This window comes from Phalacrocorax carbo, chromosome 2, assembly GCF_963921805.1.
Source record: "Phalacrocorax carbo chromosome 2, bPhaCar2.1, whole genome shotgun sequence".
Lineage (NCBI taxonomy): Eukaryota > Metazoa > Chordata > Aves > Suliformes > Phalacrocoracidae > Phalacrocorax > Phalacrocorax carbo.
The window spans coordinates 66,969,589-67,479,329 of record NC_087514.1 but is presented as its reverse complement, the minus strand read 5'-3'; the positions used below and the strand labels follow the sequence as shown (position 1 = coordinate 67,479,329).

Below are 509,741 nucleotides of genomic sequence, written 5' to 3'. Positions count from 1 at the left end.
CCAAAAGAATTGCTGCAGTTTCTTGTGAGACCTTGCATTAAAAGATATTTTCTTTATATTGTAATACTTTTGTGTTCTGAGTCTTTCCCATCCATAATATGATTCTATGACTCATAGTTCATGTTTCAAAACAGTGTCACATGCTAGACTTCCCTTCTCTTGCGTTCATGAGGAAAATTACAAGGAGGAGAAAGACTTGGACAGCAAAATTCAACTGAAAACTGGAAGTTAAGGTTCATTCAATTTCCCAGAAGGACCACTTTGTTTTAAAACCCATTCAGGTCCAGTTGATGACTATATGACAGCAAATAGAAATAAACTAAAAGACCTCAGTATTCAAACAACTGAAAACCAGGCAATAAATAGCAAGGAGTATGAGTTAGAATTTATGAAGTGTAAAATGCTGGTTAAGAAAGATAAAGGCCCAAAGGAAAATTCCAAGTTGCAGCGCTAAAAAGAAAAGATAGTATGCTTTTCAGAAGAATATTGTGAACAAAAGAAGTCTAAAAAGTGAGTACGGTGCTTAATAGATGGAGATGGCTCTATGTTAGAACTACATAAAAGGTAAGAGTGTTCAACAGATTTATTTCTAGTCTCTGAAAAGAAGGAGAATCATGCACTTGCATCAAGTAAGAATAAACCATGCACTCTTCAGGCTTTCTACAGGAACTTTCTACAGAATTAGGACAAGGGGTTACCACAGCAACATCGTATGAAGCGCTGCCTCAGCAACTGAACACCAACATCCTAGATATGCACACAGTCAAGAGGTGCTTCTGCTACTACCGCTAATGCCAACAGTGCCATGTAGATAAAATGAGTTTCAGAATGAATGTATGGGAATAAAAACCAAGTCAGAAGGCTCATGGCTAGTGGTTCTAAAAATACAGCTGAAAACAACGCTTGAAGTTGTTGAGCTGCACAGAACCATAGACCATGAAAATGTTTCTTTTAAAAACTGGGAAGAGCATATATTCATGGTCCTGCCTGGACCATGCCCTCTTCTGATCATCTGTGAGCTCTCCTCTCCACTGCTGGGACAGAACAGCCCATCTCCACGGCTGCAGGAGGCTGGGAGCTTCTTCCCTGACCAGTCAACCAGCCTCATGAGTGAATGAGAAATGGGAAGAAGTTGTGGGGACAGCACTTGGCTGCTCAGTACAATCATGCTCTTTCCTTTCTCTTTCCCTTTGCCTCAGTAACACTTGAGAGTCCTCCTGTGCTCTGCTCCTGTCTGAGGCAGGACAAAGATGAACCGAGAGCTGCAACCTTCCACCCCTCCGGCAGCAAGAAAGGGGGATTACAAGCTTGAGGAGCTTCAGGAGGATAGCTAGGACTGAAAGGAACAGAATTCCTGGGAAAGGGCAGATGTGGGCCTTGATCATTCAGTTTCTTATGTCAGATGCTTTTAATCACCGCTGACATTAAGTTGTAATGAATCTCTGAACACTGGGGAAATCCAAAGGACTGAAAGACAGCTGTTATATGACAGTCTTCAGAGAAGGGAAACAAAATGATCCAGCTAACCACTGGATGGCGAGACTGACATCCAGCACGAGCGAAATACCAGAAAAACTGATAAGAAAGATGAACGACATCACTTAGCAGAATTCTATGGAATATTATGCTCTTTGGAGTGAAACTAGCTCACTGAGAAGTTATCACCTCTAGCTGATAAAGGAATTTGCTTGCATTAGTAAATCATTTAACTTAACAGCACAACATCCTGATTTTAAAAAGCTACCATGAAGTATTATAGAGCACAGTTTCAATAAGTAAGGAATTTGTCAAGTGACAGGTCCAAAAAAAAAAAAAAAAAAAGGAGTAATCCTTGAGTTGAAAAATCACTGCTAAATAGAAAGGCTTTTATAAAGATCTTGCAGGCATCAAGGTTCAATACAAAGCCATTGGTGATAATGTCTGCAAAGTCACAAAAATTCAGAAGAGTGGTAAATAATGCTGAAGACACAGTGAAACAGAGCAATCTGGACTGCCGGGTAGGCTGTTTCTGTTTATCCACAATGCATTTTAATACCGCCAAATGCAAACACTCACATCTCAGAATAGGGAATGCAAGTCGTTGCTACTGAATAGGGACTGCATCCTGAAATGCCAGTGATTCTTGAAAGGAATTAGGGATCAAAGTGAAAAATGAATACAATCCATCCCTGAGCTCCCAGGGAGAGCTGCTGCAAAGGCTGCTAATGCAGTTGCTGACCTAAGTGAAGTTATTTTACCTCTGTTTTCAGATATGATGAGACCGATGCTGGAACAGCATGTACAGTTCCCATGTAAGTGTTTTTCAAATAATGTTAGAAATTGGAAAGGGCAAGGAAATAAGCTAAAAAAAATACTCGCAGGCTGAAGAAACTGCCTTGCATAGAAAAAATAATTAGGTGACTTGAGTAAAGAGAAGTACTTTCACGGAGAAGATACGGGTCCTGAATTATTTTAATCTGAAACATAGGAAGCTCTTAGAAAGCTGAAGCCAGATACATCCAAATAAGACATTAATCTGTGACATTGTGAGTATTTAAACACTGGGACAAGCTACAAAGGATTTAATGGCTCCTGCTGTCTTGAAATCACTGTTAGATGTCTTTCTGAAGTGTACACTTTACCCTAACAGGAGTTATGCTTAAATTAAATACAAGCAATGGGGCTGAATGCAGGCATACTCAGAAAAAAAAACTTGGTAGGTTTGGTAGCTATAGGAGGTCAAATAACATTATCCAATGATCTCTCCTTTCATTAATTTTATGAATCATTTCCTGCCCAAATGTGATCACACACCACGCATTCAATGCCTGAACTATATAAAAGGGCTGTGCAGACCACAGCTTCAGAGCAACGCAGGTTTCGAAGAGGGAGCCTGCAAATAAGGAAGTTGTGTTCTCATCCCTACCGCACAGCGGAACCATGGCGCAGCTTCATGGGCAAAGCAAGAAGGGGATCGTGCTGGAGTTTAGCTTGGCGTTCGGCAGGATTACGTGTTGCTTCTGCCCTGGGATGCAGCGGCTCTGGGAAAAGACTTCCACTCGCAACAGCTAACCAACAGAAGAGAAACCTACCTGCCTGCTGTCACTAAATTAATTGTGATTAGCACATTTCTGCCAAACGTTTGAACGGTCATGTGTTAAGAGAAAATCTGATAACAGCTTTAGACATATTATCTTTGAAAATAGCATGTAATACTGTGTCCAGAAGCATCCACGCTTCAAGAGAAACTGGAGCAAAGAGTCACAAAAATGATTAAACGTTGAGAAAATGAGCCCCACAGTCAGAGTCCAGGAGCTCAAACTGTTTGGGTTATTATGAAGAACAGCAGTGGAGAAGTTCCTCACAATAAGTAACTACATTATGTAAGAAACAAACATTTCCTGACAGAGATCAAGCTAATTCTAGCGGAGTCCAAAAACTTGCAGAATTTGAGGCTAACTAAATTCAAATTACAAATAAATGAGGATGACTATTAAAATAATTTACCCAGGACCGTAGAGGACTCTTCATCACTGAGCACTTTTTTTAATCAAGATTTCTTTTCTTAAGAAAACTCTTAGACCTGTGTGGTCAAGATTCTGTTTAAGTATGTCTGATGGTCCATGTTTTACATGAGATCAAAACAAGATCACGGTGGCTCTTTCTGGCCCTAAAATTTACTTTTTTGCCTCAAACTTCTCTCCAGTGAAAAAGGAAGAAGGTTAATTTCCAAACCTGAAGAGTTGTTAGAAATGTTAATTGACTAATAAAAAGGTATATAACGCTTGACTTACTTACAGAGGGTGTTCTGCAAATACCAGGAATCATAGATTGGGCTTCCAGCACAGCTAAGGTCGTCTTACACAGCATATATAAAATCTCCTTTTAATTTCCTTTAAAGAAAATATGTACAAATTTGGCTATGTTTGGAGCTTCTGGGAAAAAAATCCAGTTTGCGTGTGCTCGGGAGACTTGTTGTAGTCTGACAGTTATCTATAGTTTCTGCCTGAGCTGAGCACACGTCATCCCCTTCATTCCTCCCACAGGCATCTGCACTATACATATGCATCCCCATGCACTTTACATGCCTTCCTTCGCAGTGGCAAAGGCAGAGCCAGACTTCTCCTCTCACTGTTCCTCCCCATCCTGGTGTGCTCTCCCTCCTCCAGCTGCTGCAGCCCAGAAACAAGGGACTCCAAATATAAGGCACGGGAATGAGGAGTCAGCCGTGGGAAGGACTGGGAGGCAGACAGACAAGGCAGGGAGGGGACAGAAGCAGACTGCTTGTAGGCCTGAGTCTCAGCATCTCTAAGATCTCAGACAGATAGATGCTGTGCTTCGTTACACTCCAGAAAGGGACCTTGGGGGAGCACTGCTTTTGAATTATCCGTAGGACTTCAAAGTAACCATCCAAAACTGGGGATTTTTGCCAGAAATTAGGTGGCCTGCACCTCCCTACTGCAGCCTCCCGCCCAGGTCTCCTGCAGGCTCCTCTGCTGTCACTGCCTGCATTACGGGAGTCAGACCCCTGCCCCTCTCAGAGAGCTTAGGGAAGGAACTGGGGCTGTGCAGGGGCTGTAGGAATAAGGGCTGCGTGATGCAAGGCATGCGACTACAGCCAGTGACATCAGAGGCGTCAACTGTCATTTTCTGGGAGCCTTGGTCTGATTTCTAAAAGTGACAAGCACTCAGTGCCACAGCTGAAGGCACACAGAACTGCGCTCTGCATGAATGTACACCAAAGGCTGCGTCTGCTGAAAAATCACCTCCTGAGTGAGAATACATCTTTCAGATTTATCTCTACTAATAAGACCATATGTCTCAGCAGTATAATAAAGATTAATTCAGCAGTGGTTTTGATGAACTTAGATATTAGAGTCACAATTATCACAGAACAGTCTGTGACAAAATTAATAGCACTGTGTTTGCATGGGATTTGAACAGTGCATAATAGGGAGCTGGGACCACAAGGTGAATGCAGATGATAAAAACAAAATACACGATTTCTATTTTTAGTACGAGATTAAGATTAGTGCCTGTCCACATAGGTGAGGGATTCACGTGCCACCTTTAACTAATGGGTTTCTTAATTTGCAAGTGTTTGACTTTGAAACATGGCAGCCCTTTGCTACAGGGTGGGTACGCAGCCGTGCTCTTCAGGAATCTTTAGCAGAACAATAATTTCAATTACTATTCTTCCCTCACAAACAAGTTCATTTGGGGACTAAATTATCTCATCAGCCCTCCTTTCTTTATGTGTTTATACAAGAAAGCCTGAAATTAAGTTCAAGGAGAGTTTTTTTAAATTTGAGGATGTATATTACTAACTTTTAAAAAAAGTTTAGATGCAGGGGTCTTTTTTTAAGTGCTGTTTTTAAAATTAAGCTGTTTTTAGAACTTCTAACATGTGCACTGTCACTTCAGGACGGATATGGAGCATAACGCATATAAAAACACACAAAAAAATCTGATTGGTCATATGTCTGGTACAATTCTTTAGGGTTAGTGGAGTGGCATCTCTTTCTATCAGGCTTGACTTTGGTCCTCCATTGTCTTTGCCACAGACCATCTGAGGAGAATATGGAGTTGCCACAGCAGCCGGACTATCCCTTCCCTAGTAAGGTGCGAGCAGCGATGAAAAGTTTTGCTACAGCTGGGGCATTTAAGATATTGTCTGAACCATATGGATTATTTGATGATTAACAAGACACTCAATCTCACATTGCAATCTTGCCCTGAGTACGGATATTAGTGTAGCATGTTCCACCTTTAAACTCTCAGGAACATAATATCTTTGAGATCTCTGTCCCTCTGTTATGCTTGTTAGAACCTGACTAACAGGTCAAAAGAAGTAACTTCTGGAGACTGAAAAAATGCTGTGAAAACACAGGCATCATTTCCATAGCAAATTTGACTAAAAACAGTAAGATATGTCAATCAAATATTTCTGCCATGAATGTCTAGTGTACCAGGGCCTTGGTTCAGCTGTCTTCAACCTATAGCTAATTCAGGTTCTGGGTGCAGCTTTATGCTGGCAACACAGAGCTCAGTACAAGCTAAAAAACTCAAGTATATTTATCAAGCGTGTATGTAACTCTTCAGATAGGTTCTGCCCAGATTTAGCTCTGTGCTGTCACGATAAGGTTGCTAGAGCTAGTTAGTTCATCAGGTTTCTCTAGTTCTTTAGCTTGTCTACAATACTCCACGATTCTAAGTGAGGGGTAAAAGCCCTTAGATAAAAAGGATTACAGCATCACATGGAATGGGTTATGTCACTTTTTTCACAAGACACATGTGGCCCTGCATTGCCTGCTTTTTGGGTTGTTTTATCCTCATGCCCCACACCCCTGTTCCACCATAACGTGCTCCAGCACCCGTACACCACCGTGGTGGGGTGGACTAGACATGTCACTTTGAGTTGCAGACTAGACACAGGTTGCAAATACAACTATGAAGGATGAAGTTATGCTGGTTCTCCAAACCCTCTTGTAAGTACACCAACATTCCTGGTGTTACTCTCCCAACCACCCACATTTTAATACCCTGCTTGTCGTTTCATCAGGCTTTGATTGTCTAGGGATTGGGGTTCTCTTTGAAATGCTAGAAGAACGATCTTTGATAAGACTATTTATCATACTGCATCCACCAGGCCAAAATAGAAGCGTGGTGCAATTTTGGGGCAAATGCTAAAGCATGATGGGAAACCCTGAGTTATACAAAGGGAAGCTACAGATAGATTAGAGGATTGAAGAGATGTGGCAGAAAGAGAGGAACACTAGGAACCATTTTTAGGAGTTTGCTACTGTAAAGCCAAAAGAGAACTAATTTAATTTAAATCTTTATCAGGAAAGGATTGCTTATCAAAATCAGGGAGACTCTCCACAGCAGCCAGTAAGCTGGTGATCCCCTCCTGCAAATGGGCCAAGATCCAGCTCCAAGTCTTTCAAAAAAGTCTGCCATATACTGTAACTGTACTCTCCTTTCTCTGATTCCTCTCTTCTTTTCCACAGAAGGCTTCTTGAAAGGCTTTAGTTGCACTCCAGTGCAGAATAGGAGTCAAAATATGTGACAGCTCAATTATTTTGTATATCTATCTTATATATCATAGATCATATACATTTCATATATATCATATATCTGTGTATTTCTATATCACTAGAGACAGTGTAGAAAGAGAAAGAAGTGGCTGTCTCTGGCTCAGAGACTCAGCCTGTCCTCAGAGGAGCCTCTGTGACACCAGGAGAACACAGCACAGCACTTTCCCCAAGAAAAGAAGCGAAAGAGGGCTGGATCTAAGGCCAACAAAATGGGGACTGACATCTTTATTATTATAAAAGCTATGATGAAATGTGTGTGTGTAAGACTAGCAGAGCAGGGAGAAAAATTATTTATAAACCCAGATGTAACATCAGCTTGTTGGAAAGATGCAATCCCATTCTTCTCCTGGCTTTGCCCTTCTGTGTTCCTCCTCCTCTGTCATTCAGTGGAAGAAAAGGAGAAACAGAGAATGAAATGCCAAGAGCCCCGTAACAGAGGTTCAGCAGAGCTTAGATATCTGAAAATCCACAGGAAAAAAAAAAAAAGCCAAAAACTTTCAGGGAAAAAAAGAAAGTGTTTTTCTCAAAGCTTGAGATGGAAAATGGGAATGCAAAGAAAAATTGAAATGAAACATGAAATATTTTCTCCGAGAACTGAGCAAGTTATGTTAGCTTGGTGCTTAAATTGACATTGTTACTGTTGTTACTGCTGCAAGTCAGTCTTTTAAAATGTTTTTGCTACCAGCGTAAGAAACACGGCAGCATTTGAAAGAAGCAGATCACAGTTTAGAAACGCACGCCGAGAGCCAGGCTGGCATGCGACTTGTCAAGATTTTGCTCAGTCCTTGCAAGCCTTCAGTTTAATGAAGCACATGAAAATCAGAATGAAAACTCAAAAGTTCCTGTTCTTTCAGATACAGACGCTCTAGACAAAAGTAAAAATAAAACCTGATGTAGCTATTATTTCTGAGATTATAAAAGTAGCTAAACAAGTTATACTGGTTGAAAGGCTGGCTCGTTTTGTCTGCTACACTGACAAGGAACTACTCCGGTACCTTGGTTTGGATATGTACTTAAAGTTACTGCAGGTCCTTAACTATGGATGTATAAGTATACGATTTCCTCTCCAGGAACATGAATCTCTCCTTGGTAAGCAGTATAACGTATCTATTCCTATTCTGTTTCTGTGATCTATGGACATATCTACCTTTTTTTGTTTGTTATTTGACAATTTTTGGCACTTTCTGTTTTAAATACTTTTACTGTTTTAGAGACAGGTCTCCAGAGGAAAAAAATATGTTTAAATACATTTGCAAGTTGTCCGTAGTGCAACTCTGTCTTCTAATACTATTTATATCTGTTACTACCATAAAGTAATCAATATATACAAATTCATTCTCATTAATAACCGCAGCAGTTGTATTTTATCTGTGCTCATTAAATTTTTCATCACGTATTTTTTGATTTTCAAAAAAGAATTAAATTTAATTTTCATAAACAAGTAATGACTGCAAGTATTTCACTTTATATAATTAGTGCAAGAAAATTAGGGGAAAATTTGGCCTCTTGCCTTCAAAACTCCCAGAATTTCTTTTAGTCTCTAAGATAAAAAAGCAAATGTTTTACGGGTACATCCTACCACAGTATAATTTGCCATAAAGCATTTGCTACCATCGAAAACCACCTGACACTAATAAAGCAGCTAGTTTAATATTTACTGATTCTCATCCACTCTTGAAAAGCAATAAACAGGAATTTTTCATGTAGTGAAAATCGTAGGGAATCTCCCCAATTGCAGGGTAGGGGAGAGCTCTTTTATCTCCTTTTATAGCATGCTTTCTCTCCCCAGTCCCTGAACACCCATCTATCCCAAGACAGAAAGATTTTGTTAATCATTACGTCTTTGCAAATGGGGCTGAAAGGACCCTCAAGAGATCATACAGAACATCCTTCCCTGCTTCATACAGAAGCAGCTGTACTAAAACCATTCAGAGGTTTCAGATCAGAGAAATGGCTTGTGAGCATGAAAGCCTTGTCTGTTTTTTCTTCCTAAATCAATTGATATAATAAAAAAGCACCACATATTTCTAGTCTTTTTACATGCTTAGGCCATCATAGCTGTAACAACACAGCTGCTAAACCACTCCCAAAAGCTGCTTATACTGAAGAAGTATAGTTTCTATGAGTACCCCAGAGATTTTATTCCAGCATTTAACTATTACCAAAATCACAACATTTTTCCTAAGCATCTTAACCTAAATTTTCCTTACTGCAACTTAAGACAGTCACTTCTTGCCCTACATGGCATGAACTTAAATAAGTTTGAGTTCAATTAACTTCGCAGCTAACCCTGTAGTTCTAAAGATTTCTTCCGCTTTACTCTTCCTATCTCTAGACTAAATAATTATTGTAATCTTTTCTTGTAAGTAATGTTTTGTAGGTATCTGATCATTCCTGTTGCTCTCCTCTGGACTCTCAATTTGGTCTGCAATTTTCTCAAGCACCCTGCTCCCAAACGAACACAATACTCCAGCTAAGGACCTACCTGGGCTGAGTAGGATGGAAAGACTGCTCATGTATCTTAGAAAAAACACTCCTATTTTTACACTCCCATTTTTACACACCATTTTCACAACAGTGCAATGCTACTGCCCTCTGTTTAGTTTGTGATCCACCAAATTTCCACATCCTTTTCTCCTTAGCTCGTGTTGCCTCGCCAGTCATTCCCCATGCTGTATTTGAGTACGTGATTTATTGCTGACTGAAGATAAACCTTTGCACAAAACTTTGCAGGCTCACATCCTGCTTGGTTTTCTGGAGGTTGTGGCTGTCAAAAATCACTCTGAATTTGACTCTTGTCTTCCAGGATGCCTGAAACCTGTTTCAGCTTGGTGACATCTGCAAGCTGAATGCCCACATGCTCTGACCCATCACTCGAGGCATTCATGAAATAGAGAACAGTTCTGACAGACTGTTGCAGAATCCCAACCTGAATGACAGTCTTGTCAATATGGCCCTCCAAAATCTCTAGTACCGGTATTCTTCACCCACAGAACAACCTCAGCAAATTTGCTTCTCTAGAAATGGCCCGAAACAAGAAGAAAACACCCTGTTTGTGGAAGGATTCCTCATTTGAGAACCAGGAGAGGAAGACTCAAACTGACAAGTGCACTAGGAGTTCTCAGACATCAGAAAAACATATGTTGGAGAAGCAAATCCCTGCAAAAGACAATGAGGCCAAGAAGGCCCGCTTTCCAGACAATGCTGCCGCGACTGCACGGTGAGAGCATAATATTTAGCGTTTCAGCAAAGCAAAACGTTCAAGAGGCTACTCAACATCATGACTCCCAGAGATCAGAATACGACCAAATGTAGCAAACGGCTCCCAGGAAAGCGAGACAATGACCCAAACCTGCCATGAATTCAACTGCACTCTGCCTCAGCTCCAGTGTTACAGAAGAGGGAGAAACCCACTAACGGTGGATTTTTACAGTCCTAATGAGGGACAAAATTTGATCTATCGTTAGCATGTGTTTTCAGCAAGCTAAACCTACTGAAATGACCACCATTTAGCATCAATACAAACAAAATTTAAGAGTAAAGAATAAATATCTAATATGTTTAATGCATGCACGGATATTGCAGTTGAATACAGAGCGATAGCTCTGGTACCAGGCACCACTGCAGTCACAGGGCAGGCCAAATACATGATTGCAAACAGCAGTTTTGCAGCCCCAGCTTAATAGACTGTATCATGCAAATTATTTATTCATTGTCTGCAGATGCAGTCTTGACTCAAAACCATAGACAGTATGGTCCAGCCCAAAGCAATCTCGTCATCTGACAAGTACCTGGGTGCAGACGAAATGCTTTGCTCATATATACCCATATTAAAGATGTTCCACTGGCATAGGCTGCTAAGCACAACCATCTTGCACAATTTTACACCACCATCCTATACTCGCCCTGCTGCTGCATACCAGAAGGCACCTATGGGAGGGAAAGGGTAAGATCCAGAATAAAGTTTTTTTAAAAAAAAGGTATAAAAGGTATACCGGGTATCTTGCAATTGTAGCTGCACACCTGTGTACCTGAGGATTGCACTTGAGCAAACAGATCCTGCCTTATCTACACTGAAATGTAGAACATGTACAACTGTATCACACACTGGCACTACGGACCTTGGGGGTTCATAAGCATTTGGGTTGCATTTAGTTGGCATTATGTTGGCAGTACCTACATTTTGTCCATCCCAGCTGTACAATCCTGTAAGTCCATCCATTGAAGTTCTGCCGTTTACCCCGCAGTATTTTTCATCTTGACAACAGCACAACACAGCCTCAAGTGCTATAGAAACCTCAAAGATCACAACTCTGAAGGTAAGTTGAACTAATTCCAACGTGACCGTCAACAGCTCTGTGGGAGCTCTGGACCAACAGAACAATGCAAACATGCTCCTAAACCATTTCCATCTCAGGATGTTCAGCTGGTCCCTAACTCAGTCAAATTCCTTGCAAAGCACCTTGAAGCTTTCATGGTTCATGCAGACCCAGGGGTCTGCATTAGGGTCATCATCTTAAAAAAGCATCTACTTGGTACACTTAAGGCTGCATATTTGCTCCTGCGTCCACCTTCTTTGCTTTGACCTCAGAATGTTTGTAGAAATCCTAGTCTGCATTTCCCAGCAGTGATTTGCACAGAGGACCAACAACGAAACAGTTTCCCCCAAAGCAGCAGCTCTCGCTTCTGCTAGCCAAGGATAGCTGGATATATATATATATATATAAGCATATACCTTTGCCTCAGCTGGTATGAGATGATCAGTTATATGTCAAAGAGAATTTTTTACTTTTCACCTCTTGTTGCAGCCATGCCCCATTCTGAGCATCAGCGAGTGCTGCACTGCTGCAAAGTCCTCCTGTCCTGCTTGCCATGGCTGTCTGGTGACGGCGACCACCACCAGCGAGCTGTCACAAACACAGCAGTTAGACAGCAACGGTGTGGGACCGTTCGCATTGACAAACATCCCGCTGCTTACCTCATGGCCGAACCAATGACCTCTTCACTCTGCCTGTACCAGGGGAGCAGGCAGGTGCTGCCTGCTGTCCAGGTAACCCCGTTCAAGTGGGAGCAGCCAGAGCTGAGCAAAATTGCACTTGTGCCGTTCAGGCAGATTGTGTTAGCAGTTGATGAATTGTGGTTATCTGAGCTATAGCTTATTCCTCATGGGTAAGCCAAGTCAAATTGAAAACATCACCACTCTTCAGCAATGAGTTTGTGTGTGTGGACATGATTCAAATGAGAAGCAATGTCTGAGTTAGGACTCCAGTTATTCCATAGTGAAGACAAGCCCATGTTATCCAAATCACCCCCTTCCCGGCACTCAACTTTATTGGTTATTCAAACATTGCTGTAAAAAAAAAAAAAAAAAAAAAAACAACAAACAACAAAAAAACTGGCTGACACTTCCTACCCAAACTTGGCAATTCCTTAAATTTTCCTCCAAAATCTTCTTTGTCCTAGTTGTCTCTGGGCACAAAGAGACACTCCCACATCCTTTACATTCCAGTTGGGGCTAATTGAACTCACATGTCAACATGAGTCAGCAGTAATTACCAGGAATATTAAGGAAAGATTTGGCACCGGACCTTACTTATTCAACAGCAGAGCCCCCAAGTTTAGTGGGGTCTTGGCTAAAATCGAACCCCTTAAAAACACAACAGCAAAAGCTGTACCAAGTTCTCAGTCTGGTTCAACTACGTATAGGCAGTTCCTGATAGCGAAAGTGTCTCTACTATATTTTTAGATATACCTAGAGAAAGGCAAATCTAATGAAAAAATCATTTCTGACTACTAAATCCTGCACGGTGGAATTTAAATCTGTTTATACACTGAAACCGATGAATCAATATTAGACTGACTGGCTGATTTTCGTAAGCATCCGCACTGCAAACAGGGCCTAGCGATGCATTTCCTCCTTACAATTCCCGGGCAGAAACCCGAATCGATGGGAAGTTGAGGTAATAACATACCACCCCCTCCCACAGCTCATTTGGAATAAAAATCCTGAAACCACAACAACCCAGATTTTCCACTTGCGAGTGTTTGTTTTCCCGACGAAACAGTCCCCCTCAGTACACCTTCACCCTACGGGCTGCTGAGCCTTGGGCTTCCAGAGCTGAAGAGGTGTTTACGCACCAGCCCGATGAAAGCCCCCAGAAACCCAGTCCTCTCCTCGAGACCAGAGAACACCCAAATACACTTTTACGGTCATCTACTGAAAAAAAAACCCCAGTAGTCAGGAGCATACACACTGATGCGAGATGCGGCGGACGCGGCAGTGAAAAGCGAGGACTGTCTCAGCCTGTGCTCAGGCAGGGTGTGCCAGCAGGAGCAACGGCATTAAAGTTACTGCATTTCTGGTTACTCTTTAGTTACTCTAAAGCTACTCTTTCTGGTTCTTCACATCTACGGTGTTAGGTACTCGGTTTTTCAAAGCAATAAATTCTTGCTCTTGGTTGCAAATTGACCAAGTGTCTTGCCACTGAATTTGATCTTGTCAGTCATTAAGTCTCTTGCTTAAATGTAACGATTTAGTCTTAGCCCTGGATAACAACACTCTCTACGGTTCATAAAGGAGAACTGTTTTATTTTATCTACTGCAAACATATGTGCATCAACATTCTTCTCAACAGACTACTTCTGAGCCCAACCAGATCAGTCAGTTTTATTTAAATGCAGTCCCGGTTGTCTTTTTGAAACCTCCAACTACCAAACAACGTCAAGCATATTCTTGGTTTTTTCTGGTGGTTTTTGTTTCCTTTTTCTTTTCTTTTTTTTTTTTTTTTTTGGTCTTAATAGTCTATCTCCTAGAAACTCACTAAATGACGCACAAACATTGTTTGTGCCCGTCTTCAGAAAAAAAAAAAAGGTTTTTACATGATATAACTTGGGGTTATGCTATTTGCATTATTCTTTAATAAAGGCATAAAACTACAAAGACGTCCAAAAATTTTTGTTTACCAAACAAAGTAACGCAAAGTCAGAAAAAGCACCGGAGACCGTACACACGCTTCGCCCTTTCCTCGCTGATTTTTTCCCCCTTTGGTGTGTCAAACTGAAACAGCAGAAGAATTTTTGGCTCTGAAGTTATAATCCCCTGAAAAATCTTCCTTTTCATTACTGAAAATGAAAATGAAGTACTGACTGGCCCCGAAGCGTACCCACCCCGCTCAACGCCAAGCAAATGCAACTCGGGCTTGGAAGAGGCAACGGGAAACTTTATTTCACTTGCTTTCCCCCCGAAGGTCTCTCGAGGTATCAGTGGAAGGGATGGGTGAAGCCAGATGTGGCCCAGGTGTCCGGGCAGAGCTCTCCGCGCCCCCCACCCCTCCCGCACCCCGGTTTCAGCCCTCGGGACAGCGGGGCATCCCCCCGGGCACCCCCCCACCGGGGGCCGACGGGCACCCGGCACCTCCCGGGGCTCACGCGTGGGAGCTCCGGACCGTCACCGGCGCTCGGCTGGAAGAAGCGGGGCGCGTCCTGCCCGGCTGCGGTCCCACCGCCGCCGAAACGGCCGTGGGGAGCACCGACACTCCGGAGGGGGAGCGGAGGGGGGGGGGGGGGGGAAGGTGGTTTGGGGGCGAGGTGGCCGGAGCCGACGGTCCCTCCCGGTCCCCCCGCAAAGCCCGGGTTGACGCCTCGCCTGCCCACCGCGAGCTCTCGGGATGCAACGACTTACCCCACGGTCCCCGCCACGACCCGGGGGTGCAAAGTTTCTGCGGGCGAGGAGCAGCCCCCCGGCCGCGGCGCAGAGCGGGCGGCCGAGGCGCGGCGGCGGTGCCGGGGGCGGAGGGTGCGGGAACGGGCGGCGGGAGCGGGCCGGAGGGCGCCGGGGGTGGGGAGGATGCTCGGCCGCCGCTTCCCTCGTGATTCAGGTGGCGGGCTGGCGGCCGAGTGACAGGGCGAGCCGACGGCTCCCCGCTCGCACGCGATCCCCGGCCCGCCGCCGCCGCCGCCGCCGCCGCCGCCGCCACCCCCCGCCGCCGGCAGAGGGCGCTGCGGCGGCACCGGCGGCCGTTGCTGGCGGGGCGGGGGGTGGGGGGGGAACGGCGGCCGCGGCGGGGACGGGGCCACCGGGCGCCGCCGGACGGGACCGCAGCGTTGAGCGACGGTTCCCGCCGCTGGTGCCCGCCGCTCCGCCGCGGGACGGGGGCGCCGAGCCGGGCACACACCCCCCGCACCCCGCCCGGTGCCGTGCACCTGCCCGCGCCGCCGCAGCCCGGCTCTACCGAAAAGTTGAAAGGGAAAAGTACCGTGCGAGTCCTTTCCCCGCCTCCGGGACGCCTGGAGCAGCCTCAGTCCCCCCCCCACACACCCGCACCCCGGCATCGGTGTCTCCGGAGGGGGCTTCTCCATCCCCCCACTCACCGATCTCTGCCCGACGCCGGTGTCTTTGCGCTTGTCGCCTTGCGTGGCAGGAGGACATCTCCCGCTGAGTACCGGTACCTTCAGTTCAGCACCGTATTTACCAGCTTCACCAAGAAGCTGAGTAATAGCTGGGATTCATTTATTTATTTATTTATTTATTTATTTATTTATTTACGTGTTAACTAGCAGCGTTTTTTTTTCCCCAGAATGTTTTGTGGACGGATTTTCTGGTTTGTACCGGTAAGCGGCTGGGGATCCCAGTCAAGCAGCGAGGCCTTTTGCGAGTGGTGTTAGATGCTGGTGTTTGGTAAGTACGTAAAGCGGCTCTCGCATGGGAGGCTTAAGGGCAGGACAGGCAAAACCAGGGCACGCTGATGCAGAAAGTCCAAGATAACAAAGTGCAAAAGAATCCCCTCCCTGGTGGGATGCCAGCCCATAGCGGGGAGATCCAAACGTTGAAGCCCCAGCAGACTTCTGGGGCTGGCTGCTGTGGGGAGGAACTCTCTACTGCTCCTCAGCTACGGACTGCAGAGGTGTCCCCTCGGCTGCAGGTGCTGTGGCAGGTATCGCCTTCAGAGAGCAGAGTCCGGCACCGCCTGCCTTCGCCCCAGATGCAGTGCTGCACCTTCTCAGGCTCCAGCTGGCTGAGCTGTATATCCTTGGGCAATCCTCCTGGGAAAGCCCAATTATCAAATACAGGTGGCAGGAATAAAGTATAGGAAAGCAAAGAACGCCCTTTTGCTAATCAGTGAACCATAGAATGGTTTAGGTTGGAAGGGACCTTTAGACGTCATTTAGTCCAACCCCCCTGCAGTAATCAGGGACATCTGCAACTAGATCAGGATGCTCAGAGCCCCGTCCAGCCTGACCTTGAATGTCTGCAGGGATGGGGCATCTACCACCACTCTGGGCAACCTGTGCCAGTGTTTCACCACCCTCATCGTAAGAACCTTTTTCCTTACATCTAGTCTGAATGACCCAATAGGTGTTTCATCCATACAAAGCTTTACTCTCAGGTTGCTCAAGGTAGAGTTTGAATGAAAATGCAGTGCCTGGGCATTAATTTACTGGGGAAGGAGTACTGGAGAGGAACAGGAGTCTTAGAGAGTACCTGAGTCTTCTCTTCTTCCCTCCCACCCTGGTCAGCAGTGAGGAGGGTGGCACCAGCTCCATCTCAGGCTGCAGCTGTGTGGCTTCCCGGCTTCCCCAGCAGCTCAGAGGTGTATCTCGCCACAGTGCCCCACCGCCTGACCTCACAATCACTGTTAAGTGTTCGGCTTGACACGGCTAAGTCTTTTGTCCTGCTTTTAGCAGGGAGACCTCACTCAGACAAATGTACCCGCATAATAAGCTTCCATCCCTCTTTTGCCCATGTTCTTCAAGACGAGGGGAAGCCCAGACCCCAGCCCTCCTGTCCTGCACATGAAGACTGAAGAGCCCAGCTCGCAGGAACACCATTGTTCCAGCAAAATAGAACCAGTCAGTGTTGTTGATTGCTCTGTTACATCTTCCCAGACAGAGCCTTGGCTATAAAAATAGATGCAATAATCCACATGGACAGTTGCAATTGTAAACGGCATTCAAAAAGCAAAAACGAATTCATAGTCTGACACAGACATATCCCCAATCCGTCAGGATGTGACACATTGGCAGCACGTCTGTGCCAAACTATGAATGCCATTATTTACTTTTCTTCTGAATGCTATTTACGATTGTAACCTTCACAGCAAATTAGTGTATCTATTTTATATCGGACATTTTCTGAGAGGCTTTGGTATTGTCTGCACTTATTATATTCACAGAATTGATGTAAGTTAGACCAATTCAGGCCACAATAAATCTTCGGGGACTACAGACTGTGCTTATGTTAGGAGGATTTGCCAGCATAACCCTACCAGCAAAATCCTATCTGGCAGAGGCGAGGCCTATGTTTGGAAAGAGAAATCAAAGGCCATCAACACTGAATAGCTCTCCACTAGATGGAACAATGGTGCTTCTGCTGCCAGGCCATTGACAGGGAGTGATTTACCCAGAAGAGAATTGGGGGGGTGGGGGTGGGGGGGTGGCAGTGTGGAGCCCAGAAAGTGCTGGATAATGGTGAGTCAGTCATGGGACAACTATTGTTCATCGCTTCTCCCGGTGAATGCAATGCCACGAGGAGAGCCGGGGAGCTAGGAGGTGCCTTGCTGTGTGAAGACGTATCTGAGCTCATTGACCAGGCACGAACCAGCTCTCATTTAGAAGCGGTGTCACCACGTGGTGTTCAGGCCACTCTACCAAATCTCTTAGCGAGTTCGTTTGACTGGGAACAGGGCCGAGCTAGCATATCTCCAGCTTGGAATCTGGACCCTTTTGCACCTGTCTGCATTGATACGTCCAAAGACGACGGTTCAGATGTTTCATGGGAGTTTATTCCATGTACAGCTGAATGACCCAGCCTGCAGAGAAAATATTTGTGCTGTGTTCTCTTCACTCCCTGGTTTTTAAATTTTGTTAAAAGAAATTGCATTTGCCAGGCAAGAATTGTTTTTCATAATCTCATGCTGCTGACTGTTTATACTTATACCAGCTATGTGCAGATCTTTTTTATACAAGTTAAGTCTTTCTGAACAACTGCCAGATAGTTCTGCTTTCCTTCTTGAATTTTAATTGCTTACTTGCCCAGCATCTATTTTTAAAATGGAACTGTAAATGGAACAGTAAGTTCCATCACTCACCGTAGAGGCAGGGGGTCAGCGCCCTCCTCACTCCTCTGCCGCTCCCTCCTGCAGGGGAATGTGGAGGCATCGGGACCTGAGCTGTCAAAGCATTTAACCATGGGCATAAGCATTTAAGTGCAGGCATGCATCTAAACACTGCAGGACTGGAAGTAGAGCTCAGTATTTCATAGGGCTGAGACCAAGGTTATCAGGACAAACTGATTTTATATTGGAAGTGTGATCATCTATAGACTCACTTGCACAAACACACACATACATGTAGAGGCACAGAAATGGCTGTCGTTGCAATGCACAGAGAGTAGGAGGCTACAGACCCGTGCAGTCTCAACTGCGTTGTGTGACCAGGAAAGCAGGTTCTGGATAGTGCTACTAGGTGGCTTACAGACCCTTCATCCACTTAGTAAACCTGTGCCTGCGTGGGATTTCAAAGCAGAAACTTTGAGATATCGGTCTGCTTTCTCCTCAAACTCACTCTGCTTGGTGGAAAACGCAAGTGGAAAATTCAAAGGTTTGAACACTGAATATAGACTCTCATCTACACCTTTGTTTTCAAGACCTCATGCCATCAATTTTTCACATAACCCCACTCCAGTACCGAAAAATAATTATAGACCGTAGTCTTCATCAGTCTTCTTATGGTCATCGTTACTTCAAGTCCTATACGCTCAGAACATCCATTTTATCTCTAGTATTATTGCTTTTCAAATGTAACTGGCTCCTCAACTGTACCCTTTTGCTCATTTTTTAATATTTCCCATTATTTTTAGACTACCGGGAAGGGAGGTGATCTTGTGCAGGAAACTAGCAGGGAGCTGGACGCCAATATAATTTTCTTCTTGATGCTTTAAATGACACACACTATTTGAAAAAAAAAGAAACAGACATTCTTAATATTCTCATAAACACAAGCATTTCCTCATGAAGCAACATTGGTTGCTTCTTATTCTTTCCATAGTGCTTTTATAAACTCTTAAAGTGCAAAGTGATTTAAATACAGTAGGTCTCCGGATTGCCAGAGCCAGCAATTTCAAATTACCTTCTTTTCTTTGAACAGAGTTTTTCAGAACTATCATATCCTATTTAAGGGAAAAAAAAAAAAGATGTGTAAGACATTTGGATAGCATTCTTGTTAAACTGCAGGCCGTTCTCAATCTGTATTTAGTCCCTGATTCAATCAACTGCCCATCATAAATGCAGAAGTCGTCAAATCACAGCTCAAAAAAAGCATCATGATGACTAGTTGAGGTTTTTTATTTTTTAATTTTTCAAGATGTGTTTAACAGATATTGGATAGCTCTCTACACTTGCATACTTCTAAGGGTTGGCTCTATTAATCTCATCTGACTGTTACATGACAACAAAAATTTCATTGTCTGAGCTACTTTTGCTTCCATTTTTCTCTTCTGACTCCTCAGAGCGCTGTAGGATGGTAAAGGCTGTTGTGCTGCTGTTTCATTGAAGGCTTCTGGATGCTGCAGAGAGGGAAAGAGGAACTTTGGTTTACGTGCTGCTGCTGCTGCCTGCATGCAGGGGCTGCTGCTTGCTTGCTTGCTCAGCAAGAAGCAGGACTGGGAACCGTGGGGGACAGAAGGCTGAAACCACTGCTTGCTGCTGCCTGGGGTAGTGGTAGATGTGAGATCTCAGATAGAAGATCTCAGATAAAAGAAAACCCTGGAAGTGACAGTGACCTCGTTATGTAAACTCAATCACTTTTGTTGTCACTTCTCCGCCAAGTGGAAGGTTGGCTTCAGCCAGCGGTGGGACCTGGTGTCTATCCCATAAACTGTAGGTCAGTGCCTGGGGAACAGATCCACCGTTACATGTCACTGGAGAAATTGAGACTAAAAAGAAACATTAAGTGGTTTAAAATAAATGCAGAGAGATCAAAAGAAGAATGAGTGCTTATAACAAGATATTTCTTGCATCCTTCTGTGGCACTTTTTGCATGCTTCTGGGTGCTCCAGTTCTGTGTCTAGCAGTTCCCCTGACTTTTCTCACCTGGAAGTCCATATGAACCTGTGAATTGCAGCAAAATGCAAGGACAAATGTTCAGCACACTCATATGGAGACTGGAGAAAGAAGAAAGTATGTTTAGAAATCTAAATTCTAACTGGTTTTTTCCCAATGGGAGTAAGCACAAAGGAAAGGATAAGAAAATATTTATAACAGCACATTATGAGATACCAAAATATGATTTGTCATATTATTCACTTATTGTGAGAAGGCATACAGACAGCTTCCTTAAGTATTAAAAGAGGGTGCTAAAGCAACAGGGAAATGGCAGAGCAGAGCCCATACAGGTCATTATTGCTTATAATTCACTGCGTCATGTCAGTGAATTTTTAAGTCAGTTCATTCCACATGGTCCATCTTCCCTCAGACAAGTCATCTGCTAAAAACAAGCAATAAATCATCCCCATTCTTTTATTGTAATACTGTAAAGAATATTTGTTTTTATAACCAAATTGATTTAAGACTTAGTGCAGCCACAAAGCATTCTAAACAGATGTCTAACTTGAAAGACACTAGTATACTTTCTTACCCTGTAGTTATGGAAATTTGGGGTGCATGCAACCTGAAACCTAGTTTTTTAAGCCCAAAGTATTTAGATAGCATATATGTTATTATAAATATGTATTTGTAATAAATTACTTCAGTGAATAGAAAACATGCTTGCCACACAGCTCTGTAATGGAATTAAAAGCTGTGCAAAAAGAAAAGTTGTTACGATACTTGGGATTTATGTGCAGAGGGAATATCACTGTATTAATACGTGGATTTCTGTTTACAGCTATAGATGGCTCAGAGATGGGAAAGTTTTTATTGACACATATATGAAGAATTTGATGCGTAGCACAGCCCATGAGCTTTTATAATTTTTTGTGCATACCACTTTCTCTGAGAAGTCTTAGAAATGTTTCATCCTGAGGGACACAGCAACAGAGGAGCACCAAATGCTTCTTTCTTTGACCTTGGGCTCAGAGTTATGACAGTATGGCAATGATATTCTCTTTCAGAAAGTTGCCTGCTGCCTTTCTCTGACCGGTGCATTGTCCAGTAAAGCGGGCATTGTACATTCATCAGACTATTCTGGAGCTTTTCCAGTACAGGATTAGGACTGGTAATGAGGCTAAACTCAAATCAACGCAGGAAAAACCAACCACAGTGAAAAGGGGCACCATTCTGATATTTTTTCTGAGTCCTGTATAAGATAGAGGGTATTTCTTCTACCAGGAAAAAGCTTATGGATCTGATATGAAGCTGTGCCACTCCATCTCGCCCTTGCACAGTGCAGGCATGGGGAGAGTGTGTGACCAGCTAGCACTGACCCCATCACTAAGTGCCCCATCACCGACTTTCTGCCTCTGCTCACCCTGCTCCCTCTCTACAGTCCCCAATTAGAGACTACCCAGGAAGGACAAATGAGGCTGTTTCCTAAAGGAGCCTCTGGCATATGAAGCAGCATAATATGGGAACGGGTGCCAGGCTGTGATGTGGATTAGCAAAAAGGCAATGCCGGGCAGGGAGACCCTTAGCTCAGCTCCCACTGTGGAGAGCTCCTTGAGATACTTGGAGCGGCCTTAAGCTGCCCTGTCCCAAAGAGCAGCAGCCCATAAGGTGAGCATAGGGCACGCTGGACTTCTGCTATGGAGGACAGAGATGTAGAGCATTTGTTTTTTCACTTTCTGGATGGCCTTCTGAATTTTAAACTGGCAGAATACCACTTGTCAATCATGGATGCTTGTGTGTGTGCACGTGGTGAAGAATGGGAGAGTAGATCTGGGCACACTTTCATATTTTCATTGCATTTAAAATGTTAAATACTGTAAATTGCAATTTGATGACCGGTTTGAGTGCCTGGACCTACCAGGTTCCTTGTGAAGGCCCTGGGGGAGAGACGGATTGCATATGGCTAACGGGACAGAGAGGGAAAGCTCTGCACAACGCAACAGCTTCTTGCCCATCCCACCATATAGTTTAAAGTATTCATCTTGGTGAGGGGAGGCAGTACTGTCTCCTGTGTTCACCCAGGAAATAGTTTGGCTGTGGGTATCGCAGGTACATGACTTCGTATATGACTAAGAACAAAATCTAGGTGTTGCCAGGTGTGCAAACCAGTGTGCAAGTATTATATACATATAAGTATATATAAAAAATACATATATACATATTACTGTGCTAACAGTAAAAGTTCAAATTAAAGAAAAGGCAGAATTGGTAGTAATACCTTGAACACAATGAAGTCAAAGTTGCTGGAGTAGACTGCCTTCTTCAGGGTTGTTGCAAGAAGACAACAACCCAACTTTTACATCTAAAGACACTTGCTCCCTCAGGAATGGAAGAATTGAGACAGGTGAGTCCTGCCAGCACAATACCTGGTAGTGGTTTAATCACTTATGTGCTGATAGAAATAAGGTTTGTGAACCTTGTATCTTAGAAAATAGGAAGCAGGCAGAAATTTTGACAGAGGCTGTTCTCAGGGAGTTTGGTTGTTCACCTTTGCAAGGTGCCATGTCACCTCTGTATCAACTGGCATTTTTAACAGCCACATCCCATTCAAGCACCTCAAGTCCCTCTTCTGTTAGGTCATCTGACAAGTTTAATATTTTCACCTCTCTCTGCTGTCATCTTTACTCTGCTGAGTTACATACTGAAAATTCACAAACTTTTTCTGAAGTTATTTCCTTTGTGATCAAAATCCAATATGTATACTGTAAAGAGAAAAATCCTCAGCTGTGCAGTGCTTTCCTCCCAAAAGTTGCTGTGGTAGGTTTCATGGTGTGTCAGGATGGCCCATGAAAGACAGGTATGCAGCACCACAGGAGAAGCAATGGCCAGGTTAGAAAGCTAGTGCAGGGGAGAGGCAGCATTACAGGAATCGAGTTGATTGATTCCAGGGAGTGTAAGGGGGAATAGGTGGGCTTTCCTAAAGATATTGAATACTTCTAGGCTTTGTGGATAACTATAAAACACATTTAATACTTTAATCAAGGGATTACCTTAATTCCTTGGTAGACACTTTCAATTCCATGTAGAATTAGATATTTGAGCCAAATTTTGGCATCTTTCGTAAAAATAGGATAAGTCGCATTAGCAGGTCTCATTCTTGAATATCTTGAAATTGTTATATCAAAGCCAATTAAGATTTAGAGTTTTGATGTGACAGGTCGGCTGAACTGGATGGCACTAGACCTTTACACTTGTTTCTCGAGGTCTGGCCAATCTGGCCTTGTCCTTTTCTTTCCCAGATACTCACCCCTTGAGCTGCAGTGGATTGCTATCCCTCCTCTAAGCTCATAAGAGACACATTTTTTACCCACCCCCACCCCCCAAAAGAAATTAAGGCAAGGCAAAAACCGAACTGAGATGACATATGTAGCAGGCTGGGCAAGGGTTCACATTCAGTCATTTTCATCAGTGTGCTAATCCTGATATTCCAGTAAAAAACAGAGTGCCTAGGGTGAAAGAAGAAATATCTAGTCTTTCCCGTAGCGAATCCTAAGGGATTTTTTCTGCCTATTTGGAACTTTGAAATCAGCATACCAACCTCAGGCACAGAGCAGTTTTTATCATCTTCTCTGAAGCGTTGCTGACAGGGAAAGCATTCTCAGGGGAAGGAGGCTGGCTGGTGGTAGAGTGAGAGGATGGGGTGCCATCTCCATTTCTGCAAAGTCTTGTCAGGCTTCAGCTATCTGGTGCACTCTTTCAGGAGGAGTCATCAATCTTGTTTCCTTGGCACTTGTTGTCTGTCATCAACCTCTCTACTGCTGGCCATGCCTAAATGTGTGGGTCTGAACGAGTGTACCATGCCAACAATCCTGTCCAATTTCAGAGCTGGGAGACATGACGGGAGCCTTGCCAAGGGTGGTGTTTGCCTCAAGTGCTGTGGCTGGCCACTTTAAAATCCTTGATCTTTATTCCATGCTCTAGTGTCACATCTGCGGCCCTACACAAGCATTACAGTGGCAATACCACCAAGAGTATCAGCTTCTGCCTTGATACAGGACTGTCTCCATTGTCACTTCACCCCAGGGGCAGGCATCAGTTGGAGCACGATGACCAGGACTAGCTGAAAAACAGAAGATGTGTTTGCCAGGGTGTGCCTGTTGAGTCCTAGAGCATGCAAGTGCAGCAAGACGAAAACTTGGTTGTACGAGAATGTTAAGGTGGAACAGTAGCATCTGCTCACTTTGACCCCAGGAGCAGTATCATCTTTAGTATTTCTCTCCCGCTGCCTCATTCCTCCCATGAAGCAGAGCAGCAACAGGCACTTCCATGCCCTGAAGCAAGAGTCATCTGCAGAACAGCCGCCCTTTACAAACTGGCTAGCCAGAACTTGAGTACCATACTTCAGTTGCTCCTATGGATGGGGAAGGTTTGTGTATCCCTCTGAGGCAAGAGACCACCTTGGGCAGCAGTTGGACTCCAGTCCTGGTTACTTAGATAGCAGCATAATCAGATGAGAGGTTGTAGCTGGCTCTCTCTGTCAGTTATATGAGTTGGAGAACTACATCAGGACTACTGCCAGTCACTGTGGTGTGAGAAGCTCATCTACCATTCACTAAGACTCTGCTAGTTAAAGTTTTCATGCACTGTCTTTCCTCAGGAGTTCTCTTTAGATCTCCTCTATGTGTCACATTTTGCAAATGGAGAGTCTTTGCTCGCTTTTGAGTTCCCAGATGTGCAGATAAATTTTCCTGGTTTGGGGGTGAGGAGATCAAGGCATCTTTCTTAAGCATTTTGGTATGTGTGCCTGGAAATTGAATCCAGTCCCTTTTACAGTTAATCATTGCCTGGCAAAAAGGTTCATATAAAAAGTTGGTTGGTGATGCGGAACTTAATATTGCGGCCACAGATTTGTACCAATGGTGAGAAGCACGCAATAATGCTATTTTTGCAAATTAGATTGTTAGTTTTAAATTTTCAGAACCTTTGCTTATGTTGTTCTTTGCCTGCACTCTTGAGAGAGTCATCCTGTAGGTTGAAGAACGGAAAGCCACATGCAGGCTCTGGTTTTGTTTTAGGCTCTTAGTGAAAGACGCTAGTGTTAGGAGAAGATCACACTAAGTGGTTGCAATATTGTTGCAGTGACTTGCATTTTTGCCATATTCTAAGCAACTGAACCAAGATTCAGACTGAGTAAAATGATATTGCGCATACCGTCTCGCTCTTCCTCTCCTACTCCAGCATGACCTGCTAATGTTATTCATATTCTTGTAACTTTTGAGGACACATAAAGTTAGTGAGGGATAGTGAACAACGTAGTTTTTAACCTTTTTCTAGTCTTTGTCTTATAAGGCTATTCTGTGCAACTCTTGGGAGGAGTATGCTTCTGGAAAATTCAATGTAAGTCAACATAAGTTATTTGAGCAACCTCATTTGAGATTCCTATTTTTTGACCAACATTTAGAATGACAAATGGATTTTCACAGTTCAGCAATAAAGCGTGGTACCAGAGTGATCTTTCATCTCTGAAAGTTCCAAGTGCTGATATATATTAACACAGAGAGAATATATATATCTATATGTATGGGAGAACTCCAATCTGCTAAGCAACTTCTTACTCACTATTGAAAGGAGAAAGTGGCACCCTTGTACCCATCTGTAAGTTGTTGCCCAACAGGTACTGCAACTAGGAAAGGGAGATACTGCTCATCTCCTTTTCCTCCAGTGTTAACTGACCAGGGGAAAGAACCCAGCCATGTTCTCCTTTCTGTGCATTGTTCTTTCTGGGAAACTGTGATCTGCGGTGGGGAGAGGGATGTAGCAGGCACATAACTATCGAAGCCTCAAAGACAGAAGTAGGAATACTCTACAGTTCTGAAAAGAGCAATTCATGATTGTGTCATTTCATGTGTCATGCTTGTTTTGTTCAGCTGTGAATGTCAGTGAAGAGACGGCTTCATTTCACACTTGAACCTCCCATGCTGCAGATGGAAGTGTGCAACCGCCTTCTAAACTCCTGGTCCGTAACATGCATCACTTACTTCTGCCTGCAGATGGTACATACGGTTCTTACAATTCACTGTCTGCCTTCTTTCCGGGGTGGCCAGGGAAGAGAAGGATTAAACCAGTGAAAGCCTGGAGAAGAGTAAGGGAGAATGGGTGGAAAGGAAGTGATCAAAGCTGTTTAGAAGATAAGTGAGCAGAGCTGTTTTCTTTAAGGCCATCCTTTACCACTATATCCGCTGTGGATGTGCCCAACCACTCCATACAGGTAAGGTGCAGGGTCTAACAAGATTACCTTCTCCAGGTCAAATCCCTGCTCTGTGACATTACCAGTTGTATGAAGACCACAGACAGACAACAGACGGATGTTGAACTGAAGAATAAAGAGTTCCCAGTGAGATTCCAGAAATTCCTTTGGTAGCCTGTTCAAGTGCTTCAATATCCTATTAAAAACTTTCCCATTATTATTTTCTGCAGAGCAAGTCCACTTATTCTTGTCCTCTTCCCAGCGGAGGTTAGTAATAAGTAATCACCATTCATTCTAATATGTAGGATTTAATAAGTTCCTTCTCGAAAAGAGAGGAAAACAGAAAAAACCTGTCTCCTGTCTTTTGCCAGACATCGTTATTTTTAAACTCTGATCACTTTCGTTGCCCTACTTGGGTTCGCTTCTGGGGGTCTTTTTTACTTGAAGTATTGTGTTTAAAACTAGGCACTGCTTCAGTTCACTGGTAGCCTCTTATCCGAAACCAGCACTCTCATGTGGCAAGGTGGGCTGGATGATGTTTGTCCAGCACGGCTCAGTTCTTCAGTGGAAAGGTAGATAAAACAGGAGCAACAAAGCAGTTTAATGATGATTCCCTGGAGGTAATGTGGGCCAGGGAACATGGAGATTCCAAAAACCTAATCAATGCAGAATTTAATTGCTTACATCTATCTTTAATAAAGGGGTATAAAGTTATGCAGTAGATACTTTGCAGCCTTTCAAAACATCCAGTTCTGCTACATTCAGATCTTTGGAGAGAAGGCAAAATACATGTTTGTCCCAAACCAGAGCTCAACTCGGCATGTCATTTCTCCCCCTTCAGAAGTGATAGGATTTTTTCAGAATGACCCAGCCATGAATTTTTCCATAAAAAGACTCTGCAGGGTAAGATATAGCACCCTCTTTTAAATTAGAGAGCCCCAATCTGCTTATTGCTCTGTATTAATTCCTGTTCATTCATTATATTAGGGGCTAGTAAACCAAAGAGTGACAAGATCAATTAAAACAGCCTGGCAAAGCTGTCTAGCGTAGGGGAGCTGCAGTAGGATATCTGGAGTCATATTTCAATGAAGAGCTCTGCAGATTGTGTCAGTGGCAGCAATCATGGTCAGGAAATTTTCTTGCCTTAGCAATTCCAGCCTTGTGCAATAGCACTCCCCATAGCTTTATGGATGATGAGTCTCAGCAGGAAGAAAAAATGAAGCAGTGGTGATTTCTGGTGATGTTCTGCAGCAATTTTGATGCTTTCCACCTTCAAGACTTCATTTCCCAGTATGGAGAAAGGCTGTGGCTGGAACTGGCACTTCTCGCTGCTACCACTGGTGGTCTTACCTTCACTAATGATGTCTGGGAGGAGGGAAGGGGGAAAGTGTCACATTCACTGTGCATTGCAAAAGATGGACCTGTAAGACTTCTACTATTTCCTCATCCCCTGTTTTCAAAATGTAGCTACTCCATGAGATCTGTCTCAGGGCAGATTGCAAAGACATACTTTAATCAGCTATAGAAATCTGCAGACTTCTGCCAGCATCTCTAAGTGTGCCTTGCTCCTCAGCTAACCTCTAACTTCTTCAGGTGTTTTGGTGTTTTTCCTCTACAGTATCTGCAGTCTTTCCTAACCTCTTCACAAATGCTTGTGTTGCGTAGAAATTGAAGTCTTGCATAACAAAGAGTTCTTTCCCCTTCCAGTAGCTGACTTCTTTCTTGTGATCATATCTGGAGTACGAACAGATGGCTCCAATCTCTGCCTAGGAAAAGGAGTGGACTGTTCCTCTGCCAGTCCCAGAGCAGGTCTCCTCCCACTGCAGTGAGACAAAAAAATGAGGAATCATCTCAAGCAGTCCCTCTCGCATGCCAACGGGGACACTGTCGTTTCTGAGTCTCCAGTGGGGCTCTGAGTATGCTCTTCACATGTCTCTTATTCCCTAGTCCTACCCTGACAGACAGTGTGGGAAGAATGTAAGTGGTGTCATTCCAGAAGTCACCCCCGCTGTCCTCATAGCCAGAGGAGAGGGTTTGAGGCACGACTCTGTTGCTGTTCATGTCTATTGAGTCTTCTTAGTCCAAGGCTTCAGGCTTGCCTCATGGGGACAGCGAGTTTTCCTGCTATGCAGGAAGAACAAGGCATCTGCCACAAGCCACTTGCCAGCAGAACTTTTATGCACCAAAGCATCCTTTGTTTACAGGTTTTTTGGACAGCCCAAATGTAACCCGTATTTTCAGACTGCTAAAATATTCGGTAGTAGTTATCAGCAGCGCTGAAATTCCCAAGTGTGTTTCTTCAGAAAAAATACACGTGTTAAGCAAAGGTATTTTTCCGCTCATTTTGTTCTTTCCACTACTTTCTTTTACTAGCAAATGGAGTCAGTTTATTTTGTCAAAATTATTATACCTCTAGAATGGCAAAAGTTTTGTCTATGTTAAGAAGGTGAAAGACTGCAGAAATGAAACCCCAAACAGTTTGGACATCTGTGTCTATAAATGCCACAAGTGGAGTAACTACACTGGTACATGATTTATTGATTACACATTGTGATATGATGCACTAATTTCTTAATATGCTGACTTAGAGTGGTTTACAAGCTTCACTGTTGTGTTCATTTTCTGAATCAGTTCTTTTTTGTTTTCCAATATAACATTTGAGTTAAAGACAAATATTTTAAAGTGCAAATGGATCATCACTGACATCATGCCATTCATAGATTTTGGTCATCTCTAATGCCCATTTATACACACTCTGTGGACTCTGTGGACTTAGTTCCTCTAGCTTTTCAGTTCAGTGTTTCTTTGACTATATTTAGAAAACACAGGGTATCTTATACTGCAAGGGAATGAAGACATATATGAAAAAGGGGGAACCTTATCAATGTATATAAATACCTGAAGGAAGGGTGCAAGGAAGAGCCAGGCTCTCTTCAGTGGTGCCCAGTGACAGGACCAGAGGCAGTGGGCACAACTGAAACACAGGAGGTTCCCTCTGAACATCAGAAAACACTTCTTTACTGTTAGGGTGACCAAGCACTGGCACAGGTTGTCCAGAGACGCTGTGGAGTCTCCATCCTTGGAGATGTTCAGAAGCCCTCTGGACATGGTCCTGAGCAACCAGGTCTAGGTGACCTTGCCCGAGGAGGGGGGATGGCCCAGATGACCTCCAGAGGTCATCTTCTCACCTCAACCCTTCTGTGGTCTGTTGTGATCTATGATTCTGTTAAAAAGACACGATAAAATTTATTTTAAAATGAGAATATTCACTCTAAGTCAAATGTTTCTGTCACTACAATAAATTATTTGCAGAATCATAGTTTAGAAGTGTCTTTTTATTTCAGTTAATTATAGCTTGGTAACCCCTTGTTTTGCTAAGGAACAATTGGGTACTAATTAACTTCCTGTCAAAATACAGACTTTCTACCCATGCTGCCTGGGTCTTCCTAAGTCACCCAGAACTATGCTGCATGAGAAGGGGCAAACCAATTCTTTGATGAGTCAGCCTGTTTATTTTTCTGTCCAAGTTCAAAGTCAATGAAGCCTAACTTTCATAGTACTCAGAAGGAATGGACATGAAAAGACAGAGAGATGAAGGGTATTCCTGCAACAAGTGCGTCAGCCTTTCCCTTGGTAAATTTCTCCTGTGGTTTTTGTGGTATCCAGTATGATACACACCATTCTCATTGCTGAGTGCATTCATTTCATCTGATGCCTGATGTCTGTCTCTTGTTTATTAGTTGCACTGTTGACACTCTCCATAAACCTAAAAGCAAGGAATTTATCATGAAAACATAGGTATTACCAACAGCACAACAATAATTCTGTGTACAGTGGTCAAAGAGTCAAATATCCCCCAACGTTTCCTTTGCAATAGCTTTGCTCACATATCAAAAAGGGTAGAAAAGAGTGTAGCCCAACGGTATTCCAGAGATGAGTCCTTCATAGTCCTTCCTCCAGGAATCGCCCCAAGTCCCCAGTGCAAAGGAAGAACCCTTTAGCTATGGCTGTATACTTGGTACCTATGCGCACCTGACAAACCTCTCAGGTGCAGAAATTGCTCTCAGGCCTCTGGGAGAGACACCTTCTGGAAAAATGGTACCAAGGAAGAAAGTCTGGAGACAGTAATTTCAGAACCGTACATCGGGGATGCAATCAGAGCAGTGAAGCTACAGTGATATCTGGTGGATGGGAGAACTGGGACAATCCTGTGAGGTGGATGGTTTATGTAGGGTTTGAACATCCTGAATCGAGTTTTCTTGGAATGGGAAGTGCCCTCACGCTTTCTGCTTAGACAATTGGGACATTCTTTGGGTGAGGGTACTGATGCACAGCAAGAGAAGGAAGGCAGTGCAGAGCTAGTTTGGACCTGCCTCTAGTGGTCATGACTGTAACATTTCTAGGACAGAGCTGATCTATCACTACTAGCATTGGTGCTTTAATAAAGCATGGAGGTCAGACTCACAGATCCTGAAGGGCCTCTGACTGTTTGCATGGACTATGCTTCCCACAGGTGTGGGTCTCAGGAAGGTTTGTCAGCTTGGGCACGATGTCAGACTCAAACAACTTCTGGGTATTTATGAGGGCCGGCACATTGACAAGTAAGCTGCCTGGACAGCGAGAGACTTGGGAGCAGGAGGGAGATACCTAAGGAGTTCTCCTGGTGTCAGCATGGGTCCAGTGGGACTGGCACTGATCCAGAGCTAATGGGCTCCTGCTGAAAGGACCTGACTCTGCCGCTGGGCATCTGCATGCTGTACACCCACCACTGTGTTTCAGTGGTAGAGCATTTTTCTAAAGCTACTAAATGTTGTGAGACAAAAGCTGACACAGGCTCTCTCCCCATCTCTTACCTTCCTTATCTCCCCTACCAATCGCTGCGTTGCCCATGGTTCCCTTATCCTGCTATCACAGGAACCCCGAAGCAGTTCACGTCCAGGAGGTGCTGCATGCTGTCTGCCTGGTTGACCAGTAAGCTAACAAGCCCTCCTGGATTTCAGACCAGTGGCTATCAGCATAAGATGCTCAGAAAGCATTGGGACTTCACCAAAGGTAACAAGCCTAGATAGACTCAAGCTTATAGATGTTCAACAGGTTACTTAACATAGCCCAGAAACAGCTTGGCTATTCTCTGACAACGGTAGTGCAAAATTGGTGGAAAGCACTAACTTTACTGGCTACCAGGAGCTTTCCAGACTTACCCAGGCAGGCAGTGGTCTTTAGTTACTTGTTTACATTCTGTTTCTTCAGTAATACAATAAATATCAAGTAACTCTTCTGGAACTTGAGATAGGGATCTGTTGCATTTTTCAGTCTTGGCACAAATACTCTTTATTAAAAACAAAAATTGGGGGAGGAGGGGGAGTTAAAACCAGAAAACTTTATCATATATGGTTCTTCTCTTAGAGAGAAGGAAACTGATACCATCTGTAGATTTGACTTCTTTGTAGTTTGCGCAAGTGCCTGGATAGCAGTAGTCCACAGGTTCCTCTTTTCTGCCCATTGCAGTCTTCTGATTTTCTCCAAAGTGACTAGAAGCAGAGAACAGTTTATTATTCATTTAGTTTGCTCTACTATACAATACATGGCTTACTATTTACTCTTTGAATAGTCTCACTCATGTTTAGAAAATTCCTTGGCATTTTTGTATATTGCAAATACACTGGCAAATGCAAAAACTATTTCTGTGTCTAGCTTATGTCCTCTGTGGGTTTTGCTGTGCCATTTCTAACAAGATCCCAGTAGCTGGAGAATGCAAAAGGGGCTCACTCACAGCAGCCACCTGTGAGGATGGGGTGAGCCCCTCTCAGGCCTCCTCCCTCCAGCAGAAAGGCTGCATGAGCAGCTGGCTGGAGTAGGGTGCGTCTCAGCTGACACCTGTTTGCAGCTTTTGGTTTACAGCTATCCCATTAAAATAAAGGTATGGTGGCAGTAGGGCTATATTTGTATTTAATGATAGAGGGCCAAGACATGTGTGCCTGTGTGGCTTTGATGCTTGAGATGAAGGAGCCCTGGGCAAGCAAGACAGGAGAGACGGAGAAAAAAAATCAAATAAAATAATGTAAGGATGTCTTTCTTTGCTTAGAGGGACTAGATGTGGATCCTGTTCACCACTCTGTTAAGAAAATAGACTCGTGGTACCCTTGGACCCATAATGTCCCAGAAGAGTCAAAGAGGCTGGGGAGGCAGAACGGGGAGTGGGCTGCCGGGACTGCAGTGGCTGCGGTGGGCAGCAGAGTGTTGACTTGCAGGCAGCTGGCAGTGGGCAGCGACGGTTGCTGCTTTACCAGCCAGTGCTGAGGCTGCTACCTGGCGCAGCAGCACTGCCAGGGCCTAAATACCAACCCCTGGAGCACTGGGATGCATACAGGCCAGAACGATAAGCTGGGAGCGGGTGCAGCTACTAGCTAGGGCAGCGTGGCTGTCTTACCAACCGTGCCGTGCTGAGAGTCAGGACAGGGTCAGGACGATTGCCAGCGGTGGATGGCTGTTTCTCCTATTAGTTAAGCAGGTTTTCCAAGTTTATATGTTGCTGTATTTTCTTCTCTTCTGTGGCCTCTCTCCTTGGGTCAGAAAATGTGTACGTCTAGAGCCCTTTTGTTTAGCTCTCAGCTTGGGAGCGGGAAAAAGTTACTCATGGCTGAGCTCTCAGGGTATAATTTAATTTCCTGGGTCTGGGGCTAGTAATTCAAACTGGTGTCATTTAGGAATTTTTTACCAAGAACACATAGAAGCTGAATTGGCGGAAATGATATGACAAGGTACAGGTATGTTTTCCTTGAAAACGAGAAACAAATGTGAATGCTACCAAGAACCAGGAACTTCAGTTATTTTGTGTGTACTTTAGTGTTATCTGTGCTGATCAGCCTCCCCAGCCTTTGGCTGTCTTTGTTTTCATTTTCACATGAACACAATGATGGTGCTTTTAGACTGAGGTATTTCAGGCACTGTCTCTTACGCAATTTGCTCTTAAACAACTCAGACATGGGTGCCTATCTGTGTATGACAAGGATTAGTTTATTGCTTATTTAATAGAGATCTTGAAAACTTGTTTATAACTGTTTACATACAATTTTTTCAACAATTCGGATTGCCTAAGGCTACGGCATGTTCCCTGTGCTTATGTGCAGTGTGTAACCCCCGTGTGGCCTCAGGCAAATGGAGTGGTTAAAAGATTTATGCACTGTGTGGATAAACAAAATCTGGGAGAATTTCCCTGTGGCTTTGCCTGGATTGGCAAAATGGTGTGATTTTAAAACATAATAATTAGTACCTGGCATTTCTCATATATGCTGGCTTGATGAGAAAAAACCTGTATGAGAGAAACAGGGTTTTCAAAGAAACCCCACTTAGGTATAGTGTATGTTCACAGCTTGTCCTGTCTAACTAACTTTTTATAAGACAGCGACTACTATCACTGAAATACAACCCTTTCTCCTAGTGTAGACGTAACCTGAGAAAATAAATGCCTCAAAGACTTCCAAGAATTTCCCTGACCGGACGATGGAAAGGACACGCCAGACTGAGATGGAGATTTGGGGAATTTCTCTTTCTGGTGAAGGAAACAAAGAGGAGGCTGCCAAAATCTCCTGTGGGTTCGGATCCTGCCCTGCCCCTTCTCGAGGATTTCCTGGAGCCCGATATCAATGGGAAAACTTCCAGACGCTGAAAACTGAGGATTTCACCTGCAATGCATTTCTCTTGTTCTGGTTTTGTGTTGAACCCACAAAACTCTAGACTTTGGGGGAATGGTAGCCAAAGGATTTCAAAAGCCATGCTCACTTTAATTTGGCTTTTCAGTGAAGTACAACAGGCTATATAAAGGGTATATGTAATTCTGATTTCTCTAGCAAAGTGATTGATTTTCTTTTAGGGTAAACCAGTCTCTCACTGGCTTGGGCCGAAATGAAATAAAGATGTTGGTTTGACTTCCAACACCAGCAAGGAAATTAATTTTAAACCAGCACCGTCCGTTACACCAGGCCAGTGTTCGCCTGGGCCTCAGACCACCACGGACAGCCGCGGGAGCCCGCCATGTCCCTCACACCGCCGCCGCAGGCCCCCAGCCCCCGCGGTGGAGGCGGCTCTCGGCAGCGGGACGAGGGGGGGCGGGGGGACACCGCGCCACAAGCCGCTAGCACGGAGCAGGTTTCCTGCTCGGGAGCTTCCCGGGAGACCGGCGGACCCAGAGACCCTCCTGCTCCTCGGGGAGGAGCCGCCTTCCCCCCGGGAAACCGGCCGCGGCCCGACGAGCGCCCCACCGCCGGGCTGCCCCAGCGGCGGCTCAGACCCGCGGCCCGCGGCTGCCGCCCTCTGGAGGGAGCGGGCAGGGCCGGGCCGGGATGTCCCGCCGCCCGCTTGTCCCCCGCAACGGGCCCGGCCTGTCAGTCTCTGCCGCCCGCTGCCTCGGAACCGAGCCCGTCGCTGAGCTATCGCAGCCCCTGGAAAGGCACCTGGCCTCAGTGGGATGGCATCGACAGGCGAAGCAGCCCTGCAGGGGTTTTTCTGCCGGCAGTTGGCTGCCCATCACGTTTGGACTTACAAGTCTCAGGCTTACCCTTCTAGAGCACTTATTTTCTCGATTAAAAACCCCTTCAGCAACCTTTTTTATTCCTGAGGGGAATTCTTACTCACTCGGATCATGCTACATTACCAAATTCTTATTTATAAGCCCAGAAGGCTGCTCTGATTAAGACGGCTGGTAGAAGGAAACGTCTCTTAACCATCATTCAGAACAGTTCATATCCACACCCTCATGCATTCAGGGTGTAAACCATAGGCATGAGGTCCAACAATATTTTGTTGTATTCCTCCGAGCTATGTAGGGAGGTACCACTTCCATCTCTTGCCACTGTTCCTTGTTTATATTTACATTTAATCGTCTTTGCAAGCGCAAAGAGACCTTGGGAGTGTAGGTCAGGTGTCTGCCCCAGTGATCAAGAAACATTGCTCGCTCAGGGTGTCTGCTTTTCCCCTTAGGCACAGCCTCTGAGCACCTGTTCCAAATACAGAGTTTTGCATTTGCATTGAGGTGCTTTCATGAGCTGGCCTGTCTCACAGAATAAGCCAAGCTGTACCATATCTCTGCCTTGCCCTATCACTACTTTTTGGGGAAACTTGGTGCTAACTGTAAACAAGAGTGATGACTTGCACATTTCCTTTGAGATTATTCCTCCTACCAAGGCCTGTGGAACGTCTCTAGAGAAAGCTTTGACCAACAACTGCTTTTCAAGTGGTTTTATGCCTGTCAGTTAAGCAGTTTTTAGGCCATTTAATTTGGACCGTTTCTGTTTCATAAATCATGTTAGACTGAATCAAAGAGTTTATCAATGTTCATGTGTTTTTCATCTGTGCAATTACGTCTTTTACCACAATTCTGACTTTGTATAAGAACAAAACCAGATTTATTTGATAAGGGGTTTGGTTTTCTTTTCTGTAGAAGTGATGCTAGTTACATTCAGCTTTCTCTACATGACCCCTTCCTCAACTAGCAATCATCTGCGCTCCTCCAGGTTTCTGAGTTTTCCCAGTCTTCTGAGATGAGTATCAACTGAGCAGTAATTGTCAGCCATCATTTCTGGGACTTTTGGTACAAGTTACCAGCACATTTTAATGAAAAAACCCCAACCACCCAAACCTGGTCTTTCCCTCTAGCAGAAATCTGATGCTCTCTTTCTGTAGAAAGGACTGTGAGGTTCTTTGTCATCCTTATATGACAAATCAACCATCACCCATAAAACAATATCTTGCTGCTTTCTAAATACAGAAGAGACTACTCATTTTAACATTTGCCTTTTCTGTATCAGTAACAATTTACCATTGGCATATAGTAACAGGACTATATACTTTAAATTTTAAGTGGTTTTGTTCCCTGTCTTGTACACCTCAAAAACTCTTCTCTTGTGTATAGGTCTGCTGGTCAAGGCTTCTTTTCCTACTGTGTTTAGCTTTATCATGATTGAACTGCATTAGCGTCTTGTCTGTATTTACTACTATCTATTTTCATTTCCTTCTGTTTGATAAATTACTGCCAATAGGTACATTTATTTCCCCTTTGAAGCAGACTGCACTTATGTTGTTCTCTTCACCTTACCACCAAGAGCATGAAGTGTGGACACTGTCCTGACCCAGCAGGGATCTGGTGGCAGCACGGTAGTGACTGCCACTACGGGGAGCCAGTCAGGTTTATAATCACTTGTCATATGAGATCCTTCAATTCATGGCTTTACCTTTTTCAAGGAGCACTCAGATTAGCTGCAAAAAACCAATCCAGATTATGGCATAAGGTGCTGAATCTTGCAGATTCCATTACAAGGGACAACTGCTGAGTTTGATGGTGTAATCAGCCACAAACCTGGCTACTTCTGCTCAGGAATCAACAGTGGCAAGATAAAGGTTGTAGACAGAAGCCTTCAGGTGCACAAACCTCTCTTCTGCTGTCCTGTGGTCACATTCTGGAAGTCTTCAGGAAGATGAATCAATTTGAGGAACATCTTGCTGGCCAAAAGCAATCATCTAGCACAAAGGCTTTTTTAAGTCAGTGGAAATATTCTTTCCCATTGAAAATCAGTTAGTGAAGAAAAGGAGCAAACTTATTTTTAAGTGAAGAGTGGCTGCTTGAAAATTATAAAAGTGAAGTTCCGTCCCTGCTTTTATATGTAACTATGCTACCCTTTCTTTTTTCTTTCAGATTTCGTGAAAGTATTTGTTGCCTTCTGATCAAATGCACTGGAAATTATTTGCTGATATTTTTCTGTATCAGTTAAAAAACAACCTTGTGTTGATGTAAGAGAAACCAACTGAATAAGCTATTCTAACCCTTATCTGATTTGAACTAGTCTTAAGACCTATGAGTATCTAACTCAAGGTTCTACATGGAGAGATAGTAAAATGGCAGGAATTGGCTTCAGAGCAAATAAATGAAGGTACTTCTTCACTCTACTATATTTCATCTGTGGAACACATGGTTACTGATAGCTTACATAGGTTCAGAAAGATCTTGGACAGATTTATCCAAGAAAAATCCATTGACGGTCATTATATGCAAAGATTCCACTATGGTCTCACATAGCATCTGCCTCATGGAGCAGTGCGTGCTATGAAACTATTGTACACTTGCTTTTATTTTTACTTTTTGCTGGGCAGATGCTATTAGCCTCTTTTGTAGGCAGGATACTGGATTAGATGGAGCTGTGGCTTTTGCATGGCCTTACGTACATGAATCCAACTGCCCCTATGGTCTTGTCCCAGTTCCTCTAGACACCATAATACTCACCACAAAGTTCTACATGTGGCATAGAAGAGACACCACTGGGAAATTGTCCCATACCAACATGGCTTTCAGAGCCATTGGGTCTGCAAATAAAATCCTAGAGAAGCAGGGAGAAAGCTCAGGTTGTCCTTATCCACTCATTGCTCTCCCTGTGCTCCACTTGCTTCTAAACACTCAGCCTTGGGGCTTTTCACAGCCCACTGTTCATCCTGCTGCTCGTGAGTGGGATGGACTTTCACTTTCTTGAATGTGTCACAGCATGGTTTAGTTTCCTGGATTTCTATGTAGGCTCTGAACTGATATTGTTAATATGCTCTTAATAGGAACCCAATTACTTTTATTGCCCATCAGTGCCAGACACAGGCTGCCCAGAAGCAAACTGCTAGTGCTTAACTTCAGTTCAAACCTGATCCACTCAATAGACTTACAGGTTGAACATTTCAGAGGAACCTATGGCTGTATCAACATTTAACCAAACAAAATATAAAGTTCTGTGGAGAATACACACAGGCCTCACAAATAGCATTTCCTCCCACAAAATTTGACAGTGCAACTGAGAAAGTTTCTCTGTTCCATGCAGTTGAGTGGAGTTTAGTTTAAAAGGCAGAAATAGCACAGTTGTGTGTAAATGAAATGACATTATTTGAAAACAACTCTGAAAGAATGGAGACCAAAAATCTCATATAATTAATGCATAACAATAGTTGATGATTTATTGACTTTTCTGTGAATATACAGTTTCTGTTAACAATATTTAGATACATTTTCTCAGAAACTCTTAATTATTTATGTTTAGTAATTCATGATTAAACATTTTACAAGAAACAAGGCACTAAAATGTACAGTTAGTCATCCTTATTACATACGCTGTGAGTTTCAGACATACAGTAGATTCCCTTCACTTAGACAATTATTGAAGCTCTTCCTCCAGTGGTACTTTTTGTTCCATTTCAGACATCCCCAGCTGTTAGAAAGGATACATTTTAGGGCCCTACTTTTGTCTCCTTTTACTCACTGTTTCTGTAGGAAAAGCAAAGAATTTGCTATGAAAATTAGCTACACAATAAAGATAATGAAAACCCCATTCCTTACATTTCTAAGGACTTGGACATACTGTGAGCTCTTTAGAGATTCAAACTATAATGTAGTTTGTAATTATTTATCAATTAAAAACAACAGTAACAAAAAATTTTTCTTCAAAGGTGCAGTTCAAGAAGCTACTTCCGTGCAGAGCAGAACCAGCTTTGGTAGTGTTTGAGGCACTAAAGTACTAAACCAACACTTTACAACAGGTGAGATGACTGAGGCTGACGCCATGCTAGGAAAATCAGATTACCCTAGTGGCTACCATTTGGCTAAAAAGGGGATCTTAAATAATGTATAGTGTTTAGTGCAGTTTAAAAAGAAAAACTCAGAAACTGTTGCTAATAAAAGGCAAAGACCACAAGAGATACCATCTAATACTCCGTTAAAATATTTAGTATCAGAAGGAGTGTATACATTTCCAAGTATCTTATGACAAACAGCCCAGTACTTAAGTGCTAGTTCCATTTTAGATGCTCACCAACTATAAGCACGAACACGGCACAATGTAATTTTATATATTGTTAAAACACAACAGAATCTAATGCCACATAATAAATACAACACAGTGTAAAGAAAGAGTGGTTTCCTAATTATTTGACCACTGACAAAGAGGAGCGCCTAGATTCAAGTTTCTCCTTGAGATTCTCAAGCTCTTGTGCTGGCAGTATGCTAGAGGTCCAATTTTCAGTGCCTCTGCATTTAGATAGCAGTGATTCTGAGCCCCCTGAACACACATGGAAAGATTACGACTTTCAGAGGTTTTCAGAGGATCCTTGCAGTCTCCTTGACAAAAGGAATTCAGGTGCAATTCCAGTGCTGGTGGAATGTACATGCAAAGTATGGGAAGATTCGGCAGGATAAGAAAAAGTGATGGTGGAGAGAGAACCTCGCGAGACAACCTCGAATAATACCCTGGGTCATTGCCAAATTAAAGTGAAAGTTACTTTTTCCCCTTGGAAAGACAAGACTTCTCAAAACATGGCCAACATGACATACCATCACAAGATGGTAGTACTGGCAGCGAGGGCATTAACACATCTGGAAACAAATTATCTCATAAAGTGTTTTCGTTTTGTGAGTATTGTAAAAATATTTCCGTTAAATGGCATGAATTTTTGGAGGAGAAAGGCTCTTACTCATGTAGCAATATGAGTCACTCAAAAATCACAAGAAGAAAAAATATTAAAGAAAACTATTACATGATTGCTTTTGATAAGCAAAATTTTTTTTTCCGTGGTGTTGCATGGGTTGGAAATTCCAGAAGATACCCAGGGGAAGCAGGGTTCTAGTGCTCCCTGGAAATTGGTGGGATCTGAAGGTGTAACCGACATACTCTGTTGAAAATCCCATCCGTGGTTTCTAGAGCCCATTTTGCCCCAAAGTCCTGCCTCGCCATGACCCTTGCTGAAGACAGCGGGTCAGCCCCTCTGAAAAACAGGCCCTGTAAGTACACGAGTGCTGCTGGATGCTAGTTGGTGGTAAAACAGCTTGTACATCTTGTGACTGGAAGTTCAGAAACACAACCACAAAAAGAAAGGTTATGATTAGGGCTATGCCTTCTAGTTCTCTGGGAAGTAGAACAGACCGTGTTTGCATTTACAGACTACAAGAACTTTTTTCAGGTACCGATCTAAAATCTCAGGACCCCTGTATCTCAAGAAGCTGAAGATCAGATCTCTCATTATTTAACCTTAGACTCTTCAGAAAAAAAAAAGGTGGAAAGTATAAACAAACACAAAAGCCCACATACAGCTGAAAATACAGAATATTAGAAAAAGGTTAGAGATATTGTTCATTTGGTTGAATTTATGTATATATCTAAGTGGGAATGGATTAACATAGTTGGCTTCATTTTTTTAAATTACGAATGTAAACTAATTTGATGGAAGTAGCGAAGATTTTACAAGGAGGAAAGGTGAGAGTGTGCCTGTGTGATACACTAACCATACCAGTTAACCAAATCCTAACAGAAAATGGAAACTGTCAGACTGAAGCTGTGATAATTTATTGCTTTTGGTAGATGAACACTGACAGGGCATAATTTTAACCTGTCCCATGATTTGGAAGATCTTAATATATAACAATTTTTTAAAAACCAGTTGCTTACCACCCAAAGCCATTTTTACAGATCACTAAAGTAACGCTCTGCTGTTACTAAGACCATACTTGTGCTTTAACTTGTGACAGGATGCGAGCTTGACTTTGCTGTGCTGGGGGGCTTGAGCCACTTATGTCCATGCTGTGCCTAAGAGAAGGGCTTAAGTTTAAACCAGTCTTTTCCCAAGCCTGATTTTCCCAGACTGGCTCCCTGACAGTGCACTCGTACTGGATTTACAGAGCAGCATTGGTAGCTGTGGCACTCGGACCTGAATGAGAGCGGAGATGTACACTTATCTCTTACGGCTGCAGTAACAGGTAGGGAAATGTATTGGCTTCAGCGGGACTGTGGAAGTATAAACTGGAAGCAAGCAATGAATTTATCAGTCTACAGGAGGAGTGAAAGCAAGATTTACCCCGGAAGACAGTGTTGTAATTGGCTGAGACAAAGTACCATTGCGATCGTTTATACCTCTAAATCTGCCTCTGTATCAGTGTGACAAGGCACCTCAGTGACACAGTTAGCAATGATGGTTGTTCCTGCCAGCCAAAGCCTCTCATTTTTTATTAAAAATCATCCACCACCATTGATTTGGTAATCAGAAGAGATGCAGGGAATCAGTGCCAGACAACTTGAGAACATGAGCCTCTTGCCATGGTCCGACTGGCACCACTGCATGGCTAAGTGCATCCAGGTAGGAGTATTGCTTTCAAGAGGAATGGGACAAAATCAGTACAAGAAGTCTTCTTCAGGTGCTATCAGCCACCAACAGACTGCAACATAAAGCCCAGTCTAGCCTCAGAGACCTCATGCAAGCCAGTAAGTGAAAGTAAAACAAGTGCATTTTGGAAACTAATGTTGCTTTATTTGGCAAGGACTTCTCATTACACCCCATTTTAGATGGAAAGTTGGAGGTAAGGCAATATTTGGATTGGACATGATTGTTCCTTAAGCAGAGGTTGAACCTCTGTATTAAGTCAGCACTGATAACTCCCAGCCTGCCAGAAATCCTGCCCTGGTTTAAATACCAGATCCATCACATCACCTCCCTAATTTGTACTTTTCAGAGTCTCAGTATGCAAGAGCATTTTCAATATCTTTTTCAGATAAATGGAATTTATTGTGTGTGTGTCAATTCAGACTTTGTACAGTCCATAGGCTTGGTATTCAAAAGTTACAAAGCCACGTGGCTCATTGAGTTGAAGGATGGTTCTGTGGGAACGCATAGGTGTCTAATGGAACAAACAATTCTTAGCGAAGCTTCAGTGAGAGTAACAGGTCAAAATTTTTGGACTCCACAATTAAACAGAAGCAGGAGATTTTTCCCCTGCACTATACTATGATACAGGCTGCGCAGCAGGAATTTATATGGGCGATTCAGCCGGTCCATTTGTGGCTTAGTACATAATTTCAGGGCATAATTCTAAGAAAAGGGAAGGGACTTGTACGTGACCAAATAATGGACAGAAATGGAGCAGCTTATATGTCACCTCGTTAGTGCCATAGAAATAATAAATTACTACTACATTGATGTATAATGCCAGTTTCAGACTCAGGGCTGTCCAAGAACAGCCTCTTATATCTGAGAAGAAATATTTGAAGACTTGTGGAATACAATCAATCTCAAGTTGTGCTGAGTACAAACCTACTTCTACTCTCTTGCCAAACAAATGTGATTAACGAGGTGCTCTAACATTTGGTCAGAAACTGAAGCAGGCAACTATTCTGCAGCTGGACTGAATAACAAAAGGAAAACAAACAATCTCAATCATTGTTTAAAAAAAACCCCACATAAATTAAATAAGGACGATGTAAAAATCTATCTTGACTTGTTACATTAGAGTTATTTCCCTAAATACACATACGTAGCTTTTTATCTAGTCAGCTTTTCAGCAGGAAGGCAACAGATCGTTTCTAGCTATTTTGACTGCTTAATTATTTTTTCTTTTTTTTATTTCCTTTTGGTTTTGTCCTGTGGCTGTTTTAACAGATTGGGAAATCTAGACTAGGATGAATTAGAAGATTTGGCAAAAATACTCCTGGATTCTTACTCTTAAAGAGGTTGCCCATCCAGTGAGAAGCATCCACACCACGCCCTCAATGAATATAACAGTTTTATAACCCACAGCCATGTGGCGGACAACCTTTTCCTCTCACTTGCTGTGTAGCCTATGCCATTTGGCAGACTATGTGCTGGACAGGTTTCATGTGCCTTTCTGCAGTGCATAGCATGCATGTCTGGATAACGCTGTCTCAGAAAATTGTCCAGCTTCAGTTTAGTAAAGAGGGAGGTCCAAGAATTCTGGTGGGGTTCCTACTTGACGTGGTAACTTTTCTTATTGTCAGGCTCTTGGAGCTGTGAATGGTATGATAGAAGTGTCCCAAGTCTCAAAGGAAAGAGTGGTCAGGGAAGGTGAAGACCACGTGGGGGAACTGTTTGGCATACGTGACAGCATTACCTCTTGGGACAGCTAAGAGCTGTCTTCACTTCTGACTCGCTCTGAAAAGCATACCAGCCCTTTTATTTGCCTTTGCAAGTTTTTAATTTGTTCAGTGTTATTAACATGACTGATGATGTTGTGGGATGCCTGATCCCTTCACCACCAGAAGAGTAAAATGTTCAGAGCCACAGCTAGTACTTTTCTATTTATTGCTCTTGTTTTTGGCCCAGAAATCTGTCCACATTTCTACAAGCACCTTCTTTACATATAATGGAATCAAGCTGTTTTATGTAATTTCATGACAAAAAAATCCGAAAACAAAATTAAGGAAAAAAGAAAAGATATCTAAGGAGCAAAATCCCTTGTAAATCAGCAGCACAGAAGTTTATCTGTGATGCCAGAAACAGAGATCACTGCTTGCTTTCACTGTAAAAATGTCTTATTATCTTATCCTTATAGATGGCAACAAATTGTCTTATTTCTTTTTATCAAATGTACAGAGCTGACCTCTGTAAGGTTTTTTAAACTGTATTAACAGTTGCTGCATATTATCCTATCATCTCATTACTTCGTTTATTTTATTAGCCTAAATGTATTCATTAGTACTTAATTTGCATGGAAACATTTTGGAATACCTAACTGGACACAAAGTTCAGGAAGAGTGATGATGTGTGAGTTTACAGTCAGCTGCTTTGAGAAGAAACAGAAAAATAATGCGAAAAGACACGCAATTATCTTATGAAAACAACTAAGATGCATCGGTCTTATAAAAATAGCTTTGAACAAGCTAGCTCAAAATATGAAATCACAGGACTACTTGTGAGGGACTTTACTTGCCTGGAAAAAATACAATTACGTGTTATTTTAAGATTGGCATGTAATTTCTTTACCCCCAAAGTAACAATATATAAATGTGCAGCAGTTTATCATTTCAATGTCATCATGAGAAAAATAGCTGAAAATATGATACTGCACGGATGTGGGGTTGTACAGACTGTAACCACAGAGATTCAGAATGAAACTGGAAGCATTATAATACAAGTGGGGAAGAAGGAAGAGGATGCCTTGTAAAAGTCACTGTAACTATAACCAGCAAACAAAAAATCTGCAAAAGATCATTGAAAACCACCTATGTAACCATACAAATCCTGGGGAGACTGCTAAAATTTGGTATTGGAAACACACAATTGTCATTAAACAACATGCAGGACAACATCCTCAGCAGCACTAGATGTGGTATAACTCAGGAAAGGGTAGCCCTGAGCCACCCGTCCCTTCTCCAGTCACAGGGCTGCAGCAGGACTATTTCAATGCTGTGGTCTGAGCGCTGAGCTCAGCCACGCCAGCTGCACCTGCTCTGCAAGGACGGCTTCTCTGAGCAACGGCTGGCCAGGAGGGCTGTATTTATCAGCCCTGGCTAAGCATGTCTCTGCAGTATAGGAAGAAGCATCACAGAAAGGATCTGTGGCGAGCAGCAAGATCCCTTGCTCCTGTGATTGAGCAGTCCGGGCATTCAAAGTAGTATAATAGATTGCAGGATGTGTTATTTATTTGTCAAGGTAGGAGCCTCGATTTGAGGAAATATCTGTGAAAATCTTCCACTGAGATCCTTCCACTACCTAGAAAGAAGGAACTTTGTCATCAGGAAACCCCAAACCTAATGTCTGCAGAACCCCAAGGATTTATGAAGAATCAGGACCACTTACACAGCTTCATCACCCTGTATTAGCTCTGGTCCTGATGAATGACTTTGTAGTCAGACTGTCCTCCCAGAATTACATGGAGCTAGAACAGAGAAAGTGCTCTTCTTTATACAGACCTTTCTTTACACTAGCCTCTCTTCAAAATCCTGTAAGATGTTTCCTAGCCTGTGCACAGAATCTGGAATGTATGGGCAGCTCTGTAGAAAAGGCTAACTAACCATGCTTTCTGTGGAAGGGGAAGATGACGACTGAGGAGCACCCATTTCATGCACAAATGTCATATAGGTAACCTGGCCAAGAGAAAGGAAAGAGCAAACCACACAGCTCTGGATGAAATCCCCTGCTCATACTGCTGGTTAAAAAACCCAAGGAGGAACACAGACATAAGAAATAAATACAGGAGAAAAAAAATCAACAAATAAAAAAGATTCTACCAGCTAACAAGTTAGATGATCTCCAAGGAGAGACCGCACTTGGAGCCAGGCTCATGTCATTTTGGGGAACATAAAGGAATTCACCACACCTTGCCTGGAAGGTCATTGCTTCTCTCCATAAGAACATAGATGCTGAGAACAATGGCCACATGTCTGGTATATATTTTTTCTTACGGAGTTAAGCAGGGATCATTTTGCCCAGTGCATAAGTTCATTCTTGCCAACAGCTTGCATAACAAATCCAGAAAAGAAGAACAGGCATGTTTCTTAAAAGACTGCTGCATTTTACCTATGGAAAAACCTTGGGGAAATGCCTATATAGCTTGGCCAAATGGTTAACAGGAAAACAAAATTAATTATGTGAAAGTATTTGAATGATGTAAGCTAGAAAAAAGGGAGAGGACATATTATCTGAGATGGCTATATTACATATACGAAAAGTCAAACAAAAGAAAAGATAAACCCTAATACCAGAGGAAGTAATTGGAAAAGAAAAAAAAAATTAAAAGCCACATTTCTCAAGTCATTTAAGCTCCACCACACCAATCACTTTATAAAGCCTTTAAATGGAGAAGCCAAAGCTGGGCAAGGAGACACATTACTTCATCTTGTTGGTCTTTTACATTTTTCTGTGTCTATCACCCAGCCTTACAGCAACCAACAGTCAACCACAGATGGGAAAGAAAAAGACTGTGCCACCAGTAAACCATCTGTTTCCTGCACCACAAAAGCACCTTATATCACTTGTGTTAGGTGTCACATTCCCATTCTTCCTCTATGCATGTACTGATCATTCTTTCTTTCACGTCTTCATCTTGGCTCTAATTTTTCTTCTGTGATCTTCTTTCTTTTAAATAGAAGCTGAATTAAAAGGGTCTATTGTTCAGCTTAAAATCTCTAAGTGTTGGTCTCTGAATAAGAATAAATACCAAAATGCAAGGCATTGCCCACTTAGTACAGTCTGAAAACATGCATATTTTAAATGATTTTTTAATATAAAAATAAAACTATCTTTCATGAGCAATGGTATAACTTTCAAGAGTCAAAACCACCCTTCTCTCACATTTAATGAGATTCTCCCTGGACTATTTCATACCTTCTCACAGGGCTATCTAGACCTGGATTGCCTCTCTGTTCTTGCTCTCTTCACAGTGCTGAAATTGTCTCCATCACCTTTTGACACCTTAATGCACGTGGTTTCAATTTCACAGTTTCAAATCACTTTCACTTAGTAGCAGTGTGGAAGGAATCCCATCATTGGTTAAAACAAATGTCTTTCCTATTCCTTTTTCTGGGTTGTCATAACCACTCAAACAACTGACTCAGTTTCCAGACCACAGAACACAGCCTCAGAACAAAAAGGTCCTCACTGCTGTTTACTTCTTCCTTTTGCCTCTACTGGTACTGTACCTTCCAATAGTGTTTCCATTCAGCAGAAAAAAAAGTGTCCATAATGATAACCTTCCTTAGAAGTCCTGTGCTTCCTTCATACAGCCAATTTATAAGAAAACTGAGTTTGCTGTCAAAAAGATCTGTCTTCAGATTTCACACATGGCGTATTTTTTTGGTCTTGCAGCAGCTCTGTAAACTTTTTTTTCTCTGTCACATAAAATAAGTAGTAATAAATCACTCCCATTGTGATTGCTGGTGTTAGCATGCTGAAGGGAGCAACGCATGTACCATGGTGTTAACCACAGTGAGTACTGTGGTTGATAATGGCAGTGCTTGCAAAGATGAATCACCATCAGGGAAAGCAGTTAAAAAAAAACAACACACATACACAAAAAAAAACCAACCCAAAAACAAAACCAAAAGAAACTTACTCCATCAGAAAGAATATCCAGGGAAGAGACAGGAGTGTAACTGGGAATGTGTATTTCATAACATACTCTAATTTGAATCTGTTGCTCAGTGTATGGACTTGCCCTCACGAATCATGATCCGAAAATACTTTATTGAATAATGGGATACTCAGGTTTTTCAATGACAATTTATGGTTTTGTTCATTTTTCTCACCGCTTCAAATGATGGTCGTACACCTTCCTGCAGAACAGCTTTTCACACATCAGAAGCTCTTATGAATCTTTGCGCAGTTCTGTATTTCATGTTTTCTTAACCCTTGCCCCACTAGACTAAATGATTGCCTGGGGAAGGATTCTCTTTATTTGTGCTTTCCTACCATCTACTATTCTGGACCTCCAAACTCTGCAGAGACCCTCATGTGAATGCTTTCATACAAATCATGTCCATCACCCCTGACATCAAAGGCAAGAAACACACCACCGCAACACATGGGACAGAACAAAACGTAACAGTGCTCCAAGACAGGACTGATTCCCTTGAACTGCTTCCCACCCTGTGTGAAGGAAAAAAGGGTGAGTCTTAGTCTCTTCTTCTAGCTAGGGAGAGGTTGAAACACTCAAGCTAGCTGCTATGCTGTCAAGTATTGCATAGGGAGAGAGGGAGACTTTGCCAATGGACTGGCTGGCTCACTGCGCTTTAAGAGCTTTAATTGTTAAAAAGCTCTTCCCTTCAGAATGACTCCAGGTGAACAGCACACAGTGCTGGTAGCAGCATGCGACCCTCCTGTTTCAGTATTCTACTCGAATACAAGATGAGCCTGGCAAAGAAAGGACAAGCACAATGGTTTTTGAGAAAGAGGTCACCTTCTTTCCAACTTCTTACGGGTCAAGGCTCAAACAACTGGAAGGTCAGTCCATAATCATTCTTGCAATCAGCCAGCCAGCTGGAAAACATTACTGTTCTTCATAAGCAAAGGGCTCAGTTACTACAGTGGTCCTTTTGCTACTTCCTTCATTTTCACATCTTCTATAAAGAGTAAGTTATGAACTATATTAACTAGACAAAAGTTCTTTTTTTTCCCCTAAGCCACAGTGAAACAATCCAACCAATACCTGCCAATCACGTCTTGTCCCAGTAGCAAAGAGCAACTCCAACCCTTGCCTCATTTGGGAAATGGTAGATAGGAAGAGATAGAAATCAAAATAAACACTATAACCTGATATTTAAAGCCGTTAAATTTTCTTAAGAACACCCAATGTAAGAATATCCAAAGTACCTTAAATTTCAAAAGGATGTTAGGGTATTCTGAGAGGGGAAAACACGTTCACATTTTAGAACACTGTGCGCGTCTGAGAGTTAAACAAATCAGAACTACCTACAAATGAACAATACAGGTTTCCCCTTGGTGGATCAACCACAGTTTCCCTAAACACTAAGAGTCAAAGTGTGTTACTTTCAGCCAGGCACCTATCCTGTCACTGTACATTCACATTAAAAAACCCTCTTTCCAGTGCGCGTTACTCATGAATGTGCTCAATCAGACTGACTCTCTCCCCCTTTATGTTCTATGGCGAATTAGGAAAGGGTCTGTTAAAGGATGATACAGGCCATTCTTTTGTAATGGTCTGCAGTTTTCTCTCCCAATACATTTTCTTTTTATTTAGCACTTCCATTTTTATCCTGTGCTCCTCTTCAGCCATCTCACATTCTCTTTCTATTTGCTGTATTTTTGCCACATGAACTTCATTCATTTGGATTAACTGCAGTTGCAAAATTGACATTTGCTGATGATGTTCTTCCTCATGCATCTTTTTCAGAGCACTTTCCTGAGATGCTTTACTTCTGTAGTTCTTATCTGCTGCTATTCTGACATCAGAACACGAAGGCTCAGGTTGGGAGGTACCTTCACACACTGGGAAATGTACCAGCTCTTTCTCTTCATCACAAAGTTCTCTATTTGAGACAACAAATGACTCTGCAAAAGATAAGAAGAAAAAGTATTATAGTATTCCCTGCTTTTCCCTCAAGAAACACAAACTTGTGTTAACATAGGTTATTGGTATACTGGTGCATGCATCTAAACCTTGTGCTTCTGTACCGTAGTACAGGAGCCACTACATAATTCATTTCTGTAACAATACTGAAGGCATAATGGTCTGAACTGAACCACTCTGAGCTCTGTTGATAGACCTCCATGGCTATAATGGGAGCTTAGAATACTACAGTGAATGCAGACATTTATACGTGGACACCTATATTTAGGTGGCTGAGCCTGGAGCTGAACCTTAATGCAGCTGTTTAAGCCAAACTCATACGTGACTTGCAATATTTTAATGAAATATCTGAGTGTAGGGTGAAGAGCTGTATCAACATGAGTACCAGGAGATTGAAGGAATACTAGAAAGAATACTACTTATTCCTTCCTTATCACTACTGTACATGTAAATGCAGTGGTGTATATTTTTAGGAGAAAATTACATTGTCGTAACTTTGAGAAGGTTCTACCAATTCTTCTGAAATGACATAAACCACTCATAGAATAAAATAGTTTCCACTGCAAATAAGGGTCTCAAAATACATTCCTTTGCAAATCTTGATGACTGCTTATGGTAAATACAATTATGAAAGATACATTGTAAGGTTATCTAACAGTGTATTTACTGTTGTCTTTTGAGAAAGGACCATCTTCTGTGTGTGATCCTGACATAATAAAGTTTGCAAGAAACCACTGTAGCTGCTCTCCTTTCTGGTTTTGCGTTATTCCTTCTGTGTATACTTGCCAACCAAAGAAGAATGTAGTGCTGAACTTTTTCAAAAGGCCATTCTCCAATGTGGACTGCAGTGTGAAATATAGCTCTATGTACTCTTTTTAGTCCTTGAAAACAAAGGAGGAAAGACCTGCAGGGAATTCTTGCAGCAGACAATTGTGTATCAATTTGCTGATGGTGGCTTTTTTTTTCTTTTTCAAATGCTCGACAACCTTTTCCCAGTAAAACGATACTTTACAAAGGATCAAAATATCCTTGGGACTCTTCTTTGGAAAGCCAGCATGATAGCTACTGTGATGCTTGGCACAAAGTAGCAGATATGATGAAAAAAAATTGAGTAAAGCTTCTGTTTAACTCCTGGGGGTCTAGGGAAATACACGGAGTCTTGTAATATCATAGCTTGGAAATTACTTTTCTATAACCACCAGTCACAGCTAAGTGGAGGAATTTAGACTGCTGAAAGAGAATCACTGGCAAAATCACATGCAAAACAATATTACTTGCATCATTACAATAACATTTATACCTTGACTAGAAGCATCAGGCTGATATTCAGAATCTTCTTCTGGTGGGCTCTGCAAAAAGTACATTTGCTCAGGCATTATGCTGGCAATCTTCTCTTTCCCTATGATGTGAGTATTTATAAGTGGACTAATACTTCTTTTTACCTTCTCCCGCCTTTCATGTGCCATTATCTTTTTTGTCCGTGCCTTGATATTTTCCCAGCATTTCTTTAACTGTTTGAAGTCTCGCAGTGATACACTGGGCTGTGAATTATATTCATGAGCTAGTGCTTGCCAGGTACGTTGTTTCAGAGCAATTGTTCTTGCATCACTTTTTTTACATTCAAGCACATATTTGTATTTTTCAACTAATGCAAGCAGCACACTCTTCTCCACTTCTGAGAAGTATTTAGCAGGCTTTATTATTTCGTTTTGCATTTTCTACTGTTTCTCCAAGAAGCCAAAAATCCTATGAAAACAATGTTGGAAGCAAAAAAACAAACACAAATTAGAACTGGTTACAGTACCAGGAAACTGTTTCAGCAAATAACTCCTAAGCATAGCTTCTGATTCTAACACACTTCATTTTCTAGAATAGTTTGTAAGTAGTTCTAGAGTACATAATGAAACATTCAGGTAAGATATAGTATAATTATATGCTGTTTTCTATTGCCACTTTATCAGCTACGCAGTTACGGAAGTATACCACGATGAGGAGAAGCTTCTTGTCTTTGTTCCAATTTGTCTTCATACAAAATACTCAGTATTCAATTTACTTAGTAACTTCTTTTTAATAACTTGTTTTCCTATTCATTGCACTTTGTCACACCCAGAGAGTTTTCAAAGCCCTGAACTACGGAGCAAGTTCTGAAACCCAGCCCTTGACAGCTTCAGGTTTAAGTCTAAAGCCACCTTCAGTGGGTTTGGGTTTCCTTTGGTACAAAAGACCCCCTTCTGCCCTGGCTGACTGTGTAGAACTAATTTCTCCCCCTCTACAATTTTTGAAAGTTGTAAGAGAAATGATAGTAAGAAGTTCTCTTTTTAAAGACTCCTGTTGGTTTGGTTCTCCTCCATGCTCAGCCCTCCTTGACAGACATCCAACAGGCAGCAGGATCCTGACCCGTATTACAATACTGAGGAGAGGCAAGGGTTGCAAGAAGACATGAATTAATTATAGAAGCTAACAGCTCTGGAGTTACAGGTCCTTCGCCCTTTACTGCTGACTCTGCGCGTGTGTGTGACAGTCTTCCTTATGCTGCTCTGCTGGTCACTCTCAGGAGTGAACAATCAGGCTAAAAAAGAGGTTTGGCCTCACTCAGTACAGCCATGGGTATATACTTACAGCATGTTAATGACTGCCTCTCTTCTCAAGCCTAGATCTTGTGCAGTCAATAGTAAAAGAGTAGATGATACCAGTGAATTCTTCCCCATAAAAAATTAACAAAGCAGTGTTTCCTTGAATTTTTAACACATGACTGTGTGGCAAAATGTAGTTTTTCCTTTTATCTTTCCACACTTCTTCCCCCATTCCCTCCCACTACAACTCTGTAGCCCCAAATACTTTTACATTTTGGGCAGAAACTTCTGGATAATTAAGTAGAAAAAGGGGGAGCAATGCTGCCTTAGCCCATATTTCTTCTTGATTTAATCATAAAACTCAGAGATGGAACATATATAATAATTGGTTCATACTCCTAACAGTCTAAGACTCTCCCAAAATGAATTTTCTAGTATTTTGTCCATTTTTTCCACTACTTCCCTTATAACATTACTTGAAGATGCAAGAGATAGCACCATCAGATTTCCTCTTTTCAATATTTTTTCTTAACTGCACTGCACTAGCACCCTCTTTGTGCCATCCTTGTAACTTCTTTCCTCCAAAGGTCCTAATACTTACAGTTGTTCCCACCTCTTTCAGTGAACTACTTATATTTCCAAAGAAAGGTAACAGACAAGCTAATTTCAAAATGAGAACCCAACTCTGACATAAGAATAAGAGCTATCTCAAGTAACCCTTAAGATATGACAAAACCCAGCAAATCAAAGAAGAGGGATCAAAGGATAGAGAAGGCAGTAGAACAAAGCCTAGAATGGCAAAACGGAAACAAAGTGAATAGAAATAAGTAACAGTCTGAGTTAAAGTAAAGTATGCTAAGTAAGTAATAGTAGCTAAGTTGTACCCCTACTGAAAAAGAGGCAACACTCAGCTCAAGTAGGCAATCACTGGGCATGTACTGCCTGGGCAGCCGGCACCTGTGCGGTTCCTGGCCAGGTGCAGTTCTGCTGTCTCTTACCAAATGGTGATGTCATGAGGACGTGGGAGATCTAGCGTTTTTGCAGCAGACAGGACTTAGGAGACAAAGGGAAAGATCCATAGGAAACCAGACTTCATTAGTTCTGCTGCTCGCAGAAGAAGGAAGGGAGCTGGGGGGCTTAGCATAATGAAGACAGTTCCCTGATCCAGCATTTCCTCCATCTCACTATATCAAGTCACTTATTGCTCTCTGTGAAAACTTAGTCACCCCACTTGATGGTGACAGGAATTCTTAAACACCTATAATCCCACACAACAAACTAAGTGCATGTAAACAAACTTGAAAGTATCACATACCAATCGTTACAATGTCTAGGTCTAATAGGCAGAAGAGAACATCTGCTTCACAAGTTCCTTAAGTAAAAAATAAATTTAAAAAATATAAGCAAAAAAGTCAGGAAATGGCCATCCTAACAAAGAGATACTGAAAACTGGCAACTTCACTCCATGAAACAGCTCTCAAAACATGTAAAAGAGACATATAATTAAATGGACCCTTATCTACTGATCTATTTTACTTATGTACTTATTGTACCATTCCAAATCATTGAGCTGCTTTAGACAGCTGCCAAAATGAAATTCTTGGGACTAAGTATTGATGCTTCAACCTGTCTTAACCTCAATTTCATGGAGGAACAGGATGAAAAGCAGTCCCACCAGCAAGCCATAAGTTCCAATAGCTTTTGACTCTGAAAACCCTGGATTAGAGACTCCACATAATCAGAAATGGCTGATTCTGTCTTCCCCTGATGCATGCAAATCTTAGCTTTAGCTTTAAGAAGGTGTGAGAATCTGAGATCAAAAACCTGGACATGTTTGTGTGTAGAAAACCCCTTTAATTAGAAAAACAATGAGACCAAGTTCAAAAACTTAAACAAAGGTAACCAGGTCTTCTGGATTTGGGGTGCTAAATATTTAGCTAGACAGTCTAGCAGAGAGCAACTGATATCAGTAAATATTTAAAACATTTCCAAATACGACTTCTTACATGTTAACAACCTACATACTAAAAGCTCACCTTTCAGGGATTGAGCCACAGCAAACCCTTAAGTATCACTTTCATACTACACTATCATTTATTACTGTAATTTTTACTGTGGTAGCATCCGAGATCTCCAGTCATAAGCTCTGTGCACATTTAATAATGGAAATGTGGTCCTACTCTGGAAAGAATACAACATCATAGTCTTCCCTTCCCTGACACTCATTCCTATCTATTTTTTCCTACACATACACACTGTACTTGTGTGCCTTCCCTGAAGAAGCCAGGATTATGATCTAGGATGCATTAAAGAACTCAAGAACTGGTGAAAGCAGTTTAATGCACTTGCTACACATAAGAAAAGAGTTCTTAAAGGTTCTCTTACATGCTTAGCGTGCGTCCTTCAATATATTAAAGCCCATTTTCAATCAGGTGAACTGAAAGCACTCTGAGTTGTCAGGCAACTTAGAATTCTGAGAAATTGCAGCAAAACACCATCACGTATTTATATTCACCTCTTTTTCTTTATGCATATCAATCACCTACTGGCAGCCCACTGGCTCCTCTGCAGAATATGAGAAAGGAGTCTCACAAGCCCAAACAGTTTCCATTTTGAGGCTAAAGGATCCTTCCAAGACATATGCCCAGGATATAATTTAGCATGTTGGAATTTATGCTGAAATGGAAGTAGTTTACTGAGTAGAGCTCATACAGTAAACAGGACTGATTTGGGAACGTGTAGACACAGGAGGAGAGTTGCACAGTAAATTCTAAGAAACAAAGAATGAAAGGCTTTTCCCACTCTTACAGGTGCCCAGGCTCTAACACATGTGCAATAAGGAAGTACTTTATCCTAAATATCTTCTTCTGGCATGGCTCAATACACAACTTGCCTTAAAACCAATCAGTGTCCTAAGTACTTGTCCCCTCACACAAACCTTTATTGCTTTAAAATAACAAAAATATAACAAAAATATCTCTCACTCCTCATTTTAACTTTGAAATGTTGGGTGCATTCTTCTTTTAAAGATTATTAGGGATGTTCTGTGATCTACTGGAAGAACATCTTAAAAAAAATTACACAGGTGAAGAAGCCCACGCATGTTCATAAATATGTATATGTGTGTTATTTTGCTTGTGCACACTTAAACATACACTCAAACTCCAACCAGTTGCAAAGAAGCCCATTTGAAAAACAAAAAAATCACTTCAGGTTGGCATGTGTGAGCATTTTCAGTCCCTGAAATATTTTTCTAGGCATAAGAGGAATTCAAAGAGAAGGTTATGGTGGAAGACTTAACCCAAATGTTAAGGTTACGCTAACTAAACCCCCAAAAAAATAGTTTGCTAGAAAACTGTGGTCACTTATGGTGTGAAAGTGGAATTCATTTACCAATGTCAACAGGATTAGTACCAGAAATAGTTAAGGATTCATCCAACTTAAATTGCAGATGAAGCTTTAAGCATAGTCAGTAATTAACAGCATTGGAAATCAATCATAATTCTGTCCTTTTCATCCAGTGTTTGAGGGTGAAAGGCAAGGAAATGCAACGACCCAAACTAGTCACAACGACAGGTTTATATTTCATTTGAATAACAGAAACAGCAGTAAACAGTGTCTTTCTTCCTCAAATGTTAGGTTTTCCCCACAGAGCTTCCATCAGAGTGTTCCAGGCCTGACCCTCTCTACCTTGAGACTTGAAATCACTAAGTAATTAGGTGCGTATTACAAATATGAACGAGATATATAGGGAAATTGTGTTACATATAATCACATTAAAAAAACCCAAAACCCTCTTCGGGTGCTTCCCCATCCCCATTTTAATAGAAATTGATAGTTACCATGGGTCATCCTGAAAATGAACAAAATAATCTATTAGTAAAAATTCACGGTACTTGGCCTAAATTTCTCCTGCCAAACGTTGTACACGCAAATGCATTTTTTTTTTTAAATCTGTATTACATTATATATAGACACAGACAGAGAGATATTTTAAGCGGGTCATCCCGCTACCTATGGAGGACATCCAAAGCAGTTTGTGCAAAGAAAGGTAATGGACGCAGGTTGTTATTCCCATCGATTGCCTGAAATTCAACAAAAATAGGCATAAACTGGAATCCTACCAGACTCTCCCGCACCCGAACTTCTCAAACATTAACTCGAGCTTGTTTTTATTTCCTCGCTAGCTCCTCTTCTGCTTGAACGAGAAAGGAGAGCAGGTCCCGGCTCGACAAAGACGACCGCTCCACCCAGGGCGAGCATGCAGGCTGGGCTGAGGCGCGGATCCGGGGACATCTGCCGAGGCGGGAGGGACAGCGAACGGCCACGCTGTCACCCAGCGCCCGCCGAGACCCCGCTCCGCCGCCTCGGCGGGGGCAGCCCCACCCAGCAGCCCCCCGATTTCTGCCTTCTCCTAACAAAGCGCCGCCAAGCGCCGCCGTCGCCGACTCGCCTCTATCCCCCCCGCCCCTCTTCTCCTCCTCCTCCTCCTCCTCCTCCTTCTCCTTCTCCTTCTCCTTCTCCTCCTCCTCCCACCCCCGCTCCCTCCTCCCCGCCGCGCGGGGCGGCCGGGCCTGCCTCCCTCACCTCCTCGCCGGCAGGTCGCCGGCGGCTCCTTCAGCTTCCCGCAAACCCCGCGCTGGATTTCCGCCTACTCCAAAAGCAAGGCGGCGCCGCACCGGCCTCTCCCACGGGAGGGAGGCAGGGCCGGGCGGCGGGGCCCGCCGTGCCGCGGCGAGTAACCGCGCCGGGCGACCCTGAGCCTTCAGGTGCGGCGGGGGCACGGCGTGGCGGGTATGTGTGCGTGTGTGTTTGTATGTTCTGGGAAGCGACCTGCAAACAGCCGGTGGCCGCCGGGGTACGTGTGTGGGGTATAGGCAGCCCCGCCTGCACCTGACATCGGCCCGCGGGCGGAGCTCCCGGGCCGCCCGCCGCTAGTGCCGCACCCCGCTTCACCCTCCCGCGCCCCCGCAGCGGGGCGGAGCGGGGTGAGGTGGGGGTCTCTGACCCCACCCGCCCGTCCGTCCCGGTGCAGCGGCAGAAGACGCCAGCTCGGGCTTTACCTCCAACAGCGCCCGGCGGGGCGAGGCGCCTATGCGCCAGCGCCCCCAGCGGTGGCGGCTGGGGGAGGAGGCGGGTGGGGGATGCCGCGCCGTTCCTTCGCCGCGCCCCGTCCTCTCTCGCCGGAGAGACGCGGAGCTGCCGGTCCTCGCTACCGTCCCCTTCCCCGGGCCGGCCGGCCGGGCGGGCTCCCGCGCCTCTTCCGCGCCTCGCGTGACGCAGATCCTGCCGGCCCGGTGCGCCCCGGGTCCCGCCGGCGGCGGCGGTTGGGAGAATAACGGCAGGCGCGCGCGAGCGAGCGGCTGGCGGGAGGCGCGCGCGCTAGCTGTTGTCCCTCAGCCCCCCTCCCTTCCGCGGCCGCCTGAGGAGCGGCGGCGGCCGTGCGGGCGGCGGGGAGTCGCCGCGCCCGGGGGCCGGTGGGGCGGCGGAGGGTACCCGTGGCCGCTGGTTCCCGCCGCTCCTCTGGGTGCTGTCTGCTCCCGGGCCGGGGTAGGTCGGGTGTGGCGGCGGCCGCGGCGGCTCGGCGATTTCCCGGCTCGTTGCGGTAGCAGGTGTCCGTCCCCACCCCGGCGGAGCGCCAAGTGTCGGCGGGGCCACGTCCTAGCGTCGTGCCGGGCCGGCGCGGGGGCTCGCTGGCTCCCTCGGCGCCTCCGCCTGGGGTTAGTAGCTTCGTTCCCCCCGCGCTGTCGCGGTCCGGGGCGGGAGCGTGCTTTTCTTCACAAAACCCGGTTGTGTGCTTGTTACAAAGGCGTGCTTTGGGCTCTCCGTGCCTGGCGGTTGCCGCTGTCATCTGTCCCAGCCCACGCGTGCATCTCGGTCCAGGAAGGAAGGGGGAAGCTTGAAATAGTTTGGATTAGTTTTGTTTCGGCGTGCGCGTAATTGTCTGGTGGCTCTGTGTTTCCTGAGGGAGACTCGTGGAGAATAATTGTTTCTTGCCATGCTATACTTTTGCTCTCAAGTTAAAAATACGATCTGCCTGCAGATTTAAAGGTTGAATGTAACTGAAGGTTACAAATTAAAACCAGAACTTGCATGACCCTTAAATAGGCAGAACAAGAATGTGAATAGTTTTGGGAAGCTAAAATAATAGTTTTGCAATGTTTCTGCAATTTGCCTAGAGTTCCTTTATCATCTAAAGATCAAATATGGACCCTGAAGCTGAGATAAAGAAGCAAGTAAACCCTTTCTACTGCAATGTAAGTATTCCTTACTGAAAATTGTAACTAATACAAAACAAAGTTTGTTTTGTAGAACAAAGTTAGACTAAACCAAGTGTGAAATTTTTTCTTTCCCCCTCGAGGAAAAAACAGCACTTGAGTTGAACTTATTTTACTGTTTCAATCATGTTTGACTTGGATGCGTGTCAGGAACCAACTTATTAAAATGGTTAAATTTAATAATGTTTCTAAATAAAGGCATTCTTTTCAAGTGGAAGATTAAACTGCAGCTCCTGTTCAGAATATAAAAAAACCCTGCCTTAATTTATCTGGTTCTCGTGCTTATTGCTGTTGTTTTTAAGTGTCTTAGGTTTTTTAGAGGAAGAGAAAATATTTTGACTGCGTTTGTTTATTCACATGAATTTAAACCTAATCTCCTCCTGTTCTGAACCAGCCCAGGCATAAGCCAGCTGTGATGGGAAAACTTCATATGCATGTGAGTGAGGCAGGCTCCAAACTGATGAGAGCAAGTGTGTTAGTCTGGATGCAGCACTTAAGAGGACTGGCTCATCTTAGGCAGGTGTGCTGGCTTGTTACAGTTAGCCTGTGCCTCTGCTTCAGACTTGGTTAATAATGTGCGTGAAAGGTCTAAGATCTGTCATTACTATCCACACAAAAATATGTTATGAGATAGCTGCAGGGTTCTGGAGACATCTGAAATTTTTATGCGATGTGGAGATTCTTCTTCATTAATTACACTGTATTTGGGTGGTCTTGGAGCCACATAAGGAGAAGCTCTAGAAGCTGCATTAGTTTGTCTTCAGAGGAATAGTACTTTTGTAGAAGTTGCCTATACTGACATTTTGATAGCAGATTTGTTATGCTTTCATATGAGTGTTTTTTTTTCTCTTGGTTTGTGTGTAATGCTGGAAATACTTCTCTGTAACCTAGATCTGCAAAATCTGGTGTGCTTCTGCGTTAAACTTGCAGACTCACTTCCTTGGATTCAAACACAAGACGGTAAGATCAGTTTTTGAATGCACCTTTTGTCAGGTTTTACAGATTTATTTAGCAATAGAATATGAGTTTGGAATCTAATTTTTAATGTAGTGCTAAAACGTGTATTTTCAGATATTTATTTCTGTTGCTTTACTGTTTTGTTTACTGCAATAAAGTAGAACTTAGTTTTGTACATTAGCCCTATCAGAAAATGTGACTGGATTAGTAAAGGCAATACGTGGCTGTTAATAAATGCATATCGTAGACAATCTAGGCAAAAAGTTGTATTTCTCTTTCAAGTTTCATGGAATTATCTGTTCTCCTGAGATAATCTGTGATGTTGGTGTTAATCTAACTTATTTTATAAAGAACAAAATGTTTGCATTGTTGTTGTTTGAATCTTAAGTGCCTGTCTTTCTTCCTTGTTGGTTGATGACTTGGTATCTTAGGTTGAAGAAGCACTGAAAGCTCACGGAATTCGTAAGTGCAAGAGTTTACTTCCTGCTCTGTTCTGTACATGTAACTTGCTCGCACCCTGATGTAGTTGATTATGAAACAAGAAAAAGACTTTCTCAAGATTTTTGCTTTAAGACCTGTCTTGTGTTCTTCAATGACATAACTATCTAATCCTACAGAAATCAACCAATAATACGAGCAAGAGGTATGCAAAGTTTATTAAAAAGCACTAGCTACAATACTACAAATCACCCACATTAAAATTTTGAGAAACCTTAAAGAATTCAAGACCTTAGAGACCTTCAAGATTTAAAATCTATTTTTAAAAACTATGCTTCTTAAAGCACGTAGAAATACTTTTTTTCTCTATATACTTTATATTTGGTTTTTAAAAGAGCTTGTTAAAATTATCTTAACTAGCCCAAGCAAAGTACTTTTAACACATTTACTATATCACTGAACCTTCCCCAGGTCTTTATGAACTGGTCTAGTTCCACAAAGACTGAAGGTCTAACTATGTTCATAATGTACTCCTACTTCTGTTTCATGATGCATCAAAATGTGTTTACAGGTTTCTACAGCACACTGCTCCTAGAATTTGGTTTGAAAGTTGTGGCCCAAGTATACATAGTCATTGCACCTACCCAGTCTGGGATTTTTTGTACAGACTGAAGCAAATTTAAATATTTAGCAGCTAGATGCTGCTGAGATGGATGCCCTGAAATGTATAGAGGTGAATCAGCAGAGAGTCATCATGTCTTTTTTACTGTTTATTAAGGATTGGTTGGCCACTACAAAACTTGATGACTTCTAGTGACCAGGATATGATTTGTGTTATTAGAGTCTTTGTAGGTTTGTCTTCGTAACACTTTATTTCTTTTCTTTTACTCTTCTGATCTTTTGATTAAGATCCTTTCAGAAGGTTGGTGGTAATGCAGCCAGTATTAAGTAAAATCTAATTGGCAGGAATGAGCTGGCACCTTCTTCAGTTGTCAACGCAATATAGGTTGTAACTTAAGTACTCAAGAAAAGTTTTCATGAAGATTATCTCTGTAATCAAAGCATATGTGACTCTTTCTGATGCAATAGTATAGGCTGAAGCCTTTTGACGCCCATCCTCTAAACAGAGTTTATTTTAAGTGTTATGCTCAACTTCTTATCAGTATCTGATGCGTTAGTAAGAGGTTACTTGCAAGAGGAGAGTGACAGGGTTGAAGGGCATTTGAGAGATGCAAAAATCAAATTTGCCATTAGCTGGCATTGTTTCAGGCACAGAGTTATTTATTTATTTATTGATACATGGTAAAATACTGAGCTTTCTGGATTTCTGAAATTCTGTTCTTCTTGTCCTACGGCAAGTTCATTAAGCCCCTAGTCAAGGAACAGCAACTTGCTTACTTTGCGTGCTTGGCATTCCACTTCCAAACACACAGAATCTCATCTTGTACGGATGTCTCTCTCTCTTTCCAGGTTTCTCAGTGGCAGATCGTGTTATGTGGTCATCTCTGTCTTACCTTTCTTAAGGTTCTGCACCCCCCAGCCCTGTCACATGCCATATGTGGATAGAAAAAAGTATTTGACTGGGGAGAGGATGGCTGCAGAACTTCTCAGAGATGGGAAGGTGATGGGCTGAGTCAGGTGCCCTGGCAGGCAGCGTGTGGGCTGGCAGTTTAAGCACCTCAAGTTCAGTGGATTTAAACTGAATTGCTGTGATGTATTGGATTAAAGTAGTCCTGAAATTTATGAAATGAAGCTTTGTTCATTATAGAATAAAAGATATTTGCACTGTGGTGAATCAGTCAGGGTTTTCTATTGTGGAAGGTTGTCTTCTATATAAATTAAGTTACAGCAAAAATTGCTTACAATTTAAGCCACTGTTTAATAATTTAGTTTTGCTATGTGTGTTTGAACCTATGCTGTGCGATAACTGGTAGCTTGGTTGGTCTTCCTCTCTGTCTGCTTTGTTGAATTGCCCAATGTTAAATAACTTTGTTATTGTTTAGTATAAATGTTTTTTTGACCCTTTTTTTGCAAAAAAAAAAAAAGCATAGTACATTCAAAACTAAACATAGCTTATTTTTTCTTGTGTCTACAAAATCTCAAATAATTTTCTTTAAAAAAAATATCCATTATCATATCAAATTGGGGTTTGTACTTAAAATTTTATTTCCACTTCTGGTTTGTTTTTATTTAGTTAAAACTGCAAGTGCCTCAGGGGAGCAAGTGAAAACACCTGTAAGACTTCCTGATTATGGTAAGTATGTTTAATGAAAAAAAAAAAAATCCCCAAAAGAAAAGAGGGAGAAATAAAATGTTTTGAGGTACAATGTTGCAGCTGATGTCTAGATCTTAGCAAGTCATTGGGAACTGGTTTCTGTTTATTGTATTTTCCATCTGCAGTAATATTTTGTAATAATACTTAAAAGTATTTGTAAGCAAAGTGCTATAAAAAGACTGAAACTAGGATTGGAGGGATAATTTTTTTTCAATAACTGACTTAATATATGATGTGGGGACGTGTATGAGCAGGGATTTACTTGAATGGGAATTTCTCAGCATGTTTTCTCCAGGCCAACGGTGAAACTCAGGAGTTTGTTTCATTTTGGCGGGTCTTTGTGGTGTGACTTGAGACTTTGAAGACTGATTGATAGATGGATGATGTGGGATTACATAAAATTGATTTTATCTTACAGTGCAAATTCAGCCAGAGAGGTTTCATGGACAGACTTTGGAAGAACAGCTTAATACATGTAAAGATTCAGAACCTGCACTTGGTGAGAGTTTTTAATTGTAAATGTTTGCTTGTGTGATGTTTACCTTTAAAGAGTATCAGGTAATTTTTTTCAAATATAAAATTAGATAATGTGTAATAAAATCTTCTTAAGTTTACATTGAGTACTTAGTAGTATGGTATGAAAGTGACCAATCGTAGTGACAAAATCATTGGATTTGTCCTGGAATATTTTTGATTAGGGTAGAAACCACAGTTTGAAAGTATGCTCTAGAAACAGTCTAAGGTGATATGATAGAAAGAAACTTTGACTTAAAGGATTGTTACTATTCTTCACAATTTAACTGCCAGTCCTGTGGAGGGAAGGGACAGTGGAATGGACAGGAAAAACAGCTACAGGCATGTGTTAAAATACATTCCCTTCTAAATATTTTCAAAAGAATTGCTGTTGTTAAGTTTTTAGGTGATTTAAAAAAAATTGTCAAGTCCTGTGTGGTAAACATAAGGCGTCTTAAAGAAATTCAGTTGTGTACTTTTGGTGTTAAGGAAGTCTAGACAAAATAATGATGGTTCTGAAAATCTTGATTCACATGTTTGGCATGCAATAGTAATAGTTTCCTTTAATGTCTCGTGTAACTATAACTATTTATTTCAGCAAACATCAAATTTTCTAACTTTTTTTTTTATCAATACAGGACTTAATTATATAGTTGAATACCGTTCGAAAGATAATTTCCCTTTTCTCTATGAATGTCAACTGTGCCACTGTAAAACAGGGCTGAGTAACATGTTCATGCATGTTTGTGGTTCCAAGCATAGACTGGCATACCTGGTAAGCTTTTGAAGTAAAGATTTTTTGGGGTTTTTTGGATGTAATAATTTAAGTAGAGAGTTTGCTAGTCATATTACAATTAAAAAGAAAAAGTGTTACATAAGCTTTTGTGAAAACCTGTGTGTTTGTGCTGCAACTGTGCAACTTGGTTTATGCATCAGTGATGTGTATGCCCGTCCACTGGTGACACTGAGGTTTTAGTTTATTCTGTTTTGGTTGACCAGTAATGCCAATAGTGAAATCCATAGCTAAAATTGACTAGAAATAGGTTTTTGGCTAAATTTTGTATTATCTTAAAGAACTGGGTCAGTGAAGGAATTGTTCCATCTTTCAGATGCTTTAGACTAAAAGGAACATGATTGTAAGTGAACATGATATGTATTGGAGAGAGGCTGTGACTTGGAAGAAGGGGAAAAAAAAAAAGGTTTATTCCCAGTTTTGTGGCTGGACAAGCCATGTAAGTTCTGCGCCTGTTTTCTGGAAATTTGTTAAGTGTTCAGGTCAGCCCACAAGTGCTTAAATACATTTTGCTTTGAACTGTTTATTTTTTCAGTATGTTTAGAGAAATGAGGCTGTCCAGTCTTTGAATGTTTACTTGAATATACTTGTTTAGGATGGACTTTAACAAAACTGAGAAAGCAATATTCTGAAAAGTATTTTTGATACTTTCCATAAAGTGTCTGCTCAAAGTTTGTATTATATCCCACGTATCTTAAAGTCACTGAAAGTTGTTGAGTTTGTATGGCATTTTGAGGCAGTTTTAGAGCTAATGTTGTTATTGGGTGTATTACGATGTGTCTGCAATAATATCCTTCATAAACGTCATGCTGTTTCTGGTCGTTAATTGAGATGTATACGCTGAGTGAGACTTGTGTTGGTGGTTTTGATATTTTCAGCTCTTGTATTTCTTATGTACTTTGAGCTGCTTCCTCCGATTCTGAATCTTACGCTTGTTGACTGCATCTCTGTTACATTCTCAAATACTATGAAATATAATAATTCAGGAAGGATAACTTTCAAGTCATGCATCTGGGATGGATTAACCCTAGGCAGTGGGACAGGCAGGAGACTCGATGGCTGGAATTTGCTCTGCTGAAAAGTAGCTGGGAGTCCTGGTGGACAACAAGCTTAAAATAAGTAGTGTACCTTGGCATCAGTGAAGGCTAACAGCAAGCTGAACTGTACTAACAAGGGTACAGATCAAGGGAAGTGATTATTCCCCTGTTCTTGATAGTTGTTAGGCCATATCTAGAGTAGTGTCCAGTTTTGTGTCACTACAGGCAAGAAAGTTACTGATGATACTGAGTAAGTCCAGTGGAGAGCTGCCAAGATGGTCAGGGGGCTGAAGCACTTGCCCTGTGAGGAGGGGCTACAGTAATTGGGCTTGTTAGGCTGGAGGAGAAAAAAGTGTTGGGGGTCATGACACAGGTTGCTCTTGGGGAGATTCCGATTGGACACAAGAGGAAAATTTTTCACAGTGAGGACAGTCAACCAGTGGAATAATCTCCCCAGGAAGTGGTTGACTTGGCCACATTGGACACCTTCAAGAGTCGTCTGGACAGGGTGCTGGGCCATCTTGTCTAGACTGTGCTCTTCCTAGAAAGGTTGGACTAGATGATACTGAGGTCCCTTCCAACCTGGGATTCTGTGTATCTAATAGTAGCCCTCCAGTACCTCAGGGGAGGTTATTAAGAAGGCAGAATCAGGCCCTTTATGGAGGTGCTGGGCAGTAACATAAATTCAAACAGGAGTTTCGTACTTGATGAAGTTTTTCACTGAGAGGGAAGTCAAGCATTGGAGCAGGTTGCCCAGACAGATGGGGGAATCTCTCTGTTGATAGGTTTTTAAGACCCAAGTGGACAAAGCCCTGTGCAACCAGTTCAGTGTTTAGTGTCAACCTTGTTTTGAGCAGAAGATTTTGCTTCTGACCCTGAAATTATTCTGCAATTCTATACATGGTAATTTTAATAAGTTCTGCTATGTATTTGGAAAAGTTGATTTATCTCCCATGATTATGATCTGTGCTAGATCTGGAAAGAGCTGTGTAGGATAAAGTGTGACTTCAGGGTTTACGTTTCCTTATTTTCTAGAAGCAACATTATCCTGAGATAGCAGAATCTGATGAAGTTAAGGGTAAAGGCTCCGAACTGAACAGAAAAGTAAGGCAAGTTGCATTAACAATCGAGAAGAAAGAAGGGAGAAAACAAATAAAGGTACATTGCTCTAAGAATTCTAGAAGTTGTATATGTGTAAAAAAAAAAAAAAAAGTAATTTCTGTTATAGTGGGCAGATCTGCTTTGAATAGTAGGAAAATCTTCCCCCTTTTTTTTTTTTTAATCATTATTACAAGTGCTTTTTGTCATCTTAATAATTTTTCCAGGATTACTCTGGACACTATTTCCCATCAGAAGTATTTCTCTTCCTTGAAATAATACTCATGCTCCCCAAGTCTACAGAAATACAACTCCAGAGTGCACAAAAACCACAAAATATCTATATTAATATTTAATCAATTCCCAGCTGGGAGCGTGTGTGTGTAAAATAATTTGTTTCATTGTTGCTAGGAAACTATGACTTTTCTGAATTGGTTTCTGCTTCGTTAGCACCTTGTGGCAGCTCTCAGAGAAGCCAGGTAAAAAATCTGGTATGCAGAGGGAAGTGTGGAAATTTGCAGGTAGATATGAGATTATCAGCAATGCCATGGGATCACAGGAGCACCACAAGCTTAAATTCTTGGAGAGCTGCAGCCTTAGAAGCATGTTCTTATGAAGGTATCTTAATTTTGCTTTCTGTTCATGTTTACACCACAATAGCAGTTAGAGATGTTTACCACCTTTATCTGGGCAGGATACTGGCAAAATTTCTCGAGGCATACCTTACCACTCTGATTCGTGACAAGCTTATTCAGGTGTTTAGTGTTCTTTATGGTATACATTAGATTTGTTTTCTCTGTCGATTTCAATGTCTCTCGACATCCTGCTTGTTAAGCAGTGTTTCTTGGGAAGTTCTCTTGCTAATGCTGCCTAATGTGCATACGCTGTGTCTCGTTTCAAAGTGGAGTTCACGATTTTACTGTGTTTAAGCTCACAATGTCCTGCCCATCTGCAAAAAGACCCATGTTTCTTTCTGTGTGATACTGTGACAGCTAGGTGGAAGGATGAGAGCCTGTACTAATCCTACTTTTAGTTGATTAAAAAAAGTACAGGAATATTAGAAGATCAAGTCTTTCTTCTAGAGTTAATGTTCTAGAAGGGAGAGATTTCAGATCATCCAATTCAACCTGTTGGCATATCCTTCCTTTTTAACCTCTGCTTAAAAAGGAAGCCAAAACGTGGTTTTTTTCACCTACTAATATTCAATTTCATGTTGACTCAGGACTGTATTTTACTTGAGGCTTATGGTCATGGATATAGAATTAATTAATTCCATCTATATTCTGTAGACTTTTGTTTTTCTAGGAACAGTGTTACTACTGATTTACTAGCAAATCCATCCTTGATTTAAGGAACTTTTAAATAGAGGAACTTTTAATAGGTTTAATTTTACTGCTATATCTTGTGAAACCAGATATTTGACTTTTTAGCTCTAACAAAAATTTAATTTTGGTAAATAAGTGTCCAGGAACTGACTTACTGACTTCTTGAATATCCATTCAGGGATTTACACTTACGTGTTTAACACTACTGGTCATATATCATTTAAAAAAAAAATATTTAACACTGATGAAATACCTATAGAATATTTTTATCCACAAAATAGCTAACATAGATGGCTTTTACTTTTAGGTTGTTACAGATGCTCCAGTTATGAGGAGGAGATGGCAAGAATGTAAGTGTGCTCAGTGAGATGTGAATTGTACATTTCTAATTTGGGTAAACTCCCTTTGATCTACATCAGCTTGATTTAAGGGCAAATGGAAAGATTTTGTCAGTCATTGTAGTGTGTGTTTGTCTTCTAAGCTGCATCTTGTGTGGTTTATATTGAAAATTTGATGGATTAACAAGTTCTTCCATGGGCAACATAATTAGACCTGGTTTATGGCTTTGTTCTCTCTCCCTCTTTCCATCCATCCCCCATGTTTCCCAGAATCCTTTACCTATGATCTCTTTTTATCTGGGAACTGCTGTAGTCCCTGTAGTGCCAGCTACTTGCAGGCATTTTGGTGAACTGGGCAAAAGAGGCAGGTTGGAGATCCATGCGTGTATTTTATTTGCAGTCCAGAAAGGCAGACAGAATTGTTAAAGCATAGCTATAGCTTCTATTTGTGGAAGAAAACTTCCTGTTTTACTAGCCACTGTTATTCACAAAATTGTAGGAACAGTTGTGGTATCTGTAAGACTTCTCCACTCAGTTTAATCTTTCAAAACTCATGGAAGTACAATGTCATCCAGATGGACAGGCAGTGTACTTCCGTGCCACTTTAGGGAATAGCTAAAAATTGCTACTAGACCCTCATTCTCAGGCCTGCATGAAAAATACAGAATTGAATTAAAACTAATGTACTTTATTTTCATGTGTATTAGTATGTAAATGGTGTCTTAAAGTAGCTCAGTAGAAGTAATGAGAAGATTATTTCTATAATGATCTAGATTAGCAGTGTCACACTCTGAAGGGGAAAGATGCCTGCTTTGAATCTAGGGAAGTATTTTGAAATAAGTTCAATCTTATTCAAACTACATTTCTTGATTGTAACCTATTGATTAATGTGTCTAATTTTGAACGTGGCTATGTGGCATTCTACTGTATTTATAATATTTATGGCTTTTAAGAAATTTAGGTATGCAATTATAACCAGGGTATAAAATATTTATAGTTTTGTTATTAATTTGTAGTTCATATTTAATGATTTAATTATTATGCTTTCACATAATAATGCTTATAAAATTATTCTTAATGTTTGTAACTAATAGTGCACAGAAACAGAGCTAGCTGAAACTGAAGCGCAGTTTTAGAAACCTCCTCTATCAAGATAATGTCCTTTGTGCTACATTTCAAGCGTGTTTGTTTAGATTCTAATGCAGATGACAGCCCTTCAAAAGCGAAAGTTCAGCATGTGGACATGTCACTTAATAATGAAGAAAAAACAGATTGCAAAAATAAGGATGGAAGAATGCCAGACCCTATTCAAGGTAAGAGAAAAATTATTTTTTTAATTACATTTTTTTAAACTTTCACCAACGCTGTAATTATTTACTCTGTGTGTGCCTGTTTATAGCCTCTATAGTTATGTTCTGCTATGGAAGGTGAATTTGCGCAGTGTGTGGATGGGTTCGGGGTCTGTGGCAGAGGAAAGAATAATCCCAGTGTTTGTGTAGAAAACAGTCCAGTTTTACTTAATGTCACTGGATATGTTAGAAACACGATAAGATTCATAATTAGAAATTTTTACAATGTGTATTTTGGGGGCAAGGCACAGACTGTTTTTGGACATATAAGCTGTTCTCTGGTGTCAGGGAAAAAAGCTGGGAACAGCTGCATGCCAAACTATTTAGAGCACGAGAAGAATAAAACGGAAATAGATTGGACAGATTTTTTTGGTTCTTTGAACAACATCTAAAATATTTGACTAATGCTTATTTTCTTGAAAACAAAACCAGAATTAAATATAAAAATCAGTGAGCACCATGTAACTGAAGAAACATCAGACGTTGCTGCTTAGTTGTAGATTTAATGTCAAAGGTGAGATTAGGGTTTTGTCTAAATGCATTATAATTATTCTCACTGAGAATATTTCTGATCAGAAATACAAACTTGTGCTTCATGGCTGAACCAAATCTTTGGTTTTTAGTTTCAGTTTTTATGTTGTTTCTTCACAAGATACCTTACTTCCACCTTCAGGTTTTATTGATGTTATATTTTAAAAAAAATCTAAGCAAAGGATACTCTTAAATGAACATATTGGAAAACCATTACTAAACATACTGATTTTGTTGTTTTAGATGAAAAGAATGTTCAAGAGGAGCACAAAAAAAGTCAGAAAGAACAGGGAAAACCAGATGAGCAGGTTGAGCCTAAAAAGGCAATTGAAAGCAGCAAAGGCAACAAGACTGAAGAAGGCAGCAAAGGCAACAACTCAGAAAAGTAAAACCAAAAATCCACCACCCCTCAAAACCCTTTACATTTACTCAAGGAAAACGTAGATGATAGCTGTCTACGCTGGATTTCATAGAGTGTGCTGTGACAAAGAAAGGCATGCCATAATAGTAAAATGCCCATCTTCTGAAATTGTGCTCAGCTGTAAACTTCTCTCATCAGCAGAAAACCTGGTGTATGTAAAGTGACCTCAGATTTTGCTCTAGGTTTAATTATTTTTTATATTTAGCTGTGTTATCCTTAAGGCATAATCCTCGTGTATTACATGTTCAAAAAGAGTGTTCTCTTGTCCTTTAAAAAAAACTGTCCGGTATGGGTTCATGTCAGATAATTCGGGTGGTATATGAACTGATTTTAGAAGGAAAAGACAATCAGTAAATAGCTGTAACAATTGGGGTTCATCTTTACAAAAGATTTCATGGAGGAACAATAAGAAGTATTGTGTGTGGTTCTAAAATGGTGAAGCTCTGCTTGCTGTTTGTAAACATCTTTATTAATAACAGCATTGTGAGTTTAGTCTGAGCTATAACAGCCTTTGTGTGCGTGGGATATCTCCAACATCAGTGATCTTTGTGCAACACCAGGAACCACAGGAAAGCATTTGATAAGGGCTATGCACACATCAGCCCAAACATAAGACTTGTTCCAACAATTAATTCTTTGGTTTTGCTCTGATGACGTTCTCTTGGAATGTTTCTTAACTTTAAACCAGTAGCATCTCTCCCAGACATGGAGGGCTAACTCCTTTGGCTTGTTTACCATTACACAGTAAAAGGAGAAATTTTGTTGTTCTTGAAGTGTCTTTTTGTAGGACTTTTGCCTCTCTGTTGGGCAACCATTGAAAAGGATTAATTGAAACCAGATTCAAGTCCAGGTTTATGAATCTTTGTGTTCATGGCTTTCAGATAACTGTAACAGTTTTTAATCTGGAGAGTGAACTAGTTCATCATAACATCAAAAACAGGGAACTAATAAAAGTTCAGACATCCACATCTGGAAATGCTGCTGTCCATTTCTACTTGACACTGATCCTCATTGTGCAGTCCTGAAGATTTAAGTTCGAAGAGCAACATCCTTTGGAAGATCACTTGATATTGTTCTTTTAATCCAGTTGTTCAGATAGAACCTGGGTAACTGAGCAGCCAGGTGTTTCAGCAAGAGACTGATTTGGAAGTTAGTTACTAAATTAGGTCTTCAGCTTGTCCTTTGCTGTTAATATTTTTGTGAGACTTCTGAGAGATGTGAACTTAATATATAGTTTCTTAAAAGGAATAGGATCAGATGCTCATTGGCAGCAAGCAGTCAAATGGTGTTTCCACTTAAAGATGCTGCAGTATCAGTCTGAGGATTTCTGTAACTTTTAATTTCTTTGTAGTGAAGCTCTGCAGAGAGAGTAATATGAAGATGCAAATTATTTTGAGTTCATTAAATGTATCATCTGGTTTTACTACAATTTTGATTCCTAAGAAAGACTTCAAGAAAGAGGAGGGCTTAGGCTTGGTAGTCATATGGTTTTGGTTAATTAAAAAAAACAACACCAAAACAAACAAAAAAAAACCCCAAACAAAAAAAAAACAACACAAAACCAACCACACTCAGCCCTGATTCCTGGGCTTGCAAAGGGGTGGAATGCATCTGTAGTAGTTGTAGTTGCAGAACAGCGCAAATGTGGGTTAGTAACTTCTAGCCGTATGAATCTTTGTGTGCCCAGTATCTCTGTGGCTACATTGTGAAATACTTCTTTTATAGCTGAATTTTTGTAAAGGCAACTTTGGGAAATGCTGATAAAAATCATAATGTAATTATGGGCCTTGTCTTTCTGAAATGCATACAAAAAGCTTACAGCTTCACTACTAATGTCAAACTGTTTTCTTAACTCTGGGTTTTACAACTTATGCACTAGCTAATCACATGAAAAAAAAAACAACCGTCAGAGATGATTTTTACAGTGATATCCAGGACCACTGGGATTTCTGCAGGGAAATAAGAATGTCCCAGAACTACTGTAGCAGCAGTATGGCAGGAACTTTAAAATTATGAGTTATTGACTGCCCACATGTTTTTTGATAGTTCAACCAACTGTATATGGGTTTATGTACTTATTTGTTTATTTTTTCTATCTTAAGGTGTGAGACCAATAAACAATCGCAGGAAGAAAACAAGGAAGTAGAGGTGAATATTCTTCTGTTACTGGTTTGCTCCAGTTTACAAACAGTTGGGGAAATAATTAATATATGATCGGCAGTGGTGTTTGCTTTTGCTTGTTCAAATTAATAGTATTATTGACAATAAATTTGCTACAAGTTACTAAGCAAAACTACTAAGGTTTTTTCCCAGTATGCCATGAAAACACATGTACGTGTTTCATAAAAGCACACATAATTTAATTAGAACAAGAACCTAGAATGACCATAATAATAATAATTACTGTTTAATTTTAGTTATATTTGCTGCATATACTAGATCTCTGGACTTTTTTTTTTTTTTTTAATATTAAACAGCAAGAATTTACAGCAAGTCCTGAAGAATTCACTAGTCCAGAAGAACTGTTGGGTTATTTGGTGAGTGTTAAATCTTATCTTGCAATGAAATTTTTTGGGGAAAAAAAAAGTTCTCAGGATTACTAAGTTTAAAATTTAGCAAGTAATATGAAAGCCAAAACGTAGGCAGTCTCCTAATCTAACAACATATTTTGTCAGAAGGTAGGATTCAGAATAAAGTTAATATAACTGAATTTATAATATTTCTATTCATTCTAAAATTTCTAGACAGGTTTGTTGCCAAAGTACTGGTTAATGTCAGAGGAATGACTTGCATTGAAAACAAATGCATTTTTCTCAACTATAGCTTAACTCCTTAACTATATGCTTAAGTAAAATGACCTCTTTAAAACTATTTTTTGTCTTTCTTTTGTAACTGGTCTGTCATTTTCAAATGAGGAATTTGGAAAGATATAATTCAATAATGGAAGGCAGCAGAATGAAGAAGAATATCTGAGATACACAGAAAGTAAAGAAGAAATTTTAAAATTTGTTGTATAAGTTGTATACTTAAACAAAAGAAAAAACAAAACCAGAAACCATAAGCTAAAAAACCCTACCTGTTCCCTTTGTAAAGTAAGTGGCAGAACACCTGAGTTCAATTGTTGAAGACATGTATTATGTACACATTCACAGCAGAGATACAATCAGTAAGAGTGGAGAAGTAGGAGTCGCCAATTGCTGGAAGACATTTGTGGTCTTGCATACAGAAATGGTGATTTTATCAAAAGCATCAGTGATGCTGTATGAAAATCTTTACTGATAGTTGCTGTGACTCAGCTACTGCAAAGTAATTTAAGCGCTATTGACTATCGTAAAATCTTTTTTCCCCTTTTTAATAGGGAATGACTAGGTGTAAAGATTGCACCTTGCTAATAAAACTTGAATTTGTTTTGAGGCTTCCTCTTGCTTCATATGTTTGCCCTCCATGAACAAAAGAGGGAGTGCGATTGGAACAATGTTCTGTTTTGGAAGGTTTGAAAATTGTTTAATATTAGCATCCACAGTCATTTTCTTAAAGGCTGCATTATCTGTTTCTATTGTTGGATTCAAAAGGCTTCTTATGTAGCAGAAAGTAATTTTACAAGTATCTTTTCTGGACTTGCTGTTCATATCATGCGATAATTCCAGTTGTTCAGTAATTACCCGCACTGTATACTTTTTTAACTGTGAAAACCAGTATGCCCAATTTTGTCATAAAAGAAATACAATTATTTTAATTACGTGATAGCAGAGATATACTTGCCCAAGTTTAACTTCCTTTTCCACCTAGTTTTTTACAAGATATTCTTTAAATATAACTTGTGCAAACCAGGAGAGAGAAATGCTATTAATGTTAAAAATAAAATGTAATCCCTGTTATGCTGTCACATAGGAACTTAATGCTAGGGGTTTTTTTATTACTTTTTCCCATTGTCTGGAGTGTTTAAAGGTGTTTGTTCCTAATCCATAAGACTGAATTGTTAGGACAGGCCTGCAGTACTGTTACATTGTGCCCAGTGGAAGTATTTTCAGCAGACCTTTATTAGTATAGACAAGAGGATGATGCAGGTAGCTCTCTTTGTGAGGGTTGTTAGCCCTAGAACTTGCTCCCCAATTAAAGCTTCAGAGTTTCAAAGACTGCCTTCTCCTTAGGCTTTTTGGGAAGAAGAAAGTTAGCATAAGGCAAGGTGGCATATATTTTTACATTCAGTAATGTCCTGAATTTTTGCAACTTTCTAGAGAAATGGGTTATGACTATGTTGCCTCAGGGAAGTTGTACATAGTCATTTGTATGCAGGTGTCCTGGGAAGACATCAAAGTACTTAAGGAAGAGCATTTTCCTGCATGCATTTCCAGGTGTATTCTTGAGTTGTTCCTTTCCAAAGACTGTAGATCGTATTGGGGAGCTGCAGCTTCCCTCTGTTAGAATCCCTTTCCATTTCCTACCCTTCCCTCCTCCCCCCCCCCTCCCCCCCAATTTATGGGGTTAAAAGGAAAAACTGTATTTGCTTTATAACTTCAGCTATGTCTGACAGAAGGATAGACTTCTATCCTTCAGATAGAAGGTTCCTGCAGGTTTTGTTTATACATGTTGACACTTTCATCTTTCAGATGGAAGTTTTTTATTTTGTGGTGTTGTTTGGGTTTTTTTCCTAGCAAAGTTTTGAGATACTGAATGAAGATGATGCTTCATTTATCCTGAAAGTTACACAGACTCTTACAGATGCACTAGTGGAATATCGTCAGCAGGCTGCATCAAAAAAAGTAATTAGCATTTTGTTTTGGTTTTGTTCTATAAATCTGTTCATTCCTGTAATTATGCATTTTTATTATTATAGATAGTTTAATTATACTTAACAAAAATTGCTGTGGAGCCTGTTGTGTAAGTTTTGGCCATTAAATACTTGAACTACTGTAGTAATGATAGGATAAACATAGCTTTTCTGTTGAGGGGTCTCAATACTTCAAAGGTGCCTTTTTTTTTTTTAAATAGAAGCTAAAAATCGTCTTGTTTCCTATTTCCCATGCTTTTCCTTACATATAAGTTTTTCTGCTCTTTTTGCACCTTTTCAATTCTAACTTAAGCTTTTTTCTTCTCTGCTGACCTCCCTGCCACTGTTATTCTGTATACCGTTTCCTTTTCCAGCCTTCACTTCATTCACCATGCAATAAAACATTATTGACATGAATTTTCTTTCTTTTCCGACATTTTTTTTTTTGTGGTTCTACTCTTTGTACTGTTCCCTTTGAGGTATCTTTCTTCCCATGCTGTTAGAAACCCAGATTTTCCTCCTCTCTGCTATTACTTTTGACTGACCTCTCTTGATATAGGCATAGTATGCAGGTATTCTGAGGTGTAGTTTGAGGCTGCTGTGGTTGCTGCTTGCGTTCCCTATACCTCCAGTCTATGTTCTGTTACACCATCATCTCCACAGTTTCCATGCTTGGAATGTTTTTTTAATTCAGCCCCCCATTGTCAACAGGAATGGTAGGTACTCTCCTGTTGGTACTTGCTGTAGGCAACATTATTCCTTACACCTCCCAGCGTTTCTTGGAGAACTGTCAGTACTGAACAGACTTCTTATTTACCACAACAGCTAATCCTACTACTACAGCTGCTTAACAACTTCTTTATTTAAAGGCTGGATAATGCCAGATATGGTTCAATACCAGCCAAAAAGCTGGAGAGACTCACAGAAGAGACACTTCAAGAAAAAAAGTTGTTTTTTTTTCTTTTTTCCCTTTTGTCTTCAAAAGCCTTTCTTAATTCAGGACTTCTTATCATAAAGTTTATTTTTGTTCCCCATATCCTATCTTCCCTCTATTGCTTTCTTTCTGCTGCAACGGCAGTACTTCTCCACAGTAAATTCCATGTCTATAGTTCTCATTAATTATTTACTGCTTTTTACTTTCTCATTAATCTTACTTCCACCTTGTTCCTGTTGGTCTTTCATATAGGGCTTTGTTGGTTTATTTGTATGGAAAGAAGGCAAAATTTGACATGTTGCAAAACAATCAAGTTCTAAGTGAAGTAACTTTGACGCTACTAGTTGTAGATTATTTTTTTTTTTTGTATTCTAAACTGTGATCTTTCAACTGGTAAGTTTTTAACCAAGTCTTTTATTCTGAGTGTAAAAAGCTTCCTTTTTAGACCTGGCAGGTTGAGAATTAGGCTCTACAAGTATCACTTCTTGGCCTAACATAGTGCTTTTTCAGGTATAGAGAGATACCATGAGCAGTGTGTGCATGGAAGTTCATTACCAGCTGTATGATTTTTTCAAAGAAATACTTGATTTTTCAGATTTGGTAGCAGAAATACTAGCCTTGTATTTGTTTTTTTATCATTAAAAATATTGTAGTTTGTCACTTTAAGAGGTTGTCTTGATGAAATTCTGAACACAACTTTTCTCAAACTTGTAGGACATCTTAGATACTGATTATAATGGAGAAGAAGCATTGGAACATTCCACAGAACAGTCTGACCTGACTTCAGCAGATATTAGTGACTCTGATACTGGTAATGTTAGTGTTGCAGTCTTGAACGTGCTTTAATCCTAACACTATACCTTGCATAAATTTATTTATACAAGGTTCACATCTGTATTTTTTTTCCTGCTTCTCTAAAAGCAGAGCTTATGAGCAGAACAAAGTCAAGGTCAAGTAGCATAAATTTATAGTTTTGTGTTTTGAGGATTTTTTTTGTCCCTCCTGCCCCCATCCTCTACAAATGTTTAGGAAGGGCAGACCATTCAAAACATTCATCCTACTTAACTGGAGGATGTGGAGAAAACAATGAATTAGTTATGACTCTGACTTTCCTCTGTCCAGAGGCAACTATTTCTAAGGAGGCTTTCAAAGTTTAACTCTGGCTCCCCCCCCCCCTCCATTTCTTTCTCTTTTTGGTGGAGAAGAGGCTTAGCGCAGGTCTAGTGCCATCAGATGCTAGTGGAAACAAAATTGTTCTGTACAGGATGGAGAACTCTGTTTTAATACATGAACACGAGCTACCTGGCCTCAGTATTTCTGGTTAATTTTTTCAAAGATTCTTGGATTTCTTTGAGGTAATTTCCTTGTTGATATAAACAAATGGTTAATTTTCTCAAGCATAGGAAGTATCCTATGCTTGGAGAGGAAAAGTACCCAGAGTACTAGTGCAGCTATTTTGCATTTTATTTTGTTTTGTTTTCTGTGCAGTGGCAATTTACTTTTTTTTTTCCTTTCCCCTAGGATGCTTAGCTTTTGAACACCTCAATTAATACAATGCTAATAACAAAAATTTCAATGACCTACAATATACAAGACTTGGAACTCTTAGTTCCTTTTTGTAAGCATAATGGCAATAGCTTTCACACACCTCCCTACCCTTGTTTGTCCAGGATTTTTTGTACATCGAAAGCATTCCTTATTCTCAGTTGTATGAAAATGTAGCAAAGTCAGATGTGAACCTTACCAGCAATGCTGCTGCGCCAGACTGGAAGTGCTTGTTTTGAAAAGTCCTATTAAGGGAAATAAGTAGTGAAGACACTTCAGAATCTTGTCTTACTGAAAAACAGTATTTCTCTTCTTTAAGACTACTCAAGCAGCCGATCAGCTAAGCAGTCCTTATCAGTAAATGAGGAAGATGAACCCCAAAACTTTTCAACTGGCTCTTCGGAAACAGTGTATGAGAACATCACCACTGAATTTTTGAACAGTGTGAGAAATATGAATGTTGAGGAAGTTACTGCTACTCTACACAAAATAGCAGCAGCAAATCCAGCTTTCAGAGGTAAACAAACACACATACATAAAAATAGACATAATTTTGTTAGCTCTGTGAAATACTAAGGACTATATAGCTCCAAGAACTTTGAGGTATTAAGGAGGGCTGAAGAGACTTTTTTTTTTCCCCTTTAACTATTGCAGGATCCAGTTTAGGAATGGTCATTCAAAATGGCTGCCTTCCCAAGAAGGTGTTGTTAATTGCTGAATTTCTTTTAACATTCTTTTCTCATTTGTGCATAGTAACCTTTACATGGTGAGAGATAGTAAACTAAAATCAAGTGTATTTATTTTAGAAAAAAGGAGCACGTTTTGTCTGTGATGTAACTGGTGAAACACTGGTTTTGGGAATGCCAACAGCAAAGAAATTTTTACTTACTGATTCCTGAAGGAACTGTACTTGCACAGTAACACAGAAATAATAATGAATGGGAAACAAGTAGTCTTTCTTTTGCTTACAAGTTTCTAACAAGTTTCAGCTACTAAACCGTCCATGTCTCCAGTTGATCGTTGCCCTTTTTTCAGAAGCTTCCTTGGTACATTTCTAAGCTTCTTACCCTTCGTAAGTGTGTTTAGGATTGTCAGGATGAAAAAAGAACACTGAAGATGAGTACATTGTAGAGAAGCTTAAGATACTCTTTCCTTGAGCGCTCACTGGGGAAAAAACTAGAGAGAGACTGCAGTCTGTGCCATAACCTCTCCTTGGGCATGTGTGTGCACATGCGTGCCAATGACTCGGCAGAGTATCTGTTTGGCATTGGAAGTTTGGGAACAAATTGACAACATAAAACCATGAAAGCAGTGAATTGTTATAACTCTTCCTGAATATCACCTAGGGAACTCCAGAACAAAATAGTTAAGTTACTGATAGTAGTGGTTCCTCCCATAAAGCTTTCTTTGGAACCTGAAAATTTGTGGGTGGCAAATGTGGTTCTTGTTTATGTGTGTTTCTCTTAGGGTTTTGTTGTGTGTTGAACACAGCTGCCTGCTCACTGCCCCTCACCACCCCCAGCAGCTGGACAGGGAGGACAATAGCAAGAACAAAAGTGAAAAAACTCGTGTCACGATAGACAGTTTAGTAAGTGAAGGGAAGGGGTGGGAGGGAACAAGTGCTGCAAAGACAATTGCTCAGTGCTTCCCACCAGCAGACTAATGCCCGGCCAGCCTCTGAGCAACAGAGTAACTCTGACCAACTTCACCTTGGAAGCCAACCCCACCCCCTAGCCTCCCAAGTTTTACCTCCTGAGCACGATGTATGGAATATCTCTTTGGCTGGTTTGGATCAGTAGTCTCAGCTGCAGCTCCCTTCCCCCGCCTAATCACTGTGAGGGTGCAGTGTGGGAAAAAGAGAAAGCCTTGAGGCTGTGCAAGCACCGTTTGGCAACAGCCAAAACACTGGTATGTTATCAGCTCTGTTTTGGCCACAAACGCAAAACACAGCCTGCTGTGAAGAAAGTTAACTCCATCCCAGCCAAAACTAGTACAGAATTCCAGGCAGTCTTTGAAACTGCCAGCTTCTGTTGGTCAGGTTAATATAAACTGTTTAGAAAAACAAGGTAGGAAATAGTGGACACGTGGAAAAATATGACCTGCTTAGAGTGGCCGGGGGTGGAATGAATATGGCTTTTGTGGTAAGAAATCCTTCCTTACAGACTTTCTGGAGTTATCTGAAAGGGATCAGCAGGATAAAGGTGATGCAGTTCGTATAGTCTCTTTGGAATTCCAAGAAGCTTTTGATAGGTACCCTCATCAGAGGCTTTTAAGGGAGCTAACTGGCTGTGGGAAAAGAGGGAATTCCTTGCATTGTTTAAATAACAAAGAGATAGCAAATGGGCAATTACTTTTCACAATGAAAGGAGGTTCCAGTAGAGAACTGTGGGCCTGTGCTTAAGACTGTTTAGTATCTTCACAAGTGACCTGGAAAAAGGGATGACAAAACTTTGTTAAATTCAAAACAGTTAAAAGTGTTGGTTGACTGTCAAATTGCAAAAGCTCCTCATCAGATCAGCAGAAATACTGCCTTAGCAGTCAGAAGAATATGTCAAATACAAGGAATTAAAGAAAGAGTGGAAAGCAAGATGGGAGTCATCATTTTGCTATTGCGCACATGCTTTGCCTGTATCTGGCATAGGGCATATATTTCTGTTTCCCTTATTTCAGATAAGGGACTTTATTGCTGCAAAAGGTTTAGAGGAGGCAAAAAAATCTGGGAATATCTTCCATATAAGAAGCAATAGAAAGCTAGGGCTCTTTTTGGCCTGGGAAAGAGATGACTGAGATATTATAACAGAGAGATGTAAAATCATGAGTGGATGGAGATGACAGACAGGGTTCTATTATTTCCTCTCTCTTTTTGATCCATAAACTGAGAGTAGTGTGGGAGTCCAACTTCAAAATGGATGAAAAGAGATGGTTCTTCATGCATAGTAGGTGGATGATATATGGAACTCCTAGCAAAAGGATACCATAGATACAAAAATATTACATGGGTCCTTGTCTTCGGTGTCTGGGGCAGACTGGGCAAGTGTTTGGAAGAAGGCTACTGAAAAGTTTGCTGTTTCAGACTTGGAGAGTCTCCTGAGCTGAAGATGATCTGAGTCGGGGAGAACATTCTATTCTCATACCCCACCAAGCATAAGGCATGCTTGCCCTGCTCTTACTCTTCCATTAGCATTTGGTTGTGGGTACTGAATGTTTATTATTACCACGTAAGCAGACCCTGTGTTTCTTTTGACTTCTTCTCTCCCCCTCCTAAAGTCATGGGCATTAGCTTCATCAAAGCCACATGGCCTTCTTGCTTGTGTTCAGAAGAGGGCACTTTGGCTTATTGTTACAGTGATAAAACCAAAGACTTCTGGTCATCCCTTCCTGATGATCAGCTGCAGGTCTTTGAAAGTCAGGGACAGAGTAGAGGGGCAAGACAGACCCTTCAGCTGAACCAGTACAGCTGTTGGTAGCAATACACAGAGTTTCCAGGCACATTTGGATCGTTAACAGTTATGGTATTTTTCATTTAATCAGAAAAGATCTAAACTCAAGTCAGCATCTAAATGTTTCAGTATAACTTGTGCTTTTAAGTGTATTTTATCATCAACCCATTTATTTTATCTTTTCACTTGTTTGTTTGTTCACCTTTAACTAAGGAATTGATATTCCGAATGTTATAAGGATCCTGACTGAAAGTGGAACTCTGAGAAGATCGAGCGATGGCAGCACACAGTGACATGGTAGTTAATAGAGTTACTATAGCAATGCTTACTTTCTGTAAGTTTGAGATTGTTGTTTTAGTTAATATGAACTCAGTGTAGCTGGTTTTGCTATGTTCAAATTTTGTACAGTGTTATTTTAATTAAATTAATAACCTGTTTTTGAGATTCATGTTATTTATTTCTCCATATAGCTGAAATTTCTATATTTGTGGAAAGGTTGTAATGCTCATGCTCCTTCTTCCCATGTTAAAACATACTTTTAAAACAGGTAACTTGTTTTTCTAAATATCTTTAAATGTTGTATATTGACAGTCTGATCTTTTCTTATTGTCAGTCCTTTTTTTACAAAGAGTTACCAACAGAGTGAACTGCTGCAGTCAGCAGTATAAACTCATCCTACAACAAATACTCGAAGTTATTCCTTGTGTCTCCTGGGCCTGACTCAAAAGCTATTGTAATCAAAAATCCTTTCCGCTATAAGGATTACAAGTAGGTTTCCACACGTTTTTAAGTAAAGATTAAAAATGTCAGTGCTGTCAGTCTAGTTCTGAGCTGAGAAGTTCCTGGATTATAGGCAATCTAGGGAGCCAAGGTGGTTGGAAGGTTTAGCAAAGTCAGCAGAGGTTGGCTGTGTCTGCAAATGCAGGGCTGTGTCCAAGAGATCAGCCGGCCTGCGATTAAGAGGCACTAATGTGGTAGCAAGAGTATCTTTTGTCTTCTCCAGTCCCACCAGTGTGCGAATTAAATGAAAGCTGGCTCATGCTGCCCTTCAGTTCAGGCTCTTTTAACGTGAACTTCCTTCCAACTAAAGTAGCAGTGGCTTTGACCAAATGTAAAGGTCTAATGGCTACTACTTGTGTTGGATGATGAAAAATGTTTTGGATGGTTACAAATTAGCATGCTTGGAAAAAAAAATTAAAATTGTGTAATTAAGATTTGCTTCCTGCTTACGATGTTGGGTAGCATTCAGTGGCTCTAATTAAAGCTCTTCAGCTTTGCGGCCAAATGCTGGTGTAACATAGACATGCTGGGACCAGATGGTAAATGAACCTTTTAATGTTAACTTACTTTTTTTTTTTGAGATCTGGTTGGAATTGAGAATCCTTATCCTGACTGTTTCACATCTTCATATCACGGAACACAAGACACCGTAAAAATAAGGTAACAAAGAAAGCAGCCACAGAATCAGTTAGTTTTGTTCTATGAACAGACACAGGAATGAAAACAGTTCAGTGACAGTTAAATGGAAACAACACTGCTTTAAAGAAATTGCAAAGAATTTCTGGAATGCCTCTAAACATGTTCTTGTCAGAAGCAGAGATGGGAACCAAAACTCTTACAGCTCATTTACTCTATAATACGGATGATGTTAATGACTGCTTAATGAAGATGAGCTCGATCAGTAAAAACATTTTTTAGTTGATACGAAATTCTGAATTCTGTGCCTGTAATACAGAAAATAAAAATAGAACCATCTGTTTGTTTGTTTTTGAAGTGCAGAACGTTCTGTTAATTAAAATAATAAGAACAGAATTTTCAGCTGTTGTAAATGGCCATCTCTGGGACAGCTTCTCTCTCTTACCGTGGAATCATTCCTAGTGGAAATAAAAGGAAATTGAAATTACTTGGATTCAAGTATGGTTTTTTCTTCCCTTGGGTGCTGGAGGAGCATGCTGAAAATAGAAAGACCCCTGAATCTACAGCACATTGATAGAAAATAAATGGTGTGCTGCAGGGTGCTGCTGTACCTCTCAAAGGCAGCTGAGAAAACTCAGCTGCACAAAAATCCTGAAGTGTATGCTTCCGGAAATGCTTTGTGAGAGAATGTCTAACGCAGCCTGTTCGCTTATACAATTATCTTCCCCTTTGTGTTTTTTTTTTGTTTGTTTGTTTGTTTTGTTTTTTTTTCTGGTGCAAAGAGATGGTGCAAAAGAATTGCATTATTTTGTTCTTGTATCTGCCTGTGTTTTGTGGTGGCTTGGTATATTCTGACGCTAATGGAAAACCATATGGTTGTTCCAAAACAGGTTTTAAGGGTAATATTTCACTTGTGCCAGAATTTTAAAGTAAGAAAGAAAGGCATTCTCTTTCCTAATGGTCCTTAAATGATGTTGCTGGCTGTACTTAATATTATACATTTTAATTGTTTCTCACAGTAACAGCAAGGCAGACATCTGGGGTAACCAGAGAATTAATAGAACTGAAACTTAAGCAAGAGCAAAAAAAAAAAAAAACCAACCAAGAGATAATTGGGTTTTCTTTAGCTTTACCTTAGTTTTTACACATTTTACTCAGAGACCAGAGGGCTTCGGGGAAGTAATCTCCAGCAAAAAAATGCAGAACCTGTATTCCTCTTAGGAGGCAGAAAGTGGAAAGGGGAGGGGTTTCCACAGGTGACCTCATAGGAAATGAAAAGTTCTGAATGTGCAACAGGTGGCTTACCCTCTGGGGTAAATTGCAATGGCTGTTCTAGGCAGGCACGGAAACATCCTCCTTTTGTTTTGCTTCCTGTGCTGTGTCCTTCTGGGTTAGGAATTCATTACCCCATTCGAAGTAGCAAGTCCCGTCTGCTGAATTTAGGTATTGGTGTACAAAATTGTATGATGTGCCTGACGGTCTATTACTACCTGTGAAACCTGAAGCGTTGACGCTGACTTGGCATTGCCTTCACTGACATTGCATCTTGTAAATGTTCTCCGAGTCTATAAACACAAATCCTGGTGTTTGCTATTATTAATGCATTCTTGCTGGGGGAAATGAGGTACAAATCAAGGGCTGCAGGAGCTGGGCTTAAAGAAAGCATGAAAGCAAAACTGTTGCTTACTACAATAAAGAAGCCTGAGCCAAGAGTCAAAGATGCCTATTCCGGTAATTAAAGTGTGATGGGATGCAGACATCTTAACGCAGCTGAACTTTCAGCAGTCATCTGTCCCATCTCAGTTTAATTGCAGCACGGCGCCATTCCTTCAGCAGCGTGACTGAGCGCCTTTCCTGGCTGAGGCATTACAGTCGGGTACCCCGAGGACCTGGGGGTTGCTACAGAGGGGTGCGGCCGCCCCGCTGCAAAAGCGGCTCCTCGTGGCAAGGAGCTTTGTCAGGCTGCGAAGCGGGAAACGTGTCTGAGTGGCTTACGATGGTAACTCACGAAAGGTGTAAGAAGAAAACTCCCGAGGTTGTCCTGGCCCACCTGTTCACGACGGGCCTGCTCACTAGGTGTGTAAGAAAGGACCATCACCTGCATTCCTCTGTTCACCGGTTTGCTTTGCCAGCAAACGCCTCTTACCACGAATTTACCAGGAAAAGGGAAAGCCTCCTGCAATCTGCCACCAGGCCAGCGCCCGGGCGGGCGCCTCCTCGCGGGAACGACAGGCGTTTCTGCGCTGTGCCCCCCGAGCTGGGACCACCCGCCCGCACCCCTCGTCCCGCCGCCGGGGCTGCCGGCGCGGTGCCGACCTCGCCGCCGCGCTAGGGGGCGCCAGCGACCGGGCCCCGGCGGAGCGGGAAGGAAGGGCGCTCCTTCTCGCGGAGGAGGGTTGGGGGGGCGCTCTTTGGTCGCAGCCGCTCACGTGGGCGGCCGTTTCCGGGCAGGCTCTCGGGGGCGGAAGGGGGCTCGCGCTGCCGCGTGGTTGGTGAGTGGCCGGCGCGGCGCGCGCGGGGCTTGGCGGTACTCGTTGCCGCGCGGGAGAAAGAGGAGGAGGAGGGATAGGAAGAGGAAGAGGCACCCGGCCTGGCCTTGGCCTTGCCCTGCCCTAACGGCCGCCTTTTGTGTGACCCGCCCCCTTCCGCACGCTCCTGCGCAGGGCGGCGGGAAAGCGTGAGGAGAACCGCGGGCGTGCCGCCACCGGGAAACCGGCGGCATCCCCTTCCCTCCTCACCGGGCCGCGGGCGTCCTCCGCTACTCCCTCATCTCCCCGCCCCGGTGTCGCGGCACCGCCGCTCCCTCAGCCGCTTCTCCTGCCCCGCCGGCCGCTAGCGGAGCCCCGGCTCTTCCCCCGGGGCGGCGGCGGGGGCTGTCGGCAGCCGAACTCGCGGCCTCCCCGCCGGGAGCCCCGGCACCCGGTCGGGCACTAACGCGCTTTATTTAAACGCCTCGTAGAGCGACGTGAGCGGAGCGGCTACTCGGGAAGGAGGCGGAAGATGTCCCGGGACGGCGAGGAGGGGCGCCTAACGGCCTAGACCTGCGGGAAGAGCCGCCGCCCCCGCTCCGGCAGCGCCTCGGCTCGGGGGTACGGCCTCTGCGGCGTGGCGCCGGGTTTTGGGGGAACCGGGGTGCGCTGGCCGCCGCGAGGAGTTGGTTGCATTGAGTATTGCCCTTTGCTAGCGGGGAGCTCGCCCGGATGGAAATCTTCTATCAGGCGAGAGGAGTCAGGGCGTGTACCTTGCCTTCTGGTTTCTCAGGATTTTCTTGATTTGCTTGAACTTGTAAATACGCTGGTAGCAAGATTCCCTGAGGGTGCTGCCTCAAAACTGCAAGGGAGGAAATGACAGGTGAAACGGCTGCTTTTTTTTTGTCCCATGCTTGTTTCCTGAAGCCTGATGTGAGGATGGCTGAGTGACTCTTCAGGTTGCTTCTGAAAAGTGCTGCGTACAGCTTTACGTTAGAGGAAGTCAGTATTGATTTGAGGTTGTTTTACTTTTTTACATTATAAAACTATTAGTGTAGGAATTGTTAGGTGCACTTAGCTCAGTCCTGCTGGAGGAGGGCCAGCTGAAAATAGGGTTGAAGTCAGAAGGCAGACAGTAGTTTCAGCAAGAAGTTTCAATAAAATATTTACATAACTTCATAAGCTGTATACGGTTTTGCTTAACATCTTACTAGGTAGATACTGTGGTATTTTCATGCTTTGGTTTCGCAACCGTTTTATCTCTGATTTAGCATGGTACTTCTGAATTGGAAATAGTTAGGTTTAGACTTCCAGTATTTTTTTTCCAGAATATGTGGTGCAGGGTAAACTGTGCTTCTTTGTTTTAGTAGGAGAAAGTATATTTTATAATCCTTTTCCTTTAAAGGAACTTAATGGACTTTGTTCAGGTGTGCGTGCACCTATATTGTAAAGTTTTTGGTGCTTACTGGAAGCTCAACATTTCATCTCATAGAGTGAGACTTCCTAAATATCTCCACTAAAGCAAGCTTTGTAAGTGGAAGTAACATTCTTGTCAAAAGCTTCTAGCTGTTTCTCTATGTCTTACAATCAAGTAGTGAAAATCTTGTTGCAGTTCTTTCCTCGAAGATACATATGGTAAAAATCAAAAGCTTACAAAGCTATAGTTGTTATACTTGGATGCTAAAGGGCCTTTTTATTTCAGCACCAAACCCGAAGTTTTTTTTAAAACCTTTTCAGTTGATAGGTTACTTATGCTAAATTTACACCTCCGTTAAAGTGATCTTGCAGACAGCTGTTTGAAGCTAGCACGTGAAAAGCAGAAATTTAGTAGTCAAATGTTTGTATAATCCGTTGTTTAAATTGTTTTAAAAGAATGGAAAATGACAATTGGATGTAAAACATTTCTTAATGATTGTCCTGATGATGTAATGCAGCACAGGTTTACAGTTTGAAATCCATTGGGAAAATCAGCTGTAGAATTATGTTTTCTAGAGTGAATGGTGTTCATATCCACCATAAAAGAATCATTGTTGGGATATTTTATGTAGAAATTTCTAGGTTTATTCAGCTGTATTGTTTTTTTTTTTAGTTAGTTTGTTATCTAAAGTTTGAATGTTGTGTTCACAACTTCTTTGTAGAGTTTAGGTATTAAGAACATGAAAACTTAGTTACCCAAAGAGTAGTTTGAAAGAGAGAAAAACCCAAAGTTTTTGGACATGACAGCATGGACTTTATGCTGCCTACAGTGAGATCTGGAAGTATTTTGATTTCCAGCTCTATAAATTATCTGCTATTATTAGAAAGTTGTGAGATGTTAAACCTCAACATCATAATGGCTTTGTGCTTGCCTCCCCCTTCGCCCTTTAAATTTCTACAACCACTTCTTGGAGTCATCAGCCCATGCATTCATGGTCTTAATTAACTGAAATCTAGGCGCAATTTGTATGTGATGTTGAGTGTTGTGGCATCAGCTTCTGGAGTCTTGTTATGAATGAATTTAGAAGTAGAGATATTGAGGGAAGGCAGATAAAAAAAGGAGCCTGTGGTGTAGTGTTTAGTTTGGGGCTTTTTTTGGTGGGGTGGGGGTGGTTGGCTTTTTTTTCCAATCTGGTAGAATTAAGAGTACTTTTATCAGTACAGATATATCAAAGCCAAAAGGTCATTCAGAAACTGAAATGTGGGTTTTAGTTTGTTTTGGTTATTGTATGTCTATTCTAGAATGACTGTATGCCTTCTAGGTATAGCTACTCATACTACCTTATTTCTTATGCCTTATTAAATATGGCTTGGTATTTCAGACTCTTTTTACTTTATATGTGCCCATTTAACCTAATTTTTTCCTGGTTCTAGTTAAAATTTTTAGATGCACTGACTGGACTTCTCAGTGTGTATGGAAGTTTTCTTAGGTTCTTGGATGCTGCTGCTATCAGCAGAGGCCTGATTAAGCCCATGATTCCACCTGTGCAGACTGTATGATATTAATGATTGAGTTGGTAAACAATGCACAAAATAAATGAAACAGTTCAGTGAGCTCTTTTGGCTTGACACATGAGTCATCTACATAGAAAGCTGCTTTACTGGCAGGAACTTTTTAAAACAAAACAAAACCAACAACTTCATCTGATAAAGCAGTGAAAGATGCAGATACTTAAGTCATCTTTTTCAGTAAACTAATTCTCAGAGCAAAGACAGCCAAAGGAGCAGCAGAATGTTTTCCAAATACTAGAACAGCAGCTCTGCTGTATCAGTCTGCATGTCTGTTTAGGCTAGCATCTTGTCTTAAGAGCAGACAGTAGTTTATGTATAGGAAAAGGCATAAAACCAGTAGCCTTCGTTAGGAAGTTGGTGCTCTTTGGTGAAAGATGTATTTGTAGTGTATTTAATAAAATTAAAATTCTGAATATCTTTTTGCAGAGAATCAGGATGACTAAAAAAAGGAAACATCAAGAAGATTTCCAGAAAGTGAAATTAAGAGTTGGGAAAAAAAAGCCTAAACTTGAGAATGCAACTGATACTACCTTCAAAACAAAGGCCATACAAATTCCTGAGCAGCTTAAAGAAGATGGAGTGCTTCCTACGCAGAATAGAAAACTTAACATAAAGGTATACTGTGACATTACATTCTGAAATGACAGAATTCTTGTCATTTATCTAGGTTTACTATGTTTGCTAGAGTTTAGGAAAAAAAATTAAGAAGCGCCAAACTTAAAAAAAACCCAGCAGAGTATCTGAATACAGCCTCTCTGTCCTTGACAATAAGCTGAGCCATGAATTTGATAAATTGCTGGACCAGCATATAACCCAAAGGAAGGGTTTTTATCATTGCAAAAACTAAAGTTGCACACTGATTTAAGTATCTAGGATTAACATTTGGTTTTTGGATGTCTTGGATTGTAACTTGAGGACAGGGTTTTAAAAAATAAACTTCCTGAGATGCTGTTTTTAAAAAATCTTGTATTTCTTTGGGTGGCGGTTCTGCTTTCCTTCCTTTGAGTCATCTTCTATCTCTTGCAGCTCTCTGCATAAACTGAAGAAAGCTGTTGAGACTGAGATTTCATAATTCTACTTTTGAGAACAAGTGTGAGAGGACTTATTTTTGGTCATCCCCTTGTTAAGTCAGTAGGGTTGTGCATAAACTTAAGAATGAGGATTATCTAATTACCTGCAGGACAAGTCCTGGTATCTTGCTTTTCCTGTCTTTGAATTTTGGTGATTTGTTCATTGTTATGCTTTCAACTGATATTATATTTGTTCTGAACATATTACACTGCTTTGAACAGCAGTGTATCATGAGAACAGATGCTGTACTTTTGAGTGTTTCAGAAAAAAATGTGCTGGAAATAGGTGGGGAAGTTGAAAGAGCTTAAAGTAGTAATGATAGCAAGTATATATGTTTCTTTCCTTTTAGGATCTGCTTTCACAGATGCATCACTATAGTCCTGGGGTTAAGCATAATGCACTTCTTGGGCTCAAAGATCTCCTGTCTCAGTATCCATTTGTAATTGATGCACACCTTTCAAATATAATAAGTGAGGTGGCAGCTGTGTTTACAGACAAAGATTCTGGTGTCAGAGGAGCAGCTGTTCACCTGCTGCAATTCTTGGCTTCAAAAATAAGAGCAGAACAGATTGCACCGTTTTTTCCTTTGGTAAGTGCCCATCTCTCCAGTGCCATGACTCATATCAGTGAGGGGATTCAGGAAGATTCATTGAAAGTCTTGGACGTTTTATTGGAAGCATACCCAGCTCTTCTCACAGACCGCAGCAGTATATTGTTGAAGAATTTTGTAGAGCTTATTTCTCACCAGCAACTGTCAAAAAGACTGAAAAGCAGAGAGAAGCTTTCCTGGATGCTCTCTGTTAACCCAAATCGGAGAATAACTTCTCAGCAGTGGAGGCTGAATGTACTTACCAGGCTCAAGAAGTTTCTCCAAGCAGTGGTAGATGGATCCAGTGAAATAGAGGATGAAGGGCTTCAAGAACAAAAGGACAGCCCTCATTCTGTGAGGAACCCAGTATGTATAAGTTGGAAGGTCCATGCAAATAATCAGCAACATATACAGCTGTTTGAAAATGGTGGCTTACGACCAAAGATCAACTCATCATTTAGGCTGAGGTGAGAAAAAGTTAACTAATTTGGGAATTAATGTCAACTGTGTGATCACAATGTTAAACTGGTTTGTTGCTGTTGAAGACGATTTAATTTTTATTGTGGGATTGTCCCTTAGCCATATCTTAGGGCATTTAGTGTAACGTGCAGTCTTATTGCAGTGACTTGAAAATACAGAAATACTCGGCAGATAACTGTGCTGTCATGAACTCTCCTGTTCTCAAATAAAAGCTTTATTTTATGCTATTCATAATAATTTTGGGAGACCAACTCTAGCATTTTTTTTTTTAATGCGAGTTGATGGCTACAGGTTGTTGCAGGGTATCAAATAGGCCTGGGAGCAAGCAGGCAAATTTCTGTACGTTAAAAGTAAGCTTATTTCTTATACTGTGATAATGAATTTTATGGAAATTTTGTGCTTTTACCTTCAAGACTCATAAGATTAGGAATCTCTTTTCCTTGAATATAGTTCCTCTTAAAAAGGACAGCATAATGAGATATGTCTGGCTGTATGAAGTTCTGCTGAGTTTCCAATTCTAGATATTTTTAACCAGTTCACTGGTTTGTATCTTCACTATGGATAAAAGGTGTCACGTCTGAGACATGTTGATGAATATGGAAGAAAGCGTAGTGTGCTTAGTCACAGAAAATTTTTTTTGTGTTTTTTTTTTTGTTTGTTTGTTTTAGTAGTACTCCAAATAGATGTGAGCTAAAGTTAAGGGAGAAATAACTAACCATCTTTATTTCTCTCCCTCCTTTCTGGTTCACCCACTTCTCAAACTAGAGGGGAACCTCCCACCCCACTTTATGGTGTACCTTTAAGCATTGGCACCCTCATGTACATGCATTACTATAGATCTTGCATACCTGCCTGTAGGAGACCTGGAATGACAGCTTGAAAAACGGAAACTGTTTAGCTGTTACGCAGCACTTCTTATCCATAGATACCAAGGTGGTTTGAAGAGAATTCACGGTCCTTATTTTACTGCTGGGGGAGACTGAATAAGGGGTATAAAGCAGTTACAACAAATTTGTGTAGATCAGTGGCAGAAAAGGGTGTAAAACCCGCTGCCTAATCCATTGCTATGTGTGTCTTGTATCTTTGAGTGAATGAAGTCCAGAAGAAGGTGTTCTTACCACAGGTTTTGGCCTGAATTATCAGGTGTTTTCCATCTCTGTTGTGGAGACACACAAATGACCATTCCATTCCCACTCTCCTAGGCTTCCTCTCAGTAGGTAGCATGTTACTTGTGGTAGGTATGGGAAGTTTACATTAAGCTAAGTAAAATGTGCAGCTTATTCTCATAGAAGTGGTTGTTAACATAGCATAAGGGTTCAGTTGTGATCAACAATATCTGCTGCAGGTAAAACTTTAGCTGGAAACTAGACCAGTGAAGTCCACTTGAGGTAGAGGGAAGGGTTCCATGCTGAGCACAAAACAGTCCAACGGGCTTCATCTCTGCAGTCAGAAGCATACAATTGTGGATGACCATATATCAGAGGATTCTTTTATTGTGCCCTGAATGATATGCAGTGTGTGATATACCATACCCTGTAATAGCTGAAGATGCATTGTATCCAAGCTCTAGGAAAATAAACTTTACATCTGGTGTCACCTGAATTGGATTCTGCTTTTCTGAGGAGCTAGATTTTGGTGAAACATCGTGATCCAGTAGTGGTTATAAATAATTTCAAAAAGGCATCTGCAAGCACAAGGAGGAGCCAGAAGAATAGAAGGAAACATTGCTAGAATCTAAGGCGAGATTGGCAAAGCAAGCTGATGGCAGCAGAACAGAAGGATGGAAAGAGAAGGGGCATCTGCAGAAGGTACTAAAATGTTCTCATTTTATTGCATTTGTGCATACTTTTGGTATATTCATTTTGCACAAAGGGCTAGTATAGCTTGTTTTAGTGGATGTTTGTGAAATTATAGGAGTGTTAAGTTACTGTGGTGGCTTTTGTATTTGCCACTGAAATCTTTTCTGGTAATTTGAGGATGTTTAATTCTGTCTCTTCTGATCTCAGCTGTGGCCTTTTACAGGCATTCCCAGGCCTCTGCTGTGGCCATCACTGCAAGGACAGAAATTACCTCTAATAAGAGGTGCAAAACATCTGTAATGCTCCTTGAGTACTTCCAAATTCTCAAATAGTGTGTGTGTTTTTGTTTAACTAAGTTAATGCACAAAATAGTCAAGTTCTAACTATAGATAATGAGTTGACCAAACCATAAGTAGCCAATTGTGGTGTGTTTGTGTTGGTGGCCTCATCACTAATAGTGCACATAAGTTTCAACTTTGTTCTTTGAAAAGTAGGCTTCCACTTACCACTAATAATATGATAAATTTCTAAAGTTCCTGTATGTTTTCAATCTTGCAAGTTCATCGAGTAGGGGTGGCACCTCATTGATAACCTAGTGATTATAGAAATGGATTTCTCAGAATCAGTTTGCAGCATTAATGTTTAGTAAAATAGATTCTGAGCTTGAAATGCGGTCTGGTTCAACAATGCAAATATTAAGACTTTATTATTATTTTCTACTGTGTGTGAATTACAGATTACAGTGAATTAGGAGATTATTAGAATATATCCTCTGCTTTATGTGCTGACTGCTGCTTTTTACATCAAACTCATTTCAGATGTGAAAAAGTGGGAAGCCTTTACAACTTAAATGTGGTGATGCCGAGGTGCGTGATCTTTTTTCGGACTGGAAGTGATGCTGAAGAGAAATGCTAGACCTTCTGTTGCTGCTGAGAAGCTGCAGAAAAAAGTGGAGAAGACTTGAGACATCAAAATGGAAGACAAAGCATAGTGAATACACACGTATATGGTGTGACCTGTACATCAAATAGAAATGGAAAATACGGTTCACTTTGTGTACTGAGTGTTTCTTTGCTGCAGTTGGCAGCACACAAAAAGGAGGACAATAATGTGCCTTAGACTCTGAGCCATAAAAACTTACTAACTTCTGATGACTTTTCCTATATTAAGCAGCAGAAAGTTGATTCCTTATTTTGTCTTTTATACTTCCATGACTTCCTTTTCCTGAATTTCTGTTGTCCTCTTACTGTCAAATGGCAGATCTGTTACACAGTTTTGATTGTTTTATAAAAATGTCACTTTAAAGGAAAATGACAGCTTAAGGGGTGCGCAAATATTTTGCAGCTCTCCTCAGTAGTATTTCATACCGATACGAAGGTAGTATGCTTTGTAGTGCCATTGAAGAATAGTGATAACAGATCTGTGACAAAAAGATTAATGCTTCAACTGACATAAAATCTTCCCAGTTCTAGTGAACCTGTATTGCTAAGGATATTGCGCTACTCAAATGCATACTGGACAGATTATAGTAGTATTTTGTAATCATCTGGCAATCAAGATTTTATTTACCCCTTCTGTTTTTAATCTTGAATATTTGGAGGCCTTATCTTAAGAGATAGGGGCTTTTTTTGCAGGGGTACATGAAAGCTATGCTAAGTATTCTTGCTTAAATACTTTTGACAGCTGTGTGGAGTATCCCTTTTGGCATGGATTTTTTCTTTTTTCATCCCATGTTCCATAAAAGTACTGAAATAGTTGGGGGTGTGTGTGTGATACTTTTGTAGGAATCTTCAGGTGTGTTGCCAGCTTCTTGGGTTTCATGTGCTGTTCACTGTTTAATTGGGAGATTTTTGTGTTCCAGGAATAGATCGCTTGAATTGCAGAGCTCTGCTGTAATATCAGGTATTATTTTCAGAGAAATTATTAAAGACTACTACTAAAGAACCATTTCAGCCAGTTACTGGCATTTCAGAGTTTCAGCTGAGGGTGTAGTCCTGTCATAGTACATAATTTACAGGACAACCTAACTTTTTCAGTGAGGTTATGGTCTTGATATCAACTGGCTTGTCCATTGGTACTTTAGGATTCGTTGTGGTTATAACTGGAAGATGGGGTTTGTCTACTGTGTCTTTAGATGACAGAGTGTTAAATGTCGAAGCTGGAACCATTCACCCTAAACTCTCCTGATAGTCTGAAAAAAACTGGTGTCTTTACTTCAGTGTCTGCAGCATAGAAGGCATATAGAGCAACAAAAAAGGGATGAATAATACAATTTACATTGACTGCGTACATTGGTTGCTGCAGTTAATACTAAGCTTTATAAAATTTTAAGATGTCCGATAGTTGTAGTAGGTATTAAAGGTAAAACTGGTATTTTTTTTCTTATGACCACTTACATTTCTGCTTGTCCATTTTATTTTGTGCTGGCAATCTAAATTCTCTCTCCCATCTTGCCTTCATTGAAAAAGAGCTTGAATTTGTTTTACACTTTTTTTTAATTCTGCCTGCCCCTTTTACAGTTGTGAATACCTGGGTTTGTTTTGGTTTAGTAATTTTCTTGAGATACCAATTTCAACCAGAGAGAAATGACAGAATAAAATTTTCTATTATATGCATGTTATAGGTGGTTGCACCATCATGAGAGATGTAGCTTCATAGAAGGTTACAGCTAATTGGATAATTTGGAAATGACAGAATGACCAGGAAAAACTGCTTTACCTCTTTAATCCAATATGAAATTAACATATTTGTAAACAGAATTTCTCTGCCTATATGTGGAAAGAAAGCGAATAGTTCTTCAGATACTATTTTGGGTGTCTATGTAAAGAAAAATCACTGAAATCACTGAAATAGAAAGGAGTTTAACAGGAGGTTCAGTATACAAATTTTATGGATATTAGGAAGTTAGAATTACGATGAGAATTCCCTGCTGTGAGTTAGAAAACAAACTCCTCATGGAAAACAATGCCAGAAATCATCAGTTGAAATTATTGTTGATTTTTTTCTCGTTTTTTTAAGGGCTCTTGTTATTTGGAAACCCTTTCAGAAGCTTCTGTATTGCTTAAAATCAGCAGGAGTTATTCAGGGCTTTTGTTCTTTAAAGAACCTTCTTTTTAAAATGGATACAAATTGCCTGAATTTATCCAGGAGCTGGATTTGGTCACTTGTGCTGATAATCCCTTCTGAAACACAAACGAAGTGTGTCATAAGGGGGGAAAAAGTCCTTCGGGTTTTTTTGCTTTCTGGGAGACATTTCTTAATTTAAAATGTATCTCTTCATTTTCTGGTAATTTTTGTTTAACTTCATTATCAGATCATTTTATTAATTTTCCAGCTAGTTGCTCTCCAGAGCATTATAGTTAGGCATCAGGTGGGAAGCAAAGTTATATTTTTTGCAGAATGGTGTTGTTTTTTTCCTATTAATATGAACAACCATTATGTTTATTATAGCTGGAGATGGTTATTAACTGTAATAAACCTCATACATTTGACCACACTTTGTAGTCAGTTTCATTATTTTGCTTCAAGGAGCTTAAAACTTAAAGCTTTTTTTTATTCTGTTGTGCTGAGTACAGTGAATTCTTATCTCTTGGTTGAAGGTGATATGAGAATGCAAATCATATTTCTCCACTATATAGACTTTACATATAACAATGGGGAAAGAAATACTGAAATCTAAGAAGTTGTTACAGAAGCACATAAACTTGCAGGGAGACTTGGGAGCAGGTTTGTTGTAGATGGTTTGAACTCCCTTTTTTCCATACTGAAATATCTAGCAGGAAAACAAGCAAACATTTAATGTATTAAAAAGGTAATTTTTCCTGTTTTTCAGAAAGCAGGAAGGTGGTATTGCTCTAATCTGTTTTTAAAGGTGTGATCTTTATCTTTTTTTTTTTGCTTTTGTCGTTTAGGTCTCTGGCAAGCGTAATGGACAGTGCAGAAAAAGGCCTGTCCTCGGCTGAAAACTTAAAAGGTTTCATTGAGATAATAATTCCATTACTGATTGAGTGCTGGATTGAAGCATCTCCTGCACAATCAGCTCCCATTCTTGGAAACCTTTTGGAATCAGAATCTCAGCAGCTTATGCAGCAAGTGCTTAGTATAATACATTTATTGTGGAAACTCACAAAGCGACATGATGAAACATACAAAATGGTAAGGGAGAAGTGATCCATGGCATAATAATGACAGTTCATTTTGTTTTCATCGGAAACTAGTGATTTGGTATTGGAAGTAGTGGAAATATTTTATTGAGAGAGAAAAATCCTAGGTTTTGAGTAGAAGTTGAGTTTGGATTTTGTCAAGTCATCTTACTCCAGAAAAGAATCTGTTGAACTGAGCAATGAGTTTACCGATTGTCAAGAAGGATTCCTGGAGATTGACTGCAGCACAGAAGCTTTTGAAACTGAAAGTGGCATTGGAGAAAAGGAGCATTTTGTCTCCTGGATAACCTCTAGAATATAGATTTGAACTAGGTGTGGAATGGAATTTTGTTCCTTGTTTTTATGTGTTGAAAAATTTTAGGGGGAGGGGGGTGGGTTAGAAATGAACAAACCCTAAAGCCTTGGAAAGAGAGGGGGTAACAGTGGTATGAGATCCTGTAATTGCTTGGTGCAACCGATGTTGTGTCATGATTGGTACTATCACAAGACATAGAATCAAAACCTCAGTAAGAATTTTGGACACTATCCATGAAGGCTTTTTTCCCCCCTAATTGTTTTACTGTCTTCTACTTAGATAAATTAATTGCTGGGGTTTTTTTAACTTCTGCTGCTCTACCAAAGATTTTGCAAACTGGAAAGAGAATGCTCTTCACTTTCCATTTTGGCTATTGAGAGTAGTTGGAAGGAATGTCTTGACAGGTCTTTGTTTTACCATTGTATAGGACTGTAGGTCCATTTGCTAAACAAAAATGTACATATAGAATAATTGTTGAAAGTCATTTGTGGAATCATTCCATTAGGCCAGAGTTACCCAACTTACACAACCTGAGGTATAGATTTAGTGTGTCCGAACAAAACATGCTGTTCCACTTTCATCTTTCCTAGAAGGCCTCTTGGAAGCAGGCAGAAAGCAGGCCATTGGCCCATTAAATATCTGTGACAGCCTGCTGCTCCTGTCCTGTTTCTTTAGGGTACTGCAGAGCTGCTGCCCTCAGCCACAGGGTGCCTGCATTTCAGGCACATGAAAGGAGTGTTCCTGTGTCAAGATGTAGCTTTTTTAGGTACATGCAGTTGCATTATGACCTTAAGATGGTTTTTTTGGGGGGGGGAAAACCAAAACAAACTACCACCCTTATGTCCATAAAACCTTTTTTATCAAATTGCAGTTTAGATAAGATAAACTGTTTATCTTATTGTTTCTTTTGTAGTCACCTTTATATATAAAAGGCATTCAAGTGGCTCAGTTTGAAAATGGTAACTTTTCTTATTTGATAGACCTTGGGCTTATGGGCCAAAGTGGTTATTAGAGACACTTTGGAAAACTATGAATATGCCTAGTTGGAAACCTGTTAATCTTTGAAATAGTTTAATGGTCGTTCTCTGTTCTTAACTTGAATATCAAAAAGATTATTCTGTCTGACCAATCTGATAGCAGTGCCGGCTTTTTTTATGATGAGTTCTGCTGGACAGTTTGTGGAATGGTAACTGAGTGTCTGCTAACCCACAAAACAAAATTGTTTTTAAATATTGAAAAAAATCCTCTGTGAGGATGGCCTTTCTACTGGGAAACTTTTTGTGTCAGTAGGCTTTGAACTACGAGTGCACTAATGATGGAGGAAGATGAAATCAGTGTTAGAATATGTCTTAATGGAAAACTCAGGACAGTCACTGCCAGTAAATCAGAGTACATTCTGATTTTAAGTACCCTAATAAATTGATATAAAAGCACTTTCAATTCACATCTCTAACTTACTTGGTTTAATATTGCAGACACCCACATTAATATGTGCTAAGAAAATACAGTGGTCTGGTTTAGATTAAATGTTGTCGCTCAACCTTGACTTATCATAATTTCACTCCCTTGGTTTGTGGACCTTCAGATTCATGCGCATACGCTTCACGTTTACATCTGAAAGTACACGTATATGAAAACTTGCGAACAGAAGCTGAAGTTCTGGTTTTCCTTTGATTCCAATAACAGATTTTGGAAGATGATTGCATTGATGTATTTCACTTACTACTGTGTTTTCTGTCTCATCTGTTTTCCTTAACAGGAACTATGGCTTCGAATGAATTACCTTGTTGATTTCAAGCACCACTTCATGCGTCATTTTCCTTATTCTTTACAAGAAACAGTGAAGCACAAAAAGAAAGATTTGTACAAAGGGTAAGAATAAAATCAGTGTTGTTACAGCTTTTAATTTACAAGATAAGTGAGACGATGTGAGTTATGCTTTATCCAGTGTTAAGATTTTACTGTTAAAAAAGAACACAAAAAAAAGTTTAGTCCTTGAAGATCTGTAGGGAAATTTTTACAGGAAGGTAGCACTGCTTTGAATTGAGAAGTTTTGGTTGCTCCTTTTAGAAGTATTGTATAAGTAGTCATCTGAATAGCCTCCAGTAGAAATTGAAATACTGCCTTAGAGAAATGAAAGTATTTTATTGAACGCTTGACCTGGAATTCACATTTTGCTAAACGACGATCTGTGTTAGTTGGACTAGATTAATATTTCTGCACATTTTCTTCAGCTGACTGCTGAATTACATTGAAGCACAGTTAAAACTTTTTTTTCACCCACATATACTCTTCTGTAGTTGTATTACAGGGCTGGATAAATACAGCTAGGAGGGGAGATAGGACATGTTGTACCTATTCTGTAAGGCAAAGCTGTACTGGAGCAGGAGAAGTCAAACGCTCACATGTTTCTTCAGTATTGAGCTGGCAGAGTGGTTGCACCAATTTTGTTCTGATACAGGCCGGTAGCAGGTTGTCTCACCTCTCAGCTCCCAGATGTGAGACTATATTCATGCAAAGTATGTTCTGGAGTCATACCGTGCCACTGCAGTCCATATAAAACACTGGTGTAGTGTACAGTGGGTACCAGCCCATGTCTGTCTTGGTTTCAAATACTTGCAAACTGTGCCGTGGCAGATTGAGCTGTAGTGGTAGAAGCAGCTCTTCCCATACTAAGGGTCTACCATGGTGCAGGTATACTTGAGGCTGAAATCCTATTTGACATTTTGACTCTTGCATTTTCCCTTCCTGGAAGGGCACATAGATCAGAGGTACAGCATAGCTCTTTTTAAAATACTTTCATTACAAGTCTTACCTATTAAGTTCATAAAGCCAAAAGGTGTTTTGCTTTTCCATATTTTGACCTGAACACCCTTCCTTGAAACTGGAATTCTCAGAATTAGTAGTTAGGCAATGCAACTAGCTTATCTTTATAGGTGACAGCCTGGCTAACCATACCTGTTGATCCTTCTTCACTCCGCTGCTAAGTTTTGCCCCGTTCTTGCCCTTTAAAATAAATATATTGTTGGATACATCCAGGGGAAGTAATCTGTGAAACTATTTTGACTGCTACTTCAAGACTTCTGGAAGCTTAGCTTCATGCCATGAAAATAAAATAGTTGCCTTTGTTTTCCTTGCTTACCAATATATCGTGTTGAAGGCCTGCATTTGGAAACCTTGCATGGCATCTTGAGGCTTCCTGCCTTGTCCAGATTGCAAAATGTTGCAGAAGTTTACCACAATACTACTAATAGTGCTTAGTATCTACATATTCTGAACATGAAAAAGTTGTTAGCATTTATGCCATGTATAAGTGATGTCCACGGGTTGAGATTTATTTACTGATATTGTAATGGTTGGCTCTGAACTGAAGGGTGAATACCCTTAGGTTAGTGCAGGTTAAAGTGCTTGTTGCTATTTCATTTTCACAGTTCTACTTTGTGTTCCAAATGTAGTCATGCTATAATTTTTTGTTTTTGTATACTGTGAGTGACTAATCAGCAAGTAGAGAAATTCTAGCGTTATGTGGCAAGCTGCAATACTCTTGATTCCTTTTCTTGATATCCCTTAATTTTGTCTTTCAAACCTGTGCAGGGCAACAGGGTGGTCCTGCACGGTATTGCGATGGCGAAGAAATGTGTTTCTGTTACCAAAATATGAGTTTGAAAAAAAGTACATAAATGGACTTCTTTGCTGTTCATGGTGCTTTTTGTCATTGTGTGGTAATAACAAATTCCATGTGGTTCCTCATGGAGGAGACTGAAGTGAAGGATTAAATTTTTTTTTTAGCCTTCCTTGACCGGTTTCAGTAACCTAAAAGTGCTGCTAGGCCAAAGTAAAAACGTCAAACAGGAGAAGCCAGCTACAAAGATACAATTTAGAGCTTTGGTTGTTGCTGCCACTGTAAATGTGAGAAATAGACATTTTAGTGGCAAAACAAAAATTTTCGAGTGCCCATGTCTCAAATGTGAAGACTTAAAATTCATACTGTCTTTAAAACTTTAGCAGTTAGAATTTTTTTACATAGTGTAATTTCTACCAAAGTAATGTATATTAAAAGGCACAAAATATTTTTTAAAATTTTTCTTTTTCCTTTTTCTGCCCTCCCCCTTAGCAACAAGTATTGTATGACACCCTCAAACAGTGTAGACCATCTTTTACTGAACTTAACCTTGTGCGACATAATGGTTTCACTAGCAAGCACTTCAACACTTCAGATGGATTCTAGTTGGCTGGACATGATAAGGAAATTTGTGACAGATACTCTTCAGGATGGCAGCAAGCTGAACAGCAAGCAGGTGAACAGATTGCTTGGTGTGACTTGGAGACTGATGCAAATACAGCAAAACAAAGGTAAGATATGAGTAGTTTCTGAAAAGCAAAATTATGCACTGACAAAGAGCTTGAGTTACTCTAGAATTTTTAGTTACTTCATCTTATATCCTCAGTTGTTACATCATAATGTATTTTGTCTATCAAGGCAGATTGAATTCCATGGTCATATCCCTCTGTGTAGCATTGTAAACTGCTTGATTTTTAGGAATGCTGTCAAACTATTTTCTTTTCGTAATTCTTAAAGATATTATTATAATTGGGAAGATTAGTTTTCATCATTAAAAAAAATAATTACTAGGATGGAGAGGTGTATGATAGATCAATATTCCAGTCCTTTTTAAAAATGATTAATGTAGCTGGTAGACTCCCTTGAGTACTGTCAGATGGCCATTCTGGTTCTGTGATGACATGAAATGCCAGGATAGTTCTGATGGAAGCTGCTGTACAATATTTTCCAATGTGTTTGATTTGAATCCTTTTCCAGGAGAAAACATATTTCCTGTTGTGACTTGCAGTATTCTGTCTTGGCTTTTTTTTTTCCTTTTGAAGTATTATTTGGTTATGTTCCGGATGAGACCTTGGTTGATGTGTCTGTTAAGAGATTGATGTAGGACTTCTTTAAGAAAGAAATTTTTCAGTAAGTCTAAAGGTGGCATGGGTCTGTTGTGTCTTACCAGTCTGGTAGAAGTGAATTCCACAGCCATGCAGCCAAGTAGAGTTTATAGAAAATGTTTTGCCCTTAGCAGGGCACTTCATTGATTGTTTTCATGGCTAGTGTTGTAAGATGAAAAGATGTCATGTGTCCCTCAAATGTATTTTGGCAGTTAGCGTATTGCCTTCTAGATCCATTTCAATTAGGAATCTGTCTGTTCCTGTGACCCTGAGGACAAAGACCATAAGTAATCATTCCTATTTGCACTCCATATTTAGCTTCCTGCTGACGGCAAATAATAGTCCATAGTCAGAGGTGTGCCTGCCTCACCAGCTGAGCTACAGCAGAAGAGTTGTTACTCAGGAAAGTAATTTCCAAACTATTGTTAGTCTGTTAAATAGGATACTTCACGCTTTTTCTTGTAATGAAACATTTTTTTTTCTTTGCCTACCAACGTTTTACCAGATAGTACATAATGGCTGATGTTTTTCTAAGCAAAGTGGCTGGTTTAGTGCAATAATTTTCCTCAGGAATGCAGAAAATAAATAAGCTTAAAAAATGTTTAAATGACATTCCAAAATATTAATATGTATGGATCTTGTCTGCTGATCCAGTAAAAGTTTGGAAATTTCACTGCAAGTAGGAATTCCTGACCTCATGAGTCTATCTGTTTGTGTGGACAATCATGTCATCCCTTCAAGATAATCCTTGTGCAGTACTAAAAGCCTGACTAGATGTCAGATTAAAATTAATTTACTGGCTGTAGAGGAAATAGAGCCTTGACATGCTGGAGAAATGGGCTGATGGCTCAACAAGGAGGAGTGCAAATTCCTGCACCTGGGGAGGAACAAGCCTATCTACTGTACATGCTGGGGGCTGACCAGCTGGAAAGCAGCTTGGCAGAAAAGGACCTGGGGGTCCTGGTGGACACCACGTTGAGCGTGAGTCAGCAACAGGCCCTTGTGGCAAAGAAGGCCAGTAGTGTTCTAGGCTGCGTTAGGACTGTTGACAACACGTTGAGGGAGGTGATCCTTCCCCTCTATTCTGCACTGGTGAGGCCACACCTGGAGTGCTGCATCCAGTTTTGGGCTCCCCAATACAAGAGAGAGATGGACATACTGGAGAGAGTCCAGCAAAGGGCCATGAAGAGATGAATGCACCAGAGCATCTCTCCTAGTAGGAAGGGCTGAGAGCTGGGACTGTTAGTCTGGAGAAGGGAAGGCTCAGGGGGCATCTCATCGATGTATGTAAATACCTGAAGGGAGAGTGCAAAGAAGATGGAGCCAGGCTCTTTTCAGTGTTGTCCAGTGACAAGAGGCAGGTACAACCCGAAACACAGAATTTCCATCGGAACATCAGGAACACCCTTTTTCACTGTTAGGGTGACCAAGCATTGACACAGGTTGCACAGAGAGGTTGTGGAGTCTCCATCCTTAGCGGTATTCAGAAGGTGTCTGGACATGGTCCTGAGGAACTGGGTCTACATGACCATGTTTCAGCAGGGGTGTTGGACCAGATGACCTCCAGAGGTCAACCATTATGTGATTCTGTGGAAGAAGAGCTTCCTTCCTTGATTTTTGTTTTGATGGTTCTGAACTTCCTTGTGTCAGATGATACTGTAAAAGAAAGAACATACCAAAATTAAAACTCTTGATTTATTAAAAACTTACCTGACATTGAGATTAAGGGCTTGGAAGGGTTATGTCTTCTTTAGAAGACAATGCAAAAGGAAAAAATGAATAATTACAAAAAAATAGTTTTTTTAGAATGCAGTGGAAATCAAGGGGGGGAAATTTAGACAGAAAACCAAACAGCTAATGAATGAGAGATTAAATAAGACCCCAGTCAACCTCCTGTGCATTATGCTGCAAAAGCACGGTGGTATCTTTGCAGTCATGTTTTTCAGGGTTGCCTATTCTGAGATCAGAACTCTGGATCTACTCTCTGTAATTAGGAGGTCTGCTCCTTTTGTGCATTTCTCAGGTATGACTTCAGCAGCAGCTTGCCTGCTAACTGTATTTTTGATAAATTCTCTTTGAGTAATGAAGAGAGCACACATAGTCACTTCAGAAGAAGGCTTGCCACGTGCCAATTAAAACTGAAATGTTAAAAATCTTGAGGACTTTGGCTGCATTTTGGAAGTCTGTATAACGTGGATCTTTTAAGTACTACTTTTTAAGAGCACATTTTAAAATTGTTTTTAAACTTGTCCTGTTCATATGAAGCAATACAAATAGGAGTACCTGCTTTACTAAACGTGCCACAGTGTTATTGAAATGTGGCTGAATGTTCTACACACTTAGAATATGTACTTCTTGTTATAGTTCATTAAATAGCTAAAAACTACTTAAATGTGTAATTGTTACTCAATTAGAATTAGCAAGTGTTCTGTTTAAGAAACTGTCCAAGATGAATCTTCACCTGGAGTATGTGAATTGAATAAGTTGATGCTCCTAATGCAATGAAAAGAACTTAATAATTTATCTTAATTAAAATCTATTCTAATATTTGATGTGGTTTTTGTTGACAAATGTGTTAGATTTCAACTTCTAAATGGCTCCCTGTATTATGCTTGAGTATGACCATGTGTTGTGGCTGGGCGATTTAGATTGCTTAAGAATTACCATCAAAGCAATTAGTGAAAGTGGTTTTAATATAGTGTTGTAAAAGTGCGACTTAACAAAGTTCGATGGCAAGGTTCACTCTATTATTGTACGGCACAATCGTTTGAACAATGACTTGGTACCAAGGCACAAATCAAAGTTACCATACTACAAGGTGATGTGCAATATTGATTGCTTACCAAAGACCTGCCACTGGTAAAAGGTGTGTCTGCCTCGAGGAGCAACCTTGAGAGGTGTCCCAGCTCAAGGGGAGATCACCACCTTTCAGCCATGCTGCATAACAGGGAGAGCTCGAAGAAGGTGCATTTTGGCTGTCATATTTATGGAATAAAGTGGTTGGCTTGTATTCAGTTACATGCAAGGGGAAAGGTACGCATGAGACTCCTTGTCCCTGAAACGTCCCGTTTTCCTTGAGAAACGGGCTCTTGGAACAGCCACCTGCTATTCATGTGTTAATTGGGTGATCCAAGCTTATATGCATCGATGGTCACTGTGTCACTCTGCTCCTTTGTGGGTTTTTAGAGAATAGATTGAAACCAGAGGAGTTCTTGGGCTGTTAATGCCTCAGGCCTTGACCTCCTTTGGAGCCTGTACCAAACTACTGCTAGTTTGCTTAAGGAGTTGAGTGCATCCAACATGCCATGCCGTTTCAGGTGCTTTTTATAGTGTGTGTTTTAGTGAAAATCTCTATATGATAACTTAAATATCTTTCCTGAGAAGAGTTTTACTGATAAAGACCAACCCCTGACCGGATCTGCAATCATTTTTAGTATGGAGCATTCTTGTTCCTGTGGGCAGCAGTAGCTCTGTTCAGTGTGGAATACATTATATCTGTTTTTGAATACATAACTTACTACGACTGCTCTGTACACCTGAATGGAAAGGCAAAGGTTTCCCGTTCTTGGTTTATGAAGATAATGAAATGATTGCTGCTACTTAGGTATATCTTAACAGAAATTAATTCCTTGGGACCCCAAGCTCTTCTGAGGCAAATTGAGTCAAGGTCTCATACCCTTCATCTATCTCTTAAGCCTGGAAAGAATGGGGAAAGCATCTGAAAAGATGTCTTCTCTGAACTCAGATACTTGCATGGCTTTTTCCACGCTTTGTTAATTTTTACATCCAGTTAGTTTAATCTGGTTTCCAAAGAAAATGGTCTGTTTCTCAGTCTGCTATCATGACTTCTGCACTTGCTGGCTGGTTTTGGCCAATTTTGGCATAAGGGTAGAACATACATACATTCTTTTAAGTCTGGTGATAACACAGGGCTGACGAGCTTTGGAGGAGAGAAGGTAGCAGTGCAAGTTCAGCAGTTCTCTTTGTAGTGGCTTGCCAGTGGCCTCTCAAGGTATGTACTTTCTGGTTAATCAGCAAATGTGATTTGGAGTCAGCTTGTTCAAAGACATGGAGAGTTGTAAGGCTGGTGTGTGTGGCAGGGAGAAAGGGATAGTATAGAGAGAACTGAAGGCACTGTGACAAGTGTGGTTTGGGTGAGCATAGATGAGAAGTAAGAGAAAATCAGTGCAAGGTTACTGCACTAATGGAAAAGGATGTGCAAGTGTCATAGTTTAACCCCAGCGAGCAACTAAGCACCACACAGTTGCTCGCTCACTCCCCCTCCCCGGTGGGATGGGGGAGAGAATCAGAAGAGTAAAAGTGAGAAAACTCGTGGGCTGAGATAAAGTCAGTTTAATAGGTAAAGCAAAAGCCATGCACACACGCAAAGCAAAACAAGGAATTCATTCACTCCTTCCCATGGGCAGGCAGGTGGTTCAGCCATCTCCAGGAAAGCAGGGCTTCATCATGTGTAACAGTTACTTGGGACGACAAATGCCATAACCCTGAACATTCTGCTTTCCTACTCCTTTCCCCCAGCTTTTATTGCTGTGCACAATGTCATACGGTATGGGTTATCCCTTTGGTCAGTTGAGGTCAGCTGTCCTGGCTGTCCCCTCCCAGCTTCTTGTGCACCCCCAGCCTGCTTGCTGGTGGGGTGAGAAGCAGAAAAGGCCTCGGCTCTGTGTAAGCCCTGCTCAGCAGTAAATTAAAACATCCCTGTGTTATCAGCACTGTTTCCAGCAGAAATCCTAAACATAGCCCCATACTAGCTACTGTGAAGAAAATTAATTCTATCCCAGCCAAAACCAGCACAGGAAGATAGCAATGGGAAGTAGGACTTTACTGGTTCTCAGCTGTCACAATTTGTGTACTGCTTTGTCTTCAAGAAGGTCTGAAGTTTTCATTTACATGTGGTCTCTCTTTGTTCGTGTGACTCTTTGACAAGCTGCAAAAGAAGCTGTTGTTTCAATGGCTTAGCAGTCCATCCAGTAGTTGTTTTAAAACATTTTGGTACTTCTCTATGGAATTAAATGTAAGATAGTTGCATATACAGATTATAGTTCTTCTGCGTATGTGTGCATGTATGTATAAAATTGGAATATTAAGAAGCACTACTTCAGGTTTTTATATATTTTTCTTCTAGTGGCAACAGAACCTCTGATAAAAGCAGTATATACACTATACCAGCAAAGGAATCTCCTCTTTCCTGTTCGGACATTGCTTTTGAAATTTTTTAGCAGAGTTTACCAAAAAGAAGATTTGAGGACTCAGAGAATCAGGTAAAAATCATTTATGTATTCCCTATCATTTCAACATAGCATATTTATTTCAAAAGTTAGAATACTAAATTTCTATGTAGATGTGTTAAATCTTCATCCTGAATCTGTTTTGGCACTGTGTCACTGAAATTTGAAAGTTTAAGTTCTGTGAGTTGTGAGATTGAGATGTGTATTACCTTAGTTTTTTCTTAATGCACTAGATAGGTCTTAATGATTTAAAACTTAACTTGAAGTACATTGGTGCAAGCTCATTGTTACTGGCTGTGTGGTAGTCAGTGGATGCGTGAAGGTTGTGGAACTATAGCCATGGAGCATTTCTATTACTGCAGCCTCCATTATTGAGGTAATGGACTTGTGACTTATGGCCTTTGGTCATTCTGGCAGTGCATGTCTAGCCTCTTGTACTTATTTTCTTTAAGAAAATCCATCTGTTGTTTTGGGTACATGGTTCTACAGAGACTAGGTTTAAGAGAATGTTCTTATCCCTTTGGGTTCCCAGTTTCATGCATTTATTAGATATCTGACTTTCTTGAAGTAAGAGGAGGTTATTCCCTGTATTGCTCTTATTACACTTCTTAATGTTAAGATTTGTCCAAATTGTTTCCAGAAGGTATTTTTCATCCAAGTCATCTGGTTCTAGCTATGTAAAATCGTTAAACACAGATCAGGCTGCATGAATCCTACTTTGTTTGAGAACTGCAAAGGGACATATGATCAGACCCTTGATACCTGTCTCTGCTACTAGGTAAAAATCAAACTGGAGGCCCAAGAAGTACATGTGTTCTTTAGCAGAGTCAAGCTCCGGGAGAATTGTTTCCTTCTGCAACTCCTTTCCTTCTTTAAATCTTATACTGTGGTAATGCCCGAGTACATGTCATTAGATCTACAGCCAGAAATATCTAACACTGCCCTATGAACATTATGAAAAGTATAGGCAATTTGAAAGACCAGAGAAAGACTAGGGAATATCCAAATTCCCTCCTCTTTTCACCTACAGTGAAAAAGAGATCTTTTTCATACTAATTTCCCTGAGGTTAGGTAACCACTGTTTTCTCTACTTACCTGGAAGTCTTGAGCATGTCATACAGTTTCACATGATCATGTAACTATCTAGAAAGCTTTAACTGTCTATCTTTAGACATCGCCAGTAGCAGTAGTTTTCCTGCTGTTCCTTTTCGACTTCTGCATTGAATTGTGACATTTTTAGTAACAGAAGAACGACATCTCAAAGATTCTTTGCAAAAAGGATAATTACTCTTATGCCTGCCAAGACATTTTAAGATGACATAATGTTTGCGTACTGTACTGATCCATTTTTTTCCTTTTAGAAACAAGTGGGTTTTTCATTTCTTCAAGATGTGGACTGTGCAATAGATCCTGGGTGCCATTCATGTTATTCTGTTCAGTTTGATGTCATAGCTCCTTCAGCTGCTCTCCTTTTTTTTTTCTCAGAAGCTTGTCAAGAGCACTCTAAGAGGAGCAGAATTCATGTTGGAACGTTTTCCAAGGACATTTAAGTGAAGCTGTTTATTTTTAGGTACATCTGATTCAAAGGCTGGGTAGGAGCTTTAATCCTATTGTTGCCCTGTGAAAGAAAACTTGACTTATTACAAGATTCTGAATTAACTAACATCAAGACCCAAATATTACCTTCACTGCTAATCGTGATACACAATGCATAGTCGTTGTGTGTATATACACATATACAGTGTGTGTTGTGTATACACACGCATATATGCATATATATACTGGCAGAGACTTAAAAGGCTATTTAGTCTCACAGCCTGCCTTCAACACTGACCTATGTGAGGTGATATAGGAAGAAGGCAAGAATTACTTTTCTGTAGACTTCAAGCTTCCAACCATTTGAAGCCCATACTACTTCACTGCACTGAATTTCTGTGTTAGTAGCACTCAGTGAATGTCTTTTCCGTGAGCTTTTTTGGTCATTCCTTGGGCCAGACTAAATCAAGAGCAACTGCAGCATCCTCTGGCAAGGAGGGAAAAAGCTCATCTGTCTGAAGACCAGTGTCTGTTTCACAGAATCACAGAATGGTAGGGGTTGGAAGGGACCTCTGGAGATCATCTCGTCCAACCCCCTCTGCTTGAGCAGGCACACCTACAGCAGGGGGCACAGGAACACATCCAGGTGGGTTTTGAATGTCTGCAGGGAAGGAGACTCTACAACCTCACTGGGCAGCCTCTTCCACTGCTCTGGCACCCTCACAGGAAAGTTTTTTCTCATGTTTAGTTGGAACTTCCTGTGTTCCAACTTGTGCCCATCGCCCCTTGTCCTGTCATTGGGCACTAATGAAAAGAGCCTAGTCCCATCATCCTGACACCCATCTTTAGATATTTATAAGTATTTATGAAATTCCCCCACAATCTTCTCTTCTCCAAGCTGAACAAACCCGGGTCTCTCAGCCTTTCCTCATAAGGGAGATGCTCCAGCCCCCTGATCATCTTGGTAGCTCTCTGCTGGACTTGCTCATGCAGTTTCACATCCTTCTTAAACTAGGGGGCCCAAAACTGGTCATGGTACTCCAGATACAGTCTCACTAGGGCAGAGTAGAGGGGGAGGATAACTTCTCTTGACCTGCTGGCCACACTCCTTTTAATGCACCCCAGGATACCATTGGCCTTCTTGGCCACAAGGGCACAGTGCTGGCTCATGGTCAGCTTGCTGCCCTCCAGCGCTCCCAGGTCCTTCTCAACAGGGCCCCTTTCCAGCAGGTCAGCCCCCAGCCTGTACTGGTGCATGGGGTTGTTCCTCCCCAGGTGCAGGACCTTGCACTTGCTGTTGTTGAATTTCATGAGGTTCTCCTTAGCCCAGCTCTCCAGCCTGTCCAGGTGTCTTGATCCTGGCTCCTTCTAGCTTCACTTGATACCAGCACCAACTTCTTCTGTGGGAAGAGAAAGCAAATGTTTTATTCCCATCCACCATTTTCGTGTCAAGTGATTTGAGACCTCTGAGTCTACCTCCAAGTCACCCGCTTTAGTTTCCTCTTCTCCAGGCTTTTAAACACAATCTGTCCTTCCCTCTTCTGTAGTGTATACTTAGCGTCCTTAAGTTTTTGGTGAGGGATTTTGTCGGGTCTTTTGAAAATGAAGTAATTTTTATCATCATTATGTTACTCTTGTAGAGAGTACCATCAAAGACCTACTCTGAATTTCTTGATTTACACTCGACAGCTGCTTTCATGTAATCATCACCTTAGTAAGCTGATGAAATGCTTTTGGTATATAAATGATACTTAATTTGATAAGCCAGGGTGTCATAGAAATTGTTGCCCGTGAAAGATAGGATTGGCCTATTAGATTGTTTCAGTTCGAGCTAGAAAGGATAAATAAAAGCACTATAATTGAGGTTGTCAAGTTTTAAAGCTTAGCACCAAAGACATTTAAAGGAAAGAAAAAACCTAATTAGTGAAATTTCCTGAAGGATGAACTGGCCAATTGATTGGAATGGGGAAGGAGAATCAAGTCATAAACACAAATGAAAACTTGTCTTAGACTAGGGCAGAGCTTGTCCAGGTTTTCTTACTAAGCTGGTCAGGAAACAGCAATTAGCTGTGGTGACGTTGAGAGGAGAATAAATGACTCTATTAGCTCTGTATGGCTTGTGCATAGAGTAAGGATTTGGTTTGATCCCTGAAGTTTTGAATATACGGAGGAAGCAGATCTATCAAGAACGCCTTTTAATAGTAGCGCCTCTGGGAGACCCATGTGTGAAGTAATTTGCCTGTGTGCCATAGGAATTCAGTTGTAAAGCTATAAATGGGATTCAGGAATCTTACTTTAATTAGTGTGAACTATTAAATTGCACTTTAAAAATTTATTTTAGAGTTTGGAAAGTGTGATAAAGACTTACTGAATTATTGTAATGAAGATTTTCAGGTATGTACTCTTTATAATATAAAGAGAAATAAAATTAAAAAAGAGAAAACAGTAGTCTCTAATCACCCAAGTTAGTTTCCTCAGGAAAAAAGTAAATATAGAATTTGTTTTGATCACCTTTATTTACAGTTTTAAATCTGATTTTTAATATTGTTGTTTGGTTTTTTTTTAAATCATTGCTCCTGGTTAAGAAATGATATTATACTTGAAAAAACAAAAAAGACATTTGGATCTTAGGGAGGGGGTGGGGGGAGAAACTTGATTATGGTTGACGTAAATAGTTGATTTACTGTAACAGTTCAACAGGGAAAGTAAACCAATGTTATCAACTCCTATTTAAAGCAACCAGTTCTAGTTTTTCATTCTGCTTTAAGATGTATCTGAATTGACAAGCAAGATGTTAGCAAAGGTGTAATTGAATGTAAAAGCCTAGTGCAAAGTGTAGTAGCTTGATTGGGGATCTCAGTATTATTCAGGGTGTAGTAATGGCACAGCTTTTTAGCCTGACCCATAACTCATTAAATATAAACTGATAAAACTAATGATAAATGGAAAAGTTGCTTTGGCAGCATATGGTCAGTTCACACAAATACTTTCTGAAGGATTTGAAAGTATGCAGCACGAAACCTATAGATCAAATAAATACTAAATACTTGTGATGTAACCCTAGTAGCGTACTAGTGTGCTGAGATCTTCTGGTGAAATACGCTCAGCAGATCACAGTATTGCAGTTTATTGTAATTTAATTGAACCTGATATTAAAGCAACTTAGTCAAGACTAGAAAGAGCAAGTTTGTGGGTTTTTTGTTGTTTCGGTCCCCCCCAACTAATTTTCCCTCTTTCTTCAGAAGTCGAAGTAAAGTTTTATCTCGTTGGTTGGCTGGCTTACCTCAGCAGCTTGCACTGCTTGGCTTAAGAAACCCTGAGCTTTCAAATCAGCTGATTGATATCATTCATTCTGCTGCTTCTCGTTCAAACAAGGAGTTATTACAAAGTTTACAAGCCACTGCTGCTCGGATATATGGTAAGACTTTTACATTACAGCATAATGAATTTTGTCCATCACTTGGCATGGAAGTTGCAATACATGGGAAATAAAGGTGAATGTAAAGTCTCTGAGAGTGGGGTGCCGGTGGAGATTGGTTCAGTCCCTTATAATAAAGGTTGAAATGAACTGTGTGTGTAATTTCCTAAAGGCTGTTAAAAAGATTAAAATCTTTAGTTCAAGTTAGCAGGGCTTTAATCTGGTGAACTAGAGCTTCGGTTTTTGTGAAATCTGCTTCTGGTAGTATTGCTTCTCCTCCCCCTTCAGTGTTAGTTATATTATCCTCCCTTCAGCAAGTGCTGTAGGCTCTTGACTAAATAAGAGTAGTTAGGGAAGGGGAGCGGTCACTGCGGGGTTATTGTATGAGATGCTTATGCAGTGGAACCATTTGGAAGTGCCAGTGTTTTTTGTGTATTTAAAACCAACTGGACTGTCAGCGTTGTGACTCCCTGTTCTCTGTGTGTGCTGGTAGATCCGCTAGACGGCACCCTGGTTCTGCTGCCGGCGGAGGCCCAGCGCCGGCTGGTGCAGCTGGTGTACTTCCTGCCCTGCCTGCCCGCCAGCCTGCTCGCCTGCCTCAGCCGCTGCTGCATCATGGGCAGGATGTCCTCTGAGCTGGCGGCTACGCTCATCGGGATTCTCCACATGAGGTACAGCGATGAATGTGCATTTTAGTTTACTGTTTAAAAAAAAGTGAATGTTTATTCATTAAGCGTGATTTTTTCACTGGTTTGCACACACAAAAAATCAATATAGCAAAATTGGCATTAGGAAGAAAGTTAATGCTTCCATCAGACTTTACTCCAGACCTTTCACTTCAACTCTGTCCTCACACTGACTTGATTTACTCCAATGCTTGATAACAAAATCCTATCAATTACCTGTAAGGCTACACGTTATTGAACACCCTCTGCCCAGGGCATGATCACTGGTTGTCTTTCTTCTGCCACTGGTTGCAGCTTTTTCTCCTAAATACTTTGACCTGACACTGTTTGTAGTGGAAAAATAACCAGCCAGTGTGTATTCTCATGTTCTGCTTTATTTCAAATCTTAAACTCACTCTTCATATAATTACCACGCTTAAATAGCCAATTTGTAGTTGCTAGGCAAGTGTCTTGTTAAAAATTATTCACACTCTTGTTGCTTTTCTCCTGGCTTGAAAGAGGGTATGTTTGCCTGTAAAGTCGGGGAGAGAGGCTCCTGTTCCGCTGCAGTGAGTGGAAGGCTTGCTGGGGTTTCACAAGGGTACTTTTGCTTTGGTGCTTCTGGAAAAAAATACACTTTTCTTCTTTGCTTGATACTGTTGGAGCTTGGAAAAATATACAGGAATTAAGCTTATATGAATTATGCTTAAAGTGGTTTTTTTCTTAATGCTTTTTGGAACTTAAGTATCTCTGTATTAAAATATGACACAGCACAATATACTGTCAAATACAGACCTGTTCATATTAGCTGTATAACATTTGAATAAGGTGACTAATGTGTGAAGTGATGGTGATGAAATTTTAAATATCCAAATATAAGGCATTACCACTATAAAAATGAAATTCTGTCTAGTTTTGGGAAGATGGACCTCAAAGTTTATTTTTAAAAAAGTTCTCTGCCACGTACTGGAAATTCAGTGGCAAACCGTAACCAATTCAAAGACAGTTGTAAGAACTAAAGTCTTGGTAATAAGCACTGAGGTGCTTATTTTGTTGTTAGATGTTATTGGATTTTCAGTGTGGGAGATTTTTATAGTAATAGTATAACTTTTCTAAAGATTATCAGAAAGCAGCAGGTGGGCTGTAGGCATTTGATCCTTTTGGCAGAAGATGCAAGAGGCAGCTGGAGGGTAGCATTCTTACCAAAAGTAGGTTGCATTCTGACAACACAGGAGGACAAGCAACTTCTCATTTTTCAGAGGTGCAAAGAAAGCATTTTGATTTTAATTTATGGCATTTGGAACATGTTTTAAACTGTTGGGTTCAAAGATTGTGGGCTATCTACCTAAGAAGTCAATTGAAAGGATAAAAGAACCAAGTACTGACATAGTTATATTAGTATAGCTTCTTATATTGATAAGCCCTAACAGTCGTCTTTGTTTTTTTTCTGGAAGGTTGCAAGTTCTGATGAAACTTGGAAAAGAGATGTTACTTTTGAGCAGTTTTTCTTTGATAAAGCTGTTGCCATTCATTGAGAGGAATCAGTGTTAAAAACAGCAACTTGATAATTTTTTCCTTAAACACATCTGAAAATAAAGCAAGTCCTTGGAAAGATGGAACAAGTTTTTTTATAGACAAAGTGAATGCAGCAGCGTTGAAAATACATTCTCACCTATATAGCCAACTTTAAGAACTTGTGCAAATTTTAAAGGGTTTACCGATGACACATTTTTTTAGCTGTGGCTCAGCTTCTTAATACATAGGTGAAATCTATTTTGTGAAAGACTACTTTTTTTATCATCATGACCATAGACTCTTTTTATCCTAAAAACTTCATCCTAGAATGCCTTAAAGAGTTGGAGAACAGAGATGATGTCAGAAATGTTAGTGGCTGCTGTGGGGGGTGTCAAAAAAAAAAAAGTGCTTTGGCAACTTAAGCATGCAAAGATAGCGAAAGATAGCGAGATAAGTAACAATATTAACTTCTCAAGATCAGAGAAGTCTGATATATCTTCTTCCTTGGAAAGGAAGTTGTACAGTTAAGGAAACAGTTGTAGGTTTTCTAGATATGAACCTTAGCTGGACTTTATGAGCTTCATAACCTGTCATTGCACATAGGATATGTGAACTAATTTTCCATCTCTTATCAGAAAAGCCAGGCGGGATATTGTGTCCAGTTCTGTGGTTTGCTTTTAGATAATGATGTGGACAAACTGGATTGAGTTTAAAGGAGAGCAGACAAAGAACGATAGTCTGTAAATTGTGATAATGGGGAATGACTGACAAATTGGCATTGTTAGGCAAATAAGGCTGGGAAGGAGGGGGAACCATGTGTGTAAAAGGCTGAAAAGGAGTGGGAGAACGGAGTTCTAGAAGGATTAGAAATATAGGCCGTAAATGTTAGAAAAAAATGTTTGGTTTGAGTGCTAGCAAAATTATCTAAAAGCAGAGATACGTACTGGAATAGGCTGTGTAGGAAGGGGGTATAAATATACTTCACTGGAGAGACTTAAAATTGGAGTGGATAGACGTGTATTGTGGATGGTAGAGGTAAAGCCTTGAAGGAGGTAGAGGGACTAGGTAACTTTTGGTAATCATTTATAGCTCTTGTGATGCTTCCAGTTAAACATGCAAGTTTTTAAAATGAATGGTGCTATAACAAAGTGTGTATAATTTCACAGTTCTGTGCCACAGTCTGGTTCAGGGGACGCTTTCTGTAGTTCTAGATTATGATAGTTTTTGCACAGGGAAACCTGACACAAACCAGTCCACTGGGAGATGGCATTTTATGACTAAAACCAATGTTGTCAGTAGATGGCACTGTTTTGCTTCCAGTACTTCCATGTTGTGTTTGGTGAAGGGGGAGTTTTTCTAAATTTCCTTTCTTCTATGCCACCTGCTTATCTGTCATGCTTTAAATAGATTGCATTCAGGAGCGTCAGAGGCTCACTGGTGTATTTGGTAATTGTTCTTAATTTCTTTAAAAGCCTTTATTTTTACATTATTCTTGACTGGCAGAGCATGTACCCTTTACTTTTACATGCATTTGAGAATGCACATATGTACTTATGTGTTTGCCAGGGAGAAGCTACATTAAGGTGGATTTGATGAAAGTACATATGGATGGTAATAAGGCTGTTGCAGTTATTCCAGGAACAATCATTATAAACTGAAGGAACTCCTAGCTTTTTTGTGTGTGTAAATAATAAAAGTAGATAGTAAATGTATCCAGGTGGCTTAAACCACAGCCCTGTGATGATATGTGGCAACAACATTAAATTACAATTATTGTGTGTTACCTTTTAGAATTCTTTTGTTGATTAAAAATGAATTTTGAAGATGTTCAATAGTTCCCACTTCTTACTTTTGCAATGGTGAAATGAATAGCCAGGTGGTCTGCAGGACCCCATCAAGTGAGCCACAGTGGGCTCTGTGTGCTGAGAATGAAGATTTTGCTGACAGTATTTTCATATATAAAGGGAAAGTTTCTGAGCCTGGGAGGGTGATTATACTGTTAAATTATTAGGATGGTTCCTGTTGTGCTCTTGGTCTATATTGATCAGAGCTTTACTAGTCAGCACAAGCCAAGGACCGTTCTTAATAAGGAAGCTGAAATGCAGCCACCCCATTTTGGGTGCTGGTGTAGACATGGCCAGATTTATACTAATTGATGTCTGTGCTGATGAACAGATGTTGCTGCTGTTTGGGTCACTGAGACAGCTACAGCTGGTGAGTTTCAGGTGAAACTGAGGGACAGAAGGTATTGTTTTGGCTTAATTTTGTTGCTGTTCTCCTTCAAAGCCTGCCTTGTGCCTGCTGGGTGGGACCAGTAGATGTAAGTAATGTCAATAAATCTAGGCAAGGTAGGGTTCTAAGAGATGGAAGCGTGCCAGGGTTTGGGGGGTATTTCTCCCCATTCCTGTTCATACATAAACAGGTGAGGAAAGGTGTGGAGCAACATGAGCGAGTGATCTGTGTCTTCAGACTGAGAGAAATGAGAGGCAGTGACTTCTTGGAAGGAGCTGAGTTCTCTGAGTCAGCCTCTGAGCTTAAATTTATAGAGACAAATGGAAGCGTGTGGGAAGTACTTCAGAAAGTCTTTGTATCTCATCTACTGGATGGAGTTTTCTGTCATCCTTAGGTGGTACTACTCAGATTATTATATTGAGACAAAGCATTCGTCTTGATGCAGTGTGCTGTATTTGTAAAAGAATCAACTTCAATATTTTTAATTAATGATTTATTGGAATAACTAATAAATAATTGAACAGTAGTTCTCTGCTAATTAAAGACAAATGGTTTAAGTGTTGGGTGGGAATATGTAAAGTTTGGCATGAGTGGACCTTTAGTTTGAAATTCCAGTCTTCGCTTCATCTTGATGGTGGAGTTCTGGTGGTTCCTTGAGGGTGTGTGAATATGGCCAGGTAGACAATTCTCTCCAGGAAGTGGAGAAATGTATGAATTGTTGATGGACTAAGGTCATAAACTTTAGCAGTATTATAGGTAGAGCTGGAAAGAATTTTTGGTGTAAACCCTCTACACCTACTTCCTACATTTGTAGGGCAGATGGGCTACTTCAGAATGGTTTTTAAAGGACTAGTGAGGCACGTTTATTTTTGGGGTAGTTTTTGGAAGACTGGCTTTGAAGAAAATCTTTTTATCGAGAGTGGAATCCTATTAAATGTTGTAAACTCACCTTCTTGTGTATGGTAGATTGTCTTGTTTGTCAGACAAAAAGGGAGATCTGCTGTTTACATGTCAAAATCTGTACTGTAACAGTGGCAGAGGAACACCATTTGCCACTGTTTGTTAGGCTCAATGTTTTTGTTTGCTACCTCGTAGTGACTTTGTGGTGATTGAATGGCAGATATTCTTGCAAAAACATTTCTCTTTTCCTTCTCCTTTGTATAATGTAGGATACTTAAAATGATTAATATATAACCTGAGTACTTACTGCAGTGTATTCTATTCTATGAAATATGGATTAAGAAACACAGATTATGAGATTGCGATCAAATATATAAACTAGGAAGTTAGACTGACTTGACAGGAGAAGTTCTGTCTCCTCTTAACATGTCTTGAGGTACAAATAAGGAAAACGTATTCAGTGTAATTAAGTGCAATTTGTTTATATGCCTTTATTCAGTGTCATTACATAAATGCAATTTATGTGCCTTATTTATGCATAATAGTTATTATTTTTTCAGAACTTTTTATCCATTGGAACAGTGTGTCTGGAAAATATTTCACTCTAATAGAGAATTGGACAGATAATATTTCACTGCCTAGATAAAAAACAATGGGAGTTAATTTATGGCATTTCTCTTGAAGTAGAGTGTCCATAAATGAGGTCTCCAATGGCTTCAAACAGCCATTTCTTATTCTTGTGGGGCTCTTTCCCTGCTGGGGGCTTGCAAAGAGTTGTTTTTTCTGTTCATGTAGAAAAGGAGAAGGGTGAGTACCATATAAATAAAAGCTGAGTGCTCTCTCCCAGTGGGTCATAAATTGTGTGGAGTTCCTAGTCTTCGCAGGTTAGAGATAACTCTGGGTGTAACTTGCATTCTGCTTGTCCTAACTGTAAACGGACTCTCTCCTTTAAGAGGTAGTGCCTTTTAAAATACCCTGTTGCTTTCCAGACAGTAATGAGGAAGCTCAGCTGGCATCTCATCAAGCAGCCAGGCATGCTTGTTGGTTCCTGCTGTCCTCAGAAATCTGGTGTTTAGAAAGAACTGGGATGGACATTTTTGCATCTGTTTGGTATAAGGTGTAAAAATCTGTGTCTCCAAATATATTACCCAGAGATGTTTTAGGGTCATAATAGAGTTTAAAGTTTTCTATAGGTATTTCCTTTGTAAGCAAATACTACTGTTACTTTATTTAGTCATCCTAGTTGGGTGTTCTGGAACCCTTGACCAGTATAGCTTGAGGAGGAAATGTGAGAATGCAAAACATAGGTAACGAAGAGCCTATATACTACTTCACTGAAGACTTACTGAATGCATTATTGTAGACAAGAAAAAGAAAAACATGATATTCCCTAAAAGTATTTGCAAGCTGGAAGGAGACCTGGAGAGAATATTGTGACCTATTATTGTGAATAACAACACTGTTAGAGCAATTGAATACAGTAATTCTCATACAAATGAAGTGTAGAAAAGATTTCAGAACAGTGTTTTTTTAAATGAAAGCGTAAATAAAATTAAAATTTAACCAATATAAGCTAAGTTCTTTTTTAAATAAGAAAAGAGGAAAAACCACTTTCAAGTCATTACAAATGGTACAATGGAAGGTCAACTCCATACACCTTTGAGAGTAAGCCAAAAAGCATACACATATAGGAAGGTATAGTAATTATGAATGGGTTGCTAAGAAAAATATAAGAATAGTAAGGTCTGTGTTTGCTTTGAAGTGCCTTTTCTGGCTATATGTTCACCCCCCTCAATTCAGAAAGAAAAATGAAGGAGGAAGGTATTAAAAAAGTAACAAAAATGCTTAAGGCACTATTGAATATAAACTAGAAAGAAGATTGTGCTTTCAAAATGCTGGCATTTCCCTGACTGGGTGCCACTGAGCATGAAAGGTAAAAGACTGATCTGTCCTTGCTACAATATCAGAAAGGCCATAGTTCTCGAGAACCAGATCGTGGTGTGGGTTATGGTGCGTTCCTTCATCCACATCTGGTTAGCAATTTCCTTTTCCTTTCTCAGGTCTTAGACCTTTACATAACAGTGAGCGAGGGAGAAAGCTAAGCTTGTGTTTAAGGACACGGTCCTCTAAATTTGTCCCCGGGTGGTTGTTTGTAGTTTGATATTCCTAACCAAAGGGAAAAGAATTATGTAGCTGTGCTTACAATTGCACCAGTCAGTAAATGCCGTTTGCTCATTAGTGAATGTTCCTTCTGATTTGTGCTCTCGCTTATAATGTGTAAGCAATTCTTTTCTTCAGACAACCTTTGCAACCATGGAGCAAATGAGTAGCTGGCAGGCTTACTTTTAACAATGCATAGCTCAAATTGTTGTTTTCTTAAAATAGGGTTCATATTTTTCTCCAAATCCCTGGTAATTCCTTGTATGTTCTTTGTATTTGGCCACATCTTCAAATGGAAATACTTGATCCTTCAAAAGAGATAATGAAAGTTAAAAAACTCATGCTAACAAACCATGCCTACATATGGTAACCTGTTAGAGGAAAAAGATGATAACTCTCCACTTGCTCTCAGAGTTTATGTTCAGGATCTGTGCTACCTGGAGCTAAGTTGGTGTGAATGATGAGATGGGTACAGGGTTGGAGAAGTATTTGAGGATTCATTTTTAAAAAAAATTTTAATTTTTTAAAAGCGATTTCAATGTCAGTTTGACAGTCTTGGTTTCCTGTCTCTTCAAGAACTGGTACGAAAGCTGAGAGTGCTGATCCTCGTTGACAATGTAACACAAAACTGATATGGTTAAGTTGATGCAAGGACCTGAGTTTATATACTTTATTGCAGTTGCATTTCAATTTGACAGAAATTATTTTTCATTAAAGCTAAACAGGAGTAAACTATGCCAAAGCTGAGATAAATATTGGCACAGGGCTTTTTAGTGTTTTAAAAGAACATATTTTACAATAGTGCAAAGTACATGCCTACACTGGGGGAAAATGTTTTCTATTTTTCTTCCATGAAGGTGCGATAGTCTTAGTCTGGTACTTACGCACGGTTTTGCTCCTTCCAGTGTGTACTCTTGTTTATACAAATGCAGTTCCTGAGAATGAGAACATGGGAGTGTTTGGGATATATTGTAACATACTTGCCAAGCTCTCCAGAATAGCTAATTCCATAATTGTTCCATTACCTCATACTTGGCAGGTGTTTTTACATGTAAGCACCATGTTAAATGGTTGTCAGACAGCTCTGCTACTAGTTATGCAGCTAGATGTTTGTAAGACATGAGATGTTCAGAACAATCCTGTGAGGAGTCTGGCTAGAAGACATATCTGTTGTGTTGTCTTAGCATGGTTTTCCTCAGCAGAGCAGAGTTTCTGGGCTCAGACAGTGACCCCTAGGCAGTGTGGTGAAGAATTTGAATGGAGTCCTCTTAGCTCTAGAGAAGGATGCTGCAGTATTTCTGGAAGTCGTCTGCTCCTGATAAGTGCTGATCAGTAGCTGAAGAGTTTTGTCTTGATAGACAAACTCTCTGGGCTGATACTAGACTTGCTGTGTTGAGAGCTTGTAGGTGGCACAGGCCATAAAAATAGGAAGCTGAAAGAAAGAGGAGACCTTTTCTTTACCCCCTACCCCCTTTCTGCGGATCAGTAAAGATCTTTTCTCAACACAGTGCCTGGTTGATCACAATGGAGGATTCACAAGTAATAAGGGGTATAGTTCTACACATCTGTGGTCCTGGGTTGTATAGGAAAACTCAGCCCTTTTTCATGCTGGAGAAACAACTTCTTTATGGTCCTTGATTGCAGTGCAATTATTGTGGCTATTGTTGAGGAACCACTTTACTCTGCTTCTCATAATTCCAAGGCCGTAACTGAACTCCTGGATAGACAAAGAGAGCTGCTCATCTCTGTATCCTAATGAGCTGCAGAACAACAGAATGTGCGTCTGGAAGGTAGCAGTGTGTCATCTTCAAACTGTAGGTAGAAGGACTGACTGAATAGCTTTGGCAAGAAAAAAAAAGACAGGGTAGACTTGATTAGCTGCATGCTGCTCTGCTAAGTGCTTTTGTATGCTAAATAACGTGACTGTTAGTGGACTTTGTCTTCTCTCTCTCTCTGGGTAGTTCCTGAATAGGCTGTACAGCCCAGTGCCAGCACAGATCTTGTAAACCTACAGTGATGTCTGTTATCCACTGTATGAGCTGATCAGTTAGCTTTACGCACCGTTTCCTACCTTTAAACTAGTTATCTCTTGATGTAAGAACCTTTGTTCCTATGCTGTGGCTGCTTAATTTTCTGGAATTCTTTCTCCTAAATATTATAAGGTCTTCCATATTCATGTGCACCTACCCCTTAAGAAGATTTCTAAGACACACAAGGCAAAAATTATTTTTTCAGGAACCATTCTGCCTGTACCCAAGCATGACATAGGTATTCAGGTCTCAGATAATTTTATCAATTGTTATAGTGTGTATTAATTTGCCTAGTGCAGGCGTTAAAGTTACAGACCTTATTTATGTGGAACTTATTTTTAAAAATGAAACAAAAAAGCCCCAGAAAACATCACATCTGCCACTCCACAGCCTGTAGGTGCCAGAGTTGTTTTCAGATGGTGGGTTGCTCACAGCTGCTAGTAGTTGAGTTCATCCTTGCTTTCCCTTGGAGCTCCTTGGCATGGTGAATGCCATCTCATCAGGGTAATTCCCTTCTGTTTCATTGGGTTCCATAATACATTGTGCAGCTGCTTCAAGTTACAACAGGTCATCCTGAAGAGTTGTTCTGGGATGGGAACCAGCAGTTTCTTCTCTGATGATTAGAATTGGCAGAATTCCTGTAGCTTCTGTCCTATAGTATTATCTTGCCTGAGTGTCGCTCTCATGCACTGGTTGACTGATGGGAACACAGAATCTTGGGAAGTTTTCTGTTCCTGATGTGTTTGAAGGACAATTTAGTAGTAGTATCTCAGTAGTTAAAGCACTTGCTGAGGATGCAGAAAATCTGGATTCACTGCCCTCATCTGAAGGGGAGGTTGATTTCCTGTTTCCTAACACAGTGACTTAGTCATTGAACTATTTTGAGGAGGTGTACTTAAATTAATAATATATAAATAAATTATATTAATTTTATTAAATTTTCATTTAGTTGAGGCCTGGAATGCAGTTAGGGTCTTTTCCAGGAAATGAGTGAATCAGCTGGTGGCTGTGCCTATGAATATTTACTTGTTCTGTATGGAACAGAAGTATCCGTGGAAGAAACAGAGGGGAAACTCCTTGCAGAATGATTTTATAGCCTAGAATTAAAGAAACAATTGTGGGAGTCCTTAGTTTAAATCTGTGATCAGTGGATGCTAAAATAAATTTAAAATGAGATCACCTACCACAGTCTCAATTAGGTTTCTCAGGCTATTCTCTTGCAAATGTTTAATTCTGTAAAGCTTCAGGAGCACTCTGTGCTAGAATATTCTCTATTATGTAGAAGCACTTTTCTGGAAGGTGAGAGAGTTGGATTTTGGTTTCCTTGAACAGAAAACCCAGACCCTTGATCTTACACTTCTTGAGTTCCATAACCCTGCATTTATGAACAAGAGGGTGATAGTATCAGTGCCTCAGAAGAACTGTGAATCTTGCATTTCCTTTTTCTTGTTTTACTTTAAAAACACTTGAAGAGTGAACTTGGGGGTTTTTGAGATTCACTACATTTTTTCAATTTCATTGCTGAACAATAAAAAAAATCAAAACCCCAACCCGAATTCTAAGCAAAATTTGCTGTGCTTGATAGGTCCATTGCTGTCTGAGTTGGAGTTTGAACAGTGTGTGTTGCGGGAGCACTAGTGGAAGGATAATTTTTAAAATGACTGCGGCAAAGTTCATCAGAGCACTTTTACCAGCGATCTCTAAATTGCCCAAGGACTCCTTATGACTTCATAAGACAAAATTGACCCCGTAAACCTGAACCAGAAAGCAATTAGTAGCTAGTTTAGGTCAGGAAGTGCAGAGTCTGTACTTGAGGAATAACCATTGCACACAAACTGCAGTTGTTTTATTTTGTAACTGTGAGATGTAGCCCAACCTGAAAGTAACAACAGCGTGAACAAAAGTAGTGTGGTCTCTCTGGAGTTAAAAGAAAAGTTAGCAGCAAGTGATAAAAGGCATACATTGCACAGTTGCTGTGACTGAGAAATATTTGCTATGCTAATGGCAAGAGAAGCAGTGATTTTTAAATTAATTAGATTCAGCTTTTCTTTTAATACCATTTGGTGTACAGAGCAGGTTACCTAAAGGTGGAATTCTAAACCTCAGTAGAGAGGTTCTCATGGAGAGCAGTTAACCTTATGGAAATTACAACACGTAATTTATCATAGTTAATATGGGTTTGGACTAGCTGACTGGAGAGGTCTCACTCATATGCAATTTGATAACAGGTTCCCATTGTCAGTAAAAATTTATTCAAAAAGGGGAGGTTATAATATGGTTATTACCTCTCTTCCATCTGTAAATCAGATTTTTTTAGTTAAATGTCTAATGTGTAATTTACAAGCGTCTTGAAAACATATTTTAAAAGTGCGCACAGTTCTTCATTATCCATGGTAGTCTTACTATATTAAACTAAGATTTTTGAAATAATTTGTGCTGTATTTGTAGTATATCAACATCCATTCTAGAATTAAATTTATTTTGTTTTGTGTCCTTATTTCTGATTTCCTTTAATATGAACCTCAAAATCGAGCAGCTTTAAGGACATTATAGACATTTGGGTTCTAAGATAATGAGGCGTTGACAACTGGTTAGACTTGTATTTAAACAAACTTCTCCTGTGCTGTAATGCTGTTCTGCTAGCATTTGTAATATTAGAAAGACATTGGTCTTAATTTGCTGTGATACATCTGTGAGATCCTCGTCCATTCTTCAGTTACATAGTCTCGTTATTTTTCCATCCTACATTCTGTATTGGGTGCATCATGTTCACTGGAGGAGTGTGTACATAATGTTATGCTTTGTCCCTGTTGTTTCAGTAGAAGGCTCCATGTTTTGTCTATTGTATTATGATGCACTTGGAAAACAAAGTGATTTGCCCCGCCCATGAATTTTGTCTTGTGCTCAAGTATTTTCACAGCTGTAGAAGATAAGGAGGTGATATTTCTCCCTACTTGCAGATGAGGAACTGAGGCAAGGGAAGGGTGTAGACAGAAGTACTTAGAAGTAGCTGCTAACTTTAGGAATTCAGCATGAAACACTTGGGCACTGATAATTAGCAGAAAGAAGGCATGAGAAGCCTCCACTTTGAATAATGTGGGGTTTTTTCTATTCTAAAAGTAAATTAATACCTCATCTGATGATACTTGGAGAAATGTGTTACTACTGACTTCCAGTCCTTCAATTTTAAAAAGCATTTATCTAGCATCTCAGAATCTCTGCAATACAGATAGGAGGGTGGTCCAGTATAGTGCCTAAAACTTATTTGTTTACCTGAATTTGTGAGCTAATCCTTTCTTTTTTTAACTATCTCATGCCTCATATGCTATGCATGTTATAGATGATGCAATAAATAAGGCAGGAATAGGTCAGGCTGTGTTATCCTCCATTGCAATAATCCTGATCGATCCATTCATCCATGATTTGAACGAGGCATAGATCTTTTTTCAGATAAAATATGACACATAATATTTTCATAGTCTTAAGGCATATGCACAAAGAGGCCAAGCTGAAGATTACGAGCAGTTTTCTCTGACACTTTCTAAATCGAATGCTAGATTATTTTTAACCTCAATGCTCTTTTACATTGAGGCTTCTTTTATGTATGTAATAGCTTTCACTTTTTTAAAGAAGTAAACTGCAACTGAATTTGGGGATCTTGGTTTTGTGTGTGCATGTCTCAGCGTAGCTTTGCTTGTAGATGAGTCTTAAAACCATTTAATAGCTCTGTCAGGGGTTTGTGTCTTACCCTGCCTCCACGTTCCTGGGGCTGAACAGCAGCAGTTCTCTCTGCTTCTTCTTATGTCTACGTCAGTGGCACTTAGCTTGGCATGCTGTTAGGATGCTTAAAATGCTTGTCCTGTTTTGTGAGTGTGCAGATAGTCAAATGTGGGTAGAAAACCAGAACTGCTGAAGTGTTGGAAAAATTTCCAGGTTTTAACAATGATCTTCAGAATAACTTTTCATGTCCAGGGATCTCCTGAGCTTGTTTATTAGCCTGCAGTGATTCTGAGTTTTTCTTCAGTCTGTTCTGGAGTTCAAGTAAAATTCTTCTATCCCCTGGTCCTATTATGAGGAATTTGACACATCTGCTAACTGTTGCATGGAAAAATGTTTTTGTATTTTCTATTATTTTAAACCAGATTCTGACTAGCTGCTTTGAGTAAGTCCCTACTCCCTGAAGTCGAGCTTATCACAACTTCTTTCCGTGTTTTCTGTCTTCCTGCCCAAGATTATTTTTATTTTCACTTTTTCCCGATTCCCTTTGCAGCTTGTCATCTGATGTATTTTCTCCTTGCGTTCCCACCATTTTGCTCAGTGATTGCTTCACAGTTTGGATTTCTGTGTCCAATAAGCCCTAAGCTACCCTGAATCTCTCTTCATGCTCCCCAATGCTTATTTTGGTACAATGAGCGACCTCAAGCCTGACTCTTGGTCCCTTGCATTGGATTCAAGCAACTTCTTCCCCTATGCTGAACATGACATGGGCTTCATTCTCTTTTGTGGTATACAGATCTAATTCTTGTGTAAATATTCACCTTATAGAATCGCTGGAGAAATAGGTAGCATATTCATATCAGCATCTCTTGCTGATTAGCTGAATATGTGTGATGTCCCTTAGATGCAGCAATGAATTGGACTGGGCCCTCCTTGGAAGGAGGGAGGAAATTCTTCCTTCTCTTGGGAGAAGACTACTGGCCATGGCCAAGGCATTTGTGTCTGGAGAATGCAGTGTCGACAGCCTTCTGAATGCAGAGAGATTGAGAGACTACAGGTTAAGAAAAGAAAGCAGCAAGGCAGGCCTTGGAGGAGGACTGAAGGCCTCCTAGGAACTAGAAGGGACCTTGTGGAGCTACCTGCACCGTAAAGTCGCTAGGTCACCTGAAATATGCCTGGAAATAAGGATTCTTCCATTAAGGATACAATGTGAAGTGGGAGCTCTATTTAATAAAGCCTTTCTTTCTCTCTCACCTAGCTGTGTTTTTTTTTTTTTCTTCCTAGAATCAGTTATCCTCCATGATAGTTTGATTGAATCCTGATTTTTTTTCTTCAGAAAAAAATCTGAAAATCCCTTTTTTCCCCTCTTGAGTTGCTCCAGACACGTGCATATTCTAGCTGTCATTTTTGTGGATGCTGAAATATTTGGGATGGATTTTCCTGGGGTGGCAAAATGTACATGCCTGGCACAAAGTTATTCCAAATTTGGTATTTTTGCTCCCAAAACATGGAGCAGTAAAAAAATTCTGAAAAACAGGCTTTCCAGAATTCTGTTATCCATAAGCTAAGCCATTTTGGCTGTTAGTGAAGAGAAATTAGGAAAAAAGTGATCCGAGGCAGATAGTTGGCTTGGAAAATTGCATTCGGAAGCTCTGAAATTTCACAAGATTGTAAGAGCAGAAAGCGGCAATCTCTTACAGCAAAGATCCATAGTCCGCAGCACAAGTGCCAAGAGCAGCATACAAGTAAATTTGAATAATATGCATTTTGCATAATGTGATGTGGGTCTGAGCTGCAGCCTTTTGAAGAAAGCATGTGTGAGATGTACTTGCTCCCAGCTCTTGGCTTTCTCTTGGTTCTGCACTGATACACAGGCAAGATGCTACTGTGAGGTGATCAGTGGCGTCTCAGCTTGCTCCAAGTTTCCACAAGCACGTACAGCTTCTAATTTGAGAAAGAAAAGTAGGCTGGCGCACCACTTCTTACAGATTGCCCCTAAAAAGGGAAGTGTCGGGCAGCCTTGACGACGGGTTTGCTCCCGTCTTTTGCATGTTGCTCCTTTATATGTTCTAAATCTCAAAGCAAGTTTTTAATTTAGTTCTGTGTTCAATATCTTAAAATAGACACTGAAACTGCTTTTAAATGGGATCTATTGTTAATATAAAGAGCTATATCAAAGCTAGTGGACGTAATGAAAAATACAGCCCAACTTTGTAACATAATGACTTTTACCAAATAAGGGAACTAAACCGAATTTAATTTACTGTGTGTTAGCTGTCATCACTATATTAAAGGTTATACCAGTATTTATGAAAAGTTGCTATGTCAGTAATTTAATCAACTTAATCAACCTTAAGCCTATGTAGGGGTACAAAGTTCAATATTACTTGTCTTGAAAAGAGCAAGTTCTGGTCTTGAAGCTGTTTAAAATGCTACTCTAACAATAGCAGTTAGAAACAGGAATGCTAAAATTAACAATTTAGTCATGCTAATTGATTGTATTGTGCAGGTAGGTTGTGAATTCTTAATTATATGGTTTTTAATAAACTATCTGCTATTGGTTTTGTGTAGATCATCCTTTGCAGGCTGGAAGTGCCAAGTGCAGGATAATTCAGTGAATGATGTGGACTATTTCAGCTTCTTGTTTTCAACCCTTATAGGTAATCCATGTGAATGTCATAATTCAGAATTAACAAAATGAAATTTGTTTTGATAGTCAATTGCTGGATTTAATTTAGAATAAATGGTGTACGTACTTCCTGAAAATAAGTAGCAGATTTTGAATTTTTGTTAGTACTCCCCCCCCCGCCCATCTGATTTTTGACACCCTATTTTTACAATTTGAATTGCCATTTAGGCTGATACTTGCATATATTTTCTTAATTCTAGCAACTTCCTTTGGAAAGTATGAGGAAAACCTAAATTCAGCATACAAATTGAAAAAGATTTTTTTTTTGTTTTCTAGATTTAAGTAAATGCCTTTTATTGGCTCATACAACATAAATGAGTGCCTCTGGGATTTCCTGTGGACATGCTTGTGCTATTAAAAACATTCCATCAGAATAAAGTAATCACAGTACATTGAAGTGAGCTGCCCAGGGTCAGCATGTGAGCAGAATTACTTCTGCTACTATATTCTTACTCAGATACAAAAATAGTTGTATTTTGGGGCGATGCAACTCTGGGAAATTACGGTGGTTAAAATGGCATAGTATTTTTGACAAATACCTTCCAGTAGCTTGTCCTGCAGTAAAAAGAAAGTGTCTTGTCTTTATCACTTCAGTCATTTATTATGTTCAACCACTTTGCTTTCAAAAATTACGTCCCCCCAAAAAAAACAATGAAGAGAGCACTGCACTGATAACTGAGAAAACAAAAGCAAAACCAAAGTAACTGTTTTGGAGCAGTAGTCCTCTTTTAGTAAAACATCTAATACCTGGCTAGAAATAATTAGCCAAATGATTATTTTTTTAAAATCCTGAGGTTATGTTAGAAGGTTACTGAGTTATTGTGAACACAGAGTGAACCATCTTGCGTTATTCCTGTGTTTTTTTCATTTTGTAAAGATACATATGTTGAAAATAGCAACATAATGTGGGTCTCTGACAGTTTTTATACATTATAGTTTAAATGGATATGCCATTGAATTTTCAAATATTTTTTTCTTTCAAAAGTCAGAACTTGTATTTTGATAGACATAATTTAAAATACGAAGCAAGAGCTTTTAACAAAAAAATGTTGTGCAGCCATAATTTAAAAGACAGTTTTTTGTCAATGATGCTGTTGAAATAGAACAGTGCTTGGCTTGTTTCGTGATGCTGTTGTACTGCTTCTTTTTCTCTAGGGTTTTCAAGAGAGGAGTTGACTAGTCTCCAGGGCATTAGAGGAAAGCCACACATTAGCCAGACACAGCTTTCACCTGTCCGTCTTTACCTAACTGATCTGGACCAGTTTTTACACCACTGGGCTGTGACAGAGGTAATGCATCAAGACTAATTCTAAATGACAGCATACAAACTCGGAGTGCTTTCCATCCCTCTTCCACAGATGCCTAAATCTTGTTGTGAGTCAAGTTGAAAAAAGATGAAAAATACAATAGCTGTCGAACGGCCAATGTTTTTCTATAGCCGTCAGATGAAGGAAGCTGCTTTAAAAGGTGAATGTTCAGATGTGTATGCAAAACAGTACTCATGGAAAGAATGGGTAGAAGCCTTGGTGGAAAACTCTTAAATACCAGCAATATGTTTTGGCTTTCATAATTACTATTTTTGCAACTCATTTATTTTTGAAGAGTTTTCTTTGAGAGTAAATTCCACTGTTAATTAAAGAGTACTTGCATTAAATGAGATTTTAACTTGGAAGTAATATTAAGTTGGCATTGGTGGTTATTTAGAACAACTTCTGATGCTTATTTAGTCAAAATTTACTGGGATTAGAAGCTTCACTGTGAATTCAGTTCCTGCTCGTAATGTCCTAAGAACTGAAAGCTTAATTTTATTGCTGGCGCTAAAGGGATCTGAGCCACCCAATTTTATTTAGAACAGGCACATATTAGTCTTCACTTTGGCATAACTCTCTTTGTTGCTTAGCCCACCATAAACCACTTCAAGGTGTGAAATCATGTTTTAATGACATGCCGATTTGACAGTCTTCCTGTAATCTCTGTTGTGAATACAGAAAGGAGAGTGTTACAGAAGTTTTTAGTTGTATGATTTATTCTGGGTTTTCATGGCAGTCTTTGTGGTTCAAGAAGGTGGTATAGTAGACCTTTTCTCTTACAAATTGTAAAGTTTAAGTGATAATCTACTGAAACTAATGATAGTCTGAGGCATATATTGCATGTGTGCTATTGCATATTGAATAGTATTTTAAGCAAAGTTGTTATTTGGTGCCATGACTGACACATATCTTTAGATGTCGTGCCTTCAGTTAGTTGGCCTGTGGAGCAGCTGAACTTTCTACCTAAATAATTTCACTTTGTTTCTTCTGGGCAGTAATGATGTGTTTTCTCACCAAAACACCTTTTCTCCAGTATTGAAGGACTAGAATATTTTCTCCCCCTGTACTGTACAGAACACAGGATTGTTCCTTGGTGAATGCACCAGAGGGGTTACTTGCAAGTGTTTCTCAAAGAGTTAGCATAATCCCATACATCTGTAGGATTTATATATACTTTACCTGCTTCTGAAAATGCCACCCCTCGAGTTCCTCTTCTTTCCTCTTTGCTTCTCTTCCACAAACTTATCAAAGTTGGTTGAGAAAAGCACATAATAGGAATACTTTCACTTCAGGAAGGTGAAGCAGTTTGATTGTAGATACCTTGTTTGTGCCTTTGGTTCCTGGTTGCAAGTTTGATTTACTTCTGCCACAATCTTTTCAGTGTTTTGGTGCCATGAAGGAGAGTCATTACTTTTCAGAAACTTGAGACTTGCTTTTTTTTAAGTACCTTCTTTTGGGAAAGGTTACAGGGTCCTCTCTCAGGTTCTCAGGAGTGGATGGCAGTCATTAAGCAAAAAGCTGGATATCCTTGCTTAGTAATGAAAGAGGATTTGGATGTCCTGTGGAGCATTGCACTACTACTGCAATTATGTGTCATCCTGAAGTCTCTTCTGGGGATAAAGTTATGAAAGAGAAAGTGGGAACAAAAATGAAGAATCTGTGTGTGAAGAGCGATGAGACCTTCTAGACCCACCTCATTTTGTAGACTCTTAATCAAAGGGAGTTCAGGACTGCTGCTTACAACTCTGAGCTTGGGAAGGAGATCAGAGGCTTTTCCTCATAAGCATGTTCATGATTGTGGAGAGAAGGTGTCTAGTAAACTGGGTTATATCGGTTACACATAGGATATGATCAGGAGTAGCCAGCAAGGATTTACGAATAGCAAATTGTGCTCAACCAACCTGTTGGTTTTCTGCAACAAGGTGACTAGCTTAGTGGGTGAGGGGAGAGCAGTGGAGGTCAACTTAAAGAAAATCAGGTGTTTAAGCTTTTAGATGACTGTTTTTTCTGTCTTTAAATATCTAATACAGTGCTGTGTTCGGGGTTTTCTCTTTTCCTTTTTGAGTACCATTCTCCAACCTCAAACATGTTGATCCATATTCTGTTTTATGTTCAATTTGTAAAGAAAACATTCTGGGGACTGTAGTCCATAAAACCTTTAGGATTTGGAGGCTGGGCCATTTAAAAGAAAAGATAAAATCCTGGCTTGGGAAAAACCTTTCAGTTCAAGATTTGCCAAAAGCTGCACAGGAATACTTTTTGTAGAGCAAGTAGTTTCCACCAGGTATTGAACAAGCCAAGCTAATCTCAAAAGAAAATAAACCAAACAGCAGCAACTGCCCCCAAACCCAGAGCTGCAGCTTCTGGAGAGAAGAAAACTGCCAGCAAATCATGAGGCTCTTCTAGGATGTCTTGAAAGACAGTGCAGTATGATAGCTCTATGTGCATTGAGTTTGAGGGAGGTAGGTTTGGAGATTGCTTTCTTCCAAGTGGACATAGTTCAAGGTATGACACAGTTTCGGAATCAAAATATTTTTAGCTGTGACAGAAAATTATTTCAGTTAAAGTGCTACAGGAAATAATAAAACCCAGCTTGAGTCGGCCTTTTGGTGGAACTGAGTAGACAGCTTCTGAATGCTGTGTCTTTCATGCTTTCCCGGGCTGGATAAGGAAGTTCATGGTGATGCTGTAATGTTAAGCAAAATATTTGTAGTAATTTAGAATACCAAGTAAGTAAGTACAGCCCTCTGGCTGCAGAGCAGACAGTATTCAGGCCTCTACTTTATGTTGAGATTGTTCATTTAAGAGTTCTCATTGTGTAGCTGTAATTCAGGTTTTCCTCATAATGAAAAAATACTTTATTGTTGATTAAAATAAAATAAGGAACTGATGGAGTTATGCTTTGACAGCCTGGTTTCCTGTGAATAAATGAGACTAGTGATCAGGTGATCATTATTATTAGTCCATCCATCCTCATCTTTCTTGTCTTCCACTACTAGTTTTGTCTAAACCATTGGCTAGGTTTTGGCACTCTGCTGAAAGAATAAAGTTGCAAATACCAGTTTCCTGTAAGTTTTATGAAAATAAGCAGGTGGAAGAGAAAAACCTCTAGATTAGCACAAGGCAGCGTTTAACTTTGTTCCTGCATCCTGCTCGGCAGCAGCCAGCTGCCCAGCCTCCATGTGCATCGCTCTGGACCAGGCTCGGCAGGTGCTGTGCTTGGCCTGCGGGGGTATCGGGGGCTGTGAGGGAGGAGAAGCTGGGGTTTGGGTGCTGAGGAAACAGAAGGGGAAGGGATGAAGGGTCCCAGGCGTGAATTTGTCGGAGGCCACAGCTTGTTGGTTTTCAAATCCAGAGAAAAGCAGTCCCAGCTTTGGGTCACTAGTTAGCTGTACTGTGCAGTGAGTAGTATGTATTTCTAATGGTAATGAAATCTAAGAGGGAATTCGATGTATATATAACATATATATGCCAGAGATGAGGAAGGAGGAAAGATGTGCTTCTGGAGAAAGAGCAGGTCGTGTAAAGGAAAAGAATAACTTGAGCCATTTTTAAATGGCAGTGTGGACTTCTGAAGTGTGTTATAATCAGTTCAGATAGTAGCATGTGTCTAACCATAATTGGTGAAAAGGCCAAACAAATGTACTTCTGATAGGAGGTAATGCTTCTAGAGTGGCTTATAACAAAAGCTGTTTTGAGACGGATACTGTTTGTAACTCTCTGTCTAGAGAGTGGTAATTGGTATGGTGGAAATGTGAAGCCATGTTATTTTTTGTGGAAGCTTTTAGGTAATGGTGGTTTTCACTTAAGGAGCAATGCTTAAGAAATGCTTAAGAAATCCCTTTAAATGCCATTTTGTGTAGCTGAAAAGGTTAATCTTCATATTTTGTCTAAAAGATATGTTAAATGTGGAAACCTTGGCTCCTTTTCTGGAGCAACTTCTACTTAAAATGTCTTCTGCCTTATTAAAGCCAATTATTTAAAATCATACCCCTGTAGCTGAAATAGATGGGACTCCAGAATAAATGGTCACAGCCTTAGGGAAGAGGCTTCAGTCTTTGTTCATTTTAACTGTGCCTATAGTGTTTGTCGGTAATATTGTTCGCTCCTCTGTAATTGAATTGCTCTGCTAGTATCGAATGAAATAGTGCCAACAGGAATGAACAGTTTAACAAGGTAACAGTGTATACGTGATAATTTCTGTCCTCGTAATACTTGATAGTTGTGACAGTTGAACATTTTGGAGGGGGAAAGCAAAGTGTAATTCAGAAGTTATGCTCGAAGTTGAGATTCTAGAGTTATATTGAGCACATAACTGACTTGTTTCATTGAGTATTTTATTTCTTCATTTAAAATGTTTAAGGGCAAACACCGGGGAAGGTCAGCTGCTTCTAAAAGTGGTCTTGAATTCAAAAACCTTGGGATGCATATAATGTAATACACTAATGTGTGTCAAATGGAGAAGTCTCACAAGTGAAATCTGGTTGGGAAGGCTCTATCTGCACTGATGTGCTATAGAAAATTGTGACAAATCATTTAAGATAACAAGTCAATGCATGTAAATATAAAGTCCTGCAAGGGTGTTTGTCTTGAGAAGTAGATGGTGGTGTTGCAGTGCTGAAGCTTAATTTTAAGCAGAGATTAACAGTTCAAAACACTACTATGTTTTTAAAATGAAGATTTTGAGTTGAAGTTCCTATAAAATTTCAGCTTGTGGTATTTAAGATTTCCAGATTAGAGTTACATAGAGGAGAAAAAGCATCTGAGAGTGAATAGTATCCCTTCTGAACTAGAAATATGCTATAATTTTTACCCTCCTTAAGGACAATAAAAAAATTCTGTATAAGCCTGTTAGTGTTTTGTAAAACTACATTGTATCCAAGTTTAAAGTTTAGAAATTAAAATAATGGTTTTTTTCTTGAAAAGGAATGTAAATTCCAAAGAAACAAGAGAAATTATATAAACGTGATGCCTCCTAAAATGAATAAAGCTCTTTCAGAGGTCTCTTCTGTAATTTTCTTAAGATACAAAACTTAAAACTTAAAACCAAAACAAATCAAACCAAAATGCAAACAACGAAAAAACCCATTCAATAAAACCCAAATGCAACCCCCTCAGAAAACCTAACTTGATCTTCAGCCCTGGCTCCTTTGTGCCTGCATCTTATACACCCAGTGTGTGTTGTGACATTTTATAGCTGCGAGCTCACATGTTACTGCATGTAACTAATGTGAATTAACACCTCCGCAGTTACTGTGCATTATGCTATAACTTCACATCCTGGTTGGTGATACCTAAACTAAACTTGCTTAAAAAGGCAGGCTTTGAGACAAAAGCCAGTTTCCTAAGTGTACAGTTTCCTGTGTTTTCAAGTCATTTTGTTTGCTGAGGAAGCAGGCAGGTGAATTTGGAGACTTGCACACCAGATGTTTCTTTGACCGTCCTGCATGTGGTCTCATAGGTAGGCATCCACAAAGAGGAGGAATCAGCCCTGGTGACATCTTATAGCTGTGAGAAAGCTGCAGAGCTATGAAAGAAAGGTTTATTATGGCTACAAGAATATGAAACAAAAGGTTCTTGGGTAGCAAAGCTATTTCATGGTGTCCTTTCTTTTAGTTTTGATAGTAAGGTGGCTCTGAGAAGACAACCAGACCTGTGCTGTTTTTCAGGTACAGCTTTGTCTCCTCCTGGATAGCACATTAGCTGTGGAGCATAAAACCTCACACACCTTGCTCACAAAAGAACAATATTTTCTGAAGTGCCTGTCACTTAGCGAGACAGTAGGGTTGTCTGTAGCCCATAGTTCTCTGCCTCCTGGCACCATATCTTGCTGATACCCAGATTTAAAACGTGATCAAATTGTGGCACAGTAGGTGAGCAGTGGTGATTGCCACCCATGTTTTTGTGTCCAGTGGCAAATAAAGATAATTTCACTTGGTATAGTCGACTTTTAATATAGGTTTAACATCAGACTGTGTGCACAGACTAGGAATCTGCATATAGGCAACTGCTACAGTGCAAACTTCCCTTGGATCTGTTGAATGCTGCAGTTACTCTGTTTCTGATCCAGCAATTAACTATGTTTCATAATCTTAAATCTTTGGAAATAACATACTCCATGAAGATGTGGGACATAATACATATTCTTAAGCATTTATAATTCTTAAACAAGATTCTGCCTTCCTGTTTTGCTACCTTGTATATAAAATTAGCCTCATACTGTTCCCCCCCACCCCTGTAGTTGACCACCTATGTGGTGTTCTCCTGCAAACCATGTTCCTTCTTTTTGGCTTTTCTTTTTAACCTAGGTTTTGCTTTGTTCTGTTGTGATTATGTGGGGATTTTGTGGGGTTTTTTGGTGGTGTTTTTTCTTTTTTCTAGAGTCACTGAATCAGGAATACCTTTCACATCCGCCCCTGTGAGCTTAGCCAAGGCAGATGAACAAAGATCTCTTGTTGTACGCAGCTTACTCAACAACTCAGGGCACTGTTAATATTGCCCTGTCAAATCAATTTATTTCAGAAAGAGAAGCAGCACCTGTCAAGGGAGTACACTGCCTGATAAGCTAGGGTGCTTCAGGGGAAGCTGGACAAGCTTCAGACGACAAGCTTCATTGCCTGCCCCATCACCTGAAAACTTCTCGTTTTCTACGCTCTGCAGTAACATGTTAAACTGGATAGAGTCCCACTTGAAAGAGTTATTTCACAGGGGCTTGGGAATTGACCGCAGAACAGCCTGTTACGTTTTAGTTACCCATGTTTGAGGTGGATGTCGATGTGAATTGAAAAGTATCTTTTAAAGTTCACATTAGGATATGGTGTGTGGTGTGTGCCAACTTTTTAATAGAATGACTTCTCTTTGAGTATGAACTGTCTTTGGTCTGACTCCGCATAGTGGCTTGCTAAAATACTCGATCCATTATTTTTTCTGCTTGTTTGCTTCCTCCCTGTGCTCACGCTTGTGTGTGTCTTTAGAGGAAGCTGAGTATTTTTCTTTGAAAAAGCGAGTACTTTGCAGCATGATTAAGCTTGAAATTATATGCAGATTTCCCTTGGAGAGTTCCTGATAAAAATATTTCCCTTGAGGCTTTTTTGAGTTGGGAATCTGTCATGTTATGGGAAGCACTGAGTGATTTAGGGAGTGGGAACAGTTAAATAATGAACCTAACATTACTCTAAATCCATAATTTGTGGGTGTTCCTGTTGCCATGAGGGCTCAGATTGAGACTGGGCTTCCTCGGTTCCTCCCAGCTGTGCCTTTTGGAGTGGAGAGCATCTTACAGATAAGCAATAAGGAACTGACGGATTCCTCTGTACGTTAGAGCTATGAAAAGCCTGTTTCAGACTGGATTAAGAGTCAGTTAGGTTGGCTGTCAGCAGCAAAAATGCTTTAACTCATCCAGTTGAAGACTAGGGTAAAATACTCCATAGTGTCAGGATCTCCAAAAAGCCTGGGGACTGGGCCCCCCTGCCCACTCCATTTTAGGTGGCTGCTGTTGGAGTATGTCTTCCATATGGCAGGCAAGGAGGCCGGTGCCACAACGGTTTCAGGAAGCACCAGTAGGGAACCTCCTGTTGTAGTTGTGTGGCTCATTAGTATGATGGGTAGTTGGGCTTGTCTGTCAGTAAGGTTTGGTTTGAAAAGCTGCCAATGGATTATGAAGTTTGTAGTATTTGCAGCATAATGCTAACAGTTGTTCTCTGTATTTACGAGAATGCTTCATTTACTCAAGTGGGTATTCAAACAAAATTAGAAAGAAAAAACTCCAAACCTCAAAACCTAAACCAAACCTGTTATAAAATACTTGTCTCAAAAAGGTATAAACCCCCGCTGTGATCAGAAATGCTCATTCTCTGTCCATTCACTTCAGTAATACTCTGAAACAAAACTACTCTGGCTTTAGTCCTAAACCAATCTATGAATGCACCAAAAATGTGATAAATGCTAATCAAGTGTAAAATAATGAATCAGCTGTGACATTTTATTATGGAAATTAAACATCATGCAAACCCTTGCCTAAGGAAAATTGTCAGGAAAAATACTAATTTTCATGTGATAATTAAGTTTTCTTTGCTTTTCATTTCCATGTCTAATAACGTTTCAGTTTCACTTTTTATAACAGGCATTTGTTATGAAAGCCATTTCAAGCAGGATTTAATTTGTGGAAATGAAAAGGTTTGCCACTCCCACTTAATCGTAGGAAAATAGAACTGGATGTGGAGAATGGTTGTGCTATTTTGAGGGTCAAAAAGATCTAAAAGGTTGAAAAACAAACTTGCCAGTGCACTTTACCACCACCCTTCTAAGCAAGTATGCTGCTCTTCAGTGGTGTGATGCCCAAGTGCTGGCTAATCGTACCTGTTATGAAACTTGTCACCTCAGGGAGAACCTCAGCAGTCTGGTAGGCTTGTTCTAGGGACGTAGTCCAAAGGGTGAAGTATTAATAATGGCTTTATTAATAACAAAACCATAGTTTGCTGGGTGGACCTGGTGGATTTGCCTTTGGGGTCGTTAATTTGTTGACCTCGTGGGTATATACTGAATTAGAAGGGATCTCCCTAGCTTACTGTGTCTAGTGTCGTGCTCCCAAGCATAAGGCATACCTCACTTGTAAACTTCCTGAGCTGTCTTTTGAGCTACAAATGTCTCCTGCATTTCCCCTTTCGTAATCATCCTTCCTAATTTCCATCTCGTCTGCATTCCCAGCTATGGTCATCGTTACTTCTTGTTGCTGTTCGGTTATATTTGTTTTCCTGCAGTGGTTTTCGCCTCTTTGCTGTATTTGTAAGTGATGATAATATTCTTTCCCAGGTATGGTTTTGCCAGCTTAGGTGGCTTAAGTTCTTTCTGTTGACACTGGTAAGACAGGGTCTCTGTGCAATTTTTCTATGCCCGTTCAGTTTGAATTTACCTTTCTTGAAAACGAGTGACTCGTGTTTTGCACAGCATGTCAGAAATAGTCTAAGTAGGGTCTTACAGAGTAGTATTGAATGGATGATCAGTACTCTGATCACTTCTATTGTGATTATTTTTCCATCCTCAAGTGGCATTTGCCCGTTTCATGGTTGTATTGCAACCACCTTGTGGTCAGTTGTTATGCACAGAACTTTTCTTATTTCCAACTGTTAAAACTCCTAGCTACATGCAGAAGTTTTTTATTAGTCTCCAAGCGCATGAACCGGTGCTTTTTCACTGAATTTTTTTCTGTATCTGTTATTCATCAAACCCATGCGATCTTTTCTATAGGTTAGTCCAATCCTCCTGTTGTGGCAGTGTTGTTCAACTTTGAGCTGTCAGCCAACAGATTTCATCAGTGTAGCTTTACCTTTTATGTAAGTGTTACTCATTAAAATACTCAATCAGACGGGCATCAGAGTTTGTCCTTGATGTGACAGTCCCCAGTAGTAACCTCTGTCTCAGCTTGACTTTATTCCTTGACACTGCTAATACGCAAATATTTTGAGTGCGTTTCTTGGGAATATTCCAGAGTACTTCATATTTTATCACTTTCAAATTGCAGTGTACAGAAGTACTACTGTATCTAGGATGGAGTACACAGTTTTAATACTATTTCATTATTAAATAAATGTATAATATCAGAAATAAGGGTATTCAGTGCAAGTATCTATAAGTCTCTTAAATAGTCCTACTAGTCAAACAAAATACTTGCACAGTTACACCTGAAATACTGATTAACATGAGCAATGTCCTGACAGCCTGACAGTGTTATGTTCTGTCAAGCAGACATGTTAAGGATCTCTTGAATTTGGCCAGTTTAAGCAGGGCTAAAAGTGCACGTGGCATGTAATTTTGAAAAAAGCTGAGCACACTTTTATAATACCACAAATGATGCTGCTTGGCTGTTTCTGATTAAACTGCCACTGGCATCCACATTACTTAGGATTGACTTTTCATATCATGGGACACTGAGCTACTGGTTCTTTTCCTAACCTTTCCTTCAGATCTCTCTTCAGCTGGAAATGTTGTAGGCTATTAGTTTTGACACCACAACATGGGTGATCTCCTATTTTGTTGTTATCCCTTGTTTAGGTGTCTTGACCTGCCCTGATTCAACTTAAGTCTCAAAATCAGGGCACTATCACAACTCAGTCCCTCAGGTCAGATCATTCTGTGAAAGTTTCCTTTAGCCCTTTCTTTGGTCATCAAGGTATCTTAGAGGAACGGTTTTTGCTTAGCTGAGATATCTGTAAAACTTGGACTTACATTCTTCCCTCCCTCGAATGTCTGATCAAGCTGTTCCCTTTCTGATTACCTAAGCACAAACAGAAGACTTCATTCCTCAAGTATTGATTGGTTCTTCCATCTTCCTTGTCCATAACAGGATGTCATGACCACTAATGGTCTAGTAACACACTTGTGCTGTGCATGTTGCTTTGTGGAGGCTTGAGTTGGCACAGGTGGGATAAGCAACGAATGTAAACAGAGGGAGGTCATCTAATTGCTCTGACTAGTTCGCAAGTTATTGGAAGAGATGGGAGGGAAAAGAGGAAGAGGGAAGGCCAACTCCTGAGGACTGTAGTACAGCTTACTAGTGGATCTACTAGAGCTCTGGTTTCTTTATCCTATTCAGGAGCCATATAGCAGTTCATGGGGTCTTGGTCAACCTCCCACCATTCTCATTCATGTTTTTTAATAAAAAATTAAGATCCGATTCTTCAGTTTACTTTTTTGTAGTATTACATTTTGTATCATCTTTGAACATTACATTTTTGGTGGTGTAGGGGAAAATAAGTTGGACCTTTGCTGCTTCTTTTGCTCTATTATTTTTCTGTCCTGTTTGATTGTGACTCTTCTGTTTCATGCTTGATAAATTTATTTGGGAAGTTGTTTTCTGAAATTTTTCAGCTCTGAGGAAAGGCATATGGAGGCTTGGTGTGGCACTGTAGCTGGATAGAATATTTTTGGCCCTCTCACATAGGTAAAAATGAAGAAAACCACTACCAAAAAACCTGATGGTGTAGGCCATCATCTCTTTAAACACTGAACAACTTATGTGGACTATATTACCCTTATAAAGAGTCCATACTTTGAGACAAACCTGCTATATGTCCCCATAGGCGTTTTGCATTTGGGTGTGTCAAAGTGTGACTAGACGGTGAATGGTTGCAGGTGGCCTTAGAGTACTGACATGTGACTTTGTTTTATTTAAACAGATGATCTGTCACAGCTTGTCCACTGTACCTTCACAAAGTCAGTGTTTTGACATTCTCCAGACAGGCATCTGTAAATACCTGGTAAGTACCACTTTGTCTTCTGTGTTAGCTTCCTCGTGATAAATTTCGTAATGGTCTTATTAACCCCCAAATCCACTTACGCCATATCTTTCGTGTATAATGTCAACATTTGCAAAAATTTTCAGAAAGATAAGCAAGAGTTTAAGAAAAAAAAAAAATCTTAACTGTTGCTATCCAACCTTCCAGGGATTTTTTTTTGCTTATTTGTGAATAGTTCAGCTTGTTTTCAAGCCAGAACAACTGTTACTGAAAGGTTTCTTGTTTTGACTTGGTTTGCTTTTCAGGAGTGACTAGCAGCTTTAGATGAGTTTTACAGTCTTTCTTCTCATTCTAATCCTGAACACTCCCTGAGCTGAGGGTGGGGATGGCAAAGCCAGAGTTGGGTAACAGAATTGTAAGGGACAGAATTAGCAGTTACCTGTGATGCTGCCTGCTGAGAGGGGGGAATCTGTTTGTCCTCCTCTTGAGATGGTTTGCAGTCTAACAGGTATCTGCAGTTCCCTCTGTGGAACCCTACTGAAAAATTCCTAGACCAAAGCTAACATGGGGGGTGGCTTACCTGTAACTGTAGTCTAGATTTTTGGGGGTAAGTGTTGACTTAAATCACAATTTTCAAATCAGCTTGTGTGTTCTACTACATTCTCTTTGAGAGCAAACAGTTAAGTGGATTTTTATAGTTGATTAGACTGCTGCCTAAGATCTCTGACTGGATGATGACACCTAACAGGGAAGAAAGGCACTGTGTAGGCAACATCCTGTATGGGAACTTTTCTGAGCAGTTTCTTCTGCTGGATTTGTATAAATTGAAATGTCTGTGTGGACATCATCTTCCAGACTGGCTGCCTAGCACGTTTCATCAGCAGTGTTGGCTAATTTGATCTTAGGAATGCCTCTTTATGTGCAGACATCCATCTAGCTCGCTGTTATTTCCTATTTGTGGTTGGTCAGGAGCATCGTTATTAGTTTCTAGTATTTAGTGCCTCCATGTCCTGTAATATTCAGCACGGTCTTGGTGACAGTTGCAGTCCATATTCTGTCACGCAGGAATGACATCCTTCTCCTACCTCTGCAGCTGGTTGGTGCAAGGTCAGCTCAGGACAGTGAGCTGTGCTCATGGCCTTGAAACACACCTAGTGTCTTACATTGGAAGTATTTAAAAGTTTGAACCCATCAGTGTTCTTTATCTTCTGCCTCCCCTGAGTAATCATACCAATGAAATACTTTCAACGTTTCTGTAGCATGTGCTTTATTGATAATTTTCTAAACATTTCTAAAAGAAACAGCTGATGTTAAGTGAACCACCTGCCTCTGTCACCTTAAAACAATGCATTTGCAGGTGAGCAAATTAGGCTACTCTAAAACTCCTTAACTTAGTTTTTTAATAAGATAAACGGTGCCACATTAGCGATGCATGAATTTTTTTTATGGCTTTACAGGACAAAAATCTAGGGTAGTTACTCAGTAGCACTTCAAAATTTAAACTGCTTTCTAATTCACCGCCTCTACCCAAAAAAAAGATTTATTTATTTTATTTTCCTAAACTGTTTATCATGCCTATAAAATCCTTACTTGAGATGTTCTCCTTTTAACAACATAAGAATATCACCCCAGCTGTGGGCCCACCATATGTTTCATTAGCTTTAATTTAACTCGGCTCATAATGCTCTCATTCCTGCCGAGCCTGTTGGATTTCTAAGGAGACTCACCCTGGTGGCGATCCGGTAGAAGCTTTTGTTTCTGGAGAGTAAATCCGAGTTTCCTTCTACCTCAGTGACTGTTCGCTGCCATTTCAAGGCACAGAAGGGCTGCTCTGTCTTGATACATGCTTCAAAGGAAGGACCCGTTCTGTCCAACAGATTGTCTGTGCCTGTACCATGTTTCAGAGCAAGGGTCAAAGCAGTGGGTTGTTTTTAAAGATGTTGGAGATGAGTGTTTATTTCGAGGGGATGGAATGAAGATGTAGGTTTAACCTTCTGTTGGTGTGGTTGGCAGTTTCTCAGGGAAATAAGGATTTGGAAAAATGGAGTAGCGTGTAGAACTTGAACAGAAACTAAGTAATATATGGCATGATACGGAAGAGACTCATTCAGCTCTAGACATGGTTGCATACCAGTGGAAAAAACTTGTGTATGAAGCGATGAACTTGGTTTTTTTGTTTTAATACAGGTTGGATTGGTTGTAATACCTGATAGCACAGCTGGATCTGTTCTGTGTGCCATAAATAAGCTCTTGGATCAAGCCTGCATCCTAAGTGAAAACCTGCACAAGTTCTTAGCCTCTTGTTGTTACAGTCTTCTCTACTTTCTGCTAACTTTAGACAAAGAGGATGCAGAACATGTACAGAAAAGGTAATGCTGCTTTTCTTACCATGTTAATTGTGTCTGCCTCTATACCCACAAGTATTTAGAGATGTAAAATGAAAGGATGCCCCCCATATCTCCACGATTTACTTTGCTCTCTCTTTTGCTTACTTCAAAACAGTACTTGGATTTAAGAAAAACAGCCGCGAAGTTAGCTGGAATTATTTGAAAGAATCACTGAAGAAAGGTTTCATTTCCAGTTGATCTAGTTAGATGTCAGAACCATCCTGATTTTAGAAAGGTGGATATTTATACCTTAATATTTGGCTTTAGCCTTTAGTTTCATTAGATACATTGAAAAGTGACACGCAGAGGATTTGGCTTTATAAGCTTGTACTCTTAATGGACTTGGTCTTTCAGCTTTAACAAAACCTCTCAGGCATCATTTTATAGACTGCAATTCCATTTGATTTAAAAAAAAAATCAAACAACAAAAAAACCTGAACAAACAAACACCCAAAAGCTACAGATACCAGATTTTTAGAAGTTTATTTACCGGTATAACAGAAATGTCTTTAAAAAGTTTAAACTTCAGATTTTTCCTCTAACTGTTCCATATGCAGGAAAGTTGTTCAAAGCTTACTTAAAATTTAAGACATGTTTTTAAAGCCGGAGTCCTCCTTCACGTACCGTATTCAATGACTTGCATATTGCAAAAAGCTGATTCCATTGTTTGATTTCATATGAGTCTTAAAGATTCAGGTGCACCTGAGCAATAACTGAAACAAAAACCTCTTCCCAGCTGCATCAAGCAGAAATCACACTGTGTAAGAGCTTCAGCAACATTTGTAGCTCCAGGGCAGGACCTTAAGTTTTTTCCAGTGCTGTACATGATTTTAGAATATTTTCTAGTTTAGCATTTTCTGGTACAGATTTTCTGCTGCAGCTCTCCCGATGGTGAAGGCAGTTGGCATGACTGAATTGAGGCACGTTCCCTTGTACAGCTACGAGACTGATTCACAGAAGTACATTTGAAATATGTGTCCTCGGTCATTTCAGTTTTCGTTCTCTCTTTCTCTCAGGGATATGCTGTGGGGATCGTGTATTTCTGCATTAGCACTCCTGCCACGATTACTGAGACTGATGCTGCAAAGTCTGCAAGTGAGCAGGATCTGTCGGGAAGAACTGCCCGTTGTCGCTCAGTTGCTTCGCGTACTAATGCAGCATGGTCAGCTCAGGAGCCATATGATCACAAATGAATTTCTGGTGCAACAGATTATCAAGGACATCATGGTATGAAACTTCTTGTTGCCTCCCACAGATCACAAGGGTACACGCGGTTTTAAAATTACCGCAAACACAAAGAACAGATGTTTTGCAAAACACAGGTTGTGGTTGTCTTTTATTTGTCTTGGAATGTGTACACAGGCTGTGTAGAAGGCTGCTACTTGTCTGAGCTGCTGTGGTCGTGGCACAGATGAGACAGCTCTGACGTTTAGCTTGCAGCCCGGTCCAGCAGCCCAGGACACAGCTGGCTTCCTGACAAAACACACTGGAAGCGGATTGTGTACCCAACCTGTCTGAGGGAGAACGGCCCCAAAATAAGAAACTAGTATTTTCAGTGTATTGGAGCAGGGTCTGCGAAGACGTTATTAAATCAGACAAACTCTCTTAAATATGTATGGTACAAAACACGTTCCCTTTCAAAACAGTGCTCCTGTTCATGTGTCTATGGTCCAGTGGTTTTGAGACTATTACAGTTGCCTCTTTCTTCAGAAAAAGAAAATCTGAAACTGCCTTCGCACAAAGCTGTTGCTAGTTCTGAGGGCAGAGGGTTTGTATGTCCCACGGGTTTGAGTGAGCCACACCTCCCCACTAGCAGCTTTCGAAAGGTCTGTTACCAGAAGCATAACCTGTTTGGAGTGTGTCGTGCAGGTCCTCTAACAGAGAACAAGGTGGTTGTTTTCCTTTGGTGTTGAAAATGCCTCAGCCAGTTTTTGTGATGTTCCACTGCGGGTGGGTTGTGTTTGTTGCTGGTGGGGTTATTTTTAACTGCTTCGAATGCTGAGGGGAATGAACAACTGGACTGTGGGCTGTGTTGGTCTGTTGGTAGCAGTTCTCCTGCAGACTGGGGTATTGAGCTCTCCTGCTTTAGCAGAGCCACACTCATTTGCATTTTAATTGACTATAAACTGCAGAATTGCGAAGTAAGTGAGCCACTATAATTAAGAGTAAGGAAATCACATCTGGTGTAATTCACGCTTCATAATGTAACACCGATTTAGTGTACCAAGTAGTGACACTTTATTCTTTTGGCTTTAACAGCCGTACCATGTTGAAATGTATAAATGAGAACAATGTCACTGGGCGCAGGTGAACGAGGCCGCCTTGTACCTTTTACAGCGCACACCTGATAAAGTGTAAAAACAAAGTGAAGCTTTGCGAGTGCTGTTGGTGAAATTGAGCTTTACCCTTTCTTCTGCTTCTTTCTAGACACTGAAGAGCGGTGAAGTTCAAGAGCAGTGGCTAACAGACCTCCATTACTGTTTCAACATCTACCTGGCCTCTCATCCCCAGGGACCTGGCCCTGTAAACGCAGTATATTGAAGAGGTCGAACTGCATTTATTGTAAAGCATTTACTTCTATTTAGTTTTGAATGGAAGATGTTGGAACAAAGCTTGTCAATTTTTTTGTAAGTGAAACAGAATAAAAATTTTACAAAGAACTGCATACCCCTGTTGCCTTTCTCTTCAAGCCAGTAGACATTACTGGAAGTTGTTGCAGTAGATGTGGTGACCGCAGTGATGAGGGGTCTTAAAGAAAATCCAGCCTCCTTTGAGCTTAAGTGCTTGCAGAGAAACAGGCTTCTTACGTGGACTCCAATCATCTCTTACTTTGAAGCATCACATTAATGTAAAAAATCATGTAATACCGACCAGAAAAAAAAAAGGAAACAGTATACTTGGAGACTAGAGTAACATCTTTTTATTTTTAAATAGTTTGTGCAAGGTAAATACTGTACGCTGGCAGCTCCAAAGCTATTTTAAGAACAAGTTTTCTTCTAGCACAGGTCTCATCTTTTCTTGCTTTCCGTAGAAACTCCTTTTGTGCATGTATAAAAGTAGTTATTAATATGGAAAAAACTGGTGATAATCTCAAAAGGTAGAAAACACACCCCTAAACCTCCATCATAGGTTGTGGAAAGTGATTTATTTACTGAGTGTTTTTGTCCATATCTCTGCTTTTCCTTCCAAATCCATAGCTACCTAAGAAACAATTGTTTTAGTACAGAAGTGGAGCATGAAGGCTGTTCTTCTGTTTCTGTTTAGATTTTGAAATACATTCAGTAAATGTGAGGTGAAATCGAACAGAAGCCTTTCAGAACTGTTACCTTTAGTACAGTTTCCCTCACCTTTGAAACCGCGTTCGACGAACACATTCAAAATTCCTACTTTTGACAACGGAAAACTTTGGGAGCCCCTGCATCTCTGCTACAGTGCTGGGCTTATGGCTTCATTTTCTGTTTGCAAATGCAATTCAGACTTCATCCTGTCAGTAAATAAATTAACAGTTGCATCTAAAAACTAATTTGTGCACAAAATGAGTCCAACTCCTCAGAATTCTGCTTGGCAAGTAATGCTGAGATAATAGAAAATGCAAACATGTGTTCAAGTTTAATATGTCGTAGATGACTTGTACATTATGAGAGATAAGTGGTACCGGAATGTGCTTTTTTTAATTGCAAACATTCAGTTTTGCTTAGTGCTTGAGTCTTGTAGGTTTTGATTTTGCAGCAGTCGTTGGTCTCATGTTGTATGAAAATTGCTTCGATTTTCCCATGTTCTCCAGCAAATTAACACACTGTAGGTTGTTGACTGTAAAAGAACAAAATGGTTTTGATGAGTAACTCTAGTGGATAAAAAGTTTAATCTACGCTGCGTCCTAGTTTCATAAGCAATCTACCAGGAAAAGAACATGCCTTTTCCCTGACATCTCACTGTTCATTGTCTGTAAACGGAGTTTGGTTTCTGTGGCGCCCGGCCCAGCTCACGCAGAATGCTGCTGCCTGTGTTTAACGCAGCCTAGAGTAACGGAGCTTAACTTTGAGTCTTACCCTCGTAAACGAACGAGGGTTTCCAGGCTGACGGTTCAGTCTCTAACACAATGCTCTTGGCTGAGTTTGCTGAAAAGCAGCAAGAGAATTTGTTGAGCAATATTTAGCAGCATTAGGTACCGGGTCATTTCTAGAAGGTAGCAGAAACCAGGCCAGGGCTAAAGCGAGTATTCTCTGAATTATTAGAAAGCAAAAATGAGTGCCAGCTGACCATTCTCCTCAGTTTTGAGTCTGGCTGAATGTCTGGACTCATTCCATGTTTTTATTTCCTGTAATGTGCTACAAATAGCACGTGTGTGTTCTTTCCCCAGTTTTGCAGCGACTGGATGCAGACATTTCAGTGCTTTATCCCGTTCTAGCCAGGGTCCTCCCAAGCGCAGACCTGAACGGTTCGTCAAGGGGGTGAACCCAGCACATCTTAAGGGCATCTTTCAAACACCAAGAATTGCAAAACCTCCTCCTTTACAACTCAATAAACACACTTTAATGCCCGCAGAGAAACAAACAAAGGGGCTTGTCTGTCTGGCCTTTCGTCAATTCCGTAAAAGGCATTTTATTTAGTAAGAAAATACATTTTTAAAAAATGCACAACTTTCAGCTTCCAAAATATTTTAATTGTAACAATCACGAAGGGCCCGAGTTGCCAGACTATCTCGAAGCACCTACCCGCTGCCTGTATATCCCATCGCATGCTCCTTTTCTACCTGCCACCCTCTGCCCCCCGACTTATCCGTACGTTTCCTTGCAACACCTTCGGTGTGTCCCCTTTCCCAAGTGTTTGGTCTGCTTGTGCCAAACAGGTAACTGAGTTTGGTGTCAGTCTCCTGTTACAGATTTGTCACTGCGGGCTTTTTCCAGTAGCTATGGGAATGCTAAAACGAGGGCTGAGGGGCAGTCTTCACCTTCCCAGATGTACCTTCTGCGAGAGAAGAATCAAACTGAACAGTCCATTCTGACCTACTGCCGGCACCGACGTCAGCAACAGAGTATCTGGCATTAGCCACTGACAGCTCTGAACTTTTCCAACAAACGTAATGTTGTCATGCACAAAGGCAGGCAGATGAAAAACATGTTATTGTCTTTAAGTAAGGGCTAAGGTTCCCTGAGCTCCTATCAGGTGGATAAAAGTAGGTAGTGTTCTGAAGGAACTGGGCAGAGTTCCTATCACTATCCTAGTCGTCACTAAGTTATGAAAGGAAAGGACACTCGAACCTCAAAAGAAAGCCTTTTTATTTCAGAAGACAGGGAGATCTGTTGTCCTGAAAAGTTAAGCGAAAAGAAGCGTTATTTGCTAAAGCTCTCGTAAAATTTGGATTCATGGCTGCAAGAGGAGGTGGCAATCAAACACCTGTCCGGTCACGCCTCTTAATTAAACCAGTTTTCAAACAGTGGAAGAAAAAAAGCCTCTGTCTCTTAGCAAGGCAGAAACTCACCATTCTAACGGACTGAAGGATAGGTACTGTCAGATTTCCTTTTGACTTAATAGTTTTGTAAACGAGTTGCAAAATGTATTTTGCTTCCCTTTGCAAATTATCCGAACTGCTGTCTCCTCCAAGTGTTGGCTTTGTCGCCATCTCGCTGCGGCCTGCCTCTGAACTACACGCGATACAACCGCAAAGACCCAATAACCACCTGGGTGCTAAATCTTCGCGTGGTGAAGGGCTAACGCTACCCCCAGCTCCCACCCCCCAAGTAAGCCCATAATCCACTTGAAAGAGTCTTTAAAATGCTGGTTAGTGAAGACATAGCAGGAGAGATGGCCACGTACTCTAGCTTCGTTTTTAAGCTATCTGTCAGATAAAAGTTCCAGCCCTCAATGACTGTGATAATACTTTTACAATCCACTTTCTTTCACGCTATCCAGTACTACGCAGCGTAGCCCCATCTGTGTGCCTGCGCGGCGTGGCACTCCTGCCCGTGCCAGCCCTGCTGCCCCGACACCAGTTCCACACGTAAAATGTCAGTTACGGACAGAACTAAGGCTTTCCCAAGGAAGACCTGGTAATGGCTACAGGGCTTTCGAGTTAAGCAGCAAACAAATGCATGGTTTCGTTAGAGCCTTAAAACTTACCGCAGGTAAAACTCTGTGAAATAATTGAGGGCCTGGGCACAGCGCAGGAAGCCCATTATGCCATTTCAGAAGAAAGGGCAGAGCTCGGATGAGTAACTTTGCATTTTCAAGCTTTTGCCTATGCACTAAACCATGGCTTTCAAACAAACAGGTGTGTAAATTCTTGGCACGCGTAGAAATCCGCTCTCTACTTCTATAGGACTAGTAAATACTTGTGCTGCTCAACCAAAGTATGGGCATCTGGAAGCAATTTTAACCGCTCCTGAATGTTACCTGCTTATCGCTGTGCGAGTCCATGGTATTAACGTCTCTCCCAGTAACGGCCCAATGAAAATAGGCTTTCGTACAAATGATTCAAGGTAAGGATAAAAGTACAGTGCTGAGGTATGTCCAAAAGTAGTGAAAGGAGGAGTGTGCAATCACAACAGGTTGGTGGTAGTTACGTGTTTTGATACGAGATCCCAGTTCTTGAGCAGATTCTTTTCCTTTTCTAAGACGAAACCAATCTCATATATACATAAACATTATTCTTAAAGTGCACGTGTCCTACCTGAGACCAGCTGCACATCAGAAAGTTTCAGCTTAGAAGGAGGTCTTGTTGGCTGGCACGCTTTGCCTTCCTGAGAACGTCCTTTAACAAACGATATGAACAGCTCTGTGTTTATTTGTGTAAAGGTGTGGTTATGTATAGCTATAAACTATTTATCTAGGCTACAGCAGTATTTTAGCTTAAAAATTATTTATGATGAGGAAACTCATGAGACTTTCTGTATGACAGAAAAGCATGACAACCACAACTGAACTTTAACGTTAAAAATACATCTTGCAGTTGCTATAAAAAAGAAGGAAAATAAAATTATTAGCTTTATTTATTTATTTTATCCTTTTATGGCGATCTGCAGAGCCACGATAGAAGTGACTTATCCACCTGGTAAAGTGCATACAGTTAGCACAGCCTTACTCCAGCAGTGACCCATGCTGTAAAGGAACTCAAGGTTTAAAAGCAATCCTTTTCCTCTACCCCTTCTTCACGACGCATTCCTTGCACCGCGCACCTTCAGGCAGAGTGCAAAGCAGTGCAGTGTTATCATAAAGGCTTAAGCTCTGATGCTTATCAAAAGCGTGCTCTTCCAATAAAGGCCAGCTGTCTTCAAACAAGAAAGTTATTAACCTGGAACAAGACCATATTCTTCAAATGGAAATACTTAAAAACAACAATACAAACCCAAGAAAGTTTAAAACAATGCTTTAAAAATGTAAACCATGAGCCAGACAGCCACTGTGCATCGATACAGCCAGCCATTCCCAGTTTAACGGCTCTATTGTCTTTCCACTTTGATATATGCGAGCAGCTCTGGCAACAGGATTATTTGGTTGCTGAAGACCCTCGCTGGAATAATGCTCTGTGGTGATTCAAACAGCTCTAGCAGCAGCCGTTTTAAAGCACAGAGGTATTGGTTTTTTTCAACCTGAAACAGAAATACAGTTACCCAGAACACCTGAGATTCAGGCTAATTGTTATAAAGAATTGAAATCCCTAACAGTGAGGTAAGAAGTGTATAGAATAATAAAAAAAATACAGATAACACTGTTACACAAGTAAAAGCGTAGCTGTTTAAAGTATAATGAAGACAAAATTACCATATATCTGCTTAAGGATGGACTGCTTGCTGGTTTTTATGGCTGAGCTGGTTTTGTTTATAGATCTCAGATTTTTACACGAAGGAACTGATTTCAGAGGGCTATGGTTCAGCTGTTTCTTCCAAGCAACCTGAATGAAGAAGGCGGCTGTCTCCTGTCTCCATTTATCTTCATCTTCTTTGCACTGCCGCTTGGCACTAAGAAGCTGAAACAACTCCTGTCTTAGCTGGTAACTGGAGAGCAGAAAAGAGAAGAGCACTTGTTTTAGGTGACCTGTTCTAACTTCAGTGCTTTCCACGCATCAGTTCACATGGTGGATTACATGAGTAACTGGGAAAACAGAACTCCCACTGATGTGCTAAGTCATTTAGATGAGAAATGTTTGCTCAGAAGAAAAAGTAGGAGCTGGGTTCAATTCTGGATGCATCCATTATTTCACTCAGCTAATAAAGATCTGGCATTACAGGTAGCAAAAGTTACAGTACTGCAACAACAGCTTATCAACTGCTTTATAATACATAGAAAATCTGGAGAAGACAAAAACCTATAAAGATTTATGCTATCGCAGAATAATCAATACTGTTTTCTCATTTTCACTATATTCACAGCTTAATAACACCGGGTTTTCCACTTTGCATTCTCAGCCAGTCAGTGCAAGAGATGAGCCACATCTCACAGGTTCAGCTGCACGTTTTTCCCTCCAGAGAACTGAGCTGTTTTCCATCCCCTCTCTGAAGATGCTCCCCTCACCTTGTTTTCAGCAAGCTGTTCTTGCCTTTTTCCCTCCCCTTCAAAGGCTGCCTGTCTCCTGACCCAACCTTGCCACAGCTGCTTTGATCTAGATGTAGTCACAGCCCTGTTCCAAGCCGCGCCAGTAGATGAGCTGCCCTTCGTCCCGCTTCGGTCGCTGATGGCACCAGCAAGAAGGAGTTGTTTGCTTTTTTTTTCTTGAATACAATACAAGTATTCGATCAGCTATTGGCATTTCACACTCAGAAGTCAATTAACTGCCCTAGCAATTAACTCTGAATGTGCCCAGAACAAACCTGTCACAAATGAACACTGAGTAACACTTGTAAAATATTAATTATAAGTGGTTGGTAATGCGCCAAAAGCATTGATCAGCGCCCCCTCCAGCATACAAAAAGGCTTCTACTGGATGCCCCAGTAAAGGGAATGGGGGAGAAAGCGGTGATTTTGCCCTGTTGCTCCATCTGTGGCAAGTTCTAAATTAAAACAAAAGACAACACAACCAGCTACAAATTGTTCAAATATATGTTATAAGCCAATGAACCGTAGAATGCAAACAAAATAGCAGCCGTATATAGAAAATGAGAACATAAAAGCACAATAGAATGCCAAAAGGGGATGATATGCTTACTTACAGCCCCAATAATTTTAAACTTTTGGGCCCAGCCAGCCAGCATGGCTCCATAAAAGGCAGGTCCTGCCTGACCCCCCGATCTCCTTCTATGACAGGGTGACCCACCTAGTGGGTGAGGGAAAGGCTGTAGATGTTGTGTACCTGGACTTCAGTAAAGCCTTTGACACTGTCTCCTATAGCATCCTCCTAGAGAGGCTGGCGGCTCAGGGCTTGGATGGGTGCACTCTTCGCTGCATAAAAAACTGCCTGGATGGCCAAAGCCCAGAGAGCTGTGGTGAGCGGAGCTAAATCCAGCTGGCGGCCGGTCACGAGTGGGACTCCCCAGGGCTCAGTGTTGGGGCCAGTCTTGTTTAACATCTTTATCAATGATCTGGATGAGGGGATCGAGTGCGCCCTCAGTAAGTTTGCAGATGACACCAACTTGTGCAGGAGTGTTGATCTGCTTGGGTGTAGGAAGGCTCTGCAGAGGGACCTGGACAGGCTGGATTGATGGGCCAAGGCCAATTGTATGAGGTTTAACAAGGCCAAGTGCTGGGTCCTGCGCTTGGTTCTCAACAACCCCATGCTACCCTACAGGCTTGGGGAAGAGTGGCTGGAGAGCTGCCTGGTGGAAAAGGACCTGGGGGTGCTGGTTGGCAGCCACTGAACATGAGCCAGCAGTGTGCCCAGGTGGGCAAGGAGGCCAACAGCGTCCTGGCTTGTATCAGGAATAGTGTGGCCAGCAGGAGGAGGGAGGTGATCGTGCCCCTGTACTTGGCACTGGTGAGGCCGCACCTCGAGTACTGTGTGCAGTTTGGGGCCCCTCAGTACAAGAAGGACATTGAGGTGCTGGAGCGTGTCCAGAGAAGGGCAACGAAGCTGGTGAAGGGTCTGGAGCACAAGTCTTTTGAGGAGAGGTTGAGAGAACTGGGGTTGTTTAGTGTGGGGAAGAGGAGGCTGAGGGGAGACATTATCGCTCTCTGCAACTACCTGAAAGGAGGTTGTAGTGAGGTGGGTGTTGGTCTCTTCTCCCAGATCACTAGCAATAGAACAAGAGGAAATGGCTTCAAGCTGCATCAGGGGAGGTTTAGGTTGGATATTAGGAAGAATTTCTTTACTGAGAGAGTGGTCAGGCATTTGAACAGGCTGCCCAGGGAGGTGGTGGAGTCACCATTTCTGGAGGTATTTAAAAGAAGGGTAGACGTGGCACTTCAGGGCATGGTTAAGAAGACATGGTAGTGTTGGGTTGACAGTTGGACTTGATCTAAAGGTCTTTTCCAACCTTAATGATGCTATGATTCTAAGCTTAGTAAATTACCTCTGTGAAATTCGCTACCAAAAAATGTCCGCAATGCCTGCAAGTTGCAAACCACTGCACAAATTCAGAGCAGGAGCATTATTAAGAGACAGAAATAAAAATGATCCAGTTTTGTTAAGTAACAAGTCACTCAGAACTCTTCAAGGGGGTAAGAGAGGAAGAGAAAGTGAAGTGCGGGGGCACGATTACAGTGACTTGCTAACATAACTTGAGCTAAGGATGGGTTTGTGAATACTGCTGCAAGAAAAACAACTGGGGAACTGTTTTGGACTTGAGCAGAAAACAATACTAAGCTATTCTCGTGGAATTTGGTAATTACTGCCAGAAGCCTTTGCTGACACATGAAATGACCCATTCACAGGCACTCCACCTTTGCACCCAGCTGCGATTTCAAGTTTGTAGAGAACTTCTGGTAGTTTTTAGCAACAAGAAAACAACTGTGAGGCTCCGACACTGAGAAGACGTAGGCAGTTACCTTTAGAGCATGTTCACATTATTTTAGTTCAGTTCTCTCATAACAGATCATTCTGACCCTAATGAGAAAAAAACAATGGGACCGAGTTTGACGCTCTGTGAGTCTGATGTGGTGCCTTAACAAACTAGCCAATGCTTAGGCTGACAAAGCATTAACTTTTTTTTTACAATTTCATTGTTAGTAAACTGTATTGTACATTGTAGCATTACATGTAAATGCAACATTACGTCTTACATTTGACAAAGCAAAACCAATGAAACTACTGCACATAAAAGAAAGTTGGAATATATGTGCTGAATGACAAGGCTGGCAAACCACGTTCAGATTCATTGTTACAGAGGCGCTAATATTAAAAATTACTGCTGGCAAAGTATGCATATAGCAACAGTACATACAAAAACACAGCTTGGCTCCAGCAGGAGAGCAACAGTGACAGCAACCAACTTATTTCCAGCTGCTGTCAACGCACTGCAGACCCTGGAGAATGATACAGGCCTCAGTGCCCCCCAGGAGAGAGCAAGCCAGACACAGCATCGGTAAGCCTCAATGAGCAGGATAAGCAATTAACCTTTGGCAAGCCACACACCTTAAAACACACTTTTGAGGACAACATTCATAAAGTTTGTGGACTGTGGGAATTGAAACAGTTTTCCTGAGAAAGGCAAGTTTAGTATGCTTAAGTAGACCAGTACCGTTGCGTTGTAGCTCGTAACAGCTCTCAATAAACTTTCAATAAGTAAATCACGACTGTAAAATTTGCAGAGGGAGACAAATGTATGTAATCCTAATGTAGAGAAACGCCAGAACTCAAGCATGTATTTCTGAATGTTTCTAATGTAGAATTAGACATTAACGATGTATAATTCTGTCACTGGCTACAAGTACACGCTATTTACCAGTGCAGGCCTGGACCCAAAAGACAAACACAGGACTGTGTGGGACCCACAGCCGCACAGTAGGTACCTGCTTAAGAACTATGATTTGCTGTACAGCAGGTGGAAATCAGGTGTTTCAGAGAGAGTGTCAGAATAACTGACGCATTAGTAGTCAGCACATACATCTGTCTAGTGTGAGCTAGCTGGAAACGCTAACCGTGACTTCTTGGCAGTCAGGCGCCACCATCTGACTTGGGATCCACATCCTAAAATATCCACACCACCTCTTTTTTGAGATATATATGAACTCTGCTTCAAAGGAAGAGGCAGAACTATCTTCTTTTTAAAAATAAACATTATTGCTGTGGTAATAGCATGAAAATCAGGGGGAGGAGGAAATCTGGTCCAATTTCACAGGTCCCATCATCCATCTGAGTTTCAAAACACTAGACAAGAAAGCTCACATTGCACTTGAAGCGTAAGCAGAAAAAGTGGCAGAACTGGTGGGCCTGGGAGAGAGAATGCGGGAGGGAAGCACGGCTCTGCGTGGCAGTGTAGTGCTTTCAGCTCAGCTTCGCTGCTCAGTGAGCGGTTTGTGTTCCGCATCAAAACATTCACCGAAATAAATGCATTATGATAGTGCTGCAAACTTTATAAACTCCATCAAAGCGCTAGCAACAGCAACCTGTCTGCAGACGTAATGAAATGACAGTGGAGGAACTGCCAAACTAATCTCTCCCTGCAGTCTTGCAGAATTTAGGATCCTCATTAGTGCTCCATAAAATGTTTCGCAAACAGAACATATATATTTATTTTTCTTTATTAGGTCTTTAAATAACAAATGTCATTTAAACAATCTTTAATGCACTTCTTGCTGCGATAACACACCATCGCTGTTTCAGCAGGTGGATAGTTTAGAAAGTTCTATCCAAAATCTTTAGGTAGTCAAAACTGTAAATGGAATGCAAAGATTTCTACAAAGGTAAGCTAGCTCAACACAAGGCTTTAGATCCCAGTTCTCATGAGGACATTTGCACAAGCACTCACACATTTTTTCACTTTGACTGAAAGCTGTGGCATGCGCCTACTTGTCTGTAATGACTTTAATTTGGTGTTAAGTGAAAACAGCATAGCCTTCAGAAGCAATAGTATTACTTATGGATATACTCCCCTGACCTACTCCTGGTTTACCTTAGCTTTTGATATCTAAAAAGGTCTGAACACACAAGACAAGAATTAGGGATCTGAATTAGAAAAGAAGGCCAAGGAGGACACTGCCAGCACTGAGCTGCTTATATAGTGTTTAGAAAAAGTTGGGAAGGCAGGCAATGTTTATTCAGCCACTAGCAAGCAGCAGAGCGAGCTGCTGGCAGAAGTGGTGGGTCACTGGGAGAAAAGGCTGCTTTGCTTTGCAGTTTGGTGTGGGTATGAGGATTACAGCACAGAAGCACAGAACCACAAAATGGCTTGGGTTGGAAGGGACCTTCAAAGACCATCCAGTCCAACCCCCCCTGCTGTGGGCAGGGATGTCTTCAGCTAGACCAGGTTGCTCAGAGCCCCATCCAATCTGACCTTGATCATTCCAGAGACAGGGCACCCACAACTTCCCTGGGCAGCCTGTTCCAGTGCATCACCACCCTTATCATAAAAAATTTCCTCCTTTTGTCCAGTCTAACCCTACCCTTTTCCAGTTTAAAACGCTTCTCCTTATGTCCAATCTGAACTTCCCTCTTTCACTTTAAAACCATTGCCCCTTGTCCTGTCACTACAGGCCTCGTTAAAAAGTCTCTCTCCACCTTTCTTCAAAGCTCCCTTTATATATTGAAAGGCTGAAATCAGGTCAATGCAGAACAGCCCTAGCTGTCTCAGCCCTTCTTCACAGGAGAGGTGCTCCAGCCCTCTGACCGTTTTTGTGGCCCTCCTCTGGACTCGTTCCAACAGGTCTGTGTCTTTCTTGTACTCAGAACCCCAGAGCTGGATGCATAAATAGCAAACAGAGAGCAAAGATGATAGAAGTACAGAAATAGGTGATACTGTACAAAAAGACAGAATTTTCACCAAAAAAAGAGGCTCCAAAATGAATTAAAAATACGATGTTCCAATATTTTAACTTTTCACTGGAATAGAAACGTACTCACAAAAAGCCAGCCTAACTTTTATACTCAAACAACAGTGAAGAGATAACCTGGAATATTACTGGACTGCAAATCCAACCTCATTCTGGGAAATATTTAGACTGATCAGTAAACGAGCTGGAGCAAGCGTAAGTATTTGCTGTGCCAACACAAATGTTTAAATGGCCACGTTTCAGTTTATGGGCAAACGGACTGCCAGTTCGGACCACGTCTGGTCTGGTGTCCCTTCCCTAGTAATGGGCAGCATCAGCTCTTCCTGAGAAAGTCAAGGCACTTCGTACTTCATAAGTGAACTGTAAAAAGCAATGGGAGAAATACCAGGTTCTCAAAAGGCCATGAGTAAGCAGCTAGTAATACTTGTCTCTTAGCTCCCTAGTGTTTTGTGCAACAGGGAACACAGGTAACACTTCACCTTGCAAAATAAGAACAGAGGATTTTTTTAAGCCTAGAAGGCGGCACAACTTCATGCCTCTTTACTGCCTTTCAGAGCTATGTGATACTTGGCCACAAGATCTTTTCTTGTCAAAACAGCCGGTGTGTACAATAAGCATTCAGAACTGTTCTCTCTTAACTTGTGGTCCTGGCCTTGCCTGATGCAGCCCAGAGGCCGCTACTGGAGTGGGTGAAGAGCCTGGGCCGGCTGCCTCCGGTGGCTGGATGTGGTGACAGAGTGGCCCCTGATGCTCCAGCTGCCGAGCGCTCCCCCCTGCTCCCCTCCACCACAGAGGCTGAGCTAGCTGGATGCAGATGCTGCCCTGCACTGGGAAGAGAGCTGGTACTTTGCTCCTGGCACAGCAGCGGGGAGAAACAGCCCCTCTGAATTTCTCCAAGAGGCAACTAAAAGCTTGCAGCATGACCCAGAAGAAAGGAGGTGTACCAGCAACTCAGTGTTTACTCTCCAGGCAGTTGGGCATAAAGACCCGATTCTGCTGTTGCAGGAAACTTGCAGGTTTCCTAGGGACTAGCATAAAGGGTGCTATTGCCCTCTACATGCTCCCAGACACCCGCCAGCTGCTCCCTTTGATACAGTTTGGTTGGGGGAACAATTTTTGCATCACTACTGAACTATACTGTATAGCGCGAGAGTTGAGTTCTCAAATGAACTTCCTTGTTATTTTTTCTTTAATTGAATACTAAGAAATATTAAAACACGTATGAAGCTGTTAAGCTAGTGAGAGGCCTGGAAAGATCAGTTATTAGTAAAAATCAGCAATTTATAGTTTTCTGCATCCTCATAATAACCAAAGAAAATGTCAATAAAAACCGGGAAATACCAATTATGTACATATTCTATGCTTCACCTACAGCTGCCATACTCTTTCTGTCAATTTTGGTAAGAAAAGAAATATTAAGGAGCATGTGTATCAAGAATGACTGTATGTGTGAGGTCAAAACTCATGCGTTCATGAAAGCAGGACAATGCTGTGGAAAGCAAACACTGGGAGATCTCACTCCCTCCTGTCTGCCTCTTCCGGAGAGCAGTCATTCCTGATGAATCAAGTTATTTCAATTATCTTTAAGTTTTAGCAATGAGCTCCACCTGAGCTTTCAAATCTCTTGTGGTTTGGTTATGCAGCTAGAAGTCAGGTCAGAATAGAGTTTCAGGTGTGTCAGTAAATGGTGCTGAATGACCTGGTTACAAAAACCGTTTTCCAGAAAAAAACCTATATCCCTACATGTGCAAGTTTGCTAGTGAACATGATAGCAGTGAACTCTGGGCGTAGGCAAATCTTGATTGGCACTCTCTAAAGAAATATCAGTGTGTCGTGGTTTAACCCCAGTCAGCGACTAAGCACCAGACAGCTGCTCACTCACCCTCCCCCCACACAGTGGGATGGGGGAGAGAATCTGAAGAGCAAAAGAAAGAAAACTTGTGGGTTGAGATAAGAACAGTTTAATAATTGAAATATAATAATAATAGTAATAGTAATATTAGCAATAGTAATAGTAGTAATAATAATGGGGGGATGTCAAAACCCAGAAAAAACAAGTGATCCAACCCCTCACCACCTGCTGAACGATGCCCAGCCTGTCCCGAACAGTGACCGCTGCCCCCTGGCCAACTCCCCCAGCTTTACATACTGGGCATGGTGTCATATGGTATGGAATATCCCCTTGGCCAGTTTGGATCAACTGCCTTGGCTGCGCCCCCTCCCGGCCTCTTGTGCCCCTGGCTGAGCATGGGAAGGTAGAAAAGTCCTTGACTTTGTGTAAGCACTGCTCGGCAACAACTGAAACATCACTGTGTTATCAACATTGCTCTCACCCTACATCCAAACCACAGCACTATACCAGCTCTATCCCAGCCAAAACCAGGACAGTGCTTAGAGCAGAATTTTAACGACTTCTCCAATTTTTAAAAATCACCACTTACCTTGCACTTTCTATGCACACTTTTTATGAATTTACTAGTATAATTCTTGTTTGGTGAAAGATTATTAATTTCCTGATTTATCACTGGCTATGTTGTAAGCAAAAGGATCAAATAAAGTGGATTGTCGACAAGGCTGATGTAATTTACATCTGTTTGTATCTCACTCTTACCTTCTCCATGTCCTCTGTATGACTGTAGCAGCGTAGTTCTTCTTCCGAAACAGCTCTTTTCTTTTTCTTTCTTTTTCTATTATCTGCATTCGAATCTCTAACGGGATTAGTTCAATATTTGTACTTTGCCATGCGATAGAACATAATTGATCATCTGCATTCCTGGATCCAATTACGCCTGTTTTTTCCAAGTTCAAACTGTCATCAGGAACAGAACACACTGCTGGGTTTCTTGGCACAGTTCTGGCAGGTTCTGCCTCGGCAGACAATAAAGGGGAGGCCTTTTTCGCTAATTCATTATTTCCCACTTTGTTAGTTGGTTCTACAGCACGCACGCTGTCATTTCTGGTGTTTACAAATACCGTCTTGGCACTTCCTGGCCTACTAGAGCCAGCTGGTGAACATCGCTCATCGTTTACCTCTTTATTTCTGGATTTCTGCTGATGCCTTTTGCCTTTGGAAGAAGCTTCACACTGCTTTGAGTTTCTTGCAATTCCACCAGTACAACTGACACTGCAGAAGAACGCAGGCGTTCCTTCACAGTGGTCCTTATTGCCAGATGAAGGCTGACTTTGATCTCTTAATTTTTCCCCAACACTAGCAGTCCTACAAGCAGAAGTATGCCTTCTGCTCCTCCGAGAACACGGACCTGTTGCCTCAACAGTGAGTTCCTTGTGCTTCTCTCCATCCACTTCTGGAGCAGCTGCAACTTGATGCTTCACTTCAACTTTTGTTCCCTCTTTTGCTTTGCCACAATGGAAATGGACACAATTTGACTTGCTTTTGATGTGTTTCCTCAATGAATCTTTAGACAGAGAAATGGAAACCAATATTCAGTCTCTGATCCAGCAAATCATAGTTTATTGTCTCTAAGTTTTTTTACTCAGTTACTTTGAGGCACACTAGGACTTACTTAAATGGAAAACATATATAAGCAGGAAGAATCAGAAGAGGACACAATTGCCTGGAACAGTAGCCCCAAACTTCTTAATTTGCTTACTGTTCTACAAGTGTTTTTCTTTCTCACGTTACATTTGAGTTAAGTGCCTAAAAAAAGTTCACATTCTTCACCTACCTGAATATACTGGAGTTCCCCAAAGAAACCAGCTCACCACATGGTGCAGGAATGCAGCCCCACGAACACACCTGCCTGTTCCAGTGAAGACACTGTAACAGAGCTCCAGGCTTATTTGCTAAGCTTCTGCTCTACCCACCCCGCATCCCGGCACATGATGGCAGACAGGGTAACCCACTGACCCGGGAAACACAGAGCACTTGGCTTGTCAGTACTTTCCTTGACATCCTAAAGGCAACTATGAAGTCCTTCCCATTTTTCCCCTGTGGCAAGATTTCTTTTCCAAGCATAGGGTGGGAAAATAAATCCTGTGTGATAACTGCTTCTAAAGACTCGTGTGAGGATGACTTGGAAGCTAGACTGGAGTGCAAGACCGAAAATTGCTGTCTACCATCCACCTTCTACTTTGTTAGGAAATTGGTGGGAATGAGAAGATAGACCAGACAGCACAAAATGTGACAGGGTGTTAAATGGTAGGTAAGAGGGGAAAAAGAAAAGAAAGATGTAACGGAATTACAGAAAATCTTCTGGATTACCCAAAACCTGGTAAAAACATGCTACATTTATCCTCACAGTAACACTTTTACAGGATACACCCTTGACTGGATAACAGAATATGGCAGATTAACAGATTATTCAGAAGAAACTCAGGATTATCATCAATGATGTCTCCAACAGAGAAGATTTATCATGGCTACAGGTCAGTACGGGCTGAAAGATTACTCTACGTGATTGCCGTATCGGTAATTAGCCCTGTACGTTTCAATCTATTTTTAATCTATTTTAATATATTATTAATTTAATTAATTATTTTTTCTCTATTTTAATCTCCCAGAATGAAGAAGGAAATTCCCTCTCTCTCTCTCATTACACCAGGGGAATAGACAATTTTAAAAATGTGTCTTTTGAAGCCAAGATTTCTGTGGGCATAGTCCCACTCTTAATTAAGCCAAGTACAAAATTGCCAGTGCCATCAATAAAAACGGCATAGGGCTGACAGTCAATTAAAATGCATGAAATTTCCAGCACTGTCACGACGCTATGTTGATCTCCAAACAAGTTAACTTTTACAATTGTGAGAAAAAAGAACACAGCCTTGTGTTATTTTTCAAGAAATTTGAAATTTTTCACAAAAAAATGGCCTTGTCATACTCAACTCACCAAAACCTGCTATGTGGTTTGTATGTATGGCACGTAGAATGCATTCACTGTAACGCATTTAAGTCATTAAAGTAGTAAGTGCAAAACTTCCCAATCTGAACAACTGGATAACTGGGGAATGGATAAAATCATCATTTAAGTATTCTAGATCATCTCTGAAGGATGACATAAACTTTCTTAGATGGGAAGACCAAGCAATAACAAGTACAAAAAAGAACTTATCTGTTGCTACCGTAATTGAGGTGAATGAGATAACATACATAGGAAAGAGGATTTCTGAGTGGAGAAGAGATCAGAATAGACCCACCAACTAAATCACAGCTTTCCTATACTCTTAGCAGATGTAAAAAATCTATTTGCAATTGCTGAAAATCTTCCTAAGTGCCAGCCCACGGGATCTGAATTTATATTTGATTCCAATAAAACATCCAATGAAGTCCGTTAAAGTTTTGGTAACAAGAGGATTGATTCAACCACCTAATGAGAACTGATTAAAGGACTTCATGGTTTGATCCTTACCGCGCCAACTTTCCTAGTATCACTCCAAGAACAAAAAGAGAATGCTTATGTAAAAATGGCGTAGCATTTTATTTCAAACACAAACTGTTTGGACTGGGCAAGAGGGGGCTTTCTTTACGATCTCTGAAGGTAAGCTGGTCTCACTGTAGAAGAAGTAGACATGTTATCATGTATTTTCAGAAGAACCTTCACTAAAGAGTTTTGTTCTCTTCACGCTCAACATTCACGGTAACGAAACATAATAAACAACAGTGAAGAATTTTCTATTTAAAATTCTAGATTTTGCAGAAAATATATTCTGCTTTTAAAGACATACTGCAAAGCAAAAAATCTCCAGGCGATAGCCCATATGATTTTAAAACCATCAACATGGGAAAAATTTTCTGGCATAGCTACTTCAGAAAACCTTTAACTTCAGGGAAGCCTTCAATCCAAAGTCAAAGCTACATGCTGCTAGCATTTGCTGCTGGTTTGAATCCCCTAGGTTACTGTGAAGGCTAGTTTAGACAACTGAATATTAACGAGTTCTTTCAAACGTAAGTATCAATATTAGAATTCTCTGCAGAAAATTTGGCTAATTCAGTCCTGATCTCTGTCGTCACTTTGACCCTATAGTCCGTGTTTCCCATGGACTACCTACTACCTACTTACTTAGGTCATGCCCTCAGTGCAAAACCATTATATTTGTTCCAAGAAACTGTGGGAGTCTGAGTGATGCAATGCAGTTTCCATTGGCATAACCAATGGAAGACTTTGGCAAAGAATAGATAGAGGAGTCAGTAAAAGAAAAGGCTGTTTATTCCTCCTTTATAATTTCTTTGTCCTTCTCCTTTCTCCCCTTCACTGTTCCGACCCTCCCCACATCTTTCTTTCTCCTTTCTCTTTTTCCCATACTTATCAATTTCTCCTCTTGGTGTTCATTACAACCACCCATTTTTCATTTGGCAGCCACTGTTTCTGATTGTTCATACGTGTTTTACTTTGCCATCTGAATATTTTAAGTAATATGAAGTTAATACACGTGCAGATAAAGCTTGCTAGAATTTTTAACACCTGTTTATCATTACTTAGTTATCACAGTGTATGTTAGGCTAAGATATATATGTCTGCTTTTACTATGAAAATACAGTCAAGTATTCTGTTTACCAACACATTTCCATGTAAAAGCTAAAGAAATCTAAGTAAAATAATTCAGTAGGAACAGCTCTTTGACTTTGTTTTTCTTTGGATTGTTATAATATTCTGATTAGCAGAATTTCCAGAGGAATTAGCAATAATTTTACATCTGAGAAGGAGCTCTTGCAATTTACCTTAAATAAGCCACTTATCCAATTTTTGCTTCTAATAACAAAGATGCTTTAACGTGACCAGTTTTGAAAGATTTGAGCCATGGGCTCCTATAACTGGCTGAAGTTTGAACTGATTGAAATGTTATTAAAATGTATATCTTGCAAAAACTAATATAGGAGTGGTCAAGAAATGATGATCAAACGGACGATGCATTTACCTACAGAATAACGGAGCGGAGCAGGGCAAGAAAAGTAACAGAAAGAGCTTTGACACACTGTTTCATAGCACAATTTCTAAAAATAGTCTTACTTCTCAAAAAGTATCCTAGAGTGTTCTCAACAAGAGGACTTCAAAGGGAAATCATGGGAGAACCCTGTCATGGAGAATGAAGCTGCCTGAGCAGCCCCCTCAGTACGCTAGAGATGTCACTTAGAACAATTTTACCCTCATTTTAACCTTGTTTAAAAACAAGAGTTACAATATCTCCATTAACATTCTTCAAGAATCCCACAGGTACGCCAGATATCTTCAATCTCATTTCCTGCAAACAGTGCAACTATTAAAACAACTCCCGACAACCTGTTCTCACATATTTCAGGTATTTTTATAGACACTGTAGATACTGATACATTTGACCACTTAACAGAATACATGCAGTAAAAGAATCTGTATCTATCTCTGTCCTATATGAATTGCTTAAAAAAAGAAAGAACAAGCAGTGATAGAAAGATGAAACAGGTCCTGTATAAAAAACATACTCAGATATGGACAAAAAAAGATAATTGGGACCATTAAAAAAGATTACAAACCTTGCCTGATTTTATGACCTTCACTCTGAGGCTCTCCTGACAGGCAACTCTCCTTCAGTGTCCCTTTGTTCTGACAACCTTTAGGTGAACCTCTACTGTTTCTCCCTGATTGAATTTGTGAAGCACTGAGGGAGAGAGGTCTCTTATTCTGTACGTCAGTTGGTTTATTAGGTAACTGCAACATGCCGGTAGTCTTCTCTCGACTTGCAGGATTCTGTTGTACTCGAAACCTATTTTGTTCCACGTTCTGCACCCCTTTCTGCAGCTTGGCTTCTTTTCTCTTACTTTCCTCTTCACGTTTCCTGTAATTGTAGTCAATACTGTAAGAATTCCAAGGTCAAAATCTTGGAAGCACGCATCTAACTTGAACACATTTCTCTCTAGAAACCTGAGAATGCCACAATAAAACCTTGACGATAACATCTTTTGCATGAGAAAAGGACACCTACGGCACTGAAGTGTCTTAGCCTGATGCAGAATAACAACTGACTTGCAGCTACAGCCTAATGAAGGTCAAGTCCTTATAAGCCAGCTGCCCATTCAGTTTGCAGAGGTTTAAGCTGATTTTAAAACACTCCCTTATTGAAAACAATGACACTTAGGGTTTTTTATAAGTATATGAATATTAAAAGCTGGATTTTGAAGACATATCAGAAGACAAGAAATATGATACTAATAACTATGTTTTTAATTAGTAATGAACAAGGCTTTAATATAAGTAGTAATGCAATGCACTGTATTTGAAAATCAGTAAACTTTAATAAAAGACGTCATCTCTTTGAAAATTATTTCTCATACTTACCTGTGTCATAATTAATATAGGCAATTATGAACCAACTTCAACCTTCAAACTAGCTACTGGTACTACCTTGCTGCTATATATTTATCATTGGTGGATAATTCATTTATTTTACATAAACTTATTATACAAATGATAAATGCCGAAAATGAGAGATGTGAATTAAAAACTTGTGTGCACATAATATGCCATTGCAATTATGACATTTGGTTTTCAAAAATGAAAGAAGTCACGCCTCTCTTAAATACTGTAGATATAGAAGAGAATTTTGGACAAGGTTAGGAAAGGCGCATCTGTTAAATGAAGTTTTGCAGCCTATTTTGAAACACAGTGGGATGTCATTGCACTTTAGCTTTTGAATTCTTTCTCCTCCAAAGCAGAATAAACCCAGTAGCACACAGGAAACATTACATACCTACCTACCTACCTACCATTGAATTTGTTTTTATAAATTAAGCACTGGTTGTAAGATGACGTGACACTTCTCCTGTTGGAATGGACAGGTGGTAAATGTCGTATCATGTAGCTGCCTGATATTTTAACTTGCTTCCAGTGCTACAATGTAGTTTGCAGACTGTTGACACATTAGCTCTCAGCACAGCATATGACAGGTTAGTTATGCAGCATGCCATCCTCAGTTCCTGTGAGTCCTGTCAATGCCAGTATATGTCATTTCAGTGTGAGCTGCCAGGGAGAAGCCTTAACTTTATCTGTCAGTACTATCTTATCAAGTGCGCCCTGCAGAAGAGGCTGATTGAACTTTGTACCTGAAAAGCTGTTAATTGATCTAAAAAATACACTCCTGGCAGTCTGAGGTTCAGTATTCCCTCTGGCATGGAAAAAAGTGGCCAGTTTCAAATCGTATTGGCATTCCACAACCGGACTATGTGGGGACGTCTGTCTCGCGTACAGTATAGATCTCACTGCCGTTACTCTGCTGTTTGAGCTGCTAAATCAGATCTTACTATTCACAGAATAGTCGTTTTCTTTTCTTCACAGGAATCAACCAGCCTATTACCAGTATCCTCCGTTCAGGGTATTAAAAAAGAACGTGAGATGGGTTGTGTGATGCACAATCAAGCCAGAGTGGCCCGCAGTCTTTGGATATGCAGATTAACTCAAAACATTAACTGCAGCAACATACCAATTGTAAAGTTATTGAAATGACACAGGACCAGAAACTGAGAAAAAGTAAAAGGGAATTTTCTTTAAAAAGGTAGTGTTTGTGAGCTCATTTTTCAGATTAAACTGAGGAAATAATAACTGGAAGGGATTTCAAATCTCCCTATTCATAGACCGTCATCCTAATTGTGACAGTAGAGCTTAGCTGATTAACAGACTCCTGAATACTTATGAACCTCCCATTGTGTTTTGCTCTGTTTAGTCAGAAATTCAGTTTGTATTACAATGAAGGATATCTTCAAAATTAAAATTTCCAAATTTTACTGTTGTCTAAGTTGAGAGACTAGGTTTCATGAACAAGTAAAGGAAGTAGACAAGTTCCTAAATGGAGGGCTCTCAGTCATTCTCAGAAGGTTCTGGCGACTCAATAGGATCCAGACTTGGGCTCTAAAGTTAGACAACCACAGCTTGATAGTGACAACAGAGCTGGCAGGCCAACGTTTTCCACTATAATTGCAACAGAAGTTTGTCCTGAATGGTCATAAATTTGTATTTCATTACAAAAGTGAGATAATGGAAACTGAGTCTTTAGCAGATGGAAAGCAACAGCTTCAACCTTAGGCATTTGTGAAGACCAGAGATGCTTTGAATTTTTGATCTTGCCAAAAAAGAATCCAACCTTTTCTAATCTGTTAAGAACATTTTGCTTTTTGTATCTACTCTGTGGAGGACATTTTAAATTTAGAACATGTCCGTGTGCCCGGAGAGCATTTTTGAAGTTATCCTTGCAAAAAAAAAAGTTACTTAAAAAATCATAACTGAAAATATATCTCCAGGTATGATCCTACTACTGCTGAAGCTTTACCTGTACCAAGAGGAGTTATATCTCATGTTGTATAAACAGCCACCTCCTGCTATACAATTTAGCATGGTGCTTGTTTTTAAAAGCATGACTCTGTTGATTCGTGACATGTTCAGCTTCTGATCTACTATAACCTTTTAACAGATAGTCCTTAATAAAAATGCTAAAAAGACAGTTAATTTCTGCCCACTGTTCCGACATTGATTGGTCTTCCCGAATGCGTAGAGCAGTCCATTTGTCCTTACCTAACTACCTATTTTTTCCTCAATTATTTCTCATATGTATTGTAACACCATTCTGATTTCTAATTCAGTCCTCAATGTGCTTACAGTCTTCTGCATCTTGGTGCTACTTGCAAATTGAACATTTTACTTTTTAAATGAAAATACTCCATAGTATCAGATTCAGGATGGAAATTCTCATCAATATTCGCTTTCAGTTTAAAGTTGAGCCATTAAGAACTACTATTTGCATGCATTCTTCCAAGCAGTTTTCACCATCTAGTAGCATTTTAATTCATGCTACTTTGCCCTACTGTGCTAATGCGGATGGCACATGAGAAAGTATGAAAACTTCAGGCAAGTCTGCGTGACAGCTACCGTTTTTCCATGGCCACAAAACTTGCTATTCTGTCACAAAAGAAAATTGAGTTGGTTGGACATAATTTGTTCTTAGCAAATTCAGACCAGCCATTACTTCTTGCATTGTTATGTTCCAGATACATAGATGTTTGATTACTCATTCCAGGATAAGAAAGGTATGGAGTTACTGTAATGAGTCCAGTGAAAGGCCATGGAGAAGCTTAAGGGACTGGAGCATCTTCCATATGAGAAGAAGCTGAGAGAGCTGGGACTATTCAGCCTGGACAAGAGAAGGCTCAGGGGGAATCTCATCTATGTCTATAAATACCTGGTGGGAAGGAATGAAGAAGATAAAGCCAGACTGTTCTTGGTAGGGCCCATTGACAGGACAGCAAGCAATAAGCATAAAATAAAACTCACAAAATTCTATCTGAACACAAGAAAACATTTTTTTTTTACTCTGAGGGCGGTCAAACACTGGAACATGCTGCCCCAAGAGGTTACAGAGTCTCTATTTGCATAGATATTCAAAACCTGACTGGACACGGTCCTGGGCAAGGTGCTGTAGCTGACCCTGTTCAAGCAGGGGCAGGGATAGACTAGATGATCTCAAGAGGTCCTTTCCAACCTCAAGATTTCTGCGGTTCTTGGGACTGAAGTTTATATATTCCCCTTTGGGAATGCGGACACTTTGCTCATTTCGTGAACTCTCTGGTCCCACTGGTCCTCCTAAGTTTTTTAAGGGCAACCCTTTTAAGACTCTTACCACCCACTTTTCTAAACACCTCAGGATGAAATTTAGCAGGCTAAGCTGATCTGAAAGCATCTCACTTGCTCACCCGATTAGTCTCTAAACTGTTGTTTCAGTATTCTAGTCTGCATTGCTGCCCTTCGTTACTACTGTGAATTCCACTTGCTAACGGACATCATTTGACATTTAAGGAAGACTGAAGCAAAAAGACATAGAACACTTCAGCCTTCTTAGCATCACTTGTGGACCAACTCTTTCTTTGCTCTTCCTTTTACAATGTGTATGTTTACAATGATTTATTCTGATACCTCACATCCCTTGCGACTTGTATTTTTCATCCAAGTCGTCTGGTTCTTAGTTTGCACCTCAGGTTGTTAAATTTTATCATTGTATGTTATTATTACCCTCAATTTTAGTAAATGCACCAAATTTCCACTATGTGCTTTCTTTTTTTCAGGTTGCTGAAGACCTCATTATTTTCTCTCTTGTGACACTGCCTATCTTTTCTCAGCATACAGGTTTTTTTTGAAGAACGTCATAATCTACTTGACTCTCTTGTAGTTAGAACATTTTTCTAAATCCATTGCAGGCTGTTTAATTGAACTGTTTTATTTTCTTGCAGTTCTTCTCTTCCTAAAATATCATGAGTTAGTTACTCTTACTTTCATCCATTTCCCTTTCATATCCACATTCTCAATCATTTTCCTCCAACTGGTCAGAATGAAATCCAAAAGGCTTAGCAAAAACAGAAGTATGGATTCAGGAACTTATTCTGAGAAATTCAAAGGGAAGGTGAGCAAGTGATGAATGAGTTCTGCAGCCCTTTCAAAATCCACTATACTGGACATCAGTTTTCTCTGAATATGCTTTAATCTCTTAAATATTATTTTCCTAAAGACCTGGTTTTGTAAAAAGTAAAACAAAAGCCTCCTTGTAAAAAGCTTTAAAAGTCCATCATTTTACCTGTACATAGTCTGACTGTTTTCTAAATGCCTCCTTCCCAGACTGCCTCTGTGCTACTGTCCTAAAGCACTGCTTCCCTCCTGCCACGTTCTCCATCCCACATATTAATAACCAATTACTTTCACTCCCACTGAAGAGCACCTATTATACTGACACATTTATGGCTGTTGAAATGTTTAATGTTCATACATTCCATCAATATTGCCCTCTTTCAAAAGACTATAGGATCACGAGGTAGCACATATTGGAAGGGATCTCTGGAAGTCATCAGGGCCAACATTCTGCTCAAAAAAGGGTCAACTATGAGGTCAGACTGGGTTGCTAAAGGTTTTATCCAGTTGGGTCTTGAAAACCTTTAAGGATAGAGACTGTACAGCCTATTTGGGCAAGCCATTCCACTGCTTCATTGTCCCAAGGGTGAAAAAAAATCTCTTTGTTTCCAGTCAAAATCTGTCTTGTTTCAGCTTATGTCTGTTATAAGTTTCCCAGGGACCAAAGTGAGGCCAACCAGTCTGCAGTTCCCCAGATTGTTCTTTTGACACTTTTTAAAGTTGGGTGCAATATTTGCTTTCCTCTAATCACTGGGGACCTTCCCTGGCCCCTGTGACCTTTCAAAGATGTTGCAAAGTGGCCTTTTAAGGACATCAGTTAGTTCTCTCAGCACCCTTGGATGCAGCCCATCTGGTCCCATGGACTTGTCCAGGCTGAGTTCTCTCAAGTGATCCCTGACTTAATCCTCATTCACAGCTGGCAGTTCTCCTCCTTCAACCAATTCTCTAAGCACAGAGGCCTGAGAGTCCTTTTTGGAAAAGAAGGCGTTGAGTACTTCTTCCGCACCTGTGTCTGTTGTCATTAAGTCACTCACACCATTCAGTAAGAGGCCCATATTTTCTTTGCTTGGCATTTTATTATTAGTGTAGAGGCAGAAGCTCACCTTATTACCTGTGGCATCCCTTGAAAGCCTCAACTCCATTTAAGTTTTGGCTTTTCTGATGCCATTCCTACATGCCCAAGCAACGTTTTTACACCCTTCCTTTGCAGCCCATCCCTGCTTCTACCTCCTGTATACTGCCTTTTTGCATTTGAGCTCTGTCATGGCTTCCCTGCTTACCCAAATTGGTCTCCTGATACGTTTCTTTGCTCAGTGACATAATAGCATGCATGTTGTTTTGGCCTGCATCAATCTTAATTTTATAAATTACCATTTCTTTCATACAGGATTGTTCAGCATTGGAGAATACGTTTGTATAGAAATATTTCACAGGCATTGGATACAGTGAATGTAACTTTACCAGAAAATAATACAGGTATGAGATGTTGGTTGACCTTTTGTTAAGGGGAAAAAAAGAATAACAGACTAAAGAAAACCATGCAGACTTAGGAATGATTTATATTAGTGAGACTGTCTTAAAGAACATATTATGAAGCAAGTTTTAAATACATACACTGAAATAGTTGGCAGGGGTGTTCAATCTAAGAGTTTAACATCATTCTGGATTCCCACATAATGTCTACTTTTATCTGGAGAGCAGATTTTTAAACATCAGTAGGGATATTAGAATTTGTATGTAGCAACACCCTGGCCAATTTTAGCTGTGGAATGCACAGATGGGCATGCAGAATGATGACAACATAATGTTCCCTCCAGTTTATTACAGATCATAAAATTGCAATTAAATAAAATTTGTTATGTGACAACTTGATTTGCTTGTACAATCCAATTGTATTTTAATTCTGGTTTTATGGTATTTGGTGCACAGACTTTGTTTCTGTTGTTTTCAAATAAATCAACAACAGCTTAGTAAGTTTCAGAAAGTACATCAGAAACTCACAAAGGAAAACAGTTATAAAACCACCCCCAAATTTCCATGAGGCAATCCTTTTCCATTTAATCTTCTAGATGAGGTACCACAGATTCTTCTAAAACTGACTGCCATCACAAAGAATAGTTACCTCATTTGGTAAAGTCAATTGTGATCACACAGCAAGAAGCAGAGTTCTCCGAATTAAAGAGAAATATATAAGATGTTCGGGTATTTTCAACAGCAGCTTCTCCATGTATGGGTTTGACTTCTACTGACTTCAGCAGGAAAGGCAAATAGTAGGAGGGCTGCAAGTTACAAGTTTAGGATCTAAAGATGTGAGCAGGACATTAGTCATCTGATATTTCTAGCTTTGGTCCTTACTGGGGATTAACAATTATATTAACCAGTATAATAGCAGCATTCAAACCCAATGAAGGTCAGACTGGCCAGTTATGCAGAACATCAAACCACCGAATCTGAAATAGAGGAGAGTGCAGCTGACTTTGTCTATGATACAAAGATGCAACAAAAATACCTCTAGGTGCAATAATTATGTTGTGTGTTTATTCATATGACCTCTCTTTATAGAAATAATACTAGAAAATCATGCAGAAATCTTTTCAGACTGTTATGTTTTTTAATTCCAGAATCAGAGTTCTTCAAGAGGAATCAGGTACTGATTTATTCTTCTTTATATTAAGAATCTTAAAGATAAAGGCCAAGCAAGTGAGGTATTTTGATGATCATTTAAGTACCTTCTGAGTTTAGAATTTCACCACTTTGCTACCATTACCTCATTTAGACAGAGTAGAAACTTAGAACCTACACATCTGTCCTGGTTTTGGCTGGGATAGAGTTAATTTTCCTCCTAGCAGCTGGTATAGTGCTGTGGTTTGGATGTAGGGTGAGAGCAATGTTGATAACACAGTGATGTTTCAGTTGTTGCTGAGCAGTGCTTACACAAAGTCAAGGACTTTTCTACCTTCCCATGCTCAGCCAGGGGCACAAGAAGCCGGGAGGGGGCGCAGCCAAGGCAGTTGATCCAAACTGGCCAAGGGGATATTCCATACCATATGATGTCATGCTCAGTGTATTAACTGGGGGGAGTTGGCCAGGGGGCAGCGGTCACTGTTCGGGAAAGGCTGGGCATCGTTCAACAGGTGGCGAGGGGTTGGATCACTTGTTTTTTCTGGGTTTTGTTCCTCTCTCTCTCTCTCTCTGTCATATTGTTTTCCTTTTCATTACTATTGTTGTTGTTATTATTATTATAATCATCATTATTTTTATTTTACCTCTGTTCTTATCTCAACCCATGAGTTTTCTTTCTTTTGCTCTTCAGATTCTCTCCCCCATCTCACTGTTGCAGGGGGTGGCTGGTGAGCGAGCAGCTGGATGGTGCTTGGTTACTAAATGGGGTTAAACCATGACAACATCTTACAAATAACTATTTGAATTGCATATATTAGTTATCTATAATCTAAAATACTGATTTCATGGTAACTCTCTAATTCAAGAGCAGAAAATGTAAGTGCAGAGAATGATACTGCCAAGACAGAAGTTGCAAATAAAGTCCAGGAGTTCAGTTTGTTAGAAAAGCACAACCTCCCCTGTGAAACAGTACGTTAAACCTTACTAATCCAGGCTTTTCCTTTTTTTTTTTTTTATCGACTTATTTATTTTCAAAACTATTATCAAAGACTTGATGGGTCAATAATTATTTCCATTACCTTAGAATGATAAATGTTTTCCAAGCCTTTTTACCATCATTCAGAATATCAGGTGAAAATTCACAGATGCTAACATGCTAGTTTCTCGGCTTTTGATACTTTGCCTTGTTCTTGTATACTGTATAAAGCTTGTTATTTAATTTGGGATTATCTGGAAAACAATTTCCATCTATAGGTGTATGGAAAAAATCTATTATATGCTTTGTACAGTTTCATGAATTTTATGCAGAGGAACAATAAATGATCATGTGTAAAAGATAATATCATACATTGATATATACAAACATAGGTCAAATGTCTATTTTCTGGAGTAGATTTCAAGTCTCAGACTTACTTGGCAGCAGCATCTTTCCTCAGCTGTTCGTGTTTCATTAAAAGATTCTTCCTATCTTGAAAAGCCTTTCTAACTTTATATCCTTTGTAGACAGCCTGAATTTTGAAAGCAGCAATGTCTTGTATGGCAGCTATCGACAGAGCCCCATGTTCTAACATGAATTGAATCACTTCATGGTGTTCACCAAGCAAGGCATAATCAAGTGGAGTATATCTAAAAAAAAAAAACAAAAAAAAACCCAAAACAAACCCACGACAATTATAATTGAACTAGAATTCTAACCATAATGCGCATTTACTTCGTCCTTATTTCATAATAAGGCAACTTCTAGTACAAAGACAGATTAAACACTGTTTTCAGTAGGCTGTTTTACTAATTTTTAGTATTATTTTCCTGTCTTACTCATTCTACATGCCGTTACTACATTTAAGGCTTATTTTAGTCTCCTCATATAAGGGGCGGAGGGGAGGGGCAGACTATGAAGTGTTGGAGTAAAATCCTCCAAAGCCCTATCCATAGAATTAACCGCTTTAGGCAAGCCATCTTAAAAAGGTGTTATTGAGGTTCTCATATAGAAATGTAATTTACATAAAAAGCAAGTTAAAACATTTTTTTGCATTTTCTGTGTTATTTCCATACAAACTTAAGTTCTAGAGTCAAGTCTGGCTTAGCTTCTATAACAATGACTAAGGACAGTATGGCTGACCAAGCAGCAGGATTACACTTGCGATAAGGGATAATATTTTTTTTAAAGCACTAGGAAGACTTAAGTCTGTTTTCAAATGGTCACAGGTGCTAAAAATATTAAATGGCTTTGGTTTTTAATGGTGTCAAGGATTCCTAAGCCCTTTTAAAAGTAATTCCCAAACTTCCCGTTACAACACGAGCAAAATTTACATACCTCCCTCACCAACACCGAACATGAGGCAAAGACACTTAGTGACTGCCAGTTATCAGTCACAAACCATAATCAAGACCATATAATACAAGACTACCACATAGCAAGTGCCAATGCATGCGATTGTGAAAATTAGGGTTCTTCTTGATGGTAACTTGTTAGGACGCAATGCTGGTAAGCAAAGAAAAACAGACAGAAAGCACAATTGGACTTGCCATGCAGCAATGATTTGATGGAAGGATTAACAGTATCTGAACTGAAGTGTCTGCAGGAATAAAGACAATGACATAACATGAAAATTTGTATGTCAAGGTGTGTTGCTGATAGCATTTAAAGAGATACAGATTTTTGATAACCCAGGAATGGGAACTTCAGAAGGGACCTCATTTCAGAAAAACACATTTTTAAAGTATACCTAGTTTTGAATATTTTAGTTATCAGATACAAAAGATACTAAAGTACACTTTATGCTACTAGCATGTATGTACCAAGACGGTTTATTGTATTACAGATCCCAGTCGTGAAGACCCATATTCTTAAATGTGGATTCTCTAACTCCATTACAGCTACCTTTGAAAGTTAAAAAATCACTCAGATAAAATCTGAATAGGGGTTTGTACAACTGGACACTACCCATTCAAGGCTGCTCACATACACTCCTCACAACCAGCCATTACTCTGTTGTGTCAGTTCAAAGCCTGTTATAAATTTTCTTTTCCACTGGTTATCTCTAAAGCAGATAGCTTTTAAATCAAGCTGGCTTCACAGGAAAACACACAAAGAAGACATTAGCCATCAGCTGTTACATGTAATTTAGCATGAAGCTGGTAAAGCAGCAGGTAGGCTGGCATCACAGGATGCACCCAGGACATCAAGCTGGATTACGAAATAAATTTGCAAAGAACGACAAACCACCAACCCTCCAGGCTAGCACTTGATCACATATCTGCAAGCAAGTGGGCAGCTTAAAATCCTAGATGCAATCTCAGCTTCCTCTTTTCACAAACCTATTTAGTTTTACCACTATGTTTGAATTTTGAACTGGTATCTCATATTACACTCTAAGAAAGTGAAGAAAAGAAACATCTTTCTATAGGTATATTGGGGAAAAAAATCTACTATTTGGTGAAATTGTTACTGATTAAAAAACAGTTTCATCCAATTATGGATGAACCATATCCATGAGGTTATTTTCACTCTCTCTCAAAACACTCAACTTCATTTTTCCACTTCCCATACTTCTGATCCCTTAGCAAGCAATAAAACAAGGTTTTGTAGATGCTTATTAAGAGGCAATTGTGCAATTTTTACATACATTATATATATTTTTAGGAGAATTATGTTTAAAGATTGATTCATCTAGAAATATTGGGGATCTGTGTTGTTCTGCACACGGACTAGTGCTTAAGGGCTGACATTTGGAATACTGATAGTTATATTTTGAGTAATCTAGGTTTACACAGAAGAACATATATTAATGCCAGAAGGGAAACAAAAACAGATACTAACTGAATGACTACAGTAAAACCACAGCTAAAGTCTTTTCCGGACATTGAGCATCATTAGTACATTTCTACAAAGTAAGGAAAATAGCAGCCTCCTTTCTGGCAAAATAGTGGCTTTTAATCTTACTTATTAAGAGTAATTTAATTACAACTGTTTATTTAATTTTCTATCAAGACGCTATTGGCACTACTTAATTAGGAACTACTTATACTTTCATTTGTGTTTCTCAATAAAAAATAAGAACAGAAAAGGAAGAGAGATCTGAGTGGTTTAGAGCAGAGAACAAAAGAGAAATGATGGGGGAAGAAAGCAATTAAAAACCAGGATAAGTATGGAAGTCTCAAATTTAGCACTAAAACATGGGGTTTCAAAGTCCTCAAGTTATTTAAAATGTTGAAATATTCAAATTTATATGACATACTGATCAAAATTTTATTTATAATTATGAGGAGGTCATCTACCCTAAAAAAGGCATTATACATTTCTGCTAACAGTAATTATCTTCACAGCCAGGTGACTAATTCAAACTCCACAATCCAAATCACTTTTAAAAAACTGTTATTTATATGTCAATGAAAGACAAAGAAAAGAGATGCAAATGTACTGTCTCTTTATGATTACAGGAAGATTTTTTTGTTTTAAACTAGGCCTTTAGAATACAGTTAACCACCAGGTAATCTGTCATCACTATTTTAAAACATAACATTACATTTCTCCTGTTTTCTTTCTTCTCACTGTATTCCTACCGAATAGCAAAGAAAAATTTCAGTCTAGTCCAACAGCAGCAGAAATGCCTTTTCATCCTTTGTCCGTACATATCCACTGTCAACCTCATATAAATGAAAAAGATCTTTAATATTTCAAACAAGACTAGAATGAGGAAAGTCTTGCAGAAATCTCTGTAAGCTCAAGGCTCAAAGGCATGGACAGTTGAAGTTGTAATGTCTTACCCAAAGAAGAGGTTTTTCACGTTAGAAGAGCTGCTTACACTGAAGCCCAAGATTACAGCACTCCTTTTAGATACAAGGCCATGATTCTCTGGCAATATCTGAACCCTTAAGATTTAAATCACTAGGTAGCACATTTGTTAAATTACAGAAGAATGCCTTCAGACAAGCAATACCTCTCCTCGCTGTTCTCCATATGATTAGGGAAAGCATCAAAACCCAGCAGCAATTTTATAGCATCAAGGTAGCCATTGTTACAGAGCCAGTGCAAAGCAGTTCTTCCCTGTAAACAATAGAACAGAACAACAATATTATCCCCAAACTCTATCATGCCACTATAAAAGTCATAAAACATACTGGAATTCAATGCTTTTCTGAACATGAAGGACAAACTAATTCTTCTAAATAAACTTCCTAATTAAAATAAAAGAATACAGAACTTAAAAATTAAGCAACTTTTTTTTTTTTTAAACAAGTTCACAACACTAGTGCTTTCCCTCCTAAAGTAGCTGAAAAACAGCATTAGGAGACTAGCTCTAGAGTTGCTTTTTGTAACTATGCCACCCAGGTCTGAAGCAGCTCTCATCAACCTCTGTAGTTCTGGCTGTTTTCTAGGCTGCTCCAAAACACTGTGAGAAGACTGAAAGAATTACTACAGAATTCAAAATCAGAGGAAGTTTGAGGAAAGCTTATCAGCTCAGGCAAACAAAGAAGACTCCAGCTGTGCTTTCAAAGCAAGCTTGATTTCAGAAGTCTAGTTCCTCTCACACGAAGCAAAAGTCCAACGCTCAAGCTGCATGCTATACAGCCAGCTGATGTACAACCACTCTTGAGACTGTGATCACAGAACCACAATATGAATACCTCAAGCTCTGTTAATATCAACAAAACTAGATACTACACTTCATTTCCAGCCGTGCCTCCTGTCTGTGGCTTGCTTTTCTGAACTCCAAATGTAGGAAATACTTAGGAGGCTGGGTACCACATTAAAACATGAAGCCATTCTGAGTTCAGCGCTAGCAAGCCACCACCTGAACCCCAAGCGCTGAAGAGCATGCTGCAGTGTCTGCAAAATAGGTGGAGGTGGTGTATTCAACTGTACTCAAGCTGATGCCATACAGACCTCGTAGCAGGTTGGAAAATCTCCCCAGCATGCTCTGTAGAACCCGTAATAAAAACCATTTTTCCACTACCTGGAATTACCCATGTTCTACAATGAATAGCTACAGAAAAGTTGAACAAATTGCGTGAAATTCTTCTGACTGATGAAGTTCTACTGAATTCTGAGAAATCATGTTACATAACAAAGAAATCTGTTATATGTTGCACAATTACTCTGGCTCCTAATTTCGCTTACTGCTTGAACAATGGCACAAAAGAACATAAAAACTCATCAGTGGGGTTTTTTTCATCTGGAAGAGTGACATGTATGTGGATGCTTTTGTGGATAAGCAGTTGAAGCAGTTCTTGTGCGATCTCACTTGCTCTATGCTGAAGAAACACATTATAGACTATAAAAATCATATTTCCATGTCAGCCGTTTATAAGGAATGACAGAAGTTAAGAAATCAGATGATTGATATGACTCCTCAGAAGATCACATTTTGACAAGGAAAAATCAAAAGTGATATGGAAAAATATGAATCTTCAATTCATGCTGCATATTAAAATATTACTTTTCATTCAATATTTTAGAAGTGAAGCCATAGGGAAAATTACATCAGGATGCATTTATTTCCTGTCGTGATAAACAATAGCAAAGATGCTTCCATGTCCCATAAAAGAGAATGACCTTGAAGAAAAGGAAAATGTTTTGATTTATGGTTATTCTGAAGTTAATTAAACAGCCCAGCGAAGAACACCATACCTCTTTATCTTGAACATTTGGATCTGCGTTGTTTTCCAGTAACACTACCATGCAGTTAATGTAACCTCCATAAGCAGCACACTGCAGAGGGGTTCTACCTGCATAATCCTGCACGTTAGGGTTAATTTTGTTTTCTATCAAGATTTGGCACACGTCAGCATTTCCTCCCAGGGCTGCCCAGTGAAGGGGTGAATGGCCATCTTGGTCAACCAAATCTACTCTTGCTCCTCCTGTAACAACAAAAACATTTTTGACCATAAAAAGAACACACTTTTGACTGAGCAGAGAAAAAAAAAAGAAGAACAGGTCTATGTTCAGCTAGAATGTTATTTGGTAAACTGTCAATTTAGAGAAATATTTCAGAAAGTAACTTCAACTTTGTAACTCAAATCCTAAAACCTAAATCAAATTTAATTGGGAATGAAATAGTTTCAGTGAGGGTCAGGCACCTAACTTTTTTACAAGCTTCTGAGCAACCTCTCAGATGCTTTAGAATCTCCAGATTTGTCAAATGCCCTTGAAAAGCCTAGCCTTTATTTGTTTCAGGCCTATTAATTTTCAGTGAAACTTTTAATTCTTAACAACAAAAACACTTTTGAAAATTGGACTTCAGATGAAATATCTTTTTAAATCTCTACAAGCAGACAAGATAAAATATTCATAGTGTAAGAATTACTTTTGAAAAAAGCTCGATTTTTTTAAAATTCAAGAATGCTAAGACTCTTCTATGCAGATAATCAATTTTTCTGTCTTCTTGTAAGATGTAAAAAGCCCGTACAAAACTCCACAAAATATAAAAACCTGAACCAACCAGCTACGATGACTGTCTATATAATAAAATATTTAATTAAAACATAACTCATATTCTGATAACTAGGCTTCTTGCATCTACAAAAGCTAAATGGCATAGAGGGTGGGAGGAAGAGCTTAACAGAAGGTTGAAGTATGCTCAGCAGATCACAGAGGGAAGCACGCTTTTCAGAAAGAAAGGTTGGTTGACGGAAAACTTGCAACTTGTTAGCCTTGATCCTTCAACTGTCCATAAATGGGATAATATCTCAAGTAGGAGGGAGACTGCTCCCAACTGCTTAGAACTTTTCCGTGAAACTAAAATGACAGAATTTTGCATCTAAGATACCACTGTTCTTTCACCATACTTCTTCCACTTCAGCAGAGTTTTTACAATTATCTAAAATTGTATATGTTGTTAAAACATATTTCTGTGTACAAATACAATACTTCTTACAAAAACCAACCAGAGGAAAATATTAATGATTTTAGGATTTTTGATAGCTACCTTCATTAAAAAAACAAAGATACATTTAAATAGTCAAAAAGTCTTCAAAGAAGCCTAAAAATGCTTTCTCACATAAGAGAAGAAAGCTTAATCTGGTCTTATTTACTGGAGAAAAAAAAAAAAAAAAAAAACAAAGAAAGAAAAACAATGACTTGCAGGGGAAGGGGCAGTTTGAGAGACTAGAACGTACTTGAAAAGGCTTGAGCAGAAAAGAGCTGTGAAAAGAACTATCCCTATTTGGAAAGTGTTATATTTAACTCTTCTAGCCATTTTACACAACACTCTGATAATCTTTTACATTTACTAGCACTGTTCCACAAAGGGTACTTACAGACAAAACCTGCTTCAGGGAAGTAATTTTCTACCCCACCTCTTGCTCAGCTATGCTGTTTATTTCCCAGTCCCACAGAACACAGCACCAGAACTCTGAACAGGTTTGTAAATTCATAACAGCTGACCTTTAATGAGTGTTTGTATCACTTCTTTGTGTCCCATCTCACAGGCTCGGAAAAGCGGGGTGTGTTTCATGACATCCAAAGCATCCACCTGGGCGTTATGTTCCAACAGCAATTTCACTGTGCTGACATGGCCAGAAAGAGCAGCAGCGTGTAACGCTAAAACAATAAAGTGGTAGGAAAAATAAATCACAATACCATAAGCTTTGGAGGTTCACAATTAGAACAGTCAAAATAAAAACTAATTTCACCCATTTTGGTGGAAAAGGTGCTTTTCAGCTACAAGAAGCTGAAGAATCATAACAAGTGATCACTATCCACCTTTTCTTGCCCTACAGGCAATAAGCAGAAAAACTGTTAGCCTTGAAACATGTTTCTAACTTGAACAAATAGGAATTTTACACTTACCACCACCAGAATTGGCTTATACTGAGGATCTGTGGAAGGTTCGCAGCTTCTGAGTAAGAGAACATAACCTGATCTACTTCTGCCTCTGTTTTGTGGCATTTCTTACATCACCCCACTGGAGGTGAAACTGCCCATTACCAGTGAAGGAAAGCTTTCATTATTTCTTCACTGTCTTCCTGAAAATACCTTTTTCATTTCTTTCAAATAAGCAAAGCTGTCTCAAAAGTAATTCCAGATAACCACTCACTGTTCCCACCCACCCCTTTTTTTTTTTTTTTTTTTTTCAAAATTTCTTAGATAAAATTTTACGCAAAATTATGTAGCAAGGCCATCACACCCCACACAGTATCTGCAGCTCCCTGATTTCCTCAGGAAAAAGAAAGAGATGATGGAAAGACCAGATACGGCATTTTATCTCATCCATACAATTTACGAAGTTCAGTTGTAAGAAAACTGTGCAAGTTGATTCTGCAGACTCCTCCTCTTCCGCAGTTTTCTTTGACCCCTCAGATTCAAATGTGTGCAGGCTTCATTGAGGCAAAACCAACCCAGAGCTACTTTAGATACTTTAGACCTCAGAAGTAGACATGGTGTCCTATAATTGAGCTGGCTATCGCCTAACACAGCATCCCGCCAGCACTGCCAGCTGGAGTTAAGGAAAATGTTGAAATGTCAGTCCGACCAGTTCATGGCTCTTTTTCAAGGAAAGGAGAACTACACACAGCAATGAGATTTCAAACCCATGGAGGACACATATATTGGTGATTTCACTTACAATTTGATTTCAAAGTGCTTTGGATTATTTCCTATAGTCAGCAATTGAATCAGATAATCCACATTCTTATACTGCCTTACATGTAGAATATTTCACAGACAACCAAATCATAATAATTTAGAATAAAATACAAAACAGGAAGGTGAATTCATATTTGCCCATGAAATTTCACAAAAATTCTTCCTTGGTGAGAATTCAGTCTGCTCGATCAAGCGAAATGTGGGGCTGTGAACAGTACGTACATGTCCCTGTTTGTTTAATGTTAAAACAGGCAGGGTCAGGATCCAGCAGAGGCTTTATACAGAAAGGCACACCACAAAGGCCAACGTTAGAAGGAATTGCTTCTTGAACCATAGCCAGAATATCAAAACAGTCAGGCGTTTTGTATTTGCTTGCTGCCGTTTACCACTGGTACCAGCTTCATACAGCTTATGAAACAGTAGCCCAGCATAACCTGTTACACAGGCACTACTAAAATGCACAGGTTATTCCTGTTGTCTGTCAATCAAATCCAGCTGAAGTGCATTGCCTGAAAACACACATTCTCAAAATTAGTGATAGTAACTGGAACTGTGATACAGACAAATGAGGCACCTCCTACAAGAACCGGGGTCACAGCCACAGACAGTATGAGAAGTGCTGCCTTAGTAATTGAAATCACGCCTTTAAGATGGCACTGATGTTTAACCGTCGCAGTTAAAAAGCATAGGGGAACTCATCGCACTCATGAAAAGTATCTGTAAGCAGTAAGATCTGCAGTAGCTATGTGAGTGGGTGGCTATCAGCAGAAATTTGACAAGAATGAGATCCCTGCTGCTTCGTACATTTGGACGGGCCTGGTTTTCATGGTCTGACCTCACAGTAAACTCTAGGTTCTGGTTTTTGTACTGCATTTCTTATGAAACCAAAGGCAGTAAACCACTCCATCAGATGACACATGGTGTGTGTATAACAATACAATAGAAAAAGAGCTGCTGTGTCAGCTTGGCCGGTTCTTCCCCCCTATCACTCATTCTGACGCAGGCATCTTGTTTTGCACTTTGTGCTCAGTATTTTCTTGTAAGCCAAATTTTCTGTGATGGAGTCACGGTGACTGAAGAGATTCTTCGGCCAGCTGGTCACAATAGGCTCTTTGTTCAGCCGACAGACAGAGCCCTCTCCATTGTACAGAGTGACGGCAGAGCTATAAAGCTGCCCCTGTAATGCTCCTGCAGCGCTGATCTCTGAGAAGAGGGAAATTCCTTTCCCTTGGTGTCATTCTCCTACACAATACGGAGAGTCTCGATGTCCTAGCAAAGCTGAATGGAGAGCTCGCTCTTTTTAAGTAAATGCAGAAGGCTGCGTTAACGCAATGCTATAAGTGAGCACACAAAAGTCAGAAAAACACAACCTTGAACTCTCCTCAGCAACTGTATCCCAGGCACGGTGGCATGTATGCTATTTTCTATTAGTGCACAGTTTCCCGTCAGAATACAACACTACTTTTGCCTCACCAAAACTTGGGAATGATTAAGAACCTTTGGAAAAAAAAAAACCAGGTTTGAAATCAGAGAGTGATTTACTGGTGGGCTTCCTCTGAAGGTTACAGCTCACTCTAATAAAGCCCATGCTACTGCACATGCTTGCACAATGGTAAAGTTCAGATTTCTCAACAGCAAGCGATGAACGGCATAGCTCCCCACTTTAAGACTGTTAGTCTGTTCTACAAAACGGCAGTTTCAAGTAAATGGAAAATCAATTCATTTCCTTGGATTAAAAGCCCTACAACAAAATCAGGATTAAAAGGTGATTACACATCACTGCTATGAAAGGTTTAAGACTGAAAGATAATAAACCAAACCACCTGAATTATTCAAGCATGAAATCAACACCTGAGTAATTTCAGAAACACAGTATGTGATTACTGTCTGCAAAGAAGAAAACCCTTTGTAAGGAGGTTTGCGCAGTGACTACAACATTACTGCACCTTCAGGTCTGAAACAAATACTGTGAGGTATTTAAAAGGGAACTGTCAGGAAGGAGCAAATATAGGTGAGACTGATAAAAGATGAAACGGCTAAAATTGTAGAGTATGTAGTTTCTAAAGTCATCAGACATGAAGACTGAGATTTTACATGTTGCACTATTTCTTAAACTCAAAAATTACAAACTATCGTAACTTGAAAAGACTGATTTTTCTTTTCTTTGTTAATTTGTAAGAAAAGCAAGAATTTAGATATTTAAATAGAATTTTATGGTAACTGTATTTGGCTTTTTGTGTAAAGACGCACCATATCACCAAAGGAAATGAAAAATTTTGACTCTTTAAATGAAAGTAAAAAATTCATACATGCTATCTTCCAAATCCTGAACCATGCAACCCTGCCACTGCATTTATTCACCATTTGTATGTTTTCCGAAGCGTGATCTGAAAACAGAAAAGCTGCTAAACTCATATCTTTGTTTCTTGGTTGGGATAGATCTATGCTGCAAGTTCCCTAAATCCAGTCATGCAGCTTAGGCTAGTTTGTGTGTGTGTGCAGCCAAAAGATAATGCTTGAGAGTACTTTAAAACAAATATATTAAGATTTGTATAAACAAACATTACAATATATATTCTTGTTTGTTTAAAATAACATAGTTTTCATTTCAGGAGAAATGCCCTATTATTCACAGGTGTGTGCTCTATCAGCTTGGCTATCATTTTACTACTTATTATACATAGGTTTACATTTTTGCACTTGACTTCTAAATTTGTGACCTGGCTGCGACTGGCACAGGGCAGTTCATGACCTCCTCCCACACAGCTTACCCCTACAGCTCCCTGCTACCTAACCCCTCCACTTTATGCTCAATATACTCATATTCTCCTCTTTTTTTTTTATTCAGATGTCATCAGCACATATACAGCTCCACTACTTATACTCGTATTTCCAACACTGTTGGATGCACACACCTTTCAACACCTGTCTCCCTGTCAGAACTGTTGTTCTATTTTTGTTGAAAGTGTTACATAGGTGTGATATTGCTACCACAAATTCTTATAATTTTTCATTAAAGGAGATAAATTCATAGTTGCTATAGGAAACCTGGAATTTCATGACTTACATGCTTGAATTCTGAAACACTGTGTCGCATACCTATCTTTTGCTTTGGGCAGATAACAGGATGATAAATTTGCAGGGTATCAGGTTTAACCTCTTGTTTGGACAACAGAAGTGCAATAGCTCTGATCTTTATTACACTATCTTTACAAATGACTATGATACTTATGATTTTCATGATGGTAGTTTAGCCACTTCACTGGTCAGTTTGCTCTATTTTGTTTCAAAGTATTTATTTAGAATCATAGAATCATTAAGGTTGGAAAGGACCTCTAGGATCACCAAGTCCAACCGTAAATTCGTCATTTACTGACAAATAAATGGTTTTAACAGGCATTTTCAGGGAGGGCTTTTTTATGCAATTATATTTCATGTTATTCTTTAAAATAGAGAACAGCTCTTCCTTTCCCAGCATTACAGATCTAGCTACACAGCAGCATAGCAGTAAATTTCTTCTTCTTGCTATATTCAAATGAACTGGTCCAATCTGGACAGAAAAGATTTGTTTCTTTCCCACAATAAGGCAAAGCCACTCACACACATCATTACATCAACGCAGAAATATTTTCAGCATTAAGGTACGCATCCAGGAAAAGAATAACATAGCTTCTAACAATGTTTTTTATTTGGTGGAGATCAGACTAACTGCAAATGTTCCATGGCTCTTTACTGTAAAGCATCTTACCTGTGCCAGCATATTTGTCTGTCATATTGATATCAATATCCAATTTTAAAGTCAGCATAGTCCTAATGACATCATCACTGCCTTTGCCAGCTGCCCACATGAAGGATGTTCTTCCCTCAAGATCTGAGTCATCTTTTACAGAAGGATGTTTCAAAAATACTTCCACTGTTTCCTGAAAAGACATACTGTTGAAATTAACATTAAAAGGAATCTATAACAAGAAACTATTGTGTCTCATTTAGCTGTTTACAAAGCAAATCAAAGCTTCATTTTTCCTTTTTATGTTTATATAGAGTAATAGCTCAACAGGAGCACTATATTTTCTGCTACGCCCTTTTCCTTGTCAGTGTTCATAGTGCATCCTTAACTAGGAGTTTAATACTGTCATTTATTTCATACTTTTTTCTCTTTAGTGTCAAACATCATGTGTTCATCATAAGGAAGTAAAAAACACTGCAGTCACTGTGAAGAAAGCAATGGGAAAAATATTATCGGCTCATCAAAACATTACTGTAATACTACGATACTAAAATAATGTTCCTTCAAAATATTCTCCTGACTTTTTTTTTGCTCCAGTTCTAAATACAACTGCACATGCAAATATTTGTCTGCCAAACTCTAATAATGTGACTATTAAAAAAACCAACCAGCCAAACAAACAAAAAAAACAAAAAAGGACTTTTGGGGCAACATAGACATATTTCCTAATATTTATTAATACCAACATGTTACTAATTACTGAAATATTATAAAATAAAAATGAAATATTATAAATCAAAAAATATTAAGAAAATCTTAACACCTGAGTCCAGACTTTCCACTGTAACTGTTACACTAAAATCTCTATTTAAATCAAAGCAAAAATAATTCTTTCTTCAAATCCTGTTCAAATTTCTGTTATGCTAAGCTCTCAGGAAGCAAGCCCACTTATTTAACCTGCTGCTAAATCCTTAATAAGCCACACAGGAAAGGAAGGGAGAGGAAACCATGACTGCTAGAGAAAGAATTAGGGGAAGATTTTGCCTTTTCTATCTAATGACTTACAAAGGCTGTATATTTAACAGCCGGTAAATATCTCTTAAGAACCACTGATAGGCTAGCCAATAAAAACTGAAAAAAGTGGGTTTCATGATTTTATTTTATTTTTATATTTTAGTACTAACACTATTTTATCCTTTTCCCTGTGTGACCCCCAAATAGCTCTATCACTGCTCTGGGTAAGATGAGAATTCCTTGGCTATAATGAATCAAATGCTTATAGTCACAAAGGTGTTGAAATGCCTAAGTCCTATTAATTAGCTTGGATTTTTTTTAACAACTACTTACTATTTCATCCCTCTAAAGTAATAGGAAAATTCTCATTTATCTTATGTTATTGTGATCTAAGATCCTAACAGCTTTGTGAATTTGGGTCCATATCTGAACTATCAGTTTATTGTGAAAAGGTCCAGCCAGAAATAATAAGGCATGGAAGCATTAAGCCTTCCACACAAACCAGCATGTGTTTTCAGCTTTCTGTACTCACACTGACCACCTCTGCACCTCAGACACAAATGGCTACTCATTAGGCCAGCAACTTCAGCACCCTACCAGTACCTGCACTGCTTGAAATCCTGCCAAGTGAAAAGCAGTATGAAGGCTGGACCTTTTCAATACTAAGGCACACATCCTACAAACATAAATAAGTAATTTTATTGTTCCATTAAGTTTTAGCCACGCAACATTTCTTTCAATCGCTCTTTCTTTCTAGAGTTTTTAATGGGAAAAGTGGAAGAAAACCCCATAGCACTCAGTTATTTTCCAAAATGAAGTTATCATAACTTGAAAACAAAATTAAATTATATTAGAACAGGAAATCAGAAAACAGAAGTATCAATCAGTTTAATTCTATGTGTATTTTGTAATGAAAAAAATCACACAGATTTTATCTCTATTTAAAAAATTGAAGAAAATAAAAAACCAACAAAGCTGAAAAACAGCAGTAAAAGAGTAAATCTGGATCATTTCATTCTGTGCTATCAAAAATGCTGAAAAATACTAAATATTACTTCTGAATACTGATTCATATGATATGAATAGAATGTGAGTTCCATTCAATATGAATATGAATATTGTTATGATTAATTTAGCCTTCAAAGGAATTTTAATCAAAGTATACAATTTATTGAATAGAGACAAGCAAGCAGCGCTGGATGCACGGGGGATCCTTCCGCCTAACGTGCATACCGTCATACGATACTACAGGGTTTATATTCAGTTACTTAATTAATAACAATTAGTAAAAACACGCCTAAGTTTACACTCTTTGGTCAGTGATAAGCATTCCACTTGCCGTTGGTCAGCCGTATTTAAATTAGCCACGCTTGCCATGTAGATGAGCACGCATGCTCTTTACAGGTGTGGGGGGGCAAGTCTTTTTGGTCCTGAATTGGGTCGGTGGTCGCAATCTCCCCCTGCCGGAATTACCTTTCCCCCAGTTTTCATGCTTCAGCGCCTCCTGAGCCAAGAAGTTCCCTGTTATCACTGCTGGCTGATTTGTGGCCTTCCCTTATCTTCTTTCTCTCCTTTGTAGCAAGATGTTTCCACTGTTAGTCCTTGAAGTTACTGAGTTGTATCCTTTTAGGAGGCCTCTTGACAGTGAAGCATTCATTGCTAATGCCATCTTGTCTGGCCTAAGCATTATTTATTATCTTGTTAAAATTCTCAGATGTTAGTTTCTACTCCTAACTAAAATTCTTTCTTAACAATTAACTACACAAATTGTCAATCAACATCCCAACCATTAAGACAGTTAACAATTCAATTGAACACTGAACGGCCTCTCCGTTATACAAGCACAAACAGAACGGTCAAATGCTAGAGGGTCACACTTCACCGTGTGACTCTAGCATTGTTCCATATTGACACGAATCAGACGAACACATTTTACAATCCCTCATCTTTTCTTTTTATGGCATTGATTCGTGTTTTTGTTTCCAATCTAGTCAATACTTGCTGAATTGGTATCAATTTTGGGTCTTCTTTTGTCTTTATTATCATCAAGGAATGAGTTTTCTTTTTCCTTGTTTCTGGATCAACAGGTATTGCAGTTATCTGCATTCCTTGTATAACCGAGTGTATTAGTCTAGTAAAACAGGGTATTAAACATGGAATTACTAACAGTCCTCCACATATCCTCAGTACAGCTATTCCAATTTTAGTAAGCCAATTACCATCCATAAAGTTCCACCCTAATTCTCCTAGATTGATTCCATTCCAAGTTTGAACTGGGACGTGTGCGATTTTCTTAATTTCTTTTACAAGTTCATTTACAGCTTTTCCTTCATCATCTATTTCTAGACAACAGTTACTAAGGTTAAATTCTCTACACACTCCTCCTTCTTGTGCTAGCAAATAATCCAAAGCTAAGCGGTTTTGATACAAAGCAGTTCTCATTTTGGTGTTCTGTTTTGCAATTAATCTAAGTGCATCTCCAGTCTTATTTACAACTATTTCTACCACAGCCTGTAATCTAATTATTCTATTTAACATATATATATTGGGGTCCTGTAGCCCCAAGATCCATCTTCTGCCCATGTAGCTGGATCATAATAAGCAATAATCCTCTCCAGAGGCCATTCATTATCTTTCCAATTTCCAATTTGTAAGCTCTGCTTATGACGTTTTGTTTTTTTTTTTTTTTTTTAACTCATCAGCCTCAACATACACTTGGATTCCCAGTCGCTCTCCCCGACTTATGGGTAACAGGAAAAAATTGGGTCTTATAGTTCCCAATACACAAGATCCTGTCCAATTCTTTGGCAAATATGCATAAGCCAGTTTGCCGTAAATCCAATACTGTCCTTCAGGAGTTGGCCAACCTTTTGGTATATTTGTTCCATTGGTCCAATTCTTAGATTGATCATTCATCTCCAGTGGGTTTCCCCACTTATCCCAATTGTTCTGAGTTTCATTCCATAGGTAACCTCCCTCACACTCTAGATTACCTACTGGTCTTCCATTGTCTTTTAGATTCTGCCAGCAACTCCTTCCAATTATACTCGTCTGAAGCACCCATTGTTGTTTCCTATTACCCTTTCCCATTGTTTTCCAGACTTGGGGGTTACTTATATTGCTCTCCATAGCCTCCCATGGCCATCGTTCACCCTGGTTTGTCCCACCACAAACATAACAATTGGTTACATTCAGTGACTTCGCAATGTTTTCAGCAAGATTTACAAATAGATTTTTAGCAACTGTGGGAATTTCATATTTTACCCCTGTTTCTATTTCATGATAAAATGCTATAACCTTACTTGTTCCAATTAGTCTTCCTACTTCCGAATTTGTTTTCATTTCTACCCAATATTGGTAAGGGAGTTCTTTTGGATCATAGCATACGGTCCTGTTACCTTCTCTGCATAAAGCATACTGGGTCAGATTATGAATGCAGCTTCCTATTTCCTGGCCTTTACAGTCGTAGACAGTATGATATACCAAAGCTTGGGAACTTATCCGTCCCCTTCTAGTGGTTATCACACATTGACTGCAGTTGTTTGTCACAGCCAGGGTTAAGGAACTCACCCCAAGCAGGACTAGAAGAGGTCCGGTAAGGGCCATAGTGATTGGCGGTCACGGCCCAAAGGGGTTGCAGCCCTTGGCAGACCTTTTCAAACCACAGCACCAGTTCCCTATCCGGTCTTGCCCTCTTCCATAATCTTAAGGGGTGTCCTTTCCTGAGTTACCTCAATGTATTTAAGGATTCGTATGCTATGTCTGAAAGAAATCCAGGGTATACCATGGATAGCCTATTGCTATTCCCAGGAACCAATATTTAACTGATCCTTGTTTATTGACATATTGTCTCCCCTAATGGGTATTCATTTAGGAGCTTCTCCGTTTACCAATTCTACAGGAGTAGTCACAATAAAATTCCCACAGCAACTTAGCTTATGTTCCTTGACGATGTCCTCATCAGGTTCTTCTGATGGTTAGCTTAGTTTCTCCGGGTTCAGATGTGACTGTCCACTCCTTCACTGGACTTTTCACTCGCGACACATGTGTCCACCCTTTTTCAGCAGTTCTCACAGCCGTTTCTGTAGTTAATAAAACAAGGAAAGGTCCTTCCCAAAGGGGAGATAAGTTTCTTTCTTTCCATGTTTTTATTAGAACCTTATCTCCTGGTTCTAACTGATGAATTGCAAATCCTAAAGGTGGTGTCTGGGCCACCATCCCAATCTCCCTTAACTCTTTTAATCTTTTTCCAATGGTAATTATATATTTTTGGATACTATGGTCTTCAATTATATTATTCCCCAAAGGCATCCCTTGAAAGTAGGGCATGCCATATAACATCTCATATGGTGATAATCCAGTCTCACTGTATGGTTTAGTTCTTATATTTAACAGTGCCAATGGTAAGCATTTCGTCCAAGGCAATTGTGTCTCAATCATTAATTTAGCCAATTGTTGTTTTATTGTTTGATTCATTCTTTCTACTTTCCCCGAACTTTGTGGGTGCCATGGAGTGTGGTATTCCCACTGAATGCCTAAAGATTGACATAATAGTTTTATTATTCTGGAAGTAAAGTGTGTGCCCTGGTCAGAATCAATGTACTGGATTATCCCATATCTAGGTATCAAATGTTCCAATAAAATTTTTACCACCATCTGTGCTGTAGCCCGTGCTACAGGGTAAGCCTCTACCCATTGTGTCAAATGATGTATTATTACCAATAAATATTTTATTCTCCCTACTTTAGGTAGTTCAGTAAAATCTATTTGTACTTTCTCGAAAGGTCTGTAAGCTGTTTTTCTCCCTCCTATTGCTACTTGTCGAAACACTTTCTTATTTACCTTTTGACAAGTTAAGCATCCTTGTGTAATCTGCTTTGCTATTTCAAAAATCCCAATACAGCCAAATTGTTTAAGGAAATGATCACTTAACGCCTTTGTACCCCAATGTGTTTGCGCATGCAAACGTTCCAATATTTGTCTGGCATAGGCTTTCGGCAGAATTTCTCTCCGGTCAGGCAATATCCATTTTCCTTGTTCTAACTTAGCCCCTATTTTTTCCATTTTTATCTTTTCTTCAGGGGTAAACTTCTTCTCTTTCTCCTCCTGTGTTTTTTTTGCTGATGTCCTCCTGTGTTTGTACTACATTAATTTTAGCGGCCCTAGTTCTCAGGGCTGCTTCCTGGGCCTCTTTATCCGCTAAATTATTCCCTCGAGTTCGGTAATCTAATCCTTTTTGGTGTCCTCTCACATGTACCACTGCTATTTCCTTTGGTTCTCTTAATGCTTTTAAAATTTTTACTATTAATTCTTGATGTATTAGATTTCTCCCGTGAGTATTAATTAAACCTCTTTCTTCCCAAATTTTCCCAAAAGTATGGACTACCCCATATGCGTATTTAGAATCTGTAAATATAGTCCCGCTTTTGCCTTTTAATAATTCCAGGGCCTTACAGAGGGCATACAGCTCACAAGCTTGAGCTGACCATGATGGACTCAGGGGTCCTGACTCCACAAGTTCTAGGTCCTTATTAATTATTGCATATCCTGATTTTCTTTTCCCTTCCACCACTCGGGAGGAACCATCTATAAATAGCACCTCCCCATCTTCCAACTCAGTATCCCTTAAATCTGGCCTCACCTTAGTCTGGGTCTCAATTACCTCTAAACAATTATGTTGTAATTCCTTCTCTGATGACTCTCCAAACAAAAATTGTGCTGGATTCTGGGCAGAAGTCACCCTCAATTCTAAATCAGGGGAGTCTACTAGTATTGCTTCATACTTTAGGATCCGGCTGTCTGTTAACCATTTTTCTGCCTTCTGCTGTAAAATATTTCTGACATTGTGTGGGGTATACACCTTTAAAGGAGCACTAAAAGTAATTTTTCGAACTTCCTCTATTAATAAGGCTGTGGCAACCAGAGCTTGGAGGCAAGCAGGCCATCCTCTGCTTACTGGATCAAGCAACTTAGAGCAATACCCCACAGGTTTTTTGATTCCTGCCCAGTCCTGAGTAAGAACTCCATATGCTGTCTGGTTTGATGTATTTACAAAAAGATAGAAAGGTTTTTCTAAATCTGGGAGGCTCAATACAGGTGCTTGTATTAATGTCTTTTTTATTTCCTCGAATCTCTGGTCATCTTCTATGTACCACTTGAGTTGGTTATTAGTTAATTTCTCATATAGGAATTTTACCTTTTCTCTATAATTTTCAAGCCACGGTCTACAGTATCCTAATAATCCCAATATTTGTCGAATTTCCTTTTTAGTTTGTGGGGGTCTCAAGGATAGAATCCCAGATATCCTATCAGGATCTAGCTTCTTCCTTCCTTTACTCAGCCAATGTCCTAAGTATTTTACTTCCTGTTCCACAAACTGTAGCTTTGATCGGGACACCTTCAATCCCTTCTCCCCCAGAAAATTTAACAATTTAATGGTGGCCTCTCGGGTCCCCTCTTCAGTTTCTCCTGCTACTAATAAATCATCCACATATTGTAATAATTTTACCTCCTTGGGTAATGTAAAATCTTGTAAGATTTTCTCTAAAGTTTGTCCAAATAGATTTGGTGACTCTGTAAACCCCTGTGGTAGCACAGTCCATCTTAATTGTTGTTTTCGTCCTGTTTCGGGGTCCTCCCACTCAAAGGCAAAATAATTTCTGGATTCCTCATCCAGAGGACAGGCCCAAAAAGCATCCTTTAAATCTATTACACTATACCAAGTATATCTAGGAGAAATATGACTCAGTAAAGTGTAAGGATTTGCCACCACAGGGAACTTAGTGATCGTTCGCTGATTTACAGCTCTTAAATCCTGTACCATTCTGTATGAGCCATCCGGCTTCTTTACAGGGAGGATGGGTGTATTATGGGGTGACATACATGGTTCCAAAGTTCCTTTTTCCAGAAGTCTGTCAACTACAGGTTTTAATCCTTTTCGGCCCTCCCTGGGTATAGGATATTGCTTGATTCTAATTGGGCGATAAGGGTCTATCATTTGAACACTTATGGGGTCCATTTCTATCTTTCCAATTTCCCCTTCTTTATACCACACTGAGGGGTTAACAGCTTCTTCGTCTTTTTGTGTTAAAGTGTATAATTTAATCTGCAATTTATCTCCTTTACTCTGAATGCCCAAATTTAACTTCAAAATCAAATCCCTTCCTAATAAATTGTACTCCGCTTCAGGGAGCAAAAGTAAATCATTAAGGCAAATTTTCTTTTCTGTCTCTATTTCTACATCTTTCAAAATTGGTACTTTAAAAGGTTCTCCTTTTGCCCCAACTACAGACATATAGCTCTTCCCTTTTTCTATTCCTTTTGGAAGTTTTTGAATGGTTGATTTCTCAGCTCCTGTATCTACTAAAAATAAAACTTCCTCTTTATGGGGACCAATTAATAATTTTATCAAGGGCTCTGTTGATGTTGGAGTCCCCAGAAGATATAGCCCCTGACACCCCTATTCTTCTTTAAACATTCTCTCATCTTGTTCCCGTTTTCGGCAGTTCTTCTGAACGTGTCCTCTCTTGTTACAGTAGTAACAGACGGGAGTTGTAAATCTCTCTCGGTAAGGTTGTCGCGGGGGTGTCTGCTCTATTTTTTTTTCCCTTTTCTCTCCAGACGGAGTCTTATTTTTCTGACTTTCTCTTACTGCTGCTACAAAAATTTTTGCTTTTGCTTTCTGTTTTTCTTCATCCCTTCTAACATAAACTTTTTGGGCTTCTCTAAGTAACTCCTCTAATCCTCTTTCTTGCCAGTCTTCCAGCTTTTCTAATTTCCTTCTTATATCCCCCCAAGATTTAGCTACGAATTGTGTTCTAAGGATTGCGGTCCCAGCCACTGTATTCGGATCAATTCCAGAATACATTTGTAAGCTTTTCCTCAACCTCTCCAACCATTCTGTTGGAGATTCTTCTTTTCCTTGTTGTTCATTAAATGCTTTATTAATGTTTTGCCCTCGGGGAACCGCTTCCCTTATTCCCTGTATGATTAACGTTCTCAAATCCCTCATATTCTGTCTTCCTTGAGGTTGTTGATGATCCCATTGGGGATCCACATTTGGCCATTTCTGATCTCCCGGGAGCCCTGCTTGATTCTGTCTTTCCCAAATCCTTATTCCAACTTGTCTAATCATTCCCCTTTCTTCAGCAGTAAATAGGATTCCTAAAATGGACTGTATTTCTTCCCAGGTATAAGTATTGGGGCCTAGGAATTGATCTAGTTTTTCAGATACTCCGAGGGGATCATCTAATAGGGTCCCCATTTCTTTCTTAAAGTTTCTTACATCTGTGGTATTTAATGGGACTGCCACAAACCCGATGCCTCCCTGATTGCCTCCGAGGGGTACCTCTCGTAAGGGATATAGACAAGCCCCCTCAGATACGGCAGTCCTACTTCTCGTACATGCAGTCGGTGGTTTATCTAATTCCGGTGCTGTTGGTGGGGGAGGCAGGGATAACGGTGGGACTGGTGGAGATACTACGGCCACTGGAGGGGAAGCCGCTGCCAGAGGTGAATTATTAGGATATGGGGGCGGCAGGTTATCCAGTGGTTCCCATTTATCATCTTTTTCCCTTCCTTTTTCATTTTTATCTCCTTCTTCTTCCTCAAAGTTTTCATCTCTTTTCTTTAATGTAAGTATTGAGGCTGGAAAAGGACGTGAAGTCCTGATCCATAATTCTGCATATTCACTTTCTTCCTGACTAAAAGGTTCCTTTGAATTAACATATATATTCAAGGCCTGGCAAATCCAGTCTTCAAAAGATCCAAAAACAGGCCAAAAGACAAGTGGTCTTAAAGGTTTCTTCGGCCATTCAACCATACAATATTGAACCAATTTTAATTTACTTTTTCCTTTTCTGGGGCCCCTTTCATTCCAATTTCTAATCATTATTCCCAATGGACTTTCTGATGGTATGTCTGGTAATTTGCTCCCTTTCTTCTGGTCCTGGGTCCTCGAATTTGTCTGACCCATCTAGGAATTTTACTGTGGCAATTCCTACAGCCCTTGGTTACCGGTAAGAGTGTCTTGCAGGGGGTTTAGGACCTATCACCCACCCACGAATCCTATAGGAATCGCTTCGGTCCTTCACCGGCCAAGTCCCTCGCGGGAGATTGGAACCGCGGTTAGAAGACCTCCACAATCACTTCAGAACTAGGTTCTGTCTCAGTCACACTCTTACACACACAGGCAACCGAATCCCACCCAACCAAACGGTATACAACCTAAATCCTTACGACTCCGTCGTCTTCGCTTGGATCTTCGCGCGCAGAATTACGGGCAAAACAAACTGCTGCAGCCGGCAAGGGAGCTTATAAAAATTAAATTCCTTGCTTGTCCCTGTTCGGGTTCAGGATGGCGTTAGCCCTGACCCAACCTGACCAGGAGCCACCGAATGGTGGGGCGCCCCTCCTAGATCAAGTCAGAATTCAGGAACCAAGACCATCCCGGACGAGCCCCCAATTGTTATGATTAATTTAGCCTTCAAAGGAATTTTAATCAAAGTATACAATTTATTGAATAGAGACAAGCAAGCAGCGCTGGATGCACGGGGGATCCTTCCGCCTAACGTGCATACCGTCATACGATACTACAGGGTTTATATTCAGTTACTTAATTAATAACAATTAGTAAAAACACGCCTAAGTTTACACTCTTTGGTCAGTGATAAGCATTCCACTTGCCGTTGGTCAGCCGTATTTAAATTAGCCACGCTTGCCATGTAGATGAGCACGCATGCTCTTTACAGGTGTGGGGGGGCAAGTCTTTTTGGTCCTGAATTGGGTCGGTGGTCGCAATCTCCCCCTGCCGGAATTACCTTTCCCCCAGTTTTCATGCTTCAGCGCCTCCTGAGCCAAGAAGTTCCCTGTTATCACTGCTGGCTGATTTGTGGCCTTCCCTTATCTTCTTTCTCTCCTTTGTAGCAAGATGTTTCCACTGTTAGTCCTTGAAGTTACTGAGTTGTATCCTTTTAGGAGGCCTCTTGACAGTGAAGCATTCATTGCTAATGCCATCTTGTCTGGCCTAAGCATTATTTATTATCTTGTTAAAATTCTCAGATGTTAGTTTCTACTCCTAACTAAAATTCTTTCTTAACAATTAACTACACAAATTGTCAATCAACATCCCAACCATTAAGACAGTTAACAATTCAATTGAACACTGAACGGCCTCTCCGTTATACAAGCACAAACAGAACGGTCAAATGCTAGAGGGTCACACTTCACCGTGTGACTCTAGCATTGTTCCATATTGACACGAATCAGACGAACACATTTTACAATATGAAATAGGGGTATCCACATTTCATTTACTAGATCAATGTATAGAAGCATGTGAAAGGGAAGTACATTGTCTTGGACATCTCTGGAAAATTTCAGGAAAAAATAATATATATTTAGTCTTTCATTCTGCATAATAAACCAATACTAATAGAGCATCTGCCTTCACACATGAACTTCAAAAATTTAAAAAGGATGTGTATTTGGACCTTTTGCAGGACACATAAACCATCTAAATTTCAGGCAACCTATTTGTGTGGTTCTATTAGGTAACATCTCTTCTAGAACTTTCCTTCTATAATAAGTGGGATAAGTTAGTCTTAGAGAACAAATACTTCATGTAAATTAAGTGCTGGCTAAGCCTCTTCAGTCTTTAAAACACAGAAGTGTTATATTAGAGCGAGTAACCCGCAGAAAAACAGAGCAAAGAACAAGATACAAAGTTAAGTAAAACTGAAAGCAATGTAAATATCTATAATAAACACAAAAGAACGAACTTTCTTCTTCTTGTTAGGGACTAAGAAACATCGCATTTTAACTGAGAAACATACCACGCCTATCCAAACTTGGTCAGACTGAACAAAACAACAACGTGGGTCTCAAACCATAAATATATAGATGCTACTGCCAAAACAAATAAGGCTCTGTCTCCATGCAGTTGTTTGACTGTGCATATGGAATGCAGTGGTGGGAATTACTCAAGTATTTGTACGCAATCAAGAAAAAAAAGCAAATAATGGTGCTCAGAAACAACCAGAGTGATAAAAAGGAGAGACACTCCAGACATAATTTAAGCATGCATAAACAGGGGCTCTTGGATCATCACCAGCGAAAAGAGGCTTGCAGATCTGAATAAGATTCTCCTGTTTGTTTCTACACATAAGATGGGAAACAGTACATTCATTGTACGTACACAAGATTACAAAAGAATGTCTGATTCCATCACCTACACTATTTCCCCATAAAAACCTAAATAATACCACAGTTTGGCTGGCTGGTGGGATCAAAAGGCAGCAACATAATGCAGGTGTTTCATACAACTGAATCAAGCCCAGGGAAAGAAAGCCAATATGAAAAAAAACATTATTTAGGAAGGTATCAATCTAGAAAAGAAAAAAAAAAAAAAAAAAAGATAAAAGCATGCGGAGATAATCACCAGATTGTAAATAAAAACATTCTATCTTTCCCATGAGCCTGACTCAAACTAGAAAGAAAGGCCTGTGAGTCAGACCCAAATAGTACATACCACCTAATGGACAATAATCAGCATCAACAAAAACTTATCTAAAAAAAGGTGTAAATTATGCACAGAGCTATGCTGAAATGAAGGTCTGAATTTAAAAAAATATCTGAAATGAAGGTCTGAATTTAAAAAAATATCTGTATGGTCTTACTAAGACCACCTCCAAAAAACCACACTAAGACCCCAAAGCTCACTCTCCCAAGGAAACAGAAGGTGACAGCTGTGGTATTAATACACCTTGGTCAGTTCCTTCTTTCAATAGTACTTCTGGATATGTTAACTTGAATGGTTACCAAGGGCATTAAATTTTACTTGTTTTAGGAAAATTAACATGTGGGTAGGCAAGAAAGACCCAAATTAGCATCCCTGTTAAGAAAATGCTGCAATATGCACTACATAACTACATTAATTAGGCACTAAATAACCCTTTTTGTAAAGGGAGGTTATGAATAATACAACTGAAGAAAACTTGGATGGGAGCTCTCAGCTTACTATGCATGGCATAATTCAACTATGAGAGGCAAAGCAGCGTTGAAAAAGCCTTTTAAGTTCCAGTGCTTGAGAGCTACTTCTATAATAACATTTCTGACCACCAATCATTAAACTGCTGAATTTCATACTTAGCTCTACCGTATTTGATCTTGCTCCGGAAAAAAATTACTTATTCTACCAAAATATAAGAATTAAGCTGTCTGAGAAACCAATTCTCTTTGTTGTCTGAATTTAAAGGATTTTTTAAAAAATATTAAAAACTTCAAAAAACTTTTAAAAATACAGTGTTCATGGAGAATTGTGGCAAAAGGTACTTGCTCTTTAGCCATGCTCTATGAGACAATGGCTCATTCATAATAGCAAATATTCATAAGCTAATCACCTTCTTGAAGGCAAAGACTGGTTTCATTACTACTGAAGCAGCTGTGCAAATACTCATACAGGTGATCTTACTCTAGATACCTTACAATTGCTTGGATTTTGCTATCATGAGCCTTAAAAAGTTAAAGCGCTGTAAAATAGTAGGTGCCATTCTGCTTTCGACTGAAGCTCTCAAATTACTATTGTGGCTTCTGATGCAAACATACAGATCAAAGGGCCTTTCTTTGTAGTTTTTTAAAATCTATTTTTAATAGAAATTAACCATATTTATAGGAAAACTCTGAATTAAGCTTGTGCAGACAACACTGTGTTTATATGATTTTACAAACAACTCAAATACCTTGTTACATTATAAATATCTCAGTAAAATATATGTACCTCACATTTCGGTTATGTGCTACTTACAGCAAAGTTGCTCTGTGCTGCATAATGTAGGGGTGTTGCACCTTGACTATCAGATGGGATAGTTCCAAACTTATTTCTTTCTAATAAGAGATGGACAATCTGTGCATGACCTGAGAAAAATAACATAATAAAAGCAGATAGTTATCAAATCCTAAAGTTAAACACTTCCCTATTAAAAAAAAAAACACCAGAAGAAAATTCAGACTTCAATAAATATGTTCGTGTTGTAGCCATTATAGTCTAAACATAAGAGAGAAAGATAAGACTTGATATTTGAACTATTAAGCCTGGCATGCACCTTCTTCCCAATAGTCTTCCAGTTCTACACTCTGTAGCCTCATTTTTGAGGGGCATCTGTAAATCAGAATGACCTATGAACATGTGGAAAGATTTTCTATTTCTTTTAAAGGAAATCACTAGAGCATTTCCCTAAAAAAAGAAACCAGCAGTAGCTGGTCAGACAACTGTGACATTGCAATGAATGAGTTGAATATTTCCAGGAAAAGTTTCTGATAATCCAGCTGAGATGTGGCATTTGACTGAGAGGTCAGTCAGAAGCAGTAAAGTGAGCATAGACTGATAATGAGCATTTCTCCATCCACATTAAAAGGTAGGCTAAACCAACATTGACAATTTCATCCCACGTCACATTGTTTTACAGAAATGAAGAGTAAATTCTTGCAGAATCATAGAATAGTTTGGGTCAGAAGGGACCTCTGAAGGTCATCTAGTCCAAACTTAGGTTTTATTCAACCAAAATGTCAACTCAAGATGTATAGCACAATCTGGAGGCTAGTCTACTACCAGCTGACATATCTGCAATAAACAACAAACTGACACACACAATTCCTTCTATCAAAACAGATTAGAATGTTTCTAGATTAAAATCACAACATTGGGGGTGGGGGTGGGGGGGGTGGGTGGGTGGGTGGGTAAAGTATATATCCATTTCACAGACAGGAAAACAAAGGCAAAATATGGTAAATTGCCACTAAAGTCAACTGATCCATTCATATGCTTTCTTTTGTAGGCATATGCAGCTCACAGAATATCTTAATTATTTGGTATTTTAAGAGATACTGTAAGGCATAAATCACATAAAAATACTCTGATTTTACAGGAGAAATCTCCCAGTCTCTTGTGTGTGGGGAAAACAATCAATTTTGCAGCTTGTTAACTTTTGCACAGTTGACTAGAATTACTTTAGTTATTCTAAACTAAACTTAAGTTATTTAGTTATTCTTTCGTTTATTACGAAAAAACGCAGGTAAACCTTTCTACTAGCAGTGGCTTTTTTAATGAAAACACCGACAATTACAGAATGAAGGTGTGTAATAATTGTGGTCTGTAGCTTTTAAAAACCAAAGAGATGGAGGACTAGGCGAGCCTTCTTTCGTGGAATGGCACTATCAGACTTTTTATGTATAGAAGGATCAGAAATGCGAGAAAATGGTCAACTTGGGTCAAAATGGATGAACAGCTATGTGGGGACTATTTTCTTCTAGGAGCTTTAGGGTGTACAGGAAGGCTCCCATATCCTTTCAGCCATTAAGACAAGCCTGGACCCAGAACAACACAACATTCTGTCCCTTCCTACCAGAAAACCACTAAAAAGAAGAGATGTAAGGTTGCTATGCTCTTCCCATCTCATGACTATAAGTAGTGAATTGAGGTGCACTGGAAGAAGTTGGTTCTGAGTGCAGTCCTAGCAGGAAAAACGTAACAGTACTGAGCCTGGAAAAAAAGTTCCCTGAACTTTCAGGACACACAGCTAGAAAAAGGGTAACTGAACTCTGTAATCAGGACAGGAGGTCTACCTAAATCATCTATGAGAAAGAAGGCTTGAGGGAGTTGAAAAAAATTTTGTATTGGGTGCAACAGTCGATAAATTGCTGCAAAGATGGATCTCCCTTGGTCATTAATGTAAACATTAAAACTCAGTTCTTGAGATGAAGAACTGCCATTTCTGTAGTACTTTTATTTAGAAGAGATGTAACTTGGCTGAGGCTTTTATCTACACAAAGGACAATGTAAGAGGAGCAGCAATGCCCCAAGATGTAGTCACACACAACCCATCACCTTTAACAGATTTGTGGCTGTATCCATGCACTACTTTAAACCTCCTACTGTTAACTCATTTAGTAACATTTTAGAGTCTTTGAGATCTGTATACACCATCCAGTATCTAATTTAAAAACAGAACCCTAAAAATTAATCATGATTTACCAATCAGAAGTTCCCCATGGGCATATGCCACCTAGAGACCTCATCAAGTTCACAAAGGTCTCTGGAGGTTTTGGCACATCTTCACCCTTTATTCCACATTGATTAGACAATCCGTTTTTCCAACAGACAAAACTTCTCTCTTACACACAATCAATTTCGAAAAACAATACATTTTGCTTCTTGGACAGAACCAAGCGATAATGACTATTTCTTTGGGAGACTGATCCTATGACACTTAAAATGTTTCCCAATTTCTCTGTAAAAATTCAATATCCCTACTTGAATGCAAATACAAATCTGAGAACAGTCTTTCTTCTTTTTTTTAATAAACATAATCAAACTACATGTATATAGTCACTGGAGTTGCAGTAACTCGCTCCAGTGAGCAATCCGATTCTTTCATTGGCATTTGTTATCTGCAGCGTCCCAAAGGGTCATGGGGATGAAGCCTGTTAAAAGGGGAGAGAGACTGAAGACTTTCTTTTTATCTGGTACATGGGGTTTATTTTTGCCTCCTGCACAATAGGAGAATGGAAAATAGGAGGTAAATTTTCTAAATCATATTATTTTTGTGCCCATCATTTTATGAGTTACAATTCCCTGTATTTAGACAATATTTAATCAGCTTTTTACCTGTTTGCAAAGATCCAGTTTTGTAAACTGTAAAACCAAACCATATAGAATTCACATATGCAAGGTTATAATTTACAGTGCATCTGAGTCTCAGGGTAGCAATCTGAACATAAAAAAACTTTTATCTGAATAAAACTTCTTGTCAGATCTGATTAGATTGTCATAACGTGTCTGATGAAGAGCTTGTACTAGGACTAGAAGTGTCAGCTCTGCCATTTTCTTGTCGCTCACTTGTGCTGCCATTACCAGATTATCTGCAGTTTCTTTGCAGGAATCTTTTTAAATCACTTGCCTATTTTGTGAGGGGTAGTTTAGTAAAAACTAGATAATACAATTCATAAATCCACTTAACCAGGCACACATAAACTGCAATACATTACCATAAACTGAAAGTGAACAAATGAGTGATGATGCCACTGTCAAACCCTCCACATTGTGGAACACTAACTTCCCTCAGGCACCTCGCAGACCCTATGTGACCGACTTACATATGGACCAAATGAGGGTGCTAGCATCAATCCATATATTAAATATTAGTAATGCTTTCTTATTTTTTCAGATTAAAAAAAAATATAAACAGAAGTTCTCATAATTTCTTCATGTACCCCAATGGATTGTCTTGCATACAGGCAGGGGTGTGCACACCCCACTTTGGACACCACTGCTCTGGAGTACCAGGGCTTTTTTTTACCTATGAGCAAAGCTACATATGCAAGAACATCTCAAGATGCTCTGATTGTTCCTAAATCATGAGCATATATAGCTTGCTGAAGTAATGCACTTTACAATGCTTTGGAGAATCTTAATCTAAAAAAAAAAAACAGTCTACACACAAACTTCTAATCCTGGTCTAGCAGAAACTATTATTTCTCTAAGACATTAGTTAGCATAATACCAGACTGAAATTAACTAAAAAGCAGAGACAAAGATTAAACACCACAGTCAATTAATTATTAAATTACTTCAGCATTGTCCAGTTTACCAAGTAAGGCTGCCCAGTGAAGGGGAGTTCGAAACAGGTTGTCATAGGATGTCACATTGCAGCCTTCGTAGGAGGTCAGCACATCAACAACTGCTACATTCCCATCAGCAACAGCAAAATGAAGGGGAGTTCGTCCTTCATAGTCTTGCCAGTTAAGCAGGGATTCTGTAGGTGCAGCTTCCTTTAAAAAAATTTTAAAAATATTTAAATTGAAAAGAAAAACTATATACTTTTTCCAGATATTGTTTCATTCTTATAATGAGATAAACTGACCTTGTTCAGTAGGAAATAGCTCTACAACCAAATCTTTTATTACAGTATAGGCTATTTTCAAGTATTTCTTACGGAGTTTTTTTATACTCAATTATTGTACAAGGCCTGACTTTTGGTACCTGTCCTGTAGTTTTACCAGTCTGTTGTGGAAGTGGCTCCTTACACAGATCTTTAAAAGACTAACTCAGGCTCTTGTGAAAATAACTGGATCTTCTTACCTGATTTTCTAAGTTGAACACAACATATATATCTTCATATTTTTCTCGTAGGACACTCCCCTTTTTGTACAATTTAATCTTATGGCTTTCATTATAATACTTTTCTAGCATGACTATCAGAGTATTTCTAAATGAGATGCCATGGTCTCTACCCGACAGGATAGAAGTAAGTTAGAGAGTACTTCTAATAGAATCATAGAATCATAGAATCATAGAATTGTTAAGGTTGGAAAAGACCCTTATGATCATCGAGTCCAACCACTAGCCTATCACTGCCAAGTCCACCACTAAACCATATCCTCAAGCACCACGTCTGCCGTTCTTTTAAATACTCCAGGGATGGAGACTCCACCACCTCCCTGGGCAGCCTGTTCCAATGCCTGACAACCCTTTCGGTGAAGAAGTTTTTCCTAATATCCAACCTAAACTTCCCCTGGCGCAGCTTGAAGCCATTTCCTCTCCTGTTACTAGGGAGAAGAGACCGACCCCGCCTCGCTACAACCTCCTTTCAGGTAGTTGTAGAGAGCAATTAGGTCTCCCCTCAGCCTCCTCTTCTCCACACTAAACAACCCCAGTTCCCTCAACCTCTCCGCAAAAGACTTGCTCTCCAGACCCTTCCCCAGCTTCATTGCCCTTCTCTGGACATGCTCCAGCAACTCAATTTCCTTCTTGTACTGAGGGGCCCAAAACTGCACACAGTACTCGAGGTGCGGCCTCACCAGTGCCGAGTACAGGGGCACGATCACCTCCCTCCTCCTGCTGGCCACACTATTCCTGATACAAGCCAGGATGCTGTTGGCCTTCTTGCCCACCTGGGCACACTGCTGGCTCATGTTCAGTGGCTGCCAACCAGCACCCCCAGGTCCTTCTCCAGCCGCTCTTCCCCAAGCCTGGAGCGTTGCATGGGGTTGTTGTGACCCAAGTGCAGGACCCAGCACTTGGCCTTGTTGAATCTCATGCTGTTGGCTCCGGTCCATCAATCCAGCCTGTCCAGGTCCCTCTGCAGAGCCTTCCTATCCTCCAGCAGATCAACACTCCTGCCCAGCTTGGTGTCATCTGCAAACTTACTGAGGGCGCACTCAATCCCCTCATCCAGCATCTACTTGTTATAGGCTTAATTTTGAATTAAAAAAAATCTTTTCAAGTATTGTGATTAGTCATTTGATCACATAACATAATAGATTTAACTTGACTTCTAATCACATTTTCTTAAAAAACATGCTAAATTACTTTCGTATAAGGCTCCTAGCTATATAGTTTCGTATTATGGTAATTTCCTCTCTCATCAACTTTTTTCTAGACAGGTTCCTCTTCATGACTTCCTTTCTCAGGCAAAAGAACTGAACAGGTACAAATGAATGTCATCTTAGCATTGCAGAGATCTCCAAATGGCAAATATCATAAAGGCCCATGAAATACCAACTTTAAACTTCACTTTCTTGAAAAAAAGAGATATCTCTAAAGAAAATGGCAAATAATAGAACAATGGAAACTCAGGATGCAGACACCAAACATCTACAGCAGAAACAGAACGTCAAAACAAGGGCTTAAATAAACTATAGGGCGTAAGTCTGCTGTTCTATCTCCAACGATTCAGAACAATTCACTGAAGTCATGGGAACTTGTGGAAAAGAAGAAAGGAATGTAGCCCTGAGATTTTTAACTTCCAGCACTCAGGTGGATTTTAACCCATGATAACTGAGAAAACCAATCCTTCTCAAACTACAGAGCCATACTATGTCTTAAAACACACTTATGAAAGAGGAGTGAGAGATTGTGATGAGTGCAGCTGGTTAACAGTTAAGGCAAGTTCCTGATCCCCTTCTCACTAAACTAATTGCATTTTTCCTGTTGACTTCACTAGGTACACATATTGGCCTATTTGCCATACACATAACCTATTTGCCACCTCTATCTGCATTGTTTGAAATGCTGTAACTATTACATAGGAAATGAATGTCTAACATTGAAAATGATAAATCAAGGACCAGAAAGTCAGGAAATTCCAGAGCTATGGTTTCTATCCAAATATTAATTGACCAAGGTTGTACATTCTATATGTCCTATTTAATAGATCAAAATAGATATTTTATTAGAAAAAAATACATTTAGAGTTATATTTAACCATCTTTCCTATGTGCAATCTGGCTAAATTAATACTGCAGTAGAAACCTCAACTCTGCAATACCTTGATTCTTTGTTTCTTACTGTCTTACTTTCTAACACTGTCAACTTAAACCTCCTAATATTTGATTATTATAAGTTTTCTAAAGTTACACATGTATATACTTTATATACTGCATGTAAATGCTCTTTAGTTGCCTGTCTTACATATAAAGAAACTGTACTAGAGTTTTAGACATCAGTAGTGTCAGCCATGTTTTGCTTGAGAAAAAATTAACATACTTGAAACATACTGTAGTTCCTGACTATATCTAGCCACTAGGACAATAACAGATAATCTATTAAAAACATTAAAAATTAATAAATGTGAATCTCAACTAAAAAATGCAAAAGTTAATACTGTTACATGCACAAACCACAATAATCAAAGCATGAATAACAATTCTTTAATAAGCATTCAAAAGTATTTATCTGAGCCATTACAGTGAAAAGTGAAGTTTTATGTTCTTCCTTAGCTTCAATAATTCTCAGGGGAAAGCTAACTGATAATATGCATACTTTCTGTCTATTCAAAGAGCTCAGCAGGGGGAGGAGAGACAAAAATTCAGAAGTGATCTTTATGAGAACCACTTTCAAGAATGACTAAAAATGAATTATGATATGCACAGAAGCTATTAGTGATATTCTAACTCCACCAGAGGACCAAAATGGACAAACAAGAAAATAAATGCTTCTTCACTTTACCTATAATTTATTGATGTAATCTGGAAAGCTAATTTTCAAGCCTTCTAAAAGCACAACATATTAAATAAATGACTCCTAAAACTCCTGGCTTGAAGTCACTGATGTTCCCCAGAACATACCCCCACAGTCAAAATTGTTACTTTTGCAATATGGTAAAGAATCTTTAAATGACAAAGTCACTATTTATTTTCTAGTCTAAAAGTACTCATGTGTTTTGAAATTTGTGGCCACTTAAACTAAAATTTTCTAGGCCTCTTTCTCCCTACATTCAAGAGTATAATTTCTTTGGATTTTAAGTGGTTTTGGTGTAAAACTAGCTATAATTAAACTGTCATATTATATTAATATTTTAAGCACAACACACTGAAGAAATAGAAGCTATGCATTTTTCTGCGGCAATTAGAACAATGGGATTGTAGGCAATAATGGAAAGTGTTGTATAAATAAATGTCATGTCTCTTACCATGAAGAATAAATAAAGAGAAGAGATACAAAATAGACAGAGAGTACTAAGCAGTTGCTTCCATCATATTAATGGACACTTATTCTGTTCTTTTCTCCTTAAATCTTCCCAACGTTTTTCATGTAACCAAGCACTGCTGAATCTGGAAAGGTGGAAAAGGAAGTTGACCATGAGAGGATCCCCAGATTATAGTTTCTCTCTACTTCACATATTTACTTTCTAAATATGTCATGAGTTCTGTTTTTGCTGTTATTTCATGGGTTTCAATATTAGATATAACCAATTCGTGCATAACTGTCTCCCCTGTAAACCCAGCCTACTTCTTCAGCATTCAGTTGAGCTCTTTTCATTATTGTTTATTTTGACAAGCCCAATGGGCTAAGTACTAAATGAACATCAAACAGAAAGATGACCCTTAATGTTATGAATTTATAAACGGGAGACAACAAATGGGCACATCCAGATGGCAGACCACAGAAAAACAAGATGGTATTTTTCAGTATCATAGGCTGTGGTCTCAATAAAACCAGCAGCTTAATTTCAGTTAAGTTTTTGTAAAGCAGCACTCAAGAATTCTGAGTCGGACACTAGAGAAAAATAATTTTCTGGGGAATTCTTCTTGAGTGTTAAAGATAACATGAGAGAAACAGCAGCAGCAGTGTCAACTTAGTCAGCAGGCAACAAAGGCTGCCAGTGCAGACTGACCAGTGGTAGATGTCAATATCTGACTGCTATCTGAGCAATGGCACATAGCTTACAGCTTATAGTGCTCTGTCATGAAAGCAAAGGCAAATGGTTTGTGCTGGATGTGATTAAAAAAACGGAGAGGCAACAATGACACAGAGTCACAGGCCTTCTACATTGCTCTCACTACAAGACAATATCCTCTGAACTTAGAAATGCAATTACGTAAGTTAAGACACAAGATGACAGAGATTTTAACTGTATGGGTACATACATTAGAAATATCATGCAGAAAGAATGTGAAAAACTGTGAAGTTAAGCTGGATGTGAAGACCCAGAGGGGAATGAGAATCAAAGGTGATGTTTGGGCAATAGATCTGGAACTGGGTAATATGGCAAAAAGTAGCTAAGAAAGGAGAGGAAGATTGTGAGCTCTGCTAGGTAGATATATATCAAGACAAGTAAGAAAAACACTTCAGTTTGGAGAGAAGACAAGATCTTACTAAAGGATCAAACTCAGTGGCACCACTGGCAACAAAAGAAGGTATTTTATACTCAACAATAGATTCAATCAACAGATGGATTCCCTAGTAACAATGTTTCTGTATCATCAGCTTTTAGAGCATATTCCGTAAGCTCAATTGCTTGTTCACTTAAAATTGTTACCATCTTACTCCATCAATAAGCAAATATAAGTATTTGGAATATAAACAATTTAACTGATGCATGACAAAGCCTAGATGGAATCAAGAGTACACTCTTTCAACTGTCAGAGTATGAGAAAAGAACCAAAAAACCTGGACCTGATCATGATTCTGTACTACTTAAAGAGAATCTTCGAGAACACCTTCAGTAAGAAGACAGGTATTTTTGACCTTTTGTAGTGCACCTGGCTGGGATGGAGTTAATTTTCCTCACAGCAGCAGGTATGGTGCTGGGCTTTGTATTTGTGATTAAAACTGTTGATAATACATCCATGTTTTGGCTGTTACTGAATAGTGCTTGCACAGCATCAAGGATTTCTCTTCTTCATGCCCTGTCCTGTCCTGCTCCCCTGCTCCCCCAGATGAGTAGGCTGGGGGTAGGCAAGAGACTGGGAGGGGACACAGAGGGGACAGCTGACCTGAATTGACCCAAGCAATATTCCATACCACATAACATCATGCTCAGCAAAAATAGCTCAGGGAAAGGAGGAGGCAAGGGGGATGCTCATGGCTACACCAATTGTCTTCCCAAGCAACCGCTGAGCACGCTGAAGCTCTTTTTCCACTTTCCTGGGAGTGGCTAACATCTGCCTGCTGATGGGAAGCAGTGAATAAATTCCTTTTTTTACATGCAGCTGTTGCTTTCCATACTAAACCGTCCTTATCTTAATCCATGAGTCTTCTTGCCTTCCTTCTATTTTCTCCCAGCCTTGCAAGAGGGGAGTGAGTGAATGTTACACACTTGGCTGGGGCCAACCCACCACAACTTTTAAAAACATTTACCTTGACTATCTAACATTTGAAAAAGTCTGTATTTGGATACAGTAATCCTCACCTATATTCTAGCAAATTTATTTCTCTAGCGTGGCAGAAAAGTAGATGGTATATAAAAACTAAAAGTTTGTGATGAAATTTTGTTTGTGACAAATTATTTCACAACTAAGTCCAAATCACAAATATCCTGAATAAACAGAAGTAATACAGAAATAACACAGAATTTAACATTGGAAACTTCTCAGAAACTATTTTTGCAGTAAAAAAAAAAAAGTATCAGTAACTGTAAGATTATCAATATGATTTGGAGAAAAGCAAAGCAAATTTTTATGTGCCACAAGTAAGTTCTCAACTTGCAAGCTAATAAGGCAAACAGACATTGTAGTTAGCTTACAATCAATATGTGTTTAGTTCTGAAAAATATTTGAAAGAAAGATATAAATTGTTGTAATATGAGAGAAAAATTCAACTGACACTTCTGTATCTTTCCATGATAGTGAAGTTCAGAGGTTTCCACAGAATAAAAATCAAGGTAAAAATCAAGCTGAGCACACGATTTCATTGTACTAATTTTAACTGTCTGCGTAGAAAATTAAACTGAACTACTGCAGAAAGAGAAAATGTACCATCAAGAAAAAATTATTAAATCCATACACAAAAATATTTGGAAAGTCTCTCAATAAACTGATCATGGGCTTACAGATAATTGATCAAATATTTTCCAGAATTCTGACTCAAAAGACCAAATTGAATTAGACTTCTCAGTACAGTTAACTAGAAAGAAACTTTCAAATAATGAAGACACAACAAAGAAATCAGTCTGCAAGATGCAACTGAGATGAGCAATATGACTGGACATTTTAACTAGGAGAACTTGCAATCCCTTCCTCCCTCCGTCACCCCTCAAAGGAATAGTTATACACATCAAACTAATTAAGAGAATATATATAGTTCAAGAGTTAGAGCAAAGATATTCACCCACAGAACTCAGAAGAAACCCCTTTAAAAGGAACAAAAATATTTTAAGATGATTTCTTACAAAATTCTGGATATTAGGAAAAGCAAACGAGTTCATTCTCAGAGAGTCAGTGGACTAAAATGAAAGATTTCAAGAGAATAAGGAATATTTCTACCAGAGTAAAGCAATAAATATAAAGTGTTATATACATAACAGACTTTCTTACCAGAATACATTTCACTGTGTGAATTGCACTAGGGTCCTTGTTGTTAGCTGCCCAGTGAAGTGGGATTTTTCCTTCAATATCAGGAATTCCAATATTTGAATCATGTTTTATGAGAAGTTTCACATGCTCTGGGTTATTGTAGTAGGCACTCCAATGCAATGCAGTTTGCTGGAACACAATATTCACAAGTTTTACAAACATTTTGAAAAATGAATGTAAGATGAAAAAGAAAGTTGGTTAGAACCTGAAATATGATTTTACTATATTTTCACAGAATGAAAGAAATCACTTAGTCCAACTGCTTTGCTCAAAGCAGGGTCAACTACAACAGGTTGATCAGGTCACTGTCCAGTCAGATTTTTAGTTATCTCCCCAGATAAAGACTCCACAACCTCTGTTCCAGAGTTTGACCTCTCTCATAGTAAAAAAATATTTTCTCAGTTTTAAGCAGAATTTAATATATTTCAACTTGTGGCCCTTGTATCTTGTCTGTTCACTGGAGACCATTCAGAACAGCCTGGCTCCATCTTCTTTACTGCCTCCCATCAGATATTTATACATATTGGTAAAATCACCCCTGAACTGTGTTTTCTTCAGGCTAAACGTTCACAGGTCTCTCAGCCTCTCCTTGATGTCAGATGCTCCAATCTTTTAAATCATCTTTATGGCTCTCCACTGGACTCACTCCAGCATGTCCATGCCCTTACTGTACTGGAGAACTCTGAAGGAGACACGGCATTCCATTTGTGCTGCCACCAGCGCTGAGCAGAGGGGAGGGACCATAGGTTAAATCAGCTTTAAAGAATGGGTAAATGAGCAATCTTTTGTTACAGTTCAGTAAAGAGGACTGGCAGAAAACAGAGCACATGTACCTAGAGTTGGAGACAACTCAAAATCAGTGTAAAACAGGCCTTAAACAAAACTGAACAAAAGGCCCATCTGTCTGAGTAGTAGATAGTCACAATCTTTGCTACTGAGGTCTGAATTAGGTCTAAGCTACACCATCTTACATGAGACTCACATTCCCTTTGGCTTAGAATGTAAGTATTTCTGGTAGGAGATTAGTTGCTTCAGACAAGGATTTCTTGGACTGTGGCAGGAGAATACCGTCCATGCTACTTAGCCAGCCACCAGGGCAATGCCATCGGGTGCAGCAATTTCAGACCTGGAGACAATATCTGAGCTTGGTATTAAGCAATCATGTCCAACTTAGAATGATCACCTGAAGCAGGCCTCAGCAGCAGAGCTGCACTATAGAACAAATGCAGTAGTTAGTTTGGTCCCTCTTAGACCTGGAAATCTCTTGGAGTAACACAAATTCATGAGAAGCATGTAACAAGATTACTGTCCACTACAGGAAGACGGCACTGAATACTGATGCTGGGCTTGGATCCATCCTGAGCAAAGGTTTTGACTTACTGCACTGTCCTTGATCACTCAGAACTGAGGTTGAATCTAATTACTGAATCTAATGCCCACTGACCCATGGCAGTCCAATCAAAAGGACATCAAAAGGTAATCCATGTTACTATTGCCAATTCCTGACTGCCAGTGGTTTTTTTACAAGCATTATGGATGTTCATAATTACATAAGCAAACCAATGTGTGGGGTTTTTCTAAACACCAAAATGTTGGTATATTAACAAGTATTTTATTTATCAAGCAGATCTCTCCCAACTGCCAAGTAGCAGAGGGCTGTAAGATACAGAATGAATTTTATTTCCCCATCTTGCTCCCCGCCTCACTACTGCAAAACATAACATGGCACTTTGATTTGAAAACTGAGAGAAATAACTGCTGTGGGACATTTGTATATAAGCCTGAGATACCCTGGATTAACATCCTTGAACAGTGAGATAGAATGTACGAGTTCATTTTCATACCCTTAACATCTCTGAAAAGGAGGAAGGCAAAAAGGAGACTACTTTTTGTTTGTTGTTTTAAGCTATTAGTTTAGTAGAATCATAGAATCATTAATGTTGGAAAAGACCTCTAGGATCATCAAGTCCAACCATCAACCCAACACTTCCATGTCTCCTAAACCATGCCCTGAAGTGCCACATCTACACGTCTTCTAAATACCTCCAGGGATGGTGACTCTACCACCTCCCTGGGCAGCCTGTTCCAATGCCTGACCACCCCTTCAGTAAACGTATATCAAATCTAAACCTCCCCTGATGCAGCTTGAAGCCATTTCCTCTCGTTCTATCACTAGTAACGTGGGAGAAGAGACCAGCACCCACCTCACTACAACCTCCTTTCAGGTAGCTGTAGAGAGCGATAAGGTCTCACCTCAGCCTCCTCTTCTCCACACTAAACAACCCCAGTTCCCTCAACCTCTCCTCAAAAGACCTGCTCTCCAGATCCTTCATCAGCTTTGTTGCCCTTCTCTGGACATGCTCTAGCACCCCAATGCCTTTCTTGCACTGAGGGGCCCAAAACTGAACACAATAGACAGCACAACCTTTTTGTCTACTTGGTAGTTCACTGAAAAAAAGCTCATTCTAAGACATAACTGGAGGGACTGCAAGGAAAGGTCTGGTAACTGACACCACATACAACATACAGCCTAGCACCATAAAGCATCTTCAAATCATCACAGTCTGTTAGGATTTGTACTGAAAAAACCTCTAGCAGTAGAAATTTGTAGTAAGTTAACAAATTATATTTCTTAAGTGAAGCTGGCCAGTATCCCTAGAAACTGACAGGTACAATGAAAGCAAAAGCTTTTTATTACCAGGAGGCCAATGCAGCCTTGGTTTACTGGCTTCTCTCACCTACAAGCTGCTTTTTAATCAGCTGCCTATGTGGAAGTAGATGTAAAAGCCAGTTGTTCCCTCTCATGTTCAGAAATTATATTTGACAATCTTGATGCGCACAGTTGCCGTACAGGAAACGAATAAGCTATATGCCCAACAGGGTCAGACGTGTTGTACTCTTTCCCTGAGACCACCTTTCATCAACCTGAATTCCGTCTTTGCTACTGTGGCTACTCATGACACTAACTGGAATAAAAGTGCTCTACATTTTGTGGGAAATCTGGCAATGCTTTAATACTGCCTTGGAAATCTGCTAAACAACAGGCAAGGTTCCTAAAAGGTTTTGGCTCGTTTCCATATACCTTTGTTAATTCACTAACGTGGTCAGGAAGTCAGCATGACCTCTCCAGAATGACTGCCGTAATTATAGCCAGGGTTTCCATGATACATGTTAGAATATCCTGGAAAGCAAACAGCTGATTGCTAGGGCACTGGCTGGTTAAACTCCATTGTCCAGAGGGGACAGAAGATTCATTTGTTGGAAACCGGGCTTGCAGCTGTCTTATCCTGCTTCCTAGATGATAAAATCAGGTAAGGATGTCTGAGTTTAAGCACTTACCTCACCAGAAAGCCCAGTCCCCTCCTCTTGCTGTATCATCTTGTGGTAGAATGAAAACCCAGTACATGAGATATGGAATGATGATTTCCACAAAGACCAGCATTGCCAAGCTGGTGTATTGGTTATCAGTTCATCCAAATACACTTGATCAGGACACTCACATTTGAATCAGTGGTAGATTACTGCCTGCTGGGGAGAGTTTGTGCACCAGTTCCAAGATCACTTACAAATTGTAAGAGTGAGCCCTTCCTGGTCAATGCTGGATAAGCCTCCATCATCGGTAACAGTTCCAGTTGTATCTAATACCATGCCTACCTTGCCAATGGCAGTTACATAATTGTTTTTTGGTCTTTCTTTTGCTATCTATACTCAGTGTCTCACTTCCTGTTACTATATCCTTGCAGAAAAAATTGGGCTTAGGCAACATTCATATCTCTGGGTTCTTTGAAAGAAGTCTCAGATTTCAGGACACACAAACTGCTCAAGCACATGAAATTTAAACCAGATATTCCCAGACTAACAGGTCTGCAATAATTACTAGAAATCTGTCTACTAAAGGCAATGTGATCATCTCCCAAACAGAACATGCATCAAGCATGCCAATGAGAGGGATGAATCTGTTCTGTTCAAAACGTACGTGGAACACAAGAAATCCTTCACCTAGAATGTCTGTCAGGACTGTGTGAAAGTCCTACGTCTCCTCATACCTGACTATCAATGCTAATGGAGGCAAATATTTCACATCAGATTTAAATCAAGCATTGCTAACCTCTAAAACTTAATAAGCACACTAATCTGAGCACCACAAAAAAACACAGTTACTATATGCTAAATAATTATTCCTTCTTTTAAAATGGGTTAGTATGCTATTACTGTGGACTGTGGCAGTACCTCTCTGTATGAAGTGTAACAGTAAATGAGTTGTTTTAAGAACTGCACCACTTTCCTTCTAAGATCCGTCATCACTTCTGGCTGGTTATTTTAATGATAGTCCTTTTAACAACCATCAGTAGATTATTTCCTGAGGCTCTTAGAAGTCAGTGTACTTCTGAAGCAGGCTGGTAATTTTATTGATGTGGTAGAGTATGACTTGACTTTGCAAAGGGACATGTGACAACTCATGACAATACATACACTATATGATATACCTGGAAAGTCACCTAGAGATTTCCTGGCCTTTCAAGCAACGGTTGTCACTACAGATGCAGAAAATTAGTCTGAAGGACTTTATTCTAGGAAGGCAGTAATGTAAAGCTCTAAAGATGTTAAGATTACATTTTCTCCCGAGTAAGTCTGCAGTTTCACAAAACAAATGTCAAAGTGATGAACTGGTGCTCTGCTTCAAATGAAAGTCTCATGCCAGAATGTCAATCAACTTCATCATCACATCCCTCTCACTAAACGATGCATTCATGGAAGCAACAGTACATGTGCATTGATAGCAGACCTTCTGCTGCCAATTGGTCCATTTTATGATAACAATAACAATAATAAAAAGACAACTTGATATTTTTTATTGTCCCTGTAGGAAAATCTTCTTGACAAATGACATCACATTCTATTCCAGGCTAAAAAGTCATGTATGACTAGGAGACCCTAAAAATTGTCCATTTTTACTTACAGAGATACAGAAGAAAGGACAGTCAACCAGATAGATTTAATTTCTGGATATCTTTACCCTTAGACCATCTTTGTGGATGGAAGTGAAGGAGTGGAAATGAAGGAGTAAAACTGAGCCAGGAAAAAAGGGGTGGTAGTGGTGGCTTGAAGGTGGTGTTCTGATTTTTGTCTCTGTTTCTCACTGTACAAAACTATTTTAACTGGCAACAAATGGAACTAATTTTCTTTAAGTCAAGTCTGTTTTGCCTGTGACAGTAACTAGCAATCAACCTTCCTGCCTTTATCTCAATCCATTAGCTTTTTTGACCTATTTTCTCCACCTATCCCGTTGAAGGGGGGGAGAGAGAGCGGCTGGGTGGGCATTTGACTGCTTTCCAAAGCTAACCCACCACACATTTCTAAAGATAGCACGTATGGACAGTTGTGTCAATATCACCAGCATTTTAGTGGCCCCAGCTCAGGAGGGATGTCTGCCAACAGCAAACCTGCCCTGCATTCAGCTCAGCACCAGAGGAATTTCTTTTTTTTTTTTTTTTTTTTAAACTTACCTTTGGTATTGACAAATACTATGAATGACTTTTGCACAAAGTTTGCTTGTGACTCAGCAAAGTGATTCTAAATGTAGGGTTCTTCCAAGGAAGAAAAGCAAGATAAGCACATGCTATCCAGACTCTAACAAGGATCACAATGTTACAGAACGACTTAGACCTTAAAACCAGTGGCTTTTGAATCCTCTATTATTTTATGCACTCTCTACAAGAATGTCAATGAACTCATTGCAATGAACTTTTACATCATCATTGTCAGGAAAATGTTATAATGATCACCTTTAGAAATACTAATACCAGCATTAGCCACTATTTTGAAGACTCAGAAAAAGTTTGTTGTGACTGAAATAATTTTTCACGCACAACTGTTTCATTTAACACCAATCTCTAACACTGCTACAAGCATTGACTTAAAATAAGCAGTATTTTTACCTTGTTTCTGTCCTGGGTATCCACTTCTCCAGGTGCCATATGTTTTAGCAATAAAGCTAAACATTTTGGGCTTTTATGACGTGTAGTTAAATGTAATGGTGTCATATCCTCTAAGTCCTTCTGCATCCAATTCCCTCTACGAGCGAGTAGAAGTTTCATGAAGCGGTAATTTCCCTGGGTAAAGAAAAATATCAAAAATTTATTCCAGTTTACCAAACCAAATGATGATACTGTTTAGATATATTTACTTTTGTATTACAATACCTAGTGCCTAAAAAACCACACCAAAACAGCTCTAATCTTTGGAAACATCTAATGAAGATTTTTTGTTTAAAAAACATTAACTTCATTTTTAAGTCTATTTTGCTACTTGGTATTAGATACATATCTTCCATTAGCAGAATGTGTAGGACAGGGTTCAGTAATACTGAAAATTCTGCAATACTGTCAGTTTCTTGACAGTTTAACCTCAATAAACATCACGTAAAAACTGAAATAAGACCATTATATGCTCATTTTTAGCAAGGTAGACAGTTATCAGATGAGGAATAAAACTGAACATGAAGAAAGATTAAAATTTTCAAAATGAAAGTAAGACTCAGAATTGTGAATCACTTTGTCAGCAGAATGATAGGGTGCAGATGGGCCAAAGGATTCCTGAGGCCCTCACAGTATCCAGTGCCAGGGCATAAAAATATTCTAGGGAATGATTCAGAAAGATAAACTATATGGAAAAGTGATTGTTTCTTATGTTTTTAAATTGGGAACTGTATATGAGTTTTGGTCTACTGTATGCATGATAAATGGATGGGACAGCTAGCGTTGCAACATATTTAAAATACTTAACACTCTGGACTTACTAGGTTTTCAAAAGAAACAACGTAGAAATTCTCTTGTGACTAATAACTGAGGGTGGATCCCAAAGAAAAAGCTCCAGTTTTATTTCTCAAATCATTGAAGAAGCCAGTCAAAAATCAGAGATATAATCATGAAATCATGAAGAAACTGTAGTGATTTAAGGTATAGCCAGCCTTGACTTGCTAGTGCCCCTTGCTTGGAAGTTGTTCTTCTCTATAACAGAGATGTTACATGTGACGTTTTGATGCTTCCACATCACTTCAACACAGTCTGCTGGGTTTTTCAAACCATCTTCAGCAGTTAAGTTTCAGTCAAGAACCAGTAACAGCTGGAGTGATAACTCATTAAAGCAAAACATCTGGATCTAACTTGTGTGATCATGTTTTAAACATCCCTATTCTTTCCCCACACTTTCAACCTTGCCTAAAGTGAAAGGAGTGTGCTATCTCCCAGTTTTGCTCACCGTCTCCCAGTGTTTCCCAATATATTAGGTTTTGCCATATAGACAGTTTAAGACATTTTACACACAGTTTAAGGAGAAGTATCAATTACCTATAAATATAATTAAAATAGAAAGCTCAGAAAAGAAGAGAAATTGTACAAATTCCCCCCACTCAGGGGAAAGCTGCAACATCTGATGTAGCTTTATTAGACAATGTACACAGGAAAGGTGACACTCAAATCAATAGAAGTCATGTCTTTGGATTCTTCTGCTTATGGAACTACCTGCAAATTAACATATTTCAGTCTGCTACAATTCTTTTATAAATAAATGTTAACTTAGTCCCTTTAGGCTGTCTTTGGAAAAACAATGGAAAAAAGATAACCATGTAGACAAGTGCAAGCAGTGCTAATGAATAGGGGCACTTCTGTATATCATAAGACTCAGAACTGTGAATCCATTTGTCAGCAGAATTGTAGGGTAGAGATGGGCCAAAGGATTCCAGAGGCCTGCACAGTATCCAGTGCCAGGGCATAAAAATATTCTAGTTTCCTTTTTCATGGCAACCATAAACATTGGAAGGGCAGATTTTATGTATATTAGTGTTCTGCTCTTTGTCTAATAAAAATGGAAGAGCTGAGCTTTATGTGGGCAGAATGGATTTCACCAAGCATGCCTAAAATAAATGAATGTGGGTTTTTTCCCCCTGCTACACTATTTTATTTTAAAATGCAAAAACAGGGAAAGCAAATCATGAATAAGCTCACACAAAGTAACCTCTTCCTGCTTCTACAGTTTATTGTCATCGGTCCTTGCTCTTCAATAAAAGCATGCAGGAAAAGTCTGCCAAAAACCTTACCATAAACCTGCCTGATAATGCAAACTTCTCTTGCCAGAGACAGCATGGCTACTGTACTCTTCAATGGCATCACAGCAAGTAGTGACTGACTAATTCTCTTTCTTCTGCTGGGTGTCAGGGAAAGCATAACCTAGGATTTGGTTCCTTTAATATACAGACACGCATCAAGGCATACACTGAAGTACAGAAGCAGAACAGCATAAAGTCTGCACAACTACTAATTAATCCACACAGAACAGACTCAAAATGAATTAATGATAAATTTGGAATGAGTTAGGGATGAAAAAACTCCTCATTATTGCCATTATATTTTGCAGGTAAATATATAACGAATTTGCAAAACTCATTAAACAAGAAAAAAAAATAGCAAAAAATCACAATTTATCTTGATGTGGCTGGGAATTAGACTGGGGGAAGACAACATTAAATAACTTGAGAGAATATCAGTCTTGGAAGAAATATAGCTGCTTTTCTCCATCACAGAGGATAATACATTTGGTTTGTTTTCAGTATTTCCTGCTCAATGTGCATGCATACACATGAAAGAAAAAAACCTGATTTTCTCTTGTTGATGACTACATATGGGAAGATTTACAAGTATATTGTGCTTTTTGAATTAATTCAGCTGAAGAGTCAAAGTTAAAATACTACATAAAACTAAGGAAACATGCATTTTTATTATTAGAGTTTCTTTCCCTATACTGTATTTTATTTTTGCTCTTACACATTTTTCCACCAATTACTACTATATCATCCTGGTGCATGCTTAGCTACCAACAAATTCCTCTTTAGGAAATGAATCTGTAATAAATCCTCTCATTCTGGAACACAAAAGATTCTGTTTCTTCCAAATGATTTAATTTTTTTTTTAAACCACCACCTCGGAAAACACCTGTACTGAAATTACCTATTAGTAATGATCTTTTTCATGCTCTTTCTTCTGACTTTTCTTTAGTAATATCATGAATGTTGCTGTGTTCCTTTTACTTGTTAGAAAATAATACCATCCCTATTAACGACAAAGGAAAAATTCTCCACCTTCAATTACTGTTCAAGTTTGTAAATATGCAATGTATCAACATGACTTGAAGGCAGATTTAATTTAGGTCTTACTAAGTGGAGGGGGAAAAAGGTATGCTTAATCTGAAATGTGTTACTAGCTGAATTTCTTCATGTTATACACAAGAATTCTATAAAAAAGTCTTTAAGCTTGCTAGTTTCTACTTATATAAAATGCATTTGCTTGACCTAAAGATTCCTGGGCAGCATGAAGCGCTTTGCGTCAGTCCATGGTCTCTTAATATTGATAGTGTCTCTAAAATGATTGTTATACTGTGAAAACATTATCAGCAAACAGGATTCAATACCAATACAGAAAACTCAGTTCCTGATAGCCAAAATTTACTGTTTCAGTGCTAATTCTTAAGATTCCTTTACATTCTATTAAAATTATTTTTAGCTAGAAGACTCAACTCTGTATGCAAACTACAGCACAGATTCAGAGAGCAGCTAACAACTGGCTTCAGCATAATCAGAGGAAATACTTCTGCTATTTCAAAATTTCAGCCACATATACATATAAATGCAACAGAGTATAACATAATTTTGGTAGACAGTTCAATAAGCAATCATTGCTCTGCCATCAAGTAATGACTTTAAAGGAAGTTCTGGATCCCAAGCTTAAATGCTATGCAGTCAGGAAACTTTCCATTCCTGAATGTTTCAATAGAGAAAACAGTGATGGGAGAAAAATCTTAGCTGTAATCAATGACTTTGTCAGAATTCAGATTATTCCTGAAACTGAAAAAGTTATCCCCAAAACTGCAAATTAGTGCAGAAAATAAACTGTCTAGTATTTTCAATGAGTCTATTGGCAGGAAGAGGTTCTAGTGGAAAACAGCCAGTAAACAATTTTCTACCTACTTTTCCAGGCCTACACAATAATGTGTTTATTTCTTCATCCATCTAAAGCAGCTTTTTCAACCTTTTCTCTCTCCCTGGCCTGTTGAAGAGGGGGAGTAAAAGAGCAGCTGGGTGGGCATCTGGCAACCAGCCAAGGTCAATCCACCCCATATGGTCACTTAAGTGAAAGACTAAAATAAAAACAAGCTCTGTACTGATAAAAGTGTTGTTATGATTGTAATCATGGATTGATACTGAAATTACTGATGGTTGTATTACCAATGCACTAAAACCATTAGCCTCACACTTCACAACACACTGCTCTATACAACCTGGTACAGTCCTGCTTTAAGTCACCCAGTCACCCTGTGCCTCTGTTTCAACCACTTCCACAGAACTTGGCCCATGGTACCTTCACTCAGCAGTGGGAAGATCAGGTAAAGAACATTTATTTTTCCTTTCCTTGGATCAGTTCTCTTCTTCCCTAGCAAACTAATGGAGAACAGGAGATCTAGTATGTGACTGAACCTAACATGGGCATCTGGGTACAGGGAAAGGGAAGGATTCCAGCATCACCATGAAGCCACCCTAGCACCTAAAGCCCTCCTGGGCCAGGTTTTAGCCTTCCCCCAAACAAACAGGCAGACACAGGTTCCTGCTGATCCACTGTCCAAAACAGTTCAATTGTACTGCAACATTTAGAGCAATCATATTTCTGTATTACTGTTGGGAAGGTTTTAATAATGCTACCCACCTCTACAAGCTGGCTCTGGTAATAGGTAGCACAATGTCCTGGTTTTGGCTGGGATAGTTTCCTTCCTAGTAGCTGGTATAGTCTTGTGTTTTGGATTTAGGATGAGAACAATGTTGATAACACACTTATGTTTTTGCTGTTGTTAAGTAGTACTTACACTAAGTCAAGGACTTTTCAGATTCTCGTGCTCTACTGATTGAGAAGGCTGGAGATACACAAGAAGCTGGGAGGGAGCACGGCCAGGATGGCTGACCCAAACTGGACAAAGCGATCTTCCACACCATATGCTCATCATGCTCAGTATATAAACCAGGGGAAAGCTGGCCAAGGGGAGCACTGCTTGAGGACAGGCTGGGCATCGGTTGGTTGGTGGTGAGGAATTGTTTTTCATTTGCATGACTTGTCTTTCTTGGGCTTTATTTCTCTCTTGTTATTTTCTTTTTCATTACAATTTCTTTTCTTCAATTATTAAACTGTTCTTACCTCAACCCATAAGAGTTCTCACTTTTACCCTTCCGATTCTCTCCTCCATCCCACTGGGCGGGGGGAGTGAGCAAGCAGCTGTGTGGTGCTTAGTTGCTGGCTGGGGTTAAACCACGACAGTAATTTTTGGCGCCCAGCATTGGGCACAAAGGGTTGAGATAACAACAGATCCGAGCAGGGCATATTAAAACAGATTTGTGGTAAGTATTCATTGCATTAGTTTAGTAGTCACTGGTCACAACGTTGATTCATTTGCTCTCAGAGTTGTTGTGCTTGTTCCTAGAGTTGTGTTAAGTAACACCTTACTTGCCATACGCACTCCCTGTGGTGCTGTTTATCACCACTGGGAGTTGAATTAAAGTTATCACTTTGCTGTACTGCATAATACTAGCTTATGGTATGATAACATGATCGGTCATGAGACTGTACTCAGCACTGCCATCAACCCCATTCTTTGGGAGCCATCTCTCGGAAACTATTAATAATTACACTTTTTACCTCTTCTCCTCAGAGAGCCAGTCTATGGGGGACACCTTCTTCCATCTTCCCCTTCTCCTCCAGGCTGATTACAACAGCTCTTGAGAATTTTTAATATCCTTGGGATGCTCAAACCAACACGTTCCTTTTGAATGTGTTTCAGGCCTTGTTTAAGGTTAAGCATCCATTTAAGAAAACTGCCCAGAGATCTGCCCCAGGGCTGGATAGTTATGAGAGGCAGGGTATGTGGGATGTTATGGGCAAGTAGCTAGGACAGCGGGCACCTCCAGTGTTTTGGAACTTCACCCCTGAACAAGTGCAGAATCCTGAAAAACTAGTAAAATATTTGGAAAAAAGCATGCTGTCACCCTGGCAACTCCAGACACACACATCAGTGCAATGTGCTGGGGCCTGGCCCATGCCTACTGAGCCCTGTTCAACACTATTCAGTACCCTCAGGGGGAAGAGAAGGCCTCTGGGTCTGATGACAAAATGACAGGCACTGTGCCTACTCCAAGCCCCGCAACAGGCACTGCAGCTGAACCAGAGAACAAACCTGTGCTGGTATCAGCCGCCCCTATACACAGAAGTAATACTGGAAACTGAAGTCAGCTTATTTAGAAAGAGATGAAGAAGCTCCTCCTAAGAGAGTGCAAGAGGAAGAAGCATACTGTTCCTTCAGCAAGGAGGTAGACTACTCTAAAGCAGGGCCATCATGAGAACAGGAGGAGGAAGAGAAAGAATTTGCTGCTTGCGCCTGACAAAGAACTCAGTGGGAGGGTTCTTCCTCTTCCTCAGAAGAGTAGAACTCTGAGACAGTAACCACCTGATCTCTATCCCTGAGTGACCTGTGAGATGTGAAGGGACTTCAGCCATCATCCAGGCGAGCACATTGTCACCTGGCTGCTCCTATGCTGTGATAATGGGGCCAGTAGCCTGGAATTAGAGGGGGTAGGGAAGCCAAGCAGCTGCGATCCCTTTCTAGGGAAGGGAACGTTGACAAAGTGATTGGAAGGGGGGCACAAGCCCTCAGCCTCTGTAGGTGACTCTTGTCCAGTGAGAAGGAAAGGTATCTCTTTAAGGAAGCTGTTACATGTCACCCAGGCAAATGGACCACCATGGAGAGAGGTATCCAGTACCTGAGGGCATTAGCTGTGCTGGAGATGATTTATGATGGCCTGGACAACAAGCAGTTATCCAAAGATCCAAATGAAGTCAAGTGCACATGACCCATGTGGTGGAAGTTTGTATGGAGCACACCAGTGTCACATGGGAACTCACTGGCAATAGTTATAGAATCATAGAATCATTAAGGTTGGAAAAGACCTCTAAGATCATCAAGTCCAACCATCAACCCAACACTACCATGTCTCCTAAACCATGCCCTGAAGTGCCACAACGACATGTTTTTTCAACACCTCCAGGGATGTTGACTCCACCACCTCTCTGGGCAGCCTGTTACTTTCTTCTTCATTAAATTTATTTATTTACTTGTTTATTTATTATATTTTAATTATGAAACTGTTCTTATCTCAACCCATAAGTATTCTTACTTTTACTCTTCCAATTCTCTCCCCCATCCCACTGGGTGAGATTACTATTTATTATGCACCATCAATCAGAAAGATTTTGCAGAATCCCAAATAAAATTCTCCTGGGCACATAATGATAAATGACACCTAAGTATTTTGCATAGCAAACTTTTAAGTATTTCAGAGACAAACAAGCTTGCTTTAAAGAGTTCACCTGGGTTCTAGAAACCTTCTGCTGATATGCAACAGAACTCTGTGAAAATTTATTTCCCTTCTCATCCCTATATTTCTTGGTGAGTTATAACAATGTGCTTTTATGCTCTGACTAACCACTTCTCCTACCCTGTAGAGTGGATACACCTCTGAGGTTGCACTTTTCATCTTTGGATTTTAAAAACATACTACATAGGCAGATAAATACAACATCATTTTATAAAGGGAGAAACAGCTGTACAAGATAAGGCTAAGAGTCAGAGGAATATGCGCACCTCTCCAAGTATCAAAAGCGCATCCATGGAAAGGCTAGCATCACCTTGTCATCATTGGGTTAAAAGTGGCCAATACATATAGAAAAATTGCTTATTTCCCTATGTATTGCTGAGACCACATTTTCAAAAAGCATAAGAATTCTAATCCATGTTAAATATTTAACATAACTTGAAAGACTGATTTGTAATAATTTATAATGTAGCATACGTGAGCTGACTGTTGACTGCTACAGCACAGCTACGCTTGGTTTTCAGAATACCTACAATAGGCTTGTGAAGATTTATTTGACTGCAAGTGTTGCTAGAGAATTAGGAAGAAGACAGCCCAGCGTCTCTATATAACCTCCTGGTAAACATGAGAGGGGTCATTAAAAGCAATGCCAAGTTGATAAACCGTGAAGATGCTACTTTGGCTCCAATTCAAAACTACATACCTACTTCCCCAGTACTGGGAACAGACAGACCAAAAGAATATAAAACAATTTAAAAGTGATCCTTACAAAGGAGGTGGTTTTTAAGGGCTCTTCATTGCTGACAGTCATAAGCACTCAGGGCATATACTTCCAGCAGAATAGAAGGTCTTTGAAATATTTACAGATAAACCACAAATTAGAACTGAAGTTTAAAAATGACCCTCTAGGTTACTAAATCCAATCCTCCAGCACCACGGGGAGTAAAGATGTCTAATCAGATTTTTTTAATTCCTAGAGATTTCTTTTAAGTGGAATTATGGTATTTTGGATTTCCCCCCCGCTTTTCTCCCAGTTTCGGGCTGGATTTTTTACATTTTGTTTGAGGTTTTTTTTAAGACATCACACACACACACTTCACACTTTCTACCCATGAAAGTACAGTGCAGGTTTTAAAACCTAAACAAGCATTGGTCTTTTTATCTCAATAACAAAGGATAAACCCTACATTCCCCTCAAAATATCGCCAGCTCTCTGCACTCATTCCAGTTTGAACTCATTTGTTTTGAACACATGCAAGAAGAGATTACAGAGTGTACCAAGAGGTCCCACTAAGTAGCCTACTGAATGGCAATGATACCTGCCTACTGCTACCTATCTTGTCAGGTATACCAAAAACTGCATTTCTCTCATCAGTTAAGTACATTCTCCAATCAATTAGCACACTGAAGTCCTTCTCAGTAACTTTCAAATAATAAATTCATAATACATAGAATAAATTGTTCTGCCCCTCCACCCTCACACACAGACTTGCATTTTGAACTATCATATTTCCAACCATTTCAATCACTTTCAATGTTCTCATACTTCTGGTGTCCCAGACACTCCAATCCTGCCTTTGACTGACAATAATGCCTAATCTTGTGTCACTCTGAAGTATCCTTAGAAAAAGTACTACTTGTGATTTTAAGTTTGTTAATGAAAAATATTGACTAATATTGGATTCAAGTGCAACTGTTGAGGAACTCGAATATACTCCTGATTGTACAGTTCAGATTTCAACTGTATTTGTTTTCAGTTCATTATCAAATTCTTTACCATACCTTACATTTTGTGTCCTAATTTCCCGTTTACCTTGTAATTTTCCATCTAGCACTACAGTAAATATTTTTGTACGGGCCTAAAAAGGCAATCTATTGAATTTATTTCTAGAAAATCAGCTAGAAAAACACCCAGTTAGTCTTGAAGAAACTACCTCTGACAGCATAGTGCACATTTTACCTGATTTACTATTTATGTTTACATATTTATCCCTTAGAAACTATTTTTAAACTCTTGCATGCTACTGAGGTCAAACAGGCTACTTCTCTCAACTGCTTTTCTTCCTTTCTTTGAACAGGATTCAAAAATGTTATTGCATACCCCAAATTCTGCAACATTATGATACCCAAAGAATGCTTCATTGATTAAACCTCTTTTGCACCTTGTCCCATGTTGTTTCTGTACTGTTAAGATAAGATTTATCAAAATCAGGCATTAACCACTGACCACAGCCCCTGACAGAGAGAAGGGCAGTAACTAAGCCCAGTCAGCAAGTGCACAGAAGACTGCGGGCAAGTGGTAAAGTAAAAGTCCCCACAAAAGCAGAAGCACGAAGGTCAACCTGTTTAAAGGGATGCGTTTGAAGACAACAGAGTAGGAGTAACAGTGCAGCAAGTCCACCATCCACGACAGTAGGGATTTCAGAGATCTGATAATTATACATCCCACCATAGTTTAATAATTTATTATCTTATTAAATTTTGATTTTTGAAATATATTCATTATTAATTAAGCGGCACTTACGTAGGACATTTTAGCACAATTTTCTCAGTATTCTTTTGTGAAGAGAGACTATTTAACAATCAATAACTCCTTGTCAGAGGAATATCATATATAATTCAGTTACTTTTACTCTTTCACAAACAGAACACCGCAAAATTATTACAGTTGAATTAACTGCAAAGACAAAACACGTCTGCTTTTCTAATACTACACCAGTTGTTCTATGGGCAGTGATTATACTTCTACTGTCTTTAAGCGTTATTCATGTTTTACTTTCCCTTTTTAAACTCATAAATCATATTTAAGAAAGTATAGCTGGATGCATAACAACAGCTTGAGAGCAGGAATGCAAATTGTATCATAGGTTATTACCTACAGATTTACTCACATACACTGTTCCTTTGGTTTAGACCCAGTTTGGGGCAGAGTGAGAACTGGAAAGGTGCGTGGAAATTTATCATACCCAGCCACTGATGTCCTTTTCCACAGAAACACATTCTGTCCTAAATATACTAGTTTTTATTCTAAGATAACAAAAAAGGGAAATAGATTGCTATGATTTTTTTAACAGTCAGATTAGATGTTAAACCTTTTAAATCCAGGACTCCTTAAAAGTTGGAGTTAAGATTTAATCGTTGCTCATGTCTGAAACACAAAATTGTCTATACTTTTTAATAGTGACATATGAGTTTCTAAAGTCAGTATAAAGCTATACATCGACCAATAATAAATTGTACTGTACATTCAGACACTCACTGGGGTAAAATATGAACAATGTGCAAGTCATTTAGGTTTTAGCTTAAGACCCTAGCAGAATATAGCGGCGGCCACTTTGCACCACATTAGCACGCTTTGCCAACAGATTAGCACAGATGCTACAGTGTTGAGAACAGCTCTTTGCTGTCAGATGTTTTCAAGAAGTAGTGAAACTTGAACTCCTTGATTACTAGCTAAGCCTTTAAAAGATAAACATATCCATGAGCTTTCCCTTTAAAACAAAAATGCAACTTAATTTAACCTGCTTATGTTCACAGAGTGGAAACCGCTGTCTTTGACCTACTCAGTCTTACAGAAGATAATCTTACTATATATACAAAGATACACGCTTTCTCTCTTTCCAGTGAGTAGGTGCTGAAGAGAGGATGCTTCACCCCACCGATCAACTTGGTCACAAATTTTCAAAACCTGAGAATTTTAATAACTTTGGAAAGAAAAGGGGGTGTGCATGTGGTTCCTTTAGAAGTTGTTTCATCTGTTAGTATCCCTTTGAGCAGCAGCACGTTCTCAGAACATCAGAAACAACTTAGAATGACATGGAGCATATGAAGGACTTTCTGTCACCAGCACCTGCCAGTTTCAGTAGCTTTTCAGGGAACAAACTTAGCATTTACAAAAACAGAAGCTGTGACTATCACACTTCTAATTTGATACATATATATATAGGAATAGAATACTGTTCCAAAAGCAAATGAAATCCATACATCAAAACGAGCATTTTCATATGCTTATATTATCAGCTAACTGCCAGAAATCTGACACGATTCTTCAGAAGAAAAGTTATTAAAACAGAGACTAGGAAGTAGATATATTAATTAAACTGCAAGTAACAATTATTTAAGATTTATAAATTAACAACACTCGTGTTTTGAAAAATTATCTATGCATGATCTAGTGAAACTTCTTGATTTCTAATACACTGAAACGGAATTAATATTGCCTGGTTACAACAGCTATAATCCCTGTAAGATCTACCCTTCAAACATGTATGACTGCATTCTTCTTACACTCCTTGAATATCAGTATTTTTTTTTAACAGTTCCTAAAATAAAAATAAAATAAAATCAATATAGCTACTCAGAACCTTAATTTCTAGTTAAAATTAGTAAAGTCACCACCAAAACAGCAGGCTGTCACTCTGGCTATCACATGCTATTTTGCTGTACAAGTTCAATACACAGGATATTCATATTTGAGCAAATAAGCTTATGACAAAGTTTATATCAATTTTGAATATGTTTAAGTGTTAATACATTTTAATGTATTTTAAATTTCAAATGCTGTATCAAGAATACGTAAAATTAGAATCCTAGACAAGCTCCCAATAACTTTTCTCCCCATCTCTGCCATAATAAATATGACTTTGATATGTAAACCATGAATAGGGAAGGAAATTCTACTACATCCATAAATCTTAACAGTTGGATCAATCATTCTTCATTAAAACATAGCAGGTGCAAAAATGTTGCCACAGTTGAATGAAAGCACACCAAAAGAGATGGTGAAGAAATCAAATTATTTCACAAATTTAAAGGTGATCATATTCATCAATCTGATTGTGAAGTCCTACAGAACAAATACTCTGAAGCGTTTCTATTAAACTTAACAGTTGTAAGGACATCCTCAGTCCTTTCAAATACTCCCCTCAACCTTTGGGATGTATGCTTGGAACACCATGCAAGAATTAGACACTGCAGATAATAATTCTTAGCTCTTTTTTGCTGCATATTGTCTATCAGCATGGTAGTCTATACTAAATAGAGTATAAACAAAGTCAGCAGAGGTAGTAGAGAAACTTATCCTTCCTGTCCTCTACGCTCCCTAACCAGCTGGCAGATGACAGTCAGAAGACTTGATTTCCACATGCATCTTCAGTTCAGCTACTGTGGAGTGAATGGAAACAACCCATCTCTGAAGAGACAAATAAAATATAATAATGTAAATTATATTAATTATTGGGGGTTAAACTAGTATTTCCTCTAGCTCTGGAACAACTTCAGTCACAGCTGGACCAGCTTAATTCAAGAAAACTTGAAATCAACTGTTTAGGTAGTTTTAATTTGAGCAAAACTAAGCAGTTAACTCCTTCATTAAAAATGTAATTGAAAAATAAAAGTAAGTAGAAGAAAATCTTTAGGATTATTGTTTTAGACATAAGCCTTAAGAGTCAGCCAGTGAACTACAGCTTTGAAAAAAAATTCTGTAAGCTATTTGTTACCTCTGCATGGACAAGCACGATGCCATGTCTTCTACATAACAAACCACTGGCAGATTTAAATACGTGATGTTGAGCTAAACCTTTCAACCATAGCAAAACCATCACTGATTTTGACATTGGGTTAAGCTCACAAAGTACCCTTTTAGCAACTTTGTTAGCGGCATCCTAGACTCAAAAGTAAAACACTCAACTGGAGAGACCTCTCAGGCAGCTGAGCTGAATAGAAACCTTATGTGCCAGTTTCCAAGCTGAACACGTTCATCTGTTTGGCAAAGCATCTTAGGCAATATATCAGCCAAGAACATCAGTATGACTTGAGGCCAGTTCTGATTATCAGACATTTTGACCAAAAGCAAGGCGGTGTCTGCACTTAGAGCACTTCTCCCTAAAGCCTCTCGCAAGATTGGCTTCAATTTCTTGGTTTCCATAGGAATAGACAGAACTATCAACTGGCACACAGTCAAAGAACACAATAGAGAAGACAACTGACCAGTGATGTGAAAGCCAAGGTAAAATGGTTTCCCAGTGTAAGCTGAAGGAAAATAGGTGTTTGTCCCTTATAGCCTTTGACCTCATTTATCCATGGTCTGTACATGCTGTTTCTGTGTAGTGTTCTCAGCTCTTCAGCTCTAAATTTTATGCTCTACCTATAGAAATTAGTGGCTTTCATGTAAAAAACACTTCAAGGATGGAAATGCAATTAGCATTCTCATTTCCAGTTGATCTCTTCTACTGTAACTACACTTGTTTTCCTGTAGTGTTCTTTAGAAGTCATTCAGGCAGAAGTACCCATAGCACACAATCTCTGGGGATTTACGAGAAAACCTTAGACACATCACCCATGTTTACAGGATCACTGCTGACCTCTTCATAAAGAATCAAAGACTAAGTTTTTAAAAAAATATTGTATTTCAAAAAATACTGTGATTTGAAAGATTTGGCAGCAAGTATTGACCCCTTCCTCCCCCAAAATACAAGTACTAGAAAATATTTACTACATTCATTTTCTTCATCTTAATAGCTTTCATTGAACAGTCTTGAACTAAGAACAGTGTTTAAAAAATAATATATCCCTGAAATATGTGTCTGTCTTCTAAAAAAGGTGTTTTAATATATTCACATTTTTCTCAAATCCTAGTGAAATTTTTATTTATGTCCATATTTATAAAGTTCTTTCAGTTCTTTTAGTAATTATTGATATAACTCACATAACTGATATTTTGCAGATATCCAAATCTCTTATTGCTTAGTTATACATACCTTGCCTAATGCCTCCTAAACTTCCCACCTCTCTTCCAGAAACATAAGACAGGTTAGGATGATTGCTTAAAAGCATTTTAGCAAGGCAAAAAAAATCCTCCATAATCTGCTTACACACAGAAAATTTTAAATTGTATAAGCTCAAACGTTAAGAGGACAAACCTACATTTAGACAGACTTCATATTATTTTCCATTCTCCTAGACATGTTTCTATGCTATGTCCAGATTTCTATTTAAAATCTAATAAAAATGTTATAAATAACAGTATTATCCACGACAGAATTCTAACTGAAAAAAACACATCTGAATGACAGCTGTCAGTCCAGTCAAAGTCCTCATTTTTTACCCTAAGTTTGTGCAGTACTGTTTCATTCTGGAAGCAAACTAATTGCTGTTGCTACTCAGTATCGCTCTGCCCCGTACTGTGTCACTACTGCCTTGTACTCCTTGACTGCACCCCTCTATGGGCTTGTGCATGTGATGCCCTTACAGGTTCCTGGAAGCAACAATGCTTGCAAAATGAAAACTTTGCATATATACTAATTTTTGAGCATATCTTCCCAGAATTGTTTGTTATGATTTTAGCTGCTGTTTTATCTGAAAATACATTCATGCCTTTGAGATTTAAAATGGAGTCAGAATCTACTTACAGTACTGGTAAATAAATTAAAACCGTAGTAAGCTACTCAAACTACATCCTAGCAGTAATAGAAGTACTGGATTTATTTCTCTCTATTCAGACTATAGGCAGTTAAAATAACAATTCAAGCTTGGTGTTTCTTAAAGTCTTCCCAAATCTATATCATGCTAACAGAACATTGAAAAAACATGTCCTATGCATATATATATATTTATGTTTCAATGTTCCCCTTAGAAGACTCAACATACACAGATAATATTAATAACATAAATAACTTAATATTTCAGTAGAAATCATTCCTCATTAATAAAAATCTGTAGCATTCTTCATTACTTAGTCATTCTTCATTAATAAAATAACGTGTAACAAAAAAGGGTTTCAAGCTGCTCTACAAAGAGACCAAAACAATTATAATTTTAATACATACAGCAAACTAATTTTGCATTTTGTGAAATGCTGATATTAGCTGTTGCTTTCCAGGAAACAACAAAATTTGCTTATGTGGTGTATACATATCCATTTTGACTTGAGTGTGATTCACCTAATTCTCTTTAATCAACATTTTAACCAACTGTTTACAGACAAAAAGAAAGACAAATGAAAAATTAGTGCTCCTTGGGGTTTGTGGCTGGCCATAAGATCTGAATTTATTTTTCAAATACCTTCTATAGCAATAGCCTTGCATGCTGAAGACATCCTATCTAGCATACTATTGATTCAAATGACAAGCCTGAGCATCAGATTAAGGACATGTCATACACCTGATAGGAGATTCCTGGAGAATTCAGAAGAAAGGTGTCCTGTTTCAAAATGATCTGTTGCTGGTACTACATTTATTGGAGCATATGTGGAAATATTTAACACAAAACTAATTCACTTAAAGTTAAAAAAAAACATTTATAACTAGTGAAAACAAATATCTTCACTTTTTACTACAGAATACCCAGAAAAAGTCACCTCATTCAAACAGAAATCACCAAACAGCTCACAAAACTAACTAAACCAAACTGATGAGTGATAGTCCTGTGTTAATTTGTCAGTGCCAAGTCTGGACACAAACAAGTAAGCAGCTTCTCAGTCCCAACAACGGTATTTCTTCTCGTAACCCTTAAAGATCAGTTGTGAGGTCAGCTGCGGAGCAGCAATTAACGTAAGAATGATGTTGCATAAAGTACACTCAAACAGGGATATTCCTTTGCCTATAAAGCTATTTTTTAAGATACAGACTTGGCCGCAGACATCAATGTCCTGGGAGAAGAGCTGGGCACGTCTCTTGTGCACCGAGGGATGCCACAATGCTAAACATGCTAAAGTGAAACAAGATTAAATCTATTCAGATATGAACCAAGACACTCCAAGTATAGTACCATGAATTGCATTTTTAAGATGCAACCATTAATTTTCAAGTTCAAATGCTAGAGAAATTTTCACCGATCCTTTGCATAAAACAAACTCAGAGAAGAGACAGCCATTTGATAACAGTATGTAATGGAGACCTAGAAGTTGAAAACCAGGATAATTAAGTCAGCCAAAACCAGCCAAACATCAAGCAACATCTAAAAAACATTCTATAGAAAAAGCGCTGCTCATGCCTGCACAAAGTACTTGCCTTTGGGCGGAAAATTTGGCTAACTGTCCTAAAGCATATCTCCGTCCTGTACAGTTCTAGTTCATCTTCCCACCAAAAAAATCTGAGTTTAAGTTATGCACCAGTTTGGGGTTTTTTTAGCCTTACATGGTCACTTAAGATGTTCTTCTAAGGACAGGATCACTTTACCTTCTCATTCTTTTAACTGACTTCCTTCATAAACGAATATGAATTATTTTATTCATTGATATCAGCCTGAAAAAGTATCCATTCAGAAGAGGACTTAGAAAAGAACTGAAAAATTAATAATGGGCAAGTCATCAGCCCAGACACCCTTCTAAATTTTACTCACAGAAGTATGACCATGAATTTGATAGATGAAAAATTACCAGCTGACTGTACACATATTTAAGATATCATTCCATATGCTATGCAGAATGGTTCCTTTTCACTGGGAAACACAACACAAGAAGGGCTGCTCTATGTTCTGCCACCATGGCTTGCACTTCATTCATATTTTCAAAATCTTTTAGAAAAATCACTGCAGTTGGAGACGTTTCTTATTATTTTTAATGAAATCTGAAATGCTTGCGGCCAAGACAGCTCAACAGAGGCACTAGTAAGATAATGCAATATATGTTTTGGGCCTGACAATATCCTCTTTGGCAGTCTGGATTATTTATTACATAAAAGATTATTTCAAGCACAGGAAACGTGGTAAAAGAAGGTATAAAGCCAAACAGTGGAACAGAGGAGAGTCAACAGAGCAAGAAGCAGAGCAGAGATGCAGGGAAGTGAAATTACATTGCGCTTGGAAATGAGAGAGTAGTTTGTACAACGAAAATAATTCATTAGGTTAACAAAAATACCTGTGACATTGCTGGAGGAGAAGAGAAAGAAAACACCACCAATAGTTATGTTCTAGCTAGACTAAAAAGGGAAGAAAATGGGGCAAGTACACATGATTGCCATGGCAAAGGAAATTGTCTGGGGGTAAAAAAAAAAAAAGGGCAAGGATTTTGGTAGCAAGTATTAGGTAAAGCTACAGAAATTAAGACACTGAATTATGACATACTTCGTATCACAATAAATAAAGCAGGAACTTGACAAAAACCTATTTTTTCAGAAGGATGGACAGATTTTTAATAAGCTAAAAATATAATTTAAAAATCTAGTAATAACAGGCCAGAGCTTATTTTATTATCAGGAAAAAGCTTCTACAGCACAGACTACAACAGAGTGTAGAAACACTGGGTCAGCGTCACAGATATTGTGGATACTAGAGCCAGCCTGGCCACAGCAGCATAACACTCCTACAGCTCAGCAATCTCAGCTATCTACACCACAATTAAATCTGCAAGAGCAGGCCATTATCTCAGTTCTTCATCTGACTTCCTATAGCTTACACGAGAAGGTTCAATATGATTAAATCAGATTATACAGACTCAAAACTAAATACCAAGATCATAAAGTGAGAGTTGGGGAAGCAATGAAACAAAACAGAGAGGGAAAGATGAGGCAGACAACTGGATTATGAGAAAAATTAGAAGTTTAGTTCCAATAAAGCCTAGAGCAGAAATGACAGAGGTACAATACCTGTCAGATGACTAATTGCAAAGGCAAAAATTATTCAAGACCCTTGAATCCAGACTCTCACACAAAGATGGGTCTTTGGGAGCATAGCGGTCAATCTGAAAGGGGAAAATAGCCATAATTTCTGACACATTGAAGCATGATAACAGATAATATGTTTATGAATTTCTGCTTCTGAAATACTTAGAGCATTGTACTAACCTACAAAGATAAACCTGAGATTAAGGATGGGTTTGCCAGCATTTACAGCAGATCACCAGTAAATATACAGTAATGAGTCCAAACAGGCATGAAGAAGTGGTGTAGAAGAAAGAAGAGTGGCAAGGGAATCAATCCAAACTGATACACCAATAGTAAAACCACTAGTATAGAATAAATGATCAAAAGCATAAAAAAATCCATGAGATTTTTAAAAAAATCTACAAGCTTATAAAAAAGAAGAAAAATATAAAATTGTCTTTTTTTGAATTAGCCAAGACAAAATAAAGAGCTTTTTTCCCCCTCTCTAAAAACTGCTATTTCACGGTCATCAGCAGCTAAGGATGCTAGCACCTTGAAAGAGATGGCCAGTTATACAAAGGATAACTTTGGCCAAGTACTATAGATCTCAGGAAAAGTGTGTTACATAGAGAAAGGAGATACTGGTATTGTTACAGCTAAGACTTGCTTTGAAAAGAGTGACAAAGTAAGATGACAAAGAAAGAAACTATTTTAGTAATTTCAAAAACAAACAATTCCTCCTTTAAAATCTAGTCCTGTTATTTATTCTGGTAAGGTAAATATTAGTACCGTAAACCTTCTGAGACTTTAAGCTGAAAAAAATTTATTTGTTCTACCAGCATAATGGGTTTTTCATTGTATTTATCTTCTTTAGAACAATTCAAATCTTTCTCCAAGAAACAAGCAGAGAGCAAGGGATCAAAAGCAACAACTGTAACAAAATACAGACAAAATTCAACTGACAATTTTATCGTCCAATGCAGGACTGGATCATAGTACTTATTCTACTTCCAGCAACATTGAAACAACTGCTTATACCTCAAAAAACATATTGGTACTATCAGACTGCCAAATATTAAAAACAAAATATTCAGTTTCTTTACAGCTTCTGCTACGCAATTCCCTCCATTGGTGGTTATTTTCCTCTCCTGGGTCATAATCTTTCACATTTATATTTCCCATCTGAGTACTTAACTGGCTTTTTCTCAAGACATAGAACCAGTGCGATTTGGTATCACACTGCCAAATCTGTTTCACGCAAATTCTGTCTCTGTATGTGTGTGTGTGAGCGTGTGTGTGCGCGTGTGAGAGAGAGAGAGATACAGAGAGAACACACACCATGCATCCTCATTAACTGGAGATATATAATTACACAAGAAGGGGTTAAAGTGTACGTTAGCCTAACCTACTTTTCTATCTATTACTTTTTAAAAAGCTTTCATATGTCTTCTTCCTTGTTTCTGAAAGCTAACCATCCCTTCTTCCTTTCAGGAAGGCTGACATTTGACAGCTTAACATAGCTGACAGGGTTACCCAACAGCCCACCCTCCCTATTCTCAATCCAATTAGACCTCTAATCCTCCAGATGAAAGGCCCAACTACTCACGTTCCTCATGACAAGGACAGCTATTGATTATTTGTCACTACAGCTAACACCTTCTCTGTCGAGGCCACTCTGACAGAAGCAAACCTACCAAATTAGACAGCACTTTATCTGCCCTGGAGGCCAAATGGCACAACAAGTAAAGGCTAATAAATGGTATAAAAATGAACAAATCATAACATTATGACAGGTTGATCGTTGCCAGCAGCTTCACAGCTCAAGCTTGATGCTCCGTTAGACCTGTTCCTTCTCTTTTCTCTTCCACTCGTGCTCCAACTTTGACTGAATTAAAGGCCAGAACAATTAAGGCATTTGACCAGCAAAGATAAGCTCGGATAGAAGTATCATCAAGGGACACAAATGTCAATAGCAGACTACCGTTCGTCAATAAAAACATTCCAGAGATGCAAATGCTTATGACTCTGCTCTCCACTAGGCTGTACTGACTCCCTTTGTACAGAGCTCTTCTCAAGCCCAGGCACAAACTCCGGGAAAATTAACCCCAGAAAACCAAGCTTGAGCTGGGAAGCTTTCTTACCAGGGAAGGATTTACAACATTAAAAAAGGAACCCCAACACTGAGCTATGTGACAGAGAGATGTTACAGTTGTATTCCATTTAATATCTACAAAAATTTCCCTTTTTGACAGGAATACGTCATTTGAATTTACCATTATAAATTTTCTTCAACTGTTTCTCAAAAAAAAAAGGTCCGTTCCTAGGACAATATGCAGTACCTAGCAACACAGGACCTCACAAGCCACATTGCTCTAAGGCAAACTGAAAAGCAGCAACAACATTTATTATTTTTACAGTGATACTATCCAAAAACATTATCAGCGAGATCAGAGGCACAGTCCCTGAACTGAGGCTGTTTAATGCAACAAATAGCAGGAAGAGAACATTAAAATAAACCAAAATAAACCACCACAACCACGGGAACATTGTTAAGATCATGCAATCACAAGAACAATGTGAGTAAAAATACACAAGTTCTTGAAACAGTTAAAAGGCAATTAATACTGCCCTGCCATAATTATTAGTCGGTTTCTCAACCATGCCAAAAAGAATGTATTTTCCAGCAAGCGATTCCTATGCTTCAGAAATTGCTTACTAACAATAAAATAATATTAAATCAAATTACATTAAAACTTAAATAATAAAAGCTTCTTTAGCTAAAGAAGACATAAGGCATCAGTATCTGCTATTCTACTTCCGAAAAACATAGTTTAACTGAGGAAAATGTTACTCTGTAACATCTAGATCATACAGACATACAAAACTACATGCAGGTGAAACATAATGCTATTTAAAAAAAAAACCCTAACACTGTAAAAAGTAATCAAATTATGTAGTATTTGTCTTCAGACTATTTTAACTTCTTAGGTTTAGAAAATACTGTTGTAGATGAACACATATATATTAACTGTTTCAACTGTTTCGACACAGATGATTAGCCTCTACAACAGATGTGCATTTCAGTACAGTAATATCACAAAACATAGATATTGGAATGAACAGTTTGGCAAACAGATCCTTAAAGATTACTATTGTCCTTAGAAAAAATGAACCTACAGGACATTTAGGTAAGTTGGGTCTCAGAAAACTCAAGCAAACCGGCAAAAATACTGAAAAGTTGAAATTGCATATAATATTTCTAGTAATAATTAATGTTTTTTCCTACACTGCTCTAAAACGTACTCCAAATTTAATAAATCACTGCAAAAAGGAGACAAATATTTCCATTTTCAAATGATCTTGTGTACCATTTAGTAGATATATTTTCATTTACAGTCACAAAACCCATTTTTAATACCGTCTGTCCTGTGCAAAACCAGACTAGTTCAGGATTCCTGACACTGAGCTCCCACGGGAGCACCTACCTGTGCCAAAGGAGACCACCTGGCCCAACCCTACCCACGGAGGAGAACGGAGCACACTCATTCCAAACTCTTATTCACACAAAGACATTTATGCCTATGCTGGCAACAGCGAGTCCGCAGCGTTCTCAGGAACTGTTCAGGTTTTCCAGCATGAAAAATTCCATTATTGCTTATATTATAAACCTCCTACTTGTCCTAGGTTATATTCACTGCTATGGCCTGTTCTTATTTAGCAGATTTTAATTCTTTTTAACATATACCTTGTTTACATAGGAAAGGAATACATATCACTCTCCCAATTTGGTTTTACCTAGGTAATAAAAAGTATTCTCATTTGGGCTTTTTTCCCCCCTTTTTTTTTTATTTTAAGAGCTTTTCTTTTTTTTCTTTTTTTTTTTTAATCTTTAACTATGCTAAAAAAACCCCAGTGTTATACTAGACAACTAGCTGGTGCCAAGTAGTGAAGAAAAATTACTATTCTTCTTCATATCTAATCATATCAGAAAAATCTGTAAACATCTTTGTGTAAGAATTAGACTTATTAACCCCATGAGTTGGCCCCCTCATTATTATTAGTTTTCTTCTGCAGGACTTGTTTATAGTATTTGGGTTATGATCACTGTTCTTGGTAAGTGTGAATCTTTTCCAACATTATAGGTCAGAATCAGAAATCATACACCACTATGTTTTTCAGGTTGTGTCCCAGGAGACATGCCTTCCTGAGATCATACCTGAACATCCTTTATAGCAAGAGTTAATCCATTTGCCTTCACAAAAACCTGAGATATATTTATTCTTTGTTCAACTTTTAAATTGGGGTTGTAACCCTCACAATTAAAACAAAATCCTTCAAAATATGGATGCTACAATGACGTCTGCCAGTCATCAACTGCCCCAGGCAACTGTAGATCACCGCTTCATGTGCACGTAAAAGAGAAGGCACTACGCTTGGCCCACCCCATATACTCTACTATACTCTACTATATAGCATTTGTCTAAAAACACCACAAGTGCTCCTGCTGCAAACCCTCTCTCTTTGAACCTCCCTCATCCACCTTCAGCTTTTGCTTTTACTATTTTAAATGGGGAAAAATAGTATTTTGCTATTAAGAGTGGAAGTAGATGGAAGCATTCTGTCTACAGCAGGCTATAGAGCAAACCTGTCAGATATTTATAGTGTAATGCATTATAGTGCCTCAGCCAGCTCTATTTGTTCTCTTTCAGAGTCCAGTCCTACCCAAACACAATAAGAGACGCTGTGTTATTTGTTTAGCCATGCTATAATTCCTTTGATGCTCAAAATGACTGCTGGAAAATAGGTATATTCAGGAAGGTAGCCACAAATTACAAGCAATATTTTCAAACATGTTTTATTAAAATAAGTAAGTTTAGTAACTAACAGTTTCTAAAATAATTTAGAAGTCAATTTCACACAAGCCATAGCCTATAGACATTCATACGTGGTCTGTATAGAGACTGAGTCTGATCTTTAGCTACTCTGAAATTCTGATCTTGAGTCAGAAGAGCTACTATGGCATGTAAATCTTCTGCATAACCTTGTCTTAAAATGTGATTTCATACTGACATAAAACCAGTGAGAAATCAGATTCAGATGCCTTAGTATCTGCTGTGCAACTGAAACCTGACTCGCAGAACAGTATTTCTACAGTTTTATCTTCTGCAGACAAGAGAACTGTCTGGATTTTAACCCACAGTTTGACAGTAGAGACAGATAATTGCTGGATACCAAATGTCTATAGTGACTTTACACTTAATGAGCAACCAACAATGTGCACGTTCTTGCCTTGCTATGAGACATGACAAAGTGTGTAAAATGAAAATGTATTGCCTGCAAATAGGAGAATCACATACTGATCTTACAAGTACCCAAATCAAGCTCTCCATACCAACAAAACTGTTGCCAAGCTTCTAGTTTCAATTAAGCTGCTCTATAATGTTTATTATAACTGACTTGGAAAGCCTTCCCTCTCCTTCACATCTGTGATGCACTAATGAATCAAGATATAGAATTTCGGAAGTTGGAGAATATACACAGAATACACAGAATTGTATAGATTGGAAAAGACCTTTAAGATCATCAAATCCAATCATAAACCTAACGCTGCCTGTTCACCAGAACCATGTGTCTAAGCACCACATCCAAACATCTTCTAAATACCTCCAGGGATGGTGACTCAACCACTTCCCTGGTTAGCCTGTTCCAGTGCTTGACAACCCTTTTGATGAACTACCATTTCCTAATATCCAGTCTAAACCTCCCCTGACACAGCTTGTGGTGATCTCCTCTCATCCTATCACTTTTTACTTGGGAGAAGAGACCAATGCCCTCCTCACTACAACCTACCACTAGTTGTAGAGAGTGATAAGTAAGGTCTCCCCTCAACCTTCTCTTCTCCACACTAAATAACCCCAGTTCCCTCAACCTCTCCTCATAAGACTTGCTCTCTAGTCCCTTCACTAGCTTCACTGTCCTTCTCTGGACATGCTCCAGCAACTAAATATCCCTCTTGTACTGAGGGGCCCAAAACTGAACACAGTATTTGAGCTGCAGCCTCACCAGCGCTGAGTACAGGGGCACAATCACTTCCCTGCTCCTGCTGGCCACACTATTCCTGATACAAGCCAGGATGCTTTTGGCCTTCTTGCCCACCTGGGCACACTGCTGGCTCATGTTCAGCTGGCTGTCAGCCAACACCCCCAGGTCCTTTTCCTCCAGGCAGCTCTCCAGCCACTCTTCCCCAAGCCTGTAGCGTAGCATGGGGTTGTTGTGACCAAAGTGCAGGACCCAGCATGGAGCCTTGTTAAACCTCATACAGTTGGCCTTGGCCCATCGATCCGGCCTGTCCAGGTCCCTCTGCAGAGCCTTCCTACCCCCGAGCAGACTGACACTCCCGCACAAGTTGGTGTCATCTGCAAACTTACTGAGGGTGCGCTTGATCCCCTCGTCCAGATCATTGATGAAGACATCAAACAAAAATGGCCTGAAAACTGAGTCCCAAGGAACACCACTTGTGGCTGGCCACCAACTGGATTTAACTCCATTCACCACAACTCTCTGGGCTTGGCCACCCAACCAGTTTTTTACCCAGCGAAGAGTACACCTGTCCAAACCATGAGCATCCAGTTTCTCCAGGAGAACACTGTGGCAAACAGTGTCAAAGGCTTTACTAAAGTCTAGGTCAACAATGCCCAGAGCCTTTCCCTCATCCACTAGGTGGGTGTCACCCTGTCATAGAGGAGATCAGGTTAGTCAGGCAGGACCTGCCTTTCCTAAACCCATGCTGACTGGGCCTGATCACTTGGTTATCCTGTACATGCTGCATGATGGCACTCAAGATGATCTGCTCCATAACCTTCCACAGCACTGAGGTCAGGCTGACAGGCCTGTATTTCCCCAAACTACACTTGTACTTGTCAGAACAAGACAGTGTTCTGACCATTCTCATAATATCTAGTGTTGCTTGACTTCCCAGCTTTTCAGACCAATCATTTCCCTCTCTAGCTACATGCAAAAGAGCTTACCTAACACTGGTCTACGCAAGATATTTCTATCTTGTATTATTTTTTGGAACATATGCTATTATTTTTTGGAACATGTTCCAAGCTCAGGTCAAAAGTAGCATCAGCACAACCAATAGTGAAAAGCATATGGGAACATGAGGACTTGTGCTAAACAGGCAGAAAATGAATTGTTATTTTGTAGGGTTCATCTTCTGTTGACTCACTGAACAGTGAGCAGTTCTGCAGTTGTGAAAAGGGGTCAGCGGAAGGCCATGGGCAGAACTAACCCTTTGGTAGCTAGATCACCTTATCTGTAATACAACACATACAAATCACATACAACGAACTGTGCCGCCTTCCCTTGGGCATCTTCAGGCTGCATTCACTAGAAAGAACCCTTTGGGAAAGTAAAGAAAACATTTGTATCACAGTTATTGCCTGTGACTTAATTAAACACAGAGGAAACTGTAGTCCTGCGTGTAAAAAAGTATCACCTCCTCTGGCTGTTTGGCCATCATTCCTGTTTCACACCTTGGTTTTTTCAGATTCACACTGTATGTTCCCCTGAAATTATGACAGAATGAATGTAAAGCTCATTTATACTTCATGAACCTACTATATGATTACTCATTATGAGCTCTCACTTAAAGGGGTAACATTGCAAAAGGTTACCAGGCTAGGGAAGAAAGAACATGAACTGACCACCATCATCTCTGGAAGGCACTGTGATTATTTATTTTTATGATCTAGATCAGGAAAGAAACTTAGAAGCACATGTGCTCTTTTATGCAGTTTAAATAAGGCCTTATGAACAATTTGAGAGACTACAGCTCCAGAAGTACATCTTGAAAAAGGTAGTGAGGGAAAAATATATAAGCTTGCTCCTAGGTAGGTTTTATTTAGGAGTTTTTAATACAAACATCTTTTACTTGGACAAGAAAGGGGAGATAACATTCTGGTTTGGGGGCTCTTGGACTACTTTGACTGTACTCATCAGGTAAGACTTGGGAATAAGCTTTCATAAAATAAGTGAACTAAAGACCGCCTGCTGTTTCTAATTTTCTGCCATGTCTTATCCTTGCCACAGGCTGTCTTTTCTTACTCCCTTCTTTACTTGTACAGTTACTGCTGAGTATAAAAGAACAACCATTTTTTCTAGTTTAAGAAAAATTACAATTAAAGATCATTAAAATATACTCTTCTACTTTACACAAAATTCTTAACTGCATCCTGGATGTACTGTTATTTATCAATAACTGTGCCAGCAAAGAACTAATATAACCTACAGAATATATAATACTTCTAGATAATGAAAGCCACATTTTCCCACTGGGCTGGTATTAATCTTCCTGAAGCCAAAATTAATACCCTCCTAACTGTTAAGCATCCTGATAGATTATTCTAAGTGCATATTATTAGCATCTAACAACAAAAGTATTGAATTTTTTCTTCTGTCCCTGTTAACACAAAAGGCAGTGCTTGGGGAATTCACAGAGACTGTTACCTCCCTAGAGTAAACAGGTTGCTAATAAGTGAGCATCCTCTGTGAGAAGTTCTGAAAGAAGCAGGCCTGGCTTTTTCCTTACATTAAACTGGAATTACTTAATGGAAGATAAATGAAAAAATCAGGTACAGGTAATTTGGCTATGTAGAAACATCTCTGTTCAGAAGTATCACATATGGGTGTTTAAGCAAGTTGCAATTTAGGACTGGAAGCAAATTGCTACCAGAATGCTTACAAGTGAAAATGAATGTCTGTAGTTAAACTGCTATCCCAGTACTCATATCTATCTCCACAGCATGTTGATTTCACAATAATCTAAATTCTACCAGATTAAATGATCTGTACCCACATAGAAATACAATTCCTCAGTGTGAAATCACTGGCAAATTATGTTAATGATGTTACTTCTGTTGCAATCAGTCACTGTTTCAGCTCCCAGTAAATTACATCTATCTTCATGAAGTCACAACTGTCCTCTGAAACTCCTGTGGCAATCTTCACAGGCGCACTCCTGCAATATTTTGTATCATTTTCTGGTCAGTTTGAGGTTTTGGGGTCCTTTTTTTTGATTGGCTTTTAATTTAAATTTTCTGAAATTGACTTGACCTCTCAATATTATTTTTTTTTTTCCTTAAAGCGTGTGCACCCTTTCAAAATTGCTTGGGAGACCTGTCCATTTTAACAAGAAAGACCAAAACATTCTACCTTAATAGTGAAACAGAAGAAAACCCCAGAAGAAAAACAGGTAAATTACTTCATTGACATGGCCTTCTGCCTACAAAGACTGAAACATCTCCATCATAAGGCTGATGAAGAAAAGACAGATACTACAAAAGATCATGTCAATGAAGATTCAAAAAAGATGACTTGCTAAAAAAATGTATGCCTTGGCTGAGATTCATTTGTCACAATTTAGACATTGACAAAATCAAAAACTACATCAGTCAGATGCCTAAGAGGATGAGTTAGCTAGTCAGTGTGTCCTAAAGTAGTCACCTTCACTTTAGGGTGAATGAACTGCACCCTAAAATATATTAACTCTAAAAGTGATCTGGATTACTAGCTCAGATTTAGATGTCTGGAATATAAATTTCTACAGTTACTTGAGATTACTCTCACCCCATTGTCTCATATTGCATTGTAGTATATTTTAAATATTTTCCCTCAAGAGAAGATGTATTTTTTACATTTAAGCAGAGATTAACTTTCTAGCTCCTTATTCATGCCAAGAATCTTTTCCAGACCAACAGATGTGCAAAGCTTAAAAGCTGTAATACAAAGGATGCCTATCACCAAACGGAACATTTAAGAACATCATTATTAAGTAACCACTCAGTAAAGGTTATCATAACCATAGTTGTTTTCAAAAAGCGTTGCTATTTCAGGTAGGATTAACCAGCAAAATTTCTGAGCCTACCTTATTAACTTCAGGAACTTTCTGCAACGAAAGGTGTGAGAACACTTATGCTTAATCTGCTTAATCTGCTACCAAAGAAAGGTAGCTAGGTGCACCAATAAGTAAGGGAATATCCTAACTCTTACTTCCAGAGTGACATTAATGAAATCTGAGACAGAGAGATTACAAGAAGCCTTTGTTAAGAACCTGATATGTCTTTCCAGGTCACTATTGCTTTATAGACAACCTCCAGTGAAAAAAGCCATTTGGATGAAGCGTGGCAAGACAAGGATGACATGCTGACTTTGAGTTCTGAGACCTCAGTTTCCTCATTGATTGGTAAAGATGACCTAGATATACTGAAATCATCAGATCACCTTCACTTTTTACCTATGTTTAAACCCTTGGAACTGAAAGAACATGGAATAGCATGGGTCAGTATGCCTGTCAGAAATATTTTTGATAAAGACTATGAACAGCATTTATATCAAGTGCAGAAATTCTGATACTGTTTATCGCTACCCAGAGCAAAATAGAGCTATTTTTGATAAGTCAGAGTTCTGAAAGATGGCTCCTAGGACACTTGTGTGCCAACAAGCAAAAGCACCTGAGTGCACCAGAATACCTAGGAGGAGATCAGCTACACAACTGCAAATAAGAAAGTAGCTGTTTAAAAAGGAGCTAGAAATGCCGTTAGGAAAAGATGAAGGATTAAGGAAGCACTGTGAGACTCTCTATCATATCAGATAATGTTTTGTGTGACCATATGGGTAATTCTGTAATTTTTACCCATAATTTAGGAAGAACGTCTGTATTATCACCTAATGAGGATTTGAATTTTGATCACTGTATGTGATTGCTAGCATTTTGGAGGACTGGAAGAAATGCTTTTACTAAGTAAAATCTTTATGAACAGTAATAACAAACATGATGCGGAGCAAAAGTTGTTTGTTCTTCTGCAGACAATAGCTGGAAGTATAAAACTTGCAGAAAGGTGGAAATTAAAAAATAATAGAGAGCTGGTATGTACATATATACATGTACACACATATGTAAATGTATATACACACTCACCAGTTATAGCCAGGTTTGTAAATCACAAAGGTGTAGCCAGAAACTTGTTATGTAAGTGTTAATGGAATGATGTTACAGTTGTTCATTTAAGTCTTATTCAACCAGAAATCCATCCTAGAGAAGAAAGGCAATTAAGAGTCCTAATTCATTTTACAAAATCTTGATGATTTATAATTGAGTTCAGTGCTATGCCACATTTCTGAATGTTTGTTCCGTAACAAGGATAAAAAAATACCCCCTTGCAAACTATTTTACTAGGACTGAAAGACATGAACTGGCAGTCGTTTTAGTTAGCTAGCCCTTCAGTGAGGCCTCCAGACAGAAAACCAGGATAGTTTCATCTCAAGTGAGTAGGCATTTCTACCAATACCTTAGCACAGTTACTTGATGCTGGAGAGAAAATAAAGGAAAGAACCTTACATTGGCTATAGTTTTAGCTGATACTGAAGGAGAGAAGTATTGCAAGATTCTCTGACAGACAAATGGCAAAAAGCGTCCTATAGAGAATGAAACCAATTTTTCTTTTCATAACCAGGTTTACCAATGTGGGAGTCACCATTTTGAATCTAAACACATGAAGTACGACATTCAGCTTTCTTCTGTCCAAGGTGGCTAAATCATTCTTTCTGTTTGGCATTAGAAGAACAACTTCTCACAACCTCTTTCCCTCTGAGACAGTTCTGTGGCTCCCAAATACAGCAGAGACCATTTTTTTTTTTTGTCAAATCAACTGCAAGGCTGTTTCAGAGGAACATCCATAAAGGGACATGTAAAGGAATCCTGTAGAATGATAACCTGAAGAGACTCAAATATTCTGGCAACAAACTCTAGCCCTCAGGATGTATGCTGAGATCTGATGAGTAAGTGTTCCAAAAGCACTCCCAAGAGACAGCAAAAAATGGCGAAAGTAATTCTAGTACCTAGAGAGGAATGCTCCTACTCAGGAAATCTAACTGCATTTTACATCCATCTGCTTTAGTTGAGAACATGTGTGTGGAAGCGTGTCTTCTCTTTCCTGCCTCTTCACCGGTTGCATGTAAAGGTTTGTGCATTAATCTTAATGTCTCTCTCCAAAAAAAATGAAAATTAGGATGCAATTCAAGTGCAATTTAGGAATCTGAAATCTCCAAACACTGTCATTCTGTGACTATAAATGAATGGAGACTTAGAAAGTCATGCAAACCTGTTTTGAAACAGCGCAGGACAGTGACTGACTGACTCACAAGCTTGAACACAAAAAAACTATGAAGTGGCCCTGGTAGATTAATGACAATAAAACTTTTGAAACAGGGTATTTCACAGCATTTTTCTTTTTCTGTCTGAAAGTCAACTTTCAGTATTGGTTACTGAAGGAACTTTGGGTTTTTTACTTCGGGGAAAGAAAAATAACAATTATCCCTTGTGTTAGAGAAGAACATAAATCAAAAGTAGAAAGAAAGGAATAAGATTGCAAAACATTATTTAAACAGCCAAAACCAAAACTGCATGGAACATGAAGTTGTTCTGAATTTTCATTTTATATATTTTGCAGAAGGCATTAATGATAGAAATTTAGATCTTAAAATGTTAATAAGGACAAGACCGAAGGCAAAATTTTACACACATGAATTGTTAATTTTGTAAGCTGACATCAGTAGCAAGTAACTGCTCAGAAGGCACAGAGTGCAGTTTTACAGGACAGCTAAGCAGCGAGACGAATGCAAAGCAGCTGCAAGGGCTGCCTACTGACCACTTTTTGCTACCCTGGCACTATGATGGCACAAGCACTTACATGGCTATGGGGGAATCACATCTATCTAGTACATTACACAATAAGTGGCAATAAGTGGGTGACTGCATAAAATCTACTAAAACAGCATGAGGTAAATACAGTACCTTTTTTTCAGCTGCACTGTCAAATGAAAACACATTTAAGATGGTCCAGGTATCACATGGTACAAACTGCCCTTTCATGTTTGCAACAAGACATAAAGGAAAGGGAGAGCACATGCAGTAAATGGATATTATGCCAAGGCAAAATACCTCTTGGCTTGAATAGCTGCAGTACATATATCCACAATATGAACATATAGACAAAGATTAAAAAAAGAATTTATATTGTTTTAATATGCTAAAATGTATTTTAAAAACCTGAGGAAAATGTAATTTTTAAAATTAAGATTTTAGTATGATTAAAATCTTCATGTGTCTATCAGGTCATAAAATCTAAAGCCTGTATGAACACCAGGCAAGTATAGTATTGGACAGCAATTTTTCAGTCTCTGACATTGTTATGTTTATGAAATAACTATCCTGGAAACAACAATATTCACTGTAAGCTGGTCACTTATAAATATGAAGTTAACCCTGGTACACTAGAGACACGGTTATGATGATGACTGAAATATTTTATCAGGGTGTTGTGGTATGTAACCAAATAGATGAATTAGCCTATTTCAACTCAGCTATAACCTACTGTAACTAATTACGATGGGAGTGAAGTAATGTAGGGTTGTTTTTTTTTAAAAATTCCTGTACACATTTCAAGAATGCATTCACACTAGTTTTTAATAGTTAACATTTTTACCTAAGGAATTTGTAAATTTAAAATATTAAATGAACACTTAATTCCCAAGAGGGGATGCAGTAACACAGATCACACAGCCCTTATGGACTCCCGTGCAAGTGTAACTGAACAATGTCATCTTATAATCTTCCCAAACGGTTCTCTATTCAATTGCATATATACTTCCTTACTACATATTGTAACCATACTATAACTACCTTTATGTAAATCTAGCTAAAATAAATAAAAATAAAATGCAGTGTATATTAAAAAGAATATAGAACATCTGAACAATGTGAATGATTATGAACAGGGGACAAGTTACGACAAATAGAAACGGTTTGCTACAAAAATCATGGTGGGCACTCTAACTGGTACAAAAGACACAGTTTAGATAGTCAAAACAACTTTAACTTTTGAGCAGTTACAGTTTTAAACATACTATAAAAGGTAAAATAGTAAATAAAAAACCTGTTCCTTTCAGTTTGAGTTTTTAATCTTCTCTGTGGGGTCTTTTTCATAGTTTATAAATTCAACCTTCTTCGTTAGCTAGCCAACCCACCTTTTTTTCCTTCTCCTGTCAGCAGTTTGGTCATTCTCCTGTAACTGTAGACACTTCCCCCAGCTCTAAACATGCTCAAAATTTATTTCAGCTCTGACGTTACACTTTAAATGACCTTTTATTTTATTGTTGAATACTTCCTTTAGCACCTCTTCAGTGGGACAATGTAATTGGACAATAATATAGACTGAAATTGTAGAAGGAAAAACAGACAGTAATGCATTTCCCTCCTACTCCTGGAAAAGATTTTGTATTCCCTACCCTTGAAATTCTCAGACACAGCATTAATAATTAACAGTATATGGCCTTATATCCACTGAAATTAATGGTAACATCCTAAGGAGTATCAGAGTGTACAAAATTTAGTCTTTACTTAGAACTGGCTATCCCAAAATAGACAAGGACTATTTTTCCTAGAAAGTACAGGTTCTTAAAACAACAATGATTATATTGTCTCTGCACACAGCAACAAATACACGGAGTAAAAACATTAAAAAATAACCCTCCCAAGATTTCCTTTGGGATGTGCCAAGTTTTTAAAAGACTCATAGCATTTTTTGCCTCTACAATAACAGAAGCCTTTAAAGATACAACATGCTTACTTAGGACAGTGAAATCACCTTTATACCTGTTGTGAATGTCACAAATTTATACAATGGCAGAGCACTTTTAATGTAATTACCTTTTGTGCAGCAAGATGAAGGGCAGTTCTTCGGCTACGATCAGCTCTGTTAACATCGGCTCCAGCCTTCAGCAATGCCTCTGCACAGTCCAGCCTGTCAGCCAATACACAGTACATAAGTGGAGTTCTTCCAAACTGATCTTCTTTATCTTTGAGCTCAGAGTTTCCTAAAAAAAAAGAAATTAAAAAAAAATCACATGAAACAAATCTATAAGTATCTAAGAGCAGCACTTTTTTATTAAAAGGGTACTTTAATTAAAAGTATTACTTATTATAAATGAATAGAGTGACCAAAATAAAGGAGTATAAGATAAACCCAAAGCTACTACTTTCTACTCTCTTTTTATTGACGTTTATAGGACATTTCAAAACATATTTACAGAAAAAAGTACATTTAGAAAATATTAGTTCCACAAATACACCTACCACCAGTAACACCCTGCAGCAGCATAATTATAAATATTTTAAAAATAGTTTTACAGGTCTTCACTGCAAAGATTACATTAAAAAAATATCCACAGCAAGTAAGCCAAAGAGTCCTTCCGAAACCCATGAACACTGTAACTAAAACAAGCTTTGAAGCCTACTTACAGTAACATTTATTTAAAAAGCATAAACAAGTCAATATTACATCAATACCATTATTTATTTCATAGTGCCAATATGGAAACTACTAAAATACTTCTCAAGCTGACTTGAATTGAGACAGTTGGTAAGGCAGCAATTAAGCTAATTAAGAAGTCTGAGGTCCTATAAAAAAATCAAAACATTGTATTCCTAGTCACAGCCAAAAAAACCCCCAAAACCCAAGCCAGTATGCATCCTCCACTACCAAGTTTCGTATTTCTATTATGTCAGTACACAGAAGCTAGTCCCTATAAATTAATGGGTATCAACTGTGCCAACGCATCCCAACCCTAAATACATCTCCCACGTAGCAATGTCATTACCATTATTTACGGAACATTGAATTTTAACAGGTAAATTAATTTTTCTTTTTAAATAGTCCTTTGTTTGCATGATTGTTGATGCTTCAAAAGAACTCCAGCAGAGGCATGCCTCTCTTTTACAAACACAACTTTCACTCTCCCGCAGCATATTATACTTATTTACATATCCAGCAAATGTATTCTCATTTATAATTTCTATTGATTCACCCAGAAGAAGAGTCAAACAGATTAAATGTGAATCAAGGGGAATATCGAAGATTAATATTTGTTCCCTATCAACCAAGCCTCTCAGAAAAAAACACTTTTAAGCAGGATATTTATTGCCAGTTAGAACAATCATTTCATCACTCACTCAATTTCCGAGTTCCTTTAAAACTCTTGAGTGAATATCATGTCGTTCTCATGATTAACTCTGTAACACCTTCTCTTCCTTAGAAACTGATTTGCACTCTTTCTGCTCTGTAATAAACAGTTTAGGAACCTTTCCAACCTCTTCTGTGAATGCAGATATAGAAATTTTTTCCTCCTTCTTCACCCATGGCCTTGTCTCCTCTGACTGCCCCCTCACCTTGACAATCCACTAGTTTTATAATTAATTTTTATTACCCTAGCAAATTAATAAATTTTTAAAAAAGTATTTTACTGACCTGCATCTACCTTCCTCAGACACAGGTTATGTTTTTTGAAGAAGACCTTCTTGCTTTTAATACCCACTGTTATACTGCTGTTTAACCATGCTTGCTTCCCTTTTGACCTTCCTAAACTACTACTTTTAAGTGCTTTTGCATTCACTTCACACTGCAAACAAGGAACTTACTCTTTAGACTAATCTTTGCAAACATCTTCCTTTTCATGTGCTTCACCATTTTTAGAGTGCACAACTATAGTGGCTACTGTTGTTTATCCGTGTATACTCTGGTCAAGAGTTACAAAATCTTGCTTAGTAAAACTAGTTCAGGTCCTACACAGCAGTCAAGAGCAACTCAAGAGTTGGTTCTGTTCTGGGTTCACCAAAATTTCTGTTACCAGTCCGTTACGGAGTTCTAAAAATTTAGTTTTAGGATCACATCCTCTATAGCCATTTGATCAAAATATATGACAGTAACTTTCATTACTATTGTGTTCCTGTCAGTCCAGACACTCTGATCTCCTTTAGCACATCACACACACCGCCACTGTCTGGACAGATGGACAGGAATAAAATGTTAGTGCTATAGTTTCTTATTTAGGTTTGAATAGGATGCTACCTTTTTCTACTGTATTACTACATAAATGAAGAAACAGAATAGCTACGATTCCACCTTCTGTAGATAAGCCACTGGAAACTCCATATAACGTTGTCAGCTTTTCCTCATTTTTAGCTTTAGAAACTGCCTCATAATGAGCATAACAGCTGAGTTTTGATTTTTTTCCAATAAATAAATGACCAGAGTATATCATTATACTGAATAGAAATCAAATAATAAATCCAGTAATAGAAAATTACATTTGTAAATTTATACAGGTGGGGTTTTTTCTGTAGGACCTTGCATAAAAGCTGCATAAGGATCTGGTCCAAACTTTGCTTAGAATTAGAGAAGGTGAAGTATTGGATATATCTTATTCATTATTCTTCACATCGAAACAAAAGGTATCAAAAAAGCTTAATTTTTTGGTAGCATACTTAAAAGTAATTTTTAAGACTTTAAAAAAATAATTTGCAATTTTACTAAAGGGCAGTTAAAAGCTGTGTAAGTTGAAATGTATTTGGTTGAAATATGTTTGGTTTATTATTTATGTCCTGGTATATGTAACTACATTCTGACATTAAAAAAAAAAAAGGTAATATAATTTTTACTAACATTATGTACATATTTGATACTGTTAATATTCTAATTTTTATCAACATTTTATCTGGAAAAAGGTCATGTATTGTCTTTAAATATTTACTTATTGTCCTTTTATTTGCATTACTGAAGCCTATATTTCTTTACTTCTACTAAAAATGGAAAGTTGTAATATTTACTAAACAATAATGTCACTTGTTTAATTAATTACATGGCCATTAGGAAATATTTCTAAAAATATTTCTAATATATAATAATAAATAAATTTAATGCCTAAAATAAAAAATGTAACATAGGAGTTACACAGGGGAATTAAAACATTTTTATTTTCCCTAACTCGTAAAAACATTTGCTAGACTTTCATTTCACAGTATTACAATTCCATTGCAAACTGGATGCAGTTTCAAGATAATTCTTTCCTCCACTATTAGAAAGAAGTATCTTTAAAGTTATACATACATACTGTGAAACTGTCGATGTCTTATATCTCAATATTTTAGGCTAACAATAAACGCTTTTTCCACTCAATAGAGCATAGCACAGAAACATCAAAGCCAGTTATGACCAACCACACAGTCCTGTGCAGCAACATAGAGATTTGGAGGTCCAAAGCATAATTTAACATGGCACTGCTCTCAGTCAACAAGCCAGTTCCTTAATTAGCTAAGTATAGTTAGGTGCTCTTCCAGTATTAGGTCGGTCTGATAATTTAGACATCACTAAACCATATTCTACTGCTCAGCACTAACACGGCCTCAATAGCATCTTAAATGTGTTGAAGATGATGGGACTTACACAATCACATATATTTTTAAAAAGAAATACATAAACATGCATTTCTCCCAATAAGACACATGCACATGGCTTATGCTCATGCAACACTTGTTCTTAAGTCAGCAGTGTACAAAACTAATCCCTCTCCCTAAATTCCAAGTTCCCTTTCTGTTATATAATGTCAGAGGATATACAGAATGTAGAGACTAAAAGAATGAAATGGGTAAGGTCAAGCCGAGCAAAACCGGCCTAAAGCTCAAGTACAACCCAGCCAAGCAGAGCAACAAACATCTAATTTCATGTACAGCTCCCAAAGAGTGATGTAACTGATGACAAAGAGTTTCCATGACTGCAGACGGTCTGAGTGAAAAATGAGCAAGATCTTAAAAACCTGATGCCAGCGATTTGCCCGAAGCTGCTGCGCTGTTTTTTTAAGGGAAGGAAACTATCTTCGGCTAACAGTAGGTTTCTTTTTCATATTGCTTCATTTGCTTACAAGACTCTGTAAGGCCCTTTGAATGGTTAAGTTTCTGTGGGCATTGCCCTGAAAGGGTGTCTCTGTGCTCAGGGTAAGAGACAGGACAAGGGCTACAAGCTACTACATCAACTACCAGGTGCTCAGGGGGACTAACTCCATGAAATACAATAACCACAGCACCTTGCGGACCTCACAGTTACAGTAAATTATTATTTTCTGCAATCAAGAAAGCACAGATAGCCTTCTAAACATTCGCATATTGATGTACTTAAAATGTGCCATGGCAAAATTAAATTTTCTTCAACATACCTGCGCAAGAAAAGAAGTTTGTCTGACCCCTCCCCTTTCAGGACCATCCTTACCCCACCCAGATTATGCATTTCATAAGCTTGTTGCCAATGAAGGTCACGAACACTACAGAATCAAGCTGCCCAATTCCAAAATTTAACTCTCATATTCATACCTCATCACTTGCTCACAGTCTGTACAAGCAGTCACATCAGACTCTAACATTTCTATGCATTTTTCAAACCAGAAAAGGAGAAGGAGCAGGAGGAGGACATGAATTCTGCTTAATTATTAAAAGACAGACCATCTTTTGTCACTTGCAAGAATCTTGCCTTTTGTAATATCTGATCTGAGATTTATTCAACCTCCCGTATTGCAGAACATGGAAGAGAAAAGCAGGGAATCAAACAAAACATGCAACTGCGTATTAGCAACCCAGAATCTACAGTTAATGTTTACAATGAAACACCGTATCAGAGTTTTAGAAGCACTTGTAGGCGAGTGATACATTGTAAGGGTTTTAGAAAGAGGAGCTGGACTGAACAGACACTTCAGTGTAGTGACTATTATACACATAGTTGTGTTCTCATAAACGATTAAAACAATTACATGCATCTTCCTGAAACTCTACATAAATGCGTGAAATGATCCTCCAAATACAAAATTAACTTCTGTTCCCTTTTTGCCTAGGATTAAAATAATACAGATGGGTTTTAACACTGAAGAACTGTTAATTAAAGACACATTCAGTGTTGTATAAAACATAGAAAATACCGTATTCCCCAAAGCCTGAGATAATGCAATTCTAAAACAATGTGATACAGTACTAACAACTCACTTTTGTTAGAGCATTGGTTATACAATAAACACTTGGCATGCACTGTGCTTCATGGTATTTAACTCATTGTCAGTTTAGAAAGTCCTGTAATTAAGCATCAGTAGTGGTTAGCGTAAAGGGACACTTTGTTTCAAAGCCCTTTTTCTTGTCTACTTACCTTTGATTTTGTTTATGCCTCTTGTTGGTACAGGCTGTCAAAAGGAACACAGCATCCAGAACACGCTGTATTATTTTAAACACCTGTTCCCTTAAAATCATAGGCTCGTGGGCAGCAGATTACACAGGCATCCATTCTCATTAATTATATGCAAATACAATGTATATGTTCGCATACAGCCACCCATGCTCCATCAAACTACAGATGGGAGAAGGAATAATCACTAAACAGGTTAGAGGGACTGCTCTAAGAGACTGTTTAATCAGCCCCCATGCCCCTTCTCTGTTAATAACTGAATAGGGAAACTGGAAGAGGAAAATCATAATTAATTTAGGGGTAAAAAGCCCTGCCTAAAAGAAGGAAAAAGTCAGACTTTATGTTACTGCATATACCACTAGCCACATAATCAAGATGAAAAGCTCAGCTGTGTTAGGAGAATGTTGTTAAGCAATCCAGCATGCACACACATAATGCTCAAGTACTGTCCTGAATTAGATGCTGCTGCTACGTGCAGTCTTGAGGTTTGGTGAATAACACCAATTGCTCAATTTACTTCTGGCATCAAGTTTACAGTGCCTGGTAAACAGCTAAAAATATGACTCTGATGCATTCTTCTTCTGCTAGGCTATATTTTTCTTTTGGTCCTGCCCTGGTAAAGGTAAGGTCTGTGTCATATCCTGTCAAAACACGACGAAGCAGAAAAGCCAAATTTTGCTATTACAGCAAAGGCTGAAAGGATTATGTAGTTTTCTCTCCCACGTAAAAATAACATATAGCATTTTGATTTTGTTGCTGCATGATTGCCATAAAAAGAATAATGATTTTCATATCTGGTTCTAATGGCTGTTTTGTGGTATATTTGACAAGGTGTATCAGCAACACAGAAGTACCTGTGTTTTCAAAATACATCTTTTGGCTGTGAAATGAGCAAAAACATACTGAAGTCAGCAAAACCTCTTTGTTATGACTTCTGATTGTTAGCCCGGATTTGAAAGCTCACTTTTTTCCCCCCTCCATATGCAGGCAGAGAACTTAAAAAAACCCAGGTATTTAAAGTTACTTTGTAGCTGCATCCCACAGCGTTCTAGAAGCATCTACTTATCAACTGCTCATACTCTGTTTATAAAATGTTCTGCAAGAGTTAACAGATAGCATTAAATACAATCGGTGTATGCTTGAGCCATCATATGACAAAGTAAAGTCGAAGGCCCAACAAAAAATATTTGTTTCAACCCATGGAGCTTCTATAAAGTCAGTTCCCTCAACCTTTTTCTTCTGATTGAGTTAAATTAGTTCTAATTGTCTTTTGAGAAAATCAGATATACCTTGTAAGGAAGAAAAATTTACTGCTTTCTATACAGCTTAGACAATAGATCCACATAGTTTACTATCTTATCTTCAACATAGGTCAGCAGAAGATACATATGGAAAGTTGACTGTTGGTTTAATGCGATTACCATTAAATCCTTTACACCCATTAAAACTGACAGTTAATAGTATAAATAGTTTCCTGTGATTTCACAATCCTTCACCTTCATCAAGCTCCAGGAATGGGATTTTCAAAAAAGGCTGAGCAAATAAAACTTCTACAGTATCAGCTGGAATTGCATTTAATCAGAAACTCTGAAAATCAAAGCTTTCACCTATCACATATATGACAGCCTTCCAAATGTATGAAAATTAGTTTTGGAATACAGAACATACACTGCTTTTGAACACTACTAATGTGGAATGCCATAGAGTTCTTGGAGAGAGAAGGAGGGCGAAAACCTGGGCTTTTTAATGGATGGGAAATTTTTGGTTTTTTTACTTCAGCTTCGATAGGACCAGACTCTCTCCTTACATTTAATTTGTCTTGAAAAACATTTTTATTGTATCAGAATACAATCAAAATAACAAATAGGGCTGGCTCATTTTGTCCCCAAATACTATACTGTAACAAGACTTCATTAACTATAATAAATCTGTAAAAAAACAGTTTATCAAATTTCCCACAATACCAATGATTCAAAAAAAGGATTTGGGGCCAAAATATTTCAGCCCAAAGCACTTCTCCAGAATTTCAAATTCCCTGAAACAGGAGTCCTGCATAATTCTTCTGGTTGTATCACTTACCAATTTTCTACTTTACTTCATGCAGAAGTACCAATCAAAGGCAACCAATAGTAAAAAGAAAGAAAAATCTATTTTCAGGACTACATTTGTTCTAGAAATACATATAATCAAGAAATGAAAACGTATCTTAAAGATCAGAGCACTAAGTCAAAACCAAAAAGCTTCGGTTCTGAAGTAATCAAAATGCATCTACAATGAAAACATTTACCTGCTATTAGCTTCTGGAGGGTACTTTTATCTCCATTAACAGCAGCAGCATGCACTTCAGATGCTAATGAGGAACCACTGAAGAGGCAGTTGGCTGAAATATTCATACTCTTTCAAGGTATTACCATAGGTCAGATCGGCACCACCAACATTTTTTGTAGGAATTCAGTACTAGGAAAAAAAAACCCAACACAATAAAATAGAATGAATTTTATAATTAGTCATTAAAATGACTCAAACAATGCTGAAGAGAATAAACTGTTCTGTTAAAAACAAGAAAGATCAAACACATTTCTTATTACATGGATTAAATCTATCTGTAGCCAAGATTCAACCAGAAAAAGCCTACATTAAGGAGAGATATATATATATATTACAGTTCTGTTGCCTTCAATGCAAATTTCAGTCAATAAGCTTTGCAAAATTCTGCATGTAGGATAGTGTTTATCTACAAATACAACAGACTGCTCCTCAGAGTGTTGGTGCGCATGTTTCAATTCAGTAACTGATGAAGTTTGTTATCAAGTATCAACTTGATATATTCCTCCAGTGCAGGGTATCTGGTGATATTTTACCATGATGGTAAATGATATCTATGGTAGACAGGTTATGGTCTATGGACATATGCAGGACAAGGTTTATAAATTGAAGTAATATCTTTCGTTTGACAAACTGGCATAACTGAAATAATCACATCAGCTTTCTAGATCATAAGTGTTCTTCAAACCTGAACAGAAATGGGAAAATGTGTGTGTAAGAAAAGCCACAATGAAATAGACCAGGAGCCTGGCTCTCAAATTGGCCAATGGTAGATGGCAAAGAACAGAGCAAATACATATATATAAATATATACATATAAATTGACATGCCTGAGGGACAGATGCCATCCAGAGGGACCTGGACAAGCTTGAGAAGTGAGCCCATGTGAACCTCATGAGGTTCAACAAAGCCAAGTGCAAGGTCCTACACCTGGGTCAGGGCAACCCCTGGTATCAATACAGGCTGAGAGATGAAGGGATTGAGAGCAGCCCTGCAGAGGAGGACTTGGGGGTACTGGTGGATGAAAAACTGGACATGAGCTGGCAATGTGCACTCACAGCCCAGAAGGTCAACCATATCCTGGGCCACATCAAAAGAAGTGTGGCCAGCAGGTCAAGGGAGGAAATTCTGTCCCTCTACTCCATTCTGGTGAGACCCCACCTGGAGTGCTGCGTCCAGCTCTGGGGCCCTCATCACAGAAAAAACATGGACCTGTTGGAGCGCGTCCAGAGGAGGCCATAAAAATGATCTGAGGGCTGGAGCACCTCTTCTATGAAGACAGGCTGAGACAGCTGGGGTTGTTCAGCCTGGAGAAGAGAAGGCTCTGGGGAGACCTCATTGCAGCCTTTCAGTACTTAAAGGGGGCTTAGAAGAAAGATGGGGACATACTTTTTAGTGGGGCCTGTTGCGATAGGACAAGGGGTAATGGGTTTAAACTAGAAGAGGGTAGATCCAGGCTAGATATAAGGAAGAAAATTTTTACGATGAGGGTGGTGAAACACTGGTAACAGGTTGACCTGTAGGGGAATAGACAGGGATCAGCGACCGGAAGATCACATGATGTGACGGAAAGATAGACTCCTCCCCATAGGAGTGGCAGGAACAGGAAGCGCAAGATCTATATAAGCGTGTGACGCAGTTAAATAAACAGACATTTTGTATCCATCATATTGATGTCTGTGCATCACTGTCCCCAGGGTGGGTAGAGCCCTGTGTCCCGGAGATATGCGGCCCAAGATAAGTTCTCCCATAGAAGCGTACAGCAACAACCAGAGAAATTGTGGATGCCCCATCCTTGGAAATGTTCAAGGCCAGGTTGGATGGGGCTCTGAGCAACCTGATCAAGTTGAAGATGTGCCTGCTCACTGCAGGGTGGTTGGACTAGATGACCTTTAAAGGTCCCTTCTAACCCAAACTATTCTATGATTCTATATATATGAATATGATTTTGTCCTGCTCTTCCAAATATTCTCCCAACCTACAATTATTTCTAGTTCAGTCACTTCCTGAAGTGGACTTGGTTTCTGTGTATTTAGTGCTCTACAAATTCTGGGGTTTTTTTTTCCAATTAATTTCTCTGCAATAAATGTGTCCAATCTCCTCTTAAGATTATGCAAACTTAAAGCATCCACAACATTCACTGGCAAGTTGTTCTGTGCCACAACCATGTGGACAAGATGCTTATTTTCATCTGTCTTGCCCTGGATCTTGCCATCTGATGGCCCTTAATCCTGGAAGGGACAGTAAATAAACACTTCTTATCCATCAGTAATTATTCTACAGATTTCTAACATATCATCCCCTATCATATTTTCCTCTAGCTGAGGGAGCCATAGCTTATTTAGCTGTCACCCAGGCAGCAGCTTTTCTGTATGCATGACCATTTTAATTGCCCTTTTTTGGAGCTTTTCACTGTTCTGTTCTAGCCCTTTTGAGATGGAAAGGGCTAGATAGTTATTCAAGATGTGAGCAAACATGGATTTAGGCAGTGATATAATGGCATTCTCCCTTCGCTATTTCTTTCCTAGATCACATCTACCACTACAGTTGTCACCTTAGCCTCCTCTGAAACAGAACTGCAACCTACACTATACTTCTGCTCCCTCAAGATCTTGATAATTACCAGCTCGGGTCTACACACCATTTCAGAAATGAGGAAGGGCCTGCACACTTGAAAACTTGTTGATTTCCTCCAAAAGTATCAAACACTTGAATTTCTACTTTCAATTCTTACCACACTTCATATTTGGAATGGAAAACAAACTGAGGTGAGCAAACAATAATTGTATACACACACAAATAAAAAAAAAAAGGTATCATTGAGGCTGTCTGCTGAATTCTGGAAATTTTTCAGGTCATCTTCTGTTCCATGTTAATTTAAATAGACTCATTTTCCTGTACCACATTTATATCATAGTACACTTGGAAAACAGCAAGAGGAAGCTATTTTGCTTCAATTGTTATTTTCAGCCATCTTTGGTTTATTTGTTCCATAAATTTCATAGATTACTACACAGCATCTGCTGTCATTAAGATAATTGCAGAAGGATACATATCAATGTTGGGGTAAATATTATTAAAATATCAGAAAAACATTCACTTTTGTGTAAAATGAAGTAAAAATTTCTACAGCGGATATTAAACATGAAGTAATAAATGTAAAGGCCTTTACTCACAAACAAAGAAATCAAATACAACTTAATACTCTAAAATAATTGTAGTCTCTTCCTCACAAGCTCCAAACTTCCTTGGAGAGCTGACAGGAAAATTAATACAAGAAGCTTCATGGCAAATCTAATCAGTTCCTCAAAGAACATCTGCACAATCATGGTATCAGTTCACACTACATCACAGGAGGAAGCACAAATACAGAACCATGAGGTTGTGCAAATCTCCTCAGCAACACATCAATATAGAGCATCCACCCTAAGTGAAAACACTCAGGTATAACTCGGACATTATCTAAAGTACACCACACAATAACTGCAGACAAAGCTTCTAACACACTAGCATCTAACTTGCTGCTTCTCCATCTTGTCCTCGGACAGCCAAGTGCATGCTACGCCACTTCTTTCAATGGCTTACTGTGTCACTGAACGCTCCTTTGCTGAGGTGTACGTGGTTGAGTTTTCATGAGCCGTGCAAGTGAGTTCATCATGTCCGAAGAAACAGAACTCCTTACCTTCCAACCTCTCCCCTTACAGGAACCAGTAATGGTGTGACTAGAAAGGCATGGGATCACAGAATCACAGGTTGGAAGGGACCTCAGGGATCATCTAGTCCAACCTTTCTAGGAAGGGCACCGTCTAGACAAGATGGCCCAGCACCCTGTCCAGATGACTCTTGAAGGTCTCCAACATGGCCGAGTCAACCACTTCCCTGGGGAGATTATTCCAACGGGTGACTGTCCTCACTGTGAAAAATTTTCCTCTGGTGTCTTATCGGAACCTCCTCAAGAGCAACTTGTGTCCATTCCCCCTTGTCCTCTCCCTGTGACTCCTTGCAAAAAGGGAGTCTCCATCTTCTTTATAGCTACCCCTTGGTACATGGTGATGAGATGCCCTCTAAGCCTCCTTTTCTCAAGGCTGAACAAACCCAGTTCTCCCAGCCTATCCTCGTATGGCAGCTTCCCAGTCCTTTGATCATCTTGGTGGCCCTTCTCTGGACCCCTTCCAGCCTGTCCACATCCTTTTTGTAGAGTGGGGACCAGAACTGTACACAGTACTCCAGGTGTGGCCTCACAAGCACTGAGTAGAGCAGGATGACGACTTCTTTATCTCTGCTGGCGATGCCCTTTTTGATGCAACCCAGCATCCTGTTGGCCTTCTTGGCCACAGCAGCACACTGTTCATGCTCATGTTGAGCTTTCTGTCCACCAGGACCCCCAGGTCCCTTTCCACAGAGCTGCTCTCCAGCCAGGTGGATCCCAGTTTGTGCTGCACTCCCAGATTATGTTTTCCCAGGTGCATGACCTTACACTTGTCCTCGTTGAATTTCATAAGGTTCTTGCTGGCCCACTCTTCCAGCCTATCCAGGTCTCCCTGCAGAGCAGCTCTCCCTTCTGGAGTGTCTACTTCCCCACTCAGCTTGGTGTCATCTGCAAACTTCATCAGGCTACACTTGATGCCGTTATCCAGATCGCTTATAAGGATATTGAATAACATTGGGCCCAATATTGATCCCTGGGGGACTCCACTAGTGACAGGTTGTCAGTTTGAGAAAGAGCTATTTACCACCACCCTTTGTGTGGGTGTGGCCTGTCAGCCAGTTCCCCACCTACTGCAGAGACCACTTGCCTAGGCCATAACGCATCAATTTCTCCAGGAGGAGACTGTGGGGGACTGTATCAAAGGCCTTGGAGAAGTCCAGGTAGACAATGTCCACTGCCCGCCCCATGTCAACCAGGCAAGTCACTTTGTCATAGAAGGCCACCAGCTTTGTCGAGCACTATCTGCCTTTAGTGAAGCCGTGTTGGCTTTTCCCACTCACACGCTTCATTTGACTTGTGATGGCCCCCAGGAGGATTCGTTCCATAACTTTCCCAGGGATTGAAGTAAGGCTGATGGGCCTTACCCGGATCCTCCCTCGAGCCTTTCTTGTAGATAGGGGTGACATTTGCCTTCCTACAGTCCTCCGGAACACCCCCCATTCTCCATGACTTCTCGAAGATTATGGAGAGTGGCCTTGCAATGATGTCAGCCAGCTCTCTCAACACCCTTGGGTGGATGGAGTCAGGGCCCATTGATTTGTAGGGGTCAAGCTCCTGTAGTAATTCATGTACTAACTTTTCCTTCACCAATGGTGGGTCGGTGTTTGGATCAATCAGCAATTTTGTTCCCGAAGCCTGGGACCCTACAGTGTTGGTAAAGACAGAGGTGAAGATGTTGAGGACCTCTGCCTTTTCAGCATCATTGGTGACTGACTGTCCTTTTCCGTTTAACAGTGGGCCTATGTTTTCCTTCTTTTTCTGCTTATGGTTGACATGTCTGAAGAAACCTTTCTTGTTATTTTTCACGTCTACAGCCAGTTTCAATTCAAATTGGGGTTTTGCTTTTCTAACTGCATCTCTGCACACTCTGGCAATGCCCTTGTAGCTCTCGACGGATAATCCTCCACTTCTCCATCTCTGGTATGCTTCCCTTTTGGATTTGAGTTGACCCAGGAGGTCATGGTTGAGCCATGGGGGCCTCTTGCTCTGCTTACTTCCCTTTCCTTTGTAGGGGATAAATTGGCTTTGTGCTTCCAATACAGAGTTCTTGAAGAACTCCCAGCACTCACTAGCTCCTTTGTCTTCCATGGAGGCTTCCCATCGAATCCCTCCCAAATGAGCCCTGAGTGCACTGAAGTTTGCTCTTCTAAAATCCATAACCCTTGTCTTAGAGCTGACCTTCAGCACACTCAGCAGGATCCCGAACTCCACAATATTGTGGACAGTGCAGCCAAGGCTATCACTAACCGAGATATTACAAAGCAGGCTTTCTCAGTTTGTGAACAGCAAGTCCAGCAGCGCCTCCTTCCTGGTTGGCACATCTAGCATTTGTATCAGGAAACAGTCCTCTATACATTCCAGGAACTTGGTGGATGCGAGCTGCTGTATTGTTCTTCCAGCAGATGTCTGGGTAGTTGAAGTCCCCCATCAGGACCAGGTTCTGTTGCCCAGAAGCTTGCTTTAGTGCCCCAAATATCACTTTGTCATCGTGGTTAGGAGGTCGATAGCAGATGCCCATTGTGAGGTCCTGCTTGGAGATGACCCCTTTGACTTTAACCCAGAGGCATTCGATAGAGCAGTCGCAATCACCATAGTTGATGCTGGTTTCCTTGAGTGCACATACTAGAACTCCTCACTACTAGAAGGCTTCCTTGCCTGTGTTCACAGACCTCCCTCTGCCATCTGTCGGTCACCTCAGAACCAGGAGTAAGTACAGTATTGCCTAACTTTATCACTCCTTAGAGAACATGCATTATGGAAACATGCAATGGCTCACCATACTTTAATAAAGCAAGCAATTTCCCCAAAACCGACTTTGGTTTCAGGCACACCTATAAAATTATTTCAGAAATCACCCTAGTCACCCAACAACCAACTTCCCAACACCAAGCATGTACGGTGTTTGTACCTGTCTGAAGTGACCAGTTATTAGAGCGCAATAGTTACTTGCTTCTACACCAGCACTGGTGCACTTCGTTGAGAACGCTGGTGCAAAAGCATGAGGATGAGCTCCTCACATAACTTCATGAAAGTTTTTTTTTTGCATTAACAATTCTGGAGCCATTTCCAGTCATCTGAAACCTATGGAACAATGTGATCCTATCCTACCACTCTCCTCTTCTGCGAGCCTCAGAACAGCATGGCAATGATGATGTTCAATATCTCTTGGAAGTCATGGATGCTTCCATCCTCACTGAGTTTGGTGAAACTCTCCACATTTCAGAAAAGCCATCACACATTTTTTTGACACACTTTTTTTAACCACATAAGTAGGTCATCCTTCCCATAATCAGAACTGTATCATTAATGGAATCATGGCTTTGTTGACTTCTAAGAGCAGAGAACACAAAGGAGTTCACACAGTCTAATGTGACAGGAGGTTAACAACATTTTCCCTCTTAGAGGCACGTAAGACAGGCTAGCAGTGCCATAACACACCACAACAAAATACAGAAAAGCTCAACTTGACTCAGTGCTTAAATGCAGATGCATACATGACAGCGCGGCATTGCAGAGCTTATGGTAGCCCAGACAAGCCCAAATACACTTTAAGACACAAAGCGCAGTTGTTTTAATTTTAATGCAACAGCCCTTCAGACATTCCCAATGCTAGCTACAATCGTTGTTTCCTTTTAAGGAGGATAAAATACTCGCACCGCTGTCTGCTTCCCAAGTATCCTCTCCTCCTCCTCCAACAAAACTCTTTTTTGACTTTTTAGGACACAAAATCACTATGTTTCATTCAAAGGTAAACTTCTCTTCCCAGCCTAGCAGTATAGCTTATGCTTTCTGTTATCTTCCCTAGATTATACTGGATAAAAGCAGATGAGGCATTTCTGATTCATGCAAATCTGAAGGAACCAGAAGGGACAGCATGAAACTGAGTGTCACTTACAACCATTACTTTTTTTGCCCTTGATTATTCCTACAGCTAGATAAATTTGCCCGCTATATGAAGGAAACTACAACACTCAACTGCAGTCTGAATAAGAGGAAAGAAACAGAAGGGAAAAGGCTGCAGAGATGGATCATGTGCTACGTAGTTTAACATGTATTTGGCATACAAGACTACAGCTTGGCTTTAACTTGCCTCCACCTTTTCCTGAAAAGCTTTCTCTGGATACAGAGAATACATCAGGACTTTAGACATTATTAAGTCGACCTATATGCATCACTGGAATTTTACACTTGCTGGAATTTTGAGAGACTAGTTTTATTCCCCAAAGTTATCACTGATGTGTTTTCCTCCATTTTCTTTGCATTTTGCCCTTCCACAAACAGACTCTAATATAAAGCATCCAGGGGCAGCAGTGTAAAATTCAGCAAATACTGGAGAAATTAGTAAAGCACCAGAAGCATCCCAACTACATCAACAATTATATGAAACTGAATGCATACACAAGAGCATTAATAATGAAAGATGTTCATAATTTCCAGATGAAAACAAGAGCCGCATCTGCATGAAGAGTCAGTATTTATACAGGTGAAAGAAGCAACCAATTATCTCTACAGCAGTTCTCAGTACAGTATCATAAGCCAATTGAAAGAGCAAGTTCTGCATCAGAGAAATTCTGAAAGATTAGGAGAAAGTATAAAAGGAAAATATGTAACTTCCCTCAGATATTTCTCTCATTCATATGACAGATTAATTGGCATCTGGAGGACTTGTTTGATAAAGGTCCTCTAACAAAAAAATGAGGCATTTATTCATAAGTGATGAAAAACAACAATAAAAAAAAATCAAGAAATAACTACAAGATCTGCTTATAAAAAGTTACATAATTGACATGATCTGTAATATGCATTATATTACTGGAATCAAGTAAATAATTAACTTTTTCTTCTTTCAGTCTTGTTGAGTCACCTGAAATGAAGGGACAGCAATATGGACACCAAGAGCTCTTCAAGGTATGTGAAATTTCATACCAAACTACGGCAAGTCTACTTTGCATTACACAGATAAACAGAATTGCATCATTTTTCTAATCAGCAAAACACGAGGTTGTTAAAAAATAAATAAGATCACGCTATCAAATTTTACTGATAAAGTTTCCAAGTGAAAAATGAGCTGCTATGAAAAAAAAAAAATCAAAGCATTTTTCAAATGTGAATGAATTCAGAAGATGCTCATTCTACAGACTGAGGAGCACAGGTTCTTCAGGTAGACATAGCAGAACTGATAAAAGTTAAGTTCCAGTTTCAGACTATAAAAAAAGACATGATTTGTGTATACATATAAATATATACACAAAAAAAGACACCATTTGTGTGTGTAGAAAGACATGTATAGGTGTTTTCAGCGCATGAAACTGACAGGCCAAACGATTTTTGCAGGGTCACACATGAAGCCTGAGCCTGTCAGGCTTTCTCTGAAGCCAAACTGGGCTTGACTTGCAAAAAGCTGATGTAAAAGACTTGCTTTTAAATGGCATTACGCCCCGTTTCACTCCTTACACTTGTGCACCTACTGGAAACGTGAAGAACACAAAGTGCAGCTTTCCATGACCTTTTTGAGACAGCTCTCCAAGGCCTCAAAGCACATATATACGGTAAGGTTCGAAGTTTCTCTGGAATGGGACGAAGGGCTGTATTTTAGGCGTTCTTCCGTGTCAGTATTTAGCACTCAGGAAGTGACAAAAAGCACGAATCTGTTGAAGCGTCAGGGAATAAGAAGGAACGACGACGTTCTACTTAAACATTATCATCAAGCTGAAGTTCCCCCACCTCCCCACCAGCCGCCTGCCCCCTCACACAGGCCGGTCCCCCCGCACCCCGCCGCCAGCACAGAGCCGCTCCCCCGGCCCGAGGGACGGTGGACCCCAGGGCGCCCGCCGCCCCCTCACGCTCCCCGCAGCCAGCGCTGCCTTCCCACTCCCGGCGCCCGCAGGGCCGAGCGGGGACCCCGCCACGTACGCCGCGCCACGCCACGCCACGCGAAACGTGGACAACTTTCGGCGGAGGCCGCCGGGGCTGCCCGCAGCCCGGGGGCCACTCGCCACCCGCCTCAGCGACATGGCTGCCGGGGACACCCCCTCCCCGAGAGAGGAGCCGCGGGTCCCCGGGACCGACAACGAGCCGCGGGGTCCGGTCGAGAACAGAAGAGGCTGCGGTCCCACGGGACAGCCCCGCCACCACGGCGGAAAGGGTTAACCCTGCCTCGCCCAGGCGGTAACAGCCGCCGCCTTCCCCTGCCGCCCTCCCCTCCCCGGCGCCGCAGCTGCGCTCCGTAACTCACCTCGACCCCACCCGCCTCCTCATCGCGCCGCCGGCGGGCCCCTCCCCTGGCGGCGGGGCGGAGCGGGACCGGCCCGCCGGAGCCCCGCTGCCTTCTGGGATCGGCCTCCGCCCTCCCACGGGCTGCGGCGGCGGCATCGGCTGCGAGCGCGAACTACGCGTCCCGGCGTGCCCCGCGCAGCGCGGGAACCCGGAAGTGAGCGGCGGAGGCGGGGAGCGCGGGGCCCCGCGCTGGAACTTGCCCGGGTGTTTCCTGGCGACGGGGGAAGTGAGGAGCCGCCGCGGAGAGTGGGAGCCGCGTTCCCCCCCCTCCCGGGCGCCCCATCTACCATGAGACCCGCCATCTTCCCGCTCCTGCCTGACCCTGGCTGCCTCCTCCTCCTCCTGGTGAGTGTGCGGCGCCCCGCAGCCCGCCCTTCCCGGCCCTGCCGCAGTCCCGCCGGGCGGGATCATCGGCCTGGGCTGGGTGGCGTGGAGGGTGGTCGGTGGGCCCTCGGGGTTCGTTCCCTCCCGCCCGCCGCCTCCCGTTAGTCCCGCCGGGAACGTGCCTTGGTACCCGGCCCCCTCGGGCCCGCGGTGCCGCCCCTCGCCTCGCCCCTCCGGGGCTGGGGGCCGGGGCCGCTCCGCCGGCACCTGCTCAGCGGGGGAGGGGGGGAGGGGGGGAGGGAGGGGATCGGCGGCTGCGGGAGCGGCCCCGGTTGGCGGAGGCCGGTGTTGTGGCCGAGGCTGATAGGCTGCGGGACCCGGAACGGGCCGGCGGCGGGGCGGGGCCGGGCCTGGGCTCGCCGCTCCTCCGGGCTGAGGCTCGGGGGCCGCCGCGGGCCCGGGGCATGGGCCTGGCGGGCGGTGGGGCCCGGCTACCGGATCAGCCGCGGGGAGGGCCGGCGTCGCGCCGCCTCTCCTCCATGGGAACCGCAGGCAGGGAGAGGGAGTGGGCCCGGGAGGGCCGCGCAGCCCCTCGGGCGGCGGCGTGAGCCTTGGCTGCCGGGAGGGAGCTGCCCCCTGCGGAGGGTGCCGCTCCGGAACCCCCCGGGCCTCGGTGCTGCGGCCCTCGCACCGAGGGGAGCGGGTGCCCCTGCCCCGGCGAGGAGGGTCTGCCTCTGCGCCCTGCCCTGAGCGCGCCTGCAGCAGAGCGACCCCGTCCGAGCTCGGTGGCCGGAGCTGGGAGAGGTTCCCGAGCCGTCTTGCACAGTCGTTACATTTATCTTCCGTTGTCAGACCGCAGCGGTTTTATTTTCAGGCTGGCATTGCATGCATGATTTAAGCCACCTTCCAGCTTTGCATACACAGAAACGCAATCACTGATGCATGTGTTTTGTGGAGATAAGTTGTCTGTTATCTATTTTTTTTCTAAACAGGCTGCCGTAGTGATTCTTAGTCTTCCAGAATTGAATTAGGCCAGATTCCATGCCTTTCATACCATAAGTGACTTGCAGAGCTAAAGGGGACTTGTGTGAATAAGTTTAATAGGATTTGGTGTTAAGATACTGATGTATTTAATCAATCTTATTTTGAACACTTGGGAGAATAACAACGGCCAGAAAATGAAGGCATAATTGGAGGTAAAAGTAGATAGGGCTTTGGGGAATCCAAAGGGAAGTACATAGTGGTATAGCTACTAATGAATGAAGTAGTTAAGAATGTGAGGACAAGTACTTGATGAACAGAACAAGTACTTGTTATCCCTTTGAAACATGCACTTCTACCTAGATAAGCTCGGATTAAATTATTATAAGCTTGCTGTAGTTTCAGGGTTAGTAAATCCTGGTGATTGGTAGGGTTTGAAAAAACACGTTTGAAATGTTATATGTAGATGACTGCTTATAGTGTGTTAGCTCACTATATAGAGACTAACTAAAGTGAAGAACATAGAATTTTCTGGTCGCATCTGTGTGTTAAAACAATGTTGCTTATGCGCTAGGTTGGTTTTCACCATTAAGTATGGTCTCCAATGAGAAAAAACGAGGAGAGTGTACTGTTTTAAAATGCCATTTCAATGGGCAAGTACAAGTTTGAAGAAGTGGACACAAGTTAATGAAAGCATTTTTCTTTCTTCATGGTACAGTTGATCAATGCAAATTTAATATGCATCAGTTAGATCTATGTGTGCCAACTACAAAATAGGAAATGGCTAAGATCTGAAATTTCCCAATGCTTTACTTGCTCTGTTGCTGTTTCTTTGTATATGGGTGACTTAAATCAATTTCTAATGTGCTTTAAAAGAACTGTATACAAAAAACCTCAAAAAGAATACAGGTCAGTTTTGGTGGTTTGGGTTTTCTTGTGGGTTTTTTTTTTTAATAATGTATAATGTTACCTTTGTAATTCTTCAGTGCCATATCAGATGTGGCCCTGTGTTGTAAGGTGCCTAGTTACATACTTGGATCAAGCCAATGAATCATAGCTTTTAGTAGATTTGTTAAGAGTTTTGGAAAAATTGTCCTCAGCAGACTGGGAGTGGGAGGGATCCTTCTTCTTTAAAATAGCTTTAAAACTCCTTTACGAAGTCTATTTTCTCATGGCATTTGAATAATCTAGTAGAGTGTACCAGATGGGCTTTAAAGTTCTGGTAACTTTGTTTTTCTTGTTATTGACAGCCATGAATACTTAAGACTAGCAACATAACCATGGTAGCAATTGGTAAGGTTTGGGAGAGCACTCTGCTCTGCATCCAAAGGACGTGCCATCTAGCAGAGCCTCTTTGAGCACTGCAGTTAGCATATTATGTGGATATGTGAGCTTATTAGCATTACATCAGTGGTTCCTAAAACAGAATACAATGATAAGTAGCTGTGGAAACAGCTTACTAAGCTGGTCTTAGTAATAGCAATGAAGTTAAAAAAATATTAAATTTTCCACACTCTTGGATAAGCATATTTCTTCTCTAGATGGGGAATTAAAATGCTGCAGAAGGAAGAAAAGGTACAATGTCAATATCAAAAGAAGTTCTAAGAAGTTTGACAGTAGGAGATCACTAAAATTGCAGAGGGCTTTGGGTCTCACTCGAGTATTCTCTCTGGTCTCACTGAAGGCTGGGTTGCTCGGATGGAGGTTGCAGTGCAGAGTGTTACAGGGACACCTGCCAGTCCCAGCACAACCCTTTTCCCTTCCAACTTTTCAACCTCATGTGCTAGTATTGTGCTGGGCTGCTGGGAGACAAATAATGGCTGGAGCGAGGATGGGGGAAGTACGGGCTGGCATGACCCCTGCCTCTGCAATACTGGAGCTGAGTTGGATGGGTAAGCAGCCCAGAGCTGAGGCTGTAGAGGATTGTGTACAGCTGATAGCAAGGCTGGAATAAGAGATGCATTGTAATGTCATGTGGTCCCTTGTGCTCATAGATTAGGATATTTCTGCCATGTTGGTGTATTGTTTAATAGTGGGTAGGACAGATCTTTAGGATGAATCCAAGACAGTGGTACAAATGCTGGCAGGACAGTGGCTCATCACATTCTCCTCTAATGTAAGGTGGTTCTTTGGCTTTGCTCCAAGTAATTGTTCTGTATGTTTGCCTCTACTTGCGGATGTGTATACTTCGCCTATAAAGAAAATTCTAGAACAAGACACTCCATTGCACATGCTGCTTCCGCATATGTATGAAAGACATTTGTCATATTACTCAGTGTCCCTGAGGAATAGATGTGACTAGAGAAGAAACTACCAACTGATAGTGAGGGAAATGAAGGGGGAAGTTTTCTGTGGTTTTTCTTTTCTTTTTTTTTTTTCCTTCCTTCAAACAACTGTAAAAGGATTTCCCAATTCTTGCGTTTCCATCTGTGGAGGTTTATTAGGTTTCAAAACACCACTACTATGCCTTTTCTTTGTAGCTTATTTGGAAAGCTGTCATGGACAAACTGAGAACACCTACTAGTTAACATATTTGGCAACATCTTTGGAAGAGTGTATTTGTCCTCTCATATTCTGAAAATGTGAAATCTTGGAGTGTTGTCTGAGTCTTAAAGTTTACCTAGTTTTCTATCAAGCAGTAGCTTCTCTTCACTTGGGGTTATTACAGAAGCTGGTGTATGTTCCATTTATTATTTGGTAGTCCCCCCCACCCCCCCATATGCTCGACCCTGTAAGTTGATGCCGTTTATCATTGGCAGGTAATATTTAGTGTTACGGTTGGTCTTTTATATTTTCAGTGAAGCTTTCAAAAAACTACTAATAGCAATGCAATTGCAGCTGTTAGGAGCAGTAACTTAGAAGTGGCACAGATCAATTAGCTTTTGAATATCCTATTAAACTTTTAACTGGAAAAAATACCATAGAGTAATATTTCTGTTTCTTGTTTGACTGCCACTGCCTTTCGTGTCTTGTTAATGTGACACTGAGTACCCAAACAGTGAAAGTAAAATGAAATAAAATTCTTTTAACTTAAGACTGTTAACTGCTGTAGTGAGTTGCCCAGAGAGAAGTTGAACTTTCTGCACGGTTTACAATGTATAGAGCATGTTTCTGTGCATTTGCCTCTATCTGTGTTTGTATTAACAAATTTTATAGTCAGGAATCCTGCTCAAAATGTAATATTCTTCGCATTAGTCAAAGATCATAGTTACAGGCAAATTTTAGGCTACTGAGCCTTAGTCAGCGGCAGGGGTTCCCCCTAAGAATAGTATGGGAGTTCAGAGTTGACCATCATCTGTCATCTGCTGTAAAGAGTGAAGTACTTGTTAATTGCAGACCTTTCCCTGGGAGGGGGGTGGAGGGGAGGCTTACACTGTTACTATGAAGAATTGCATTCTTCTTGCTATGCCATGTGATGGGCAAGTTTCCTGTCTGGAGTGCTCAGGAGGGAAGACAAGAGAAACTGAATCGATTCTTCAAACAGAAGACTTGGACAATGCTGGAAAGGGTATAAATGAGTTATTGACAGCAGAATGTCAGAGATCCTGTTGCTGGCAGCTGAAGAACTCTGCGGTGACACACTTCATTTTCTTTTGATATCATTATTGTTCTCCTCTGTAATCTGCTTTGGGTTTTTTGGCAGGACAGCTTTCTTAGGCAAGAGACTGGTCCTCATACTGTTTTCTTGGGAAAGCAGAATTACCACTGGTTGTTCTTACACGTGCCCAGCAGTTATCTCCTGTGTTTTAATCAAACCTCTTCCTTTTGAAAGACATCAGGTTTATATGCTGCTATTCAGGAGGACCTGTTGTTCCCCTTGCAGGCTCTTTTGTAAGCTGTACTTGTATAGTTTCCAGGTATTTTGTTTGCTTGAAGGGAGGGAGTTCTCATGCGAAAAGCGAGTATACAAATACGCTGTAAATTTTATACCAGAGCTCCTTCAAAAGTGCTTCAAGAGAGCCTGGAGTTGTTTTCAAGTAATTGGTGCTTCAATAATGGAGTACTTTTGGATGCATTAGCAATACCTCTTTCCCCCTGTCCCACCACCCCTTGTTTGACAGCAAGTTCTCAGTGATTTAGGGGAGGAACATTTGGGAATGTAAGCAGAAGCAACACAGGGTGTTGATGTCAGAGCCTAAGCAACATTTTCTTCCAAAACTAAACTGGAGAGAGCTCCCCTGAGAAGTAGAGGAGGGCAGGTGCATTGTAGAGAAGTAGGAAAGGAAGTGAGATCAGACTTCCTTCTGAGAGTTGTCTTTGCACTTCTTTTCTTCCCAGTGTGTCTTTGTTCATCAGAAGCATGCTAACCATTGGTAGAAACATAGGTCATTTTCTTTTTCAAAACTGGTAGTGATGTCAGCTGCTCTTATTATCTAATTTTAAAAAAAGTTCATACCTCTGAGATTTTAGAAGTTTGATTAACTTTAATTATTTTAGTTTACTGGCTCTCAGGTATTTCATTTTACATTGTTAAGGGTTACTCTGTAAAGCTATTGCTATACTGAACACTAACTCAGAATATTTTCTTTGCTGCCAGTTCAGGATGCTGTATTTCTCCAAACCAGCTATAGGACCCTGTCCATATTAAGTTATGCTCTGGTGATAACGAAGTTCTTTACAAAAAGTGACAAGACATTCCAAGAGAGTTCATAATGTTTCCTGGTTTTATGTATGCTGCTTCTGAGAAACTGACTGCTCTGATAATACACCTTTTACAGCTAAGAGCCATTCATGCCATTAAAACACGTGCAAAGGTCGAATACTGTGCCCTTCAGATAATTACCTGTTACTTGCAACCTCTTCTAGGAATGAATCGAACCTGGAAGCTCCTCCACATGCATGCACGTACACCTTTCCTTTTATCTGGTAGTGATCCACAAGATCTGCTCTTTGAGTAGCTGACAGAACATAAATGTTGTCTGGTTGGCTGCAGTGGCACTAAGCAAAATGCATGGTCTGTATCTTAAACCATATACTGATTAAAATAGTGAAAGCAGTGAGGACAGCTTATTGCACATAGTTATCTAAATGCAGGTGCTCTATGCGTACCTTCAGCAAGTAACTGATTCCCAAGTAATAGTATATGCAGCATGAGGTTTCTGGTAAACACAGTAAATCTGTTAGTCTGTTTTTATTGTAGTAAATGTTTGAGGTTTCTTTCCTCCACTGGTTTCTTGATCTAGGTTAGTCTGGCTTTAGCAGGAAAGCTTTGAGCAGGAATATTGGGAGTCTCACTGTATTTACCTGATAGGGTCAAGTTGTAGAGTTATGGGTTAAGTTGTAGAGTTATGGGTTTTGATTGCCACTGGAAGTTTGATCATTTGAATTGGAAGTGACCTCTGAAGGGCATCTGGTCTCACTCCCTGCTTAATGCAAGACTAACTTACATGGGGTTGCTCAGGGTTTTTCCCAGTTGAGATCTGAGGATCTCCAAGGATGGAGGTTTTACAAGTTCTCTGGACACCTGTTTTAGCATTTGATCAAAACCCTGTAGAAATTTTTATTTGAAAAATCTATTTGGAGCTGCAGCTTGTGTCCATTGCCTCTTGTCCTATCACTGTACATCTTTGAGAAGAGGCTGGCTCTGCCTTCTCTATATAACCTCCAGCTAGGCTGTTCGTAACAGCAGTAATAGCTGCTGCTTCTTAAGGCTGAACAAATGCAGTTTTCTCAGCCGTTCTTCATACCCTGTTCTGTAGCCAATATTCATCTTGGTAGCAATCTGCTGGACTTCATTTCCATCTGTTAATGTATGTCTTGTACAGGCAATTGCAAAGCTGGACAGAATCCTTCAGATGTGGTCCCACAAGTGCCAAATGGAAGGGAAAAATCACTTCCCTTGGTCTGCTGGCTACACTTCTGCTAATGCAGCCCAGTATGCAGTTGTCTTTGCAAGGGATGCTCTGCTGACTCCTGTTCAGCTTGTCCCTGAAGATGTCTTCTGCAAAGCTGTTTTCTGTGTGGTTGGCTCCAGCCTGTATGAGTTATTCCACCCGAGATGCAGGACTTTGCCTTTGCTGAACTTCCTGGGGTTTCTGTCAGGCCATTTGTCCAGCCAACCGAGGCCTCTCTGAATAGCAGATCCCCCTTCTAGTATATAAGCCACTTCCCTCAGTTCAGTATCCTCAGTAAGTTTGCTGAGGGGACACTGTTCCATCATTCGTTCTGGGCATTAGTAAAGACAAACCTTACACCCAATACTGATCTGGAGAAACTCCATTAGAGACATGGTATCTTTGGTTACAGCCCTTTGAGCCCAAGAGTCCAGCTGCTGTGTGACACACTTTGTAGTTCACTTATTCAGTTCATATATCACAATTCAGGTCTAAGTATACAGTGAGATACTGTGTTAGAAACTTGCTAAAGTGAAGCAACAGTGTCCAGTACTCTTCCCTCATTTACAAAGCTAATCATCTCACTACAGAAAACAGATGGATTGATTTACTTATTCTAAATTCAGACTGGATGGATGTGCCTTCTAGAAGGAAAATTTGTGTCCATAATCCTCCTGGTGTCCCAGGGGAATGCATTTTGTCTGGCTCTGTGGATATCCAACTTGCTTAAGAGCTTTCTAACTTGGTCTTCCACTCGAGTGGGTAATGTTTCTCTTCTTGAGTACTCTGCTACTATGCTCAGACTTCATCAGTAGAAAATCAAAGACAAAATTGGGTATCTAAGCCTTTTCCGTGTCCCCTGCTAGTTTAGCAGCAGGCTTACAATTTTCTAAGTCTTCCTTTTATTGCCAGCATACCTGTAGAAACTTTCTCTATTAGCCTTAACATCCTTCTCTAGTCTCAACTCTAGCTGAGCTTGGGCATTTCTAATTTCATCCTGCCTGCTCAAGCAATGTTTCTATATGCCTACCAAGTATTTATTTTCTTACCTCTGCCGTCTCTGTACAATTTTTTTTAAACTCATCCAGAAGTTTTGTATTAACCCATGTAGGTCTTGCGCCATACCTACTTTCTGCACAGTGGAGTGGATTGTTTTTGTGCTTTGAAGAGGTTGTACTTTAAGATCAACGGGCTCTCCTGGGCCCTTTTGGCTGTCAGAGCCATATTCTATGAGTGGACTGAACTGTTGTTAAGATGTTGAGTGCCTTCAGTTCTTTTCCCTTTTTTTAAGGGTTCTGCAAGGTATGTTTTTCTAAGTATCAGAGTAGATAATAGATGGGAATTACTGTGAGACCTGGTCATTGGTGAGCAATATCTGAAAATTTCGTCAGCAGTGGTGATGAAATGAAACACTGGAGATCCCAATGGCTTGTTTCCTGGAAGAAGCAGGCTACAACATTTTGTGTGCTGGAGTCTTCCAGCTGCTTTACTTTGGACCAAAATTAAGGATATACTAACCCACAGGGAGATTTCAGGTATATGGTTTGCTGCATTCAGTTTCAAAGGAAGATACTTTGATTTCTTTAATCACTGAAACTTTGTTTCACAAACAGCATTTAGGATACAGGAATCTGAGCAGAAGGTAAAGCCCTAGAAATGGAGTATAGTAGGTGGCTTAGTTCCTTAGCAAACTTTTTGCAGCCAGCATGTCTCCTGTCTTGCCTGGTGTCAGTGATTCTTGCCTGGTTGCCATGTGCGTTTCACTGAGGTACATTTAAAAAAAAAGTCTGTAAGGATGTCAGGCTATTCTGGTTTTATTTTTACAGATTTGTAAAGAGAAGGGGGGAGAAAAGCAATCAAATCTCTGTAAGATAACTAGCAGTAAAGCCTATGTTTCGGCTCCAAGTGAATTTGTGTGGCAATTGGGCATGAACATGGAGAGAACTTGTTCATTAGGAACTCTGCAAGCATATTTTGAAAGGCAAGGAGTAGGTGCTTGCTCCAGTGGTCTCAATAAAGAAAATGACAGCTGTGATAGTGTTTTGCTGTTTCCCATAGCTGTCGTGATTATGAAGTGATGATGTAATTAACTTTCTCAAAAGCTTCACAAAGGGAAAGCTTTTCAATGATATAGCCACATTTGTAATCCCAAGAGGAGCTTCCTCCTTTAGTCACTATCTATCACTTCTGTCTCTTATAGTTAATTGAAATCCCCTTTCTTAAATCTTGCTGGAAACACTTAGCCCCTAAATTCTTCACCAGGCTCAAATTATGGATTTTCATAAATGTGTATATGAAAATCTTTTTTCTTTCTCTTCTCCCTGTTGAGTCAATTCATTTGGGATTTTGGACGGAATGACTGAAAGACAAATTGGTTGCTTCACAAAGGTAATTAAGACAGTATGTGGTGCAGGGGGTGAACAGTTAGGGGTTCTTTCCTACTAATGATCTGTTAATTAGTGAAGGGAGCTCAGCCAGTGTATGGGCCTCTCAGGAATTACCTTTGAATGACATTTAAAACTGCTTTTGTTAAGAAGGTATCATTGGGGGGTGGGGAGAGGAGCTTTTTTCTTTTTTTAGTATTGCCTATGTCAACATAGGCTAGCAGAATTTGCTAAAACAGTGTAAATATGTATGTATAATTAATGTTACATAGCTATTAAATGTTATTTTAAAATAAAGCAAATACACAGCTGTGATACCTGCTGAGGATTTTGGTAAAAATTTTGGTTGCAGCAGTCCTTTGAGAACAATAAGCTTGCTACATGGAGCTGGTTAACTGCAGAGCCAGCGTGTCTGATACTTGCTACCAGTTCAAGTACTGCACCATGTGAATGTCTTAATATTATTTTTAGGACCAATCTGGAATACTTGCTTGAATACTTTTGTGGAAGTCAGCCTGAAGCTGGGAGGGTTAATATTCCTTGGGGGGAGGTAAACCAGGAATGGGGTATCTCTGTATCATGTTCTTTTGTGCATTTCAAAATATCTATGGTATGTGTTCTTCCTCTGCATTATTTACTCTCCTGCTGTCCAGAGTTATCCAGGATAAATTGACTGCATATGTGCAGGCCCTTGGCAGCTGTTTAGAGTAGAAAGAAAATAGCTCTTATGCAGTCTGAAATTACCCACTCATTCTTCAAGCTACATGCAGCTGTAGTCCCAAAGGTGAATTTTTCTCTTCACATTTAGTCAGCATTGCTTTAATCAATGCTTTTCTGTAGAAGATAGCGAATGGATTAATTGCAAAATGTACCTCTTCCCCCCTGCCCACCTCCCCATTTAAATTGGGAGATTTTTCCAATGCCAACATGTCGATTAGAATACAGCTGTGGAGTAGTGTTTCTATTACTGCTTATTTGGAAAGATCTTATACTTCATCCTCTCATATGTCATTTTAAGGTAACAAATATAAATACTAACCTAAAAATTGAGGCAAAGCATTTGATAGAGACAAGCTAATGGATTGCCACTGAGCTTTAGTACTATGGTGGGTAGTTTGCAGGTGGAGATTGGAAGTTTGTGGAGTGCATCACAAATTTGCCTGGGATGAGGAGAAGAAAATAATCAAAGTAACATACATTTGGATGATGTTTTAAATGGATTTATTCTGAAGTTCAGAGTTCTGATGTTAAGGGAATGGGAAGCTGAGGCAACAAAACCCCATTGTCTTTTAGGAAGTTTATAATTTCAAAACTCTAAGGTGTTCTTCCTCATTTTGATTCCTCAGAAAGAGAGAGGAGCAGTGGCAACACAGGACTGAATCTCAAACTGTTCTAAAGTATGGACAAACACTTTGCTATGGACAGCTGTGTCACAAAGGACTGTATTTGCTTTTCATAGTTGCACAAAACCTTAACTTCCTGCTGAAATATTAGGAGGTAATCTGAGGAAATGTGGCATCCCAATCATGCTGAACGAAGAAAAAAAAAGAAAAAGCTGTCGCACAAGGGAGGGTCCTTGTGGTGTTTGGAAGCATTATTGCTGAAAGCTCTAGATTGGAGGTTAATAAATGGGGGTAGTTGCATATTCATGTGTGGGTTAGTTCTGGCTGAGGTTGCAGGGTGTAGCATGAGTGTGTAACGCTGAAGCTGGAAGAGGGTAAGAACTTAACTCAAACTGCTGACTGTCATCCATACATTTGCTGCTCTGCATTGGGAGTTTTGCTCTGTTATAGTTCTAATCGTCACTGCCTTCAGCATCAAATAAGGATGAGCCAAGTGAAGCTGGCTGTGCTTCTATGCTTTCAGATTTTGTTATTCGGAAGTACAACTAAGCAGCAGCACTAATATGAATGGTACAAGTGAAACAGTGTTGTCAGACTGATTTGTCTGCTTGTCTTCCCAAGTGTTTTCTTTAGAGTGGCAGTTAAACCAGTACGTTCTCCTTCCCTTTGGGTGGACTAGGTGCAGAGAATGACCCTAGCTGTATTTTTCACTTAAGTATTTTGTCTAATTGTTACTTTTACTGCTTTTTTTTTTAATGCAATGCCTCAGCTGCATAGTTTAAAGCAGTGTGGATCCTGCGCCTCTGGAGCCACAGGATTGTGGTACTTCATCTTTAACTGATGATAAGAATAGGTGAAATGCAGATTTCTCCAAGGCTGTGCTTTCTGTTTTTTCTAAATTGCTTCTTAGGTATTTCTGTCATGGAGGGCTAGTTTATATGTGTTTGTGATAGCCCTTATTTTTCCATTTGAGCAGTTGGTCTTGGTAATTCATACCTACTTTTAAAACAAGTTCCAGCCTGAAAGGTAAAACTGAACAAGCTTGTCTTTGCTTAAAGTTCCCGCCTTTCTCAATACCACAAAGAGATAGATAACATGATGTTTTGGAGCAGAAGAGCAAAAAGGTATTCAGTATTGCAAACTGATGATATGGTTAATAAAAAGATAAGCAGCTAAAAGTGAGTAGGTGTTGAAATTAAGCATTTCACTTGAAATAAGTTGATTTTTGTTTTGTTGAACAATAATCTCAATATGTATTGAAATCTACCAAAATAGTAGTTGTTTGTTATTTTTAAAGCAGTAGAATGTGCATTGGCAGCAAGTAAGGAAAATTCAGTTATCTACTTACACATTCAATCCTCTGGGGTATTCCAAGGTAGTAAACATTCAAGTGATGTAGGAAATGCTGTTTCTATTGAAAACACTGCATCTACTTTTGGTTTCTTCCTCCAAGACTATGCTTTAAAGGGGAGATTCTGAATTCTGTGGCCACTACTTCCACAGAATACCACAAAGTTTTGGTTTCATTTTAATAACCATTTTCATTGCTAGTCCAAGAATGAAAAAAATGTATGTGTATATATATGTATGTTACTTACAAAAAAAACCCCCAAACCCCACCAAAACCCAAACCACCTCATTTCTTGTTCTGTAATAGCCCTGTGCGTAAAGACTAAAGGGCACAAGAAAGACTGTAGAAGATCATAGTGAATAACAGGGTGGTACGTTCCTCTCTGTAATGATCCATGTGGCTTGAAAACACAGTTCCTAATAAGCCTTCTATTTAGACTCAACTATTTGAAATGACTCACAATTTCTTCTCTATTGCTATGCATCAAAAAAAGTCTAAAATACTTTAGGTGCAAAAATGGCCCTGACATTTTAAAATGCAGAGATGAGAGTATTGAGAAATTATTTGCATTTCAAGGCTACATATGTGACCTGTGACATGAGGAACTGAGTTAGGAGTACACGCTCTTCAAGGCTTAAACTCTATGGAATGAACATTTTGGTAGTGGGTTTAATGTGTAATAGCAATGACTGAAATAGAGAACAGACCTTTTTCCTTGACGTGGTAAAAAGGGGCAGCAAACTATTCTGCTCTGCTAGCCTTATCAAAGTCTTGACAAGACAAGCAGTCCTTCATTTTGTATTGCTGGATCACAGCTTTAACAGGTTCAGAAACTTCAGGGTGCCGGCTGCCATATACAAGCAACAGCTGCTTAACTTGTGCTAATACTTTTGGAGGTTGCATTTGTATTTCATGTGCTTTGTTCCTTCCTGAAAGTGAATCCTTGTTGTTTTGCCAGATAATCAGTGCAGTTGGTAGATATGTAAAAGAGAGTTATCAGAACAAGAGATTGTGTTTTCTTCCTAAAAAGCTGTGCAATTTGTACCTTTTTTTTTCAGGCAAATTCTAGCTTATTGTGTAAGAGTAAGAACTGTGGTAAATAAAATATCTAGAGATTCAGAGTTTTCAGTAGTTTCCTGGGGAGCTGAATTCATGGCTTTAAGGCTGTGAAACAGGCTTTAAGCTAGGTTCATATTTCTGAGGATGTGGAGCACTCTAAATATTATTCATGAATAATATAGTTGTTCAGACACCTATTTACATCTTTTGTAGGTGTATGGGATGTGTTGTCGTTAAGTACATGTTTGACAAGGAAACCAGTGTGTTATAGCCCTGACTGGTGATTGTCATTCTCCTTCCAGGCTAAAAGAATTAACTGAAATAGTTCAACTGAATAGTTCAACTGAAAATAAATTACAGGTCTTAATCTTTGTGACTCTTTTTAGACAGACCTAATGTAATTTTCTTTTTTTAGCCCTGACTTAAACATTTCTGTAACAGACAATGATCTTTAGGTTTGTGCCCAGAGACTTAAGCTTTAAAACTGTGTTTGGGTGTGTGGTTCTTCTATTAACAGCTTTATGGGTAAAATGCAATACATTGAACAGCACATTGTGATAATGAGGTTTAATTTTCATCTCTGCAATGGACCATTCGAATGAGCATTGTGTGTCTTCTAATAATAGTTCACAAACCGTTGAGAGGTGAACTTACCCATTTTTGTGGGAACCGTCAGTCAGTGCTGTGGTAACAGACCACTGAGAGATCTCTGCGGCTATGAACCATTCCCTGTCATACATGGCATTCCTACATCTCCTTTACTTGTGTGTTAAGTTCAGTTGTAGGAACCCAACTGTGAGTTTGTTTCCTGATTTGGAGTGTCAAATCAATAGAACTGGGAATTTCATAGATACCGTTATAAATTGTGAATGGGGTTTTTTGTATCCAATGTTTTCCTTGGCAAAAAGTTCTTTAATATTAATAATACATGTACCTACACCAAGTATTCTGGTCAGACACTTAAAGTGGGAGTAGATGACAAGATATGTGGAGGAAAAAAAATTGCGCTACCTCTTTTTAATATGGTGGGGTCTCTGCCTAGCTCCATGCAGTTATAGCACAGTTTGGCTAAGTCATTATAAAATTGAACTGTCTATTGAGGCTATAGAAATAAGTTTACTTTTCTAATATATATGTTATTTGTATTTCAGTTTAGTTAGATTTTTATCTCTGTTCTCATGGAAGTTAGTAACTACAATCCTTAAAACACTCAAAGGAAGCTACTGAAAATAGATTTAAATTTCCCTGATTAAAATACAGCTCTTGAGAGAAAAATAACATGAAAAGGATTTTTTGGTACCAATCTGAAAACTGCTCCGAAAACTTAAGTATAGCTCAGAAGTGATCACTAGTTAGTGTTTCAAACTAGTATAGTTTTGTCTCATAGTCTTATAATGAAAGCATCTTATATTACCAATAATTCCTGCTTAATCAATAGGGATTTCAGCAGTTAGTCTAAGTTATGAAAATGTTCAGGCACTGTCTGGAATCAAGTGGTGACAATTAAGAGTTGAACTGCTCTTGCTGAGAGGGTGAATAATGTTCTTTTTATTTTTCCCCACCATTCTCTATTTACCGTTATCTCTCTCTGCTCTGAACTTTGTGGTTCATTATAGGGCTACTGGGAACGCCGCTAGTGAGATGCTCCTGATTGATTGTTCTGAAGCCAAACTTCAGGGGCTCTTACAGTGTCTGTCAGCTTCGGCTTTGCTGTCTCTCGGGATTGCTTTCAATTTGTATCATCCTACAGCAGGCTGTAAACCCGTCTGCTTCCTGTTGTCCGGGAATTTAATGCAGACCTCAGAGCAGCAGCAGATTAGCGGCATGCATAAAGAAAAAGGTACTCAGGGACTGAAAGTCAGCCGCAGAGTCCTGTGGGGCTAGGACTTCAGGTAGTAACTTCAACATGTCAATCTGGATTAGATGTGGGCTAGTGCTGGTTGCCAAACATAAAATGATTTTGTGGTAGAGGAGAAAGATGGTTTAGTTGTGTGCCTTTAGGATTTCCCAGCAGGAGGAAAGGGTAAATGGAAAATTCAGCAAGTGAATGAAGGCTGTTCTTGTTGACTGCCTTGCAGGTGTAGTACTAATTGGAAATCATAATGCTCCAAGAATAGATTTTCTATATTCTTCAGATAGTTTGCTCTGGAAATGAGGACCTCTGTTTCATTATGTGAATTAAAAAAATAAGTGGAGGACTAAAATGCAGCAGACCTGGTCTTTTCCCCCTGCCCCGCCCACCCCTTCTTGTAGTTTTACATTGTGCACTGTTAAGCTCTTCTGCAAGAAAGTGGTGTGTGAAGTATGAGAAACTTGGGAAAGAAGTGCCACTAAACCTATAGGCCTGTTTCTTATGTCCAGTTAGCAATTAAAGAACTAACAGCACTGATTAGTAAGAGTAACATGTTGATAAAAGGTTTACCTAAATCTCCTGAATAACCAGCGGGCTTCATTAATACCTAAATGGCTATTGAACAGCAACACTGTCAGCAGAAGATGAGTTGAAATTGGGTAGCTTTTACTTCCTCTTTGGAAAAGGGATATGAAGCCTGGCAGAGGTCTGGAGTTGGGGGTGAATGCAGCGGGTTTTGTCCAGGCATTTTGTTTTGTGTAAAGCTGCTTGCATAGCCTTGTGCCATGTGGCAGAGAAGGATAATGTTGTATTTCGGGCAGTGTTTTGAGAATCTTCTATTAGAAAAAATCAGAATAAATGTCAGCTGATTTGTAGTTACACCTCATAAGTGACTAGTACTAGCTTGTGGCAGAAGTGGCCAAGTCATTTCTCAACTTCAAGTGAGGATTAAAACCGGATCAGAAATACTAGGATTTCCGTACTAATTAAACTTCCAGTAAAAGCATGAGCAGTGTTATTTTCAGAAAATTCCAGGACTCTGAGCTGATATTTCTTCTTCATTTGACAGTGTTCCTGAGGATCAGAAGAGTAAAAATACATGTGCCATCTCTTCCTCTTCCCTCCCCCCCATATGAGCTAAATTTTCTTTGTGAATGCATTGTTCAATTCCCAACTTTTTACCCCGCAGCAATGCATTCTGTAAGTGTATACCAGCTTTCTGCATTCATTTGTTTTAGTCTGTAGTTCTTGTCACTTTCCTATAGTGTTAAACAATTGAGTAGATTCTAAACACACTTACCTAACTTGTGCAGTTTCACACTTAAATATTCAGTATTTTAATATTCTACTAACCTTTATTTTTTGAAATATTTCCTTTTATAACTATTTAGTTTTACCTTCAGATTTTAGTAGTTTAAGTATTTAAAAAAATACAAATATAAAAATATAGCTAACTTTATCCAATATCAAGTCAGTGACCTGAGTTGTTTTCAGGTGTACATGTTTTCAGGTTTTCATAGCCAATTTTCCTTTTGAATTGTTTTTGCAGGATGCTTTCTTCAGTGAGTTTGTAGCTGTCTTGTGAGGTCAGCTGGAAATTTTTTTTTACCCAGTTACAAATGTGAACAGTCGTCCATGTATCCTTCTGATGTAGGCCAGTGGAATGCAAAGTTTGCATTTAAAAGTAAAAAATTCTGAAGACCTTTTTTTAGCCAGTATGTTGTTCATAAAATATGCTTAATATCTGTTTTTAAAAGTGTACAGCTGACATTCAAAAATTATTTCCTCAAAAACATCTAGTTTTCAGTCTGTGGGCATCAAGCACAGACCTCATCAAAGGTCAGAAAAAATTCTCGAAACAGTGTAGTTTCTTTGCAATTTAAATAAGAATTTGTATTCCTTTGTGTTAAATATTAATCCTAGTAATATCATAAACCTTCTTGCACCTCATGGGACAGCAAGATTACTGGGTCAAAAGGATGTGTTTTCTTCCTTACAGGCATTATACCTTTATGAAAGCTTCAGCTGATGTGAGTCTTGCATATTTATTGACATTTCTTAAAGGAATGCGGTTTTCTTTTTCCCCTGAGTCTATCTACTTGTTATGAAGGTTTTGGGACCCACAATTATTTAGTCAGTATAAAATGTCTAAGAATGTGTTTATGAATATATCTTGACAAAACAGAATTTTTCATACTCCTAATGGTAAAGTATTTCAATTATCTCAGGTTTTGTGCAGCTTCTGGGGAAAGATGTTCTGGTCTCAGTTTTTTTCCACTGCTGTTGAATATAAAGAGACAATAGGATATATGGCTTAATTTCATTTTTCACCTTCAAAATATGAAGATGTTTGGGGTCTTCGTTTTGGTACATGCACCTTGCACCACACTTTTCCACAATAAGAGTTAAGAAAGCAATCATTTTATTCATGCTATAATGAAGTATTGATTTTAATTTGCTTTTTCTGCACTTAGCACAGTCTAGTAGAGGATTTTATTGGTTAGTAAGCCCTATGCTTTTATTTTGCAGTTTAATACCTGCATTGCAAGTTAGGGTATGTTGCAGCAATCTACATATGCAGTTCCCATTCCTGATCTATTTAAGTGTACCTGCTGACTAGCACAGCCTATTTCCCAACTGCAAATAATATGCTTATCTAAGTTATGTTTAATTTATGTGTAATTTATCCTATTAGATAAGATTTGTGTTGCTGCTGTAAAATTGTATTAGAAAAAGCCATGAGGGTTTAAGATATCAGTATCTTACCTGTTTGGTATGTTGAGACAATAGAAACTGCTGAGCTCCTGTGAAAATAGTTTTGCCAAGGCCTACTGCAGGAATTCTTTCCAAGTATGAATGCTTATGCAGAGCTGTGTGCAGCAGCTAAAAAATTCCTGCGTTCTAGAGGACCGTATGGGTTTTCTGTGTAAACCAGTGTCCATGTATGTAGCTTCTCTCTGCAAAGACAGAAGGCAGGATCATCCTTTCTTGCTGCTCAGCAGTACCAGCATCTTCAAAGGCAGTTTCCCAATACTGGCCTGCCACAACTTGTGCATTGCATAGCTTGCTCAATCAGATATTTTTAAGCAGACAACTGTGGACCTTACAGCTCAACTGTTAGATTTGTTTCTATACAGTCATGTTAAAGCCACAGTTCAGACATTTGTGTCAGGCAGTTTAAGTGCCACAGGACAGCTTTGTGAACTCCACCACAGATCTTAGACTTGCATGTAAGATAAGCATCTTGTCCAATTACCAAGTGAGAAGCACTGGTACATATTTTGTATTACAGCAGCTGGTGTGTTTTCAGCCTGTAGTGTAAGCTGGAGTGTATATGCTACCCAGCGGCCTCTATATGGGAAATATGAAAGGATCAGTATCTTCACTGGAAAGTGTTTAGTGATCCTTAAATCAGAAGGAATTGAAAATGATTTCTGCAAATCTCACCTACGTGCCATTTACAGTGATAGTTTGCCAGCTATGACGGTGTTTCACTGCAGAAGTCTCCCACAATTTTTGAAGCTAATCTTAATGAAAGCAGGCATCCAGTATGGTTTATGGTTTTGAGAAGCCAATATTTGACATACACTTGCAATGAATGTTAGAAAAGTTGATGTTTGACATTGAATTAGTCTTTTGATAAATTGTAACCAGTGTCAAAGATGAGTGTGCCCTGGGGACTTGCTGATTGTGCTTGCGGTTCTAGGGTAGGTCCAGGATAGGTCTCGGGCTCTTCCATAAATACAGACATCCTTGTGTCTAGCTGCTCTATGTGGCATTATTTGGATGCTCCTTATGCTTCTTCCACCTAACTTTTTTTTTGGTGTCTTTGGTAAAAGCAGCCACCAGCTCTGCCTCTCTAGCCATAGGTAGATTTTCTTTGCAGCTGCAAGGAGTAAAGGAAAGCTCTGGGAATATCAGTAGTGCGTATGTCGTGTGCCACCCCATCTCTGTGAGGGCTGATTCTTCAGGGATCATTGGGAATCCAGTCTCTACCTGGCTCCTTGACCTGCATGTTCCTGTCAGTTCTCTACTGAAAACCTTCCTTTTCCTTTCCTTACAACAGCTGAATCATGGAAACCGTAAATGGAGCCATAGAATCATGGAAAATGAGGCTGGAAGGCATCTCAGTAGAGTGCCTGGTCTGAGCCCTTGCCCTGCTTAGAGGAGTACTGACTTTATGACAAAGTTACTCAGGATAGAAATATTCACATCCCAGACCAGAATCTGTATTGTCCTGCTCAAAAACTTGCACGCTTATCTCTCTGAAAGCAAAAATAAGTAGTAACACTGATACTCTCTCACCTGGGATAGACCAGCAAGTCTACCCCCCTTTTCCCTGCCACATTTTTTAGATAAAAGAACTGGGCCTGCTGCAGTGAATCTGAGTGCTCCTCCATAAAACTGCATAATGCTGTGATGGTTGCATTAAGAGTAATACATATGTTGCTTTGTAATTGAATGAGCTGGCTGACATAGTGTCTCATGTGCTGGAACTGAAGCACTGTCAAGAGAAAATACAGAAGGGAATAAAAGATTGTAGCTAGTTGAGTTAGATATACTGAAACCATTTTCTAAAACAGCAGTAAATATTGAGGCAATCGCAAGCTTTATCTAATGAGAAACATTTTAGCCAGACAAGACCTGTAAGTGACGGAATTACTTGTCTCCAGGTAAAACTGCTGTGCCTACACTTCTGGGCTGTGCAAGATTGTTAGGTGGCTAAAATGGGGGGTTCCTTTCTTTCTTCAGAGTGAATTTATGAATAGAAGTTCATCTTGAAGGTATAAAATTTACCTGTAACGTTTCTGCCAACATAATAGAGAATCATATGAAGAGAGAGCCAATTCTGCTTTAACTGTGAAAGTATGTTATACCTGTAAATAGTGTTCATTTGTAGCACTGCTGTCATCTGAAATGCATTGACTGAATTACAGTTATTTAACTGTTCTTCTCCAGCTTTTGAGCTGCAACATTTAAAATCATAGGTATGTTGCTACTTTATTGCTGAAACTTTATGTACCTTACTGGTTTGCTTTCTCTTTTTAGGTGTCTTGGCTTTTTAATCCAACAAGAAGTGAAATAACAAGTCTAGATAGTGGAAATATAGATGACATTTTAAGTGAGTACTTTGAATTCTTTTTCTTTTGATGACTACAGTCCCTTGTCTGGGTGAATCTTTCAATGTTATTAAATGAATATGCATACTTTAGCTTTGAAAATATGAATTGCAATCGGCATAGAAGTATTAAACACATTAGGTCTCTGAACTCCTGTATTGCCTAACAAATTACTTCATTGTAATCTCAGTGAGGATTTGATGCGTCTAAGAAAAATACCTGGTATCTTTTTGGCAGATGGGAATGCTTGATTACATAACCTAAACTTGTCAAGAGAACATTTTAAAAGTTCCCCCCAAAACAGCAGGAACTGGAACCCGTGCTGATGAGCCTTAAGTATATCTTGCTTGTTCAGCTATGTTTGTCCTCAGGTTAAGCATTGTCCTGATTCTGGTGGCTCATGGAAAGGAGACTCATAAATTAAACAGATGTCTATTACTTGTCTGAAAGTATGCAATTTGGCTGTACCCATCTGTCTTCACAGGAAAAAGTTATTTCATGGTTTCAGATATAATCAGAAAAAAATCTTTATATTCTTTTATTTAGGCCTCTACTAGAATCTGCTTACAATCACAGGATTGCTTTGTGTAGTAAATGTGTGATTAGGTGATATAAGATCTGTTTGTAAATACCTCTTATACAGGGGAAAAATCTAGAATCCTTTTCTAAAATATCCATAAAAAGGCATATATGCCAAGTGTAAGTACTACTTAAATTTCAATAAATACTTTATGCCTTGGAGGTAACCCTGAATTTCTCTGTGCTTGTTAATTTCCTGTTCATCACTTGCATTCCTTGCTGATAATGGAAATCTTAACACCATAATTTTAATCAAAACTGTAGTTTTTCCCAGTCTTCTCTTTTCCAGCATGTTGTGTTTTCCAGGCTTCCAACACCTTGATTTTCACTTGTAACTGCTTTGTAACTTTGTCAGTAGTGCAAATTTGTCTCGCAATGTTTCTCTTTATAAAGCTATGGCCGATGATCTATAGCTTAAGAAATTATTTCAAAGTTTTTTTCAATGGCTAGGCTACTGTTACTAATAAGAAATCAGTTCACAGTACAGTTGTTACGTTGTGTAAAGATCACAATTTATTTGTGAGCAGGAGATTTGTCCTTCTAGTTTTTATGTATTTTCCTTTCTTTTTTTTTGGTATCTGAAAAATAATGTATAGGAGCATTGCTTCACTACTTCATCATGTATATCCCTATAGTATTGACTCTTTCTTTTCGAGTGTTACTTAACATTTTTCTTTTTGGGGGACTGAAGATTGCTCTGCTATCTTTTTTCCTTAGTATCCAGCTTCTTAGCAAATAAGGTGGGTAAGGACTGACCAGAGCAAGTTGCTCAGACAGGCAGCATGTTGGTCATTCTTCTAACCCAAAGAGTTGACATTTCAGTTTAACTATTTTTTAACACTTATGAATAATCTAGGTAATGCTTACAAGATATACTAGAGTACAACTTCTGGCTTTGAGTGCCTTGATTTTAAATCCAGAAGTACTTTTTGTCTTGTGTCACTTGTATACTACTTTTGTGTCTTAAACCTTACGTATTGACATTTATGTCTAATATATCAATAAAGTCAATAAATACTTGATTGAAGGCCTTTTTCATCACTATACCATTCAATATAGATTATTCAGCATATGGCTTAGTCTGCTAGAAAACTGCTAGGATAAATCTTATCTGAAATATAATCTAGGAAGTTTTGCTTTTATAGTTTTCGTGCATATTTTTATAAACTCATATAAAAGCACAAAGTTTGCCTCACAATGTGACATTGAATTTTTCTTTTTCTTTCCTCTCAGACAATGCAGATGTTGCTTTAGTTAATTTTTATGCTGATTGGTAAGTTATACAAGTTTTTTTCTATATTTAAAGTTCTAGCTTTTGAAAACTGTCATGTTTGGCTGTAGTTTTATAATTGAAAATACAGTGGTATGTATTCTTTCCTTTTTTTGTCTTATTTCCCCTCATGCTGTTCTGCCATCTTTTGTTTCATTTAGCGCTCCTATCAGAGGAAAAAGGCTTCTATAGTAGTATTGAATAACATGTTATGTTATTCAAAAAATCATTTTTTTCTTTCTCTTAGCAAGACAGATTTCATTAACTTTTTGCTCCTTAACATAAGATAGCCAAAATATTCCATTTTTCCGTTTTCTTCTGTGTTGATCCCATGCATGTGTTCTAGAAAGTGTAATTTGAAGCTTTTTTCTAAAAATCAAATCCTTCTGTAATCTGGAACAACCTTCCAAGTGGAGAACTGGAGACGTTGTAATTGAGGGATGAAATCTGGGTGACTGGAAGATGAAAGAATTTGGGGCCAGATTGGTTAGACATTGTGAAAGATGTACTTAGAGGGAGAGGGAACTGTTTACTTGAAATTACATTAAAAAAAACACACCCAAACAAACCCACCTGTTATCCAAAACTGTTGTTAGAATTAATTTAAGCACCATACCCTCTTTATTTATTGTATAAGAAGTAATTTGAAATGTTCTGCTCTGTTCCACCTTTCTTTTCTAGATGAATTTATAGCAAGGAAGAAAACAGGGAAGTGTTTAGAAAAAATAAAATTTAACATACAAATTAATAGAGAAAATGAGGTTAGGAAAATAAATCATTTTCTGTCTTCCGTAATTAAAGTAATTTTGGATGTAAGTAGCTTTATAACGTAAAGCAATATATAAACCAAAGTACTATACTTTAAATATTCCTCTCCCTGTTGTTTTGCTTTCTGAGTAAAACACATTGGTCTTCAGAATCAGAGGTTGTGTAGGTGGTTAGACTTCTGATTCCCTTCGCCTGTTTCACATCCCATTAGAAGTCTATAGGCCTGTATGGCCCAGAATTAACAAGTGCACAAAGCTTTATGTGAAAAATTTACACTTTGCCTTTACTAATAATTCATACTGCTGGTAGCAGGCTAATTTTAGTTGTGTTTTAAACATGACTTTGAAAAACTCCATACCTGGTCTTTTTATATAGTATGAAGGTCTCAGTAAATGTTTTTGATGCCTTCATTTAAACTTTGCATAAGGATAGACATTATACCAATCTAAATCAGTTTAATGACCTTTGTATATACCTCTGTCATTTTATAGACAATTTTTATGTTCAGCTAGCTTGCATCTGTTCATTTGCTTCTACTGACTAAATTGATACTAGGCACATTTAAACCAATAAAATTTTTCTTTAGAGAGATTGCATTCATTTACCAAGTAAGCTATTTGTTTGAAATGTCTGTCTTTATAATGATAGTACAACTAAGTAACTAGTTAAGTAGGAAATTAAGTTTAATTGCTTACCTGTTCTGTATAGAATTGTGCTATAAAGGCTGCCTTTTAAAAAATAAGTAAATAAAACTTTTAAGGTGATTACTTTCAGTTTGAGGTCTGCAGGTACCTGGTGGATCATGGACAGCTTCAAAAGGCTTTAGTAAAATAAAACCAGTGAAAGCAAACCTATGGAGAGTAAATCTAATACACTTGAAATTTGGGGTCTGTGTTTCCATTGAAAATTTATTTTTGGATTTTGCAAAAGACAAACTGCTAAACGGCTAAAAATCCATATTCTGATACCAATATTTTAAAACTTGGTATAGCAAGGTAATAAGTGTCCTATTCTAGGACCCTATTAACACATCTCTTTCTGCAAATCCCCACTTAACAAATTCTCTCTAGAATAGGTTTGCTTTGAATTTGAAGGTTTGCATGTTTGCAAGTTGATTCACATTACAGTAGGCTGTAATTTTAAAATATTACAGCCTTAATTATGATCATTATATGTAGGCATTCAGTAATAACCCCTTTAACGTAGCGTACTGCCAGCCTGTGATGTAACATGACCTTTGAATGAGAACAGATCAGTTTTGCTGATGCAGCTACTCTGCTGTAAGGGTGGAGAAGAATAAGGGACAAGAAGCACTATGCAACATACGCTTGCTACATTTGTGTAGCATACAGTTGTGCTGCCCAGAGTCAGGTTTCTTTCAGAAAGTGGCCTTAAGCCCTGTTTGTATTTTGAGAGCAAAACCTGCCTCTTCACTTGAATGCTTGCTCTTGTAGTTGTAACAGCATCCCCAGGCTACCACTGTTAAATTTAAGCAGGGCTTCAGTGCAGGGTGGTTTACTGCAAGTCTGTTCCATGAGGTCTCATGCTGACAACTTCTGCATTGCCGTTACAGGTCTTCAGTTAAAACTCTGCCATGTGTTTAGAAGAGGAGAATATAAATTAATTTTATTGACTTATTAATAACGGGCTTGTGCACTAATGTTACCCTAAACTCCCCAAAGCCACCAAAGTATCTTTACAATTCTACAGCTTTTTCCATGGGCTGAAAGAAAGGGTTTGCTTCAAAATCTGACATGACTGGAAGAAAGGACCCGTGGGATTCAGTTTGATCCTAGTGCTGTAATAACAGTCTGTTGAAATTCTACCAAAGTTGAGCAATAATATAATAAGTAGTACTTAACTTCTATTGTTGACCCTTATAAAGTTGTCTCTGTGACATTTTTTGAAGGTAGTTGTTGGTAAATACTTGAGTCTCAACAGTCCAAGTAACACCTTTTACTGCATATTTTAAAATTACTTCCCCAGGGATAATTCAGGTAGAAAAAAAAATGAAGAACAAACTTTCTGATAGAATATATTTCTTGAAGGCTTGATTAATGGTGTTTCTTAAGTGGATAAAGTATGGGGGGCACATCTTGAATTATATATTCTTTTAATATGATTTCTCTTTTTTCCACCTGAATTATTCAAGTCACTTTGGAACCTATTTTTTTATCCAGTCAGTTACTGGGATGATTACAAGAGGATGTTCTTTTCCAAGAGCTTTTCTTTTTCTTTCCTTTTCATTCAAACATTGAAATACTCCCTGAGTTATCAATTCAAATAAATTCAAAATACTAATTTGAAATATGATCTTGTTTTGTCCACAGGTGCCGCTTCAGCCAAATGCTGCATCCTATTTTTGAGGAAGCTTCCAACGTAATTAAGGAAGAATATCCAGATAAGAATCAAGTGGTGTTTGCTAGAGTAGACTGTGATCAGCATTGTAAGTAAATCCTGATTTAGGTTTTTTCTGTGCTGTCCTGCCAGTGAGTTACTCATGTATTGCATAATATACTAGACAGCAATCTAAAGTGTAGTTGTATATGTCCCATCATTTAGCCCAGACAGAGTTGTCTGTATACATCAGTGAACCTGTTCATGCAAATTTGTCAGGGCAAGCTCTAGTGTTGCTTTCTCGTTGCATCCATAAACATGTGTTTATATCCCTTCAGCCTGTCTCATTTAGTGGGGAAAAAGAGCTGGGGTTGTCAATTGAATTCGCTCGTTGAGGGGTCAGAGAAGCACTAGTGCTATGAATGGTGCAGGAATTCACAGCCAAGAAAAGAGAGGGGTAACCCTCCATTGTCAGCATTAAGATGATGTTCTGCTTCCCTCCAACTAGGAATCGTGGTGGACTGTAAGTGGACATGCACAGCTAGGAGGGGATCAGAGCTTTTCTGCTTTGCTCTTTGTACACATGCCAATAAATGGTTGCTTGTTTGGGTTCTTCCCCTACCCAGAAATACAAGAAAACTATATGCCAAAATTTACTCATTTTATGGTGGTATCAATCCCAAAAGTTGCTTTTTAATCCCATAAGTAAAATGCAAGGAACACTGCTACACATTGAAAGACAAATGGACAGTACTGAGATTTTTATTATGGTGGTTTTTGTACTATAAGATCACCTTTTCTGTTTTATGCTTCTGGAAGAACAGCACTTGCAGACATCGTTTCTTTACAGTGGCTTCTGATTCCCAAAGAAGAGTACTAGTTGCAAGGGGCTTCAAATGCTGGCAGAAATTCAGTCCTAACCAGTGGTGATTATAATATTTGGGCTTTACAAAACTGTTAATTTGTAAGAAGAATCACAGTTGGAAATTTGAGAAATTGCTGTACAGTGTTTTTAGTTTGTATCTGTAGCATATCCCTGGGACTTACTCTTGGCCTAATAGTTTTGTTTTAGTGCTGTGTTAAAATAAACCTAGAGAGAACCCCATAGGACAGAAAAAAGTCAGTTGCATATCTGAGAAAAGTAACTGATTTCATTTACCTTTTTCTTTCCCACTCTGACAGTCTAACTTTTTTGGTGTTAGAGAGGGTTTTTCCCTATAATGAGAATTCTTGAAGTGTCTTGGTTCTTACTTGCAGGTTTAAAAGTCAGTAAGTCCACTTGAGCATCTCCGTCTGGCACTATTTTGTGTTCTATTTTGTATGCATGCATGTAGTTGCCCAACAGTAAGAGCGCCTGTCTTGTGATCTTGAAAGAAATCTCAAGCATAAAAAACCAAAAAAAAACCAAAACCCCCTAACCAAACTTAGAAGGGAGCAAACAATATCAGCTCGGTTTCTGAAATGTAAGATAAGCTGATTCTTCAAACTGTCAGCAGTGGCCAAGAAGATTCTGATTTGTCCCTTCTCAAAGGTCAGTAAAGCCAATTCATGACCACAGGAAACTTAAATGCCTCTGGGATTCAATCTTTGAATCACTGTGGTATCAGATCCCCTCTATAGCCTCAGCTGCAAAAAAGACACAGCAGTATTCCCCTAGGGTATGTGAGCAGCTCTGAAGCATTCAGCTGCCTTGCTATGTTGGAGTGGTAGAGATGTGTTGGGTAGAAAACTGATGAAAGGGTTTTACCAGTCTTCAGTGTTCAAGGTGAAATCAAGAACGTTCTTGAAGAGCAGTTACATTAGACACACCTCTGAGCAGATGTGTTCTAGTGCCTTGAATACAGTGTAGAACAGTGCACTTGTGCAACTGCCTGTAGCATTTCCAGAGCAGCAGGGGTGTCTGCAGTCAATGTGCTTAGCAAGATATGCTTTAGTCTCCTTGACTTATAAGTCCAGTAGTATTTTTTCTTTCTCATTATAATGTTGTCTCTGTTAAGTGAATGTTTTTCTACCTCCTTCCTGAAAAGCCTTTTCTAGAATCATAGATTTCTTGGGGGTTGGTGAGGTTTTTGGTTTTGTGTTTTGTGTGGTGGGTGTTTTGTTTTGTTGTGTGTTTTGGGGGGTTTTGTTTGGGTTTTTTGTGTGTGTTTGTGGTGGGTTTTTTTTGTTTTGGTTTCGTTTTTTTGTGGGTGGTGGGTTGGGTTGAGTTTGGTTGGGGTGGGTTTTTTGGGACCTGGAATACCTTCCAGATCTCAAATATTTAACTGCATTTTCAGCTTCTTTCCTTTTCACGCTTTGTTTTCCGTTCTGCTTCCAATCATCTGTCTATATGGTGTGTGCTTGGGAGGTCTTAATCAAAAGCATAGCATTAAGTATTCAAATTTGCCATTCCTAGAAGTCGATTTTCAAGTAAGGCAAAGAAATCCTTTGGAGGAGCATATTGAAGGGAAAGCCTGATATGCAGTCTGCGCTGAAGTTTTCTTATTGAGTTTATCTGTCTTTGTTCAGAGATCTGCTGTAGGATCTACACAAATAAACAGCCCCTGATCTTTGCAACTGTAGAAGATAAATGCAGTTTTAGCAAACATTTTGATTGATTTTGTATCAGCCTATTAAACCAGTCACTCTACATAGTTGAAATTACTTCTGCATATGCTTTTGTATATATTCTATCATTTTCATCAGTGATAGTTTCTCAAATTAAATTGAATCAGTTGGGGGGTGAAATTCAGGACATTTACACTTCTGCTCTAGTTGATTTTCATGGTTGTCATTAATAAGTCTTATCTCAGTGTTAACAGTCTGGTTGGCTCATCTTTTCATTGAGTCAAGATAATGACAATGAAACTTTCTATAAAGTTTTCACAAAAGACTAGTAAAATCAGCCTGTGTTGAGTTTTATTGTTCAGGTTTACATTAACAACTGAAATTCCTGTAATGACAGACCAAGTTTTTTTCCCCAATTTGCATTGCCTTTTTGAATTAAAATAGTAATGCTGTATATGTCGTTCCTGGTTTCTAGTGTTTATTTGCTGGGTTGTAAGCAATGTTACATTTCATGGCACATAGTTACTGGGTATGACCTAAAGTTTTAAGTTTGATTTTCATGAAGGTAATAGCAGCTTTTTAGTAAAAGGGTGACTGTTACTATATTATCCAGCTTGGGCCTGCTGTAGTAGTTTACTAAGTGTCGGAGTCAAGATTATTATTGTCTCTCACCCACCCACCCACCCTCATTTTACCTTTATATTTTTGTATGTTTTTAAATATTTTATCAACACTAGAAGGTTTATGTCAATATTTTGGGGTTTGTTATGCCTGCAGATTTCATACCACTAGTAGTTTGCTATTAAGATGATGTTCTAGAGATGGTGGATTATTTGCATTACAAATGATCTGTTTCTTTTTGAAGCCAAGACTCTGTAGGGAATCCAAATAGCTGATTTCAGGCCACTCAAAAACAGCTTTCAGAATAGTCAGCCAGGCATAGATACTTTCTATTTAATGCACTATTATTGAAACACACTGCAGGGCCCAGCAGCTCACACCAGCTTCTGAGGGTAAAGCAAATTAAAGAGAATTATTGATGCACTGCCAAATGTTTGATGCTTAATGACAAAACCATCATTCTGTCTGCTCTTGTAGCCAATATAAAGATGTTTTTCTGGAAAGTGATAGGCCCCAATGTGATTAAATACAAAACCTAAATATTAACACTATATTAACCCTCTGTATGTGTTACCTTTTAGACCAGTTTATAATATTGTGAAAAATAATTACAGCTCAAATGTGTAGTTAAGTCATCAGGCTGTTATTTAAGCTGGTGTGGGACATATGCTAAAGGTATATCTGTTGAACAAAGTAGTTGAAGCAGGTACTCTTTCTTTTATACGTATCCACTTTTATAAGTTTCACTACATTGTTTGCTGTTAAAATCTTTGGTTTTGGTATGTTCGATTTAGTAATTCACTTACCTTAAAAATTATGCACCTCTATTCTAAGTGCAATACCTAATAAAAGTGACCTACCATATAAAACTGTAGAAGATCTTTCTGCATATGCATTATTAGGACGATTTTGTTTTGGTGGGTTTTGCTGGGTTGGGGGGTGGGGTTTAATCCTTTGTGTTAAGCAGTAATGTTGGAAGCTCACTTGGTACCACAGATTTCCTGTGTTTCTCTTCTCTGTAAGTGAATATTGCAATGTAGAAGAACTCATGTTTCTGGAGGAGGGTTTGTATTTTGAACAGTTTCTATGAATTCAATATTAGGAGTTGTGGTACAGAATTCTGATAAAGTATATATTGGGGTTTTAATTCTACTGCACCATTATTTCCTTTGGTTTCTGAGTTAAAAAATATAATAGCTGGTTTACATAAGTTTTTGTGCTTACAAACAGAAAACAACTTCTCTCTGGTGTAGTGTTGAGAAGTGCTTTGCTAGACAGACTGTTTAGGGACATTGTCATCTTTCTTTTAGAATGTCTATGGGTGGTACTCTTATTTAGTACAGTGAGCTGCTGGTCTCCCTGGGTCTGGCCATTCCTGTAATATGTGCTAGTGTTAGTCTTCAAGGAGTTACTTAGATTGTATTGCTGCTGTGCCTTTGGTAAGCAAAATAACTCAGTATCAAATTTGGAGGTTCAGAAAGGAACTATAAATGAAACTGTAAACAAACACGAAGATTTCATTGCATTCCTGCCACTTTGCCTGGGGAAAAAATATCCGTCTGAAAGAGTTATCTTTGGGTAAAATAAAAAGTGGAAGTGGTTTGGGGAGGTGGTTGATGGCTCTCCTCAGGAGAGCCATTTTGTTAGCCTGTCAGAAAAGGTTATGGGATGCCTACTGGTGAGGCCCCGCTAAGAGCAGGCTTGGCTATTATGAATGCTCTTTTGCAGCAGGTGGTGGTCTAGATTTGCTGTGTCCCAGCTTCTTAGTAGCCAAGTTTGAGGTAGAACACTGACTGCTTTTCTTGTAGCTGTTTTGGTCCAACATGCAAGTTGCCAGTATCACAGTCATTGGGGTAGGATGACTAGTTTAGGTGGTGTCCAAAGTTCCTTTCTAATTCTACTTCCTATGAATATTCTCAGATCTTATGATGGTGTGCAAAGTGTCACAAAAGGAGTAGTTCAACTGCAGAGAGGTAATGCTGTATCATAAAATACTTAAGGTGAATGTATGCTCTATGTAGGAAAGTAGGAGGCAAAAAGCCCTTTTTAAGTGAACTTGAGAGGAAAAAAGCTTGAGGAATAATAAAGAGAAAGGCACCTATCCAAGACAGATTTCATTTCTCATCTGTGGTATGCCCTGGCAGGTTGCCTGAGGGACATCAAAAGATGTGGCTGATTTCAAGTGAGCAAACAGAATACTCATTTGGTAGTCCCAGCTTCACATGTACAGCTGAAGAAATGTGTTACCTTTGAGGTGGAAGGTATTGCATAAGGGTGAGGAAGAGTTAAGATGATTTGACAAAAGAATAGCATTGGATCCAGTAAACTCAAGATAAGTATATATACACATGTGTATGTATATAAGATATATGTGTATATATAAACACACGTGTGTGTGTATATATATCTTGAATTTACTGGATCTATATATAGCTATGCAACTCTTATAACCATAATGTAAAAACAAAATTAGGAAATGCAGTAGCTTGGGTTTGTGCTAGCTCTTCCTCAGACAACATGGATACCTTCCTTAAAAAGGGGCACTATCAATATTTTCAGAAATTATTTTTGAGATTTGAGTTATGGAAACTCATAATTTTGCAGGCTGTTGTAGTCCTCTGTTTGGCATGTGAATTGCTTCAGGTGGTGCCTTATATTTTGAAGCGGACGTTTAGGATAATTATCAGTATTGTTTAAACACTAGTAGACGTGTTTTTTGAGAGCCAGTCCTGTAGACTTAAAATCTAAATGTTTGTTTGGTGGTGGTATGAATTATGACCCTGGAAGACTAAGACAGTGGACCAAGTTAATGGTGGGTTGATACCCTGACCCTTGTAAATATTGCTGGTCCTTCAGTGGGAAGGACCTTCTTAGCTACATTGTGGGTGGGAGCCTACTTCAATGTAGTATATCTTGATGCAGTTTGTCAACATATTCTTCACCGTACATTTAATTTTAATTTAGTGACAGTGGACTTGAGATTCTTAAGGACACAATCTGATACACTAGCTGAACTCTTTGGACAGTGTGTTGTGGTGTTAACCTAGAGCAATGAAGTCTGAAGCATTCTGGGAATCAAGTCACAGGCTCTGTGCTTGCTTGACATGGCACTCGAGGGCATGATTTGGGAGACATGGTATTGTTGGGTTGACAGTTGGACTTGATGATCCTAGAGGTCTTTTCCAACCTTAATGATTCTATGATTAGGCAATGTGTGTAAGCACCACATGAAAAGCCTGACATGCCCCCCAAAATGGGTTTCAGCATTCCTTTGAGTAGAGGAGCACATGAGGTTCAGATAACAGAGAAATGGCTGACAGTGCAAGAGATGTGATAAAGGTATGGATCATAAAGCACATTTTCTTGGAGAATCTAAAGACAATGTGAGAGACTGTCTTGGAAAACATGGGTGTAAATGTCAGGCTTCATATAAAAGTTTCTTTCAAAACAACAATAAAAGCTACTCTCTCATCCCTATTGTAGGAGGCAGCTTTGCTTTCTCATCAGTAGTTCAGGAGAAGAATCAATACAGTGCATCTATGAAGAGAACTGAGTAAGTGTAAAGACATTCCTGTTGGAGTGAGTTGCATGAATAGTAGGAAATAGTCTGGGCAGTTTAGAAATGGTTGTATACCAACAGATACACCCACAAAACAGGGAAGAGAGAATAATCTGAATTTAACAGTTATTGGAGCTCTACTTGAAATTTCTGGTTAGTAGAAGGTGAAAGAAGATCAAGTATGTTGGTAGCATCCTATCATAACTAGTGTGAAAACATTCTGCTGGTATAGATACTAGGCTTGTGATTTAATGATTTAGTGGGCAAAATACAAACTCAAGGTACCTTAGTATCTGACGAAAATGTAAAGTCGTAGCTGAGAGACTTTTTTTTCTCCTATTTCCTTAGGTATCATCAGAAAATAGAGAGTGAGAATGTATGGAAATATTTTTAAATTTAATTTAAGATTTACTATAACTAATGCAATCTATGAATGAATTCAAACAATATTCCGTGTATTTGCATTGTGTATTTCCAATTTTAAAAGGAATATAATTTTGTGGTGGCTCTGCTTATGCTAACTCTACCTGTATCAAAAGCCAGGGTTTAATGAAGCATTTAAGGTTTACTCTGTTTGACTTTTGAATGAGTTCAAACAGTTTTTCATGTACTTGCATTTTATATTTTGTGAAAAGATGGTTTTCAAATACTTACTTGTGTAGGACCATCATCTATCTGTGTTAGTTCAAATACCAGTGTTCATGGAATCTGAATGTAATTTGTAAAGAGCATGCAAGTTCTGACTTGTGAAACAATGTTTGAATTCAGTCTTGACAGTGGACGTTTTATTACCATTAATTTTTTTATGCAACTTCAGCACTTGATGAAGATTCATATCCCTAGGGACTGAAACCTCCATCTCAGAGAAACCTTGAAGACCCCCTGAATGGCCATTCTGCAACGTGTGCATCCTCTTATATCTGTGGAAATAATGTGAACGAAAAAGTCAGTGTTGAGAGACACAAGTGTAGTTTTGGTGTACTCTTCCTGTGCAGTTCTGTAACAGTAATGATCTTTACTCTGAGTGCTTCTGCGAAACCGTGATATGTAGTGCTCCTTGTCTCTATTAGACCCTGGTCGAGTTTTGATAGGCTGACGTACCATCAGACCAAAGGTCCTTCTGTCAACAGGAGAGAAGGGCAGCAAATGCTTGGTTTGCTGACACTGAACAAATATAAAGTGATTCCTCCCCTGCTGTACTTGCCACCTTCTTGTAAGCAGCTCTTGGATACTTTAACAAGTATTAGATCAATACCTTTTTCTTCCTTTAAAATGCTGTCACTGTTTAATGTTGAATATATTGGCATCTTCCCTTGAGAAATATGTATTAGTTTGAAATAAAAGAACTCTGAACTGAGGGCATAAAATGTCTTACCCTTAATTTTAACTGCAATTAGTGCATTAAGAAACTTCTCTGGGATAATTAAGAAACAGGTCAAATCCTTTCTTAGTCAAAGCTGATAGGCTGAATTCTGTAATATTTTATAGTGATACAAAGCTTGTTAGGGCCTGGGTTTAGCTGGTGAAGCTTTTACGCATACTGGTTTGTGGGATGTTAAAGAATGTTTTTGTGAAGTAGACATGGTTCTTATTCCTTTGTCCAAGAACTAAAAACAAAACACGGACTAGTTTAAGTTGCATAGCTGCTACAAAGATTGTAGCTGCAAGAGTTTAATGGCTTTTTAACAGGAATTAAAACTACTGGGGTTGTATGTAGGGTTTTTTTCACTGAGTCCTCTCCAGACAGCAGGGAACTAATTATTTTTATCTCTTAAAAGTTCAAAAGGGGTAGAGAGCTTTATGTGCTGGAGAACAGTTACAGGCAGAGTTCCACAGGGCACTGACTTATTTCTAGTTGCACAGAGTTTTGATTTTGGTTTGCAGGTGAGATGTATGTTAGCTGCTCAGCTTCAGCAGTTTGGTCACAGCAACTGCTTCTAAATAGTAGTTTTTGCAGGACTTCTGTCTCCATTTGCTTTAAAAAAGAGTAAGTGTAAGACAGAAAGCAAACCTGCTTAGAGGTAAATATGTAATTGAGAATAAAAGGCATTCTTGTTGGAAAGGATTAGTTTTAAGTGTCTCGGTACTGTGCCAGATACACCGATGGGCCCTCATTTGGTTGCCTTCCTGCTATGGGCCAATCCAGGTCACCTGAAGTGTACCCTTTGACTTCTAAGGAGTCAGTGAAAAGTAACAGGACATGCATTCAGCCCTCACTCTCAATGCCTTCCTCACTCTGTTGGCTGGATGAAACTCCTCTGTCTCCAAAGGCTGAATGGGTCCATTGAAATTCACAGATTCTCCCTTTCCTTGAGAGAGAAAGGGAGAAGAGGAAGCGGGGTGGGTGTGGTTGACTGGAATGAGTCATGTCAAAGGATTAAGCAGCTCTGGAAAGTGGGCAGACTGCTCATATTTGGGGATTTAGTTGCATTTAAGTACAGATGTGATTGAAATTTAGGTAAACTGCATCCCACCCTGTAATAGAAGGCACCCAGTTTTCACAGGGACTGTGAGATTTGTTTGTTTCTAGATATATTTCTCAGGGAAGAGTGAACAGGAGGGTATAATTAAACAAAGCAAAAGGAAAAAGCTTGCAGAAATCTATTTGGCATTACATGCTTTGTCTCCATTGTTTGGTTTTAGTCTTGTTTTCCTAAAAATCCAAAGTGTATCTGGTTACCTTGCTTCTCCAGTCCTTCCTCAAAAATTCCTCGATGCTTTTTTGCTGAACTTCAACCACATCTGAAAGAGAGAAGAACATTCAAAGCTATTAGGTATTTAAAAACTTGGACTGAAGCAGTTGCTGGATATTGGAGATGCACAAAACCAATTTCTGCACTGTAGTAAATGTTGCTGTAAAAACTCAAGGCTGATGGATTGTGTTCAGTGTCTCATGAGCCACTTCCTGGTTATGTGTAAGTTTCCCCATCCATGTGTAACAGGGAACTAGATGCAATACCTGTTGTAGCTTGCTGTGTCCCAGTGATTAACCAAAGTGGTAGAGGGACAAAGGGACACTTGAAATACTCTGGTGGTGCATAGTGAAGAACTGGATTATTGCCTTAGTGATTTGAGATATGGGGCACAGGATGCACATTCATGGGAAACTGGGCTTTACTGCTTGTGCTCGGCTTTTTTCTTTGCTGCTCTTATAATTTTCCTGTAAAATCTCTTTCCATTTTTTTATTCTTTTACGCTTAAGTCTCATGAATAAATAACTTGGAGTTAAATAACTGGCCTGTTACATAAAGGTGAAAATAGCTAGTACTCTTACGCTAGATGAATGCAAATACGTGTTACCTTGTTGTACGAAGCTCTGTGTGGTCCAAGTCTAGAAGAAAGCTGGGCTGCATGTATAGACGTGACTGAAGAACTGTCTGAAGGGAATGCTGACGCTGGTTGACCAGAGAAGTGTTTGCCTTAATTTTGAAACCTGAAATTTTTGTGTGTGTTCAAAACCTGAGCAGCTCAGAACTGCAAGAGCAGTCTTCTGGCCTTCATAGACTTAAAGAAATACTTTGCACAGTTCACGTTCTCTAAAATTTAAGACATGACAATTATATTTCCAGCACTAATTGAGTAAAAATCGTAGTGAGTTTAAAGAAAATAGGCGATTATTTTATTAAAACTTTTGTGGATTAATTAGCTGAGATTTGGCAAGCTTTTAAGATTCTCATGTTCTTATTACGCTCTTAAATTGGCTTTCCTAGTTGTTTGTAGGAGTGTGCTAAATGACCAAGTTGAGTCTTTACTTACCGCAGATTTTGGACATGATTTATTTATGAAGATCACTACATGTGAGAGCTGGAGAGCTGCTATCCATTCTCTTCCCTGTAGTGGTGTTTGGGGTTGGTTTGGGGTTTGTTTTGGTTTGGGGGTTTTTTTAGTTCATGTTTAAAGATGTGGAACTACTGGTTCAGAGATTCCACTTATGCACACATATACGTGTATAAGATACCCTGTTTCAGTGTATTTCTGTATTTGTAGAGTTTGGGTTTTATTTTCTTAATTTCTTTATAGCGGATATAGCTCAGCGATACAGGATAAGCAAATACCCAACTCTGAAACTTTTCCGGAATGGAATGATGATGAAGAGAGAATACAGGGGCCAGAGATCTGTGACAGCAATAGCAGATTATATCAGGCAGCAGAAGAGTAACCCTATTCGGGAGGTCCAGGATTTGGAAGAAATTAGTTCTCTTGATGTAAGTATTTCAATTTTATTCCTTCTAAATATATATATTTTTTTTAATGTTGGACTGGTGAAGCATAATGTATTTGTAGTACAGATTTACTTTTTCCATTGAGAAATGTTTTAAGTGCTTTTTTAAACTGAGTGGAAAACTGGATCATTTCCAGTATTACACATTATTCCTATATAATCACTTTCAACTGCATTCATTTTGTTACAACTACTCCACTACCAAATTACTTATTTTACTTTTTATTCATTTCAAAAGAATAATATGTTGTATTTGATGAAATACTTCTAATATTCCTCACTGGGAAAATATTCACAAGGATGCTTCTCAGTATTGAAAAGGCAGAAAAGAAGCAACTTCTGCACTGTTATTGACTGTTGAATGGCACCTCTGAATTTAATATCCTTAGGGAGTAATGGTAGTTTTTGACAATTTGAAGTAACTTATAATTTAACCTTTGTTTTTACAGCGCAGCAGAAGAAATATTGTTGGATACTTTGAGCAAAAGGACTCTGACAATTACAGAACCTTTGAAAGAGTAGCGAATATTTTGCATGATGATTGTGTATTCCTGTCTGCCTTTGGGTAAGCTTTAAAATTTGTTGATTGCATGACTTCATTATTGAAATTATGTTAATGAGTTGTACATCATTTAATTGAATGGATGACTTCTTTAATACTTTCAGTGTGGTATAACTGAAGAGACTAGACCTCAACAGATAAAAACACTGAGAGAAGGATAGGAGGAGGGTGGAGACAACTCCTCTTAGCTTGAATGTTTGCTGTGAAATCCAACTGTGATTTTTGCCTTCTTTTTTTAACTCCTTGTCATTATAGCTTAAATGTAATTGGGTAGTTTTTAGTGGGGGATGCTAGACAGATGTGTCTCAAACCTGCTGCTTTGGAGGGAGAGGGGAACAAGGCAGGAAGAGTTCGAAAAATTTTTGGCAAAAATTTTATCAGCTTTGCAGACTAACTTTTTTTGCAATATCTTTATTTTTTCTTTAAAATATGACCAGTTTTATAGAGATTTTTTCCTTTTTGTAGGTGTTTATCCTTCTTTTTTTTTTCTCTAAAGAATAATTGAGTAGTTGCTTGTTTCCTCTAAATGTCAGGGGAGAGGACCTTGTTCCAAAATGCCTGATTTCTGTGCCTGGGTCTGTATAATGTGAGTTCTATACCACTACACACGGTAACAGTTTAGAAGGGCAGTTGCATTGATGAGCTATGTAGTGTAGGTCTAGAAGAACTACCTACAGATACTCAAATTTCTCATTGCTATACAGATTTACAGCAATATTTAAAAAAATTAAAAGATCTTCACTGAAGGAAGAAGAATAAATTGGGAGTGAGAGACTCCCTTTTATGTAGGATGATAAAATGCAATTGTAGATTCTTTCTGTAGTATTTAATGTGCCAGCACCAACCAGTTTAAAGTGATTGGGCTTTAGTGTCAATGCAGTGGTTTATAGTCTACCCACAGTCGCAAGATGAGGAATTTGCATGGGTTATACTAGTTTCAGTACCATATGCAGTTGCCCTAGGAGTTTTTAGAATTGGGTGTTGCGAAGAATAGCAGAGAAACTGAGAGGATGTATCAAGGTAGAAAATGTTTCATCTGTTTGAACAAAATTTGTTGTCAGTCACTGATGCCTTTTCCAATATGTTTCCAAAAAAAAGTCCTGGGGTTGAGAGTATTAGTAATGTGCAGGAGTACGCATGGCTTTCCTTTCCTTTGGGTCCCCGTTTAGGTATCCTATGACAGTGTAAGCAGCCTTGGCCATGAGAGAATAATCAAATCATGTAAATCTGTGGTCTGTCAGTCAGTCTTATCCCCAGAGAGTGACCATTATCTCAAATGTTTTCTGATAAGCGCATCCATGCTTGTTCTCAGGGCAGACAGTGTGAGTAATTATTTATATTTTTCACCCCCTCATATGACTTCTCACTCTTTCCAGGGATGCCTTCTTAAAAATCAATAGTAAGAAAAAAATACTTTCAAGATTCTCCCTCCTGTTGTTTGAGTCTGTTCATCTTTGGTTTGCTATTTGTCAACTTCGTATAATGAGAAATAGTCTCCCACCACTCAGTGTTAGCATTTGGTTGTTGGACGCCATTCTTGAAGTAGTTACTAGGGGTTTTTAATTTTTTCTCTTTTATTCTTTAGATATAAGCAATAAGAAAACATAATGGAACAGATCAGTTTATTTGTAACCTGGCTATGTAACTACAGATTGCACAGCAGGCTTGCTGTTATTCCCTTCTCCAGGCTCCTGTTACCTTTCTAGCCTGGAACTGTTAGTGTTTTAAAGTGCAGCCTTCCAGACAGTAATCCTAGAAGCTAAATGTTTTCACCTCTGAGAGCAGTAGCCTTGAGTGGCTTCCTATCAAATTATGTGTGAAAAGACTTCTGAGGGAGATACTGGCTATGTAACAGTGTTTTCTATTCAGATTATATATAGCAAAATATTTCATGGGGAGCTGGCCCTGAGCAGTTGAACTCTTCTGACTGAGCATCCTAATAGCCTCTTGGAGGGATTTTTGCTTTTGCTATGGACAGAGTTGAACAGGTATATGATTTGGAAGGTATATGGTAATGTGTAATGAGTTGTGATAGCTGATTTTTAAACTGTATTAATGATACTTAGTTGCAGATCATCTTGATGCTTAAAACTATTCTTAAATCAACTGATCCTTGCAGCTCTTAAGATCTGAGGTGACCACAGAGCAAGATTAATGAGAGTGGTAAACAGGAGAAAGGAGGGATACTGTTGAAGAGCTATTAGAGGTAGATTTTGGAAGTAGAACTAGAGAGGGATAAACCTGAAATATTTGTAGACATGGAAGAGAATGGCCTTGTGCCATTGAGCCATAGCATAGGAAGCCGAATGCAGAAAACTAAAATAAATGGACAAAAAAATACTTTTGTCTTAAAAGGCTATGATGAACTCTAGAAAATTAACAGAAGAGAGTGATGAATCTAAGTGTTTTAACTTTATGTTAGCAACCAAATGGGGGGAGGGAGGGATGTTGTATGGTTCCAAGAGGTTCACTTTCACTGCTTCAAGAAAAGACAAAACACAAACTGAAGCATTTCCATTTTGGTAGTTGTTTTTAAAAGGTGTATCTTCAGGTTTTGGGGTTTTCACATCATGTCCCCAATTTATTTGACTTGTCTGAAATAAATCAGTCAAAACTGCACTTACTGAAGTGGAATAACACAGAAGAAGGCCTTTTGGGTTCCACTGCAACCTTACCCTAAGGCACATATTTCATTATAGATTATTATCAGTTTACCAAGCAATGATTGGGCGGGTGGCTTCTTTGTCTTCACTTTCTTCTTATTCAGTGAAGGATTGTTTGGGATGTGAGTGGTTTATCCCATTGATGATGGCTACAAAGAAGCCTAATTTCACATTATGGGAGCAGTCATCATGTCTGGAATAGAAAAATGCATTTTAAATTACAAATCCCTAAGCTGGTACAAATCCTGATAGGTGTAACGTACTAGGCAAGATGTCTTCTGTATGTGATAAGGAAAGGATAATTGGATCAAATTAATTAAATAAAACATAGGTACTTCTAGTTAAACCTTGTTATATCTTCCCCCCCTCCCCCACCACTCTCTAAATTGTTCAGACCTCATCTTGCAGTGAGATAAATTGAGCCATTTTTACTTCTCTTCTTTTCCTCCTCCTTACATGTCTTAATCAGTCTTCACCAATGCTTATATTAGTCCATGGAAGAGATGCTATAATTGGAGAGGCTGGAACGCTTAGCTAATGTTTCCCAGAGGCTGACATGCTTTCTTTTTAGCCTATGCTGAAAGGAAAAAGAAATAGGTTGTTCATTTTAGTCTTTTGGTGGCAAAGGCAGCCAGTCAGTTCTGTCTTGCCAGCATGAGTTACATTGGAACAGCAAGGCATGGGAGAGGAGAAGAGAGGCAGCCTCTTTTAATGTCTGAAGGTGGGGAAAGGGCTTGTTTTTGTGGAGAGCTTTCTTTCCTGTGTCCTGTGTTGGATGCATAGATGACCCTATTTGCTAGAATAAGCGGTGATAATTTTGGGAGTACAAGCTAGCAGCTTTCAGGTGCTCTTGTGACTGGGATTGACGAGCAACAAAATACTCCAGAGGCAGGGGAGGAACTTACTAAAGTGACATAGTAAGCTGAATACTGAGGAGGAACTGTGTGTGTTCTCCAGGTACACGCATACCATATTATCAGTGGTCAGAAACTGCATGCTATGCCTTGTGCTCTCTAGATCCGGTTTGAGGGTAAAATGGACAGTGTGGGCTTATTTGCTATCCATTTTTTCACTGCCTGTGCCAATAGAGCACCTCAAAGCCCTTCTTTATCAGGGTAGATAAGATGTAAATTTCTAGTATAAACAACGGAACAGGATGAACAAATGCAAACAAGTCTACCTTTCTCTCCTTTTATTCCTTAAGAAAAGGTATTAATTTGTTTTAAATATACCAGGTTATATTAATTCATTATAATTTTTCTTTAATGGTCCCTTATCCACAGTTGCACCAGCATTCATCCCTTGCACTTTGATGCCTTTAGTCTACTCTTCTAATCTTAAGGATACATCTTGCTGACTCCCGTAATGCCCCCTCATCTAGCCAGGCCAAGTTTCTGTGGAGTCACTTTACAGTTTACTTTAAAGATCGAGGAATTTAATTCTCAAATTTTGAAGGGGGGGAAGGAGTAAAGAAAGGATAGCAAATTAAAATATGATTTTGGTATCTCAGTTACTTTGTCTGTACCAAGGCATGCTTACTGGTTGGTTTGTTGTAGGGCTATTTCAAAAGCAGAGAGATTTAGCGGAGACAATGTAATCTACAAGCCACCAGGGGTAAGTGTAACTATGTATTTTATTCTGCTTATTGTTGTTACATGTGAATATGAACTAGTGGAGACTACAGATCGTTCAGTATGGTTACTGCATCTCAAATCTTAATTTTGCTTCATCACTAAATAGTGTGAGAAGTAGGGTCATAGGAACTAGTGTTTGAGTCAGTGAAAAAGATCGCAGTCTCATTTGCTGCCAATTAAGTGCACAAAACTGAATCTGTCACTTTAAATGTCAGTGTCCAAAAATGTGTGTTTGTGGGTTTTTTCTTAGAAACACAGTAGACTCAGATGTATAGATTCTTTGTGTTCTGTAGAAGTCTTAAAAAAAATAAATAAATCTGAAGTTCAATAGCTGGTGCACTTCATGTTTTTCAAAGCAAGTGACAATTACTAAGGATTTTTCTGACTGTCACTTGCCTGTCTTGTGTGTCTTAGCCCACAAGGGCTAAGAGCTGTTCCCTTCATTTAAAAAAAAAAAAAAAGGAATTAGTAAAATTAACTATATATTAACAAACTCTCATAAACATAGTTTTACTTGGAAAAAATCAGTACAGAAGAAAATCTGCAAGAACTACTTTTTAGAAAGATCATTAATATCTGAAGATTTGCTTTCTCAAATATATGAAAAGAGTTGCTTATAAAGCAGAAATTATTTTAAAAATACCTAAGAGGGGAGGGAGGTTCAAGCCTTTTTCTGTGAAAACAGAATTTATTAGGTTACCAACTTTATATGGTGTTTCTGAATTAAGGTATGCTTAATTATGGCCACAGCTTGTGAAGTCATGCTTCACTTCATGTTAACCAAAATTGTAATTACATTAAAAGATGAGAGCACTGAATTCTGAGTTAAAACTACTAGCAAATAAAGGAAAACTATTATTTATTCATATCTCTTTGGTAAAGCAAAAGTAAAATACCAGTTTCAAATCCTGTAAGGCACTGGGAGGGGTTTTCTGGTGAGTCTTTGTAACTATCAACATGAAGCTTAATATCTGCATTTACTTTATATATAAATGGGTTTTTCAGGCATGGAGATACTGTTTCTCAACCTGATGGAAGGCTAAATAGCCTTTATTTGAAGCACCCCTGATTTGGAAGCAAAGTACCTTTTAAATTATTCTTAAGTAGAGTTGACCACATAAATGATCATCTATAACATTTATTTTCCTGTTGTACTTTTGTAACGTAGTTAAAAGAAACATTGCATGCACAAGGGTTGAATATTGGTATACGATTGGCTTTCAAAATGTATATGGATATTGTTACTTTTATGTCTGGCAGGTAATCATCTTTGTATGTAGCGATGTGATTTTTACTGCTTCTCAACTAGTATATCTTTCTTTTTCAACAGGAAAATGCTCCAGATATGGTGTATTTAGGCTCGCTAACCAATTTTGATTTGATTTATGCATGGACACAAGATAAATGTGTACCACTAGTTCGAGAAATTACATTTGAAAATGGGGAGGTAAGAATTTTTTTCTCCTATTCTATTTACAGGGTTTCTTTCTCAAAACCAAAATGTGTGTCTCAAGGTCTTTAAGCCATGCCAAAGAGCTTTCTGCATGCTTTGCTTTTCACAGAAAATATCTGTCAGGTAATGTGTTTCCATTCTTTTGGAGCTTTTTGGTTAGACTTGAATCATAGAGTCATTAAGGCTGGAAAAGACCCTTAAGATCATCAGGTCCAACAGCTAACCTATCACTGCCAAGTCCACCACTAAACCGTATCCTCAAGCACCACGTCTGCCCTTCTTTTGAAGTTCAAAGGAGGCAGATTTGGAGTAGTTTCGTACACTGCCAAAGAAAGAGGTTATAATCATGGATATGGATCACATAAGTGTCTGGTGATATGCGGAGTGTGGACACTTGGATGCCAAGAATGTGCATGTGTAAGAATGTATGTGTCTTCAAGTGTGTATGGGTGTGTATCACCTTGGGTAGGTTGTATTATTCATCTAAAGTACATATTATTTATACAGATGTTATGACTAAATGTTGATTTAAGATCCAGATGTGTTACTTCAGTGCTTTTTGTGTCTTATGACCTTGAAAAAGTGTTCCTACTCAGGGTAGAAAACATCCATGTCAGCATGTCCACGACAGTTTGAAAGAGTGAAATGGTTATGAGCTATCCTTTAGTTATAATCAGTTTTGAAATTAATGTTAAAGCTAGCAGTAGAAAAATCTTACTGTATTAACCATTTCCAAATCATTATCTAAAAAATAAGCACATTAAATGACTGACCATCTATGGAACTGTCAATCTTCTGGGAATTGTAATAAAAACAATGTAATTTTTTTTTCAATCTGTTTTAAGGACTGGTATCTTTCTAATCTTTTTAGCTTCATATGCTCCTTCCCTTGAGTTTCTTTTAGCTGTAATTTGTAAGATGGAAATCGGGGGGTTGCTTTGAAACATCTCTTCTCATTATCCTTTATTTTCTTTCAATGCTTTTCTGTTTTCTCTTGTAATTTACTCCCTGTCGTCTATTTCCAGCTCCATATTTTTTTTAAAAGAATCAACGGGTGGGGTGCGGAATCTGTAGGAAACTAGCAAGTTTGTAGTATCTCAGAAGTAGTATTTGTACGTAGCCACCGCATCTGCTAGAATCTCTAAGGTTTGCAACAAATTGTAGTATGTAGTCCACACTGCATTAGAAACCAAAGAATCAGACATATGATTTGTTCTCTGTTTGCACACTCAATTTTTTTTAAATTATTTTTTTTTATTCTGAATCTGCAGTGTATGTAACACCGCTGTTCTGGGCACACACAACAAGTCAAGTTATGTGACAGAGGGAGGGATAGGGTGGGATGCACAAAATAGTTGAAGTACAACCTTCTAGTCGACCTGCCAATTTTTATTGGAAAGTTCTGTTAGTTAAACAAATCTTAATTCTTCATTTGCAACTCAATATGTAAAAGATGCCACATGTTAACGTGTTTAGAAGAGTGTGGTAGATTTTCAGTGTACTTTTCCCATGGTGAAATTAGCTTCCGAGTCTTAGAAGCCAAGGTTCATCACCGTCAGCTTGTACCGCATTGTGTCACGGTTTTTCTGGTTGTTCTCTCAAAGCTTGATTCCTGTTTACTCAAGCAGATATTTACGATTCCAATGTGACATTTTGCCTAGCAACATTTGTTTAAAAATTTCAGTGCTGCCAGTACCCAAACAAATTTAAATGTGCCAAAATTGCCGTACTTCTCCCTGCTGAAATTGCATAGTATTTAAATGGGCTCTTAATGCATACTGCATAATATTACAGGGTAAAAATATGAAGTGCTGTGACTGTTAACTTGAGTTTATGGTACTAGAATACTACATAAATAAGATAAAGACAAACTTCTACTTTGAATTCAGTTTTAAGATCAAAATTAGCCTCTGTAAACTGCTGGAAGGTTTTCCCTCATTTTCTTTCTTAAGGTTTTCATTATCTGGTGTCATGGGCAGGCTAGCCAGGAAGATGCCCAATCTGAACAGAGTTCGTCATCGTGACTTCAGACAACAGAGAGTAATTGAACTCTGAAGCAAGGTCTTCTGCTTGAGAAGACTGTCCGTTTGAGAGAGTCCCTGTGCCTGACAAGAAAAGGATATTAGGATTAGTGATATCAATGACTGTTTAACCTGTAACAAGTCTGTTTAGTTTTACCTTGTATGAAACCAGTGAACGGTGTGGTCTAATGCTGGTGCTGAACTATAAGTTATTGAAAGGGTAGAAAGTATCTCAAAGGCATACAGGAGTAATGTGGGCAGCTCAGATCTAATGAAAAAAAATCTTTATATTCTCACTGCCAAACGAGGCAGTAGCTTTTGAGGGAGCAGTCCAAAGCAAATGAAATTATTGTTCTGCTTGCTGTGTCCTGATCAGTAAGACATGTGCTGAAAGCTAGAATAGAAAAGCAAAGGAAGGTGCTTCATAGAAACCAATTAGGGCCAAAATTAGCAAGGCTTTCAAGCCAGCTGTCCCTAACTACCTACTTGGAGATTACTTGATCTTGCAAATATAACTCTCCACATATAGTTAAAACCCTTATGCAGATATAGAAACCGAGGCTGTTCTTTTAGCTGCTTGCAAGCAAGAGGGGAGCTTAGAGCCAGAATACTAAGTTCTGTTTGGGAATTTTCCCTCTGGAAACGTACCTGCTGAAACGAGTGAGGAAATGGAACCATGACTGTAGTGGTACAAAACAGACTTTGCTCATCCTGTAATAGGGGAGGCGGCTGAGACCCAGCTGAATTCATGTGTGTAAAAATGAGAATGAGCAAATAGGGTTCTTGGTTGGTTTAGGGATGGATTGGGAAGCTTGGATTTTGTCAAGAGCACTAAATATTAGGATCTTTGCAATCTGCCCTTAAAAGATCTTGCTTCAACTTACCTGACAGACTTGGTTGAAGGGAGAATGACAGCCATTTCACGTACTGTATGTAACTGGCTGCCTACTGATATGGAAAGCATTTCTTCCAACTTCCTGCAAATGGAAAATATCTGAAGAAACTATTCCATTTGGCAGAACAAATGAGCGCTATCTTTCTCATAAAGCATAGATTTATCTGGATACGGGCTAGAATCAAAAAAATAGCAGCACTTGCTTGTACACCAGTTGTGCAAATGAAAGATAGGCAAGACTGTAGGCATTTGTTAGATGATAAATTATTTCTCCAATTGGGCTCTAGCCAGTTGGGCTGATATTCAAAGGTGCATAAAATTCACTTTTGAAGCAAGCAAACACATGTTGTTTGTATTTTGGGTTTTGAGTAAAAGAAACCCTGAATAAATTATTCAAGCAGTTCCTGTATTTATCAGTCCCTGGACACAGATCTTTAAAAGGCACTCGGGCTGCAAGAATGCATTTCTGTGAGGAGCTAATGCTTGCCTGGCCAACAAAGGTTTTCATTTCTTCATCAATTTTAGTAATATACTAGCCTGTGCATTTAATAATGGTGTTACACGTATGACCAGTCCTGACACACTGGCAAAAGACCAGTACTTGGTCGCAACTGATATAGCTATGTCATACGCTTCTGCTTTTTGCTTTTTTCTTTGGTGGTTTGTTTGGTTGGTTTTTTTAGGGGGTTGGGTTTATTTCTGTTAAAATTGAGTTACTTGAAGATACTCATTAGTTGTGTTATGCTAAGGGAACACCAACTTATTACATGAAGCAAGCTATGAGTGGGTCTAGAACACACTCTCTGCTTTTCATAGCATTTAATACCATGCTGTTCAGGCCTTAGTGCTGTTTCTATGAAGATGTGTTTTCTCAGAATCAGGCCATTTCTTTTGAGCAAGTATTCCAGCAAAAGTGTAACCCTTCAAAATGTTGATAATGAAATACCTTCATTCTTTATCTGCTGTATGTGATACAGAGGAAGGAAACGTGGCTACCTGTATCACTCAGGTATCTTAGTTGAAGGGTCGGCAGTTAACATCTTTTAGTCCTGTTCTTTCAGCTGTTTTTAATGTAGAGATCTCAGTGAATTTTAAAATTGCTGGAATCACTTAAGTGCTTTTAAGAAATGAGATTTGTCATTTGTTTTCTGCGCAGGAGTTGACAGAAGAAGGCCTTCCTTTTCTCATACTTTTCCACATGAAAGACGACTTGGAGAGTTTAGAGAAATTCCAACAGGAGGTTGCACGACAGTTAATAAGTGAAAAAGGTTTGTAGTAACTCCTACTACTTCTTGGTTTTACTGGTAAAATTTTTCTCAGGCAAACTCAGAGTGGAAGCAAAGGCCACACAGAATCCTAGCTCTAAAGCTCTTGAGTCCAAAGGGCTTTATGTACTTTTGACAGTGAGGACTGACTCCTCTGGAAATGATTAAAATAGATACACAATTTATTAGTAAGCAACTCTGTCAGAAATCCTTCTTGTCTAAATGACTTCATGGAGTTTGATTGGGCATTAAACAAAACTTCGGTTTGTATCGTGGCCAAAAACATGCTTAAAATCTGTTATTTTGGTGGTGTTATTTATTTAAATATATTTTCAAGTTTTGCCTGTTGTGTCTATCTAATATCTCTACCTTTGTAATGCTTATGGAAGTGTTTAGGGTTTCAAGATAATAATAAAAAAATTCTTAACGTGGATTTTTGTCTGCTCACAATTTTAAGGTACAATAAACTTCCTCCATGCTGACTGTGATAAATTCAGACACCCACTCCTCCATATTCAGAAGACTCCAGCAGACTGCCCTGTTATTGCCATTGATAGCTTTAGGCACATGTATGTCTTTCCAGACTTCAGTGACTTGTCGTAAGTATTTTTCTTTGTGCATTTTAATTTGAGAAGAACAAAGGAAAAGACGTGCTCATGTTTTAATCAATACTGTGATAAGAAGATGAATAAATTTGGGATAGGTAAGGCTGCTTATGTAAGATTCAGTGTCAGAGCCTTAAAGCACTATGAGCTGGTGTGAAGTCATTGTTTAAATGGAGTTGCATTTAACAGGAAGTTTTTAGATGCTGCTGCTCTTTGAATTAAAAGTTTTGCTATTTTCCGTAGTGGTCAGGCATTTGGAGCGTGGCATGGTATTTTTAGTGGTCATCTAGATACATCAATTAACTTAAATATTCCATGTAGTATTTGAAACCTTTTGAAGTGCTGTGTTATGCAATAATTACTGTCAAATGTACCATGTAAGAATTCCCAGCCTGCTCGTTTGGTTTTTCCTGCAGTGTAATTCCAGCATTTCTGCATTAGTCTAAACCTGGAAAGCTGGCAGAGAAATCCTTGTTGTGTGTGGGTTTCCAAAATTTTCCACATGCAGCTTGGAAAATGGCTGTTTGTTGGCATGTTATCTGGATAAAATATGTGAGTGAGAAGGATCAGGGTGCTTAGGCGAAATGCCACTTTGATAATCCTCTTTACATCAGCCTATCTCTGTGTTGTACTGCCTTGGAGGCAGACGTTCTGTCTCCCGTGGCTCAGTTGAGGAGCGAAGATATGTACGCTGTTATCTTCAGGGGCTTTCAGCGTGAGACAGGCGCTCTGTCTTTTGTCTTCAGGTTGTGTGTTAAACTCCAGTTTCTGTCTCGGAGGAGGTACCTGCATATACCCTGCTTGCCAAGTCCTGGTTAGATGCCTCACCTTTGGGACCTGATTTTTTGCCCATTTAGAATTTTTACCCGTTCATACTTTTAAAAACTCAAGGTATTTCATTTTTTTGTCAAAGCCAAGGGTTCAAAGCTCAGACTTAGAATGCAATGTGAATGTAACCCCATGTCTAATTCTGCTATTCCAGCAGGCATTTTTCTACCTGAAATATGTCAACATTTGCAAGTAGGGTTCAAACCTAGCTTCTCCCCATAATTCTCCACAGGTGTATTCTTAAAATGCAGTCTCTGTATCTCAAATAGCACCTTTCAAATATCCAAAGCGATGTATGTAGAAACTCTGACAGTGACTATTTTTTACTCCGTGTGTTCCTGTTTCTTTGGAAGATCGTGTTCACTGCACATGCCAGCACTTAAAAAAAAAAAGTGGGATATTTGCATTTTGAATGCACTCTTTTCATTGTCACTTTTGAGACAGCCCTGAAATAAATTAACATTGCTTATAGGGGAATAGAGATGTTTAGTGTAGACTTTCATGTTATGTTTCTTACATGTTCTGTCTCTCTGAAATGCTATCAGAATAATAAAAGCTACTTGCTTGTTTGTGTACCAATTGTTACATACAAATGAAGATGAGAGAGAGAAAGATGTCAGGATTGTAGACAGTTGCTTAATGATATAATTATTCAACCTTACTCTAGGAGATTGAGCTGACACTTAGAAATACCTAACAAACAGTTTGGAAACAAGGAGAGCTTGGAGCTCCTGGGGTGATATATTTTGGTGGGTGTGTGTGTGGTTTGGATTTTTGGTTTGGTTTGGGGTTTTTTGTGGGTGTTTTGTTTTGGGTTTGGTGTTTGGGGTTTTTTTTTGTGGGTTTTTTTGGTGGTTTTTGTTTTTAAATAATAGGTAAAATCTTGAATCTGAGACTTTCATCTACCTGCAAGGATTTCTGCCACTTCAGTACATTTTCTGAACTCCTTTACAAACTGGCCCCAGACCGTCTTTTGTAATCTCAGTGCTGCCACCAGCCAGTAGGGTTTGGGTATGGTACTTCCAGAACTGGCCCACTGAAAGATTTCCTCTTTCCTTAGGGAGTCATGTTTTTGGAGAATAGCCACTTCATAGGCAAATCAGACCACGACCCAGTATTTTGTCCTCATATTTGCCACCTGGCCTTATTCGTCCCACAGTTCCAGGTCAGAAATGTTAACGAGGAGCATTCAACAGATCAGCTGTAGCTTCTCAGTAAGAACTGGCTGAGCTACAAGAGGCTGTAGGCACCAAATGCCCTTGCTGCATTAGGAGAGAAGTTGGAGAGGAATGTCTCCAGCAGTGCACCTGACCTAGAATGGGGCAGGAGCCCAAGGCAGAGCAGGGAGCAGTGATTCTGCTGTCCCTACAACTGGGCTGGAATGACCCCCTTTCACTCCATGAGTACTAATTCCTGATCTTACCTGGGAAGTTAAGAGACCCCTCAAAGTACCACTGTAATACTGACAAGTTACAGACATTGCTGTAGTGATACCTTCTGACTCTACATTATACTTTGTTTTATCCATAGTGGTTTCTAATCATCTGAAATACTGCTGATAGCCTGTCTGACCACACTTTGTCCCTCTTTCCTAGATGTAATAGCTGGTCCGATGAAAGACTCCCTACAAAACCTGTCTCCATTCATACATTACCTTTTGATTGCATGCATAGTGCTCACGTTATAGTTTCTCATCTTTCCTTATTAGAGCAACTCTTCATTTTAAGCTTTAGTCTATTTGATGTTTCACAAATAAAATTGGATGCTGTAGTTTAGCACGTTTGCTGTGGGTGACAGTAGATGATCTCAGATTAGATTTACATTGATATCCTCTTAGCGCTTATCTCTAGCGTATATGCAGTTGCTCAGACACTGGAGAGCCTTTCAGAGATGTTTTGTCAATACTGCTACCCAACTGTCATTTGTATCTGTAAACTGTGCATTTGGAACCTGCTGTTCCCTCTTACATTATGGTTAGTGGGGAGCTGAGGCGAGTATACAATGAAGTTATCGGCTAGTACAACTCTGCGGGAGTTATTGAAAAGATGAAATACTTGCTGTGTTCTCAAGAGACAGTGAAAAGAAAAAGAAGCTGGTAGGATACCTTAACAAACTGTTTGGCTTCCTGTCTTCTATTAATCACCTAAAAGTGGACATAGTGTGCCAGATAAACAGAAATTGGCTGCTCTAAACAGTGTACTTTAAGTCTTCTGTGTTTGGATTTAACTTGTAATAACCATGTGGGTGTTTCTGTTGGATTTGTTCCAGAGTTCCAGGTAAACTGAAGCAATTTGTACTAGACTTGCATTCTGGAAAACTGCATAGAGAGTTTCATCATGGCCCTGATCCAACTGATGTAGCACCTGGTCAGGTAAGGTTACAACAGATACATTTAATTTGGCCATTTAATTAAGACCTTTTTTTACTCCTTGTCAGAGCTGTACTTTCTAACATGTACTTTTAATTTCAGTCTCCTGAAAGAGAAATCTGTTTCTAGAAGCATAACGTTGCCACTTCTGCTCTTCCTTTAACTTCCTTTGGGTAGAGGCAGGGAGAGCATTAGGGGGAAGTGTGGTACCCGTTTGCCTTGAATAAGGGAAGCGTATAAGAATAGATAATTTTCTCTTCTGAAACAGATCTTGGGCCAGATGACTGTTCTGAGCTCATAGAGCTGGTCTTATCTTCTCATGTGATTTCAGTGCAAAAACTGATGATACATCACAGACACATTATTTCCCACACTACACGCTGAGAGGGTGTTTTATATATTTACTCATAGTCGCCAATCCAAGTAGGAGGCAGATTGTTAGAGCGGTAATAGGGCCTATTGCTTTTATTAATGCAGTTGACAAGCAGCATTAACAGTGGTCACAGGCTGCGTTTGTCAGTTTGGATTTGTTACTGTTCTGATCAAAAGTTGTCATGCCGTATAATTACATGCCTGGAAGTCACTCCTGGGATCTCTTCAGGAATGCTGCTACTAGATCCTTCTCCAGACAAAATTCAGGAGCACCTCTGTGTTTAATTTAATCCAAGAGGCAGGAGAGAAGGGACACTACCAGCCCTGATTCCCTCTGCTCCGCCCAGTCTTCTAACTGTGTCCCGACTGGCCTTGTATCTTCTTGGTAAATCTCTCTGCTCATATGCTTGGTGTCGTGCTGAAAAGTGCAAATAAAACATCCTGTCAGGTGACCTTCTCGTTCCCTCAGGCCCTCTCTAGAGAAATAACTGGTTTTAAACACTTAAGTTATATGATCCATTGTTTAGGGCTCAAAGAGCCATGTTGATCCCAGAGGACACCCTGTGCTCTTGTGTTGGGGTGCCTTGGGCCATCCCAGAACCCATCGGTGAGGGACAGAATCAATTTATGGTTACAGGCTCATTTTCCTGGTCATTTGTGGGATGTGGTTAAGGGTGGCTCTGTGCTAAGCTGTGTGAGCGCAGCATCCTGTTGCCCTGCTCAAAGTTAAAAGATTTAGCAGTGTGAAAGACCTGGAGGGCTTGCCTTGGGCCAGGAGAGTGACTGTTTTTCAGTGTTGTCATGACTGGCCTTAAACATGAGGGCTCAATCATCTCAGCAGTGACTCATTTAACTGGTAACTCCCTACGTCTCTCAGGAATTCATTGAGCAACCAGAATTCGGGTCAACAGGAGGAGATGCAGAAAATAGGGCTGGAGACTGAGGCATAGGCCAGGCAGTCAGTTCGCTCAGAGCTAGACAGGTGTGTGTGAGGAAGAGACATGCTGAGGCAGTTGCAGTCTGGAGGAGCCTTGGCCAGAGAGGGAGGAAGCCTGCCTGGATCCTGCTGCCTACCTGGACACAGGCTCGTTGCCTAGAGCTGCAGGCTTGCTCTTGTCTCCATTCTGCCTTGAAAAATGCACACAAAACCTGGGATGTGTACTTTCTCATCTCCATATTGGCATCCTGCCATCTTGTGGAAGATGTGTATGCACGTGCCATGGAAATACTGGCCATAACTAAACCAGAGGTGGCTGCCTTAGGTCGTGTATGTCCCTTGAATTGCACTGTTTAGGGTTGGAGGTTTTTTTGTGGGGTGGTTCTGGGTTTTTTTTTTTGTTTCCACAAAAGACCAATTCTAAAGTATTTTGGCAGCGATGTAACTCTTGCCCTGGTGTATCTCAAACACACACACAAACCAGAATGCCTTCAATGAAGCAAGTGGTAGAAAGACTCGAACCCACAGTGGGGTGCATTTCAAATACTTTTAGGTCACTTGTACAGAAACTTGTGTGATGGCTGTTACCACTGATGTGCCAACAAAAGGACTATCCTTAACTGATGGTGCTTAATATGTGTGTGTATATTCCACCTATTTGGGACTTATATTGTACCTTCTGAAAAAAAAAACACAAACCCCTCAATTTCTGAGAATGCTGGACATTTGTGCACTCCCATAATTAATGTTAGAAGTTCATTTAATGGAGGCGATTGCTTGTTAGACTCATTTTAATAATCAAGTTTACTGTTTGTTCTGTTTTTCAGCCAATTCAGGATTTGGCAAGCAGCCCACCAGAGAGCTCATTCCAGAAACTGGCACCCAGTGAACATAGGTACACCTTATTGAGGGAAAAAGATGAACTTTAAAAACTTGAAATAATCTTGCAAGTCTTTCAGACAGCAGCATTGACTTCTGTGTGGTGGAAATAGTAAACCTATATTTTCATAATTCTATGTGTATTTTTATTTTGAATAAACTGAAAAATAATTTTTTTCTCCCCAGGCTTGTAAATACATTTGTTTGGTGGGTCATTCTGCACAGCATCTTTCAAACAGTACGTTCCTAATGCTATAGTAAAACATCAGAGACCCATCCAGACTCTTGATCTAACTCTGTTCTGTAAAACTTTTATAATCCAAATGAAGGTATCCTTGCCAGAGACATGCTGTTAACTTGCACTATCCCATTAAATAGGACTTTTGGGTTGTTTTCTGTGTAACCTTGGTAGTATGTGCTTTTTCTTCTTCTTCATGTGAACAGCCATCCTGGTAATCTATTTCTTTGTCACACTTTTCTCCAACTTAAGAGGGTCTTCTATTCTCGATACTTGGGAGGGGAATAAATTAAAGTTTTACAGAATCTTGTGTGGTGCTTTACTGGGTGTAAATGTCTAAGCGATTACACAATTCTGACTACTGAAATACCAGGCGAGGAAAGGACAAGTTTTAATGATCAGGGTTTGTCTTTGAATGGAAGGGCTGTGTTGACCTGCTCTGATTTCTGGGAATTAAGATTGTTACATTATTCACACAGTTGTGTTAAAAAGAACATGAGTGTTGGAAACCCTTCAGAACAGGAGAGGACAAGGGGTGGAGTGCCATCTTAGTCATGTCTGTCTTTAATCTCTGTATGTATGTGTTACCATTAGTGGGCTTTTATCTTTTTTTCTTTAGGTCCCTGCCTTCCTGGCAGATACTTCCTGAACAACTGCAAATTTTGTATTACTTCTTGTCTGGCTTGTGCCTTATTTATTGCATATTCTTTGAATTCTGCTCTGAAGAAGAAATTGCTGCTTTCCTTGTGGGCTTTTCTGTTTTGCATAATACCAGAATACAGGCTTTTCTCAATGAATCTTCAAGCTGCTTGGTGAGATGAACATGTAAGAACTGTAAGATGGAAAAATATCTTCATTTGGGGTGCATTGCCGGAGACGAATTAGTACTGGGTTTGTACAGTACACTTGCTACAAAGAATCTAGGTCCATTAGTTGCACCCCCGAGGTTTAGTGTCCTTAGAAGCAAGCTTGTTCTTTGTACGGGTGGACCACTGGGTTCATGTTAACTTCAGGGAGGGCCCCAGCTTCTGCATGTCACAGCTTGGCATTCCTTTTGCCTCTCAGCTAGATGCCACCTAGTCAGTTATTTTCAGAAGAGTGATGTGGTCCTGTGCAGCTGTGGCAAAAGTTGATCCCAAGAGAGGCTGCTGAATCAAACCCCTCCAGCAACAGGTGCATGAGCTTTCTAGGGGGTGATTCTGAGGAGAGAGTTGCTAGTACCAGCGAGCCCTAAGCTACAGCTAACCGAGCAGCTGTGATACTTGGCTACCTGTTCTGCAAGGTTTTGTTCAGACATACTTTTTTGCAGATTTTGGTGAATCTGCATTTTGGAGTGCGCATTAAGTTCTTGAAAGTCAGGTCTTCTCCTGTCCCATTCTCCATCTCATGCCAAATCATGCATTTCTGGCAGCTGAGTCATGCCACTTTCTAGTTGGAATCCAAAGATGTGAGCAGTGTATGGTTTTAAGGCTGCCACTTCTTATCTGCAGGTGGTGCTACAGGACCTCCGGAGCTGTTCAGGCACCTGAAATTTTAGTTAGTTCCTGCACGGTGCCTGCAAGTACTCATCTTACTCCTCTGAGGTTCCAGTTTTTCCTTGGGATTCTTATTTATAAATGCTGTTTGGTGGAAGATGTCTAAACTCCTCTTTCTAGAGAGAGATGCTACCTCATTGTACACCCAACAGTCCAGTGGCTGGTACTTTCAGCTAGAAAGAGATGAACCCCCTCTGCCATTCCTTCATCCGCGTTTGCTTTTCTGAGTAAGGACTTGTTCCCAGAGCATTGGGATCCCTGCATGAGGTAGACAATTAGATGTAACAGTTTTATGACAGTTCTGCACTCAAAGTCATTTCACTGCATATTCATTGGAGGTTGAAAAGCTATGATCTAGGCATGCCCAACATGATGCTGAGGATCACCTGAACTTTTGCAGCATCTGATGAAAGGGAATATGCCTAGAGAGAGCGAGTGTCGGACAAAATGCGAGATGAGAGTCAAATTGAGCCCTTCAATTCTGATCATCTACAACAATGGTCTTAACCATTTGGTGCTCAGCTAATGACTCCCTCTAACATCTCTGGAGGCTTTTATGGGAAGTTGTCAAACAATCAATGTTATCCCCATGTGGAAGAAAACCTCTCCGAACTCTCTTTTTAAGTGAACTTAAGGAGGCCCTTTCTGAGCTAGCATGTGTATGAGTTACTGGGTGCATGGGACATTTGAGGAACTTGTGTTAATTTCAGTCGATGTAAATATTTCAGTAGCTGAAGCATGTGTTTGGTAACTCAGTTCAGGATTCTTAAGTCTTGGTAGTGCAATTATTTTAATAATATAAAATTTGTAAGGGATTAATCTTTTAGATGCTGAAACAGAATAAACCCTGACATTCTCAGTAAATGCTACAACCCGTCTCATAGGCAAAAACTTTTATTTGGCCTGAAAGCATTATGTATATCTTACATTTCTTCTGACCAACATACCTAGCAATTTAAATGCTAGTTTGGTTACTCAGATGCCCATGTTTCTTCACATGTAAATAACACATCTATTTTTAAAAATCATAGTTTAAATAAGTTTCCCAAGTGTAGCGTATACACAATGTTTTGAAATTGCTTCCTTAAAGACACAAGGAGGGAGAATAGTTTTTGTACTAGGCATCTCATAAAATGAGTGCATACCACGCTGAGTTTGTACAAGCTGTGGCAGGAATTCACTTTTATGAAATTAGATTGTCGTGGCATATCCAGCTTGGGTGGAGAGGGTGGAGCCCTCAGTGTCTCTGGTGTGGCTGCTGTCACTTAGAAACCTTGTGCATTTAAGTGTACAGTAGGAAAGCAGACACAGCTTTTTACAATCATACAAAGAATCAACCACACCACCTGATTAAGAACACTTTTTTTTTTCTTAGTTTCTTCCTTTATATATAGAAATCACATATCAAAGGAATGAACGGCCTTTTACTATGACGTTGTTAGAAGCTCATTGGATGTAAGCACATTTAAAGTAGAGGCATTTAAAGAAAAGCACTTTTTGCCTGACAGGAGCAAATGAGCTGAGTTACTTGGGTCATGTTTTCCACTCCAGCTGATTTTAGAGATGTAGGCACTGTGGCTTTAATACATGCACTTTTGACAATGTTCATGGTTACTTGTGAAAACTATTCTTCCCTGAGCCTCAGACCTACTTAAAATAGACACAACGCTCTCCCTGATAGCAACTTCAATCATATTTTAAAAGTAGTAAGGAAGAACTATTCAGAAAAAGATACTTGTGCTGTAACTAACAGTTGCTTACAATGGCTCTAGGCACAAAACACTATCATCTGTCATTAATAGACAGTTACTTCTAATGATGATATCGAAGTACTGGTTAAGGGAGCTTTTCCTATAATACATTGTTCCCTGCTAGGGAGCCTTATCACTAAACACTGACTTCAGTGTTCACCTAATAAAACTGGACTTAGGCGGAGCTTGGGATGAACCAAACTATTTAAAAACTTTTAAAAGCAGCTTCCCAACCTTGACTTCTGTTCCCCTGAACAGTAGCAGCAATAATGTGTGAACTGTCCTAGAAGGATGGAGGCAGGACCAGGTGCTGAACAGCAGACTATGGGACAACAATACAATTATGTGACAATAAAAACATGCTAACACTCCCATATTTAACAGTGGAAGTTTCAGAAGCAAAAGGCTTCTTAAGCAGCAAAATAAGGATGGCAAGAATAACAGGCATCTGCTATAAAAAGCTAGCAAAGCACCAACAGCATCTCTTCCCAGACAGGCTCCACATCGTGTCCCAAAATCTGGAAAAGGCTGAGAAGCTGTTCCATGGTGCAGGTGGAAGCAGAAGCTTCAGAACTGAGCAGCATGCAGGAGGGGTGCAGTTACCCAGCCGAGCGTGGTTTACTTACTGTAAACAGTCCCGGGTTGACATGCCCAAAGCAGTCCCAGCGACTGAGGCTGTCAGTAGACACTGGCACCATTTAAAGGGCCTCACTGCTTCGCTGTCCTTTGACCTGGTGCCTAATGCCACCCTTGAGGGTTAACAAAGACTGCTGAGGGAGTGAGCCTGGCTGCAGCACCGCCTTCCAGGGAAGCTATTTAGCTCTCCCACCGAGCACTATTGGTGACAGGAGCTGAGAAGCAAGGGCAGCAACTAGCAGTAAGCACTGCTTAAGTAAGCTGAGGCTTCAGGCTCAGAATGCCAGAGCTTGTCACTTCATCCTGTACAGTGTTCTCAGGACAAGTCAAGGAGTTGAACAGCCATGGAAAATTAGATTCTCCAGTAGCAGTCCTGCAGGGTTGCTGCTTAGACTCTTGAATTCTTAACTACACTTTAAACAAGCCAATGAATTTACAAATTAAAAAAAAAAAAAAAGGGAAAATTACCTGAAAAGGAGGGAAAAGCTGATTATGATGCTGAGCTCATGTGGCTGATGGAGGCAGACGTGGGATGTACATGGCTTTTTTCCACCTTGCTCAGCCAACATTTTAACCTTTTCCTATGGCAACTAACGCTTCCCTGTGTGTTACTGAACCGGCATAGTGAGTCACATCCTGGGGGTATACACAGGAGGGGTTTGGGAATCCAGATGAACGAAAAGTAAATTTAAAGTACTATGACCAGGAAAGATAGGTACAGCTTATCTCCTTTTCTTTGGAGCTCTATAATAAAAGCTCTGGCTTCTGGGTGGCATTCATGGGAAAGCACTATGGTTTTCCAAATGCCTCTTTGTATTGCCTGCAAGACACTGTGCGAATTTGGCATGGAGCACCTGTCACCCATCATTACAGCTGTGCGTAGAGCTCACCTAAGGATTTTATAATTAGAAGTTATCCATATAATTTCCAAAGGACTGATATCACTTATCACATCTGAAAAGAGAAATTCTGACATTACCGTTTCACCCCTCCCAAGTAACAGTACTGTTGTCAAAATTCACATAACTCAGCCTTACATTTAAAGCATAAGGCTGCAAGTCTGTCATTAGCACGGCTGCTGCACTTCTGTTCCTAGTCAAAATGAATCTGTACTTCAGCTGGATTTTTTGGCACTTTGGCGAGAAAGCTCTGGACAGCTGGAAGAGACCTGCGCAATCATTTTTTGTTTTCTTCTTTGTATCAATTTTCCACCTGTGAAACCCAAAATCCCACCACCAAGTGCAGCTGCAATTCCTGCCACTTTGAAGCCTGCAAGGAGGCCAATAGGACCCCCCACCACTCCACCAATGACTGCACCTGCCACAGGCAGAGCTGCCAGCTTGTATTTTGCAGCCTGTAAGGGGAAAGAAAAAAAAACCAAACAGTTAGAATACTTGCCTGTGGTGATGTGCATTTTCCCCTCATTGCTCTTGGCAATGACTTGAATGCTCAGTGATAAATAAACTTTACAAATTAGGATTTAAAACAAGATGATCTACTCTCCCACATGTATGACAGAATGTACCCAAACCGATTCAAAATTGAGCTATCATCTCATGTATGCAATTGTAAACCAGGTCCTTTTACATTCTACTGCCTGATTCTCCAGCATTAAATTAAAGGAGAAATGGAGAAAATGCTCAGACTATCCAGTAATATGCCTGAATCTAGGTTTGTGGCTTATTAGCAACCATGACAGCTACATAAAACAAGATTGAAATTGCATGTTGTCATCAACCTGTTGGTTTATGCTTATTTCATTCTTGTGAGCCAATTGTTGAATGCTCTTGTCTTTGCAGGTAAAGCAACATAGCATCAGAATAACATTTTTAAAAAGGCAAAAAATACCCCAACCCCATATTTCCTAGTAGCCTGGATGTGATAGAAAATTACAAGAGAGATTGATTTTTTTTTTCCCCTGCTACCTGTGGGTCATTTCTTCCTTATTTCCTTAATTGCTGGCTCCCTCAGCATTAAAGACGGCAGATCAATTGGGTTAATACAGAGGATTGCTGGGAGGCAGAGTACCATTGATTCACCAGCAGGAGCAGATCCCTACCTTCCCCAAGTTTTTGGTTCCCTCTTCAACATTCACAGCAGCACTGTTGACATGGTCTTCAATCCTGTCAATCTTCTCCTGCTGAGACTAGATGCAAAGGAATTATGAGTGAGGTAACCTGCTGGGAAGCAGCAGTGAGCCAAACCACACCATTTTAATGCCTGTAATCAGGGCCCCACAGCCGCTTTCATCTGCCACACACTGCAGCCGTGCCGCCTTAATGGTGGTTCATTAATAGCATCTGATAGACTGTGCTGAAACTACAAACTTACTTTAAAAAAACTATTAAGTAATAATATGGTGTGGGTTTTAGACAATGTGTTGCTGTGGTTAGAGAAAACAACCCAAAACATATGATTTCTACATCTTTTCTGTGAATAGATGAACTCGCATTCCAAAGGAGAAAATAATCCAAACGAGCCTTTTTGTTTCCTGCCGAGTTTCACGTTCAACAAAGCATTCTATAAAGGGCATTTATAAAATCAGTACCAACCCCAACACACGAAGCGGCACTAAGAAATCTAAATAGAAGTGTTTAATTATGACGTTATAAAACACTGACTTAACTTTACAAATAGAATAGTGACAGTGCTGAAAATATACTTGCTCTTGCTCTATATTGTACTGTTTGATTTTACAAAAATGTTCCATCCTTTCTCCAAATGCAGTCAGATTCCCCTGCAGTTCCTCTCAGAGAACAGTGGAGCAGAAGATAAAGGGGCTTCTGGGTTTGTTTGTTCTTATTTTAATCTCAGCAGTACCCAGGCTGTTTTATGTCACAAAATAATGAGATGGCTAATGTTCAGCTTAAAATAAAAGGCATTCTGAACTTTTTTCCTCTTTCTAATTCAGAAACTGCTGAATCCACGAGCTCTGGTATCTTCACCTGCGATCTAATCCATGCACTTTAGATACTTGCCATTATATCTAATGATGGTTATGTGTAAAATCCAGAAAGTCCTGGGTACAGGAGCCCCCCTTTTTAGCTAAAGCTGCTAACATTTAGCCTACTGAATAAAAGTTTTTGCAGTCCCTCTCCAGCCTAATGAATCTTAGGGGTTTTTTGTATATGTAAAGCAGCACATCTTCAGCAGAAAGGATAAAAGCCATTTTATCTATCCCAACTAACCCAACAGCAAGGAGATTTAAAAGCTCTCCTAGAAGATGAGAATTGTGGGTTTAAATTCCCTGTGGCACAGGAAGCACTAAACATCGGGAACTGAGTGTGGGCGCTGAAGCTGCACAACCTTTTGGCAGCTACATTTGTGAGAGCAGAGGAAATGCATGATAAAGGTGAGAGAAACTTCAGATTTTTCTAATACACCTGATTAAGCGAGAAAAAGTACCTGAGGAACACCCACCCTTGTGCAGCCATGGCTATCGTCACCATTACGATTAGAAATTGTAAAAATGGACGGGTAGAAGTCTGCAGTCAACACTATAGAGCTTCTACCAAGGTTCAGCTTGTGGCCAAGGGCTCTAGCTAGAATAACATCAGCAGCTGCTCTGGTGACAAGAACTTGGGAGCAATTATCAGCACTAGTGCTGAAACAGAAGACTATTGTCTCCTCAGAAAATTACCCTGACAGAGCCTGAATCAACGGGAGAGCTACAAAGATGCTTGTAGCAAGGAGTCAGTGATGTAGGGAAGGAAGACCTGTTTGTTTTCTAACCAGATGGGACAGCTGAGTAGTTAAACTAATGCTTTTGAACGCTCCTCTTCTGTTGGCACTTAAAAATCAGAAGATGACCCTTCACTGTACTGCTAGACAGCTGATGTAAACATTATATGCATCACCTGTGACTATGGAAATTACCTACTGTACAGGCTTTGAAATTACAGGTGTATTTACCATAGGTCCTAAGTCGCAAAGACAGCACCTTCGTGCAGGCACCTCGGCTCGCTGCTGAGGAAACTGCTCTGCCTCTACTGATGTTTTCCTGAAGTTCCTAACAGTGATTAGGATTTTGTAGCCTTGAGTATTGGACTGAATAAATTCAGTTAATGTTATTCTGCTATTCTGTTGCTTTGATCAAGTGATACTAGCTCAGGCTCAGTTCAGATTATGGGCACAAGTATTGCTCATCTTTTTTGACCCCAGCTAGGAGTTACCCATTTGCCCAACAAGACTATCTAGGATAGAAAGCAGAATTAATACTTACGCTGACTAAGAGAGAAAAATCAGTCACCAACTGGCTAAGGTGAATCAAGTCCTGCAAATAAAAAACAAATGTTATTTTGTAATGGTTGCTGAAAACAAGAGCACCAACACAGCAGTAAGGAGTTTCAACATACCTCTTCTAAGGTTTCCCAGGACTCGGCTGCATTTTCCTCCTGAGGTATTTCGGGAAGTGGGGAGTAGATCTGGATTAAACTTTGGGAGCCGTCCTTCACTTCCGTGTTATATAAAGTTTCTGAATGAGAAACATAATGTTTATAAATAAATGCACTGGATCAGAATGCAGGTGATATACAAAATTTCTCGCTTTTAATGTTTCTCAGGGATAAATTGATATTTAACCCAACTCAAGCCAAGCAACAGCCCTGAAAATGATCATAAAGGGAAAAGTCTTACTCACAGCACTAGACAATTTCTTAAAAGGAAGTTATTGCCAAAGAAATGGATTCATTTCTATCAGTGCCCTTTCACAATCAGATCTGAGAATGATATTATACTCCTGAATCCATGGACAGTTAATTAATTTTATATCAACTGAGCTAAGAAAACTGAGCTTGGGACAAAAACCTTTCATTTACATACGACACACAAAAACACTGCGCTTTCAAAACTGAAGAGAGAGTTATTCGTTTTACGATTGATTATTATGCTTTCAGTTTGACTTTCAGTCATTTTGGACTAAAAGAAACTGGAGGAAAAAGCTTTCAAAGTAAGAGCAGTGAAAATGAAGTAACATGCTGCCCAGCATTCAGTGCTGAATCCAGTTGGGTAACAGCACTGAGAGGACGGCAAACAATTGCAGCTCAGCAGCGTAAAGGAGATAGTCTCAAGTACCTTCCTTTCTGAATCACCTGGATTGAATGCAGAAGGCATTAGGACAAAGTACTGTGGGAAAAAGGGGGAATGAGAGACATCTAGGTGGCATGGGGGAGAGCAGATTTAATGAACAGACGCACACACACCTCCTCCAGTCAAAGAGCCCAGGCTTGAGCCACTACGGATGTTACGGACACGTGCATAATTATGGACAAGTAATTATGTGGTAGTAAAAAATAATAGCCAACAAGTTTGACTTGTCATAGCGAGGATTAAGGAACAGCTTGAGAGTATGAAAGGCAGACTGGAGAAGGTATGTATGTCAACACAGTGCGAAGATCATGTTAATTTAGACAACTTCAATTGCTGAAAGAAGATAGCTACTTTAGTAGGATCCTGATGCTTCCTTCCTTGGGAGGGTAGTATTAAGAAAGCTTAACATGGGGACAACTGGTTAGCTATGTCTAATAATACTGAAGTGTAAATATTGCTTTAGAATCTTCTTTAGAAACAATGAATGTACCAAGGTACTATAGTCATAATCATATTCTATAACTGTTACTACAACAGATACGAAAAATGGAAAACAAATAAAAATAAGCATATTCAATAAGAAGTCAGTAACAGTGCATGCTTACTCGTGGAATTAATTTAAGATAAAATAAAAATGGTACATTTTCACATTTGTCCATTTCTCAGCATTTTTATCCCAGTATCTCAAAATACATTAAGGACCTAATCTTTCTACTCTCAGATCAATAGAAGACTAACATCAATGAAGCCGATATTCAGCTGTAATTACTAAGTAAGCAGAGTAGCAGAGTAACAAGGATGTAGTAAGTGAATTGGGTTTTATTTTGGGTTTGTTTTACTTTCTAGTTATCTCTACCCCTTTTCCTTTAAGAATCCAGCCTTGGAAGGCACTTCACCTTCTAGAATCATCACCTGTTCTTCCAGAACATACTTTTGATCTATAGCATCAGATTAATTAATGTTATATACTAATTTCTGAAATATTCCTTCTCCCTTTTCAATATAATTAATCATATATCCAATTCTGCTCCATATTCTGATATTTAACATTGGTCTTGAGTATTTTATTTCATTTCAATCCTTCACAATCTTATTTCAAAATCAAGTTTCTTCTGCCAAGAAAAACATACTCTTCCTTAGTCAGCCACATGCATGCTAAGTTGGTCACTGGCAAGGGTGGGCAGCAGGTTGGGTGCGTTGGCCACTGCCTGGTGCGGCGGGGCTGGCAGAGACCCCTGAGGCTGCGTCCCGTTATATTATTTCCAGGGGAAGTTTAAGTTGGATATTAGGAAAAAATTCTTCACCGAAAGGGTTGTCAGGCATTGGAACAGGCTGCCCAGGGACGTGGTGGAGCCTCCATCCCTGGAGGTATTTAAAAGAAGGGTAGATGTGGTGCTTGAGGATACGGTTTACTGGTGGACTTGGCAGTGATAGGTTAGCGGTTGGACCTGATGATCTTAAGGGTCTTTTCCAGCCTTAACAATTCTATGAAATCACAATATTTGTAATTCAAAAGCAAAAAAAAAAAAGCTCACAAAGCAAAACTGCCCGCTCACAAATTAAGTTCCCTGTTCTGGTCTGTCCTTAACAATCTGTGCTGACCTATTGTAGAAAAGCACATCCTTCAAAATACGTGGATGACACTGAAGTTTTGCCTGACACACAATCATAAGAATGTAAAATTGTAAGTAGGTTTACACTGTTTTCATCTTCTAATAACTAAAAATCAGTGGGGAAAAAATCCTCAAGAAAACCCTTCACTCACTTCAACAAACTAAGGGGAAGAGAAGGGGAAGTCACATTCGGTCTGTAAGTATGAGTAAGAAATTTATATTCACTGGTTCATGTTTTATCAAGTCTAACCAATTTCAAAAGAACTGAGAATGGAAGTGTCTACCAGTTCACTTACAGCGTCTCCACAGAAATGCAGTAATACAAAACACCTCTGCAGATTTCATAGAGCAGCTTCGCACCTCATTACACTCAAGATAAAAATCTAATGCTCCAGAAGATTCAATATGTTGGTTAAAAGATCTTAGTAATTTTAAGAGTGGAGTCTCACCTTTTGTTAATATTTGTTCAAAATGCAATTAAATTCCATTTCTATTGGACCCGAGCCGAGGATGGTGAAGGGGAGAAGGGACCACATCATTTCACTGACATGCCTTCTAAATGGGCGATTTGAATTTGTAAACTCCTTCCTCCTCTACCAGATGGGAAGCAACATGCTACAAAGAATGGGCATACTGAAGCTCCTTTGATTAAGATCAGCAGCCAAGATTTGCTTTCAGGACTGCAGCCTCTAAGCACAAAAGAATAGGCAATATATTGCATCTGTATTAGCAATTCAACAGAGCTGCTTTCACTGTCAGGAAAACTTGGAAGAAAAAAAATCTGTTTAATTGTATTTAGTTGTCTGCCTGCCTGTATGTTTCACTTTAAATGGGGTGAATTATTTCCTGTATTCTTGAGCAGACTTGCAGGAGCATGTTATTCCAGTAACATTCTTCTGTTCTTTTCATTCCAATCTTTCCGATCAATTCCTTGTCTTTCTGAAGTGCAGTTATGCTCAATGTCCTCCATATTTTAAAGGTATTTCAGAGTACAAAAGCAGTCCTGTTCTTTGAAATTAAACTCTAGTTCCCATTTAACACCTGTGTAACTGTTAGAAAAGCAATAAGCCAAGACAAGGCCTTTCCAGTGAAATACCAGAATGTATTGAGGATAACTCATGAAAGTTACCAAAAGAAGAGATATTGTAAATTTAATTCTGATTGTAACAGAGAAGAGCTTACAAAGAGCCTGAAAATAATGGCTAATGTGGATGAAGAGGATCACTGAATACCAGAGTTCACTATTCTACAACTAGGTGTAAAAGACTAAAGACTAAAGCTCCCCCCGAAAGAGATATTAACACATTTGGCAAAACAATTAATAGAAACTCTGGGGAAGAAGTTCCTAAAGGATAAAGGACTGCAGAAGAGCTAGTAGACACTAATAAAACAGGCTACACTGAAGATGACAGCAAATTATCCTGATGCAGAGGAAAATGCTTACGGATTCAGCGAGAGCTTTTCAATACCCTGGGTATCAAGAATTTGACACACAATTAAGATGAGTACAGGGAATAATATAAGCATGGAAAACTAACATCAAAAAGACTAGGACAAAAATAAATTGCAACTACTAAGAGGCATAAATCATAGAATCATTAAGGTTGGAAAAGACATCTAAGATCATCAAGTACAACTGTCAACCCAACACCCCCATGCCTCCTAAACCATGTCCTGAAGTGCCATCTCTACAGGTTTTTTGAACACCTCCAGGGATGGTGACTCCACCACCTCTCTGGGCAACCTCTTCCAATGCCTGACCACTCTTTCAGTGAAGAAATTTTTCCTAATATCCAATCTAAACCTCCCCTGGTGCAGCTTGAGGTAATTTCCTCTCGTCCTATTCCTAGTAACTTGGGAGAAGAGACCAACACCCACCTCGCTACAACCTCCTTTCAGGTAGTTGTAGACAGCGATATGGTCTCCCCTCAGCCTCCTCCAGACTAAACAACCCCAGCTCCCTCAGCCGCTCCTCATAAGACTTATTATCCAGACACTTCACCAGCTTCGTTGCCCTTCTCTGGACACGCTCCAGCACCTCAATGTCTGTTGTCCTTCTTGGCCACATGGGCACACTGAGCTCAGGGGGCTGAATACCCTGGGGATAACTGGTATGGCTATTAAAGACTAATGCCTTCTTTGGCTCAAATACCTCAGCCTTTTCCTTGTCCTCAGTGGCAATGTTCCCCCCTGCATCCAATAGAGGATGGAGATTCTCCTTGGCTCTCTTTTTGTTGTTAATGTATTTATTTGTGAAAACATTTTTTGTTACCCCTTACAACAGTGGCCAGAACGAGTCCTAGATGGGCTTTTGCCTTTCTAATTTTTTCTCTTCATGACCTAACAAGATCCCTGTACTCTTCTTGAGTTGCCTGCCCCTTCTTCCAAAAGTGGTAAACTCTCCTTTTTCTCCTGAGTCCCAGGCAAAAACTCCCTGTTCAGACAGGCCGGTTGTCTTCCTCACTGGTTCGTCTCACAGCACATAGGGACAGGCTGCTCCTGCGCCTTTAAGACTTCCTTCTTGAAGAAAGCCCAGCCTTCCTGGACCCCTTTGCCCTTCAGGACTGCTTCCCAAAGGACTCTCCCAACCAGTGCCCTGCACAGGCCAAAGTCTGCCCTCCGGAAGTCCATGGTAGTGGTTTTGCTGCCCCCCTCTTTACTTCACCAAAAATCGAGAACTCGATCATATAATGGTTGCTAAGCCCAAGGTGGCCTCCAAGTGCCACATCTCCCACCAGTCCTTCTCTGTTTGTAAACAGGAGATCAAGTGAGGCACCTCACCTGGTAGGCTCACTCACCAACTGTATCAGGAATTTCTCTTACACACACTCCAGGGACCTCCTGGACTGTTTCCTCTCTGCTGTGCTGTATTTCCAGCAGACATCTGGTAAGGTGAAGTCCCCTACGAGAAAAAGGGCTAGCAAGTGTGAAACTTCTGCCAGCTGCTTGCAGAATGCTTGATCTACCTCTTCACCCTGGTTGGGTGGCCTATAACAGACCCCCCACCAGATATCTGCCTTGTTGGTCTTCCCCCTCGTCCTTACCCATTAGCACTCGACTCAACAATCGTTGAGCTCTACGCAATCAAAACGCTCCCTAGCATATAGAGCCACCCCACTGCCTCTCCTTCCTTGCCTATCTCTTCTGAAGAGCTTATAGCCATCCACTGCAGCACTCTAGTCATAAAAGTCACCCCACCATGTCTCTGTGACAGCGAATAAGTCATAGCTATCCTGCTGCACATGGCTTCCAGCTCCTCTTGTTTGTTGCCCATGCTGCCTGCATTGGTGTAGATGCACCTGAGCTGGGCTATCAACTTCACCAACTCTGGCACGCCACCCCTAGGCTCCTCTGTAGTGAGCCTGGCTATATCCCCTTCCCCCTTAGAACCTAGTTTAAAGCCCTTTCAATGAGCCCTGCCAACTCATGACATCCTTTTTCTCCGTTGAGATAGCTGAACTCCGTCTGCCGTCAGCAGGCCCGTGCCATATAAACCTCCCCATGATCAAAAAAACCCAAAATTCCACTGATGGCACCAGCCTCTGAACCACGTGTTAATCAGGTGAGTTTTCCTGTTCCTTTCAGTGTTCTTCCCTGCCACTGATGGGATTGAGGAAAACACTACCTGTAATTGTAGCAAGAAAGTTTCTATGGATGCTTTTCAAGTTAGAGGAAGACAAAGGAAGTGTAAGTAAGTGCGTTGCCAGGTAAAGAAAGAAAATAACAGATGGCCCAGAGAAAGATTAATTCAGTCTTTATACAAACAGGTAGCTTTCATCAGGTATTTGATGCAATTAATTTAAATAAGAAAGGAAAAAAAGGATCAGCTGAAACATAAAAAGAACAGGTTAAATATATTTAGATGAGGTAGATCTATTCAAGTCCTGAGGGTCTGATGAAATTCACTCTTCAGCATATAAGAAACAGCCTCTGAAAGTTCAAGCATATTTCTGAGAACTTGAGTAAGGGGGTCCCAGAGGACTGGAAGAGAACAGATTCAGTTATTATCTTCCTTTTTTGGAGGGGAAGGATACTGCAGCAAATAGCCAGACCTTAAATTCCACAAAGATATTAGGACAAACTACTGAACAATCAACTACAAGATGCTGAAGGTGTTACAAAAGTCAAGATTTATATGTCAGAAGCCAATTCAGTCTTTTTTATTGGCCTGGTAAGAAGATAGAAATTTTTTATGATGAGGGTGGTGAGACCCTGGAACAGGCTGCCCAGGGAAGTTGTGGATGCCCCAACCCTGGAAGTGTTCAAGGTCAGGTTGGACAGGACTTTGAGCAACGTGGTCTAGTGAAAGATGTCCCTGCCCACAGCAGGGTGGTTGAGGATCATCTAGTTCAAAGGTCCCTTCCAACCCAAACCATTCTTTGGTTCTATATTTGATATATCTTGACATTCATAAGGCTTTCTGATACTACTGCACATGACATTCTCGAAAGCAAGTCCAGTCTTCCAAACCTACTCGTCTTTCCTCCCTGCTACTTGCCAGCTTGTTAATCACACTTGAAAGAGTTTATGTAGTTCTCTACGTAGCAACAAGAAGGGTCAAGAAATCACATTTGATGGCAAGTTCTTCTACAATGCCATTAACTGAGAATACTCTTTCAATTTTAAAGACGCATGAAATTTCTGAACAATTTTAAACAGTACTGCTACTGCAGCAATCAAACTAATTGCTATTATGTGGAGGGATTTAATCCTGATGTAACCAACTTTCTCACAGATCATTAGCAGAGAACACTAGCTGGTACCAGGACACAACAAGGGCCTCCCCCGAAGACAGAATGGTAGAACAAGGAATGAAAGACATTTTCTAAAGAAAGGAGGGAAAATGAGCAAACATGTCTGACTTGTAGCATGTTATAGTGTGTTTTTAAAATCTTTTATTTAAATGGATTTATATTGTTTTCTCCTTTCTTGTCAGTTACTGAGATAAAATGCTACAGGAAGAGATGTTCTCCTTTAATAGAGAGACTTGCTCCTCTTTTTCCAGGTATTTCAGCAGTGGCATATTGTACTGTCATATAAAAATTTTCTTCTTGATGTTGCAAGCACTAATACAATGAAAATGGCCTAAATGATTACTCACACACAATCAAGTGATTTGCAGGGGCAGGGGAAAGAAGTCGAGCTACTGTAAAACATGAATGTGAGTTCTTCATATGAAGAGTCTTCTCTTTCAAGATCCAAGGCTACGGGATCTTTTTAATGCAAGGCCACAACTGTCTCATTTGTTAAGATACTTAATTAGAGCATTCTCCACTTACCAAAACTCAGTCACAGGTCATGAGAAAAGTGTGTTGTAGGGAAAGAAAATCCACTACTTGATTAACAATTATTCTACGACTGAAATCTCATTTACTTGTTACCCTGGTCAGAAAATGCGGACTGGATACAACAATATACATGTCAGAGATACAGAAACGAAGTTCTACTACCTCCTCCTACAGTTGCAGATCTGGTTAAAGAGGCATCATCCTGTACTTCAAGTTGCTTTTTAAGTTCTTTTGCAGATTCAGAATGGAGCTGCAGGAAGTCTTTTATGGCAAATGAAGCTTCCTCTTTAACTGGATTTATCATTCTCTGCAGAACTGGGATGTCTTCCTGTCGGACACGCAAACAGAGTTTCTCCATCTCTCTCATGTTGGCTCGGAGTTGCTGTAACAATGTTAAGAGTTATTTTGTAGCTTCCTACATAAGAGCATCTTTTGTGTTTGGGAAGCAACTATCATCTTGATTATCTTTAAATAATTATAAAAAGTGCCATTTTAAAGTTTTAATAAACTATGACAAAAAAACCCAAACCTCAGAAGACCCAGCTTTCAAGCAATCCCTGTGTTTGAGGTCACCCCTCTGCTACATCCATTTCCATTTCCAGACTGCATGTTTTGACTGCAGCTGGTTTGCCTGCCAAAGATGCCCCCAACTGCTCTAAGAGCCCGTGCTTCCAATAATGCAGTCAATCCTTCCTTTGAGGCCGCCCTGGGTCTCCCAGGCTCTGTTAATTTTGTGACCCAGTGCTACTCCCTGATCTTTTTCAACTACTCCTGCAGAAGAGCCACCCCATAAAAAATACCACGCTCTGCAGAGAAGGGGCTTGTCCTCACTTAAGGGAGTTCAACCTAGAGATGATCCCTTCTGAGTAAATGACCAACTCCTACTCTTCCTAGGTCAGATGACAGTCCTGTAGCTGACAGTGATGCTGAGCAAGGCAGCGATCTAGTCACCTTGACCAGAGCTCAGAGCTGTCCATAGAGGAAGACATCGGTACTTCAGACCGCTTCTTACCCAGCGGTGCCACTACATCATAACCAGCTCGCTAAGCCTGTATTTTTAATATTTGCTTGTGCTTATGAGTTCACTCAGTTCTCAGTAAAAAAAAAAATGAATGGGGCTGGCAGCCTCCAGCAGAGCAGTCCCTCAACAGCGCAGTGAGGCGTCACCTGGACATATTGCTGAGGCTTTTTGGACACGGCCTACTTTCCATAGGAGAAGCTAAGCTATCTGCCCCAGGAGAATAAGAACCGAAGATCAAGGAAGAGATGGTACCTATTATCTTCTCTGGGGAACTAATTTATCTGTAGCATCAGCCAACCGCAAAAAAAGAGAGAAATATTTTTGAAGCCATTCTCATCAATATTTTGATTTTCTTGCTGTCAGTTTTATCCACTTCTCCAAGTAAAGAAGTCAGTTTGTTTTATTTTGGGTTTTCAAGTAAAGCATTTAACTAATTAACTCACTGTGTAATTACTGAAGTTATTCTGGTGTCTGTGATCAACTTAGGCCTTTGCCAAAATATTTACACAAGTTGCAACAAGTTACTATATCCAAATTAAAGAAGCGATTGCTTCTCAAAATTTGCCTTTTTTTATAATAAGGAACAGTGGTGATTATAGCACTGCAGGACACAATCATTTGCAACCCCCAACTACCCCAAAACTATCATTTTCATTTTGCAAAGACACCTTCAGGGACAAAAGAGAGATTACTTATTTTTGCAATATTTACATTCTTTTTTCAGAAGGATGACAAATATATTTGATTGGACTATCAAATATAATAAAATACAGAAATATTTCTTTAGTTACGGAAGTTTCAAGAAGATATGAACTATTCACAACTAGCAAGAAGAGTCTGTGTGCAGGCATCTCTTGTGAGATAAATTTCTGCCTACAGCAAAAATAGAGGGTCTTTTTATTGCCTAGGTTTTTAAAATCTGAAAATGCACACAACTTTTCTTTTTCCACAAATTAAAAGAAGAAATTTATAGTTTAAATTATACCACTCATTATTTTAGGACAGAGTTTTTATCTATTTATTAAAAAAAAATAAGGCTGTAATAAAAATAATATTCATTGCATTACATTATAAGATGATATAATAAATTATTTATTGCACTATTTACCAATTGTTTTGAATATTCTTCTCGCAGCAGAACAACAGAATGGATTAACACCAGCGAGTGGTTAGAAAAAGAAAGGTTTCCTTCAGTAATACAATCCAGGTACAGGTAATGCCTTTGAACGGCAGTATTGCTTACCTGGAAAAGCAGGAACTAGATGGAATTTATTTTACTTACATACACTAGTAGAATTAATTTTTTTTAACATGTATGAAAAAAAAGAGTAGAAATATAATTAGAGAAAAAGGAAATTAATTCAACAACAAATTGAAGTAACACTACACAAGCCATATTAGGCAGCTAAAGAACTATTGATTCGTAAAAATCATTTGTCGAATTACCAAGGGTATATTCTATTGTATGCTTAAATTAAGAGTACTGCTAGCCAACTTAGGCTGCATTGTTTAAGGCTAACCCCAGGTAAAAACACTGATAAACAATTTAAAAAGAGAGATACAAAAAAAAAACTTTGTAAGATATTGAGTTGAATTAGAAACATGGTACCCAATAATTTTCCTCATATATTTCCCATCTTAATCTACCTTGCTTTTCCTGTTATCTTCTGCCCATGGTCTACCTATAAGTACTGAAAAAGGGAGAATGTTGTCACTGTCACAGCCTACCACGTGCCAAAATTCTCAGTTTATAAAATCTTGGTATTTCATTTAAAACACAAAAGGGGACTATCTAGACACAACATGTAATTACCTGTTTTGTGAAAATTATATGCAGGGGACCGAGTGAAGTTGATCCTGCTGTTTTGTTTCAGGAAACAAAATTATTATTATCCTGTCTGTGGCCATAATGGAGACAAAAATTGATATGCCAAACAAAAACATGTTGTGAAACAGTGACAATAGTGAGTTTGGGATGAGTTAATAATGCTTCCATAGCGGTTTCTTTAACAAAAAAAAAAAAGAAAAAAAAATTTAAAATGTCCCAGTTGAAATTACCAGTATAGCCAATGTACAGGTATAATGAAGATGGTTACTGTGCAGTGACCAACACAACCACCAACTTGCTGCTAGAGTTTTCAAAAATCCTGAACAGAAGCTTCAAGATATACGAACTACCCACCCCAAGGAATGGCTAAATCAGATCCTCGCTTACTTTCACTGTTCATTATTACATTGGTGATCAAAGACAAATATTTGTGAGAAAAAAAGATGGAGGAATCAGACAATGATATTTGCCTAGTTGGTGAAGTTTAATTTTAGTACCTCTTCTTTTGTGGTTTTGGAGAGAGGACTTCTGTTCCATTTTGTTGTCAATTAAACAGAAGCGAAACACGTTCAGCCTAGCAAGAAAGCTATGCCCCGCTGTGAGAAGACATGCATCGGGAACTCACCAGGGTGTATCATGGTAAATGTTATGGATATGCAAATGACTGTGACTTCTTTTCATAATCATTTGAGAGTATATCGCTCTCTTTCCTACTGTTTCCACTTTTAAAACCAAGCTTACTTAGCAAGGAAGGTAACACAAAATCCTGTTTTCATTTATGGGAACTCCTGAGTTTTGAACTCAGCAAATTCAGCCCAAAAGAAACAGAATTTTTCTTCATAATATTTCCAGTTTTGGTCTGTTAACTTTCAAAAGCAAATAACAGTCTTTGTTTCAAATGGCTTTCTCATAAAAACTGTAGGAAAATAAAGCTGGTGAAAACCTTGGGAAGTCATGCCTTCAAAGCATGACCTGTTGACCCTATTTTATTTCTGACAGTTGTTTACCTAATCTGGTCTTAAAAGGACTTCTTCATGAAGAGCCACAACCTCCTTGATATTATATTACAAGAATTCATTATCCTAATTCCCATAGTATTTTTCCTCATGTCTAACAGAAATCTCTCGTGCCTCAGTTTAAACCAGGTATTTCTAATCCTCTCTGTTCAAAACAGAGGAAGACAAGCCCGATCCTCTTTGCAACCATCTTTTCCATGTTTGCAAACAGACAACACACCACTGTTAGGCATTCCTTGGGCAAGATAACTAATCTGTCTTTCCAAGTAAGTGTCAATTTCCCAATTTCTGACCATTTTCATTGTTCTCCCTGAATGCTCCCTGTAGCTGTACGCTTCTACGGGAGAACTTACCTTGGGCCGCATACCTCCGGGACACAGGGCTCTACCCACCCTGGGGACAGTGATGCACAGACATCAATATGATGGATACAAAATGTCCGTTTATTTAGCTGCGTCACACGCTTATATAGCTCTTGAGCTTCCTGTTCCTGCCACTTCTATGGGGAGGAGTCTATCTTTCCGTCACATCCCGTGATCTTCCGGTCGCCGATCCCTGTCTATTCCCCTACAGCTCCCTAATCAGTCCACAGCTTCCCTAGAAGGGTGGTGCTCAAACTGGACTAACTGTTCTACCTGGGATCCTACTAATGCAGACCAAAGAGGCTGTATAAGACACCGCACTGACTATTCTTCCATTTATATATCCCACTACATTAACTGGCTTTTTTGCATCACTACCACACTACTGGTTCACTTTTACTCTGTGCCCTTCAAGTCCCTTTTGCACAAGAGCTGCCCCAACAGCTTCCCATGACAGGCTCTATACTGCCAATGATTGTTCTTGTCACCATCCAAAAACATACTGATTTTTCAGGTCTTTTCTCAACACCATTATGAGTTCTAAGCCTGTCCTCTCCACCAGAATCCCTTAGTCTCTCTCAGCTTTATGCTGTTTGCGTATTTTTGCTATATACCGAAACTAATGTTCTATAGCTATCACATAGTGTTTTCATCCCTAGGACTTAAAGGACTTTTTTGGAGTGAGGTTCACTGTTCTTGAATAAATGCAGAACTGACATAGAGACACAAAGTCTGAGCCTAATTTTTCTAAAGTGTCCACAAATTTGGAGGTAGGTCTGGGAGATCCACCAGGATGGTGGATTCACTACATTATGTGAATAAATATAATGGATTTTTTCCAGAAAAGTAAATGAGAAGTGGCATGGTTTTCACAACTACTGTGAGAAATCTATTGACTCTATCAGCACATCCAAAATGGAAATAAACAGAAAAGTCATACATAATGAAGTTGCTCTGCTTTTTCATTCTTTTCAAAATCTTTACAAACACATTCAATAAAAAATAAATAATAAATTATAAATTTCTATCAGAAAGTAAAATACAAAAAGAGATAAATGAGCCAAAGGAGAGCTTCATTTAAACATTTTTTTTAATCACTGCTGCTGAATGACAGAACACATCTGCCCATTAAGCTTACCTTATTACTCAGCACACAGTTTAAATAAGAGAAAGAATTATTGTAAGGATTCAGTTTTTAGAGTTATCTTTAAAAACACAAAGTATCTTCCCATATTCTTCTCCTCCTAAGATAAACAGGAGTCCCTTTACAGCTGTCTTGGACATGTGAGAAAAGTGATAGATTCCCTAAGTGATTCAGAAGTATTAACAGCAATTTTCAGAAAACCAATAAACATTATTTATACAAAAGAGTAAAAATTCTTCTTTTTTTTTTTTTTCAGAGCAGTAATTTTTCTTCACTAATGGTGACAGCTGAATTTTCAAACCTGATGAGAAATAAGGTGCTGTGTTTCCACAGGCTTACTGTAGGCTGCCTTAAAATACCATCATCACTTCACACTCAACTACATAACACTCATGAACATCACCACCGATGTTATACCAGCAACACTTCCCTCTTGCGCGCAACCAATTTCATTACAATTGAGAAAAAGTTACGGATGACAACAAAGAAGAAATAATGGAATTCCCACTCAACAGCAGGCGAACGCATGCAGCGACCCGCAGCAGTGTGCCATGGCAGAGAGCTTGGGCTACACTGCCACAGGACGCTGTTCATTAAGGGCCCATAACACCACAAGGAAAAGAGGTAGTAACAAAGAACGTAAGGACACCTCAGTGTTTCAGTGCTGACCCAAAGTGAGGCCCCTGGGCACCAGGATAAACACCAGGTCCACATGGCTCCACCTTGTACAAATGTCAAAGGGCTGAGATGGGACCAAATCCCTTGAAAAGGCAGCAGTGACTTGAGCTTTAGGATTATTTCCAAGTAACATGTGATATCTGTACCAGCTATGGAAATATCTGAAGTTCTATCTAAGGCCCTCAGCAACAGCTACCTGAAAATCACAGTGTAAGTATCTGCTTCAGCCTCGCATCCTTGGCAAGGCTGATGTTCCCAGAGCGCTCAGAAACTCCAGCACTTCACTTACTCTATCCCTAACAGCCTACACTGCTCCTAACACTACCAGCTAACTGAATCATGGTGGTCATGCCATTATTACACTCAATCTCTGCCACTGTCATTCTCTTTTCCTTCCTTTTGGTTGTACCGTCATTAAATGTAATGTCATATACATTTTCCAGTAGTTTACATTTTAAACTCTTTATCCTGATATAGTACATGGATGACATAGGATCTGTCACGTCCAAGAAATCAGTCCCTTTTTATCTCCTGTCTTCTGCTCATGTTGTTCTTCTAAATTAAGAGGTAAATAGCGCCTCCAAACAAGCCCACCACCTTAAACACTCTCAAACGTAAGTATGATTTTAAGAAGGTATTGCAGTAGCTTAGCTCTACAAATGTAATCTTGCCTTCACTTATCTTCTCCAGCCTTTGTTCAAAGAAATGTAATAAAGAATATATGTTGCAAATTTCTTGGCATAGGTCAAACAAAACCTGAGTTTAAGGATATATTTACCCTACAGATGGCGACAGGCTGCAATAGTGAGCTGATTTTACATGACCCTGCACTGAAACCATGAAAAATCTCCTGCAGCAGTAAAGATGCTCATCTACCCTGCTTCTCATGCTCTCCCAGTATATTGCATAGTACTCCAGAAAGACACTTCATTTAAAGACTGCATAATTTTGAAGATGGTACAGAAGACATGAGCCATACAACTAAACTTTGAAGATTTATGCAAAAGAGAGCTGACTTAAGACCGTCTTTTACTTGTAAACCATTTTCAGTTGAAATGGAAATCATAAAAGCAAAAAAAGAAAAAAAATTAACATTTTTCAAATACCTTTCCACGTTAGAGCAACACAGTGGAGAGACTACATCTGCCTACATATGCTTTGCAGAACAGAGTGTCTCCTTTTGCCAGTTGAATACACACTAAAGCCAGATCATTCATTCACAGTGTTTTCCATTTTTTAGTTCAATGACTTATATCCTCTCTAGTAACTGCAGCATTTTTCTACCTCTCACTATGATCAAAGCAGTCCTTTAGGTGTTACAATAAAATACTGCAATTTCATTGAAATTAACTTAAATCTTGCAATAATTAACTAATTGTATGGCATAGTCAGCATATATGGAGCAAAGCCTAGCAAAACTGCCTATTTGTTCAGGTCCTAACATTTTAAGAAGTCCACAGATCATCCGTAAAAATTAAGATCTACAAGAGCACGTTCATGAAAACTAATACACAGTATACAAGAGGCATTCTCTCAGTATTTTTGGAAGGGTGTTATCATGTAAAGACTTCTCCAGTTTTCTTCACTTTCCTTTTTAGAAGTTTTTGATGTGGCATCTGGCCACCAGCAAGAAGAGGTATACATTTATGCTCATCTATACTTCTATTATAATTTTGACCATCATCAAAAGTACAACAGAAGTAATTATTCTGGGTAAACTGAAAATTCAGAAAAATGGCTAATTATGTGCACATGGATTAAATGTAGAGTGGCTGTGCATATATTTGTCTAAAACCTGTGGCGGATGCCTTGGGTCAATATTGACTTAGGGATTCCTAATGTATTTTTACAACATCTAATTCTGAGAGCAAAGCGTGTGCTGCAGAGAACATTTGGTATCACAATAATTAATCTGATTTCTTCGCAAACAAACAGATCACAAGTCCACTGGTAAACATTTAAACAGCTTACAGCAAACACATTCTACATGTCATATAATTTATTATCAAGTACTCCAGACTTCTAACTGTTTAATTAAAACAAAGACCTAGTCTACTCTTTTTGCATGGACCCAGACACTTATTCTGCTGTCTGGGTATCAGAATGTGAACCACTTTTAATGCGTAACTTGCATGCAGATCTAAAAGCAATAAGCATTAAATGAAATATAAGAAAATCCATTTTGGCTGAAAGTGAAAATGGCAGGCTTTAGGTTCAAGACAAATATAAATGTTTCTAGAAACAAATATGAGGTTTTATTACTAAAGCACTTACTGTATTTAAAAACATCATCTTGAACATGATTATTTTTTCTCTAATTATTGATAAATTTTGTCTTGCTAAACAAATTATACTAATAATAAAGAGTTCCAAGAGAAGCTTTTCCTCCCCTCAGATGTGAAAACAGATTAGAATGAAGACATAAGCAAACATGTGCTTACTACACCACGCCTGTTAGAATGCCATCGCTTTAACAGAATCTTCACATCTGGAATACTCTTTTGATATTAAGAATAAACTTATTTTATATTCAAATTTCAAAAATGCTTTGTGAAAAGTAAAAATAAACATTCAGACCTCCAAACAACAAAAAAATCAAGTGGATTTCATATATAACTTCTTATAATCTACACCTAACAAGCTGACTTAACACCTTCCATTCCTCAGAAAAGATATATAACTCCAGTTCTGCCTACTGTCTAACACTGCTGTTCAATCGGGATTAAGTTCTTCTTTCTGAGGTTTTGTGGTTTTTTTTTTTCATTTTTAGTCTGGTCTAATTTCCCACAGGAGCTAGTAAGGCACTGCAACAAACACAGGAATTTACAGTATTAGAATTATAAAATACAGTGGCTTAGGACTGTGCTACCCCTGCTGGCAAAGCCTGCTTGTCTAGATTTAGCATAGGTCACAAAGTCATGTACTTCCTCTGAACACCACCCATGAAGCCAACACAAAATGCCCCTCCTGCTGGCAAAGACACGTCTGTACCCAGAATTTTGCCAGTACAGCATATTATAACCACTAGCTGCTATATCTGTGTCAGGGAACTTTGCAGTGCAGATCTGGTCTTTGTGTTTTTCTGTATTGATAATCTTTGGCTGTGTGCTATTTAGCAGTCTGAAGGCTGATGTTTGGCATTAGCATCATTTTCATTAAGACATGCATTTTTTTAGAAACAGATGTGAGATTCCCTGTGTGCTGAGTTATGGTGACTATGCCTGAAGTCACTGAGGTGACACCATACTGACAAATGTGTCTGGTATTTCCTCCTTTGATGATATTATGCATCTAACAAGACATGTGCACACCAAAGTAGCAGTCCAGATACTCTGTGTTTGATCTGAAACCATGCTTTAAAATTAACAGTATCCCTTACTGCAATTCCTGTCTTCTAATTCAATAATGTAAGAGGATAGTTTGCAAAACACCAGGGTCTCCAAATTTTCATTTGTTCAAGAATCCTGAAACATTTCTGACTGTATTTGCCTCATAGGACACAATTAGGAAATCCCTACCTTTTAAACAAAAGTAAAGTGATGCCATGTACTTCTCAAATCCGTCTGTCAAATATACATCTCTGGGAAGATCCATCCCTGAGGTAACCAGTACTATGTATGTAATTTAATTCCATTAATATCACAGTCATTTTAATAGCCTTACCTGAACTGTTCGTCCTGCGTTAATGTGCTCTTCATGCAATCTCTCCCAGAGCCTGCATCTTTGATACTAAAATAAAAAGGAAAAATACTCCATATAATTGCTATTTTTACCAACTAGCATTACAGAAAAAAAGAACCTTCAGATATAACAACTTTAATTTTCCAAAATCGACAGTAAAGAAACTGAGTCATAGGCATTTCCACTACAAAATTAGAGAGGTAAATAGCAATGTATTTTGTGAATAATTCTGTACAATATATTTTACTGAACTGCAGTTAACCAGGGTTTCAGAATCAGTTTTTAACAACAAAAAAATATTGCAGCATCCTGATACTGCTATGGCATAAATCACTTGGTGGTCAGTAACACAAGGGGCAGAAGGAGGAAAAAGGAATAGAATAGGGGGCAAGCAGTACCAGTCATGTAGGACAACAAGGTATCTGATATTATTTACAAAGAGAACTGCATTCATTACACAGCACTGCTGTCTACATTCACACTTGGCATTTCTATACAGTTACAAACAGTTACAAGAATCATCAGGGTAGATTTGGCACCTGCATGAGGCTCCGCTAACCTCAGTGGGAAACTATCCATACAGTGCTTTCCATGGGACAAAGACCAGTGTAGTTATTCCATTAGCAGAGAGCTAGTGTTGCAAAAGAACTACATATCATCACATATAAATCTTATCATCACTAAAATTAATCAATCCCTGCTATTGCATATATAAATAATGTAGAGACATTATCATGAAAAAGAGTAGCAAAATAATACAAATAGGAGCTGTGATTCCTGGAATATGTCCCGAAACCATCAAAGAGTGCATTTACAATACTAGACAATATTAGAACATTCTTTTTAATTGTTTAAATAACAAGACAGAATATTTACCATGATTTGTGAGGTATTTTTAGGTAAAGTTTAATTTCTCAAATTCTAAATACATTTTGTTACCATTAAAAAAACTTTACCCACAGCCTACATATTCCCTTAATTCTTTTCATAATTTAGAGGCCACAGTAATAAAGACCACAAGTTACTCAGCTTCCTAAAATACAACAAGAAATCTGAAGTTACTTCTTATTTTCAGAGAAAAAAGTTCTTTCATGTTAGAATTTTGTAGTTCTATAGAAAAGAAAAAGTTTAGTGCTCAATTAAGTCAGATTAAACTGCTTTTTCTAGGAAACAAGCAACTTCTGCATAAATTGTTATGCTATTAAAATTATAGCCATTTTTCTTTAAAATAAAATGGACAAAAAAATCTGTATCAACAGTAGATCTTCCAATTCAATCATCCCTGAAAGAGTACTGAAACAGAAATTTCTGAGGGTGGAACAGAAGGGGTTTGGGAAAATATTACCTTTTTAATTTCAGCTGACTGTAATATACTGTCCATATACCAAATAATTTAAAAACTGTTTTACAGTTAAGAATAACAAGAATAATACCTCATGAAACTTTTATTGTTCTATAATTTCTAGTCGAAAGGCTCAGCACATTCATCTGCTTTATATACTTAGTAGTCTTGTACTTTGCTTTGAAATTCCAAGCATGCTGGTGATGACCTCAAAGGACCCAATGAGCGCACACTCACTGCAATGACATTCTTGGGGTCAGAGAACTCTTCCTTGTTAACTTCTCTTTGTCATTCAACACATATGAGGGCATACTCCTGGGCAATATTCACTCTGGGGAACTCAAGGAGAGCAAACCTTGAGGATAGATGGCATTGCCATTATTTATAATTGACAAATATATGTAAAACTAAGGGAGGTTCATGAAGTAAAAATACCTATGGAATCCTAACCTGTTAAGAATGGGTCCAGGGAACAGGCACAAAAATGGCCAGAGGACTGGAACACCTCTCCTGTGAGGGAAGGCTGAGAGAGTTGGGGTTGCTCAGCCTGGCAAAGAGAAGGCTCCAGGGAGACCTGGTTTAAGCCTTTCAGTAAATAAGGGAGCTTTGAAGAAAGGTAGAGAGAGACTTTTTACCAAGGCCTGTAGTGACAGGACAAGGGGCAATGGTTTTAAACTGAAAGTGGGTACGTTTGGATTGGACATAAGAAATTTTCCGTGACGAGGGTGGCGAGACACTGGAACAGGTTGCCTGAAGAAGTTGTGGATGCCCCATCATTGGAAGTGCTCATGGTCAAGTTGCATGGGGCTTTGAGCAACCTGGTCTAGTTGAAGACATCCCTGCCTACGGCAGGAGGCTAGACTAGATGGTCTTTAAAGGTCCAAACCACTCTATGTTTCCGTGAGTCTATATTATTTAAATGTAATTGTGCTAGAGCCAAATAGTTTGTATTCCACATCAGAAATACAAAACATAACGTTACTCTCAGACAACCTCTTTTCCTCTTTGTCCCATTCTCTTTTGAGAAGTCTCTTTAGAAAGAAACCTTTGTGGTTATGCTTTGGATCCCTTTAATTTCTCCTTGGAGAATGTCTCCAGTGGACATGGAGAGAACTCAAAGCTTTTGATAACACCCTCTGCATTAATTTTTGTAGCAAGTAGTGCTCACCATTTCTAAAAGCTCTGTAATAAATGTCCTATACAAATGTATACATTCTGATAAAGACTGCAGTAAGACTCAGATACCTTATTTTTTTTTGTGTCACCTTTATGTATCTTCCCACCACAACAATGGTCCCCAGCCAAAGGTAAAAAGTGTTTCTCAAACATTCTTTAACTTTGGCGCAGTCATGGGAAATGAAATTAAAACTGAGAGCAACAGAGAAAAGGATGCCTTGTCTTAGAGCACTTCTGTTTTTTAAGGATTGTTGCATATCACCAACAAAGTTTAGGACAGCATGCCAAAATCTCCACCTTCCTGTAGTACTGTGAAAATTCCTTTCATCTAACAGAGGCTAACAAGAAGTTGCAAGTCTTTTGGATAAGTGTGCATTTTATTCCCTCTTTCGGAGTGAGAGACCATCAATCCAGGAAAAAAAAATAAACAAAAAAACCAACCCACCAAACCAAGTATAAAGTACTGATTTCTAAAGGATGTAAGTTTTAAGTCTTTAGAAACTGTCATATGGAAAGTCAGACTCTCAAATAGTTGAGAAGCAATGCTATAACAATGGATTTATGGCAGCCACTTCCCCTGAAAAGGTATACTCAAGGTCAAATTTCATTATATATTGATTTTATAGTTTCTTCAAACAGTGATTTAGTAGATTAATTGTTTGGACTATCTCTGGAACCTAAGGTTTAAATCAATATTCATGAAATGAGGTTAGAGATATTGGCTTCATCATAAGTAAATAATGTTGCTGCTCTAAGCAATTTGACATAATTAGTGATTTTTGCTTAAAAGTAGCCTGTAAAATAAACAGGACCAGATTCTACAAAATTATCCTTTTACCTCTAGGGATGTTTGGTTTACATGGCTGAAAGTTAATTTTACAAAAAGTGTTTCAGAGAAAACCATTTAAGCTCCTGATACTGACAGCTCATAAAAGTACTGTAACACATTTGTTACGGCTAAAATGCATGTTAAAGATATAAAAATGTAAATGATTATGGAAGTATTTCAACCAAAATATTGCTAGTGTTCTGATAAGCTAGAACTACCTAGAGTGACAGATTTCACATTTAGATTTGCCCTATTTTTATTCTCACAGTCTCATAAATCTAACAATAGAGTAAACTTTGGAATAGCTATAGTTCTTACAGCCAGAAAGGTATTTTTAAAAAACAACAACCCCAAAACCTTTCAAATTTTAAGATCATCACATTGAGTGTGGACTTTTAAAGAATCTGGCATTTGGAGACTATTTTTATACACAGAGGTATTACTTCTCATAAATTTTTGTGTCTTTTATTTTTTGTGTATTTTATTTTATACACAGAAGTTCTGAAGCCTTCAGTACTGCTGAATACCTTCTGGTATAGTTACCAATTGTTTATTTGAAGATTTTATCCATAGTTATTTGTTTCTAATAACTCTGTTCATTACTAATTCAAATATAAAATCTGCCAGGACTTTTACTGTCTAGGGATGAAGAAATTTTTAATTAATAGTATTCTGAAATCAGAAGAACAAATCTGTATTAAACATTGCTACCACTTCGTGCTTTCATAGAAGTGTTGTTTTAGAGGGAACACAGTTAACACTTTGAATAACTCTGATTACAATTATTTAAGGATTTTCCTGATATGCAAATTTTATATTGACTAAACAGATCATTCATATCGACACCAACAATCTGAAAATCTCAAGAAATGTCCAAACTGGATACTTTTAGATTGCATCAGTTTTTTACATTCGAAATATAAAACTGAATTCAACAAAGCATCCTGGTATTTCAACGTGATCACTGAGTGCCATCACAGAAATGCCACGGTTTGTATTACCTATAATTAAACTCTGGCCAAGCATGAGTTTCTCTGACATTGCTTTGAACAAAGTATTAAATCAGAACTAACCTAAAGTCTCACTTTATCCTGAATGCTAGTATTTTCTGCATTTTCTTCTAAACACAGAAAACTATCCTTACAACAATCTTCCCTTCTGTCTGCGAAACAGGAATGCTTAACTCAAATGAGTTGCTGGGCCGATAAAGACTTCAGCTGACCAACACATGGCTGAATTAAGTGGAACATATTCCACCCCTTCCCTGACACCATGGTAACACTATTTGGCTAGATACAGCATAATTATTCTTTGTCTAAAAAAGTGAAAGATTTTCAGCAGGATCAAGCAGTAACTGGCTAACCCTCCTCACTTACCAGGTTCTGCAAAACACCGTAATTTCCAAGATCATCTATCACACTGGTAAGTACTACACAGGGTAATAACTGATCATGTGTCTGTTTCTCATTGCAGCACCCAATACCTTTTGAGGCTTCTTGATAGGGGTTTTATATATCCTAAATGACAGGTTTAAATCTATGAATAATAATTAACAAAGAATCTATTTAGCTGTACAAAATAATACTCTTCAAAAAAAAAAAATCAAGTAGCATTAAGTTATGCCCATCCCCTCCATCCTCTCTCCCCAGTTACTACCTTACACACATCAAAAGCTTATCCTTACCTTCAGTGTGCAACAAAACCACTTGTGTAAAGCTCATGTGCCCTGCTAATCACTTCCCATTCTGTGCTGGCAGGTCAGCTCGCCCCTCCCATCACCAGACTACCTTTTTCCAGTGACCACCCATTTGCTCCTCTCAGGTAAGGCTGTAGTTTTTATGCTACCCTTTTGTGGGTATTTATTAACGGCATCGCTTCACTTCTGGATGCCTTCCTCAAGACTCTGAAGAATGGTACACCTCACTGCTCCACACTCATTGATGCTGTCGGTGTTAACTGAAGTGCTGCCCTGAAGATATAATTTTTAACATAATTTTAACATAAGCCAACTGTGGACCAAAAACTACCTCTCTGCAACCAAGAAATCCCTCTTGGTGGATTATGACAAATGCACGTTGCTTCCATGCACAATTATGCAACTTCTGGTTAGAGAAAGAAGGGAACAACCTAGCTACCAAGACTGTCTATAATTGAATGAAACAGCTTGCGTGGAAAAGCTATTATTACGATGCTCTTCTCCAGGCACCTCTGAATCCTGTCCTACTCTGCATTATTCTTCACTAGTTGCCTTTAGCTCTACGGCCACTGCTAGGTATGGGCCATGTGCACTGAGCGACTGATCCCTGGAGGCTGTACAGCTCTCCAGGGCAATTTAATAGCTGAGACTCCTTGCTCCCCATCATCTCACCCAAGAGCAAGCTAATACTGACTCCTCTGTACTCTGGCTACAATGCCAAGTAACTCAATTAGTTGTTCTTTTTGAGAGAAGCTGGAAAACAGAAAGCTGCTCCTGGCCGCTACAATACCGGGCTGCTGCAAACTGGCTGATTCCAAGGCAAAAAAATGCTGAATCAGCTGACATCTAGGTAATGTATTGAATTATACAAATATGGAATAACAAAGAGTAAACAACATGCTGTGCCTGAAAAAAATAGGTCATCTCATTCAGAAGTTATTGCTTCAGGCAAATATTATACTAATACACTTTTCAGTTTGTGAATACTGCAGTTCATATCCTTACTGTATCCTTATTACACCCTTACCAGGAAAGAATCAAACAATTATCTCCCATCATTAGTCCCAACAGCCCCAGGTCTTCCTCTATCCCACTTTTTCTCTCATGCCATGGTCACCTACCATTTCTGCAATTTCACCTCCCACCTGAGGTACTTCTTCACAAGCTCCCCTCGCCCAATTCTTTATCCTTCATTTACATAAGCCAGGAAGAGTTTCCTCTTGCATACAAGAAAGTGAAAGTAAGAGGATGAGAAAGTGGTAACACAGAAAAATCATCCGTGTTTTCATTCTCAGATTCAGGATCAATCAAGTGAGCAACTCCAGGAATGAGATCTGCTCATTTCTAAGCACAGGAGCATGCCTTAGTGTTGGGTAAATCTTTAGCAATCTTCAGCTGGTGAAGGTTCAACAGTAGCTACTGAGCACCTGCAAACCACTTTTTTTTCAGAATCATACTTCTTGGCAAAAAAAACAGCAGAATTTTAAGAGGCACAGCAAAATGTACAGTCCAGACAAAGACCACCCCACAAAAATATCTCAAGTGTTCCAACACACGTCACTGCTTTGAAAAGAAATTATGACTAAGCTATCAATCATTTACTGTAACTTAAACCAAGCATTTCTTATTAAAAGAAATTACTGTTGCTTGAACAACACATTATTTCCTGACTATGTTCTCAGAAACAAAGACATGGATTTGTTTTCCCTCCTCTCCCATCCCCAAACTACTTGAGGCAGAAACCTGGCATGGAAAATTTCATCGAAAAGATTAGCCACCCAGTATAGCTACAGTAAAGTTATGGTAAAAGTTGTGAACAAATAACAGCAGCAAAATATGAAACAGTTTGAGCAATACATTATACGCACCCTTCAGACCATACCTTTCAGGAAATCAAATTAATGTTCACCTGTTTGCTTCCAATTTCTTCATTCCTTCTCAAGGTGTTAAAAAAATGTAGTTGGTTGTCCTATGCCATCCAGATTTACACATACACTTTATTTTATACATTGTGAATAAGCCTAGTCAAATTAATACAATGTATGTTTTTTCAGAAACATGCAGAACTACAGACTCTCTCTGTCACTGATTTTTGTGTGGTTGCAAGTACAATCTTTTCTAAACAAATATGTCTTGTACGGTCATTTCAAAAATTCCATCACAATGTTGATGATACGACTGTGTGTTTGAGTCACTCTCTTCCTTTTTTTATTGGCGTCACCTGTTTTAGTAAACCTCTTAACTGCCTTCCTCAAAAAAGCAACGTCTCTGTTTCCACAGGCTATATCTATATTAATAAACAGAGGTGGAGAATGTTTCAAGTCTGAAATCTGGTCATCTGTGCTGTTAAATTGTTAGAACTGTCCCTGTCAATGCCAAACAGCTCTCTCACATAAAGAGTTCCTGAGAACAGCTGAGGAGTCACAAACACATAACAGCGCCTATTCCCCACCAGCAATGTGGATGCAGCCACCCTGTTTTGCAGCATATGAGGATTGAATAACATAGGCATAGGCCTTTTCGTGCCAGACAACTGTCTTGGGCACGTTTATTTCACCAGTACAGGCATTGCCACAGTGTATGCAAGAGTTTAACTTGGAAGCATATTCAGTTTCACTGTTAAGTGTGAGCTAATGTCAACAAGCAGCATATAAACTTACTACAATTCTGAAGCAATTTCTCTTCTATTTACTTAAAAAATTTGATATCTCTCAACTCAGTTTAAAAATATACAGAGAAAAAGATAGGTATAAACAGTAAGTTACTCAGAATAGCTGGCAGCAAACCACTGTGACGTAAAAATAAAGTAGGAGTATTAGGCTGCTTTCCTTACAATAGCTTTTTAACACAAAACAGTATTGTTTCTCCCTCTGTAGATTGACTAGTTACTACAAATGTAAAGGCCTTTGTACACACTGAATTACTAGACAATAAAGAAGTTCTATTTTTAGCCAAATTTGAATTAAAGCATTTCATAATCAACTTTTCATTACAATATCTTATAATCTTCTAGCATGACTGCTTCCATTAAGAACTGTAAAAAGAACTACTTCAGTAGAAAGTGAACACTAACCTTCTCAATATTTATTTGGTGTTTTCTTAACCTTTCCAAATCTGTTGGAATTGCCACTTTAATGAATTTCTGAATGGCAGGTTCAATTCGACGCAGTTTAACTTTCTCGTCATCTTCAGACATCCTAAAAGCAGCTTTCAAGTCAACACTTCACCAGTATACCTTCATCAAGGTAGAAACCCCTAAAAAACAAAGAATTACAGACTTATAAAAATGCGGTAATTTAGAATCACTTTTTAAAAGAAAGCAAAATAAGGTAAATCAGTCTTTCCAATAATCACATCTATTCCAAAACCACATTTGAGCAGTATTAACTAGTTAAAAATCTGGATACCCGATTTGCATTTAAATGTATTATTTCCATTTATTTGCAGGCCTTGGGGATCATTTTTCATAGATAAAACTTAACACTAAGAAAAAAAATAGCTGAATAATTAAGGCAGATGCAAACATGCTTTGCAGCATAATGATAGATTCATCACAGTTCAAGTTTTGCCAATTTACATTCTGAATAATCTTCGAAATCACAAACATGTTCTGAAAAGACACCAAAATAAAATTAATTTTGTAAGTACATTTCCTAGACAGATTAAGAGCTCCCAAATCAAGATTTGCACTGCAAGTTGCATTTGTCCTCTGCTGAAAATGACAAGGCATCACCTAACAAGGGGTTTTAACAGGTTGCTGAAATATTTGTAGGACTGGTATATACGTAGCCTGAATTCTGTTCCCTGCATAGCTGTAAAACATGGCTTTGAAGTACCACTTCTCTAAAAGAAAGAATGCAGAACTGTATACAATAACATTTATTTGTGGAGGATATAAGTAATATAAAGGAATTTCATTACGCTGAATGGACACAAGGGGCAAGAAAAAATATTGTGAGGTAATTTTGTAGTTTGAATACTCTATAAACAGAAGTTATTTAAATGAGATTTTCTTTCTGTACAGTCATTTAAAAAAAAAAAAACAACCAAGAAGTTGAATTGCAGACACATATAAGAAAGTTTTGTCACGGATGTCAATAAAAAGACATGTGCTAACTTGGTTATATGAAAGTAGCTGTACTACAGTAGCAACTGCACCAAAAGCCTTTCCCTCATTTTCCTCTTCCAGTAACCGAACTAACTGGCAGCCAGCATGGCTTCACCAAGGCCAAGTCCTGCCTGACCAACCTAGTGGCCTTCTATGATGGAGCAACTACATCAGTGGACAAGGGAAGGAAGAGCTATGGATGTCATCTATCTGGACTTCCATAAGGCCTTTGACACGGTCCCCCACAGCATCCTTCTCTCTAAACTGGAGAGATACGGTTTTGATGGGTGGGTTGTTTGGTGGTTAAGGAACTGGCTGGCTGGTTGCATCCAGAAGGTAGTGGACAATGACTCAACATCCAGATGGAGACCAGTGACGCGTGGTGTCCCTCGGGGGTCCATACTGGGACCGGTACTATTTAATATCCTCATCAATGACATAGACAGTGGGATCGAGTGCACCCTCAGCAAGTTTGCAGATGACACCAAGCTGAGCAGTGCAGTTGACACACCAGAAGTGTGGGACATCATCCAGAGAGACCTAGACAAGCTGGAGAGGTCCGTCTGCAAGGACCTCATGAGGTTCAACAAGGCCAAGTGGTGAAACACTGGAACAGGTTGCCCAGAGAGGTGGTAGATGCCCCATCCCTAGGAACATTCAAGGTCAGGCTGGACGGGGCTCTGAGCACCCTGATCTAGTTGAAGATGTCCCTGTTAACTGCAGGGTGGTTGGACTAGATGACCTTTAAAGGTGCCTTCCAACCCATACCATTCTATGATTCTACAACTCTAATTTAAAATAATTAAACCAGCATAATCCTCCTAGTACAGATTAGGCAAACCAGAATGTAACAGGTTAAAAAATTTTCCTATTTTTCACACAGCCGAACAGTGAAATTAGACATCATTTTTCTCACATCTAACTATGGTATGAAAGTGTGGGGGTAGAGTGGTGAGGATTTTCTGTGATCTGTGATCCCTGCGGACAGAGAGAACTTGAAGGCAGACACTAGTTGATGGCACTGGGTCTTCAACTGAACTACCCATAGTTGAAACATAGCACTCACTTGTAGGCTGCAGGAAGGATATGTACAAATCTCCCTCACCTTCAAAGGAGCCAAGTGGTAAGCTTCTTCCATCAGGCCAGTGAGAAAGCTGAAAGCGCTTCTGGCAAATGGAAGCTGGATTTCTAGTCCCAGATTACTCACCTTATCCAACATAGTTGCAAAAAAAACACTATTGTGTTTTTCTGAAGAAGAGAAGACTCTCCTTTATCTATCCCATTCAAGAAAGAAGCTGAAAACTGTGGGAAACTGAGCATTTTCTGAGAGTAGAACAAGTTAGGGGAAGTGAATCTTTAAGGTTTCACTGCAGAGTTACCACTGATACATCTCTTCCATTTTCAGAATCTCAGAAGAAAATTATTTCATCAGTTGACTTTGCAGTCATTCCTACTTTGAATTCATTGCTAAATCATCCCTGCTTCAAATAACAGAGGGGTATACTATCAAGCGGTCTTACAAATCCCTTTCTAACACAACACATTTAGTATTACTAGGTCCTTCTCCAAATCTCCATATAAACATGCAGTGGGTGGTCGCACATTTTTCAGGATGTAAGAAGATCTTTAATCCTTTTGTGCTGGTTTACTCTTTCCACCACTCCGAAAAAGAGTAGCTTAAATGGAAGATGATAAAAAATACACTGGTTCTTTTATTATACCTTAGTCACTACAGTCCCTAACACAGTTGAACTCCATTTTGAACCTAGACGGGATTCTTTTTTTGCAATGAACAGAAGATAAAAAGCATCAACCTCCAAACTGCAGCACTTCCTCTTCAAATACACATTTATTTTCCTGACAGCTTGTACACTGAACCACGAGTTTATGAGCTAGAATTAATTAAAAATTGGTTCCTTAAAGATATTTAGTAGCCATATCATGCTTTTCTTTAATACTGAATCATCTTGAAGAAGTGATGACATCAAGTCTTCAAACTTATCATGCAACGTGAACTTAGAGAAACCCACAGCCCATTCTGTCTTAGAACAAATACAGCAGAGACTAAGCTAAATGCATCATAATTTTGTCCTTAACCTTTAATGACATCTAGAGATTGGTAAGACTCAAAGCTGACAGTTTAGATTACTTATAAACCTGACCACTGTGAAAGTGGAGTTAATGTAACCAACTGCCGCATGTCCTGAGTAGGTAATCTGAATAAGCAACAGTTAAATTCAAAGATTTGGCTGCATGCAGGACTCTGGATAATAATTTTCTTCTCCTTCAAAACTCCCAGATGGTAAAATAGCTTTCATGACAGTGTCTGCAAGTCTCTTTAAGGCACTGCTGCCTAAAATTCACTGCACAGTAACTGTGAGAAACTAAGAAAGAAATATAAAAACTCCTTACATTCTCATCAGGTCTCCTGCTTAATGTTATCTCAAACGGTATAGTAGCTTTTGTAACACTAATTCTAAGCCATAAATTACCAATAAGAAAATATGCATGGTCTTACTGGGGTTTTTTTTGAAGTTTATATAATATGGTAAATAAAATTAGCATTACAAGTTTTTGTGATGACCGTATGTTCATTCCAGATGCAATTTCAAGGATATTTAAGGTTTCTTGCATACTTTATCGGGTTTGTGTTTTCCTAAGCATAACTTCAACAATTAATTTCCAAAGCTATAATGCTTGTTTTTTGAGTAATCACAGAATAACAGGACAGTTTAGGCTGGGAGAGGTTTTCATACAGCATCCAGCACAAGTTGAATCAAGCTGTGGTTGCACAGGCCCTTGTTCAGTCAAGTTCTAACACCTCCATGAATGGACGCTCCACACACTCACTAGACTTCTCCTTCAGCCTTTGACCATTCTCCAGGTTAAAAACAAACAAAACCAAGAAGACCTTTGCTCTAGCTAAACCAGCTTGTGTCCATTGCCTCTCACCCCATTGTCAGGCACCTCCAAGAGGAGTCTGGCTTTGTATCTTCACACACAGAGCAGCAAGATCTCCCCTTCCTTCAGCTTCTCAAGGCTGAACAAACCCACCTCTCTCAGTTCCTCCTTGAATACCATGTGCTCCAGTCCTCAACCTCCTTGCTAGTCTCACAAGTACCAAACAGAGGGGAAGGCTCACTATTTTGACCTGCTGTCCCTCAGCCATGGTTACTAAAAGGGACCACAAAGCGGTTGTCCTTTGCTGCAACAGCACAGACTCATACTCAACATGTGGTCCACCAGGACACTCAGGTCCCATTCTGCAATGTTGCTCTCCATCAAGTCTTCCTCCAGCCTGTAGTGGTCGTTGGGCTATTCCATCCAAGATGCAGAGCTTTCTCATTGCCTTTGCTGGAATTTATGAGGTTCCTGTCAGCCCATTTCTCCATCCCATCAAGATCCCTCCGAGTAGCAGTCCTGTCTAGCCTACCAATCACCCTCCTCGGGCAAGTAAAAACCACTGCTCTCAACTTCAGCTTCTTAAGAAGGTAATTCTCCCTCTGTCCTTGGATCTGAACTGCAGCCAGCACGTACAGGAGCCTGCACAAGTTCTGAACTTTTCTCAGAGGATGCCATTCAGACACCATGAGGTTGTCTGACCCACCATCTTCTCTTTCTGATTGTTTCAGTACAGGACGATCCTTATGGGTCCCTTCCAACTGGAGATTCTATGTTCTGTGACTGTCACTTGAACAGGGGCTTGGGCAGTCCTTCCTACAGGCATTTACCAAGTTCCAAGCACAACAAAATCTCAGGTTCTCTGAGAGCGGAATACACAGCTCTGATTCTCTAAAATACATTCAGGTTTGAGCAGAAAAGCCCAAGAGAATACCAATCATTAAATCAGTAATTTAAAAACTTAGATAAACCCATTTGTAATTAACTGTCCTTTATTATATTCACTGTGCAAGATATTTTGATAAACAAAGAAATTATAGAATCTTGTCTTTTCAAATGCTGATGCTACAGGCCTGTTAGGGGTTATCTTCTAAGTAAAATACTTTCAATTTAACTTTCAAAATTCATGCACCAAAATTCAATTATATTTCAGTGACAGAAGTAACACTTATCCAGAAGTGATCAAAACCCAGATGCAGAATAATTTTCAGTCAACTGTGTTAACAGAAAAGAAGGCGTATCCAAAGCATACTGTAGCAGTATTATCAAAGTATTAGATGGTGACAAAAATTATATATATCTCCCTTCTTAATATTTATGTTTTCTGGAGACTGGCCCCAAACTGAAATTGTAATTGTGAAGTAAAATTAGCATAAAAGAATACCATTAACTTGATATCTGCACTTAACATGAAAATCATCTATGAATCTTACTACCCAAGAGAGGGAAAAATTCCTTACCCAGTTTGTTCACCTTATGTCCCTGAAATTATTTCAGTGTATCTTCCAAAAAGGATTAGTCCACATACTGTTCTTTGTAAGCCACAGAGCAAATGAATCTGAGGAGTTCCACTGGTTTGGTCTTTGCTCTACCAAATAAATGGGTATGCAAAGCAAACAACATTTTTTAAAAACAGATCACTTCCTCTTTCAGCTTTTGAAGGTCCAACTAGCACATAGAATCATTATAGTTGGAAAAGACATCTAAGATCATCAAGCCCAACTGTCAACCCAAGACCACCATGCCACATCAGCATGGTTTTTTGAATGCCTCCAGAGATGGTGCCTCCACCACCTCTCTGGGCAGCTTGTCCCAGTGCCTGACCACTCTTTCAGTAAAGAAATTTTTCCTAATATCCAATCTAAACCTCCCCTGGCACAACTTGAGGCAATTTCCTCTTATTCTATCACTTGTTACTTGGGAGAAAAGACCAATACCCACCTCACTACAACCTCCTTTCAGGTAGCTGTAGAGAATAAGGTCTCCCCTCAGCTTCCTTTTCTCCAGACTAAACAACTACAGTTGCCTCAGTCCGTTCTCCAGACACTTCACCAGCTTTGTTACGCTTCTTTGGACATGCTGCAGCACCTCAATGTCTGTCTTGAATTGAGGGAACACAGTATTCACAGAATCATAGAATCATTAAGGTTGGAAAAGACCTCTAGGATCATCAAGTCAAGGTGTGGCCTCACCCAGTGTCGAGTACAGGGGCACAATCACTTCCCTGCTCCTGCTGGCCACACTATTCCTGATACAAGCCAGGATGCTCTTGGCCTTCTTGCCCACCTGGGCACACTGCTGGCTCATGTTCAGCCGGCTGTCAGCCAACACCCCCGGGTCCTTCTCTGCCGGGCAGTTTCCCAGCAACACTTCCCCAAGCCTGGAGCGTTGGATGGGGTTGTTGTGACCCAAGTGCAGGACTCGGCACTTGGCCTTGTTAAACCTCATACAGTTGGCCTCCGCCCATCGATCCAGCCTGTCCAGGTCCCTCTGCAGAGCCTTCCTACACCTGAACAGAACAACACTCCCGCACAAGTTGGTGTCATCTGCAAACTTACTGAGGGCGCACTCGATCCCCTCATCCAGATCATTGATAAAAATATTAAACAAGACTGGCCCCAACACTGAGCCCTGGGGAGCCCCGCTTGTGACCAGCCGCCAACTGGATTTAGCTCCGTTCACCACAGCTCTGTGGGCTTTGGCCATCCAGCCAGTGTTTTACCCAGCAAAGAGTACACCCGTCCAAGCCATGAGCTGCCAGCTTCTCTAGGAGGACGCTATGGGAGACTGTCAAAGGCTTTACTGAAGTCCAGGTAGACAACATCCACAGCCTTTCCCTCACCCACTAAGCAGGTCACCTGGTCATAGGAGGAGATGAGGTTGGTCAGGCAGGACCTGCCTTTCATGAAGCCATGCTGGCTGGGCCTGATCCCCTGGTTGTCCTGCACATGCCTGTGAGCTCACTCAAGACGAACCACTCCATAATTTTCCCCAGTACCGAGGTCAGGATGATAGGCCTGTAGTACCCTGGATCCTCCTTCAGGCCCTTCTTGTAGACATTGGCAAGCCTCCAGTCATCTGGGACCTCCCCTGTTAACTAGGTCTGCTGATAAATGATGGAGAGTAGCTTGGCAAGCTCTTCCACCAGCTCCCTCAGTACTCTCACATGGATCCCATCTGGCCCCAGAGATTTGTGAGGGTCCAGGTGGCTCAGCAGGTCGTAAACTGCTTCCTCCTGGATTATGGGGGGTTTATGCTGCTCTCTTTCCCTGCCTTCCAGCTCAGGGGGCTGAATACCCTGGGGATAACTGGTATGGCTATTAAAGACTAATGCTTTCTTTGGCTCAAATACCTCAGCCTTTTCCTCATCCTCAGTGGCAATGTTCCCCCCTGCATCCAATAGAGGATGGAGATTCTCCTTGGCTCTCTTTTTGTTGTTAATGTATTTGTGAAAACATTTTTTGTTACCCCTTACAACAGTGGCCTAGATGGGCTTTTGCCTTTCTAATTTTTTCTCTTCATGACCTAACAAGATCCCTGTACTCTTCTTGAGTTGCCTGCCCCTTCTTCCAAAAGTGGTAAACTCTCCTTTTTCTCCTGAGTCCCAGGCAAAAACTCCCTGTTCAGACAGGCCGGTTGTCTTCCTCACTGGTTCGTCTCACAGCACATAGGGACAGGCTGCTCCTGCGCCTTTAAGACTTCCTTCTTGAAGAAAGCCCAGCCTTCCTGGACCTCTTTGCCCTTCAGGACTGCTTCCCAAAGGACTCTCCCAACCAGTGCCCTGCACAGGCCAAAGTCTGCCCTCCAGAAGTCCACGGCAGTGGTTTTGCTGACCCCCCTCCTTACTTCACCAAGAATCGAGAACTCGATCATATAATGGTTGCTAAGCCCAAGGTGGCCTCCAAGTGCCACATCTCCCACCAGTCCTGCTAATCTTATTTCACTGTTTAAATCAAATAATTGTAAGAGGTAAAAGAATCTTAAGGCATCCGATTCCAAATGGTGAAAGTGTGAATGTAATTCTGATGCTAACACAACATCTCCACTTACTTTGTTGCGGTGCATTGAAAGTATGTAGTCACATAGTTGCAGTCAATCAGAAGTAAAATTCTTCCTATGTATGGTAACATACTTGTGACTTGTAATACAAATTTCAGTAAATGCTGTTAATACACATCAAATGTAACGGTCATGAACTTCTGTTAAACTGCCTAGTGTTCTCCATTCAAATATGGTAGGAAAAACGCAGAATAAACCTGAACAGTTCTGCCTGCCCAGGGCAATGCAGTGTAACACTCCCATTTGATTTTGTTTCACTTATAATACTTTAGACAGCCACTGCCACTAGAAAAAGTACTTCCAGCTTAGATGCCTGTTTTTAAGGGCTGTAAGGCCAAAAAGCATTTTTGTTTTCTCAATGTAAATAAAATAAATTAGAATACAGAGACTTACAACACCTGTCTCACTAAGGTGACCTGAACCACTTCTTCTTAGAGTCCTACTGGCCCCAGAATTTCAGTGACAAAGAGTATTCACTATTGCTCACTTGGCTGAGGTCTGTAGTTAGTGAGGAACGTGCTCCTGTGGCGGGCTACAGCCAAATTGTACTTTGGGTCTCAATCACACGTTTCTCCTTTGGCTGTAGAAGGAACCAAAAGAAAATAGCTTTGGCAGTCTGAAAATAAGCATTTTCACCAGCCACAGCGTGTTCACAAAGTGACATGAAACTACCTAGTGGGATAAAGAGCCGCACACGTGGGATCCCCCTCAGAACAACCAGAAACAGCAGCTCTATGTAAGGGGCTGTGGTTCCTAGTAGATCTGTGTGCTTGTGGATCACCGGGCACAGCAAACTTGATCCAGACACAGCAAGGGTGCCTGACTGCATTTTGAGATATCAGAGCAGAAGGAAGGCATTTTGTATTGGTTTTACATGTTTAAGCCAGCTGCAGAAGGGCAGAAAATACCTGATTGACTAACACGTCAACATTTTTTGAACAGAGCTGAACCGGTGGAGTGAGTTTGCAGTGGACAGACACCTGCAATACATGGCTGCAACATAGTTCAGCCTTCATTCAGAGCCCTCATATGGATTTTTCTATATTAATGAACCATGCCTCTGGTCTCACCCCAGCAGCCAAGAGGTTACTGGGGTGTGCGCTCCCTGTATCGCACCCCTGAAAGGCAAGGAGCGCATGCAGAGAGTAGAAGCATAAAGAAAGGTTGTATATCCTAGATCAAGGCTTCGAGTGGACCACACCAGTTTCTTTTCCCTGAATTATGCTTTTAAAAGTTTGGGGAACGCAGGACTAAAACATGTCACGCTCTGCTTTTCCTCTTTTTTTTTCTCCTGAACCCAAGCCGGTGTGACAAGCCCTGGTTCAGCTCCGCTCCCCGCCCGCAAGTCACTCCGTGCCGCCCCGCCGCCCGACCTCCGCCTGCCGCGAAGGACCTCCGGGCCCAGCCGCTCCCGGGGGCACCCAAAAGGCAGGGGCACCCCAGCCCCTCCAGCCTCGGGCACCCGCCTGCGGGGCGGGGAGGAAACCGCCCTAACCGTGGGGACAAGCCCCTCCGCCGCGCCAGCCAGCCCCGGGCACCGGGAGCGGGGTGGCCGAGGGGCGCGGGCCTGCCAGCGGCAGCAGGGCCCGGCCTACGGCGGCGGCCCGCAAGGCCCAGGTGAGGCCGGGCGGCGGCCCCGCTGCCCGCCGCGGCCCTCGCTGAGGGGCAGTGACTGCTGAGGGTCCCGGGGGAGGGGGGGAACCCGGCGCTCCGCTCCCCGCCGCCGGCCGCGCTTGCGGGCTCCTACCGGCCGGCCACGTCCGCAGGAACCAAGCCCAGGGCACGCTGGGGTCCCGCCAGGCCACGGACCGGCCTTGTTGCTTCCCCGCCGCGGGAAGCGAAACCGAAAGCAGCGGGGCCGCCGCCGCTGGGGGCCCGGCGTCCGCCCCGGCCTTGCCGCCCGCCCTGCCAGCGCGCCGCCGGGGCAGCCGCTGCCCCCTCCCTCCGCGACCGCCGGCTCCGGCCGTGCCCAGCCACCCCCCACCACTGCCCGCCGCCCCTCACCATATGGCGGCTGTGGCCGGGCCCAGCCGAGCCGAGGAGGGCGGCCAGCGGCGGCCCCGGGACGCTGGGCGGGAGGCGGCGCGCAGGGCTCCCCCTCGGCGGGACGCGGCCCAGCCCCCGCCCGCCACACACCCCCTTCGCCGCCCTCGGGGCGATTTACCTCATGTTTATTTCCCTCCGTACCCCTCGGCGCGGGACGGTGGGTCGGGGGCGGGAAGGAGCCGGGACGGAGGAGGAGGAGGAGGAGGAGGAGAAGAAGAAGAAGAAGAAGAAGAAGAAGAAGAAGCTGCCCTGGCCGGGGCAGGGGGGGAGCACCGGGCGTCTGGGGTAAGGGCTCTTGCGGAGAGAAAAGTTGAATTTCTTCTTCTAAAAGAGAAACAAAGGTTCCCGCCATCATTTTAATAACCTTTCTCAAATCCCCCACTACCAGCTTGCCTTGACGGTTAATTTAGGTAATACCAAATTCCCAGGCGGGACCCTGGGGATACAGAGCATGGATTTGTAGGGGACAAACGCCAACCAGGCCATGGCAGTGAGGCTCCTTTCTCCCCTCACTAACCTTCACTGTTTCTAACAGCATTCAGAAAATAGGTATCTAGGAAATATTTCTGACCTGTATTTCAAAAATAAGCATAACCTGTTTGTCTGTGACACTGGTCATTGGATCCTCTCCCAACATGGCAGTCTCTGGCTGGCAGAGCACCCGCTCCCAGCAGGCATGCCGGCCCCTGGAGGACAGGCAGAGCAAAACCTCCGAGGGCAGCCTGGTATCACTTCTGGTTGGTTTACCACCTCTGAATAGAGGTGAAAAACTATCTGGCTACCTGGCAATATCTGGAGAGCAACTGTGTTATGCCACTATGAAAATGGAATGCATTTTAGCTGAACTACAACAGCATTAATAAAACAGACTTAAGAAGATCTCTGCAGTATCAAGATGAATTTAAGCTGATTTTGCTGTTCTGGACAAGATTTATGTTATCTGTCCAGCTGCCTGCCCTTTTGGCCGGTTCTGGTCTGATTTGGAGAAAGTCATTACACTCCTGTAAGTTTTGTGGAAATTGATATGTCACTGAGGAAATAAACCTAAATTTGTTTCCTGAAAGGGAACAGCAAGCGAGAAAGTCAGCTTTACACATTCTTGTTAGCATCAATCAGCCAGACGATCAGTGTATATATATTAGCCATCCGCTCTGCATATACATCGTTCCAGACTGCTAGATGGGATTTTCATAGGGCAAATGGAGAATAAATTGTAGTTACTGTAATTAAGGTTATTTAGGGGCTAAAGGATCCAAATCCATAGGATCCAATGTCTTCATTAGTTCTGTTGCTGACAATACAGCTGCTGAAATGGCAATGGAGTACTGGGGAATGCCAGAGTACTAAATAAAAGCTTAGGCTGAACATCTGTTTAAGAAACGGTGAAGAGGATGACACAGACTAGCCTAGCACAGCCAGTTTGACATGGATAAGGGACAGAATCGTGGAAGTGCTGACCTGGGATACAGTCATTAAATGCCAACAATTAAATGCCAGTCAGTAGACTTTTATGAAAATGATTTGGTTAAATGCATTTGAATTTAAATTTGGCTGATGTTGTGGTTTAGCCCTAATCAACAACTAAGCCCCACACAGCTGCTCACTCACTCCCCCGACCCCAGTGGGATGGGGAGAGAATCGGAAGAGCAAAAGTAAGAAAACTCGTGGGTTGAGATAAGAACAGTTTAATAATTAAAGTAAAATAATAGTAGTAATAATAATAATAGTAATAATAATAATAATAATGAAAAGGAAAAAAACAAGAGAGAGAGAGAGAGAGGCAAAACGCAGGGGGGGGGGAAAAGTGATGCAACTTCTCACCACCCACTGACTGATGCCGCCAGTCCCCAAGCCACGATCGCTGCTTCCCCTGGCCAACTCCCCCCATTTAATATACTGGGAATGACGTCTTATGATATGGAATATCCCTTTGGCCAGTTTGGATCAGCTGTCCTGGCTGTGTCCCCTCCCCTCACGGCTTCTTGTGCACCTGGTCGAGCATAGGAAGCTGAAAAGTCTTTGACTGGTACAAGCACTACCCAGCGACAACTAAAACATCAATGTGTCATCAGCATTATTCTAATACTAAATCCAAAACATGGCACTATACCAGCTACAGTGAAGAAAATTAACACTATCCCAGCCAGAACCATGACAGTTGATGAAGCTCATAATGTTGATGGAATAGCTTCCATTTGAGGTAGAACAGTATGCTATTCTCATAAATACAACGTGGAATACAAATCCTGCATAGTTCATAACAAGTGATTCAGCTGACTGTTCTCGAGTGAAGTAATCTTAAGTGAAGATTTTCCATAAGGTTGTCTTTTTGGGTGGTGTTATTCGTGGCCTGATACTATTAGAAATTACCTAGACAAAAACACCAAATTACTACTTCACTGTTGTAAAGATAAGGGCAAGTCACTTAAACTCCTTTGAATTGCTTTGTAAGGTCCTCTCACTTGTAAAAATACTCCTCTGAAGACAGTCAAATTGGAGGTTATACATTCAAATTAAAGCCTCAAAGCTTCATTTGGAATCTGAGGGAGAGCAAATGGCATGAGGCAACGCTAAAGAGGACCTGGACGCTATGGTGCACAAGCAACTGAACATGAGCTCCCAGAACAAAGCTTTTGCAAACTAATACTCTGAAGCAAGAACAGAGGAACATCAAATACAACTGGAGTGGATATTACCTGTTTATAAGCACTGATGAAACCCTTATTGAAATTATGCATTTGGTTTGGGCATTTACACTTCAAAGGGATGTTAAATATTGGAAAGAGTCCAGAAGAAAGTTATGAAAGGTGTGGAAAATGTGCATTAATATGAGATACTTAATATGAGATCAGCACAATCTGAGGCAGGTGAAGAGGTACTTTTGTCATAAACGTACTAGTCCTTGCCTGGGTTAGAGAGACGTTTGAGGAGGAGAAGCACTGTTGGCTTTCACAAAATGACAGAATTTTGAAAGCAAAACTAAAAAAATTAGACTATAGAATTATATGGTTAATAAGACTTTAGGACTCTAAGGATATAAGTTTAAATTCTCTGTCCGTTTTGAAACAATACAAAATTGTCAGTAAAAAAAATCAGAGATTTTTCCAAGGACGTACTTTAGCTCAAGCATGCACAGCTGCAATTTTGATGTGGAATACATTGGCAGAGGTTCTGTGCACTCTGATACGGAGGTGGTACGACCACAAGATTATACTCGGTCTTTCCTTTCCTCAAGTTTATGACTCCAGAAGACAACCAAGAAGTCTACTTATGTAGCAGCAAGAGAAGAGATAGGATCCCAAGGATGTTCCCAAAAAGAAAATATTTTTTGTTTGAGTTCTAAGAGGCAATGTCTGAAGAGCTTCTGGCACATTTTATTGTGAACATGACATTCGTGTCTGACTGTTCAGTTCTGTTACCATTGCTAATGTGATCTCCCAGGCAATCCAGCAGTGACTTCAGAGAAGTCCATATTTCCTCAAGGAAAGGATGACAATGCAAAATGCTATGTCACTCATGTAAAGATGATCAAAGGAACAAGAGTTCCACCTTCAGGTCTGGGAAAATACTACCTCTGATGGGAAAAGATAGCTCAGAAAAAAAATTTAATGTGTGGATGCAGTTGGGCTTCTTGAATTGCAAACAGGCTCAGACTTGTATTGCATGTCTGTGATCAATTTTGAGTGGTCTCCTATAGATCTGGTGACTGTGCACATTCCTATACAGTTATCAGAGAAACTGTTGTGTATCACCAATAAATAATGTAGAAGAAAATCATGGAAAGTCCTAGAAAGGTAGAGAACTGTTGTACCTCCAACTAAGGAAGAACTTGCAGCAGTTTCTTTTTCCACATGAGATCATTCATGGTTTTCAGATACATGGATTCAGGACCAGGATCTGGGTGTGTAATTCATTTAACACGGTTCCTTCACTTCATCTGACTGCTCGTCTCTCTTCTCAGCAATCGTTCCTTCACACAGACTCTCAGATAACTCATGCTGAAGACGAGCTTTGAGTCAGTGCCGCTCAATAAACACAGAACTTCTTAGATACTTACTTTATGTTCCCCCAGATATATATTTTTCCAGTAGAGCATTTCAAAATTCTGTTGCCTTTTTCAATGCATTATTACTACAGATACACTGATTTCACTGTCAAAAGACCTGTGCTAGCAAGAACCGATAATAAAGTTTCCATTGTGTTACCAAAAACACTGTAGTGAACATTGCACTCTCTTTCAGGAGAGTGTCTTTCAGGAGCACAAGGTTATTCAAAATGAGATCCCCTTCTAACATACATCCCTGAAAAAGACCAAACTCTTCCAGTAATTCTTGATGGAGGGGTGTTTTGTGGAGTATGTGGCGGCATTTTCTGAAACTGCCTTCCTGATGTATGCAAAATACTGCAAGTTGTTTTGGGGAGAAATGGTTTGCTACTGTTGACAAAAATTGTGCTGAAGTTTTTTACTGTTGGTGGAATTCTGATCCAATGCCCTTTTAGTGTAATTTGCTGCAAAACCAGCTCAGGTTTGGATGAGGATCATTTCTCTAGCACTGCAGACAGTAGGTCTGCCAAGTGGTAATGAAACAGAAGAGGTTTATTATACGTTGACATATTCACAGTAGCAGTAACACTAAATAGGGTCTAAAAGTAGGGGAGAAAGCAATTAGGGCAAAGCAGATTTCATTTTGAGAGAAACACTTTCTCACTGGTTGCACTGGTTAGTTGGGTGTTTTCTAGTTTATTCACAAGTCTCACACTGTGACTGTGATGCAGAAATGGTTTACAATAGTTGCTGTTGATCTACCCCTGCAACAGTGGTGCAGGAAAGCCTATGAAGAATGGCTGCTAAATACAGAAACCATCTATCTGCAACACCTGGTCTGCAGTAGGATTTCACCGCTGACAAGAGCAGGCCAAAACAGGCATCACTAGCTGATGAGAGCTTATGTTGCAGGCACTTGGGAACACATACATGCAGCACTGTGCCTGGAGAGCCTCAGCTGTCCACTGCTGGCATAACCAAAGGAGACAAAGCATTAAAACAAGTGTTGCTGGGGTTGTGGCCCTGCCTAGGAACTTCCCCATGACTGGAATTTAATCAAGATCCATTTTTTTTCCACAGTGTCTTTTCATCCCAACTGGAGCTGAAGAAGATTTCTCACACTCAGAACTACTGACCGGCTTTCAGTACGTGCTGTAGCAACAGTCTATCAAATATTCTCAGTTTCATTTGTAAGGTCACATAAGCAGTTTTATTTTACTACAGAAGAAGGTGGAGCATCTACCTCAGTTAAAAAGCTTCCAGTGGGACTGTATTTCGTGCACATTCATCTCTTGTTATAGGACTGAATTACATTGGCATCACCTTACACTAAACCCCTACAAGTTACTCTAAAAGAAAGAGTTTCTGTACAAGGAAGTTTTACTGACTGAAGGAAGCTGGTCCATTTGGTTTTTTGTTTTTATGCAAGGCCTTAGAAATTCTGTGTCAAATCTTCATGCCATTCAAGTCAGTGATAAAATTTACATTAAATTTAGCAGGGTGAGGATTTTGTTCTTTGTCCAGGTTCCAGCGCTTCCTGACACAAGAATATACAAACTGTAGTCAGGGGAAAAGAATAGTGGTGGTGAATCAACTGAACAAACATTCATTTATCCAATTTATCTACCATACTTACTGGCAAACATTCCTTTTGTTAAACCATTCAGTCTTGAAAGAGGGATTCAGAATGTCTTTTAATTGCAGACCAGAGATGTAATGTGTGGGCTTGCGTCCATAACTGGTTTATATTAAAAAGTTTTTAAACCATTTTTAATTTTTCTTCCTGAGTTAGGAAGATGATTCTGATTCTGCTGCTTCTCTAACACATGCAGATCGTGAGCAACTACCTGTTTAATAAAAACTTCAGGGCATTTCAGAAACAAATAAAAATTTAGAATACTCACATTCATTTGGAGTGCTTTTCCACTGACTCGATGTTACAACTCTACTTGTAAGATTTCTAGAGTTGTATTTGCCTCTCTCTTCCCCCTTATGAGGTGACCAGAAAGACATTTTTCAACTCTGCTAAAAAAGTTCCTTGTGCTGAGAGGTGGGGTGAATAAATGAAGATCTGTAGCCTTGGATTATGCGATATTTGTTGGATATTGTTTTTCTGGAGATAAAAATTTTATCAGACTGTTTCTGATTTAAAATCCACCTCAGATTCCAAGGCATACATTTTGTTAATCAGGAATTTACCTGCCTGTATAATGACCTATTAATAATCACAGTACTGGTTCAAAGACCTTGTGTGCCATCTAGCTTTGGATTGTCTCCAACGGTGGCCACAAGTGCTCAGTGAGGGGACAGTAAGAATCAGGCAAGCATACACATTAGTTCCTCCTTAACGTTCTTTCAACCTTCAACTTTCTGGGCTTTCCTGAACCAGATGTGGTTTGTTTCCCCAATAACCCCAGTGGATCTCTTTCAAATGTTCACCCAGACTCCCCTAGAAAGTAAGTAAAGCTCTTTCAGCCATACATTTTCACAGGTCTGCTGCCCTCTGTGTAAAGATGCTGGCTCTTCTGACAGTTGATTCCTGTTCAACCTCTCCATGCTGCTCATTAGTCTGTAGACCTCATTTATACTCTACATTGTCTTTCTTTTCAGGCTCGATCACTCCTTGTGGGCAACTTACTCCATAACTTTAATCATCCTTGCTGGTTTTCTCTGGGATTTTTCCAGTTCTGACATATCCTTTTTTTTGGAGATGAGGGGATCAGAGCTGCATACTGTATTCATATTGTGAGCCAAATATAGTTTTATACAGTGTTACAATCTTATTTTCTGTTTTGCTGTCTACTCCTTTGTTAGTAATTCCTAGCATTTGATAACTGCCCCCCCCTTTTTTTTAACCATGCCCGAGAAGTTTTCCTGCAAGTCTCCATTATAACCCCAAAGACTTGCTTTGAGGGATAATGGTCAGCATAGTGGTAGGCTGCTTAGCTTAGGAACTGACCATACAGTTGCACTGAAAATTATTGAAAGCAACATAATAAATAACACAATTGTACAAAGGAATACTTTCACTCAGATGTGAAAGTATTTCAGAAGAAAGGGGTCCTTGCTAGGAGAAGTTAGGGTGAGTCAGAAGTGAAAAGGAGGAATGGCTGAGGTATAATTCAACATCTATCGCTAGAAAGTGCCTGTCATTTCTAGTATATGGCAAGCGGTATACAATTTTAAATGTAACTGAAATATTATCTTAATAAGTCATAAAATATACCTTCTCAAGTCAGAACCTTTGGTCCTGCACTGCTTTGTTTCTTTCTGTCTTACATATTTTCCAGTACCCATCAATTTCTTTGTATCTAGGAAAACCCTCATGACCTGGATCTTTATACTGATGCTTGCTGGTATTATCTTGAAAAGTTTAAGTTGCTGCTGGCAGGAGTCAGACCCTTTCTTCTGAAAGGTGGAAAATGAGAAGCTAGTCACTCACAATTAACTCCTTCACTGTCTCCTGCTTCCTGCTAAGTCATAGATATATCTAAGCCATGAGGGGGAATGCTGGCAGAAGGCAAATGCCTTAGGTTCACACTTCAAACTTGTTTCTTTCTTCCCTGCTAGATGATTTTACTGCAGAGGTGCTCAACGGCACTTCTTGAAAAATAAAATTGATGGTCTAGCGTCAAAGATGCAAAGCTGAAGGATATCAGCTCCATTGTAAAGTCAGGTAGACCCTTCCATTACCTCACAGACAGTGCCTGTGAAGCACTTACGTTCTGCATCAGTAGAGTGGAGATGCTGCAGAAGTGAATATACATGATCCAAAGAGACTTAATTCCACAGTAAGGATTATTTTATTAAATAATACTTGAATCTTATTCTATTTACTTTTAGTATGGCAGTAACACTGTGGAGCCCTGAAGTTCAGTCTTGTAGAGGTAAACCTACTTTAAAGTTTTGTCTCAGAGAAAGAAAGCCTCTAAAGCCTATTTTACTTTAAAATGTAATTGGAAGTTTGATTTTCTTGATGAGTACTTTGGGGTACATGTTCGGCTAGCTGTGTGGAGAATTAGCTGTGCAAGTCCCGTTACCGCTAATGCTACTACTAATTCCCTGCACATCATACTGAATATTTACATCTTTGTTTAGTATTTAGATAAGCCATTAAAATATTGGTTTTTCACCGTTACAATCATCTGTCATACAAAAAAAAAATCATAGACCTGTGGAAAAGACAATTTTTAGATAAAGATGTTCAATGTTATTTTTAAAATAGCAGCATTAGAATTTCAATTAAACCCTAAATTGGGACTAAAATGGCTTAATTTCTCACATCAGAACTAGTAGATTGGATTAATGTTCAGTAGGGCCCTGTGAATGTAGATTATTTGCTTTGTGCACAAAAGCTCTGGGTGTTGGAGAAGCTTAAGAGGGTCATTAGCTTAATGCTTGGGTGGTACAGAGAGTGAGTTATTTTAGCAGTTTTAAATCTGGTAGCAAATACTGTTCACGTGACAGATTTTTATCATTTATGAATGGTTCTCTTCCATATCAGCTACAGACAGGTAAATCACTGGGCAAAACCTTTGACTGGTGAGTGACCATGTTTGGCAACCTTGTACATTGATAGCATTGTTTGACTACCATGACCGCATCTCATTTTCAGTCTGTCTGACTGCTTCATGCTGAGGGACAACTCTGAGCTGGACGGCAGTCTCAAAGTGGATAGGATGGAGGTAATGAGTGCAAAACAGCTCTTATAAATCTCCGGCCTCAAAAGAAACTGAGACAACATTTCTATGGATTTAAGCGCAAAGCCTGCTATCTGCTTTCTTTTACAAGTAGTTGCTTAGGTCTCTTAGTTGTTCCTCTAAGTTCTCTTTTTTAATGTAGTTGTGATTTTCTTAGTAGGAAGTAGGAAGCAAATGGGGAATCTGCCAGTACCTTCACTTCTAGTATGAGAAAATTTAGAGGTAAGGCCAGAACAAACTTGATGTGGAGGGTGGCTAGATGTTGAGGCTGACAAGAAGCAGGGCAGAAGTGATGCAGTGCCTGGATGAGAGCAAAATACACCTGAACGGTGGCGGAGAAAGGACTACAGTGAAGGCAGGAGTGAGTCCAGATTCGATTTGTTTGTCTGGGAAGACTAGCAGACATGTGAGGGGAAAATAGTACAAAACCCAAGACAGAATGAACATTAAAATTTTACACTGGTGTGTTTTTAATCTAATGTTGCATGGGTAAAACTTCTGGTTTTGGTGATGTGACTCTAGGGTCTGTCAAATTAGAGTTTGGCCCTCCTGAAGACAATTCTCAGCACCTGATTAAATCAGATGAAAGTTCATCTGGAATTTAAAAGTGCCATGTATTTCTCAGGACTCTTTCAGAGCTGATGACTCAAGAAATTTCCTGGGACCAGTTGAACCTGAGTCTTCCTGTTCAGCTTAAGGACTCACAGCAGAACTTAATGTTCAAATGTAATAAACAAGATTCCTCTAGATGACTTTAGGCTCCAATTACTCTGGAAGACTTATGATACACATACATCTGCCGCTTCAGGAGCATCTTCAAAATATATTTCAGGAGAACAAGGTAGTCCTTCCTGAATTCCCTTACAGCAGCTCTCTGCCCTGTATGACTTCCCTTCCAGCTGATAGGAATGCAAATACTGAGCACAAAGAGCTGTCCCACCAACTGACACTGATCATGTAATACCCATTTCCAACAGCAGAAGCTCTCTACTGATGGTGATTCCTAGTAAGGCTGCATGCAGATACAAGTGGAGGAGCAATAAAGTGACTTGTGCTTCCTGTGGAAGTCTGTTATGTTTACAGGTAGTTCCACAAAGAAGGAGCATAAGTAGGAGCATAGTTTGGCTCTGCATCCTTTGCATAAGGAAGGAGGCTTTCAGGGAGCAGTAGAATGAGCTTGCAGATGAGGATGCTGGGATCTGCCTTCTTCCAGCCCTCACCCTACATGTGTTTCTTGTTATTAATAGTCTTGTTCTTTGCATTGCCACCTTCAGAGTACTCTGCCACTAGTCTCTTACCTCAGTCCTTCCTGTCCCTTCCCCAACTCTGGTCTCATCCCAAAATCTCTTTATCTTTTCCTCTGTCCAAATGCCCTGGGTTTATACTGTACTCCAGCAGACCTAGAAGCCCTGAAGCAGTGCTAAAAGCACTCATAATAATATGTAGTAATGGTACCAGTACTTTAAGGAGAGGAAGGTATGTCAAATATGTACTTTCACTGCCACCCTTAGCTGAAGCAAAAGACCATCAGGCAGCACTGGTGATCACCGTACCAATGTAACATGTAAGTCATCAAAGCTTTTCACTTTAACAAAAATATTGATATGTTTTGCACAAAATGCAGAAATACGTTGCACATCTGAGGCTATAATTCTTTTTTTTTTTTTTTTTCTGGTCAATGCTCTGGATCTGTCCATGAATTACAAGGCACTTTTTGCTCCATATGTTCAGTTCCAGGTGGGAGATGTGTTCTTCCTCCCTCTTCCACAAGGCTGCCCTAGACCTTCTGGACCCATTCAAAAGCATATCTATGCAGGAAACCTTAGGTTCTCAGCATCATGCCTGTTACCTCATCAGACTCTTTTCAGAAGATAAGACTGCCTGTATGTTTTGAGACTGGCTGTTTGGTATATTTTGCCTCACAGGGTGCAGTTTTCAGCCATTCTATCTACCCAGTTGCCGTTGAAGCAACTTCCAAAGACTGAGTAATAGACTCTGTGCTACAACACATAGTACAATACATACTATTTGTTGTGCTACAACTGTCGTGATTCAGCCCCAGCTGGCCAACTAAACACCACGCAGCAGCTCACTCACTCCCCCCAGCCCTGTGGGATGGGGGAGAGAATCAGAAGAGCAAAAGCAAAAAAAAAAAACGTTGCTGAGGTAAGAATAGTTTGATAATTAAAATAAATTAATAATGATAATAATGATTATTATTATAGTAATAACAATAATGATAATATAATAAAAAGGAAAAGGGAAAAAGGTAAAAAGCCAGAAACACAAACGATACAGCCGCTCACCACCCACCGACTGATGCTGCCGGTCCCTGAGCCGCGATTGCTGCCTCCCTCCCCCAGCCAGCTCCTCCCAGGTAACATACTGGGCATGACGTTACATGATATGGAATATCCCTTTGGCCAGTTTGAATCCGCTCTCTTAGCTGTGCCCCCTCCCCTTCCGGCTTCTTGTGCACCCAGCAGAGCTTGGGAAGGTAGAAAAGTCCTTGACTAGTACAAGCGCTACCCAGCAACAACCAAAGCATTGGTGTGTTATCAACTTTGTTTTCATACTAAGTCCAAAGCACAGCACTGTGCCAGCTGCAGTGAAGAAAATTAGCTCTATCCCAGCTAAAACCATGACATACAACAAATAGTAACACTTCAGAAGAAAATTGTATGGAAAGTTAAAATTTTATTGTGAAATATTAGATTTTCCTTAGACTTACATAATTATAGAAAAGTATTTAATTTTAATTCTTTTGTGGTTTTGGATGTAATAAAAAGAATTTGGAAGTAATAGAATGTCAAGCTATGTAAAGTTGTTTATGTTTTTACCTATTTATTATATCATTTCATTAAAGAAATGCATGAGGAATGCAGATGTTATGGTTTAAAACTCATACTTTATTAATGTAAATTTCTCAGATAATGTTCACATTTTATCAAAGTAAGTTGATATTTGCCATTGATTTCAGTGTCACCAGGATTTGACTCATTTAAGATAAAAAAATGTCAATGTTGACATACTGGAAGTCATGCAAAATAGCATAGTTATGAGGCAAGAGTTGTACTTCAGAGTTTAAGTTCCTCTTTTTGCTATATGCTGGAGGTTGGTACTGTAGTTTTTGTAGTGTTTCTTCCCTAGAGTGATGTCCAGTCTCACTGCAGCCCTTCAATAGACATTTTCTGCTAAGGCAGAGGGTTATTAGTAAATAAGTGCATGTGGACACAAACTGAATAATCAAATCAGGACTCTGAAAAGCAAGAGAGAGAGGAAAAAAGTGATCACTCTGTACAAGGCAATTAACACTGGGACCTTTATAAAATAGGGAAACGGTAATTCTTGGGAAACGGGTTGGATATACACAGACACAAGCAGATTTGCTGCGATGTGTTTCAGGTAGTGCCAACTGAATGCACCTGAAAGGTTTTGTGGTTTTTCATTGCCTGCTGCTTCATTGAACCATTTGCAGTGATGAGGAGTGGTGATAAAGGCACATATGGCAAAACTGATGTGATAATGTGCATATATGTATTGCACAGCAACTGTGAATACACCAGAGGTTATCCACCATCTACTGTTACACCTCTGTCGTATGAGAGAAAATGGAATGTGAGTCTGAATAAAGAGAACAGTGGGATTTAACTGATTTCCTGCCAACGCGCAAACGTCTGTACTGACACTATTTAGCAAAATTACAATATGTTGTCCAAGATCCATGTTTGGCATATATGGCTGATGAACCCTCAGATAGTGTGCTGCTTCTTTTATATATAATTTTTTTTTCTGACATAGGCATTATTGGTGTGATCTGTGACCCAGCTCCATTTCAGCTACACTGAAGGATATCAGAGACTGGGCAGTTGTTGGAAACATTGACTGAAGGGTGACTTGTGTGTATAGAAAGAAGGGGAATTTTACCACCTAATACTGAAATTGCCCTGACATGCCTTGTGTGTAGAATTTTTACCACAACCTTCTGGGCTGCAAGTGTAAATAGTAGCGCCTGAATAGCACAGCCCAAATGTTCAGCTTAGAGGTGGACTTTTAACAGCAAATTGAGTGTGCAAGGTGAGAGAGATATAGAGGCAAAACATGAACAGCCAGACAAAAGAAAGAGGCTGGGGGCAATGGGAAGTAGCAAGGAGAAGAAGAAAAGAGGAAAACCAGATTTCACCTATGTAAAAACAGATGGAAAAAAAGGAGAGGCCAGGTGAGGGCTGCAGCAGGGTTGTGGCAGGGGGTGTGGGTGGCCCTGGTGCAGCAAGATGGGTGAAGGCAGGTTTACAGCGGGGTCTCAGGACCCAGTGGGTTCAGAAGTTCTCAGTGGAGTCTGAAGGACAGGAGCATAACGTAATATAAGCTTCATTTACCTAGAAAACTAGGACAGAGGGGATATTAAATGATCTTATAGGTGTTCATGGCACAGGTGGCTCGGGTAGAAGAATTCGAAGAGGAAAAGGTATTCTTTGGATGAACAAGATGGATTTCTGAGCAAAAAAAAGAGCACATTTTCATGTAATTAAGGACAGTATCGTAATACTTACACAGGAAGGTGGGGCAGGTGAAGGGGTGGGGAGGGAAGTTTCTTCAGGCACAGAAGATTCTTCTTGGCTTTTTTATTTCCTAACTTCTAAATGCTTGACTGGAGCTACATAACTTTTTAAACGTTTTTGTGTGTGTGTGTGGAATACATGTATCGAGTACAGCAACTGTTCAAGTGTGAATTTATTTTTAAATAGAATTAACTCCTTGTATTAGTATAGGCACTTCAAAGGTAGAAACTTTTCTATATTATCACCATCTATCTTTTGAGAAAAAGACGGATATTTTTACCTTGGCAATTCTGGTAGCAAGGTGGAGGCAGTTCTACAATAATCTGAATATATTTAAGGTGTGCGGTTCATTTTTGTACGTAGTGAATAACTGTGTGCTTGGGTGGGTGGATGGAAAATAAGAAGCTCTCGGATTAGATAGAGAAGGTGAAACACATTACATTTATGCACGTAACATACCTGCTAATATTCCAATGCATTTGATAAAGTCACTGTTAAAAGCCATTTTTAATGCATGTGATGGCAATCAGTTTTCTTTGAAAATTGTGATTCCAGGGTGGAAAAAAGCCTGTACATTTTAGAAACCAATACAAGTGTTTCATCGACTTAAACCAGAAGTCACGCTATTTCCCAGTCACATTTCTCCTGTGGCCTCCATGGTGCTGTAGGCAGAGATGAAACAGAAATTGGCACAGGCTGAAAGGACTACAGGCAGAGCAGGCGCTCACTAACAGGGAGACACGATTTCTTCTGCACCAAGTGGAGTCCAACACCTCTGGTCTGTAGCTGCCCCACGTGGCTACTAAAGACAAGCTACCAAATGCTTTGCTTGCACACAAAACCGGTGGTAAGTAATTAATAGTAAAATGATGGCAAGGAACACCGAGGCAAATTGAGAAGCATGTTATCAAGAGAGTACTGTGGAAATGGTTCAACAGCCTATGTCAGAGAGCCTGGGGCACAAAACAAGGAGTACTTTCAGTCTCTCATTTAGTGTGGGGAGACCTGCAGACATCTGAAGTTACAGAGAAGTGGGTAGAGAGTCTTCTCCCCCTTTTCTGTGCAAAAGGATGGATGTTCTGAGAGCATCCGGCAGTCCTGCCGTCCAGCGCGCCTGGGAGGTCTCAGCTGGAGGCAGGCAGCTCTGTCAGGACTGTCACTGTCACCACAGGGGGCTGCTGCCCCTGTTGCACAGCTAACCAGCAACTGTAACTAAGTGGCAGACAACCAGCTGGAGTTTGGGGACGAAGATGCCCGTAGGTACTAAAAAGTCATCTTTTGGGAGGACTGCAGAGCTTTGCTGCTTTCCAGCGGTCACATTTGTGACCTGGCATGATGAAACTTTCTACATTCTTTAGTCCTTCCTTGGGTAAAGACAGCAAACACAGCTCCTTTATCTATAAGGAATATTATCTGTTGAGATACATGTGGAAGAAAAACTAAGTATCTCTTGGAAATTCCCTACAATGGCTAGTGCATCATTATTTTCTTTTGCCCTTCCTCCCTATGGACAACAAAAAGGGATCCTTCATTTGTAAGAAACATTTCATGTTGATACAAGTTATCTAGGAGAAAAAGAAACGTCCCTTGGAAATCACATACAACAATTGGTTTGGCATTGATTTAGTTTCTTTTTTTGCTGGATAATTTTGATATAAAGTATGAAGGAAGATACCTGCAAATCACTTCTGAAGGAGCCCTGTGGCCTCAGAGCTGATAGTCTTTCCTGACCATGTGCTATGCCTTTCAGAGCAACTTCATTCAACCTATGTATTGGCTTCCACTGCATGTCTTATAAATGGTAAAATAATGTAATTCAGCATTAATCGATTGCTGCATATTGATACAGAAAACTGTGCATTGCAGCATTCTCATCCTTTGTGCAAAAAAAAAAAGAGCAATATTTTTAATGAGAAAAGAAAAAGAAAGTATGACAGCAAATTCAAGAGGCTGCTCATTTAAAGATCTTCTAAATTAAACATCTGCATTTTGTGAATAAATCTACGTTCTGATGTCTGATATCTGGAGCAAATCTTGGCACCCCTTGGGTATTTTCATGCTTGGGAGATAGATCCAGTTTTAAAGGTAAATCTGCCACCTTGCACACATTTGGCACTCAGTACTTTCATCTCAGCACATGATCACATCTTAAATTCTGTGCTCAAAATTTCATGTTTCTGGAATGAGTGAATCCTGGGAAGGGGACGGAGTAGAAGGGAAAACATACATGCTGTTTCATGGCTTTCAGGTCACATGTGAGCAATTAATTACAAAGCAGCCTTAATAAAGGTTGTCAATATCCACATGTAGTTCCCCCTTACCAAAATAAACTTTCTCCAGAACATACATACACTTTTAAAATTCAGAAATAATGTCAAGATATTGAAATACTAATTTTAAATGCATTGCCATAGGATAGTAGAACAAAAGGTGAGGCATGGAAAAGGGAAGAGAATTATAGCATAAAACAAGGCCGATACCTGGAAAAAAGTGTATGACACAGACCAACAGCTCTACTGAAGACTTTCCCATTTTTCTGTTGATTTGGAGGATGCTCTTTCCCATGGAATAGTTGCCTTGGCCACAGCAAGTGGGGGGCTGCTGCCCAAGATCAGCACTCTCATAATCTCTGCAAAATAGCTAAATCATTTCCCTTCTATCTCAGACAGAGCCATGGTCATGCCATTGTGCAGAAAGCATTACTTAAGGTTTAGGGAGGGACTGGTAAACTGATGAATCTCAGTTGATTTATTTTCACTTTCAAAGTGTGTGTGAGAAGAAGATGATCTTTAGATCCTCCTTGCTTCGTCTGACTGATACCCAGCTGATACCATTTTTGAATCCTGGTGGTTAATTTATTTATGTATTCAATACTGCCTATTAAAAAAAAACAAAAAAGAAAAATAGAGACAGAAACTTGATTTTAAAATTACACACCTCCAGAACTGATAGTGTTTAGGATGCCTGTCACTGAAAAGGTAGCACCTGAAATACCCTGCGAGTGCAATGCATATCAGGATAAGCCTCAGAATTTTCCCAGATATCCTGAAAAGTCTGGGAAAAGAGATGGGTGCCTGGGGCCCTGCTTAGGCATCTGTTTGCCATATGTTTTAACTAAGGAAATGAACTAAAATGCTGGAAAAATATGCAAGAGGTAAAATGTAGGAGGCACCAAACTAAAAATAGCAAGGCTTACATGGAGACTGGACAGCTGAGTCTTCATGGGCTCAAAATGGAATATCATTAATGCACTTTTTACCAAGTGCTTCTAAAGCACGCTGGTACTGGTGCTCACAGAAGACTAGATTGCCCACAGGCAGATACAGGATAGACTAGAAACATCAACAACTTAAAATTGTTACATGTGCATAAGGTGCAGGTATGCGACGTGAAGGGAACCATGTCATGATACTGGGTGCAGACTATCATGGGATAACCCTAGGAAACCAAAAGGTCAGTGTGTACTAACTGATACAGACTACTGGCAGTGAAATAAAGATAAAGCTGTGTGCTCAGCTAGATGGGGAACCACTGGAAAGATAAAGTAGCACAAGGGAAAAGTTGCTGAGGAGAGGCTTGCATGGAAATTATGGGAACAAAGGAAAAGAAAACTTGGAGGAACAAGTGGGAAACATCGCAGAAATCAGAACATAAATATGTACAGTAAGCTGCATATCTGTATAAAAAAGCTGTACACAGAGCCTATTAAACCTATTAAAAGCTAATATATGCATGTCCTTCAGAAAACAAACAAACCATAATATTTTATTATTACTGTGGCTATTGACATTATTGCTTAGCTCTAGATTTTGAGCTGGTGAAACTGGAGTATCTCTGTCAAAGCTGTTGGAGAGAGCAGTTTGCACCAGAAGGAGGACTGGGTCTTGTCTGTTTGCATGGCATCTTTATCAAGATGGTTTGTGAAGAGATACCTCTGCTGGTGCCTGAAAACAGAGTAACTGGTTGGGTCAGAGACACAATATTAGCATGGATGTCATGAGGACTGGACAAATTGTTCACTGTAAATGGGTTATAGGATAATTTTAGCTTTTTTTGTTGTTGTTCACAAATCATTCATGAACTGATCTTGATTCCTCATGACAGACGGATTTTCGAAGTCCTCACCTGCAGATTTAGAAGAAAAATATTGTCTATGCCTGTGAGCTGTTAACTTTGACTATTTGCTGCTTGTGACATATAACTGGTCACTTCAATTGCGTTGCAGTTTTTCTGCTCCACAGTTGATTATTGGAGTTTGGATACAGAATTAGAGCATGATTACTAATGATCAGTGAACAGAACATACTCTTAATTATGCATGAATAGTCATGTTTGTATCTGAGAATTCAGCTGAAGACAGACATTCCCAATGCATTTATGCCAATAAAAATCAGAGATAAGGAATAAAAAGGAGCATGAAGTTGGCAGGGAAAGATATATTCAGAATTTGAATACAATTTCATAAACTTTATTTTTGCACTATTTATTGGGTTCTAAATTTTGGATTGTCATTGACACATTTAGGAAGTCAGGAGTGCCCTTCCTAGATCAGAATTATATTTGCAGGTTGATCTACAAATTTGTCACAAAAATATAGATCCCTTTCATTCAGAGATGGAAAAAAACCCTGTCAGGCAACTCAGGCTGACCTTGTGCATAAAGGTCATGAAACCTCATCCCTAAACTGAGCCCTGCAACCTCAGACATGCTGGAGCATCTTCAACTGCCAAGACGCAGTCATTAGGCTCCACCAAGGCTTGCATCCCCAGCCATTGTTGGGAAGTAATTAACTACATTAGCTTCAGCTTAATTTATGATGATCCATATGTGCGTCTCTGAGTCCCTGCTCTGAAGTGAGTTTTCAGTATTGTAAGATTATATTTCCTACTCCTCAGTGTGTGGCCTCATGTCTCTCTACAATTTTTTAATATGCTCTTTCAATCAGGCAATTCAGATCATTCTCTACAAATTATCTGTTGTCCTTGTTTACCATCCCACTTGTTTCTGTATCCTGTGCAAATTTAATCAGTGGAAACCATGTAGCATTGACAAAATCATTCACTAATAGACTGATAGGAACCAATTCCCAGGTTATATCCTTTTAGTTCCATATAATGCAATGTTCAAAATTCATGGTCAAATGATTTGAAGACACAGGCCTATGAATATACTGTATGAACACTGTTATCTTTGTGAGCTAGAGAAATAGATGTGAACAAAAAAAAAAAAAAAATTGAAGAAGATAGAATAAAGAAGGTTTGTTTTACAAGACTTGCATTCCAAGAAATAGTATTGATTATTATAAATTGCACCTTAAGCATTCAGTTCTATGTTGGTGGGCTCCTAAATGAAACTTCTCATTATGAGTCCAGGTTCAGCATCTGACTAACAGATCTGTATTTTCCTGGATGGATCATGTCTGTACTCTTTTTTAATATTTTGAATACATTGGCAATTCAAGATCTTTCCTGATTTCCATGCTGCTTGCTTCCCTCTAGGCTGCTTGATTTGTACATGTGTAATTACAGCTGACTGCATCATATTTTCCTTCGTTCTGGGTGCTGGGTTTTCTGTTCTGTCTACAGCATTTTATTGGGCAGATTTACCCTCCTGCTTCCTTCTGAAATCAGAAGAGAAATAGTGATGAACACATCTGTATTTTCTGATCCTCTATTCAAAATTATAATACCGTATAATTTTATTTTAATATCTATATATAAATAGAATAATATATTATTATAATACCTATAATAGCAAAGGACCAATATTTGGTGCAGAAATTTTTTACTCTAATGTATTTCACGTTTCTTGTGTGTTGCCCACTGATCTTTTCTTATATAGCTGTTTTCAGCAGAGTACATTTTTTTAAATTTGCAGTTTACTGCTATTATCCTTTTTTGAATTCTTTACATTTTGATTGCTGATGTTTCACTAGCATTTCTGCATCTTCTGTATTTCACAAATTCTTTCTTCCTCAGCATGAATTCTTTTCTACTAGCAACTTCGTGGCACCTTTTTTTTTTTTGATACCCACTAGAATGTTCTTGAACAATTTCCAGTTCCTATTAATAATTTCCCACACTAAATTGATGTTCCTAGCTTGTTAAAGCAACAGGTTTTTTCAAGCTTGGACAAATTGTCCCTTTCTGCTTCTAACTAGTATCACGTTCAATGCACATGAAGTAAATGTGAGAGGGTAGTGATTACTGGTAGCCAAAGGCGGCAGGTCTCTACCATCTGAATGAGGTCTAGTAACTAATGTGTCTACAGTGGCTGCAAGATGCCCTGTGTTTAAAAAATATTGTTTCTAGAAATGCTACTAAGACGATGTGACATCCTCTGTAACAGTGATCTCCAAAGTGGGGTGCATGCACCCCAGGGGGTCGGCAAGACGATCCATTGGGGCACAGGAAGAAAATATAGAACTTCATTAGTACAGGTACATAGTTTATAAATAAATAAGTATATATATATATTGGTGGTGTATGCTCAAAAATATTTTACTGATAGGGGTGCATGGTCAAAAAAGTTTGGAGACCGCTGCTTGATGAGATGCCTGGTAAGTACATTCTTAGAATCCAATGATCCTAAAGGCAAGATCAGTCCACACAGCCTGCTTCTAGTTTGTCCTGGCCACTGTCAGGATGCTGAGCTAGATGGACCCTCACTTGGAACTAGCACAGGAGTCTTTATGAAGTCTTAATCCATGAAATTAAAACCTTCTGTGATCATGAACTGCCTGAAGCTTTCTAACAATGTATTGGTTTTGATTTAAATTTTTTTTTTCTCCCTCTTCTATCCTTACTGAACTATGTTCTTTTAAATGGTCCAGTCACATGAATCCGTCATCTAATAGTATTGAAAACAAAAACTCTTGTATGATGTTTTCTTTTCTTTACCACCTACTCTGATCATAATCACTGTACAGTCACAGTAACATCCTTTGCTTTATATGTTAAGCCATGTAGGTTTGGGAGACTGGTTTGGACTCCACTGCCTGGATGGTGACAGCTCTTCACAGCAGGAGTGGGTTGCAATTTGAGATTCAAAGCAGTAGTCTGCTTCCAAAAGAGTTCCTCTGGTCTAGAAATTTCTAGGTTTAAAAACAATACTGGACTAATAACTAGCCTGTTCGAAATGCTGCCCTTTGCAGCCTCATGTGTCTCTCTTTTAGTGCAGAACACACAGTAATCTTTGGAGGATTTACTTTTTAGACCACCTTAACATGTGTACTACGAACCTGATGGGTTTTGCAGTCCCAGCTGAGTCTGATCAAAGCTGATATCTGTGGGCTTCTGTGAGGGCTGTGGGAAGAACATACTAAATATGTCAGGTTAGAGTCTCCCCAAGCAATTTGACAACTGTTAGTCTGAAAGCACCATTTTGGAAAAGTATGCTGACTCATGGCATAAGAGCGGAAGGATTTATTTTTTAAAACAATAGGCTAGTATGGTGGGACCTGGATTAACTTCTTAACTTTTCCAATGTTCCCATGTGACAGAGCAAGTCTCTAAATGCCTCTGTCTATATAAGTTCTAGCCATACAGTAGCTATAACACTTTTTTCCTCTGTCTTGCTTCATTAATTGTAAGTGTCTTTGGAGCAGGAGGTGCCTGGGGGTGTCTCCAATTAAATACGTGAAGACGACTTGGCACAATGGGCCCCTTATTTCAGCTGGGAGTTCTGCAGGCTACTCCTGTGCAAATAGTGCATGGCAGTAAGATTCAAAAGAGTACCCATGGCTCTTCGTGCTTCTATTTGGTGTTTATGGGTATGCAGCAGATCTAAAAAGTAGGCCAAAGTATCCTGAAAGCAAATGGGAAAATAAGTGTATATTAATAGCATTGCAGACCGGTAAGGAAAGGGCAGGAATCACAGACCCACAGAATGGTTTGGGTTGGAAGGGACCTTCAAAGACTAGTCCAACCACCCTGCTGTGGGCAGGGACACCTTCCACTAGATCAGGTGGAAGCCCCATCCAACCTGACCTTGAACACTTCCAGGGATGGGGCATCCACAACCTCTTTGGGCAACATGTTCCAGTGTCTCACCACCCTCATTGTCAAGAGTTTCATATGTCCAATCTAAACCTACCTTCTTCCAGCTGAAAACTGTTGCCCCTTGCCCTGTTACTACAGGCCTTAGTAGAAAGTCTCTCTCTGTCTTTCTTATAAGCCCTCTTTGAATACTGAAAGGCCGTCATAGGTTCTCCCTGGAGCCTTCTCTTCTCCAGGCTCAACAGCCCCAACCCTCTCATCCTTTCTTCATAGGAGAGGTGTTCTAGCCCTCTGACCACTTTTGTGGCCCTCCTCTGGGCTTACTCCAACAGGGCCATGTCCTTCTTATACCAGGCACCCCAGAGCTGGATGCAGTGCTCCAGGTGAGGTCTCACAGGAGCAGAGATGAGACCCCCACCTGGGAAAACTGGTTTAGTTTTAACCCAGATGAGTTTCTTGCCCTGTTTCTCCTCCCATCCACACAATCCCTGCCACTGGCCCAAGGAAAGAAAGGCACTGCAGAAGGAAGAAGCAGGCAGGCATGGCGTAACTGCTGCTGACAGAAGTCCTGCCTTATGCCAGCTAGTCACGACTGCGAAGCTGCAGCCTAAGCCTAAATGATGGGGCAGCCCAGACCAAACCAGACCTCGTGTTTTACTTGAGCTGTAAGAATAATGCACTATGGAAAACTGGAAAATGCTAACACCAGATAGCATTTCCCACAGTATTTATTAGATTTCCGTGATTGTTTCTGCCCCTGAGAGGCCAGCAGCATGATTCTGCAGCCTTTTCATGTTGTGTTAACAACTCCATCTTGCGGGAAGAGAGGCTGCTTTGGAGGCATGGAGTAAAACAAGCTTTTTTACAAAAATCTCATGCTTTGTAAGAGAATTTGAAGATTTCAGTTAAGTTCATGACATCTGTTTTTTAGTTTCTCAGGTACAGCCTGAAAAATCTTTCACTGAAAACTATCACTTAGGTCTAAAGTGGATGTAATTCTATGTGTCTGAACATGCGATGGATCCTGATTCTTTTTCCAAAAGACTGAACTGTGTCAGCTTGCCCAGTCGATGGAAATACTTTCCATTGCGCTTCCCTCAAGAGATCAGTTTAAAACAGAACATCTTTACTTCTGTAAAATTTGAACCCAGAGCCCTCCAGCTTTGGCATTTTATTTTCATGACTTAAATTTGTTCCCTGACTCCTTAATTTCAAAGGGGCAGCAATCCACCAGGCTTTCCTTTAGAAATCAGATGAAAAGCAGATGTCTGTGCTGAATTTTGCACAGCTCTGTACAGCAGGCGGGAAACTTCATGTAATAAAATTACTCGGTGTGGAAATTCTTGACTGTGGCCCAGTTCACAAAGCTTACCAAAAGCCCTGCCATGAGTCTGATTATGCCTTCTGAAATTAAGGGTAGGGGGAAGAAAGCAAAGTCATGAAAATAAAGTCCCAAAAGCTGGAGGAATCTGGGTTCAAATTTCTCAAAAGCATTAAGACTAGGTTTTAAAACTGATCCTTGGCGTGAACTGCAGTGGGAAATATCAAAAATTGGGCAAGCTGGCATAGGTCAATCTTTCCTCAAAAAAAGGGAGGCAAGATGTACACTTAGGAGGCAACATTTTTTTTTCAGTAAAGGCTTTCTTTAGATGTTCATGTTAGCGTGTCTCCGCATTTGTTGGAATACAGGACTTCTTCCAATGGTTCACTTTTGACTTGAATGCTTTGTTTGATTTTTTAACTCATTATATTGCTTATTTCAATATGCTCGCCTTATCAGGTATAGTAATTCTGCCCTGGTTTCAATTAAAATCTCCTAAAAAGATTCAGAAATTTACCATCAAGACAAATTCTCAATTCCTTCCTACCTTATGAGACATTTTTCAATCATTTTAGAGGCTTTTTCCTTCTCCATTATATAGGGAAAGAAGATGGCGGCCAGACTCAGCATTTATTATCCAAATACTAGTTTTCTGTTAATAATGTATAAAATCCTTTCTAAATTAGAAACAAACAATATTACTTCACCTGTAACCAAAACAGGAGGCTCCAGGTGGTTCCATTATTTTTTCCTTCTAGCACTTTACAGTGGCTTACAGTACAAATGTACTCTAACCAGTCTGATTTATCTTCCTTTCCAAATTAGGGCAATACCGGCATATTTTCTCTACTTGGTTTTATTTGGATATCTTTGTTTTTGGGAGGGCTGTTTGACAACCAGCTGGGACTCATTCTCAAGTGAGCCGCAGAATGGGAATCTTTTACTTTGCTCAGTAGACACATCTCTCTCTTACCCTGAGCATGCCTGATGAAGTAAAACCTCCCCTCATGCTGGTGACAGCAGCATAGATTTGCCTTCTTTTTATGTTAACAAATTCACGTTTTGCTTTAAAAGAGGCTCAGAAGTTCACTACCAGCACAGGGTTTGATAAGGCTTCTAAGTAAATTAGGGCACTAACTCAACTGGATAACCATAACACACAATTAGTATAGAATCACTGAATCATAGAATGGTTTGACCTTTAAAGGCTACGGACAGGGACACCTTCCACTAGATCATGTTGCTCAAAGCCCTGACCAACCTGGCCTTGAACACTTGCAGGGATGGGGTATCCACAGCTTCTCTGGGCAACCTGTTCCAGTGTCTCCCCACCTGCACAGGAAAGAATTTCTTCCTAATGTCTGATCTAAATTTACCCTCTTTCAGTTTAAAACCATTACCCCATATCCTATCACAACACTCCCTGATAAAAAGTCCCTCTCCATCTTTCCTGTAGGCCCCATTAGAGTACTGGAAGGCCACAATAAGGTCTCCCTAGACCCTTGTCTTCTCTAGGCTAAACAACTCCAGCTCAACTCTCTCAGCCTGTCCTTGTAGGGAAGGTGCTCCATCCCCTTGATCATCTTTGTGGCCCTCCTGTGGACCTGCTCAAGCAGGTCCATGTCTTTCTTATGCTGGGTGCCCCAGAGCTGAATGCAGCACTCCAGGTGGGGTCTCATGAGAGTGGAGTAGAGGGGGAGAATCACCTCCCTCAACCTGCTCGCCATGCTTCTTCTGCTGCAGCCCAGGATACAGTTGGCTTTCTGGGTTATGAGTGCACATACTCAATTTTCCGTCTACCAATACCGCTGAGTCCTTACTGACTCATCCATAGCCTGTATCCACATTTGGGATTGCCCTGACCCAGGTGCAAGACCTTGCACTTGGCCTTGTTGAACTTCATGAGGCTCACATGGGCCCACCTCTCCATATTATTACACAGTATATTAAATGTCTATAAATGTTGCTGATAAGCTGGAATTAAAATATTTTATGTGATCTTTGGACATTCACAGAACTTAAGCTTCTGTGAACAGAAGGCTTGTACTCTGCCTTGAGCAAGATTTAGCATATACCTTTAAAAGTAGCTTGCCTGGGAAGATGCGGCTAAGCCTCTGTACCTTTCCTTATTACTTTTGCACATGCTGGCGTAGAAACCAGCTGGTTGTACTGAAACTTGGATTAACTTGAAGAGTAAGAAATGGAACTTAAAACAAATGCAGGTAGGGACTGCAGTTACTTCTTAACTGGGTGTGTGTGGTGGTGTAAGAAAGGTGGCTGTAAATCAGAGGAGGTATTAACTGAATCCTGAGGACATGGGGGAAAAACCTGTGTACATACTGAAGAAGTCAATCGTTAAAGTAAGGCATAATGAGAAATGGATAAAAGAGGGAAAATTATATGGGCCATACTGAAAATATTCCAAGTTGCCAGCCCTAATTAGTGTTTGTGAAATCCCTGACTGTTGCCATGGTAATAAATGTGATACTACAAATGCAGCATTCTGACTTCTTCACAGGATCAAGCAAAGTTGGAAAAGAGCAAATCCCTGTGTAAACATCAATATCTTCAATTAATTAGGAAACACAGCAAGATAAATAGTAAGACCCCATGAAAGGTAAATTAATTTCTGGTTTCTGTCTGCTACATTTGAAAGTTTCCCCAGTATCAAACCATCTCTGTAATTCACTTTTGCTTTTCACTAGTGCTTAATCACAGACTACAGTGGAAGTTATTGTGGAGGGAGGTTTTTAATACATTACTTAGCAGGTTAAAGACTTTGGGTTATCTGAGATATTTTGGCCACTTAAACACATTTCTTTCTTTACATGTCACTTAGCTTGTTTGTTTATTTATCTAATATAAAATTCCACCTAACCAAGCCCGGAGTTCTCTCTTCTTTTAAGAAAAAAGCAATAACCATTTTAAAATGGAGCAGATCATCTTGAGTGCCATCATGCAGCATGTACAGGACAACCAGGTGATTAGGCCCAGTCAGTATAGGTTTATGCAAGGGAGGTCCTGCTTGACTAACCTGATCTCCTTCTATGACCAGGTGACCTGCTTAGTGGGTGAGGGAAAGGCTGTGGGTGTTGTCTACCTGGACTTTAGCATAGCCTTTGACACTGTCTCCCACAGCATCCTCCCAGAGAAACTGGCTGCTCATGGCTTGGATGTACTCTTTGCAGGGTAAAAAACTGGCTGGATGGCTGAGCCCAGAGAGTTGTGGTGAATGAGTTAAATCCAGTTGGCAGCCAGCCACAAGTGGGGTTCTGTGGGGCTCAGTTTTCAGGCAATTTTTGTTTGATATCTTCATCAATGACCTGGATGAGGGGATCGAGTGCACCCTCAGTAAGTTTGCAGATGACACCAACTTGTGCGGGAGTGTTGATCTGCTCGGGTGTAGGAAGGCTCTGCAGAGGGACCTGGACAGGCCGGATTGATGGGCGGAGGCCAACTGTATGAGGTTTAACAAGGCCAAGTGCCGAGTCCTGCACTTGGGTCACAACAACCCCATTGCAACGCTCCAGGCTTGGGGAAGCGTAGCTGGGAAACTGCCCGGCAGAGAAGGACCCGGGGGTGTTGGCTGACAGCCGGCTGAACATGAGCCAGCAGTGTGCCCAGGTGGGCAAGAAGGCCAAAAGCATCCTGGCTTGTATCAGGAATAGTGTGGCCAGCAGGAGCAGGGAAGTGATTGTGCCCCTGTACTCAGCGCTGGTGAGGCTGCAGCTCAAATACTGTGTTCAGTTTTGGGCCCCTCAGTACAAGAAAGACATTGAGATGCTGGAGTGTGTCCAGAGAAGGGCAATGAAGCTGGTGAAGGGTCTGGAGAACAAGTCTTATGAGGAGTGGTTGAAGGAACTGGGGTAGTTTAGTCTGGAGAAAAAAGAGGCTGTGGAGAAGCCTACGTATTGCTTTCTACAACTACCTGGAAGGAGGTTGAAGTGAGGTGGCTGTCAGTTTCTTCTCCCAAGTAAAAAGTGATAGGATGAGAGGAAGCAGACCCAAGTTTGGCCAGAGGAGATATTAGGATATTATATCCTATATTAGGAAATATTTCTCCTATCCTATATTATGTCTCCATCCTTCCTATAGTCCCCCTTTAAGCACTAGAAGGGCACTATAGGGTCTCCGACAACCTTCTCTTCTCCAGGCTGAATAACCCCAACTCTCTCAGCCTGTCTTCACAGGAGAGGTGCTCCAGCCCTCGGATCATGTTTGTGGCCCTCCTCTGGACCCGCTCCAACAGGTCCATGTCCTTCTTGTGCTGAGGGCCCCAGGGCTGGACACAGCACTCCAGCTGGGGTCTCACCAGAATGGAGTAGAGGGGCAGAATCACCTCCCTTGACCTGCTGGCCACACTTCTTTTAATGCAGCCCAGGATACGGTTGGCCTTCTGGGCTGCAAGCACACATTGTTGGCTCATGTCCAGCCATTCTTTCACCAGTACCCCCAAGTCCTCCTCTGCAGGGCTGCTCTCAATCCCTTCATCCCTCAGCCTGTATTGATACTGGGGGTTGCCCTGACCCAGGTGCAGGACCTTGCACTTGGCCTTGTTGAACCTCATGAGGTCCTTGCAGACGGACCTCTCCAGCTTGTCTAGGTCTCTCTGGATGACATCCCACCCTTCTGGTGTGTCAGCTGCACCACTCAGCTTGGTGTCATCTGCAAACTTGCTGAGGGTGCACTCGATCCCACTGTCTATGTCATTGATGAGGATATTAAATAGTACCGGTCCCAGTATGGAGCCCCGAGGGACACCATGCGTCACTGGTCTCCATCTGGATGTTGAGTCATTGTCCACTACCTTCTGGATGCAACCAGCCAGCCAGTTCCTTATCCACCAAACAACCCACCCATCAAAACCGTATCTCTCCAGTTTAGAGAGAAGGATGCTGTGGGGGACCGTGTCAAAGGCCTTATGGAAGTCCAGATAGATGACATCCATAGCTCTTCCTTCCCTTGTCCACTGCTCCGGCATAGAAGGCCACTAGGTTGGTCAGGTGGTACCATTATACACACGTAAGTACCTTGCAATACACATAATATCTAATTACAGCTGGACTCCCACCCTTCTTTTTAAAGAAAATAATTTGTGTTGTGAGTTTAGGTAAGAATCTTGATCTCGTCTGACTTTCACGGGTATGTCACAACTTCATGTATTCAAACTTCTTCTGTAACCAAAGGCAGACAGAACATTTTGTATTATGAATATAAATGTAAAGGTATCTAATGTTAAAAGAGAAAACAAGATAAATTGCTAACATAGTTTCCATATGGCAAATAAGTTTCTTTTTCTTTTATTTGACAAATCCTGTATTGGTAACTCTCGCAAACATAGGTCTGGAATACAGTTCTTAAATATGTCATCCACTGCTAAGGGTTTGATTAATTGACTCCCCATTTATTCAATTACTGCATCAATAGTTTGGCATTTGTAAAAGTTAATATTTTTTATCCATTAATAATTATTGTTTAATCCATATCTTGAGATATTCCTAATGGTTGGGTGTTAATTTAATGAAGAACAGCTAAATATCTCCTTTCTAAATATTATCTTGTTTGCATCACAGCTTAGCTCCAAACATGCGATTGACCAGCATTTTGAATAGTTTCATGGATGACTTACAGAAGCAGGATAAAGAAGATCAATTTGAATACATAGGTTATTTTGAATTTATCAATGATTTTATTGTGTTTGCATAAAATTTTATACAGTGGCAGCATAAATTGCCCAGGGTAAGCAAAGGTAAACAAAATAAGAGCATTCACTGGACACTAGCTCAGTAAGTAAAAGTTTTTATTCCTGACTTTGTGACTGAAATGCTATATGCCCTTGGGCATGGCACTCTACTCTTTTTTTCCTGTGTTGCTCCTCTTTCTTTTTCTTTTGTCTATTTGGACTGGAGCTTCTCCTGGGTGGGTACTGGAGGTGCTAATTAGGATAGATAGCCAAATGGGGGCCTGATGTCTGTTGTGGCCTCTAGGTGTTGCTATAATACAAATAATCAATCAAAAGACATGTTTCATAGCATCCATAGAGGGACTTGCCAATTTTTGTCAGAGCCATGCCTAATTTTATACAATTAACCCTCTCTCTCCCCCCTCCCCTCTGCAACATAACTGAAATTTTAGCTTTGTATATTGGACAAATGAACCTGAATGTGAAAAGTAAAGGTAGGAAAGCTGTACAAACAGATTTGACTCACCTCTAGGTAAATTGCTGACTTTGGGGTGCCTTGGTGCCAGCCTCCTGTCCAGGGATGGCCTCTACTAGAGGAACCTGCTGTTATATTCCTGACTCAGCCCAACCTTCCAATGCCAGTAAATCATTGGGCATCACATCTGTTGCAAGGGCTCCGCCACTGATGTGGTTTAGGACTGCACGTAAGGCACACACAAGGACACATGTGAAGGTGATCTAGATCAGGACACAGTTCTGTTCCCATGTCTAAGGGCACAACTTAGGGCCCCTGAAGTAATTACAAATTGAGATACTTCTGAGTTTAGTGAGGATGACCTTTTTCTTGTAGGGTGAAAATTCAGACCCTATCGTGGTTTGGTCACAAAATCTGTGTGTTTTGCCTAACAGGGAACTATTAGGCAAAACACATTGCCATTCTCATTAAGGATTTTAAGATTTTTAGTTTAATTTTAAAAACAAGGCATAGGAAAAAAAGCAACAAATAATTTGGAAGTGTTTGAACAACCTTTAGTTTTGTCACTTTTCCAAAGAAGGAGCTGCCAATCCTGCAGCCTGACACAGCACACAGTTTGATGTAACCTCCAGCTGAGCAATTCCTGCAGAAGAACAGCTCTCGCAGAGGTGTGCCGGAGCCATCGGGGCTTATGGCAATAGCCGGAATAGTGGTGGACGCCTCTCAAAACTGCATTTGTAGAAAATGCATTTGTAGCCAAACAGTTTTCTCTGGCAGGGATAAGTGATCCCTCCTACAAAGCAAAGGCACGGTAAGGAAAGGAACCGGACACACATTTAAAGCCAGTGATGCAGGTGCCTGCTGCAATGATGTCTTACCAGGATTTGCTGACACAAAGGGGCAGAAGATGGGATCAGAACTCTGGGCTGTTTCTAGCCAGACATAGGTGCTACATGGGACCATGAGCCCTATAGCTATCCCCTCCCTCCCTTGTGGCCATCATAATTTGTGAGTTAATTACAATCCCTTCCTGACATGAAGAATTACAGTGAGGGGCAGGTAATCTCTCTGCTCTGGTCCGTATGTACTTCAACCTCTGCAACAGCCATGGTCCAGCTCTCAATATCTAACTAAGGTTGCATAACCAGATACTGCAGGTCTTTTTGTATTTATACAAAAGCTATTTTGATCAAAAAACTAGCCGTTAAATTGCCAGTGTTCTTAAGCATGCTTCACCAATTTTTCCACTTTTAAGACTCAAGTAGACAATTTTAAAAATGTTTTATAAATGATAAAAAATTCACATCAGATTTTAACAGAATTAAGCATACTTATTCAACACACATGGGGCCTCTGAAAAAAATGTTATTCAATTTAATAATTTTAATTTACATTGTATATGTACAAGAGCATTTCTTTCAACCCACAGGTTAACACCACAAAAAACAAAAAACAAAAAAAAAGAAAAAAGAAAAAGAAAAAACTACTGCGGTTAGCGGAGTGAAGAAACTCTTGAAACACTGTTGGCTGAAGTAAAAGCAAGGCACTCTCCCTTAACACCTGATATATTCCTGAATTCTGCCTAGACAAAGGCATGTTCACACTGAGAGAGCTCTAAGAAAAGGAGTAGATTTATTCTGCATTAACTCTTTCTTTTACCACTGTGACCTGTCACTGGTTGTAGATGAGTCTGTGTATTGAAGTTGACGTGAAGGACAATTCCACAGATGATGGGATTTGGGAGAGTATCACAGTTAAGACTATCTATGGAAGACTGGAGGACACCGGCTACGTGAAATCTCACATGGGGCGCTGGACCTGCTACCTCCCACTCACATTCCACTTAATAAATAAACCTTGCTCAACAAAAAAACAGTTTTTCTGGACTATGCTGAGTCGTCGGAAAATTCTTTGTAAGGGCCCACTCGCAAGAAGCGGCTGCAAGCCCTCACCTGGCTGGTGCTCAGCACCTGGCAGGATTTGTCCCTAGATAAAAGTAATTTCTCAAGGGACCTTGTGTTTTACACAAGGAGACAAAAGTAAACATACTTTTGGATTTTGTGTCTGTATGTTTTTGTATGCGCACATGTGTGACGGTATATATATACACGTGTATATATATATTTAGTATATACAAAAGCAAATTCAGTCAAAATATATTTGTCTTGCTGGTCAGGCTTGTTACAGCAACCTACAAGAAACATTAGCTTCTCTGATATTTAATTATGCTATTATGTTTGCACATAAGCTTAAAAGTCAATACAAAAAGCAATACTTTTCCAAATATTATCTGCAGGTAAACCGGAAATATTAACTATAGTGATTAGAAGTCTGTTTCCCTATTGACACTACTATAAATCTTGATATAAGAATAATTTTTTCATAAAAGCACATCCAAACATAGTAAGTGATAAAATACCAGATTACTATTTGAAAACCATACAGTGACTCGATATCTGGGTTATCCTTTGCAGCAATTAGGCAATTCATTTGGCATCTGTTTGATTGTATAATTTAATTTCCATATAAACAGCATAGTTTAAAAAAAGACAAAAGCTAGACTGTTTAAAGCTAACAAAAGATACAGTGACATCAGGTTGACATTCAAAAATTTCCTTAGCAAAATGACCAACAAAATTTTGACTTAATACAGTGCATATAAAGTTTTTTAGAACTAAACTTTTTAAATATTATTTGAATTTAGCAAAACATGAGCAAGATTTTAATATCAAAGTGCTAAACAGTACTGCCTTAGAAGTCACTGCAAATAAACTGTAAAATAACTCTGCTTGTGATTTGACAGATATTTTATATACAAATGGTTAATAAAAAGACACGCGCACACACACACGCACACAAATATAGGCATATACATATATATATATACACATTATATATATGTATATAGTTTTCCAACTGGTGTATCTGAGTCAGTGTGAACACCCCATTTAGTTATCATGTGTAACAGGGCTCCCATGAGCTGGCAGTCATTGCAATAAATACAGGCAAAGCCATTACAATATACCATGCATACAAACGTTTATACAAATAAAGACACTATGCAACAAATTATTTCATATTAATATGGCATCAACAGTATAAACATACAAAAAGGAGTACGAACACGGAATGTTTAAACGCAGCCCACTATATCCTTCCTAGCACTTACATTCATACTATTTTACAAGACTTGCTTGTTCTTGAAAACCATCTTCTGTCTGTTTACTAACTAGTCGCTTATGTTAGAAGTCTAAAACTGAACTGTCCCTGATGCTGACCCTGTATGCTCCAATCACTACTTACTCGGATTTCCTTAGCTAAGGAACAACTGAGCCACAATTGCTCCCGTGTCTTCCACATACATTTGTCAATAAGTTGCGCTACATGGAATCAAGTTTGGAAAACTCTGTCAGGTAAGTTAGTGCATGTAATTTTCTCACTTGATTTCTTCCATTTGTTTTCATAGTAAAATAAATTAGTTAATAAACGAGACTTAGTAAGACAGCACTTTTAAAAATTGCACTTGAACATGGGAGCTAACAGCCATTGTCATTTTGCTATATTTGATTCGTATGAAATGTTCAATTGAATGTACTCTGCTAAAAAAGTGAATTTTTGTTTAGATTGTGCTGATGTATGTGCCCTTGATGCAGGAAGTATGCTAAAGGTATCCTCAGAAAACACATACTACCCTGGCAAACAACTATTTGCTGTTCTTGTTTTCAAACACAGCTTCTACAATTTTATTCCTCATATACCATGAGGTGTTAAACAACAGATTTAAAACAGTCATATTAACCTTTTACTGCTGCTGGGATAGCATTGTCCAAAAGTGCCATATTAGCCATTTAAAAAACCCAAATCACACAAAAGAAAACAAAGAACACAACCCCAAACCAGTAAGCCAGTAAGTTTCAGGCCTCAGGTTGTAAGGACAAAGCGCCAGAAAAGACCTCATTTTAGACTCAGAGCTGCTTTTCTGTTAAGTGAGGGCAGAAATGTTAGCTGTAAGTCACGATCCATTTGCCTGCTCTGGTGGGCATTTGCCTTTCAGGAGGGTGGTTTGACTCAGAAGGGTAAGGTGTCCAGAAACAGCCTGTCGATAACGGAAGGAGCTGGCACCAAATCTTCCAGTTTCAGGTAAAAGATGCGCTGCAGTCCCAGTGTGCAGAGAGAACGCAAGTCAGCCAGAACACCCAGTACCTTCGGCTCTGCAGACTCAAGCGGTTGTCCTTTGTTTTGGCAACTGAAAGTTAAATGATCTTTCAAACTGCTTGTGATCTTGTTGCATAGCTCTTCCACTTTCTTTGGTTCTTTTAATCCATGTCGTTCTGCAAAGCAAGAGGAAAAACACATCAGCATCCCTACCGCAAACTGGGAGAACTGATTTCCTTCGATGTAACCCAAATCCATGCTCTGGTACTCAGAGCAAAAATGCTTTGAAGGTATAAGTTGTCTCAGAGCAGCTGGGGTTATACGAAGTCAGTTAACCTTTCTGCCACACCAAATAAGAGATGACAAGTGCCCTTTTCTCTTCAGCTGCTAAAATAGGTGGCAGAGATGCTCAATTATGATTGAAATTCTAGTACAAGGAGTCCAAGCATCCTCCAGATCTCGCGTAATTTTCATAATATGAGACAGAATTAATTGGGTGATTTTCCAGCACAACTATCACAGGAGGTGTTTTGGAGATTTCCGTGCTTCCCCACCAGTTGTGAATGCTCAATAACTATGGCAACCATTATTTATTCAGTGAATTCAAGTGGCGATCGATATCCTTAGCCAGCTCCATCAGCGCCAGGCCTAGAATTCCACCAGGAATTTGCAGACACTCTTATAAGAAACTAAAGGCACCTTACTACCCTTTGTTATTTTGATCAGCTGTTGCTTTTTAGTTTATTCATCTTTAAAAGGCCTACAATAAAAGAAGCCTGGCAGCTAACTATTTTGCTTTGAGTGAGCAATGCCTAAAATGAGAAGGCAGCTGTGTTATCCATCACCAAAACCGCAGCGCTCCTACAAGGAAGGGGTCCTGGGGTTTGTCCCCCTTCGAACAGCCTTTTAAAATGCTACAACCATGTTAAACGCATCCACAGTTCTTTAAGCATAAGCTGAATGAATCAGATTTGTGATTCATTAAAAGCAGGCTCTTTACTGGTACACAGAGAAAGGTAATTTTGTGATGTTTGCTATCTGAATTTAGCGGATAAATTCATATAACATTTCAGAACAAATAATTTTGTGATGTTTTGATTTGCCTTCATCTTTGAAATTCACAGGGAAGTAAGAACTTGCTTAATGGCAAAGTCATAATTATTCACCCATGAAATAGAATAATACTGGATAGGGCAGTCTAAGAAAATGCAGGTTAAATTAATTTTAACCAACTAGATATATAAAAACAGTGACAGGAGCGGCCGAGGGGTCATTCTCGCAGTTCTTGTATTTGATGCATTTGAAGTCATCCGCCTTCCCTGGCCCTCTCCCCCACCCCCTGGCAGCCACGTGCCATATTGTGCCCATTGCCCCCAAGCCTTGTTCCTCTGCTGCAGGAGGAGCAGGCAATAGTTACTTTCTCTGTCCATCCCCTAATGAACAGTGAAAAGAGTACAGTTTTCTTTACTTCCAGAAGCTCAGTGGTGCCTTGCCCAGGCATGTGTATATAAACTCCTCACTGCCTCCCTTACCGCCTGTTTTGGCTAGATGTTCTTGACAAACCAATAAAACAGATGGGATTCAATGAAGGCAGTCAGCAATGCAAAGGTCTGATTTTCCACTGATATTCACCCATTTTACACTTTTTTAAACTTTATTTACTTGGGCAGAGCTATCTCCTGAAAGACACTAGCTCGGGATCAGAATCAGAGATGTGCAGGCGTGTACACCTCTGGCCAGAAGCTGCTGTGCTCTACCATTTAAGTACCATCAATCCACCCTGTTGCTTCAGAGCAACACTCATCGAAGCAGTAACATCTGCTTCAGACATCTTTTTCACCTTGCAGGAATTAAAAACCCTAGGTATTCTAAGTGCCTTGTTTACATTAAAACATGAGGAGTCAATGAATATTTAAAGCCTTTCCAGTAAATGCTGTATAGTGTAATTATGTAAGCCTTAACTATACAGGTCACTGAGAGTAAGTGCTTAGGCAGATTCTGCCATAATAATCTTGGCAGATAAATATTTTACGCAGATTTGAAAAGCTGTAGGGTTTGGGTTGGTTTTCTTTTTTACCACTAGCCTACTGAGAGAATCTGCAGGACAGTAAATTAATCTTGCAGCCTTTGAAGAGTTCCCATCTTTTAATCTGTTTTGAGGTTGTTTCCTGGCTGTGTAAGTGAAGATATCTTTACAGATCTAGGGAGGTGAAATAAATACTAGAATGGATCCAAAACCTGGCTACAAATTAGCAGAGCACATTTTTAAACCAATGCCTCAGTAGGTGTGTACCTTGCAGCAGAGTATGGAAAATTATCTCTGGCTCTGGAGCACACAGCAACATTGTTAACATTGCCAGCCAGAACTAAACAGTCTTTGTCTCAGACTGACAAGCTCAGAAGGTTTCATGAACAAATCGTGTCTTTGGTGGCTAGCCATGAAACATACTGATACAAAACACAGTATGTGCAAGGATTATAATATTAATAGCCTTACTCTGAATAGCAAAATCATGAAAATTCAGAAATAAGACATACTCCATCCTTAAGCCACAATCTGGTGCTACAATATTAAAGCAGTCTCCTATAAACGAGGCTGTCCTCTCCTGCGTGAAATGCCATGCAATTGCCTTTGCTACTTGGAAATCTCTACAAAGGTAGTTTCTTGGGACTGGAACTGCCTCACTGGAAAAAGGGGTTTTCAGTCTCCAATCCCTAAGGCATCCCTTGTGGACCCACTGAAAAACCAAAGCCATCTATGTAGAAGCCCTTCCAATAGTAAAGGGCACTGCATGCCCTGGCACTGCCATCGCAGTCTCTGGTGTTAGCATCCAACTAGTTTCTGAGAAACGTACTAGTATAAGAAACAACTCATCTCTGAGGTAGACCTGAGGACTCAAAGAGTTAAATTTAATAGTGTTCAAATAGCAGGATACATATTTTCTTGCCTTTTCCACACAACCAGTCTTGTCTGGGCAAAGAAAGGCCCACAGTCTTTCTCACTTAACCTCAAGGGAGCAGCATGAGGCACCTGTAAAAAGTGTGTGCACTGGCACTGAAGCTGATGACCTCTAACCATTCGCTGCCTTCCATGGGATGTTCTTATCCACACAGGAATGATAAGGCCAAGATTTTTCCCAAGAAGGACAGCTAGTCAAAAACAATAGATCTTCTCTAACTGGTTGAGGAGGTGTGTAAATACTACTGTATTCAGACTTTCTTATAATGAGAACTAAAAATGTGCCAGGTAAAGTGAATATAGGATTTCTCAGCCTTTTGTTTTAAGCTACCATTGATTTTTGCAAGAAAAAATGGTGATTTATGGCAAAGATGCTCTCCATAAACCTGTCAAAATGATTCATCGGAAGTCTTGCCTCTAAAGCTCTGCAAACTTAACAGCTCTTCCTGGCAAACTGAATGCAGCAAGTTTTTTACACCTTTCTCCTTTTCCCAGGAATCTCAATGCGAGCCTGTGCTATAATTATGCTGATCAGCAAAAACTTGATAGGAAGACAGTAAAAGGGCAGGAAAACCCATCACCAGCTGTACTAGTCCTTTTTTCCCTACTCTCTGACATGGGGTAGGTTATGCCAGGGATAGGCAGGCTGAGCGCTACCTTTATGAGGAATTCTTCTCAAAGAATGTATTTCAAAGACCTTGAGTTATCTCAAAGACCTTTGTGCTCTGTGCTCTGTGTCAGGGTGGGACAGTTTTAGTCTTAATTCATTCTGAAGTGTCAGTCCAATCAGAAATGCAACAGATTTGTGCTGCAGACTTAAAATAGGCCTGTTGATTGTCTCAGTTTCAATATAGTTATCTGATTTTCTCTTCCTCCTTCACAATCCTCTTCCCCTTCCATAACTCAAACACAAGACTCAGTGCCTACAGCTTTCTGCGTGTCTTGTGCACACTTACACAGTAAGTTTGCAACTCGGCAGATCCAAGAGTCTCCTTTCCTGTTGCAGTCTGGCCCTTATCCATCCTGCCTAACTCTCAGGCACTTCACAAGGGTGCTCAAGCCAGGAGCGCAGATTTCTTGAGCTCGTCCTACCATCAGTGAAAGGATGAGTGTTTTTAGAAGACGTTCAAGATGGCAGAAATGTCTTCTGGAGGTGCCCTGTATTCTCCAAAAGTTGTGCAAGGCACCTAAAGTCAGATGAGCTGAATGACCACACAGGACATCATAGTTTGCTCCCTCCTTTAAGAAAACCACAACATAGCACAGAAGCTGCTGGTTGCTGTAGGAGGAAAGAGTTCTTGCCTCAGCAAAAGGGTGGGAGGGGAGAAGGAGGAGTGAGTACTTCACTTTGATGCTGACAGTATTTCCCTCAGCAAAGTGGCAGGGGGAAGGCAGACAATGCAATCTGGAGAGGTTGGTTTTTTTTTATAACTGGCTCTCCTACACTCCTCCAGTCTGCCACCTGCTCGTATGTAGACCCAGCACACGAAGCACCCACTCCAGAGGATCCTGGCAACAGGACTGAAGGATATCTGCTGCTGAAGAGTAGGTGAGTCTCCCTTCCACAGGGAAGTTGGACAAATTCATGATCAGAAGGGAACTGCAGCAGCCAGACCCTTTTTAGCCAGACCAGACTCCTTACTATTTCTTGGTATGACTGATGGTGCTAAAAATTGTGTTTGTAAACTGGAACAGAAAGCCCAACAGCAGGAAGACAAACACAAACTCATAATTAATTGAAACCTCACAATATTCTTCAATGTTCTGGTGCCAGCCTAACAAAGCATTAGGAGTGTGAATAAGCCCAATATATACAGTAGCTCTGGGCTGGTCTGTAACACACTTAAAATAAAACATATGCCGGAAAAGCTTGGCTGAATGAGGGCTAGAATGCTCTGTACACAGCAGCATCCCACTGAGAGTGTCAAGTGGGCAAAACAATAATATTTTGATGTAGAAAGAGAAAGGAAGAGGCAGAGAGGAAAAGAAAGTTGAGAGAGAGAGAGAGAGAGAGAGAAAACACTAGCAGTTTTAGAGCAGACAGAAATTTGAGGCTAAATTAGAGTGCGCCCTTGAGATAATCTACATTGGAGTGTCAACCTTTATATTTTGACACTGTTAGAAAAACTGTAAAGCAGAGCATTATAAATTGTAATTTGGGAAGTTAAGGAAGCATTTTCAAGAACAGGCTGAGTTAATATCTGGTCTACTCTGCAAAGCTGCATCATCAATGCTATCCAGTCCAGCATGGAGTGGTTGTGCAGGAACACTTGTGATCCATGCAACACACTAAACTGATAGAAATCATCCATGTGGAACTAAGGACAACCAGTGTTTTATTTCCATGTTGGCACTCTTCTTTAGCTCATCAGATCCTACATCCCATCGGAATAGGTCATCCAAAGAAAAAGAACAGGATAGAACTTATTTCTTGCTTTCATGGGGATGTGGGGTGAGTGACACGTGTAGTTTCCCAACTACTTTCTTCTGGCTAATGCCCAGAGCACTACCGATCTGCTCTGGAGGAAGTTGTGTCCAGCCCTTCTTAACCAACTGAAGGAAGTAAAAAAAGAGAAGAGAGACAGAGAGAGGAAGATCCTAAAGGAGTACCTTAAAGAAAAATATGTGCTTTGGCATTGCAGAGTTTAAGTTAACCATTTGCAAGCCACCTACAATAAACCAGACGTCACTTTTTTCATTCTGGGTGCTCTTTCAAGCTGATGTCCTATCAGAAGGAACTTGAAAATTCAGCAGCAATCCGACATGATGCTTTTCCTTCTAGGCAACATACTGCAAATTCCCAGGAAGTATGAACAAACCAGAAAAAGCTCAAATATATGGACTTCCTAACGGATTATACAATGAAAAATATTACAGAATATTTTTCTGTTTTATGTTATGCATATCTTTAGTTTCACTCAAAGCAAGCAGTGCATTAGCGAGTATTGTGATACTCACTAGGTCTCCTGTCGTTCTCTTCAAAATTACTAAATGGAACAAATGGTCTTATATGCCTATAACCATGCATCCTATGCTGTGACCTGCAGCTGTGGTTGAGATAGGACATGGAGCTTTGGAGCTCCAAACACATCATCAGGGTTCGTTAATCGCAGAATCCCAGGTTGGAAGGGACCTCAGGGATCATCTAGTCCAACCTTTCTAGGAAAAGCGCAGCCTAGACAAGATGGCCCAGCACCCTGTCCAGACTACTATTAAAGGTGTCCAACGTGGCTGAGTCAACCACTTCCCTGGGGAGATTATTCCAATGGTGACTGTCCTTACTGTGAAAATCGAGAAAAGCTTGACAAACACAGAAAACCTCAAAGCTTCTATGGACAGAAATGCTCTCCTTTTAAAGGCAACAGTTACTTCCATTTTTTTAGAAACTTTGGGAAAAACAGGAAAATACAGCCAAGTCCTGAAAGGATTGTTATCAAGGAAAGGAAAAAATGTGGGTTGTTATCAATTAAAAGCTATTTCTATCTTAGGGCGACCTGAGCCAGCCACTGGACAACTTTGGCTCTTTATGTAAGGGCAAGCAAACAGTGTCTAACTAAACAAAGATTTATCATGTTACATATAGGAGTAAAAAATCCAGCTGGGAATGTTCTTTCTCACTTTAACATATCACTTATTTGGAAAATTTTTCATACAGAACAAAGCACCTCCAATGAGTTACTCCGGACTTAAGCATTTTATCAAAGAAACTAGAAACTGGACCTTAATATATCCTTTCCAACTACAGAAGAAATAACAGAAATTAACTAAAAACCTGAAAATACTTTTCTTAAGAAGCAGAGAGTTAATGTTAGAACATGTATACATTAACTCTTCACCCAAATGCAGGAAGGAAGCATACCATGCAAAGTCTGAAGCCGAAGTCTTGGCCCCACAATTGTCAGTGGGAATTAGCCAATTTAGAGTCTTTACGTTTGTCATTGAGTGTTTTATCCCAGTGTTTCCCTAGCATCATCTCATCCTAGGTAAAATGAAGACTGCAGCTGATATTGTTAAGGCTGCTGCCTGCAAACTGGTGGATGCCTGAAGTGCAGGAGGAAATCAGTATCCAGCCCAGTGGAGCTTATAGCATCCCTGGAAAGATCCAGCTCCAAGGCACAGTGAAGCCCTGTCTCACACTGATGACACAGTTGCACCTTTATAGTACCAGCTTTTCTGAAATGAGTGTGAGGCCCTCAGTAGAGATGACTGCTGCTCTGACTTCTGCTGTGTGGTGGTCAGACACCCTTACTCACAACCGTTCCTGCTTCCATCAGCCATGCCTCTTCAGTTGCAAGAAGCCCAAGGCATGCAGTGTGTACTTCAAGGGGCTGTGTTATTTCAGGAATGAGAAAATTACGCTTTATAAGGTTATGTTCCCCTGTTTTGTACTTATTGGCCAGATTTGGCAGATTCTGACATCAGTTTCCTGCTGTTCACCCCAGCAGGCAAAAGGGGTGATATGGTCACGCGCATGCCCAAAAGCTTTTGTACAACTGCAGAAGAGGATTTTTTTCATACTATTCTCCTATTTTCTCTCCCAAAAAAGCATTACAGGAAACACCTACAGTAGCTTGGCTACCAAAAGCAGCCTGCTTTCCCTTGTGAAGCACTCTTTCTGGTCTAGCTATCTTGCTGGGAGGTGAGTTAGACTAGCTGTATGGCTTCTAGCGCTCGAGCTACCCTGATATTAGTATTCCTACACAGAAGACCTAGCTCTGGTCATTTCATTAGGCTTTTCTGTGCATTCATCAAGTATTTTGAATATTTTTGTAGGAGCAACACATTTTGCTTGGAAGCAGTTTGCTTTTTAGAGCCTATTCCAAGAAACTAATGAAACCATGGAGAAATAGTTAGATTACATTTTAACAGGGGTATCTGGTGGCCTAATGTTAGTCCACATTTTTGGTAGGGTCGTTGCAATGTTTAAAAATCATACCTCCTTTCCCTGAATATAGCTAAGTTAATTGAAATTGCTTGAATCTACATTAAAGCAAAGCACTGGAGTCTGAAGCTTTCTATTAACAAAGGAGCACTTACCTGTAATCATAGTTAGAGCTGATAAACTTGCTAAGGCTGGGATATCAAGGTTAAGGCTCTTTAAGTTTAAGGAAAAGTCTTTAATAGAGTCGAGCCACTCCCCAAATCCACGAAGGCACTGAAGTCTATGAAGCACAAGTCCATTGCAGAATACAAACTTATCCTCAGCAGTATCAGACCTCAAATAAAAATAATTGAAAAAATTAGAAATGCATTTTCTACTTTCCAGCAAAATGCATAACCAGTATTGAAGTGTCTGTCATTTAAAATCCAAGGCATATTATCCCGAGACATATGTGGGCATTCACATTTGACAATATGTCTCTCCCTTGGGGCCAAAGTACAACAAACAAGCTTCTGTGATTGCTTACTTGGTAGAGTTATAAGCCTGAGGTTAGCTGTAGCATGTGGTGTAGACTGTCTAATTAGTTAAGATTTTGGTCCTGCCCAAAGGCATAAACAGAGAAGACATTTTACATTAAATACTGTATGTTTGAACCAAAGGAATACTAAGTGAGTGCATTTTGAAATACAAAACTAATAAAAACTGGAGAAAGAAGAGATTCTGCAACTTTCAGCATTTACTTAGTCTCAGCTGCATTTTTCATATTGTAAAAATTGATAAGGAAAGAACAATGGAAAATAATGCACCACAATACACATAACATCATGAACTGTTTTATGTGAAAACCTGTCTGTAAGAGAGATATTACAGCCAAGCTCTCCTCTCCTTCCCTCCCTATTGCCAATATCCCTGTTAAAAGCGACGTGCAAAGGTAATTTTCAACCTAAAGAAACAAGGGCAGAATTCAAGTCGCCGGTTTGGAATTTCCCTGGTCCCTGAAAGTGTTTTTGGTAAAGTGTCTTAACTACTGCCAGACTGACAAAGAGCATCTCACTCCATTAAAGGACTTGGCATTAAGAAGAGGACAATCTGAACAAGATTTTAAAGCTGCTTCTTCCCTTTCAAAAATAGATGACAAAAGATGTGCATGTGCAAAAGAAGGGGGAAAAGGAAAAAGCTTTCATACTGAGGGTACTTTTCTATATTTTATGCTGATGAGTATGAAGCAAACTTGCTCAAATAGTACTGGAGGATCAATTTCGATTGCTATGGAAGATGAGGATGGGGTATACCAAATAAAAAGGAGCACATTAGCAAGACCTATGCTCTCTTTTTAAATCGCTTTCTTGTTTTTTCTCTGCAGTGTAAAACAAAACAAACATCATATGCTGCGGGTTCAGACATTGCTGATGTTTTGTGGGTTTTTTGGTACAATTGACAACGTTCAAAGATAGCGCCATATTTATTCCTTAAAAATATTTAGATGGATGACTTTTCACATCAGCTTAAGAGGAAATGAAATAAATAGTTACCTGATGGAGAGTCTTAGTACAAACAGCTCCAAAAAAGCTGATTCTATGAGTAATGTCTGATCTTCTTTTGGGAGGTCAGTAAATCCTGGGATTTTTTCTGCCCAGCCTCTAGTTATGTCAATGGAGGCAGTCAGAAGATTATAGAACTGTTGTACATGTTCTGCATCTGTGCCTGCAGCAGCCTGATCAGTGGAACAGTACTAAAATGAAAGCCACAGAAAGCAACGTTATATGCATTTAAGGGCATTCTGTGAAACATACGGCATTACCTGCCCAACAACATTTCCTTCTGTGGCAAAGCTGGTATTATTATCAAAGGCATAATAAATAGGTCTACATCTATCTTCCTATTTGGCTGCCCACAGGCGTGTTACTGTTCAGAGGTATATTGCAAAAATATTTCCACACGTATAGAAATCCTTTCATTTCTAAATTTATAAATAAAATTAATTTTAGAATTTATAAATGAAATGTCATACTTATCACAGTTTACAAGTACCTATATGCTATTAGTAAACAGAAACAGAAACCTGGTGGGTAGGATAATTTCCATCACACTAGAAGAGGAATACTATTTAACTTACTACAATTAAACACTTTTCCTATTGATTAATTTGTCTCAGTATGACCAAAACACAGATTTCTTCCAAAACCTCTCAAACCGCATTTTATCTGACAGTGATAGAGACACGTAAGATAAATCATGCTTTATCTGACACATGCAGCATTGCTTCATTTGAATACAGAATTGGTTCAAAGTAAAACAGCTGCCCCGTATCAACTCTTATCCTTCAAAGAGAAGCATTTAAGGTTCAGGAGAACCTATTATCCTGCTGATGCAGCCATAACTCTTCCAGACAACCACTCGACAAGCTCAGCTTGCTCAGCTTCCTTGTGACCCTCTGACAGCTCCCTCCCTGCTATCTCCTACTTCCTCACCAGTGGATCCCTGTCGCTCCTGTGACACTGCTTTCTCACTCTTGGCACAAAATACAACAGGAGCTTTCATGGCTTAGTCTGATTCTGTGCTTGGAAAGCATTGCTGATTTTCTGAGCAGGAGCTGAATGATTTGGGATTTATTTTAACAACATGCTCCCCATCAGGCATCTTGTTGGTTATTTCTGGGAGAGACTTCATACCTGCGCTCTCTCTCTGGGACTCAGCCAAGGAAAGGCTGGGGTGGTCTTCATGGCTGAAAGAAGAGTGCATGCCCTTTGGAAATTACTTTCTACATGCACTTAGGGCTTGAGTCCTTCAGACTAAAGGTCTCCCTAGCAACTCCCCGAGTAAGAGTAGAAGCAGAAGGACCCACACCTCTTTCCTGATTGGTAACAGTGGGCTGGCAGCCTGGGAGGACCTTATTACAGGTGTGCCACTTGGACTGCAGATACCACCTAACTTGCTTATTGCAACCAAAAAGTCACCTCTGTGCAGGAAAGAGAGAGGGGGGCAGCAAGCAGAACTTCTTGGGTAGGCATCCTGTTCTCTGCCTGTCCTGGAGCTGGTTACTGTTGGTAGGTTAAGGGATGAAGGACAGCCTCAGAGTCACTAACTGATTGGAGAACCATAGCAATCCTAGTGACCTCTGGCCATACCTGGGATACCAGTGCTAGCCCTGAATGACCCTGTTCTGCTTACCCAACACTAACCACATGAGTGTCTCAAGGTAAGCTCGAGCTCACTTCCCTAGTCAACTAGTGAAACACCTGTGATGCCTCTGATAAAGTTCATGTGGAGACAAATTCTGCCCCAGCTACTCCAAAGGATCCTGTGACAGTAAAGCAAGTAGAGGCCAAAATACAGAGAAGATGGGGAGCAGCGGTAGAAAAATCTGTATGCTGCACCATTTATGTTTTCAGTCCCCAATCTGAATGGAGCAGTTGAGGATGCTCAAGCAGCCGGAAATTACTACTGGCTCTGGACTGCAGCAAGAAGAACTGGGGTGACTAGAGGGTAGAAAAAGATCACATGCTTTTTTTCAGAGACTTTGCCATGTTCTGGACCCTCTTAAAATGAAGCTGTGGAGAAAGCCACGACAGTGTGAGTGTGAGTAGATGGGATTTTTCCCATTCATGGCCTTCAGCTCCTGCAGACTCTGGGAGATGTGCTTTGCTGCACAGGGGCTGAGCTATGACTCCTCCTTTCTACATGGGGAAATGGAAAAGGCTGATGGAAACTCCTGCCTCACCACAGGTACTGTTAAGGCAAGACACATCCTGATCCTTTGATCAGTGAAGAGGAAGGAAAAGAAAAAAAGGCACTACCCTAACTTCATTCTAAATATAACTCATCACAAGTCAGCATAATTATGCCAAGTATTAATTTGCTTGCAATATTTATAAAAAGTTCCTTTGGCAAAAGTAAGGCAAAGTTTTAACATTTTCTAATGAAGCTGAATGCCACATTATGTCACATAACTACTAGTGCTACAGTATGGTATACCCCACATGGGACACTTAATTGAATTCAATGCATCTAAAAAAATTGTAACCTGTATTTGTTGTTATAGTTTAGCCCATGAGACCAATTTTAGAATAAAGATTATATGGAACTGTATAATTTTTAGCTGCTATAATCACTGTATGTCACTGCTTGATACAAAGAGTTAGCACTTACAAAGAATAGCTGAAAAAAAAAATTATTTACTTTTAACAGACTTATGAGTATATAAATAACCATAAACAATATGTATGGTTCTGTTTTATGCACCAAAATCTGTGGGTTTTTTTTTTTTCCATTATTATTTCATTGAGAAGAGGTGATACTTGACCTAACTTCTGACCAAGACAGCTGGTAAGCCTGTCCTTGGTCAGGAGGCCATGGTATGGAAGGGCTCCGATATGCATTTCTTAACCTGCCCTGTGCAAACTGGAGGCACACTGGGAGAAAGCCAGAAGACAAAGCTCTGCCTTACTCCCTTCCTCAGAGCTCCTTTGGGAATTAAATGAAACCCAACTGTGACTCAAGGAGGGGGTTGCACGTGTATCAAGCAACATTTAACTTGTATGGTATATCTAAAGAGGTTCGGAAAGCCTGATGTTGGGGAGCCTGAGAGCATGACCTAAACCTACCCTTTGCCTGCTTTCATCAGACCTTCAGCAACAGCTACAGCTGCAAAAGCCTAACAATAACTTCTCTGCACAGAGGGGAAGCAACGCTTGTTTTTCCAAAAGCCCCAATATTTGCTTAATTTTTGGCTGGGGAAGGTGGGGATTATTACCTAAACCCTGCACTCTCCCTCCAAAATGGCAACATTTCTGTTTAGGTTGGGGGTTATTCTACATGAATAAGGATGGCAAGATATAGAGTCTGTTTCTCATCTAACTTACTTGGAAGTGTAGACTCAGTGGAATTGTACCAGTAAAACAGGTGTGAGACCGGACTGCGGCCCTTGGCCTTTAAGGAGTTCATAAACCAAATTCTCTTCCTAGCAATTGCTTTTTGAAACCAAGTACCTAAATATACCACTGCTGTGGACTGCAAAGTTAAAAACAGCGCTGAAATAAAAAGTAGCCGTGTTCTGAACAGAACCATTTCTGACCTGGTTTGGTTTAAAATTCACAGCTTATGTAATTTACTTTTGGTTTGGGGAGGTGTTTTTGGAGGGAAGGTGTACACGTTCTTCTCTGAAACTCTTATCAGCATTTTTAAGATGGTCAAGACGTTACGGTTTGCAAACATGAAGATCATGCTAAACATTAAGGTCATGACTGTGGAAGTGTTAGGCCTGACTCCAAAGCCAGGTTTCCAGCTCTACCCATTTGTGGTGCTCAGCAGGGTGACAGCCTAACCAAACTTGCTGTAAGCTAGTCTTTACAGGTACAGGACTATTCTTCAAAGGGATTTTTTTAGCATTACAATGTATTTACTGCATATTTCATTCAGTTAATTTCAGTTTTTGCACAGCATTTGTTTCCCTGATCTCCCTTAACTTTTCAAAATAAGGATAAGGTTTATGGGAAACATAAGAATCTTAATTTCTTTTAGCATATTTTTGTCTTTTCCATACTGCTGAGCATAACAGACTATTATATATTTTATTGTAAAGAAAAACTTGGATAATAGTATGTCCTAACAGACAATCATACTTAATCTTTTAGCTACCACGACTAAATTAATTTACTGTCAATCATATGCTTCCTGTAATGTCCAACAGAATTGTTCAACAATTAGATCTACAGGCTGTTTTCATTAAAAGAGAAATAATTACTGCAGGAGAAAGAAAAAAGTCACATAAAAATACACAGTTTTCATTCCGTTTTTTGTAAAGGCAAAAGAACTTTATATTTATAAATAAATACGTAAGATTAGATACTGCTTTCATGACCTGGGCTATTATACACCCGTAATTCTGTGGAACCCAGCAGGTTTCTGTCAAAGAGCACAGCTTGTCTCACACCTTGGTATTTGCAGAATGACCCCCTGAGACATTCTGGGTGAGTTAAAATACATGTAAATATGGCTAAAGCACTCTCTCCCTAAAAGGCTGTCAGATACTGAACAGCTAGATTCTTAATAATAATTTGGAAAATTATATAATTCTATACTTACAGATTAGCTTGAAGAAAAGATGTTACAGCATGCTTAAAGTTGCTAAATTATATATGTAAGTATATTCTAAAACTGAATAATGTAATTTTTATATAATTACAAACAGATATGTTTTAGTATTAAATATTACATAGCAATAAGTGATACATAGTGAATGTAGATGTTGTCTGAGTACAGCTGTATTTTTTACAGTCTCAGATTTAATAATTTTTCATTAAGGGGAAGGAATTTGATCTTGTTTTTCCTTAGCTGTAGTTTTTTCTTTTCCTATATCAGCCTGCCTAAAAATGTATTGAATAAGCCATTTCAATGCTGTATTTTAATAACTATAGGACAGGTTTTTAAGCTTTCAAAATATTCCATGAATATTTGAATGGTGAATATGATACATTAAAGAACAAGGTTACAAAAATATATAATCTCTGGTAAAGCTTTGCTAGATAATTTTTTAGAATTTTGATTTTAAAAGGTTTATTCTACAAATATGAATTTTACTGCAGAAATATTCATGCTGGGGTATCGAAAGCCAGACCCTGGTCCCATTTAAATAATGGCAAAATTCCTATTGATCTCAGTAGAAATGGCCCTATCCATCCAGCGTTACTTTGCGCAACCCTTCTACCTGAATATTAGGGAAGTGCTGTTAGATTTTAGCCTTCAGACCCTAGAAAATAAGATACTGGACATATGAGTACTGCTCCTGAGTTTAGCAGATCAATTGATCTTATTGTAATTGCTAGTGTTTTGGCACAGCCTTTGCAAAAAGAATGCTCTATTTAGCCCTGCATTTTTGCTTTCACTCACCCATGGATTATACTGCAGATAACTTTGTGACTGAGACCTTCATGAGGAATAGTTACTGTCACTGATCTTTACTGTACCTCCTTTCCCCTCACTGTCCACCTACCATCAAAAGACAGGGCTGGCTGGACAAATTTCTACCCTCACCCAAATTTCACATTTAATTTCATTTTAGCAAACTGGCTGGTAAGTAGAAATGCAGTTCACAAATCATTTCTATTTGGAAAACAAACAGGCAAAGAAAAGCAAGACATACTCTTGAATAGTCAAGCTCCCTGGGCGTGGAGTCGGTTAAAGCTCGTACAAGGGCGTTCATCATGCTAATGGGAGGAGAAGGCGGGGAGGGCTGAGAGGGTTCTTGCTGTAAGGGGCTCTTTGGTTTGGAAGGCAGCCGACCTCTTCTCCCTTTCAGGCTGTCAGTACGGACAACTAGGTAAAAAAAAAAAAAAAAAAAAAAGGAATCAGTTGTGAAGATACCAGCAAACAACGGATCAGAATGAACACCTCCTTTTCTTATGGTGGCCAGCCCAATAAAAACAAGAGCATTCTCCATTTTCAGCAATTGCTCTTGATGCCTTTGATTGCAAAGGAGCACCGACGATAACGAACTTGCATCAGACCTATGATCATAAGCAGCAATGTAGCTGCTTACCTAAAGCCCAGCTGCGTTCCTAGTGTTCATGCTTTGTTCGCAGCCCATCTATGCGCCCGTGTATGTGTACCCACACACACATATAGAGACACTCTGCTGCTGAAAGAAAACTGAATGTGAAACACAAATTCTAATGTTCTTACTACCAGTGCACCTTTTAAATGGCAGATTCGTCCATTCAAAGTAATTTCAGCTTTCTTGTAGCATTTGAAAAAATATGGTCACGCTGTACAGGTTCTATTACCCTTGTTAGTATTTGCAATGGGACTGCTCACACATTGTTACTCACATACTTAAATATTTGCAGAATTGGGGCTAATGAGTTGATACTGTTTCCATTTAAATTAATTGCAAATTTACAGTCAGCTTATGGGAATGAGACAAGATCCTATGTCAAAATGCACACAATCCAGCGCAGTCCCCAGTGAGATAACAGGGGGAAGCCAACAGCATTATCGAGCAACGTTCAAAGTTAATAAAGGAGACATTTTGGCCAGTGTCAAATTATCCTCTCGTGACCTTGCAGCTCTTGAACTCTGGGGTCTAAAGTCTAAATATGATAGTATGGCTGAAAAGAAGAAAATCAATACATTATTACACAAATGTACAGATTTTGAGTAAGATATGAATCCCATCGCTGTAAAACTCATTGTAAAGACATCTGTGTCCACACACACTGAGATTCATTAAACGTAACGTTTCAGTGGCTGGGATAATAATAGCAATAGTCCTTACCTTCTTTAACCATGCCGACGCTGAGACACTTCTGAAACCGGCAGTATTGGCATCTGTTACGACGTCTCTTGTCCACCGGACAGTTTTTATTTGCCAGGCAAACATATTTTGCATTTTTCTGAACTGTTCTCTGTGAAAATGCAACACAAAAATAGTAAACTGATCGTTTCTTGATCAACTTAGAACCTGACAAAATGTGTTTTAATTACAACATGAAAAGCGACAGAGCAATTCATATAATTAGATAAAATTAATTTCCTAACACACTAGCCTCCAGGAAAAACAATTTTATTAGTGTTAGCTGCTGACAATGAAAATCATCTAGGATTGTTCTGAAGCAAGTCTCTGGAGACAGGCAACTTTGAATGATAAAATCATATCTGAAATTACCAGGTCATCGCATCTACCTTTGGGGATTAGATTATCTCCGCTTTTAATATCCCTTTGGGAACAATTTTCTACTTGGTTCATTCCCTTGATTATTGCTGACCTTATTAAAATAAAATCAAAATGATCTGCGATGTACTTCTCTTGCTATCGCTATTGTCAGTCAAATACCACAATAACTGGTTTGGTTATCCATTAAAATCATCAGGGAGAAAAATAAAAATAGCAGAAACCCCTACAAAATATGTTTAGTTAAATATTCTGGGAAAGCTAACCTGACCTGGGAAAAAAATAGAGTTATACTGTTGTTATATACATGTAATTGTCTCTAAACTGATCTTAAAACTATACAACAAATTTAAAATTTGTAAAAGCCTAGTAAGCCTTGGCAGAATGTAACAAATATTGATGCAAAAATGTATTATGTGTTTCCATGCTTAAAATCAAAGATACATCAATAAATAACACAGCACAAAAAAAAAAAGGCATTAATAGGAAAGACATCAGAACAGGAACAAATTTATCAGCTCAACATTCAATATTAAATCTTTCACTGCAATTAAATTAATGGAGAAGTGTTATTTCATAATTTGCGTTCCTTTTCAAATAACAGCCTCAATGCATTCAATATGAGAGACACAGCAAATACTGTTCATTGTGCTTTAGAGCTGAAAACTGTTTAATATTGCAGAATAAGCTCTAGATACCGCTCCCAGTCAAGGATATGCTATTGATTTCCACAGGGGCAGGATCGGGCCCGTAAGAGCTGCTATTTCCAGGTTATTTGTGTTTCCTGTTCTAATTGTATTTATATAACAGATGAGTTTTACGGGACATGCGTATTTTCTTGTGTTGTCACAGGGTTATTATTATGTGACATTAGCAGCTCTGTGTACAATAAAAAAACAAATGTTGTAAGCCCTCCCCCACAACTGTTTTTGGTCTATTTTTGTTCCCATCATATCTTTTACGTGAACAGGGGCATGACTGCTATCTTTGCAGGAAAGAATATACCAAATCAACCCCAAATGTATAAAATCTTAAACCTGCTGCCCAGAACCATCCCCCTAAAAGTCTGTCCCAAGTTCTTCACTTAAACAAGCTCTTTCTGAAAATAATACTGGAATTTGAAGTCAGTCTGTTGAAAGGAAATTATAAAGTGCCCAAATGTAAGAGCAAAAAATAGGGTATTCAAACCTTAAAAACATAAGCACAAAGTTTCCACTGACAATCTGCCGTGTGTAAGTTATTCGTGTTGCTATTCAGCTGCAAAGCCTTCTCCCTTACAGAGCAGGCACCGGGACCCTGTGCAGTGCTTAGTCACTGCTCTGCAAGCAGCTTTCCACTGGGGAGGACTCGCTGGGCTCCTGAACCAGAGAGTAACGACAAGGCAGCAACCAAATAAAACTAGAAGTGCTTGGGTTTGTCCCTTGCGTGAAACCAGTTTCCTCCTGGTGCCAGCCCTACAGCTCTCCTCACACCCAGCCGCCCCAGGACAGCAAATGGCGCCACTGCAACCAACTAAAATACCAAGCGGACTTTACGACTTCTGGATTTCTTTCCTCCCTTAAAAATGAGGTTTAATTGGAACAAGTGACTGAGTAAAACCCAGGTTGGATGTATTCCAGGTCAGTTTCGCTACAGAACGAATGCAGTTTATAGCTCAGAGAGGCATGACCCATGCTCCGTTGAGGGACGCTGGCAGACCGGGGACATGGTTTGCCCAGCTCACTGCCACGGCCCTTTCTCAGCCGAGACTGGCTGATCCTTTTATCCTATGGAAGGCTTGCTTTGGCCTTCTTCAAAAACTTTGGGTGGGTGTCCATCACACCCTGCTGGGGAGCTCTGCGCTATAACACAACGCCCCCAAGCCCCGGGGTGAGGGCTAGGAGCGTACTGGGGCAGGTAGGGAGGGAGGGGAGGCTGGGGGAAGAGGGGGAGCAAACTGCAGAGCGCTCACCTTGAAAAAGCCCTTGCAGCCCTCACACGTCCGTACACCGTAGTGCTGGCAGGCGGCATTATCGCCACAGACGGCGCAGGTGCCTTCCCCGGATGAGGAGCTCCTGCTGGGCGGAGATGGGAGGCCGCTGCTGCCGCTGCCGCCACTGCTCTCACCCATCAGGCTGGAGGTGGCTGCGTTGAGGCCGAGCGGTGAGAAGGCTAAGGTGGCTGGTCTTTTGGCCAGGTGAAGCCCGTAGGAATGGCTGTCCATGGATGCCTGGCTGGCGGCGGGTCTGTCGGAGCCCAGGGGCAGGCTCAGGGAGGCAGGGTCGTAGCACATGTGGGTGGCCGCAGCTGGCGTGTGGGGGGGCGAGTGCTTGAAGTGGAAGAGGGGGAAGCGTGGAGGCACGGTCTTCATGGGGGCAGCGTCCATCAGGTGGCCGGGCGGCAGGCAGGTCTGCGTGGGCTGCAGTGGGGGATCGTCCCACAGGCTCTGGTGAGAGGGGAAGCCGGGCGTGGTGGGCGTGGAGGGCGGAGATTGCTTGAAGTACATGGAAGTGCTGGGCATCCCCTCGTCCGTGGAGGGTGGCAGTGAGGGCTGGTATGGGGAGAGACGGGTGTCTTCCATCTTTATGAGGGGCCTCTGGCTGGAGGAGGCAGATTGCATTTGGTAGAGGCAGGAAGGCTTGAGCTCGTAGCTGCCAGAGTAACCCTCCATAAAGGTGCTGAAGCTGGGAAGGGAGGTGGTGGCAGTGGCAGTGATTTCGGTACTGCTCAGGTCCATGGTCAGCTTGGCATAGTCAGGGTTCATGATCTCCGAGCTGTACTCCGAGCCATACGCGTAGGTCTGAGCTGCATAATTTGAACCAGGTGGTGAAGGACTATACTGCGCTTGCACACAGGGCATATCTGCAAGGGCAAAGGGGAGTGTTAACAACGAGCCCAGCGCGCTGAGGCCACGGCCCAGGCCCTCGCAAACTTCTTTCCTAAAATCTTTCCCACATTTCACGCAGCTCAGTCAGACACTCGACTCCCACACTTGCCTGGACTGGGGGGCATATAAATTAGCCTCGAGTCTTTGCCTTTCAACAAGAAATACGCATTGGGGATCGACTAAGCATTAGGTATTAGGGAACCTGCTCTCGTCTAGTCGCGGGAGCAACTCAAATTTATACTAGTGTCAGTGAGAGAAGAAGCTGTCTCAAGCTGCCCTACATCTGCTGCTTAATATACATAGGTGTCAATGAGAATTAGATAAGCAGAATGAAAACAGTTTATGGCTCTAAATCTATCTCTGTACGCATGCAACTGTGCCATAAAATTTTCATTAAGGGTAAACGAGATTATCAAACGCATAATATTAAAAATGATACTCATTTTAAAAGAAACAGCCTCTGCAGTGCACAACAGAGGAACAACTCAAATCACAGCATTTGGTACTCAGGACTTGCAAACATCTATTTTGCTTACTCAACTCTGGGCCTTTGAAGCATATTTCTGGTCAACTAATAATTTAAGGTTGCTGTCTAACTAGTAGTTTTAAGGCTTATCCGTGGTAGAACATTCTCCTAAAAAAAAATGGGTGGTACAACAAATCCCTAAATTTGCAAACATGTGAGAGAAAAAGTACGTGGTATTTCTGTTTCTGTTTTTATAGGAAAGCAAGGTTGAGGCTGCTAATATAACTGGTCTTATCCATTAGTCATAAAAGTGAATGTGGCTCACTGACAGCTGGGATGGTTGAAGCAATACCGTGCCTGGCTATAAAGATGTGATTTTTTTTTTCTTTTACATTTCCTACTAGTCTGCTGTTTCCTTTGTTGCTCTCAGGAAATAATAGACCAAACTCTGCAATCCATTTAAGCTTTGCCTGACTAAACACTGTGAGATTATAGCCTAATATTTGCAACCCAATCTAAAAGTGCACGGTGTATTTTGGTTCCACAGGATAGGAATAAAAATGCAACAATTAGTATATATTCTCTTGTAAAGAGAAAAGTAAACATGGAGAAAATGTGTATCAAAATTAAGTGCAGTTCATCTCTTCTTAATCATTGTAATTTTTGTTCCAAAAGCACTTGAGAGACAATTCCTACTAAAAAAAAAAAAAAAAAGCTGCCTCGAAAATAAAGGGGTTTTCCTCGGTATTTTAGGAACTCCCTTCATGTATAATTTCAAAATACCCCCTTGAGCCTGGCATGCAGGAGTCCAAATAATTTGTGTTAAATCAACTTTTAAATCTTTCGTGCCCGCTTTGCAGATAAACATGTTTAAACTAAGCACCAGATTTCAATTATCATACTGTCACAAACCATTCGGATCTTTCTTCTTCTTGAGAAAATATGAAAGCAAGAAAAAAATAGTGCTGATTTCTGAAATTAAGACCTTCCTGTTTGTAAATCCAAATACTTGAAGAAAAAAGCAGGATGACCCTTTCACAAGCCTTGCCTCCCAAGGTTATTTAGGTATTTTTCTACCATTCTCTTTTTTCCTACCAATTTCCATCCATGCTATTCCATGCACACATATTTCGTGGCAACTCCCATTACTATAATTTGTTTAAGGACTGCCTGTTAAAACGCAGTGATCAGCGCTTAATCAAATAAAAAGGAAAAGAAATTCCTTCCGTGCACCTCCACTGAGAACTGACAGGGGAACACAACTGAAGGAGCGGACAGACAATGTCACAAGTGGATGTGCTGATGCACAACCCCATGAAGGAAAAAAGCTTCTTTACTAGCTCAGAAAATGAGCAGGAGTTCAGGGAAACAGATCATTATGCTTTTTTCTGCTTTTATTCTGAGCGTAACAGGGTTATGTCACTGAATTCTGTGCAAAGTGGAGTAAGAAAACAGAAGTCTAAAATAAGTCCAACCTGAGGAGAGAAAAAATATCCCTAACCTAAAGGTCTGGTCTCTCCTGGCTCTGCGGGACTCCTCCTACATCGCCCTTTGCCAGCGCACTCGACTGACTAATTCTAACCCCTACTTTTCCACTTACGGCACCAATATTAATTACCCTGCAAAGTAAATAACCTGGGATTTTTTCTTCTTTACCCAGCAATATTAAAAAAAAGCCCCACAGGAGGCGCACTGAAGAGCAACCTGTCATCAAAGCCCAAATGAATGGATAAAAAAAAAAAACAATCAGGGTAGGGGCATTCAGAGCTGTCACCTTATAATTCTGCTATCTTTGCGAGAGCTTGGCAATAAGGCATGCCCGGTTTAACGCCGAGCGAGCCGCGCTCCCCGCAGGGAGGCTAGCATCCCACCCTTTCTGCCCTAAAATCGGGCACGTCTTCGGTCGGGGGGCTCGCAACCCCCCGTTCGCCCGGTCACGGCATCGCTACAAACCCCGTGAAACGCGGGAGCTGCCCAGAACCCTTTGGGATTTTAAACACCCCGCGGCCCCGGTTCGGGCCGTCGGGTACCAAAGGGATTTGGGATGGGTAGGGGCCCCGGCGGGAGCTCTCCCACCTCCCCACCCCCCCTCCTCTCCCGGGAGCCCGGCCCGGGGAGCGGCAGCTTACCTGGCGGGTATCTTGCGCGCTGAATGGTGGGGCTGGAGGTGCGGACGGCGGCGGCGGCGGCGGCGGGCGGCGGGGGGGTGGGCGCCGGCTGGGACCTCTCTGCGGAGGCGGGTCTGGGGCCTGGCCTCGGCGGGGGGCGCTCTTCCGACCCGGGCTCTGTCCGCCGGCGGCGGGAGGGGGAGAAGGCAGAGTCAGGGGGCGGCGGTTACCAGCCGGGGGGGGGTGTTCAGAGGGGCGCCCCCCACGCCTCCCCCCCACTTCCCCAAATCCCCCCCCCCCGGCGGCGCGGCTCGGGGGGACGGGGGCGGACCTTGCCCCACGCTTGCACGGCAAGCCCCCGCCTCGCCTCGCCCCACGGGTGGGAAATGGGGAGCCAGACGGGGAGCGCGTTCCTGCCGGCTCCCGCTCCCTCATCACACAAAAGGCAGAAAGCGCCGGGCTGGGACGACGGAGCCGCCGGTTTGTTCTCCGAGGCAGGGGGCGAGGCGAGAGGAGAGCCCCGAGCCGGGTAGCCACCACACGCGGGGCAGCATCCCCGCGCGTCCACTCCCCGGCGGGAACTTTCCTTTTTATTTTTTTTTTCGGGGCGGGGGGGAGGGAGTGGAGGTGGCCAGCAGCAAGTTTCTATGCAAGGTACCGGCCAGACTCGAGGAGGGGTACCAGCCCGGCCAGCCCGGCCAGCCGCGGTGCGGCATCTCCGGGGGCCGCGCGACGCCCCGCGGCCGCCACCGCGTCCCGGGGGAGCGCTCCGCCCCGGCCCCTGCCCGCGGCAGCCGCTCCCGCCGGCTCTTTCGCCCGCTCCTTGCGTTGGGTCTTTTTTTTTTCCATGCCTCCCCCCCCCCCAGCTCCCGGGATGTGAAGTGCCTGTCAGCTCACCCCTTTCCCTCCCGAGGGTTTTGTTCCCTCCCGAGCTCCTGCGAGGCGGGTTCCCGCCCGGCGCGGAGCGCCCTAGGGCTCCTCTCCCCGCCTTGCCCCCCTCCCCGAGCCGCCGGTTACCTAGAGACACTCGCTGCGCTTTTAACCATGCAGCACCCCTCCGGACTGCAGCCGCCCGAGCCAGGAGCGCAGAGCCGTAAGGGCTGTAAATTAGGAGGAAATAACTACCCTTGTCAAAGCTCTTTTCTTCCTCCGTGCACTTTACATTCAGGCCCGAGTGACACCCCTCCCCACCCTGTAATACGAGGAGGAAACCGTGAAATACTCCATTGTGATTGTGACTTCTTCGGGCGAGTTTCGAAACCTTCGTTTACCCGGGAGGGACGGCGGAGGGGGAAGCTCCATTGAATTAAAAAGTTTCGAGCTCGATTTCCAGCGCCGGTTACCTCCCGACTGTTATTATTATTGTTATTGTTATTATTATTACCGGGAGGAGGCGGGGGGGATCGCCCCGAGCCGCACGGTCACTCCGGCAGATATCCGCGAGCTCGCGTGAGATTCACCTCCGACGAAAACCGTCTGGTCTGGTTTTAGTCCATTGTTTTTTTACCGGGGCTTGACTCCAACATACAACGGTCTCCACGGAGGAGAGAAAAATAGGGCGAAGAATGTAATCGAGTGAAGCGGCTCGGATAAAAGTTAGCGATTCATTCCCAAACTTTTTTTTTTTCCTGGAGAAAAAAAAAATCCGATCCCAACACACCAACGCCCCTACAGAAAACAGCGTTTTCCGCCCTTTCCCTGGGAAACGTCCTCGCATGGAATCCGTCGTCTCCAAAAATTGCAAGTTAAACAAGAGCGTTATTAACTAGCCTCGCGAAGGTGAGCCGCATCGCCGCCCGGGACAGAGTATCGCGATAACGGCGTCCCGATAACCGGTCCCCCGACACGGTATCGCAACCCAGCGCCCGCGCTTTCTCGCCTCTTTCCAAGACTGAAACTTCTTTCGCAGCTCTTGAGGCGAGGAGGCAAAAGCGCGGGGCGCGGCGGGGGCCGGGAGCGGGGCAGCCCGGCCTCCTCGCCCCGCACCGCCCGTGCCGGGGCACCGCAGTCCCTCGTTACCGCCTCTGACCTCCGAAGGGAAAAGCGCACGCTTCCGAGGAGCGGATGCCGGGCAGACGTGCCGAGCAAAGATCCCGTCTCATTTCAATACAACATGTCACATTCCAGCAATTACCTCTCGGGGCGAGCTCCCTTCGGGCTGCCGAGGGGGCTGCTCTCTCCCCAAGCGGGGTTAGATCAACCTGCTCCCCTGGCCCTATTAGACAGCTCCAACTTGGGCAAACAAACCCACCTATTTCCCAAGCGCGGTTAAAGGAAGGAGACAAATTACTGCCATTCATCACCGGCGCTGTAAACTCCCCGCCGCCGCCGCCGGCAGCATCATTTCCATGACAACAACTAGCAGAAATACCTTAGTACCACCGGCTCCGGCTCCCGCTCCTCTCAAGCACAGCCCTCCCGTCGGCGAGGGGCACCGGTGCCCCGGGCACGGCGGGGGTCGCGCAGACGGCAGGGAGGCTCGAAGCCGAGCGGCGAATGAGCATCCACCGGAGGGGGGGGGGGGGGGAGGGGGCCAGGGGGGTGGGAAGAAGGAGAGGGAAAAGTTTCGGCGAGAGCCCGGCACGGCAGCGCCCGGGCTGAGCCGCACCGCCCGCCGCCGGCATCTCCCCAGCATCTACCCCGGCGGCGGCGCAACTTTGGCGGAGTGGGGACACGTCGCCTTGTCCCTCTCCCTCGGCCGCTCCCGCTCGTTCATATACGTACTCGGTTGCTGTGGAGGTTCCGTCTTTACATCTAGTTTGTAGGTGCCCGCTTCCTTAAAGGCGCATGTAGGCGCTGTCCAGCGGCAGGACCCGAGACACAAAACCCCGGAGACTCCCGGCGGCTGCAGGTCCAGAGGGTGCGTTATCCCGAGGCATGGAAAAGGATTGCAAAAGCCTGAGGAGCCAGGAGCCCGTCCCCGGGCGGAGGGAGGGAGGGAGGGAGCGGCCGGGCGGGCGAGGGATGCCGAGCCGCCGCCGCCGCCGCCGCCGCCGCCGCGATGTGCCTTTGTGTGTGCGTGCGGCGGGAGCCGGGCCGGGACCTGCGCCCGCGTCCCCGGTGCGAGTGCGAGTGCCCCGGGGTGCGCCTGTGTCTGCGCGGAGAGAGGGGACCGAGGCGCCTCTCTGCGCTGCTCTCCCGCTCCCTCTCTCTGAACGTCATTTATGTGAGAGGAGCCCTAGCGGCCTCTCCATAGAGCGGCTGGAATGCGAAACGTCAATAGTGACGCCATGGGAGCCTGACGCTACTGACCCCCCCCCCTCCCGCCCCAGTGTGTGCGCCGCGCTCCCGCCGCACCGCGCCGCGCCGTGCAGAGCCGCGCCGTGCGCCGCCGTGCCGAGCCGGGCACCGCCGAGCAGCGCCGGGCACAGCCGGGCACCGCCGAGCAGCGCCGGTGCGGCGGCCGCGCCGCGGGCGGCGGGACAGGGTGGCCGGCCGGGCTGGCTGCCCGCGGCAGCCTGGCGAGTCGCTCCCAAGACAGATTAAAATTATTATTATTACTATTACTATTATTATTATCATCATCATCAACAACAGCGACCGTGTTGTGTTGTTTTGCAAACGCAGCAACTCTCTGCCGGAGCGGTTCAAGGGGAAAAGAGCTTTCCTTGGTTAATTACTGGCACTTTCAGGAGGAATTTTTAATGGTTTATTGTTTTACTTTTTTCTTTTTCACTTTTTTCTCTTTTTCATTTTCTTTTCTTCCCCCCTTCAACCCTTTTTTTCTCTTTTTTTTTGTTTTTTTTTTTTTTTTCCCTCCGCTTCCCCTCCCCCCTCTTTTCCTTTTCTTTTGAAACTTTCCAGTGCGCAGGAGCAAAGAGCAGGTTGTGGAAGGTGCCGCTCCGGCCGGGCGCTCCAGCGAGCGGCCCTGAGGAAGTCCGGGCTCCCGCCTCTGTGCGTCTGTCTGTGTATCTGTGTGTCTGTCTGCCTGCCTGCCTGCCTGCGGCTCTGTGCTCTGCCCGGAGCACCGGGCCGCCGTGCACCGCCCGGAGCACCGGGCAGCCGCCCGCCAGCCGTGCCCGCTGCCGTGTTTACTTCCGCCGCCGGCGGCCGTTTGCTGTTGTCATCGGGGCCGTTACGGCCGTTGCTGTGCTTGTGCTTCGTACGGAGGGGCTCTACCACACGGGTTCAACCGACGGGCGCTGGGGGCGAGCGAGGCGCCCCGCTCCGCGCGCGCCCGACACCCCGAGGAGGAGGTGGAGGGACGGGCGGCGGCGGCGGCACTTTCGCTTTGCCGCTCCCCGGGGCCCGCCGCCTCTCGCCCCATCAGCCCGGCGCCGGCACCGCCGCGGACCGCGCTCCCGCCCCAGGCGGTGGAGAGGGCAGGCGGGGCCGCGGCCCGGGCCCGGGCCCGGGGCGGGCCTCGGCGGACACCGCGGACCGGCGGAGCGGAGCGGAGGGGGGAGGGGGCCACGTAGTAGCCCGGGATCCCCTTCCAGAGGCGACGGCGGTGCCGGCGGCGCGCGCCGTGCCCTCGCGGGCGCCGGGGCCTCCCTCCCGGCCCGGGGCGGCTGCCAGGCCCCCGCTCCCCCCGCGGGGGAAGCCGCCGGCCGCCGGGCTCCCCGCGCGGCGACACTTCCCCTCCGCAGGCCGCCAGTCCCCGGCGGGGCCAATCAGGGCCTCCACGTCACCGCGGAACGCCGTGCTCGTGCCGCCGCGGCCAATCCACGCACAGGACGCGGCGGGCCCCGTTCCGAGGGGCGGGGCGTAGCGGGCTGACGCACGGCAGCCGCGTCATTGACGCAAGCGGCGTTACTAAATTTAGCCGCCGGGCCCCGTGCAGGGCGATCGGGATCGCGCGGGGGAGGGGGCGGAGCCGGAGCCCATTGAGCGGCGGCGGTGGCGGCTGGGCGAGCGGGCGCGCGCGAGCGCGCGGGGCTATTTTTGGGCCCCCCGGTTGTGATCCGGCCAAACCAAATATAGACGCGGGCGGGTATTTATAGCGTCGGCGAGTCCCATTGTCGTGGGGCCGCGCCCCCGCCCGCGCCCGGCTTCCTCTGCGCAGGGGGTGGAGTGCGGGGCCGCGGGGACCGCCCGCCCGCGGGGACCCCGGCGTGCCCACGCAGCCTCTCCCCACCCCATACACCCCGTGCAACCACCCCTTCCCCCCCCCCCCCCCCCGCGACTCTCCGGAGGGGGAAAGCCCCAGCCGGTCGGCGGCGGGGGGGCGCCGGCCCCAGCTCTCTCCCCACACAAAGCTGCGCTCTGTGGCGGGGCAGCCCGCGTGCGTGTCCCGCGTGTCTGGGCCGCCGGCTCGGGGCGATTCCCTCGCGGCAGCGTGCGCTGCTTCCCCTCGCCACCCCAGCCCTGCCCTCCCCCGGCGAACCACTTGACGTTCCCGAGCGGCGGCCAAACGCCGGCTGCGGGGGGCGGCGGAGGGGATGGGGCTAGGATCCCCCCCACCGCCCTTCGCCCCGCTAGTGAGGGACGCGCGTGGAAGCACGGGGTGTTTCCGCGGCGGGGATGCCCCGCTCGGCCGCGGCGGGGATACCCCCTGCCTGACGCAACGGAGCGGAGCAGGGGCGGCGGCGGGCGCGCATAGCGCGGCGGTGACCTCATGGCAGAAGCGGCGGCTGGTTGGGAGTCCTCCCCCCGTCCCCCCCCCTCCAAACCACCACCCTGCCCCCCCCTCCCCTCCCCCCGTCCCCCCCCCCCGCCTGTTGAGTAAGCGCCGGGAGAAGTGAAAATGCCATGACGGGCCGGTGCGCTCATCCCCGGTGCTGACACGCCGCGAGAAGGGAGATTCCCTTTGATGCCGCTGCCGGCGTGGGCGGCTGAGGGCAGGGGAGGAGAAGAGGGTGGCACTTTCCGCCCGCCGCTCGCCCCGGGCACCGGCCCTGATAAAAATACTCCGCTTTCCATGTTGTCATTTCTCCTCTGCATCTCGGCCTCTCTGCTGGGAAAGGGACTCCGCGGAGCGCTGCCTCCGCCCTGGGCCGGCCCCCTCGCCCCCTCCGGCGGGCTACCCCCCTGGGATAAAGTCCCACCGTCATCCCGAAACTCGCAGCTCCGCACGGAGAGCGTGTGCAAGCAGAAAATGTCGCTAGCGGGTGGACGGTCCTAGAAACCGTTGTGCCCCCCTTTCCCTTCCTCCCCATCCCCCCCCCCCCCCCCGTGTACTCCGTGCGACTTCGCAGTTTCCTAGAGCTGTTCCTGTCTCCCACGACGTGAAAATAGCGTCACGCAAGAAGGATTTTAAAAAAAAAAAACCCCACTCCAAACCCAAAACCGGCGGCGAGAGTGTTTTGAAAGTTTTAAAAATAATCTTCGAGGTGCTATTTAAAGAACTGCTGCACAGGAAATGGGATATTAGGAGAAAATAGTTAGAAAGCAGCATTGAGAGCGCTACGTGCTTCGGGGGGATGCGGGTGCTGCGTGGGGAGCCAGGCGCTTGCTCACCGCCCGCACACACCGAAGGCAGCGGTTTCCTCCGAGCGGAGCATGACCAGCTATTTTGCAGTTATTTATGAAACGAGAGGTCACTCGCTCCATGCTGCGTGCTTCCCAAGCAGCGAAAAGGAAGTCCTTCGCGCAAGGAGCTCCCAATCTAAGGATAAACACTGAGGCAGACGGAGAGATAAGGGGACAGGAACAACACGAGGCAAAATGGTGTGTACATGCCGGCTTGATTCGCTGGAGCCAGTGGTGCAGGAGTGAGGGCCAGGAGGATGGCATTCCCAGCATTTACTGGATAACTCCGGATAATCAAACCAAGCACTGGAGGCTGTGCAGTGAGGGGAGGAAGCCTGTGGGAATGTGAGCGAGGCCTTGGGAGAAATAAAGCTCCAGGAGGTGGGGAAGGTTATGGAGTGACATTTGCCAGGCAGTGCCGGAGCTGGGGAGACTGAAGGTCACACAGGGGCACTGGGAGCAAGCAACATGGAGAGGCTGTGGGGGTTCACTTCCAGCTCCCACCCTTGCATTTGCATTTATGGCCAAATAACTTGATGACAACTCCTTATCAGAATTTGCAGTTGATTTCTCCAAGACCCACTGCTGGTGCAGCCCAGGCCAGACTTTAAACTGCAAATTTCTGGGACCAAGGCAATGAAAATGTTACTGTTTTCAGGCTTTTACTGCAGAATTTAAATACGCAAGTCAAAAACCACGATTCAGAAATCCTGACTAGCTGCCGTCTATCTGGAGGCACCTAAATTCAGCAGTGCTATAGAAGGGCTGTTTGGAAGGTCACCTTGTCCAACCTCCTACTCAAAGAGTATCCATCCCCCTGCATTACTTACAAATTCCCCTGTCTTCCTCCAGGATGTAGCAACCAACTGTTCCTCTGACTAAATGCCGCCTTCTAGGAAAACCCCAAAAGAGGAGTCAATTGGTGCACCCAAATTACACGATATCTCGGTAGTTTCAGCACTCACACAGAAAATAAGACATCCAGATTCACATAGTTTGTCTGGGGCAGGGCGGGTGGGGGCAAGGGTGGGGATGAGGAGAGTCCACCTGCATTCCCCACCTCCCAGGAGATTGCTGTAATCCCTTCTGGGTGGCATCTCACCCACCCGTTTGAAGTGGTGAAACCACTTTCAGGCTGGTGTGCAGGCACTGTAGTCTAGTGCTTCAGGCTGTCTGCTGGAACGGAGATCTGCCCATCCATTCCCGCTCCAGGGACGGCTTGTGGATTTTATGTTAAACACCTATAGAATAAAGACACTGCCATGGCCTTACGTGAACTTTCTTGCCTGATTAATCCCTTCCTATCGAGCATGATTTCTGTAGTAAAAGCTCCCTTTCCCCTCCAAGCCTCCCTAGAGAGCCAATACCCTGGTGATGCGGCCCTTCTCTCAGGTACCGGTCGGTGTGGATTTGAGTCTTTTTAAGCAGTGAAAGGAGCTGAATCCCAGATCTGTTTTCTACAGAGTGCTGTAATTGCCAGAACTAGAGTCAACAGAAGGTAGCACTCATCTTCTTCCAGCTGTGTCTTTGAAAAAGCTCATAGCTGAGCATCTTCAAGACAGGGTTCTGATACCCTGAAACTTCCTGCAGTCCTAAGCTATGTATCTTTGCTCCAGAGGGGTGGGATTTGGGGTGTGGACCTATCATCTTGTTGCAGGTAGACGGTTTTGTACCCTTCTCTCTCCCTGGAGGCATGCAAAGAGTTAGCTGATTAATTTGGATTTCTGGATTGCTGGGGATGGGGCGCTAAAGAAAACACTGCAGTTTTTAATTTGGTCACCCAAAACCGTGTTGGATTTAGGTCTGAGTCAAGAGTCCTACCCTTCATAGGTATCCTGCTGTTCCGAAATAAATGTAACAGGTTCTGGTGCCGATCAAGGAGGCTGAAGTCTTGAAAACAGCATGTGATCCTGGTCAAAATGACACTTCGCTTCTGGATAGCCTGAAACAGCAGCTCTGCCTCGGCTGCCTTCCGTGGTTAGGCCAGCAAGTTCCTACATGTGAGGTGGCATCCTGCAACAGGGACTCAGGACACCCAGTTTATCACCGCTGTGTTCCTGAACTGAAAGAGGAACTCATCCCGCTTCCTTTCTTCTCCCAGTGGGAAAGAAAGGTGCCATTGTCACACAGAGGTTATGATGGGGAAGCCCTAGTGGAGCCTTTGGTGGTGTGTTTGGCAGGTGTGTTGAACCTGGCAAAACTGAGGTCTAGTCTTAACTAAATTAAGTCCCAGTCTAATCTAGTCTGCCGTCACACTTTTACAGTCAAAAGTTTATATTTTCTTTTCCCAACTAGTTAAAGAAATGGTCGGGTGGTTTATGCTCAGATTTTCCAAATGACTATCCTTGGATCGAGGCCATGCATTGGAAAGTTTTGCCCCAAAGGAAGAAATTTTGAGAAAGATTCAAATGATTCAAACCCAGTCTTTTATGAATGTCAGAAATATGCACAGTATGCTTTGTTCACAATAGCTCTGTTTTCCCAGACAGAAGCTCCACCAACTGGTGGAATTGCCCTGGAATTCTGCAATACCACAGATGGGGAGGCTTGAATATTCCTGGACTGACTCAGCCTGTTCACTTTGCCTGGCTTGTAAGACAATAGGCGATTCTTTCTTGCTCCTGGAGATCCACAATTAAAAGTAAAGGAGGTCGCATATTAACGAAAGGAACGACTGCCTTTCAGGCAAACCCACAGACCGAACCGTGATCATATTAAGCAGAGGGGCTGTCGAGAGAATAATTCCTACTGCCCACGTAAGAGCTGATTAGGAGTGGGAGAAGTCAGGACCTGACAAGGTTCAGACATGCAAGCATAGCAGATTATTAAATAAGGAGATGAAGAAGCATTCAGAGGGATCTTAATTGAAGTACATTAATTATGTAATAATGAAGCAGCTTTAAACTGGATTTATCACGGATACACAAGAACTACATTTCGCATCGGCCTTGATTCTTTCAGAAGGGCAAGCTTATTTGATTGTGTTTGCTTGAAGAAAAATGGGGGGGGGGGGCAGAGGAGAGGGAAAAAAAAAGCTCAGGCTCATTTTATCCTGGGCGGAGATCTTGAAGAGTGTAATGTTCATTACAGAGAGAAGGATTTTAATGAAGGATCAAGGCCGTGGGGCTGGTTTATAAACCCCCAAAGTTAAATTTTTTTTCCCCTCTACTTTATAATTAATAAAATGATAACAATTATCCTTATTATTTTGTAAGTTCTTTTCCCATGACTTCCTTCTGAGTCCTTCATTTCTGAATTTAATTCTTGATGGTCGATCTTTACTCCTAAGACAGAGTTGCTCTGCTTACCCCACGGAGCACCACACAAATGCAACTGTATCATTGTAAGGAAAACGATCCTTTATTCCAGATCATCATTTAGGTTTGTTCGGCAGGCATTGCCATTCTGGCAGACGAATGCTTTCTGTTCGTGTTGGCAAAGGATAGCTCCTCAAAAGCATCAACTTGTTATTTATTTACTTTTCCTAACATCTTTCTATGAGCAGAACCTTTTAAATTCCATCTGTTCTCATTGCCTCATCTTTCCAGCTACCTTGTTTGTTTTACTCCTCCTGGTCCCTACACCATTTACCTAAGTTACTGGATGTTGTCTTTGATTCACTGTTGCTCCCACCTCTTCTTGGACTGCATTTTCTTTCCTTCCTGTTATTTCCCTGTCCACTTCCTTCCCTTCTTGCTACTGTGCTGCTGTACCACCCATTTCCAAGAGCCATCGGGCAGCAGTTCCTCGGCTGCGGCAGGACGAGGGGATCGAGGAGAGGACAGTGAGAGAGTCCAGCCACCAAGGCAACCGTCTGCCCACGTTTTCCTTTTTGCTCCGTCTCTGTCCTGGCTTGTGCCTTTGCACAACTCCATTTACCTCTGCACGCTTCGTTTCCCCATCTGTAAAATTACAAGAGGGGATTTAAGAAATAAAGGCACTGAAACGAAACCTTATTACTATTATTGTTTATGTCTTACTAATGCACAAGGCCTCAGACACCTCAATGGCGATAATTTCTTTTTTTCTTCTAGAAATAAATGAATAATTTACCTGAGAAGACCTGGGCTATTTCTTTCGAGCTTATCACATCATACAGATTAGAAGTGGCCTCTAGTATCACGTCACTAGTTAAGAGAGTTTAAGCATCAGCTTTCTTCAATTATGACTAAAACTTCCGACATCTCTGAATCAGCTGAGAAACACTGTTAGAGTGAGCTGATGAAATCAGTTCCATTTCCCCCCTGGCACGGTGCAGGAAAGACCAGACCATGGCATACGCACTCTAGGCCTGAACTTACATCTCTAGCTCCGGGAGTAGGGCGTTGAACTCAGAGTCGAGTCTTTGGGATTGTGAAAATCATCTTGAAATCCAACCTCGAGGGAAACTGGCAAGTCGGGGCTGCCCGGGCCCGTAGCGGGCTGGAGATGTCATACCAGGAGCTGCGTTACGCACGCTCCTCTGTGCAGCCCTCTGGAGATGGCAGGAGCGAGCAGTGCCAAAACAAACTTACATACAGAAGGAGCAAAGAGCGCTGAGCACAGGTGTGCTGCTGTTGGACCAGCTCAGGGAAGCTGGGCCGTTCCTCTGCTACCAAAGAGGAGGAGCCTGCTGCCATTTCTGCAGGAGAAGCTGTGAGAAAGGCAAGTGAGGATGCTATTGCCTCACACCCTGCAGGAAAGCATTTGAGCTTTGAAAGGTGTCTTGGAAAGTCAATCTTGAAAGTTAAACTGAAAGAGAAGCTGAATTCCTGACTTTGTTCCCTCCTGATTAAGGAGAGGATGCAAGGAACTTGACAGTCTCACCTGATTCTAACTGTATGCTACGCAAAAACTTACAGGTGGAGTGCTACATGAGACGGTGATGTGGCTCAAACAGCAAATATTCGAAACACCAAGAAGCAAAAGTCAAAACCATCTAACTACAGCTTTAGAAAACAACCATCGTTTGCTTCTGGGGCACCTAGAGCAGAGACCCAAAATTACAGAAAGGCTGCATGTCTCACTGATGGAGACGAGGGGGAGAACGACGGAGAAGAGAGATCCCACGCCTCGTCCTCTGCTGGCTTAAACGGTCCTCCCTTGAGAGTTCAAACTTTGCAAAGGCAGACAGGAAGCACCACACTGGAACTGAAAATCAGTGGAGCTGCTCGCTGCTGCAGCAAGAGGTGCATGTTTTTCCCTCGTAAAAGGACCTCTCTAGTTTCAAAGTAGCAAAGTCATAATAGATCCTCTGTAACTCCTGTGACTCTGAAAGAAAAGACCAGCGCGTGGCTTCGCAAAGGCTGTTTAAGGTTGGCACCGTTCCGCATAGTTTTGGCGGATCTCGATACTCTGCCTTACAGGAAGGGAATGGAACATCGTGCAGCAAGAGAATTAACGTCTGAACAATCTCCTATTTTTTACTTGGATATATTTTGTGTTTTTGTAAGAAATTTGTTGAGGATGATGAGGTGAAAGCTTTGTCACGTTGCAGTTAAATTTGGCCACAGGATCTAATGCATAATTAGAAGTTCCGGGCAATTTAATGAACACATTTCATCCCATTTTCTCTTTCCTTCATCAAAGCTTTCATGTGCTGAGTGCTAGAATAACTCTGGTGTTTTCACCCTACCAAAACTTCCCACTGATCATTCTGCGCATTTGTGGTTCCATGCAAGGGGGAAAAAAGCTTCCTGCCATCTGTTCTGAATTAGATATCTTTTCCCATTATATTTCCCCGCTTTATTGTTTTTTGTTGTTATGAAATAGTAGCTTAACTTTGCAGTATTTATACCCTCAAGAGTTTAGGCAATTCCCTTTATTTTCCATGCTGCTTTTCTTAAATTAAGACAGAGAAATAGTAGCCTGTTTTCAATAGGTGGGTAACAGCGCCGAGCTCCACCTTTTTATCACTCATTGTACCTTTTCCTACCATGGGGTTTTCTTTCTAATGACAAGAACCCGCAGCAGTATCATAAACAGGCTTTTATTAAAAAATCATGTCCTTTCACGATCGCTTCCTTTCTAGCCGTTCGGTCAGCTTTTGAATTGCTTCGCTGTACCACAAACATTTGTAGAGGGCCCCGCGCTACCTGCAGAAGTTGTGTCACACCGGCACACGCCATTAAACCCCACGAATTTGCCATTTGCGCCGGTAAGCGTGCAAGGAGCCCTTGCAGTTTCAAACTTCGCAGGCTGAGCCGCCCCTAGCTCTCCCCCAGCTACCAAGCGATGTCCACTCGCCCCTGCCTACCGCGTCAGTGAAATCCACCCGGGATGAAGGAACAGGTTATCCCCGGTAAGTAGCCGCCGAGTGCCAGGGGGAACGATTTGCTTCGCGCGCGTTCCCCCCGCTTAGCGGAGGCCTTCGCGAGGAAAAACGCTTCATTTCGCCCTTTCCCCGGGACTTGGCACCGTGACGGGACTTCACCCGGGGCCAGCCCCCCCCCTTCCCCCCCGGGGGCAGCGCGGGGCGCGGGCAGGTGACAGCAGGTGCGGCACGCGCGCCCGGTCCCGTGACGCCGCCGGCGGGCTTGGAGCCCGTCCCGCCGCGCGCCCGCCCAGCTGAGCGCCGCGTGACGGCGGCAGCGGCGCCAACAGGTGTCCCCGCGCCGCTGCCGGGACCGACGGGGCACCCCCGCCCCGTGACCCCGGCCGGCCCCTGGCCCGGGAAGGCCGCGCTCTAACCGAGAGGCTCCCCGCGGAGGGACACGCCGTTGGCGGTCCGCGTGCCCCAGCCAGAGCGGGTGGCTCAAAGGGGCGTCACGGCGGGGCGGGCAGCAGGTTCTCCCGCGCCTTAGTTCTCCTCGGAGCGGGGGGAGCGCGCCGAGGAGCCTCTTTGCAACTTTGGGGAGAAGGGAAGGAGGCGAGACCAGGCGCGTCGTGAAACGGCAGCCGTCGCCGTGACAGGCCCGGCTGGGGGTGGGCACCTCCTCGGTACCGCTCCCACAAGGCACCCGCTGACCTGGCGCTGCCCTCCGCAGCTGGGACCCCCACGCGTGGAGCCGCCGTGGGGGGGGGGCGGGGGGCACGGGGATAAGACAGGACGGGGTCTAAGAGTTTTGAAGCTGCCGTGGGGCCACCGGGCGCCGCCGCTCGGCCTACGCAGCCCGCGGAAGGCGCGCGCCCGGTCGGAGCTCTGGGGGCAGAGCGGCCCCGCCGGGCAACGGGCGGCGACTCCGCTTCCCGGAAGCGCGGGGCCAGGTCTCGCGCTTTTATTTTCCGTGGGGTTTTTCCCAGGGATGGGGGTGGTAGGAGGGGGAATCCCCCGCGCGGCGCCGCGGCCGCCGACCCGCGCCCCTCACGCGCTGCCTCCGTCCCGGCCGCGCGCCACCCGCCTCCCCTCGCTCTCTGCGGGGGCGGGGCCAGCCCGGCCCGTCACCTGACGGCGCCTACGCCGCGCGCGCAGGCCCGCCCCCCCCCCCCGCCCCAGCGCGTGCGGAAGGCAAACAAACGGCTGGAGCGTCGCGCGCGTCTTCTTTTTTTTTTTTTTTTTTCCTCTTTTTTTCCCTCTCCGCCTTCTCCAGCTATAAATAGCTCGCGCCGTGCGTGTGTCACGTTCCCATTACGTACGCCTTACGCTGACGCACGGGGCGGTGCGCTCCGTGACGTCAGCACGTATCCGGCCAATCTATAAATAAACTTCCGGCGGCGGGTGCCAGGGGCGGGCGGGTGCGGGCGGGCCGCGTCGGGGCTGGGGCTGGGGCTGGGGCTGCGGCTCCCCGGGGAGCGGCAGGCCGCGTTGCCCTGGCGACGGCGGCCTCGTTTCCTCGAGTGGCGGGGCCTGGGCCTGGGGCAGGCCTCGCCGCCGGGAGCCCGCGGCCCAGGCGGGGAGGAGCGGAGCGGCCGGGGGGCTGCGGGCGGGCCCCGGCCGGAGCGGGGGCCCTGCCGGCACTCACCGGGTCGCGCTTTGCGGCTGCCCGCGCGTAGCTGCTGCCCGCTCCTGTTGCTGAGGTGGTGGGGCGGCGGGGCTCCCTCCGCGCCCCATCGTTACGTGCTGCTCGTTACTTCCCTACCGCCAAGGCAATGGGTTTTGGGGCAGGCCGCGGCGAAGCCACGGTGCTTCGGAGGGACGTGGCGGCGGTGTGTGAGGCGCCCATCGGCCGGGAAGGGGAGCCGCCTCGGGAGCCTCCCACCGCTGCCCGTGTTTCGGCCTCGGGGAGCTGCGTGGCAAAGGGCACCCCTCTTAGGAGGGGTGAGCTGCATCCGAATAGCAGGTGATGCAGCCCTTCCACCCTCTCCTCTCACACGCTTGCAGAACAAGTCCCGAGCTGCAGCAGCTTGTAGCCATGTGTTTTAAATCATTGTCTTCAAGTGTTGATTGTGAGTTAGTAATTCAGTAGTTGCTCTGGGGTTGGCCCAAGTCCCTGTGCAGTAGAGACAGAGTGTATAGCAGAAATGGTAACTTCAGCAAGCCTGCTGCACTCCTAGTATGAGATCTGGGTCCCAGATAAGAATTTCAGGAAATCCATTTATATTTTAGCGGGTTGTTAGAAATACAGGTGCTGCGTTCCTTGCTGCACAATGGGTGTCTCGCAGGCTTAGCTGCAACGATCTCCTAGGAAGTAGGCGATGCTTTTTGGATCCCTTTAGGTTGAGGAAGGAAGTGAATGTAGTGCTCTTGCAGTCTGGGCAAGTGCTCTAGCCGCTTGTCTGCTGTGTGAAAGTGGCCGTGATGGCTGGTCTCGATGTCATCAGTATGCATTAGGCCCCTCAGGGCTAGGGGTGTAGCAGGATAATTTATTTTGCAAGCAGCTATGCTGGCTGAAGATGCAGCTCTCCCCCAGTGATTTGCTGCCTTTCCTCTGCCAGAGTTACCGCCCCCACAGCTGTTGAGTTAATGTTGGATAAGTGAGCAGCTGGGTGAACTGTACTAATTTTGCCTGAAGCACACTAGGGAGGATTTGTACGATCTCTCTTGCTGGCAGAGGTTTGGACTTGGTTATCTAAGGTACATAGATGATGACAGCATTGTATGGCAATGATACATTCACCCAACAGAGTGATGTTTGAAAGGATACCTGTCTGTTGCTTTAGGCCTTGGGACAACTTTCTTATGAGTACATGGTACCTCTGGGATTAAGGTGGGTAGGGAAATGCTTGGGTCAGTCTAGATGGTAGTATCTGCAGGTCTGTTTGCAGCAGTGCTATGTGCTCAAGTCACCTCTTCGGTGAAAGCATAGGCGTGGGTAGCGTGTTTGGCTCTCATGTCTGGGCATCTCACTTGCATCCTAAATGCATAGGGCTCAAAGATTTAAAGGCAGGTCTGCTTGGCTGGCTGAACAGCCTACTGAAAAACAACTCTGGAAAAAGAAATCCAATTCTAGTACTTAAACTATTGCTAAATAGCATGATAATTGAATTGTTACCTATTTTTGATTGTAAGGGCAGGGGAGTGTCAGAGTAATTGACCATCTCATGCCCCTTATTGCTTGCACCAAGGTGTGGGTTTGTTTTTATTTTTTTTCCCCCAGAGGGTCTGTACAAATCAGTAATGAAGTGTAAATAGCAGATTTACTTAATATAACTCTTATATCTGGTGGGGTTTCAGGAAATCCAGCCATCTTAATTGCTTTCTCGTGCATGGTGGTTTTGTGCTTTGTTTTGTAGGTCAGCATCTAAAACTTGATTGGTTTGCTTAAATTATAGGTTATGAAGTACTTGGTGTTATGCTTTTCTTGTCTTGTGCTTTTATATCAATGGAATGTAAAAAATAACTTCTCCCATTAAGAGAATTAGCCATTTCAGTGATTCAGGGTTTCCACTGAGTTCTGTGTGTTTGAGGAGTATTTTTTAGCCTGGGTAAAGTAGACAAGTTAATTTTCCCCTTTCCGCAGATAAAGTGAAAATTTTACAAGTAGCAGTGGGTTGAATAGTGATACCTGTCACTTCTAATCTCTAGTCAGCTTTCTGGGGCAGACCGGACATAGTAATTTCTTAGAGATGTTTGAGCATTTCTTAATCTTGCAGGTTTTTGGAGGTATACCCTTCTCTGATGTATGTGGTCCACTGGAACATCATACAAAGACTATGGCAACCTTCTGGAGGTTCAGATTGGATGGTAATATCAGCTTCACTTCTCAAAGAAAACGGTTTGCTTCTTCAGTAATTGCATTCTTGGGGAGAAACTCAGGTCGTTCTGCAGCTGCTTTATCTGTAAGGTCTGTAGTTTGCTGGAGAATTTTCCTAGATAGCACATACGACTGCACAGGTGAGCTGAAACTGGGAGCAGCTCAGTTATCTGTGACAGATTTCCTCTGACGTTTTCCACCATTGCAACAGGATAGACTACCTGCAACATCAGCAGTGGGATGGCTGGTATCTTTGCCTCTACCTAGTCATCGCCAAAGCATGAATTTCGAGCCATTGGTGGCTGTCTAGAGGCAGGTGAGAAAGATGAAAGGGTCTAGTTATGAACAAGCCCTCATACTAACCTACCTCCCCAAAAGTGGTACAGTCGAGTCACAGCACTGTCTTTCCAGGAAAAGTTGACTTAGTATTTCTGTCCTGTGGTATTTCCAAGAGAAGTTTGGGGAGATCTTTAGATGTACTTGAACAAAGCTACTGTTAGCAAGCTTCCATTAAACTGGTCTTGAGCTTTTTGTTAACGAGCCTTGTGCCATTTGGCGCCTAAAGGTCTCCTGCAGGGTACAAGTGTTTTACTAGTTGGTTGCTTAAAGGTTTCTGATAGCGAAAGCACTTGTGTGTGCAGTGAACTCTCTTCCCACAATAGAGTTGGGATGCTTGACAGTGGTCCAAGGAAAGCTGATACTAACACTGTCAATTCTCAATGCTGGGTCCCAATGCCTTGAATTAAGGAGGATGAAAAAGGTGGGAAGTTAGAGGTAATCTTGGTAGGGTTCAACCTAAATAAAAAAAAGGTAGTGATTCTTTCAGTTCACGTGCATGGGCAGTAATTCTACCAGTGTAATGACTTGTTTGAATAGAAGACAGGTTAAAACAGAAAAAAGACTGTTAGGGAAAGCAGGGAAAGATGACTGTGACACAAAGCCATAATGGCTTTGTAGGGTACAGTAATGAAGGGAAAAAACCTAGTCTCCTTTAGAGTTGTTTCCCGAGGCTCAGATACCTCTTAATTCTCAGTGCTGGGAATAAACGTCGTCTACAGTGATGCTGTCTGTGATCAGGCTGATTAATAGTGTTTCTGTCATTGCAAATGGTAAACAGTAAAAATAGTTCTGCAACACCACCTGATCATAGGAAAATCTGATATTGATATGACAATGTTGTACATTCTTCAAGTACTTTACAAAAATCATACTTTTTTTTGGAATAACATTTTTGAAAGGTTTGCCTTCTAACTTTAGGTAAACTGGGATACTTTTGTCGGTTAAGCCACTCCAGTCTGTTTTACAGGATTCAATGTGTCAGGTATATTTTTTAATAAGAAAAAGAAAAACATTATGTTACTTCTGTGATGTATGTCTGGGAGCAAATTTGCTAACGTTTATCTTGAGCAAATTCTTGTTGCTGCTTTTCCAGAAATGTTTAATTTGTTGAAGTGAAGACAATTAAGTTAGAAAAACATGTTTGCATGGAATATAACAATGCACATGATTGTATTAACACCCAGTTTGGTATTTGAATTGCTAAAAAGTGAGACTTGGTACAGTTCTTGAATATGATTCTAATAATCTTGTCTGTGAGGGTTCCAGGTTTTAAAAAGGTTTTGATTGGCATTGTTTTTCTTGTTCCTTTGTTTTTCTTTTCATGAGAAGCAAAAATGGGCTAACTTCATGATTTGAGTGGGACATCATAAGCAGAAGAGCACAAGATAATGTGGTTTGTTAATGTCAGCCTTCAGCTTACGTCTGTGGTCACACTTAAAAATGCCCTTCTTGGTTTCTCTGCCTTCTGTTCTTCTTTTCACTCTAATCTCTATTCTGCCTTACACCTCTAGAGTTTCCAGTCTCTGTTTTGGGTCTCCTTCCTTCCACAGTAGGCCAGTTCTGGACTTTCCCATTTCACATTTCCCAGTTGACTAGTTCTGTTCATTTATGTATTAAAAATAAGGAGTGATTTCATGTTAGCTTTCTAGGGTTTTAATAAAACTTATATTTACCTTTTTTCCCAAGCTGGTCTCCTTGTGGAAGAAGTGCTAATGAAACCTGTTAGCATCTAAAGCATGCGGCTTTTTCTTGTGCTACATTCAGACTTTGTCAAAACATTTTTTTGTCATTTGGTTTTCATTATGCACTCTTCTGCTATTGACTTTGTCGTTCAGAACTGACTTCAGTCATGAATAGAGACTAGAAAGGAGTTTTGCTCTGGGATCTGGCATGTAATGGAGCCAGAGCTACTTACGTATGACTAGTTTTGTGCATGCCTTTCCTTATGATGGTCTTTTCTACTAGCAAGTAGATCTTCCCTCCCTGCTGTAATTGGTCTGCAACTTGCTCAGTCTTCCATGGCGAGGGTAAGACTTTTGCACTGGGAGGGAGACACAAGCCTGAGACATCATCTCTCCTCTCTGAGGAAAAGAATCAGTCTGCCTTTAATATTATTAAGGCATCTAGAGCCATAGAGCAGCAAGCAGTCATGGGGGACCAGTGACTGCTTTCCATTTCCCGTTCCCCCAGGGTGACTGGAAGTACTGGGAGAAAAACTAATCCCCTCTAGTTTGCTTATAGAGATGTGAGGAAAGGCAGTGTGATCTTCTTGCAGGGGCACAGGTTACTATCATGTTAGCCCTTGTAATCTGCTGTGTCTAAGTGATTGGATATTGTATGCATTCTCATAATTTATTTACAGAAATGTATAAGTTTATTGATCTCTTTCAATTAAATTGATACTTAGGAAGTGCATGATGCACTTAATTAACACTGCTTGTGCTTTGGTCACGGAAGCAGTGCTGCAAAAGTAATGAAAGGTAGAAATAACCAGTGCAACCATCTGCAGTATGTTTTAATTTTGTTTGAATCTCCTCAGTCAACAATGGGGAAAAGCTAGAAAGTGGGTGATTGAGGATTTAAATTACTGTTCTTGGCTTTGATCATTTGGACATTGGGCCAGTTATTGGTGGAGATGGTTAGGTAGGGGAAGTGTGGCTGAACAAGATACATGATTTGGAAATCGTTGTGGATAGAACTTGGTAGGACTGATAAAACAGGAGGAATGGAAGGTAAGAAGTCTTGTTAATATTGGATAAGATCTCTTACAGGTCGTATAGACTGAAGTAATTGCATGGCAGACTTTTGGCTTTTTTTGAGGAACCCAAAGAAAAGATGGAAAATGCCATACTGAAGTTCTACAACTCGAGGATAAAGACTTTGATTTAGAGCTTGTTTTTGCAAAATTCTACAGTGTAGACAAAAACTGGCAATGTTAACATCTACTTCTGAGTGATGTCTGAATTCCCCTTGTAAAAAAAGTCAGTTTGAGCATCCTGGTATAATAATTGTGTAGATGTAAAGATGTGAACTTGCATGTACGCTTTCACATGAACCATAGATGTTTCCTTTTTGAAAACTGTCCTAATTGTTTCTTATAACCGAAGAAAGGAGTTATGTTAAGTATTAAGCTAAAATAAATTCTTGGCTGAACAGTGTGTGGGATTCAGTAGAGTCATGGATGCATAATTGTACAGATTTATTTATATTTAAACAGTTTCCTGAATTCAGATTGTGCCTCTCGCTTGTATAAATACCAAACCACTCCCTCCCCCCATAATTTCACAATAACTTTAGAAGCTGTGAATCCTTGTGCTCTAGTTGGCTACTGACTTTTAGTAGCCAGTCATATGGTATAGATTTGCAAAGCTGACGCAAAATGGAGCAATTAATCTCCTCCATAATACAGGCTGCTGAAAGCATATCACCCTGAAGCTCTGCTCATTGCACTGTAACCCTGCTGAGTACCAAGACAAGTTCAAGGTTTTGGTTTTGGTCTTAGACTTCACAATGCATGATGGCGGTGGCCCAAGCCGCCTGAGGGAACACCTTCTGCAGTCACGGCCGCTCATGACAGCTGCATTCCTCTGGAACAATGGCATTGTTGGCGAAATGGGGTATGAATGGGGGAGACAAACTGCTTCTGCAGCTAGCCCACAACTGAAGGATTAATTCCTGGAACACATCAGAGTGACTATAAACCTCCCTGTCCTCGGAATTAGGCGTAAAATTCACTTGCTTCAATCTTGACTTTCCACAATGACCGGGGGGGGGGGGGCAAAATCCCTAGGGCATAGACAGGGATGATCTCAGTTTCTTTTTAAAAAGCCTAAACAACAATGTATATAGAATTATAGAAAGAGTAGTGTAAATTTTGTCCACTATTCCTGTGTGGTTTTTGGTAGTCTTCCTCATGACTCCTGTCCTCAGAACTTTCACTCTGCTGGCCAGCAGCAAAAATGCTACTTAAGCTTGTTTTTTGGGTGAGGAAAAATCCCAATCGAAGAGAAGACAATAGAAAGCCAAGCGGAAAAGCAAGAGAGAAGAATGTTTCTAAAAATTTTAGCTTCATTTTTTTCTGCTTCCCTCTTTCCTCAGCATATCTATTCTTAATATACTTTTTATTTACAGATGTGTTATTCATTTTTGAAATGCAACAGTAAAATTTACTAACTTGCAAGAGTGTTGCAACTGTTCTTGGGACAAGAACCTCGCTTATCTGTTGTAGCTTGCATTTGACTGAGTGTAAGGAGGTCAAATAGCAGGGAGAAAATACCCACTACAATATTTTTTCCAGAAAGGCATTGGATAACATTGATGGCCCATCTGGCTGTTGTAGTCCTTTTGCTTGATAGTTAAATTTTGGGCCTGAGCCTAAAGAAACTGTAAATCTGTTCTGAAATAGCTAACAAATGGCTTAGTCTTCAAAAACAGAAGTCCACCAAATCATGGGTGTCATTAGAGGGTGACTAGAGACCGAGTGTCTGTGGTGCCAAAGGAAGCTGGTGGGTGTCAGGTTCAGAACAAGAGGAGGTGGTTCTTTGCACAGTATGTCACTAAGCTCTGAAATTCCTCGCCGGAGGATGTGACAAGTACTAGAAGTTTGCCTGGGTCCAAGGCGACAGCCACACGGAAAAGCAAGCCATTGAGAGTTAGTAGCTGTAAAGACACAGCAGGCAAACTCAGGAGTGGAAACTCTTTCAGGGATGTGTTCTGGTGCTGTTGCCAAAGCATCTTTTTTTGGTCAGTGTTGCACAGAATGCTTGGTTGGGGGGATCACTGATCTGACACAGTGCAGCTGTCTCTGTATTTTTATGTTTAAAAGCAGTCTGAGGAGAAAGGAGGGAATGACAAAGCTTGCAGAGAAATCAAACCTAAAGCTGGCTGTAAAGCAGTGCAGAAGATCTTGCAATTCTGCGTGACTGAGTGAGAAAATGGCAGATGAAATTCAGAATTGATAAATGCAAAATAATGCACATGGAGAAAAACAACTAATTATACATACACAGTGATGCGCTCTAAATTACCTATTATCACTCAGGAAGGATCCTGGACTCATTGTGAATAGTTTTGTGAAAATGTCAGCTCAGTGCTCAATGGGGGTCAAAAAGGCAAGCAGAGAAATGTTAGGAAGGGGTAGAAAGAGCAAAAAGGAATAAAAAAAAAAAGAAAAACCATCAGGCTCTTGTATGAATCCATGGAGATCTTGAAAATGGCATGCATTTTTGGGCCACCTTATCAAAAGGAAGATAGGGTAGAATTTGGAAATAAACCTGAGCAAAGGAATAAGGATCACTGGAATGACTTTCATATAAGGACAGAAAAGCAGGTTTCAGGGGAGAGGAATTGAATATGATAGGTGGATAGAAGGACATGGAGCAAAAAATTTGTTTCTCAGTAATAAACCATAAAGGAAAATGAAGTCATCAGGATGCAAGCCTAAAAACAAGAGGAGATACTTTTAAAGGAAAAAAAAAAAAACCCCAAGGAAAGGATTATGTTGTGGCATTTGTTGCTGCAGGTGGTTTGAATAAGTAGGTTAAAGCAGTGATGGACAAATTCGGGGGACAGAGGTCCACCAAGGATTGCTAAACACAAGGGTGGTGATGCTGCTCCTGGTTCAGAAAGGCCTTAAACTGCCTGTGGCCGAAGGGGATGGTGCTATGCTTTTCCCAAAGTAGTCAGCGCGGGCCACTGTCAGGGGTGGGATAGCAGAGTCAGTGAAATTACGGCCTGATGCGGGGGGAGTGTGCCTTACTTAACCCTGACGTAAGGAGTTACTGTGATGCTCTGCAGTGAGGCTTGTAACGGATGAAACGTCTTGTTCACAGGGCATGGTGTGTGCGTGTACCAACTGAGGAAAGGAAGGTTTTGTTCCTGAATATAGAAAGGTGGGAATAATTGAAACTCAATGTGAAAAAATCATACAGGAAACCATGGCCTGGTCTCTTGCCTGTCACGTGTTGATCTGATGGGCGGTTATAATATCAGAATGTTTATAAGCTTTCAGTAGGCTAGGAGATGATGATCTGCAGGGTGGTCTGAGGGCACATAGTCTCAGGTGTGCCTTAGTAGTGTCAAAGAACATTTTTTTAGTTTCTCATTCCCTCACTGCAAAGCCTCATTTTTTGCCCTGAGTTTGTCTTTTTCAACCAGGTACCAATTTCTTTGAGACATCTAGAGACAAAGGAGATGGTGCTGCCTAAATTTAAGGTAGTGAAGGTCAGAAGTTGGGTATTGCCTGTGTTTTGGTGATCCTGTAGCCAAAGCGCTCTCGCTAGTTCTCCCAGTGGCTTTACAGAAGCCACTTCTGTCTGTGGAAGAGCAGCTGGTCATTACAGCCATGAGAGTAAGTCCTGGAGTGGAAAGTACTTATTTTCATCCCTGAAAAAAGCCTTTCATCATGTCTTTAAAAAGCAAGACAGGAGCAAAGTTATTTTACTGAACTTCCTGTATGTGTTAACGTTATGGACTCAAGGAAAAGCATAACAACTAAGACAGTCTTGTGAATACATAGATATACAGTGTGTCAGATGCATTTGATGGACCACAGTCTAATAATAAAAAGAGAAAATGAAACTTATAAAGTAATTGTTTATTACCTCTTCAAGACTGAGTCACACTGGAAGTGAAAGAATACTCTTTCCAATGTTTGTTTGTTTGTGGGCTTTTGGGGAGTTTTTAGTTTTTTTAGTTTTTTTTTTTAAATAACACCCTGTACAAAGCAAGTGAGGTAATGTTGAAATACATGTTTTCTAGTGCCAGTCTGCTCAGTGTCTGATAGAAAATATCAAGAATTTATCCCCATGGGAAGTATCTCCTGAATCAGGTTGAGCGCAATAATAGAGATTCTGTGGTTAAAACTTCTGCCTATGACAAAGTTCTGAGTATCAGTGATCCAACTCCCATCATGAAAAAACCCCACAATAATTAGATAAGTAGGGGAATCATCCATACAAGGAGCAAAGGTGCTCCGTGCAAGTATACCACTTTTTCCAATTAATGAACAATGCTAAGTGGTTTTTAGTCTTTAAAAAAAAAATAAAATCTGGTATATGTGTGCTGGTTTGAGTAATTTCTTCAAGTTACTGGACGGAATTAATTTTTGTTGTACACAGTGTTACTCCTATCCTGTAGCTAGGTCTTTGCTGAGGGATTCAGGTGTTCATTTTACAGTTAGACAAGTGATTTTTCAGCCTTTCAGTTTGAAGGCCTAGAAAAATGTGCAGTGATGGAAGGAATACCTGTTAGACCAAATTTAAGCTTGGGAGAGTTGTCTTTGTGTTTTTGTGGTCTCTGAGTCTGCCAATGCTTTGGGGGTTCCCAGAATTTGAAACAAGTTACTTAGACTCTTCAAATTCTGTGTATAAAATAGATAAATAAATAATCAAAACCTGTTCTTTGCATGGCACCTAACAATTCATCCCAAGTATGTTGCTTGCTTTGCCAATAGCTCGCTCTGCACATTTATTTATGCATGGACTAGAATTTTTCTTTCAAGAAACTGGCTATCATATATTTGATCAAAATAAATTATGCTGGACCAATAGAATCCATTGAAGCTTTTCTTCCTGCAATGCTAAGGAAGTTATGAGCTAGTAAGGAGGCTAGTGTACTGTTAAAATATTACTTGATGAGTCACCAATTCTTCGTTATTAAAACGTTATTTCTTTCCCTTCCTTCCTTTCTTTCCCTTCCTTCCTTTCTTTCCCTTCCTTCCTTTCTTTCCCTTCCTTCCTTTCTTTCCCTTCCTTCCTTTCTTTCCCTTCCTTCCTTTCTTTCCCTTCCTTCCTTTCTTTCCCTTCCTTCCTTTCTTTCCCTTCCTTCCTTTCTTTCCCTTCCTTCCTTTCTTTCCCTTCCTTCCTTTCTTTCCCTTCCTTCCTTTCTTTCCCTTCCTTCCTTTCTTTCCCTTCCTTCCTTTCTTTCCCTTCCTTCCTTTCTTTCCCTTCCTTCCTTTCTTTCCCTTCCTTCCTTTCTTTCCCTTCCTTCCTTTCTTTCCCTTCCTTCCTTTCTTTCCCTTCCTTCCTTTCTTTCCCTTCCTTCCTTTCTTTCCCTTCCTTCCTTTCTTTCCCTTCCTTCCTTTCTTTCCCTTCCTTCCTTTCTTTCCCTTCCTTCCTTTCTTTCCCTTACGTAGTAAATTCTCTTCTGTTAGTAGCTTTTACTGGTTTGGTCAATAGGGAGGTCAGAGGTACTGGTCTTTGGCTCCTACGATCCCTCTTCAAGCCATCAAAAATTTTTCATGTTTAGTATCTCATGTTTCCAGAAGCTGAGATGTATTGAAATTGGAGGTTACATGACAGGCATGATAGTTCTGTGATTTGGAGAAAAGTTCCTTTTCATTTTTGGTTTTCAGGATTCAGCTGTCTCCAGGTTTCTAGCATTCAGATTCTGCGAGCCTTATAAACGGCTTCATCCCTGATAACAATGACTTCTCACAATATCTGTATTACCGTGTAGTTAAAATAGTGTAAAGAATGCACATCCCAAACCAACAAACAAATCCAAAAGGTAGGGAGTTCAAGAGAAAAGAGCCAGGTCCCTTTTCATAGAGCTCGTTCTGGTAGTCAGCCTGTTGAAGAGCAGAATGCTTATTAGCCTCATGGCATTCTGTAGTTGCCTGTAAAATGGGTTTCTTTAGTAAAAATTGCTTTTGCTGATCCTTCACATGCAACTCAACCACTCTTTTTTTTTTTTTTTGAAAATCTGAAACACAAAGGACTATGAAGTTGCTGAGTCCTTTCTAGAGGGGCAAAGGATCAAAGATGCAACACCTGCACTTGGCATACATGTTTCTAACATGTCATCTGTCTTCGGTCCGTTTGCTCCTTTACTTTTTTTTTCCAATTTTGAGTGGGAATAAAGGGGGTAGGAAGGTGGAAGAGGAATGAGCTCAGCAGAATTGGTTTTTCCCTGATACTCTCTTTAACAGGACTTCTGGAAGAGGAACCTTCTGCTTCAGGACTCTGATGCATCAATAGTGTGATGTCCTGCCTGCGCATTTGGAGGGTACCCATTTGGATCAGTGGTTTCTGCAGGGAGCTTTTGTATGGAAACAACTTGCCCAGTGAAGTAGTGTATCTCACCGTGTGTAAAACTAAACTGGGCCAAATAGAGAAATTTTGCCAGCTAGGTGGAGCTCCCCCACTAAGTTTATTCTTGTCTTGATTTTGTGCAGCCTTAGTCACTATCACCGAATCTGTAAGTTCATTTAATAGATGGCCAGTTTATAAAGACAACTAAAATAAAAATGTAGTCCATAACAATGGACTTTGTCACAGGTGGAGGCGAGCACACAGCTGGGGTTGTACGGATCCATGCTGTTGTTGAGGCTGTATCTGTCTGTGGCGTTTTCATTCAGCGCAAACCTGGAAGTGCCGGCAACACTTCCAGGATAATAGAATTTTTAAAATACATTGTGATGACTCACACGTAGCCCATGGCTTACTGCAAGATAAACTTACCACTTAGCTGTAATAAACACCTGTTTATAGCAAAACTTATTCTTCCCCCTTCCCTCCAAGAGTGATTCTCTAAGACTGGCGTCCTTTGCTTCCATACTTGCTGGTTCTGTAGAGAGCACTGTATCAAGTGATTTCTGTCTATGTGTGACTAGGATGAGCCTTCCCACTGCAGCCTGAGCTGTGGGGATAGATGAGATTCGTATTCATTTTTATGCTGTCTCCTCAGTAAAGAATCTGCAGGACGTTTCAGGCATTGATGCAACCACATCATTTTTCTATTAGGCCTTTAGTGATGCTGAAGACACTTAGTCTTCGGCAGTTTTCAGTAAATGCATGAAGTGCAGCTTAGTACATGGTTTTGTTGATAGTTCAGGAAGAAATACAGAATCTAGATTGCTGTCGTACAGGGAATTCCTATTTTGGAAAAGCACAATTGCTTTGTTGTGGCTGTGAGGAGAGCCTAATGTATATCCTCAACAGCATTCAGAATAATGGCTCTGACTCTGCTAAAAGCACGCATGTGGTCAGTTACTGTTGCTCAGTTGCTGAACAGTAATTCATTATGCTACAGTAACATGTTTATTGTTTGCTGTGATACCCATATGCTGGAGTAAAAAGTTATGGTTCTGGATTTGAAACGTAATACAATAGAGCTAGTAAGAAGCTAATTTCTTTTTCCACAGAGCTACTTTTCAAAGTAAAAGTGAAATTTTTAAGGACCATAGTGAAGTATGAGTAAAGCTTTTGGGGAAAAAAAAGGAAAGGAAATAGTGAACAAATAAACCTCCGTGCAAATAACCAAAGACATTTGTTTGAAACCAAATCTCTCCAAAAGATATGTACATATATATGTTTCTATTGTAATATGACACTAGTGTCTACACTTCTGTGTGATCATATATGAAATATATACAACCACTAGCAATCAGTGTTTCAATTGACTGAATAATCATTTAAAAGGAGAGAATCAGTAGCATTAATAATTGTAGCACGTTGTAGCATTAATAATGGTAGTAGAAGAGTTTTAGATTGAGGCAAGTCCTTTTTTTTGAGGATATGCATTCAGTAGTCTAATGGGAAAATGTTTGTAATTCTACCCTTAACAGTGTGGGAAAAGTTTAAAGAGTTTGAAGAATCATTTTAGTTCAGATGTTGAATGAAGGCAATCTCTGAGATACCTGCTGGCTGGTTTCTGAAGAACAGTGCTCTGGGCAGTAGCACCTTTACATCAGTTAATGTCTCATGTTTTAATAACTAATGGTGGCCCATATACAGATTTTATCACAGCTTGCTTAGAATATGGAAGATGAAACACCAGAAAGAAAAGGGAGGAGTGTGGAGGAATCGTCAGAAAGTAATTTTCACATGTCTGACTGGAGTGGTAACTACATTTATGATGTTGTGGAAGGAAGGATATTTGGATGTAATGCTAATTTGATTTTATAAATACGGAACTGTTTTATCATGAAACCAAATCTGGTTTTATATATTTGCTATTCCAATAATATCAGAAAATTGTTGATCCTGAAACCTATGCAATTTTTAAAGCTTAGCAGCCTGTGTATTTATTTACAACTGTAATTCTATTCACTTATTAACTGAAGATTCTTTAGCATAGTGTATAGAGTGACCATATTAAGTATTCTGTGCATTCCCATGACGCTGTAGACCTAAGCCGTGCAATGATGACTTTTTCTTGTTTCTTATGAGCACATCTAAATTTTGGAGGAAAATGAGGGTTTGGAGCCTCAGTCTCAAGGAACAGATTCAGTTCTCTCTGCAATTCTGAGCGCAACTTTCCAGCTGATGATTTTGAGACCTGAGAATTGTTGAATACCATTGACTATTGGTTCGAGGCAAATATTTGAAGCATGACCTGCATCAGTTACTCAGTACTTAATACTACCTAGTACTATAGAAAAAGTTTCTATTACAATGGTGCATTCACCATCAGGATTACCACTTAAAATAAAAAAATATTACTTCTTCCTCAGCAGAGCTATGCAGGAAAACCTTCATGTTCTGGACATAGTCACTGGAATATGTCAATGCAAGTGTTCTACTTTCCATAGAATCATGGAATTACAGAACCATAGAGTGGTTTAGATTGGAAGGGCCCTTTAAAGGCCATCTAGTCCAACCCCCTGCTGTGGGCAGGGACTACTTTCACTAGTTCAGGTTGCTCAAAGCCTTATCCAACCTGACCTTGAACACTTCCAAGATGGGGCATTCACAACCTCTCTAGGCAACCTGTTCCAGTGTCTCACCATCCTCATTGTAAAAAATTTCTTCCTATGTCCAGTCTAAATCTATCTTGTTTCAGTTTAAAGTCATTGCCCCTTGCCCTGTCACTACAGGCCTTGGTATAAAGTATCTCTCTTAACTGAGAGTATCAGGCCGTGGAATGTAGTACCTCATTATACTCTAGAATACTGTAAAAGGTTGTACTTAAGATTTGCGTGCCACAATATTATATGATTGGGGGAGAATCACTAGGTTAAAAACACAATGGCAAAGATGTAAAATTGGCGTATCGGAGCAACTTTTTTTATAAGTGTCAGTTATTGAGCTTCTCTACTTCTGAAGCCAACACAGTGTTAGCCTGTGATTTTGTATTTGTGTAGATACACAGCAGAGAATTTAAATGATATCATATGAGCTCTTAATGTTTCAAGCCAAACACTGGGGTCATAGATTTGACTGGAGAAGATATTTGTGACTAAACAGTCTTGTGGGAAGCTTGTAAACCAACGTTGTGGTCTAACCCCAACCAGCAGCTAAGTGCCACACAGCCGCTCACTCATTCCCCCCTGGTGGGGCGGGGGAGAGAATCAGAAGAGTAAAAGTGAGAAAACTCATGGGTCAAGATACAGTTTAATAAGTAAAGCACAAGCCGTGCACACAGGCAAAGCAAACCAAGGAATGCATTCACTCCTTCCCATGGGCAGGCGGGTGCTCAGCCATCTCCAGGAAAGCAGGGCTCCATCACGCGTAGCGGTTACTTGGGAAGACAAATGCCATCACTCTGAACGTCCCCCCCTTCCTTCTTCCCCCAGCTCTATATGCTGAGCATGATGTCACATGGTACGGGATATCCCTTTGGTCAGTTGGGGTCAGCTGTACAAAATAAATCCAAAACACAGCCCCGTGCTAGCTACTCTGAAGAAAATTAACTCTATCCCAGTCAAAAACCAGCACATTGTCCACCCCTTATTCCATACAATCTATGCCATGCACAGGTTCCCCACTATCTAATACATCATCATTAACCACTGCTCCCTTCCCATCCTTTAATATAATACATATTCCTTTAGTCTATGGACCATGCCTGTGAAATGTCCATAAAATGTGCACAAAATGTCCACTGAGTTAATTTAGTCCATGACCTTTGCTCCATCTGTTCTGGTAGTCACTCAGGAAAGGAGAGGTGGTGTGCTGTGTGGAGTTACTGCTCCAAGCAGAGCCTTATCTAGGAGCCACAGTCTCCGCAGGGGTACACTTGCTGTGGCATAGACTTAGCCACAGCCACAGTCGTCTTTGAGGTGCACCTGTTCCAGCGTGGCCTTCTCCATGGGCCACAATGCCTTCAGAGATATACGTGCTCCAGTGTGGCCTTACCCACAGCTGCAGTCCCTTCAGAAGTAAACCTGTTCCAACATGGCCTTGTCCATGGCTGCAGCCCCTCTAGGGGAGTACCTGCTCTGTTGTGGGCTTATCCATGGCACATGCTTCGCGGTGTTCCAGCATGACCTCATGCACAGCCACTGGTGCTTCAGGGTGTACCTGCTGCAGCATGGACTTATCTACAGCCACAGATGCTTTGAGGTCTACCTTCTTCAGCGTGGACTTCTCCCTGGGCCACAATCCCTTCAGAGGTGTACCTGCTCCAGCACAGACAACCATGGCCACAGACACTTCAAGATGTACCTGCATTGGCATGGACTTATCCACAGCCACAGACACTTTGGGGTGTCCTGCTTACACATGGGCCCATCCACGGGACACAGTCCCTTTGACATGCATTGACACTGGAGTTCCAGCCTGTCCAGTGCAGCAGCACAGGAACAGCAGCGGGACCCTGGCCATCTGCCAGCCCAGGCACGTGGCCATGGCTGTTATCAAAATGTTCCCAGGCACAGCAGAGTAAGATGATAAGCTCTACAGCAGTACAGCAAGCAGCAAAAGCAAAAAGCAGCCACTAACAAGCACTAGACTAATATACAGTATGGCAGGCAATCCCCATGGCAAACACAGAAGCCTGCTGATTAATAGCTAAACATCAATAACAGCTATAAATGTGACCTAATACATTCCAATCAAACCTATCATCTCGAACCTTTCCAGTCCCATATTGGGTGCCAAAAAGGACTGTCATGGTTTAACCCCAGCCAGTAACTAGGCCCCACTCAGCGTCTCACTCATTCCCCCCTGGTGGGATGGGGGAGAGAATCAGAAGAGTAAAAGTGAGAAAACTCATGGGTCAAGATACAGTTTAATAAGTAAAGCACAAGCCATGCACACAGGCAAAGCAAACCAAGGAATGCATTCACTCCTTCCCATGGGCAGGCGAGTGCTCAGCCGTCTCCGGGAAAGCAGGGCTCCATCACGCGTAGCGGTTACTTGGGAAGACAAATGCCATCACTCTGAACGTCCCCCCCTTCCTTCTTCCCCCAGCTCTATATGCTGAGCATGATGTCACATGGTACGGGATATCCCTTTGGTCAGTTGGGGACAGCTGTCCCAGCTGTGCCCCCTCCCAGCTTCTTGTGCCCCCCCAGCCCGCTCACTGGTGGGGTGGTGTGAGAAGCAGAAAAGGCCTTGACTCTATGTAAGCCCTGCTCAGCAGTAACTGAAACGTCCACATATTGTCAACACTGTTTCCAGCACAAATCCAAAACATAGCCCCATACTAGCTACTATGATAAAAATTAACTCTATCCCAGTCAAAAGCAGCACAACCAAAGATGATGGTAGTTTTGCTTTCAGGTTCATCACTGATGCAACTGAATGATTTCTTGTCTGTTTGTATATGATGTTGCCTTCATACTGGGGTACTATAATGTGGTTAATAATATAATATATATTAATATTATTGTATAATAAAGGACCAAAATATTCAAGCTTTCACTGATGCCCTCTGAGTTTTTTCAGACTATTACCACAGAACGTGATTGTGTATTTTGGTCCTTGTAAGAAGACAGAATAACAGCATGCCCCTGTTGGAATCAGGAGCTAGATTTCCATCAGCAATGCCTATAGTGATTGATATGTATCTGTATACTTACGGCAGGGGAGTCCCCATCCTTGCGGCAGTATGTAGGTATGAGGTTATCAATCAGTATCTTCAGACCTTAAGAGTTCAGCCTGGAGTGGGTGCCTTGCAGGCTGAGCAGGGCTAAATGCTGGATCCCAACAGTCATTGTTTTCTTCTGAGTCATAGTCGCTTTGGGCTGTGGTGACAGCTGCTGACTTCACAAATAGCTGGGCTGGTTGGGGATGTTAAAATATCATCTCTTCATTACTGATCTTGCTGCTGAAGAGTATCACCCTGCTAAATCTTGTAATGGAAATAAGTGTGCTTACTTCATCCACTACAGGCCCAGGTAGAAGATTTGATTAAAACAGCTGATAACCTTGCAGATTGGACCAACGTGAACGAGGGAGGGCTCATATAGTGTCTTTTGTTAGCAGGGCTCTGCAAGTGGTAACCTACAACTAATGGCCTATGAGGAGCAACCAGCAGTGGTAGCAGCTTCGTCCTACACAGCTAGACCTGAAAGAGGATACAGCTATGCAGAAAGGCTTGTTCTTACTCAGAGTGCTACTGCTTCAATTTATATTGGTATAGGAAAAGGAATACAACTTCCCTTTCTCCAAACACAATTATTACTAGTACAATTTTGTATTTTAGCTATAAGCTGTGCCAGTATAATGAATTTAAATATCCAGATTGGTATCCCTGTCCTAGGAGGTGTGTGTTCACCTGACAGTTTTGCTAAAAAACATCACACCCTTTACTGAAATCATTATGTTGCTAAGAAAACACAAGCCTTAAAAAGGTATATACGTAAGCATTTACATGGTTTCTCAGTAATGTTGCTCTAGATGGGTAATTAAAAAAGTTAAGTCAGAATATCTTATTTTTTGAATAGTGTAGACTGCTCATAATATACGTAGTAGATTAAATAGGACAGATATTTGTTTTCACGTTTGCTGCTCCGTACAAATACTTAAAAGGTGTCTTAATGCTTTGTTGACTGTGTATTGGTTTTGTTTCTGGCCTGCAATTTGCAGAAAGAGGCTCAGAAAAGGAAGTGAAAATTATTTAAAAACTTGAACTAGTTTTAATGTCTAGCAGACTTGTTGCAACATCTGTACAGGAGCCTGTGGGGAACAATAGTATTCTGAAAAGAAGTTTTGTGCCTGCTTAAATGTTACTGTAGGTTTACTTGTTTAGCATCATCAAATGGAGTAGTCTGGCACCTCAAGACTTGTGACTAGTAGAATGGTGTTCTTCAGAATGACTGTAGTTTACAGGCATTTTTTCTTATTTCTGTATACTATTTGATTCATTAATATGTACATATTTTTTCTTTTCGGAGTACATTGCAAAAATGGCGTGATACGTATATATGTATTGCATAACAATAGCTGAAAAGCTTACACGTCCTTGGGAGTAGAAGGGGATTTCAGAAGCATTTCAGTGTAAAGAGACTATTTCGAATCACAACATCTTGCTTAAAAGGAAATTCCCCCATGAAATGTGTTAGCACAATGAACACTGTTGCTGTCTTTGTATCACATATTCAAATTAACTCCTCAGCCATAAATGAAAGGTTATAAAGGTAGCAAACAATAAAACAAAGAAGAAACTGTACTTTATGTATTTGTCAGGTGAGGAAAAAAAATACAAATACTATGATGATGAGTGGGTAGGGTTTATGCTATCACGCTCTGTGCAAGTTGAAGGGGGTTCTGAGGGAATGAGGAGCTACCAGCAGGTGTATTTTTTTATTTGTGATGGTGGGTCTGGTAAGTGAAGAAAAATACACACATGGCATAGTTTCTGTGATATTAACAGAGCTGTGCTTGCTTACACCTGCGGATTGTCCTGCACTTCAGCTTACAGCGATAGTGTCAGCTGGATAAAACAAATTATGTACACGTTTCTCCACAGTCTTTACAGCACTAATTGCAACTGCTTCTGCTTCTCTGCCGTCCTCTGTTGTCTACACCGATGAGCGTTACTAATGTGACTAATATTCCCCAAAGCAGTATTTATAGGACTCTTACGCTATGCTAGGGAAAGAGGCTGTTCTAAGCGTGTTCAGGACCTCTGATGGAGCAGTTTTAAATAATAACAGATTCTTTGAAAGTATTAACAATTCACAGAATATAGGGCCAGTACTTCACATTGGTTTTGCTTTTTGCTGACAGTTTTCCTTCCTGTGTCTGCAAAGAAATGTCATTCATTCATCAGAAAGGTGAAAATAGTAGTGCCAAGGTCAGGAAAAGGATAGGAAACTGAAACTCTGTTAAGAAAAAATAAGACTTTTTGACATTTCAAAACACGGTCAATGATTTAGCTTCTCCATACATTATTTGTCCCCAGCTTTCTCAAGCTGGTAAGTTTCTAATGTGTCCCTTATCATATTTTATGAGTACTTGGGCATAATTTCTGAGTGAGGAAGTGTAGTAGACAGCAAGTCTAATGTGGGTTATGATGACAATTCTCAGAGAAGTAGCAAAACTAATTCTAATGCTGACTCCAGGGGCAGCTTTGCTTTGTTTTGTTTCTAAACAGGAGATACTTGGAGACACTTTCAGGGCCAGATTTAAGTGTTGTATTGACCAAGGAGACATTAGAAGGTGGTACATTCTCCAGCTGCGCATCCTGGAGAGAGTTTTACGTAGTTAAGTTTTTGAAATATGTTGATGACATGTAATGTACAGTTGGTAAAGCCATGAGACAGGCATCAAACATGCACCCAAATTTGACCCTAGCTGTTGCACAAAAGATATCATCTGTAGCAACTCCATCTCAAAAAATACACAAAATGAACATGAAAAGACTTGTAGATCCTACAGGTCCTGTCAGTCACCTCATGCAGCATTTGTAATTCCATAATTACAGTTTTTCATTTAATGAATGGATCAATATGGGTAGAATATACAGCTGGATGTGGTAGGAAGAAATACAACCTTTATGGGAATAGGGTTTGGGCTCATCTGTAAGTGAAGGCTAGGTTGAGAGGAGAGGTTGGAATAATACCACCTCTGAGATGTACCCTCAAATTTGAGCACTAGCTGCTGAATGACACTACATTTCTGTGACTTACCTGTGTTGCGACTACCAGCTGATCTAAATATGTAGAAATACTTCTTCCATCTTAAACTGCAATCAATGGATCTTAGAAAGGCATCTTTTCTCTTTTGGTACTTGGAAGGAACAGCTGTGATTAAGAGCAGTTTCTTAGGTCTGTAATGCTCCAGGCATTATGGAAACCACAGCATGGTTTCAAGCATACAACATCCTGGTCACTTCCTCCACGAGGGAGCAGACTGGTAAGAGATAGCAGGACAGACGTCTGTAGCAACATTAGCTGATGTGAGCTCCTCTTGGTTAAAGGACAGTCTTCTAGACAGGCATGCTGCGTAGTCAGCAGCTGGGAACATCACCACTTGCATTTCAAGTGGCCTTGTGTAAATGACAGGAGACCTGTAGGTGAGAAAATCCATCGTTCTCTTCCTTAACCACAGAAAACTTGCGCAAGATGAAATCAGGCAATCTAGATGTGATAAAACTAAGCAGGGAAAATGTTGGGCAATACCTGCTGACATCACTATTGCTAGACATAGACCGTATGTGCCTGCTGTCGACTGAAGCATGTAAACTTTACTGAGCTGTGGTGTGCTGCAAAGGTTAAGGTTAGTCATGCTGGAACCCTAGCAAAAGGTCTCTTGAAGGAGGTCCACCTCTATGGTGTTTGATACCCAAAAGAACTGAAAAGGCAGAAGTTTCCTCTAGGCGGGGATGTCCACATAAGCAGGGTGGTCATCAAGCTGAGCATTGGTGTGGCTCTGGAATCTGCTGCCCTTCAGAAGAGCCACAGCCTCTATGGAGAAGGGGAACCCTGGTGAGGGTGCATGCATGCTGTAGCTTTAAATCTGTAAAGGAACGCCTGGCAGAAGGGGGCTGAAAAACTCTGTCAGGAGTACAAAGATGGGGGGAAAAGCAGTTTAAGGTAGTAGTTCCCAAAGTTTCTGACCGATGGATGCCTGTTATCCTCATTCTTCCTCTGATACTGCCACTGAGCTGTTTTGTCAAACCTTTAAAAGAGATGCTGTTGAAAACAGTGCTTTAATAGACTTTTGCGGGCCAGCCTTAGAGCATTTAGCCTGGCCTGGTGGACCATACTTTGGGAGTGCCTTCTTAAGGGGAATTCTGGTCTACTTATTGTAATAAAGTTCTCAATTCATTGTCAGAAGACTGAAACTCTTTGGGGGATTCTGTACTATTGTCATTTGACATGGTGGCTGTCGGGGATTGTGGATGGTTTAGAGGCATATGGGGGGTATTGGCCTATCGCAGATTCCCTGGGAGCTGCTGTGTGCCATGGGGGGCCTTGGAGTCTATTCTCTCTTGCAGAAGGGGCATGCTCTGCCACCCCCAAGGAACAATAACGTTCAGACAAAGAACATTTGTTACAGATCTCTTTTGCAAACATGGAGCTGAGGGTAGAACCCTTTCTGAGCCGAGAGGGAGCTGCAGAATTTTGTGTATCTGTTCTACTGTGAAGCCAAGATAAATACTGGACAGAGGCTTCTTTGGAGGGTGATGCTTTGGGACCATTCGAGTGCAGATGGTTCTTGCTGCTTTAAAACCGGAAAAAGAGCTTCTGAACCCTAGACAGAAGGCTTTCCATCTTTGTCATTAAAAATGGCTCCACTGAATTATGGAGACATGGGTAGTAAAAGCCAAAGCACTTAGAAAAGCAGAATGGAGTGCTCTGAAGCCATAGGAGGAAGTCTGATTCCTGAGTAAATAAACTACTTTTGATGGAATTTCAGGATAGCTACAGCATCACTGAGATCAGCTGTGGGTCTACACCAGGTGTGGAACGTGTGGGACAAAGACAAAGATATATTCTCTTAAGTGCTATCTTTTTAGGGGATGGTCAAATGAGACAGAATGAGCAGATGTACTGATTCACCACTACCAAAAAGGTGAGATCCTTTACCCTTCTCTCCCGTACTTTTTCCGTCATATACTTTGTGTTTTCTCTGATGCTTGTATCTCTCCAGGAACAGATTTAATTCACTTAAATGGCAGACCATTTTTGCCATTTATGTTGTGGGTAGTTTTCTGAAATTTCAGTCAGTCAAATCAGGCTATAAAAGAAATGGATGCTACAGCCATAAAATGTGACAGCAGATTATGTGGCTTTGAGCAGGGGATGAGGAAGACAGGAGCTGGGGCATTGAAAGAGAGAAGCAGTAGAAGAGAGGGAAAGACAGACGTCATACTTTCAGCTGCAGGGAACCATTTGTTGGATTTATCAACCTATCAAACTTACGCTGTGGCTTTATGCCGCTAAAAATGTCGAGTTTTCCTTACTAATTCTTGTAAATGCCTTTTTTCCCTTTTTTCGCTTGCATGTGGAACTGATAGGTAAACTGCATTTTTAGCTCTTCACATGCCTGAATTTTTCTGAACTTTTCTGAAGTCCATGACCTAGATGTTGGCCTTCTCTTGTTTAATGAGGTATGTTGCATGTCTTCTGTAATTTTTTTTAAACATGAATTATTTAATCACTAATTAAAATCTTCTACTAAAGAAGAAATAAGTAGAAGTCAAACAGCAGCGAAGTGCTGAGTATCAGCCATATGCGACTCAGATTTAAAATGTGGAGTGAACTTCACTGCATACAGTTGTTCCAGTGGACATTCAGATTAGAGCAAGAAGAGATAGGCCTTAAATACAATGGTGTTTAGAAGCAATGACTAATAGGGAAAAGCAGGCCAAATATCAACCAACAATTTTAGCTTCAGACCCATGAAGGTTTTACACAAACAGCTAAATATAGGAGCATTCTCCTAAATCCAGATTAAGGCCAGAGAGAATCTTATGTGGTTCAGAGCCCACTAGGAAAAACAAAATCATATAATTTCATAAGTCTGATTTCTTGTTCTCAGTGAACAAATTGACTAGAATGACTAGCAACTTCAACACTCTGTTGGCCAGAACAAAAACCTGTCCCTTTCACCCAAGACTGTAGACTTTTCTTCACTGCTAAAGGGCCTTCTCTCTCTAATAGAACCTTGGGAAAACCTAGGTTTTAAATTTTGGAGCTTTAGACTTCATATGTACTCTGCTCTTTTAAAAATTGTATTCCTTGAAAGATAACAAAATCCACCAACAGCTAGACCCCTTTTTAGAGGTACAGGCACTTAGACTTTAGAACATCTGTTGGGGAGTGGTTCTTTCTATGCTGGCACTGAATAAGGAGACAGAGATTGAAAAAAAATCTTCAAGAATCACATATCTTTACAGCCAGCTCAGACCTTGGGCCGTGTTTCCTCACCACTGGCCCTCAGTAGCCTTTTGCATACAACTTCAATGCCGCTATTTCAGGGTTCCTTTTCCCCCTACATGCCAACTCGTAACTACGCTTTCTCTTGGAAGGGACTAGACTCTGGGTTTTTGTCTTTAAATTGTTGCTACTTATAATTAACAGTAAATTGAAATTTTCAGTGGATACTGAAACAGCTGGCAGTGAGAAGGGACTAGGGGCAGACAGACCCACTGGCAGGGAAGGGGATAGAGCACTGTGACTTGGAGGCAGTGAAGTTATGACCTGCAGAGTCAAAGACCCTGGGAAAAGTGGGACAAAAATGGAGTTATGCAGAATGGTAACCAAAAAAGGAAGAATGGGAAGTGCTGTTATGAGGTGCACATGGAAAATGAGAGCGTAAGGAAAAGGGGGGATTGGGAATGTGGCATGTTACAGCAATTATACTGCTTTAATCTGTCAGTGTGGTGTGACAGGGAATGAACAAGATCCACATTTCTGCTGTTTCTTACACATGCTTGTCATATTGGTTGGTTTGCAGGCGTATATCAGAGGATTAATTTAAATTTTTTTATGTATATCTGAAATCTGCTCTAGAGGAATTTGTAGGTCCTTCAGCGTAGACATTTTCTTCCTTTGTCTTTGTAAAAGCAAAGATCAACCCATAACCTTTCATATTTCTTAACTAATTTTGTATTGAGATGTTTATGACATCTTTTTTGCCTGGGGAAAATCCCATTTGTCTCGAGCGCACAGTAGTTTCTTCTGTTTCCTGTGAAGAGCTGTTCTTCTCAGTAGGCTGTGTTTCAAAGATATTTGCTCTAAAATGCAGGCTCAACAAAAGCCATGCAGTTTGCTCTATCCTATCTGCTTTAAGCAACCGCATAGTAAGAGCTTCTCCTAAAACAAAAAACCCAACGCATTCTAAAAGCTGAGTATCTTTATAAAGGTGTTAATGGAGAAGTGTAAATGAAAAGAAATAAAGTTGATATATTTTTACCTACTTTTTAAACTTACTTTAAACTTAAACTTCAAGTAAGTAGAAGGGTTGGAAAGGGAGGGTGAGGAAAAGGATCTCTCGCTCTTTCTTTTTCTCTTTTCAGCTTGTTTACTCTGTCCGTGTGCCAGCACAGTGTGGGTATTCAGTTTCACTCTTTTCATAAGAGTTTTATTCAGACATGCACTGATTTTATTTTTTTATTTCTATGATTATTGCATATGTTAGTAGGGAATGTGAAACCTGTTTAAAAAAAAGAGGAAACATACTGTAAAGCCACAGAATATATTCCAGGGGATTTAGGGACAGATGTGGAATTTGCCCCATTTCAAACCAACTTTAGATTGGTTAGATTTCAGTGTGACATAGTCCCTTTGAAGAGAAGGCTGCAACAGCCAGTACATCTATGGACTTCTCTAAGGGTGACTCCAGGGCATGTGATAAACTCCTTTTGGCTGATACTAGAAGTAGGTATACAACTTTTAAATCCAGCAGCACACACACCCTTCTTGTCATGTATGCTGGGTAACATATGATGGGGGAACAGAGTAATGATTCTCTAGATATCTGATCAATCACAGGAAATAGCCAGCACACAGTCGTTGCTAATCTTTAATCTGAGATCACTTGCATGGGAGAATTTTCTTACTTCTTCTCTCCATGGTTATAATCTGGCCTTGAGTTTTTTTTTTGCTCTAGATAACATCTGATAAGAGATTAAGAACGTGATAAGAAGCTGTTTTATATGAAAATTAAGAGGCCGTTAACATTCCATTGAATTGTAAAATTGTCAAGCTAAAAACAGTTCTCCTGGTGTTCTGCACAGATGCAATAGCAAATCACTGAGTCACAGGAAATGATTCAGTCAACATTTCTAAACTTTCAATGTGTGTTTTATGGAAGAAACTTGATGTAAATGTTTAGACAGTTATGGTTTTGGAGATAAATATTGCAATTTTATGGAGTTTGGGGTTTGACGTACCAGAATTGTGGTGCATACTTGTCAATTTACTGAACATCTAAAGCTGTTCAATTATTGTATTCAGTTCCAATGTGGGTTGTATTTTCTTTGGCTAATGAAATGTGGTGTCATATTTGGGCATAACAGATTACACATCAGACAATCAGAGGAAAACTGATTTTTAATGACCTGGGATTCCCTCTGCACTGCTGCAGGAGAGAACTTGCATAGGCCTCCAGACAGTTCTCCTTAGTTTCTTGTCTCCTCATCCTGTAAATACAGCGCTTCAGTGATATGACCTCTCATGGCAGGTTGTCCTCTGCCCTAAATGATCTCACTGGGATAAGCTGCTTTGGAAGGTTAAGTTAAAATGTTTCCTCACTCCTCATTTTAATTTCATTAATTACAACAGACAGAGTGCTGACAATGCAAAATAAACTTTTTCTTATCTCATTGGCTTGCAGTGAAAGTGTTTCTTGTAATTTTCAAATAATTCAATAGGTTTAAATGTTTTACTTGGTAAGAATTTGAATGGACCTGCAGTGTGTTATGGCTTAAAGGACATGAAGTCTGTATAGTGGTTACTGTACTATTATACCCAGGTATCCTTTTGTGAATCCGAAGTAACACTACTAAAGCCAATGTAGATTCTCTGGATCTACACTGATTTAACTGAGACCAATCCAGGCCTAATTATTAATATTCACAATTAAAATATAAGCAATGAGGCAGGAACTTGTTGTTCATATTACTTCTTGACATTAAATATCCCGTGGTAAGACTTCTAAAAAAGACTTGCTAGCACTAGCACGATAGACAAATTCTAGCTTCAGCCATATAAGTTCCATGTGCCTATTTTGTCCTTACATGAAAATAATCCCAAGAGACAGCTTTTGCAGGTGAGCAAGTGTCTGCTAGTATGTGGGAATTGATATTTGGACCCGAGACAGTGGAAGAACTATAGGGTGTGTAATGTTTCTGGCCGTAACAGGTGAGGACAGGCATGTCAAAGCCCGTAATCTCTTTGTGGTTCTAGACTTCCATGTGGAGGGTGGGCTAGGCTAGTCCAAAGTGGAAAAGGAGACCCCTTTGAATGTCCCTGTGATGTTGAATGATCAGGATGATTCAGCCTCCCTAGACAGTGTAGGGCAAAGTGAATGTAGAGACCAAAGAGTTTGTTTCAGTCTGAGCAGTGCTGTACTGTACTGGGTGCCCAGGGGCTGGCAGGGGGCCTGCAGGGGCAGCCTCTGTGAGGAGAGGCCAGGGCTGCCCTGTGCCAGACATGGCTGGTTCCAGCCAGCTCCAGCCAGCTCCCATGGCCCCACTGTAGGGAACAGATGAGTCCCGCAGCCGAGACGGTGGTGCCTTGGGGAAAGCCTGTGTAAGAAAGGGCAGAATGCTGCTTCGTAACTATGGATGAGGAAAAAAAGTGTGAGAAATAGCCCTGTGAGCCCTGAGTGGAGGGCAGAAGGAGCGGTGGAGCTGCTCCAGGTGCTCCAGCAGAGATTACCCTGCAGCCCCTTGAGAAGGCTATGGTGATGCAGGCTGTCCCCCTGCAGACCATGGAGAACCACAGTGGAGCAGATATCCACCTGCAGCCCATGCTGCAGCAGTCTCATCCTGAAGGGACTGCAGCCCAGGCGAAGGGCCCAAGCTGGAGCAGTTCATGAAGGACTGCAACCAGTGAAGAGGACCCAGGCTGGAGCAGGGAACAGCGTGAGGAGGGAGGAGCAGCAGAGACAATCTGTTATGGATTTACCACAGCCCCCATTCCTCATTCCCCTGTGCCACTCGGGGTGGGAGGAGGTAGAGGAGTCAGGGATGAAGGAGTGAAGGTGAGCCTGGGAAGACAGGAGGGCTGAGGAGAGGGTGTTTTTGCTTTTGTCTTTGTTTCTCAACATCTTATGCTATTCTTAACTGGCAATAAATTAAATTAACTTTCCCCAAGTTGAGTCTGTTTGCCTGTGATGGTATTTGGTGAGTAATCTCCCTGTCCTTATCTTGACCCAAGAGCTTTCTCATTTTCTTCCTCTGTCCTGCTGAGGAAGGGGAGTAAGAGAGCAGCTGGGTGGGCATCTGGCAGCCACCAAGGCCAACCCACCACAAATGCCTTTTATTGTATGTGGGGACTATGAATATTCTGATTCGACCAAATAGCTACTATGTAATTCCTGATGATGAGGTCTTTGATGTCGGATTGTTTTCAAGGGAGATGTAAAGAGAAAGAGAGAAGGGAAGCGGACCTAATATTGAATAGATACTCAAATGGCAAACCAAGCACAAGTGGCTTTCACTTAAAATTGTCTTGAAAGGTTTGTAATGACAATGTTTATAATTTTATTTTTTCTTAATCTCCAAGGTGAATTTTTTAAGTAAAAGGTAATAAACAGTTAAAAAAACCACAATGCCAATGACATGTAGCAAAAAAATCAAAGCTTTAAAAATGAAAATAAATTTCCTTTGTTCAACAGCCTGCAATAGCTAGCTTTGAAACTTCAGTGCTGAAGCTTTTGCATTTCCTTTCGAAAAGTTTAAACTACATATTAATGTGGCCACTTGGGATTGCATGCAGTCTCCTTGAAAGGACAGAGAAATGTATCCTTGTAGGGCTTATACTATGTATGCAGTTTTGCAACTTATATTATCTCTTTTGGAAAACTGCAGTATTCTCTGTGAAATTTCACAGGCAACAGTTGGCCAGAAATAAATTATTTTTACATCGAAACAGAAATTCCTTAAGATTCACTGATATACACAATTAACTGAAACTTAATGAAGCTACTATTAACTTGTCAAACTTGCATTCACTCACTCACCTCACTTACCTCACTTACCTATAAATCCTATTCAACATATCTATTTCCAACTAATGTTCACTTTTCCTGCAGACTACTTATTAGTATTAATATCAAATTGGCTTAAAGTAAATAATTTAAGGATTGTCATAGCGAAGGTTTAATATTGAAATTGTTGAAAGTGTATACACATAGAAAGTACTGTGACTCATGGTTTATCAGACTAGCTCAAGAGACAAAAAGTTGATCTTTTTAGTATACAGCTTCTGTAAATTCTTGTGGGTCTGTGAAAGCCAAAGTAGTTACAGCAGCAAATGTAAAAATATATATGGCAAGTGGAAGACAGTGAAAAAGACATTCTGCATGAAAAACAGGACAGAATTCTTTATCTCTCTTTTTAATCTAATCAGATTTTAAATGTATCCTGAATTATGTAATCCACCTCTCTAAGCTAAATTGTAGTAAAATGAGTCTGCAATAGTAGAGCAAAACAGAAGGAGCAAAATGTTAAGCTCCTATTGAAGAACCATTCATGGAATTATTTGTTGTAATGAAGTTAATAGAAATTCGGCAAGGATGAGTGCCAAACACTGCGCCTGGGAAGGAGGGACCCCGCAGAGGAACATAGGTTGGGGATGGAGTGAGCAGCTCTGTGGAAGGGCCCTGGAGAGCTTATGGATATCAGGTTGGGCAGGATCCAGTAATGTGTCCTGGCAGCAAGGGAGGCCAACAGCATCTTGGGCTGTAGCAACAGGAGTGCAGTCAGTAGGTGGAGGGAGGTGATTATTCCCATTTACTCAGCACCTGTTAGACCACATTTGGATACTGTGTTCAGTTTTGGGTGCTTGAAAACAAGAAAGACAGTGGTAAACTCGTGTGAGTTCAGTGGAAGGCCACAGTCAGAGTGCTGGAGCACGTAGCCAGTGGTGGAAGGCTGAGGGAGCAGGGCTTGTTCAGCCACAGGAGGAGACTTTGTTGGGGGGCTCTAATAACAGCATTCCCCTACCTGTGACAAGGTCATCAAGAAGATGGAGTCTGGCACTTCTCAGTGGCGCAGTGTGGGAGAACAAGAAGCAACAAGCAGAAGCTGAAACAAGAGAGGTTCACACTGGGTGTGAGGAGAAACCTTTTGACCACAAGGAGACTCAGAAACTGGAACAGGTTATTCAGAGGAGGTCATGCGCTCTCCATCCTCGGAGGACTCTGAAGCCAGACTGAATGAAGCCCTGAATAACCTCAAGGCTTATCCTGCTTTAAGCAAGACATTAGAGTGGATCACCAGCTAAGGTCCCCTCTAACTTGAATTATATTGTGATTCCATGTGATTTTATTATTTTTATTGTTATCTTCTTTTCTGTAAGAGTGTCCCGGTTTTGCTGTGTGGAGTTTAGCTGCCTGCTGGGTTAAACCACAACGAAGAGGTTGAAAGACACTTGTAGAAAGTGTCCTTTCCAGAGGTTACACTCAGTCTCATTTCAGTCTTAAGTACTTTTCGCTTGCACTAAGTGTGACTTGATATACATGAAATTGTGTCTGACACAGAAGACTTCAAAGTTTTTAATTCTATGATCTCAAGACATTTAGATAATTACATATTTTTCCTCAAATAAAAATACACCCCTGCTCATTTTGACAAATATTTATTAATCTCCCCTGTTTTAATTGGTAATTAAATGAAGGGAGCTTGACTTCTTTATCAAATAAATGCTTATTTTAGAAATTAAGGCTATAATTTGAAAATAAAAGGTAATTTTTGAGTTGACGAGATTACTTGTATTCAACCACTATTCATTATCTATTTTCACTTTGTCTTGACTGTTTAAAAGGATTTAAGAGTATATTCCTAAACTCAGTGTTAGATGCAATAATTACATTTTCTGTTTGGAAAGTTAAGTTCTTGAGCAGACCTTACAATAGGCTCAAGTGAGCTAAAAATAAACTCCAGGGAGTTCGTATTAACTGGGTAATAACAGGCAACAGCAAAGCGCAGTATCCAGCTATGATGAAAACAGGAAGTTCATTACACAAGCTGGCCTTTCCAGATAGGTATGAATTCTTAAAGGCTTAACTAAAATAATAATGCCTCAAAGTTTTTAATAAAAGCAGAGAGTTGCCTATTGTTTATAGCTCAGTGGAGACGAAAAACATGCACCCCAGTACATTGTGAAAGATCTGCTGTGTTCTGGGAAACAATATTATTTCCATTTAGTTATTGGTAACCCTGATTTCAATTTTAAGTCACTACGGATTTGATCCTGCAAAGGGCTGAGTATCTGAGCCCTCTCCAGCAAAGCTGCATAATGCCATTAAGCCTGGGAGTGTGGCGAGATTGAAATGCAGAGGTTGCCCCTGATTGACTGGGGTCAGAACTGAGTGCTGAGCTCTTGTCTTTGACGCTGAAGCTACCTGTGCTCCAGCATCTCCCAGGAAACCACATTTCCCCTCTGAAGCAGTAGCGTCCTCTCCACCTTCCCTTGACAGGCGGATGGGCAACAAGGTCCTTTCCTTAGAAGTGACGAGTGAAGCACCAGCTAGGTCTAGACCACTCCTAGAGAGGTTTTCCTAGAGACTTGCTACTCGTTTTGTTTCTGTGGTAAGAGGCAGGTAAAAGAAATAGCCCCCCTGCTGCCGACCCAAGCTATCTAGAGACGATTTGCATTTTCTCAGCCCCTCATTCTACTTGTGAGGTGGTGAAGAGTAGTTGTGTGCACAACCACATACCCAGCATATACAGCTTCCCATTGCGTGAGTCAAACGCTGATGTGAGTACACAAGTAGGGTGTTTTGGATGCAGGGCGCTCTTATTTGCATTTGGGGAGGGTTAGCACTTTCTCTGATGTGTTAATGGAACAGATTACAGCACCTAAAGCATGCTGTGTTTCGGAGGTGCCATGTGCTAGGGGCCCAAGCCAGACTGCAGTGATAGGGGGTGTTGCCTGCCTAACACGGGGCATGCCTCAGCCTGGCTATGGCCTTTCTTCTGTCCTGTAGCGCTGGCTCATCCCTGTTGCCCTTTCACCACTCTTTTCCCTGCACCTCTGGGATGCCTCCACAGTGAAGCTCTCGCCCACCTTTCAGGGCACTGCTTTTCCAGTGTGGTTCTGCCTCTGAGGTCTGTAACAGGAGTCCTTGTGTATACAGTAAACATGAAGAAATACAACTCTCTCTCTCACCCTGTGTGTTCAGCATGCATTTGCATGACAAAAGAAATGTCAGTTTGTATTTCTCTTGCCAAATGAAATCATGTTAGACTTTTATGTTTGCTCTGAGGTTTGGGCGCTTTTTATCTAATGCTGCTCATCCAATAAAATGACCTCCGAAATTAAGATGTTTGAAAGCCAGAATTGACTATTTCCACCCAGCAGGATAGAACGCAGCCATGTTATTAAATAATGACAATGTTGATTTACTGTTAACAAATTCTTCATAGAAACTAACCATATTAGACAGTCTATGCACATAATACTGGTACTAAACCCAGACCCATGGACGAACTGTTGCCATTATGCTCCTATCACACAGTTTTGGTTCTCAAACTGGAAAAAGCTGGTACTTTGTATATTAATTAAATGACCGTATAGTCTGAAAAGGCTCCTTATTGTGTTTCAGAAATACATAACCATAATGATTCTTGTGATATACAACAGGAGAAGGCTTCTCTGTAAACTTAAGATAAAGTTTCCTGTGAAACCTCCTCAGGTTTAAAAATTGGAAGTCACGTCATTCCCTACTAAATTTGTCTATGTTTAGCTTGTGGATTACAATAAGTAATTCCACTTTTAACCGTGTCTTGCTCCAGCATATTTCTTTTTCCTGCTGCTCTTGCTGTGCTAAGTCCAGCTTGGATTGCTGTGCCTGGTACAAACACATGGGAAGATGCAGTTCTCTCAAGCTTGAAGCCTGAAATTGAAAGCCTCCTAATGAGGGGAATGAGGAGAAAATGATGACATCTCTGCAAAATTATCATGGTGACCTGTTGATCTGACATATTTTTTCATGTGTAGCACTCTATTTGCATTTAAAACATTTAAGTTTAACATTCTGTCAAGGAAGGTTTCATGATAGTGATGTGGGTTTTGCTATGGGAGAGAAAAAAGAGGAAAACTAGGAAAACGTGAAGGGATTAGAAAGTGTGTGTTGCACTGGGGACAGTAGGGACACACAGACAGTAAAACTGAACGGCTGATGTGTCACAGAGGTGAAGGAGGAGGAGATGAAGGTGTCAGGCAATCAGCAGTGACACTGTTCAGTGGCAGATCTGAACATGTGACCCAGACCTTTCTGCTGCCATCTGAAGTACGGGAAAAAGGCTGCTAGATTTCTTGCCCCGGGATTTCTTTTTCATTTTTTGTGTTCTTTGTTTGCAGTCTATGAAGTAATTTTTTCCCAACAGATAGTTCTTAAGCATCCCTTTTATTTCACTGGATTGTCAAAACCTGTGGTAACACTGAATAGCAATGCCTGTCATGTTCTTTTGAGTTCTTTACATTTTTGTACTGTTCAGACTCAGATTACCCTGGGTACTATTTAGGTCAGAGTGTGTGGTGGCACAGCTGCTGAATGTTTCTTTGAAGGAGGACTTTTTTAAGTCCTGAGGAAGTTGGGATATGACTGGCAAAGGAACTTCCCTAGGTCTCTTTACCTTCTTCTTGCCTTCTTGTGAAGGACTCCCTTTTCAACTTGTGGTTGGATCTTGAAGGCATGGAGAGCTCTCTACTACCCCATGCTGCCTTCAAAAACTGTAATTAAGCTGCAGATTTAAGGCCTGACACTGGGATGGCTCAGTGGTTTGGACAGATAAACATGGAGAAATGCCAAATAAGAGCATTGTGGGTGAGGTCCTGTCTCTGAAGGGCTGTTTCGTTGTCTCCTGCTGGCTGAGAATCCTGAGCAGGGAGAGGCAAGGAGGCCTTTCTGACTGCAGACACTTCTCCTTTGCAGAGTGCCTGCGTGAAACGGTGCTGGAGTGGATTGTGGTAGAAGGGACAAAAAAACCCCTCAGCCGCTGCTGGGAGGCAATGGGCAACAACAGAAAGGTGAGTGCCTAAAAAAGGCATGGGGTAGGGAAAGAGCACATCTGGAAGGAGAAGAGCTAAAAATAAAGTTGTAACTGTAAATGAGAGCAGCTATTAGAATTTTAGCATGGTAGGGTTGACATGGGGCAAGAGTTACTATTTTTCTAGATAACTTTCGGAAGGACTGAAACAATTACTTACTTTGTACACTTTTCTATATACTTTATAGGTACAACCCTTAATATACTTTACTGAAATTTAGAAAAAAAAAATCCTTAAAACAATGCAGTCTAAAATGTCAACAAAAGAATGAGAATTTTTAATGAAATGATGATTTCCTGAAAAAATTGTCGAGTTTGTTGGAAACTTTTTTTTTCCAAAAATGCTGATCAAAAAACCTTATAGAAAGCTTCTCTTATTGTATTCCGTGGTTTTGCCTGCTGCAGTGCAGGCAAATTAATATAGATTCCCAAATTAATATAGATTCTAGTGTTTATCTAATCTACTATTATGCCAATTAATTCAATTTCAGGGACCAATTAAAGCCTTCCCTAATATTGAACTTCAATGCTCATCACTTAATTTTTCCTTGATATTTGTGTAATACTCTCTTGTATCTCTCTAAACGATTCTGCTAATGAACCAGTGTAGAGTTTGCACATTTTAAATATTTGTTGTAGATGTAATCATAGCTTAGCTGTCCTTTAGCCAGCGCTATACATGTATTTCTCTTTTCATCTTTTCTCTTAGTCTTTCCTAATTATTTTTGTAGCTTTTCTTTGAACTTAATCCAATTTGTCTATGTTTTTCTGGTAATTAGGTGCTGATAACAGAAAAGCATTTGGACAAATTCCACCTGTTATGTGAAGATTCATCTCCTTTTATTTCTTTGAACCTGTCTCCTACTAGCTTTTGTTAATGGCCCCTACTTCTTGTGTTTGAGAAAACTGCAAGTGCTTGATTTCTAGCCACCTTCTCACATGTAGCATGATCCATTTTGCATTCTGTAACTCTTAAAGGTTTATTTCTTTTAATTTCCAAAATTACTTGCCCTGTTATTTTTTTATGGGAAAGAAGTTAGATTTGTTCTGCTAGTGGTTGCTGGAGCAGTATGGTTTTCTTTCTTTAGCAGTGGAACTGACTCTGGTTTTCTCTAAACTTCTGCTATTTATTTTGTTATAAATTCTTTACCTGGTAACTTTAGCAGTTTCTAATGAGTATGCACACAGCTAATCTGTTAAAATAATATTAGTGTGGCAAAGTGAAGATCTCAAAGGAAAAACAGAGTTCCAGTTGCTCAGGCAATATTAATTTTGACACCTCCTTCAGTTTTATGATGTATCTTTAATTTATGATTATACTCATTTTTTCCTTTTACATAGGATTCTGTCTCACCAAATGCAAGGATGGATAGCACTGAGTGATAAAAATCTTCCACATGTCTTCCTTATCCTTTAGCTGTAGCATCCTTATTTTACAGGCAAGGAAAATATGTGAGAAGGAACTTTATATGAGATAACGTAACAAACTTTTGCTGACATTAGGACAATGTCTGTCAGCGTGGAGACTGAGCACTGTTTCGGTCTTCAGAGCTGGCCATGAGCATGCCTGGAAGTGCACACTTCACAGTGGCCTTGCTACAGAACTGAGTGGTCAGATCACACCCCTGAAAGTTAGTACTTTGAGCAAGACATACCAAAAATGAGGACTTCAAAATATTTCTTTCTTGGGGGCAGAGAGGGAAATTTGGGGATTTCTGTGAAATCTGTAAAAGAGTCAGGAATGGAAGTGAGTGAGTTCACCTGACTGAATTTCTGCTTCCTTTTCACCTTGACGTCCCCCTGCCAGCCTGCTGTAATGCTCAAAGCCTTGTGGAAACTGAGGCAGGGATAGGATCAAGAATATTAAATGCCCTGGTCTGTGTGTAGGTAGCATTCTTTCTGTAAGCTGTGTCAGTCAAGGGGGATATCGGAAAAAAACAGGCTGTGAATGGATAATTTAAACCAAATTGTTTTTCTTGTGGATGGGGATTGATTGGGCAGTCTTAATTCTGGCATTCCCAAGCTTTGAGTGCTAGGTCCTAGAAATTATTCTCCAAACACTAGTTTAGGGAAAGAAGGATGGAAAGAAGTGAAATTCATCACTTCGTTAGAAGACCGAAGTTGAGCTTCTTCTCATTGCTTTTGTGTACAATTCTAACACTCTTGATTTGTTGAATTGGTTTCTGCCAATTCATTTAATGAAAAGAAGGTTAATTGCTTCAGTATGTCTCTGCTATGGTTTGCAGGCCAAGCATTGGAAGATGATGTGACCCACAGCACATTGAGCACACTGATCAACTTTATGATACAAACTACCCTGTCTGTACAAAAACACAGTAATTTTTGTTGTGTTGATTTTAGGGGCCACCCTGAGGCTGTCTACAAAACCAGCACTGGCCTCTGTTGGCAAGGAGCCTGCAAGGGTGGCTTGAGGTGAGGCCAGCTTGTGTCGTGCACGATGTGCAGATCCCTCTGATACGAGGAGTGTGTGTAGCTGTCACGTTGGACTGGCAGCTTGTAACTGCTTTCTGCATGTTCTTTCTTTCTTAATATACCTAAGTAATGCTATGCTCTTAATCTGCTTAATACACCTTTGCCACTTTAAAAAAAAATCTTTTCTTATCAAGAGGAACACTTATTGCGAGTAGGACAATGTTATGACATGAGATAGATTTTGTTATTCTCTTTCCTCCCACCAGACCTTTCATTTCTCATTCTGCCATTCTGTGGCAATTATATGCTCAGTCTGCATGACTTTGCATGTGCTTACACATCAGTTTTACAGCACTGCTCCCCCTTGCCCATAAACCAGTGCCTGCAAAGTACTTCATGCCCTCTTGCCTTCCTTCCCTGAGTGCCGGTAGAGGTGTGTCCAAACAGCTGAAAAAAGCTGTGTGGCAAGAGGGACAGGGAAGGGCAAAACCAGGCAGTAGGTATCAGCCACTGCAACGATGAAGATGCCTGTCTGTATAAATTGTGTAGTTGTTTTTTTCAGTATTTTTTGCAAAAATAACAGAGACCATAGTAGCAGAATGTACAAATTTGTAAATAAAGCCTGGTTCAGTTCCGACTACAGAGTGATTCCCTGAAGTGGTAGGGATTTCCTTCATCTCACAGTGCATGATTGTATAATAGCCCATGTTTTATCAAATGTGAGACAAGAACCCTAAAACTTTGCTTTAAGATGATAAGTTTTTCTCTCAATGGAAGATTGTAAAGGTTCCAGGCAGAGTGACAAAAATTAACAGGTGATTTGGAAGCATTCAGAAATCAGATGTTGAGGATGGGTCTATCACAGAGTAGCTGGACAAAGGAACAAAGCCTGTAACTCTGGTAGACTATCATAAGTGTTCTGTGTATGATTTAAAGTGAAATAAATTAAGGAAGTCTCTGATAAAGGTTATTCCTTCTAGACTGTAGTCATAGAAGGATGCCAGGAAAACTGAGGAAACTTTGTATTCAGTGAGGTTTGCAAAAAAACAAACAAGAAAGACCCTTTCTTTATTTTGTGAGCTTTTCAGTATTTGTGAACACTGGGGATTTCTGCAAATTGTTTTTAGACTTTAGATTTTGGCCATGCTAAATAGTTCCGCTAATGCATTTATTTAATTTTTCATTGCTCATGGTTCTGCTATGACAAAAGAACTTGATCTTTTTGCATCCGGTAATATTTTTGCTTTGATCCTGTAAACAAATTATGTTAGCCACAAAATTTATTTTAATTTTGTCATTATTGCACTTGGGATACTTACTATTCATTTTGGTTTTGGCACTCACAGCATCAAAATTTAACCCGAATAACCAATAATGTGTTTACAATAATGTCAAACAATATTTAGCAATTATTTCACTGTATGATTTAGGAAGGTGTTTGACACTGGCCTGATTGCATCTGGGAATAATTGTGAGTTTATGAAACCAAGAGTGGAATTATAAGCTAAACAGCTAGTCATCTCTGACAGGAACATAGCAATTATGCTCTTTCAATAATAGGGGGTTTTAACTGGAAATCAATACATAACAGGTAAGGAGTGACTAGTAGGCCAAATAATTCCTACCAAAGAGGCTAAGACGTTATGCTTTGAGCTTTACATTTCAGCTTAATTGTTTCATGTTAGTCTACATAGATGGGTTTTACAGCATCCTTGAATTCATTCAACCTGCTGTGGAATAAAAAAAAAAGGTTAATTGATATGTGTTGCTCTGTTTAAGACCACTGATATACTGGACATTCAAATAGTGATTGCAAAGGGAGAGAAAGAGTTATATACAACCTTGAGTTTTATATAACTAGGATTTTTTATAATCAGTTTTAGGTCTTTGTCTTGCTAAATGAAGAAAAGAGAGATTATTCCAAAACATAGTCATCCTGGAAGTACAGGTGAGTCTAATAGGTAGGCAAGCAAACAATACATTGCTTATGAAAAGAATAGTTGATGCTGCCTGACTGAGGCCACAATCTAGGAAAAAATTATGAAGTAAAGTAATTTATCTGATCATTCCTATTGATCTTCATAGGAGGGCTGTAACTGGTAATGTTATTAACATTTAAGAGTTAGCAAAGTCTGGGACAGAGTAATTTAAAGGTATTTGGGGAGGAGCAGTGATCACTGGCACGGGGATTTTAGTCTGGTTAGATTGTATTTAAAATCTTAAATCCTTACTTCGTCTTAGGACTAGTTTACATGTGTTTACCAATTGTAAGAACCAGGTAATATTGTTTATTTTTTATAACTTACAGGTAGAATTAATATGGCATGAAAGGATATTTGCTGAAAAGATTCATAATATCAACACAGAAGTAACTAGGTGGTGGTTTTAGTGTCATTAGTATGGTGGTAGATGATGGTATTATTGTTGTTGTTGTTGTTGTTTTTGTTATTATCATCATCATCTCAGATTTTCACAAGATCTCCAGCCAAACTTGTTGAAGCTGGATTTAGGTGCTAATACTTTCTGCCAGCTCCTAGTGATTAAGCATAGTGGGATAGGTACATATATTAAATTTCAGTGGCATTTTCCCATGGATATATATACTTGAAGTTTTATTTCACATAGGAGAGCCCCAAATCTGACAAGAAATATTTTCTGTTTCCCATTGAATTCTATGACAACCTGCAAAGAAATTGCCTGGGTTGTGTTCTTTTCACATAATTAAAACTCGGAAGCAGAGTGGTATTTCCACAAATAAATATACAGCTTCAACATTGAAAGAAAATTGCTGAAAAATCTGAAAAATAATTTGCCAGAGATAAAGTATCAGATGGTAGGAGTACTGTTTTGGTGTTGTTGCTCAAGTCCAGGTCTATTTCAGATGCAAGATGAAGAGTTCAGTTTTAACAGGATCGTTCCAACTGTGAAACTAAACAGTCTATGAGTTATTGGTTAGTTTAAGATACCATATACAATAAACCTTCATGTCTGGCCAGACATATTTAAAATCAATGTCAAGTAGCTGTTATTAAAGACTTTTCAGGATGAATGGGCCTTTCTGATTTGCTTTGTAGAGAAAAATACTATCATATTAGCCAGTAAAGCACTTACCATGATTACTACTGATTGCTGTAACCTGTCCATTTTACTTGGCAGAAAGCAGCATGGAGCATTGCTACTCTTTCCCTTGCTTCTGAGCCTCCACAAGAATGTCTAGCCATGGTGGCTAGGTGACATTTTGGCATAAAAAGCATCACATTTTCTCCTGCCAAATCCAGATAGTTCATATATGCAGGCAAAATGCTGTTCTCACTGGTTTTTGGGATATCATTCTCAGCCTCCTATCAGCCACCTACATTAAGAAAATGGGAAAAAATTGAAGTGTCATTCTTAACAGGTGCAGATATTTATTGGTATCAATCCCTGCCATATTGGAATTCTGGTTTGCAATATAAAGGACACTACTACTATGAATTTAACTTGACACTCAAAAATCGCAGTCTTTGCTTTCTTATAGATGAATCCTAAAGAGGAATTATGAACAAGTTAACATCTATTGTAATTCTCTCCAAGCATTCATTCTGTGCAGGAGGGATGGATAATCAAATTTCACTAATAATCTCAGAGTCACATAATATATTAATTGTAAATGGTAACAAAAAAATGTTCTAAACATTTTTGATTCATAACGGCCATTCTTTGCCATAAGTAAGCACTTTTGGTGTATACTTAGAGCCACTCCTATCTTGCCTTTTCCTTAGCTCAATAGCTTGCCTTCGAAGGTGGAAAAAATACAGTTGTTGGAGACTGACTTCTAAAACTGCAAATTACTTTTTGGTGCTCTTTCAAATTCATTTTGCTCAGCCTTTACGAAAGCTAAATTTCTTTCAGTAAAGTCTACACGACATTATTTAAATCACAGGCACTGAATCTCACACAGTTGTATGGTGAAGGGATACATGCTTTGCTGGAAGAGAGTAGTCTTTAGAAGGAGTGTCCTATTTGAACATTTACTCAAATACTTACAGTTACGAATAATTTCCATATGAAAGAAGCATATTCATTATGTTAAAATATCATAAGAGGTGCAAAATCAACCTACCGTCCCTAGAACTTTTTGCATGACTTCCTGATTCTTGTCTTTCTTTTCTTTGCAGTAAATGATTCTGAAGAGCAGAAATTGATGGCTGTCTTGGTGGACTTTTGCTTTCTTCAGAGTCTACTAGAGGATGTTGCAGTTGTCAAATATGGGAATTGCCCATAGCGGAACTGGTAAAGGAGGTGATTTAGGGATCAAAGGCATTGCCGGGCGGTGTCACGAAGTGGCCTGTCGCTTATGTAGAACCTATTTTTTATGACTGTTTTGAGTTCTTAAATGGGACTTGGCCACAAAAAAACTTCTGGGATAATCCTGTACAGAATGGTGGATATCCTTCTCCATTTTTCCATTCTTCTTTAAATTTTCTAAGGTTGTTTTGTTTCCTCCTTCATGCTTTGTGAAGCTCAGGGTGAGTGCAGTATTCAGCTATTCTGACATCCAAATGTTTCAAACAGTATCTCTGTGCTCAAGAAGCCTTATTTTTCAGTGAGGTGTGTTTATTCTTATATTAATACCTTGTTTAACATCATCCAACCATTCAAATTCAAGCTGACGAATATTCAGAAAATACTTGCACAGAAGCACTTCCATTTTTATCTCCTCCTGGTGGAGGAATCCTTGCATTAAGCAAATCTCTTCTTTTAACCCTCCTCCAGTCTGCTGAAAGTCAATAGGCTGATGATGTTTCAGTGGCTGCTTTTCTTGCTGGTGGGCTGAGAAAAGGTCTATCTACAAAAGCATTCTCTTGTCTACTGTTACTTGCATGTGCTCTCACTTCTCTTTCTCCCTGAACTGAGAGAAACTTCTTCAGAAAATAGGTCCATCTTGGCCACTTATCAGTCTCTAAAAATGCCCAGTGGTGAGATATATTCAAGTTCTGTTCAGACTGATTGCTTGAATTTTGTGGCTGGCCTGACTTGCAGTAGGAGGTTTTTGAATGTATTTGATAATCCAGAGAGAGCTTGGAGCTTGGGGGTTGTGGAATTTAATAGTTGCTGGTCTAATTAAAATTGCTGCATCAAAAAACTCTTTGTGAGCAAGCGTAGTTGTCTGATGAAAGCTGAACTGAGGTGCTTCCTTTGCGAAGATTTTGTCATGCAATACCTGAAGTAGAAGTTTCTAGTCAAAAAGTAAGTATTACAGACGTTTATAACTGGTCTTGGTACAAAAGATGATTAAACTGCCACATTTTGAATGTAAAGATTCAGAATTATGGTTTGTCTTGAAGACAGAAATGTATTTATGTTACAGTTTACAAACAAGAAAATCATGACATAATATGTAAAATCAAGATAAAATCCTAAATAAGACATATTGACATATTCCCCAAGGGAATGTCTGCATTGTGTTAGTTCTGCTGTGGTAACTTTTAAGTGTTATTTTTACCTGCTACTGTAAACACTTTAGAAGAAGCTTTCCCCTGACATATTTCAATAAAAAGATCAGTTACCTGGAAAGTTACAGGACAGGTGGGTTTCTTTTGATCAGTACTTTTGATACATATTTTTCATAACTCTTGGTTCTGGGGCCAGTCCTAAAAAATGGAAAAGAAACACATCATTATTAAATGACAGATGTTAAAAACCCAAGCAATCAGCTGTGAGCATTGGGCATCCAATTCAGCTGGCTTTTTTACTTTGTTTATGTGTAACCTGCAAGATTTTTTCATAGATATGAAACTGCTGTTATACAGGCAATATTTGTCTATGACCTGTAAGCTTGACAGATAGAAGAATTTAAAAAAGTCTCCCATGTTGTGTGAAAAAACTTGGGCAACGCTTGCAAAGATATATGCTTGCCAAGCAATTGCGTCTGCTGCTATGAACAGTGCAGTGCCCAGGTCAGCTCATTGACTTATGTAGACCTTTGGATGGTCCTGAACAACTTCATTACATAGGAGAGATGATATTGGTGGATAAGAGGTTATAGAAAATGTCTTCGTCTCCTGCAAACTTAAGCAAACTTAAGGTTCCCTAAATGTCAAATGACTACATTATATATTACTTAGAATTCATGATCTTATTGCCTTCTTATGCCCATTCCCTCACTTTTTTACATTTCAAGAAATGTTAAAGCACCTGACAATTATTAACTGACATTTTGGAAATAATTAGACAGGAGTACCTGAGTTCCATAGTCCAGTAATGATACTCAGAAAGATGTCTATTGTACCCAAAGATGGAGAAATGTTACAGAGAAATGATACTGTTCTTGCTGAATAGTGGGATTTTACAAGAAAAAGACTCTGGAGTTGATAGTAAAATTCTTAAAACTGTCAAGGGGATTGAGATTCCATGAGCTTTCTGAATACTTTTTTATCTTTTTAATAGCCAATGAGAAATTTTGGAATCGCTCCATGGTGAAATTTATAATTACTTTTAGAAGACTGAAACCTCAGGCAGTAATTCTAGCTGAATGGGCTAAAGTTATTTTTAAACTTGATTTCAAGATTTTTGGAAGACAATTATGTTGTGGCATTGTCAGTCCATCTGCCAGTTCTAAACTAATATATTTTGAATTCCTTGGTCAAATTCAACCAAATCTGAGTTACCTGTAAGAGTTCTAGTTTAGTTTATGTTCCTTCAAGCCATGTGAAAAAATAGGGGCTACGTGGAAGAAAGGGACTCAAATTAGTGTACTGCTGAGGAAAGGGCAGGCAGAAAGCAAGCACTATACATTTTACTAGGCAGCAGTGGGCTAAGTCTAACTTTAGGCTATCCACATTGCATGCTCTCTCTTGCCTGGTTGGGATGGCATGATGAGAAATTGTGGTGTCGAGCAGGTTTATGGGATGAAGGGAACCATCTTTCATTAGTTCTACTGCTCACAGAAGAGCTCATTTGACTGGCATTGCTATAGCTACCTTGGTTCAAAAAGAGAAGATTTTGAAAACCAATATCATATGCTTTATTAAACTCAAGTCTTAAGTAAGGCTATATATAATAATTTTAATTTCTGAGGCTTCACAAGTAATCCTACTTAAATATATAGAGAAGATTTATCATAAGATGTTAGTGCCATTTTTCTTGATTATCACTTACTGAGGCTTCAAAGTACTCACTTCAAAGTGCTTAAAAGCCAAATGTTGTTTTTTTTTTCTTGCCACAGCATCCAGTAACCTAATAAAAGGCAGATTATACTGATTTACTGTGAAGCACAAGGGATAACTAAAACGTAAGGTTTTTTACATGTCTACCCCATAGGATTGTGACTTATTCCAGGACTACAGGCAATGTAGATAATTTTGTATTACAGGTACAGAACATTCATGTTTTTAAAAAATAATATTTTGCTTTGGTGTGACAAAAGGTATGCCAGAAAGAAAGCTTTGCCTTCAGACTTAAAGTCACAGGGCCTCATGCTCATTTGGCATCTCTGCTAGAGTAATCTCTCTAAAGACAGTCACTGGTGTAGCACTGTCCTGCATGGCCTGTGGTAGGCAGACACAAGGATGCTGCACAGCAGAGTCTTTTGCCCTCTGAACATAATGCTGTCTTGCAGGCCATCTACAGCTGGCCACTGTTGTGCCTCTTATACCAACAGGCTGCCTCATGCCACTCTAAGCCCCTGGGCATTCTTGGATGAATGTCTGGTCTCTAGGAACAGAGACTTCTCAAGGTGCCTCAAGGCACCCATCAAAAGTCAATCTAGACCTGTTCTTTGGCTTCCCAGCACACTTTAGGTCACTACTGAAGCTGTGAATTTCACTGTTTGAGAAAGTTTCAGTGGCAAATAATTTTCCTTTAGGAGAGAGCCTTTTAGGTAGCCCATGGAGGGCTCTGAAAGGAAAAGCAGAGTAATTTCAATTTGATGGAACCTGACAGAGTCAGGGTAGTGGGTGCTGAGTGACTGGTGTGGCTGAGAGAGTTGGACTGATGTGCTTCAAACTTGCTGAAGCAATTTCAGGGATCGGTTAAAAATGGCAAAGCTGTCTTGCAATAGCCAAACCTGGAAGCTATGCTTATAAGAAAGAACCTTGACTATGTCATAATCTGTAAAAATGGTAATTTTAGTGGCATCTCTATTTGCAGCTAAAAACTGTTGAGATCATCTTGGAGTCAAACCACCAGTACAGGTATTTCAGCCTTCAAGATTTTTATTCTCAGCTTCACAAGTTTTCCACCTCATTAGTGTTTAGTTCCATCTTGGCAAAGCACTGGAACATCTGGGCTGTAGGACTGATTGTGCCACACCTAGAAGATGCGTGTAACTGTCTTTCCTCAACATGAGTTGGCTGTTCAATCTGCAGCGTCTTCTGGGTTCTGCCAGCACTTTCAGGTAGCTGTTCAGTGAAGATGGGAGGGAGAGTGGGCCTGCAAGGACATGAACAGAAATGGCTGAGACATTGCTGCAACAGAACCCTCTGGGACCAGACCAAAGTTTGTGTTTGCCTACTGTTCTGTTTCAGTTTGTGACTAGACTTTGCCTCACACTAAAGTTGATTCTCAGTGAGTTCAACAGTAATGTGTTGTTCTCTGCTGCAGGGAGTGGAAATGTACCTGAACATATTGGATTATGTCAGAGCATGGCTTGTATACATCTTACATAAACTTTGAAGCTCTTGCCTATGAAGCTGCCGGAACCTGGTTGTAGGACTGTAAGACACTAGCTTGATTTGTGGGGAGAAATCCTCTCTGCCAAGTGTTAACTGGAGACTCTCCAGCAAGCAGCAAGCCAGAGTTTTGGCAGGCCTTTATTCAGAGGGACTTGATCCCCTAGATAAAGTTCAGGACTCCTCTGAATTAAATCAGAATGAACATACATGAGTTTTGAAGTTCTGAATATTGAAGTCATTCTGACAGAAATTAGTAACTGGGCCCAAAACTATATTTCATATATTTGTTGGTCAAATGACTTTAAGCCTTAAACAAAGACTGATGACCCCAGAGAAGAGCAGCCTTTCCTGAGCATCCCACATGTAGCAAGCCATTTCTGGGGAGTAAGAACTCTGTTGATATCTGCTGAAGCATGAGATGGTTTGATTAGACGGTCTGGGTTTCATTTACATGTAAACATTGAGACAGCAGGCATCCCACTTTGAAAACTATTACTAAATTTTAAAATGAGAGAAAGTGTAACATCAGTATTTGTGCTTTCTGAGGACTGCCCAGACTGTTTTGCAATCTGTAGTGCTGGGGCAATGGAGCCATAGGTCAGGCATGAATGTGGAAATGTTTCCCTGTTGTCAGGATTCATTGGAGTTGCTTTTGAGTAGTGACTCTCTGTGAAGGAGAAAAGAAGGAGTGGGCAGGGTGCATTGGCATGACAAAGCTGATAGGTCATTAAATTGGCTAGTGTGTATGGCAGCTACTTGTGGTGCCTGGCAGACTTGTATGTACCAGCAATGGACTAGTCATGGAGTAGACCAGCTAGATGTTGTCACCGAGTACAAAAGCCAGGAGCAGGAGCTATGCTCTGGGCAGAGCTGGAGTAGCTAGAAGAGCCTTGGGAAGTTGCTTGTCTCTTTGCAACAACAGATCAACCATCTGCTGAAGTTATCTGAGAAGTATAATGTGGATGGCCATCCCCGGTGGAGGAGGGTAACAGCAGTTACTTCAGCAGCCACTTATACCTATGGGATGGGGAACGGGTCAGGCCATTTTCTGGAATACCCTAAGAAAGGGAGGAGGCTCGCTGATGGTGGATTTTCTTACTGTAACTCAGGTCTCCCAAACTCAGCTTTGGTTATAGTGTCATCTTCAAAACCACTGGAGTTCTGCTTGTTTATAAACTTGAGTCATCTGCTGCATGGGAGTGTGGATGTTTTCTCAGTTTTGGGCATAGATTATGTTTCATACAGCATAATATAATTCCCTAGGCACTAGAAAGGTCTAGAAACTGAAGAGATCCTTTAATTAAAGCAAATCAGTGTGGGACAGAAAGGTTATGCAGTGACTGAAATTATAGGAAATCTTCCAGTCTGCAGTATTCTGATTTCGGTAGCACACCTGCACCATTTTGCACCCTTAAATTCGTTCTTGCTTCTTAGCAAGGAGTAGAAAGCACCTGTTCTCTGAGTTATGCTGGAGCTATGGAAATAATTACAGGGTCTCAACATACCAGAAGTGAAGCATTAATTTAGGAAAGTCATCACCAACTGAAAATAATGTAAGAATTGTATCAGACTAGACTGATATTCCTATTATGTAAGGATAATTCTCATTATATGTTTGGATTGCTGCAACAGCTTATATCCATAGTCTTCAAAATACTTCCATACATATTATGATTTTGAATACTTCTGTGAGATATTCTTTTTGCCAATAATATTACGGACCTCTTGCATCTGAATAGCCCTGGAAAAATAAAAAGCCTCCTCCACTTGCAATGGGAGGAATGGTTGAATGATGAAGACATCATGCAGTCCAGCCTGTTTTTCCAAAGAAAATTTTGCATAGGTAAGTTAAATAATTGCTGATGGTAAGTTAAATAATTGCTGATGCAGATATCTGTGGCAAAATTTGGAATGAAACTCAGGTATGAGTCCTGGTTCTCACTATCGTTGCTGGGCATTATATACAGTGCATTTACAGGTCCACTGTATGATGTTACTTATGAACCGTAATGGATGAAGTTTGGTGGTGTTTAAACTTGACTGGCATAAACAAAATAAAAGACTACAGGTGGTGTCACCCATAACTGGAATTCTTGGATATGTTTCATCATAAAGACCCTCTTTCCAAAGGGCTGTTTGGCTGTAACAAACAGCTCCTTGGGTCCAAATCTTCTGTGCTGGATGACTGTCTCCAGCTAAAATGATTCTTTTTTAAATTTCAGCTATTATGAGCCCAAGCTGTTTACGAGAATGTTGTTCCATCCATTAAAGCATAGTTGCATAATGCTTTTTCTGGGTAAAAGCTAGAGCATTTATTTTAATTTAGGAGATTTTTGAAACATGGTGGAGATAGGGCTGGTGACAAATGTACACCTTTTTTAGTCTCTATAAAAGCCTCACAGTGTGGGCAAGGTACAGGATCCAACCACGTCTTAAGTTACATATGCGAATAATGGGATGAGCTTGTCACCCAGCTCATCTGAAGAGGTTCCATACTTGATCTCCAATATCCTGGTGGTTTGGAAGGCCATGATAAGTCTTCTGGAGCAGAGCTGCAGAACTGTGTGGAAGTGCAGTGTTCATGAACTAATCAGTGCCGTATGGTAGAGGTTGTAGTCTGCCATCAGTACCTTCTGCTGCAATGCTTCTCCCTTGCTGTGTGACCTCACATGACCGCTGACTCCCCAGCATGTGACAAACCCCACATGGATGGTCCACAGTGCTCCAGAGAGGTTTCGGAACACTGATTTATCCTGTAGATAGAAGAGGATTATAAAAGTTTTCCACTGTTTTCCTCTCCTGTTAGTTGCTGACGATGTTTGTGGAAGAATAGGAACACTGTCCTTTCTGTGCGATCAAACGCTTCTGCAGCTAGAGATGAGGCTAAAGGGAAGAGAAGAATGAAACAACAGTCCTCTTACTCTTTTTTTCCTATTAGCAATGTATTTCTTTTTATTCTCAATGCATTTTTCAACTTTGTAAAGAAAGTTGGAATTGGATCTGTAGAAAAACTCCACAACTTTCCTCCTTTTCAAAATTGAGATTGCATCTCTGCTCAGAAGAATGTGAAACTTGAAGGTTTAGTTATATCTCATGGTATTACCTTTTGTTTTCTAGTACTTCCTTCCCCCAGTGATGCTGAGAAATTTATATTAAAATTAGGGAAATAGTAAATGTTCTGTAGCATATTTAAAGGACTAGACATGCTAGTCCTTGTAATATACTAACATGCTTCCTTCTTTCTAACCAACATGTTTGTATTGCCTTGTCCTGTCACTAGCCTGCCATGGCATGGAGTGAAAACTATGATGTCAAACATTGAAAATCAAGATATACTCACTTGTAGGAATTTGGAATTCTTCCGAACCAAGTGACATACACAAGGGTACTGGGAGAAATAAGGCAGACAACCTGGAACTGGGGACTAAAGCCCTAGTTCAGAAGGTTCTTTCCTGCAAAGCTCTTTCCTCTCATACTTTCTGTACGGTGCCAGTGGGCAGTCAGCAGTATGGATTCTGCCCGTCTCACCTAACAGGAGGGAATGTAAGGAGCTGGACATGAGGATGTTTGTTGCTGATTGTCTTGATCTGTTGCTCTGAAACTGCCAGGCTGGCAGGAGCCACAGACTGATAACACAAGAAACAGCTTTCACAGAGTCACAGAATAGCTGATGCTGGAAGGGGCCTCTGCAGATTGTCTGGTTCAACCACCCTGCTCAAAGCAGGGTCATCTAGAGCAGGTTGCTTAGGACTGTGTCCAGTCAGGCTTTGGATATTTCCAAGGATAGAGAGTCCCCAGCTGGCTTGGGGAACCTGTTCCAGTGTTCCACCATTAACAATAAAAATCTTTTCCTTGTGTTTAAACTGAATTTCCTGAATTTTGGTCTGTGCCCATTTCCTCTTGTCATTTCACTGGGCATCACTGATAAGAGTTTGGCTCTGTCTTCTCTACTGTTTCCCATGAGGTATTTATACATGCTGATAAGATGTGTTCCCTACCCCCAGTCTTTTCTTATCCAGGAAAAATCAATCCCCACTCTCCCAGCCTATCTTCTTATGTCAGACACTCCAAACCCCTAATCATCGTGATGGCCATTTGCTAGACTTACTCCAGTATCTTCATGTCTGTCTTACACAGCGCTCCAGATGTGGTCTCATCAGAGCTGAACCATGCGGAATAATCACCTTCATCAACCTGCTGGAGATGCTCTTCCTGGTGCAGCAGGGTGCTGCTGGCTGCCTTTCCTGCAAGAGTGACTTGCTGGCTCATTTTTCACTTGCCAACCAGGATCTCCAGGTCCTTTTTTGCAAAGCTTCTTTCTAGTCAGTCAGTCCACCATGTGTACTGATATGTGCAGGACTTTGCATTTCACTTTGTTGTATTTCCTAACATTTCTGTTGGCCCATTTCTCCAGCCTGTTACAGTCCCTCTGAATGGCAGCACACTCACTGGACTTATGACCCATTCCTGCTACTATTATATCAACTGCAAACATGCTGATGGTGCACTCTGTCCATCACCTAGGTCATTAATGAAGATGCTAAACAGTATTGGACCCAGTATCAACCTGTGGAGGTACACTGCTGGTGACTGGCATCTAGCTGGACTTCATACAGATCAGCACATGACAATCCTTTGAGCCCAATATGTCAGCCAGTTTTCAGTCCACCTCACTATCCATCTATCTAGTCCCTACTGCATCAGTTTGTCTATGAGGATGTTACGAGACAGTGTCAAAATCCTTGCTCCAGGCAACATGAAAAACATCCACTATGCTTCCCTCACATCAAGCCAGTTATTTTATCACAGAAGGCTGTCAAGTTGTTCAGGCATAAGTTCCCCTTCCTAAATCTGTGCTGACTTTCCACAGTCACCTTCTTGTCATTCATATGTTTGGGAATGGTTCCCAGGAGGATTTGCTCCATCATGTTCCCAGGGATTGAAGTGCAGCTGACAAACCATAGTTCCCTGGATTCTCCTTGCTCTTCTTGAAAACAGCAGTGACATTTGCTTTCTTCCAGTTCTGAGGAACTTCACCTGGTCCCCATGACCTTTCAAAGATTTTTCAGAGGGCTCTTGCAATGACGTTGACGAGCTTCCTCGGTCCTTGTGGATGCATTCCATCAGGACCCATAAACTTGTGTATGTCCAGTTATTTTAAACGTTCCCTAACTTGATCTTCCCTGACGGAGGAGAAATATTCATTGCTCTAGGCTTTCCCACTGGAATCAGGGGCCTAGGATTCCTCGGGGCAAATCTTACCAGTAAAGACCAAGGCAAAGAAGGCATTGAGTGTCTTGGACTTTCCCATGTTGTTTGTCATGAGGTACCCTGCCCCATTCAGCAGCAGGCCCACATTTTCCCTTCCCTTTGCCACTCATATACTTGTAGAAGCCCTTCTTTTTGCCTTTCATGTCCCTCTCCAGATTTAGCTCCAGATGGCCTCCAGCCTTTTTTATCCCATCTCTGCATGCTCAGTACAGGCTGCCTTCTCTGCTTCCAGCTCTTGTATGCTTCATTTCTGTGTTTTAGTTAGAGCTACTTGTTTATCTATATGGGCCTCCTGCCACTTTTGCTTGATTTCCAGCTTATTGGGATGGACCTTTCTTGAACTTGGAGGAGGTGATCCTTGGAAATCACCCACCTCTACTGGAGCCTTCTCTCCAGAATGGTTAACCACTGGGATTCTTCCAAGCAGATCCCTGAACAGGCCAAACTCTGCTCTCCTGCAGTCCAGGATTGTGATCCTGCTTTTCTGGATCTTCCCTCCTCTCAGCATCCTGAATGCCACCATCTCATAGTCACTGCAGCCAAGGCTGTCTCTGGTCTTCACATCCCTGGCCAGTTCTTCCTTGTTTGTAAATATAAGGTTCAACAGGGACCTTGTTGTCTCTTCATTCACCTGTGTCAGGAATTTGTCATTAATGCACTCCAGAAATGTCCTGAGTTGCGTGTGCCCTGCTTTATTGCCCTTATAGCAGGTATCAGAGTAGTTAAAAGTCCCTTCACTTACCTATAATCTTCTAGTAGCAGAAATTTGGTAAAATACAGAATGTAGGAGTATATATTTTAAGTACATTGCAGTCAGCCATCCTCCCCCTCCTCTCTTGCACACCTGTGTATGAACAGCTAAAAGGCAAGCACAGACCTCTGTGTGTCATGTTTACAGGTGCTCCATGTACGTGAACATTTTAAGTGATGTGCATTTTTGTGTTTTCAAAAGTCCCTTACCAGGTGCCGCAAGGTTCTAAGGGCTGCTGCCATATTTCTGAAGAATGATAAACCCCTGGAAAACTACCAGTTAGGTCAAGATACAGAGTCAAAGCCTTGTAATACATTTGTGCTGGCCACATTCCAGTTATTTAGTGAAAAGACAGCTGTTATCAGTTTATAACTGCTGATAACTTAAGAATATAACTTAAGAATATATTCTTAAGTTATCACTTGTATAATAGAACTAGTGTAGAGTTTCCACAAGACAGGGAAATCTCTGCCATCAGGTGTTACTCTTTATCTGTGAAAAGTTCAAACGAAGATGAAATCCTTATTATGAAGGTGAAATGTTCTCAGATGATTAGACTTCAGTAGAAGGAGAGTGAAGTCAATGCAGAACACTTCTCATTGTCCCACTTTGAATATTCAAGTGTGTATTTGGAATGTGAAGTTGCCTCTTCTCCATATTAGCATCTCCCTTCTTTTAAGAAATGGCCTTATGTTGAGCTCTTTTTGAGTTTTCTGCCTCATGTTCAAACAGCTGCTGGATTAGGCTCTGCTTAGGTCTGTTTTCTTTGTGTATTCCCTTGAACATAAAGGTTTGAAAGGCCTCATATATAGGCTGTTTCACTGTCTTGGTGATGAGTCTGTGGCAGGATGTGCACAGATTAGAAGAAAGATTAGTTTTATACTTGAGAACTATCAATTTTATGCATGTGAGGTACAAGTGGAAGTTTGGCCGAAGCTCAGTGATGGGCAGTGCTTTATTTTTACTCTGCTGCTACGATGTTTTGCTCCTTTATAAAAAGAGAGTGATAAAGTCAAGCAGGGACCTCTGGAGGAAGGGGCAAATCACTCCTTGGGATCATCCGAGCATGTAGAAGAGAAGCTTTGATAAATGCTGGTCAGGTGGAGAAGGAATGTCTGTCTGAAAGCTAGTTGAGGAGCTAGGAGGTGGCTAAGGAGAGGAGGGAGCAAACACACAACTAGGCCTGGGTGATTTCTCAGGATCAGGAGGGCACTGCACAGAGTTGAACTGCAACCTCAAGACAACAAGCTGTTAGGTTGCCAGAAGGCCTAAAATAAGCAGAGGGCCTTCCATTGCAAACTGTTTTAAAATTTCATCTCCTAATCACTTGATTTATATCTGTTATAAAAAGTTAACCCTTCCTGTTTGTATTTTAATAGAATCTGACTTTTCACTTGAAAAGCCCTTCCATTTTTTAGGAGCAAGAGAAGTTCATTTTACAAGCTTTAGGCAAATGTATCTCACAGATCCCATCCAATTTGAAGCTTAGTCCTTGGATCACCTGTAAAAGTGATTTTCAGATTTTTCAGAAACTGCTTCTAACTTTCCATTTTTCTAATCATGTGTAGACTGCATTGCCACAGTGCAGGTTTAATTTTGAGGCTTAATAATGGAATACAAAATCTGGGTTTTTTTTTGTCTTGTATAAGATATGTGGGCTGGATGCTGACCAGATGTCAAACTTTTCAAAAATAGTTCTCCTTTTGGGGAAGATGACCAACCTTTCCATGTTTTAAAGGAGATTCCTTGTTTCATTAGTTTGTCACATGAATCAAACATTTGCAGAGTGATGCTAAATCATATACTGTTGATTAAACCTTGTTTTCAGCGTGGAACTCATCCTGAAGGAATATTGGTACTATCCAGAGCCATTCATATGTGATTTAAACCATGCTCTCTTCCAAGGTTTATCCACAACTAAAGTAATACTTCTTTGTAGAACTAGAATTTTATGTACATGCGAGCAGTAATTCTTCTTTGAGTTGAGAAAACAATTAAACAATTGGTTGGGAAGGGCATATATTTTCTTTCTGGCCACCATCTCAGATTGTGAAAATAATGTTTCTGACAGCTGTTCATTATCACAGCTCTGAAAGGGGAACAAACCTCTGTCTCCCAATCAATTAAAACAGAAGTAATGAAACTGCATTACGAATATTTGCAAATGGGAAACGTACAGTGCATTCAGATGATTTGGTTTTTGAAAACATATAGTCGTTTGTACTGATAGAGCTAACACTGACTTTCCAGAAATGCTGGTAGGTCCCTGGCTCTCTTATTCCCTAACACAGCAAAGTACGCTGTACATAAATACTCAGTTTTAAAAAATGTGCAAACATGTTTATAGTCACTTTGCTTCAATTGTCAAAAGAGTTCCAGAGTCACGGGAGATATTTCATTTTATCAGCCTTGAATATTTGGAGCTACTGAAGCATATCTCCACAGAAATATTATTTCCGCTGTTAAAGTAACTGTGTTTTGTTAACTGTGCAGTTGAAGGGATCTTGAAAAGTTTCCTCACTGTTAGAAGTTAGTTTTCTACATTAGGTGAATATTGCCTAATTGCAATTTCTGGTTTCTTTAAGGATGATGAGGGTAGGACTAAATATCTAATTAAAAGGGAGTTTTTATGACACACTTAAAAATCATAACAACCTGCTTTTCTGTATGCTGGAGTTAAAGATGTAATGCTTTCTGTGAAAGGCAAGCTAGGAAAAAGAATTGACAACTGATTCATGCACCACAGTCTAATTTTTAAAAGCACTTCACAGCAAAGCAGAAAAAACACCAGCATTTCATTCACCTTTCAAGTAACTGAGTTAGTGTTAAAGCCACAACAAACAAAACTAAGTTTAAACTGAGCTGGTTGCTTTCTCTGGAAAAAGTGTTGGCCTTTCAGGAAATCTCTCTTGTTTGTGACAGGCTGAACTTCCAAGTCTGGATGTGGGACCTTTGCCTGAGGGATTTTGTGGAGGGTGAGGGTGTTAGTTGTACACATGCTGCGCAAGGCTTGTGTACGGAAATTGTCCATGGCTCTATCCTTAAGCTCTTGCTCTCTCTGTTTCTCTAAATCCATTGACTTTAATATGCCCTCTGCTAACTTGAGAGCACACTCTGAAGAATATTTTTCTTTTGAAAACAGATGGTATGGAAATTTGTTAAATATTGGTCCTGTTAAACCCAAGCTACAAATTAATGTTAATTTCAGTTGAACATGTGAAAGACATACAAATTGATTTAAAAAAACACCTTAAGAATGGAAATATTTTAAAAGGTATCCATTATTGGTTTTATCTCAATGATGGTATAACAGTGAGGGCAACAGGAACGCTGAAGGAGAGAAAATTGGATGAGAAATAGTATTTCCCTTTTCTATTATGTTTTCACTCATGAAAGATGATGAGCCAACTTCCAAGGCAATTAAAAGCTGCGTTGTCAAGAATATGGCATCCCATATGGATTTCTGGTAACTGTACTGCTAGTCTGCCCTTTAATCACAACAAAACTGATCTTTTTAAGCTGCACCTAATAAATAGGTGTCCATATTAAGTGACAGTAGTTTTAACTTGCACATCTTTCAGCCCTGAAGCTTGTTATATTACATTTTTGCTTTTTACAAATGTTCTACTCATAAATATATTGCATTTATTTGCTTAGGTCTTGTCTTCCTTATATTGACAAGTAATAATATGCAGAGGTTTCATGTGGGTGGGCAGGGAGAGCAACTGAATATATCTAGGTTCTTTAATAAACTTTATAGGTTATATTTTCTAATTGAATGTTCTTTGGTTTATTTTTGGGGGGTGTTTTTTTCATAATCAGCTTTTAGAGCTGTGGTACTCAAATCCAACTTCTTTATTCCAATTAAGGCCTAGTCATTGCTGTCTAGACTGCAGTAATGATGTTGGTTGTTTTCCTGTAATAACCCTATTGATACACCCCAAAATAGCACAGGCCCTTTTTTCAAATAGGTGATGTTGTCTGACTGTACAAATAATGGACTATCATCTGTTACATGTAGTCTGTTTTTTGCCATAAAGGGAAACTGTGCATTAAAGAGAAAAATTGTCTTGAAAGGAAAGGGAAGGTTTTAGCCTGAAAGAGGTTTTTCAGCCCTACCTGGGTGTCCTGGTTTTGGCTGGGATAGAGTTAATTTTCTTCTTAGTAGCTGGTATAGTGCCATGACATTGGGGAAACTGTCATTCAAGCTCTACATATCAGGGTTGTGTTGCTCTAGGGAATTATGCTGCTTTCCTAGTCCCTGATGGCAAAAAGGTGAAGGCAAGAACTGAGGTCTGGTGAATTGCAGGCTGAAGGGCAAATTCACCTCCCTGTGAAAACTATGGTTTAATATATTTTCAATCAACTGCACATTAGCCTGAACCTTACTGTATTATTTCTTGCTATTATGTCTTATAAAAAGCCATCTTAGTTAGCTGAAGTACCAAAAAGACCTACTTCTGGACACTAAGGATTATGTATATCTGTTACAAGTAGGACCAGTGTGATGTAAGATTATAAGTGCCCTGTCTGGCCCTTGAATGTCCCTGGAGGCAATTCCAGAGGATCATTGGCTATTTGACATGGCAAGAAAAGTTTCTGCAGTAGCTCCTCCATGGTGTCAACTTAGCTCAACACTTTCATACTTATTTTCTTCAATTTGGAATTCTCTAACTCACTCTTTAATCTTAACATTAGTCTTAACAAAAGGGCAGGAAAGTACAATTTCACAAAGCTGTCACAGGCTCAAGGTACATATTTTGAGCTTGAGACTGATTTTGTATAGACTCACATGTCTGTGGTATAGTTGGAAGCTGTGTCAGAATGGGGTGCTCTAGCTGCTTTCTTCCTTTATATATGTGGAGAGACTTGCTTTATGTCTTTACCAGAAAATTTCTGGTATGTCTGGAGGTGTTATGGTATTGATGAAACTGTATGATTTGTTGTTTTGTCCCCTTTCTTGAGACCATGCCAGGTTCTTGTAGATAAGTACTATATGAACATCCACAAAGCTTTCATCAAATACTAGCAGCAATGATGGGATACCTTATGTACTGGGAATGGTATGGGTGGATTTTGCTGATCTGTTTTATACCAGATTAAAGGAAGAAGTCTGATACAAAGACCTCTGCACTAGATGCATAGATGAATACTTGGCCTTATACCAGCTGCTGTGATCAGAGGAATGCTAGCCAGCTGGACTCCTGTCCTGTAGGAAAAGCAATCTCTGACTTCCCCTAAAGAATGGTGTGACTCTGCACCATCTGTAATAACAGCTATTGTGCTAACTGCACAAATCCTTCACATGTGCAGCTCTGGCTGGGAAAGAGACTTATCTTCTGTTTATTTGCCTTCCCCCCCCCCCCCCAATTAGTACTCATGAACTAATAAAGCAATAGGCCACAATATATATGTATTTTGAATTGCAGTACTTGTTACAGACAAAGAATTCACACAAAATCATATGAGAGGAAGAAAGGCACATGACCAGCTTTGAATGTGTGCTTCCCACACAGCAGAAAACCACAAATATGTGCAATTGATGAGCAGCTAAATCAAGTGCTCTGTTGGTGACCATACTAGCTTCACATAAGGTGCTCTGCTTGACTGCCACTCAAGTACTTGTGCTGTAAGTTCTGCTAGAAGACTGAATTTGTTTCAGACTTGCCAGGGTGTTTGGGACAGTAAATCTTCAAACAAGGAGATACCAGGCCAAGGGAATGGGACTGTCACGGGAGGCTGCACTTAAGCACATAGGCTATACATGTTAAGTTGACCTCTGCTGGCTGGTGAGGGCATCGAGAGATAGGAGACCACTACTCTCTTCCTGACTCTGCCAATGATCTACTGGTGTTTCCTAGCAAATCACTTTAACTTTCTGTGTTTATGTTTCCCTGTTGCTTCAAACAAGGAATAATGCTATCCTGGGGAAAAGTTTCACCTAGAAGAGCCAGAAAGCTCATCATAACAATAAGGTTTGTGCTTGTGATGTTACTACAGAAAGTACCATGAGTTTGTTACAGAAAAAAAGTTCCTTTCTTCTAACCCATCCACTTGCTTTCTGCTGGGGCTTTCCGCAGTGGTTGATCATTGATTCTAACCATTCCATTTTAAAGCAAAGAAGGGCTGAGCAGCTTCCATTAAGATGCATTTAGTCAGAGACAGAAGTGGATAGAAACAGTGCGCAATGGAATCTTATTCCTAAGCGTATTTTGTAGGATAATTTTTTGCTGTCAAGGAATCAGAAAAAAAATAGAAGAAAATACTATTTAAGTCTATTCTTATTGATGGGCTTTATGCAAATTTAAGATTGTATTTTTTTTTTTTTTGTAAAACTGGTTCTGGTCCAGATTAGAGGGGAGAAGTGTGAGAGAGAAAAGACATTCTGAAGTATATAACCAAATAAATAAATAATTAATTAATAAAGAATGGAGAGAAGAGAATGAAAACTCAAAGCTCATTTTTAAGTAAGATATCCTGTAGTAACAAATTAGTGATAGCATAATGGCAACATTAATAATGCATATGTCTGTGTTAAAGTATATGAAATTAACTCATATAGATGTGTCCTTTCTACCTGTGTCCATACTGAATCTAACCCACAACAGTAAGACACCTATTATGGCTAGTCCTTAGTATGACAACTATGAGAACTGCAGGCAATGGCTAGATCATTGACTACGTCCTGGCCTGAACTTAGACCAGTGAAAGAGAAATCACTGAGCATCAAATTAGAAATTCCTCAACACAGTACAATGAAGTATGAAGCTGGCAAAAGCTGCAGCTAGTACCATCAGGAATGGCAGAATCACCTGGATTAGAGTGTCACGGTATATACGTAGCAAGACTGGGACCTGTGGGAAAAACAGTAAACAGGAGTGGGTTTATCTGGGAGAGAATGAGGATGGTGAAACAGAAGAGAGTGAGAAGGGGAAAAGGGAATATAAGGGATAGCAAGTTGTGATTAGTGCTGTCTGGGGATACCTTTTGGGCAGTCTTGTGCTTTAGCACTGTGAACTAAGCTAGGACAACAGACCGAACTTCTTGTTTTGACCATTGCAAATGCATCAGCCCTGCTTCCCTAATGAGGAGGACCAGGGAGAACAGCATGCTTTCTTTAGCCAGCCAGGGAAAACTTGAGCCAGACCAGGCATCCTGGTATCACTGTGACCATGCCTGTCTCAGGCCTGAGGGCACTGGCATCCTCCTAATGACTTCCTGCCAACATCAAAAGGTGCCAGTGGAAACCTTGTGCAATCAAACCCACTAGAAGCTTTTGAGTTTTATTCTTCATGGCATTGGAAGAATGAACTTCAGAAACTATATGAAGTGGTAGGAAGAACCTTTGATCACTATCTGTTCCTCAGTTTGGCTAAACATAATTCCCCTAAAACTAAGAAGATTCATTAATGTGGCGTCTCTGGAAAATACTGCATCAAACAAGCCCTGGAAATACTTCTGATGCATGACAGGGGTGAGACTTGCAATATGATTTTATAGCTGTTGTTCACTTAACTACGTAAATGAAAAGGAAAATGTGAGTAGACGAATCAGCTTTGCATTGCTAGAATGAATCATAGACTCGTTAAGGTTGGAAAAGACCCTTAAGATCGAGTCCAACCGCTAACCTGTCACTGCCATGTCCACCACTAAACCATATCCTCAAGCACCATGTCTACCCTTCCTCTAAATACCTCCAGGAATGGAGACTCAACCACTTCTGGGGGCAGCCTGTTCCAATGTTTGACAACCCTTTTGGTGAAGAAGTTTTTTCTAATGTCCAACCTAAACTTCCCCTGGCACAGCTTGAGGCTGTTTCCTCTCGTCTATCGCTTGTTACTAGTGAGAAGAATCTGACCCCCACCTTGCTACAACCTCCTTTCAGGTAGTTGTAGAAAGCAATAATGTCGCCCGTCAGCCTTCTCTTCTCCACACTAAATAATCTCAATTCCCTCAACCTCTATTCATAAGACTTGTTCTCCAGACCCTTCACCAACCTCATTGCCCTTCTCTGGACACGCTCCAGCACCTCAATGTCCTTGTACTGAGGGGCCCAAAACTGCACACAGTACTCGAGGTGCGGCCTCACCAGTGCCGAGTACAGGGGCGTGATCACCTCCCTCCTCCTGCTGGCCACACTATTCCTGATACAAGCCAGGATGCTGTTGGCCTTCTTGGCCCCCTGGGCACACTGCTGGCTCATGTTCAGCTGGCTGCCAACCAACACCCCCAGGTCCTTTTCCGCCAGGCAGCTCTCCAGCCACTCTTCCCCAAGCCTGGAGCGTTGCATGGGGTTGTTGAGAACCAAGTGCAGGACCCAGCATTTGGCCTTGTTGAATCTTTTACCGTTGGCCCCGGCCCGTCGATCCAGCCTGTCCAGGTCCCTCTGCAGAGCTTCCTACACCTGAGCAGATCGACACTTCCACCCAGCTTATTGTCATCTGCAAACTTACTGAGGGTGCACTCGATCCCCTCATCCAGCTCATCAGTGAAGATATCAAACAGGACTAGCCCCAACACTGAGCCCTGGGGAACACCAGTCGTGACTGGCCGCCAACTGGATTTGACTCCATTCACCACCACTCTCTGGGCACAGCCATCCAGCCAGTTTTTAACCCAGTGCAGAGTGCACTTGTCCAAGCTGTGAGCAGCCAGCTTCTCCAGGCGAATGCTGTGGGAGACAGTGTCAAAGGCCTTACTAAAGTCCAGGTAGACAACGTACACAGCCTTCCCCTCATCCACTAGGCGGGTCACCTTATCATAGAAGGAGACCAGGTTAGTGAAACAGGACCTCCCTTTCATAAGCCCATGCTGAATCTGTTGCTTTTTTCTTTAACCTAGTTTAGTGTTCAGAGGGATCTCAGAAGCCATAGCAAGAATGGATAAAGTGTACGCAAATAAAACCTTTTGTAATCTACAACCCAGACAAGTTTAGCAATCCCTGTGTTGTCCTGCCAACAAGCTGCAAGGCACAGTTTGAGAGCCAGTGGTCCCAGGAAACAGAGCCCATCTGGTGGAAGACAAGTAATAGAGAGGCAGCCTTCACTTTGTGAGACTCGATTATCACCCATGACTGTAAGAGATTTTCTCTCCTGCATTGTTTTGATTTTTGCGATATGAATGTGTGTGTCTTTTGGATGGGGAAGTGTGTATAACAGTAGCCAGTGTCCATAAGCATGCACCTGATACCTCCAGATGACCTATGCACCTGTCCAGATGGTATTTTAGAGTAGTGAGGCCTTTTCTTTTTTAATCTCATGGCAAACTCTGTGTATGCTGTATAGTTATCAGCTGTATGACAACTTGGCCTTTGAAAATCCACCTGCTAACAAGGCATTCTTCACCTGTCTGGAAATGATGGTACAGAGGGAGCGCAGCTGGGTAGGACTCCTGTTTGTCATGTGGCAACAGTCTGTCCTGGTAGACCCAGCTAACCTTTCAGGAAGCAAGCTGGAGATTGAGATGGCAGTGAGACAAAGTGCAGGAGAAACTGCCATTGGGATCTCAAAGAGTTAATAATGCCAGAGATACCTCTGCTCTGGTTTACTCAAAACTATACAGCATAACAGGATTTGAGAGTTTGAGGTAGATCACTTGAAAATTAGCATTTCTCCTCTGTGCATGGAGCAGAATGATATATTTTTTTCCACTCCAAATCACCTAGTTTGCTGTTTCCAGACGTCCCTGTCTGCACTCACCTGCAGGCCCTACTCACCATGCATGTTGAGAGGTTCATAAGTGCTATTTAAAGCCCAGGTATTTACAACCTTGTTGGCCAACAGAAATGTTTTCAAGACTTGAAAGGTAACTCCAGACTACTTGTCCACACCTACATTGAATATGCTAGCTGATATGCCTAGATGCAATGAAAATGTATAAATTTTCACCTTCCAAAATTGCACCGCTATTTTGTATTTACCATGACTTTTGACTTGCGTTCAATTTTAATGAAGTTCATACTTTTCTCTCTCTGCAATATTTTTAGATCAATGATAAGACTTCTCACAAATTCATTAAGTTAAAAAAAGTTTGGCAGTTGTGAGGGGGAATTCTCCCTCCTTGTCCTATCATTGTTGTGACAGACTGTAATGGCTTACAGGATGGCAGGAGGCAACCCCGAGAAGCTGTGAACTCAGGAATATTGTAGTTATCCTCTATGAATTCTCAAATAATGTCCCAGTCAAGACTGCTTCTTGAGACCAAACATTTACTCTTTTGGAGATCAGGGGATGCATGAGGTTTCATATTCATATTGATTCTTGCAGGAGCAGGTTTTGGTGGAGAGCAGGGAGAGCTACAAGCTGGTTTGCACATTGCCACCTGAGAGGAATCCATTGGTTAAGAAATGGGAGCCATGCCAAGAAATATCTGGTGCTGCAGGCTTCGCCTTCAGGGGCTAGCTGTGATGGTCTTAACTGTGGAGATCTAAAGGGATGGCTGGTCCCCACCTATGACAGGCAGACCCAAGTCCTCTACCACTGCCTGCTCTATCAAGGTAGTGATCTCTGGCAGGGAGGTGTAAAAAAGAGGTGTGCAACAAGCTACAGTGGTATTTTCAACTCTGCTAAATGAATATTCCAGAGTTTGCCACTCATCTCACAGGAGGTAGAATCAAGGGATGTCCTGGTAGTGAGGGGTGGACAGCTGGAGACCACCTCTGTCTTCTCCTATACCACTGGCACTCTTCAGAATATGATTTTCCTAAGATAGATACAGGGTGTTCTTAAAAATCCCCACCCCACTGACCTGCATGATATGAGAAACTTGTACCTGAATTTGATTGATATTATGAAGTTATTTCTTAGCTCTGGCTATGCATGCTGGTTTTTGCCCATGTGCATCCATTTTTGTAGGTGTGACTCTATCACATCTCTTCAGATGAAGATCATTAGTTAGCTCCTAAATTTCAATGGTTAGTGATTGAAACAGAAGACATTTGAATCAAGGATCATCTGAAGCTTAGAACAAACCATTCTGGCTGTCCTGTCTTTGAACAGAATGTATAGGTTAAAAGAGAATTATCAGAGAAAAAAAGTCACATATATAATGGGGAAACACAAGAAGTCCTCAGGAAGAGACATGCTTGGAGACAGGTAAGCTGCTCTAATAGGGAGGTTGGGCTAGAAAAAATAGGGTGGTTTGGGAGTACCCCATGTTTCAGGAGAAGGGTGTGATCTCATTGAAAACTCTTTGTATAGGTCCAAAAGATCTGAACTGAGCCAAAGGAAAGCTCTGATAGGATGGTGAAAAGGAGGAAGGCCTTATTTTTATATAGATACATGTATTTATTGTGGCATGAAGTAAGTAGTGGTGGAATCCTAATGAACTTTGTCCATAAGTCTGACTTTTGGTTTTGGTTTACTTGCCTCTACCAAATACTAGTAGAGAGCTAAATGGTATATCAGAGAGCTTGCACTTCCAGGAGTAAGTTCTGGAAGATAATGTATTTCAACCCTGAGGGACCAGCCTTAAATCCTGTGAGGACAAAAACTGATTCCATTTTTTGGATGCTGAAGAGTCCAAGATCTAGAAGCTGAAAACTAGAGATGTCAGGTGAGTAAGTGCACTGATCCTTCCCAGACCCTGGAGGTTTCAGGTTGGAGGGAGGTCACTGGCCAGACCTCTGGCACTTTCCTATTTGGCTACTGACAGCTCTGTAGCAATAAAGTCTTGCTCAGTGTCTTCCTTTGAAAATGTAAGGTAGGCCCATTTCCACCAGATCATAATTATTGTATGTTAGTTGGCACTGGGTTTTTTTAGCATGCTACAGCATGCTAAAATATCTGTTAAAATATCAATTTGATGTTAGACACTGCATGTTTATTCCTTATGGCTTTCTTTCCCACCTCTTACTTATTGTGACAAGGGCACAGGGCTGTTCCCAGGATATCTGCCTCGTCAGCACCTCAGTAAGTCTGCATTAAGAGACCTCCGATCCAGAAGAAAAGTCATAGCTAGAGAAATGAGATATGCATGGGGGAGGCTCGAAAGGTTGCTGATAAAATATCAAAGCATTGCCAGATATTGCACGCCCGCACTCCTTACAATGCATAATTCAATGTGGTCTTGTGCAAATTGAAAGTGGAAATGGTGTCATACTGTCTGTTTCTTATTTATTCAAATATCCCCTGGCTTGGAGGCTAAACTGTGAACTACAGTGCCACATGCAGTAAGACCTCCTCTGTGCGTGTGCGTGTGTATGCCTGTGTGCCCGTGTATGTGTGTAAAGTACTGGGAAAACCTGGTACAGAAGGAGTCCTCCACGAGCCATACAGGGAAGACAAGGACAGCTTGAACTGTGGTTTTGCTATCACAGAGCATCCAGGAAAACCTGAGGCAGCAAGTGCTTGTCCTATAAATTCCTCATCCCTCTCTGACAGCAATGAGTGGTCATAAGGACTGCTCCTGCTGGTGTTTGCAGGTATGTCCGCTTACCCCTGATGCCTGAACCACAGTTTTCCAGGAATTTTCCAGGTTTTAGGGTAGCTTCTTGGGACTCCAGTGTAGTTACATTTCTCAGAAACAGTAGAGACCCTTCCCTGAGTGAACTGACTTGCGTGGACTACTCATGCTTACAGAAACATCAAACTACAAGGAAATGGCAGTTTTGATACAAAAGCAGCAGGCTGGTAAGCGCTGAGGAAAGAGAGGCTTGCTTAGGGCTGCAGGACTGCTTTCAATTGTGTAAGGAATAAAGTTAATTGTCACCTAGGCTCAGTTAAATGGATGACTGCATGAGAAAGAACATGTTTAATCACAAAGACGCTAGAAACAACTTGACATGAGATGGAATTGCTTCATCCGAACTTGTTCTAAAGGGATCAGGGACTGAAGCAGTGAGGATACGATGTGCCGCCAGTACAGAATAAACCTTTCTGTCTCTCTCCTTCCTAAGCAGGTTTGTTCCAAACCAGTGGAACAAAAGTGCTGCCTGCCTTGAAGATTTGTCAACCCCACAGTAGAGAAATGGGGGCCATCACAAGTACTTCCTTGCAGAACCCCACTTCATGTCTGAGGACTTGGGTGAGATTTTCAAGTATATCTGAGTGAGTAACTGCATGGTGACTGGAACGCCAAATTAATTAAATAACCTAGCGATTATCTCCACTAAAGAACAAAAATGATTAGTTCTTTCTGTGGGGTTTTGAAAGCATCCTTACTTTCAGTATTGCTACCACTGACTGAATCACATTTCAGTCAACTGGGTTGCCAGATTTAGCCTATGAGAAACTCAGTTGCCTTGGGGCAGGTGAAGTACCTTTGGGGCAGGTGAAGTACCTGTTCTGAATAGTTTAACAGCCTATCCACTGTTCAGGAAATGGATAGGTTAGCTGTACATTTTTGATAGAAATGCTAGTATTTCAGCTGAACTGGCTGTTTTTCACAGAAGGGAAGGGAAAGGGAAGGGAAAGGGAAGGGAAGGGAAAGGAAAGGAAAGGAAAGGAAAGGAAAGGAAGAAAGGAAAGGAAAGGAAAGGAAAGGAAGAGAAAGAAAGGAAGAAAAGGAGAAGGAAAGGAAAGGAAGGGGAAGGGAAGGGAAGGGAAGGGAAGGGAAGGGAAGGAAGGGAAGGGAAGGGAAAGGGAAGGAGGGAAGGGAAGGAAAGGAAGGGAAAGGAAAGGAAAGGAAGAAGGAAAGGAAAGGAAAGGAAAGTGAAGGGAAGGGAAGGGAAGGGAAGGGAAAGGAAGGAAAGGAAAGGAAAGGAAAGGAAAGGAAAGGAAAGGAAAGGAAAGGAAAGGAAAGGAAAGGAAAGGAAAGGAAAGGAAAGGAAAGGAAAGGAAAGGAAAGAAAGGAAAGGAAAGGAAAGGAAAGGAAAGGAAAGGAAAGGAAAGGAAAGGAAAGGAAAGGAAAGGAAAGGAAGGAAAGGAAAGGAAAGGAAAGGAAAGGAAAGGAAAGGAAAGGAAAGGAAAGGAAAGGAAAGGAAAGGAAAGGAAATTCTTCACAAATATTGGGAAGAAACCATCGTTTTCCTCTATTATTGTTCTTTTAGAAGAGCTGCACTTGAGTGACTAAGTTAAATAACACAAGCCAAAGATGATGATTCATGCTGCTTTTCCTGATAGTTTCTAATGTTCAAAAGCCAGTATCACAGCTGCAGCTTTGAATAAATGCGTGGGGAAAGGAATAAAATTATAGTAGGTATGTTAGCGTAATGTTCCCAATCTGCAGCCTGTGTATGTGATTACCTAATATTCCTTACCAGCTGTTTCTTAACATTAGTCATAGTGATCTAAAACAACCACCCTCTTTTCATTTATCTCAGTAAACATTGTTCTTTTTTGAAGAGGTAAGCTGTTTAGGAACAAAGTTGTCCCTCCTCCCCTTCAGCTCCTTCGTATGCATGTCGTAATCATCTTGAATTGGAAACAGCTATAGCTGACTCTGTAAGTAATAAACAGTGAAGAAATATTTAAATATGGTAATAGCTATATTTGAGTATCATTATGAATGTGTTTCCTAGTAGTGTCTGGAAAATGCAAGGCTCTGTTCTCACGCCAGTACAAAGCGAAGAGAAAAGGAGGAAATATTTTCATTTTCTTGTTTAACACTACACTTCTGTCTTTCCAAATAGAATCAAGATATCCTCTGCATTTCAGTGTTTGTCATTTCATTTGAAGCTGCTTATACTGTGCAACCATTTTGGTTTTATTTCAAACATGCATTGTCATAATTTGTTACCTGTCCATGCTAACATCTTCATAAGCATCTCTCCCACCTACTGATGGTGACCTGTGCTCTGTTCCTGCCTAGCAACCACAAAACTCAGTGGACATTTGTTCCAGAATTCACTGGGACACATTCAGTGGAACAAAATGCTGGCTAGAGTGAGGAGAATCTGCTCAAGGTATGTCTGAAAGGGAAACAGCAGGAGTGCTTGTGAGACTGAGGAGAGGCAGCAAGTGGATCTCCTCACCCTGTAGCTTCAAGTAACTTCTATAGGCAGGGTGGTAACCTTCCTTGACAGGACAAGCTGTAAACCAAAACCTTCCTGTAGCTGAAACCACAAGATTCAGTCATTTCTCCAGAAGGCGGCCAGACTCAAGACATGAAATGATATTTAGGGTCATAAGCTGATCATAAGCAACCTGGTCTGGACCATGTGATCTCTAAGAGGGCTTCTTTGTTTTTGTGTTACATCTGCGTAAGCAGGAGTGTAATTTTGCCCAGCACTTAAAAGTGATCATTTCTCACTCCTCAGTCTAAGGAAAGACCAGACTAGTCTGTATTCTAGTATGTGTATGGTACTGAAGCGGAAATTTCCTACCTGGTCTTGAGCACAGAACAGATTGACAGGAATGCTTTCTTGTCAGCTGTCAGCAACGAGAAAAATCTGAGCTCCTCTGCAAAAATAAATCATACATGAAACAGAAACCAGTTGATAAGTATTAGGATAAGTTTATGGATAAGTATTTAGAAAATGCTAATTTAAAAACCCTGAACAAGAAGAAACTTGAAAGATTAATCAATGTGGAGAAATAATCAAACTGGGCATATATGGAGGGAAAAATACTTTATTTGCAAGTTTGAAGGCTAGTAAATGGTAGTAAAACCCAGATATTGAGGAAAAGTGTAGAGAAAGGCTCAGCTGGGGTTTGATTAAAGATCAGTGGGGAGGTCTCATTAATATGTAAAATGCAGTGTATGTGCCTCTTTGTCGACATATAGCTGGTGCAAAATCGAGGTTGATTTGTGCATCAAAAAAAAAAAGTTTTCTTTTGTCTTTCTGCTAGCCTACCCAAACTGTGTCTTCTTCTCTTTCTGTTGGCTCCATGTTCCTGATCAAACTGATGGGCAACACAGAAGAGCAGACTTCTGATCTCAGACTAGTTTGTTTGTTTTTTTCCCCAAAAGAACAATCAACAACAAAAAGAAATTCAAGTGATTTTCTCAATACCGGCTACTACGTAGCTGAAAGCTAAAGATCTTTATAGAAAAATATCTTTAAAATGCAGTCTCAGAAAATGAAGTGTGCCACTTATAGACAGTAAAGAAGCCTTCAAAACTGGAGCACATTGATCAGTGCAACACGTTCTGCTCTTAACGTTATTTAATGTATGTAGAATACCAGCATGAAGTATGTACAGTCAATGTTTCTCTTTGTACTTCCATTTAGAAGTTTGCTGCAGCACAAGAAAGAGATGTGTCAATTGAAGCATATGTTAGGATACTTGACAGACTAAAATTCAAGGCACAGTACTCAAATACTGAATTCAGGTCTTTTGTATAGGTAACCAGCTGTTATTTAACAAAATATACTGCATAATTATTCATAGTGAAAATATTTATAGTGAGCACATAAGCAATGAAAGCATGCATTCTGGAATACTTTAAAAACAACTGTGTAAAAGCAATTTATTTCTGCGGAAGTTTAATCCAGTGTACTGCCATACTAGCTCCTGCTCCTGCTGTTGCCCATACATTATGTTCATGAAAAGTAACAGCTGTAACATCTGTTATCATCACAGTATATTTTCAGCACAGCATTTACACATATTTATACCATTTATGCAGTCTTCCTCTTCTCCTCACCTCTTCTTCTGAGATAACTACCCCTTCCTTCAATATAAACATGCTGTGCTTATATAACCTGAGCCTCCAGAAGTTGAAAGGCATTCACAACATATCTGGATCTATTGCCAAATCCTTCTTGACAGAGAACATACAGAAGACTGCGGCTGGGAAATCCTCAGCAGTTAGAGTGTTCAGGGCTCTTGAAAATGAGTACTTTCTTCTCTTCAGTTTACCTGGTTCAACAAGGATGTTCCCTGTAGACAAAATGTTATTTCTGGGATGTCAGCAAAGACTGTAACCTATCTCCTGGATTTCTACAAAGCATGTTTCCTTCTTAAACCACTTGAATCAAGTAAGGGATTTAAAAGCTTGAATCTCACTCAATTCTTTCTTTTTTTTTTTTTTTCTTTTTTTTTTTTTTGTACTTACAGGGAAGGAACAGTAATCAACCAGCTAATAATTGACTGATACGCTCAAATTTCATGGTCCTCTCTTGCAGTCCTCCATATTTATAAATCTACTGTGGAATTTACCTCTTATTTTAGTAGGGCCTTGTCTAGCAGAAAGATGACGAAATAGCAACTGTTTGTCATCGAGCTGTTACAGATGGGGAGAACCAACCCTGATGACATATCTTTGGTCTCATTTTTCACTTTTTGTCATTCAGTTTGTGGGTGTTTGGTTATCACTCAAAGTCTGTCTGAATCTGATTCACCAAGCACTTGAGCTCTAGCTTACCAGTGCTATGTCACATCAACCTCTGTGCAACACACAAGGTTACACCTGCACATCTAGCTAGCTAGGTTCTGTGTTGTTCCACACATACTCCTTCCCCAGTCTAACGTAGCAAGAATTCATGATCAGCATAAGCGTACCACAGGGTTTCAAGACCATTCCAAAATACAAGCCCCAACATTCAATGATCTGTGACTAATTGCTGATGCCTCAGGTGATTGCTTCGCTCCAAACGGTGTATTTCTATAAATTCTGGTCTAGCTCTTGACGATCATTGACATGGCAATCATTGATAGTCATCTAAGATTGCTGTCTGTGTTGACTGTATCTGGGTAAAACAGCCAACTCAGAAAAGCCTATGTTTCTCCCTTATATGATCTGAAGAGGGTGTAATTTGTATGTCTGTACTGTGCACCAGTTTGAAATGACTTTCATGTTCAAAACAGCTTTTGGGTCTCCACTGCTATCTGTGATCTGCCTTGTTACAAATAAGCACAGTATGATTTTCATGAAATAATAGTAATACCCAGAACTTCACATTAAAATAAGACTTGTTTTTACAGTAATCTACCCTATTAATATCTGCAAACCCCCCTTGACTTTGATAACAATTTGCTGGGTAAGGGAATAACAGACTACTGATGATATACTTCAACATATGTATCATTGCAAGATGCTTACTTCTTAGTTACTAATTGGTGGCTTACTATTAAACAATATTGTGTCAGGTATGGTGCATTTAAAGAAAGATGTAAGATAAAAAACCTTCTAGTAATCATATTTCAGGGAAATCAGAATAGGTGCATAGAGTTTACAGCCCCTTTCCCATTCAACCTGGAAATGGGCTGTGCTTAGACTTTTCAGTGTGGTCTCATCTGCAGCAGCAGTTTCTGAAAATCAAAGTTTGCATTTCATCTAATCCTGGTGTCTGGTAAATAAAGACATGAAGCTTTGTAGATTTATTCATCAAGATGAAAGTTTTTCTTCCAGACATTGCCATGTAGATATCCTGAAGTAATCATGCTGCTATAAGAGAAAAAGTCCTTCCCTGAAGAAATCAGTAAGCAGTTACATTTTCCTTGTTTTCAGAATGCATGAGGACTAAGGGGTGAGAAGGCAGTCATGGGTTCAAGCAACATTTCAACCTGGCAATAAAAATCAACAGGCATTAGGACAAGTTGCTCTGAGTGATTTCAGCAATTGCCAGAACTGTAGCGCTGGGCATATGAATTCCATATAATGGAAGAAATACACCTGCCAGGAAAGGCAATACAACTAAACTGAGACCTTTGATAACATGCCCTCCTATTTAGACAAGGAAGATGTAAAGGACTTCCTGGAAACAATGATTTAGGTGGGGGAACATGCTTGTGCCTCCTGTGCCACAGCTGGAAGGTGAAACCATTGTACTACTGAGCAATGACAGTCAAAATGATACAGGGTAAAGCCATCCACTGTCTGGGAGGCATGACCTGTAGGGTCAGGGCAGAGCATGGGTACAACTGCTTCCCTGTCATGTGTCCCAGTGCACATGTGGACATCTCAGCTAGGTTTCCGCAGTGTATGGTAAACTAGTTCTAACTCAACGTGTACCTTCTGTCTGTATTTAAGTTGCCATTTAATAGCATGAATTATTGTTTCATCTTCTAAAGGATTTTTTAGGATTTTGTGGAATGACTGCCATATGAAATCCAGACAATAAAATATTGACAGTGTTCATACAGTAGTTGGGAACAATACGCCTTTAACTCAAGAAGCTGCAGGGTGAAATTCTGTGTCCCATCTTAGACAAAGAGACCAGAGTCCATGGGCCCTTTTGGCCTAAAACACCTATGAATTACTTTGATAAAGGTGACACCTGGCACACTGTAAAGACGAATCTCAAAACCAGACATTGATTTTTTTTTATATTTGTTTAACACCGTACAGGAATAAAGAAATGAGAACAGGGCCAACAAAAGTAATGACACTTTGAAAGTAGAACATATAAGAAAAAGAGACAATAAAAAGTTATGAGAACATATTAATCACACAGAGTCTCACCATCTGTTGACTCCATATATATACCCCATCCTACTGCTCCATATGGTACTCAAAGATAAATACATATAATGATGGATAACAAGTGAAAAATAGCACACAAAAGGTCTAACGTACACATAGTAAATAAGCATATGGCATAATGCCCCCATTTTGGTGTATCTGGTATGACCTCCCAGAATACACAAGCATGGAAAGGAACTGATCTGCAGTTAGGAAAATGTGGCATTAAAGAGATCTAGTGACTTCAGTCACTGAAAATTCAAAAAACCCTCAGCTGTGGAAGGAACCTTAACTGAATAAACAGTCTAGGAACATTAAACCCTGAAAATACTGGGACATCATACAACCACGGAGCTCTGCCCAACTGCTCTGTCACTTCTCTTCCATCACTATCTCTCTCTCTTCCATACACATTCAAATATCAGTGACTTTCTTCTATTACAAATCTTATTTTGCTTTGCCTGTGGGTGCCTTCAGTGATGGAAGGGACTAGAAATCATTGAAGATACTCTCCTGTGGACTGTGGAGCAGAGGACAGAGGTGGAGAGTATGCTTCCTCTTTTTCTGCAAGGTAGAACATTGCTCAGCTAAGAACCAGGTCTTCCTGCGTCAGAGAACAAGGCTGGCCTGTAGGACAAGTGGAAATAATATTGCTCAGAAGGTGGATGGTGCTCCAGAGGAGCTGGTAACTCTCATTTTTTGGTTCCCTCCTCTTGCTTCTCCTGCTTGCTGAGTTCTGGGTAGGAAAGAAGTTGAACTCTGTGCAACATGAAGGTTAGTCATGGGTCTAAGTGCTGTGTTTTCTTTGCAATCCCTGCCAGAAGAGTAGGCTTTTTTCCAACCATGATCTCTGGGCACCTAAGAGGGGCATCTTCAGCTCTTCCATTCTGGTTAGAGAAGCTGGTTTGACAAACATCCCGTGGTCATTTTCAGATGTTCTTTTTGTGTCCTCTAGTCCATATTGTCCCCCCTAGCATTTTTGGCCAAATAGATAGTTCTGGAGCACTTAATAATTTATTGTATGTGTAATTAATGGATGGATAGGCTGTTTAGCATTGTCTACATTTCCTTCTCAGAAATGCAGAAGTAAGGACAGAATTTGTCTTGCTATAAGTGGTAGCAGTTCCTGTATGAATTTTTAGATGAGAATCACCTGGCACATCAAGGAACTGGGCTGTGTGAAATGGATGCACCCTACTTCTGATAGGGGCTATCAGCTCCCCGTTCACAACAGAGTTTCTGATTTGAGAGGGAAGCAGGCAACACGGTGTGCAAATCCTACTGGTTTAGAGTGACTTCATTTCATTTGCACCCTCTTCCCCCATCCTGTATTTGTGGACTTCCATGTCACGGAGAAGAGATGAGCCTCTGGCCACTGGTTACTGTGTTTTCCATGGCAGCTACAAAGATTATTTTGGAAAGCAGTTGACTCTAGCTTTCTGGAGCTCTAGCTAGGAATCTTTGATCTTTATTTCTTAATGAGTTGTGCTCAATGTACAGATGTTTCCTATATTTCTCCTCCTATTACTATTCAAAGGTTTCCCTTTGCTTTTTTTTTTATGGTAATATTTTCAAGGAAGTTATGCTTGTGCCTGAAGGAAAGTCACTGAAGACTGCTAATCTGTTGGCTGTACTCTTGGGTTGCCGCCTTGATGTCCCTGTGAGTGGAGGTCAGCATATCATGGGTGTGAGCATTCTGCATCCACTTTCCTGGTCCTGTACAAATGATAGACCTGGCAGAGGCTGAGACTCTTTTTCTAGAACGTGGAAGAAGCAGAGTCCTGCCTGAGTGCCCTACCTGCCTCCAACCATAGCTTCAATATAAAGAGCAAGTGTCCTTGCTAAGCTTATACAAGAGAAGGGAGGGGATTAAACCTGGTCCTGTTGCTAAGTACTTTTGTGATTAAAACTAGAGAGCTCTTGTCAGGCTCTGTTTACTATTCTTAGCTGTGTTTTGTTTTCCTGCAGCTATGTGTTCCTGATGGATGCTTATGGTTGCAGAAGCCCTGTTTATCACTTATGTTGTCAGACAAGTGATATGTGTTCTGCCAGGTAAAACTTAGGGGCATGTGTCTCTTTGTGGCAGAATAGTGGGCTAAGAGGATTTCATGAGAGAGTTTTTATGAGAATTTTCTATTTGTTGACCACAGATAATAGATGAAAGATTCCATAAGAGCCTTAATTTCTCTCTGGAAAAGTGACCTTTCTGGAGGTTTAGCTTTTTAATCCTTTTTCCTTAATTTCTCATCTGTCCACCTTCTGTTTTTGGCCAGAAGTGGAAGTATTGCCCTGCCATGAGAAGTGCTTTTTCTAGGCTGTTTCTGATCCACTGAAGCAGTGAAGTGCTAGAAATCTTTGTGAGAAATCTTATTTTCATTAATTTTCGAGCTGAGTTTGGAGTGGTGTTCCCTCATCAGCTTGTGCTTACTGGGAAGAAAGATAGAGGTTTCTGAGCAGTGTAACATTGCATCTGTCTTCTGCTGAGTTGTTTAAATAACCTAGAAAGGGGGAAGGGGTGCAAATAGCACATTAGAAGAGAAATCATTGCAGTAAAGGTTATAAGCAGGCAGTGAGAAATCATGACATCTTACTATGTCATCTCTCCCACTTGGACAGAGGATAGTCTATTGGCTAGAATGCTTTTATTTTCCATACCTAATAGTGCTTCATATTAATCTATGTTGACAGGGCCTTCTGGTTTTGGAAGCCAAAGGCAAACTCTAACCTTATTCCCAATCCAATATAGCCAACATGAGGCTCTTTTTTTTGTCTTATAGTGTAAGCCTACACACTAAGCTGCAAAGGGGAGAAGGTTCAAAGATTAATTGAGCCAGCTCAAAAATCAAGACCATGTAACTTACTGTAATCACTGTGTCACAAAAACCTGATTTCTCCCCTGCAGCAGTGATAGACTATGAAGACAAGAGGTGAAAACTGTCCGTGCAGGTCGTATGCTTAGCTTATATAGCTGGTACCCATCTTTTCTGGAGCAGGTTGTGGGGCTGGGCCTTGATGAATCCATCTGGACTGGAATCTTGTCCTTATTGCTTCCATGCACTCCAAACATGTAGGTCATAATTTTTTTTGGAGCACAGTAGACTAGATTTTTACTGGTTTCGTTTTAACTTTAACCCAAATGTGTGTCTGGAAAACCAGGTTGTCCAGGTCATTCTTGGATGAGTGCTTGGCTGCCCCTGGCAGCCTGCCATTCCCAGACAACCAAATTCCCTGCCTTTGCTGCAGGCTGGGTCTGGCTAGGTAGGCACATTTCTGTCTGGTAGGCTAGCTCTATAGTCTGAGATAGTCTAATTTTCTCACTGGCCTGATTTTCAGAAGTGTCAAGAGCCCACAAATCTAAAAAAGTCAAAGGATACCTGGGTGCTCTGAAAATCTTGCCACTGGTGGATACATTCAATTCAGCAGACAGAACACTTGCAGGTGATTTAGCCTATCCTTAGATGCTTTTTCTGCCATGTGTTTTACTTCTGGCTATTTTTGTGATTAAATTATATTAGCAACTTTGTCAGCTGTCTGACTGGGAAGCTTCTGCTCATGGATCCTGCAGGTTAGTTCAAAGTCTATACCTTCACCTTTATTTATTTACCTATTCTTCTAAGAAAATAGCTATTTTGGGAGAAAAAATATAAACACGTGCTATTTAGCAAGCATAGCATCACCATAAAAACTAGTAGACAAAGGCGACAATATTTTAGAAAACCTTCATGATTGTTCTAAATATACCAGGAGCTTGGTGACCTTTATTTGTGATTCTTAGATACTCAGATTTGATAAAGTTGAACCAGTTTACTTTCGATCTCATGTTCAGTCTGCAGTACAGCATCAGTTACCCAAACTGGACATATACATGTGTGCAAGTGAATTAGTCTGTTTTTCAGAGAAACCCCACAAAGAATAGTCACCTTCTCTCTCCTCTAATCCCCTAATACAGTTTACCATCTCTTTAGGTCTTAAAATCATGGTTGTGATTTTTTTGATCTATGAACTGGATAGAGCTGTTTGACGAAACCACTATGAACGTACTGCATACATAGGCTACTGAGTTTCAATATTCCTGAAGTTCAGTTGTAGGCAAGGTGGTAGAGAATGATGGACTATGGAACAACTTAGAGAACCTGGAAAAATTCTGTAACATCTTTTCATTAGGTAATCAGAACATTTAGGTGACTCAGTTTTTTTGTAATCTGCCTTACTGTTTGGAAATATTGGGAGCCTTTTCAATCTGATTAAGATGTTCCTCGAATGACTTACACATACATTACTTTCTTCAAGCTCTGATTCTAAAACTGCATCAGCTATTTGGCATACGCTGAAACCTACTTTTCTACAACAGATGAAAAAAGGGCTGTGAGTAAAGTATGAAGTAAAGACAACTTGTCTCTCTAAAGGGAAACTTTGTGTACCCAGATGTTCTTGGATCACCACAGGAAAATGACTGATTCACAAATCAGAGTTGATCCAGCAGTGTCTATCTGTTTCCCCACTAAGCTCAGACTGTTTCCATACAGAATGAGGTGTATTTTTTTTTCAGTTATGATGCTGTGGAGGCTTTTCTTATGACACAAGAGAATAGCAAGAGAGGCTGAAAGATGAACATTTTGACGGATTTGAGAACAGCCTTATGCTCTGATCATCAGCAGTCATGTCTAATATGCACTGGTATTTTATTTTGTATCCATTTGGAAGCAGTTTATTGTTAGTTCCCCTGCACCCCCTCCCCCTTGTTTCTTTTCTTGGATTACATGAAGGCTGTTTTTTTCTGTTACTGGAAGTGATTTGGAGAGTTTTTCTCCCTCTAACATTCCATCCCGGACCTGAAACACACCAGTTTCTATGACACCTTCTTTTGTTTTTGATAAATGGTATTTGTTGACTTTTGAGGGGAGGGGGAAGTGTCAACAAATTTTCAGACAACTTTCATTGTGATTTAATCTGGGTATCTGTGTAGAAGAACTAGAAGTCAAGTCTTGCTCATTGCTCAACACCAGCCATCCTAAACTTGAACAAAATGTGCTGCTTAGGGACCGATAGGTATTTTAGTTCCACCCTGCAAAACTACTTCTAGCAAAACTAAACTAATGCAAAGTGTGTTTGTGGTTGGAATGGTCAAATGCCTCTGAGTTAACTAGATTTATGTGAAGTCAGTGCCTAGAAGAACTACACTGGATCAAGTGTAGTTAACACCTCTCCTGTGCCTTGTGGTGCGAGGTTGCATCCTTAAAACACTTGTAATACTTAACTTCACTTGTACTGAACAGGGTAAGAGTCCCCAAGTACACCAAGGAATTACTCCGATATAGCAGGGACAACAGAATAAGGGTCCAGAGTAATTTCTAAAAATGCACAAGGTTTCCCTCAACTCTCATCCATAGCAAAGACATTGAGGATGACCAGAATAAAAATGTGATGGATGCATAGGAAATATATGAAGCTGGTATGTGCAAATGCAGATCCACCTGACTCTCTGTCCCCTGCCTAGGACAATTAATATGCAGTTGCACAGTTCTGTTCTAAATAGAAGAACAGCTGGTGCTCAGAGATGTGGGTGAGTGAAAAGAGTGATATTTGGAAATAAGATCATGTAAAGGCTTGGACGACAGCTATTGTGTGGCTACACCTTCAAAGGAATTCTCTAATTCTGTTCAAACAATAAAGGAGAAAGAAGGCCCAGGTCCATTCATGTGAAACCGTGAATAGTTTCCTGGCTTTGGGGAACATGCAGCTTATGCTTCATGAGACTGTCATCTCCTCCTCTGAGAAAGCACAGTGGAAATACCCTGGAGGGAAAAGTCACATGGGAGAAGATCAAAGCAACCTGAAAAATGTAACTGAATGGCACTAGAGAGACAAGGGGGAGGGATGATAAAAAATGCCTGCTACCTTAAGGCTCTGACACTGGCAGGGTCAGAGACGAGATGAGCTGGGACAAAGAAAAGGCACCCCAAGAAACCATTTGCCATTGTGTGCTGTAACTATTCCAAAATATCTAGAGTAATGCTCACACCCCCTTAAGAAAATAGGATAGACTTCTTCCCTGTGAAATTTTTGATTTACTTTGCAATGTATTTTTTCACTTCATGCCTAAATAAAGCTGCCTGACAACTTACATGCCTTTTATACTTCGGGATTTTAGGAAAGACCAGATAGAGATGACACATTTTCACAGAAGAAGCATATACCTGGCATCTACCCTGCTCATAATGTACCATCCCAGGGCATAGACTATAGACCATCCTCCCACACAGTGAGTTGCTCTCAGGCCTAAGCTGTGCAAAACTGGCTAATGTAAGTGCATGATCTCCTTAAAGTCCACAGACCAGTGATTCTGCAACCAATAAACCTGCCTGAACAGCTGGTTAAATCTAAATATTCTGGAAGAGAATCTGTTTAAGACAGTTGTATGCATAGTGTGTAGTACGATGACCTTGTGCTCCTGTTGGACCTTTAGATTCAAAATTAACAACAGCAATACGTAAACATCCCATGATTACAAGTGAGATTTTTTTAAATGGATCTAAAGTGACGCGTATTAGCCAAAACCTTTGACTGGCAGAAGAAGCTGGCATCACTTCCCAATTCCTTTCAGTTAGGAAATGTCTGTGGTCAGAGCATTTTCATCTACCGTGAACCCAAGACTCTAGATTAAGAGAAGTGGCTAAAATGGATTTTTATAAATACAGTGCAAATGCCACTATTTTGAGGAAGTGAATTTCTGCTACAAGACACACTTCTGAACTTGGTGCTTGCTATCCAGGTTTCATGATCTAAATGATTTACTGTTTGTTGCTGCTTGAAAGCTGAGAAATTTCATTCTTATGATGAAAACTCCTAGGCAGATGCACTCATCTGCAGAGTGCTTTAGTTCAGATGAACTATACGAGTGTGTGCATAATATTACTGATGACAGGCTTCCTTGGCTGATTTTTTTCAATGTATACTTGTGGGTTTTTTCTTAATTTTTATTTTTGGGGCATAGTGTCTGGGGACTATAATCTTGATTGGGACTTCCAGTTCAAAAAGGGAGCAGTAATTCTTTCCTTTGTTTGACTGGGGTTTATCAGAGTAGTGCTTATTTAACTTTGTGGGCGTTGTTGTGTGATACCACTTTTGGGCCTGACAGGCTTGGGAGATTTCCTTCTCTACCACCTATGACGTAGCTGTGCAAATGAAAAAGGGAACTTAGTTTACTTCAGGGAACAACTTTATTCTACTCTGATAAGATTTGGTGTCTTTCACCTCTAAGCTTACCCAGAGTTCCCGGAGATTAAGCAGTGAGGATAAACTGAGTTCAGAATAGCTGAACAAAATGAGGTTTTTAATCTTGCAAATTTAAAAGTAATACTGAACACTTTAGGGTTTGTTTGCTTGTTTTTCCAGTCTTCTAGTAATCATGGAAACTTTTGATACAAAGTGGAAATGTTTCAGGCCTGGAACCAGTGCACGGCTGAGCAATTGCAGGTGTCTTTTGAACAATTTAAATGAGGGAGCATGGTAAGCTCTCAGCAGGCCAGCAGCAACCTTGTGCTGGCATAGGATGACATGGCATGGGGTGAGTTGGCCTGAGATATAGCTGCTTACCCAGGCCAACCTCAGTCCATAGCAGAATATGGCTGAGACCTCTGGGGAGCAGTTGCTACCTCTGATTAAGCATACAGTCCCCATTTCCATGGCTTTTCATTGTATATTTTGAACGTCTTGGTCACTTAAGGATTTTGGTATGGCACTCAAGAGCCTGAGAAGATTAACCATCCCAGAGTCCTGCAAGTTCCCATTTGTCCTATAGGCAGTGGGTCAGAGCTGGGAGCCATGCTCTGCCTAGGTGTTAGTTGCACAACCAACACTGCAATTTGTGGTGGTGCTGCTTATATGGAGTTGTGCGTATGCTCTGAGCTCTGTGTAGGCATGTTCATACCCTCTATATGAATCTCTGCAGGGCTTCTGCTTTACCAGTGCTTTAGTTTGGTTTCTTAAGAAAATTCTGGTTATGCAGTTGTACAGAGTGCTTGCCCCCTTTCTCCATCCCCTTTCCTCCCTCAGTAGCTTCTTATGCAACCAAATGGTTGAAGTCTTAAAGAGATGTGTTTCCTACAAAAGCCATAAAGCTGCATAAAACAGAACAAGCTTACTTGTACCCTTACTGAGGAGCTGACTTTGGTGAGCTGGTCTCCTTCTGGACACCAGAAGGTCAAAGGGAGGAACTTTATAAAAGCCTCAACCACGTGAAAAGCTTAATCTGAATCTTATGCCTAAATGGATGCCAAAATCAGGCAAGCATAAATCTGCAGAAAATGAGTCCTTAGGTCTTGGTGAATCCCTAGGTCTGGGTTAATGGAACGGCATCACAGCCTAATGGTCTCTGAAGGTCCAGCCTCAGCTGAAGACCTTCCCTTTGTTATCACCAGGCCTGTCCTCTTCTCTCAGTCCAGATGCACAGTGAAGGAATTCTGCTTCCAGCCTTCCAGATCAAAGAGCAGAAACAAATAAAGAAAAAGTCCGCAAGGGAAAAGAAGAGAGAAGCCTGCTGCTTCACTTTGGCTGCTCTTTAGTACTGTGTTCTGGATGAATATCCTGGGATTCTGTAGAAAGCCTTGTGCTAGTATCTGTGATGCTGGTGCTCTCTGTGTTTCTGCTGTAGAACATTTACTCGCGTGAGTGGTGGAAGAGGTCTGAGATAGGGGTGCCTTGGACTGCACAGTATCCCTGGGACACGGACCACATCTATTCTTCTGTAAAAGATCTGGCATGGTTTTTGGAGTTATGTGGAAAATGCACTGAGAGGTGTTTAATAAACATTAAGCATCTCTATGCAGTGACCTATGTGGAGAAGCAATATTAAGTCTCAGCTAAGGGACAGTAATGGACTTAATTTTGAGACTATATGTGACAGAAAATTTCCTCTCCAGGCAGATTAGGAGCACGTAACAGCTGTTCTGTGTAATATGCTAGACCTATATGCTACACCAATGTATAGTTGTATATAGAAAGACATTCTTGTTTCCTCACTTCAAAAGGGCTTCAGGTTAAGCCCAAATTTCTGTTACTAGAAATGATATATTGTGTAATCTGTCACCTTGGAAAGCTCCCTGAAATGTTTGCTATGAACCCTTATAGGAAAGTGAGAGTCTGGGAGTTACTGGTACTCTGCTGAAAAAACAAGTCACCAAAGAATTCATGGTGCACTGCTTGAATTCTTGGTTGCAAAATTACAAAAGCTGTTGCTGGTTGGTTTAGGACTGAAAGTGATGGCATGTAACACTCTCTTCTGTGCAAGGACAGGGTTTCAGTTTTCTCTGATTTGTGACATAAACAGATAGCAAGTGGCTTTGCAATGTGCATCTTGAATAGATCAGCCTGAGAATAGAGACGGTTGCTCTTTCTGTCACATTTTCACAGCTTTTGCAAGTTTCCTACAGTAGAGGATGCAGGCCTTCTGCTGAGGCAAGCACTGCTAACTCCACTAATGAATGGAAAGTGATGTCTGACCATGTGATACGAGAACAGCACTTTCCATGTTTGCCTGATTATCGAAGAGCTGGAATCAGCATTGACGAAG

General features: G+C 40.6%; 7 protein-coding genes across 23 annotated transcripts; 3 read left to right on the top strand and 4 right to left on the bottom strand.

Annotated features, from left to right (window-relative positions):
• Positions 1-47,331: 47,331 nt before the first annotated feature.
• On the bottom strand, positions 47,332-56,905 carry MSANTD3 (Myb/SANT DNA binding domain containing 3). Of its 4 annotated transcripts, none has more exons than XM_064443176.1 (4): positions 56,355-56,496; positions 55,892-56,063; positions 50,495-50,940; positions 47,332-49,175 (listed from the first exon to the last, which is right to left on the bottom strand). In XM_064443176.1, exons 3-4 carry the CDS (start codon positions 50,907-50,909, stop codon positions 48,766-48,768), a joined length of 825 nt encoding a protein of 274 aa, XP_064299246.1. In that variant the 5' UTR covers positions 50,910-50,940; positions 55,892-56,063; positions 56,355-56,496; the 3' UTR covers positions 47,332-48,765. The 4 variants fall into 4 exon arrangements, with proteins under 4 accessions (XP_064299246.1, XP_009510864.1, XP_064299247.1 ...); XM_009512569.2 differs by lacking the exon at positions 56,355-56,496 and having other exon boundaries at positions 50,495-50,543; positions 50,637-50,940; positions 55,892-56,259; XM_064443177.1 differs by lacking the exons at positions 55,892-56,063; positions 56,355-56,496 and adding an exon at positions 56,831-56,905.
• LOC135311958 (uncharacterized) lies at positions 56,429-81,713 on the top strand. 7 transcript variants are annotated; one of them, XM_064443174.1, is made up of 18 exons: positions 57,352-57,487; positions 57,947-58,024; positions 58,937-59,005; positions 59,434-59,464; positions 61,635-61,694; positions 62,134-62,214; positions 62,867-63,003; positions 65,094-65,216; positions 66,789-66,831; positions 68,013-68,132; positions 68,943-69,084; positions 71,223-71,268; positions 71,598-71,657; positions 73,776-73,883; positions 75,540-75,636; positions 76,690-76,887; positions 80,024-80,107; positions 81,172-81,713. In XM_064443174.1, exons 2-17 carry the CDS (start codon positions 57,974-57,976, stop codon positions 80,101-80,103), a joined length of 1,446 nt encoding a protein of 481 aa, XP_064299244.1. In that variant the 5' UTR covers positions 57,352-57,487; positions 57,947-57,973; the 3' UTR covers positions 80,104-80,107; positions 81,172-81,713. The 7 variants fall into 7 exon arrangements, with proteins under 7 accessions (XP_064299241.1, XP_064299243.1, XP_064299242.1 ...); XM_064443175.1 differs by having other exon boundaries at positions 80,024-80,144; XM_064443171.1 differs by lacking the exon at positions 57,352-57,487 and adding an exon at positions 56,429-56,561 and having other exon boundaries at positions 80,024-81,713.
• Positions 81,714-83,627: 1,914 nt separating this feature from the next.
• TEX10 (testis expressed 10) lies at positions 83,628-143,733 on the top strand. The gene is made up of 16 exons (XM_064443161.1): positions 83,628-83,718; positions 84,186-84,315; positions 87,109-87,297; positions 88,103-88,809; positions 94,533-94,776; positions 96,839-96,951; positions 99,194-99,432; positions 105,173-105,308; positions 110,054-110,229; positions 110,723-110,900; positions 126,020-126,108; positions 127,293-127,426; positions 138,622-138,702; positions 140,869-141,050; positions 142,085-142,295; positions 143,496-143,733. The coding sequence occupies exons 3-16, from the start codon at positions 87,118-87,120 to the stop codon at positions 143,607-143,609; spliced, it is 2,784 nt and encodes a 927-aa protein (XP_064299231.1). The 5' UTR covers positions 83,628-83,718; positions 84,186-84,315; positions 87,109-87,117; the 3' UTR covers positions 143,610-143,733.
• On the bottom strand, positions 141,533-264,685 carry INVS (inversin). 3 transcript variants are annotated; one of them, XM_064443157.1, is made up of 17 exons: positions 264,533-264,685; positions 254,551-254,720; positions 246,917-247,083; positions 214,041-214,214; positions 208,063-208,230; positions 200,895-201,075; positions 197,054-197,163; positions 183,259-183,430; positions 178,311-178,466; positions 176,556-176,785; positions 174,865-174,971; positions 171,338-171,550; positions 162,394-162,695; positions 157,540-158,344; positions 148,830-149,062; positions 147,739-147,819; positions 141,533-144,878 (listed from the first exon to the last, which is right to left on the bottom strand). In XM_064443157.1, the coding sequence occupies exons 2-17, from the start codon at positions 254,654-254,656 to the stop codon at positions 144,763-144,765; spliced, it is 3,321 nt and encodes a 1,106-aa protein (XP_064299227.1). In that variant the 5' UTR covers positions 254,657-254,720; positions 264,533-264,685; the 3' UTR covers positions 141,533-144,762. The 3 variants fall into 3 exon arrangements, with proteins under 3 accessions (XP_064299227.1, XP_064299228.1, XP_064299229.1); XM_064443158.1 differs by lacking the exon at positions 264,533-264,685 and adding an exon at positions 263,766-264,029; XM_064443159.1 differs by lacking the exons at positions 208,063-208,230; positions 214,041-214,214; positions 246,917-247,083; positions 254,551-254,720; positions 264,533-264,685 and adding an exon at positions 204,717-204,828.
• Positions 264,686-264,720: 35 nt separating this feature from the next.
• ERP44 (endoplasmic reticulum protein 44) lies at positions 264,721-317,391 on the top strand. The gene is made up of 12 exons (XM_064443162.1): positions 264,721-264,918; positions 284,751-284,823; positions 286,634-286,673; positions 289,769-289,884; positions 300,523-300,707; positions 301,174-301,289; positions 305,506-305,563; positions 306,914-307,030; positions 311,109-311,220; positions 311,675-311,816; positions 314,919-315,021; positions 317,155-317,391. Exons 1-12 carry the CDS (start codon positions 264,862-264,864, stop codon positions 317,254-317,256), a joined length of 1,221 nt encoding a protein of 406 aa, XP_064299232.1. The 5' UTR covers positions 264,721-264,861; the 3' UTR covers positions 317,257-317,391.
• A 2,466-nt stretch (positions 317,392-319,857) lies between these two features.
• Positions 319,858-361,443, bottom strand: STX17 (syntaxin 17). Of its 5 annotated transcripts, none has more exons than XM_064443165.1 (8): positions 361,361-361,443; positions 351,202-351,383; positions 343,068-343,133; positions 333,518-333,737; positions 325,722-325,840; positions 325,589-325,639; positions 323,426-323,512; positions 319,858-322,720 (listed from the first exon to the last, which is right to left on the bottom strand). In XM_064443165.1, exons 2-8 carry the CDS (start codon positions 351,322-351,324, stop codon positions 322,481-322,483), a joined length of 906 nt encoding a protein of 301 aa, XP_064299235.1. In that variant the 5' UTR covers positions 351,325-351,383; positions 361,361-361,443; the 3' UTR covers positions 319,858-322,480. The 5 variants fall into 5 exon arrangements, with proteins under 5 accessions (XP_064299235.1, XP_064299233.1, XP_064299234.1 ...); XM_064443163.1 differs by lacking the exon at positions 361,361-361,443 and adding an exon at positions 361,201-361,314; XM_064443164.1 differs by lacking the exon at positions 361,361-361,443 and adding an exon at positions 360,944-361,091.
• A 28,562-nt stretch (positions 361,444-390,005) lies between these two features.
• Positions 390,006-419,301, bottom strand: NR4A3 (nuclear receptor subfamily 4 group A member 3). 2 transcript variants are annotated; one of them, XM_064443155.1, is made up of 8 exons: positions 418,854-419,301; positions 416,151-416,306; positions 412,641-413,530; positions 410,294-410,423; positions 409,163-409,335; positions 403,554-403,753; positions 402,177-402,355; positions 390,006-394,356 (listed from the first exon to the last, which is right to left on the bottom strand). In XM_064443155.1, exons 3-8 carry the CDS (start codon positions 413,526-413,528, stop codon positions 394,094-394,096), a joined length of 1,833 nt encoding a protein of 610 aa, XP_064299225.1. In that variant the 5' UTR covers positions 413,529-413,530; positions 416,151-416,306; positions 418,854-419,301; the 3' UTR covers positions 390,006-394,093. The 2 variants fall into 2 exon arrangements, with proteins under 2 accessions (XP_064299225.1, XP_064299226.1); XM_064443156.1 differs by lacking the exons at positions 390,006-394,356; positions 403,554-403,753 and having other exon boundaries at positions 402,256-402,355.
• Between the last annotated feature and the right edge of the window lie 90,440 nt (positions 419,302-509,741).

Bases quoted from the DNA above. Each gene is read 5' to 3' on its own strand.
- MSANTD3 (XM_064443177.1), bottom strand. From the start codon at position 50,909: ATGCAAAACGAAATAATAAAGCCTGCTAAATACTTCTCAGAAGTGGAG. The intron at 49,176-50,494 runs GTATAAATGTTA...TATCTTTTGCAG, and splicing joins GCCTGATGCTTCTAGTCAAG to AGTCATTTGTTGTCTCAAAT.
- LOC135311958 (XM_064443171.1), top strand. From the start codon at position 57,974: ATGGACCCTGAAGCTGAGATAAAGAAGCAAGTAAACCCTTTCTACTGC. The intron at 75,637-76,689 runs GTAATGTTAGTG...CTCTTCTTTAAG, and splicing joins TATTAGTGACTCTGATACTG to ACTACTCAAGCAGCCGATCA. The intron at 76,888-80,023 runs GTAAACAAACAC...CCTTTAACTAAG, and splicing joins AGCAAATCCAGCTTTCAGAG to GAATTGATATTCCGAATGTT.
- TEX10 (XM_064443161.1), top strand. From the start codon at position 87,118: ATGACTAAAAAAAGGAAACATCAAGAAGATTTCCAGAAAGTGAAATTA. The intron at 126,109-127,292 runs GTAATCCATGTG...CTTTTTCTCTAG, and splicing joins CTTGTTTTCAACCCTTATAG to GGTTTTCAAGAGAGGAGTTG. The intron at 142,296-143,495 runs GTATGAAACTTC...GCTTCTTTCTAG, and splicing joins AGATTATCAAGGACATCATG to ACACTGAAGAGCGGTGAAGT.
- INVS (XM_064443157.1), bottom strand. From the start codon at position 254,656: ATGAATATTTCAGCCAACTGCCTCTTCAGTGGTTCCTCATTAGCATCT. The intron at 201,076-208,062 runs GTAAGAAAGTCT...ATTTTTTTAAAG, and splicing joins ACACAGTGAAATGTATTCTG to GAAGCTGCACCTACAGAATC. The intron at 144,879-147,738 runs GTAGGACACGTG...GTTCTTTTACAG, and splicing joins TGATGTGCAGCTGGTCTCAG to TCAACAACCTACAGTGTGTT.
- ERP44 (XM_064443162.1), top strand. From the start codon at position 264,862: ATGAGACCCGCCATCTTCCCGCTCCTGCCTGACCCTGGCTGCCTCCTC. The intron at 289,885-300,522 runs GTAAGTAAATCC...ATTTCTTTATAG, and splicing joins AGTAGACTGTGATCAGCATT to CGGATATAGCTCAGCGATAC. The intron at 315,022-317,154 runs GTAAGGTTACAA...TCTGTTTTTCAG, and splicing joins CTGATGTAGCACCTGGTCAG to CCAATTCAGGATTTGGCAAG.
- STX17 (XM_064443165.1), bottom strand. From the start codon at position 351,324: ATGTCTGAAGATGACGAGAAAGTTAAACTGCGTCGAATTGAACCTGCC. The intron at 333,738-343,067 runs GTAAGGCTATTA...ACATTGTTACAG, and splicing joins ACGCAGGACGAACAGTTCAG to CAACTCCGAGCCAACATGAG. The intron at 322,721-323,425 runs GTAGGGATCTGC...TTCCCCTTACAG, and splicing joins GAACCAAAAACTTGGGGAAG to GCTGCAAAATACAAGCTGGC.
- NR4A3 (XM_064443155.1), bottom strand. From the start codon at position 413,528: ATGCCCTGTGTGCAAGCGCAGTATAGTCCTTCACCACCTGGTTCAAAT. The intron at 410,424-412,640 runs GTGAGCGCTCTG...GCATTTTCACAG, and splicing joins GCTGCAAGGGCTTTTTCAAG to AGAACAGTTCAGAAAAATGC. The intron at 394,357-402,176 runs GTAAGTGCTCCT...CTTGCTTTGCAG, and splicing joins AGCTCTAACTATGATTACAG to AACGACATGGATTAAAAGAA.